Source organism: Pongo abelii, chromosome X (assembly GCF_028885655.2).
Source record: "Pongo abelii isolate AG06213 chromosome X, NHGRI_mPonAbe1-v2.0_pri, whole genome shotgun sequence".
Classification (NCBI taxonomy): domain Eukaryota; kingdom Metazoa; phylum Chordata; class Mammalia; order Primates; family Hominidae; genus Pongo; species Pongo abelii.
Genome location: NC_072008.2, coordinates 72,769,090 through 73,305,000, shown reverse-complemented (window position 1 = coordinate 73,305,000; position 535,911 = coordinate 72,769,090). Strand labels below are relative to the sequence as shown.

Genomic DNA, 535,911 nt, shown 5'->3' with positions numbered 1-535,911 from the left:
TTGTACAGACATGCCATGCTTTGCTTATCCATTCATCAGTTCATGGACATTGGGTTATTTCCATTTTTCAGCTATTATGAGTAATGCTGCTGTGAACTTTTGCATGTAGTACATGGACATAAGTTTTCATTTCTCTTGAGTATGTATCTAGGAGTGAAATTGCTGGGTCTTATGGTTACTCCATGTTTAACCTTTTGAGAAACTTTCAAGCCATTTACCAAAATAGCTATGCCATTTTACATTTCCACTAGCAATGTATGAAGCCTTCAATTTTTTTCACATCATTACCAACATTTGTTATTGCATATATTTTTAATTATAGCCATCCTAGTGGGTGTGAAGTGATATATAATTTTGGATTTGATTTGCATTTCACAAATGTCACAGATATCACAATTACATGATGTTGAGTATCTTTTCATTTCGTTATTGACAATTTATGTAGCTTCTTTGGAGAGATATCTATTCAAATCCTTTACCTATTTTAAATTGAGTTATTTGACTTTCTATTGTTGAGTTTTTAAGAGTTCCTTAAATATTATAGATACATGCTTCTTATCAGAAATACGCTTTGCAAATACTTTCTCTCATTTTGTGGGTTGCTTTTTCAACTTCTTTATGGCATCTATCTTAGTTCATTTTCTGTTGCTATAACAATACCACAGACTGGGTAATTTATAAAGAAAATACGTTTATTTAGTTCACAGTTCTGGAGGCTAGGGAGTCCAAGAGCATTGCACCAGCATCTGGTGAGGGCCTTCTTACTGTGTCATAACATGGCAGAGGGCATCACACGGCTAGAGGACAAGAGCAAGAGGCCACAGAAAGCTTGCTTTTATAGCAAAGCCACTCTCATGATAACAAGCCCACTCCCATGATAGTGACATTAATCCATTCATGAGGGAAGAAGGATTAAGTTTCCAACACATAGGCTAGGCACAGTGGCTGACACCTGGAATTCCAGGTGAGCCCAATGAGTCATAGTGGCACCACTGCACTCCAGCCCGGGTGACAGAGTGAGATTCTGTCTCAAAAAAAAAAAAAAAAGTTTCTGACACATAAACTTTTGAGAGACACATATAAAACATGGCAGTATTTTTAATTTTGATATTTAATTTTTAATTTTGATGAATCTTAATCTATTACTTATCTTTTGTTGCTTGTGCTTTTGGTATCATACCTAATCTAAGGTCATGAAGATTTGCAGTTATATTTTCCTCTGAAAATTTTATAGTTTTAGCACTTATGTTTAGGTTTATTATCCATTTTGAGTTAACTTTCATATATGGTATAAGATAAGGTCTAAGTTCAACTTTTGCAGCTGGATATCCAGTTATTCCAACATCATTTATTGAAAACACTACTTATTTTCTCCCGTGAATTGTTTTGGTATCCTTGTTGAAATCAATTGACCATCAAAGTAAAGGTTTATCTCAGAACCCTCAATTAAATTCCATTGATCTATATGTTTATTCTTATGCCAAAACAACACAGTTTTGACTGTGTACTTTTCTAGTGAATTTTAAAATCAGAAAATGTCGGTTCTCCAACTCTGTTCCTCTTTTTTTCTATGAAATTTATTGTTTCTACACTAAAAGACTTTTTTCGAGGGGAAGTATTTTTTTAACCGTGTTATGATCCTACACAGCTACCCAGAGTAGGACACTATCGTAAGTCATTAACATGCCGTATGAGTTCTGAATAAATAAAATCTATAAAACACAAGTTATATATAAATATCTTAGTCATGTTTACAAACCTGTGTATTAGGTTGGTGCGAAAGTAATTGCCCTTAAATCTCTTGCTTCATCTTTTAAACTCTGTACAGAGACCAACAACATTCATTTTCTTTTTTTTCTTTTTTTTTTTTTTTTTGAGGATGAGAAATACTGGAGGACTTTATTTAATTATTTGAGACTTTTTTTGACTTTTTTATATTTTTTTAATTATACTTTAAGTTCTAGGGTACATGTGCACAACGTGCAGGTTTGTTATATATGTATACATGAGCCATGTTGGTGTGCTGCACCCATTAACTCATCATTTACATTAGGTATATCTCCTAACACTATCTCTCCCCCCTCCCCCTACCCCACAACAGGCCCCAGTGTGTGATGTTCCCCTTCCTGTGTCCAGGTGTTCTCATTGTTCAGTTCCCACCTATGAGTGAGAACATGCGGTGTTTGGTCTAAAGACATTCATTTTCATGAAGTTCACTTTCTAAAAATGCATTTCATTTATTAAAGGTAATGGCAAAACCGCAATTACTTTTGCACCAACCCAATACAATGAAGCAAATGTAAACACTAAATGCAGCATGACAGTGATCAAGCAATGCCCAGAGAACCGCTTTTGGTGAGTCCGCCCCCCAGGAGCTGGCACCAGCCAGCCCTGGAGTCAGGCTACTCAACCCTTCCAAAACCAACTGGGCTAGCCCTCAGAGGAGAAAAAAGGTCTGAAGATGTCATAGACCTGAAGGACTGGAAAGCTGGTGAGAGGTTGCCTGCCAGCTCTCCACCCACCGAGTCTGAGGCACACAGAGAAGAAGACAGCACAGAGGCTTAGCCTGTGTGCCCAGGCCCCAGAGGCTCCTGCCATCTGGGGCTCTGACAGGCATTTTGCTGCTTTGGGAGGCAAGTCCATGGAATGGTAACTGCTTAAGTAAAATCAGAAGGTCCAGAAAATTTTCTCTAATTCAGTAACCTTCCTGACTTTTTGCCAGAAACAGGCCCGAACAGTGAGGGGTGGAGTTGGGGTCACATGATCATGAGCACTGAAGATGCTTGAGTGGGAGCTCAGAAAGAAGGCACACATTGACCTGATTTGGTGGAGAACTTCTAGAAGATTTGCAATGTCCTAAACACAACTAAATCCTGTCAGTACAGCAGAGTGGGGGCTATGAGGCAGGTGTGATGAATGGGTACTTCTCCATCCAGTGACCAAGTAATACACATATGTATCACCTTGTGACCCACACAAGTGCAATCATATGAAGCCAACTTCACTATGGTAAGAAGAGAAAATAGCCAGTATTGATATTGTGCAGAGTCCTGGGGCTAGGCCGGGCCCAGCAGCCGCCACTGCATGCAGCCTGCCCCCTGCCAGCGGTGGGAAGGCAGTTGGAGGGGCATGGGGCTGGGCCCTGGCACCAAGGGGTGAGGCATGGGTGTATTGGGTTGTTGGAGGAGGACAAGAGCCCCCACTTGGAGGCCAAGCACTCACACTGAAAGGCAGCATACCCAGTGCTGGCAGCAGGCATGAGGAGCGCAGACCGGGAGAAGGAGGAGCTGGATTAAAGCCGTTTACTGCATTATGAACAATGTAGGAAATGTGACTTTTTTTTTTTTGAGACAGTCTCACTCTGTCGCCCAGGCTGGAGTGCAGTGGCACGATCTCAGCTCACTGCAACCTCCGCCTCCTGGGTTCAAGCGATTCTCCTGCCTCAGCCTCCCCAGTAGCTGTGACGACGGGCATGCGCCACCACACCGGGCTCATTTCTGTATTTTTAGTAGAGACAGGGTTTCACCATGTTGCCCAGACTGGTCTCGAACTCCTGGCCTCAAGTGATCTGCCTGCTTTGGCCTCGCAAGGTGCTGGGATTACAGGCGTGAGCCACGGCGCCTGGCCTTTTTTTTTTTTTTTTTCTTTTGAGACAGAGTCTCATTCTGTCACCCAGGCTGGAGTGCAGTGGTGCTATCTGGGCTCACTGCAACCTCTGCTTCCTGGGTTCAAGCGATTCTTGTGCCTCAGCCTCTTGAGTAGCTGGCATTACAGGTGCCCACCACCATGCCCAGCAAATTTTTGTAATTATAGCAGAGATGAGGTTTCACCATGTTGGCCAGGCTGGTCTCGAACTCCTGACCTTAAGTGATCCACCCGCCTCGGCCTCCCAAACTGCTGGGATTACTGCCTGGCCGGAAGTATGACTTTTTCTTGGCCTTCATCTGATTGGGAGACTGTTGTACAATTGGCATTCAGCACCCCACTGTTAACATTTCCTGAAATATAGTACTTTCACATTTGGTCCTTTGCAAAATTTCTGCAAGCTGCTAATTATGATTGTAAAGTCCCTAATTTTCCTAAGAGATCCCCCATGGTCATTAATGCTGATAGCCCAGCAGAAGGAGTTAGTGGACTGGTACCAAAACCACTTAGTGTAGCTTTCGGGAAGGAAAACTGTTCTCCTTTCCTTTGCCAATAGGAGTGGCTGGCAAAAAGAGTGATCCTTGGACAGCGGAATCTATCTTTTCACCATTTAGAGTTGGAGAAGTAGGAGCCAAGTTTCTGGTTACTTGCTTTCCAGTACTGCTAGTTCTTGCCCTTAAATCTCTTGCTTCATCTTTTAACCTCTGTACAGAGACCGACAACATTCCTTTTCATGAAGTTCACTTTCTAAAAATGCATTCCGTTCAATGGCCTGATTTAGCCTTTGTTCAAAGTCTTCCAGTGAAGGCCAGGTGTGGCGGCTCACACCTGTAATCCCAGCACTTTGGGAGGCCAAGGCGGGTGGATTACTTGAGGTCAGGAGTTCGAGACCAGCCTGGTCAACATGGCGAACTCGGGAGGTGGAGGTTGCAGTGAGCCGAGATCTCACCACTGCTCTCCAACCTGGGCGACAGAGCGAGACTCCGTCTCAAACAAAACAAAACAAAACAAAAACAACGTCTTTTAGTGAAACTATTATTGCCCTTTTTGCTTGCTACGGGTCGTCATTGGCCTGTTCCAGCTCTCTCACATACTTAAGCAACCACACCTCAATGGCCCACATCTGACTTAAATCATCTAATATTGAGACCTGCTTGTAGCTCTGTGCATATTGATGTTCTGGTTTTTCCGTCAATGCCTCCACTTCATATTTCAGACTTTGGCTATAAAGCTGCAAGTCTCTATTTCTTTGTTCAGACTGTGCTAATTGTGCTGCCAAGTCTGCTTCTAAATTTCTGCTTCCTTCCTGAAATTCAACTAGCTCATCTCAAGCTTCCTGGAAGCTATGTTTGTACTTCAAGGACATTTCCTTCCAATAAACAGTTTCATCCTTTAAACTTGAAAAATCTGGCATATGTTCATCACCCATGATCAAAAAAGTCTCTAATGTGTCAAAAGCGTATGTTCACCAGTGCTTGACCCACGTCTGTGCTCCACTTGTTTGGCCAGGCTAACCCAGCTGCTCAGCTTCATTCCTCTCCACAGCTCTGAGCTCCACTCCGTTCTGTTCCTCTTTCTTTAGGTCATTTAGCTATTCTGGGTCCTTTGAATTTTCATATGAATTTTAGAATCAGCAAATTTCTGAAAAAAAAAGTTGACTGAGTTTTTTTTGTTTGGTTTTTTTTTTTTTTTTTTTTTTAATGTGTGTGTATTTCTTGCAGAAATTGGAGTCTCATTTTATTGCCCAGGCTGGTCTCGAACTCCTGGCTTCAAGCAATCCTCTCACCTGTAGCCTCCCAAAGTGCTGAGATAACAGGGGTGAGCCACCATCCCCAGCCGTGACTGGGATTTTGGTAGTGATTGCATTGCATCTGTAGATGAATTTGAGGAGAATTGCTATCTTAAAAATATTAGGTCTTGGGCCAGGCACAGTGGCTCATGCCTGTAATCTCAGAACTTTGGGAGGCCAAGGCAGGAGGATCACCTGAGATCAGGTGTTCAAGGCCAGCCTGGCCAACATGGCAAAAACCCGTCTCTACCAAAAATACAAAAATTAGCCGGGCATGGTGGCGGATGTCTGTAATCCCAGCTACTTGGGAGGCTAAGGCAAGAGAATCGCTTGAACCCAGGAGGCAGAGGTTGCAGTGAGCCAAGATCACCCCACTGCACTCTAGCCTGGGCAACAGAGCGAGACTCCATCTCAAAATAAATAAATAAATAAATAAAATTAAGTCTTCCCAATACATGAGCATGGTATATCTATCTTTCATTTTATTTAGATCTTTCATTTCTTTGAACAATGTTTTATAATTTTTAGAGTATGACTTTTATTTATTTATTTTTGTTAAATTTATTCCTTAGCATTTTATTCTTTTTGAAGCTCTTTTAATGGGATACCTTCTTAATTTAATTTTTGGATTGCATGTTACATGTGTGTAGAAATACAACTGCTTTCTGTATATTGAGTTTGTATCTTACAAACTGGTTGACTTTTTTTTTAGTTGTAATAGTTTTTTTGTAGGCCAGTCGTGGTGGCTTACACCTGGAATCCCAGCACTTTGGTAGGCCAAAATGGAAGGATCGCTTGAAGCCAGGAGTTCAAGGCTGGCCTGAGCAACGAAGCGAGACCACATCCCTACAAAAAATACAGGCACACGCCTGTAATCCCAGCTACCCGAGAGGCTGAGTTAGAAGGATTACTTGAGCCCAGGAGTTTGAGGATGCAACGAGCCGGATCGCACGACTGCTTTTGTGTGGCCACTGCACTCCAGCCTGCCTGACAGTGAGACCCCATCTCTAAAGAAAAATAGATTTTTGTGAGTTCTTTATGATTTTCTTGTAAGAGACGGGGTCTCACTATGTTGCCCAGCCTGGAGTACAATGGCTATTCACAGATGTGATCATGGTGCACTAAAGCCTTGAATTCCTGGGCTCATGTGATCCTCCTGCCTCAGCCTTCCAAGTCGCCAGGACTACAGGTGTGTGCCATTGTGCCCACATGGATTCACTAAGACTTTTTTTTTTTTTTTGAGATGGCTCTTGTTCTCCAGGCTGGAATGCAATGGCGTGATCTTGGCTCACCTCAACCTCCGCCTCCCGGTTCATATGATTCTCCTGCCTCAGCCTCCCAAGTAGCTGGGATTACAGGTATGTGCCACCACGCCCAGCTAATTTCGTATTTTTAGTAGAGACAGGGTTTCTCCATGTTGACCAGGCTGGTCTCGAACTCCCAACCTCAGGTGATCTGCCCACCTCGGCATTCCAAAGTGCTGGGATTACAGGCATGAGCCACTGTGCCTGGCCAGATTTTTTATATACAATATCATGTCTTTGACAAATAAAGATAGTTTTATTTCTTCCTTTCATTTCTGTATGCCTTTTACTTCTTTTACTTGTCCAGCTGTCCTTGCTAGAACCTTCAGTACAATATTGAATGGAAGTAGTACTCTTGTCTTGTTCCTGACTGTAGGGAGAAAGCATTCAGTCTTTTTCTTTTAAGTAAAATGTAAAGTAATATGTGGGATTTTCACAGATGCTCTTTACTGAGTTGAGTAAGTTCCCTTCTGTTCCTAATCTGTTGAGTGTTTTTATCATTAAAGCTTGTTGGATTTTGTCAAATGCGTTTTTTTGCTTCTATTGAGATGATCATGACCTTATTCTATTGATTTTTATGTAGTATAATAATTTTTAGATATTAAGCCAACCTTGGATTCCTTGGATAAATACAACTTAGCCATGTTATAGAATCCATTTTATATGTTAATGAACTTATTTTGCTAGTAGTTTGCTGAAGATTAGTGTGTCTGTACTCATCAGTCATATTGGTCTGTAATTTTTTTTCCTTTAATTTTCTTCTCCAGTTTTGATGTCTGGGTAATTCTGTCTTCATAGAATGAATTGTGAAGTGATTCTTTGTATTCTAATATTTGAAAGTACATATTAAGAATAAGTATTAATTCTTTTTAAAAAATATTTTGGGCCAGGCATGGTGGCTCACTCTTGTAATCCAAGCACTTTGGGAGGCTGAGGAGGGAAGATCATCTGAGGTCAGGAGTTCGAGACCAGCCTGGCCAAAATGGTGAAACTCTGTCTCTACTAAAAATACTAAACATTATCTGGGCGTGGTGGTGCACACCTGTAATCCCAGCTACTCAGGAGGCTGAGGCAGGAGAATCACTTGAACCTGGGAGTTGGAGGTTGCAGTGAGCTGAGATCACACCACTGCACTCCAGCCTGGGCAATAGAGTGAGACTCTGTCTCAAAAAAAAAATCTTTTTAGGCTGAACACAGTGGGTCATGCCTATAATCTCAGCACTTTGGGAGGCCAAGGCAGCCTGGCCAACATGGAGAAACCCCGTCTCTACAAAAAATACAAAAATTAGCCGGGCATGGTGGTGGGTGCCTGTAATCCCAGCTACTTGGGAGGCCGAGGCATGAGCATCGCTTGAACCTGAGAGGCGGCAGTTGCAGTGAGTTGAGATAGCACCCCTGCACTCCAGCCTGGGCAGCAGAGTGAGTCTCTGTCTCAAAAAAAATTTTTTTTAAATATATGAAAATAAATTTACTAGTGAAGCCATCTGGGCCTGTGATTTTCTTTCTTTTTCTTTCTTTTTTTTTTTCCCAGACCAGGCTGGAGTGCAGTGGAGCAATCTCAGCTCACTGCGTGCTACCTCCGCCTCCCAGGTTCAAACAATTCTCCTTCCTCAGCCTCCTGAGTAGCTGGGATTACAGGTGGTCACCACCATGCCCAGCTATTTTTTTTTTCATATTTTTAGTAGAGATGGGGTTTCACCACGTTGGTCAGGCTGGTCTCAAACTCCTGACCTCAAATGTTCCACCTGCCTTGGCCTTCCAAAGTGCTGGGATTACAGGCACGAGCCACTGTGCCCTGCCTGGGCCTATGATTTTCTTTGTGGCAAGATTTAAAATTACCTCTTCAATCTCCTTAAATGCTACAGGTCTATTGAGGTTTTTAATATCTTCTTGTGTCAGTATCAGTAGTTTGTGTCTTCATAAAAATGTGTTCTTTTCATTGAGTTTATCTGATTTGTTGGCATAGAATTGTCTGTAGTATCCCCTTCTAATGCATTTTATTTATTTATTTATTTATTTATTTATTTTTTATTTATTTCTGAACCACAGTTTTGCTGTTGTCACCCAGGCTGGAGTGCAATGGCAGGATCTCGGCTCACTGCAACCTCCGCCTCCCAGGTTCAAGCAATTATCCTGCCTCAGCCTCCTGAATAGCTGGGATTACAGATGCCTGCCGCCACGCCCATCTAATTTTAGTAGAGATGGGATTTCATCACGTTGGTCAGTCTGGTCTCGAACTCCTGACCTCAGGTAATCCACCTGCCTTGGCCTCCCAAAGTGCTGGGATTACAGGCGTGAGTCACCACACCTAGCCAAGTCCATTTTATTTCTATCAGGTTAGAAATAATGTGTCTTGTTTCATTTCTGATTTTATTAACTTGACTCTTCCTTCTTTTTTGTGATCAATCTAACTAAAGGTTTGTGAATTTTGTTAATTTTTAAAGAAGCAGCTTTTGCTGTTATTGTTTATCTTTATTGTTCTATGTATTTCTATATATTATATTTAATTAATTTCCACTCTAGTCTCTATTTTTCCTTCTATCTGCTTCCTTAAGGTTTAGTTTGCTCTTCTTTTTCCAGTGTCTTAAGGTTGAAGTTTAGGTTATTGATTTGAGAGCTTTCTTTTGTAATGAAGGCATTTATAGCTATAAATTTCCCTCTCAGTAGTTCTTTAGCTGCATCTGATAAATTTTGGTGTTATATCTCCCTTTTCTTCATGTCCAAGTATTTTCTTGTTTCTCTTGTGAATTTTTCTTTGAAGCGTTGTTTATTAAAGAGTATGTTGTTTACTTTCCATGTATTTTTGAATTTCCCAAAGTTTCTTCTGTTATTCACTTCTAATTTCATTCCATATTTAGAAAATATACTTTATATTATTTCAAACCTTCATGTTAAAGTAAGGCTTATTGCATATGGTTTATCCTAGAGAATGTTCCACATGCAGTTAAGAAGCATGATTGGTGGGTTCTGTAGCTGTCTATTAAATATAATTAGTTTATAATGTGGTTCAAATCTTCTATTTCCTTGTTGATCTTGTGCTTAGTTTTACTACTCATTATTTAAAGTAGTGTGTTGAAGTATCCAACAATTCTTTTTTTTTTTTTTTGGAGACAGGGTCTCACTCTGCTGTCCAGACTCAAGTGCAGTGGCATGATCATGGCTCACTGCAGCCTTGACCTCCCAGGCTCAAGCTATCCTCCCACCTCAGCCTTCCAAGTAGCTGGGACTACAGGCAGGTGACACCACACAGCTAAGTTTTTTAGTTTTATAAACGCAGGATCTCACTATGTTGCCCAGGCTGGTCTTGAACTCTTGGGCTCAAGTGATCCTCCTGCCTTGGCCTCTCACAATGTTGGGATTACAGGTGTGAGTCATTGTGCCTGGCCTATCCAACTATTGTTGTTGAATTATTTGTTTCTCCCTTCATTTATTTATTTATTTATTTTTAATTTTTTTTGAGACAAAGTCTCACTCTGTTGCCCAGGTTGGAGTGTAGTGGTGCCATCTCAGCTCACTGCAACCTCCACCTCCTGAGTTCAAGTGATCCTTCTGCCTCAGCTTCCCAAGTAGCTGGAACTACAGGCACATGCCACCATGCCAGCCTAATTTTTCTGTATTTTTAGTAGAGATGGGTTTTTGCCATGTTGGCCAGGCTAATCTCCAACTCCTGACCTCAAGTGATCTGCCTGCCTCAGCCTCCCAAAGTGCTGGGATTACAGGCGTGAGCCACCACGCCTGGGCAACAATATTGTCTTTCAATTCATGAACATAGGGTAGCTTTCTGATTGTTTAGATCTTTAATTTATCTTACTAATATTTTTAAGTTTCTACTATAGAGATTTTAGATGATTTTTGTTATATTTATTTCTTATCATTTCATATTTACTGTATTTGGAATTTGTTAAACATTTTCCACTTTCCATTTGCTAGAATATAAAACAGTTTTTTTTATATATTAACTTTCTATTCTAGGCTGGCTCAGTGGCTCACACCTGTAATCCCAGCATTTTGGGAGGCCTAGGCGGGCAGATGACTTGAGGTCAGGAGTTTGAGACCAGTCTGGCCAACATCGTGAAACCCGTCTCTAGCAAAAGTACACAAATTAGCCAAGCGTGGTGATGCGCATCTGTAGTCCTAGCTAGTTGGGAGACTGAGGCACAAGTATCGCTTGAACCTGGGAGGCAGAGGTTGCAGTGAGCCCAGATCATGCCACTGCACTCCAGCCTTGGCAATAGAGCAAGACTCTGTGTCAAAAAACAAAACAAACAAACAAACAAAAAAGCAAAAACAAAAAATAAAACCTTACATTTTAGGAACTTGCTAAATTAATTTATTATGAGTTATTCTAATAGTGTCGTTTTTGCCATACTTTTTCATTTTACCCACTCTTATGGGTATGTAGTGGTATTTTCTTGAAGTTTTAATTTGCACTTTTTGATGATTAATGACATTGTGTACCTTTTAATGTGGACATTCATGTATCTACCATTCATATACCTGCATTTTGTTAGGTGACTGTTTAAGTATTTTGTACATTTTTATTTATGTTGTTTGTCCTTTCATTATTGAGTTGAGCACTTCCTTATATACTCTAGGTACCAGCCCTTGGTAAGATAGTTGCTTTGCATATACAGTATTTTCTCTCAGCCTGTGGATTATCTTTTCATTCATTTTTGTTTGTTTTTTTGCTTGTTTGTTTTAGAGACAGGGTCTCACTATGTCACCCAGGCTGAACTGCAGTGCTACAATCATAGCTCACTGCAACCTCTAACTACTGGACTCTAACAATCCTCGTGCCTCAGCCTCCCCAGTTGCTAAGACTACAGACGTGCATCACCAAGCCCATCCTTTTTTTTTTTTTTTTTTTTTTTTTGGTGAGGATGGGGGCAGATGGAGTCTTGCTCTGTTTGACCAGGGTGGTCTTGAACTCGGCCTCAAGTGATCCTCCCACCTCAGCTTCCCAAAGTGCTGGCATTACAGGTGTGATCCCAGCCTTATAATGGTAACTTTTGATGATGTTCTGCATTCTAACTATGACTCTTGTCAAGAATTTACGTTTTTCCGGTTTTGGATTTGTTGGGTCTCTTGAATCTGTTGATTGATATATTCATCAGCTCTGGGGAGACCTCAACTATTATCTCTTTATTCTCTCTCCCAATCTCCCTCGATTTTTTTCATTTGCCCTCAAATTTAGCATAGACTAGACCTTCTCATTTTTTTTTCTTTTTTTTTTTAATCCAAAAAGCCTTTGTTTCCACAGACAGTATACAAGTATGTCCTTCCTTGTAAGTTTTTAATTTTTTTTTTTTTAAGTTTAACTTTATTTTATATTTTTTATTTTTGGTAGTGACATGAGTCTTGCTATGTTGCCCAGGCTGGTCCTGGGCTCAAGTGATCCTCCCACCTTGGCCTCTCAAAGCACTGAGAATACAGGCATGAGCCAGTGTACCCAGCTGGAATTTATATATATATATATATATTTTTTTTTTTTTTAATTAAGTATTTATTGATGATTCTTGGGTGTTTCTCGGAGAGGGGGATATGGCAGGGTCATAGGATAATAGTGGAGAGAAGGTCAGGAGATAAACACATGAACAAAGGTCTCTGGTTTTCCTAGGCAGAGGTCCCTGCGGCCTTCTGCAGTGTTTGTGCCCCTGGGTACTTGAGATTAGGGAGTGGTGATGACTCTTAAAGAGCATGCTGCCTTCAAGCATCTGTTTAACAAAGCACATCTTGCACCGCCCTTAATCCATTTAACCCTGAGTTGACACAGCACATGTTTCAGAGAGCACTGGGCTGGGGGAAAGGCCATAGATCAACAGCATCCCAAGGCAGAAGAATTTCTCCTAGTCAGAACAAACTGGAGTCTCCTATGCCTACCTCTTTCTACACAGACACAGCAACAATCTGATCTCTCCTTTCCCCACACTTCCCCCTCTTCTTTTCAACAAAACCGCCATCGTCCTCATGGCCCGCTCCCGATGGTCGCTGTCTCTTCGGAGCTGTTGTGTACACCTCCCAGACAGGGCGGCCGGGCAGAGGCGCTCCTCACCTCCCAGACAGGGCGGCCGGGCAGAGGCGCTCCTCACTTCCCAGACGGGGCGGCCGGGCAGAGACGCTCCTTACCTCCCAGACCGGGCGGCCGGGCAGAGGTGCTCCTCACTTCTTCCCAGACGGGGTGGCAGCCGGGCAGAGGCGCTCCTCACCTCCCAGACGGGGCGGCCGGGCAGAGGCGCTCCTCACTTCCCAGACGGGGCGGCCGGGCAGAGGCGCTCCTCACTTCCCAGACGGGGTGGCCAGGCAGAGGTGCTCCTCACTTCCTCCCAGACGGGGTGGCGGCCGGGCAGAGGCGCTCCTCACCTCCCAGACGGGGTGGCCAAGCAGAGGCGCTCCTCACCTCCCAGACGGGGCGGCCGGGCAGAGGCACTCCTCACTTCCCATACGGGGTGGCGGCCGGGCAGAGGCGCTCCTCAATTCCCAGATGGGGCAGCCGGGCAGAGGCGCTCCTCACTTCCTCCCAGACGGGGTGGCGGCCAGGCAGAGGCGCTCCTCATCTCCCAGATGGGGTGGCCAGGCAGAGGCGCTCCTCACCTCCCAGACGGGGCGGCCGGGCAGAGGCACTCCTCACTTCCCATACGGGGTGGCGGCCGGGCAGAGGCGCTCCTCACTTCCCAGATGGGGCAGCCGGGCAGAGGCACTCCTCACTTCCTCCCAGACGGGGTGGTGGCCAGGCAGAGGCGCTCCTCACCTCCCAGACGGGGCGGCCGGGCAGAGGTGCTCCTCATCTCCCAGAAAGGGCAGCCGGGCAGAGGCGCTCCTCACTTCCTCCCAGACGGGGTGGCGGCCGGGCAGAGGCACTCCTCACCTCCCAGACGGGGTGGCCAGGCAGAGGCGCTCCTCACTTCCCATATGGGGTGGCGGCCGGGCAGAGGCGCTCCTCACTTCCTCCCAGACGGGGTGGCGGCCGGGCAGAGGCGCTCCTCACTTCCTCCCAGACGGGGTGGCGGCCAGGCAGAGGCACTCCTCACCTCCCAGATGGGGCGGCCGGGCAGAGGTGCTCCTCATCTCCCAGACAGGGCAGCCGGGCAGAGGTGCTCCTCACTTCCTCCCAGATGGGGTGGCAGCCGGGCAGAGGCGCTCCTCACCTCCCAGACGGGGTGGCCGGGCAGAGGCGCTCCTCACCTCCCAGACGGGGCGGCCGGGCAGAGGCGCTCCTCACTTCCCAGACGGGGTGGCCAGGCAGAGGTGCTCCTCACTTCCTCCCAGACGGGGTGGCGGCCGGGCAGAGGCGCTCCTCACCTCCCAGACGGGGTGGCCAGGCAGAGGCGCTCCTCACCTCCCAGACGGGGCGGCCGGGCAGAGGCACTCCTCACTTCCCATACGGGGTGGCGGCCGGGCAGAGGCGCTCCTCAATTCCCAGATGGGGCAGCCGGGCAGAGGCGCTCCTCACTTCCTCCCAGACGGGGTGGCGGCCAGGCAGAGGCGCTCCTCATCTCCCAGATGGGGTGGCCAGGCAGAGGCGCTCCTCACCTCCCAGACGGGGCGGCCGGGCAGAGGCACTCCTCACTTCCCATACGGGGTGGCGGCCGGGCAGAGGCGCTCCTCACTTCCCAGATGGGGCAGCCGGGCAGAGGCACTCCTCACTTCCTCCCAGACGGGGTGGTGGCCAGGCAGAGGCGCTCCTCACCTCCCAGACGGGGCGGCCGGGCAGAGGTGCTCCTCATCTCCCAGAAAGGGCAGCCGGGCAGAGGCGCTCCTCACTTCCTCCCAGACGGGGTGGCGGCCGGGCAGAGGCACTCCTCACCTCCCAGACGGGGTGGCCAGGCAGAGGCGCTCCTCACTTCCCATATGGGGTGGCGGCCGGGCAGAGGCGCTCCTCACTTCCTCCCAGACAGGGTGGCGGCCGGGCAGAGGCGCTCCTCACTTCCTCCCAGACGGGGTGGCGGCCAGGCAGAGGCACTCCTCACCTCCCAGATGGGGCGGCCGGGCAGAGGTGCTCCTCATCTCCCAGACAGGGCAGCCGGGCAGAGGTGCTCCTCACTTCCTCCCAGATGGGGTGGCAGCCGGGCAGAGGCGCTCCTCACCTCCCAGACGGGGTGGCCGGGCAGAGGCGCTCCTCACTTCCCAGACGGGGCGGCCAGGCAGAGGCGCTCCTCACTTCCCATATGGGGTGGTGGCCGGGCAGAGGCGCTCCTCACTTCCCAGACGGGGCGGCCAGGCAGAGGCGCTCCTCACTTCCCATATGGGGTGGCGGCCGGGCAGAGGCGCTCCTCACTTCCCAGATGGGGCAGCCGGGCAGAGGTGCTCTTCATCTCCCAGACGGGGCGGCCGGGCAGAGGCGCTCCTCACTTCCCAGACGTTGGGCGACTGGGCAGAGGCACTCCTCACCTCCCAGACGGGGCGGCCGGGCAGAGGCGCTCCTCACATCCCAGAGGATGGGCGGCCGGGCAGAGACGTTCCTCACTTCCTATACGGGATGGTGGCCGGGCAGAGGCGCTCCTCACTTCCCAGATGGGGCGGCCAGGCAGAGGGGCTCCTCACATCCCAGACGATGGGTGGCCAGGCAGAGACGCTCCTCACTTCCTAGACGGGGTGGTGGCGGGGCAGAGGCTGTAATCTTAGCACTTTAAGAGGCCAAGGCAGGAGGCTGGTAGGTGGAGGTTGTAGCGAGCCGAGATCACGCCACTGCACTCCAGTCTGAGCACCATTGAGCATTGAGTGAGGGAGACTCCGTCTGCAATCCCAGCACCTCGGGAGGCCAAGGCAGGCAGATCACTCAAGGCCAGGAGCTGGAGACCAGCCCGGTCAACACGGCGAAACCCCGTCTCCATCAAAAATACAAAAACCATTCAGGCGTGGCAGCGGGCGCCTGCAATCCCAGGCACTCGGCAGGCCGAGGCAGGAGAGTCACAGGAGCCCAAGGCAGGGAGGTTGCAGCGAGCCGAGATCACGGCAGCACAGTCCAGCTTCGGCAACAGAGAGAGACCGAAAAAAGAAGGAGAGGGAGACCGAAAAAAGAAGGAGAGGGAGACCGAAGAAAGGGGAGAGGGAAAAAAGAAGGAGAGGGAGACCGAAGAAAGGGGAGGGGGAGGGGGAGGGGGAGGGGGAGGGGAGGGGAGGGGGAGAGGGCAAGGGCGAGGGCTTCTCATTGATTTGTCTATGTCTACTACCCTCCTTTCTGTCTTTGAACATTCTCTGACACTTTCTGGATAGCTTCTACACTCTACCAGATTACTGATTCTTTCCTTAATTTCTTAATATCAGTTCACTGTTTTTAATCAGTTTCTTAATATCTTAACCTATTCACGGAATGTACTTCTTTTCCCTTTTTTTTTTTTTTTTTTTTTTGAGACGGTGTGTTGCTTTTTGCCCAGGCTGGAGTACAATGGTCGATCTCAGCTCACTGCAACCTCCACCTCCCCGGTTCAAGGAATTCTCCTGCCACGGCCTCCTGAGTAGCTGGGAATACAGGCACGTGCCACCATGCCCGGCTAATTTTTGTATTTTTAGTAGAGACGGGGTTTCACCATGTTGGCCAGGCTGGTCTCGAACTCCTGACCTCTGGTGATCTCCCCACCTCAGCCTCCCAAAGTGCTGGGATTACAGGCATGACAGTGCTTGGACTTTTTTTTTTTTTTTGAGACTGTCTTGCTCTGTCACCCAGGCTGGAGTGTAGTGGCGTGATCACAGTTTACTGCAGCCTCAACCTCCTGGGCTCAAGCCATCCTCCCACCCTAGCCTCCCGAGGAGCTGGGGCTACAGGTGTGCATCACCATGCCCAGCTATTTTAAAAAAAAAATTGTTTTTAGAGATAGGATCTCACTATGTTGCCCAGGCTGGTCTCATACTCCTGGTCTTAATGATGCTCCCTCCTTGGCATCTCAAAGTGCTGAGATTACAGGTGTGAGCCACCATACCCAGTCTCTTCTTTTTTATTTATATTTTATATCAATCTTAAGCTTATATAAATGTGGAGGGGGGTTCTCCTTTTTTTTGTAAGATGAAGTCTTGCTATAATATTGCCGATTGGACTCAAACTCCTAGGCTCAAGGTATCCTCCCATCTCAGCTTTCTGAGTAGCTGCGACTACGTGGCACACATCACCATATTCACCTAATGCTTACATAAATGTTTAAAGTGCAGTATAAAGCTGTTTTTTCCCCTGATCTATTTGAGATTAAGTTGCCAACAAGATATGCTATCAGCCCTGAATATTTTAGTGTGTATTTCATAAAAACAAAGACATTCTCATACACAACCACTGTACAGACATCAAAATCAGGAAATTATCATTGATACATTACTACCATCTAATCCCCAGACCTGATGTAAGTTTCTTCAGTTTTCCAATACTGTTCATCAGAGCAAAGTGATTCCGGTCAGGATTATGTGCTATATTATTTGTCTTTTTAGCTGCTTTCAGAGTGGAACAGTTTCTCAGTCTTGCCTTGGCTTTCATGATCTTAACACTTTTAAAGATTACAGCATCAATCCACAATTTGGATCTTCTAATTTTCTTCATGATTAGGTGAAAATTATGCATCTTTGGCAAGTTTATCAGAAATGATGTTGCATTCTTATTGCGGCCTATGAGATGTCACATGATTTTTATTTGTTCTATATTATTATTATTATTATGAGACAGGATCTTGCTCTGTTACCCAGGCTGGAGTGCAGTGGCACAATCATGGCCCACTGCAACATCTGATTCCCGGGTTCAAATGATCCCCCCACCTCAGCTGTCCCAGTAGCTGGGACTACAGACATGCACCACCACTCCAGGGTAATTTGTTATATATTTTTAGAGACAGCGTCTTGCCATGTTGCCCAGGCTGATCTCAAATTTCTGGTCTCAATGATCCTCCCACCTCAGCCTCTCAAAGTGTTGGAATTACAGGTGTGAGTCACCATGTCCAGCCTGATTTGTTTCTTTATTAATGATGTTGACTTAGGCCGGGCACGGTGGCTCACGCCTGTAATCCCAGCACTTTGGGAGGCCAAGGCAGGCGGATCACCTGAGGTCAGGAGTTTGAGACCAACCTGGCCAACATGGTGAAAGCCTGTCTCTACTAAAAATACAAAAAGTTAGCCAGGCCTGGTGTTGTGTGCCTGTAATCCCAGCTACTCAGGAGGCTGAGACAGGAGAATCTCTTGAACCCAGGTGGCAGAGATTGCAGTGAGCCAACATTGTGCCACTGCACTCAGCCCAGGAAACAAAAGCGAAACTCCACCTCAAAAAAAAAAAATTGCTGACTTGAATCACTTGATTAAGGTGGTGTCTAGCAGGGTGTTCTGCTGTAATATTACTCTTTTTCCTTTGTAATTAATATGTATTTTTGTTAGGAGGTATTTTGAGCCTATGTGAATAGTCCATTACTTATCAAACTTTCAGTTTACTCTTTCAATATAAGTTCAGCTTCATATTTTCCCATTTTATTCAATGAGTTTATACTTCTCAACTAGTATTATTTGTTTTGATATTCAGATTGTCCTAAACTTGGCCAATGGGAGTCCCTTGAAGCTTGATTCTATGTCCTTTTGATAAGATCCCTTCATTCTTTGAGCATTCCTTTGCTTTCTGGCATAAGAAGATCTTCCAGGCTCATTTTGTATTTACCCTGCCCCAGCCCAGGACTCAGTCATTTCTCCAAGCATCCCCACTTCTAGGGGTAGAGAATGAGATTTGGAAAGCAAAATTTGGGGCCGGGCATAGTGGCTCATGCCTATAATCCCAGCTACTCAGGAGGCTGAGGCAGGAGAATCACTGGAGCCCAGGAGGTGGAGGTTGCAATAAGCCCAGATTGTGCCACTACACTACAGCCTGGGCAACAGAGCGAGATTTCCTCTTAAAAAAAAAGAACGCAAAATTTGGGTGCTAAGTGTGCATGTTGCTATGGAGATATTGCTATTCTCAGCTGTCTCAGTGAGCAGAGCTAGGGAATATACGTGGATGATTTCATCATCGCATATGGGCTCTGACACTATGTGACAGGTCATTAATTGCTTCCACATAAACACCCTCCTCACTCTCATATTTCTTTTTTTTTTTCTTTTTGAAATGGGATTTCAGTCTGTCGCCCAGGTTGGAGTACAGTGGCACGATGTCAGCTCACTGCAACCTCTGCCTCCCAGGTTCAAGTAATTTTATCTGCCTCAGCCTCCCGAGTACCTGGGATTACAGGTGTCCACCGCCACACCCGGCTAATTTTTGTATTTTTAGTAAAGATAGGGTTTTGCCATGTTGGCCGGGCTGGTCTTGAACTCCTGACCTCAAGTGATTCACCCTCTTCAGCCTCCCAAAGTGCTGGGATTACAGGTGTGAGCTACTGCACCCGGTCCACCCTCCTCACTCTGATCTGGCTGAAACACCCTGCTTTGAGCCACCATAGCTTCCCTTAAGCCTCGTTCAGAAATCTGCTTTTCTTCATCACTTTCAATGTCTTCTGAGCTGAATTATTCAGGAAGAAAAGGGCAAAGTAAGAAAGGGAAAGAAGGCCGGGCACAGTGGTTCACGCCTGTAATCCCATCATTTTGGGAGGCCGAGGTGGGCAGATCACCTGTGGTTGGGCATTTGAGACCAGCCTGACCAACATGGAGAAACCCCATCTCTACTAAAAATACAAAAGTAGCCGGGTGTGTTGGTGCATGCCTGTAATCCCAGCTACTTAGGAGGCTGAGGCAGGAGAATCGCTTGAACACAGGAGGTGGAGGTTGCAGTGAGCTGGGATTGGGCTGTTGCACTCCAGCCTGGGCAACAAGAGCAAAACTCCATCTCAAATAAATAAATAAATAAATAAATAAGTAAATAAATAAATAAACAGAAGAAAGAAAGAAAAAAAGAAAGGGAAAGGAAGGGGAGAGTAGAAAAGGGAAAGTAGAAAGGAAAATGGAAGGATGAGAAGCAAAGGGAAAAGGAAATGGAAGTGGAAGAGGAAGAGCTTCATTGAATTCTTATTTTCAGTTATTGTACTTTTTAGTTCTAGAATTTCTATTTCTTCCTTTTTTGCAAATCTGGGATATATCTATTTTGATGTTTATTATGGAAAATGTCTAACATACACAAATAAAGAAATAGTATAGGCCAGAGGCAGTGGCTCATGCCTGTAATCCCAACACTTTGAGAGGCCAAGACTGGAATATTGCTTGAGGTCAGGAGTTGGAGACCAGCCTGAGCAACCACTCTTGACTACTAAAAATAATTAAAAAAAAAAAAATTAGGTAGGCATGTTGGAGCACACCTGTTGTCCCAGCTGAGGTGGGAGGATTGCCTGAGCCCAGGAGGTTGAGGCTGCTGTGAACTGAGATGGCACTACTGCACTCCAGCCTGGGCAACAGAGCAAGGCACTGTTTTAAAAAAGAAAATAGTATAATGAGCCTCCTTGTACTCATCACCAGCTTCAACAGTAATTGATTCATGGCCACTCTTGTTTAATTTATTTTCCCTGCTTTCTCTGACCTGGATTATTTTCAACCAATCCCATATATCGTATCTTTTTTAAAATAAACTTTTATTTTAGAACAGTTTTAGATTTGCAGAAACATTGAGAAGATAATATAGAGAACTCCCATATACCCCAGACCCAGTTTTTCCTATTATTATTGTATTACACTAGTACGGTACTTTTTTTTTTTAAACAATTAGTGAGTCAGTATTCATATATTATTGTTTCCGGAAAAGGGGTCCCGATCCAGACCCATAAGAGAGGGTCCTTGGACCTCAGGCAAGAAAGAATTCAGGGAGAGTCCACAGAGTAGAGTGAAAGCAAGTTTATTGGAGAAGTAAAGAAACAAAAGAATGGCTACTCCATAGGCAGAGCAGCAATGCAGGCTACTTGAGTATACCTGTAGTTATTTCTTGCTTATATGCTAAACAAGGGATGGATTATTCATGAGGTTTCGGGAAAGGGGGGACAATTTCTGGAAAAGAAGTTCCCTCCCCTTTTAAAACCATATAGGTTAATTTCCAGACGTTGCCATGGCGTTTGCAAACTGTCATGGCGCTGATGAGAGTGTCTTTTACCATGCTAATGCATTATAATTAGCATGTAATGAGCAGTGAGGACCACCAGAGGTCACTTTCATCACCATCTTGGTTTTGGTGGGTTTCAGACAGCTTCTTTATCACACTGTGTTTTTGTTTTGTTTTTTTGAGACATGATCTCACTTTGTTGCCCAGGCTGAAGTGCTGTGACGTGATCTGGGTTCACTGCAGCCTCCACCTCCTGGGTTCAAGTGATTCTCTTGCCTCAGCCACCCAAGTAGCTCGTGCCACCATACCTGGCTAATTTTTATATTTTTAGTAGAGATGGGGTTTCGCTATGTTCTCCAGGCTGGTCTCGAACTCCTGAGCTCAAGCAATCAGCCCAACTTGGCCTCCCGAAGTACTGGGATTACAGGCTTGAGCCACCGCGCCCAGCCCTCGCATTCTGTTTTATCAGCAGGGTCGTTATGACCTGTATCTTGTATAGGTCGTTATGACGTACATGTCATAACGACCTCCTATCTCATCCTGTGACTATGCATGCCTAACCTCCTAGGAATGTGGCCCAGTAAGTCATAGCCTTATTTTACCCAGCACCTATTAAAGATGGAGTCACTCTGGTTCGAATGCCTCTGACATTATTATTAACTGAATTTCACACTTTATTCAGATTTCCTTAGTTTTAACATAATGTCCTTTTTATGTTCCAAGAAGTTATTCAGCATACCACATTACATTTAGTCATCATGTCTCCTTAGGTTCCTCTTGACTGTGACAGATGATGCCATATCTTTTTATCTATACATATTTCCACATGTATTTTTATACAAGAACTCCGTAGGGGAGGAAAAACGATTTTCTCTCTAAACTTCATAGTTGTTAATTGGGATGGACCCCTGTAAAAAACTGATTAATAAGAGAAAAGCAAATGAAGGTTTATTAACGTGTATACCTCATGTATACATAAGAGATACCAAGAGAAATGAGTAAATTTCAAAGAGGTGGCTTTGAATTATGGCTTAAATATTATCATACACTAAAACAAAGAAACAAGGATACAGGCAAGGCCAGTTATGGTGAGATACCCAGGAAAAGTACAGTAAAGAAGGATAAGATTTGTTATGCATATTTAAGTCATTGACTTCTCCATTGATGACTGTCTAGTGATTTAGTCATCCTTCTCTTCCTGGAGCAAAGAGAGAGAGAGATCCTTATAAATGGAAATTTCCTTTAAATTTCCTTTACAAAAGGATAACTATTATGTGTTCAGAACTTCTAGGTCTGCAGTTTCTGAAAGTAATAAATTCAAAATAATCCTATGTCAAAGAGGCATATTTTATTGTGGCATATTCTGCTCTCCTGCTGAGGCAGGAGAACAGGTCCTGGAAGCAGGGAACCTAAGGACTTCCTAGAACTAAATCAAAGGGAAACACTTCAGCTATGACAGGAAATATTCTCTTCATTTACATAGGTCATACACCGAGTAAATGACTTTGTAACTTTACTTCATCCTCTTCATTTACATAGAGTGTACACCAAGTAAATAACTTTGTAACTTCACTTTAACCTCTTCATTTACTTAGAGCACGTACCAAGTAACCAATGGAAACCTCTAAAGGGTATTTAAACCCCAGAAAATTCTGTAACCAGGCCCTTGAGCCGCTTGCTCCATCAACTCCCACCCTGTGGTGTGTGCTTTCAGTTTCAATAAATCTCTGCTTTCGTTGTTACATTCTTTCCTTGCTTTGTCCTTTTTTGTCCAATTATTTCTTCAAAACGCCAAGAACCTGGACAGGACACCCCCAACTGGTAACACTACAACTCTGTCAAAAATAAATAAGTCCTGGGCGGTGGCTCATGCCTGTATTCCCAGCACTTTGGGAGGCCAAGGCAGGTGGATCATCTGAGGTCAGGAGTTTGAGACCAGCCTAGCCAACATGGTGAAACCCTGTCTCTACCAAAAATACAAAAATTAGCCGGGAGTGCTGGTGCACGCCTGTAATCGCAGCTACTCAGAGGCTGAGGCAGGAGAATCGCTTGAACTCAGAAGGCGGAGGTTGCAGTGAGCCGAGATCGTGCCACTGCACTCCAGCCTGGGCGACAGAGTGAGATTCCATCTCTAAATAAATAAATAAATAAATATCAATCTTCATTACCTTAACCAATTAAAGAATAAATCTTTACTATCATTGAGTTAGTGTTTAAATTTCTCCAATAGCCTCATTTTTTTTTAACAATTTGTTCAAGCGAAAATCCAAAATCCAATAGTGTGATTGATCGTGGTCCATACAGTATGATTGATTGATTGATGCCTTTTAAGTCCCTTTTTTCCTTTTTTTTTTTTTTTTTTTTTTTTTTTGAGACAGTGTCTCACTCTGTCTCCCAGGCTGGAGTACAGTGGCGAGATCTCAGCTTGCCACAACCTCCACCTCCTGGGCCCAAGCAATCCTCCCTCCTCAGCCTCCTGAGTAGCTGGGACTACAGGGCATGCTTCATCATGCCTGGCTAATTTTTGTATTTTTGTAGAAATGGGGTTTTGTCTTGTTGCCCAGGATAATCTGAAACTCCTGGAATCAAGCCCTTCACCGGAATGTACTCAGCCTCCCAAAGTACTAGTATTACAGGCGAGAGCCATTGCACCCGACCTTAAATTCCTTTTAATCTATAAATTGTTCATGTCTTTTTTTTCCTGCCCTCCATTTTTTGTTATTGAAGAAACTGTCCTCCAGAGATTTCCACAGTCTGTATTTTGGTAATTGTGCTCCTATGATGTTGTTTAACATGTTCCTTTGCATCCTTCATTTCCTGAAAACTGGCAGTAAATTCTAGTCTTAAACAGATTCAGATTTGAACATAATGTTCTATTGTTTCTCTTTCTGTGATGTTAGTAGTCAATGATGATCATTGCCCAGAGCCATTATTTTATTAGGGAGTTGCAAAATTGTGATGCTGTAATTCTATCATCCTTTTAAATTTTATTAGTTGGAATACTCTTCTTTCTTTTTAATTTATTTTACTTTATTTATTTATTTATTTATTTATTTATTTATTTATTTATTTTTGAAGCAGGGTCTCGTTCTGTCACCCAAACTGGAGTGCAGGGGTGCAAACACAGCTCATCACAGCCTCAACTTCCCAGGCTTCAGCGATCCTTCTGGCTCAGTCTCCCCAGTAGCTGAGACCACAGGCGCCTGCCATCATACTGGGCTAATTTTTGTACTTTTTATGGAGATTGGGTTTCGCCATGTTGCCTAGGCTGATCTCAAATTTCTGAGCTAAAGCAACCCTTCCTCGTCAGCCTCCCATAGTGCTGGGATTAAGGCATGAACCACTGCACCCAGCCCATTTTTGCATTTTCTTTCTTTTTCAGAGTTTTACTCTGGTAACACTGAGCAGGCTGGAGTGCAGTGGTGAGATCTCGTCTCACTATAACCTCTGCCTCTTGGGCTCAAACGATCCTCCTGCTTCAGCTTCCTGAGTAACTGGGACAACAGGCACGTGCCACCATACCGGGCTAATGTTTGTGTTTTTAGTAGAGATGGGGTTTCACCAAGTTGGCCAGGCTGGTCTTGAACTCCTGGCCTCACGTGATCCACCCACCTAGGCCTCTCACAGTGCTGGGATTACAGGCGTGAGCCACCGTACCTGGCCTACATTTTCTTCTTCAGACATGGAATCACAATTTCTCCAATGAATCCTGGTTCCTGTACACTGTTATTGACTGCATCATAGCTTTTAGGCCATTTTAGTGATCAGAGTTCAGAAATACGTGTGTATATATGTATGTAGATAGATGTAGATATTGCTACACATAGATATACATAAAGACAGATATATAGAGACATATATATATGTCTCTCTCTATATATATATATTTATGTAGACAAAGATATTTTTAAGAGAAAATGCATCACATTTTAACACTGATATTTACAAGTCAAATGAGTTTTTAGGGCTGGGTACTAGTGGCTCACCCCTGTAATCCCAGCACTTTAGGAGACCATGGCAGGAGGATGACTTTAGACCGACCAGGAGTTTAAAACCAGCCTCAGCCGGGTGCAGTGACTCATGCCTGTAATCCCAACACTTCGGGAGGCTGAGGCAGGCAGATTGCCTGAGGTCAGGAGTTCAAGACCAGTCTGGCCAACATGATGAAGCTCCATCTCTGCTAAAAACACAAAAATTAGCCAGGCATGGTGGTGCGCACCTGTAATCCCAGCTACTTGGGAGGGCTGAGGCAGAAGAATCGCTTGAACCCAGGAGGCAGAGATTGCAGTGAGCCGAGATCGTGCCATTGCACTCTAGCCTGGGCAGCAGGAGCAAAACTCTGTCTCAAAAATAAATAAATAAATAAAACCAACCTGGGCAATAATAGTGAGACCCCATCTCTAAAAAATATATAATAAAATGAAAAACAAGTTTTTAACTGAGTTCTTTGAGTTTGTAATTGTATCTGTTTTACACTGCAAATCTGGGGGTTCCCAACATCATTAACATAATTATATATTTTCTTTATCCTATTGTCATACTATTAGCTTTGCTATCGTTACTAACAATATTATTCTGAACAACAGTTTAAGACTTACTTTGTTCATTATTTTAAGAATTTATACCTCCAGGAATTTACAGTTAAATTACTATATTTCGACTGGGCACAATGGCTCACACCTGTAATCCTAGCAGTTTGGGAGGCCAAGGCAGGCGGATCACCTAAGGTCAGTAGATCGAGACCAGCCTGGCCAACATGGTGAAACCCGGTTTCTACTAAAAAATACAAAAATTAGCTGGGCATGGAGGCACGCACCTGTAATCCCAGCTACTCAGGAGGCTGAGGCAGGAGAATCGCTGGAACTCGGGAGGCAGAGGTTGCAGTGAGTTGAGATCATTCTACTGTACTCCAGCCTGGATGACAGAGCCAGACTTCATCTTTAAAAAAAAAAGAAAAATTACTATATTTCAAATTTACTTAAAATAATTCACTTTTATGGGTTATGCTACCAATATGATGCACAGGTTCATTTGCTTTTGACTTTTTTGTTTTTTTTAAATTTTATTTTTTTTTAATTTTTTTGTATTTTTTTATTATACTTTAAGTTCTAGGGTACCTGTGCACAACGTGCAGGTTTGTTACATAGGTATACATGTGCCTTGTTGGTGTGCTGCACCCATTAACTCATCATTTACATTAGGTATATCTCCTAATGCTATCCCTCCCCCTCCCCCCACCCCACAACAGGCCCCGGTGTGTGATGTTCCCCTTCCTGTGTCCAATTGTTCTTATTGTTCAATTCCCACCTATGAGTGAGAACATGCGGTGTTTGGTTTTTTGTCCTTGCACACCATGGAATACTATGCAGCCATGAAAAATGATGAGTTCATTTCCTTTGTAGGGACATGGATGAAGATGTTTTAAAATTTTATATTATTTAAAAATAAATGTTTACATGGTCCCAAAGTCAAATCTACAAAACAGTATGTACTCAGAGAAGGGTAGTTTCTTTCCCTGTCTCTTCCATCCTATTATCTTTCTCTCCCTTCTCATATAGGTAACTATAGCTAACCTTTTCTCTGTTTGTTTATATTTACATCTATATCTATAGAGAATATATTCATGTTCTCTTCCTTTCTACAAACAATAGCATAGTATGTACACTTTCCTCCACTTTTTTTCTTTTAGTTTTTTTTTTTTTTTTTTTTTTTTTTTTAGAGATGTGGGTATCCCTATAATCACTATGTTGCCTAGGCTGGCCTCCAACTTTTGCTGCCTCAGCCTCCTGAGTAACTGGGACTATAGTCACACACCAGTGCACCCAGCTATTACCCATCCTGCTTCTTTTTTTACTTAAAAATATATCCTGGAGATCACTTTACAGTAGTATATAAAGATATTCCCTATTATTTTCCTCAGTGGTTTCATTGCTGCTCAGTAATTCATTATTTGGATACTTCATAGTTAATTCAACCTGTCCCATGTGGATAGGCATTTTCATTGTTTCCAGTCTTTGACTATTAGCCTTAATGCTTTAATACCTGCCTTATGCATACATCTTTTCATACTTTTTTAGTGTGTCTTTATGATAGATTATTTTCCCTAATTGCTACTGGATTTTAAGGCACAATAAGAAAAGTTTTTCCCAATCCTAGGTTATAGAGGAATTCATTCATATTTTCTTTTAATTGCTATGTCACCTTTTAGTTGCCAGTTCTCTGATAAAAATAACAAGCTTGGATTTTTATTTCTTTGAACATTGAAAGCATAGTTATTTTATGGCCCGTGTTTGATAATCATAATATCCAATTTTTTGTGTGTGTATGTGGATCTGTTTCTGTTTATTTCGGCTATTGTTTCTAAAGATACTTTTCTTATTTTGTTGTATGCATGTTTATCTTTGATTATGTGGTATAATATATTTGTAAAAATAAGTGGAGGCAGCCGGGCATGGTGGCTCACACCTGTAATCCCAACATTTTGGGAGGCCGAGACGGGCGGATCACTTGAGGTCAGGAGTTTGAGACCAGCCTGGCCAACATAGTGAAACCCCGTCTCTACTAAAAAATACAAAAATTAGCCGGGCATGGTGGCAGGCGCCTGTAGTCCCAGCTACTCAAGAGGCTGAGGTGGGAAAATCATTTGAGCCTGGGAGAAGAAGGTTGCAGTGAGCCGAGATCGTGCCATTGCACTCCAGCAGCCTGGGCAACAGAGTGAGACCTCATCTCAAAAAAAAAAAAAAAAAAAGTTGAGGCTTAGAAAATGCAATCTTATTCCAGAGAGGTATTTTATTTGCTTCTGTTTGGTGTGTGGGAACACTATCAGTCGGGGATTACTTAAATTGAATTTCAAGACTTGGTATTTGTGGGCCAATCAGATGGTAGGCTGCAAACCCAGTGGAAGTGCTGGTTTAGTTCTGCTTCATGTTTCCCTTGTTGAAACAACTAAATGGTGGTGTTTCAGGAATAAAGTAAAAAGTAATACAAAAAATTAATAAATTAAAGAAACAAAAAGAAGAAAAAACACAAAAAAGAAAGAAATATTCATGAAGATTTTCCTATGAGCAAAATTTTTAAAAAATAAAATAAAATAGTCTGGGCAAGGTGGCTCACACCTGTAATCTCAACAATTTGGGAGGCCAAGGCAGACAGATCACCTGAAGTCAGGAGTTCAAGACCAGTGTGGCCAAGATGGCGAAATTCTATCTCTACTAAAATTGCAAAAAATTAGCCAGGCGTGGTGGCACACACCTGTAATCCCAGCTACTTGGGAGGCTGAGGCAGGAGAACTGCTTGAACCCGGGAGGTGGAGGTTGCAGTGAGCTAAGATCACGCCACTGCACTCCAGCCTGGGCAACAGAGAGAGACTGTCTCAAAATAAATAAATAAATAAATAAAATAAAAGAATAAAAGAAAGAAAGAATTAAATGGGAGGCCAGCACCCTGGGTCCCTATGTATGTAATCTGAAACCCAACTCTGCAAATAGTCATATTATAGGAAAACAAATTGAAGCTTAACCAACCAGAGCCCTCTAACTATCCTCTAACTAGAAACTTTCCACTGGAATGATACAAATAAGGCCACCGCTCAACTTTAGCTGATCAAATATTTTCTTTGCCTTGCTTCCTCATTTACTTTGGTTTGAAGCTACCTGATTCACTGTTCAAATAAACCTTATTTATTTATTTATTTATTTTTTATTTTTGGAGACACTGTCTCACTCTGTTACCCAGGCTGGAGTGCAATGGTGCAATCACAGATCACTGCAGCCTGGACTTCCCAGGCTCAAGTGATTCTCCCACCTCAGTCCCCTGAGTGACTGAGACTACAGATGTAAGTCACCACACCCACTCCTTTTTGTAGTTTTTGTAGAGAAGGGGTTTTGCCATATTGCCCAGGCTGGTCTCATACTCCTGGGCTCAAGTTATCTGCCTGCCTCGGCCTCCCAAAGTGCTGGGATTGCAGGCGTGAGCCACGGTGCCCGGCCAACCCTTTAAAATTTTAACATGCCAGAGTTTATCTTTTAACACCCTTAAATGTGGAGTAAAGGTTGCCATCTTAAAGTAAGGGGAAAGTTTGCTAAAGATCCCTTTTTAGGCCAGGCTCGGTGGCTCAGGTTGTGGCTGCAGTGAGCCATGATCACACTACTGCACTCCAGCCTGGGTGGCAGAGCAAGACCTGTCTAAAAAAATAAATAAATAAATCCCTTTTTGGAGGGCCCTAGGCTTTGACTTGTGTCTCCTTAGCCAAACAAGGCTACTAAACACAAAGCTCAGATTTCCTGTTGTTTACTTGGAAATGGCAAATATCCTCAGGGTAAAAGAGGCTTTGAGCACTGATCTTAACTCTGAGTTTTTCTTTTTTCCTAGATTTTGACCTGATAATTCTTACTATCTTGTAAACTTATACTTTTAAGAAATTGATTTTTTTTCTTGTTTTACTAAGCATTTTTACTTGTCCTCAAAAAGAATGTTGATATGAATTACCTAGTTTATGTTATTGGAAGTGGAAGTCCCTCTCATTGTTATTTCTTTAAAAAATTTTTTTTAAGCCAGTCAAATTTAGAAGTGAGGGGCTGTATACCAACTTTAGTGACACTAATGATCATAAGTTCTGATAACCCACTAGCAGCCTCTCATTGTTATTTCATTTTGCTATTCTCTGATTATTAAATATATTTCATTTTTATTTTTGTTTTTGAGATGGAGTCTTGCTGTCATCCAGGCTGGAGTGCAGTGGTGCAATCTCAGCTCACTGAAACCTCCGCTTCCCAGGTTCAAGGGATTCTCCCACCTCAGCCTCCCAAGTAGCTGGGATTACAGGTGCTCACCACCACACTCTGATAATTTTTGTATTTTTAGTAGAGACGGGTTTTCCCCATGTTGCCCAGGGTGGTCTGGTGATCCACCCGCCTCAGCCTCCCAAAGTGCTGGAATTACAGGCATGAGTCACCGTGCGCACCATGATTATTAAATAATTAAAGCATCTCTTCAAATGCTTTTCAGCCTTTTGGATTTTCTATTCTATACGTTGCCTGATTATATCCTTTTGTCTCTTTTTTCCATTGGGGTTCCTGTGTTTTCTTGCTGATCTGCCATTCCTGCCATATTGTATAATTAGTCCCTTGTTGATTTTAGACATGGGAAATGTCTCCTACCAATTTGTTATCACCCTATTAACTTTATCCATTGTTTGCTATATAAACAGAAATCCTTAAGTTTTAGGTCATTAAATCCCTTTTTTATTTTTATTTTTTCGTTACCCAGGCTGGTCTTGAACTCCTGAGCTCAAGTAATCTACCCTCCTTGGACTCCAAAAGTGCTAGGATTACAGGTGTGAGCCACAGCACCCAGCCTATCTCACAAAATTCATCAATATTTTTTGCCATATAACTTGTACTTTAGTTTTTAAAAAAAGTCCTTTATCATCTGTATCACAAAATAATTCTCTTATATTTTCTTCTAAAACATAGTTTTACCTTTCTTGACCAGGTGCAGTGGCTCATGCCTGTAATCCCAGCACTTTGGGAGGCTGAGGCAGGCAGATCACTTGAGGTCAGGTGTTCGAGACCAGCCTGGTCAACTTGGTGAAACCCCATCTCTGCTAAAAATACAAAACTTAGCTGGGTGTGATGGTGCACGTCTGTAGTTCCAGCTTCTTGGGAGGCTGAGGCACGAGAATCGCTTGAACCCAGGAGACTGAGACTGTAGTGAGCTGAGATCACGCCACTGCACTCCAGCCTGGGCCACAGAGCAAGACCCTGTCTCAAAATAAACAAACAAACAAACAAACAAAAAAACCCCAAAAACAAAAAAAACACAACATAGTTTTACCTTTCACGTTTATGACTTTATTAAACCTGGAGCCCATAATGATATGCGACCTTAGATAAGAAAAGCAGTTTTGCTTCTATTTTTATAGTAAGCCAATTTTCCCCAAACTTTTTATGAAGGAATCTATTATTTTCCATTGATTAGTGATTTCACTTTTATTATATATTAACTCTCATGTGCATGGTTTTATCCTTGGGCATGGTTTATTTTGTTCCACTAGTCTATTTGGTGTTGGTGTTTTTTTGTTTTGGGGCTTCATGTTTATTTGTTTGTTTTCTGTGCGTGCGTGTTTTTTTCTTCTTTTGAAGCAGAGTCTTGCTCTGTCACCCAGCCTGGAGTGCAATGGACTCATCATAGCTCACTGCAGTCTTTACCTCCTGGGCTCAAGCAATCCTCCCACCTTAGCCTCCCCCAAATAGCTAGGACCACAGATGCACTTATGACTACAGGTTTGTGCCACTGCACTCTAGCCTGGGTGACAGAGGGAGACACTGTCTCAAAAAAAAAGAAAAAGTTATATCATTTGATTTTTCTTACTTATACAATTAATACATTAAATTATGTAAATAAGTTTCATGATATTAAATCATTGTTTATTCTTCGGGGAACCCATACTTGATCATGATATATATATATACTATATATATAGTATATATAGTATTATATATACTACAATATATAGTATATATAATATATACTATATAGTATATAGTATATTATATATACTATATATAGTATATATAATATATTTTATATACTATATAGTATATATAATATATTTTATATACTATATATAGTATATATAATATATTTTATATATACTATATATAGTATATATAATATATTATATATACTATATATAGTATATATAATATATTATATATACTATATATTATATATAAAAATATATAAAAATATAAAAATATTATATATATATTCTTGTGTTTGTGATTTTTGTATGTACACTTATTTATAAACTGAGCCTACACTTTTCCTTTCTGGTGTTATTTGTTGCATAGTTTTGGAATCAAGAGTATGGTGCCTTATAAAATTAACTGGGCAGGTTTGTTTTGCTCCTTTTTTATTAGTGGAACAACTTGTATAAGATAGTGATTTAGAGATCTACAAAGTTTGCTAGAACTCACTTATAAAACAATGTGCACCTGGAGATTTGTGAGCGGCAAAGTCTTTGACTACCACTTCAGTTTTCCTATTTAAATTCTTTCTTTTTGTGACGGTTTTGGCATTTTATGTATTTCTTTCTTTTCTTTTTCTTTTTTGAGACGGAGTCACTCTGTTGCCCAGGCTGGGGTGCAGTGGCGCATTCTTGGCTCACTGCAACCTCCGTCTCCAGCCTGGGTAACAGAGCGAGACTCTGTCTCAAAAAAAAAAAAAATTATTTACTTTTGGCCAGGCGCGAGTAGCTCATGCCTGTAATTCCAGCACTTTGGGAAGACGAGGTGGGAGGATAGTTAGAGCCCAGGAGTTTGACACCAGCTTGGGCAACATGGCAAGATCACATCTCTACAAAAAGTAAAAAAAAAAAAAAAAAAAAAATAGCTGGGCATGGTGGCCCATGCCTATGGTCCCATCTACACGGGAGGCTGAGGCAGGAGGATCACTTGAGCCCAGTAGGTCAAGACTTCAGTGAGCCCTGTTCTCCCCACTATATTCCAGCCTGGGTGATAGAGCAAGACCCTGTCTCAAGAAAAAAAAAAAAAATGACTTTTGCTGAAGTTCTTTCTTATAAATCTTTTTTAAAGAGCCCAATTTCAAAATTTATAAATCTTTGTTGTTTTTCTTTTCTGTATTCCATTTTCTCTTATGCTTATTATCCCTTATTTCTTATATTTGCTCTATGCATTTTTTTTTTTAATTTATGAGTTGACTGTTTAACTTTTTTGTTTTTAATGCTTTGTGTGTCTGTGTGAGACACAGGGTCTCACCTGTCACTCAGGCTGGAGTACAGTGGTACACTCACTGGTCACTGCAGTTTTGACCTCCTGGGATCAAGTAATCTTCCTGCCTTAGTTTCCTGAGTAGCTGGGACTAGAGCGGCTTGCCACCACACACAACTAATTTGTGGAAGAAAATTTGGGCTGGGCGCGGTGGCTCACACCTGTAATCCCAGCACTTTGAGAGGCCGAGGCAGGCAGATCATGAGGTCAGGAGTTCGAGAACAGCCTGACCAATATGGTGAAACCCCATCTCTACTGAAAATACAAAAATTAGTGGGGCATGGTGGCACACACCTGTAATCCCAGCTACTCAGGAGGCTGAGGCAGGAGAATCGCTTGAATCTGGGAGGCAGAGGTTGCAGTGAGCCGAGATCATGCCACTGCACTCCAGCCTGGGCAACAGAGTGAGACTCCATCTCAAAAACAACAACAACAACAAAAATCTCTAGGCTCAAGTGATCCTCCTGCCTTAGCCACTCAAAGTGTTGGGATTACAGATGTGAGGCACTGGGTTGGACCTGTTTTTAATCTTTCTTGTTTCCTGATCAATTTACTTAAAGACATAATTGATCAGCTTACTTAAAGACATAATTTTGCCCTTTTTACCTCTATATATAACTTTTTTTTTTTAAGATGGAGTCTCAGGCTGGAGTGCAGTGGTGCGATCTCTGCTCACTGCAACCTCCGTCTCCCTGGGTTCAAGCGATTTTCCTGCCTCAGCCTCCCGATTAGCTGGGACTACAGGCACGCCCCACCATGCCTGGCTAATTTTTGTATTTTTAGTGGAGACAGGGTTTCACCAAGTTGGCCAGGCTGGTCTTGAACTCCTGACCTCAAGCGATCCACCTGCCTCAGCCTCCCAAAGTGCTGGGATTACAGGCATGAGCCACGGTGCCTGGCCCTATATAACTTTTTAAGGTATGGTCCACAAATTTTGACCTGTATAGTTTTGTTATTATTCTATTCTAGTTTTTCTTAATTTTCTTTATGTTTTCCTTTTAAACGAAAAGGTTATTTATGTATATGTAATTTAATTCCCCAACATAGGTGATTCTGTTAGCAATTCCTTTGTTATTAATTTCTAATTTTATTGCATGAATGTTTATACCAGTCTTATTCATAATAGCCCAAAAGTTGAAACAATTCAAATGTCCATCAACTGATGAATGCATGAACAAAGTATGGAATATCTATACAAGGGATTGTTATTCAAAAATAAAAAGGAACTGGACTGGGTGACTCACACCTGTAATCTCAACACTTTGGGAGGCCAAGGTGGGAGGATCACTTTGAGCCAGGAGTTCAAGACTAGCCTGGACAACATAGTGAAACACTGTCTCTATTAAAAAAGTTAAAAAATTAGCTAGCGGCTGGACTCAGTGGCTCATGCCTGTAATCCCAGCACTTTGGGAGGCTAAAGTGGGTGGATTGCTTGAGTCCAGGAGTTCGAGACCAGCCAGAGCAACATAGCAAAACCCCATCTCTACTAAAAATACAAAAAATCAGCTGGGCACGGTGGCACCAGCCTGTAGTCCCAGCTACTGGGGAGGCTGAGGTGGGAGGATAGCTTGAGCCCACAAAGTGAAGGTTGCAGTGAGTCGAGATTGTGCCACTGCACTTCAGCCTGGGTGACAGAACTAGATCCTGTCTCAAAATCAATCAATCAATCAACAAAAATAAAAAGAAATGAAGTACTGATACATACTCAAACATGGATGAACCTTGATTACATCATGCTAAGTAAAAGAAGCCAGAAACAGAAAGATCACACGTTGTATGATTCCACTTATATGAAATATCCAGGATAGGCAACTCTCTAGAGACTGAAAGTAGATTAGTGTTTGTTAGAGGCTGGGGAGGATGGGTTTAGATGGAAACAGGATGTGACTGCAAACAGATATAGGGTATTTTTTGAGGTGATAATAATGTTCAAAAATGTATTGTGGTGATGATTGCTTAATTTTGTGAATAACCTTCAAAGCATTGACTTGTACCTTTTATTTATTTTTATTTTATTTTGTTTTTTTGAGACAGGGTCTGGCTCTGTCCCCCAGGCTGGAGTGCAGTGGTGCAATCATAACTCACTGCAACCTCCACTCATGCCATCCTCCCACCTCAGCCTCCCGAGTAAATGGGACTACAGGCCCGTGCCACCATGCCCAGCTAATTTTTGTATTTTTGTATTTTTGTAGAGACAGAGTTTTGCCCTTATGCCCAGGCTGGCCTCAAACTCCTGGGCTCAAGCAATACTCCCATCTCTGCCTCCCAAAATGCTGGGATTACAGGAGTGAGCCACCTTCCTGGGCCAAATAAATAAATGGGACATTTTGTTTTATTAATACAGTTTAACAAGGCAGTTTTACATAAGCTCACATCAACAATAAAAAATAACTAAGAATTTTATTTTATTTTATTTATTTATTTTTTTGAGACAAAGTCTTGCTCTGTCTCCCAGGCTGGAGGGCAGTGGAGTGATGTCGGCTCACTGCAACCTCTGCCTCCTGGGTTCAAACGATTCTCCTGCCTCAGTCTCCCGAGTAGCTGGGACCATAGGTGCGCACCACCACTCCCGGCTAATTTTTGTATTTTTAGTAGAGACGGGGTTTCACCATGTTGGCCAGGCTGGTCTCCAACCCTGACCTCAAGTGATCTGCCTACCTCGGCCTCCCAAAGTGCTGGGATTACAGGCATGAGCCACCGCGCCCAGCCCAAATTTTCTTAACTACTTAAAGTAAAAATTTAAATTTGACTCCTCATTAAATATTCTAATGTCTCTTCCTAAATTTCCTGGTCAACCAAACCCTCTCTACCTCTGGGTTCACTGGGTTTTTTTGTTTTTTTTTTTTTTGGCCAGGATGGTCTTGATCTCTTGACCTCGTGATCCGCCCGCCTCAGCCTCCTAAAGTGCTGGGATTACAGGCGTGAGCCATTTCACTCGGCCCACTGGGTTTTTTAAAATGTGTTGTTTTTGGTATCAAGAAATAAGAATTTGGTTAGGCAAACTGGTAGTACATTGGGAAGAAAATGGAAAAGTTGCGTTAAAACAAGTGAGCAACAGAACAGACATCTATTAATTCCCTAGTCAATTAGATCAGTGTTTATCAAACTACATGTCACAAATCATTAGTGGGTTGTTAAATTAAAAAATAAAGATTAACAGGACCAGGCATGATGGCTCATGCCTGTAATCCTAGCACTTTGGGAGGTCAAGGGGAGAATTGCTTGAGTCCAGGAGTTTGAGACCAGCCCAGGCAACATAGTGAGACCCTGTCTCTACACATTTTTTTTTTTTTTTTTTTTTTTGAGACGGAGTTTCTCTCTTGTTGCCCAGGCTGGAGTGCAATGGCACCATCTTGGCTCACTGCAACCTCCACCTCCCGGGTTCAAGCAATTCTCCTGCCTCAGACTCCTGAGTAGCTGGAATTACAGGCATGCACCACCATGCCCGGCTAATTTTGTGTTTTTAGTAGAGACGGAGTTTCTCCATGTTGGTCAGGCAGATCTCAAACTCCTGACCTCAGGTGACCCACCTGCCTTGGCCTCCCAAAGTGCTGGGATTGTAGGAGTGAGCCACCATGCCTGGCCTACAAATTTGTTTCTAAAAAAATTAGCCCAGTGTGGTGGTGCATGCCTGTGTTCCCAGGTACTTGGGAGACTGAGGTGGAAGCATCACTTGAGTCCAGGAGGTGAAGGCTGCAGTGAGCCATGATCAAGCCACTGCACACAAGGCTGGGTGACAGAGTGAGACCCCATCTCAAAAAAAAAAAAAAGTTGAACACTGTGGCTTATGCGTATAATCCCAGCACTTTGGGAGGCCAAAGTGAGAGGATCACTTGAGGCTAGGAGTTCCAAGACTAGCCTGGGCAACATAGTGAAACCCTATCTTTACAAAAAATAAAATTAAAACATTAGCCAGGCATAGTGACCTGCACCTGTAACCCCTGTTACTCCGAAGGCTGAGGTGGGAGGATCACTTGAGCCCAGCAGGTCGAGGTTGCAGTGAGCCATGTTCAAGCCATTGCCATCCAGCCTGAGCGACAGAGCAAGACCCTGTCAAAAAGAAAGAAAGAAAAGAAAAGAAAAAAAAGGCCAGGCTCACACTTGTAATCCCAGGACTTTGGGAGGCTAAGGCAGGAGGACTCTCTTAAGCCCAGGAGTTTGAGACCAGACTGGGCAAAACAGTGAAACCTCATCTATATAAAAAGAACAACAACAACAACAAAAGACTAATGATTGAGTATTAAGTGAAAAAAGTTGGCCGGGCACAGTAGCTCACACCTGTAATCCCAGAACTTTGGGAGGCCGAGGTGGGCAGATCGCTTGAGGTCAGGAGTTCAAGCACAGTCTGACCAACGTGAGGAAAACCTGTCTCTACTAACAATACAAAAATTAGCCCGCTGTGGTGGTGTGCACCTGTAGTCCCAGCTTTTCGGGAGGTCGAGGCACGAGAATCACTTGAACCTGAGAAGCAGAGGTTATGGTGAGCCAAGATTGTACCACTGGACTCCAGCCTGGGCAACAGAGTGAGAACCTGTCTCAACAACAACAACAAAAAAAAAAAAAAAAAAAAAAAGAAAGAAAGAAAGAAGGAAAGAAAAAAAACTTTTCTGGCAAGCAGAGAACCCACCACAGTACCAAATCTAGGTAGTTTCTGGGGAATGAGGTTGGGAAAAGGAGGAATGAAGTAGGTCTTTCAGTCAAAAGATCTCAAACTGCTGGGGGTGGTGGCTCACGCCTGTAATCCCAGCATTTTGGGAGGCTGAGGTGGGCAGATCATTTGAGGTCAGGAGTTCAACACCAGCTTGACCAACATAGCGAAACTCCATCTCTACTAAAAATACAAAAAAAATTAGCTGGGCGTGGTGGTACACGCCTGTAATCTCAGCTACTAGAGAGGCTGGGGCAGGAAAATCGCTTGAACCTGGGAGGCAGAGGTTGCAGGGAGCCAAGGTCATGCCACTGCACTCCAGCCTTCCAGCCTGGGTGACAGAGCAAAAATCTGTCTCAAAAAAAAAAAAAAGAGAGAGATCTCGAACTGTGTCAGTCCGATTTCTTTGTTTGTTTTTTCTATTTTTCTGGTGTGTTATTTATTTATTTATTTTCTTTTTTTCCTATATTTAAAAAAGCAAAATCTGGACAGGCACAGTGGCTCACATCTGTAATCCCAGCACTTTGGGAGGCCAAAGCGGGCAGATCACTTGAGGTACGGAGTTCGAGACCAGGTGAAACCCTGTCTTTACTAAAAAATATAAAGATTAGCCTGGTGTGGTGGTGGGTGCCTGTAATCCCAGCTGCTTGAGAGGCTGAGGCAGGAGAATTACTTGAACCTGGGAGGCGGAGGTTGCAGTGAGCTGAGATTACACCGCTGTTCTCCAGCCTGGGTGACAGAGCAAGACTCTGTCTCTAAAGACAAAAAAAAAAAAAAAAAAAAGCACAATCTCTGAGTGGTGTTGATTGGCTGAGAATATCTGGATTTGGGGTTAGGTATACACTGGCCTGGCTAGAGACGGTCTGCTGGGTATGTTGGAGTCCTCTCTGGATGTGTCATCTAGTTCAGCCTGCACTGGTGACAGCAGGTGAAGTTGAGCTTTACCTTTGTATATGAAGTCATTTTAGTAGGTAGTGACCAGTGTTTTATAAAATGAAATAGAAGAATAGAATGATAGGATAGATTAGAATAAAAAATATCAGAGCACATTGCATATAGTAAATATTGTTTTGTGAAACCTGTTTTAGTTATATTTATGTATATATGTATGTATGTTCTAGTCTATGGTGTAAAATGTATTTATGTATGTATGTATTTACTTTGTAGAGACAGGGCTTTGCTCTGTCACCCAGGCTGGAGAGCAGTGGTGTGATCACGGCTCACTGGAGCCTCAAATTCCTGGGCTCAAGCGATCCTCTCACCTCCACCTCCCAAGTAGCTGGGACTACAGGACCTTCTCATTTTTAAATTTTTAGTAGTGATGGGGTTTTTGCATGTTGCCCAGGCTGGTTTCGAACTCCTGGGATCAAGCGATCCACCCACCTTGACCTCCTATAGTCCTAGGATTACACGGGTGAACCACTGCGCCCAGCCTAAAAAAGTATTTCTTACTATGTTCATGGTCACAAAAGTTCAAATGTTACAGAATTAGATGATGCTCCTTGAAGTTTTTTTTTGGGGGGGGTCCTAATTTCATTCCTAATATGAAAGTCACATGCTCATAGTAAAATTTCAAACTGTTTGGAAGGGAGTAAATTGAAAATCTCCCTCTCTCTAGCCCATTTCAACTTCCCCAAATCAGAAAACCATTAAAATCATTTATGAAGAAATACATATACACACACATACCAATTTTTCTTTTTTGACACAGTGTCTCACTGTGTCGTCCAGGTTGGAGTCCAGTGGTGTCATCATACCTCACTGTAACCTTGAACTCCTGGGCTCAAGTGAGCCCACCTACCTCAGCCTCCTGAGTAGTTGGGACTAGGCACACAACACCACAACCAGTTAATTTTTAAATATTTTGTAGAGACAAGGTCTCGCCATGTTTAGGCTGATCTCAAACTCCTGAGCTCATGTGGTTCTCCCGCCTGGGCCTCCCGAAGTGCTGGGATTACAGGTGTGAGCTACCGTGCCTGGCCCAGGTATCACATTTTTATTGAAATATTATATATGCGTATATGACTTCTTTAAAAACACACAAAAGATGATTATAATCTAGATACTCCAAATGTTAAATGACGAGTTACTGGGTTCAGCACACCAACATGGCACATGTATACATATGTAACTAACCTGCACGTTGTGCACATGTACCCTAAAACTTAAAGTATAATAAAAAAAATCTAGATACTAATGTTTAGCTCTTTTTAACTAATTTTGTTCATTTACATCCTTGGATATATTTTCATAATAAATCATTCTCTTTCATGTGTGCATCATTTCCCATTGCATGGATGTATATCATTTATATAACTATTCCTATAGTCATGGTCATTTGAAGGGATTCCAGTTTTCAACACTACAAAAAAAAATGCTTAGCTGATACATTTGTTTATCTCTTTGCATGCTTTTGTGGAGAAATCTATAGCACAAATTCTTAATTAGACCTGATGGATCAAAGAGTACACAGATTTAACATTTTGGTAAGTATTGCCAAATTACCTTCAAAAATGTTCATACCAGTTTACATCCCTGAAATCTATGAGAACTCTTGTTTCTCCTTGTCAACATCAATTTTTAGCAAACTTTTAAAGCTTGTCCAATGTGATGAAAATGGTATCTCAGCACAGAAGCAGGCTAGCACAATACTTGAGTGAGGTTCTCACAGCTGGATGTGATGGCTCATGCTTGTAATTCCAATACTTTCGGAGGCCGAGGCTGGAGGATCACTTCAGGCCAGGAGTTCAAGTCCAGCCTGGGCAACATAGTGAACCCCATCTGTACCAAAAAATAAATTTAAAAAAGTAGCTGAGTGTGGTGGTTTGAGCCTGTAGTCCCAGCTACTTGGGAGGCTAAGGCAGAAGGATTGCTTGAGGCTGCAATGTGCCCTGATTGCACCACTGCTCTCCAGCCTGGATGACAGAACAAGATCCTGTCTCTAAAAAAAATTTTTTTTAAAGAGTGAGGGTGAGGTTCTAGGGCCTCAGCAGCTTTGGACAAGTTACTTCACCTTTCTAAGCCTCAGTTTTCTCATCTGGAGAATGGGAATGACATAATAGTACCTACTTCAAAGGGTGGTGGTTGTAAAGATTAAGCATGTGCCTTGGACATAGTAAATGTTGACATTCGTGTTTTGTTTATCATTCAGTATTATCAACTTAATATTCATAATCGTTCTTCTTAAGCTAAACAGGTAGAGTAACTTAGTGGTCTAATCAAGCTTTTTGAAGGCTGAAATGTGAATTCATTCTTAGTAAGGTTCTGAAACCAGTTTCCTTCCTGTGGTAATGTCGGTTTAACCATGTGAGAGAGAAAGCATGATTGGCATGTTCTGGGGCCTTGCCAGAGCATTGTCACCGCACTGTTGCATTCTTTTGACAACGATCTCAGCACCCACTGCCTTGTGAGGTGCTTCCATTTATAAAATTACTAGCATGAAAATTTTACTAGCATGAAAATTATTGTAAGTCAGTGGGAAAAATTAATATTGTGGAAAAAATTAATGTTGCCCTTAGAATCCTTTCTTAAAATGCTTTACTTTGTATCTGGTTTGTTCTACTCTAAGTATAGATGCACATCCATTTGCAGTCATGACAAGTTATGACTCTTGTCCATTGCTTGTTTTGTTGCTGAAAGAGGAAGAGAATTAGAAATTGGAAATAATTGCATATTTCAGCTTATGTCATTTTACTTTAAAAGAAACTAAAAGAACTTTGTGGGGCTCAGTTGTCTGAAGGTTTCTTCATGTCTTCCCACCCCGAGGGCCAGAAACTTGTTGAAATACATTTCAATTGTATACTCTTCCCAAGGTATTCTAGTAATTCTGCTAAAGAGTATGTAATGTGCTATGTGATGCTGGTGAAAATGACCACATATAAAATGTTATGCAGGCTAGGTGCAGTGGCTCATGCCTGTAATCCCAGCACTTTGGGAGGCCAAAGCGGGTGGATCACTTGAGGTCAGGAGTTCGAGACCAGCCTGGCCAACATGGTGAAACCCTATTTCTACTAAAAATACAAAAATTAACCAGGTGTGGTGGCAAGCACCTGTAATCCCAGCTATTTGGGAGACTGAGGCAGGACAATTGCTTGAACCTGGGAAGTGGAGGTTACAGTGAGCCGAGATTGCGCCACTGCACTCCAGCCTGGACGACAGAGCGAATGTCTCCAAAGGAAAAGAAAATGTTATGCAAATTCCACAGTTAATCATGTTTATTTAATTATTAGCTTTGAGTCAGATGCAAAATAAACTGAAGTAGTATGGAAGTCAGAAAGCCTAATGCTGCCAAAATGAGGAACAGAAGTTTTCACTCATGTTATTAATCAAAACCATTGTTGTATGAGGACTGTCATATTGTGATCAGTTTTTGACCAGTTTTTAGTAGATAAAACCTCATGTCGAGTGGAGTGTGGTTGCACGTGCCTGTAGTCCCAGCCATTTTAGAGGCTGAAGTGGGAGGGAGTGGTTTGAACTCAGGAGTTTGAGGCCAGTCTGGACAAGACATCAAGACCCTGTCTCAAAAAAATCCCCCCTAAAACCGTATCAGTGCATAAGACTGGATGCCTATATTTTGGACTTCCTCCATCAGAATCACCCGTTGTACTTATAAAAAATTTAGATTTCCCAAGGCCTTACCTAAGACCCCACTCCCCCACCCACATTAGTTTCTGATTCTTTGTTACTTTCAAGCCTCAGTTCATATTGTCTGGCCTCAGCCCATACCTAAATCCACATCATACCATCAGAATCGCTGGGAGAGGGGTCCAAGGAAATCTGCATTTTCAATAAGCACCCTAAGTGATTCTCATACAAACAAAAGTTCAAGAATCATTAGTAGAACATTATAATTTAGTTTTCATGATGCAGCAGGCCCCTCTAGGAACTGCTGGGAAATTTCTGGCCCCTCAGTAGAGCATAGTATCTTCTAAGATGCTATAAAATGGCATAGCCCAGCAGGCTGTGCTGGGATGCTGGGTATTGATATCTTCCTGGGAGTTAAAAAGTAGTACAACTGTGTCTTTATTGCCCTTACAAAGCCTTTTAGAATTGACATAGACCTTGTTTGAATTTTTTTTTTGAAATGTGGCTTACTAGGAATCATAATGGACACGCAAAATGGGCACAAGGAAAAAATTCCCAGGTTATTACCAACAGATAGCTTTGATATGGTGCTGCTGGTGTGAAAATGTGATGAAAATGGTAAATTCTATGGATAAAGAATTTTGGTGGATACTTAATCACATAGACTGAAATAGATTATATTTTTAAAGCTATAAATTGGTGGCTTTTTGTTCCACCAAGCAACTCCATAAAGAGAAACTTGAAGGGAGTGGGTAAATGGAGAGTTGGATGTACAGAGAATTATAAAAGAGGATTTTTCCTTTCTAACCATTTGCCACTTCTAGCTCCTAAAAGTTTTAAAATCTTGGCGTAGCCTGAGGAAAAAAACTAAGCCAAGTTCAGTCAAAGCAGGGAATGGACCAAAGCCAAGACTGGAGCTGGGAATGGTGCCAACAGTAGTAAAGGATTTAGACCAGGCTAGAACTAGGAGCTAGGCTAGCAGTGTTGATGGGCTGAGGGGCAGTTATCTACTTTGTCTTCTGTCTCATGCAGTGCAAGTCTGGAAATTCTAGAGAGCTGAGCATATGTGGCTTGGGAGCCAGTTTTGTCAGCTAGCTCTTCAGAGAAGTTCAACATAAAGCCTCTGTTAATATTCAGCCTGGGATAATTTCAAATCATTTGCTGAAGTTACAGCAAGTGACCCAGAACTATTTTTTCTGTATTACAGTTCCAAGTACATCCAGTCACATAAGCAGGAGGGAATGGAGATTAGATGTTGATGAGTTAGACTGGAAGGCACTGTAATGCAATGGCAAAACATGACTTTGAATTTAGAGCTGGATTTGAATCTCTAGGACATCATTTATTCTCTGGGTGACTTTGGCCAAGTAGCTTAACTTCTCTGAGGTTCAGTTGTTTCAACTGTAAAATGCAAGGGACAATAGCACCTTCCTCAATGAGATCATTTATGTAAAGTGCCTGGCATAGGAGAAATCATCATCAACTTGTGCTGTCCCCTTTCCCTCCACCTGCCACCTCTATTTCACCTCCAGGTTTTCTTCTTGTTATTGGATGCAGGCCAGTAACTTGTATATTTTTTCTACCTTTTTGTGAAGGAAGGATTATAACATTTCAGGACAAAGACCTTTAGGATCCTTTATAAGAAGCATAGGGTTTATAAAATATTACTTTATATCTTTAGGATAAACATTTTTTTTCAGACACAGGTTCTCCCTATGTTGCCCACATTGGAAAGTGGTGGCTGTTCACAAGTGTGATCATAGCTCACTGCAGACCCCAACTCCTGGGCTCAAGGTATCCTCCTGCCTCAAGCTCCTGAGTAGCTAGGACTCCAGGCGAGTGCCACCACATCTACCAGGATAAAACTCTTTTTTAAAACACATTTAATAAATTACTGAAGTCTAAAAATGTCATTTGGAAAATTACCTTTTCTTTCCAGCCTCCCAGACCAGTTTTTTTTTTTTTTTTTTTTTTTTTTAACGGAGTCTCGCTCTGTTGCCCAGGCTGGAGTGTGATGGTGTGATCTCGGCTCAATGCAACCTCCGCCTCCCGGGTTCAAATGATTCTCATGTCTCAGCCTCACGAGAAGCTGGGATTACGGGCTCACATCTCCATGACCAACTAATTTTTTGTATTTTTAGCAGAGACAGGGTTTCCTCATGTTGGCCAGGCTGGTCTCAAACTCCTGGCCTCAAGTGATCTGCCTGCCTTGGCCTCCCAAAGTGCTGGGATATCAGATGTGAGCCACTGGGCCCCTCCTAAAATGGGATTTCTTTTGCTTCCTTGTAAAATGGTGGCAAACCCTGCTTACAAGTGCATGTGCATGTGCATGTGCATTCTTTTTACTGTCACAGACTCAAATTGCATCTAACTAGTGGAGCTTGTTAAACCCTTACTGGCTACATGAGATTAGGCAATTACTGAAATTCTCTGAGCCTACCATCCCTCACATATAAAGTGAGGATAATAATACCGTAGCAGCTGTCTTTACACTGGGGTATGCCTAGCCCTGAAGGTATGTCTTAGTCCATTTGGGCTGCTATAACAAAAGTATCATAGACTGGGAGACTTATAAACAACAGAAGTTTATTTCTTACAGTTTTGTAGGCTAAGAAGCCCTGTTACAGGTAGAAGGTTTTCACTTTAAGTTGTCCAGGTTCTTGGCATTTTGAGCAAAGAATTGGACAAAACGCACAGCAAAGCAAGGAAAAAATGAGGCAACAAAAGCAGAGATTTATTGAAAATGAAAGCACACTCCACAGTGTGGAAGTGGGCCGAGCAAGCTTTTCAAGCGCCCCCATACAGAATCTTCTGGGGTCCAAATACCCTCTAGACGTTTCCCATTGGCTATTTGGTGTTCACCCCATGTAAATGAAGTGGTGGCCCGCAATCAGTCTGATTAGTTGTAGAAAGCAATCAATCAGAGGCTGAAGTGATGTTACAAAGTTACACTCCTATGCTTTTGGCAATCAATCAGAGGTACTTTCAATTTTCCATCTGCCCCTCAGAAAAGGTGGGAGTTTGCAAAGGGAGTAGCCTCTGGTCCTTTTGTTACTTAGGTGTGGAAAGCTGGGATTTTCCTTTCAATTTAGTTATAGGAAGTCAGTGTGAAACGGCCTTAGGTTCCCTGCCTCCAGACCCTATTCTCCTGCCTCAGTGCCACATCAAGGCATTTGCAGATTCAGTGCCTGCTGAAGGCCTGCTTCCTGCTTTGTAGACTGCTGTCTTATCTCTGTCCTCACATGGTGGAAGGGACAAGGGAGCTCTCTCAGGCCTCTTTTACAAGTGCACTCATCCAGCTCATGAAGGCTCCACCCTCATGACCTAACCAAGTCTCAATGCACCACCTCCTAATACCATCACCTTTAGGGTTAGGATTTCAACATATAAACTGGGTGATACAAATACTCAGTCCAGAGCAAGGTACATGGAAACTGTCCAATGGCTTTGAGGTCACCAGGTAGCCGAAAGTGAACCAATTTCCGAATACGCAATTTTCTTTAGTACTTTTTCTAAAAATCATTTGTTTGAGAACTCACCTCCAGTTTTCCTTTCCTACCTCCCTTGCTCAATATCTCAAAGGGAAAGCATACCTTTTAAACATCAAGAATCTTACTATGGTGCTTTGGCCCAAGGTATAAAACCCTTGGGGCTAAACATAGAAAGAATTTAAAATATTGGTGTTCAGGTATCTTCTTTAACTCAATGCTCTGAAACCTACCCCTTTCTTATCCATCTTACTAAGAGATGCAGTTCCAATAAATTTTTTTTTTTTGAGAGAGAGTCTCACTCTGTTGGCTGGAGTGCAATGGTGTGATCTCGGCGCACTGCAACTTCCGCCTCCCGGGTTCAAGCGATTCTCCTGCTTCAGCCTCCTGAGTAACTAGCATTACAGGTTCACTCCACCATGCCTGGCTATTTTATTTTATTTTTTTTTTGTATTTTCGTAGAGACAGGGTTTCGTCATGTTGGCCAGGCTCGTCTCGAACTCCTGGCCTCAAGTGATCTGCTGGCATTGGCCTTCCAAAGTGCTGGGATTATAGATGTGAGCCACTATGCCCAGCCCCAATAAAATTTTATATTTAATAATAATTACAATGTGTTCATATTATTTTACTCTATTGTGTATGCTTAATAATCACAGAAGCTTTTTAATCCATGAAGCCTTATGGTCACAAGGATATAAAAAGAATTAACTTTCTATTTACGGGCTGTGCATGGTGGCTCATGCCTGTAATTCCAGCACTTTGGGAAGCCAAGGCAGGAGAATTGCCTTGGCTTCCTGGGCTCAGGAGTCAGAGACCAGCCTGGGCAACATAGGGAGGCCCTGTCTCTATTAAAAATTAAAAAATTAGTAGGGCATGGTGGCATGTGCCTGTAGTCCCAGCTACTTGGGACTGAAGTGGGAGGATTGTGTGAGCCTGGGAATTTGAGGCTGCAGTGAACTGTGATTGCACCATTGTACTCCAGCCTGTGTGACAGAGTGAGACCCGGTTTAAAAACAAAATTATGTTTGTGAGCATATTTTTGTTGCAGGGAAATTCAACATGGTGATCAATAGACTTTAAATATGGAAGTATGATGGTTGGCCAGGTATGGTGGCTCATGTCTATAACCCCAGGGCTTTGTGGGGTCGAGGCAGGATGGTTGCTTGAAGTCAGGAATTTGAGACCAGCCTGGACAACATGATGAGACCCTGTCCCTACAAAACAAAACAAAACAACAACAACAACAACAACAAAAAACATTAGCCAGGCATGATGGCTCAGGCATATACTCTTAACCACTTGGGAGTCTGAGATGGGAGAATCGTTTGAGCTCCGGAGTTCGAGGCTGCAGTGCACTTAAGATTGTACTACTGCACTCCAGCCTGGGTGACAGAGTAAGACTGTTTAAAAAAAAAAAAAAAGAAAAAAGGGATAAAATTTCTGTGGGGAAAACGTATAGATAATTGATTTGAAGAAGAAAAAATGAACAATGTAAATTTTTTGAAGATTCAAGATGTGTTTACACTTTGTTTTGCTTTGTGGGTTTGATCATGGATGTCAGATTGAATACTTTTAAAAGAGTGATATAACAGTTTTATTTTAAAATATCAATATTTCTAGTATGTTAGAAATTAAACTTTTTGCAACTATTTAAGCATAATGAAAAAATTTAGATGTTAGGCCAGGGGTGGTGGCTCACACCTGTAATTCCAGCACTTTGGGAGGTTGAGGTGGGTGCCTTGCTCAAGGTCAGGAGTTCAAGGCCAGCCTGACCAACATGGTGAAACCCAATCTCTACTAAAAATAAATAAATAAATAAAGCGGGCATGGTGACATGTGCCTGGAATCCCAGCTACTTGGGAGGCTGAGGCAGGAGAATTCCTTGAACCTGGAAGGCGGAGGTTGCAGTGAGTGGAGATCGTGCCACCACACTCTAGCCTGGGTGACAGAGTGAGACTCTGTCGCAAAAAAAAAAAAAAAAAAAAAGATATCAACTTAAAAACGAAGGAGTACATGGCTCCCAAAATTCTTTTAGGGGTTATGTGAACAAAATTTTAAAGACTCTCAGTCACATAGGGTTGGTTAGCTGTGAGGGTCAGGGAGAAATTGTGCAAAGCAATTAAGATAGTGCTTGATGAATGCAAGTATTATCTGAGGAATTGGTTTTTTGTTTTTTTTTTTTTTTTGAGATGGAGTCTTGCTCTGTCACCCAGGCTGCAGTGCAGTGGCCCAATCTTGGCTCACTGCAACCTCTGCATTCTGGGTTCAAGCGATTCTCCTGCCTCAGGCTCCTGAGTAGCTGAGATTACAGGCACACACCACTACACCCGGCTAATTTTTTATTTTTAATAGAGATGGGGTTTCGCCATGTTGGCCAGGCTGGTCTTGAACTCCTGACCTCAGGTGATCTGCCTGCCTTGACCTCCCAAAGTGCTGGGTTTACAAGCGTGAGCCACCATGCCCTGTGTGAGTTCTAATTTTAACCCTGTTTCTTCTTCGGTATTTGGTCTAGGGAATTTGTTATTTCTGTGCTTTAGTTTCATTGTCTAGATAAAGGATAACACAGATGACTGTAAAACACTTTGAGTATAGGAACTCAGATGAGTATGATTGACTCTAACATCAATAATGTCAATAGCAGCTGGGTGCGGTGGCTCACACCTGTAATCCCTGCACTTTGGTGGGGGCTGCAGTGGGTGGATCCCTCTAGCCCAGGAGTTTGAGACTAGCCTGGCCAACATGGTGAAACCCCGTCTCTACAAAAAAATACAAAAATTAGCCAGGTGTGGTGGCATGTGCCTGTAGTCCCAGCTACTCAGGAGGAGGCTGAGGTGGGAGGATCACCTGAGCCCAGGGAGGTCGAGGCTGCACGGAGCCGTGATTGAGCTATTGATTGCACTTTAGCCTGGGCAACAGGGTGAGACCTTTTCTCAAACAAAAAAATACATAAATAAATAAAATTTTAAAAAATGTCAATGGCAATTTTTATAGTGATGAAAATATATGTATAGGCTCTATAAATAAAAGTATATAGCAGGTGTTCAAAAAATGCTTGTTAAATGAGTGAATGAATGCTAAAAGGAAACTTACTAGTGTGAAAGACCATATACCCATTGAATGGGTACCTTCCCTTAGTACCTGCATTTTTCAACCCATGGTGCATTTAAAGCTCATTTTGGACATTTTCCCATAAATTAACCTTAAAGATAAAAAGAGTAAGAAACAAAACTTTCCCCGAGATGTGGCTATTTATTTATTTTCAGAGGGCGTTTTCTCATTGCCATTCTGCTATATAGTGTAGTGGTCAAGAGCACTACCTCTAGAGCCAGCCAGGCTGGGCTCAAGTTCAAGTGCTGCCACTTAACTAGCTGTTTGTCCTTGGGCAAGTCACTTAAACTCTCTTTGACCCAGCTTCTCCATCTTTAAATGGGTATAATAATAAAACCAACCTCATAGGGTTGTTTTGAAGATTAGTGAGATGGGCGATAGGTTGTGTGGTGGGTAGAATAATGCTTCCTTCTTCACAGATGTCCATGTCCTGATCCCTGAAATCTGTGGCTACATTATCTTATGTGGCAAAATGAAATTTGCAGATGTGATTAAGGACGATGTGATGGGGGAGATTATCCTGTGAACCCAGTGTAATCATAAGGGTCCTTAAGGGGAGGCATGAGAATCACAGTGATGTAGCATGAGAAAGACTTGACTGGCCAGTGCTAGCTTTAAAGACGGAGGAAGGGAGCTATGAGCCAAAGGATGTGAGCAGCTTGAGCCAGAAAAGGTAAGGAACCAGATTCTACCCCTAGAGTATCTGAAAATGAACACAACCCTTCTAACATCTTGATTTGATCCCAGTGAGGCCCATTTCTGATTTCTGCCGTCTGGAGCTGTAGATTATAACTTTATGCTGATTTAGGCCACCAAGTTTGTGGTAATTTGTCACAGCAGCAACAGGACCCTAATTCAGGTGGGTTAGCCACTATTATTCTATTTACAACCCCCTTCCGTTCTGGCTTTCTTCACAGGGCAATCTAATGTAAACACTTCTGCAGAATTAAAGGGATCTCTTTGCCCACGCACAAACTATTTTTTAGTTTTTCGAGCCTCTACGTACCCTTAGTCTCAAGATAGTTGCCTTCAAGGTAAGCTGCAAGACAATTTATAACATCCTCTTCTTAGACTTTCCACTTACACATGGAAAATCATATGCATTAATTATTGGCGTCTGCCACAAAAGCCATGCTCTGAGGTCCTATTCAGGAAAATATTAACTCTGAATGATGGCCTCCCTTTCTTTGGCAGGGGGCACTGAGCTTCACAGAGACCCTAGAGCAGGAGTCAACCCTTCAGGTCGAAGGCCCACGGGAATTAGAGCGCTTAGAGCAGGAGACATGGGAAAAGAAAGAGGAAAAGAAGTTGGTAGGTCCGAAGGAGGCTGGAAAGAGGGGAAGGCAAAAGAATACACAACCGAGCCGAATCATGGGAAGTGAGAGATGGCTTCCTGCAATCTAGTCTTGCGGGTTCTTGCTCTAGTTTCAGAAACTTCCCACGCAGAGTCCAGCACCGCGCACCTGCCCCTTGGGGCCGGTTCCTGCTCAGGAGCCTGCGGCAGGCTGGGAATGCCGTTCTGGGAGAGCAGCCTCCCAGGCGGGGTGGTGGGGAGACTGCAGGGAGGAGTCTTGGGGAGTGCAAACGGAAAGACTACATCTCCCAGGCCGCCACGCTTTCCAGCTGGAGTCCTAGGGCGCTGACTGCTCCCCAGTTTCCGTAGGGAAGCGCTGGGCCACCGCGGCTATTGTGCGTCGCGCTCTCGCCCTCCTCTTCCCGCTGCAGTGTCTATGGAGCGAGGCTACGTTTCATTGCCGCCCTGGCTTAACCCTTCCGGCGCCTAATAGGACGGCCGGCCGGCCCGCTCCCTTGCACCAGGAAGAAGTCTTAGCAGCCAGCGGGCCCTGGTCAGGAAACTCTAAGGTACAAGGAAAACAGTTGAGGAAGGAGCCAGAGCGCTCCGGTTTGGTCCTCGGGCTTCGCTGGGGCGGGGCGCAGGCGTTGGCTTTAAGAAAGGGGAGGGGACAGTGCAATCCGGGTTGCCCGCGGAGTTCGGCGAAGGAAGTCTTCCGCTCGCTCGGGAGCTAGGAGCCTGTAGAGAGGCTGTTCCCAGCTCCAGCTCTAACCTCGCCTACACCCTGGGCGGGCCCAAGTGTCACGTTTGCAATTGCTCAGGAAGGATCCGGCCAGTCTCCGGAGGCAAGTTGGGCTGCGGTTTTTGCTGCTTATCTGGGAAGGCGATGCCTAAGGGGCATGCTGCTTGCTAGGCAGCACCCTGCGGGGATCCGACTGCGATAGTTAGCTCTCCCTGGCCCTGAAGCCATCGCCGGTGCGCCTGTTCTCTGTCCGGACCAGCCGGCGCTCCCCAGGAGTCTCATTGAAACAGGTACCTGTCCTCCAAAGGGACGGAGGCTATGAGCTTCCTTAAGCGGGTCGCGCGCTCAGTCCGTCCCCTCTACTTCCTCTACTGTGCCATTGATGCTCTCGGTCTTTGTGTCTTCCCCCTTTCCCCCTACTCCCGGCCGTCAGAACCATGGGTCATCCCCCGCTGGAGTTCAGCGACTGCTACCTGGACAGCCCCGATTTCCGCGAGAGGCTCAAGTGTTATGAGCAGGAACTGGAGAGGACCAACAAATTCATCAAAGACGTAATCAAAGACGGCAACGCGCTTATCAGCGCTATGAGAAGTAAGTGCAAGGCTTCGATGAGCTGTTTCTCTGAGCTGGTGTGTCTGGCCTTTAAGCCTTTCCACACCACCAGGGGAAGGGAGATTGCAGGGTGACTCCCAGCCCAGATCTCTGAGGCAAATGGGTTTCCCACACTTGGGGAGTGGAGATAGTAGAAGTGGAAAGTGGTGGATACAACCAGCACTTTGGGCCTTTCCCTTTAGTGTTTTTGACCTTATAAGACATGATCTGTAGCTGTGCCAGGGACCCTCTTGCTCAGCAATTACCCTTACTTGGCAGATGATTGTTCTTAAGGGACAATCTGCTGTACTGTTAGACATATTCAGCACCCCTGTCTGGGGCAAAGTGACATCCAAGCTGACCAAGGAACTGCCCCAGCACCTCCTAAACAATTGGGTAAGATTAAGGTCAGCAGCTTGAATAATAATTTTGTCCTGGTCTCTTGTTGCTACAGGTAAGTGTGGGGGGCAGTAAAAAATTCGCCATGGCAAGTTATTTTTTAAGGAAAACACCTTTGCCCCAGTGAATTATTTTCTTTATCACACTGAGCTATGGTTTAGGTCAAGGTCAGTCTAAGTTCAGGATTATTAGATGGCTTCACATGCCACTGAATTCTGCTTGAGTGTGGAACAAAGAGCTGCCTACTTACTCCCTGCCGCAAGGGGCCCAGCCCCCAGGGAGTAAAATAGGGGTAGGGTTGGGGGCTGCTGGGCTGAAGGAACTTCACCTACCTTGGCTTTTCCAGTGCTCACAGCTGACTCAGCTGTGGGAAGCTCTCTCCTTCCCCCATTGTGTGTGGAGGTTTTCTTTCTGCTGGTTGGTAGGAGGCTTGGAGTAAAAGAAAGAATAATAAACATCCCCAATGAGAGTGCAGGCAAGCCAACCCTTTATGCCCAAGCATATACACAGAAGAATGGAGGGTAATGATTGGGTGGAGTGATAATTTTTTCTCTTGGCTGAAAGATGATTGTGAAAAATAAAGTCAGAGTCATTGGCAAGTATGTCCTATATGGTTATAACTTTGTTTTGAGTGAATTTATCACCAAATACAGGGTCTAGGACCAGTGTGGCAACCTTCTTAGGCGGATGCAGTCAACCAAGAGCAGAGAGAAAGAAAGATTTGAAAGTGGTAGTGCGAGGCCGGGCGAGATGGCTCACGCCTGTAATCCCAGCACTTTGGGAAGCCGAGGCAGGTGGATCACTTGAGATCAGGAGTTCGAGACCAGCCTGGCTAACATGGTGAAACCCTGTCTCTACTAAAAATACAAAAAAAAAAAAAAAATTAGCTGGGTATGGTGGCAGGCACCTGTAATTCCAGCTACTCAGGAGGCTGAGGCAGGAGAATCACTTGAACCCAGGACATGGAGGTTGCAGTGAGCCGAGACCGTGCCATTGCACTACAGCCTGGGCAACAAGAGTGAAACTCCATCTCAAAAAAAGAAAAGAAAGCGGTAGTGTGTTGGTAACTGCTGCCAGCTGGTATTTCTTGTGCAGCCCTTCTGATTTGCCCTGTGGAGTCTGTGCTTTTCCTTCACATGCTCTCTGCCCACTTTTGGTCAGAATATGTACGCTGTCGAAGTTCCTGCAGGTCATTTGATTGTGTTTGATCTTTTAATGGTTTGTCTTATTGTGGCCTGACCAAGAGTAAACTCCTAGTAGTATCTGAAATGCTGATCCTTAAGAGGTTAAGGATATGCAGGTTGTGCTACATAAGTAGAAAGGTGAGAGTTCACGGAAAGGAAAAGGAGGAATGTTTCAGCTTTGTTTTGTTTTGTTTACATATTACAGTAAACTGCTTGGTGCTGTATCCACAGTAAAATGAATCTCATCATAAGCCCTAGGAACGGAATGGCTTTGTGAAGTGGATGGTAACTAAAAGCGTGCTAAAAATCACCAGCTAAGGCGTATCAGAAAGATTAAGATTTACAAGAAAAAAAGCAGTTCAATAAAACATGGTGGAAGGGCAAAAGTTTCATAAGCTAGGGGCAAGTAAAGGTTTTTATTCTTTCCTTTTCTTTCTTTTTTTTTTTTTTCGATTTTTGTTTTTGAGATGAAGTCTCACTTTGTCGCCCAGGCTGGAGTGCAGTGGCATGATCTCAGCTCTCTGCAGCCTGGATCTCCTGGGTTCAAGCGATCCTCCTGCCTTATCCTCCCCAGTAGCTAGGACTATAGGCATGTGCCACTGCGCCCGGCTAATTTTTTAATTTTTGGTAGAGACGGGGTTTCACCACGTTAGCCAGGATGGTCTTGAACTCCTGACCTCAGGTAATCCACCCACCTTGGCCTCCCAAAGTGCTGGGATTGCAGGGATGAGCCACCGTGCCCGGCCTCTTCTTTTCTAAGACTCAAAGTGGTAAGAGTCAACAGTTAAGCAGATCTAAAATTTTGCATAGGAGCAGAAGATCCAAGAGATATTCTAGATCAGGGACTCCTTGAAATTTGTGGTAGTTTTCTGTTTCTGAGTATACACAGAAAGCCAAAAATAGGACAGGTAGAAAATAAAACCCAGCAGCTAACCCGTTCTCCATTTCTTTCCATTCACTTGCATGGATTCTAAAAGTCTGATTAGCTAGAGGCAAAGGTAGGATGTTTCCTACTGTCTTGACCACAGTGATGTTTATACTCCCACTCTCCTTCCTCACACTGTGCCAGCGGAGCGACTTTCTGAAAGTAGGTAGGGTGGAAGCAAAACAAAGTTATGTTCTTGCTCTGTGTTGAGGAAAAAGGAAAAAGGAACACTGGAATCAGAGTTAGAAGACGAGGATTATGTTCTTGGCTTCTCCATCTTGGGATCTAACACAAATCACTTTTTTTTTTTTTCCTGAGACAGAGTCTTGCTTTGTCACCCAGGCTAGAGTGCAGTGGCATGATCGCGGTTCACTGCAGCCATCGCCCCTTGGGTTCAAGTGATCCTCGTGTCTTAGCCTCCCAAGTAGCTGGGACTACAGGCACACACCACCAGATCTGGCTAGTTTTTGTATTTTTAGTAGAGATGGGTTTTACCATATTGGCCAGGCTGGTATCGAACTCATCGCCTCAGGTGATCCACCCACTTTGGCCTCCCAAAGTGCTGGGATTACAGGCATGAGCCACTGCACTTGGTCCCACAAATCACTTTTCATTTTTCTTGTTTTAGAGACAGGGTCTTGCTTTGTTGCCCAGGCTAGAGTACGTGGCACAATCATAGCTCACTGTCACCTCTAATTCCTGGGCTCAAGTGATCCTCCCACCTCAGTCTCCCCAGTAGCTGGACTACAAGTACACGCCACCATGCCTGGCCAATTTTTAATTTTTTTTAGAAACTGGGTCTCACTGATCTCGCCCAGGCTGATCTGGAATTCCTGGGCTCAAGGAAGCCTCCCACCACGGCCTCTCAAAGTGTTGGGATTATAGGCGTGAGTCACCACACCCAGCCAAATCACTTTTTTTTGGAGACAGAGTCTTGCTCTGTTGCCCGAGCTGGAGTGGAGTGGCATGATCTCAGCTCACTGTAACCTCCGCCTCCCGGGTTTAAGCAATTCTCGTGCCTCAGCCTCCTGAGTAGCTGGGATTACAGGCGCCTACCACCACGCCCAGCTAAATTTTGTATTTTTTTAGTAGAGACGGGGTTTTGTCTTGTTGCCCAGGCTGGTCTTGAACTCCTGAGCTCAGGCAATCCGCCCCCCTCGGCCTCCCAAAGTGCAAGAATTACAGGCATGAGCCACCGTGCCTAGCCCCAAATCACTTTTACTTCGTCTGTAAAATTGGGGTAATTATACCCACCTCCCAAGATTGTTGTGAGGCTCAGAGGAATTAATGGATTATGAAAATGATCTGTAAATGGAAATGGCTAAGCAAAGTTGTTGATAATACATCTTCAGATTCTTAATGTATCTGTTGGTGACTGTGTCATTTTCTGTAGGTTTCTGAAGGGAAATGCATAAGCAGAAGTAGTTGGAACTCCTCTTGCTTAAATGTGATCTCTTCATAATTGTTGAAGTGCAAGGTGATTATAACTTAAACTAATGGAAAATAAAAATACCATCCCTCTGAAAGGTGACTATATTGCCAACTTTTCTGTTTGTCCTTTATTTTTATGTTGGCAGCTTCAGTCCCCAATGTTGTTTGAATATTTGCTAAGCACTGAGGCTAAGCGTTATTCAGAACAAGTGATGTGGCCCCTGCTCGTATCACAAAGCAGCATGACACATCTAATAAGCGTTATATATAGTTAGCGAATGCATACTATTCATTCAATACATACTTGGACACGTACCGTGTTCAAGCCATTGTTCTTGGAGCTGTCAGGCATACAGAGTGAGTCACAGATAGATACTGCTTTCAAGAGGTTCTTAGGTTGGTGGGAGAGACAAGACGTGGGTAGAAATGAGTGTCATATAAGGTAGTAGATACAGATGAGAGCCATAAAAGTGGGAACAGGTGGACCTGATGATATATGACATGAGAGGGAAAGCTGATTTCCCAGTGGGAGCACAAGGGAGAAGCCAAGGAGGAAGCACCATCAGAGTTGGGTAGAATTAATAACACTATCACTTGTTTAGCTGTTCCCATGTGCCAGGCATTACATCTTGTAACAGATTTTTGAGATAAGGATTATTATTCCCATTTTTTAGATGAGGAAACTGAAGTTCAGATGAGTTAAGTAACTTTCTCAACTAGTAAGGGCAAGAGTCTGAATTAGAACCTAGACCTGACTCTAAAGGCCCTGCTTATCCTACTGCATGACACTGTTCAGGACAGGGCAGTTCATGTAGCGGGAGTGACACAGAATATAAAGGGGACAGCAAATAATTTGAGTCATCTGGGGTATAGGCAACAGAAAGGGAGGTTTGGGCTCCAGAGGAGCTGGATTACAGGTACACGCCACCATGCCCAGCTAATTTTTGTATTTTTAGTAGAGACAGGGTTTCACCATGTTGGCCAGGCTGGTCTCGAGCTCCTGGCCTCAAGTGATCCACCAGCCTCAGCCTCCCAAAATGCTGGGATTACAGGCGTGAGCTACCACGCCCAGCCTACATTCTTATTTTTTTTTTTAAATTGTGCTAGCTAAATAAAACATTTTCATAGGCCAGATTCAATCAGGTTGCAACCCCTGAGCTAGATGATATAGCTCTACAAGTCCGACTCTTGGACTCTAATGGGCTAGGAAAATGGAGGATGACGGTCTTCAGATAGGGGCTTTCCTGGGGAAGCAACAATGGATACTCTTTGCAAATGAGCAGAGGCGAAATGATGGTATAATGGGACAAAACCCTAGACGTGGCATCTAGATACTTGAGTAAGGTGCTGGTTCTGTTACTAGTGGGATCTGTGACCTTGATAAGCGATTTCACTGGGACCCCAGGGTCTGTGGCCTTACAAAGATGGGGCTGGGGTGGGAGGTTTATAAAACCACTTTGAGCTCTAACATTCTATGACTTACTATGTTTTGCATGGCATATTGTAGTTTCATGATTTGAGAAAGGAATGACTAACCCAATTACAGGACCTTATTTTATGCTTACATAAAATTTCACATTATTTTAGTGTAAATGACGGTATTTAATTTAACAAAAAATTAAAATAGAATTTTTTTTTTTTTTTTTGAGACAGAGTTCACTGTGTTGCCCAGGCTGGAGTGCAGTGGCGCGATCTCGGCTCACTGCAACCTCCGCCTCCGGGGTTCAAGTGACTCTCATGCCTCAGCCTCTCAAGTAGCTGGGACTACAGGTGCATGCCACCATGCCCATGCTAAGTTTTGTAATTTTTTTTTTTTTTTTTTTTTTTAGTAGAGATGGGGTTTCACCATGCTGTCCAGGCTGGTCTCGAACTCTTGACCTCAAGTGATCTGCCTGCCTCAGCCTCCCAAAGTGCTGTGATTACAGGCGTGAGCCGCTGTGCCTGGCCTAAAAGAGAATTTCTAAATACCCTTTACCAAACCAAGGATAATGTGCTTTATAAGTATGTTTTTGGTTTTAAGAGTCAGAGTCTCATTCTGTCATCCAGAGTGACATACTTTTAAGTACAGTGGCACCATCATGGCTCACTGCAACTTCGAACTCCTGGGCTCAAAGGATATTCTGGACTCAGCCTCCTGAGTAGCTGGGACTACAAGCACACACTACCAATCTTAGCTAACTAATTTTTTTTTTTTTTTGGAGAGATAGGGTCCTGCCATGTTGCTCAGGTTGGTCTTGAACTCCTGGGCTCGAATGATTTTTCCGCCTCAGCCTCCCAAAGTGATGGCATTATAGGCGTGAGCCATCACGCCCAGCCTCTGTGTATGTTTATATATATATATAAAACAGATGTCGAAAAAAAATATATCACTAAACCCACATATACGTGCACAACCACACATACATAGGCTCTCTTGGACTAATGAAAACTCATGTTTTTTTTGTTGTTGTTGAGACAGAGTCTTACTCAGTCACCCAGGCTGGAGTGCAGTGGCGCCATCTCGGCTCACCGCAACCTCCACCTCCTGGGTTCAAGCGATTCTGGTGCCTCAGCCTCCCAAGTAGCTGGAATTACAGGCATGCGCTGCCACGCCCAGCTAATATTTGTATTTTTAGTAGAGACGGGGTTTCACCATGTTGGCCAGGCTGGTCTCGAACTCCTGACCTCAAGTGATCCACCCACCTCAGCCTCCCAAAGTGCTGGGATTACAGGCACTGTGAGACACTGTGCCCAGCTGAAAACTTATGTTTTAAAATAATCCAGGGTTGGGCTTGGTGGCTCACGCCTGTAATCCCAGCACTTTTGGAAGCCGAGATGGGTGAGTTGTTTCAGTCTAGGAGTTTGAGACCAGCTTGTGTAACATGGCGAAACTTTGTCTCTACAAAAAATATGAAAAATTAGCTGGGCATGGTTGTGTGTGCCTGTAGTCCCAGCTACTCAGGGGGCTGAGGTGGGAGGATTGCTTGAGCCCTGGAGGCAGAGAGGTTACAGTAAGCAGAGATCACTCCACTGCACTCCAACCTGGGCTACAGAATCCAGTCCAGGTGCTTTGGCTCAAGCCTATCTCAAAAAAAAAAAAAAAAACCAAAAAAAAAAAACAAATCCAAAAGATGCATTTGGTACTCTAAATGTACATAAAATTGATAAAGTAGAAATAATATAATTCTATAGTTTTAATAACTCAATTTTTTTAAAAAGGTCACTTTCTTACATTCTTTGCTTTTAAAGTTAGATTTTAGATGTTTGCATTAAGGTCACCTTTTGGGGTACCTTTGCAGCTTTCACTTTGGCAGCCGGGGCACCTATCTGGTGAGTGGTTGCTTTCCTGGAAGGATGGGTTGATTCCAATTCTGCCACTAGCTAGCTATATGACTTTACATATGTCGGTCTCAGTTTTGTCGGTCTCAGTTTTGTCGGTCTCAGTTTTCCCATTTTATAAAATTAGAGGCTTGGTCAATAATATTTATGGTTCCTTCTGGTTTTATTATTTTGTTTTCTGGCTACCACCATGCTAGTCAAATAGTCAAACAATGTGAATTGATTCTATCATAAACTTCAGGAGCCAATTCATCTTCACTCTGGGAGAATAGGCAAAGGGAAAATCCAAGTAGTATGTCCAGCATGAGTAAATGACTTGCTGACCTACTTGACTATCCTCTCATTGAATGCTTCTTGGTAGGTCTACACCTCATTCCCTTCAGTTCTGTTCTGAATAGCTCTATACTGAGGGACCCCAAAGCTTTTAATCCCTTTGGGATGGGTGTAGTGCCATGGTGTGCGGGAGGAGTTGGTGATATAATATGCATTCCCGCTCAGCAGGTATCTTGTCATTATCCCAGTGATATTTAATCAGCGCCTCTGAGCACATGCAGTTATTTTACGTCTTCTCCAGAGTAACTCAGATCAATATAATGGGTATGTCATTTGGTACTGCTGTTAGTATTAACAGATGTGAAACAATGTTAAATGGAATTTGACAGAGGTGATATATTGCCATATTCTTTGGAGGTCCTCAGAAGACCAGATTCCAGAGTAGCTGGACTGTGGGTGCTGTGGGAACTAGGGTTGAAAAGTGAACCAAGCCAACCTTTCAGTGTGTCCATTTATAAGAAACTATTCTTATTTGGGGGTAGAGGATGGTGCCAGGGTGGGGTAGGGAAGATTTTAGCTTGACTTGCCTGTTATAAAAAGTTTTCCAATCAGACTCTAGAGTGATGAAGGAACTTTACCTTTCAGCCTCATTTTTATAGCCTTATTTTTTTTTAAGCATAGCCAAAACCTTTTGTTTAATCTGGCATCTGTTTCTCTAATCAGTTACTACAGAAATTTCCTAAAAGCCTATGAGGATCTGGAAAGTTACACACTTTTCCATGGGAGTACCCTGGAAATCTTGAGCTGATTTTATTTTTTAGTGGGGTGGAAGGCCCTCATGATCCTTTACCGGGCTTGTATCAAGTGCTAAACCTTGGGCAATGTAAAGACAATTCAGTTTAATTCAAGAAGGTTTTACTAAGCACCTACTATGTGTCAGGTACTGTCCTGGAAACTGGGGATACAGTAGTGAATAAGAATACTATAGGCTCTGCCCTTTTGGAACATATGTTAAATATCAAATTACCCTCTTAAATAATTACAATTGTGAGAAGAGTATGAAGAGGAAATTCAGTGTGTGATTTATTTTTATTTTTATTTTTATTTATTTATTTATTTATTTATTTTGAGATGGAGTCTCGCTCTGTTGCCCAGGCTGGAGTGCAGTGGCACGATCTTGGCTCACTGCAACCTCTGCCTCCCGGGTTCAAACGATTCTTCTGCCTCAGCCTCCCGAGTAGCTCAGATTATAGGTGTCCACCACCACGCCCAGCTAATTTTTGTATTTTCAGTAGAAATGGGGTTTCACCATGTTGCCCAGACTGGTGTCGAACTCCTGACCTCAGGTGATCAGCCCACCTTGGCCTCTGAAAGTGCTGGAATTACAGGCATGAGCCACCGTGACTGGCCCATAGTAGAATTATTTATAATGGCCAAAAAGTGGAAACAACCTCTTAATGTCCATCAACTGAAAAATGGATAAATAAAAGGTAGTATAGTCATACAATGGAATAGTATTTGGCAATAAAAAGTAATGAAGTACTGATACATGGTAATAAGTATGAACTTTGAAAACCTTAGGATAAGTGACAAAAGTGTTATAAATGACTACCTATTGTTCATGATCCCTTTCATATGAAATGTCCAGATAAGCAGATCTATTAGAGAGAGTATCAGGGTAGCGATTGCTAAGCTGGAGGGTTGGAATGTATTGGGACTGCTAATGGGTAAAGGGTTTCTCTTTGGGGTCATGAACATTTTTTAAGATTGGATTGCAGTGATGGTTGTACAAGTCTGTGAGCCATTTTATGGTGTGTGAGTCGTATCTCAGAGCTGTTTGAAAAAAAAAAAACACTGTGTTTGGAGAAACAGGTGACAGGCGCTTTTCTTATATACCTACATCTTCCTTTAGCTCTATCTTATAGAACATCAGACCTGGAAGGTTGTTTAGAAAGCTACACATCTATGGCCGGGCGCGGTGCTCATGCCTGTAATCCCAGCACTTTGGGAGGCTGAGGCGGGCAGATCACGAGGTTAGGAGATCAAGACCATCCTGGCTAACACGGCAAAACCCTGTCTCTACTGAAATTACAAAATTATTAGCCGGGCGCGGTGGCGGGCGCCTGTAGTCCCAGCTACTCAGGAGGCTGAGGCAGGAGAATGGAGTGAACCCAGGAGGCGGAGCTTGCAGTGAGCCGAGATCGAGCCATTACACTCCAACCTGGGCGACACAGTGAGACTCTGTCTCAAAAAAAGAAAAAAAAAAAAGAAAGCTACACATCTACTCCACTGGGTTTATATGTAGGGAAAAGAAAGTCAAGACAGAGAATTACTTCTCCAGAGACCTAGAGCTAGAGTCGGAATTGTGACCAGAATCAGATTTCCTGGTTTCCCTTTCCAAGGTCTTTTCTTTTTTCTTTTCTTTTCTCTTTTCCTTTCCTCTTTCTTTCTCTTCTCTTTCTTCCTTCCTTTCTTTCTTTCCCTCCCTCTCTTTCTTTCTTTCTTTCTTTCTTCCCTTTCCCTTTCTTTTTCTTTCCTCCCTCCTTCCTTCCTTCCTTTCTTTCTTCTTTCTTTCTCTCTCTTTCTTTTCTTTTTCTTTCTTTCTTCCCTCCCTTCTTTCTTTCCTCCCTCCCTCCCTCCTTCCCTTCCTTCCTTTCTTCCTTCCTTCTTTCCTTCTTTTTCTTTCTCTTTTTTCTTTCTCTCCCTCTATCTTTCTGTCTGTCTTTCCTCATTGCAACCTTGAATCCCAACCCCAAGTGATACTCCCACCTCAGCCTCCCAAGTAGCTGGGGACCACAGGCACGTGCCACCATGCCTGGCTAATTTTTAAATTTTTTGTAGCGATGGGATTTTGTTGTGTTGTTGCCCAGGGTGCTCTCAAACTCCTGGGCTCAAGTGATCCTCCACCTCAGCCTCCAAAAGTGCTGGGTCCAAGGCTCTTTCTGCAAGCAGGTAGCTTGCATTTCAACTGTCTTGATGTTCTTTATTGGGGCTAGGGGTGCTTTTGTTTGAAATGACCCAGATGGCAGCAAAAATTGCATTAGTGGAAGGTTTCTTTTCAGTATTTCCTCCCCATTAGGGCTAGGATCAGGTGATTTCCCTGTTGAGCAATCTAGCTCAGTTTAATTAGGGTCTGGTTGTGTTCTGTTTCCTTTGTCATAGAATAATGGCAATACATCTTGGTGGTGTGACACCTGTCCTCTTTGTTTTCTGCCCCAAGAGCCTACACCAGCTGGTTGAGCAGTTCCCAAAGTCTCCCCTCTTTGCTCATCTGTTGACCTCTTAGGGCAAACACAGCTGCTTTTCATGTAGTGAGTAGTATATATTGGGAAACCTGTGGCATTACTAACGAGTGACAAAGTCTTTCCCCATATTATTTTTATCCTAAGGCAGCTTGGAATTTTTCACAAGTGGTGAGCAGTAAGTCCAGCATTATAGTGCCATATGAGGAACTCCAAGGCAGTTCTTTACAAAAGGTTTTCATTAAGAACTTCCGAGAAGCAGGAGGGCCACACTTCAACTTCCAACTCTTTCCAGAGCCAGGCTGTTGTGGAAAAGCTTTTCTCTGTGATTGGGAAAAATATATATTATGTATGTGGCAATTGACAGCTGGAGAGTAATCTTGAATTCATCCATCCTGAATTCATTAGGTGGGAGGAGGAGGGTGGGTAATAAGGCATTGAGGTGTTTTATAGCTGCCCCTTACAACTTTTGTTGAGTGCAGAAAAAAAACAAAAAACAAACCTGGAGCATTGTAAAGAAAATGCCTCTGCCACCATCATCACTATGCTGAATTTCTTTTGCTCTAAAACATGGGAAATATTGATTTTTTTTCCCTGTTTGGTTGATGTGGAGAGGTTTGTCTTCTAGAATCCATGCCCAGTGTTTGAGGGATTATGGGGATGATTGTTCTGTAATGGCATTAAATGGGAAAGCTAGGGGTACCAGTGTGCTAATTGGGTAACAACTCAGCCAGGGATTAGATAACAATGAAAGCAGAGTAGAAGGGGAGGGAAAGCTGGGGCTTCTTGGGATTTTGTTTGCTTTTGCTTTGTGAAGAGCAGATGCTATTTGTATTTAACAATTTCCTTTTCTTTTGACTAATCGGCAGTATCTTGCTGGAATTGGACTCAGAGTTCGAGGGACCTTTTGAACATTTCATTTAATGCCTTCATATTTCAGATGAGGAAACCGAAGCCTATGAGGGGTGTTCCTTGCCCAAGGTCACAGAGCCAGTTAGTCACAAAATCAGTACTGAAACCAATAATCGGTCCTACTGTGCTTCATGAAAACAGTTTCTACCCTTCAGGAACCTCTCTTTGCTGAGACTGTGATTTTTTTTTTTTTTTCTGTTGAGAATCACTTTCAGCTTGTGAAAGAAAGAAAAGAGTTGTTTTTTCTTCAATGCCTCTTGCCAAGAATGCATGTTCAGTGTCAGCCTGAAGGCAGCCAAGCATTTTACAGACCTGCAGGAATGAAGTAGGGGAAGGTTCAGGGAGTCTGAAGTTACTTCTGGAGTTTTTCTGGTTAGCCTTTGCCTAGTAGGAGCTTGATAAAAATAGAAGATCAAGAGACAGACCTTCTATAATAGATCTTTCCCCCAAATATGTGAAATCTAGAGAATCCATTTATGAATGAGGAAGAAGCAACTCTAATACAAATTGAGTTGGGTTTTAGGATGTGGATATATAGGTAGATGTAGGTACAAACTGCCATTTGCAAAGCTCTTTACAGTATACCAGGCACTTTAACATACATACATTCTATAACTAAACAGGGAAGAAATGTGTTAAATTACCTCCAATTTATAGATGAGGAAACTAAGATTTAGAGAACCTAAGTACTTCCCTAAGATTGCATAGCTAGTCAGTAGTTGAGCCAAGACTTAGATTTTCTGTGTATTCTTTCCACGGTTCCCCATTGTTTTTATTCCCTTTAGTGATGAAAGAGAATATAAGTGCTGTACAGAAGAATACATAGTTCAGAAAGTAGAAGTGTCAAGAAGACATCTGGGGCCTTCTGTAGATAAACAGAAGTAGCCGTCTGTACACATACCCATAGGAAGTGGCCATTAGAAAAGGTTTTAAAGCTGGAGAACAGCATTAGAGAAGTGGGTAGCTGACAGGGCTGAGACACCTGAGCTTGTGGTAAGAATTTCTATGTGCTATTTTGTGAAGGCTGCTGAGGAAGACAGTCCAGACCAAGGTAGATATCTTTAAAGGAGAATTGCCTGAAGCCAGTGAGGTGGTTAAAAAAAATTGGGGAAGATGCATATTGATGATAAAGGAGGGAGTAACCTTGGGCATTTTTCATTACGTCTTTAGGTGGAAAAAAACTTAAAAATTGTAAAGTAGTGGTGGGGCATGGTGGCTCACGTCCATAATACCAGCACTTTGGGAGGCCCAGGTGGGGCAGATTGCTGGAGCTCAGTAGTTCGAGACCAGCCTGGCCAACATGGTGAAATCCTGCCTGTACAAAAAATACAAAATTTAGCCAAGTATGGTGGCACTCACCTGTAATCCCAACTATTCAGGAGGCTGAAGTGAGAGGATGGCTTGAGCCCAGGAGGCAGAGGTTGCAGTGAGCTGTGATCACACCACTGCACTCCAGCCTGGGCGACAGAGCCAGACCCTGTCTCAAAAAAAAAAAAAATTGTTAAGGAGTTAAGAAAGAAGAAAAGTAGGATGGTATTTTATAGACCACTTGCTTTTTTATTCTAGAAGTTTCATGGATGGTGCAGACATCATTTAGCCCAAGTTACCTGTGAATGTTGACTTTGGAGATGATTGTTCTGTAATGGTACTAAATGGGGAAGTGAGGGGTGCCAGTGTGCTAATTGGGTAACAACTTAGCCAGGAATTGGATGGCCACACTAGCAGAGTAGCAGAGGCGAGAAAGGCCAGGTGCAGTGGCTCATGCTCATAATCCCAGCACTTTGGGAGGCCGAGGCGGGCAGATCACTTGAGGTGTGGAGTTCGAGACCAGCCTGGCCAACATGGTGAAACCCCTGTCTCTACTAAAAATACAAAAAAAAAAATTAGCTGGGCATGGTGGCAGGCACCTGTAATCCCAGCTACTTCGGAGGCTGAGGCAGGAGAATTGCTTGAACCTGGGAGGCGGAGGTTGCAGTGAGCCGAGATCACACCACTGCACTCCAGCCTGGGTGACAGAGAAAAACTCCATCTCAAAAAAACAAACAAACAAACAACAACAAAAAATTTAAAAAAAAGAAGAAGTGAGGGAAAGCTGGGGCTTCTATCTTGCTTGGAACCAGTTTCATCCTTAAACAGAGTTGTGTGTTTGTAGTGATACCACACATAATACTTCGTAAAAATAATCACAGTATAATTTCCTTCTTAGTATTTTTCAGTTCAACAACAGTTTCACCTATGATCTCGATTTGATCTTTACAACAACCCTTTGAACTAATCAGGCAGGGCATTATTAGTGCTCTCAGACAGGTGAAGTCACCAAGGGCAGATAATGGTCCCTTGTTTTACAGATGAGGAAATTGAAATTCAGAGAAGTTATTTGCTCAAAATTGTTCCACTAGTGTGTGGCAAGTTGGGATTCAAACCCAGATCTTCTGGCTCCTAGAGGTGGACAATTTTTTACTATATTATGACGTATTATAGAAGGAGGTCAATGGTTACGCCTTGCAGGGTGGGTTTGGGAAGTCTGCATCTCTGGGCCTTCCTGTATGGTGTCTTGCCATTGTAGTTACCTGATTCTCCCTGATGTCTGTCCCAGCTGGCCTGGCTTTGCGCTCAGCCCTCTCCTGCTCCTTGAGCCTCTCCTCCTAATACCATCTGTGCACACAGCTCAGTCCCTGTAAACCCTGTCATGTATCCTCCTTGGGGTTGCCTGTGTCTGCCACTATCTCCTTTTCCCTCTAGGACCTGAGGAAGCCCTCGTAGAGACCTTGTGTTATTGTGCTTTGTTTTTAAAATTGCCTTCCTAGCCAGCCATCCCTGCTCTAATGATTCACCTTCAAACTGTGATTTCAAGTCTTTTGGATCTTCTTATGCCATGTGTTAGGCAGCCTCTGACATTCAGAGGGGCTCATAAATATAGGTATGCTATGGTAGTATATTTAGGACCAGTTCTTTTGCCTCCTTCTTACCCATATGCCTTTAATCAGCTTCTGCTCCTCTGGCAATATGGGCATAATTGGCATGTGTTTTCAGCAGAGCTCATTATAGAGATTTCCATTGCAGCAGGCAATTTTGTACAAGCCCCTGTCTGACATTATTACCAAAGCTATTGCCGTTGTTTTGTCAGGTCTAACAAGTCCAGCAAGATCTGGCTGATTGAAGCATTCATTGAATTGGCCACTGGGCAAGGAGGCGGTTGCTTGGCAGTTCTTCTCTTCAGGGAGGGTTTCCTTTTTTAGTAGCAGTCTTACCTCTAAGAAGTCAGCAGCCCCCTTTAGAACTGGCTTTCCCAAAGTGTGTTTTCCCGCCCTTCCACCCAGTGGCTTCCAGTTGTTCTGAAAGCTGCTGGTCAACTGTGCCTTTAATGTTTCTAATGGCAGGAGTTAATAATGTGATGTTTAATAGAAAACATGTGTCATCCTGTTGGCACACTAGAGAAGGCAGCTCTGGTCTCTCCATTAAACCAGCAAAGATTTTTGTTTTTTAATGGTGATAAGTAGAAATAAGTAGATTGGATACCCACAGGTATCTTTTACTTTGAAGTCTTTTGTAGCTTCTGCTTTTGAGAATAACTGATGGAGGGAAACTTCTTAGCCTTGCACCTTTGCTTTTTGCTCCTTTCCAGAAGTCCTGGGCAGAAGAGAGAGGGGATAAGGAATAGTCACTTGAGGCTGGGTGTGGTAGCTCATGCCTATAATCTCAGCACTTTGGGAGGCGGAATGGGTGGATCACCTGAGGTCAGGAGTTCCAGACAAGCCTGGGCTACATGGCAAAACTCTGTCTCTACTAAAAATACAAAAATTAGCTGGGTGTGGTGGCATGCGCCTGTAATCCCAGCTATTTGGGAGGCTGAGGCAGAGTTGCTTGAATCCCAGAGGTGGAAGTTGCAGTGAGCTGAGATCGCCCCACTGCATTGCAGCCTTCATGACAGAGTAAGTCTCCATCTCACAATAAATAAATACATAAATAAATAAAAATAAAAAGGAATAGTAACTTGATTTCTCAAGGAGATCTATTTGTAGTAAAGCAGGAGCCAGCATGCTGTGGCTCATGGCCAAATCCTGTCCACCTCCTCTTTTCGTAAATAATATCTGTTTTCATAAATAACGTTTTATTGGCACATAGCCACACCTATTTGTTTATATATTGTCTGTGACTGCTTTTGCAATAAAATGGCAGAATTGAGTCATTGCAATAGACACAGAATAGCCCTGAGACTAAAACAGGCTGTGCAACATTAATTGGCTGTTGTTGGGTGGGACAGGGCATTGAGTTCCTTAAGTGTTCCTTGGACCTTCTTGTTTGTGTCCAGCTTCTGCTGAGTTTGTGTAGAGAGGTATGCAGGGAAGTGGTTTTGGAAATGACCTATTCCCGCATACATAATGAAAGCTTGGAATGCAGGTTGTGCTATGAGGTGTTTTCCTGTTTGAATGGCCAAAGTGTTCATCATCAGAGATGTATTCCTATTGCCTACCCCGGGGCCTGACACAGTCTCAGTTCTGATCTTAAGAAACTCTCATACAGGAGTTTTGCTTTTCCCAGTGGGCATTCAGAAACACATTGGTTCACTAGTGCAGAAACAGTTCATCCTTTTTGACTGTCTGTCTTTGTGTATTTGGTCACAAACTCCGTTTTCCTCTTTCCCATTATAGATAGTCGATGGGATTTTTCACAAAGCCCTTGAATAATTTGTATGTGTTTGTTGATTTTGAACTTTGAACTGGTATATATATAATACCAGCACTTTGGGAGGCCCAGGTGGGGCAGATTGCTTGAGTTCAGTAGTTTGATACCAGCTAGGCCAACATGGTGAAATCCTGCCTGTACAAAAAATACAAAAATTAGCCAAGCATGGTGGTCGCCTGTAATCCCACTACTCAGGAGGCTGAGGTGGGAGGATGGCTTGAGCCCAGGAGGCAGAGGTTTCAGTGAGCCATCTATATATATATAATTTTTTTTTTTTTGAGACGGAGTCTTGCTTTGTCACCCAGGCTGGAGTGCAGTGGCGTGATCTCGGCTCATTGCAACCTCCACCTCCTGGGTTCGAGCAATACTCCTGCCTCAGCCTCCCGAGTAGCTAGGACTACAGGTATTCGCCATTACACCTGGCTAATTTTTGTATTTTTAGTAGAGATGGGGTTTCACCATGTTCGCCAGGCTGATTTCAAACTCCTGGCCTCAGGTGATCCACCCGCTGTGGCCTCCCAAAGTGTTGGGATTACAGGCATAGGCCACCACACCCAGCCTTGAACTGGTATATTAAGACCTAAAGCGTATTATACAATTGGGTAATATATAAGCAGTCTGAAGCTCCACTGGCAGAGAAACCCATGGTTTTTGATATGTTATTTGTCATAAGCTAACAGGGACCTTTTTCTCTCTTTGACAGAGTTGGGAAGTTCTTTATTAAAGGGGCCAGACAGCAGTTCCCTTTATAGTTAATAATGATGTAATACACCAAGTAGTGAAGGCTACAGGACAGGAACCACAGAAGTCACCACAGGGCACATTGCCCAGTCAAGCTTTCTCCAACTGGTCAGATAATATTTCACTGAGGTCTAAAGAGAAGAAATGTTATGAATAGGAGCAACTCTCTGCTTCCCTGACTCTTAATTCCTTCTGATTGATTGGTATGATCTTGTTATTTCAGGATGATTATTTTAGTATGATTTAATACAGATTTTAAAAGTATGGCAGTTATAAGTTTCTGTCTCATGTTATTCATGGTACCTTTTCGAAAATGGAGCAATCTGGCCTCCAAAATCTAGCTATAGAGAATAATCACAGGTTCCCATGTGTAAGTAGGGCAAAGAGTATCAGAATTACAGTATTAGAAAGAGTCTTGAGAGGTCATGGAGTCAACTCCTCTGCTTCCTAGCCACCTAAATCAGCCAAGACAGATGTGGCTAGAGAAAGAATGGAATTAGATTGTTGCCTTGTAGATGTCTTCCATCTTTAACTCTGTCCTTTTGAGAGCAGTAGAAACTAGTTTGGAAGGGGAAATGCTAACTTTTGGACTGCAGGGCTTTAATTAAGTCTTCTTCTTTTTTTAATCTTATGCACCTAAAGAACATTTGGGACTAAAGTGGTTAAAGACATAGTCTTGGTTGAAGTTAGGTTACTGAGCTTAGGTTTCAGCATATTCTCTATCTAGGAAATTGAGCTCATCGGCAAGTAATGGTAATGGGAAGGCTTAGCACAATGGCATTTAGTTGCTAGAATGACCATTGGCTTGGGAGGCACATAGATCTGGGTTTGAATTCCCTATTTACTATCTGGGTGGCATTTGAACAAGCTATGAACTTCTTAAAGTTTCAATTTCCTCAATTATAAATGGAGACAGTAACACCAACCTTGGTTATGGAATGTATACATGAAATAACATATTTGAAAGTAATATACTCTTAATAAATGTTAGTCTCTACTGTTTAAGTATATATTTAAAAGACTGTAAACTAGTTCAACCCTTGTGGAAGTCAGTGTGGCGATTCCTCAGGGATCTAGAACTAGAAATTCCATTTGACCCAGCCATCCCATTATTGGGTATGTACCCAAAGGACTATAAATCATGCTGCTATAAAGACACATGCACACGTATGTTTATTGCAGCATTATTCACAATAGCAAAGACTTGGAACCAACCCAAATGTCCAACAATGATAGACTGGATTAAGAAAATGTGGCACATATACACCATGGAATACTATGCAGCCATAAAAAATGATGAGTTCATGTCCTTTGTAGGGACATGGATGAAATTGGAAATCATCATTCTCAGTAAACTATCGCAAGAACAAAAAACCAAACACCGCATATTCTCACTCATAGGTGGGAATTGAAGAATGAGAACACATGGACACAGGAAGGGGATCATCACACTCTGGGGACTGTTGTGGGGTGGGGGGGAGGGGGGAGGGATAGCATTGGGAGATATACCTAATGCTAGATGACGAGTTAGTGGGTGCAGTGCACCAGCATGGCACATGTATACATATGTAACTAACCTGCACATTGTGCACATGTACCCTAAAACCTAAAGTATAATAATAATAAAATAAAAAAAAACTTATGACAATGCTTGTGCCATAAACAAACTTAAATTGTAGTAATTAATAACTTAGTTGGTGTTTAGATATGGCTTATGTCTTGAAAATTCAAGAATACACTTCACAAAGAGAAGCGAAAAGGAATATGAGTGCATATTTCTCACAGTCACACAGCCCTGCCCATATTCCAATGACAGTAAAGTAGGGACTGATCAGAAAGCCTTATGGGATGGCATATAACAGCAGCCACACTCACCAGTAAGGTATTGGTGTGCCTGATCCTCTTCTCCTTTTCAGTAACAACCATTTGAGAAAGATTAGCATTGTTACTTATAGTGCTCTTGGGTCTGATGTTATATCATTGTGGTTCCACTGGCACTGAGAAAGGGAACAATCTTTAGTTCTGGTCAACGTGCCTAACATAACGCCTGGCGCTCAGTTGTCTCTAAGTATTTTATTTGAATGAATTAATAAGACCCTCTTTTACAGGAGATAAATTGAGACAGAACAGTTAAGTGGCTCATCTAAGGATTAAGAGAGACAGTGTTCTTGTCAATAATGGGACCTGGTCTACTGCCTTGGTTCTTAATACATATTCTTCCCTTTCCAGGCTGTCTTATCCCATGAATATTATGTAATATACTGTAAAGAGACTTCCTTCCCCCTTATGAGCTGGTGATTTGCTTGTACCTAAATTAAGAGAGTAGGTTAAAGATGCAATGAGACTGCCTTATGGCAATTCAAAGTATAATGTTTTCTCTAGGATATCTTTCATTTTGTTTGTTTGTTTGTTGTTTTTTGTAGAGATGGGGGTCTCATTATATTGCTCAGGCTAGTCTTGAACTCCTGGGCTCAAGTGATCCTCCTGCCTTGGCTTCCCAAAGTGCTGGGATTACAGGTATGAGCCACTGCAACTGCCCTATCTAGGATTTCTTAGTTGTTGGAATTGCAACAGATAGGGAGAACCCCTTTTTTGCGTGTTTTGTCAGAGCTGAGGTTGAACAAAGGGCCCTGGGTGGGCGTGTGGGGAAGGATAGGTGGTTACAGCATGGATTTGATAGGCAGATGGTGTTGGCTTGGAAGAAAATCACAGTAACAGTAACATATGCGTGTGGGTGTAGAGGGTTATCTTCTTTTCCAGCACCATATCTTTGAATCTGCCCACCTTCCCCTGAGAATCGGCTTTGATTACCTTGATGTTGGTTATTCTGATAGACAAAGCTGCAGGACAGGGATAATGTGCATTAATGGAGATGTGTGTATAAATCGCCTCACAGAATACACAGACGTCCTCTGTCTTTAGAAAGTTGGCCTCTTTTTGAACTTCTCACTATGTCCTAGTTGTTACAGAAGTAATTTAGAAACCCCAGAAGAAATATATAAATAGGGTCTATTGCATACTGGGCCTGAACAAGCTGGAGAGGAATAATTTCACATTTGATGGCAGGCTATTTTACTTGTTTGTCTTTCTTCTCCCTTTGCTTCCTGCCTCGCTTTGAGTCACTGCAGAAGCTTTTTGTGATTGTAGGGAGCCTTGGCCAATGTGGGAATAGGACCCAGGAATTCATATTTCTCATCTGACATCTGCAGTACCTTCAGAATGCTTCTGAAACTGATATAAATGAAGAAATACTCTAAAAAATTACTATTGAACAACAAAATAAAAACTTTCACATGATAAACCATATTTAGTTGCATTCTTCCCTTTTCAGGCCCCAAGTATATAGTTGAGATGGGCCTAGTGTCTTTCTTTTTATGTACCATTTTAGGCAAGTTCTTCTCAGTTTATAAATAGACTTTTCATCCTCAACCCTTCTTATGTGGGCAAGAAAAAGGATTTGTTTAAGAGAGTCTGATAAATAATTTTTTATTGTTTTAAATTGTGATAAAGTATACGTAACATAAAGGTACCATCTTAATCATTTTTAAGTCTTTGGTTCAGTGGGATTAAGTACATTCATATTGTTGTATAACCATCACCACCACCCATCTCCAGAACTCTTATCGTCTTGTAAAATTAAAACTATACACATTAAACTTTAACTCCCCATTCCCAGCTGCCCTCAGCCCCTGGCAACCATTGTTCTACTTTCTGTCTCTATGAATTTGACTACTCTATAAGTGGAAGTACCTCATGTAAAGGAAAGTATACAGTTTTTGGCCGGCCTGCTGTGACTGGTTTATTTCACTTAGCATAATGTTCTTAAGGTTCATCTGAAGGAAACAAAAATATTTCACCTGAAAATATACTTCTTTGTCATATTTTAAGATGACTGTTCAGAGCACCAGTAAACAGAAGTAGCCCTGCAAAGCTGTCTTTTTGGGGACATTTGCAGCTGTAGGGAAAATCTGCACTGATGTAGCCAGGTTTTTTCTGAGGCTCTCTCTTGTCCAGATCTAGGAAAGATTAACTGAGAGTTTGACACCTATAAAGGTCTGAATAAACATTCACCATCTATTCTCTCCGAGGGCTCTGCCTGTGAAGTTTTATCTATATAACAAGACCACTTCTGCTAGCCAGGCCTCCTCTTCTCCCCCTGTTCTGCCACCGTAACCTGATTTTCCACCATAACCTGTTTTTGGCCATGCCTCGAGGAGTTTCCATTCTTTCTGTAACCTCAAGATGGTATAAAAGCGTCAACCCTATACAAACTCTGGAAGAAAATCTCGGAAAATACCATTCTGGACATAGGAACAGGCATAGATTTCATGACAAAGACACCAAAAGCAATTGCAATAAAACAAAAAAATTGACAAATGGGACCTAATTAAGCTAAAGAGCTTCTGTGCAGCAAATAAAATTATCAACACAGTAAACAGACCAGCTACAGAATGGGAGAAAATATTTGCAAACTACGCATCCAACAAAGGTCTAATATCCAGAATCTATAAGGAAGTTAAACAAATTAACAAGCAACAAACAAACAGCCTCATTAATAAGTGTATAAAGGACACGAACTGACAGTTTTCAAAAGAAGACCAACAAGCCTATGAAAAAATGCTCGGCATCACTGATTATTAGAGAAACGTAAACCAAAACCACAGTGAGATACCATTTCACCCCAGTCAGAATGGCTATTATTAAAAAGTCAAAAAATAACAGATGCTGGCAAGGTTGTGGAGAAAAGGGATCACTTATACAGTAGTTCAGCCACTTTGGAAAGCAGTTTGGAGATTTCTCAAAGAACTTAGAACAGAACTACCACCATTCGACCCAGCAATCCCATTATTGGGAAATTATTGGGTGAGGGTTGAAAAACTACCTATTGTACTATGCTTATTACCTGGGTGACAAAATAATCTGTACACCAAACCCCCGTGATGTGCAATTTAACTATATAATAAACCTGCACTTGTATGCCTGAACTTAAAATAAAAGTTAAAAAAAATAAAAGCGCCAGCTACCTTGCCTTTCTTTGAATTCTTATATTTTGTATGATTCCTGTGCACATTAATAAATTGTATGCCTTTTCTCCTATTAATTTTCCTTTTGTCAGTTGATTTTTCAGAGAACCAGCAAGGATGGAGGGAGTTTTCCCTTAGCCCTGATACATCCATCTTGTAACATGTGTCAGAATTTCATTTCTTTTTACGGGTGAATTAATATTACATTATGTGCGTATACATTTTGTTTATCCATTCACCTATTGATGGACACATAGGTTGCTTCCACCTTTTGGCTATTGTGAACAATGCCGCTGTGAATATGAGTGTACAAATACCTCTCTGAGGCCTTGGTTTTCAACTCTTTTGGGTATATACCCTGCTATGGTCCGAATGTATATCCCCAAATGCATGTATTGGAAACTTAATCCCCAATGCAACAGTATTAGGAAGTGTAGACTTTTGGGAGATGTTTAGTAATGAGGCCCCTGAGATGTTTAGTAATGAGGCCCCTGTTATTATCAGTGGATTAATACCCTCATAAAAGGGTTTGATGGAAGAAGTTTTTTCCTCCACTTTTTTTTTTTTTTTTTTTGATGGAGTCTCACTCTGTCATCCAAGGTGGAGTGCAGTGGCGCTATCTTGGCTCACTGCAACCTCCGTCTCCCGGGTTCAAGCGATTCTCCGGTGATAGTCTCCTGAGTAGCTGGGATTACAGGCGTGAACCACTGCACTGGCCTTTTTTGTTGTTGTTTTTTGCTCTTCGGCCTTCTGCCATGTGAGAACACGGCATTCCTCCCCTATGGAGGCAGTGCCATCTTGGAAGCAGAGCCTGGACCATCACCAGACACCTAATTTGCCGGCACCTTGGTCTTATATTTCCCAGCCTCCAGAACTGTGAGAAATAAATTTCTGTTCTTTATAAATTACTCAGTCTGTGGTAATTTGTTATAGCATCAGACATGGACTGAGATATATCCAGTAGTGTAATTGCTGTATCATATAGTAATTATATTTTTAATTTTTTGAAGAACTTGATAAATAATTTTAAAGCTTTCTTCAGGATCCATAATATTTGCATGAACTGACTTATAAAAATGTTGGATTTGCTGCTTTGATTCAAACCCATGATTCATTCAGCTAGGGGTTTTGTTTTGGACAGTGGCATTAGGAGATAGTTGATGAGAAGAATGATGTTGCTTCACACAGTGATTAGATACCCTAGAAGTCCAAATTTCTCTATGTCTTGACCCCATATTAATTTTTCTAACTCCTTCTTAAACCTGTTTATAACTCTAACCCACATAAAGGAGTTTCCTAAGTCTGCTCATGAAAGTATGACGTTATTTGATTTGTCCTAGAAGTGATTCTTTGAAACTTCAAGAGGAAGTTCCAAGTTCTGGTTTTTTAGACTTGCTTAAAAAAGAAAAGTGTATTCACATATCCTTACCTTGTGTGATTTTAAAGATTTGTATTTTCAGCCCTCAGCCCTCAGCCCTCATTCCTCATCTTTGCATACAAAAGAATTGTATTTTTTCTGTTAGCAACCTCACTTAAAAACACATCCCTTGTTTGGTGAGTTTCTTGTCCTCTTTCTGGATCATCTCCAGCTGTCTTATGACATTCTGAACATTGTCCTCAGCATTCTAGGGCATTGCTGAAGCCTATAAAAGAGATTTTGGTCGCAAAGTTTATAATCCCCTGCCTAGTGATAATCACCTTATTGTTGGGCCTGGGTTTTTTGGAAACAGTTCACAACTCCTCCTCTCCAGGACTGTAGCCAATAAAATGTTCTCCAGAGATAGGGTACTGACAGATGCTCCTGTGTGTTCATGAGAGTCAGTGTGGCCCAGCAGAAAGCACTGGCCTAGGGTTTATAGAATTAGGATTCTAGTCTTAAATCTTTGATAACCATGTAATCTTAGGTACAGTTCACCTTTTGGTGCCTCAATTTCCCTATATGTGAAATGGGATCAAGAACACCTACCCTGTTCCCCTCACAAGATTATTCTGAGAATCAAGTGAGATCATGGAAATGAAAGTTCTTTCTTATTAAGTGCTGTATGCCTAGAGGAAATGTTGATTGAGACTTAAAGACTATAGGGGTGTATCAAGTAATTTTGCTTTTCTGGCTTAATTTTTTTATTTATAAGCCCATGGATTAGTTGCTAATTATTACTATTATCTTTTTTTGAGACGGAGTCTCGCTCTGTTTCCCAGGCTGGAGTGTAGTAGCATGATCTTGGCTCACTGCAGCCTCTGCTTCCCGGGTTCAAGTGATTCTCCTGCCTCAGCCTCCTGAGTAGCTAGGATTACAGGCACACACCACCACGCCTGGACAATTTTTGTATTTTTAGTAGAGACAAGGTTCGCCATGTTGGCCAGGCTGGTCTCGAATTCCTTGCCTCAAGTGATCTGCCTGCCTCGGCCTCCCGAAGTGCTGGAATTAGAGGCATGAGCCACTGTGTCTGGCCCAGTTGCTAAGTAGAATAAGTGATTTAACATGCACATCAATTAGAATATTGTCACTGCTGTTACCTCATTATGTTAATACTACTGGGCATTTGAAGGTCAGTTTTCTAATAATCTCAATATCCAGAATAAAGCTGGGAGTCTAGAGGCTTGCCTTTCCAAAAAAGGTCTCTAAATAGCTTAAGTGGTTTTTGCTGTGCACTATTCCGTGTGAGAGAATGTTGTCCTGATTTTATTGGCTCTTCATTTAAATTCTGATGTGGTTTCTACCCCTTAGAAATTTAGAAGCAGAATCTAGGGATTTGGAGGTGAAGTGAGGAGGAGTCTAGCACCAGAACTTTGGTATGAAAAAGAAGTGACAATGGAATTGAATTGAAGTATGTGTATGTATTGGGGGAGCCTGAAAATATTGGGGAAAACAGACATAAGGCCTATAAAGCATTGTGCTTTGTGTCTATTTTATGTAGAGTTCAATAGTCCTACATACCTGAGCATTCTTTGAGTATGTGACAGCCTCAGGTTGACTGATGTTGTCACAGTGATGAAGTGGAGTCATCCAAAAACCATTTAAGAAAGCAGAAAGCTGGGCATGATGGCATATGCCTGTAGTCCTAGCTGCTCAAGAGGCTAAGGCAGGAGGGTTGCTTACGTCCAGGACTGGGTGGCATAGTGTCTCTAAACAACACCACCACCACCAACAAAAAGAATGAAGAAAATTAAATGTTAGCTTAGCTTTCCATTAAAATGGTTAAATTACAAAAGTTCTAAATGTTTGAAGGGATAAACTTTATTTAAATTGAAAATTAACTTTTTATAATGGATTATTATCTGATAATGCTGAATAAACAGAACATTATTGTATTAATATTTTGACCATTATATTACAAAGGTATTTTTGTTATTTTCCCCAGTTGGATAATTTTGTATTTTTATACCTAATTTATAGTAGAGGACATTGACAAGGTATGGTTATGCCAAATTTGTGGCATCATTTGGAGAGGAATACATGGTTCTTATTTATTCTGATATGTTACCATGCTATAAATTGTATAGGGTTTTCCTATAGGCATTGTTTCATTTTACCTCCATAATGATCCGTTGAGGTACATATCGATGCCAGCATTTTACAGGTGGGAATACTGAGGCTTAAGATAGGATCAACATATTCATAAAAGTGGTAGAGCAATGGATTTAAATGTTGGCCTTTTGACTCTAAAGCTGTTGTTTTTTCTAAGTCTTCCACGTAGGTATCATCATTATGCCTTGTGTTTTGGAACAATTCTGTAAAAAAAGAACATATAGGCATCATTATCCCTATTTTACCATATGAGCAAATTGAGCTGAAAGATACCAAATGAGCTGCCCAATGGACACGTGATGGCTAGAACCCATGTCTGTCGACTTCTGGACCATTAACTACTTTATTTTTTTTTTATGTATGTATGTATTTATTTATTTATTTATTTTGAGACAGAGTTTTGTTCTTGTTGCCCAAGCTGGAGTGCAGTGGCGCGATCTGGGCTCACTGCAACCTCCACCTCCCAGGTGCAAGTGATTCTCCTGCCTCAGCCTCCTGAGTAGATGAGATTACAGGGGCATACCACTATGCCCGGCTAATTTTTGTATTTTTAGTAGAGACCAGGTTTCACCCGGTCAGGCTGGTCTCAAACTCCTGACCTTAGGTGATTCACTCGCCTTGTCCTCCCAAAGTGCTGGGATTACAGGCGTGAGCCACCATGCCTGGCCCCAGTATCTATTTTAGAAACCATTTTATTTTGAAATAATTTCAAAGTTACAGGGAAGTTACAAAAATAGTACAAAGAACCTCAGTTTATCCTTCAGTCAGATTCACTGATTTTTTAAAAATGTTTTGCTCTATTTGTCTTATTCTGTCTCTGATTATTTACATATTATTTTTTCTGGATCATTTTAGATTAAGTTGCATATATTACAACCCTTTCCCTTAAATCCTTCAGCATGTATTTCCCAAGGACAAGGATATTTATTACATATGCATAGTACAAGAATTAATGTCAGGAATTTAATTTTTTTTTTTTTTTTTTTTTTTTTTTTTTTGGAGATCGAGTCTTACTCTGTTGCACAGGCTGGAGCACAGTGGCGTGATCTTGGCTCACTGCAACCTCCACCTCCCGGGTTCAAGTGATTCTCCTGCTTCAGCCTCCTGAGTAGCTGGGATTATAGGTGCCTGCCACTATGCCCAGCTAATTTTTGTATTTTTAGTAGAAATGGGGTTCCACTATGTTGGCCAGGCTGGTCTCGAACTCCTGACCTCAGGCGATCTGCCCGCCTCGGCCTCCCAAAGTGCTGGGATTACAGGAGTGAGCCACCGTGCCTGGCCTCAAAGTCAGGAAATTTAACACTGATATAATACTATTATCTAATCTAAATTCAATATTAAAATTTAACTAGTTGTCCCAATAATATCTTTTTTGTCCCAATAATATCTGTTTTATTTTCTGACCCAGGAAACAGGATTATGAGTTGCATTTAGTTATCCCTGGAGTATTGCCTTTTTTTTTTTTTTTTTTGACAGATTCTTGCTCTGTCACCCGGGCTGGAGTTCAGTGGCATGATCTCAGCTTACTGCAGCCTCTGCCTCCTGGGTTCACGCGATTCTTGTGCCTCAGCCTCCTGAGTAGCTTACTAGATTACAGGCATGTGCCATCACGCCTGGCTATTTTTTTGTATTTTAGTAGAGACCGGATTTTTACCATGTTGGCCAGGCTGGTCTTGAACTCCTGGCCTCAAGTGATCCACCTGCCCCAGCTTCCCTAAGTGTTGAGATTATAGGTGTGAGCCACTACGCCTAGCCTCATTGCCCTTTATATAATATCTTGTTGCTTCTCTTAGCCCATTATGTCCCAAAAGTTTAGAAAACATTTCTTGGATGAAAGAAGTGCATAAAATAAATTAGAGGTTAAAAAATGGGAATGTGGACCGTCTCCTTTTCAGTCACCTCAGGTTGCTTGCATTTTTTTGTGAAAACTCATCTACCACTTAGACCTGATAAAGATCACTTATTCCGCAGCAGCTTCTGCTTCCAACAGAGTGGGGATTTGCACCCCTCCAAGCTTTTCTGCCGACATCTAGGAAATCCCAGGTGTACGCAGGTCTGATCTAAGCTGTAATGCAGGAGTGTGGCTGTGCCAAGCTAGGGAAGAAAGAAAATCACCCCAAAGACTATAATGGGCCAGGCATGGTAGCTCATGTCTGTAATCACAACACATTAGGAGGCCAAGGCAGGAGGATCACTTGAGCCCAGAAGTTTGAGACCAGCCTGGGCAACATAGTGAGACCTCCGCTCTAAAAAATTTTTTTAAAATTAGCCAGGTGGTGTCATGTGCTTGTATGGGAGGCTGAGGCAGGAGGATCACTTGAGCCCAGGTGTTTGAAGCTATAGTGAGCTATAATCACACCACTTCATTCCAGCCTGGGCAACAGAGTGACTCAAACAAACAAACAAACAAACAGACTGTAATGAGCAGACTAGGGGAATAGATGGAAGAGCAAATGCTGCACCTGATGTAGGACATTATTATTTCAAATGTGTATCACTTTTATGATAATGTTTGCATCACAGGTGAATTCTTTTTTTAAAATTGTGGTGAAAAAACACATAGCATTAAATTTACCGTCTGAACCATTTTTAAATGTACAGTTCAGTAGTGTTAAATAGATTTACATTGTTGTGCAACAGATCACTAGCGTGTTTTCATCTTGCAACAATGAAACTCTATACCCACTACATGCTAATTCCCCCCTCTCCCCCCAGCCTTGGCAACTACCTTTCTACTTCCTTTTTCTATGATTTTAACAACTTTTGTTACTTCATATTGGTGGGATCATACAGTATTTGTCTTTTATGACTGGCTTATTTTGCTTGACATTCTCACAGTTCTTTCACGTAGCATGTGTCAGAACTTCTTTTCTTTATTTTTTTGGTTTATTCTTTTTTAAGTTTCTATTCTCCTACCCGAATGTGTCAGAATTTCATTCCTTTTTAAGGCTGCATAATTATTCCTTTGTATGTGTATATAACACATTTTGTTTATCCTTTTACCCATCAATGAACATTTGGGTTGTTTCCAACTCTTGGCTATTGTGAATAATCCTGCAGAGTACATAAGTGTGCAAATACACCTTTGAGATCCTGCTTTGAATTCCTTTGGGTATGTACCCAGAAGTGGGATTGCTGGATTATATGATAATTCTATTTAAAAGTTTTGGCCAGGTGCGGTGGCTCACACCTGTAATCCCACCACTTTGGGAGGCCAAGGCAGGCAGATCATGAGGTCAAGAGATCGAGACCGTCTGGCCAACGTGGTGAAACCCCGTCTCTACTAAAAATACAAAAATTAGCTGGGTGTAGTGGTGCATACCTGTAATCCCATCTACTCGGGAGGCTGAGGCAGGAGAATTGCTTGAACCAGGGAGGCGGAGGTTGCAGCAAACCGAGATCATGCCACTGCACTCCAGCCTGGCGACAGAGTGAGACTCTGTCTCAAAAAAAAAAAAAAAAAAAGTTTTTAGGAACCACCATACTGTTTTCCATAATGGCTGCACGATTTTGGCATCCCATACCAATTCTCTGAAATAGGTAGAGTTCTTATCATTAAGTCTATTGTGCAGATAAAGAAGCTGAATGACTTACGTATATACAAAGTTACGCAGCGGTAACGTAAAACTGAGACTTCAACCCAGGTCTCCTGACTCTGCATTCAGCATCTCATTTCCTCTTATCTTACTCTTCTGCTTGTGCCACCCCTCCAGCGCTCCTCAGACATGATTGTGGTACTTCACTTTTAGCATTTTTCTGAGTCTAGATGGTACAACTGTTTCCTTTGCTCAAGAAATGCCCTCTGCATCAAGCAGTACATCTCGTGCAGTACCTGAGTTCAGAATGCTGCCTCTGTTTAGACTCACCATTGCCCTTTTGCCTTGTTCTCTTGAGCCCAGGATCATACACAAGGCACATTTGAGGAAGCAGCCAATTGGCACGGCTCTGTGAGTCTCTACAGCAGTAGGTCTATGATAGGGACGTTTATTTTTTAAAGTCGAAAGGCACAATTGTTCTTTGATTTAGTTGCTGAACACTGACCCCCTGCTTAGATTTCTGCAAATTGAAAGCAGCTATCATTTCAACATCAACACCTTCAAAAAGAAAACACGCTTGCACATGCTCAAAAAATTGCTGATCTGTAGGGAAGAGTAGCAATTCCAAAAAAGAAGGCATATGATTTTTATCTTTCAGTTGTAATTAACACTACCCTTCTCTCTAGGAAAGCTTCCTGCCAGGAGTTGTGTCTCCTCTCTGAGTTTAAACTTATTTGCTGCCTTTTTTCCTTCCTAGAGATCATCTCAATATTCTATTCCACTTAAAGGCATTTGACACCGGTTCTGTATCTGGGCTCTGAGGCTAGTGGTATGAAAGCTTCCAAGACAAACTCCCAAAACCGTAGATTCCTGAATCAAGTGTCTTGCTGGAGTCTGTAGACTTGAAACATTTGGCAGCTGTGCTGCTTTTCCTATTTAACACACAGGGACATTTGGCGGCTAGGACTGTATCTTAATTCTCCATCTTTGGCTTTGCTTTCTTCATCTTCCCACCTCACCCATTTGTGATTTGTGCAGTGTTGGCTTGTTCAAATTCTGATCTTTTAGGACACTATCATTCTTTCTAGGCAGGCTATCAAAATGTTCAGTCTTTACTTCAGATACTCCTGTACAATTACACCTCTCTGTGAAAACCTCTCCCCCAATTTTATCTTTTAACGTGTGAGTATGTGCCTATGTTTGTTTTTCTTGGAGAGAAAGATGGTATCTCCGTAGAGTTTAGTTGACTCCCAAAGTTTAAAAACTACTGGCCATATGTGGAACCTGTCTTGGCCCTTTTCATTATGACAATGCCTCAAGGTATTTGCAAACCTGTCCTGATAAGCACTCTTCTGAAGATTTTATCAGGGTCTATTTCTTTGGTTTCTTGTTCTTGATATAGCACTACCTATAACTCTAACTGGACTGTTTGAAGAGAACAGATCATGAGGCCCATCAACATAAGATATGCAGTAAGATTTCTTTATACTTGGGGTTTAATGATTCAGTTCATACTGACATTAGGCATTATTTACTTTGCCTTTGCTTTGAGTCAAAATCCAGCTAAGCATTTTCCCCACATCCTACTGACTTCTTTGTTTTGGTTCATGGTATTTGTAGCCTACCAGTTGGCAAGAATGGAAACCTCAAAGACAGGCTCTTCTCTTTTCTTCTCTTCCTTCTCTTCTCTTCTTTCTCTCTTCTTCTTCTCCTTCTCCTTCTTCTTCTTCTTCTTCCTTCTCTTTCTTTCTCTCTTTCTCTTTCTTTCTTTTCTTTTCTTTCTTCCTTCTTTCTTCTCCCCTTCTTTCTTTCTTTCCTCTGTCATGACCCTTACATCCAATAAATGCCTAAGTCTGGTAGATTTACCTCCAGCAGTGTCTTTCGCATTCGTCTCCACCTTTCTCTTGCCCCTTCTTACTGCTACATTTCAAACACTTGTCACTTTTTGCCTGAGAAAACACTAGCCACCAACTTCTATCCCTTTCTCCTTCGGTTCATTCCATACTGATTCCAGATGAACTGTTCGAAACTAAAGCACTCATCATGCCACTTCCTGTTCAGAAACCTTCAGTGGCTTTCCACACTGCCGGCTTCCTCAAGAAAAGAGTGTGCAGCCTGACCTTCAAGGTTTTCCAGATTATGGGCCCAAGGGTCTTTTCCAGCATCATCTCCTCTTACTTCCCTTTATATCTTTGGCTATCAAGCTAAATTGGACTCTGCACTGTTCTGCAAACCTGTGCTCAGCTCTGTTTCTCCTCGGTCTCTTTTGCTGAGGCCATTCTTTTTTCCTGGAATGCTCTTATCCCCATACATCTCTGTTTATTGAAGTCTGCCCATCATGCAAGGCCCATCTCATATCTTACCTTTTCCTTGCATTCTTCCTAGATCTCCCCAACTGAATACGATTTCTTCCTCATTTGAACTCTCTTGGGACAATCTACATCTCCCGATGTTTGTATAATGCTTGGTATTATGCACTCATCTTCACTACTACATTGGATGCTCTTGGAAGATAAAAGTTGTTTCTTAGTAGTCTTGTATCACTGTACAATTGTTACTGTACAATTGTGTTACTGTACAATTTGAAACTTAGAGCCTTGTGTGTATCAGGCTTTTAGAAAGTATTTGTGGAATTGAGTAGAGTTTTATTTAGCTTTCTTTGTAATCCTGGTAGTCTATCTAGAATCTTTCTAGAGCGGGCCAAATGCCACCACCTTTGAGGATGTCTTCTCAGTTAGAATTAACCCTTTGTTCCCTGATGTTCACTTACATGTTGTTTACACTGTACTTGTAGCCGTCTGTCTTATTACTAAGTTAGCTGTATTGTGAATATCTCCCTTCCTTCTTTGGAGAGGGATTGGTTCTGATTTATTACTGTATATCTAATATGGTTTGGATTTGTGTCCTCACCCAAATCCCATGTTGAATTGTAATCCCCAATGTTGAAGGTGGTGCCTGGTGGGAAGTGAAAGGATCATGGTGGCAGTTTCTTGTGGTTTAACACCATCCCCCTTGGTGCTGTCGTCCTGATAGTGAGCTCTTGTGAGAGCTGATTTTTTAAAAGTGTGTGGCACTTCCCCACCTCTTCTTGCTCCTGCTCTGGCCATGTAAGATGTGCCTGAAAGAAAAAATAACAACAACAAAAGACATGCCTGGCCGGGTGCAGTGGCTCACACTTGTAATACCAGCACTTTGAGAGGCAGAGGCGGGTGAATCACCTGAGGTTGGGTGTTCGAGACCAGCCTGGCCAACATGGCGAAACCCTGACTTTACTAAAAATAGAAAAATCAGCTGGGCATGGTTGTGCACACCTGTAATCCCAGCCACTCGGGGGTCTGAGGCAGGAGAATTGCTTGAGCCGAGGAGTTGGAGGTTGCAGTGAGCCGAGATCACGCCACAGCACTCCAGCCTGGGCAACAGAGCGAGACTCCATCTCAAAAAAAAAAAAGAAAAAAAAAAAAAAGAAAAGAAAGAAGAAAGACGTGCCTGCTTCCCCTTCGCTTTCCCCCATGATTGTAAGTTTCCTGAGGCCTCCTTAGAAGCAGAAGCCACTATGCTTCCTGTACAGCCTGCAGAACTGTGAGCCAATTAAACCTCTTTTCTTTATACATTACTCAGTCTCAGGCATTTTTTTATAGCAGTGCAAGAACAGACTAATACAATATCTCATGCTGATTAGCACAGTACCTGGCTCATAATGTCACCGGTAGAGGGTTGTGACTGCAAGTTGTCCAGGTTCTTGGCATTTTGGACAAAGAATTGGAAAAAACGCCCCACAAAGCAAAGAAAGAATGAAGCAACAAAAGAACGAAACAGGGATTTATTGAAAACGAAAATATACTCCACAGTGTGGAAGCAGACCCAAGCAGTGGCTCAAGGGCCCAGATACAGAATCTTCCTGGATTCAAATACCCCCTAGAAGTTTCCCATTGGCCATTTCATGCTCACCTCATGTAAATGAAGTGGTAGCCCAGAATCAGTCTGATTGGTTGCAGAAAGCAGTCGACCAGAGGCTGAAGTGAAGTTACAAAGGTCAAACTCCTATGCAAACATCTGATTGGTTACAGAAAGCAACCAATCAGAGCCTGTAATCCCAGCTACTTGGAAGGCTGAGGCGGGAGAATTGCTTGGACCCAGGAGGCAGAAGTTGCATTGAGCCAAGATCGTGCCATTGCGCTCCAGCCTAGGCAATGAGAGCGAAACTCTGTCTTAAAAAAAAAAAAAAAACAGAAAGAAAAAAGAAAAAGAAACTAAAACAAGACCAATGTAGTTGGAAGGTATGGAGTAGTTGCCCAATCACTCAGGGCCTATAGGTCATGCTAGCGAGATATAGCGTGAACCCTTTAGAGAGTTTTATTTATTTATTTATTTATTTATTTATTTTTATTTATTTATTTTGAGACAGAGTCTTGCTCTGTCGCCCAGGCTGGGGTGCAGTGGCACGATCTCGGCTCACTGCAACCTCCACCTCCTGGGTTCAAGCATTTCTTCTGTCTCAGCCTCCTGAGTAGCTGCGATTACAGGCATGTGCCACCACGCTCAGCTAATTTTTATTTATTTATTTATTTTGTAATTTTAGTAGAGACGGGGTTTCGCCATGTTGGCCAGGCTGGTCTTGAACTCCTGACCTCAAGTGATCTGCCCACCTCAGCCTCCCAAAGTGCTGGGATTACAGGCATGAGCTACTGCGCCCAGCCCCTCAGATGGTTTTAAATAGGAAGATTCAAGTGATGTGCTTTATATTTTGAGCTTACTCTGGCTGCACAGTGGAGAATGAATTCAAGACAGGCAAGAATGGGTGAAGGGAGACCGGTTAGGTGGTAGTTGCAGTGGTATAGGTGGAAGAAGTTGATGGCTTGGATGAGGCTGGAGATGGAGAGAACTGTATTAGTGGGATATTTAGGAGTTTACATAAATGGGACTTGGTGATAAATTGGATATGGAAGGTTGGGGAGATGGAGATATCAAAGATGGCTCACTGATTTGTAAATAGATGATGGGACCATTCTTTGAGATGGTTAATTCTGGAGAGGACCAGTTTTGTGGAGAAGGTTTGGCATATTATTACTATATATATATATATATATATATATATATATATATATACACACACACACTTTTTTTTTTTGAGACAGAGTCTTGCACTGTCACCCAGGCTGGAGTGCAGTGGCACAATCTCGGCTCACTGCAACCTCTGCCTCCTGGGTTCAAGCGATTCTCGTGCCTCAGCCTCCTGAGTAGCTGGGATTACAGGCGCCCACCACTATGCCTGGCTAATTTTTGTATTTTTAGTAGAGACAGGGTTTCGTCATATTGGCCAGGCTGGTCTCGAACTCCTGACCTCAGGTGATCCGCCCACCACGGCCTCCCAAAGTGCTGGGATTACAGGTGTGAGTCACTGGGCCTGGCCAGATTTTGTATATATTTAGGACCCTCCCTGATTCCCAGTCTAAGGTAGCACATTGCCTTTAGGTTAGGGCCTTAGCTGTCTGATATTGTGTAAATGTGATCCTAATTCAAGACAGGCGGACCAGAGCAAGTGACTTCTTTATAAACCTGATAGCCCTGTGTTTCTGTGTGGTTTCTTTTCCACCATTAAATGCATCATCACCACAGCAGTGGAATACATAGAAGGGGTTGGAGAACATTTCGTGGGTTTAAAAATTTCAAGTGAAAAATATGTTGGCTTGAAATCTTTGGAAACTATTCCACTGGGCTATTATAGTTGCAGCTGAAAACAATTAATGCAGCAGCAGATGAAAAACCAAAACATGCAAGCATTGGGGCACTGTGGAATAAGGGGATCATTTAGGTGGGCCTTTCTATCATTGGATAGGGCATAAGTTGAGAAAAGCACACATGTAGTCATGAGCAAGTATAACAGTGTCTCCTCAAAATACTAGCAAATAGCTAATAAATGGAGGTGGAGAAAAATAAAAGGCAAGGGACAATGTAAGATCAAAGACAGCTTCTGTTTCTTCGCAGCACTTTGTGCCCCCACTCTGGCAGTTTTTCTACAGATGCTCTGATCAGGAAACAGCTGGCCCCAGGGCTGGCTCTCAGTCTGTCCTGGCAGTCCCTACACTCGAAGCAAGATCATTAAATCATCTTTTTGTTAAGGGAGGATGGGAGGAGCCTAATCTGAGAAAAAGAAAAGTAAGGAAGAACAGGGTTACACCTGCCAGTGATAAAAGGAAGACTATGGCAATAAGGGAAAAAAGCCCAGGGAATTAAGAAAGGGTTAACCTGTGGCCAGGTGTGGTGGCTCATGCCTATCATCCCAGCACTTTGGGAGGCCAAGGTGGGTGGATCACTTGAGGTCAGGGGTTCGAGACCAGCCTGGCCAACGTGGCGAAACCCTGTCTCTACTAAAAATACAAAAATTAGCTGGGCGTGGTGGTGGGTGCCTGTAATCCCAGCTACTTCAGAGGCTGAGGCAGGAGAATCACTTGAACCTGGGAGGTGGAGGTTGCAGTGAGCCGAGATTGTGCCATGCACTCCAACTGGGGCAACAGAGCGAGACTCTGTTTCAAAAAATAAATAAATAAATAAAAGAAAAAAGAGTCAACCTAACAGACCCCCCAAAAAAATATATAAAAGGCCAACAGAAACAGGCTCTCAGGATTCAGGATGTGATAAGGCTGCAGTATGGAAATGGATTCAGCTACCTGGGAAAGTTGCAGAGTTGCAATTGAAAAAGGTAATGATGTTCTCTGATAAGGAGCCTGGGGCACTGAGGAGGCCTGTTTTGTAACTCTGGGAATCCTTTAGCAAGCCACTGTGGTCCCTGGTTTATAGCCAATTAGAAGTTAGAAAGAAAAATGGAAAAAACAACCAAAGGAAAAAGTCGTTAACAGCTGCTATGATTTTATCTAAATAGAACTTCCATTACAGGCTGTGAGAAGATTAAAGAAATCTGGGTGAACTGTGCTGGAGGGTGGAGGGTGTTCCAGCACAGCTCTTGCTGAGCAGTCCTGGTGTTGCTCCAAGGCAAGAGCAGCTTGCAATCAGGAGGTAGTTTTCACTAGCCACCCAGAGAAGATTAACCTCAAGACCCAGGTAATTGCAGTTTCTGTTTGCTCCTCAGTCCTGAGAGAGTCCTATGCCCCTGTGGGGAAGCTCCCCTGGGATGGGAGAGGAGTAAGGGGTAGATTTCCAGCCACTTACTACTTATCAAGGGTTCATCCTGTGAGAGCAGAATACTCATTAGTTTTTATTTTTATTTTTATTTTTTTGAGATGGAGTCTCGCTCTGTCGCCCAGGCTGGAGTGCAGTGGCGTGATCTCGGCTCACTGGAGCCTTTGCCTCCAGGGCTCCAGCGATTCTCCTGCCTCAGCCTCCCAGGTAGCTGGGATTACAGGCACGTACCACCATGCCCGGCTAATTTTTGTATTTTTAGGAGAGACGGGGTTTCACCATGTTGGCCAGGCTGGTCTGAAACTCCTGACCTCAGGTGATCCGCCTGCCTTGGCCTCCCAAAGTGCTGGGATTACAGGCGTGAGCCACAGCACCTGGCCAACTCATTAGTATTCAGAGTCAAGGACTCCCTGATTGTCCCTCATACAAGTTCTGTTGCCCTAAACACAGGGAGAGACATGCAGATTCACAAACAAGTTCTCTTGCCCTAAACACAGGGAGAGACATGTAGATTCACCTAGCCTCCACAACCTTGTTTTTTTTTTTTTTTTTTTTTTGAGAGCAGTGGCACAATCATAGTACAATCATAGCTCACTGCAGCCTCCAACTCCTGGGCTCAAGCGACCCTCCCACATCAGCCTTCCAAGTAGCTGGGACCACAGGCGTGTGCCACCATGCCAGGCTATTTTTTGTTTTTTTGTAGAGACAGCCTCACTATGTTTCCCAGGCTCATCTCAAACTCCTGGGCTCAAGTGGTCCTCCCACCTTAGCCTCTCAAAGTGCTAGGATTACAGGCATGAGTCGACATTCCTGGTCCACAGCCTTGATCCTTACTGGCTATACAAGGAAGTCCTGCTTTGTTCTGTTTCAGGAAGGAATGTTTGAGGGTCCCACCAGCCAGCCTCCACTGCCAGTAATCTATTGGTCTGAATCCCGGATATACCTTCAAAGAAGGAGCTTAGATTCCTTAGGCACCCTGAAATCAATTGCCTTAATATAAACAAGTAACAATCAGAATATATAATGGAAGGAAAGATTCCATTTTAATAACAACAGAAAAGAGAAAATACTTAAACTTAATGGCTGGGCGTGGTGGCTCATGCCTATAATCCTAGCACTTTGGGTGGCTGAGGTAAGAGGATCGCTTGAGCCCAGGAGTTTGTGACCATCCTGGGCAACATAGTAAGACCTCATTTCTAGAAAAAAATGAGAAAATTAGCAGCTGGGCGCGGTGGCTCACGCCTGTAATCCCAGCACTTTGGGAGGCCGAGGTGGGCGGATCACCTGAGGTCGGGAGTTCGAGAACAGCCTGACCAACATGGAGAAACCCCATTTCTACTAAAAATACAAAATTAGCCGGGCGTGGTGGTGCATGCCTGTAATCCCAGCTACTTGAGAGGCTGAGGCAGGAGAATCGCTTGAACCTGGGAGGCAGAGGTTGCAGTGAGCCGAGATCGTGCCATTGCACTCTAGCCTGGGTGATAAGAGCGAAACTCCATCTCAAAAAAAAAAAAAAAAAAAAAAAAAGAGAAAATTAGCTGGGCATGGTGTTGTGTGCCTGTAGTCTCAGCTAGTCGGATGGCGGGGGCAGGAGGATTGCTTGAGCTCAGGAATTGGAGATTGCAGCAAGTTAAGATTGCACCACTGTACTCCAGCCCAAGTGACAGAACAAGACCCTTTCTCAAAACAAACAAACAAACAAAAAACAAAAAAAACAAGGCCAGGCACAATGGCTCATGCCTGTAATCCCAGCACTTTGGGAGGCCTAGGTGGGTGGATTGCTTGAGGTCCGGAGTTTGAGACGAGCCTGGCCAACATGGTGAAACCCCATCTCTACCAAAAATACAAAAAATTAGCTGGGCGTGGTGGTGCATGCCTGTAATCCCAGCTACTCAGGAGGCTGAGGCATGAGAATCGTTTGAGTCTGGGAGGTGGAGGTTGTGGTGGGCTGAGATCATGCCACTGTACTCCAGCCTGGGCAACAGAGCAAGACTCTGTCCCAATAAATAAATAAATTAATAAATACATAGGCCAGGTGCAGTGGCTCACGCCTGTAATCCCAGCACTTTGGGAGGCCGAGGTGAGTGGATCACTTGAGGTCAGGAGGTGAGTGGATCACTTGAGGTCAGGAGTTGAGAGAAACTTGGTCAACATGGTGAAACCCCGTCTCTACTAAAAATACAAAAATTAGCTGGGCGTGGTAGTGCGCCTGTAGTCCCAGCTGCTTGGGAGGGTGAGGCAGGTGAATCACTTGAACCCGGCAGGCAGAGGTTGCAGTGAGCCGAGAATGTGCCACTGCATTCTAGCCTGGGCAACAGAATGAGACTCAGTCTCAAGAAAAAATAAATAAATAAATAAAAAACAAAAAAAACTTAACATGTAAATTCTACATGAAGAAAAAATATTACATAGTAACATAAAAGACTTAGGTGTTCTTGAATAGAAAGATAACAACATAAAAATATTAATTTGCCTAAGTAAATTTATTAAAATAAACTCAGTGCAAATAAAGATACAATTTTTTTGTTAACTAGATAAACTGATTCTAAAAGTTGTATGTAAAAGCAGGCAAGCATGAAAACCCAGAGAAATTAGTAAATGGAGAGTAATTAGGGGAAATTAATCTTATCAGATATTAAAATATAGCATGTTATTAAGCTATAGTAGTTAAATCAGTGTGGTACTGATGCATGATTCTAAAAACAACAGAACAGACCAGAAAGTCTAGAAATAGATTGAACTCAGAAATTTCATATCTGATAAAGGTGGCATTTCAGAGCAGTGGGGAAATGATGTATTATTTAACAAAGTCTATCGGATCACCTTGATAGCCATTTGGGAAAAAAGAGAGTAGTATCCATACCTCATGCTTGACACCCAAGTACATTTCAGATAGATCAAAGATTTACATGTGAAAAATAGGGCCATAAAACTTCTGGGAAAAAAGGGAGTATGTAAAAATTAATTTTAGAGTGCAGAAGGCTTACTTATATGATACAAAAATTAGGAAGTAAATTTGAAAAATAGGAATAAAAAAGGAACATTTAAAGTATAATTGAAAAAAACGGAAAGGAAAGGATGATATGTTTGACGCATGAAACTCCAATTTGTATATGGAAAAAGTATCATGAATAAAGGCAAATGTCAAATTAGTAGCCCTCATGCATTGCTGCAGTAGAAATTGACAGAATCTCTTTCAAGGGAGTTTGGCAATTTCAATCAAAATTTAAAATGTTAGCTGGGTGTGGTGGTATGTGCCTGTGGTCCCAGCTACTTGAGAGCCTGAGGCAGGAGGATTGCCTGAGCCTGGGAGTTCGAGGGTGCACTGAGCTGTGATTGAGCCTCTGAACTCCAGCCTGAGTGAAAGAGTGATACTTTGTTTAAAAACAAACAAACAAAATCACTGTTTATTTGTTTGTTTTGTTTTGTTTTTTAAAGAGGCAGTGTTGCCCAGACTGGAGTGCAGTTGAAACGGGAGAGTTCCCTGACCCCACTTGCAGGACATGCAACAGAGGTGTGACTCATCTGTTCAGTCGCTGCCACTGCTCAAACCCCTTACGGGAAGCGGAGCATGCAGGTGAACAGGTGCAGGAGCCCAAGTGGGCATGTGTTACAGTGTGCCCTTTTAGCCCTGCCATCCATGGACAGCTTGAGTGTTAATCAGCTCAGTGGACCCTCTGCCTTTCTGCAAGGGCAGAGGGCCAGTGTGACAGCTTTCTGTATCCCGAGCTCTTGTCCAGTGTCCCGGAAGAATCAAGTCACACACGAACTTGAATGATGAATGCAGTGTTTTATTGCGTGGTGGAGGTGGCTCTCAGCGGGCCGGATGGGGAGCTGGAAGCGGGGATGGAGTGGGAAGATGATCTTTCCCTGGAGTTTGGCTGTCCAGCAGCCAAACTCTTCTCTGACCACTCCCAGCTGAACTCCTCTTGGCATTCAGACATTCCTCCTGTTCTCTCTTTCTCTGCTGCATTGTTCTGCTGTTCATCTGCTTGTCTCCTCGTCTGCTTCTGGAGCCTGGAGATCAGGGTTTATATGGGTACAGGATAGGGGGTGTTGTGGGCCAAAAGGCAATGTTTTGGGCGTGAAAACAGGAATGACTGTCCCCATTTAGGGCCGTGGGTCTCCAGGCTTGAGGGTGGGGCCTTTGCTGGGGAACCACTCTCTTCTACCCAGTATTTGCCTGTCTCCTGTGTGTATCACAGTGGTGCAATCATAGCTGACTGATGCCTTGAATTCCTAGACTCAAGCCATCCTCCCACCATGCAGTAAAAAATCTCCTTATAACTTTTGACTCCCCCCAAATTTAACTATTAATAGCTTACCATTGACCAGAAGGCTTATCTGGTCTGTAGATTAACACATATTTTGTATATGTATTATATACTGTATTCTTACAATATAGTAAGCTAGAGGTGAGAAAATGTTAAGAATCATGAGGAAGAGAAAATATATTTACTATTCATTAAGTGGAAGTGGATCATCATAAAGGTGTTCATCTTCATCTTCATGTTGAGTTAGGCTGAGAAAAGAGTGATTGGTCTTGCTGTCTTAGGGGTGGCAGAAGAGGAAGAAAATCTTCATATAAGTGGATCTGTGAAGTTCAAACCTGTGTTGTTCAAGGGTCAATTGTCTATTTTGATAATATATATACCTTTTGTTGTTTTCCTATTGCTAATGCAACAAATTAGCACAATTTTGTGGCTTAAAACATGCACATATTATCTGATAGTTCTGGAGGTCAGAAGTACAAAATGAGTTTCACTGCTAAAGTCAAGGTGTAGGCAGGGCTGGTTCCTCGTCAAGGCTCTGGGGGGAGAACCTGTTTCCTTGCCATTTTCAGCTTCAAGTGGCTGTCTGCCATCCTTGGCTTGTGGGCCATCCTCCATCTTTAAAGCACATTGTTACAATCTCTGCTTCCATCATTACATTACTGACTTCTCCCCCATTGATCCTCCTGCCTCCCTCTTAAGTATCTTTGCAATTACATTGGGCTCACTTGGGTAATCTAAGATAATCTCAACATCTCAAGATCTGTAGCTCAACCACACTTGCAGAGTCCCTTTTGGCATGTAAAGTAACACATTCACAGGTTCTGGGGATTAGGGTGTGGATATCTTTGAGGGATCATTATTCAGCCTACCACAGATATGTTCTTGCATACCCTATCTCTGGAAGAAAAAACTGCTGAGGGTAGTTGCCTCTGGAGATAGGAAACTGGGGGCTGACGGACAAGGGTAAGACAAAAACGTATGCTTTACTGAATGCCCCTTTGTATTTTTTGAGTTTGTGTCTCTGTATTCTGTCACAAAGTGAAATATGCTCATTGTGGATATTTTAGAAATTGCCGAAAAAGAGAGAAAGGCACAAAAATATTAATCATAGTGCAGCTGCCCAGACTCAGCCACTATTAATATTTTTTATATATTTCCTTATGTTATTTCTATTCATAATTATGTCTATGATAGAATAATAGCTTCCCCAAAATATCCAAGTCCTAATCCTTAGAATCTATGAACATGTTACCCTAAGTGCCCAAAGGAGATTTGCAGATGTGGTTAAGGATCATGAGATGAACAGATTATCTTGGATTATCTGGGGTGGGCCCTTATAATAGGGAGGAAGAAAGGTCAGATAGAGAGAAGATGATGTGGTGGTAAAAGTAGCTGTCTAGGATACAGGGAATATGTGTAGCCTCTGGTAGCTAGAAAAGTCCAGGACTGAATTCTCCCCTAGATCTTTCAGGAAGAATGCAGCCCTACCAACACCTTTGGACTTCTGACATCCAGAATTGTAAGATAATAAATTTGTGTCATTTTAAGCTACTAAATTTGTGGTAAATTGTTTCAGTAGCATTAGGCAATTAATACTGTGTCTTTAATTCATAAGCATTCCTTCATGCTAAAACATGTTTTGTGAATACTGTAATAGCTCTTTAATGTTATTGCTGTTTATTCTTCTAGACTGCAAGTTGTACAAGGGCAGGGACCATTTATGTCTTGATCACCATTATATTTCCAATGTCTTGTCTGCAGTGGGCCCTTAATAATTATTCATTTAGTAAATCACCATAATTTATCTAACTTTTCTTTTTGAGACAGTCTCACTCTGTCGCCCAGGCAGGAGTGCAGTGGTGCAATTTCTGCTGACTGCAGCCTCGACCTCCTGGGCTCAAGTGATCCTCCCACCTCAGCCTCCTGAGTAGGTGGGACTACAGGCACACACCACCACACCCTGTTAGTTTTTGTATTTTTTGTAGTGATGGGGTTTTGCCATGTTTCTTAGGCTGGTCTCAAACGCCTGTGCTCAAGCAATCTGCCCACCTTGGCCTCCCATAGTGTTAGAATTACAGGCATAAGCCACTGCACCTGGCCCCAGCGTTTTCCTTTTTAAGTAGCTCTTGCCATATATAGCTGATAATAATATTAATAATAATATTTTAAGTGCTTTACATACTGATATAGTTTGGCTGTGTCTCCACCCAAATATCGTCTTGAATTGTAATTCCCATAATCCTCATGTGTCACTGGAGGGACCCAGTGAGAGGTAACTGAATCATGGGGGCAGTTACTGCCATGCTGCTGTTCTTGTGATAGTGAGTTCTCATGAGATCTGATGGTTTTATAAGGGGCTTTCCCCCTTTTGCTCTACACTTCTCCTTGCTGCTGCCTTGTTAAGAAGGACGTGTTTGCTTCCCCATCTGTTGTAAGTTTCCTGAGGCCTTCCCAGCCCTGTGGAACTGTGAGTCAATTAAACCTCTTTCCTTTATAAATTACCCAGTCTCAAGTATGTCCTTATAACAGTGTGAGAACGGATTAACACACATACATTACCTCAATTTAATCCTTACAAAAACCTCATGACTGGTAAATGCTGTTATTATCCCCCTCGCCCAAAGTCACATAGTGAGTAAGTGGCAGAAACCCAGATCTCTCAGGCTCCAGATTCAACACTCTTAACCACAACACTCTACAGCTTGCTAAAAAATTGGAACATCCTGTACATGCTGATTTTTATCGCTTTTTTTTAACTAAATCACACATATTAACATCTTCCCATGTCATTACACATTTTATTTATTTATTTATTTATTTATTTATTTATTTATTTATTTTTGAGAGGGAGTCTTGCTTTGTTGCCCAGGCTGGAGTGCAGTGGCACAATCTTGGCTCACTGCAAGCTCTGCCTTCTGGGTTCAAGCGATTCTCCTGCCTTAGCCTCCCGAGTAGCTGAGATTACAGGCACCCTCCACCATGTCCAGCTAATTTTTATGTTTTAGTAGAGATGGGGTTTCACCATGTTGGTCAGGCTGGTCTCTAACTCCTGACCGCAAACGATCTGCCTGCCTCGGCCTCACAAAGTGTTGGAATTACAGGCGTGAGCCACTGTGCCCGGCCCATTTTTAACTATCATTAAAACATGTTCTGGCCAGGTGTGGTGGCTCATGCCTGTAATCCAAGCACTTTGGGAGGCTGAGGTGGGAGGATCACTTCAGCTCAGGAGTTCGAGACTGGCCTGGTCAGTGAAGCGAGACCCTGTCTCTACCAAAAAAAAAAAAAAAAAAAAATTAGCCAGAGTTGATGGTGTGTGCTTATAGTCCCAGCAACTTGGGAGGCTGAGGCAGGAGGACTGCTTGAGCCCGGGAGGTCAAGGCGGCAGTGAGCCATGATTGCACCACTGTACTCCAAGCTGGGTAACAATGAGACCCTGTCTCAAAAAAAAAAAAATGTTGACTAGTATTCCATTGTCTGTGTCTACCATAATTTCTCAGTAAGATCTTATTACTACTAAATAGGTCTTATTACTAAACATTTTAGATTATTTCCATTATAAACTTAATTCGGTTTGTTTTTATTTTTGGTATGGAAAATTCAAATATATAGTGAAGTAGAGGGAATAGTATAAAGAACTCCTGTGTTTCCATACCCAGCTTCAACTGATTAACATATGCCAATGTGTCATATCTATGCCCCTCACCTAGTACCTTCCACCTTGGGCCTGGATTACTTTGAAGCAAATTTTCAGACATCATATCATTTCATCTGTGAATACTTTAGCATTAAACACAATTTTTATACTATACAATTGCCTCTGTTGCCTGGATTATCTTCCTAAAAAACACATCTGATCAGACACTCAATAAATAGCTGTCGAATGGCTTAATCCCTTTCCCTGGTTGCTTGAAAATGCAGCTTACTCCCTACTGTCTAAAAGAATTAATACCAAACTTCTTCTTTTTTTTTTTTTTTTTTTTTTTGAGACAGAGTCTCACTCTATCACCCAGTAGGGAGTGCAGTGGGGCGATCTCGGCTCACTGCAGCCTCCGCCTCCTGGGTTCAAGCCAGTCTCCTGCCTCAGCCTCCCGAGTACCTGGGATTACAGGTGCATGCCACCACACATGGCTAATTTTTGTATTTTGAGTAGAGACAGGGTTTCACCATGTTGGCCAGGCTGGTCTCGAATTCCTGACCTCAAGTGATCCACCCACCTTGGCCTCCCAAAGTGCTGGGATTACAGGTTTGAGCCACTGCACCTGGCCCAAACTTCTTAAATAGGCATACGAGACCCTTTATATTCTGACCACAGCCCACCTCTTCAAGCTTCCTTTTCTGTTATTTATTCCCATATATATCTTCCACTCCACCTACCAAACTGCTTTTTGTTTCCTGACTGTAGTCCACATTTTTCTGACCCCTATCTTTGCTTAAGATTCCATTCTTTGCCTGTGCTGTTCCCTTTGCATGCCACACCCATCACACATTTTCTCCGTCTGGAAATAATTCATTCTTCAAGCTTCAGCTCAAATCTCTTCCGTAAAGCTCTCTGCGTCACACCCAAACATAGTCAGATGACCCCTCTTCTTACTTGCAGTGCCTTTGAGTTATACTTTTATTTTTGTTTTCAGTATATTGTATTGTAATTATTTAATGTTTCTGCTCCTCCTATGAGTTCCTTCAGGGCAGGAACATGTCTTATTTGTCTTCATCAGACCATAGCACCTAGCACAGATTTGTCAGATAAGTGTGCACTAAGAGTTTGTAAAATAATAATTCATTCCACAAATATTTATTGAATATCTGTATGCCACGCACTGTCCTAGGTATGCAGATATGTTGGTGAAAGAGACAAAGTCCCTTTTATGGAGCTTAAATTTTCATAGAGAGAGACATAAAATACACTAGTTAACAAACAGATACAGTATTTTCTTACAGGAATAAATGCAATAAAGAAACAACAGGATGATGAAGGAGTATCATATAGTTTGTATTTTCAAGATACTTCTGGCTCTGTGCATTGAATGGATTATAGGAATGAGAGTGGAAGCAGGGCAATCAGTTTAGGAGGCTATTACATTAATCTGAGTAAGAGAATGGTGGCTTGAACTAAAGTGGTGGTGGTGGAGATGGTGAGAAATGCGTAGGGATTTAGGATATACTTAGAAAGTGGAATCATCATGACTTGCCTGTGGAGGGAGCAAGGGAGAGGATATAGGGCAGAGAGAGAGAGAGAGAGAGAGAAACGGAAAGAAAGAGAAAAAGAGAAGAGAAGGGAAGAGAAGAGAAAAGAGTTGAGTTTTGTTTGGACATAAATTTGAGATGCCTATTTGAAATGAATAAAACAAGAGTAGCTTTTGGTGGTCTGGTTTCATTCCCCTTTGTTTATTGTTCTCTGATATTTGGGAACAGGGGTGATAGAAGGAAGAAAATCATTTCTCTGTGACATTCAAGTCGCTACAGTTTACCTAGGGTTTTCTTCTATCCCACCCTTTCCAAATGCTAGATGGCAACAAGGTGTTGTTCCTCTCCCCTCTCCTTCCTTCTTTGGTTTACAAAATAAACCGACCCACACAGCTGACCCTTAGCAAGGGCTGTGTAGGTCTGCGAAGTTGAATAACAGTTACAGATAGATTGGCTAAGAGAAGTCAACTGGTGGGTGGCAGGGCAAATAACGGATTCATCAGAGCCAAATACGGATATTAGTTTCCCCAGTATATATGACAACTTGCTGGTAGCAAATGAATCTTAGAATTAAGACACTGCTAAACAGTAAAGATGATTGTTCAGTATTGGGTTTGGCCTTATTTTGAAACATTAGACCCTAGAGTTTGGCTACTGGCCCAGTGAGGCCACTGGCAAAAATATTAGTGCAGATTCAGGATTTTTATATTTCTGGAACTCTACGCTATATTCTTGGAGACTGCTGCCAAGGTGGGCCTGGCCACAGAGATCTGCCTTTTATGCCATAGAAAATAACTGCTTTTTAAAAAAATAAATATTTAAAAGAAAAGGTTTATTCATTGTAGTTTCTTTTCTAGTTTCAGGAAGGGGTTAAATTTGCCTTTGATTAGTAGTGGGTTTGGATGGAGTTATCATAAATTGTGTCCAGAAAAATCAGAAAAGCTATTTTTTTCCCAAAGCCATCTTCTCAAAAGATTCTATTTAAATGTTGGCCCCTCTTCTCTTAGGGGCTGAAAGCTTTGATGTTCTTTCTCTGGCTTGTGGTATTGTATCAGTAAGTTAATTGCTGGTTCACAACAGTTTATGGTTAAGTCCTTGGAACTAAAATTTTTATTCCAACTGATTTATCTTTGGGTTGACGAGTAGCAGAAAGGGTTCATTGTTTCTAATCTATAAGGCAGAGTAAATAATGCAGATTGGTGGGAAGCATTTCAGAGCAGGCATTACAAATAGTAAATTATATTAATAAGCAAAGCCTCTCCAACTCCACCCTCTTGACTCTTGGGATGAAACTGATAAACAACCATCCATGTTCTTTTATTGGCTCCAAACACATGCAACCAGCAGAGCGAACAACTTGCTGCTCTATGCACACTTTTCCAATCTTCGTTTTTACTTGCCCCTAACTCAGACTTACTTAGATTTCAAATGTGAACAACAGAGTCTAACAGAATTCACTGTTTGTGATTTTTTTTTTAAGCAAATGATTGTTAAGAAACATCTGGTTGTAGTTAATAAAGTTCCTCCTGTGTGTGTGTAAGTGTGTGTGTGTGTATGTGTGTGAGATATGTTTTAAGTTGTAAGGCTTATTGCCACATTCAGATCTTATTCTTGTCATGCTGGGTTCCAGAAGATAACTAGTTCTGGGTTCCAGAAGATAACTAGTTAATCACACTAGTTTCAGAATATGAAATGTAGAGGATTTTTTCTTTTCCTTTTTCATTTCATTCTCTGTTTACCAAACAAAACATGACTGACTGTTTCATCACTCTTCAGACTTAATAGGACAGTCACAGTTTAACAGTATTCTTTGTTATATTGGCCTACGGCAAGGAATTTTAGAAGTTGCCGAGATCTTAATTATTTTGTCCAGTTATTTCTGGGGGAGGGTGGGTAATATGCTTTTGGCATTGGACAGGATAGTTCAATTCATTGTTTGTCTGGGCTGGGCATTGCTAGATGTCTAAATATCCACAGTGCTCCCCCAGCCATTGTGCCAAGCAAAATCACCTCTGCATCTTGCCAGATGCCCCCCAGGAGTAGTACTGCTTTGAGACTGAAACTACTGATCTAGTTTAAACCCTTCCTATTTCAGAGGGGAAGACCAAGGGCCAGAGGGACCTGTTCAAGGCTACACATAACTGGACTGCAACCCAGCTCTTCTGAGTCCTAGATTAGTGTCCTTTCTCGCAATATATTTTGAGGGGCTTATTTAAATACATTTATACTGATTTTTTTAAAAAAATTATTTCAATAGTTTTTGGGGTACAGGTGGTTTTTGGTTACATGGATAAGTTCTTCAGTGGTGATTTCTGAAATTTTGGTGCACCCATCACCCAAGCAGTGTACACCGCACCCAGTATGTAGTCTTTTATCTGTCACCCTCCTCCCAACCTTCCCCCGGAGACCCCAAAGCCTGTTATATCATTCTTATGCCTTTGCATCCTCGTAGCTTAGTTTGCACTTATAAGCGAGAACATACAATATTTGATTTTCCAGTGCTGAGTTACTTCACTTAGAATAATGGCCTCTAACTCTGTCCAAGTTGCTGCAAAAGACAATATTTCTTTTTTTTTTCTTTTTTTTTTTTTTTGAGATGGAGTCTCCCTCTGTCACCCAGGCTGGAGTGCAGTGGCACGATCTTGGCTCACTGCAACCTCTGCCTCCTGCGTTCAAGCAATTCTCCAGCCTCAGCCTTCCGAGTAGCTGGGACTATAGGCAACTGCCACCATGCCTGGCTAATTTTTGTAGTTTTTTAGTAGAAATGGGGTTTCACCATACTGGTCAGGCTGGTCTCGAACTCCTGACCTCAGGTGATCCACCCGCCTCAGCCTCCCAAAGTACTGGGATTACAGGCATGAGCCACGGTGCCCGGCCAAAAGACAGTATTTCATTCCTTTTTATGGCTGAGTAGTATTCCATGGTTATTCTGATGTTTTTTGTGCCCTTAGAGCTTTTTGACTAGTGAGAGGGCCTTCCTAGGCATAAGTATAATCAAAAGGTGGTGGAATATGGAATTTACCTAAAGCATAATATACCCTCATTTTAATTTAATCAAGAAAATTTGTTGAATGTCTGCTATGTGACAGTCTGGGAAAATGGTAGTCTCATAACCCTCTACTTTTGAAATAATATAAATGGAACGGGGTGGTGATATGAAGGAAATTACTTAACAATTTAGAGGGTGACCAGTTTTTAAAAGTTGAAATGCAATGAAATGCTTATCTCATACTGGATTACTTATTTTCTAGGAATCAAGTATAATCACCAGCTTCTTTATTTTTTCTTCAGTCACCCCTCCCCCATATACATTTCTCCCCACTTTCCGTTTATTTAGCCCAGGTCAAGGTGAAGAGTGATCAGGTAACTGGCAAAGGTTCCTGCTTAGGCAAACAATTCCAAACTCACTCCCTGGTCAAGTTGCTTCTAGATCTTGGCTTTGTCACCAGTAACACTGAGGCAAAGATGTAAACAGGGAACAATTTTCTCTGCCATGGAATTTTTGCCTGAGACTACCAAAATGCAATTAGTTCTCTCATGGATGAGAGAAAGAATTGAAAGAACAAGCTGGAGCTCTCTGGGGATCCCTAGGGGGTTGTCCTCTTCTGGAGGGCCAGTTGTTTTCCATTTGCTTTTTCTTGTTTTCCATGTTGAGTTTCGCTTTGGAGGATGTTCCTCCAACATTGCCTGTTTTTCTTTTCTTTTTTTTTTTTTTCTGTGATGGAGACTCACTGTCACCCAAGCTGGATTGCAATGGTATGACCTCGGCTCACTGCAACCTCCACCTCCTGGATTCAAGGAATTCTCCTGCCTCAGCCTCCTGAGTGGTTGGGGTTACAGAAGTGCGCTACCATGCCTGGCGAATTTTCTTGTTGTATTTTTAGTAGAGGTGGGGTTTCGCCATATTGGCCAGGCTGGTCTCAAACTCCTGACCTCAGGTGATCTGCCCACCTTGGCCTCCTAAAGTGCTGGGATTATAGGCGTGAGCCACCATGCCCAGCCAAACACTGCCTGTTTAATTCCTTTTTGTCATGCCAAAATGCTCTCTGAGATGACTTAGCAGTCTGCACTTGGTCTGAGATGAGAGGTGACCTATTTTTCTCCTCCTTCATTTCTGATCCTATTCAATAGCATTTTTTTTCCTATATTTCTTGGTAGAGATGGAGTCTGTCTATGTTGTCCAGGCTGGTCTTGAACTCTTGCTTCAAATGATCCTCCCATCTCGGCCTCATAAAGTGTTGGGATTCCAAGCATGAGCCACTGAGCTTGGCCTCAGTAGCATTTTCAGTGTTAGCTCCATCCTTAGTATGATGACCCTCATTCTTCCTCCCAAGTGGGCCATGCACTACAGAGATCTTGCCTATCACCGAAAACAAAAGTGGACTTCACGAATTCTATGGGCTTTGACCAAATAGTGTTAATAACTTGCTTTTGGGGAGAGCCCCTTTTCTGTTCTACTCTCTGTTCCAACTCATCTATAGATACAAGATCTATTCTTTTGGTGGGGTTTTAAAAAATAGGTTTAGTGGGATAAAATTCACATACCATAAAATTCTCCCATTTATAATGTCTCATTCAATGTTTTGTGGTATATTCACAGAGTTGTGCAACCATCACCGCAATCCATTTTAGAGTATTTTCATCACTCCAAAAAGAAACCTTGTACCCATTATGAAGACGGCCTACTCTTAAACTTAGTTCATTATCAATAATAATAATATTTGGTGAGGGCTTATTCTGTGCATTAGGCTGAGTACTTGCCTTTGTTATCTCATTTAATACTTATAACCATCCTGTGAGTTAGGGACTAAAATTATTCCCATTTTTACAGATGAGGAAACTGAGGCATGTAGCAGTTTAAAACTGCTCCTATCCAAACTGGTTGTACATGGTGAATCCTAGATTCTAACTTAGGCCATCTGGTGCCATAGCATTTTATTTTATTTTGTTTTATTTTTTTTAAGACAGAGTCTCACTCTATTGCCCAGGCTGTAGTGCAGTGGCCCAATCTTGGCTCACTGCAACCTCTGCCTCCCAGATTCAAGTGATTCTCCTGCCTCAGCCTACTGAGTAGCTGGGACTACAGGCATGTACCACCACGCCCAGCTAATTTTTGTATTTTTAGTAGAGACGGAGTTTCACCATGTTGGCCAGGCTGGTCTTGAATTCTTGACCTCAAATGATCCACCTGCCTTGGCCTCCCAAAATGCTTGGATTACAGGTGTGAGCCATTGCACCTGGCCTGGTGCCATAGCTTTTAACAAATCATAACGCTGTCACATTTTGTTCATAGGATAGGACCAAGCACAGTTTTCACTCCTTTTCATCTACATGAACTATAATTTGAGATTTTCTGTCATAAACAGGTCACTGAGTCAGTATCTATTAATCACTTGTTACTTATACCAGACACTGGGACAGAAGCAATGTGGGATGCAGAGAGGGGAGAGAAAGAAAGAGACAGTGAGAGAGAGAGAGAGAAAGAAAGAAAGGGAATAGGAGAGAAGAGAGAGAGAGATGGGCCCTATCCTCAAGAAGCTCACCATCTAATTGGTGTGGCTGGTCGACCTTGTAGAGCCACACTTGAGAGATGCCATACACATGCCACAGATGGTTGGTACTGTTAAGCTCTGTAGAAGGAGACATTAATGTGGGTTGGAGTGATGAGAGAAGGCTTCCTGAAAGAAGTGGTCTGTAGCAGAACCTAGGTGAACCTAGGTAGAAATAAAATCAAATGGATAGGAGTGGGAATGCCAGGAAGTATGTTGGAAGGACCTTGAAATAGGTTGGAGATGGTTGGGAGACCTTTGTGCAAATCAGACTGTGGAAGGCCTTGCATGTCAGACGAAATAGTTCGTTAAATGAATGTTTAACAGACATTTATTGAGCACTTACTATGTGCCAAGCACTCTTGCAGCCACTGGGGGTAGAGCAGTGGGCAAAATACAAAAAAATCCCTATCCTCAAGGAACTTGAATTCTATTTGGGGAAATAGATGAAAAACAAATAAGTTAGTTGTATGATCAGATAATGTGATAAAACAAAGAAGTGGACATAGGAAGTGTCATGTGTAGGGGGTAGTGGCTACATATTTGGATTTTGAAATTTTTCATTTAGATAGCCAACAGCCATTGACAAACTTCTCATACTATGTTTTGGCATGGTGTTTATCCTTGGGATTGCCTAAGAGAAGGAGAGCTTTAGAAGTGAGAAGTGAGTCTTGGAGAGGCTTAGAGGCAGGTAGGAAGGTCTAGGGCAAGTGGGAGCCAGGCGTAGCCTCTGAGTCTTGCAGCTGTGGTATAGTGGAAAAAGCACTGGATTTGGATACATACGCTTTGAACTCTGGCAGGAACCTTAGGTCACTTCACTTCTCTAAGCTTTGTTTCCTCTTCTGTATAGTGGGGATAGGAGCACCTAACCAACAAGTGTTATCAAGATTACTTGAGAAGGCTGGGTGCAGTGGCTCACACCTGTAATCCCAGCACTTTGGGAGGCCGAGGTGGGCGGATCACGAGGTCAGGAGATCGAGACCATCCTGGCTAACGTGGTGAAACCCCGTCTCTACTAAAAATACAAAAAATTAGCCAGGCGTGGTGGCGGGTGCCTATAGTCCCAGCTACTCGGGAGGCTGAGGCAGGAGAATGGCATGAAGCCGGGAGGTGGAGCTTACAGTGAGCCGAGATCGTGCCATTGCACTCCAGCCTGGGCAACAGAGCAAGACTCCGTCTCAAAAACAAAAAAAAAAAATTAGCTGGGTGTGTTGGCGTGAGCCTGTAATCCCAGCTACTCAGGAGGCTGAGGCAGGAGAATGGCTTGAACCTGGGAGGCGGAGGTTGCAGTGAGCCGAGATCGTGCCACTGCACTCCAGCCTGGGCGACAGAGTGAGACTCCATCTCAAAAAAAAAAAAAAGATTACTTGAGATAATGTGAATGAAACCTTCGTTAGTTGTATAGTCATCCACAAATGTGAAAAGTTAGCCCTTGTGGACAATGCCAGTGAAAATTGCAATACTGTTCTTTTAAGTCTTTCTAGGAATCCGATAGTGGTAATTGAATTTTTCATGTCAACAAAGTCATAAATTAGAATTTTAAATCACAAAGCACAGTTGGTACAAGGCACTCTATAAGAGGTACTGAGCTAGATGGTGGGAGGCTAGTGGTGGCCAAGGCAGCCTTCAGGGAGTTTTCTTTGTGCTATGTTTAAGTCTGCCAGCGTGGAACAAGGGAAGCATTACTGAGGAGTAGGTGCTTCATGCAGTGTGGCCACACTCCTTCTGTGGCCTTGCCTCTGCCCTTTATAGCAACCAGTAACATACTCACCAAGCAGAACCATGTGTGGTTCCATGATCTTTCTCTTTCTTTATCTCTGTTTCCTATCTCTTTCTCCTTTTCCATCTCATTTATCTCTCTGTGCTCCCCCATCCCCAATTCATTCCTTTGCACCTACTTCCATCTACCTGAAGTGCTCTTCCGTGCCATATTTTCCAGGCAAACTTTAAGTTCACATCCTCAACTTCTGTCTCCCCTCCTCTAGAAAGCCTTCTCTGATCTTTCTGCTGTCCAAGTTATTGCATTGAATTACAGTTGTTCCATTTGAGTCTCCTTCACTAGAATGAGTTCCTTGAGGGCAGGGATTGTGCTTTGTCTGTTTCTGGGTCCCTGGTTCTTAGTGCTAGGATTGGCATTAAGGAAATGCTTGCTGACTTGAAATAATTGTAAAAGTGGAAGACTATATAGATAACCAAGATTTATCTAGGAAATTCTTCAAGATGTCTCTATTTATACATCTTTTATGAACTTAAACATAAACCACAGATCCAGTGACTGAAGAGCAGATCAGGGGGAGGCTATAGAATATGGTAATAAGGCTATATTGCAAAGTGTTGCGAACATAATTCTAGAGTCAGACTACGTTATAGCTCCTTCACTTCCTAGCTGTGGGACCTGGAAGTAAGTCGTTTCATCTCTCTGTGCCTCAGTTTTCTCATCCATAAAATGAAGATTATGATAGTCCCTACTTTGTAGGGTTGTTTTGAGAATTATATAATTTAACATACATAAAATGCTTAACCACCCTGGGCAACATAGGAAGACCCCGTCTCTACAAAAAATTAAAAAAAAATTAGTTGGGTGTGGTGGCATGTGCCTGTAGTCCTAGCTAGTCAGGAGGCTGACATGGGATGATCACTTGAACCCAGGAGTTCAAGACCATCCTGGACAACAGAGGAAGACCCTGCCTCTACATAGAAATAAAAGAAAAACCGGAGACAGTTCCTGGCACATAGCAAGCACTCTATAAATGTTAGCTCTTCTCATCTAAGTAAAATAGAGGCATATTCAAATAAAGGAAGTTTGGAATAAGTCTAGAGATCATTTTTTTCTCCTCAGGGATCCCTGTTCTGAATCTTTTTTTCAGATTCCTGTTCTGAATCCTCCCACCTCAGCCTCCCAAGTAGCTAGGACTACAGTCGTGCACCTCCATGCCCTGCTAAGTTTTAAAATATTTTTGTAAAGAGACCAGTTCTCGCTATGTTGGGCAGGCTGGTCTCCAACTCCTGGCCTCAAGTGATCCTCCTGCCTCAGCCTCCCAAAGTGCTGGGATTCCAGGTATGAGCCACCATGTCTGGCACATTTTCAGTTTTTCATGATTACAGATAGAGCTGCTGTAAACATTATTGTATGTTTTTTTTGTGTGTGAACACACATTATTTCTAGAGGGTAAATGCCCATGGGCAGGACTGTGAGCTCATATATGTACATGTTTAATTTTATAAGAAACTGCCAAACCATTTTCTAGAGTGGCTGTGACAATTTATTTTCCCACTAGCAATGTATAAGAATTCCAGCTTCTCTCTATCCTTGGCAGCACATGGTATGGCCACTTTGTTATTTTAGCCTTGCTAATAGGTGTGAAGTGGAATCTTGACTGGGTGTTAGTTTGCTTTTCCATAATGACTAATGACGTTGAACGTATTTTCAGGTGCTTAATTGCCATCCATGTATCTTTGGTCAAATATCTGTTCAAATATTTTGCCTACTAATATAATTGGTTGTTAATTTTCTTTATTGAATCTTATGTATTCTGTTTACATAACAAAATAATAAAGTTTAGTGAATCTTTTATGTATTCTGAGAATGGGTTCTTTGTCAGATATACGATTTGCTAATATTGTCTTCTAGTTGGTGGCTTGTCTTTTCTAAAATCGTCTTATGAAAAAAATTAGCCAGGCACAGTGATGCATGTCTGTAGTCTCAGCTATTTGGGAGGCTGAGGCAGGAGGATTGCTTCAGCTGGAGAGGTCAAGGCTGCAGTGAGCTACGATCATGCCACTGCACTCCAGTCTGGTGAAAGAATCAGACCCTGTCTCAAAAACAAAACAAAACAAAACAAAACCCCAAATCCTCTCATTAGGGTCTTTCACAGAGCAAAATATTTAAATTTTGATGAAGTTCAATTTATTTAGTGACTTTTTTTTTTTTTTTTTTTGAGATGGAGTCTCACTCTGTTGCCAGCCTGGAGTGCAGTGGCGCGATCTCGGCTCACTGCAACCTCTGCCTCCCAGGTTCAAGCCATTCTCCTGCCTCAGCGTCCCGAGTAGCTGGGACTACATGCGTGCGGCACCACACCCAGCTAATTTTTGTATTTTAGTAGAGACGGGGTTTCACCATGTTGGCCAGAACGGTCTTGATCTCTTGACCTCATGATCCGCCCGCCTTGGCCTCCCAAAGTGCTGGGATTACAGGCATGAGCCACCGTGCCCTGGATTGTGCTTATGGATGCCTGAGAATATTTCACCTAACCCTAGATCATGGAGATTTTATCTTATGTTTTCTTCTAGACATTTTAGCATTTTAGGTTTTATATTTAGATTTGTTATGTATTTTGAGTTATATTTTTGTGTATGGTGTGAGGTTTATTTAGAAGTTTTTTTTTTTTTCTTCCCCCAGTTGCACTAGCACCATTTGCCACAACTTAACTGTGACAACTTAGAAATCACTTAACCTGTCATGGCCTCACTCTTCTTTTCTCTAAAATGGGGATAATAATAGCATGTAGTTCATGTGGTTAAAGGAAACATTCCAGACTACTATTTACATATATAAATGCCTAGCACACAACAAATAGTTATTATTAGTATTCATTTTTAGAGTTTCAAATTTTGAGGTTTAATTTCATGATTGAGAAAATTTGATAACATGTAATACACATTGTCCCTTTTCATCCCTTCCAAGGATATTGGAGTACGTGGGCCAGTGCTGAGGTAGGGTTCTGGTAGATGGGTTTTATTGGGATGATGGCTGAAACCACTTGTAGTCAAGAAATGATAGTAATTTCCAGTTGGGAGGGGAACTGAGGCCAGAGTCAGTTCAATAAAGGCAAGAGTGTGTAGCCAGAAACACAAAATGAAAAATGAAGTCATATGTGATGGATTAAATGGGTAAAGGAAAAGTGTTCTGGACCCTGACTGTGAGTAAAGCAAGATGTTGGGGCTCCCTCTTAAAGAAGGAACACTGGTCCTTTATTCTTGTTTAAAAGTGTCGAACTTAGTTTTTCTCTTCACGATGCCCTTTAGTAGCTGCGTTGGGAGCCTCTTGCCCTGTTCTCCAAACAAATCCAGTCTAAGACCATGTTTTGCTGTGAGCTCTGCTGCTTTGGTGTCAATAACCTGGTAATGTGCCAGTTCCCCTTTGGGGAGGCTTTCTAAAACATACTGCTCAGCAGAGCTGAAAAGCCTGAAGAACCTTCTCCAGAAGGTCATTGCGCCTGTGGTAGGTCTTGGTCTGGGAGCCATTTCCAAAGCTGGATACCACAGCTACTTTGTCCATCCTCACTATGCTCCCTGGCACTCCATGCCATGTAGGCTCCCCAACAACTCTCCTTTGTCTCCCCGAGAAAGAGCTGACAGTTGCAATGTCTTTTTTTTTTTTTCTTAAACTTCCTCTTTGATCAGTGTTTTGAGATCCTAGGTGAATACACTTTTTGTGACAAGCATGTGCAAGATACTCAGAAAGGAAGTAATGCTATGGAAAAGTTGTAGTCACAACCAGTCTGACCAGAGATCATTATCAGTCTGGTCAAGTGTAATGTTTTACCTGCTTGGAGTAGTGTCACTGGAAACTGACACTGCAATTGACATGGTCTTTGAGCTTCCAGATGTGGCAAAACAAATGTTTTATTGTATAGCACGAAGACACAACTTAGTCTGGTGTTTTATGTGTACATCTCCAAGATAATAATGGCACCTGACTTCAGCCCTTTGTAGTTTAGAAAGTCCTGTCATGTTTCCTATTTAATTTGATTCTTACAATAAGAATGAGAGAGGTAGGACAGGGATTATTATTCATATTTTACAGATGCCGAAACTGTCAGGGAGGCAGAGTTGGAGGGGTACACAGTGGTCAAGAGCATAGGCTCTGAGGCATATTTCGGTAAAATATATAACATAACATTTTTGACTTTGACCATTTGTAAGTATACAGATCAGTGGCATTGGTTACATTCATAATGCAATATAACCCACTGCGCCCGGCCGTGGATTTCTGTTGATGTGGAAATATAGTTGTTCCAGCTCCATTTGTTGAACAGACTCTTCTTTCTCTGTTGAATGGATTTGCCTTCTGTGTCGATTTTTGACCTAAGGTCTCTTTTGTCTGATATTAGCAGAGCCACTTCAACTCTTTTGGTTACTATTTTCATGGAATTGCTTTTTGCATCTTTTAAGTTTCAATCTATTTTTGTCTTTGGGTCTAAAGTGAGTCTGTTGTAGATAACATATACAGTCACGTGTCACTTAACAATGGAGATACATGGGTGGACGTGGTGGCTCACGCCTGTAATCCCAGCACTTTGGGAGGCCGAAGTGGGTGGATCACCTGAGGTCTGGAGTTTGAGACCAGCCTGGCCAACATGGTGAAACCCCGTCTCTACTAAAAATACAAAAAATAGCCGGGTATGGTGGCACATGCCTGTAGTCCCAGCTACTTGGGAGGCTGAGGCAGAAGAATTCTTTGAATCCTGGAGGCAGAGGTTGCAGTGAGCCGAGATTGCACCACTGCACTCCAGCCCGGCAGCCCAGGTGACTGAGCGAGACTCCGTGAAAAACAAACAAACAAAAAATGGGGATACATTCTGAGAAATATGTCATTAGGCAATTTTGTTGTTTTGTGTATTGACACAAAACTGTATGGCATAGCCTACTATAAACCTACCTAGGCTATATGGTACAGTCTATTGCTCCTAGGCTATAAACCTGTACTGCATGTTACTGTACTGAATACTATAGGTAATTATAACCCAACAGTAAGTATTTATATATCTAAACATTGAAGAGGGCTGGGCACAGTGGCTCATGCCTCTAATCCTGGCGTTTTGGGAGGCTGAGGTGGGTGGATTGCTTGAGCCCAGGAGTTCAAGACCAGCCTGGGTAGCATGGTGAAACTCGGTCTCTACAAAAAAACACAAAAATTAGCCTGGTGTGGTGGCTCACGCCTATAGTCCCAGTTACTCAGGAGGCTGAGGTGGGAGGATCAATTGAGCCTGGGAGGTTGAGGCTTCAGTGAGCCATCATAACGCCACTGCATTCCAGCCTGGCTGACAGAACGAGACCTTTTTTGAAAAAAAAAAAAAAAAAAAAAGAAAAAGAAAAAACTTGAAAGGTATAGGAAAAATATGGTATTAAAATGTTATGGAACCACTGTTGCATATGTGGTCTGTCACTGACTGAAACATTGTTGCATATAACTGTAGTTAGATCCTGTTTTTTAATCCATATTGTGAGCCTCTCTGCCTTTGTATTGCAGAGTTCACACCATACATTTAAAGTAATTACTGATAAGGAAGGGCTTACTTCCAACATTTTGGTTTTTGTTTTCTGTATATCTTTTAACTTTTACATCCTCATTTTCTCCATTACTGCCTTCTTTTGTATTAGTTGATTTTTTTGTAGTGGACCATTTTGAGTCTCTTCTTCTTTTTATGTTTTTATTTTATTTGTGGTTACCATGGAGATTACATTTAACATCCTAAATTTATAACAAATGAGTTTGAATTGATACCAACTTCACACTTATAAAATACAAATCTCCACTCTTTTACAGCTCTGTCCCCTCTCCTGTGTATTGTTGTGACAAATTACATCTTTCTACATACTGTGTTCAATAACATAGATTTATAATTATTTTAAAGCACTTAAAAACAATGTAGGATAAAAAAGTAGAATCGTAAACAAAAAGTTCGATAATGCTGGCTTTTATATTTGCCTATGTAGTTACCTTTACCAGAGATCCTTATGTCTTAATGTGGTTTTGAGTAACTGTCTAGCATCTTTAGCATCTTTTCTTTTTCTTTTTTTTTTTTTGAGACGGAATCTCACTCCATTGCCCAGGCTTGAGTGCAGTGGTGCTATCTCAGCTCACTGAAACCTCCACCTCCCCAGTTCAAGCAATTCTCCTGCTTTAGCCTCCCAAGTAGATGGGATTGCAGGTGTGTACCACCACACCCAGCTAATTTTTGTAGTTTTTAGTAAAGATGGGGTTTCACCATGTTGGCCAGGCTGACCTCAAACTCCTAACCTCAAATGATCCACCTGCCTTGGCTGGGATCACCTTCCAAAGTGCTGGGATTACAGGTGTGAGCCACTGTGCCTGGCCGGTTCAGCATCTTTTTATTTCCACTTAAAGGATTCCCTTTAGCATTTCTTGTAGGGCAGGTCTATTGGTAATGAACTCCCGCAGCTTTTGTTTATCTGGGAAGGTCTTACTTTCTCCTTCAGTTTTGAAAGACCATTTTGCCAGATGCAGAATTCTTGGTTGAGAGGTTATATATATATATATTTCAGCAATGTATGCCATCCCACTGTCTTCTGGCCTCTGTGGTTTCTGATGAGATATTGACTGTTAGTCTTAATGAGGAGCCTTATACATGGTAAGTAGCTTTTTTCTTGCAGCTTTCAAGATTGTCTCTTTGTCTTTTGACGATTTGTTTATAGGATGCCTCAGTGTGGATCTCTTCGAATTTATCGATGTCTAGATTCATGTCTTTCATCAAATTGGGGACAGTTTTGGCCATTATTTCTTTAAACATTCCTTTTGTCCCTTTTTCTTCACTTTCTGGCAGTCTCACAGTATGTAATTTTGTCTGCTTGATGATGTCTCAATGACCCTTAGACTGTTAATCTTTAATTTCTCTATCTTAGTGATATTGTCATTTTCCTGATTTTTTGTTCTGCGTGTTTTCCTTTAGCTCTTTTAGCATATTTAAGGCAGTGTTTTTGAAGTCTTTGTCTACTAAATCTGATGTCTGGACTTCCTCAGGAACAGTTTCAGTCAGTTTATTTTGTTCTTTGAATAGGCTGTACTTTCCTGTTTCTTTGTTTGTCTTGTGATTTTTTTGTTGTTGTTGAAAACAACGTTTGAATATTATAATGTGTTAACCCTGGATATCATATTCTCTCCCTTCTCCAGGAGTTGCTGGGGGTTTTTTGCGGTTGTTGTTGTTGTTTTGTAGAGATGAAGTCTTGCTATGTTGCCTAGGCTGGTTTTGAACTCCTGATCTCAAGTGATCCTCCTGCCTCAGCCTCCTGAGTAGCTAGGACTAAGAGATGTCTAGATTTTTTTTTCGAGGAGTCTCACTCTGTTTCCCAGGCTGGAGTGCAGTGGCGAGATCTCGGCTCACTGCAACCTCTGCCTCCCGGGTTCAAGCGATTCTCCTGCCTCAGCCTCCTGAGTAGCTGGGACTACAGGCACGTGCCACCATGCCTGGCTAATTTTTTGTATTTTTAGTAGAGATGGGGTTTCACTGTGTTGGCCAGGATGGTCTCAATTTCCTGACCTCGTGATCCACCTGCCTTGGCCTCCCAAAGTGCTGGGATTACAGGCGTGAGCCACTGTGCCCAGCAATTTTTTCTTATTGTTAAAATTCTTAGTAGTATTTTGGTTTACTTACTTTTCCAAACTACTTCTGCAAAGACTATATCTTGTCCTGTATGGTCACTGAAGTCTCTGTTCCTTAGATTGTGTTCAGTGAGAATTTTGACTCAGAGTTTCTGAAATACAAGGAGCTAAAAACAAACAAATAAACAAACAAAAACCACCTCTACTCATCTTTCCTGATTGGTTGTGTGTGTGGATACTCCTTCAGCACCTAGCCAGACTTGCATTGCACCTATAAACTGGCTCAAGGTGAAAGCTTAGTCCTCTCAGGACTTTTCTGAGTATGCTTGTTTTCTGGGGCATGCATGTGGCTTTCTAAATTCCCCATATACATGGTTGTGTTTTTTTTTGAGATGGGGGGTCTCACTGTGTTGCCCAGACTGGAGTGCAGTGGTGTGATTATGGCTCACTGCAGCCTCTGCCTCCTGGGCTCAAGTGATTCTCTGCCTCAGCCTCATGAATAGCTGGAACTACAGGTGCACAACACCATGTCCAGCTAATTTTTTTTTTTTTTATTATTTGTGCTGATGAGGTCTTGCTATGTTGCCCAGGCTGGTCTCCAACTCCTGGCTTCAAGCGATCCTTCTGCCTCGGTCTCCCAAAATGGTGGGATTACAGGCATGAGCCACCATACCTGGCCAGCAGTTGCTTTTGAACGTCCTCATTGTCCAAGGAAACCATTCATCTGCTCCCCATCAGCTTTTTCTCCCATGTCTTAGCCAGTGTATTGTTTGTTTCAACTATAATAATATGCCCCCAGACATCTGAGTGTTATTAGGTCAGCATGCAGTGTTTTTGGGCACTACTCACCATTTCTAGCTTGAGTTCTGTATTAGGTAAAACAAGCACAAGTGCCTGGCCTTAGTTCTTCAGGTAGCCTCCAGACTAGTTTGAACAGATGTGTATTAGTCTGTTCTCACAATGCTATAAAGAACTGCCCAAGACTGGGTAATTCATTAAAGGAAAGAGGTTTAATTTACTCACAGTTCTGCATGGCTGGGGATGCCTCAAGAAACTTACAATCATGACCGAAGACACCTGTTCACAGAGTGGCAAGAGAGAGAATGAGTGCCCAGTGAAGGAGGAAGCCCCTTATAAAACCATCAGATCTCATGAGAAGTCACTCACTATCACAAGAACAGCAGGGGGGAAACTGCCCCCGTGATTCAATTATCCCTTGACAGGTGGGGATTATTACAATTCAAGGTGAGATTTGGATGGGGACACAGAGCCAAACCATATCAAGAAGTATACAATAATTTGTATTTAAGGTCTGCTCTACTCCCTCTGGAATCAGGGCGCAGGGTTGCACACTGGAAACGTAGGCTACCATCACTTTAAAACAAAAAATGCCACTGTGCTAGAGAAAGGGTGGGTTAAAGGCAAGTAAAAATGCCACAAAACTTTCCTACCATTTTGAGGTGATCTGTTTTTTGATTCAGCATTCACCTGGGTCACGTAAAGTTTTGACTTTTTTCCAGAGTTCAATAAAGTTGATTCTGAGAGTTTCTGCTGGTGGGTTTTTTTTTTTTCCTGAGACAGAGTCTCGCTCTGTTGCCCAGGCTGGAGTGCAGTGGTGCTATCTCGGTTCAGTGCAACATCTGCCTCCCGGGTTCAAGTGATTCTCCCGCCTCGGCCTCCTGAGTAGCTGGGATTACAGGTGCACACCAGCACACCCTGCTAATTTTTTTGTATTTTTAGTAGAGACACGGTTTCATCATGTTGGCCAGGCTGGTCTCAGACTCCTGACCTCAAGTGATCTGCCTGCCTCAGCCTCCCAAAGTGCTGGGATTACAGGCGTGAGCCACCATCCCCGGCCTCTGCATGTGTTTTTGATGTTTCTGTGGGAGAACAAGAGCTTGGAGCTTCCTGGTCCACCATTTTGCTGATGTCACTCTGACTACTCTTTTTAATCCACACTCCCTAATTTATAGTAGCGTCCTGGCTCCAGTCTGTAACCTTGAACTAGTTACTTAACCTCTCTGTTTTCTTTAGTGCAAAATTGGATATAAAGATAGTACCTACCTCAAAGGATAGTTGTAAGAATTAAATAACATAATTCATGTAAAGACATTAGTATAGTGTGTGGTAAGTTAAGTGCTCAATAAACATTACTTATCTTTGGAAATTACACCATAATTATATGCACCACTAAGAAAGAACAAAATGTCAGTTAGCATATGGCATACCATTGATAATAAAATGTATCCTAATTTCAAAAATGTTAAAATGTAAAATATGATGACTGGGCATGGTGGCTCAAACCTGTAATCCCAGCACTTTGAGAGGCCGAAGTAGGAGGACTGCTTGAGGCCAGGAGTTTGAGACCAGCCTGGCCAACATAGTGACACCCTGACTCTACACATGGGCACACACATACCTGCACACACACACAAATTAATTGTCTGGGCATAGTGGTGAACGCCTGTAGTTCCAGCTACTTGGGAGGCTGAGGTGGGAACATTGCCTGAGCCTGGGAGGTCAAAGCTGCAGTGAGCCATGATTATGCCACTGCACTCCAGCCTAGGAGACAGAGTGAGACCCTGTCTCAATTTAAAAAAATAGTCAAATAGGTGTATTTTACAATTGATTAATTATCATATCACCATCATTATCACTATGATTGCCAGGCCTCACCTGGTGCAGGTTTTACATTTTGCAGGCAAGGCAGCTAGGCCTAGAGAGGGTAAGTGACTTGCTCATGGATTTGTAGGCATTTATGTCATAGCCAGATCTGGATCAGGTTCCCTGACTCTTATTCTGGGTACCCAGAGAGACTGGGGCCCCAGTCTCTCACAACTAGTAGTTTATATTATAAATACTATTTTGTCTCACTGTTGTAGGTGTGTTAGATTTTTGTCAGCAATGTGCTCAAAGTGAGAAGAATGGGAGGAATTTGGTTTTTTTTTTTGGAGAAAAATTTGCTAAAGTCTAGCTGGGTAAGTTGAGTCTTTTCTGAGAGCATGGGTGTGGGATTAAAAATCAGATGTCACTCTCTTGCCGTGAGACCTTGGATAGTCACTTAGCCTCTTTGAGCCAAACAGTGTTAGAAATCTCAAAAAAAAAAGGAAATAATTGCTACTACATAGAGTTGTTTCAGAGTGTGAAATGGCATCACTTCTAAGAATACTGCCTGGCACATGGTAGATTTCCACTCAGTGGTGGTTCTCTTTTCTACTCCTTTGAGAGAAGTGGGCTCAGTGACATTCTCCCTGCTCAGCTCAAACTTTGTTTACGGGTGTGTAGAATTAGATCAACATTGTTCTCTGTGGTGGATTTGTTAGTGGCTGAGGGAAAGGTAGCAGCTGGATGCTGTAATTCTCTCGAGAGACATTCCTACTGCTGAGTGAGGAGGAGAGCACAGCTGTTTGTGGAAAATGAACAAAATGGTAATTGCCTCATGTCAGCTGGTACATTCGGAGACTTTTGCTCTTGTTGATGTTTTCTTCAGTGGCTGCCTTATATTAAATGTGCCCCTACCGATTTGCTGCACTGGTCTTGTTCCAGCTTCTTCAACATGCTACGTAGGCTCTTTCATCTCCTATACCTTGTTCACATGGTTTCTCTCAACTTCCAATGTTTTTTTTTTTCCTTTTTGTACCTAGCAAACTCCTACATATCTTTTAAGTCTCTGCTCAAATGTCATTTCTTTTGTAAGGCCTTGTTGAATGACTCTTTTGAAGAGTAACATTATTCTTATATCTGGAACCGCATGGTATAATTTATTTGTTTAAATGCATTTCTCCTCTATTAGAGTCTATGTTCATTTGAAGGCAGTGGCCATGTTTATTTCTTCTTTGTATTGCACAGGCCTAGCACATGGAGCAGTTATCATAGCTGAAGTTTACTATTGTCCATATTATCTCACAGGCCTTCACACTCACCCTGTAAAGTAGATACTGTTGTTATTCCCATTGCACAGATGAGGAAAGTGTGGATTAGAGAAGTGAGGTAAATCATCAAGGATCACAGGGCAAGGTGATTGAGGAGCATGTAGTAGAAATTTGTTCTGACTCCAAAGCTCATGCTATTAACCTCTGTGCTCTAGCATGGTGCAGTCCAATAGAACTTTCTGTGATTATGGAAATGTCTGTGTGTTCTTTGCAATATAGCTACTGAGCACTTAAAATTTGGCTACTGTGATTGGTGAAATATATTTTTAATTTTATTAAATTTTGATGAATTGAAATTTAAATAGCCACATGCAGAAAACTGAACTCTGATCTCTTAATGGCTGTCTAGGATTTTCTTTTAGCCTTAACTCAGAATTTCTCTCAACTGTTCTTATTTCATCAATTACTCTATTAAAGAAACTGAATTACATCCTGATGGAAACAGAATGATCTCCTTTTCTTAAGACAGTTATGTATCTTTTAGCAGTCTATCGTTATTATTTAGAGTTGGTGTTAAGGCTGTAGAAATTGGAAAAGTTGTTGGGAATAAATGTTGTAATCATTCTTAAACCCAATTTTCGACTATATTAAGTATAAAGTACAAAGATGAAACACATTGCAATAGATTTCTGGGGGAAAAATGTTACTTCTCTGGCTAACGCACAAATAGGCAAAAATAATTATTCCAAAGAAGTTTAAAATCACAGGGATACTACAGTCTAGAAGTGTCCCATCAAAGACACTTGCTGTTGGGCTGAAGGAACAGGAAATTATGAAAAGCACTCAGTGCCTAAAGTCACTGTTGACATGTCAAGAGGTCCTAGAGAATAATCCAAGACAGGCTGTTCTTGTGGGTAGATGTTACAGATAGATGAAGAATGCGTTCTTATTAATTATTGAGAAAATCCAGTCTCTTGTACAGCATATGCATTGAATAAGAACTGGGCATGTTCAAAGAACCTTAGTGCTCGAAGAATTCTTTGGGCTCTTCTTGTATTTCAGTTCACACATATTTTAAAAACATTATTATGGAAAATTTCAAACATACACAAAACCAGAGAGTTTTAATATAATGAACCCTCTAGATTCATCACCCAACTTTTTTTCCAATCTCATTTCAGGTACCCTCAATTCCCCCACCCAAAACACACATGGTATTTTTCTTCTGGAGTATTTTAAAGCAAATCCCAGGTATGTCATTATACCCATATATATTTCAGTATGTATTTCTGATATGGACTGTTTTAGTATATATAACCACTGTGACATCATCATATGCAATACAAATTGTCAGTAATTTCTTACTGTCATCCACTAGCCAGTCTATACCTATATTCTCCCAATTGTTTCAAACTGTCTTTTTTAAAAAAGTTAACAGCCAGGCACGGTGGCTCACGCCTGTAATCCCAGCAATTTAGGAAGCTGAGTCAGGCAGATCATCTGAGGTCAGGAGTTTGAGACCAGCCTGGCCAACATGGTAAAACCCCATCTCTACTAAAATAAAAAAAAAATAGCTGGGTGTGGTGGCGCGTGCCTGTAATCCCAGATACTCAGGAGGCTGAGGCAGGAGAATTGCTTGAACCTGGGAGGCAGAAGTTGCAGTGAGCTGAGATCGTGCCATTGCACTCCAGCTTGGGTGACAAGAGTGAAACTCTGTCTCACTAAAAAAGAAAAAAAAGTTAATAGATCCTATTTTTAATTTTTTTATTATTTAAAATTTTTTAAAAAAAATTTGTCTTTGAGACGGAGTCTTGCTCTATTGCCCAGGCTGGAGTGCAGTGGTGCGATCTCAGCTCACTGTAACCTCTGCCTCTCAGTTCAAGCGATCCTCATGCCTCAGCCACCTGACTAGCTTGGACTACAGGCACGCGCCACCGCGCCTGGCTAATTTTTGTATTTTTAGTAGAGATGGGTTTTTACCACGTTGGCCAGGCTGGTCTTGAACTCCTGACCTCAAGTGATCCACCAGCCTTGGCATACCAAAATGCTGGGATTTCAGATGTGAGCCACCGCACCCAGCCAAGATTCTATTTTTCAAAGCAGTTTCAGTTTTACAGAAAAATTGAGGAGAAAGTACAGAGTCCTCATATACCTCCCAAGCCCCCTCCTCCGGTTTCCCCTATTAACATCTTGCATTAGTGTGAGACATTTGTTACAACTGATGAACCAATATTGATTGCTACATTGTTATTAAAGTCCATAGTTTACATTAGAATTCACACTTTGAATTACATGCTAAGACTTTTGACAAATGCGTAGTGACATGTATCCACCATTACAGTATCATACAGAATAGTTTCAATGCTCTAAACCCCACCCCCAACCCCGTGCCTCACCTATTTATCCCTTCCTCTTTCCCTTTGAGCTCCTGGGTGTACTTCATGATGCTTTCATCTATGTATACATGTAGAATGGCTAAATCAAGCTAATTAACATACTCGTTATCTCACATACTTATAATTATTTTATGGTGAGAATATTTAAAATCTACTTTATTTGCAATTTTCATGTATACAAGACATTGTTATTATCTATAATCACATGCTTGACAGTGGATCTCTTGAACTCATTCCTCCTGTCAATATGAAATTTTGTATCCTTTGACCAACATCTTCCCAATCTCTTCTCATCCCCCTGCTAACTATCATTCTACTCTCTACTTTTATGAGCTAGACTTTTTAGGATTCCACATATAAGTAGATCATGCACTTTTCACTTCCTGTGCCTGCCTTATTTCACTAGCATAATGTCCTCCATGTTCATCCCTGTGTTACAAATGTCAGGATTTCCATAGCAAGAACACAATCAACAGAATGAGGAGACAACTTATGGAATGGGATAAAATATTTGCAAACCATACATATGATAAGAGTTTAATATCCAAAATATGTAAGGAACTCAGGCAACTGAATAGTAAGGAAATGAATAACCTGATTTAAAAATAGACAAAGGACCTGAAAAGACATTTCTCAAAAGAAGACATATAAATGGCCAACAGGTATATGAAAAAAATGTTCAACATTAGTAGTCATCAGGGAAAGGCAAATTGAAATCACAACCATATACCACCTCATACCTGTTATAATCACTATTATCAAAAAGACGAAAGAGATAAGTGTTGGTGAAGATGTGGATAAGTGTGTACACTTGGTGGGAATGTTAATTAGTATAGCCATTATTGAATACAGTATGATATTTCTTCAAAAAATTAAAAATAGAACTATTCAAAGGAAATGAAGTTGGTTGTTGAAGGGATGTCTGCACTCCTGTGTTCATTGCAGCATCATTCACAACAGCCAATATTTGTAATCAGCTCGAGTATCTATCAATAGGTAAAGAAAATGTGGTATGCATACACAACAAAATAGTATTCGGGCTTCTGTAATTTTAATTGAGCATTTGTAGGATTCCATTTTCTCTCAGCATATTAATTATACTTCTTTTAAATCTTTTTATTTTATTTTACATATATACACACATATATATATATATATTTTTTTTTATTTTTTTGAGATGGAGTCTTGCTCTGTCACCCAGGCTAGAGTGCAGTGGTATAATCTCAGCTCACTGCAACCTCTGCCTCCCAAGTTCAAGGGATTCTCCTGTTTCAGCCTCCCAAGTAGCTGGGACTACAGGCTCCCACCACCACACCTGGCTCATTTTTGTATTTTTAGTAGAGATAGGGTTTCACCATATTGGCCAAGCTGGTCTCGAACTCATGACCTTGTGATCCGCCCACCTTGGCCTCCCAAAATGCTGGGATTACAGGTGTGAGCCACTGTGCCTGGCCTTATTTTTGTTTTTAAGACTACTCAAGTGCAGTAGTGAGAAGGGGGCAAAGAGTAGAACAAGAAGTTTGATTTGTAACTGACTGTGAACAATCAGTTGAGATAACTCACTACCCTCAGACCAGCCCTTCTTTTAAAACTTTTTGTAGTGTTTGCCCTAGAGTTTGCGATGTGCATTTAAAAAGAGCCAAATCTATTTTCAAATAACGCTACACTATTTCACAGGTAGTGTTAGTATCTTATAGCAGAAGATTACCAATTTCTTTCTCGAGTCCCTTATAATATTGTTGTCATTCATTTCAGCTATCCATGCACTGTCATCACTGAATACATTGTCCCTATCATTATTTTAAGCAAATGGTCATCTGTTTTTTGTTTCTGTTTTTGGTGTTTTTTTTTTTTTTTTTTTTGGGTGGAGCCAGGGTCTTGCTCTGTTACCCAGGCTAGAGTGCAGTGGCATGATCTTCACTCACTCTAACCCCCACCTCCTGGGCTCAAGCCATCCTCCTACCTCAGCCTTCCGAGTGGGTGGGACTACTGGCATGTGCCTGGCTGATTTTTTGTATTTTTGGTAGAGACAGGGTCTCACTATGTTACCCATGCTGGTCTTGAACTCCTGAGCTCAAGCGATCCTCCCACCTCGGCCTCTCAGAGTTCTGGGATTATAGTTGTGAGCTACTGTGCTGGTTATCTATTTTACCTTTGTGAGGTCGAGGTGGGAGGATTGCTTAAGCCTAGGCGTGAGGCACCACGGGGAGTTCAAGACCAGCCTGGGCAACATAACGAGACTCTATTTCTACAAAAATTTCAAAATTAGCTGGGTTTGGTGCCACGTCACTGTAGTCCTACCTACTTGGAGGCTGAGGTGGGAGGATCACTTGAACGCAGGAGTTTGAGACTGCAGTGAGCTATGATCATGACACTATACTTCAACTTGGGAGACAGAGTGAGATGTCATCTCTAAAAAAGACAAAAAAAACAAAGCACCTCGAGCCACTCATTTTAAGAGTTGAGCTGATTTACGTAGTGCTATCCAAATATATTTTCCTGTATATGTAATTGCAGACACTGTTCTAAGCACTTTACACATATTAACTTATTTAATCCTCACAGGAAAACTTATAAGGTTGGTGCTGTTAGGATGACCATTTCACAAAGGAGGAAGCTGAGGAACAGAGGGGTTAAGTAACTTGCCTAATGCCACAGAGCAATTACATTTCAGCCTGGTGATTTGAACTTAGGCATTCTGGCTCTCATGCCGTACTAGGCAATTCTTTTTTTTTTTTTGAGACGGAGTCTTGCTCTGTCGCCCAGGCTGGAGTGCAGTGGCACGATCTCCGTTCACTGCAAGCTCCACCTCCCGGGTTCATTCCATTCTCCTGCCTCAGCCTCCCGAGTAGCTGGGACTACAGGTGCCCGCCACCACACCTGGCTAATGTTTTGTATTTTTAGTAGAGACGGGGTTTCACCGTGTTAGCCAGGATGGTCTCAATCTCCTGACCTCGTGATCCGCCCGCCTTGGTCTCCCAAAGTGCCGGGATTACAGGCTTGAGCCACCGTGCCCGGCCTGTACTAGGCAATTCTTAGCTGGTGGTGAGACATCACTACTAAATGTGGATGGGATGGGATGGGATGGATATGTTATTTCTTGGGTCTCTCTATAAACTGTTCCAGGAGGCTCACGCCCCAGGGAAATTTCCTTTCAATTGTCCCTTATATTTTCCTTCTATGATCTTTTGTGCTGCCTCACAAAAACAGAAAGCCATTAGTTTCATCTTCTAGCCACATATGTTCATAAAAGCTGTAAAACCCATGAGTATGAGATGCTTGGAGGCTTCTAGTTATTGTAAATAATTTACAAATCCATATGTACCCCAAATTTTTCTGCAGAATAATAATGTGTGCACTATTAAAAATATTAAAAATTACAGCTATAATCACATGAGAGGGTAAAAAATACTGAGAGGTATGAAAAATAGTTCATCATACATAAAAGGAGGTAAATATTGCTCAAGAGAGAGGGTGATTGTGAATTAAATTTTTTAAAAAGCAGAGATAAGTAAAAACAAAAACCTTGGGTTAAAAAGGGGAATCCTAGCCACACTGGCTCTTCCAGATGAGAAAACTTTTTCCAAACTGTAGATCAGGGCTGCCATTTTGAGAGAATAGAAAATGATGACATTTGTGAACTGGTAATCAGAGCACTAGCACTGGGGGCTTTTGGCAGTGGTATTCTTGGATTTGAACCACATTTCCACTGCTTAACAGTTGTGTGATTTGGGACAAGTTACTCAATTTCTCCGACCCTTAGCTTTCTTATCTGAAAAATATAATTCCTGACCTACAAAGTAAACCACAAAATAGGTCACCCAGCATATAAGGTGGCCAAGAACTTGAGTTTTGATGGTATGAAGTCATAAATAAGATTATGGATGTAAAAGTGCCTAACACAAAACTAGGTATTTGACAAAGTAAGAATCCTCTAAAGGCATTAGTCAAAGAGCTTAGTATTAGTATGGGAGACAACAGTGACTTGGGAATTACTATGTTGTTCTAGTTGATTTCTTAACAGCTTTGACCTCTTTATATCATTTGGAAAGAATCAAATGGACCTCAAGAGGTTATTTAGTTCTGTGCTCTGCCTCTTGTCAAACTTCAAAATTCAATATTCCCTTTGTTATAAATCTTGTTTGAAAAGATATCTAGGAAAACGAGCACATGACCTGCCAAGGTAGACAGTCCCTGTGTACAATGACTTATAAGCCAAATTGACTATTTATTTTCTTTCTTTCTTCATTATTATTATTATTACTTTTTGAAATGGGAGTCTCACTCCGTTGTTCAGGCTGGAGTGCAGTGGCATAATCTCGACTCACTGCAACCTCCCCATCCTGGGTTCAAGCGATTCTCGTGCCTCAGCCTCTCGAGTAGTTATGACTACAGGTGTGCACCACCATGCCTGGCTAAATTTTGTATTTTTTTTTTTTTTTTTTAGTAGAGACGGGGTTTCACTATGTTGGCCAAGCTGGTCTTGAACTGCTGGCCTCAATTGATCTGTCCCCCTCGGCCTCCTAAAATGCTGGGATTATACGCATGAGCCACCATGCCCGGCCCTAATGGACTATTTATTAATGTAAATAGTACTTGCTACTTATTGCTCAGGTCCCTGAATAGTATGTTTTCATGGACTAACCAACTTTTCTGGCCTCTTTTGGCCTTTAAATATTATCTATCTCAATAAAAACAGTCAAACAAAATCAACAGGCATCTTAACCAAAGCTTGTGGAAATCAGTGTGGTCATTCCTCAGGGATCTAGAACTAGAAATACCATTTAACCCAACAATCCCATTACTGGGTATATATCCAAAGGATTATAAATCATGCTGCTATAAAGACACATGCACACGTATGTTTATTGCGGCATTATTCACAATAGCAAAGACTTGGAACCAAGCCAAATGTCCAACAATGATAGACTGGATTAAGAAAATGTGACACATATACACCATGGAATACTATGCAGCCATAAAAATGATGAGTTCATGTCCTTTGTTGGGACATGGATGAAGCTGGAAACCATCATTCTCAGCAAACTATCGCAAGGACAAAAAACCAAACACCGCATGTTCTCACTCATAGGTGGGCATTGAACAATGAGAACACATGGACACAGGAAGGGGAACATCACACACCGGGGCCTGTTGTGGGGTGAGGGGAGGGGGGAGGGATGGCATTTGGAGATATACCTAATGTTAAATGACGAGTTACTGGGTGCAGCACACCAACGTGGCACATATATACATATGTAACAAACCTGCACGTTGTGCACATGTACCCTAAAACTTAAAGCATAATAAAAAACAAAACAAAAAAACAAAAGCAAAACACAGATAAACTCTGTTTTGCTGAGAGCTGGAGAAATGCTGTGGAAAACCTAGAAGTAGCTGTGAGAATATATATATCCTGGCTGATTTAGGTATCATTCACAGAGCAAAGAATTCACCTACTTAAATTGTACACTTCACTGAGTTTTAGTATATTCGCAGAGTTTTGCGACCATCACCACAATCAATTTTAGAATATTTTCTTCACCCTAAAAAGAAGCCTCATACCAAATAACAGTAACTCCTTATTTTCCCCCATTCCTGCTAGCACTAGGCAACCACAAATCTTTCTGTGTCTGTAGATTTGCCTATTCTGGACATTTTATATAAATGGGATCATACAACACGAAGTTTTTTGTGACTGGCTTCTTTGATTTAGCATAATGTTTTCCAGGTTCATCCCTATTGTGGAGACTGTTTTTAAAAATCTCTGCATTTGGAGGTCAGACCTCAGTGTATTCAGAAGGGCTCTCCAGAGACTTAGAACCAATAGGATATGTATCTATATATATATACAGAAAGAGGGGCCTGGCACAGTGGCTCATGCCTATAATCCCAGCATTTTGGGAGACCAAGGCAAGTGGATCACTTGAGGTCAGGAGTTTGACACCAGCCTGGGCAACATGGCCAAACCCCACCTTTACTAAAAATATAAAAATTAGCCAGGCGTGGTGGCAGGCACCTGTAATCCCAGCTCCTCGGGAGGCCGAGGCAGGAGAATCGCTTGAACCTGGGAGGTGGAGGTTGCAGTGAGCCAAGATCATACCACTACACTCCAGCCTGGGAAGCAGAGTGAGACCCTGTCTCAAAAAAAAAAAAAAAAAAAAAAAAATTTTAAGGAATTGGCTCATGTGATTGTGGAGGCTTGGCAAGTCCAAATAACTAATGGGAGAGGCAGGCAGGCTGAAGACTCAGGAAGGAGTTGCACTTTGAGTCCAAAGGCAGTCTGCTGGAGAATCCCCTCTTGCTTGGGGGTAAATCAGCTTTTTGTTCTATTTAAGCCTTCAACTGATTGGTTAAGGCCTACCCACATCATGAGGGCAATCTGTTTTACTCAAAGTCCACTGATATAAACGTAAATCTCATCCAAAAACACCCCTACAGAAACATTCAGAATAATGTTTGACCACATATTTGGGCACCGTGCCCCAGCCAAAATGACACATAAAATTGTAACATTTGGCGATTTTTTTTTTTTTGGAAGAAGTCTTGCTCTGTCACCCAGGCTAGAGTGCAGTGGCACAATCTCAGCCCACTGCAACCTCCACCACCCAGGTTCAAGCAGTTCTCTTGCTTCAGCCTCCCAAGTAGCTGGGATTATAGTTATGTGCCACCACACACACCCGGCTAATTTATTTATTTATTTATTTATTTATTGGTAGAGACGGGGTTTTGCCATGTTGACCAGGCTGGTCTTGAACTTCTGACCTCAGGTGTTCCGCCCACCTCGGCCTCCCAAAGCGCTGGGATTACAGGTGTGAGTCAGCACCTGGCCACACTTGGCTATTTTTATCCTGTGAATAGGTAAACAAACCTAACATTGAGGATTGTCTTTCTTGGAAGCATATGCAATTTAAAATTAGCACCAGCAATTGCTGTATTTTGAATCTCTTTGTGTAAACAACTACTCTGAGATAAAGAATGACTTTTGAAATGACCCAGAAAGAATATTGATCTTGCACGGTAGCCTCAAAGCTAAGTAAAGAAAGGAGTTCTTTTCTGTCTTCTTGAAATAGGAAAATATTTCATCTTGAAAGCATCTGAGCCTTTCTTCCTGCCCTGGATAGCCTATATCAGAATATGAACTGGAGAGAGAGAGATTAACCACATGTATCAGCCAGAAACTCAAATGATCAAATGTCAGGACTACCTTCAGGTTTTATTAGTCTACATTCCACAGCAGACATTAATCTTCCACAATGGACAGATGCAATGTTTTATGTACTTCTGTATTTTATCCCTGCCTCTGTCCTATGCAATTTCCTTTCCTACTTTCTTAAAATGAATTCGTTTTCTTGCAGATTCTAGATGCAGTTATTAAGTTTTCTGACACAACTAGAAAGATTTTCCTTTGTCTCTGCATTTCAAGAGAAAGCTTCTCTAGTCATAATTATGTAAAATGTAAAGCTCTTGAGTACAAATGAAGGAATTCTGCAGAGCTTGAATAAATACAGGCTGACTAATATGTAGGGGAACTAGCCTACTCACTCAGTCTCCAGTCTGACGCCACTGAGTTATAGGCACCTTCCTGGGCCCAACAGTTGGGTTTATGAAGACAGGATCTGGATGTCCATTCCAGGCCCCAGAATATTTACCTAAGATATATGTACTCATAAAGTCAGAAAGAATATTTGACTGCAGATAGGAAATAATTAGGGATGAGCAGAGCCTTATGATCACAGAGGCAGTGGGAGGTATGGCCAGAATTTGAACTACAAACTCAGTGTTCTTTCTATCTCATCATGACGTTTCTTTTAGTTTTTTTTTTTTTTTGAGACGGAGTCTCTCACTATCACCCGTGCTGGAGTGCAGTGGTGTGACCTTGGCTCACTGCAACCTCCACCTCCTGGGTTCAAGTGATTCTCCTGTCTCAGCCTCCCGAGTAGCTGGGACTACAGGTGTGTGCCACCACGCCCAGCTATTTTTTTTTTAGTAGAGTCGGGGTTTCACCATGTTGGCCAGGCTGGTCTCAAACTCCTGACTGCAGGTGATCTACCCGCCTTGGCCTCCCAAAGTGCTGGGATTACAGGCATGAGCCACCGCACCCGACTTTTTTTTTTTTTTGAGATGGAGTCTTACTCTGTCGCCCAGGCTGGAGTGCAGTGGTGGTGTGATCTCGGCTCACTGCAACCTCTGCCTCCTGGGTTCAAGCAATTCTTGAACTTGGTCTCGGTCTCCCGAGTAGCTGGGATTACAGGCGCCTGCCACCACGCCCAGCTAATTTTTGTATTTTTGTAGAGATGGGGTTTCACCATGTTGGCCAGACTGGTCTCAAACTCCTGACCTCAAGTAATCTGCCAGCCTCGGCCTCCCAAAGTGCAGGGATTATAGGTGTGAGCCACTGAGCCTGGCCTCATCATAACTTTTCAAACACTGCTCAACAGTACCTTGTCCAGAGACATTATCAATGGCTAATATAATTTTAATGCTCTTTTATTAAACTATGTATATACTGAGTTTGTATAAATAGTGGATTTAAAATGAGTATCTGTGAATAGGAACCTTATTCTTTGAAATAATGTACTCTAACTTTATCGATTTCAGCATCTGTTTTGCTGAGTCTTCATCACTATGGTCTAGGATGTTACGTCAATAATATTGAAAGGTCTGCCTGTATATTTTGCTTTAGTACTAACTTTTTCCAATATTATATTTTAGGAAGGAAAAAAGACTAATTTATGCCTTGTGGTGTAGCTCCTCTGAGTGTATATTAAAATAGTCATGGTTGCTGAAATGAAGAAATTGAGCAATGGAAATTATGAAAGTAGAACGGAATCTTACAAATAAGTTAATGTGAGAAATAATTATAAGGTATTATCATTTTCTTGATTATTTGATCTTATTATGCTTTAATATTCTACAAAAGCGTTTGTCATTTTAAGTAGGAAACAAAAACAGCATAAATTTACTTTTTACACGTTATTTATTTATTTATTTATTTGAGATGGAATTTTGCTCTTGTTGCCCAGGCTAGAGTGCAGTGGTGTGACCTTGGCTCGTTGCAACCTCCTCCTCCCGGGTTCAAGTGATTCTCCTGCCTCAGCCTCCTGAATAGCTGGGATTACAGGCACCCGCCACCATGCCTGGCTATTTATTTATTTATTTATTTTTTTTCCTGTAGAGACGGGGTTTCACCATGTTGGCCAGGCTGGTCTCAAACTCCTGACCTCAGGCGATCCACCTGCCTCGGCCTACCAAAGTGCTGGGATTACAGGCATAAGCCACCATGCCCGGCCTACTTTTTACACTTTAAATAGGTGAATTTTATGGTATATGAAGTATGTCTCAATAAAGGTATTTATAAGAACCTGCACTTAATCTCCCTGTTGTTCTGATTTTTCTTAATGCACCTTCTTTTTTTTGTTTGAGACAGGGTCTCGCCCTGTCTCCAAGGCTGGAGTCCAGGAGTACATGCGTTCACGGCTCACTGCAGCCTCGGCTTCCTGAGCTGAAGTGATCCTCCCACCTCAACCTCCTGAGTAACTGGGACCACAGGTGCACACCACCATGCCTGGCTAATTTTTTTATTTTTTTGTAGAGATAGGATCTTCCTATGTAGGCCAGGCTGGTCTCGAACTCCTGGGCTCAGCAATCCACTCGTCTCAGCCTCCCATAGTGTTGGGATTACAGGCGTGAGCCACTGCACCGGGCCTGATACACCTTTCTTCTGAAGAAACTTTTCTTTCCCTCTGTGGATGACTTTTTTCCCTTCTTACCATAAAGCATTGAGATGTTCCTCCTGCTTTGTTGCTCTTTCCTATAACTAGTTTTAAAAATACTTGTCTAAATTTTAGAGAAAGTAAAACCCTTTCTAGTTCTGACATTGGAAGGACTTTATGAAGGATTTTGTGCTTTAGTTTCATCAAAGTCTCCCAATGAAACCTAAGTTGCTTTCCATTCTAAGCCTGGTGTTTATTTTAATAAGTGAATGTTTTCCCATAGCTGGGGGAAACATCTAGGCCTCATTCTCCTCTTTCTGCCAATAAATATGTTATAATTGTAACTCCAGTGATACTATTTCTTTACATTAAGGTGAAAGCTTACAAGAAATGCATGCATAGCAAATCAATGGGCTTTAGGATCAAAGCACTGTCAGGCTGATAATCTAGTTTCCATCAAATAGTAATGTGTTTTGAGGAGGGCTGGGTGTTTTTTTTTTTTTTCATTTCTTTTGTTAATTAATTGTAATAAAAGCCTCTAAAGGATTTTTCTGGAGACTGTCTACCAAATCTTCTGAACAGGGAAAATTTTATAGGAATGATATTAATATTCTTTGGAAAATTTTCCAAAGTTTAAGCCTCTTAAGAGGGTTTTACCTTCTGGGTACGGAGTTGGATTTAACAAACATTTCTGGCTGGGCGTGGTGGCCCACGTCTGTAATCCCAGCACTTTCAGAGGCTGAGGCGGGCGGATCGCGAGGTCAGGAGATCATCCTGGCTAACACGGTGAAACTCCGTCTCTACTAAAAATACAAAAAAAAAAATTAGCCGAGCACGATGGCGGGCACCTGTAGTCCCAGCTACTCGGGAGGCTGAGGCAGGAGAATGGCGTGAACCCGGGAGGCGGAGCTTGCAGTGAGCCGAGATCGTGCCACTGCACTCCAGCCTGGGGGACAGAGCAAGACTCCGTCTCAAAAAAAAAAAAAAAAGAAAAAAATTAGCCAGGCGTGGTGGCGGGCACCTGTAATCCCAGCTACTCGGGAGGCTGTGGCAGGAGAATGGTGTGAACCCGGGAGGCGGAGCTTGCAGTGAGCTGAGATCGTATCACTGCACTCCCGCCTGGGCCACAGAGCAAGACTCTGTCTCAAAAAAAAAAAAAAAAAAACCCAGAAAACCAAACATTTCTTTGGTGGCTGCTGGGAGGTCCTGTGCTAGACCCAGGGGATGGAGAGATGAAGCAACCACAGTGCCAGCCTACAGGTGTCCCACGGCTGGATGAGAGAGACATGGTAATTCACAACTAGCTGTGCTTTGGTGACCATGTTTAGTGAACCAAATTTGGAATACATGGTCATTATTAATAGCAGTGTACTTATGTGCTTATGGTAACAATGAGATGGAATATTTTAAACTGGGGCCTTGCTTATTTTCTGGGGTATATAGTATCATATACAGATAAATCGAAATTTTGTGACTCTTGTTCAAGAGCACTCCTGAGTTTACAGTCAGTGGTGAGGTAAGAGGAAACAGTGTTACTGACTTCTTTGCTTTTTTCTTACTCCTCCCCTGACATTTTCAGGTGGGTGAAATCTGGTTGAGGGGACATCAAAAGAATTTCAGAAAAATAGGCCAGGCGTGGTGGCTCACGCCTGTAATCCCAGCACTTTGGGAGGCTGAGGTGGGTGGATCATGAGGCCAGGAGTTCGAGACCAGCCTGACCAACATAGTGAAACCCTGTCTCTACTAAAAATATAAAAATTAGCGGGGGTGGTGGTGCTCACCTGTAATCCCAGCTACTCAGGAGGCTGAGGCAGGAGAATCGCTTGAACCTGGGAGGCGGAAGTTGCAGTGAGCTGAGATCATGCCATTGCACTCCAGCCTGGGCAACAGAGTGAGGCTCATCTCAAACAAAACAAAACAAAAAACAATTTCAGAAAAATAAAGTCACTAAAAGACCCTATGTGGTCTAAGGGATATGAAAATATGGCAGAGGCAGCTCTACACCCTAGTAACACTTGGCATTTTAAAGGCTTTTTTTGACCTGGTGCAATGGCCCACAACTGTAATCCCAACACTTGGTAGGCCAAAGTAGGCAGACTGCTTAAGTCCAGGAGTTTGAGACCAGACTGGGTAACATAGTGAGACCCTGTCTCTATAAAAAATTTAAAAATTATCCAAGTGTAGTGGCATGTGCCTGTAGTCCCATCTACTTGGGAGGCTGAGTGGGGGAGGATGGCTTGAGTCCAGGAGTTCGATACTGCAGTGAGCACTCCAGCCTAGGTGATAGAGCAAGTCTCTGTTGGAAAGAAGGGAGGAAGGGAGGGAGGGAGGGAGGAAGGAAGGGAGGGAGGGAGAGAGGGAGGGGAGAGAGAAAGAAAAAGGAAAGAAAGAAAAGAAAAGAAAAGAAAGAAAGAAAAAGCAAGCAAGCAAACAAGCAAAAGAGGAAGAGAAAAAGAAAGAAAGGCAGGCTCTTCCTACTATGTAAATACGATTTGGTTATTCACTGGTTGTTAAAATAGTTCATAGTTTGAAAATTAAACTTATTAAAAATTATTTATTTTGTTGATACATAATAGATGTACATATTTTCAAAGTACATATGATAATTTGATACTTTCATATAATCAAATCAGTGTAATTAAGGTATCCATCACCTTACATATTTAACTTTCTTAATGCTAGGAACATTTGAATTGTTGTCTCCTACCTGTTTTGAAATGCACAATAGATTTTTTTTGGATTTTTTAAAAATTATACTTTAGGTTCTGGGTTACATGTGCAGAACGTGCAGTTTTGTTACATAGGTATACGCGTGCCATGGTGGTTTGCTGCACCCCTCAACCTGTCACCTACATTAGGTATTTCTCCTAATGTTATCCCTCCCCCCTCCCCCCACCCCCTGACAGGCCCGAGTGTGTGATGTTCCCCTCCTTGTGTCCATGTGTTCTCATTGTTTAACTCCCACTTATGAGTGAGAACATGCAGTGTTTGGTTTTCTGATCTTGTGATAGTTTGCTGAGAATGATGGTTTCCAGCTTCATCCACGTCCCTGCAAACGACATGAACTCATCCTTTTTTTATGGCTGCATAGGATTCCATGGTGTATATGTGCCACATTTTCTTCATCCAGTCTACCATTGATGGACATTTGGGTTGCTTCCAAGTCTTTGCTATTGTGAATGGTGCTGCAGTAAACATACGTGTGCATGTGTCTTTATCATAGAATGATTTGTAATCCTTTGGATATATGCCCAGAAATGGGATTGCTGGGTCAAATGGTATTTCTAGTTCTAGATCCTTAAGGAATCGCCACACTGTCTTCTACGATGGTTGGACTAATTTACACTCCCACCAACAGTGTAAAAGCATTCCTATTTTTCCACAACCTCTCCAGCATCTGTTGTTTCCTGACTTTTTAATGATCACCATTCTAACTGGTGTGAGATGGTATCTCATTGTGGTTTTGATTTGCGTTTCTCTAATGACCAGTGATGATGAGCATTTTTTCATATGTCTGTTGGCTGCATAAATGTCTTCTTTTGAGAAATGTCTGTTCATATCCTTTGCCCATTTTTTGATGGGGTTGTTTGTTTGTTTTTCTTGTTAATTTGTTTAGGTTCTTTGTAGATTCTGGATATTAGCCCTTTGTCAGATGGATAGATTGCAAAATTTTTCTCCTATTCTGTAGGTTGCCTGTTCCCTCTGATGATAGTTTCTTTTGCTGGAAATGCACAATAGATTAATGTTAATTAATCTATTAATGCACAATAATTAATGCACAATAGATTAATGTTAATTAATCTATCCAGCATCAGGTCTTAGGAAATTTAAACTTCTTTAGATGGCAGTCAAGCTATTCACAGTTTGTCTTCTATTTATACCACTTCTCCAGTTTTATCTTCTATTTCTCCCCCCCACACCTCCTACTTGCCAAATGCATTGGGTTCTCAGAATATTTCTAATTTCCTTTTGGATTCCTTGTCTATTTATCTGCTGTTTCCTCTGCCTGGAATTTCCTCCTCCATTCTCACCTGTGTGAACATCTCCTTATCCTTGAAGTCATAGCCAAATATCTGTCACTCTTTTGTGAAGCCTTTCCTATGCCAAAACAATTACTCTGTTGTTCGTCTTTGTAGCCCTAGTGCCTATCACAATGCTTGTCACCAAATAGCTGCTGAGTAAACATTTTGCATGAGGGTCATTCGTTTTCATAGTATAATAGCAAATATGCTCCCTAAGGAAATTTGAAAAATACAGAAGAATATAAATAAGAAAGTAATCACGCACAGCCGCAGTAACAACCACTTTTTTTTTTGACATATTCTAGTCTTTTTTCTAAGCATATCATATATTTTGTAGACGGTTGAGATTGTTTTGGTAAAAGGTTGATAAATTGCTCTCTTTATTACTTCTTTCCACTCATGTTTCATCATCCCCTGATGGTCTTCTTGCTCTGGCTGTGTTCATATAGTTATATTCTCTTTCCTTCCCATCTTCAACTTGCACACTTGCTGGTTCCCTCCTCAAAACCTAATTAGATGTGTTTCTCTTTGCTGGCTATGTCCTCCACCTTTACTAACCTTGTTTTTCATCAAAAACTGTTATCAAACCAATAGTCACAATGAGTTTTGCATGATTGAACCCATCTACTTCTCTACCTGATCCTCTAACACTGATGGAAATTAAATATGGATATTTAAGCTGTAAGTGACCTTGGGGAGGCTAGTCCTCCCCTGTCATTTTCAGATAACTCATGTGCCCCACACATAGGTGGTGGTCAGTGTGTAGTAGGGCCCTCCCTATTCCTAGCCTTTTGTTCTTACTGAGGTCTTATAGCTGGTAATTGGCAGCATCAGGACTAGAGTCCAGGTCTAACTGATTCCTAAGCTAACCTATATTCCTTGATAGGTTGCTCTGTTAAAATGTTATTTGGTTGTTGAAGATAACTTTTGTCTCCAAAATCCATGTGTCTTTTCTCTCTTACCAAAGTTCTTTGCAAAATTAATGTTCCCCACACATTAGCCTGACTGACCAACTGACCCAGGATAGAATGGTTCCTTGCTTTGGAACTTCTCCCAGGCTCACCCAGAGAGCTTAGCAGAGCTAGGAATAATATTCATACCTTCTAATGCCTAGATTTTCAGTTTAGGCCATGAGAGCCAGCTGAGTTCTCTGAGGAGAGTTCCTCATTTTTTTTTATAAGGAAATATACAAATCAATATGTGAGTGTTAGCTTGGCACAGTGGCTCATGCCTGTAATCCCACCTTTTTGGGAGGCTGAGGCAGGACGATTGCTTGAGCCCGAGAGTTTGAAACCAGCCTGAGCAACATAGGGAGACCTCATCTCTACAAAAAATACAAAAATTAGCTGGGCATGGTGGTGTGCACCTATGGTCACAGCTACTCAGGAGGCTGAGATTGGAGGATAGCTTGAGCCCATGAGATTTGATACTGCAGTGATCTGAGATTGTGCCACTGCACTGCAGCCTGGGTGACAGGGCAAATCCCTGTCTAAAAATATAAATATATGAGTGTTAAAATTTGATCACTGGCAATGTTAATTCAGGATTCACAGAATCATAAGATGTTAGAACTGGGAGGAGCCTTTGAAGTTCTCTAGTGCAGCCCCGTTTTACTGATGAAGGAAATGAGATCCTGAGAGGGCCCAAGGTCACATAGCTGTAAATGGTGGGGAAGGTACTAGCAGGAGCCTCAGGCCTCCAATACTAAAAGACATTGGAGAATATATTAGGCAGGGCCACAAGGTAGGTGAAGAAGAAAGGCTTGGGATATGTGTCTTTTCCTCTGACATATTATAGCATGTGTCATATTTGTGAATGGGAAGGGGTCCACAAAAATAACATTTGCTTCGTACACTCTAGTTCTGTGTTGTATATACACATGAAGGATGTCACAAGGTAGGTAAACAAATTAGATTGTTTTCCCAAAAGAATTCTCTGCAGAGAAATTGAGCTTACTTTGTCAGCTTTTTACGATGAACAGAATTTGGAGTATAATGATTTGGGGGCTGTGGGTTCCCCTTGTGCAAACCGTAATATTCTCAGCAAACACACTTTGCAGAAAGCAGCTGGAGTTGATGGAAAGAGGTCTGTCCTGGGATTAAATACTGGTCCTGCTGGAAACTTATTGTGGACAATTAATAGGGACCTTTTCCCTCTCCCAGCCTCAGTTTCCTGTTATGTAAAATCAGAGATTACATTTGTTCATTTCATGGATTTTCCTGTGCTGATATCTTATTTCTAAGGTCATTTTTTCAGCTTTCTGCTGAAGCAGTCACTCCTCTCAGCTATTTGCTGTATTCCAAGAGAGGTCTCCATTCTCTTCTTATTGCCTAATTAGATTGTTGTATACTACAGACTGATGGACATGCTGTGCTTTTCATTTATGCAGAAGCCTTTGTTTTCTCTTGGATTTCCCAGTTGTTTTGCTTCTGGTTGATTTATCCTTGGACTCTATTGTTATTTGATACAGCCTCCTATTAATAGAAGTTTGTCTTCTTGGTCACTTCTCTCTTCAGTTCATCAGTTCTGAAAACTGTCTTTTCATTCAGTGCTCAGAGGACTCCACTCTTGCTTTATTTAATCTGAGATGCCTCCAAATATAACAGTATGTGTATTTCAAGACCATACAATTTGTACCTGTGCTGATAGTTAGTCTCTGTGGTTTCTTTTAAAATGACATTTATTTATTTATTTATTTATTTGAGACAGAGTCCCTTTCTGTTGCTCAGGCTGGAGTGCAGCGGTGTGATCACGGCCCACTGCAGCCTCAACCTCCCAAGCTCAAGCTATCCTCTCACCTCAGCCCCCTAGTAGCTGGGACTACTGGCAAGCACTACCATGCCTGGCTGATTTTTCATATTTTTTTTGTAGAGATGGGGTTTCACCGTGTTGCCCAGGGTGGTCTCAAACTCCTGGACTCAAAGGACCTGCCTCAGCCTCCCAAAGTGTTGGGATTATAGGCATGAGCCAATTAACCCAGCCAAAAAGGGCATTTATGTACTATTATAACATTCTTGTAGAAATACTGGAAAATATTTTTACGCATAAGCACAGTTCTTATTGAATTGTATCCATATTTGAATTGTATCTGGGACTACAGATGTGTGCCACCACACCTGGATAATTTTTGTGTTTTTTGTAGAGAAGGGGTTTTGCCGTGTTTCCCAGGCTGGTCTGGAACTCCTGGGTTCAAGTGATTTGCCCATCTCAGCCTCCCAAAGTGCTGAGATTACAGGCATGAGCTCCCCGACTGATACAAGACTATTTTCTAATCTACAGACTTTATTCAAAATTTGCCAATTGTGAGGTTTTTAAAGCAAATCTCATTTTGTAAAACCCACCTCCACTGAGATTTTGCTATGAATTAAGTAATCTCTATTTTTGGACATCGAGAACGTTATCGTTTTTTGTTTTGGTATTTTGAGTAATGCTGTGTGCATTTTTGTAGATATAGGTTTTTAATCTCCTTTCAAATTATTTCTTTAAGATATACATTCCTACAGAGGGTTATTGGTCAAAGGGTATAGATATTTTGGTGACTTTGGTAAGCTGAACTCCATTCTCTTGAGAGGAAGTTTACACAATGTTTGAAAGCAGAAGTATTAGAATGAGACAGACCTTGTTTAGTCCTGTTTGTAACACTTGCCAGCTGTGTGATCTCTCTCAAGTGTCTTCCACTTTGAGTGCTTCTTTCTTTATTTGAAAAAATGGAAATTAAAATTTGTACTCCACAGAGTTATTTGCAGTTTAAATGAGAAAAACTTATGTAGTACATTTAGCACATTATGACAATAGGTGTTATGATTTTCTCCTCTTTGGATTGTAAATTCCAGGAGGGCAGGGATGTTGTCTATCTTGATCCCTATGTTGTCTCTGGCACCTAACACAGTACTTGGTGCAAAGAAAGTACTGAAGAAATATTAATCGAATAGATGAATGTCATAGGTTATAATAATTTATAGTACCAGCAGTAATTTTAAAACTATATGTGTTTTCTTGCAGTCCTATAAGCATAGCATTTTATTAAAAAATAAAACCTTTCTGCTGTCTGCTATTTTAATGTGTTCTTGTCTAATTAGCATTTTATGTTTTTATTATCTTTTTTAATTTTTATTTTTTGTAGGGAGTGTCTCACTATGTTACCCAGGCTGATCTCGAACTCCTGGGTTCAAGCGCTCCTCCCTCCTTGACTTACCAAAGTGCTGGGATTACAGGTGTGAGCCACATCGCCCAGTGTCCCCCAGGCTGGAGTGCAGTGGTGCAATCTCGGTTCGGTACAACCTCTGCCTCCCGGGTTCAAGTGATTCTCCTGCCTCAGCCTCCCGAGTAGCTGAGATTACAGGCACCCAACTCCATGCCTGGCTAATTTTTGTAATTTTTGTAAAGGTGGGGTTTCACCATGTTGGCCAGGCTGGTCTTGAACTCCTGACCTCAATTGGTCTGCCTGCCTTGGCTTCCCAAAGTGCTGGGATTACAGATGTGAGCCACCATGCCCAGCTATTATTTCTTTCATAAATTTTGCATATATATTGGTTGGGGCTTCTTTTGAATGTGCCAATGAGAAAATACCCATTGGTTGGTCAATGAAAGGGATGGGGTTTTCACAGATGTCGTATCTTTCCTTTCTTAGAATAACATTTAAACAGGTTCAGTGACAAGCAAGTTAAACTACACATTTTACCTTTCAAAAAATGGGGTTGACCTGGCCAAAGGGTTGACAACGCCTTTGGATAGTTCCCACATTCTTACATCATCGCTAAGACTTACTAAATTGATAGGATCGTTATAATGGTGCTTTTGACACTTAAATGTGTATGTGAATCACCTAGGATGTGTTAAAATGAAGCCTGATTCAGTAGATCTGGGGAACACACTTTGAGTAGCAAGGCTATACGCCAGTCTTAAAGGTGAAAAAGTGAGAGACATCAGTAGTTGCATTGGGTTGAGGGGTCAAGGGAGGATTCTTTTTATTTCAGGATGGGAATTACTTAGGTGTGTTTATTGGTCCAGTGAGGTTATAACTATGCTATTCATTTGAGTCACAAGAGCTATTCAAGACATGGCAAATACTGCTTTTCTGTATACGAAGGACTTCCATGTCCATTGTTTGAGTCAGTGTTTCACAACCTTTTTTTTTCATTATCATCCCCTTAAGGAGACTTTTTAGATATTCTTATCCTCATTGCAACCCACATCGATTCTTATATGACAATTTTAATGAGATATAATTCACATACCATACATGTCATTGGTTTCTATTATTTCCTTCAAACCCACAACCATGGGCAATCACTCATTTATTTTCTGTCTTTATAGATTTGATTTGCCTATTTTTTTTTCGTTTGACAGAGTTTTGCTTTTGTCACCTAGGCACGCGACCATGTCTGGCTAATTTTTGTATTTTTAGTAGAGACGGTGTTTCACCATGTTGGCCGGGCTCGTCTCGAGCTCCTGACCTCAAGTGATCTGCCTGCCTCAGCCTCCCAAAGTGCTGAGATTACAGTTGTGAGCCACCGTGCCCAGCCCCCCTCCTCCCCCGCTTTTTTTTTTGAGACAGAGCTTCTCTCTTGTCTCCCAGGCTGGAATGCAATGGCATGATCTCGACTCACTGTAACCTCCACCTCCTGGGTTCAAGCGGTTCTCCTGCTTCAGCCTCTCGAGTAGCTGGGATTACAGGCACCTGCCACCATGGCTAGCTAATTTTTGTATTTTTAGTGGAGATGGGGTTTCACCATGTTGGCCTAGGCTGATCTCGAACTCCTGATCTCAGGTGATCCACCTGCCTCGCCCTCCCAAAGTGCTAGGATTACAGGCATGAGCTACTGTACCCAGACTTTTCTTCTTCTTCCTTCTTCCTTCTTCTTTCTTCTTTCTTCTTTCTTCTTTTTTTCTTCTTCTTCGTCTTCCAGGATCTCACTCTGTCACCCAAGCTAGAGTGCATTGACCTAAACTTGTCTTACTGCAGCCTTGACCTCTCAGGCTCAGGTGATCCTCCTGCCTCAGCCTCCTGAGTAGCTGGGACTACAGGTTTGTGCCACTGCACCTGGCTAATTTTTTATTTTTTATAAAGATGGTATCTTACCATGCTGCCCAGGCTGGTCTCAAACTCCTGGGTTCAAGCGACCCTCCCACCTTGGCCTCTGAAAGTGCTGGGATTGCAGATGGGAGCCACCACATCCAGCCTGAATTGTCTGTTTCATATAAATGGAATCAAACCACATGTGATCTTTTGTTACTGCTTTCTTTTACTTTTTGAGTGTAATTAATTTTTATTGTATATATTTGTATTCATTTATTTTTAAAAACATTTTATTTTGAAATATCATACATAAAAGTAGAGAGAATAGTATGATGAACTTGATGTGCCCATCAACCCCTCTTCAACAGTTATCAACTTATGGCCACTTTTGTTTTATCTGTATACCTACCTACTTTCCCTTTTCCCATTGGATTATTTTGAAGCAAGTCTCAAGTAACATATTACATTTTTGTATTTACCTCACAAAATAAGAACATAGAGAAACCATAACCACAATCCTTTATCACACCTAAAGCAATTTAAAATATTTTCTTGGCTGGGCGTGATAGCACACACCTGTAATCTCAGCACTTTGGGAGGCCGAGGTGGGTGGATCACTTGAGCCCAGGAGTTTGAGACCAGCCTGGGTAACATGGTGAAACCCCTTCTCTACAAAAAAATAGAAAAATCAGCCAGGCATGGTGGTGCACACCTGTGGTCCCAGCTATTCAGGAGCCTGAGGTGGGAGGATCACTTGAGCCCGGGAGGTGGAGGCTGCGGTGAGTGGAGATTGTGCAGCTGCACTTTAGCCTGGGTGACAGAGTGAGACCGTGTCTCAAAAAAAAAAAACAAAAACACCAAAAATTAACTTTTTTTCCTTAATAATCAAATAAAGAATAAATATGCAAATTTTTAAATTTGAAAATCAGGATTCAGAGTTCATACATTGTGCCAGATTGATATGTTTCTTTTCTTTTTTCTTTTTTTTAGATAGGGTCTGGCCGTGTCACTCAGGCTGGAGTGCAGTGGCACGATCATGACTCACTGCAGCAGTGACCTCCAGGCTCAAGTCATTCTCCCATCTCAGCCTCCTGAGTAGCTGGGACTACAGGCTCGTGCCACCATGCCTGGCTAATTTTTTGTATATTTTTTTGTAGAGACGGGGTTTCCCTGTGTTGCCCAGGCTGGTCTTGAACTCCTGAACTCAAGTGATATACCCACCTCGTCCTCCCAAAGTGTTGGGATTACAGGTGTGAACCACCATGCCCTGCCAATATGTTTCTTAAATCTGTTTTAAAAATGCCACCTCCTTTTTCTTTCTACAATTTCCTTGTTGAATAAATTGGTAGTTTGACCTATAGAGTTTGCCATATTCTACATTTTACTGATCCCATAATCATGTTGTCATTTTACATGTTCCCCTGTTTACTATATTTTTATAGGAAAAATATAGATCTGGATGTTTGATCAGATTTAGGTTTAGGGTTTTTTGTTGTTGTTGTTGTTTTTTTTTTTTTTTGAAAGTGTGTGTATTCTATTGCCTGATATAGGAGGTTCATAATATCTGGTTATCTCCTTCTATTTTCTGTGATTTTAAGATTCATCAGTGTTTGTAGGGGTTTTCAGCTTGATCCTTGCATTATGAAATTTCCCATCAGCTTTTCTTTCACCTAATGGTTTTAGCAGTTATTGCTTAGATATGCTATTTAATTATGGGTTGCACAATGGTGATATTTTAATTCTATTACAACTTCATTTTTTTTTTTTTTTGCAGTAAAAAATGTTTAATTGATGTGAGGCAGGCCACATGGTGGTGGTTCTTCTTCTTCTTTTTTTTTCTTTTTGAGACGGAGTTTTGTTCTTGTTGCCCAGGCTGGAGTGTGTGATCTCGGCTCGCTGCAACCTCCACCTCCCGGGTTCAAGCGGTTCTCCTGCCTCAGCCTCCCCGAGTAGCTGGGATTACAGGCACCCACTACCATGCCTGGCTAATTTGTTGTATTTTTAGTAGAGACAGGGTTTCATCATGTTGGCCAGGCTGGCCTTAAGCTCCTGACCTCAGGTGATCCACTCACCTTGGCCTCCCAAAGTGCTGGGATTACAGGTGTGATCCCACAGTGGTGCCCAGCCAGTTCTTCATTTTTAAAACTATTTTTTTCTCTTGTTCCTTGTGTTTTGGGTGTCATACCTATGAAATCGTTGCTTAGTCCAAGGTCAAGAGATTTATCCCTATGTTTTTATTTTAAGAGTATTATAGTTTTAGATTTTGTATTTGGGTCTGTCAGCCATTTCGGGTTAACTTTTGTGTAGTATGAGGTTAAGGTACAACTTCATTCTTTTGCAGGTAATATATGTTTGTGCCAGCATCATTTGTTAAAGACAGTGTTCTCTCTCCACTGAATTGTTTTGACACTTTTTTTGAAAATAAATGTGTAGGCTTATTTCTGGATTCCCAATTCTATCTTATTGATCTATATGTCTATGTTTATGCCAAGACCACATAGTCATGATTACTGTGGCTTTGTAGTAAGGTTTTAAATTTAGAAGTGTGAGTTCTTTAACATTGTTCTTTTTCAAGATAGTTTTGACTATTTTTGGTCCCTTTAATTTCCGTATGAATTTCAGATCACCATGTCATCTTCTGCCAGAAAGACAGCTGGGATTTTGTTAGACATTACAGTTAAATCCGTAGAACAATTTGAGGGAATATTTCCATCTTAACAATATTAGGTGTTCTGATATATGAACATGGAATGTCTTTCCATTTATTTAGGTGTTCTTTCATTTCTTTCACCAGTGTTTTGTAGTTTCCAGTATACAAAGTTTGCATTAATTAGTTAAATTCATTTCTAAGTATTATTTTTCAGGCCATTGTACATGAAACAGTGTTCTTTATTTTTGCACTGTTTGTTGCTAGTGTATGGAAATACAATTTGTGGCCCGGTGCGGTGGCTCATGCCTATAATTCCAGTACTTTGGGAGGCTGAGGCGGGCAGATCACTTGAGGTCAGGAGTTTGAGACCAACTTGGCCAACATGGAGAAACCCTGTCACTACTAAAAATATAAAAATTAGCTGGGCATGGTGGCACATGCCTGTAATTCCAGCTACCTGGGAGGCTGAAGCACGAGAATCACTTGAACCTGGGAGGCGGAGGGTGCAGTGAGCCGAGATTGTGCCACTGCACTCCAGCCTGAGTGACAGAGTGAGACTCTGTCTCAAAAAAAGAAAAAGAAATACATTTGTGTTTGTATTGATTTTATATCCTGTAACCTTGATGAACTTGTTCATTACTTATAATAGTTTTTTTAAAAACTGGATTCCATTATTTTGTATACAAGATAATGTCATCTGCATATACAAATAGTTTTATTTCTTCCTTTCCAGTCTGCATGTTTTTCACTTCTTTTCTTTGCCTGTGTCCTGGCTCAAATCTCTAGTACAGTGTTGACTAGAACTGGTGAAAGCAGACATCCTTGTCTCCTTGATATCATGGGGAAAGTATTCAGTCTTTCACCATTAAGTATGAGGTTAGCTGTTGTGTTTTTCATAGATTTTCTTTATGAGTTGGAGGAGGTTTCCTTCTGTTCCTAGTTTGTTGAATGTTTTTATAAAGAAAGATTTTGGACTTTGTCAATTACTTAATCTACATCTGGTGAAATGATCATGTGGTTTTTCTCTTATATTCTATTTTTGTGGTGTATTACATTAATTTTTGTATATATATATGTGTATATATATATATATATATATATTTTTTTTTTTTTTCAGAGAGGTTCTCACTGTTGCCCAGGCTGGAGTGCAGTGACACAATCAGGGCTTTCACTGCAGCCCTGACCTCCTCGGCTCAAGTGACCCTTCCGCCTTGGCTCCCCGAATAGCTGGGACTATAAGCTTGTGCCACCATGCCTTGCTAATTTTTTTTTATTATTAGTAGAGATGGGGTTTCACCATGTTGCCCAGGCTAGTCTTGAACTCCTGAGCTCAAGGGATCCTCCTGCCTTGGCCTCCCAGAGTGTTGGGATTACAGGCATGAGCCACTGCGCCCAGAATTTTTTGTATGTTGGAGCAACATTGCATTATTGGCATAAATTCTACTTTGTCATTATGTAGAGTCGTTTTCATATATTTCTGGAATCAGTTTGCTGTTTGTTGTTGTTGCAGGTGTTGTTTTAATATTTATAACAGACTTTTGTATTTAGACTTCTTTTCTTGTGGTTAGTTTAATTTTTATATTAGGGTAATACTGGCCTTACAGAATGAGTTGGGAAGTTTTTGTATGTTGTATCTTTATTTTGCATTTATCTGAAAATATTTTCTAATTTGTCTTGTGATTTATTGTTTTACTCATTTACTGCTTAGTAGCATGTTGTTCATCTTCCATATCTTTGTAAATTTCTTAACATTTCTGTTATTAATTTCTAATTTTATTCCTTGTGGTCATAAAACATACTTCTTATGATTTCAGTTCTTTCAAATTTATTGATGGTTGTTTAATGAAGTAGCATATAATCTATCCTGGAGAATTTTATTATTGCACGTGAGAAGAATGTGTATTCTGCTATTGTTGGGTGAAGTGTTCTATAGATGTTTGTTAAGTCTAGTTAGCTTTTCATATTTTTGAAGTCTTATATTTCTGAAGTATTGATTTTCTATCTAGATCAAACCATTATTGAAAGTGAGTTACTGGCTGGGCGTGGTGGCTCACGCCTGTAATCCCAGCACTTTGGGAAGAGCCGAGGTGGGCGGATAACTTGAGCTCAGGGGTTCAAGACCAGCCTGGGCAACACAGTGAGACTCTGTCTCTAAAAATAAAATAAAATAAAATAAATAAAAAAGAAACTGAATAATTGAATTCTTCAATGTCTATTGTTGGATTGTCTATTTTTCCATTCAATTTTGTCATTGTTTGTTTTATGTATTATGTATTTCGGGCTCTGATGCTCTGATGTTATGTGCATACATGTTTATAATTGTTATATCTTCTTGATGGATTGATTCGTATCATTATAAAATATCACTCCTGATTTCCATTGTCTTTTTTTTTTTTTTTGGTTTGGAATATATTTTGTCCTATTCTAATATAGCCACTTCAGGTTTCTGATCTTTTTCATACTTAGCTTTTAACATATTTGTGTCTTTGAATGTGAGATGTGTCTCCTGTAGACTGCATATTGTTGTCTCTTTAAAAAAAATTTAGCTGGTTGTGGGGGCTCATGGCTGTAATCCTAGCAACTCAGGAAGCTAAGGCAGGAGGATCATTTGGGGTCAATATTTCGAGACCTGCCTGGGCAACATAGACCTTGTCTCTAGAAAAAAAAAAAACCAAAAATTAAGTTTTGCACTTACACAAGTTTATATTGTTTAATGTATTTCTGTTGAATGTTACTATTGACATAGGTGGATTTACATCTGCCATTGTGGTTTAAAAATTTGTCTCATGCCTTTTTCATTGCTATATTCCTCCTTAACTGCTTTATTTTGCATTCGGTGCTGTTATTGTTATACATATTTTATCTATAATATTTAAAAATCCAACAATACGTTTTTATAATAATTATCCTAGAGGTTTTTGTAACTTTTAAAGAAGTTGATGGGTAAGAATGGGAAAAAAATTGAAAAAAAATGAACATACAGAAACAATTTTTTTAAAAAGTTGAAGGAAAGGAACAAGTGTACCTTTATAGCATTTGTTATAGTAACATTTTTGGGTGCAATTTCTGGTTCTTTTCATTTGTTTTTGTGGGTTCATGTTACCATGTTGTGTCATTTTCTTACTTCTTTTTTTTGGGACAGAGTCTCACTCTGTTGCCCAGGCTGGAGTGCAGTGGTGCGATCTTGACTCACCACAACCTCTCCCTCCTGGGTTCAAGCAGTTCTCCTGCATCAGCCTCCCGAGTAGCTGGAATTATAGATGCGTACCACCACGGCTGGCTAATGTTTTCTTTTTGTATTTTTGGTAGAGATGGCGTTTCACCATGTTGGCCAGGCTGGTCTTGAACTCCTGACCTCAAGTGATCCTCCCACCTCGGTCTCCCAAAGTACTGGGATTACAGGCATGAACCACCACGCCTGGCCCATAATAGCTTTGCTTTAATCCACTTTTGTGATCGTATTGGAAAATAAATTTTTTTAGCCATGGGCTCCGAAATACACACACACACACACACACACGCACACACACACAGAGTTTAATATAATTGCCTTTTATATCGGTTAAGAGAAGAAAGAAGAAGATATGTACATTTATACTGTCCTTTTCCTTTTTATTTTTTGAGACTCTCATGAGACTCGGTCTTGCTGTGTTGCCCAGGCTGGAGTGTGATGGTGTGATCTCGGCTTACTGCAACCTTGATCTCCCAGGATCAAGACAATCCTCCTACCTCAGCTTCCCAAGTAGCTGGGACTACAGGTGTGCACCACCACACCCAGCTAATTTTTTAAATTAATTAATTAATTAATTTTATTATTTTTTTTTTGTAGAGATGGGGTCTCAGTCTGTTGCCCAGGTTGGTCTTAAACTCCTGGGCTCAAGCAATCCTTTTGCCTCGGCCTCCCAAAGTGTTGGGATTACAGGCGTGAGCACTGTTCCTGGCCTATACTGTCTTTTATAATTATAAAATTTCCTTTACAAGGCATCTCAGTTTAAACAAAATTAATTAATTACTTTTTTAGCAAGCATTTCTGTGAAAGAGAGATCTCAGTTTTTTATGTGAATTTGAATTACTCTTTGTGGTCAACTGCTTTGAGATTCAAGAAGTCCTTCAGTATTTCTTGTGAGTCCACTAGCAGAGGACTCTCTCACTAGAATCTGGGTCTCAACTTATACAATTAAAATCAGCATCTTTGAGGGTGGAGCCTAGGCAACAGTAGTTTAAAAAATTGTACCATGTTATTATTTTTATTTTTTTGAGGCGGAGTCTCGCTCTTTTGCCCAAGCTAGAGTGCAGAGACATGATCTCTGCTCATTGCAGCCTCCACCTCTCAGGTTCAAGTGATTCTCCTGCCTCAGCCTCCCAAGTAGATTGGACTACAGGTGCACACCACCCGTGCCCAGCTAATTTTTATATTTTTAGTAGAGATGGGGTTTCACCATGTTGGCCAGGCTGGTCTCTAACTCCTGACCTCAAGTGATCCACCCGCCTTGGCCTCCCAAAGTGCTGGTTTTACAGGCATGAGCCACCACACCCAGCTAATTCTGATAATAAACCAAGGACTATAACCACAGGGTTAGATGATTTCTAAGGTCTCATGTAGCTCTCACATTGTGTGACACCGTGGATAGATTCGTAGTTCATGTTAGACCACACGTTCGTAGCATATCAGTCTGACACAGGCCTGTGGTTCTCAAAGCTTGGTCCCTAGAAAAACAGCATCAGCATCTCCTGGTAAAATGTTAACAATGCAAATTCTCAGGCACCACTCTACGTGGAATGAATCAGCAATGGACATTCCTGCAAAGGACACAGCAGTATGTGTATTAACAAACTCTATCTCTCCATGCGATTCTATTGCACTGTGAAGTTTGAGAACCACTGGCATAGAGAAAGAGAACTGTGGGCTTTGGGGTCCGAGGACTTCTCATTAGTCTTGGAGAGGTATAAATGACTAGTTATTTTGGGCACCTTACGTATCTTCGCTGAGCACCCCCCAGCTTTTTTTTTTTTTTTTTTTAAGGAGAAGAAGAATATTTGCATTTTCTTAACTCACGTGGTTGTTGTGAGGCTAGAGCGTTTATGTCAAAGCCTCTTTGTAAACTGCGAAGCACGTAGGCACACACAAAGAGTCATTGTGAGCAAGGGAAGTACAATTCATTAAGCATCTCTTCTGGGACAGGAACTATTAATTAATTAATTAATTTATTTATTGAGACAGGGTCTTATTCTGTCGCCCAAGCTGGAGTGCAATGGTACAATCTTGGCTCACTGCTACCTCTGCAACCTGGGCTCAAATAATCCTCCTGCCTCAGCCTCCCAAGTAGCTGGGACTATAGGCATGCACCACCATGCCTGGCTAATTTTTATATTTTTTGTAGAGATGGGGTTTCACCATGTTGCCCAAGCTGGTCTCAAACTCCCAGACTCAAGGGATCCTTCCACCTTGGCCTCCCAAAGTGCTGGGATTACAGGCCTGAGCCACTGCACCCAGCCAGGAATTTTATATTTTTTATTTTATTTAATTCATAACCACTCTACATGTAGTGAAATAATTATTTAGAAATCCAATTTAGTTTTTGAATTGTATTGGAATTGATACATTGAAATTCAACATCAATCCAGCTACATCAAAGTCTAACTATATGGAAATTCATTGATATCAAAATGTAAGTACACAAAGATCAAACTGCATCAAAATCCACAGGAGAGCTAGGAGAAAAATAGTGTATATTAAAATACTAAGAGCATTTTGTAGCATTCTTCCACTTCCTCACCAACAAAAGCTCAGAATCTTGTCCTGTCATATCAGTAGTTAAAGCATGTTAACACTTAGCTCTTACACTAAACTAGTTACTTCTTTGACTTAGGGGAAGTCATACTTCCTTACTGGATTGGACTTTAATCTTTCTATTTTAAAATTAGTGGTTTTACAGAAATAAAATCTTTAAAATTAATTCTTACCTTAGTCTATTTAAAACGTGCTGTTACAGCTCAGCACAGTGGCTCACGCCTGTAATCCCTGCACCTTGGGAGGCTGAGGTGGGCAGATCACTTGAGGCCAGGAGTTTGAAACCAGCCTGGACAACATGGCGAAAACCCATCTCTACTAAAAATACAAAAATTAAATGGGCGTGGTGGTGCATGCCTGTAGTCCCAGCTTCTTGGGAGGCCGAGGCATGAGAATCGCTTGACCCCGGGAGGCAGAGGTTGCAGTGAGCCGAGATTATGCACTGCATTCCAGCCTGGGGATAGAGCGAGACTCTGCCTCCCCTAACAAAAAAAAAAAAAAAAAAAAAAAAAAAAAAATTCATTTGAAATTAGAGAAAACTTCCCTGCTAACATTGGTCCTTAAGAGTGTGATTAGGAGCTCTCAGAAGTCACGGGTTTTATTCTGAAATTAGTAACACTTGCTTCCCAATAGAGAGGTACTCACTGTGCATGTGAATATTTTGATGTTTTGTCACAGCCATTTCATATATGGAGGTGCGTGTGTGTGTGTGTGTGTGTGTGTGTGTGCGCGCGCGTGCGCTTTATTATTTATTTATTTATTTGGAGACGGAGTTTCACTCTTGTTGCCCAGGCTGGAGTGCAATAGCGTGATGTCAGCTCACGGCAACCTCCGCCTCCCAGGTTCAAGTGATTCTCCTGCCTCAGCCTCCTGAGTAGCTGGGATTACAGGCATGTGCCACCATGCCCAGCTAATTTTGTATTTTTAGTAGAGACAGGATTTCTCCATGTTGGTCAGGCTGGTCTCAAACTCCCGATCTGCCTGCTCGGCCTCTCAAAGTGCTGGGATTACAGGCGTGAGCCATCGTGCCCGGCCGCATGTGTGTGTGCTTTAAAACACTAATCTTATTGGATGAATATTATTACATTATGTCACATTTGTATGCGTTCTATTCTTCTTCTTCTTCTTCTTCTTCTTCTTCTTCTTCTTTGTAGAGATGGGGGTCTCACTATGTATCCCAGGCTGGTCTCAAACTCCTGGCCTAAAGTGATCTTCCTGCCTGTACTAAGATTACAGGCATGAACCACCACGCCTGGCCTAAAGTTATCTTCCTGCCTGTACTAAGATTACAGGCATGAACCACCACGCCTGGCCTAAAGTTATCTTCCTGCCTGTACTAAGATTACAGGCATGAACCACCACGCCTGGCCTTTTTTTAAAAAAATAAGTATTTATTTATTTTTGCATGCATTTTATGGCCACCGTTATATGTACTATGACTTAACAGGGGCTAGAATGTGAACTTGAAGTTTTAGTGTTTTGGTTCCTTTCTCTGTAAATTTGAATGAGGCCAGCTAGTGATGGAGTAGTCAGTTTCTGAAGAATATTGTTGTCTTGGCACTAAAGAAACAAATTAGCTCCCATTTTCTATTATTCCTGCATCCAGGCAGCAGAATCTGTTTGCTTTATTTACTGAAGATTCGTGTACAGGCACAGTAGCAGCCTGTGTTCCTATGGTTTGAAGGCTTTAAGCTCTTTGCTTTTTTTTTTTTTTAAATTTCCACAAATTATCATTTAGAGGTAATAGAAATGGTTGGGAGGTTATAAAGATTTTCCCCCTATCGTTTTTTGGCCCAGAAATCTCCTGCTTTGTTCTCTCAAAGGCTGAGTCTTTAGCAGAGGTTCTGCCAAAAAGAACTGGAGTTTTCCCTTGGGAATCAGAGGAAAGGCTCAGTATTCAGTAAATTTGAAAAAGGCAAGCTTTTCAGATGTTAATAAGTCTAAACAGGACCCAGGAAGCTCTGCAGTCTCCGAGGCAGATTAAATACCCAAGCGGTATAACCTTTCCCTCGGCTGTGGCCAGGTTCTTACTATTGGTGATAACTTTAAGAACGGATCACAAAGGTGGAATTCTCCCAAAGGTCATCACTCTGAACTTGGAATCCAATACAAGCTTCAAAAGTCACAGCAAGCAAGCACTGGCAACACCAGGCGCCTATTTGGGTGCCAGATTTTCACATTTTCTTTGGGTTTCTCACCATGTCTCTAACCCCAGCTGCTAGTGAATGCTTAACTGCCAGTTGCTGCCACAAACATCATGTTGGAAATGAAAAAAAAAGTTCTCTGCCTTGGAAAGAGCACAGGAGACACAGCAAAAAGCTAATTAGTTATTTTCATCATCATCATTATTAATGCAAATTTAAAAGCACAGAGTCATAAAATAGACACTGTGTACACATGTCCTCAAGATAAACATTTTGTCATGTTTGCTTCAGATCGTTCTCATTCTTTTTTCTTTATTTATTTATTTATTTATGAGACAGAGTCTCACTCTGTCACCAGGCTGGAGTGCAATGGTGCGATCTCGGCTCACCCCAACTTCTGCCTCTCAGGTTCAAGTCATTCTCCTGCCTCAGCCTTCCCAGTAGCTGGGACTACAGGCGTGCACCACCACGCCAAGCTAATATTTTTGTAGTTTTAGTAGAGACAGCGTTTCACCATGTTGGCCAGATTGATCTCGATCTCTTGACCTCGTGATCCACCCGCCTCAGCCTCCCAAAGTGCTGGGATTACAGGCGTGAGCCACTGCACCCGGCCTCTTTTTTTTTTTTTTTTTTTTCATTACAGAGTCTAGCTGTGTCACCCAGGCTGGAATGCATTGGTGTGATCTTGGCTCACTGCAACCTGTGCCTGGTGGATTCAAGTGATTCACGTGTTTCAGCTTCCCGAGTAGTTGGGATTACAGGTGCCTGCCACCATACCCAGCTGATTTTGTTTTTTTAGTAGAGACTGTGTTACACCATATTGGCCAGGCTGGTCTCGAACTCCTAGCTTCAAGCTATCCACCCACCTCGGCCTCCCAGAGTGCTGAGATTACTGGCTTGAGCCACTGCACCTGGCCCAGATCGATCTAATTCTGTAAGTAAGACACAGAGATAGTGAAGTCTGCGTTTACCTCTTTCCCCAGTCCTTATTCCTTTCTCTCACCAAGGGCAGCCACAATACTGAATTTGGTATTTATCCTTCTTGGCCATGTTTTTTGTTTATATATAATATTATAATCATTATGTAATATAATTATATATTAATACATATATCTACTAATATATAATTAATACAATACATTATAATTATAACTATTATATAATTATGTACTATATTGCATATAATCATATATAAATTATACAAGTACAATATAATTTTACATAAATTATATAAACATAACTTTATATAAATTATATATAATTTTATGTACATTATATAAGTATAATTTTACAGAATTATATATCTTATGTATATTATATATGAGGTATATATTAGATATATACTAGATGTATACATTTGTTGTTTGTGTCTATATATATGGAATAGAAAACATGGCCAAGAAGAATGCATGCCAAATATATATATTTAAATATATTTAATATGTAATGTATTTAATAAATCTATATTTAATAGTTATATTAAATATTTTAGTTATATAAATATATAAATGCTTATATTTATAGATACTATGAATATTATATAGAGATATAAATATATATTTATGCTGGAAATGTTTTGTATATTTAAATTTTTTTTACAAGTGGAATCATACTATATGACTTCAACTTGTTTTTTTTCCACTTAGCATTATTTTTTCAAATTTTAGATATTTTCATGTTGATATACAGTATATAGATATAATTCATTCTTCACTTTTTTTTTTTAAAGAGGCAGAGTCTCACTATGTTGCCCAGGTTGGGCTTGAACGCCTGGGCTCAAGTGATCCTCCTGCCTCAGCCTCCCAAGTAGCTGGAACTAAAGGCACTTGTTGCCATGCTGGGCTTCATTAACTTATAATACTCACTAGGACACTTCTGTTATGAATATTGTTGGGAAAATTAAAAATTAAATCTCTTGCTAAGTTAGAAAATCCTTTTCACAAATGTAGGAAGGAAAGAAAACTGGCCGGGCGCTGTGGCTCATGCCTGTAATCCCAGCACTTTGGGAGGCTGAGGCAGGCAGATCACCTGAGGTCAGGAGTTCGAGGCCAACCTGGCAAACATGGTGAAACCCCGCCTGTACAAAAATAACAAAAATTAGCTGGGCATGATGGTGGGTGCCTGTAATCCCACTACTCGGGAGGCTGAGGCGGGAGAATCGCTTGAACCCGGGAGGTGGAGGTTGCTGTGAGCTGAGATCTTGCCATTACACTCCAGCCTGGGCGACAGAGTGAGACTCTGTCTCAAAAAAAAAAAAAAAAAAAAAAAAAAAAAAGAAAAAGAAGAAAGGAAAAGAAAGAAAACCATTGTGTTACTGAAAGCATTAAATCAGATGGGGATGTGAATGACAGGTAATACACTAATGAGACTGTAAGCATAGAAAGAAATGTCACACTTTTACATAGGCAAGAAGATATGATCCATTTACATATGTTTTCTCAATATAAAGCATAACTTGCCCTCCAGTTAGATTTGACAGCACTTTTGTTTTACATAGTTCAGGCAATATTCACCTTGTAGTTGAGGTGGCCATATGTTAGCTAATTGCCTTTATCCAAAGAAAAAAATATAACTTCTCTTGTCTGTATGCCCAGCAGGCATTTAAGAGTTAAAGCAAGGTACCTAAGCTAAACTCCCTGAGGTAACAAGGAGATAGGGGTATATCTATCTTGATGTTAATGTTTCAAAGAGATGGATCCCCAGGTCCTTAAGAAAAATATTAGGTGGTCATGCTGGCAAGAGGCTTATTTAGCTCTTTAGAACATTTGCATACTTATAAAAAAGATAGAACGTGGCTTTGTAATAACGTTTTCTTGAGGAAATGCTCTAAGAAAAGGAAGAACGGAAAAGCCTTTTCCTATTCAGCAACTGAGAACATTCAATCCTACTATATACTACGTATTTATTTATTCATTTACTTATAAATGGGCATGTAGGCTATTTCTAATATTTCATTATTTCCCATAATATGCCAATGAACATCCTTATCTATGCCTTCCTGGGCAATGTGCAAGAGTTACTCAGATTATGAGCATTGTTAATACTACAGATATTTCCAAATTGTATTCCTGAGTGCTTATACCCATTTATACTTACACCAACAAATATAAGACTATCCACTTTATCCATTTGTTCACATCATTAAGATTTGAGGCTGGGTACAGTGGCTCATACCTGTAATCCCTGCACTTTGGGAGGCTGAGGTGGGTGGATCACTTGAGGTCAGGAGTTCAAGACCAGCCTGGCCAACATGGCGAAACTCCGTCTCTACTGAAAATACAAAAATTAGCGGGGCGTGATGGTGGGCGCCTGTAATCCCGGCTACTTGGGAGGCTGAGGTAGGAGAATCACTTGAACCCAGGAGGCGGAGATTGCAGTGAACCGAGATCGCATCATTGCACTCCAGCCTGGGCAACAAGAGCAAGACTCCATCTCAAAAAATAAAAAGATTTGAAATGGCCAGACCTTAAACATTTTGCCAATCTGTTGGATGTGAAATGGTATCTCATTATTCCTTAATTTTTGTTTTCCTAACTACTAATTGAGTATGTTACAATGTGTTTATTAGCCATTCATATTTCCTTTTTTGTGACGTGCTTGTTTTTGTGGTATTTGCCCATTTTTCTTTTGGGTTTTTGGTCTTCATTATTGATTTATAAGAGTCTTTTCTATATTTTAGAAGTTAGTATTTTATTTGTTATATATGTTACAAATAATTTCCCCTATTCCTAGTATTCCCCATTGCCAAAGTCAAATATACTGTTAATTTTTATCCTCATTTTATTTCCTGTATTTTTTGTCATGCAGAAGTTTTTAACTGTTAAAATATATTTATTTTCCTTTATTACTTGTACTTTTTGCATCTTATTTAAGAAATTCTTTCCTATGCTGATGTTAGAGATGTTTTCTTGTGTTCTTTTAAAAGTTTAAAAGTTTTGGCTGGGCGCGGTGGCTCACGCCTGTAATCCCAGCACTTTGGGAGGCCGAGGTGGGCGGATCACGAGGTCAGGAGATCGAGACCATCCTGGCTAACATGGTGAAACCCTGTCTCTACTAAAAATACAAAAAATTAGCGGGCGCAGTGGCAGGCGCCTGTAGTCCCAGCTACTCCGGAGACTGAGGCAGGAGAATAGCGTGAACCCGGGCGGCGGAGCTTTGCAGTGAGCGGAGATCGCGCCACCGCACTCCAGCCTGGGCGACACAGCGAGACTCCGACTCAAAAAAAAAAAAGTTTAAAAGTTTTGCTCTTCTCATTTAGATTGTAATCTATGTAGTTTTATTTTTGTGTATGGTATGAGATAGGCATCTAGATTTGTATATAGATGGCCAATTAATCCGACATATTTTATGTAATAATATTCACTTTTTTCAATAGTTTGTGATGTTTCCTGTGTCATATCATAATTTTTTATATATATATGCATCTATATCAGGGATTTCCATTTCTGGCCCACCTGGCTATTTGTCTATCCCGGCAACTAGACTGTCTTGATTATTGTAGCTTGTAAGAAGTCTAGCTTATTGGAGAGTCTGATTAAATTGTTTTCCAGTACTTTCTTAACTGTTTTTAGATTGGCACTTCTCTATTGAATGACTGAGTTCATCAAGTTCCATTAAAAAAAATCCTACAGATAAGAATTGCATGACTTTATAGATTGATTAAGAGAACAGACTCCATGAGTTTTCTCATGTATGAATATAGGTAATTCTTTCAACTATCAGGGGTCATTTGTATCTTTCAATATTGTTTAATTTTTTTTAAGAGACAGTGCTTTGCTCTGTTGCCCCAACTTGAGTGAAGTGGCATGATCATAGCTCACTGCAGCCTCGACCTCCCAAGCTCAAGTGATCCTCCCACCTCAGCCTTCCTCATAGCTGGGACTGCAAGTGCACACCACCATGCCCATCAATTTTTTTTTCTTTTTACTTTTGTGGATATGGGGTCTCCTTATGTTGCCCAGGCTGGTGTCAAACTCCTGGGCTCAAGCAAACCTCCCACCTTGGCCTCCCAAAGTGTTGGGATTACAGGCGTGAGCCACTGCACCTGGTCTGTCTAAAATTTTTAATATGAAATTCATGCACATTTTTTCTTAAATTCATTTTAAGGTAATTTACATGTTTAGTTGCTATGATGAACCCCTTTAAAGTATTTTCTAATTATTTACTTATTTATTTTTATTTTTAGTTTTTTTTTTGAGAAAGGGTATCACTCTGTCGCCCAGGTTGGAGTGCAGTAGCATGAACACATCTGACACTGCAGCCTTGAACTCCGAGGCTCAAGTGATCCTCCTCCCACATCAGCCTCTGGAGTAGCTGGGACTACAGTTGCACTCCACCACACCTGGCTATTTTTTTTTTTTTTTTTTTTTACTTTTGTAGAGATGGAGTCTTACCGGTTTGCCCAGGCTCATCTTGAACTCCTGGGCTCAAATGATCCTCTTGCCTGGATCTCCCAAGTTGCTGGGATTAAAGGCAAGAGCCACCAAGCCCAGCCTAATTGTTTATTTTGAACATTTGGAATTCAATTGATTTTCATATGTTGATCTTGTATCCAGTAACTTTGATGAACTGTCATTATTTCTAATGGTTTGCCTGTAGGTTTGTTTGTATTTTCTTACTGGTAATATCATGTCACCTATAAATATTTATTACTTTATGTCTTTCTTTCTAACCTTTATACTTTATCTAACTTTTTCACGTCCAAATGCGTTGGCTAGCATGGCCATACAGTTTCTATTAGTAAGAGCTATAGGGACACTCTGGACTTCATCTGTGCTTTAATAGGAATGCTTCTACAATTTCACCATTAAATTTGATGTTTGATGTAAGCTTTTAATAGATAGTGGTCATCAGGTTAATGAAGTTCTTTCTAGTCTGAGGTTGCCTTTTTTTGTAATGATCCTCATGGATGAGTACTGAATTTTAATCAAATGCTTTTTATTGTCAGTCTGTACAAATGATAAATTACAATAATAGGTTTTCTAATGTTCAATTATCCTTAAAGTCTTAAACCATACTTGATCATGATGTATAGTCAATTTCTTATATGTTGCTTATTCACCAAAATTCTGCTTAGGATTTTTGCATTTATCTTCATGAATGAGATTGGTCTATAATTTTTTTCTTGTACATTTTATCATTTACTCATTCAACAAGTATTTATTGAGTCCATACTGTGTTCTGTGTACTGTTCTAGTGAATGTTGATATAGTAGTGAATAAAATAGATAAAAATCTTTGCCCTCATGAAACTTATATTCTACTATGGGGAAGACAGACCATAAACAAGACAATTTATTAAATATGTAGTATATTAGATATTGACAAATGCTAATGATACAAATAAGCAGAAATTAGGATACATAGTGTGTGTGTGTAGGGGGGTATGCAATCTTAGAAAAGAATTTACAGCAACAGCTCTCTTACAAGGTGACATTTTAGGAAAGACATGTGAGGGAAGAGAAAGTATAATGGCTCCGAAGTAAGCATGTTTCTGGTAGGTTCAAGAAAGGGAAAGGAAGCCATTGTAGCTAGACTGTTTTACTATCAGACCAATAAGTAAATTGGGTAGCTTTCCCTCTCTTTAAAAAATGTATTGTTTTGAAATAATTGTGTTAAAAGATTCATAGGAAGTTGCAATGATAGTACAGTGATGTCTCTTGTAACTTTTACCCAATCTATCACAATGTAATTGTATCTTACATAATTATACTGTAATATAAAAACCAGGAAACTGACAATGGTACAATGTATATGTATCCTTCTATGCATTTTATCAAGCTGTAGATTTGCATGACTTTAACCTTAGTTAATATACATAACTATTTCATCAACACAAATATCTTCCTTCATGCTACTCCTTTATATTCACACCCACACACTTCCTTGCCACCACATGTATCCTCTGGCAACTAAGAACGTGCTCTCCATTTCTATATTTTTGTCATTTTGAGAATATTATATAAATGGAATCATACAGTATGTGACCTTTTAAGATTTTTTTTTCTTTTTACTCAGCATAATTTTGTGGTGATTCTTGCAAGTTATTGCATATGTCAATAATTGATTTATTTTTATTGGCATTGAGTGGCGCAACTTTTTGTTTTGTTTTGTTTTGTTTCGAGGCAGGGTCTCACTCTGTCAACCAGGCTGGAGTGCAATGGTGCGATCTTGGCTCACTGCAACCTCCATCTCCCGGGTTCAAGTGATTCTTCTGCCTCAGTCTCCCAAGTAGCTGGGATTACATGCACGCACCACCACTCCTGGCTAATTTTTATATGTTTAGTGGAGACGGGATTTCATCATGTTGACCAGACTGGTCTCGAATTCCTGGCCTCAAGTGATCGTCTTGCCTCAACCCCCCAAAATGCTGGGATTACAAGCGTGAGCCACCGCGCCCGGCTGAGTGGTGCAACTATTGAATAGTATTCCATGGCATGGATGTATCATAGCTTATTTAACTATTCACCTTTTGAGGGACATTTTAGTCATTTCCAGTTTTTGGCTATTACAGATGAAGCTGTTATGAATATTCCTGTAGAGGATTTTGTGCAGTCATATGTTTTGTTTTCTCTGGGATAAATGCCCGGGAACGTAATTGCTGGGTTGTATGGTAAGTGTTTTAAAAGAAACTGAGGGCCAGGTACAGTGACCCATGTCTGTAATCCCAGTACTTTGGGAGTCTGAGGTGGGTGGATTGCATGAATCCAGGAGTTTGAGAGCAGTCTGGGCAACATGGCAAAACTCCATCTCTACAAAAAGTACAAAAAATTAGCTGGGTACGGTGATGTTCACATGTAGTCCCAACTACTCTGGAGTCTGAAGTGGGAGGATAACCTGAGCCAGGTAGTTGAGGCTGCAGTGAGCCATGATGGCGCCACCACACTCCAGCCTGGGTGACAGAGTGAGACCCTGTCTGAAAAATAAAATGAAATAAAATAAAAAACTCTGATAATGTAAATATGTTTGGTCTTTTTTTTTTCTTTATTTTGAGACAGAGTCAGGGTGGAGTGCAATGGTGCGATATGGGGTCACTGCAACCTCCACCTCCCAGGTTCAAGTGATTCACCTGCCTCAACCTCCTGAGTAGCTGGAGTTATAGGCGCCCACCACCATGCCCAGCTAATTTTTGTATTTGTAGTGGAGAAGGGGTTTCACCATGTTGGCCAGGCTAGTCTCAAACTCCTGACCTCAGGTGATCCGCCTGCCTTGGCCTCCCAAAGTGCTGGGATTACAGGCATGAGCCACCATGTTATGCCCAGCCTGTTATGTCATTCTTATGCCTTTGAGTCCTCATAGCTTAGCTCCCACTTATACGTGAGAACATACGATGTTTGGGTTTTCCATTCCTGTCACTCATACTTTGGGTAGAATGGAAGCCTGCAAACCTGTGTGGCTTCATGCTGGGAGACTTTCATGTAATATGATGGACTGGACTAATTATTAATGATTGAATGGGATTCTAGTAATGTGCCAGTATCTTTTGAGTTCTGTATCCTTTTGATGTAAGGCCAGCAGGGTTCTAAGGGGTAGAGGGTAGGGACTTGTGATATTGCAAAATATGTATTTGGTTTTTGAGCAGATTTCCTGACATACAACTCCTAAAATCATTTGAATCTTATAAGTGATGTCTTTGTATGCTAATGATGGACCCATGGCTGGCACCTTCTAGGTAGCGTCACGATAGGGGGTGGTCACCATAAAGACTAAGGCAGGAATAGAGGGTTGGGACTTGAGTCCCACTCCCAATCTCCAGGGAGGGGAGAGGGGCTGAAGGTTAGGTTGGTCACAATAATCAATGGTTTAATCAATCATGGCTACATAATGAAGCTTCCATAAAGGCCTAAAGAACCGGGTTTGTAGAGCTTCCAGATAGATGAACACATGGAGGTTCCCAGAGGGTGGTGTGCCCAAGTAGGGAAGGGAAGCCCTGTTCCTCTTTCCAGATGCCTTGCTCTATGTATCTCTTCACCTGTATCCTTTGTAATATCTTTTATAATAAATCAGTAAACATAAGCGGTTTCCTGAGTTTGGTGAGCCGCTCTATCAAATTAATAGAACACAAAGAGGGGGTAATGGGTACCCCAACTTGAATCTGGTCAGTGAGATGTTCCAGAGACCTGGACTTGGGTCTGGTGTCTGAATTGGGGTAGTGTTGTGGTACTGAGCCCCCAGCCTGTGGGATCTGATGCTATCTCCAGGTAGATAGTGTCATAATTGAATTGGATGATGCCCAGCTGGTGTCCACTGCAAAATTGATTGCTTATTTGGGGTATGGGGAAAAATTCCCAAACATTTGGTCACAGAAGTCATGCATGTTGATTGTTGCTGTGTTGTGAGAATATAGGAAAAATGGGGGGGGGGGTTCATTCATAGAAACTGTCAAAGTGTTTTCTAGAGAGGTTTCACAATTTTACATTTGCAACAATGTATAAGAAATTCAGTTTTTCTGTATCCTCACCAGCATTTGGTATTGTCACTGTTTTTTATTTTAGCCTTTCTGATAGCTCTGTAGTAATATCCCAATATCTCTTTGTATTTATATATATTTTTTTGAGACGGAGGCTTACTCTGTTGCCCAGGCTGGAGTGCAGTGGCATGATCACAGCTCACTGCAACCTCTGCCTCATGTGTTCAAGCAATTCTCCTGCCTCAGCCTCCTGAGTAGCTGGGATTACAGGTGCCCAACACCATGCCTGGCTAATTTTGTATTTTTAGTATAGATGGAGTTTCACCATGTTGGCCAGGCTGGTCTCGAACTCCTGACCTCAAGTGATCCACCCATCTCAGCCTCTCAAAGTGCTGGGATTACAGGTGTGAGCCACTGTGCCCGGCTTCTCTTTCTATTCTTTATATTTACTGATCAGCTATTTATGTCGAGTATCGTTTCTTATGCTTATTTGCCATCCACATATCCTCTTCAGTTAAATATTTTTTTATATCTGTTGCCCGTTTTCTGATTGGATTGTTATCAATTTTCAACTTTGAGTATTCTTTATATGTATAAAGAGTTTTATATATGAGTCCTTTGTGAGATATGTGGTTTGTGAATACTTTCTCTCAGTCTACAACTTGTCTTTTCATCCTAACAGAGTCTTTTGTAGAGCAAAATTGTAAAATTTTGTTGGAGTTTAGGTTATAGATTTATTTATTTATTCATTTTCTTTGGAGAGCGAGTCTCATTCTGGTCTCTCAGGCTACAGTGAAATGGCTAGATCCTGGCTCACTGCAACCTCTGCCTCCCAGGCTCAAGCAATCCTCCCACCTCAGCCTCCCGAGTAGCTGGGACTACATGTGAGCGCCACCACACTTGGCCAGTTTTTGCATTTTTCATAGAGACGGGGCCTTACTGTGTTGTCCAGGCTGGTCTTGAACTCCTGTGCTCAAGTGATCCACCTGCCTCGGCCTCCCAAAGTGCTGGGATTACAGGCATGAGCCACCATGCCCAGTCATTTTTTTTTTCTTGTATAGGTCATGATTTTGGTATTATGTCTAAGAACTCTTCGTCAAGGCCTAGGATCTAAAGATTTTCTTCAAACTTTCTCCTAAAAATTCTGTTGTTTAATGTTTAAGTCTGTGATGCATTTTGAGATAATTTTTGGATAAGGTATGAGGTTTAAGTTGAGGTTCATTTTTATGTCTCATGTTCAGTGGCTCCAGTGCCATTTATTGGAAAAGTAATATTTCCTCCATTCAATTGCTTTTGTACCTTTGATAAAAATCACTTGGGTAATAATTTGTGTAGATATTCCATTTCACCCTCAGGAGTGCTTAAATGTGGACTGCACATGGTGATTTTCTTCCTAAGATGCAGTATGGAAAGGAGGAAAGAAAGAGTAATTTGAGAGTGGAGAAACCTGACACTGCGTTATCCAGGTGATCAAGGTCAACATCAATAGTGATAAGTCATGTTGATAGTGTATACCTGTGGTATGATGTATGACAGTGGCACTTTATCTCAGTGGTATTTCTCCCCAAAATTTATAATCCCATTGTAATCATGATAAAAACTTAAGACAGATCCTAATTGAGAGACATTCTCCAAAATACCTGAGCAGTACTTCTCAAAACCGGCAAGGTCATCAAAAACAAGGAAAGCCTGAGAAACTACCAGGGCTAAAAGGAGCCTAAGGAGTCATGATGACTAAATGTAATGTGGGATCTTGGATGGGATTTGGAAAAGTAAAAAGACCTTAGGTAAAAACCAAGGAACTCTGATTAAAGTATGGACTTTAATAATATATCAATATTCACTAGTTGTGACACATGTACCATACTATTATACACTGCTAATAACAGAAGAATTGGGTGTAGGGTATATGGGAACTCTGCACTGTCTTTGAAATTCTTCAATAAATCAAAATCATTCTAAAGTTTATTTAAAATAATCAGTGGGGCTGGGTACTGTGGCTCATGCCTTTAACCCCAGCACTTTGATTTTTAAAAAAGGAGCTATTTTAGTTCCTTTATGTTTCCATATACATTTTAGAATTATTTTGTCTGTCTTTGCCCCAAAAAAATCTTGCTGTGGTTTTGATAGGAATTGCCTGAAACCTGTATATCAATTTGGGGAGAACTGACATTTTTACTATGTTGAGTCTTATAATACATAAACATGGTAAGTTTCTCCATATATTTAGACTTTGATTTCTTTTGTCTGTGTTTTGTTTTCGGTATACAATTCTTGAATAGGTTTGGTTAGAATTACATCTACTTGTTTTTTGGGGGGGGTTCATTGTAAATGGTATTGTGTTTTTTATTTCAGTTTCTACTTGTTAATTGCTAGTATATACAAATACGATTGATTTTTGTATGTTGATTTTGTGTGGGGCAGCTTTGCTGAACTGATTTATTAGTTCTAGGAATTTTGTGGCAGATTGCTTGGTGTTGTTTTACAGACTATCAGTCATCTGAAATACAGACACTTTGAAATAGAGACACTTTTGATACGTTGTAACTTTAGTTTCATTCAGTTCAATGTATAGTTTTTTTGTTTGTTTGTTTTTTTACTTGAGATAGGGATTCAAAGTGTTGGGATTACAGGTGTGAGCCAGCTTGCCTGGCCTTAGTGTTGTTAATTTTCCTTGAGATTTCCTCTTTGACCTGTAGGTTTAGGAATGTGTTAGTTTCCATGTGTTTGGAAATTTTCCTGATTTCTTACTGCTACTGATCTTTTCTTTTCTCTTTTCTTTTCTTTCTTTCTCTCTCTCTTTCCCTCCCTCTCTCCCTTCCTCCTCCTCCTTCCTCTTCCTCTTCTTCTCTTTTTCTTTTCTTTTCTCCTCCTTCCCCTTCCTCCCTCCCTCCTTTCTTTCTTTTCTTTCTTCTTTCGTTCTTTCATTCTTTCTTTCCCTCTTCCTTTCTTCTTCTTCTTTTTTTTTTTTTTTGAGACAGAGTTTCACTCTGTTGCCCAGGCTGCAGAGCATTGTCACCATCACGGTTCACTGCAGCCTGGACCTCCTGGGCTCAGGCAGTCCTCCCATCTCAGCCTCCTGAGTAGCTGGGATTACAGGCATGCATTACCACGCTAGGCTAATTTCTTGTATTTTTTGTAGAGATGGGGCTTTGTAATGTTGCCCAGGCCTTTCTCGAGCTCCTGGGCTCAAGCAATCCACACGCCTCAGCCTCCCCAAGCGCTGGGATTACAGGCTTGTGCCACCGTGCCCAGCCTGTTACTGATTTCTAATTTGATTTCATTCTGACCACAGAATATTCCCTGTGGAATTGAAAATAAAAAAACTTTTTTTGAGGTTGGTTTTATGGCTCAGAATATGGCTGTGGTAGGCAAAATAATAGCCCTTCAAAGGTGTCCACATTCTACTCACTTAAATTTATAAATGTTATATTGCATGGCAAAAGGGAATTAAGGTTGCAAGCGTAATGAGGTTTGCTGATGGCCTAATTTTGAGATGTGGAGCATATCTTGGATTAGCCAATTGTGCCCAGTGTTTTCATAATGGTCTTTATACATTGAAGAGGGAGGCAGGAAAGAGAGAACCAGAGTGGTGGAGGGTCATAAGGACTTGATCTGACATTGCTGACGTAGAAGATGGAGAAATCTTTGGTCAGGAGCCAAGTAATGTGCGTGGCTGGGAAAGGCAAAGAAAGAGATTCTCACTAAAAGCCTCCAGAAGGAACACAGATCTGCTGACACTGATTGTAGCTCAGTGAGGCCCATTTTGAGGTTTGACCTCAAGAACTGTAAGATAATACATTTGTATTGTTTTAAACCACCAAGTTTGTGGTAACTTGTTATAGCAGCGAATAGAAAACTAATATAATGGTCTATATCAGTAATATATCATGGACGCTTGAAAAGAATGTCTATTCTGCTAATTTTGGGTGGGTTGTTCTATAAATTTTGATTAGATCCTGTAGACTGATGGTGTTGCTTAGTTGTTCTATAACCTTGCTGTCTAGTTTTATACGTTGTTGAAAGAGGACTGTTGAGGTCTCCTATTGTAATTGTGAATTTGTCTCTTATAGTTCTGTCAGTCTTTGCTTTATGTATTTTGAACATCTGTTGTTTTGTGCATACACATTTAGGAATGCTATATCTTCTTGGTGGATTGGCACTTTTAGCATTATGTAATGTCCCTCTGTATCCCTATTAATTTATTTGCTCTGATGTCTACTTTATCTGATATTAATATAACCACTCCTGTTTTTATTTTTTTAATTTTTAGTTATTTATTTAGAGACCAGATTATGAGACTGTCATTATAATAATATTAAGTCTTCTAATCCATGAACACAGATGTCTTTGCATATATTTCTGTCTTTAATTTCTTTCATTAATGCTTTGTAGTTTTCATTGTACAAGTCTTTTGTCTCCTTGGTTAAATTTATTCCTATGTATTTTATTCTTTGTGACACTACTGTAAATGGAATTATATTCTTAATTTTTCTAATTGTTAATTTTTTAATGTACAGAAATGCAACTGTTTTTTGTGTGTTGGTTTTGTGTCCTGTAACTTCTAAATTCATTTATTAGCTCTAATAATATTTTTTGTGAATTTTAGGGATTTTCTGCATGTAAGTTCATGTCATTGGCAAATAGAGATAATTTTACTTCTTCCTTTACAATTTAAGTTTACATTTTATTTTCTTTACTTGTTGAATTGCTATGGCTAGAACTTCCAGTACTGTGTTGAATAGAAGTGGAAGCTTCTAGACTTTAATAATTGAGTATGATATTAGCTGTGTGTTTTTCATATATAACCTTTATCATGTTGAGGTAGCGATCTTCTATTCATAGTTTATTGTTTGTTTTAATATGAAATGTGTTGAATTTCATCAAATGAAATGTGTAGAATGACTTTTCGCATAAATCGAGATGAGTATGTTTCTTTCTTACTTTCTGTCTTTCTCTCTCTCTGTCCCTTCCTCCCTCCCTACCTCCTTCTCCCCCCTCTTTCTTTCTTTCCTCCCTTTCTTCCTTTTCTTTTCTTTCTTTTCTGTCTTCTGACTGGGTCTCACTCTGTCACCTAGATCACCAAGGCTGGAGTGCAGTGGTGTGATCATAGCTCCCTGCAGGCTCGAGCTCCTTGGCTCAAATGATCCTTCTGCTTCAGTCTCCCAAGTAGTCAGGAAGATGCACGTGACCATGACAGGCTTCCCTTTGTTTTTATTAAATGATGTATAATATTGATTGATTCTCTCTCTGTGTGTCTCTCTCTCTCTTTTTTTTTTTTTTTTTTGAGATGGAGTCTCGCTCTGTCGCCCAGGCTGGAGTGTGGTGACACAATCTCAGCTCACTGAAACCTCCACCTCCTGGGTTCAAGCGGTTCTCCTGCCTCAGCCTCCTGAGTAGCTGGGACTACATGCGTGTGCCACCATGCCCAGCTAATTTTTGTATTTTTAGTAGAGACAGGGATTCACCATGTTGCTTAGGCTGGTCTTGAACTCCTGACTTCAGGTGATCCGCCTGCCTTGGCCTCCCAAAGTGCTTGGGTTACAAGTGTGAGCCACCATACCTGGCCAAGATGTTCGTTTTTTTTGTAGTGTTTTTCTTTAGCTTTGGTATCTGAATATTTTAGAAGGGTTTGAGAAGTATTGGTGTTATTGTTTTTTAAATTTTTGGTAGAATTCAACAGTGAAACCACCTGGTCCAGGGCTTTTATTTTTATTTTTATTTTTATTTTTTATTTTTTGGTTGGGAGGATTTTTTTTTTTTTTTTGAAATGGAGTTTCGCTCTTGTTGCCTAGGCTGGAGTGCAATAGCATGATCTCGGCTCACTGCAACTTCCACCTCCTGGTTTCCAGCAATTCTTCTGCCTCAGCCTCCCAAGTAGCTGGGATTACAGGCATGCGCTACCACTCCCGGCTAATTTTGTATTTTTAGTAGAGATAGGGTTTCACCTTGTTGGTCAGGCTGGTCTCGAACTCCTGACTTCAACTGATCCACCCGCCTCAGCCTCCCAAAGTGATGGGATTACAGGCATGAGCCACTGTGCCTGGCCCGGTTGGGAGGATTTTGATTACTGATTCAATCTCCTAATGGCATTCATTTATTCAGTTTTTCTGGTTTTTTTGTTATTCAGTTTTTGTAGGTTGCATGTTACTAGGAATTTGTCCTTTTCATCTAGGCAATCCAATTGGTTGGCATGCAATTGTTTATAGTATTCTCTTATAATCCTATTGATTCATGTAAAATTGGTAGTAATGTCCTCTCGTTTATTTCTTTTTTAAAAAATTTAATTTTTTTAATTTTTGTGGGTACATAATAGGTATATATATTTATGAGGTATATGAGATATTTTGATACAGGCATACAATGGTTAATAATCACATCAGGGTAAATGAGGTATTCAATCATGTCAAGCATTTATCATTTATTTGTATTGTAAACCAATTATACTCCGTCAGTTATTTAAAAATATACAATAAATTGTTATTGACTATAGTTACACTGTTGTGCTATTCAGTACTAGATCTTATTCATTCTAACTATATTGTTGTACCCATTAACCATTCTTACTCTCTTCCCTCACTCCCCACTACCCTTGTCAGCTTCTGGTAATCATCCTTCAACTCTCCATCTTCATGAGTTCAATTGTTTTAATTTTTAGCTCCCACCAATAAGTGAGAACATGTGAAATTTGTCTTTCTGTGCCTGGCTTATTTCACTTAACACAATCTCCAGTTCCATCCATGTTGTTGGAAATGACAGGATTTAATTCTTTTTTATGGTTGAATGGAGTACTATTCAGCCATAAAAAAAGAATGATAAGATTTCATTTGTGGTATTTGTGAATGACGTGGCATATGTACCACTTTTTCTTTATCCATTCATCTGTTGATGGACACTTAGAGTGCTGTAACCAACATGGGAGTGCAGATATCTATTTGGTATGCTGATTTCCTTTCTTTTGGGTATATACCTAGTAGTGGGATTGCAGGATCATATGGTAGCTCAATTTTTAGTTTATTAAGGAAGCTCCAAACTGTTCTACGTAGTGGTTGTACTAATTTACATTCCCACCAACAGTGTATGAGGGTTCCCCTTTTTCCACATACTCGTCAGCATTTATTATTGCCTGCCTTTTGGATAAAAGCCTTCCTTTCCTTTCTTTTTTTTTTTTTTTTTGAGACAGGGTTTTGCTTTGTCATCCAGGCCACAATGCAGTTGTAGGATCATCACTCACTGCAACATCAAGCTCCTGGGCTCACGTAATACTCCTGCCTTAGCCTCCCAAGTAGCTGGGTCTACAGGCATGTACCACCACACCCAGCTAATTTTTATTTTTTGGTGGATATGAGTCTCACTCTGTTGCCCAGATTGGTCTTGAGCTCCTTGACTCAAGTAATCCTCCTTCCTTGGCCTCTCTAAATGTTGGGATTATAGGCATGAGCCACCGTGCTCGGTCCCTAATTTTATTCCTGATTTTAATAATTTGTGTCATCTCTATTTTTTCCTATTCAGTCTAGCTAAAAGTTTGTCAATTTTGTTGATCTGTTTGATCTTTTGGCTTCATTGATTTTCCTTATTGTTTTTCTATTGTCTATTTTATTGATCTGGAAACTATTTTTTATTTTCTTTCTTCTATTATCTTATGTTTAGTTTTCTCTTTTTCAAGTTTCTTAAGGTGTAAAGTTAGATTACTGATTCAAGATATTTCTTCACTTTTAATGTAAGCATTTACAGCTATAAATCTCCCTTTCAGTACTGCTTTTACTTCATGCCATACGTCTTGAAAATTATGTTGTGTTTTTAGTTTCATTTATCTCAAGATACTTGCTATCTTATCTTGTGATTTCTTCTTTGACTCATTGGTTGTTTAAGAGTGAGTTATTGGCCGGGAGCACAGGTTCACACCTATAATCCCAGCATTTTGGGAGGCCGAGGCATGTGGGATTGCTTGAGCTCAAGAGTTTCAGACCAGCCTGGGCAACATAGTGGGAACCCGTCTCTACAAAAAAAAAAAAAAAAAAAAAAAAAAATTAGGCGAGCCTAGTGGTACATGCCAGTAGTCCCAGCTACTTGGGAGGCTGAGGTGGGAGGATTGCTTGACGCTGCAGTGAGCTGAGATTGTGCCAGTATACTCCAGCTGGGGCAACAGAATGAGACCGTGTTTCAAAAAAAAAAAAAAAAAGAATGTAATTAATTTTCATGTGTTTGTGAATTTTTCTGTTTTCTTATATTATTAATTTCTAGTTTAATTTCATTTTTATCAGCAAAAATATTTTGTATGATTTTAAGCTTTTAAAATGTATTAACATTTGTTTTGTGGCCTAACATGTTGTCTGTCCTGGTGAAATTTTCATGTGCATTTCAAAAAATATGTGTTTTATTGTTGTGGGATGGAGTATCCTTTATATATCTGTTTGCTCCAGTTGGCTTTTTTTTTTTTTCTTTTTTTATTATTATTATTATTATACTTTAGGCTCTATGGTACATGTGCGCAACGTGCAGGTAAGTTACATATGTATACATGTGCCATGCTGGTGCGCTGCACCCACCAACTCGTCATCTAGCATTAGGTATATCTCCCAATGCTATCCCTCCCCCCTCCCCCCACCCCACAACAGTCCCCGAAGTGTGATGTTCCCCTTCCTGTGTCCATGTGTTCTCATTGTTCAATTCCCACCTATGAGTGAGAATATGCGGTGTTTGGTTTTTTGTTCTTGTGATAGTTTACTGAGAATGATGATTTCCAATTTCATTCATGTCCCTACAAAGGACGTGAACTCATCATTTTTTATGGCTGCATAGTATTCCATGGTGTATATGTGCCACATTTTCTTAATCCAGTCTATCATTGTTGGACATTTGGGTTGGTTCCAAGTCTTTGCTATTGTGAATAATGCCGCAGTAAACATACGTGTGCATGTGTCTTTATAGCAGCATGATTTATAGTCCTTTGGGTATATACCCAGTAGTGGGATGGCTGGGTCAAATGGAATTTCTAGTTCTAGATCCCTGAGGAATCGCCACACTGACTTCCACAAGGGTTGAACTAGTTTACAGTCCCACCAACAGTGTAAAAGTGTTCCTATTTCTCCACATCCTCTCCAGCACCTGTTGTTTCCTGACTTTTGAATGATTGCCATTCTAACTGGTGTGAGATGGTATCTCATTGTGGTTTTGATTTGCATTTCTCTGATGGCCAGTGATGGTGAGCATTTTTTCATGTGTTTTTTGGCTGCATAAATGTCTTCTTTTGAGAAGTGTCTGTTCATGTCCTTCGCCCACTTTTTGATGGGGTGGTTTGTTTTTTTCTTATAAATTTGTTGGAGTTCATTGTAGATTCTGGATATTAGCCCTTTGTCAGATGAGTAGCTTGCAAAAATTTTCTCCCATTTTGTAGGTTGCCTGTTCACTCTGATGGTAGTTTCCTTTGCTGTGCAGAAGCTCTTTAGTTTAATTAGATCCCATTTGTCAATTTTGGCTTTTGTTGCCATTGCTTTTGGTGTTTTAGACATGAAGTCCTTGCCCATGCCTATGTCCTGAATGGTATTGCCTAGGTTTTCTTCTAGGGTTTTTATGGTTTTAGGTCTAACATTTAAGTCTTTAATCCATCTTGAATTGATTTTTGTATAAGGTGTAAGGAAAGGATCCAGTTTCAGCTTTCTACATATGGCTAGCCAGTTTTCCCAGCACCATTTATTAAATAGGGAATCCTTTCCCCATTTCTTGTTTTTGTCAGGTTTGTCAAAGATCAGATAGTTGTAGATATGTGGCATTATTTCTGACAGCTCTGTTCTGTTCCATTTATCTATATCTCTGTTTTGGTACCAGTACCATGCTGTTTTGGTTACTGTAGCCTTGTAGTATAGTTTGAAGTCAGGTAGCGTGATGCCTCCAGCTTTGTTCTTTTGGCTTAGGATTGACTTGGTGATGCGGGCTCTTTTTTGGTTCCATATGAACTTTAAAGTAGTTTTTTCCAATTCTGTGAAGAAAGTCATTGGTAACTTGATGGGGATGGCATTGAATCTGTAAATTACCTTGGGAAGGATGGCCATTTTCATGATATTGATTCTTCCTACCCATGAGCATGGAATGTTCTTCCATTTGTTTGTATCCTCTTTTATTTCCTTGAGCAGTGGTTTGTAGTTCTCCTTGAAGAGGTCCTTCACATCCCTTGTAAGTTGGATTCCTAGGTATTTTATTCTCTTTGAAGCAATTGTGAATGGGAGTTCACTCATGATATGGCTCTCTGTTTGTCTGTTATTGATGTATAAGAATGCTTGTGATTTTTGTACATTGATTTTGTATCCTGAGACTTTGCTGAAGTTGCTTATCAGCTTAAGGAGATTTTGGGCTGAGACAATGGGGTTTTCTAGATATACTGTCATGTCATCTGCAAACAGGGACAATTTGACTTCCTCTTTTCCTAATTGAATACCCTTGATTTCCTTCTCTTGCCTAATTGCCCTGGCCAGAACTTCCAACACTATGTTGAATAGAAGTGGTGAGAGAGGGCATCCCTGTCTTGTGCCAGTTTTCAAAGGGAATGCTTCCAGTTTTTGCCCATTCAGTATGATATTGGCTGTGGGTTTGTCATAAACAGCTCTTATTATTTTGAGATACAACCCATCAATACCTAATTTATTGAGAGTTTTTAGCATGAAGGGTTGTTGAATTTTGTCAAAGGCCTTTTCTGCATCTATTGAGATAATCATGTGGTTTTTGACTTTGGTTCTGTTTATATGCTGGATTACATTTATTGATTTGCGTATATTGAACCATCCTTGCATCCCAGGGATGAAGCCCACTTGATCATGGTGGATAAGCTTTTTGATGTGCTGCTGGATTCTGTTTGCCAGTATTTTATTGAGGATTTTTGCATCAATGTTCATCAAGGATATTGGTCTAAAATTCTCTTTTTTTTGTTGTGTCTCTGCCAGGCTTTGGTATCAGGATGATGCTGGCCTCATAAAATGAGTTAGGGAGGATTCCCTCTTTTTCTATTGATTGGAATATTTTCAGAAGCAATGGTACCAGCTCCTCCTTGTACCTCTGGTAGAATTCAGCCGTGAACCCATCTGGTCCTGGACTTTTTTTGGTTGGTAAGCTATTGATTATTGCCACAATTTCAGCTCCTGTTATTGGTCTATTCAGAGATTCAACTTCTTCCTGGTTTAGTCTTGGGAGGGTGTATGTGTTGAGGAATTTATCCATTTCTTCTAGATTTTCTAGTTTATTTGCGTAGAGGTGTTTGTAATATTCTCTGATGGTAGTTTGTATTTCTGTGGGATCGGTGGTGATATCCCCTTTATCATTTTTTATTGCATCTATTTGATTCTTCTCTCTTTTTTTCTTTATTAATCTTGCTAGTGGTCTATCAATTTTGTTGATCCTTTCAAAAAACCAGCTCCTGGATTCATTTATTTTTTGAAGGGTTTTTTGTGTCTCTATTTCCTTCAGTTCTGCTCTGATTTTAGTTATTTCTTGCCTTCTGCTAGCTTTTGAATGTGTTTGCTCTTGCTTTTCTAGTTCTTTTAATTGTGATGTTAGGGTGTCAATTTTGGATCTTTGCTGCTTTCTCTTGTGGGCATTTAGTGCTATAAATTTCCCTCTACACACTGCTTTGAATGCATCCCAGAGATTCTGGTATGTTGTGTCTTGGTTCTCGTTGGTTTCAAAGAACATCTTTATTTCTGCCTTCATTTCGTTATGTACCCAGTAGTCATTCAGGAGCAGGTTGTTCAGTTTCCACGTAGTTGAGCGGTTTTGAGTGAGATTCTTAATCCTGAGTTCTAGCTTGATTGCACTGTGATCTGAGAGATAGTTTGTTATAATTTCTGTTCTTTTACATTTATTGAGGAGAGCTTTACTTCCAAGTATATGGTCAATTTTGGAATAGGTGTGGTGTGGTGCTGAAAAAAATGTATATTCTGTTGATTTGGGGTGGAGAGTTCTGTAGATGTCTATTAGGTCTGCTTGGTGCAGAGCTGAGTTCAATTCCTGGGTATCCTTGTTGATTTTCTGTTTCGTTGATCTGTCTAATGTTGACAGTGGGGTGTTAAAGTCTCCCATTATTAATGTGTGGGAGTCTAAGTCTCTTTGTAGGTAACTCAGGACTTGCTTTATGAATCTGGGTGCTCCTGTATTGGGTGCATATATATTTAGGATAGTTAGCTCTTCTTGTTGAATTGATCCCTTTACCATTATGTAATGGCCTTCTTTGTCTCTTTTGATCTTTGTTGGTTTAAAGTGTGTTTTATCAGAGACTAGGATTGCAACCCCTGCCTTTTTTTGTTTTCCATTTGCTTGGTGGATCTTCCTCCATCCTTTTATTTTGAGCCTATGTGTGTCTCTGCACGTGAGATGGGTTTGCTGAATACAGCACACTGATGGGTCTTGAGTCTTTATCCAATTTGCCAGTCTGTGTCTTTTAATTGGAGCATTTAGTCCATTTACATTTAAAGTTAATATTGTTATGTGTGAATCTGATCCTGTCATTATGATGTTAGCTGGTTATTTTGATCGTTAGTTGATGCAGTCTCTTCCTAGTCTCGATGGTCTTTACATTTCGGTATGATTTTGCAGTGGCTGGTACCGGTTGTTCCTTTCCATGTTTAGCACTTCCTTCAGGAGCTCTTTTAGGGCAGGCCTGGTGGTGACAAAATCTCTCAGCATTTGCTTGTCTGTAAAGTATTTTATTTCTCCTTCACTTATGAAGCTTAGTTTGGCAGGATATGAAATTCTGGGTTGAAAATTCTTTTCTTTAAGAATGTTGAATATTGGCCCCCACTCTCTTCTGGCTTGTAGGGTTTCTGCCAAGAGATCCGCTGTTAGTCTGATGGGCTTCCCTTTGATGGTAACCCGACCTTTCTCTCTGGCTGCCCTTAACATTTTTTCCTTCATTTCAACTTTGGTGAATCTGACAATTATGTGTCTTGGAGTTGCTCTTCTCGAGGAGTATCTTTGTGGCGTTCTCTGTATTTCCTGAATCTGAATGTTGGCCTGCCTTGCTAGAATGGGGAAGTTCTCCTGGATAATATCCTGCAGAGTGTTTTCCAACTTGGTTCCATTCTCCCCGTCACTTTCAGGTACACCAGTCAGATGTAGATTTGGTCTTTTCACATAGTCCCACATTTCTTGGAGGCTTTGCTCGTTTCTTTTTATTCTTTTTTCTCTAAACTTCCCTTCTCGCTTCATTTCATTCATTTCATCTTCCAGGGCTGATACCCTTTCTTCCATTTGATCGCTTCGGCTCCTGAGGCTTCTGCATTCTTCACGTAGTTCTCGAGCCTTGGTTTTCAGCTCCATCAGCTCCTTTAAGCACTTCTCTGTATTAGTTATTCTACTTATACATTCTTCTAAATTTTTTTCAAAGTTTTCAACTTCTTTGCCTTTGGTTTGAATATCCTCCCGTAGCTCGGAGTAATTTGATCGTCTGAAGCCTTCTTCTCTCAGCTCGTCAAAGTCATTCTCCGTCCAGCTTTGTTCCGTTGCTGGTGAGGAACTGCGTTCCTTTGGAGGAGGAGAGGTACTCTGCTTTTTAGAGTTTCCAGTTTTTCTGCTGTGTTTTTTCCCCATCTTTGTGGTTTTATCTACTTTTGGTCTTTGATGATGGTGATGTACAGATGGGTTTTTGGTGTGGATGTCCTTTCTGTTAGTTTTCCTTCTAACAGACAGGACCCTCAGCTGCAGGTCTGTTGGAGTACCTGGTGGGCCGTGTGAGGTGTCAGTCTGCCCCTGCTGGGGGGTGACTCCCAGTTAGGCTGCTCGGGGGTCAGGGGTCAGGGACCCACTTGAGGAGGCAGTCAGCCTGTTCTCAGATCTCCAGTTGCGTGCTGGGAGAGCCACTGCTCTCCTCAAAGCTGTCAGACAGGGACATTTAAGTCTGCAGAGGTTACTGCTGTCTTTTTGTTTGTCTGTGCCCTGCCCCCAGAGGTGGAGCCTACAGAGGCAGGCAGGCCTCCTTGAGCTGTGGTGGGCTCCACCCAGTTCAAGCTTCCTGGCTGCTTTGTTTACCTAAGCGAGCCTGGGCAATGGCGGGCGCCCCTCCCCCAGCCTCGCTGCCGCCTTGCTGTTTGATCTCAGACTGCTGTGCTAGCAATCAGCGAGACTCCGTGGGCGTAGGACCCTCTGAGCCAGGTGCGGGCTATACTCTCCTGGGGCACCGTTTTCTAAGCCCGTCGGAAAAGCACAGTATTCGGGTGGGAGTGGCCCGATTTTCCAGGTGTCGTCTGTCACCCCTGGAAAGGGAACTCCCTGACCCCTTGCGCTTCCCGAGTGAGGCAATGCCTTGCCCCTGCTTCGGCTGGCGCACGGTGCACTCACCCACTGACCTGCGCCCACTGTCTGGCACTCCCTAGTGAGATGAACACGGTACCTCAGATGGAAATGCAGAAATCACCCGTCTTCTGCGTCGCTCGCGCTGGGAGCTGTAGACCGGAGCTGTTCCTATTCGGCCATCTTGGCTCCCAGTTGGCTTATATTGTTGTTCAAGTACACAGATTCCTTACTGATCTTCTTCTGTGTGGTTGTTTCATCCATTATTGTATCTATTATTGTATAACTATCTGTTTCTTCCTTTGGTTTTGTCAGTGTTTGCTTCACCAGCTAGGCGCGGTGGCTCACGCCTGTAATCCCAACACTTTGGGAGGCCGAGGCAGGCGCATCACTTGAGGTCAGGAGTTCAAGACCAGCTTGGTCAACATGGTGAAACCCCGTCTCTACTAAAAATACAAAAATTAGCCAGGTGCGGTGGCAGGTGCTTATAATCCCAGTTACTCGGGAGGCTGAGGCAGGAGAATCGATTAAACCTGGGAGGCGGAGGTTGCAGTGAGCCCAGATTGCGTCACTGCACTCCAGCCTGGGTGACAGAGCGAGACTCCATCTCAAAACAAACAAACACATACCTTTGCTTCAGGTATTCTGGGGATTTCATGTTCGTTGCTTGTATGTTTGTAATTGCTGTGTATTCTACGTGAATTGCCCTTTTTAATATATATTATCCATTTTGTTTGATATTCCCATTTTGTTCTTTTTCTTTCTTTTTTGGGAGCGGGGACAGGGTCTTGCTCTGTTGCCTAGCCTGGAGTGCTGTGGCACTATCATGGCTTACTGCAAGCCTTGACCTCCCAGGCTGAAGCCATCCTCCAGCCTCAACTTCCCCCCAACCACCTTAGCTGGGGACTACAGGCATGCACCACCATTCCTGGCGAATTTAAATAATTTTTTTTTTGAAGGGGTAGAGACGACTTCTCACAATGTTGCCCAGGCTGGTCTCGAACTCTTGGCTTCAAGCAATCTGCTTGCCTTGGCCTCTCACAGTGCTGGAATTACAGGCATGAGCCATGGTACCTGGCCTCCCCCATGCCCTTTATTCCCTTATTTGGGTTTTCCTATCAGTGCCTCTTTTCCTAGCCTTATCTCCTATTTTTTCTTTTATATTTTGCAGCTGTTTTTCTCCCTGTGCTGTGTGCTCTGGATGATTTCTTCAGATCTGTTTTCTAGTTTGCTACTAGTATGTTGATGGTTATTTTCTCTTAGCAAGTAAAAACTAATAATCCATTTTTTGGCAGTGTTATTGTTGTTGAGCAAATGGCTGTCATTCTGATTCTTGTTTCTTTTGAGGTAATCTGTGACTGGTATATGGATTCTAATTTTTCCTTTTTTTGAATATTTAAATTATTCATATTTAAAAAATACTTTTTGGAGTGTAATATAATCCTAGATCTTACAAAAGAGAACCCACTTATTTGCCTTGACTGCTGCCTGGCTCTCATATTGGTTTCCTAGTGTGGTTTATAATTTTCAACTGTGAAGTTCTGGGTGGCGGTTGTTTCTTTGGGATTCCCTTATGTGCCCTGGGTTATAGGGGCAGTTTTTTTTTTTTTTTTTTTTTTGCCTCTTCTTAGAGCTTGCGTGGTGCTGGTTCAGGATTAGTTTTAAAATTAACTTTTAGAAACCTTTGTGGGAGCGGGGAGGGATAGCATTAGGAGATATACCTAATGCTAAATGGCGAGTTAATGGGTGCAGCACACCAGCATGGCACATGTATACATATGTAACTAACCTGCACATTGTGCACATGTACCCTAAAACTTAAAGTATAATAATAATAAAAAAAAGAAAAAAAAAAGAAACCTTTGTGAGCAGTATAAACTTGAACTCTAATTAGCAAAAGCTTGTGGTTCTGGATAACTTTATTTTACCACAATGGGAGACTCTCTAGTGTATTCCTACAGTGTCGTATGCCAGTAGGCCTCATGAAGGGACCTCATTCCAAGCTCCCAGCTCCTAAGTAATGTCCTTTTGCCTGCTGATAAAATTCCAAATACCACATACAGTCAATTCTTGTTATTCATGGTAGTTATGCTCTGTAAAGTCAATGTAAACATTTAGTTAGTGAATACTGAACCATTTCTCCTAGAGGAAATACAGGGTTAGGTACCTGTGAGCCTCTCCACATTTTCAGCAGCCAGTCAATACATAAACTTGTTTTACATGTGTTTCTGTTTAAAGACCCCATATTTTATCACATATATAGTTGATTCATTAACATTGAATTCATGGCTAACAGCACTATAATCTGTGGCTGAACGAAGCTTATCTAGCACCTACTTGTTTTCTCTGTAAGGATGTCTCAGCCTTCTTTCCTTTAGGACCACCAGATAGTACTTCAGCACTATGCTAAGGGGCCATGTTAAACAGCTAACCTATCAACAAGAAGTAGAAAAATGTGACAAACGTGGCACTAAATAGACCAGGAAAAGGACAATTGTTTCATAGTATGAGAGCTGAAACAAGAAGGCAGTATCCCCCTTTTCAAGCTCAGAATGTATATGTTGGTGACTCACATTTTTCATAGCTATTTGCATGTCCATGAATGAGTGGGCAAAATGTTGTAAGTATTGATTTTGGTGTTGCAAATACATTTTATTGACTAGGCAAATTTGCAAATGTAGAATCCGTAAATAATGAGAACTGAGTATATCTAGTTCTAATCTCTCTACTACCTCAGCTGCTGCTCTCTGTTGTGGCTTTGAATTTGTTCTTCATTTCTAGTACTTGGGAGCTGCTTCTTCTTGCTTTCTCAGTTTGCTATGTATTTTAAAAATACACACATGTTTGTTGCCTTTTTACCCAGTATTTTTATGTATTTGGATTAGGAGGAAGATATTTTGGTTAAATCAATCTGATTTATAGAGTGGCTACTTCATTTACTCATTTTAAAAAGGAAAAACATATACTCAAGAGTATATGTGTTAAAGAGTATAAGTGTTAAAGAGAAGAGACCTTGAGGATTATCTTGTTTATTGGTTCTTAACATGGGTTTCTTAGGGTATCTGGGACTGTAGAGATTGTACAGAAGTTTGTGTTACATATATCTTTATGGGAAGAAAGTATTTTTTATATTCTCAAAGGGGTCTATAACCCTTTAAAAATGCAAGAACCAGGCTGGGCGCAGTGGCTCACACTTGTAATCCCAACACTTTGGGAGGCCAAGACAGGAAGATTGCTTGAGCACAGGAGTTTGAGATTGGCCTCCTCAGTATAGTGTGACCCCGTCTCTACAAGAAAAAAATAAAAAAATAAGTAGCCAGGTGTCATGGTGCACAGCTGTAGTCCCAGCTACTCAGGAGGCTGACGTAGGAGGATCACTTGAGCCCAGGAGGTTGAGGCTGCAGTGAGCTGAGATCATGCCACTGCACTCCAGCCTGGGCAGCCGAGCTAGACCCTGTCTCAAAAAACAAAAAAACAAATGCAAGGACCACTGTCCTAGTCTAGTTTCACTTCAATTTTATAGGCTAACTGCGTATATCCTCATTAGTTCACATCAGTCTAGTTAATAGTAACGTTAGCTAAATTTTAAAATAAAAATAACTACATTTAGAAAGTGATTTCTTTTGTTTTTTCTTTTTCTTTTTTCTTTTCTTTTCTTTTCTTTTCGTGAGATGGGGTCTCACTCTGTCACCCAGGCTGCAGTGCAGTGGCACAATCTCAGCTCACTGCAACCTCTGCCTCCTGAGCTCAAGTGATCCTCCCATCTTAGCCTCCTAAGTAGCTAGAACCACAGGCACACACCACCACGCCTGCTTGATTTTTTGTATTTTTGGTAGAGACTGGGTTTCACCATGTTGGCCAGGCTGGTCTCGAACTCCTGAGCTCAAGTGATCTGCCTGCCTCAGCCTCCCAAAGTGCTGGGATTACAGGCGTTAGCCACTGCCGCACCCAGCCAATTTATTTTTTGTGAAAGAACTTCACCATGCCATCTTATTTTAATCCCCCCACAAGCCAATGAGGTAGATGATATTATGTTTCTTTCACAACTGTAGGAACTAAAGGGAAGCCACAGTAACAGGTAAGTAGTAGCGTTTTTTGTTTTTGATTAATTGAGGCCCAGGGAGGCAAGTTAACTTGCCCAAACTCACAAAACTGATTTGTTCCAGAGGCAAGACTAAAACTCCTGTCTTAGTGATATTTCCACTACCTCATTTTGCTTTGGAAAGGCACATAACCTTACCAGGTGGTAATGTGATGATTCATTGAAACTAATAAATTCATAACTATAGAGGGATGCATGTGTTAAGAGAACATTTTTTATTTCAAACTGAAAGTAATCAAAACCACAAAGCCTAGGAATCCCTTGGGCATTTTTATTGTGTAATCTGCTTTAGAAGTAGAGTTGCATCCGTGAAGTTTTGAGTTATATTGAAACTTAGCTACCTAAGTTTCTTCCCAGTTAAAAACTAGGTGCAAATGGAGTTATACACAATACAGGTAAATATATATACCTGTACTTGTAGATAACATTTTATACATGTTTTCCTGTTCTATACATGTTGCATTGTAGTTTATCTCCTCTATAAGTGGAAACTAATTAGGACTTGGGCTTCATTATTTCCTTTTCTTGATACACCCTTTTTCCACTCCCTGGGTTGATCAGTACCTTTGGCACTAATATCTCAGAACAATTTTCTATAGGTTATCCTTATGCAGCTTTTATGGCATAATGGATTACTGGCACAATTCACATGGAGTTTCGTATATCCACTCGCTATAAATTCCTTTTTTTTTTTTTTTTTTTTTGACATAGGGTCTCACTCTGTCACCCAGGCTGAAGTGCAATGGCATGTGATCTCACCTCACTGCAACCTCTGCCTCTCGGGCTCAAGCAATTCTCCTGCCTCAGCCTCCTGAGTAGCTGGGACTACAGGTGCACACCACCATGCTCAGCTATTATTATTATTGTTATTATTTTTTTGGTACAGACAGGGTCTCACAATGTTGCCTAGGCTGCTCTTGAACTCCTGAGCTTCAGGCAATCCGCATGCCTCAGCTTCCCAAAGTGCTGGGATTACAGGCGTGAGCCACCACTTCTGACCCTCTATAAATTCCTAATGTAATACAGCTATAGTAATGAAACTGTAAGCTGTGCTAAATTTTTGCAACATTTATTTAATATTCCTGGGACCACTGAAATGGCAGTAAACTGCTTATATATTAAAGTGGATTTAGGGGCTGAGTGCAGTGGCTCACGCCTGTAATCCCATCACTTTGGGTGGCCAAAGTGGGAGGATCACTTGAAGCCAGGACTTCAAGACCAACCTGGGAAACAAAGCAAGGGTCTGTCTCTACAGAAAATTTTAGAAATTAGCTGGGTGGAGTGGTGTGTGTTTGTAGTCTTAGCTACATGGGAGGCTGAGATGGGAGGATCACTTGAGCCCGGGAAGTCAAGGCTGCAGTGAGCTGCGATCATGCCACTGCACTCCAGCCTGGGTGACACAATGAGACCCTGTTTCAAAAAAAGAAGATGAATTTGGGGAAAAAGTAGATTTAATTTTTCGGACAGCTTCCATCTATTAAATTAGACCTTTAGAAATTAAAAAGTTGATTTACTCTTTTAAAGTCATACATTCATTTGGCTAACATTGAGGACCTACTTTATACTGGACATTATTTTAGATTTTGAGATTATGGATAAGAAAAGATTATCTTTTCTCTGAAGCAGCTCACGTATTTTCCTCCTCCTTCATTCTTGCTCCCCTTCTTTGTATCTCCCAACTTCCCATTCCAGTTAGTTACTGATTCCTCCCCAATCTTTTGATAAAGTTTGTTATAATCTAATGCCTAGAATCTTTCTAACATTTGCTCCAGTAATGAGTAGTAGTCAGCTCCAGTAATGAAGAGCTCATTATCTTTACCTGGCTTCCCCCTAAAAGCAGAGAGAGCTTGATGCAGAGGCTTGGGAGCAGAGGTATTTTAAGTGGAAGCACGAGTGAGGGACAAAGGAAATGATCAATGCAGGGAGTGGAAAAGAAGTGAAATGGGAAAGGAGGAAAAGCCAATATTTGGATGCATTATTGAGTTGGCCAATGCTCAGACAACTAGTTTAATCATGCTGTAGCCTCTGAAGAGCCTTATGAAATATGACTGAGAACTATCCAGCTGGGGACTGAACAGTGGAAGAATTTATTCAGCAGCTCCCTCACCACTGTATGTTTTAATTGGTTCTTTTAAAATTATTTCCATTATTTTATTGATATTTTCTCTTTGGTGAGACATTGTTCTCAGTCTTTCCTTAGTTCTTAGGCATGGTGTCCCCTTGAGCATGGATTATTGTTTCCTGTGTCTTAGTCTGTCTCATAATTTTTTGTTGAAAAGTGAACATATAAAATCATGGCAACTCTGGAAATTAGATTTTTCCCTTCCCCAGGGTGGTTGTTTGTTATTGTTTGCTTATTTATTGACTTTTTGGACTAATTCTTTAAAGTGTGTATTCTTTGGAAGCCACTGAAGCCTCTGGTAGGTTTGCTTAGTGGGCAGCTAATGATTGAACAATGATTTAATTTAAATACTTTGAACCAATAGCCTTCCAGCTTTTGCTGCTGGTCATTGTGTGAATTGGGATATGCTTTCGACAACATTCACCTAGGCAGATGACCATTATGCCTTATCTTTCTCTTCCTGCTTGTGCAGACCCTCAAGGCTAAGCAAGAGGTGAGAGATTAGGAACTTCTTAAGTCTTTCATGGGCTTATGCATAGCCTGGAACATGCACATATTCTTTTTTATGACCCATGTCTTTCTAGATTTTACATCGCAACTTTTCAAAGCCCCCATTGGCATGTCATTGTCCATTAAAAATTATTATGATCATTATTTTGAGATGGGGGTCTCTTTCTGTTACTCAGGCTGCAGTGCAGTGGTGTGATCACTGCTCACTACAGTCTCAACCTCTTGCCACTTCAGCTTCCTGAGTAGCTTTGACCACAGGCGTACACTACCTCATCTGGCTATTATTTTTATTTTTTCTAGAGATGGGGGTCTCACTATGTTGCTCAGGCTAGTCTCGAACTCTTGGGCTCAAGCCTTCCTCCAGCCTCAGCCTCCCAAAGTGCTGGGATTATAGGAATGAGCCACCAAGCCTGGCGTGTTCTTGATTTTATTTAATTAATTATTATTTTTTTTTTACCAAGTGTTTTGGTCAGCCTCTTGTTAATTTCAGCTTGTCACACTGCTTCAGGTCACCATAATCTTAAACTATTTCAGATGATTATTTTTGACAAATTCCCCAATAGCAGTGTTGTTTTCACAGAATGAACTTAAAGTCAGAACAAACTAAGACAGATTTTGAGTATAGAGCTTATAGGACATATTAAACCAGATGGCAATTTCCTGGGGGCAGGGCCTTGTGAAACTTCAGCCACATTCTGCCTTCTCTAGTGGCTGCTAAGCTGTTGATTTTCACAGCTGTTGTAGCTGTGTGACTGTGGGTTTTCAGTGTTACTGCAGAGATGGAGATGGTGCTTTGATTAGGATACCTTAATATACCAAAAAGGTCACTGTTCTTATAGAGATTCAGTCTTTTTAAAATTAAATAAACAGTATTCAGGTTGCTAAGCCCTTTGTTAACTTAAAGAATGCTAAGCCCTTTGTTAATTTAAAGAATATTTGCAATACATTTATCTGGCAAAAGACTTGTTTCCAGAATACATAAAGAAATCTTATAGTTTGGTAATAAGACAACTCAATTATAAAATGGGCAAGAGATTTGAACAGACCCTTCTTGAAAAAAAGATATGCAAATGCTCAATAAATAAATAAGACATTTATATCATTAATCGCCAGAAAAATGCAAATTAAAACTAGTGAGATACTATTACACACCCATTAGAATGACTAAAATGAAAATAAATAAATAAATAACCAGGTGTTGGCAAGTATGTGGATCATCTGAAATTATCCTACAGAATGCAAAATGGTATAATCATGTTTGAAAAAAAATGGTCATTTATTTTATAAAAGATTGATAAAAACATTTTTATTTGGTACATATTTGTATGTATTTATGGGATACAGTGTGATATTTCAATACGTGTACATAATGTGTAATGATCAAATCAGAGTAATTAGCATGACCTAAAATATTTATCATTTCTTTGTCTGGGGAACATTCAAAATCCTGTTTTCTAACTATTTGAATATATACAATAAAATATTGTTAACTATAGTCACACTGCATTGCAATAGAAAGTGGAACTTTTTCTTCTATCTAACCATAATTTTGTGTACATTAACCAACTCTTCTTTGTTTCTTTGAGACAGGCCTAACCAACCCCTCTTTATCCCCTGCTCCTCCCTACCCTTCCAAGCCTCTAGTAACCACTACTCTATTCTCCTACTTCTATGAGATCAGCTTTTTTAGCTCTCACATATGAGTCAGAGCAAGTGGTATTTATCTTTCTTGTCCCTGGCTTATTTTAGTTAACATAATGTCTTCAAGGCTCATCCATGTTGCCATGAATGCCAGGATTCATGCTTTTCAATTGCTGAATAGTATTTCATGGTGTATATATATTACATTTTCTTTCTTTCTTTCTTTCTTTTTTTTTTTTGAGATGAAGTTTCGCTTTTGTTGTTCAGGCTGGAGTGCAATGGCATGATCTCGGCTCACTGCAACCTCTGCCTCCTGGGTTCAAGCGATTCTCCTGCCTCAGCCTCTCAAGTAGCTGGGATTACAGGCATGCACCACCACACCCGGCTAATTTTGTATTTTTTTAGTAGAGATAGAGTTTTACCATGTTGGTCAGGCTGGTCTCAAACTCCTGACCTTAAGTGATCCACCCGCCTTGGCCTCCCAAAGTGCTGGGATTACAGGTGTGAGCCACTGCGCCTGGCCCATTTTCTTTATTCATTTATATATTGATGAACACTTAGGTCGATTCCATATTTTGGCATTGTGAATAGGTGCTGCAATAAAAATGATGCAGATATCTCTTTGATATACTGCTTTTGGGGTCTTTTGTGATTCCAGATAAATTGTAGCATTTGTTTTGATATTTCTGTGAAGAATGCCCTTTGCATTTTGTTAGGGATTGCACTGAAGTATAGATTGTTTTGGGTAGTATGTTCATCTTAACAATATTAACTTCTAAAATTCTTGAACATGGGATGTCTTTTCCTTATTTTTGTTCATCCTATTCATTTTCCTTCTTCAGTGTTTTATAGTTTTCCGTGTGTAGATCTTTTACTTCCTTGGTCAAATTTATTCCTAGGTATTTTATTTTTTTGTAGCTATTGCAAATGTGATTGCTTTCTTTTTAAAAATTTTTATATTTTTAAGATACAGGGTCTCACTCTCACCTAGGCAGGAGTGCAATAGCATGATCATAGCTCAATGTAGCCTTGAACTCCTGGGCTCAATCAGTCCTCTCGCCTCAGCCTCTCAAGTAGCTAGGACTACAGGCTTGCACCACCACGCATAGCTAATTTAAAGAAAATTTTTTGTGTGGAGACAGGGTTTCACTATATTGCCCGGGCTGATCTCAAACTCCTGACCTCAAGCAATCCTCCTGCCTTGGCCTCCCAAAGCTCTGAGATTAGAGGCATGAGCCACTGCAACCCGCTGTGATTGCTTTTTAAATTTCTTTTTTCTTTTTCTTTTTTTTCTTTTTTTTTTTTTTTTGAGATAGAGTCTCTCTCTGTTGCCCAGGCTGGAGTACAGTGGCAGGATCTCGGCTCACTGCAATCTCTGCCTCCCGGGTTCAAGCGATTCTCCTGCTTCAGCCTCCCAAGTAGCTGGGACTACAGGTGCATGCCACCACGCCTGGCTAATTTTTGTATTTTTAGTAGAGACGGGGTTTCACCATGTTGGCCAGGCTGGTCTCGAACTCCTGACCTCAAGTAATCTGCCTGCGTTGGCCTCCCAAAGTGCTCAATTATAGGCATGAGCCACCACGCCTGGCTCTTGATTTATTTTTAGCTAAATGTGGCACTCAGGTTACCAATTTACCATGTAACCCATGCATTGGAGAAATGAAAACATATGCCCTGAAGAGGCTTGTGCATGAATTTTCTTTGAAACTTTATTCACAATGGTGAAAAACTGAAATAAACACTGATGTCCATGAAGAAATGATAAATAAATACATTGTGGTATATTTACATAATGGAGTGTTACTTAGCAACAAAAACAAAAATTACTGATACAAGTGATAACATGGATGAATTTTAAAACATTGTGTAGGCCTAAATGAGTCCGATACAAAGGAGTCTATTTTATATGATTCTATTTTCATGAAATTCTCGAAAAGTATTGTGATGAAAAACAGGTGTCTACACTAATTAATCAATCTTATTCATATTCTATCTCATTCCCTTAAAGTTCAAAGTGCCTAAAAAGCACTATCCAACTACATTCTATAATGTGTAAGGGAAAGGTGAAGTAAAGACATTGTGGAAGACACATACATAAATGAGGTGATGGAGAGAGGACTCTGAAAGCTAGACTGAAAAATATTGACATAGTGGCAGAGTGGACGGGGATGGGGAAGATAAAATGATGAGTTCACATTGTTTGGAGTGATGTAGTGAATTTTAAGATGATGAAGAATTAAATGTGTCACACACGACAAGCATTTCTAGGTTATCTATGGATTCTTTGTAGTCTAGAAGTCATCTACTTCACTTATTTATCTAAAATATATGAGTCTTTTCCAGGACTTTTCTCAGCACAAGGGACAAATGTATGGGAACATGGACCTTGTTTCAAGAAGAGCTGTGAATTTATGCTTGTTCTTTTTTTTTTTTTTTTTTTGAGATGGAGTCTCGCTCTGGCACCCAGGCTGGAATTCAGTGGCATGATCTCGGCTCACTGCAACCTCCAGCTCCCAGGTTCAAGTGATTCTCATGTCTCAACCCCCCGAGTAGCTGGGACTACAGAAGCCCGCCACCACAGCCGGCTAATTTTTGTATTTTTAGTAAAGATGGGATTTCACCAAGTTGGCTAGGCTGGTTTCGAACTCCTGACTTCAGGTGATCTGCCCGCCTCAGTGTCCCAAAGTACTGGGATTACAGGCGTGAGCCACCACACCCGGCTGCTTGTTCATATTTTTGAATGGAATTTGTGTGCATTGTTTCATTTTTTGTTCATTTGATTCTAAGGAGAGGACAGTATTTCCTACTTTTATGTAGTTGGGAGCAGTAAATGGAAATGTTTGTGGAAAGTTCCTCATAAAATTTCAAGACCTTTTGTAGATATAGTGTTTTAAAGGCCCAGAGTCTGGAGAAAAGAAGAGATAGGTACAAATAATGAAAAGGGAGACTAGATGCAACTTCTTCCTTATTCCATGCCTTTATTTTAAAAATACTATAAATGTTGAATATTATAGTATTTGTGGTTTCTGAAATTTTGAGATAATTTTAAGAAGAGGAATAATTAATAACTATTCTTTCCTTGGCTCAAAGAATATTTAGGAAATACTAGTAGGTGTGGAAGAGCAACACAATAAATGTTTTTATTTAATTTCCCTGAGCATAACAGAGAGCAGATGGGGAATTCTGGGCCTGCCCTTTTTTACTGTTAGCCAAGGAGAGCAGAAAAAATAAATTATTTTCCAGATATGGAGCCAGTTTTGTGTTCTCGTTGCTGATGTACTGTGAAAGGATTTGAAGGGTGTGCATGCACTTGTCACATTCATGTGGCTTAGATTTTGTAGTGGAAAATGTGATTCTAGATTGTCAAAATTGTGAGAAGCCATGGTAACCTGGTCTGTGTAAAAATGTCATTATTATTGTTATTATTACTATTTTCAGTGATTTGTTCAAAGAGTTAAGACTTAAAATTCTGATAATAAGTATTTCTGAAAATGAGACAAAGACAAAATGCTAATAAAATTTTTGGCTTATAATTTGTTTTAGCCAAATGCTTGAACTTGTTTTATTGTGTTTTTGCTTAACGATGACAGCTTTTCATTAAAAGGACTCAGTGTGGTTGCTTGCCTTGTCTCCGTTTTTTTTGGTCTGAGAGGAAATACTCAGGCTCAGTAAGTCCATGCATATGATAGGTTTGAAAATGCGGGATGGAGGAGAGTGATGAAACTAGGGAGAGAAAGAAGAAATCGGAAAAGAGAGCCAAAAATAACCAACAAGCTTAAGCTTTCCTAGAATATGGTCTAACAGGTTAGCTTAGTTGGTAAGATCAGTGTGCCTCAAAGTTAAAGAGTATATGAATGCCCTGGGGCTTGTATAAAAATGTAATTTCTGATTTGTTAAGTCTAGGGTAGGGCTTGGCAATGTGCATTTCCTTCCACCTCCCAGGTGATGATGATGCTGCTGGCCTTAGAACCACTCTTGGAGTGCAACAAGGGTCAAAAGTTGGGTTGGACCTCTTGGTGGGGACATATTTAAAAAATCTCAATAAAGATAACTTCTCAAAAGTATAACTGAACATGATTTAATTTTATACCAACTTATACACTAAAATATATTCTAAAATTCAAAATCATTGACCAAAAATAAAAGCATTTGTTTGGCCATGTCACCCTGATTGTTTTCATTCATTGCTTTCTTAGGTTAGGTCTCTTGATAAATACTCTGTGAACAAGTTAAGACTCTTGGTCTTCCAGATAGCATCCTAACCCAGGCTGTCATCTGGTTAACATGTAAAATGTCCAGGTGGTACCTGTATCATCATGGATAGGGCTCTGGAGAAGCAGACAGACCACCTGGCTTCTATTTCCAGCTTTGCCACCAAGCTCTGGGACTTTGAACTCCACATGTATAAAATGGAAAGCATCTAGTGTATTGCCCATAATAGGGGTTTAGAAAATGTGTAAGGAGACCCTCTTAAGAGTATATCTAAGTAGTTTCATGTCTTCCATGCTTTGAGTGGAACAGGTCAGAGAGGAGAGGTGTTGAGGATAAAAACATGTCCCATAACTTTTAAGGACTTTGTTGAGATGCCCCATCCTTTCTTCTTGTGATTTTAGTTGTTCAAACTTTCTTCTACTGCATATCTAATCTTTTGTTTTATTTCATTAAATGCTAGTTGCAACCTGCTCAGAACACTTACCTTTGGTTTTCTTTTATCTGCTCTTACAGAGATGAGGAAATAGATCAAAGCATAGCATTTTTGAACATTTCTCTTTACCCTTCCTTTGCAGATTATTCTTCAGCTGTTCAGAAATTTTCCCAGACGCTGCAGTCATTTCAGTTTGATTTCATTGGAGACACTCTGACTGATGATGAAATTAACATCGGTAAGTCTTCAGCTACATGTGGTCATGTACCTGTTGAGGCAGCCCTGAGACCATGTAGTCTTTCTGATTTGTGGATACAGAGCACTTGGACATCTTCATCCACTGTGGTCCAATGCCAAGGCCCTGGGAGGTTGATTAGGAAGGATAAGGAAACTTTCCCTGCCAGTCCCATTTCCTCCTCACAGGACAGCAATCAAAAGATACCCTTAAGCTTCTACTGAGGTTTTTGACTCAGACAGTCTGTAAGCGACCTTTTCTTTAAAGCATAGTTATTTTCTTAAAGGATATATTAAAAGGGGGACTTTTTTGGTTTATTTCCCAAAATGGTTGGAGTTAGATTCTTCTAAGGAATCAAATTTTCCTAGAAAGTGTTAAATTAGCATTTGTGTATCTACAACTTATCAGGAGCAGGTTGCTTGGCATCTCTCTTGGGAAGTGGATTTAACAACTCACTCTATTAGTTGTATAATCTTTGACAAGATATTTCTGTCTCTGAGTCTCATCTTGTCCTCCGTAAAATTGGGTTAATATCTATCAAAGATGTTAAAAAGAGGAGGTTGAATAGTAGAAGTCAAAAGAAGTTTGTGTTTGTATTATTTGTTCTGAAGGTAAAGAGGAGAGGTTAACAAACCCCTGGGCCTATTCCAGCTCACCACCTGCTTTTGTAAATAAAGTTTTATTGGAACATACCCATACTCATTTATTTAAGCGTTTTCTATGGGTATTTTTGTGGCACAAGAATAGCACTGAGTAGTTAGTGACCACCACTGGATGGTCCTCAAAGCCGAAAATCGTTATCTTCTGGCCATTTAAGAAAAAGTTTGCTGATTCCTGATTAGTGTAGAGCATTTTCTAGATGAGAACACTGAACCAAAGAGCTATTATGAATGATCTATTGTTACTGGAACAAGTTAATAACACAGTTATATTTATTAGCCCTGGAACTAAAATGTGAAAATGTATTATTATTAATAAATCCCTATTATAGTCAATTTTAATAATATATAAAAGTATAAGTTACTTATGATAGGAAGATATTCCTGCACAGAAATAGTATATTGGACATACTTTTATATTATCCTTTAAGTCTTTTTCTCTACATATATCTGTTTTCTTTGTATGCAATGTAGTTCATATTAAATATATATTATCTTTCTAACCGAATATTTTATTATAAGCATTTTCCCATGTAATTTAAAATTTTTCACAAGTTTTATGGGTGGTTTGTATGACCTTGTTTTGTTCACTGCTGTTTTCCCAGCACATAAAGGAGTGCCTGACATATAGTAGATGTTCAATGAAATGTTGGTAAATGAATTAATAATGGATACATTCAAATTTCATTATTATGAGAGCTATACTTCATTTAATATTTAGCTATTCTTGGAAATATAGCTTATTTCCATTTTTCACTATTATAAGTAATATTTCAATGAACATTTTTTAGATTTAGATTGGTGACCATTTTGGTTAAATGTGACTGTGTAACTAGTGAGTCAGATATTTGTATTTGTATTATTTTCTTATTCACTCCATTTTATTTTACTTCAGTAAATCTATCCAGGTCCAAGTGCATGACTTATTTAAAAGTTAACATTATGGGCTCTGGAATCAAGTAACCTAAGTTTGAACTCTACCTCTACATCTTAATAGCTCTGTAACCTTGGCAAGTAACTTCACCTCTCTGAGTGTTAAATTTTCTTATCTTGTAAAATGGGGATGAGATAATGCCAAGTGTGCATAGTGTCTAAATGAATGTTAGGTATTTCAACATTATTATTAATATAAGATATTTTTGTACTTCTTTTTAAAAATAACTGCTACTCGCCTATCAGTTGGAAGATTGGGAGATACATGGTACATGAAATTATATAAATGGCTCCTTTTCTGGTATAACGGTCTGATTTTGAATAGATGCTTATTTATACCAAAGCCACCAACAGATCTGAGACTTTTCTCATGTCTTCCTTTATGTTGAACTTTGAGCCTTAATTCTCTTAATCCCATGAACCTCACTGCAAATGTCAATGAGTGCTATGCAGGAAAAAGGGTGTGTGAGCCTGACCAAAATGACTTATAAACAAAAGAAAAATGACTCCTTGGTGATGCCAGATTCCTGTGGGGTCTGTGGGGCTCCATCAGAGCTGCTGCTGATGACATCTTTGCTGCTTTTTTAAAAAAAGAAAGAAAGGCAGGGTCTTGCTCTGTTTACCCAGACTGGTCTTGAACTCCTGGGCTCAAGCTATCCTCCCACCACCTTGGTCTCCCAAAGCTCTGTGATTACAGGCATCAGCTACCACACCCGGTATTTGCTTCTTTTTTTTTTTTTTTAAGATGGAGTCTTGCTCTGTTCCCCAGGCTGGAGATCAGTAGGCTCACTGCAACCTTTGCCTCCCGGGTTCAAGTGATTCTCCTGCCTGAGCCTCCCGAGTAGCTGAGATTACAGGCACCCACCACTATGCCTGGCTAATTTTTGTATTTTAATAGATACACGGTTTCACCATGTTGGCCAGGCTGGTCTTGAACACCTGACCTCAAGTGATCCAACCCATCTTGGCCTCCCAAAGTGTTGAGATTACAGGCATGAGCCATAGTGCCCGGCCTTTTTGCTTCTTAATATATGATTTATAATAACTCTTTAACTCAGTGATCATTTGCCTGCCAATTTCAGAAGCTCCTACTTATCATTTGAACACTGCTTTTAAGGATGCTGACTTAATGAACTGACTTTCATTATTGAGGACTGAAGAGAGGTTTTGAAAATTCATTGGCCTGTCATGGTCATTGTCCTTGTTGAATCTCATTTTGAAAGCTGGGAATTGTGGTGGTAGTGAGAGGAAGAGCCAGTACTCCAACAGCTGAGGCTGAGGCTCTCTGGAGGCTTTGAGAAAAAAATATTGGGGACCCTACTGGGAGGCTATTGTTGGGAAAGAGCAGTTGCTTTGGAAGCTGAGAACGCAGAGTGTGCCATGCCCTCCTATTGCCAATACTGCTGGCCCTGAGTCAATACATCTTGTTTCACTGGAAAAAAAAAATTGCTTAAAGCACACTTTGGATGGAATTGTGATACCCTTTTGGATTTCACATTATATGTGCAGAGGGCCTTCTCGTTAAAAATTTTTCATTATTGGCTCCAAAAGGTCACTCAGTAGCGTTGTAGGTACTTGTTATTTAGCAAAAATGACAGTGCTTCTTAGAGCTCATGGAGAAAGCCTGAGGATTCTAAAGAGTTCCTCCCCTTGATGATCAGCTCTAGGACTTACCCTGAATAGTTTGTGTCTAACAGGGACAAGTGGGAGGCCATGTGTCATTGATCTGACCGTGACTTTTTTCACTGCTTTAGAGTTAGACATCTATGCCTTCAATTGGCATTGCCTTGTCTTTACCTCTATGTCTCTGTAACCAAAGGAAATCCCAGGTGTCTAAGAAGTCTTGTGTCTGCTTAGATTTGAGTTTTATTTGTTAGCTATGGGATCTTGGCAACATTAATTGAGCTTGTTGAGCATCTGTTTTCTTCATCAGTATAGTGGGGGAGTATAATCCACCTCACAAGGTCATGAGGAGCAAATCAGATAATACTTAGAGAGTGTCTGTAAATCATTTAGCTCGGTGTCTGGCATATAGTTGGTGCTCAATAATTCATTGTTATTGATTCTACTAGGAACACTGTAGAAGGTAATTTGTGGAAAACAGTGTTGGTTTGAAATTGTATTTCCCAAATTAACCAAAGGAAAATATAGGATTGTAAAATGTCCATGTTGGCAGGGACCTTAAATAGTATTTAGTTCATTATTTCTCGTATAACTTCATATCCGAGTCACCTGAGGATCTTGTTTATCCTGTCACAGGACCTACCTTATACCTAAATAATCAGAATCTCTATAGCGGAGCCCAGGGCCTTGATTTTTACATAGTCTTTATAACATCAGCGAGCGTTTTGTAACCCCGGGACAGATCTCAAGCTTTTCCAAACTGTGCTCTTTGGATCCTCAGTGTCTCCCATCTTTCATGATCAAATGAAACAGCAGTTTATATTGGGCTTTCATGTAAGAATTTGCTTGAAAAATGGGATTTGTAGATTAAACGAGAGAAGCAGACACTTTTAGAGTGCTCCCAAATAGCAGGTGTCATTGTAAGCACTTTATATAAACTAATGAGAGAAAGAGAGACAGAATAGTAGCAAATTTATCCCTCAATTCAACAGATGGAGAAACTGAGATGCAGAGGTAGGGATGTGATTGTGGAAGATACCACACAGCTACATAGTACCAGATTTACTATTAGAGCCTGAATCTCCTAAGGCCCAATTGATGCATTCAGTAACATTTTATTGAGCATCTGCTATAAAGCTTGTCCTCATGGACTTCCCAATCATACAAGTTTTGGCATAGGCAAATGACTTGCAGTGTCACCATAGCACCATGAGCTAGAAAGAGGCTCGTTTGCCACATAGGCTTAAGAGAATATGCTTACTTTTTGTGTGTGTGTGTGTGTGTGTGTGTGTGTGTGTGTGTGATAGAGTCTCACTCTCGTCACTCAGGCTGGAGTGCAGTGGCGTGATCTCGACTCACTGCAACCTCCACCTCCCGGGTTCAAGAGATTCTCCTGCCTCGGCCTCCCGAGTAGCTGGGATTACAGGCATGCGTAATTACAGGCATGCGTAAATACATCCCCGGCTATTTTTTGTATTTTTAGTAGAGACTGGGTTTCACCATGTTGGCCCGGCTGGTCTCGAACTCCTGACCTCAGGTAATCTACCTACCCTGGCCTCCCAAAGTGCTGGGATTACAGGTGTGAACCACTGCACCCGGCCAGGTTACTCTTTTCTCAGGATCCCTTATATGTATTTTTGTTCATTAGTAAATAGGTAGAGAGTGTCCACTAAATGATATAAACAAGGGATTCAGAGACATAGAACACATCTTCCTGCCTCAAGGAGCTCATAGTCTATTAAAGGAGGTGGATAAGTAAATAGACAATGGCAACACAATGTGATAAGGGCTATGGTAGTGGTAAGTACATGGTAGCCCCTAATTCAGACTGGTGTGTATATGTATTGGGGGACAGGATGATGGGGAGAATAAACAAGGAAGCCTTCTCAGAGAAGTGATATCTGAGTCAGTTCCAGGGTTAAGGTGAAACAAGGCGGGTGGCTGGGGCTCAGATTTAAGGAGGCATTTACTCTCAGGGTTGTGGAAGTACAGGCTGGCATTTGAGAGTGAATATACCTCCTTAAAGTTTACAGCCTGGGTACCTGGGGATTATTTGGTGAGGATCTTCAGAGGGCCTCGTATTTTAACTTCAAATTTCAATCTTGTCATCACCAGAGCATGGCATCCATTAGGTGAACCCTGATAGCATAGTTCTTTTCTTCTGTGCATCTACCTTGCTACATCTTTTCCAGAAAATGTCACCCATTGGGTTTTAGTGGGTTGTTTGTTTATGCCTGGGGTAATAAAAGTCATATTCTAAATCTCAGACTGTAAATCACATTTCCATTCCAGTTATCCTAACATATTTGAAGAAACACCTTTGTGGATCAAGAAGATTGATTTAAGTTCAGACTTCTAGATAGAAAGTTCCATCAGCCACCCATTACTGGTTTCTGAGAGATGAGGGTTCAACATTGTCAGTCCCCCGATCCTGATTTTTGTTTAATGTGAATATTATTCATTGCTAAACAACTCACAGCAGATCATAAACCTCTTGGTTGAGATAAAGAAGGGACTAAGAAATAGTCTTTTGAGGGCTTTTGTTGGTATTTTTTTTCTACAAAACCAGTTGAAGTATCTTTTGAGAAGTGGTGGCAAATGTCAGTTGCTTTAGAGTCCTGGAAGTCAGGCATCTTAAAAGAGGAATGGCTAAAATGAAAAAAGAAGCACTAATCTAAAAGATTGTATTTAAGTAAAGAGCCAGGAGTTGAATTCTAAAGGTTCAGGGATTTTCATGAGATTGGTGGGGGAGAATCTTTTGGTTATACATCTTGAAGCTCTTAAGCTTATATGTCAGTTGGTGACATTGTTCACAATATTGGTTATCTTTCATATAGGGGTGTGCATGAACCAAATATTTTGCCAGACTTTCTTAGCACAGGCAATAGCTTTTCTGGGGAAAGTTCTAGCCCAATGCACCTTCTGCTGTGGTGATAAGCCCTTGGAGGTTTATATCAGGTTATTGGGCTTGAGTTCATAGGGCTTCTTCTCAGATCTTGAGGAAAAGAGAAAATACAAGGTAATCAGAAGTCTCTATTGGGATCTGGGCCGTCAGGTTTTAGTTCTCCATGACTCGAAGTCATATGAGAAGGTTATAATTGGGCTGGATACGGTGCCTCATGCCTGTAATCTCAGCATTTTGGAAGGCAAATGTGAGTGGCTCACTTGAGCCTAGGAGCTGATTCTAAATGCTTTCAGGGAAGCATCAGATTAAAACATAAAAACCTGTGTATAGATGAGAAAAGACTTAAAATGGCAGTGGCCGACTTATTACTGATCATTTTCAAAAGTGGAAGACTTGATGAAATTTTATTACCAGAAGAATAATGCAACTGAAAAATACATGGGATTTATGTGGCATATAAAACAAAAGAAATATCAATCCATAAAAAGATTTTACAAAAAATCTACAATCATTATAACACTATTTTCAAGGAAGAGTGACTATTATATTTATAAAAATTGATAAACAACCTTTATGAAGAAAAAAGTCTTCAGATATAACATAATTCTGACATAATATACCATGAATATAGCAAGCTTATAGTTAGAATATACCAAGAATATATCAATAATATCAAGTAAAGCTGGGCTCAGCGATGCATACCTGTAATCCCAGGTACTCAGGAGGCTGAGGTGGGAGGATTGATTGAACAACCCCCAGCCACCCAAAAGAATATCAAGTAAAGAGATTGAGAAATCTTAATAAAACATACTATGGAAAGCAAGAACATTGATCGTTCTCTAAGAACTTCCTGTATAGCATTCAATTTCTGAAATATGTACATTGGTAACGTTTAGCCCGTTTAAGCTAGGGAAGTCTGAACATCTCTTTTGATTTCATGGTGCTTCCTATGCAACTCAGACGATAAAACAAAAAGCACCAAAACTATGCCCTGGACAATTAAGGAAGTTATTGCCATAGGGAGAACCTTTATTAACGAGGAACATCTCAAAGAAATGGAAGAAAATTGGGGTATTGTAGAGGCAGGTAAACAAGGGAGTCACCTGCAAGTCTTATGGGAGGCATAAAGAAGAATGGAGATTGATGATATATATGAGGTGGTCTTTGCAGTCTAGCCATTTTTCAGAACACAGAAGGATGTGGGATGTCTTAACATTGGCTGCTTTCCTGGAGCCCTGGTCTCAGTTCCACACTCAGTGGTCCAGGATTCACAAAGCAGGGCACAACCCAGTGTCCTTTCAAAGCTCCCAGTGGCCCTCTGAGGTTCCACTGGGGAATTTGAGTGAAGAAGATGGCACTCATGCAGAGTGAGGAGACTGAACATGAGCCCCTTATTCTCATAGGCTTTTTATACCTTTTTGCCTGTTTCCCTTCTGACTGATCTGGAGACTGACTGCTGGTTAAGTGCCACCCAGGGTCAAGTAAGTGGTACAAAATGATCCCAAGATGTTCCTGACTATTGGTTGAGAGATCTAGCGAAGTGAATGTCATTTTCTCAGGAGCATCATTTGGCAGGCCCAGGCTTCAGGCCTGTCTGCCATTTACTCTTTCTCACTCATTAAGGTCTCTTGGACTCCAGTAATCTTTCACTCTGAGCTCTCTTCTCTATCCTGTTCCTGCCACCATATTGTATCCATAGCAATGACCCTTATATCTTGGCTCACTTTTCTTCATGGGGATATGGTAGGATTTAGAAACATGGTCTTGGATTTGGCTGGACCTGAGTTCAGACTCTGACCTGTTTATTTACTGACTACATGATCTTAGGCAGTTTACATTAAAAAAAGTAATAATTGAGTTTATTGGTATCTTTGCATTATAATATAAACATACTTTATTATAAAAATATGGAAATGAACAAAAAGATTATTATTAGCTGCCATATACTGAGTACCTACTGTGTGCCTACTGCTTTGTGTACACTATCTAATTCTCAGAGCAATTTTAAGGAAGTATAATGAGGCTAATGGAGGTTAAGAAACTTGCCCAGGATAACATAGCTAATAAGTAGCTTAAGTGGGATTTTTTTTTTTTTTTTTTTAATCAGGGTTTGGCTCTGTCACCTAGGCTGGAGTGCAGTGGCAGGACCGTGGCTCACTGCAGCCTTGACCTCCCAGGCTCATTTGATTTTCCCATCTCAGTCTCCTGAGTAGCCAGGAAGCACACTTCACCCGGCTAATTTTTGTCGCCTTTTTTTTTTTTTTTTTTTTTTTGAGATGGAGTCTTGCTCTGTCACCCAGGCTGGAGTGCAGAGGCACGATCTCAGTTCACTGCAACCTCTACCTCCCAGATTCAAGCAATTCTCCTGTCTCAGCCTCCTGGGTAGGTGGGATTACAGGTGCTCACCACCACCCCTGGCTAATTTTTGTATTTTTGGTAGAGATGGGGTTTCACCATGTTGGCCAGGCTTGTTTCAAACTCCTGACCTCAAGTGATCCACCTGCCTCGGCCTCCCAAAGTGCTGGGATTGCAGGTGTGAGCCACAGTGCCTGGCCCTAATTTTTGTAGCTTTTTTTGTAGAGTTGAATTTCATCATGTTGCCCAGACTGGTCGTGAACTCCTGAGCTCAAGCGATCTGCCCACCTCGGCTTTCCAAAGTGGTGGGGTTACAGGCATGAGCCACCATGCCCAGCTTTAAGTAGAACTTTAAATCATTTCATTTTTGACTTTAAAATTTATATATATATATATGCACTCCATAACCGTGTTAATGTCATAGTAAATAATCAATAAATAGTTAAGCCCGAGAGCTAGATTTAAAAAAAAAAAAAGAATCAATTATTTTGATGTATTTTTTTCTTGGCTTTTTTGGGGGTCGAAACAATTTTCTGCATATAAATGTACTCGTGTACAATTGTTGTGTACAGAATTTTATATTCTGCTTTTTTAAAATAGTGTGACACTCTAGCTATTTTGTCATGTGCAGAAAATTTTGTGTAATTTCCTTTTTAATAGCTTCAATAATAGTCCATTAAGTGGACATACTTAATAATTCCCCAATCATTGGACATTTTATGTGTTTTCAATTATTCATCATCAGTAATAATGTTGAATGCCTACCTTTGGATATAAAGGTTTATCCCCCTGTATTCAGAATTAGTTCTTTTTGTTTGTTTGTTTGTTTTTTGTAGAGATGGGGGTCTCACTTTGTTGCCATCAGGCATTCGAGCAATCCTCCTGCCTTGGCCTCCCAAAGTGTTGAGATTACAGGTGTTTTCCACCATGACCATCCCATGATTAGGTTTTAGGTATGGTTTCCCAGATAAGAATTTACAATGTAAAAGGGTATAGATAATTTTAAGCTGTTTGATCCACATTGTCAACTTCTACAATTGTTTGGAAGACAGTGCCTAACACTGTAATTTATATGACCTTGCTAAATTAAACCTCGGTTGTCTCATCACTAAAATTGTAATGATCAATAATAAAGCACTTGAGAAGCATCTACCATATTGCTTTTCCCATCTCACTTTTCTGAATTTTTTGTAATTTCTTTGAAATTTTCCAAGGATAATGTTGTCTTGCTGTGGTCTTTTTTAAAAAAGAAAATTCTTGGACTGGTAAACATTATTGAGGAATATTGCGGTAAGTTTTCTAAGCCATGCTTTGTGGTGGTGTTGTGGCAGGGGATGTTGCTATTATTGATGATGGTGGTGTTGTTTGTTATGGTTATGCACGGCTGTTTTCTTCCATTTCTTAGCCAATTTTCTTAGTCCCCAGTCCTAGTATCTGAAGAGAGGGCAAAAGGACTCTGATGACTTTGGCTCCTTAATGACTATTCTCTCCCACACTCTGTAATGGACAGTCTGATCTCCTCACTAAAGCTTTTATTGCCTTCCCATTAATTCTACAAAGCCGTCTGCAGGGTTAGTTTTTAGAAGATGCTGTAATTAATTATCCATGATATTTGGTTAAAAATAGATCTGTAAGAGGCTTTATAGGACCTCAACATTCTGAGTCAGAAATAACCCTTGTCCAAACCTTCTGCTTTTGCCCTTTTCTTTTGTCTTTTTTTTCTTTTTCTTTTTTTTTTTTTTTGAGATGAAGTTTCGCTCTTGTCCTCCAGGCTGGAGTGCAGTGGCACGATCTTGGCTCACTGCAACCTCTGCCTTCTGGGTTCAAGCAATTCTCCTGCCTCAGCCTCCCAAGTAGCTGGGATTACAGGTGTCTGCTTCCACGCTCGGCTAATTTTTGTATTTTTAGTAGAGACAGGGGTCTCACGATGTTGGTCAGGCTGGTCTTGAACGTCTGACCTTAGGTGATCCATCCTCCTTGGCCTCCCAAAGTGCTGGGATTACAGGTGTGAGCCACCCTGCCTGGTTCTGCTTTTGCCCTTTTCTTGATTCACTATAGATATGACCAAGGGAGAGTGAATATGAGGATATTTGGAGAAGAAAACACCATTTGTGGGGCCAGTTGGAGGGACAGTGAAAACAATGTGACGTAGTGCTTTCACTATGACTGGGGACTGTAGATAGAGCATTGAAATGGGGTCCTCTTTTGACTGTTCAGCTAGCTGTGTGACCTTGAACAAGTCAGTTCCAATCTCTGGGCGTCAGTTTTCTCAGGAATAAAATGACGTAGTTGGACTAAGATAGATGATCTGTAAAAGTCTTAACCTTTTTAGAAAGCAAGTGATTACAATCTTAGAATCAAGAGGCTATCCTGACTTTGCTACATGCTTCTTGCCCTGTGCCACATACTTCTCTAGGCATTTGAAGTCTTCTGATCAAGCAATAAATGTACTCATAGGGCTTTTTCAGGCCAGATATTCAGCAATGAGGTTTTTCTTGACGCAGCAACTTAATTTTAAAGTGATTTAACAATTACTGAAGCTGTATGTTAATTGAAAGTAAGGATCAAGAAACTCTGACCAGTTTACCACGGTGGGAATGGTTGAAAAATGACCTCCAAAAGTTCAATCTTTCATAAAAGCAGCAAAAACACTGGCAGAAATTTCCAAAATCAACTTTTTTAAAACTCCAAAAGTGAACCAAAATTTTGCAACAAAGCAGTGCATGTTTATTAAATAAAAATGGCTGAATAGTTGAGAAAACACTGAGCTCTATGACATTTTAATTTGCCATGTTCCTATTCCTTTCTGCAGTTCCATAGTAGCTTTGAAAACTAACGTCTGTATAATCATGCAATGTGTGCAAACCACCATTCTAGCAGCCATGGGTGAGGGTAGAATGGGTGTGAAGTTACTCAAAATTTGAGAAATATCACTCACAGGGCTTATGTTGAGTTGACTCAGAGTTTACTCTTTAAATGGTTGTTGTTGTTGTTGTTTTACTAGCGCATTTTCTTTCTTTTGTGCATTTTTTTTTTTTTGAGACAGAACTCCTGACCTCAAGCAATCCTCCTGCCTCAGCCTCACAAGCAATCCTCCTGCCTTGGCTTCTGAGATTAAAGGCATGAGTCACTGCAACCCACTTGTGATTGTTTTGTTTTGTTTTTTAAATTTCTTTTCCTTCTTTCCTTCTTCCTTTCTTTCTTCTTTCTTTTCCCCTTCCCTTCCCTTCTCTTTTCTTTTCTCCCTTCCCTTCCCTTCCCTCCTTCCTTCTTTCCTTCCTTCCCTTCCCCTTCCCCTCCATCCCTTCTTTTTTCTTTCTTCCTTCCTTCCTTTCTTTCTTTTACTTTCTTTCTTTCTTCCTTTTTCTTTCTTTCTTTTTTCTTTTTTCTTTCTTCCTTTCCTCTTTCTTTCTCCTTCCTTCCTTCCTTTCTTAATTTCTTTTCCTTCCTTCCTTCCCTCCTTCCTTCCTTCCTTCCTTCCTTCCTTCCTTCCTTCCTTCTCTCTCTCTCTCTCTCTCTCTCTCTCTCTCTCATCCAGGCTGCAGTGCAGTAGTGGCATCTTGGCTCACTGAAGCCCCTGCCTCCCGAGTTCAAGCAATATTCCTGCCTCAGCCTCCTGAGTAGCTGGAATTACAGGCACCTGCCACCATGCCCAGCTAATTTTTGTATTTTTAGTAGAGACAAATTTCTCCATATTGGCCAGGCTGGTTTCGAACTCCTGGTCTCAAGCAGTCCACCTGCCTGAGCCTCCCAGAGTACTAGGATTACAGGTGTGAGCCACCACACCTGCCCCTAGGGCATTTTCTAAAACCAATCAGTGGCAGTTGTTTAGTACTACAGTTTCCACAGACAACAAACAGAATAAAGTAGCAAATAAGAAGCTGAACAATAAACCAAACAGGACAAAATGGAGAATGAATTATCCTTGGAGAGCTTTGAAGAGCTGTGAGATATTCCTGGAAATCTAGGAGTCATGCACATGAGAGGGGCTTTGTACATACCCAGCATTTGTACCTATCTAGAAGAAAGACTTGAGACATCTCTAATCTCCCACTTCTGGCTGACCTTCAGCCCTTTGCAAGGAGGAATGAAGGCTAAGGCACAGTTGTAAACTGTCTGGCTGAATGTTGAAGGCACACTCCACAATACACAGAGAGCCCTTCAGCAAAGGCTTGGAGATACTTGTTCAAACCATTTAAAGAAATCTCTGTCCAATCACTTGTTGACCGGTAAGCTTACTGACCAGAGACTTTAGTGGTTTCATATGACAAAGAATACAGACTATAGAATGAGCCCATGAAGCCAATGTAACAACCAGCAACCACAAGAACAATAAGCTCTGGGGAAATAGAGGAGTTCTGATTTCCAAAGTTGCCACACTATTTAGAAGGTTAACTTTTAAAAAATTATGAGACATGCAAAGAAATAGTAAATTATGACCCTTGAACAAGGGAAAAAAAGCAATTAATAGAACCTGTCCCCGAGGAAGCCCTTACATTAGATTTCCTAGACAAAGAGTTTCAATTACCTATTTAAATATATTTAAATTAATAAATGAGACCATGTCTAAAGAACTTAAGAAATTAATGAGAACAGTGTCTCACAAAATAGACAATATTAATAAAGAGAGATTTTTTTTTAAAGGAATCAACTGAAACTTGCAGTTGGAAGTTGTGGTATAATAACTGAAATGAAAAACTTACTACTGGGGGTTCAGCATCATATTTGTATTGGGAAAATAAATAATCAGCAAATTTAAAGACAAGTGAATTGAGATCCTTCAATCTGAGGGAAATAAAGAATAATAATTGAGAAAAATGAACAGAACCTCAGATACCTGTGGGATATCATCAAACATAAGAGCATATACAGAATGAGAACCTCAGAAGAAGAGAGACAGGAAAGAAAGAATATTTGAAGAAATAATGGCCAAGAAATTGGCAAATTTGATGAAAAACATGAATCTGCACATCCAACAAGTTAAATTTAGAGATACATGCTTAAACATATGATAGTCTAATGAAAGAAAATAACAAAGAGATAATCTTGTAAAAAATAAGAGAAAAATGTAAGACTAGAAATGAATGAAAACAGTCACAACATACTAAATCTTATGGGATGCTGCTGAAACAGTGTTTGGAAGGAAATTTGTAGCTTCAAATTCCTATATTAAAAAAGAACAAAGATATCAAATCCATAACCAAACTTTCCAACTTAAGACACTTGAAAAACAAGAGCAAACTAAAAAAAAACAAAAGTAAAGAAATAATAAAGACTAAAGAGAAAATAAATGAAATGGAGAACAGAAAAAGAATATAATAATAAGGCAACCTTGTCAAAATAACAAGACAATCATTGAAACCAAACATCTGCTCTTCATAAAGTTAAACAAAATTGACAAACCCTTAGCTAGACTGACCATGAGACTACTTGAATTACTAAAATCAGGAATGAAATAGGGGACATTACTACTAATCCTAGAGAAATAAAACTGATTATAAGGAAATACTAAATATAGTTGACCCTCAAACAATATGGGTTCAAAACGCAGAGGTCCAGTTACAGGCAGACTTTTTCTCTTTGATTTGGATAGAAAAATACAGTATTTGTGGCCTGTGAAATTCACACACATGGAGGGCCAACTTTTCATATGTACATACATTCACATAAAACTTGTTCACAAATGTTCATGGTTGCATAAACCAGATTCAGAGATCACATGTGTTTCCATTTATGTAAAATGTCTAGAGTAGGCAAGTTCGTGGAAATAGAAACTAGATTAGTGGTTATCTGGGTGTTGAGAGGAAGTGGTAATGGGGTGTAATGCTAATAGGGTTTGGGTTTCTTTTGGGGGTGATGAAAATGTTCTGCAATTGTACAGTGGTGATAGTTGAACAATTTTGTGAATATACTAAAAGCCACGAATTGTACACTTTAAACTGGTGCATTTTATTGTGTCTCAGTCCGTTTGTGTCACCATAAAGGAATACGCAAGGCTAGGTGATTTGTGAAGAAGAGAGGTTTATTTGGCTCATGGTTCTGCAGGCTGTATAGGAAGCATGGCATCAGCATCTGCTTCTGGTGAGCACCTCAGGAAGCTTCCAGTGGTGGCAGAAGAAGAAAGGGAGTCAGTGTGTCACACCTCACCTCCAACATTGGGGATCAAATTTCAACATGAGATTTCGAGGAGATAGATACCCAAACTGTATTATATGGTGATATCAATTCAGTGATAATAATAAGCACCTAATAAAGGTATTGTCACAATTAAACCCTCAAGCAGAAGGCTTGGCACATTTAATGTCCATGAAATTAGTCTTTTCCTTTAAATGTTTGAATATGATATTTGTCACATTTCCTTTAGAGGTAAACTGATCGTGTCTGGAAAAATGCCGATTAAAATCTCTGACTCTTTTCTTAGCATAAAGTATTTGGGGACAGAAGGTCAATAAACATTTCTATTTTTTCCTATTTACTCTTTCTGAGTATGGTGTTTGTCTTTTCTATGCTACGGTTGAGCTCTGAATGAATTTAGTGTTTGCAAAGGTGATCTCCCTGGGTATTTGCAGCAACTTAATCCTCAGAAGAAGAAAGAAATGTCATTGCCTTGCATCCTGTGTTGACCCTGAAATTCATTTCCTTGACACCAGGAATGCTGGACTTGTTCGGTTGTTTTAAGGAGGAAACTCAATTTTTGATTAAAAATATTAGTATAGACAAATTTGTTTTTTCAGGCTTTCATTCAGATGCCAGTCGAGAATATACTTCCTGCTTTGGAGAGAAGTTGAGGAATTTGAATAGGCACTAAAGACTATTTAGCTTAACTTACTTTTTTTTGTATATAAAGACATTGAATTTCTGAGAAAGGAAGTGATTTGCCCAGTCATCCTGCCAGTAAGTGGCACAATTGGCACTAGAAGAGTAGAAAGTTTGGGAGGGTGGAAAGGGTAATGTTTATTATTTACTTTGTGTTGACACTACATTTACCATCCAATTTAGTTTTTACAGCAATAGTCTCTGGTTGGTCAGTAGTGGAACAGGGATCCAAACTCGTTTCAGGGTTCTATAGCTGCCAGTTAATTACACAGCAAACCCCTTGCCCCTTCCCTAATCTTTTAGCTTGTCTTTGAAATAAGAGAAATTCTAGCTACTCCTGAGTGGCTGTAAGGATTAAATAAAATATGAAAGCGTATGGGGATTGATAAAACAGGAAAGAAAAGAAAAGAAACATTCAACAGGTACTGAACACCTTCTGCTTTTGTCCTCTGATTTGACACCTTCCTCTAGTGGCCATGTGGGCACAGGGCACTGGTCCCTACTTCCTGTTGCACAGATCTCTATCCATTTGTCTATCAAGCACCATGATTAATTTGTTTTACATTTGATTCTCTCCTTCCAGCTGAATCCTTCAAGGAATTTGCTGAATTGCTCAACGAGGTAGAAAATGAGAGGATGATGATGGTAAGTCACTAACACTGTCACTGAAGCTGAGTTCATGGGTGATATAGGGGATTTTTCCTTTTCCTTATGCTTGAATTGATCCTATACTATTTTGATTCCTGTCAGATAGCTTCTTGGTGCTGTAAAAATAGTTAGGTAATAGATCTGGTTATTATGTCTCAAACTCCCTGAGAGTTTGGCATTAGAGAGAGGGAAATTAACGTGCAAATCCCATCTGTATTCATTTCAGTGAAAAAGAATTTCAGTGGATATTAAACTGGGCCTTTGAACATGTTAACAGAAATTGAAGTCTTTAGTGTTTTTAGCCAAATTATCCATTTGTTAATCTTTAATTTGTAGAGTAGTTTTATAGAGAAAATCAGTAGAAAATAAAGATAGAACTCATATACCACCTTTCTCTCTCCCATTCAGTTTTCCCTATTATTAAACATCATGTGAATGTGATACATTTGTTATAATTGATGAGCCAATATTGAAACAATATTATTAACTAAAGTTCATAGTTTACATTAGGATTTACTCTTGGTATTGTACATTTTATGGATTTGACAAATATATAATGACACGTATCCTCCATTACAGTGTCACCATACAGAATAGATTCATGACCGTGAACATTTCTTTTGTTCATTCTATTCATCCTTCTCTTCCTTCTCCAGTCCTGAAACCCTGACAACCACTGATCTTTCTTTTTATTGTGTTTTGCCTTTTCCAGAATGTTTATAGTAGATATCAAACAGTATGTAGCCATTTCAGATTGGCGTATTTGACTTAGCAATGTGCATTTTATTTTCCTGTCATTTATTTTTTATCATTAAATAATATCCCATTGTATGATTTACCACAGTTTATCCATTCACCTAGTGAGGGACATCTTGGTTATTTTGGCAATTATAAGGAAAACTATTATAAACAGTTGTATGTAGGTTTTTGTGTTGATACAAATTTCCAACTGATTTGGTTAAATAATAAGGAGTGTAATTGCTGGAGTGTAAATTGTCAGGGTATGTTTAATTTTGTAAGAAATTGCCAACCAACTTCCAAAATAGCTGTGCCATTTTGCATAACCAGCAATGAATCAGAGATCCTGTTGCTCCATGTCCTCGCCAGCTCCATGTTCTTACCAGCATTTGCTGTTGTCAGTGTTCTGGATTTTAGCCATTCTCATGGATGTGTAGTGGTATCTCATTGCTGTTGTAATTTGCAACTCCCTAATCACATATTATGCAGAGCATCTTTCCATATGCTTAACTGCCATCGGTATATCCTCTCTGTTGAGGTGTTTGTTCAGTTCTTTTGCCTATTATTAAATTGATTTTCTTTTGTTAAGTTTTAAGAGTTCTTTGTATATTTTAGATGCCAGACCTTTATCCAATAGGCATTTGCAAAGATTTTCTCCCCGTCTGTGGCTTGTCTTTTTATTTTCTTAACAGTGTATTTTGCATTGCATAGGTTTTTAATTTTAATGAAGTCCAACTTACACATTTTTGCTTTAATGGATCATACTTTTGGTGTTATATCTAAAAAGTCTTTTCCAAATCCAAGGTCACCCAGATTTTCTCCTATGTTGTCTTTTTGGAATTTTATAGCTTTTTGTTTTACATTTAGGTCAATTATTCATTTTGCATTAATTTTTATGAAGGATATAAGGTCTGTGTCTAGATTCATTGTTTTGCATGTGGATATCCAGTTGCTCCAACACTATTTTTTGAAAATACTATTCTTTCTCCTTGAATTACCTTTTGTCCTTTATCAAAGATCACTTGACTGTATTTATATGGGTCTGTATCTGGGCTCTCTATTTCTGTTGCATTGATCTATTTATCTATTCTTTCACAAATACCACACTATCTTCATTACTTTAGTGTGGTAGTAATTGCACTGTAGTAAAAAGCATTGAAGTCAGGTATAAGCTTAAGAATCAGTTTGTTCATATCCACAAAATAACTTGCTGGGATTTTGATTGGGATTGCTTTTAAGATCCTAGAGATATCTTTTTGATTAGGATTAGGATTTGCTTTTAAGATACCAGGGAAAAACTGATATCTTAAAAATATTGCCTTTTCCTAATTGTGAACATGGGTTATCTCTCCATTTATTTATATCTTTTTTGATTTCTTTCATCAGAGTTTTGTAGTTTCCTTATGTAGATATTTTATGTATTTTGCTAGATTTGTACTTAAGAGTTTCATTTTTATGAAGTCTAATTATTTTAACAGCCTAAAAATAATCTTTTTGTGTGGTCCTTAGACCGGCAGTACCATCATGACCAGCACCAGCAGAAAATTATTGGAAATATTGGTCCTTGTTCCCACCCTAGACTTATTGGGGACTTAAATGTTGAAATGTATGTGTTGATCGATATTCATTTTTATTAGGGGCATGATGGTAAGATGGGAATTCTGTTTTACCTTTCTCCATCAGATGACTTTTTATGGGCTTCTCAGTTTTGTTAAAGCTATTTATTCCAACAGCCCAGAACTCATTTACCTATAAAACCCCTTTCCTTTCAACAGTGTGGTACTGATTTCTCAAAATACTCCTCATAGAATCTAGACTCCTAGAGAAGTAGGATTGAAGGCAGGACTTGGAGGTAGGGGAATTAGAGAATTAAGGCTCTAATTCTGGATCTGTCACTAACTTGTTGACTTCAGATTAATTACTTCATTTTCCTGGGCTCCTTTTTCTTATTTGTAGAGTGAGGAAAATAATCCCCATCTCTTATGGTTGTTTAAAGTGCTCCAAATAACATAGTAAACATGGACGTGTTTTGTAAGGGGAAAATACTGATTACGTAAGCATGGTTTTTAGTTATCTTTAGTTACTCACAAGATTCTGCTTGTGGAAATATGATTTGGGAATTTTCTTAGTTTAAAATATTTGCTTTTAAATGTACTAAGAAGAGACCAGTATGTGTGGTTTCCCTGGACCCTCTTAGATGGCCCCCTTGCTAATACACAGTCTACTAAATGTTCTTCTCCGCCCACAGGGTTTGTGGACTGCTGCCCATGTTGTTTTCACAGGCATTTGCCCCCATTTCATTCAGATAGCACTGGAAAGCTCAGCTGTACTTCTCTTTAGCCCTAGTTGTTTCTCCATCTCTTTTATTTACCCAATAACAAAGCCCTCACATATTGAAGTAGTATTCATCTTTTGAGATGTTGTTTTTCTCACCCTTCCTGCTGATACTTTGCCACATGACTGACTCATTTTCTTCTGTCTTTAATTATGTTGTGCCCTTTTGTCCCAACAACTTTTCAATCATATATTGAGTGTTTGCTCCCTATTTCCCACTTAATTCCAGGAATGCTGAGATGGTTAGGCTTAATGAGTGCCTTTCACCCCATGCCAGGAATTCATTGCTTGATTATAACTTTTCCATTTCCTGGCTTTGTAGCAAAAGGACTCCTCTACCCCAGTCTGGATAATTTAGTGGGTCTTATATTGCATTTTATCCTTTGTAAAGGAAGAGTCCAAAGTAAGCTTTAGAATAACAGTAAGAAAGTTCACAGCCCTCAAGCATGGAAATTGCCTGTGTCTGGTCATCTCCATAAATGAATATAAATTGGGGAAGGAATTATGAAGGGAAGAAGTGAGGAAGGGCATCCCTGTGATGTTCTCAAAAGTATCCTGTTGGGGCTGGGTGCGGTGGCTCACGCTTTTAATACTAGCTCTTTGGGAGGCTGAGGCAGGCAGATCGCTTGAGGACAGGAGTTCAAGAGCAGCCTGGTCAACATGGTGAAACCCCATCTCTACTAAAAATACAAAAATTAGCCGGGTGTTATCATGCACCTGTAGTCCCAGCTACTCGGGAGGCTGAGGTGGGAGGATCACCTGAACCTGAGGAGGTCAAGGCTGCAGTGAGCCATGATCATGCCACTGTACTACAGCCTGGGCGAGTAAGGCCCTGCCAAAAAAAAAAAAAAAGAGCGGGGGAGGGCCTTGAAAAGTCTGAATTGCATACTTCTTATATGATTATGAAGCTTGCCTAGATTCCTTTCTGACTCTGAAGGGGCCTCTGTTGGCAATGTGCAAGGTCTGTTTTTGAAGACTGCCAAAAGTGACCTAAAGAGGCCGCCATAATATTTCAGCCTGTCTTTAGTGCTCTTTTAAAAAAATTTTTTTTTTAATTTTATTTTTTGAGACGGAGTCTCCCTCTGTTGCCCAGGCTGGAGTACAGTGGCGTGATCTCGGCTCACTGCAGCCTTCGCCTCCTGGGTTCAAGTGATTCTCCTGCCTCAGCCTCCTGAGTAGCTGGGACTACAGGCACCCGCCACCATGCCCAGCTAGTTTTTGTATTTTTAGTAGAGATGGGGTTTTGCCATGTTGGCCAGGCTGGCCTCGAACTCCTGGCCTCAATTGATCCACCCGCCTTGGCCTCCCAACGTGCTGGGATTACAGGCGCAAGCCACTGCGCCTGGCCCAGTGCTCTCTTTTGATATTTCATTTACCATCAAAGATTCCTGAGCAATCCTGCAATACTGGACTGAATATCATCTCTATTCTGCTCAACACCTTGTTCAGTGTTACTTTGGCCTTTATTCAATAGGATTCTGATGATAGAAACTCACTAATGAGTTTAGGATGTCACTCCTTATGGTGAAGATTCTACCTGAGGTAGCAGGTGGGAGTTTTTGTCCCCAGTGAGCTCACACAATGAATGCAGTGATTAGAAAAGAGATTAAAGGCCAAATTTACTTCAAAGGGGAGTCATTGCTAGAGTTCTAAGGGGTTTAAGAACAAAATAGAGTGAAAAAGAAAAAAGAGGAAATCCTCAATGTGACTTTTTTCTACATTCCTAAGTCTCTATTCTGACAAGAAAATAGTATAATAACCAATGAGTGTCATAGAGAGGAAAAGGTTCAGAATATCTGTTTGTGCTGTAGGAGACTGGGAGCAGTGTTGCCAAAGTGATTAAGGGAAAATGATGTCCTGCAATTCTAGTAAACCATGGACTATTTTTCAGACTGAACTGGGGTCAAACATGTAAAAGTCAGTGGCCTTATGGACCCTGTCTGAGAAGTTGCTGACACACTTGCTTATGCAGGACAATCCCCTTTGGAGCATGAAAAGCCAGCAACTCTGCCGTCCTGGGGGTTCCTGAATATGCAAGGGCCCAGCTCCATACAGTGCTTTAGAAAGTAGTATGTACACTTCTTATTCAAAGGCAAACTTCCTCAATGTTTCACAGTTGGCCACTTCTTAGTGGCCAACTTATTATATTTATTTATTTATTTATTTATTTATTTGTTTGTTTTTGAGACTGAGTCTCACTCTGTCACCCAGGCTGGAGAGCAGTGGCACAGTCTTGGCTCACTGCAACCTCCGCCTCCTGGGTTCAAATGATTCTCCTGCCTCAGCCTCCCGAGTAGCTGGGATTACAGGCATGTGCCACCTCGCACGGCTAGTTTTTTCTATTTGTAGCAGAGATGGGGTTTCACCATTTTGGCCAGGCTGGTCTCAAACCCCTGATCTTAGGTGATTCATCTGCTTCGGCTTCGGCTTCGGCTTCCCAAAGTGCTAGGATTACAGGTGTGAGCCACCGCACCTGGCCCGTATTACGTTTTTTAAACTGCAAATTGTCTTTCTAATTATCTATTGCTTCATAACAACTTTTTCTAATATTAGTGGCTGAAACCAGGGTCCCCAACCCCTAGGCTGCGGGGCATCAGTCTGTGGCCTGGTAGGAGCCTGGCCACACAGCAGGAGGTGAGCAGCAGGATAGGGAGCATTACTGCTTGAGCTCTGCCTCCTATCAGATCAGTGGCAGCATTAGATTCTCATAGGATCAAACCCTGTTGTGAACTGGGCATGCAGGATCTAGGTTGCATGCTCTTTATGACAATCTAATGCCTGATGATCTGAGGTTGAACAGTTTCATCCTGAAACCATCTCCACCTCCCCCTACCCTGGGTCCATGGAAAAATTGTCTTCCGTGATTCTGGTCCCTGGTGCCGAAAAGGTTGCAGATTACTGGCTTAAACTAAAACTAATTATTTGTAATTATTTTGTGGGTTAGGCATTCAGATGGGTCAGCTGGGCGATTCTTCTGCTCCAAATGATGGCATTTACCTGGCAGATGAGTTGATATGGAGGGTCCAAAATGGTTTTCCTAATGTTTGGCATCTTCCAGTGGGGATGGCAGGAAGGGCGGATTCAGCTGGTATGAGACATTGACTAGAATTTGGCCTCTTCTGTTTGGTAATCTTAGGGTAATTAAACTTCTTATGTACTGTCTCAAGGCTCCTAGTGGGAGTATTCCAAAAGAACTGGGAGAGAACTGGTGCTGGCCTTTTATGACCTAGCTTCATATGTCACAGAGTGTTACTTCTGGAGTACCCTATTTGTTCAAAATATTAACAAGCCTACTCACATTCAAGGTAGAGGGGACATAGACCTCACCTCTCAGTGGAAGGTATGTCAGAGTTTGTGGCCATGTTTTAAGGCTTCCACAATAGTAAAGGAGAAAAATGACTTTCTGCACTGGGCCTATGACACCAATGACTTAATTTGTGGGTATTTTTAGTAGAAGAAGTCTTATTTTCAATTAAGGAGAGTCATTGGTGTAATTTTTTTTTTGATACCATAATTGTTAGTGGAGCTTTGATTTCCTAAGCAACCAAAATGAATCTTTCTATGAATCAGACCTGCATAGAGAAGTCTTTACTAGGGGCTCTTGCAGGGTGGAATTTATAGACTTTCCTGCCTTTGGCAAATGAGCACACTCAGAGATAAAGAGAATGTTAAGTGTCGTACTGGGAGGTAGGTTATAGTATGATTAGGACTCAATGGGGTTTCATAGATCCAGTAGAAGAGAAGAGATGTGATGAGAATCAGACAGGGTCTGGAAGTGTTAGCAGGCAAGCGGTCTGATTTTGTTAAAAATCAGCAAACTTTGGGAAGGGTTTCATGATTTTTTAAGTCTAGGCTTGTAGCAAACAAGTTTTAGAAAGCCAGATATAAAAGCACTGGTGATCAGGAGACATAGAGAATGACTCTGTTCTCAAGGAAAACATTTTTTTTCTTGCCTAGTTTTATATTTTTTTTTGCTGGGTGCTGGCTGTCCTGGATGGTAGCATTAGGAGCTGCAGTAGATCAGAATGTCAGGGTTCACCAGGATGTTCTCATACAAAGGCTAACAGTGCCATTTTAGGAGTTTGCCCATTTAGTTGAACCTTGAATCATACCTATACACAGAATAAGAGGCCCAAATTACCTGAAAGACACGTATAACCTATGCACTAATGCCCCACAACTTTCTACACTTCTGGGGAGGTAGGTTAAAAATTGCTTCTTAGATTGGAGAACTCAGATTTTGTCAAAACTGGCTTTTTCCTATGTTGTCTATTTTTGTTATGAAGATATATATTGTCTTACTGACACCTATGTCTCATATGACAAGGAAACTTGTCTTTTAGTTTTCTGTCTTGTAATTAATAAAAATTAATGCAATGATTCCCAAAATTCAGCCCTTTAGATGCCTTCTCTAAGGTCTTCCATTTTAGTGATTCTAACTCTCACCATGGAGGCACAAACCCCACTTGTTGCCTTGAACATACACAATCTCATAAGAGATTTATATGAAGAAAAAGCTTTGTATACCTTTACCTGCCCAAAGAACAAGGGGTCTTCTTTGATTTTGATGTTTTTATATCTCCAGAACATATTTATTATTGCCAATATTAATAGTCCCTGAACAGGCCATTCCTATTAGCTTCTGAGCATTTATATTTAGGTAATTTGAAAGCCTAGTCTAGTGTTTTCTGTGATGCTGTAATGCACTCCGCATTCTGAAGGAAATGTTCTGGTTTTATGGCACAGGCAGGACTGTAAATGTTTTATCCTAATGCTGTCACTGCACACTCATTTGCCTCTGATGAAATGATTTGCACTTGCTGCAATTGTCCTTTTCTTGTATTTGCCATTGTCTTTCTCTTTTCTTTTTCACCTGTCCTTCAGGTCTCCTGTGTCTTCTGCTGGACATCACTTCAGATATTTATCGATTAAAAACTCAGGTCAGACTATCATTAAAGTTACAGAGAAATGCCCCTCTTATTCTTTCTCCCATTTCTTCTCAATGCGTTTGATTTTCAGAAACAATATAGAAACAAATAGTAACAAAACCCAACAAATCAGCAAACCATTTAACATTTTGCAGGTTGGTATAGAAATGAAAATGTCATAGTAACAAGGAATCTTGTATCTGAACCTTGTTAACCTAGAAATTGTTTTGTTTGTTTTTCCTTTTTGTCTAGGTACACAATGCTAGTGATTTGCTGATTAAACCCTTGGAAAATTTCCGGAAGGAACAAATAGGCTTCACCAAGGTACATTTTCTGTATATGCATAAGATTTTTTAAAATAGCAATCGAATAGTTGTAGGGGCTACTACTCTTCACTTTACAAAGATATGCACCAATCTGCTGGTGCTTTGCCCTTGGCCTAGTCAGCCTCCTAAACTGTGCAAAATAAATGTTTGTTGTTTATGTCACCCTGTCTATGGCATTCTGTTATAGTAGCCTCAACTAACACGACAAAGGGGGTGGGGAGGTGGGTGATTAATTTCTATGAGAAAATAATCACGAAAGAAAGTAAGAAAATCTAGAATTGGCCTCCGACTTTGTGGCCAACAGGCTCTGTATCTGTGCATAAGTTTCTTCTCCTTTTGGTGTTTTTGTTGTTTTGTCTGGAAAACTAGCTAGCTATCATTTATCAACTGCCTGCTATATTGAGCACTAGGCTAGGTGCTTTACGTTCGTTCTTTAATCACAAGGACTTTGTGTGCTTCTGGCATTTTCCCCGTTTCACAAATGAGGTGACAGCCTTGGACAAGATAAATAACAAGACCAAAGTTATATAGTTAGTGATGTAGTTTGGATCTGTGTCCCCACCTAAATTTCACGTTCAGTTGTAATTCCCAGTGTTGGAGGTGGGGCCCAGTGGGAGGTGATTGCATCATGGGGGTGGATCCTTCATGAATGGTTCCGTACCATCCCCTCGATGCTGTTCTGCTAGTGGTGAGTGAGTTCTCATCACATCTGCTTGTTTGAAAGTATGTAGCAACTCCCCAACTTCTTGCTCCTGCTCTGGCCATGTAAGATGTACCTGCTTTCCTTTCACCTTCTGCCATGATTTTGTTTCCTGAGACTTCACCAAAGGAGAAGCTGCTATACTTCCTGTACAGCTTGCAGAACTGTGAGCCCATTAAATCTCTTTTCTTTGTAAATTACCCAGTCTCAGGTATTTCTTCATAGCGGTGCAAGAACAAACTGATGTGGTTAGTAAGTGATAGTGGCCTGGATTTAGACCTAAAGGTCTTTTTAGCTTTACGTTCCATACTCTTTACATTAAGCTATGCTGTCTAGATCTTTGCTGTCTATTATGGTAACTACTATCTATTTAAATAAAATAAAATTAACAACTCAGCTCCTCATTCTTTCTAGCCACATTTCAAGTGCTCAGCAGTCACTTGTGTCTAGTAGCTACTGTGTTGGACAGTGCAGATAAAATACATTTCCATCATTGTGCAAAGTTCCATTGGACAATGCTGTGTGCCAGATAATTTCACATTCTTTTCAGCTTGACCATCACATGGATCTCTGTGATTCTCCAATGTCTGTTAAAGAGATGTTAATAATTTTCATTTTTAATCTTTTAAGCTAGGTGTAGGTCTGTGTCATGAGCTCTCAATGTGTATCCACCATGTAGCAAAGGTAGTTTCTTCTACCAGGGCTAAAATACAGCATCTTGTCCAAGCATCTAGTTTTCTTAGGACTAAGAGCATACCAACCAGTAGATATTATTTGGAATATCATGACAATCAGTTTGGATCAAGAATTTGAAAACAGCAAGTTTTTCTTTTTTTAAAAGACACTATCTTGCCAACTCAGCCTCCCAAAGTGCTGGTATTACAGGCATGAGCCACCATGCCTGGCCATGAAAGTAGCAAATTTTGAGAAGAAAGAGCAAATTAGTGGTTGAGCTCCCACTACCTGCTATCATCAGATTGACATGGGCATTGTTAGAAATGACTGGTATTCAAGCAAAGTGAGTTCCCCTGATAGCCCAGCAATACTTGTTTCACTGGAATCTCATTAACATCAATACTTAGTTGGGAGAGGATATGACTGAAGAATAGAAGTATATTTAAAATTACAACTGAGGATAAAAATACTTAACCACTTGTGAAACAATTTGATTTACTTTCATTCCTTTATAAGAATAACACTAGGAAAGTAAGGATATGCTACCATGTTTGCCCCCATATTATCTGAGCAAATGGAAATGAATCTGTATTATGTGCAGTCATGTGTTGCTTAATGTTGTTCTGAGAAATGCATCATTACATGTTTTCATGGTTGTGTGAACTTCATAGGAGTGTGCTTAACACAAACCTCGATGGTCTAGCCTAATACACAACTAGGCTATATGGTATAGCCTATTGCTCCTAGGCTACAAACTTGTACGGGTGTTAACTGTACTGAATAGTATAGGCAGTTATAACCCAATGGTAAGTATTTGTTTATCTAAACATATAAAGCATACATATAAAAATACTGTATTATAATCTTATAGGACTGTCATTGTATATGCAGTTCATTGTTTACTAAAACATTATTTTGTGGTGCATGACTGCACTTCCTATGGCCCATGCCTGCGCTGAGGGTTTTACATATGCTTTCTTCCTTAATTCTCACGGCAAACCTGTGAGGTAGGATTTTTAATATCCATTGTCTCAATGAAGAAAGTGAGTTTCAGAAAGGTTAAATACGTATCTATCTTTTTTCATACTTCTTTACCAGTAAGGCCAACCTGCATATCTACAAAGAAGACCAACTTAGTACGAGTCATGTCTCCAATAAACTATCTAGAATTCCAATAGTCAAAATGAAGCTTATAGTCTACCCCTGTGTGTTATCAATTTATTGCCAATCAGTTCCAAGCCTCTCAATACCTGCTCTGTGATAATGGACAGATTTTCTTTAAGCAACTTTCCTTTATAGTGAGCACGCTCTGAAACTTTCTCAGTAGAGGGAGCTGGAGGGACATTGCAGGAGGAGGGGGATCTCTTGAAGTTTCCAGCTGAGGTGGGGGTGGGGCAGGGTGGGGAGGACACCTGATGAAACTCTGACCCAGTACCCACCCAGACACATGGTGCCTCAATCTCCTTGAAGCCTTCATGACCATGCTGTCCCTCAGCTTCCCTCTGTAGACCCCCTACCACACATGGCCCACTTGCTGGCTGAAGAGTTATCATGGAGCTATTACCCCCTCTGCAGGGCCCTCATACATTGAGCTTGCACCCTAGGGGGTTCCCATCAAACAAGGCGGGCCCCGTTGAGCCCACCTGCAACTCAGTTTTCCCACCTTCTCTGTATACCTTCTCCGCTGGTCACTGTTGGCCTGCTTTTTTGTACTCTGGTGAGTTGCCTCCTGCTTACATAGTAACTATGAACCACGGGGCCAAATCAGCAAACATTCTGCTATCCAGTGTGTTAAATTACTCCTTTTCTTTTTTTTGTGAGACAGGGTGGGTCTCACTCTGTCACCCATGCTGAGGTGCAGTGGCATAATCATGGTTCACTTCAGCCTCGACCTCCCTGGGCTCAGGTGATCCTCTCACCTCAGCCTCTCAAGTTGCTGGGACTACAGGCACATACTGCCATGCCTGGCTAATTTTTTTTTTTTTTTTTTTTTTGTAATTTCTGTAGAGATGGGGTTTCACCATGTTGCCCAGACTGGTCTCGAATGCCTGAGCTCAAGCAGTCCTCCTGCCTTGGCCTCCCAAAGTGTTAGAATTGCAGGCGTGAGCTACCACGCCCCACCAAAATACTCCTTTTCAAGTGAGGTCTGAACCCCATTAAAATTTGTCCTTATTTGAGTACTTTTCCTTAACCTTAGAGTACCATATAGAGTTTTCTTATATGTCAATTATTTGTAATGTTTTCTATCTCCTGATTGGACTTAGCCTGATATACCCAGCACTGCTGCTAGCTGGCTTTGTGAGTTCACTGGCTGTGATAGGTGCTATATTAGGCCCTTAAACATATAGATCCAGTTCTCATTTGAACCTCAGAACAATCTTGTAAAAGTTATTATCTCCCATTAACAGGTGGGGACACTAAGTTCAGTGAGGTGTAGCCTCTAAGGTCACTCAGTAGCTTGGATATGAATTGAGTTCTGGTTGTAAGTCTAGGGCTCATTTCACTTTGCAGGAAACAGCACTTCTCTCTGAAACTCAGTTTTCTCATGGCTCATGACAACAAGAACAATAGACAAATATTGCAAATCTGATCTTTTGTTAGTTTGAGATTCGTTTTTTTTAAAAATTGTTATTATATTTTAAGTTCTAGGGTACATGTGCACAACGTGCAGGTTTGTTACATAAGTATACATGTGCCATGTTGGTGTACTGCACCCATTAACTCGTCATTTACATTAGGTATATCTCCTAATGCTATCCCTCCCCCTCCCCCCACCCCACAACAGGCATCAGTGTGTGATGTTCCCCTTCCTGTGTCCGTGTTTTCTCATTGTTCAATTCCCACCTATGAGTGAGAACATGTGGTGTTTGGTTTTTTGTCCTTGCGATAATTTGCTGAGAATGATGGTTTCCAGCTTCATCCATGTCCCTACAAAGGACATGAACTCATCCTTTTTTATGGCTGCATAGTATTCCATGGTGTATATGTGCCACATTTTCTTAATCCAGTCTATCATTGATGGATATTTGGGTTGGTTCCAAGTCTTTGCTATTGTGAATAGTGCCGCAATAAACATACGTGTGCATGTGTCTTTATAGCAGCATGACTTATAATCCTTTGGGTATATACCCAGTAATGGGATGGCTGGTTCAAATGGTATTTCTAGTTCTAGATCCCTGAGGAATCGCCACACTGACTTCCACAATGGTTGAACTAGTTTACAGTCCCACCAACAGTGTAAAAGTGTTCCTGTTTCTCCACATCCTCTCCAGCACCTGTTGTTTCCTGACTTTTTCATGATCGCCATTCTAATTGGTGTGAGATGGTATCTCATTGTGGTTGTGATTTGCATTTCTCTGGTGGCCAGAGATGATGAGCATTTTTTCATGTGTCTTTTGGCTGCATAAATGTCTTCTTTTGAGAAGTGTCTGTTCATATACTTTGCCCACTTTTTGATGGGGTTGTTTGTTTTTTTCTTGTAAATTTGTTTGAGTTCATTGTAGATTCTGGATATTAGCCCTTTGTCAGATGAGTAGATTGCAAAAATTTTCTCCCATTCTGTAGGTTGCCTGTTCACTCTGATGGTAGTTTCTTTTGCTGTGCAGAAGCTCTTGAGTTTAATTAGATCCCATTTGTCAATTTTTGCTTTTGTTGCCATTGCTTTTGGTGTTTTAGACATGAAGTCCTTGCCCATGCCTGTGTCCTGAATGGTAATGCCTAGGTTTTCTTCTAGGAATTTTATGGTTTTAGGTCTAACATGTAAGTCTTTAATCCATCTTGAATTAATTTTTGTATAAGGTGTAAGGAAGGGATCCAGTTTCAGCTTTCTACATATGGCTAGCCAGTTTTCCCAGCACCATTTGTTAAATAGGGAATCGTTTCCCCATTTCTTGTTTTTCTCAGGTTTGTCAAAGATCCAATGGTTGTAGATATGTGGCATTATTTCTGAGGGGTCTGTTCTGTTCCATTGGTTTATATCTCTGTTTTGGTACCAATACCATGCTGTTTTGGTTACCGTAGCCTTGTTGTATAGTTTGAAGTCAGGTAGCGTGATGCCTCCAGCTTTGTTCTTTTTGCTTAGGATTCACTGGGCAATGCGGGCTCTTTTTTGGTTCCATATGAACTTCAAAGTAGTTTTTTCCAATTCTGTGAAGAAGGTCATTGGTAGCTTGATGGGGATGGCATTGAATCTATAAATTACCTTGGGCAGTATGGCCATTTTCACAATATTGATTCTTCCTACCCATGAGCATGGAATGTTCTTCCATTTGTTTGTATCCTCTTTTATTTCATTGAGCAGTGGTTTGTAGTTCTTGAAGAGGTCCTTCACGTCCCTTGTAAGTTGGATTCCTAGGTATTTTGTTCTCTTTGAAGCAATTGTGAATGGGAGTTCACTCATGATTTGGCTCTCTGTTTGTCTGTTATTGGTGTATAAGAATGCTTGTGATTTTTGCACATTGATTTTGTATCCTGAGACTTTGCTGAAGTTGCCTATCAGCTTAAGGAGATTTTAGGCTGAGATGATGGGGTTTTCTAGGTATACAGTCATGTCACCTGCAAACAGGGACAATTTGACTTCCTCTTTTCCTAATTGAATACCCTTTATTTCCTTCTCCTGCCTGATTGCCCTTGCCAGAACTTCCAAAACCATGTTGAATAGGAGTGGTGAGAGAGGGCATCCCTGTCTTGTGCCAGTTTTCAAAGGGAATGCTTCCAGTTTTTGCCCATTCTGTATGATATTGGCTGTGGTTTTGTCATAGATAGCTCTTATTATTTTGAGATATGTTCCATCAATACCTAATTTATTGAGAGTTTTTAGCATGAAGGGCTGTTGAATTTTGTCAAAGGCCTTTTCTGCATCTATTGAGATAATCATATGGTTTTTGTCATTGGTTCTGTTTATATGCTGGATTACGTTTATTGATTTGCATATGTTGAACCATCCTTGCATCCCAGGGATGAAGCCCACTTGATCATGGTGGATAAGCTTTTTGATGTGCTGCTGGATTCGGTTTGCCAGCATTTTACTGAGGATTCTTGCATCGACATTCATCAGGGATATTGGTCTAAAATTCCCTTTTTTTGTTGTGTCTCTGCCAGGCTTTGGTATCAGGATGATGCTGGCCTCATAAAATGAGTTAGAGAGGATTCCTTCTTTTTCTATTGACTGGAATAGTTTCAGAAGGAATGGTACCAGCTCCTCCTTGTACCTCTGGTAGAATTTGGCTGTGAATCCATCTGGTCCTGGACTTTTTTTGGTTGGTAAGCTATTAATTATTGCCTCAATTTCAGAGCCTGTTATTGGTCTATTCAGAGATTCAGCTTCTTCCTGGTTTAGTCTTGGGAGGGTGTATGTGTTGAGGAATTTATCCATTTCTTCTAGATTTTCTAGTTTATTTGCGTAGGGGTGTTTATAGTATTCTCTGATGGTAGTTTGTATTTCTGTGGGATCGGTGGTGATATCCCCTTTATCATTTTTTATTGCATCTATTTGATTCTTCTCTCTTTTCTTCATTAGTCTTGCTAGTGGTCTATCAATTTTATTGATCTTTTCAAAAAACCAGCTCCTGGATTCATTGATTTTTTTGAAGGGTTTTTTGTTTCTCTATTTCCTTCAGTTCTGCTCTGATCTTAGTTAACTCTTTCTTGCCTTCTACTAGCTTTTGAATGTGTTTGCTCTTGCTTCTCTAGTTCTTTTAATTGTGATGTTAGTGTGTCAATTTCAGATCTTTCCTGCTTTCTCTTGTGGGCATTTAGTGCTATAAATTTCCCTCTACACACTGCTATGAATGTGTCCCAGAGATTCTGGTATGTTGTGTCTTTGTTCTCATTGGTTTCAAAGAACATCTTTATTTCTGCCTTCATTTCGTTATGTACCCAGTAGTCATTCAGGAGCAGGTTGTTCAGTTTCCATGTAGTTGAGTGGTTTTGAGTGAGTTTCTTAATCCTGAGTTCTAGTTTGATTGCACTGTGGTCTGAGAGACAGTTTGTTATAATTTCTATTCTTTTACATGTGCTGAGGACTGCTTTACTTCCAACTATGTGGTCAATTTTGGAATAGGTGTGGTGTGGTGCTGAGAAGAATGTATATTCTGTTGATTTGGGGTGGGGAGTTCTGTAGATGTCTATTAGGTATGCTTGGTGCAGAGCTGAGTTCAGTTCCTGGATCTCCTTGTTAACTTTCTGTCTCGTTGATCTGTCTAATGTTGACAGTGGGATGTTAACATCTCCCATTATTATTGTGTGGGAGTCTAAGTCTCTTTGTAGGTCTCTAAGGACTTGCTTTATGAATCTGGGTGCTCCTGTATTGGGTGCATATATATTTAGGCTAGTTAGCTCTTCTTGTTGAATTGATCCCTTTACCATTATGTAATGGCCTTCTTTGTCTCTTTTGATCTTTGTTGGTTTAAAGTCTGTTTTATCAGAGACTAGGATTGCAACCCCTGCCTTTTTTTGTTTTCCATTTGCTTGGTAGATCTTCCTCCATCCCTTTATTTTGAGCCTATGTGTGTCTCTGCACATGAGATGGGTTTCCTGAATACAGCACACTGATGGGTCTTGACTTTATCCAATTTTCTGGTCTGTGTCTTTTAATTGGAGCATTTAGCCCATTTACATTTAAGGTTAATATTGTTATGTGTGAATTTGATCCTGTGATTATGATGTTCACTGGTTATTTCGCTTGTTAGTTGATGCAGTTTCTTCGTAGCCTCGATGGTCTTTACAGTTTGGCATGTTTTTGCAGTGGCTGGTACCGGTTGTTCCTTTCCATGTTTAGTGCTTCCTTCAGGAGCTCTTTTAGGGGAAGCCTGGTGGTGACAAAATCTCTCAGCGTTTGCTTGTCTGTAAAGGATTTTATTTCTCCTTCACTTATGAAGCTTAGTTTGTCTGGATATGAAATTCTGGGTTGAAAATTCTTTTCCTTAAGAATGTTGAATATTGGCCTCCACTCTCTTCTGGCTTGGAGAGTTTCTGCTGAGTGATCCGCTGTTAGTCTGATGGGCTTCCCTTTGTGGTTAACCTGACCTTTCTCTCTGGCTGCCCTTAACATTTTTTCCTTCATTTCAACTTTGGTGAATCTGACCATTATGTGTCTTGGAATTGCTCTTTTCGAGGAGTATCTTTGTGGCATTCTCTGTATTTCGTGAATGTGAATGTTGGCCTGCCTTGCTAGATTGGGGAAGTTCTCCTGGAGAATATCCTGCAGAGTGTTTTCCAACTTGGTTCCATTCTCCCCATCACTTTCAGGTACACCAGTCAGACGTAGATTTGGTCTTTTCACATAGTCCCATATTTCTTGGAGGCTTTGTTTGTTTCTTTTTATTCTTTTTTCTCTAAACTTCTCTTCTCGTTTCATTTCATTCATTTGATCTTCCATCACTGATACCCTTTCTTCCAGTTGATCGAATCGGCTACTGAGGCTTGTGCATTCGTCATGTAGTTCTCGTGCCTTGGTTTTCAGCTCCATCAGGTCCTTTAAGGCGTTCTCTGCATTGGTTATTCTAGTTAGCCATTCATCTAATTTTTTTTTCAAGGTTTTTAACTTCTTCTCCATGGGTTCGAACTTCCTCCTTTAGCTCTGAGTAGTTGGATCATCTGAAGCCTTCTCTCAACTCGTCAAAGTCATTTTCCATCCATCTTTGTTCCGATGCTGGTGAGGAGCTGCATTCCTTTGGAGGAGGAGAGGCGCTCTGAGTTTTAGAGTTTCCAGTTTTTCTGCTCTGTTTTTTCCCCATCTTTGTGGTTTTATCTGCCTTTGGTCTTTGATGATTTTGACGTACAGATGGGGTTTTGGTGTGGATGTCCTTTCTGTTTTTTAGTTTTCCTTCTAACAGTCAGGACCTTCAGCTGCAGGTCTGTTGGAGTTTGCTGGAGGTCCACTCCAGACCCTGTTTGCCTGGGTATCAGCAGCGGAGGTTGCAGAACGGCGGATATTGGTGAACAGCAAATGTTGCTGCCTGATCGTTGCTCTGGAAGTTTTGTCTCAGAGGAGTACCAGGCTGTGTGAGGTGTCAGTCTGCCCCTACTGGGGGATGCCTCCCAGTTAGGCTACTTGGGGGTCAGGGACCCACTTGAGGAGGCAGTCTGTCCGTTCTCAGATCTCCAGCTGCGTGCTGGGAGAACCACTGCTCTCTTCAAAGCTATCAGACAGGGACATTTAAGTCTGCAGAAGATTCTGCTGCCTTTTGTTTGGCTATGCCCTGCCCCCAGAGGTGGAGTCTACAGAGGCAGACAGGCTTCCTTGAGCTGTGGTGGGCTCCACCCAGTTCTAGCTTCCTGGCTGCTTTGTTTACCTACTCAAGCATCGGGGCAATGGCAGGCGCCCCTCCCCCAGCCTTGCTGCTGCCTTGCAGTTTGATCTCAGACTGCTGTGCTAGCTGTGAGGGAGGCTCCGTGGGCGTAGGACCCTCCAAGCCAGGCGTGGGATATAATCTTCTGGTGTGTCGTTTACTAAGACCGTTGGAAAAGCACGGTATTATGGTGGGAGTGACCCGATTTTCCAGGGGCTGTCTGTCACTCCTTTGTTTGACTAGGAAAGGGAATTCCCTGACCCCTTGCGCTTCCCTGGTGAGGCAATGCCTCGCCCTGCTTTGGCTCATGCTTGGTGCGCTGCACCCACTGTCCTGCACCCACTTTCTGACATTCCCCAGTGAGATGAACCCAGTACCTCAGTCGCACACGCTGGGAGCTGTAGACTGGAGCTGTTCCTATTGGGCCATCTTGGCTCCACCCTGATTTGCATTTCTCTAATGGCCAGTGATGATGAGCATTTTTTCATGTGTCTGTTGGCTGCATAAATGTCTTCTCTTGAGAAGTGTCTGTTCATATCCTTCGCCCACTTTTTATGGGGTTGTTTTTTTTTTTCTTGTAAATTTGAGTTCTTTGTAGATTCTGGATATTAGCCCTTTGTCAGATGAGTAGATTGCAAAAATTTTCTCCCATTTTGTAGGTTGCCTGTTCACTCTGATGGTAGTTCCTTTTGCTGTGCAGAAGCTCTTTAGTTTAATTAGGTCCCATTTGTCAATTTTTGCTTTTGTTGCCATTGCTTTTGGTGTTTTAGACATGAAGTCCTTGCCCATGCCTGTGTCCTGAATGGTATTGCCTAAGTTTTCTTCTAGGGTTTTTATGGTTTTAGGTCTTACATTTAAGTCTTTAATCCATCTTGAATTAATTTTTGTATAAGGTGTAGGGAAGGGATCCAGTTTCAGCTGCCTACATATGGCTAGCCAGTTTTCCCAGCACCTAGTTTGAGATTTTGAGGGTAATTAACTAAATATTTGTCTGCTGAGTACTAGAAATACAGTAGACAGAACTCGTTGCACTGTAAGTGGAAAATATACCCTAAAATATACCCTGGATTTTGAAGACAGTATGAAAAAATAGAAAATATTAACATTTAATTTTGATTATATGTTTAAGTGATAATATTTGACCACTTATTTATTTATTTTTTGAATTGTGACTACTAAACATTTTAAAATTACATGTGGCTTGCATTATCTTTCTATTTGATAACACTTACCTAGACAAATAAATTACATTTGGTAGATAGCTCCTGCCCATTTTGTAGATAGTTCATGGGCTTTCTCAGGCTTCAGAATCAAGAGGAGGAAGTATTTGATGAAAATTCATATACAGATAGTTATTTAATTAATTAAATTCGTTAACATATATAAAGTTCTTAGTACAGTACCTGGCAAATAATATGCACTAAATAAGTTTCTTTCATCAATCGTATGTGCTAAAAAATTTTCTTTCATCACTGTAATTCTTGTTAGTACTGGTAATAGTATAGGGACGACAGAAAGTGCTCCATGAAACTGTCCGATTGACGATGGACTTACTGTGAATTAAAAATCAAAAAAGAATGGAGAAGTTAATGAATGAGGCAGGAACAGAGGGATAGGGGTGTTGAACATTGAATGTTTCCCAAGTGACTACTGGCATATGAAGAGGTTTCATGTTGCTTGGTCTCCCAGTATGTGTCTCTGGCTTTGCAGGATGTGGGAGGATATCTCTTTGTCATAGAAATGGAGGTAGGTAGGGAGGAAGGATGAAAGCAATGAAGGAAGGAACAAAATAACACAGAGAATGCTCTGAACTAATAGTGAACACATTCCATATAAACTCATCCTGTTATTCAAGCAGGATTAAGTTCTTCAAGTGGCATTGATGCTTCAAGTGGCACTTTACCTTGGATGTGTTTTCTATAGTGGAATTTGGGGGCAACATGTCTTTTATAACAGAACTCTATTTGTTAAAAATATTTGTAAACCGCCTCCTTATGGTTAAACCACATAGATCTTCCTGTTTTCAATTAAATAGGTTATGTCTTTCAACTTCTGTGTGGAGTTGGTATGTTTATGCAATGAGATGGACATTTATTCCTTTCCTGTCCTGTCCTGTCCTGTCCTGTCCTGTCCTTTCCTGTCCTGTCCTGTCCTTTCCGTTCTGTCGGAGTTCCGCTCTTGTTGCCCAGGCTGGAGTGCAATGGCCGTAATCTCGGCTCACCGCAACCTCCGCCTCCCGGGTTCAAGTGCTTCTTTTCCCTCAGCCTTCCAAGTAGCTTGAATTACAGGCATGGGCCACCACACCTACCTAATTTTATTTGTATTTTTAGTAGAGACGGGGTTTCTCCATGTTGGTCAGGCTGATCTCGAACTCCCGACCTCAGGTGATCCGCCCACCTTGGCCTCCCAAAGTGCTGGGATTATAGGCGTGAGCCACCGCGCCCGGCTGCACATTTTTTTTTTCTAACTTTAATGTGTGATCTGCAATTTCATCAGACTAACCCTATTTCTCAATCCTTATTTTTTGAGAAAATAATTAATGCTAACTTTTCCATTTTAAAAATTAAAATTTTATAACAGATATATGCATAGGCATATTTTTAAAAATAAAATAGTAATACAGAGTCCACAAAGAAAATCAAAAGGCTTCTCATGTTTATCCACTACTCAAGATAGTGGATCCACTACTCATAACAGTGGATACTGTTAACCATTTATGTTTCATTCTTAGTTATTTTTATATTTTAAAATGCTTATATTACTATGTTTTATTTTAGTTTAAAAATTATTTCTCCATGCTGTGAATACAGGAGATCATTGCTCACACTTCCCCCTTACTTTCCCTCTTCTTCCACTGTTTGATAATTATAAGACCATTTTACTTCTCGTACTGCTTGCTTCTGTTATTTTAAATAATATACTTAAACTCTTATTTCTTATTTCATTAACTTTTGACTCTAGCTTTGTGAGATGAAGATATCAGCACTTCTGTCTTGCTTAACCCTTTTAGCCCTCAACTCCCATCAACCACACCTTCATTTTTCATTTTAGGGGTTATAACATTACTATTCTAGTCTGGAACCTTAATGTAATCTTCTTGATGCTATTAATAGACTTATTTGACAGTGGCAAAAAAACAGTGGACAATCCAGGATTTGAACCCAAGTTCCTTGGCTGTGAGTCCATGAATTTTGACATATCTTATATTGGGTTAATATAAGAGTTAATTTCTGGATCCAAGGATAGATGAAGGATGATTCCTTTCTTTGCCCCTTTTTCCTAATTTCTTCTCTACTATGTTTAAAGTTCTTTGAGCAGCCACTCTAGATTTCTTTTTGGTTCACTCCTATCCCTCCCACCTCTCAAAATTCCCAACACATGCAAAGTTTGTGTATCCTTCCCCATGTGTACACTTTATCACTTGATTTGCAGAACTCTTCTCACCACTATTTGCCTTCCTATAATCATGCAACCTCCCTGCCTCCCCCCACCGACTTCTCTGACCCAAGATTAAGGGAGGACAAGCAAGTCTTAGTCCAGCTCTGTTTATAATGGGTCTTTCATCCTGCAGTGTAGAATGCTAGACTGTCCAGTAGGGATGGCAGAATAAAGACTCAGTCATCCCCTCTAGCCTTATGACAGGGAGGGTATTTGTACCCTTTGATTCATATTTTTTGGGTCTTGTCAGAGTTGCCCACAGTATTATGTTTTCAGTTCTTTTTCAAGGGTGCCCTTGCCAGAGAGGAACAGCCACTGAATTGAGCCTTTTTGTGGTTTCTGGTGGGACCAGGGCCAAATCGTCTGACTAAGACATCTGAGTCTGCATTTAACCCACTTTATGGAGAGTGGGAGCAAGTGTGGAAGCTATGATATAGTGTGTTCTCACTCAAGGGATGGCAGGCAAGAGAGCATTGATGACAGGACATGGGATTGTCCGTCTTAATGATGTTTCTCGTCCATGTACAGTTATCACAGAAAGAACTTTAAGAAAAGGGCCTGTTCTGGAGGTAGATGAGACTGAAAACGTATCAAAGATGGCAGAAACCTGACAATGTAGATAAAGACAAAGGTGTTAGTGTTGGTCTGCGTTCCAAAGGCCAGTGCTTGCTCTGGGAAAGAGGGGAAGGAAACATCAGCAAACCACCCATTGATAGATTCAAAGAATTTGAATTTCCATGTTTGGGTTTCAATGGCTACCAGAGTGCATTAGCAGGGAAGATCAAGTGGCCAAGGTGCTAAAGAATTAAGCTATGTGACAGTAATCCGTAAGTGATTTTCAAGTCTGTAGCAAACATTTTATAAGCCTTACAATAATAACTACCATGTACTAGGTACTTGGTTTATATCCTTTCAATTATTATTATTTGTATCCTACAGATGTGGAAGTCAAGACCCATAATGGCCAAATAACTTATAGAAGGACACATAGTTATTAACAGAAGCTGGTTTAAAACAGATTTTTGTTACTCCAGGGACTGTGCTCTTTCTACTACCCTGCACTCTGAACCCTGCTTTGTGGGGCTCGTATCAGAAGATTAAAAAAAAGATTAATAATGCCTGTCACCAGTTGAATGGATATATACATTGTGGCAAATTGTCATTATTCTATAGCAATGAGAACAAATGAACTAGAGCTGTTGTTCACCGTAACATAGATGAATCTGAGAAATACAAGGTTGAGTTAAAAAAAAAAAAGTCACGAAAGATTACCTGCTATATGAGTCCATTTCTATAAAGTGCAAAAACAGGTAAAACTAAGTGATGATGTTAGAAGCCAGGTTAGTGGTTACCTCCAAGAGTCGGGGTGTTACTGAAAAAAAAAAAAGAATCACAAAGGGGCTTTCAGGGGTGCAGGTAATATTTTGTTGTTTTGACCTTGGGTGCTGATGACATGGGTGTGTTCAGTTTGTGAAAATTTTTTGACATTTGTATAGTGTATTTTTCAGAGTATATGTTATAATTTCAAAAAACAGAAAAGAACATTAGAAAACCTTAATATCTCCTTTGTATCATCTTCCACCAGCAATCCATTTCTTCATACATGGAGACAATGGCTTTATGGGTTTATCCTCCTGATTATCCTCATATATGGACCTTCTTCCTCTATGATGACTTTCCTTCCCTTTTATCTCGTAGGTGAATTTCCCTAAGCAGTATATAGTATTGTTTTACATAATATACTGGTTGAGACAGTGGACTCTGGAGCCAGACTACCTGGGTTTGCATCTTGGCTCTTCAACTTAGTAGCTGGTGACTGTAGGCAAGTCACTTAACTTCTTTTTGCCTTAGTTTCATTATCTATAATATGGGATAAATTATAGTACTTACCACATAGAGTTGTGGGGATAAAATGCCTTATTATGTGTAAAATGCTCAGAGTAGTTTGGTACACATAGTACATAACATACAAATGTTTGCTATTACTGATTTTCATATTTATAAAAAAGGAATGATCTGCAGGTGCTCTTTTATATATTGCTTTTTTTCCTCATGATTTCTTAAACAATTATCTTTTTTTTTTGAGACAAGGCCTTGCTTTGTTGCCCAGGGCAGTGGCACAATCACAGCTCACTATAGCCTTAAACTCCCAGGCTCAAGCAATCTTCACATCACAGCCACCAGAGTAGCTGAAACTATAGGTGTGTACCACCAAACCTCACAAATTTTTAATATTTTTGTTGAGATGAGGTCTCCCTGTGTTGCCCAGGCTGGTCTCGAACTCCTGGTCTCAATTGATCCTCCAGCCTTGGCCTCCCAAAGTGTTTGGATTGTGAGACATTGTGCCAGGCTCATTCTTTTATTGATGGATGAGTCATTTGCTTCCATTTTTTATGTGAGTGCAAACAATACTCCTGTGACAGTGATTTACATGTCTCCTTGTGCATATTTCAACTCTTCTCCTGGGTATATACTTAGAAATAGAATTTCTATGTTGTAGAATCTAAGCATTTTTACTAGATATGTTGCCAAATTGGTCTACAAAATGGTTGTATCAATTTATGTCATCACTCGTCACTAGCAGTATAAAAGTGTTTTATTTGCTACATATTCAAGGAAAATGAGTTAGTTCAGAAAGATGCAAGAGAATTTGATTCAGCAAATGTATATTGTGTCTCTAATCTGTATATAGAGAAGGAGGCAGTCACTGGTGGAAGAGAAATCTGCTGTACAGACACAGAGCAACTCTACTTAATACCAACCACATATGTAAAGTATCTGGCATAGAGTAAACCCCTTTGCTCAAGCAATCTGGGAATGTACCCACACAGCTGATGTGGTAATGTTATTACCCTCTTACAAGGTAATCTATGTCTGAAAAATAATGTGGCACATATACACCATGGGATACTATGCAGCCATAAAATATGATGAGTTCATGTCCTCTATAGGGACATGGATGAAGCTGGAAACCATCATTCTCAGCAAACTATCACAAGGACAAAAAACCAAACACTGCGTGTTCTCACTCATAGGTGGGAATTGAACAATGAGGACACACAGACACAGGAAGGGGAATATCACACACTGGGGCCTGTTGTGGGGTGGGGGGTGGGGGGAGGGGGGATGGGGGATGGGGGAGGGATAGCATTAGGAGATATACCTAATGTTAAATGACCAGTTAATGGGTGCAGCACACCAGCGTGGCACATGTATACATATGTAACAAACCTGCACGTTGTGCACATGTACCCTAAAACTTAAATAAATACAAAAAATAAAATAAAGAATAATGGCCACATTTAGCCTGAAGAGTAGAGGGTGAAAAGGGAATATTATCTTGTTGTCAGTGACATAGAATTGACCATGACCCAGGATGAGGTTATATTTTTTCCATCTCCCTTGCTGTCCTTCACTAGAGTAGAAGGGAATTGCATCAAAGAGCAGAGAGACACTAGTTTTCTCTTCCCGTCTACACCCAAAGTGAAACTGTTATCTGCAACTTCTCCCTATCCCGGTGCACTTTCCACTTGAACTATTTGAGAACATTTTTGTAATTACAAGGGTGATCTCGCTCAAATGAGGTTTCCTTTTGTGAGCTTGTAACTCGGTTCCTAATATTAGCTGGCTTCAAAGTCATGTCTGGAGTTGACAGGAGATACAGGAAATCAAGAGCATGTATCTCCCTAAATTGGATTGTAATTTGGGGATTCCCTGTTTTTGGAGGAAATGTCAAATGTTCTATATCTGAGTTTTCCTCTACAATAGCTTCTAGCAACGTGTAGCTACTACATAATTGAAAGGTTACTAGTGTAACTAAAAAACTGTATTTTAAATTTTAGTTGATTTTAGTTAATTTAAGGTAATGTAGCCACCTGTGGCTATTGGCAACTGTGTAGGTCTAATAAATATTTTGTTGGTAGAGGAAGGTAAGGGAGCTAATTTTTTTTTTTCAGTACCTGCTATGCATTGGGGTCTATACTGCCATCTAATTTTTACAGTATCCTGTGAAGATTTTATCCCCCATTTTACAGAAGAGGAAACCAGGGCTCAGAGAGGATGACCTACTTGTTCAAGGTCACACAGGCTACAAAATGGCAGAGCCAGGATTTAAATACAGGTCTTTCTGGTCTCTCCAATTCCAAAGTCCATTCTCTTTATCCTGAACAGGGTGGTATAATTTTGTTCTTGCTACTTGGCTTCAGCCATATGCCAGAAAAGCTTAAAATTGAATGCCTTCTAACACAGTAATTCCATATTCTTAACAGTTAATTTGCATTAGCAAATGGGTTTCTGGAAGCTCTAATAAATGCATACCTTGCAGATATTGTGTGTTCAGTTCCAGACCATTGTAACGAAGTGAATATTGCAATAAAGTGAGTCACAAAAATTTTGTTTTCCAAATACATAAAAGAGCTACATTTACACTGTACTGTAGTCTATTAAAGGTTCAATAGCATTATGTCTTTTTTTGGTCTTTTTTTTTAAAAATTTTTTTTGAGATGGAGTCTCACTCTGTCATCCAGGCTGGAGTGCCATAGTGCAGTCTGAGCTCACTGCAACCTCCGCCTCCCGGGTTCAAGCAGTTCTCCTGACTCAGCCTCCCGAGTAGCTGGGATTACAGGCATGTGCCACCACACCCAGCTCATTTTTGTGATTTTAGTAGAGATGGGGTTTCACCATGTTGGCCAGGCTGGTCTCAAACTCCTGACCTCAAGTGATCCACCCACCTCGGCCTCCCAAAGTGCTGGGATTACAGATGTGAGCCACTGTGCCTGGCCCTCAATAACATTATGTCTAAAAACAAAATGTATATGTAAAATTAAAAAACAAACTTCATTGCTAAAAAAAAAATGATGCTGACACAGAGACATGAAGTCAGCACATGCTGTTGGAAAAATGATGCTGGTACACTTGATCCATGCCAGGTTGACACAAACCTTCAATTTGTAAAAAATTCAGTAACTGTGAAGCATAATAAAGCAAAGCATAATAAAAACGAGGTATGCCTGTATATTAAGATTCCAGGGACTTTGCTAATGATATAGGAGTTAAGAAGAAATCACTTAGGCAGATAGTAAGGGTATAGGAGTCCTTGGTAAGACTTTTCTTTTTAATGAAAAGCAGCCTCAAATCATTTTCTAACAAAGAGCAGCCTGTAAAGTCGAGCTGCAGACGTAGACAAGCAAGCTGAGAGCTTGCATGAGTGAATGCTGGCAGGAACTAGAGACTAGACATGTTCAAGATGGCTCCTCCATCATCCTTTCTCTGCCAGCCATGTGTACAGTAAGAAGCAGACAAGATGGTGCCCGCCAAGGAGAATTCATTTGTGGAATAAGATTAGGGCGGGGACACCAGCCTTCCCCTTGTTCTATGTAAACGTCACACCTGATCAAACCAATCTGTGAGCCCTACCTAAATCAGACACTGCCTCCTCAAGCTGGACTATAAAATCTGGTGCATTCGCAGTAAGCAGGTCCTTTCCTTTTGGAGACCCCTCTCTCTCTGTAGAGACAGCTGTTTCTCTTTCTCTTCTCTTCTGTCTGTTAAACCTCTGCTCCTAAGCTCCTCGTCTGCGTCCGTTTCCTAAATTTTTCTGGCAAGAGATGACAAACCCCAGGTTTATACCCCAGACAACACAGCCACTTCAGTAATGACTTTCTCTCCTAGGATATTTGGGAGGAATAATAAATGCCCAGGAACAAAGTGATTGAATGAGTCAGTTAGGCTTTTTGTATATTTTTAGTCAAAAATCATTATACCATGTCTTAGGGTTCTTCAAAGAAACAGAACAAGGGGTGTGTGTGTGTGTGTGTGTGTGTGTGTGTATGTGTGTATGTAGAGTGGGATTTAATTTAAGGAATTCTCTTATATGATTGTAGGGGCTGGCAAGTTCAAAATCTGTAGGGCAGGCTGGCAAGATGGAGACTCAGGGAAGAGTTGATGTTGCATCTCAAATCCAAAGGCATTTCCTCTTCCTCTTCCTCAGTCATCTTCCTCAGTCTTTTTACTCCTAAGGCCTTTGACTGATTAGATGAGGCCCACATACATCCGCAAGACTGCTGGTTTAAATGTTAATCTCATCTAAAAACTATTGCTAAGTAAATATCTAGACTAGTGTTTGAGCAAATGTTTAGGTACCGTGGCATGGCCACGATGACACATAAAGTTAATCATCAAACACTATGAGAACTTTTGTTGTTGATTTAATTACTTTCCTTTTCCGTATTCACATAACTTTTATTTCAGTATATTGTTATAATTTTTGTTGTGCTATTTTAGTAGTTATTGTTGCTCATCTCTTACTGTCACTAATTTATAAATTTAACTGTATCATATGTATCTATGGGTAAGTGACTTAAGAACTCTTGAGGTAGGCAGTTAGAAGTTTCAGTCAGTGTCCTCCAGGTCTTTTCTCTGTGATTCTCTTAGACTTTACCTCAGGGTCATAAGATGGCTGTCACAGCTCAACATATTACATACTCACATGTTAGCATCCCAAGCAGAAAGGAAGGGAGGGAGCTCTTTTTTTTTTTTTTTTTTTTTTGAGACAGAGTCTCGATCTGCCTCCCAGTCTGGAGTGGTGCAATCTTGGCTTACTGCAACCTCTGCCTTCCAGGCTCAAGCAATTCTCATGCCTCAGCCCCGCCCAGGTAGTTGAGATTGCAGGCACATGCCACCACGCCTGGCTAATTTTTGGATTTTTGGCAGAGACGGGGTTTCACCATGTTGCCCAGGCTGGTCGTGAACTCCTGACCTCAGGTGTTTGGGAAGCCGAGGCTTCCCAAATTGCTGGGATTACAGGTATGAGCCACCATGCCCAGCCATAAAGGGCTCTTTTCACATGACATAGTTTGTCTTTTATCCAAGAGAAAAATGTCTTACCAAAGTTGCCAGCTGACTTTCCCTAATAACTCATTGGCAATAGCGGAGTTGTGGGCCAACTCCTAGGACAATATTTAGGAAAAAGAAATAGGAGCACTAAAATTCCCCTTTGGCCTGGGAGGGGGGCTCACTTTTTTTGGGAGAACATTGCTTGCCTGCCTGATATCTGAAGAAATAGGAAGAAGGAGGATGGCTATTGAATTGGCAATGAACAGTGACTGTCATAATGGCCTTTTGAGAATAGAGATGCTGGACTCTAACCAGGAGCCTCTGGAATATATTCAAAGGGCAGGAAAGAGAAAAATACTGGTTATCTATCTATAGTACTTTAATATAATAATCACAGAGGCACTTTCACCATATCTTGTCTTCCAGAGAGAGATTGCCTCAAACACCCAGAGAGGGAATGTGACCCCCCCTAGGTGCTACAGGAAGCTAGTGGCAGAGCAAGGAATAATACTCATATTCTTTTGCTACCTTCATGCTGCTTGTATCACTTTTGTTCCTCCAGCAAGTCTTAAGCACTGTTCTACAGTGAGCAGGTCTATGCACACCTACCCCTGAAGTCTAAGAAAGCTGAGAGGCTTAAGAAAGAAGCTGACATATCCAGTTTCTGAGAGAGAAACATGTAATAGATAGTTACAAATAGAACCCATAGTCTTGGGCAGCAGTGAGACAAGATGGTGGACCCCTGTGCCGTTACCCCCTAGACCCAGGGCGTGCATACCACAGGGACGGAATGTGTAGGACAATTGAAGCTGACCTGCCCGGCAAAGGCAAGAATGCTATGTGAATCTTTCTAAGGGCAGGATCTATGGTCAAAGTTATTCTGATCTAAGGGCAAGATTGATAACAGTAGATAAAGTAGAAATCTTAGAGGCATTTCTGGAATAGAGGTTAATCAGAAGTCAATATAGTGGATTTGCATCCAAGATGGAGTTGCTTTAGCTTCTACAGGCACTTTAAGAACATATTTGGCAGTGATTTCTGTCTATATGATATAAGCATATTGTGGTTTTAAAATTTTAAAAAATTTAACTGAAATTGACTTATTACTATCCATTTATATTGTAGCTTACATTTAGCAGCAGAAGAGACCTTCAAAGTTATTAGTCCCACCTCACTTTACAGTTGAGGAAACTGAGGCTTAGAAGGTTAAGTGATTGACCTAGGGGCATAGATGGTTAGCAGGGGAGATGGGATCAGAACCCAGGTCACCTGATTCCTAGTCAGATGTAATCACCAGTTCTTCAGAGATATTCCATGAATATAATATTTTGGGCAGAGCTCTATGAGTTTTATTTTTGTTCAAATTATGCTGAGATAACCTTGTAGGCCCAATGGCTTGGCCCTCATTTAACCCATTCCTGCTTTAGCCATTTCTCTTCAGAAAGAATCAGATGCACCTTTTTGCATCACAGTTTCCTTATCTGAAAAAAAAATGAGGATAATGAACTATATGGTTTATTTTACTTATAAAGTTCTATGATTAATACAAGCCAAGACTAGAGCCTAGCTGGGTCTCCAGATTTCTATTTTGAAAATCAAGGGGTGTATTTTTATTTTAATAAACTACTAAGCCAATATTTATCCAGACAACTTAGTTAATATAACTTTTTTTTTACTTGCTTGTTTTTTAACCAAAGTGGGTGTTTAAAAATTTTGTCTTTCAACTGGCCCTATGTTGTCAGTCTCACCAGGCACAGCAATCTTTGAGGAGGTCCATCTTCCAAAGCCAGACTTCCTCTAAAAATAACTCCCCAGGAAACTGGCTTCTGCTCACAGTAGGATATGCATGTCCAGAGGATTTTTTTTCTTATTTACTTATGTAGCCTCTGTGTGTGTGAGATAAAGCTGCTTCTCACTTCCTTTGACAATTAGGAAGTGGCTGGCATTATTAGGCAAGTAAGGGGGGAAAAGCCCTGCACCCCAATCAGAATTCAACAGTTAAAAGGAAATTGTTATATTGTTTTCAAAGCATTTACTTTCCTCTCCTTGATTGTATCAAGGAAGATGCCAATTCATTATCATCATTGCTATTCTTATGAAACACTCAATATGTATTAAATATTTATCATGCAATCTCTTTTGAGCCTTTCGACAACTCTATGATACAGCCCCTACTGTAACATTTATTTTGCGAGGAAACTGAGGCAGGAAAATAAGAACTTTAAACAAGCTGGTGTTTGAGTTCATGGGTAAACCCTCTCATTGGAAAATGGGAAATTGTTGGTAGATGATGTTGCCTGATGATATGTATGGCAATTTAATTTGGGCTCAGATCTTTAGTTCTTTAAGACATTATCATTGCCAGGAAATACTTTTCTGAGAACCCCAGAAAACCTTGCATATTGGTTAGATATCATAAGAATAACATAACAAAGCATCCCAAAATTCAGTGGCATAAAGCAATAAGCATTTATTTCTGGCTCACACATCTATGGGTTGGCTGAGGTAGCTTTGTTTTTATTCAATTAGGTTCGATGGGGCTTGGCTCAGGCCACAAGTTCCATTTAGGTCTGCTGTATGTGTCTCAATTTTTCAGGGATCAGAGGGTCACCTGAGGCAGATTATTCTCAGGATGGTGGCAGAAGTGCATGGTAGGTAAGCAGAGACACGTGAGGTCTTTCAAAGCTAGGCTCAAAGCCAGCCTACCATTGCTTCCTTACAAATTCAGTTGGCCAAAACAAATCATATGGCCAAGCCCAACATCAGTAAGGAGGTGAAATACATTCTTCCTTTAGCAGAACTGCAAGGTCACATGGCAGAGTACATGGATACAGAGAGGTGGGGGGAAATTTGGGAACAATAATTCAATCTGCCATGCCTTGGCTGAAAAGTAGTGGTAGTAGGAAGTCAGAAGATGAGAGCTAGAAAAGATACTCTAATGGAGAGTGAGAGGTGTAGTGGGAAGATCCTTATGGTTAGGAGACATGGTTTTGAGTCCTAACTGTGACACTTTTTTAGTATGACCTTGAACAAGTCATTTTCCTTGATATTTGAGCATTAAGGGTCCATGTGATGTCTTCGTCTTGTATTTTCACTTACTAGATAAGGATGTAGAGTAAATGAATGCAATGATTAGTCTATGTTCAAACAGCTAGGTTGAATCAGCCAAGACTGGAACTTTGAGTTCTTTTTGCATTCCTCAATCTTCATTGCTTTAGAAGAATAGTTAATATTTGAGGAGGAGCCAGGTGCGGTGGCTCTCGCCTGTAATCACAGCACTTTGGGAGGCCGAGGCAGGTGGATCACGAGGTCAGGAGATTGAGACCATCCTGGCCAACATGGTGAAATCCCGTCTCTACTAAAAATACAAAAATTAGCTGGGTGTGGTGGTGTGTGCCTGTAATTCCAGCTACTTGGGAGGCTAGGCAGGAGAATTGCTTGAACCTGGGAGGTGGAGATTGCAGTGAGCCGAGATTGCACCATTGTACTCCAGCCTGGCAACAGAGTGAGACTCTGTCTCCAAAAAAAAAAAAATTTGAGGAGGGGTGTTGGGAAAGGTTTCAGCTCTCCTCCTTTTCTCATGAAATTAAAGCTGTTTTACTACAATTCTGCTTTCCACATTACCATGCTTATCTGTTTTCCATTTCTTCAAAGGCCTGAACAAGGAGAAGTAGGCCAAAATCATAATAGGAAGAACTGAAGTTCAGGCAGAATAAGTGCTTTTTGCATGTAACTGTACTTAAATGTTATATATTGTTAGGGAAACTGGTAACATTGCTGTCCCCAAAGATCTTTTAGAGAGGCATCTGTTGCTATGTGATGTGTTAAGTGGAGTTATTCCTGAAAGCAGCACAGTGGGCTAGATATGACTCATGGCCTCTTCTGTCTTTATGCTATTATAACATATTTATATGTGTGTATTTGTCAGACATTCATATCATGCTCATATAGTGCCAGGTATTCTTCTAAGAAGTCTACAGGTACTAATTCATTTAATCCTCAAAACTACGAGATAGGGAGACTTACTTATTCCTGTTTTACAGATTAAAATAAACACAAATACCAAACATGAACAAGGAACAACAACAACAAAAAGCTAAGGCACAGGGAGGTGACATAACTTTGGCACAGTCAAGCACTAGAAAGGAGCAGAGCTGGTACTTGAACCCAGGTTATCTGATTCCAGAGTCCACGCCTTTAGCCACATGGCACATAGGCATCAGAACTGAGCAGGCCAACTCTGCTACTTACTAGTTCTGTGACATGGAGTGAAGTGCTTCACTCCTCTGAGCCTTGTTTTCAACTCTAAAATGTGAACAATAATTATATCAGCCTCACAGCGTTGTGAGGATTCAATGAAATAGTGCATAAAACATGCTTGGCATTGAAACATTAGTTCTATTTCCGTGAAGTACTTCTATACATTTTAAAGATGACTTTATAAGTCTTCCTTTTACCTTATAGTTTATGAACTCTTACAAGGTTTATAATCCTTGGCTTGATTGATTTATCTGTATGACTGATTCCTTAGCAGTCTGTAAGACAATTTGGCATTGCCATTTCTGTCTAACACAGGAAAAGAGCAATGAGGCAATTTCCCTTGGGGCAGAGATTGAGAGCCAGTGACCCCATGTATCTTGGCTGTCTGAGAAGTTGCTGAACTGTGCCATCTCCTTTTTCCACATTTATCCTTACCTTAAAAATAGTCATGAATCTGAATTTTGTATATAGTTTTGAAGGTGAATCTTACATTATAGTTTTTAGAGTTCTTATTCGTTATGCTCATTATTTTTTCTCTTGACACCCCAGCAAGAATTTAGGAAACCTTTGCTGGAGTGCCCTTGTGAAGAAAAGGCCTTAGTTTGTTACATGCCAAAGTACCATGTCCTGCTGACAAGAAGCGTTCTCCTCCTATACAAAGAGTGATACAGTATTCACTCAGAGCTCACAGCCCTGCCTGTTCTGCATGCTGGGATCCTCGGGGACTGGTGCAAGTGGGTGGAGGAGGTTATATAAGCTCACATCTCCTTCCAAGTGGGAAGAGGCGAGGGACAACAGCTGTCAGCTCCACAGCTGGTCTTGCCAGCCCAAGTGATCCCAGCTTTATTTGATCAGAGAAGAAGGCTTCTCAGTACACAGAGGGGAGATTTGCTGATCCAGAGCTAATGTTTTAAAACTTTGGCAATTTGTGCTAACTTCCTCTAGCTAGGACAGATGCTTATTGGCTCTGGCTGCCTGGACATGATGTTCTCGAGGCATTTTGTGTCATCTTGAATTGGGCCCCAGCCAGCTGCTCATCTATAGGAGATTCTCAAGGAATGGTGCAAAGCTCATTACCCTTAGACTTTTGGTTGGACAGTTGCTCTTGCATCAATATCCATTTCATTACATTAAACTAAAAGAATAAAATAAATTCTCAAAAGGCAGATATAAAACACAGCAATCTCCATAGGCCATTTTTTTATTTTTAATTTTTTGGGGTACATAGTAGGTATATACATTTATGTAGTACATGAGATGTTTTGATACAGGCATGCAATGCATAATAATCACATCAGGGTAAATGGAGTATTCATCACCTCCAGCATTTATCCTTTGTGTTACAAACAGTCCGATTATACTCTTTAAGTTATTTTAAAATGTATAATTAAGTTATTATTGACTATATTCACTCTGTATTGCTATCCGATAGTAGGTCTTATTCATTCCTTCTAATTTTTTATACTCATTTACCATCCCCACCTCCCCACCATCCCTCCACTACCTTTCCCAGCCTCTGGTAAGCATCTTTCTATACCCTATGTCCATGAGTTCAATTGTTTTGATTTTTAGATCCCACAAATAAGTGAGAACATGTGATGTTTGTCTTTCTGTGCCTGGCTTATTTCACTTAACATAATGATCTCCAGTTCTATCCATGTTGTTGCAAGTGACTGGATCTCATTCTTTTTTTATGGCTGAATAGTTACTCCACTGTGTACACATACTACATTTTCTTTATCCATTCATCTGTTGATGGACATTTAGGTTGCTTCCAAATCTTAGCTATTGTAAACAGTGCTGCAACAAACATCGGAGTACAGATATCTCTTTGATACACTGATTTCCTTTCTTTGGGGTATATACCCAGCAGTGGGATTGCTGGATCTTATAGTAGTTCAATTTTTAGTTTTGTAAGGAACCTCCAAACTGTTCTCCATAGTGGTTGTACTAATTTACATGCCCACCAACAGTGTACATCAGTTCCCTTTTCTCCACATCCTCCCTAGCATTTGTTATTGCCTGTCTTTTGGATATAAGCCATTTTAACTGGGTGAGATGATATCTCATTGTAGTTTTGATTTGCATTTCTTTGATCAATGATGTTGAGCATCTTTTCATATGCCTGTTTGCCATTTGTATGTCTTTTTTTTTTTTTTGAGAAATGTCTATTCAAATCTTTTGACCATTTTTGGTCCAGTTTTCTTTTCTGCTTCAATAGGAAAGCACTGAGTTCAGTGCATCACAATTGCTGTGTTCTCCCTCCTCCAGCAGCCAGAGATGTTCTCTGAAACATGCTGCTGCTGCCAGGGGTTGGCAGGGTGGTGGTGTCTGCAATTCTGGACTGTTTTATCTATCTCCTCAGTGTCCTTTCGGCGATATGAAGTTACAAGCAGGTACTTTGTACTATGAGTGCTTACATGATTTTTGGTTCTGATGAAGGTATTTTTTTCTGTGTGGATAGTTGTTAAGTAGGTGTCAGTGCAGTGGAGGGGGACAATCGGTGGAGCCTTCTATTTCGATATCTTGCTCTGCATCTTTCCACAATAATTGGCAATTTATTCTTTTAAAATTTTGAGATGAGCGGAGTGCAGTAGCATGATCTTGGCTCTTTGCAACCTTCCACCTCAGCCTTCAGAGTAGCTGGAAATACAGACACACACCACCATGCCCGGCTAATTTTTGTATTTTTTTTTTTTGTAGAGACTGGGTTTTGCCATGTTACCCAGGCTGGTCTCAAACTCCTGGGTTCAAGCAATCCTCCCGCCTTGGCCGCCCAAAGTGCTGATATTACAGGCATGAGCCACTGCGCTCGACCTGGCAATTTATTCTTGATTTACTGTAACTCTGTTTGGGAAGGACATGGCTAGCACATAACTTAATGTCAACATTTCTTTTTACAACTGAAAGGAATATTGGGCTTTTGGAATGCATCTCTTGTCCTTGGTGGACTATAAGGGTGTTGAAAGCCAGTTCTAATGGCCTGTCCTCTGTAGATTCCCCTCAGAACTAAGTCTATGCCTGTTACAAGCTTAGTTACTATATTTATAGCTAGCACAGATAAGGAATCTATGTGATGGAATATTAAATTTATGCCTGACAAGCAAAACTATAGTAAAGAGAAAATTTGCCTACGGCCTTAAATACTTTGGAGACAGGCAAATTTACAAGGACAGTATGTGGGGTCGGGGTTATAATATGATCGTGTACACAGAGAGAGTACAGGAAGGACTGCAAACAAAGATAGGATATGGGGATATTGAGGAAGACTTAGAGAAGACACCATTGAGAAGATGATACATGAATGGAATCTTGAAGGATGATTTGAAATTAGCCAGTGAAGTGGAGTGTGAGGTACAAGGATGCTAAGTGGAGGGCTCAGCTTGTACAAAGAAAGTTTTCAAAGTACACATTGCCATCTCATGAGGGATCATGTATATCCTCTCAAGATGTGTATACTTAGTCCTGTAGTTGATATGGAACGCTTTGCAGCAGGGGAATGTAGTAGACTTTAGATAGTTTAACCCACCTCTTACTGGTTTTTTGCCTTGGGTAAGATATTTAATCTTCCTGAGGTTTAGTTTTTTCATTTGTAAAACAGTACTACTAAAGTTTATTATACAGCAACTTTGATCATTAAATGAGGGTCAAATATCTAGACTATGCATAGTATATTAGAGCTACTCAGAAAATAACAGATTCTCTTTTCTTTGTACTCATGTTTGATTTCCTGTATTACATAATATTTTAATTTAGCAAGTGTATCTTGAGCACCCATTTTCACCTATTTCAATGCTAGGCCCTAGGGATAGAGTTGAATAAGATACCATCCTTGACTTTATGGAGCTACAAGGTATGTAAACTAACTATTCTAACCACAAGACCATAGTTTCTTGTCTCCCCTGTGCCATTGGGCAACCATCGACCCACTCATTTTCTAGCCTTCTGCAAAATTCCTCTTTATCCTTACCTATCTTTGCCTTTTTATCTCTCATCTCAGAAAACATCCTGGCCCTTCCCCTGCCCATAGATGATCTCTTCATTTGGGCTTTTTATCCCATTCCTTGTATTTTCTTATTTTTTCTCCCTCCATATAGCAACACACTTAAATCCCTCTTGCATTAAAAACAGAGCCCCATTCTTACTGTCAAGGCCTGGAAGGACTACAGCATAACAGTTTTGGCTAAATGATACAACACATTGTAGCAACAGGAACTCAAGAGTTGACATTATTTTAAAACGGAGGTATGCTACCTCAGGATGGTTTGTTAGCAGGGAGCAAGGTGCTTAGTTCAGTGGTGGTAGGAAGGGGATAATGGCAAGTGTCAAAATTGTCCATAACCGGCCAGGCGCAGTGGCTCACGCCTGTAATTCCCATACTTTGAGAGGCCGAGGCGGGTGGATCACCTGAGGTCAGGAGTTCGAGACCAGCCTGGTCAACATGGTGAAACCCCGTCTCTACTAAAAAGACAAAAATTAGCCAGGCCTGGTGGCATGCACCTGTAATTCCAGCTACTCGGGAGGCTGAGGCAGGAGAATAACTTGGACCTGGGAGGCAGAGGTTGTGGTGAGCTGAGATTGCACCGTTGCACTCCAGCCTGGATGACAAGAGTGAAACTCCATCTCAAAAATACACAAATAAATAAATAATAAATAAATAAAGATTGTCCATAACCAAATATGATCCAGTTATAGAGGGCAGGATTATCAATGGAGGGTGTGATTCACACAAAATTCATCTGGCACTCAAGTGGTATGCAAGGTAGAGACTGGGAATTCTGAACCAGATAGAAATCCTGATGTTTCAAATGGGACACAAAGTCAGAGTCAGGCTGGTAGCCACATTGACATGACAGTAAATCTAGTGTATGGGGCTGGAGTCCTTAATCCACCCTGTCTCGTTGTAGACTTGGTCTCAGCAACTAGAGCCAGGGTAGACCTATATGAGCAAATTAAGTAGACTCCACTCTTGAAAGAAGAAACCAGTCAGCTAAATGCCTTACTATTTAAATAAGGAAATCTTTGAGAAAGTGTGTTTTAAATAGAGGAAATCATATGAACAAAAAGCACAGTATGAAAAAGTGTGGCATATTTGGGGAACAAATAGTAATCTGGTGTGATTAGAATATACATGTTTCATACAAGGAGTGCAAGAGATGAAACTGGAGAGTAGATTGGCGTGAGACTGCAGGGCCTTGAATATGAGGCTAAAGAGTTTATACTTGGTACTGAGTTAAGTCTACTAGTACTGTCTTATACCTAGTGTCTGTGGGATCTCATTTAGGGATGTGCTGTGTCCTTAAAGCATTTCCTTAGTGCCTTTCCTTATAAAATATATGGTGGTTTCTTCACAAGTTTATCTACTTCTACATTGGGAATATTGAGAGTCAGAAGGTTAAGATTTTTGTTTAAGGTAATGTAAGTAGTAAATGGAAAATGCAGAATTTGAACGTGGTTTAGTGCCCTTTCCTAGTATATAACCTAGTATATTGTTGAGGTTAGAAGTAAGGGCTTTAGAGTCAATTATGCGTTTGAATCTCCATTTCTTTTACTTCTATTAGCTTGTGTAACTTTGGAACAGTTCGTTTTCTGAGGCTCAGGCTCATTCCTCTTCTGTAAAATTGGGATAAGAATAGTAACATTCACAGGCTTGTATGAGGATTCAAAGAGGTAATGCATAGCAAGTGCTTAACATAACAACTTACAAATAATACTCAGTAAGTGGTAACTATTTCTAGTATTACATAAAAGTTATATTAGAAAAATGTGTTTTTACTTGAAAAAGTTAACTCAGAATATGTAGAATAAAAGGAGCTGATCCAGTATTCTGATGTTATAGTCATATTTGGATAGGAATTCATGCTTGTTCTGCACTGAGGTTGCAAATTTGCTTCATATGTTCATTCACTGATTCAGTAAACAGATGTTAATTTGGCCACGCTCTGTACCTGACACCATTCCTTGTACAATGAACAGGACAGATGAAGTCTCTGCTTATGTTGACCTTACATTTTAGTGGTGTGCCAGAGGGTGGGAGGCAGGTGTTAAACAAATAATTAGATAAATAATTTCAGATTGCGATAAATGCAATAAATGCTTTAAGACAATAAAATCGATGATTTGATGTTACTTGTGGGGGTGGAGTTGGTCTAGGGCAACTTTAGAAGGAGTCATAATGGACAGCCTCTGAAGATGTGACACTTCAGGTGTGACCTGAACATTGAGAAGAAGCCAGTCATGAGAACAATTGAAGAAAGAGTGTTCTAGTCATGGCAAGCACACAAAGGTCCTGAGGCTGAGGTAGGAACAAGCTTAGTGGTTTGTCTAAGGAACTAAAAGAAGGCCATTGTGTCTGAAGTGAACACTGATGAGACAGTGTTCTGGCCCAGGCCAGATCATAGGGGATTTTGTAAGTCATAGTAAGAACTATGGATTTTATCCCAAGCGCAGTGTGGAGTCCTGGAAGTTTTTAACTGTGGGGAATGATATGATCAACTTATATGTTTTTGATAATAATAATAGCTTTTGTTTATTGGACAGATACAGTGATAAGCACATTACATGCATATATTTCATTAGTCTTCACACAACACAGTAAAATATGATGTTATTTTTGTGATTATTTTAGAGATTAAGAAATCTGAAGCTTAGTAAGGTTAATTTTTTAAAGGTCACAAAATTATTGTTATTCATAGAACCAAGATTGAGTTTGGGTTTATTTGATCCTAAGCCTACATGGCTTTTATTAAGCTAAAATATATATAACAGGCCAGGCATGGTGGCCCACACCTGTAATCCCAGCACTTTGGGAGGCCAAGACATGTGAATTACTTGAGGTCAGGAGTTTGAGACCTGCCTGGCCAACATGGTGAAACCCTGTCTCTACCAAAAATACAAAAATTAGCTGGGTGTGGTGGCGGGTGCCTGTAATCCCAGCTACTCAGGAGGCTGAGGCAAGAGAATTGCTTGAACCTGGGAGGCGGAGGTTGCAGTGAGCTGAGATCGTGCCACTGCACTCCAGCTTCGGTGATAGAATGAGACTCCAGGTCAAAATAAATACATAAATAAAATATATATAACAACATTGGCTATTTTAATCATTTTAAGTGTATAATTCAGAAATATTTATTGTATTAAAAATGATATGCAACCATCACCATCAAATATTTCCAAAACACTTTTATCATCCCAAGCAGAAACTCTGTACCCTGTAAGGAATGACTCCCCATTTTCCCCAGCCCTGGTAAAGTCTAATTTACTTTCTGTCTTCTCTATGAATTTTCTTATTCTAGCCGAGTTTGCTGGCTCATGCCTGTAATCCTAGCACTTTGGGAGGCCGAGATGGGCAGGTCATGTGAGGTCAGGAGTTTGAGACCTCAGCCAACATGGCGAAACCCCGTCTCTACTAAAAATACAAAAATTAGCCAGGTGTGGTGGCACATGCCTGCAGTCCTAGCTACGTGGGAGGCTGAGGCAGGAAAATCACTTGAACACAGGAGGCGAAGGTTGCAGTGAGCCAAGATCGCACCACTGCACTCCAGCCTGGGCAACACAGCAAGACTCCATCTTTAAAAAAAAAGAATTTTCTTATTCTAGATATGTCATATAAATGAATTCATATTATATTTATCTTTTTGTGTCTGACCTATTTGAATTAGCATAATGTTTTCCAGGTTCATTCATGTTGTAGCATGTATCAGAAGTTCCTTCCTTTTTTATGGGTTAATAATATTTCATCTTGTGTATATACCACATATTTTTTGTCTATTTATCCATTGATAGACATTTGGGTTTTTTCCACCTTTTGGCCATTGTGAATACTGCAGGGAATGTTGGTCACCAAGTATCTGCTTGAGTCCCTGTTATCTATTATTTTGGGTATATACTTTGGAGGGAAATTACCTGGTTATATGGTAATTCTGTGTTTAAATTTTTGAGAACATGACAAAATATTTACCTGGGTGCTTGTACCATTTTACTTTCCCATCAGCAGTTCCAATTTCTTCACATCCTCAAGAACACTTATTTTCCACATATATAATTTTCATTTCTAATTTTTTTATAGACAGGATCTCAGCCTGTCACCCAGGCTGGAGTGCAGTGGCATGATAATAGCTCACTGCAGCCTTGAATTCCTGGGCTCAAGAGATCCTCCCGTCTCAGCTTCCTGACTAGCTAGGAATACAGGCATGTGCTACTACATCCAGCCTTTTTTTTTTTTTTTTTTTTTTTTTGTAGAGATGGGGGTCTCACCATGCTGGTCTCAAACTCCTGGCTTCAAGCGATCCTTCTGCCTTGGCCTCCCAAAGCTCTGGGATTACAGGCTATTTTCTGTATTTTTTATTTTAGATATCCTAATAACTGTGAAGTCATATTTCATTGTGATTTTGATTTGCTTTTCCAATAACTAATGATGTTGAGTATCTTTTCATGTATTCCTTGGCTATTTCTATATCTTGTGATATGGTCATATGTCTATTCAAGTTTTGCTCATTTATTTTCTTATTGTTGAGTTTTTTCTTTTTTTGAGATGGAGTTTTGCTCTTGTTGCCCAGACTGGAGTGCAATGATGCGTTCTCGGCTCACTGCAACCTCTGCCTCCCAAGTTCAGGTGATTCTCCTGCCTCAGTCTCCCAGGTAGCTCGGATTACAGGCATTCACCACCATGCCCAGCTAATTTTTTGTATTTTTAATAGAGACAGGGTTTCACCATGTTGGCCAGGCCTAGTCTTGGACTCCTGACCTCAGGTGATCTGACTACCTCAGCCTCCCAAAGTCCTGGGATTACAGGCGTGAGCCACCGTGCCCAGCCTCTTATTGTTGAGTTTTAAGAGTTCATTTTATGTTTTACATACTAGACCTTTGTCAAATATATGTACATAATTGTGTATAATTTTATATAAATGTGATCATATAGCATTCTGTTTTGTAACTTTTTTTAATACTCACTAATATCATGGATAACCCTGTAGGTCAATAAATTTTATTTTCTCTTACAATTTGTAATGACTCATAATGTTCCATTACATAAATGAATTATAATTAATTTTTTAAATTTTTTGTTCCACTTTGCTATTATTAACAATGGTATAGCAAACATTTTCGTGAAACATGAACTGAAGCAGATAAAACAGCAATTTCATTGGAACTTTTTAACATTTGCCTTTCTGAAACTGATAATAATTGCCCAGGAAAAATAAGTGACAATATCAAAATCTTAACAATACAATAAGTTTGAGCTATTTTATGTACATAGAATACACAGAACTTTGTATCCAAGAAACAGGGATACATGTTCTCTTGGGTACACAGACAACATTAAGAAGTATAAACTATGCATTAGGCTATAAAGGAAGCCTCAAAAATTCAAAAGATTCTATATCACATAGAGTATGTTTTCTAACCATAAGAAAGTAAAATTAAAAATTAATGATAAAACATTCCATATTTGGGAACTAACAAAATGGCAAATATTCTTTGGGTTAAAAGAATAAATATGTTTTACAATGAAATGACAATGAAGTCAGTATATATCCACATTTGTGGGACACAGTTCATTATGTGGAAAGGAAGTTCATTGCTTTAGATATATTGATCAACAAATAAGAAAGATTAAAAACAAATATATTGAGCATTTAAATTTAAAAAATTGATAACAACAACAAAACCTACCCAAAGTGACAAAACAGCTGGACATATAAGACTTAAGGGCAGAAGTCAAATAAATTAAAAAAGTATAACAATAAAAAATGGTAGAGGTAATTAACAAAGCCAAAAATTAGTTATTGAAAGGATTAACAAGGTAGACTGGCAGGAAGATGCAAACAAACACAGTAGAGAATATAGAGTAAAATAAATGAAATATTACAGACACAACAGATTTGTTAAAAAGACGAAAGAATTATAACACATTTGAAAAAAAGAGATGAGGTAAATTCCTAGAAAAATGTAAATGGCCAAAAGTTGGCAAAAGGAAAGAGGGAGACTTTGAGTAGACGGATATATATTAAAGATATTGAAATGGAATTCATACTTCCCCTCCCCTTCACTCCCTCAGAAAAAGTGGTCCCCCAAAATTTTAACCTTAGAAATGAGTCGGTTCAATCCTTTCATTATTAGTGTAAAGGAGAAAAATCATGTGCTTATTGTAATCAAATTAGAATTGCAGGAAAATTACTCAAGTAAATAATATTTATATGATAATCTATAGCAAACATTATACTAAATGGAGAAACTTTAAATATGTTCATCTTACGATGGAGAACCAGAGAAAGATACCCATTCGTCTACTACTGTTTAACCCAGTACTGGAGAGCCTCACGCATACTGTTAGAATGAAAATTGGCCGGGCGCAGTGGCTCATTGCCGATAATCCCAACACTTTGGGAGGCCGAGGCGAGCAGATCACCTGTGGTCAGGAGTTTGAGATCTGCCTGGCCAACATGGCAAAAACTCATCTCCACTAAAAATACAAAAAATTCGCCAGACATGGTGGCTGGTGCCTGTAGTTCCAGCTACTTGGGAGGCTGAGGCAGGAGAATTGCTTGAACCTGAGAGGCAGAGGTTGCAGTGAGCCGCGATTGCGCCACTGCACTCCAGCCTGGGAGTGAGACTCCTTCTAAAGAAAAAAAAATAGAAAAGGAAAGAAAATTAAATAAGTGCACAAAGATGGGAAGGAAATATTTAAAATTGGTTACTATTTGAAAAACATTACAAAACAGCATGGTGTTATTTGCAGATGATATAATTATATAACTGGGAAAATCAGCAGCATCAGTAAACTTTATAAGGACTAATAAGAAATTCACCAGATTGGCAATGACACGAGTAATTTGCCAAAGTTAATATTATTTTTAACACGTGCAATAAGTAACCAGTAAATGTGATAAGTAATATTGATACGGGAGGGGGGCAGGCAAGTGCTAGGAAGAGAAAGACCCAGTCCCTGGCTAGGGCTCCACCCCTGGGCCTGTGCCCACGGACCTAGGTGAGGACAGGCATTTCTGTTTTCATGCCAAAATGTTGCATTTTCCAAGACCAGCCTGGCCCGCCATGCCCCCATCCTGTGCCCATAAAAACCCCAAGACCCTAGAGGGTAGAGACACAAGTGGTTGGACATCGAGAGGAACACACAGGCGGAAGAACACATCCGCAGACACCAGAAGATACCAGAGGACACTGGCAGACACCAGCAGATGCCAGCAGGACACCGGCAGAACCAGCAGATGCCAGCAGGCCATCTATGGCGGGAAGACGCTGAGTTCAGCCGAGGGTGGTCAGAGGAGAGGCAGGAGAGCTCGGCGGCTGAGCAGCCTGACTCCTGGGGAAAACCAACTTCTCACTCCATCCCCCTTCTGGCTCCCCATCCATCTGCTGAGAGCTATTTCCATCATTCAGTAAAACCTTGCACTCATTCTCCAATCCCATATGTGATCTGATTTTTCCGGTACACCAAGGCAAGAACCCAGGATACAGAAAGCCCTTTCTCCTTGTGATAAGGCAGAGGGTCTAATTGAGCTGATGAACACGAGCTGCCTATAGACAACAAAACTAAAAGAGCACACTGTAACGCACGCCCACTGGGGCTTAAGGAGCGGTAAGCATTTGCCCCTAGATGCTGCCTTGGGGTTAAAGCCCACATGCCCCACAACCTGCCCATCTGCATGCGCCCCCTAGAGGTTTGAGCAGAGGGGCACCGAAGAAGCGAGCCACAGCCCAGTCTCATGCCCTGTGAAGGGAATAAGGGAACTTTTCCCGTTTCAATATCATTCACATTAGCAATAAAAACTAAAATATGCAGAAATTATTTTTAAAAGAAATACACAAGATCTCTATTGGGAAAAACATTAAAATCTAGTAAAGGACATGGAAGAAAATATAAATTCTAGACCTTTCCTGTTTTCAAATGGATTTCGTTAATATTATACAGATGTTAATTCTCCTCTAATTAACCTATAAATTAAAGTTTAGTTGGGTTTTTAGCTTAATATGCACAAATAGCTAAGTTAACCTTAAAAAAAAGACAAAAGAAGGGAGATTTTCTCTACCAGGCAGCACACGTATTACAAAGTCAGTGGAGTGAAAACAGTCAGATATTGGTCCTCAAACAGAAGGCTAGTCAAACAGAATAGATAGCTGAAGTTCAAACTCACATATTAATGTAATATAAAATAAAAATCGCACTTCAAATTAATGGGGAGTGGAAAAATTCATAGGTGATTATAGGAATAATGAATCTCTATATAGAGAAATATAAAACTGGATTCCTACCTAACATCACAAACAATGCTGAATTCCAGACGGATGAAGGGCCTAGAAGTGAAAGGCAAAACTCAAAGGTTGTTTCTGTCTTGTGTATATACCCTTTTCTGATAAATATATGGAACAAACTAGGAATTCAAGGGAACTTCTTCAACCTGATTGATGGCAGCTGTAACCAAAACTAGAAGTTAACATCACACATAAGGGAAAGACTAAAATCTTTTCCTCTATGGTAAAGAACAAAATAAGGATGTCTACTCTCTTCACTTTGATTCAACATTGCACTGGAAGTTCTAGTTAAGTTAGCATAATTAGCCAAAATTGGAAAGAAGTAAATCTATCTCTACTTGCAGATGACTTCATGTTGTATATAGAAAATCCTAAGGAACACACACACACACACACACACACACACACAGAGAACTAATGAAAGAGTTCAACAACATTGTGTAGAATACAGGATCAGCATATAAAAATAAATTTTATTTCTATCTACTTTGGAATAAAATTGTATTTCTATTGACATTAATAATGTGAACATTAAGAAAACAATCTGATTTAATCAAAATGATTAAAATACTTAGGTATAAATTTAACAAAAGATGTGCAAGACTTATATGCTGAAAACTACAAAACATCATTGAAAGAAATTAAAGAAGCCCTAAATCAATAGAAAGACAAGCTGTGTTCATGAATCGAAAGCCTTAATATTGTTAAGATGGCATTACTCATCAAGTTGATCTACAGATTCAATGCAAGTCCTATCAAAATTCCAGCTGGCCATTTCACACAAATTGATAAGATGATCCTAATAGCCACATAGAAATGGAAAGGACCGGAATAGAAAAAATGTCAAAGGCAAATTTTTAAATTTCAAAACTTACTACAGGCCGGGCGTTGTGGCTCACGCCTGTAATTCCAACACTTTGGGAGGCTGAGGTGGGTGGATTACCTGAGGTCAGGAGTTTGAGACCAGCCTGGTCAACATGGTGAAACCCCATGTTTACTAAAAATACAAAATTAGCTGGGTATAGTGGCACATGCCTGTAATCTCAGTTACTTGGGAGGGTGAGGCAGGAGAATCTTTTGAACCCAGGAGGTGGAGGTTGCTGTGAGCCGAGATCGCACTGCTGCACTCCAACCTGGGCAACAAGAGTGAAACTCCATCTCAAAACAAAACAAAAGAAAACTTACTACAAAGCCACAGTAATCAAGACAGTGTGGTGCTGACATAAAGATAGACATATAGATCAATAGAATAAAGAGTCCAGAAACAAACATTTATGGTTCTCTAATAATTTACAAAGATATTAAAAGCAATCAATTGGGAAAGAATACTCTTTTGAATAAATGGTGCTGGGACTACCGGATATTTACTTGCAAAAGAATAAAGAAAACATAGTACATCCATACAGTCAAATAATATTCAGTCATAAAAAGGAATGGAGTACCGATACATGCTACAATATGGATGACCCTTGGAAACATTATGTAAGTTTAAGAAGCCAGTCACCAAAGGCCATAGTGCAAATTCCAGTTAATATGAAAGGTGTAGAATAGGAAAATCCATAGAGATGAATGTAGACTGTGGCTTTTTGAAGGTGGGTGGAAGGGGGAATGGAAAATGATTACTAATGTGATTAAGATTTCTTTTTGGGGTGATGAAAATATTTTGGAATTAGATAACAGCAGTGGTTGCACAGCTTTGTGAATATGCTAAAAACCACTGAATTGTACACTTTAAAAGGATGAGTTTTATGATATGAGAATTATATTTCAGTTTTTAATTTAAAAATTGAATTGAAGGAGAAAGTATTTCACAGAATCTTATCAGTCCTTGGTGAAGGCGGTAAGGTTTTCTGGCCCATGCTTTTCTCAAATAATTGGTACTTTAAATTGATTCAACAGCTGGAGGAACAGTTTGTCCTTCTTGTGTTTTGTGTGAAAATGTCTACCTCCTGTGTTTTGGTATCTGAGTTAGGGTTGGGCTATGGAACTTCTCGAGTTGTATTCCTAAGACGTCTTGATTATTTATAAGCCCCATGAATGTTATTCCACCCATGATAATCTGGGCTGCATGGACTGTGATCTTGCATGTTAGTTCAGCTTATTTGAACCTTAATTTCCTTTACAATATCTGCTTCTCAGGGTTGTAAAGTCTAAATGAGATAATAGATTTTAAGTGTCTATGATAGTGCCTGGCCTGATGTAGGCCTTGGTTAATGAATGTTAGCTTCCTCCCTACATGTTTCCCTTCATTAAAAAAAAAAAAATAGTAAAAAGCACATTTCTTTCTTTGTTCCCCGCCCACCCTGCCCGAAACAGAGTCTTGCTCTCTCACCCAGGCTGGAATGCAGTGGCACAATCTCGGCTCACTATAACCTCTGCCTCCCAGGTTCAAGCAATTCTCCTGCCTCAGCCTCCCAAGTAGCTGGGATTACAGGCATGCACCACCAAGCCCAGCTAATTTTTTTTCTCTCTTTTTTTTTTTTTTTGTATTTTTAGTAGAGATGGGGTTTCACCATGTTGGCTAGGCTGGTCTGAAACTCCTGACCTCAGGTGATCCACCCGCCTCGGCCTCCCAAAGTGCTGGCATTACAGGCATGAGCCACTGTACCCGGCCAAAAGCACATTTCTTATATGTCACAGGTCACTCAGCTCTGTCCTAGCTTCCTGCCCAGCAACAGATTGCTTGTAGCAATAAGCCATGGGTGAATTTTTTTTCTTTGATCTGTGTGTCCCCTGCTATGCCTCTTCTACTACCTGGCACATTGCAGGTGCTCAGTGACTTTGGATTTCCCATGAGACAGCACAATCCATTTACATTGATTTTCCAGCATGATGCTAAGAGAATAGTAGAGTGTCAGCATTAGTCTGTGACAAAGGAACATTGTTAGTGCTACTTTAGATGCTGTGTTTTTTCCAGTTGTGCTGAGTAGCAGAGAACTTAATTAAATTTCATACTCGAGAAGAGTAAAGGCTGAGTCCTTCATCTGCCACAAATCTTTACAACCCTTGCTTTCTAGTTAAACTTTCCAGGGTTTTTTTTCTCTGTTTTTAATATCAGCTTTTTGGAGTGAAGTGCTTAAATAATACCAAGTAATTTATTAAAAAGAGACAATCCCAGGTTCCTATTTCTTTGGAAATATTTTACTTATTATTAGCTGTCTAAGTGCATTGTAGATTAACCTTTTCATGACGTATATTTACTTCATTTTTGTGTTATGTCTTCTTCCTTTGTAAGAAAATTTGAATGAGTGGCTAATGTATGTGAAAAATATTGGAGGGAAGAAAAGATATCTACTGCACAGGCCCTTTTAAGGTATCATTCTCTGAGGAGCAGCTTCCATAGCTTTCAGCTGTAAAAATAGAGACTGCCATTTCTGCAGGCAGAATGGTTTGGGGTTATATTTCAGGAAGCTGAAACTGCTGAGACCAATGCAAAGTTAATTCTCTGTTGCCTTTTTTTTCCTTCCAGGAGCTAGAGGGATTGACCACCTGAAACCTGACACTATCTCCTTCATTCTCCTTTCTAAGCAGACAGAGTTACAACTACAGACATTTAATCTTTGCCCTTCTCTCCCACCTTTAGGAGCGGAAAAAGAAATTTGAAAAGGATGGTGAGAGGTTTTATTCTTTACTGGATCGGCACTTACACCTGTCTTCAAAAAAGAAAGAATCTCAGTTACAAGAGGTATGTTCACAAAGCCTGCCCCTGCCTTCCATTGCTAGCTATGCCTTAGAAACAGTGTGAATTTTGTACTGCAAGGCTTTTCCCATACCCTGTCTCAGCAGGGAACCTCATGTGATAGTAGCACTTGTAGTCAAAACTGTGGCCTGAGACTCAGAAGCCCTGAATACTAAGCCAGCTCTTCCACTAACTCAGGGTGTGACCTTGGATAGGATACTTCTTTCTTTGCCTCATTCCATTATCTGTAAGAAGAGGAGTTGAGAGTGCCTTTCAATTGCAAGTCCAAAATCCATGCGAGGATAAAGTTAAACTAGTGTTGTATTTGGTAGAAATCAGGATCAGATCTACTTTTTTCCCTGAGATATTCCATAACCTTTTTTTTTTTTTTTTGGTGAGGGGTTAAGGGAGTGTTCTGTTTTGGAACTACTGCTTACCTGGGACTTGCAGTGCCTTCAGTTCAAATAAGCTACCATTCAGTGAGACCTTACCACATGCCAGGAACTGTACTGGATGCAACATGGCTACAGAAACAATGAGACATGATTCCTGCCCTTCTGCAACTTACTGTTGGGCTACTAAATAAGAAAACACATTACTCTTATACAAGTAGATTTTTTTTACATACTTTAATGTGTATATGGTGCTTTTGTTGGGAGTGGGAAATGAGAATAGAAGACTTATGTTTGGATGTGGGGAATTTCCTTTGTGGAAGAATGTTGCCCTTCCAATTTGACATGGTCATTAAAAAACAGGTAAAGTGTTTGACAGGTGAAAATGGAGAAATGGACCTTTCAAACAGAGACCAATGGCCCAAGGATGGAAGGAACATAAGTAGAATTCTATTTTAGGAATCTCAAACTGGCATAGGTTGTAGGGTGAATTAGATCAGGGAGAGACTAGAAGCAGGATAAACAGTTTAGGAAACTATTGATCTAGGAAATGATCTAGGGGAAAGTGACAGAGCTATAAGAGAGGCACTAGGGAAGGAAAAGAAGGAATAAACTGATTGAGAATTTTTCTAATGGAAGAAGGGGTCTATATGTTCAATGAAAGATTCAGTAATAATGGAGATTTTAAAGAGTCAAGTATGAAAAGAGATATCTGATGGAATAATATCATAGGCAGGAGCTGTCATCTTGTCCATGGTCACACAGATTGTGGCAGAGCTGGAGCTCGTCTCCTGATAACTGGTTTCATAGATATCCATCACATCATCTGAGGTGCTTGAAGGTAATAGGTCAAGAGCCTCAGTGTGGCCGGGTGCAGTGGCTCATGCCTGTAATCCCAGCATTTTGGGAGGCCAAGGCAGGTGGATCTCTTGAGGTCAAGAGTTTGCAACCAGCCTGGCCAACATGGCGAAACCCCAGCTCTACTAAAAATACAAAATTAACTGGGCATAGTGGGACATGTCTGTAATCTCAATTACTTAGGAGACTGAGGAGGAAGAATCGCTTGAACCTGGGAGGCAGAGGTTGCAGTGAGCTGAGATCACGCCATTGCACTCCAGCCTGGGTGACAAGAACGAAACTCTGTCTCAAAAAAAAACAAAAAAAACAAAAAAAACAAAAAAACCCAAAAAGCCTTAGTGGTGGATGGAGTTAGTATTGCAGAGGAGAAGGACTACTTTCCTTCCATAAACTAGAATTAAGTCTGGGATCTTCTATCATTTTCCTTTTGCCCACTTCTGTTTTTTTCCTTTTCTATCTATTCTCTGTCACGGTTTCTGTGCAGAAAACAGTCAACAGGCCTGAGACTGCTATGCTTAGAAAGACCAGCATGGCACATGTATACATATGTAACTAACCTGCACATTGCGCACATGTACCCTAAAACCTAAAGTATGATAATAAAAAATAAATAAATAAATAAATAAATAAATAAATAAATAAAGACCTGTTTACAAAATTAGCCCTTGGAATGGCATCTGGGAACTTCACTGTTAAACAGCTCCCAACATTGATTTAGAAGTTTCCCTTAATGGGTAAGAATGGCTGACTGTGCCAAGCCTGGCTCTGCAAATAACGTAGCTTATGTTGAACACCTTTTTCTTCTGGTAGTCTTGAATTTTGGTTGTGTTGGGCAGAGTGTGCCTGTGTAACTAGCCCCCCAACAAAACCTAGGCTACTCATTCTCTTATGAGCTTTCCTGACTGATAACATTTTCTCTGTGTTGTTACAATTTGTTGAAGGAAGAGTTAAATGTGTCTTGGGTGACATCACAATGAGAGATCTTTTGGAAGCTTGTACCTAGCTTCCTCTGCATTTTGCCCCAGGCACCTTTTCTCTTTGCTCATTCGGCTGTGTACGCTTTCACTGAAATACAGCTGTGAGTACTACTATGTTGAGTCCTTTGAGTCTTGATCAAAAAAGATTTATTCAAGAATTATTAAAATTGGGGTGGTCTTCTGGACCCTGGACACAATCCAAACTATTGGAGACTTTTGCTAGGGCACCTTCTGGAGTGTTCTAGGTGTTTGGTGCTATATCTAGGTGTCCTTTTATTACTTATTCAATAAAAAATGAGCAGGGCAACCTTGAGTTGGTCACTTTCAAAAAATTTAGATTTCATCTTTAGAGAAGTTTTAGGTTTACAGAAAATTAAATAGTAAGTACAGAGTTCTCATATGCCCTTACTCCCTCACACAGTTTCTCATTTCCCCTTTTAGGATCATCTTGCATTTGTGTGATACATTTGTTAGAATTGAGGAGCCAATGTATTAAACATTCTATGGGTTTTGACAAACATATGATAACATATATCCAGCATTACCATATTGTACAGGACAGTTTCGCTGCCTTAAACATCCCTGGACTTTATCCCTCCCTCCTTCTACCTCTACCTCTGACACCACTGATCTTTTTATGGACTCCATACTTTTGCCTTTTCCAAAATGTCATATAGTTGGAATCATATGGTTTGTAACCTTTTTTGATTGGCTTCTTTTAGTTAGCAATGTGCATTTAAGGTTTCTCCATATCTTTTCTTGACTTGATAACTCACTTCTTTTTAGGGCTGAATAATAGGCCATTGTCTGGTTGTACCACGGTTGGTTTATCCATTTGCCTATTGAAGGACTTCTTGGTTTCTTCTGAATTTTGGCAGTTATTAAAGCTGAGATAAATAATTGTGTGCAGGCTTTTAGGGATATACATTTTGATGTTGGTTGAGTAAATACCAAAGAATACAACTGCTATCATATGGTAAGATTTTATCTAGTGTTGTAAGAAACTGCCAAACTGTCTTCCAAATTGACTGTAGCAGTTTTTATTTCCATGAACAATGAATGATAGCTCCGGTTGCTCCACATCCTTGTCACTATTCTGTGTTGTACCATTAAAAGTAATGGCAGAAATCACAGTTACTTTTGCACCAACCTAATATGTACATGGAATATCTTTCCATTTATTTTAACCTGTGATTTTTTTCATCAGTGTTTTGTAGTTCTCCTCTTAAATATCTTGTCTTTTTGTGCTTGGCTTATTTGACTTAACAAAATAACTTTCAGTTCCATCCATGTTGTTGCAAATGATGGGATCTCATTTTTTTCCTTCTTTTATTTCTGATGCTACTTGTTTGTGTATTTACTCTTTCTTACTTATTTAATGTGGCTAAAATATTAACAATTTTATTGATTTTTTTCAAAGAACCAGCTTTTTTGTTTTGTTGATTTCCTGTTGTTAATTTCGTTGATATCTTCATCTTTTTTTTTTTATTATACTTTAAGTTCTAAGGTACATGTGCACAATGTGCAGGTTTGTAACATATGTATACATGTGCCATGTTGGTGTGCTGCACCCATTAACTCATCATTTACATTAGGTCTATCTCCTAATGCTATCGCACCCCCCTCCCCCCACCCCACATCAGGCTCCAGTGTGTGATGTTCCCCACCCTGTATCCAAGTGTTCTCATTGTTCAGTTCCCACCTATGAGTGAAAACATGTGGTATTTGGTTTTGTGTCCTTGCGATAGTTTGCTCAGAATGATGGTTTCCAGCTTCATCCATGTCCCTACAAAGGACATGAACTCATCCTTTTTTATGACTGCATAGTATTCCATGGTGTATGTGTGCCACATTTTCTTAATCCAGTCGATCATTGATGGATATTTGGGTTGGTTCCAAGTCTTTGCTATTGTGAATAGTGCCACAATAAGCATATGTGTGCATGTGTCTTTATAGCAGCATGATTTATAATCCTTTGGATATATACCCAGTAATGGGATGGCTGGGTCAAATGGTATTTCTAGTTCTAGATCCCTGAGGAATCGCCACACTGCCTTCCACAATGGTTGAGCTAGTTTACAGTCCCAGCAACAGTGTAAAAGTGTTCCTATTTCTCCACATCCTCTCCAGCACTTGTTGTTTCCTGACTTTTTAATGATCGCCATTCTAACTGGTGTGAGATGGTATCTCATTGTGGTTTTGATTTGCATTTCTCTGATGACCAGTGATGATGAGCATTTTTTCATGTGTCTGTTGGCTGCATAAATGTCTTCTTTTGAGAAGTGTCTGTTCATATCCTTGGCCCACTTTTTGATGGGGTTGTTTGATTTTTTTCTTGTAAATTTGTTTAAGTTCTTTGTAGATTCTGGATATTAGCCCTTTGTCAGATGGGTAGATTGTAAAAATTTTCTCTCATTCTGTAGTTGCCTGTTCACTCTGATGGTAGTTTTTTTTGCTGTGCAGAAGCTCTTGAGTTTAATTAGATCCCATTTGTCAATTTTGGCTTTTGTTGCCATTGCTTTTGGTGTTTTAGACATGAAGTCCTTGCCCATGCCTATGTCCTGAATGGTATTGCCTAGGTTTTCTTCTAAGGTTTTTTATGGTTTTAGGTCTAACTTCTAATATTGAAGTCTTTAATCCATCTTGAATTAATTTTTGTATAAGGTGTAAGGAAGGGATCCAGTTTCAACTTTCTACATATGGCTAGCCAGTTTTCCCAGCACCATTTATTAACTAGGGAATCGTTTCCCCATTTCTTGTTTTTGTCAGGTTTGTCAAAGATCAGATGGTTGTAGATGTGTGGTATTATTTCTGAGGGCTCTGTTCTGTTCCATTGGTCTATATCTCTGTTTTGGTACGAGTACCATGCTGTTTTGGTTACTGTAGCCTTGTAGTATAGTTTGAAGTCAGGTAGCATGATGCCTCCAGCTTTGTTCTTTTGGCTTAGGATTGTCTTGGCAGTGTGGGCTCTTTTTTGGTTCCATATGAACTTTAAAGTAGTTTTTTCCAATTCTGTGAAGAAAGTCATTGGTAGCTTGATGGGGATGGCATTGAATCTATAAATTACCTTGAGCAGTATGGCCATTTTCACGATATTGATTCTTCCTATCCATGCACATGGAATGAACTACCATTTGTTTGTGTCCTCTTTTATTTTGTAGAGCAGTGGTTTGTAGTTCTCCTTGAAGAGGTCCTTCACATCTCTTGTAAGTTTGATTGCTGGGTATTTTATTCTCTTTGAAGCAATTGTGAATGGGAGTTCACTCATGATTTGGCTCTCTGTTTGTCTGTTATTGGTGTATAAGAATGCTTGTGATTTTTGCACATTGATTTTGTATCCTGAGACTTTGCTGAAGTTGCCTATCAGCTTAAGGAGATTTTGGGCTGAGATGATGGGGTTTTCTAGATATACAATCATGTCATCTGCAAACAGGGACAATTTGACTTCCTCATTTCCTAATTGAATACCCTTTATTTCTTTCTCCTGCTTGATAGCCCTGGCCAGAACTTCCAACACTATGTTGAATAGGAGTGGTGAGAGAGGGCATCCCTGTCTTGTGCCAGTTTTCAAAGGGAATGCTTCCAGTTTTTGCCCATTCAGTAAGATATTGGCTGTCAGTTTGCCATAAATAGCTCTTATTATTTTGAGATACGTCCTATCAATACCTAGTTTATTGAGAGTTTTTAGCATGAATGGCTGTTGAATTTTGTCAAAGGCCTTTTCTGCATCTATTGAGGTAATCATGTGGTTTTTGTCTTTGGGTCCATTTATATGATGGATTACGTTTATTGATTTGTGTATGTTGAACCAGCCTTGCAGCCCAGGGATGAAGCCAACTTGATCGTTGTAGATAAGCTTTTTGATGTGCTGCTGGATTCGGTTTGCCAGTATTTTATTGAGGATTTTTGCATCGATGTTCATCAGGGCTATTGGTCTAAAATTCTCTTTTTTTGTTGTGTCTCTGCCAGGCTTTGGTATCAGGATGATGCTGGCTTCATAAAATGGGTTAGGGAGGATTCCCTCTTTTTCTATGGATTGGAATAGTTTCAGAAGAAATGGTACCAGCTCCTCCTTGTACCTCTGGTAGAATTCGGCTGTGAATCCATCTGGTCCTGGACTTTTTTTGGTTGGTAGGCTATTAATTATTGCCTCAATTTCAGAGCCTGTTATTAGTCTATTCAGAGATTCAACTTCTTCCTGGTTTAGTCTTGGGAGGGTTTATGTGTCCAGGAATTTATCATTTCTTCTAGATTTTCTAGTTTATTTGTGTAGAGGTGTTTATGGTATTCTGTGATAGTAGCTTATATTTCTGTGTGAAAGGTGGTGATATCCCCTTTATCATTTTTTATTGCATCTATTTGATTCTTCTCTCTTTTCTTTATTAGTCTTGCTAGCAGTCTATCAATTCTGTTGATCCTTTCAAAAAACCAGCTCCTGGATTCATTGATTTTTTGAAGGTTTTTTTTTTTGTGTCTCTTATCTCCTTCAGTTCTGCTCTGATCTTAGTTATTTCTTGCCTTCTGCTAGCTTTTGAATGTGTTTGCTCTTGCTTCTCTAGTTCTTTTAATTGTGATGTTAGGGTGTCAATTTTAGATCTTTCCTGCTTCCTCTTGTGGACATTTAGTGCTATAAATTTCCCTCTACACACTGCTTTAACTGTGTCCCAGAGATTCTGGTATATTGTGTCTTTGTTCTCATTGGTTTCAAAGAACATCTTTATTTCTGCCTTCATTTCGTTGTATACCCAGTAGTCATTCAGGAGCAGTTTGTTCAGTTTCCATGTAGTTGAGCGGTTTTGAGTGAGTTTCTTAATCCTGAGTTCTAGTTTGATTGCACTGTGGTCTGAGAGACAGTTTGTTATAATTTCTGGTCTTTTACATGTGCTGAGGAGAGCTTTACTTCCAAGTATGTGGTCAATTTTAGACTAAGTGCGATGTGGCGCTGAGAAGAATGTATATTCTCTTGATTTGGGGTGGAGAGTTCTGTAGATGTCTATTAGGTATGCTTGGTGCAGAGCTGAGTTCAGTTCCTGGATCTCCTTGTTAACTTTCTGTCTCATTGATCTGTCTAATGTTGACAGTGGGGTGTTAAAGTCTCCCGTTATTATTTTGTGAGACTCTAGGTCTCTTTGTAGGTCTCTAAGGACTTGCTTTATGAATCTGGGTGCTCCTATATTGGGTGCATATATATTTAGAATAGTTAGCTCTTCTTGTTGAATTGATCCCTTTACCATTATGTAATGGCCTTCTTTGTCTCTTTTGATCTTTGTTGGTTTAAAGTCTGTTTTATCAGAGCCTAGGATTGCAACCCCTGCCTTTTTTTGTTTTCCATTTGCTTGGTAGGTCTTCCTCCATCCCTTTATTTTGAGCCTGTGTGTGTCTCTGCGTGTTAGATGGGTCTCCTGAATACAGCACACTGATGGGTCTCCTTAATACAGCACAATGATGGGTCTTGACTCTTTATCCAATTTTCCAGTCTGTGTCTTTTAATTGGAGCATTTAGCCTATTTACATTTAAGGTTAATATTGTTATGTGTGAATTTGATCCTGTGATTATGATGTTCGCTGGTTATTTTGCTCGTTAGTTGATGCAGTTTCTTCCTAGCATCGATGGTCTTTATTTTTTTTTTTTTTTTTTTTTTTTTTTTTTTTTTTTTTTTTTTTTTTAATCAAAATAAAAGACCATTTTTATTCTTTTTTTTTTTTTTTTTTTTTTTTTTTTGCATTATTTTTTAAATTATTCTTTTTTTTTTTTTTTCTTTTATTATTATTATTATTATTATTATAATACTTTAGGTTTTATGGTACATGTGCGCAATGTGCAGGTAAGTTACATATGTATACATGTGGATGGTCTTTATTTTGTTCTGTTTCATGGCTGAGTAGTATTCCATTGTGTGTGAGTGTGTGTGTGCACACATATATACCTGCTATATTTTCTTTATCCACTAATCAGTTGATGGGCACTTAGATTGATTTCTTGTCTTTGCAATTGTGAATTGTGTGAAGATAAACATAGGAGTGCAGGTGTCTTTTTTGATGTAATGACTTCTTTTCCTTTAGGTAGATACTCAGTAGTGGGATCTTGGATCAAATAGTTGTTCTACTTTTAGTTATTTGAGAGATCTCTATACTGTTTTCCATAGAGACTGTATGAATTTACATTCCTACCCAAAGTGAATAAGCATTCCCTTTTAAACACATCTGAATCTTTTGTTTTTTGAAGTTTTAATAATGGCCTTTCTGAATGGAGCAAGGTGGTATCTCATTGCGGTTTTAATTTCCATTTTCTTGATGATTAGTGATGTTGAGCATTTTTTCATGTTTATTGGCCATTTGTATATCTTCTTTTGAAAAATGTCTGTTCATGTCGTTTGCCCACTTTTAAATGGGATTTTTTTTTTCTTGCTGATTTGTTGGAGTTCCTTGTAAATTCTGGACACTAGCCCTTTGTCAGCTGTACAGTTTGTGAATATTTTCTCCCATTCTGTAGGTTGCCTATTTACTCTGTTGATTATTTCTGTTGTTGTGCAGAAAGATTTTAGTTTAATTAAGTCTCATTTATTTATTTTTGTTTCTGTTGCATTTGCTTTAGGTGTCTTAGTAATTTTTTTTTACTAGGCCAATTCCTAGAAGCATTTTTCTGGGTTCTATGGTTCTAGAAGTTTTATGGTTTCAGGTCTAACATTTTGTGTATCTTATTTTAAATGATATCTTTTAGATAACATAGTTGGGTCTTAATTTTTGTGCACTATGACAGTCTATCTTTGAATTTTTTTAGATCATTGACGTTTAAAATGGTCATAGATAATGGTGTAATAGTATCTACTATATTGTTTACTATCTTCTACTTATTGTTTTTGTTTTTATTTTTGTCTTTCAGTCTTCTTCTGCCTTCTCTTTTTTAAGAGAATATTTTATATGATTTTATTTTCTGTCTTCTCTTACCATGTCAATTATACTTCTTCTTTTTCATTTTTTAGTGGTTGCCTTAGAGCTTGCAATATGCATTTGTGGTTAGTTTATGTCCACTTTTCAAATTCCGGTAACCTATTATGGGTTGTACAGGATCAACAGACTATTTCCAATTTCTCCATTTAGTCCCTTATAATGGTACTATCATTCTTTTTACTTATTTGTAAGATATAATCACCAAATGTATCATTACAATTATTATTATAGACAAATTCTTAACTGTTAGGTCCATTAAGAATTTGAAAAATAAAATATTTAATCTTCATTTATTTCTTTTCTGGTGCTCTTTTTTTCTTTCTTTTTAGGTCTATATTTCCGACATACCATTTTTCTTCTACTGGAGATCTTTTAACCTTTCTTGCAAGACAAGTTTAGTGGTGACAAAGTGCTTTAATTTTTGTTTGTTTGAGGAAGTCTTTATTTTGCCATCACTTTTGAAGGATAATTTCGTGGTTTACACATTGTTAAGTAGTTAACTTTTTTTCTTTCAACACCTTCAAATATTTTATGGCACTCTCTTCTTTCTGCATGGTTTCTTAAGAGAAGTCTGATATAACTCTTTATCCTTGCCCTGCTGTATAGTAAGTTGTTTGTTTTTCTCTCTAGCTTCTTTCAAGATTTTCTCTTGTGTTTTATTTTCTGCAGCTTTGAATATCATATACCTACATGGGGTTGTTTGGTATTTATCCTGATTGGTATTTATTAGTATTTATTATATTATTGTATTTATTGGTATTTATCCTGAGCTTTCTGGATGTGGGTTTGATATCTGTCTTTTATTTTGGAAAATTCTCAGTCATTATTGCTTGAAGTATTTCTTCTGTTTCTGTCTCTTTTTCTTCTCCTATTGGTACTCTGAAATTGTGTATATTAACATCTTTTGTAATTGTTCACCAGTTCCTGAATATTCTACTCCATGTTTGTCATTCTTTTTTTCTCTTTGCATTTCAGTTTCCCACATTTTTGTTGACATGTATTTAAGCTTACTGGTTCTTTCCTCACTCTTGTTCAATCTACTGGTGAACTCTTTAAAAGTAGTCTTCATTTCTGCTACAGTGTTTTTGATTTCTAGTGTTTCCTCTGTATACTCTCTTGCAGTTTTCATCTGCCTGCTACTATTACCCATCTGTTCTTAGGTGCTGTCTGCTTTTTATATTAGAGCCCTTATCATATTAATTATAATTATTTTAAATTTAGTTTTGTATTTCTTTTTTGTTTGTTTCTGAGATGGAGTCTTGCTCTGTCACCCAGGCTGGAGTGCAGTGGCACGATCTCAGCTCACTGCAATCTTCACCTCCCAGGTTCAAGTGAGTCTCGTGCCTCAGCTTCCAGAGTAGCTGGGACTACAGGAGTGTAGCACCACACTCGGCTAGCTTTTGTATTTTTAGTAGAGATAGGGTTTCTTCATATTGGCCAAGCTGGTCTCGAACTCCTGACCTCAGGTGATCTACCCACCTCGGCCTCCCAAAGTGCTGGGATTACAGGTGTGAGCTACCGCACTTGGCCTACAGTCTTATATTTCTACAATGTCTGCCTTACCTACATTTGATTCTGATGCTCCTTTTTTCTCTTCAGATTATGTTTATTGCCTTTTAATATGCCTTGTAGTTCATTGTTGAAAGCTAGCGATGATGTTCAGATGAAAGGAACTGAGTGAAACAGGTCTTTAATGTGAGGTTTTGTGTTGATCTGGCTAGGAGCTAGGCTGTGCTTAGTTTGCTGTAGCTGTCGTTGTCTGACTCTAAAATTTTCTCTGGCATCATTGTTTATGTGCTCAGATTTTCTCATTTCTTGTTAAATAAGACTTGAGACTTGCAATTCTTTCTGTTGTAATCCTCTCAGTATTGGCCATAGTAGCATGCTTCTGTTCTTGGGCTTCTGCCCTTGTTAATTTCTTATTCTCTGTATTCATGTCTCTGTAGTGTTTGAGGGAGCAGATTTTCCTCTGACTTCAGTTTTCTGTTGGATATAAGAAAATGTGTGGATTTTACACTTGTTCAGCTTTTTTCTTTCTGTCAGGGTGGATGTAATGACTTCAAGCTTTTTACATGTTGGACCAGAAACTGGAATCCTGTATCAGTCACTTTTTTATCTCTTGGCTTTAGGTTCTCTATCTCTAAAATAAAGGGTAACATCACTAGTTGGTGGCTAAATGCTCATCTAGCTCTAGCATTCTGTTCAATCCTTAAGCACTGACTTTCATGAATGAATATCCCAATATGTAATGTTTGTTTTCCTTCTTCTGCAGGCAGACCTACAGGTGGACAAGGAGAGGCACAATTTTTTCGAGTCCTCTCTTGATTATGTTTATCAAATCCAGGAAGTTCAGGAGTCCAAGAAGTTCAATATTGTGGAGCCTGTAAGTTTTCTCTGTTGAGGAATGGTCTAAAAATATTTATCAAATGCCTGGTAAATGTACAAACTTTGATCATAAAAACAGAATCCCAAAGAACATGAAGGATAATCAGTGGCAATGTCTAGAACATAGTCTAACTTATGTTTTTCTTGTTCTTTAGTATACTTTTTTTCTCTCTTTCCCCCCAACCCTTTTCTCTCTTTTTCTATGGCTATTTTCTTTCTCTTTCCTTTTTTCCTCTCTCCTTCCTCCTCCCTTCCGGAATTTTTCCTGTTACTTTGTTTCCCTCTCTTCCTTCTTCTTGCACTTTCAGAAGCTTCTGAAAGTCTTTCTCATATACCAGGTACTGTGCTAGGGACTCATGTCTCTTGCAGTCAATGACTTCTCATTCTACTACTTTTACTTCTGTCTTGTGTAGTTTTTTTCCCATTTCACGTTTTTTCATTCCATTTACTTCTGTTTTGTGTAGATTTTTTCATTTCCATAGATTTGTTTGAGACAGGGTCTCACTGTCACCCAAGCTGGAGTGCAGTGGTGCTGTCTTGAGTCACTACAACCTCTGTCTCCTGGGCTCAAGTGATCCTCCCACCTCAGCCTCCTGAGTAGCTGGGACTACAGGTACATGCCACCATACCAGGCTAATATTTTGTATGTTTTTGTAGAGATAAGGTTTCACCATGTTGCCCAGGCTGGTCTCCAACTCCCGGGCTCAAGTGATCCCCCTGCCTTGGCTTACCAAAGTTCCGGGATTACAGGCGTGAGTTACCGTACCCAGCCCATGTATTTGATTTTTAATGGGGTTGAAAATTTACACCAATATATGTTGTGTATCATTTATGTCTTTTTCTGCAACCCTGTGAAACATTTCTAATTTTAAAGTTGGTTTAGACTCTTTTGATCTTTTAGCATTATGACAGTCTTCATTAAAGTTAGGTAGAAAATCTTGCTTTATTCATTTATCTATTTACTTTCATTCATTCAAGAAATATTTATTGAGCACCTATTGTTTGCGGTTGCTGAGGATATATAGAGGAAAGATGCAGTTCATTTACATACTGTTCAAATGATGAGTGTCTTTATATGAGATCTGAGCAAGCTCAGGGTTAATAAATTTGTTAATAGTTCTTTTTTTCTGAAGCTGAGTCAAGGGTAAATGTTTAACCTGATATGAAAACAGTGATGTGTAGACTGGTTTGTGTTTGACTGCATTTAACACTATACTGGGTAAACACCATGGAGTTTTTTGTTGTTGTTATTTGTTTGTTTGTTTTTTGTTTTTTTGAGACAGAGTCTCACTCTGTCACCCAGGCTACAGTGCAGTGATGCAATCTTGGCTCACTGCAACCTCTGCCTCCCGCGTTCAAGCGATTCTCCTGCCTCAGCCTCCCAAGTAGCTGGGATTACAGGCGCGCGCCACCATGGCCAGCTAATTTTTGTATTTTTAGTAGAGATGGGATTTCACCATGTTGGTCAGGCTGGTCTCAAACTCCTGACCTCATGATCTGCCCGCCTCGGCCTCCCAAAGTGCAGGGATTACAGGCGTGAGCCACCACACCCAGCCACGCCATGGAGTTTTTGGTGAGTTCATGTTTCTTTTATTTAGTTTATTAGAAGATGCTGGTGATAAAGTTATTTTTACATGTTTTCCCTAGGTCTTGGCCTTTCTTCATAGTCTGTTCATTTCTAACAGCCTGACTGTGGAGCTCACACAGGATTTCCTCCCATACAAACAGCAGCTCCAACTCAGTTTACAGAATGTGAGTTTGCATGTGGATTTTTCTCACCGGTCTTTCCATTCCGATTGAATTTCAGCCCTAGTGACCTTGATTCTTGGAATTCTAGGTTACTGCATCCTAGCCAATTTGTTAGAATATACTGGTGTGGATCACAAATATTTAGTATATCAGACTGTTCTTGTTCTTCCACTTTCACGTCTTTCCTGTTTTTGAGGCTGACTGCTGTTCAAACCCACCCTTCCACACACCAACACCTTCATCTATGCAATATTTATTAAGTCTTGCTAATTTGCTGCATCTCTCTCAGATCAGGACATAGCTATAGGCTTATTTGAGCCCAGGCCTTAAGCTACTTCCCTGCTCAGTCAAAACACTCTCACTGTGGACTTTATTACCACAAACACTCATTTTATCTTCTCTTTCTTTTCTCAGTACTTATTAGTAGAGTCACATAAATTACTTTTAAAGGTTTTCTCTACTTTCTTTGTCATGCTGGTTCTTACATATGGGCATGTAGGCACAGTGTTCCCATCCTTTTCACATATATTCCTTTACATGTTCCTTTATTCAACCCACATTAAACAAATGTTTATGGAAAAAATGAACATAAGCTCTGTGCCAGGCATTGTGAAAGGCACTGGACACGCCATGAAGATGCATGCAGGTTTTTCTGTCTTGAACGAACATACAGTTTCTTGTAGGAGACAAATAAACAGAGATAAATCATAATCCACTATGATAAGTGCTATAATAGAATCAAGGCCAAAGGTTTTTTAAAAGTTCAGAGCATTTGGCTACCTGGTAGAGTCGGAGAAGGCATTACTGAGTTGGTGACTTTAGAATGGGTGTTAAATTGCATGAAATATATAGACGTAGTTTTAGATGAAAAATGCTGGTAAGTTATAGTGAAAATAAGCCCCTCTTGGTTGTTTAGGAGGATTGGGATTTACAGTTGTTGTTATTATTTTTTCTTTCTATATACTCTCCTTGCAGAAAGGAATTAGGGGCTCTCACATTCTCCAGAATTTCCTGATTTACAACATCTTCCTACTACAACCAAGTTAATCCCTTGAATCTTCCTCTATATATTACTTGATATGTACAAATGTAACAATAAGCCTTTGAATGTATAGATATGGGTGACTTATTTACAGGATAAACATGAGCCAACTAGATGGGCAGCACAGAGCACCTTTCTCACTAACATCATGTCATAATTTTAAGACTGGGTACTAAAAACTTATCTGTAGTGATTTTCATACCCACATTTCAACACATGTCTTACCGTTGTGTTTTAGTTGTGTAGATTTAAATAGATTTATTCTTATCATTAGGTTTTGGTATTTGTGAGTATGAAAACATAGCTACTGTTGGCCCTTCTCCCAAGAGAGCACCCTCTCATATATTTTATCTTCTTGGCCAGAATTTGATTCAGTATCAACTAGGCTGTAACTTTGAGACACAACTTGGAAGTTGCTATGAGAATGCTACCTTTGGGAACCTTGTGTGCCATCTCCCTTGTTGTAAAGCAGGGTATCAGTCATGTTCAGAATTCTAAGATTTCTTATTTATTAGGGCCTTATGTGATTCCTATTAGTAAAAAGCCTCCCAGTTGTTATTTTATGAGTATATTACTCGTTATATTTTTGTTTCCTATGCAGTCTTTAGGACCGTTAGACTCTATAAACTTGTTTTCCATTCACTATGCCATTCACCATTTCTTTTTTTGCTTTGTGGTTGCACATGCTGTAAGCAGGGAAAACTTTGTACTGAGCCTCTGACCAAGAAATACTTTTTCATGATAATGATGATGATAATAATGATTTTCATGATGATGTCTTGACAGACAAGAAATCATTTCTCCAGTACCCGAGAAGAGATGGAAGAACTTAAGAAAAGGATGAAAGAAGCTCCCCAGACATGCAAGCTTCCAGGACAGCCCACTATTGAAGGCTATCTCTATACACAAGAGAAATGTGTGTGGGGACACAGGGGTATCCATTGGGTTTCAATAAGCCAGGAACTACTGCCACTTGTCGGCTGTGAATTGTGGGCACCCTTACTGTTCATAGACCCCTGATAGCTAAAATTCCCTTGGAACGCAGGCAGGGAATACTGAAAACAAAAAAAAAAAGGAGAAACTGAGAGGAAGTCAGAGATTTGTCTTACAAAGGCTGTGTAGTGATAAGACCTAAGGTTTTCTCTGAGATTCAAAATGGGTATTATTAGTTCTTTAATCCTTCTGATTACTTTTTTGGAAAAAAGGGAAGTAGAGGGAAGGAAGTAGAAAAATAATATTTCTTATACTTATTATGGTGCTAAGTTCATTTAAAACACTGCCTCATTTAATCTTTGCAACCAGTTTATACCCATACACATAAGGCCACTAAGGCTCAGAGAGGTCACCATTTGAAAGTCACACAACTAACAACTGTCAGGACTAAAATTAAATTCAGGTCTATGAAATGCTAAAACCCATGATCCTACTATAGTACCCTATATCTTCGTCTGCATTAGGGTCATATGTTTGCTCTTTTCTTTTCTTTTTTTAAGACAGGATCTCACTCTGTTGTCCAGGTTGGAGTGCAATGGCACCATCATAGCTCACTACAGCCTCATACTCCTGGGCTCAAGCAGTCCTCCTACCTCAGCCTCCTGAGTGGCTGCACCTAAAGGCACCTACCACTACACTCGGCTAATTTTTGAATTTTTTGTAGAGACAAGGTCTCACTATGTTGCTCAGGCTCATGGGTGCTCTTATAGTACTTAGTGAACATCGTGATTCCAGTGGGAAAGACAGTATCTGTTTTTCATTGGTGACTAAGTAAAGTGGGTTAACTTGTTTAGTCACTGAATGTTGCAGAGCATTCGCTCTTTCCTAATTCCTCAGTAACATTATGCACACCTGTATGTGTGATTTGATTTTATTTGCCCTTTGAACTATGACCCAATACTCCCCAAACCTGTTATTCAGTTTTTGCCCAGAGTTATTATATCTGGGGAATAAATGGAAGACACACACCCAGAGGCTGCCAGTGGCAAAAATCACTGTAATTCAAAAAGCATGACACTGCAGTAGTGAAATTATCACACTTTGCTTCGCATAGAGCAGTTTGCTTTTGATGATTTTCAAAGATGTGTTCTCCCACTTGTCAGGTTCATCTCTTCAACTGTGCATCGCACAATTTCTCAGTCTCAGTACTGTTGACATTTCAGGCTGGATAATTCTTAGTTCTGGGAAGTGGTCCTGCGTATTATAGTATATTTACCAGCATCCCTGGCCTTTCCTCACTTTGTGCTCATAGTAATCTCCAGGTGTGACAACCTAAAATGTCTCTAATGTATTGCTACATGTCTCCTGGGAGGCCAAATTGCCCCTAGTTGAGAACCACTGCTGTATGCTGTGTGATCCTTCTGTGCTCCAGTATTCTGATTTGTCATATGGGCATGACATTGCTACTCAGTTGAATGTATGCTTAATGAGCACTGTTTCTGCCAGATACTGTGCAATGCATTGGGGACACCCTTGAAAAAATGAATCAATCATGATTTCTTTCACCAAGAAGTGTAAAGTGATGGGAGAGATAGACAAGTATATCAATAATTATAATGAAATGTGGCGATCACTGTATTTGGGGCATATATCTAAAGGCTTCACAAAGAAAGTGATATTTGAACTAGAACTTGAATGATGAGTGGGAGTTTGATAGGTAAAGAAAAGGAGGAATGGCCGGGCGCAGTGGCTCATGCCTGTAATCCCAGCATTTTGGGAGGCTGAGACGGCAGATCACCGGAGGTCAGGAGTTTGAGACCAGCCAGGCCAACATGGTGAAACCCCGTCTCTACTAAAAATACAAAAATTAGCTGGGTGTGGTGATGCTTGCCTGTAATCCTAGCTACTTGGGAGGCTGAGGCAGGGGAATGGCTTGAACCTGGGAGGTGGAGGTTTTAGTCAGCTGAGATGGTGCCATTGCACTCCAGCCTGGGTGACAGAGTGAGACTCTGTCTCAAAAATGAATAAAAGAAAGAAAGAAAGAAAGAGAGAGAGAGAGAAAGAAAGAAAGAAAGGGAAAGAAAAGAAAAGAAAAAGGAAAGAAAGGAAGGAAAGAAAGAAAGGAAAGAAAGAAAGAGAAAGAAAGAAGGAAAAGGAGGAAGGGAATTCCAGGTGTATACCACTGCATGAGTAAAGGCAGGGTTGTGGATAGACATAGTTGATTTGTAGGGCCCTTGTTTGCCAAGAATAGTCCTGCTTTACCCCTGTTGTCCTGATGTAATTATTAATAATACTGCCTCATTCAGTCTTAAATAAGTCTTGGATTTGGACTAGAAATTATATGGCTAACTCTTTATGTGGGAACTAAAAGTAATTCATTGAGACAGGAACATAGAGGTGAGGTGCCAAAAGAAAAAGCTGGAAAGGTAAGTTTCAATCATGTTATCAAGGGCATTGTAGGCAGGCTAAGGAGTGTGGAGATAGTGCGAAAGCCATGGATGGTTTTTAATGAGGGGAATGATAAAAATAGAGATATATTTTAAAAATAATCTAGGAAAAGAGTGGAGAATGAATTGGAGTGGAGTGATCAGAGATGGGGACCATAGGGAAATCAGAGAGAAGGCCAATGAAATAATTAATTGGTGAGATAGTAAATTTTTGTTTTTTAAAAATATGTCTCATAAAAAATAAATACAAAATAAGACACTGGGCCCAGCGCTGTGGCTCATGCCTGTAATCCCAGCACTTTGGGAGGCCGAGGCATGCAGATCATGAGGTCAGGAGATCAAGACCATCCTGGCTAACATGGTGAGACCCCGTCTCTACTAAAAAAAAATACAAAAAGTTAGTTGGGCGTGGTGGCAGGCGCCTGTAGTCCCAGCTACTTGGGAGGCTGAGGCAGGAGAATGGTGTGAACCCGGGAGGTGGAGCTTGCAGTGAGCTGAGATTGCGCCACTGCACTCCAGCCTGGGTGACAGAGCGAGACTCTGTCAAAAAAAAAAAAAATTAAAACAAACAAAAACAACACTGATAGGGTTCTTAACTAATTCGGTGTTAAAAAGGAATGGAGAGGAGGAAAGAGTTAAAAGATATGTAGAGTCATGTACAGGTTAGAAGGGGCATAACCCAATGACCAATCACATGGAGCACTTATAGAGACAGCGAAGTAAATGACAATAGTCTCCAGCTTCTGGGATATATGGTGATACAATTTATAGGGAACACGGCAGGGAGAGTAGGTTTTGAGCAAGCCAGAAGCAGCTGTGGGAAGCAGTTGGTGAAGGTTAGAATCTCCCTGTGTGCAGTAGGTAGGTGGCTATGGAAGGAGGGCGGTCAGGGCAAGGGCAGGGCTGGATCTGAAGTTTGACTCTGATGAGCAATGTGTAAATAGCTTCCATCTTAGGGGATGACTTCCTATACAGCTAAAATAGTTATTCTGTCTGCTCACTTTTACTTGTCCTTGTAGGGGCTTTAGGAATATCCTGGGTGAAATACTATTGCCAGTATGAGAAAGAGACCAAAACACTCACCATGACGCCTATGGAGCAGAAGCCAGGTGCTAAGCAGGTCAGTTGTTGTTTGCACCATATTTTTGGAAATGGATCTATGACTGTTTCTCAGAAAAGAATATATGTTGACCTAGTATCAAATCATCAAGTTCATCACTGTTACGTGAAGCCATGACTTTATATGTACACCTTGGCCTAAGTTTGAGTCAGATAGCACTGAGTTGAGTGAAAAATTTCTCTGTTGATTAGAGCAAGCCTTTTGAAAGTGCCGGTAGTCTTTCAAACCAGTTATTTTTACAAGTGCCAGTCACATTGTACAGTCAACTATGTAAAAATATGGATGAATTAACTTTTAAGAATGCTCTACTCTTGTATTCTTTAAAATAGCAAGTTTTAAAAATATGAATTGAATTCCAAAATTCCTTTTTTTACAGGAATGTGTTTATGGCCCACAGTTGGAATAACCGATACTCACATTCTATGTACTACTCAAATATCTTTAAGCAGTTAATCTCTCTTTTTCTGCCCTCCAAACCTTCTCTCACTCCTGAAAATGACAAGATAAATTTAACACACTGAAAAAAAATAGTTTACTCACCTGGAAGAACCTGATCTTTTACAAACACACACACACACACACACACACACACACACACACACAGATACACACATGGGGGTTCCTTAAGATAAAAGCTGATCTTTAGACAAGATTGTTTATATTCTAAAAGTAGTTCAATGTGCGTCTTTCCCCTTTAACTGGCTCTCAGACAGGGTCTTAGTGCATGATTTTTAAGCATTTGCACTCTTTACAAATTGTTTGTTGGAAGTGCTTCAAGGGTTATTTGTTAGCATTGAAAGTAGTACATGAAGACCCAATTTAGGTAGGGAGGAATTTCGAGAAAAATTGGGACAGTTTCTCTCCCTTGCTGATCCTTTTCATGGAAGATCTCTCTTGTGTGGCTTGCTCATGTTGAATTAGAGAGGATGGAAATGTGCTTTCAGGCAATTTTTTTGGAGTGAGGGTGGTCTTTTAACCACAAGATTTACCTCCCTGCTTTAATGTGCTTTGGTGATGGGATGGACTTGTAGAAGATGTTGTATCAAACAGAGTTTCTGGAATCCTCGGCTATGCTTTATTATTATTATTATTATTATTATTATTATTATTATTATTATTTGCGATGGAGCTTCACTCTTGTCGCCCAGACTGGAGTGCAATGGCACAATCTCGGCTCACAGCAACCTCCGCCTCCCGGGTTCAAGCAATTCTCCTGCCTCCGCCTCTTGAGCAGCTGGTATTACAGGTGCGCACCACCACACCCAGCTAATTTTTGTATTTTTAGTAGAGATGGAGTTTCACCATGTTGGCTAGGCTGATCTCGAATTCCTGACCTCAGGTGATCCTCCTGCCTTGGCCTCCCAAATTGCTGGGATTACAGGTGTGAGCCACGGCTCCAGTTACTGTGCTTTTATCATGGGCCAGTTACTCATTCAAAACCCTCCTCAGTTTCCAGTCTGCCAATTGCCAAGGCACCTTTCAGTGTGGTTCCAATAAATTCATCCTGTGTTTTAGCACTGATTTGTTCCAAGTCAGTCAGAACTTAGCTGATGAATCTGACTAGGAAGTGCTTATAAGCAACACTGGCCTGCAGTCTCTTTCTTTTATTTTTCTACACACATTACTTTTCAAATACTGGAGAGGAAAGCTCCTTTTGTAGGCAGTAATTTCATTTAGGCACTTTCTCTGAGGCTGCTCAGAGGTGCTTATTGCAAACCCCAAGACAGAGTCAGCAGATACCACTTTCATATCCTCCTGACAGAAGCCAGCAAGCCCTCCTTTTAGCTTTTCTTTCCCTCTTCTCTTTTCATTGAGTAGCTGCTTGCAAAACTGCAATGGTGGTGGCCTGAGCATTTTTAATGTGGTATTCCTTATGGAATGGAAAGAAGAACTTAGTTACTCACAAGGCAGAGGGAGGTGGTGGGAGTTACTTGGATTTCCCCAAATTGGAGTTGGAAGTGATTTCTTCCTGTCAGTTCTCTGTTTCAGTTCTTAATACTAGTTTGTATTTTACAATTATAAATTTTACAAATAAATGATACCATAATAATAACACTACAAAAACCACTATTTCTTGAATACCTGCTGTGTGCCAGACACTGAGCTAGACCCTTCTGTCATATTCATGCTCCTCATTTACCCTCCTAGGAGCTATGTGAAGTCAGTGCCCCCAATTTGTGTAGGAAGTGAGACCAAGTTGAAGATGCAGGAATTGGCCATCTTTCTGACTGTGGCACTTGCTATAGTGTTGGTCCCACTACTTTAGCCTGTCAGCTCTCATCTGTGTTTTCATGGTCAATTTTCTGATCATCTTCTCAAATGATAATTTATTAGATCTTCATCCCTTCCCTGTTAGGAATTTGTGGTCAGAAGAAGGAGTACTGCAATCTGAATCTTCAGACCTGTGTTTAAATTCTAGCTCTGTGGTCTGGTAGCTTTTTGACCTTGAGTAAATTGCCTAATGTTGCTCAGTCTTAGTTTCCTCATCAGAAAAGTGGTAAGGATGATAAAGTAGTTCATAAACATTTATTGAGCACTAAGTATTTGCAAGGTACTGGAGGTATAAAGATGAATACTGTTCATGTCTTTGAAGACTTCCTAGTCAAGTGGTGAAATTAAACATAAAAATAGGACATTTTAATATTACGTGCAAAGCACATAGTGGGCAATGTGTTGGTTTGAAGAAGGATTTTTGAGGAAGTGAAAGCTGAACTGCAGTTTGTAGTATAAGTAAGAGTTTAGTCAGGCAAAGAAGATAGACAAGGTCATTTTGGGTGGAGGGATTAATATAGGCAAAGTCATGCAATCATGAAATAGCATGATATGTGTGTGAAATAAGAGTACTTTTGCATTGTAGGGGCATTAAACAGGTGAGCAGTCGCTGGAGATGAGATTGGAATGATGGGCAGGGCCTAGGTCCCTGAGCTGCAATGTCATTGAAGCTGAGGACATTGAGAATTTAAAGAGAAAGAGTGAGTCTGTGACTTTGCTCATAATTCTCATTTTGAAAGACTAATGTGTGACATCCCACATTTGGGGGTAGAAAGGCATACTGAAGGATTAATTTAGAGTTGAGTTGTTATAGTGCAGGAGCAAGGAAAGATTGGCCTGCAAGTGTTTGAGTGTGCTGATGAGCAAGAAGTATTGGGTAATGAGCCACGTGGGCCAGTTTGTATGTCATAGTATGTAGGCACCTGGGCAGTGTTTCCTAACTTGAGATACCACAGTGGGTTGTGTTATTCCCATTTAATAGATTGTGAAGTTAAGACTTAGAGATGGAATATGATTTATTTATTTATTTATTTTTGAGACAGAATCTCACTTTGTCACCCAGGCTGGAGTGCAGTGACACGATCTTGGCTCACTGCAGCCTCTGCCTCCCAGTTTCAAGCGATTCTCCTGCCTCAGCCTCCCGAGTAGCTGGGATTACAGGTGCCCACCACTGTGCCTAATTTTTGTATTTTTACTAGAGACGGGGTTTTGCCATGTTGACCAGGCTGGTCTCCAACTCCTGACCTCAGGTGATCCACCTGCCTTGGCCTCCCAAAGTGCTGGGATTACAGGCATGACCTGCTGTGTTTTGGCCAGGGTCACATAGCTGGTAAATGGTATAACTGAGACAAGACCCTAGGTGTTAAACTTTCTTGTGTGTTGCTATTTCCACTATATCAATTCGGATGACTTTGGGTATGCTGCTTTACCTCTTTAAGTGTCATTTCTCTATAATGGTTGTTAACAAGAAAAGTGGCTTAAAAATACCTAGCATAGGCTGGACACGGTGGCTTACGCCTGTAATCCCAGCACTTTGGGAGGCTGAGGTGGGTGGATCACAAAGTCAGGAGTTCGAGACCACCCTGACCAACATGGTGAAATCCCGTCTCTACTAAAAATACAAAAATTAGCCGGGCATGGTGCGCACCTGTAATCCCAGCTACTCAGGAGGCTGAGGCAGGAGAATCGCTTGAACCCTGGAGGCGGAGGTTGCAGTGAGCTGATATCGCACTACTGTATTCTAGTCTGAGTGATGGAGCAAGACTCCGTCTCAAAAAAAAAAAAAAAAAAAGAATACGTAGCGTAATATATGGCACATAGTAAGTGATAAATGTTACTTCTCTTACCTGTATCACATGATCTCTGTTGAGATAAGAGAGGAAATCTGAACAAGGTGAGACTGTAGAATTTTAGTCTGTGGACACAGTGGGTTTTAATTCCCTTAATTACCTACAGGACTAAAGTGGGCCACACTGTCCTTGCTGCACATATGAAATATCAAATGCCACCATGACTAATACACACATTTACTATTTCCTCTACTTTTGCACTACCTTTGGAGTGACTACATTTGTGATTTCTGTCATCCTAAAGAGTCTGGAGTTGGGAGACAGAAATGTTTTTCTCCCTCCTTCATCTGCCACTTTAATGGAAGCTTCTTTGCTCAGCTACCCTCTGACTTTCTAAGGGAGGTTTTAGACAGCCACTTACCCCGTCACAATTTCCCTCCCTAGAGGCCTCATGAAAATTTTATTCTGTACACTTAATGCCATTCAGGCAGCCCATTTCTCCTACACTCCCCTTACATGATGTGTATTGAGCTTCCTATTAAGTCTTCCTTCTTGGGAAAGAGTGCTGGATGACTCTGAACAATTTCTCCTGGTCTCAGCCGTTGATTCTTGGAGCGGGGAGAAACCATCTGCCATCTTGCTGCAAATACTGTTTGAAGGGACAAGATTCTCAGTGAGTCTACACATTGCTCCTGCTGCCTTGACCAGACGCCTTCCAAGTGACACTGAAGACACTGTAGGAAGCAGAAACAGCTTCTGTGTCTTTTTTAAAAAATTGCCTGTTAATTCTTGTTTCATATCAGGGGCCCTTGGACTTAACACTGAAGTACTGTGTGAGAAGGAAGACGGAGTCTATCGACAAGAGGTTCTGTTTTGACATAGAAACTAATGAAAGGTAAGCTGTGCCGCTGTGAATTGGCAATGTCCCCACGTACCAGATGCTTAGCCTGGGTAGGTCTTTTATTTTCCTCCGTCATCCCACGTTGATGACAATGAGTAAGTCTATTCGGGACTTTGTTGTGAGTCTACTCAAGCCAGCTCTTCTGGCTGCCCTTCCCAGGGATCCCTGCTAGAGCTGGCCCAGTGCTGCTTTTCTCTGTGCAAGCTTCTATCAGCTTTGCCTCACTTGCTCTGGGAAGAAAAAGTCTCTCCTGGGATTTAATTTGCTATCAGATGTGCAAAAGGTCAACATTTGGTGATCTTGCAAGAAGGAAAGGATAACAAAGCTCATTCTTTGTTAAATCTCCTAATATCACATAAAAGAACAAATGAATTGGCACACATTTTTGAGGGAGGGAAGATGGGGTAGAGGGTGGTGGTGTTATTAGAAAGTCATTTCCCCCCATTTGGTGCAAAAATGATGCAGACCTTCCCTACTTTACAGATACTCATATGAACTGGAAATAGTGTGATTATCACATTTCAGATCTTACAGCTAAGGCTTGCACATTTTGGACTTCGTTGTGTTTGTTTCTCCCCAGTGCCCTCTTCTTTTACTTGAACCTGAGCAGTTTTATCAGAGGAGAATTTTAACCATTAAAATTTCAAGGGAATGCATTTGGCATTATTGTGGAGAAAGACATGCTTTATAGTTGGGTGGTTGTACCAAAATAAACCGAATAAATCTGTTTCTAGATTTTATCTCAACCTTTTATTTCTAGATGTTAGATACTTAGTAATAGAATAGAATTTTGCAAAATGATCCGATTGCTAGAAAGGAACTTGAAGGGTGCATTACAATATCATGTGAACAAAACTAGCAGTGACTGGGATCATAACAATCAGACTAAATGATGAGGGCATTTTTTAAAAAATTGGGGAATAAAGGACTTAGCTTGTTTCCTTATTTCAAAATGGAGAGATTATTGTTTGACCCTCACAATTTCGATTTGTGAATCTATGTCATTTCTTTGTTAAAAATGGATGATCCCAAGTGAGGTGGCTCTGAAAGTATATATTGTTGCCAGTAACCATGAGACTGTCACTCATTTTCCTGATAGCCTCAGTTCCAGTAGGAAGCGGAAAATTACTGTTGGCTGTGGCTTCCCTTTTATGCAAATAATATCCCCAACTCAAGCAGTTGCAAACAGTTTGTCCCCGTGGTTAGGGGCTAGGATCAATTTATGTTTCTTGTACCTGGTGCTATGCATGGCTCATAAGTACTAAATTTGATGTTTATTTTTAAGTGTGTTTTTTTCTTATCCTAGAATGCTGAAGAATTTTTGACACTAGAACCCAGGGATTAAAGTTTTGATGCATCTACACTTTTAGTTATTATATACTGTGCACTTTACAAAACATTCCCTCATTTAATCTACCCCCCATTTTACCAGTGAGGAAACTGAGACCCACATACATTTAACTGACTTGCCCAACTAAAGTCACATAGTAAATGGTGAGGCTGAGCTCAAACCCTGGTCTGTAGGTCTCCAAAGCCCATGGCTGGTTTCTTTTTGTTTGTTTTGAGATGGTGTCTCTCTCTCTTGCCCAGGCTGGAGTGCAGTGGTGCACAACCTCCACCTCCTGGGCTCAAACAAGTCTCCTGCCTCAGCCTCCTGAGTAGCTGGGACTACAGGCGTGTGCCACCATGTCCAGCTAATTTTTGTATTTTTAATAGAAATGGGGTTTCACCATGTTGGCCAGGCTTGACTTGAACTCCTGGCCTCAGGACATCCACCTGCCTCGGCCTCCCAAAGTGCTGGGATTATAGGCGTGAGCCACTATGCCTGACTCCATGCTGTTTTTAGTTTTTTTATATTGTCTATTATAAGCAGAAGAAACAAGCTGCAAAATAGAGCGTTAAATATAATGATGAACAGGTGCTGAGGCCCCTCTCCGCATGTGGAGTCTTTTGAGTGACATGACATCTGCTTTTCTGGCTAGTCAATCTGATATAAGGAACAGAGTCAGGCTTCCTAGCAGGCATCAGGCAGCTGTACTCACATTCCCTGGAGCACAGAGCAAAGGGCTCTTTGAGCCACTTTTTCTATGTCAGGAAGAGAGGATAAGATTTTTTATTTTTTTAACTTTTAATTTTTTAGAGAGAGGGTCTTACTCTGTTGCCCAGGTTGGTTTGCAGTGGCACAGGTTCAAGCGATCCTCTTGCCTGAGCCTCCTGAGTAGCTGGGACTGACAGGTGTGCACCACCATATCTGGCTAATTTTTTATTTTTTGTAGCTATGGGGCCTTGCTATGTTGCCCAGGCTGATCTTCAGCTCCTGGCTTGCAGTGATTCTCTTGTGTCAGCCTCCCAAAGTGCTCATATTACAGGTGTGAGTCACTGTACCTGGTTCTAAATTTAGGCTCTTAGCAGTATTTAAAATGACAGGCTCATAGCAAGGCAGAGCTTGAAATGTTTTAATAACAGCAACAACAATAATTATAATAATAATAAAAACAATTGCTAACATTTGCCAAGTACCTCCTTTGTGACAGGCACTGTTATCAGCCATTTAAGTGTATAATTTCCTTTAGTCGTCACCACAGTCACATGAGGGAGGTGATGTTATTTGAATTTTGGTTTGTGAATCTGTATCATTTTTGTGTTAACAATGGATGACCCCATTCAAGATGGCTGTGGAAGTATATATTGTGGCCAGTAACCACAAAACTGTCATTAAGAGGTGCTTTAATGAAGTAAGAGAAGGTAGGACAGGAACCCCATCATTCCAGCAGGTAGAACAGGATTCCTATGATATCAGTAATGGAAAGGACCTCCCAGCTCCTGTGTTCCAGCACCCTTTCAGATAGAGAAACTGAGGTCTAGAAAGGCCTAGTTACTTATCCAGGGTGGCTGAACTCTCTTGGCATGCTTTTATCATTCTGTGACTCTAGGAGAGGTCTCATCTTATCACAGAATTTGTGGAAGGAACAATGTTTTCCTAATGGCTCAGCAAGCCAAGAGAATGCAAGGAGACTTTATACATTGCATAAAGTACGGTTAATCTCAAAATTCCAGTTGAGTCACAAAGATCTAAAAGGACCATAAAGAGCATAACAACTTGGGATATCTCTGGGTAGTTAGTAGTGTCTTAGTCCATTTGTGATGTTATGACAAAATACCTGAGACCCAGTAATATATAAACAACAGAAATTCATTTGTCACATTTCTAGAAGCTGGAAGTCCAAGCAGTTTCAGTGTCTGGTGAGGGCCTGGTCTCTGTTTCCAAGATGGCATCTTGTTGCAGTGCCCTCCAGAGAGCACCAACACCGTGTCCTCATATGTCAGACGAGATGGAAGGGAATGAACCTACTCTTTCAAGTTTTTGTAAAAGGGCCCTAATCCCATTCATGAGGTTCTACCCTTATGACTAACTCACCTCCTAAAGGTCCGATTTCTTAATATCATCACATTGGTAGTTAAGTTTCAACCTATGAATTTTGGGGAATATTCAGACCACAGCAGGTAGCCTGCAAATAAATAGAATAAAACAGGGTTTGAAGCCGTGTGCCAGGCAGAAGAGGCCTTATATTGTAGTAGTGAAGAATATGGCTGCTGGACCAGACTTTCTGGATTTAAGTCCTGTCTCTAGTAGTTCCCTGCTATATGACCTTGGATAATTACTCTGTGCCTCATTTTCCCCTTCTGTGAAATAGAGATGATTACTATAACTGCCTTATTGTATATATTAATTAGGTTAATATACATAGTTTACTTGGAACAAAATTTGTCACCTAGTAAGCATTCAGTAAATATTAGTTGTTTTTATTAGTCATAAAATTGCTTATTAGCCAAAACGCCTCCTCCCTGTGTCTTAGCCAGTACTCATGTTGTTGAATTTATTCCAACTCAAAAAGTTTCTTGGACATTGCAGGTGCTAGAAGAAGCAAAGCCATTTTACTGAGAGATGAATGTGCCTGTGATGTACATGCTCATTCCTAGAGCTCAGACGAAGTGGCTGGCTTCCAACAGAGTAAGGCAGTAAGAGCCTTTGTTTGGTTCAAGCACAATGGGGCCAATTTAGGTGTGCATTATGGAGGCGTCTTGACAGTTACCTTCCTATTTCTTGCAGGATCTTGGCACAAGGCCACCAAGATACCAACCCCGCCTCCATGGTTCCCAAAGTTACTGTTCTCTAAATTGCCTATTGTTTTCTTGAATAAAAGAGATTTTGAAAAATTAGTATTCTGTAGGCCTATGCTTGTTCAGTGTGACAACCTCCAGGGCAGAGAGGGACCCTAGATCACAAGACTCCATTCTCTCAGATGAATTTTCTACTTTATACTTATCATTTTTTCCCCCTCAGGCCAGGAACCATCACTCTGCAGGCCCTTTCAGAAGCTAACAGAAGGCTATGGATGGAAGCCATGGATGGGAAAGAACCTGTAAGTTACCTGACGCTGGGGAAACCTCCCCAGCATATGCCAGTGTATGAGTGCCCTCTAGTGGTATCACTGGGTCTCAGACAATTAAATGGTAATGGATTGTTCAGTCTCAGTTTTAGAGCTGTAAGGAATTGTTTCCACATCTCTTAGCAGGTAAGGCAACTGGAGTTCCAGAAAGGTTGAGGGACTTTTCTGAGACCACCCTCAGAGAAAACATCAAAACTGGGCTTAGAATGCAGATCTCTCAGCTCCCTGCTCTAGTGTTAGACTATGTAGCTATGCCCATAAGCTTTTCTTCAGAAAGAATTAAGCCATTTTCAGGTTATAAAATCAATATGTGTTAATTAATTAATATGTGTTAATATGAAAAATACTTGCCATAGTTATAAATAGGCACTTATTAAACATTTATTCAGAATGATTTTTCTGCCTCACCCTTATACCACCAACTCAGTTTATTCTCTTTGAGGGTACAGCTGGTAGCGGAGATGGCATTGCCATCCTGTATCACAAGATGTACCGTTCCATTTAGAACACCGTTACGCAGGAGGACAAGCAATCCCTTGAAAGGGTTACTGATTATCATCAAGCGACCAATAGGAACAGTTGGAAATAATTGAAAAACATTCTGGTTTCTTAGTGGTATATTAAATAATATCAGCTTCCTGGTATTGGAGTTCCAAAAGCTTGGATATAGGTACTAGTTCTGCCATTAAATGGCTATGTGACCCTGGGCAAATCATTTCATCTCTCTGAGATTCAGTTTTCTTCTCAGTAAAAGGGCTTTAATAATTTCTTTCTACCTATCTCACAGGGTTGCTTAGAAAAACCAGATGGAAGTCATCTTGTAAACCACAATGTGCTAGCCGATCTTAATGATGGGATACAAAACTCCTAAGATCCAGCAGTGTTCAGATACAGTCTTATTTCTTTGCTTAATTCAAGTGAAAAACTGGCTAGGAGGGAAAATGCATTCTAGGTTTTTCTTTCTATGCGTCCTCAGTATCCTGGAGAATTTAGAGGAGTAACTAGATCCCAGATTGCACTTACAGTAAACTGGAAGGTAGCAGGAGAGACTTGGTATTCTGAGCACTGCCATTCAGAAAATATTCTAGCACTGTCTTCCTTTTGTCACCTCCCAGAAACCTGCTGCTGAACTCTTTCATGCTTGTGACGTTTCTGTAGGCAGATGCTGGGAAGCTCAGCAAGGCATTTATCTTTCAATTCCCTCTCCCAAGTTTGCTCTCCCTTTAGGTTTTCAAGAATCAAAGGATGCAGATGGCTTTCTGTGGAGAATGATGTGAGCACATGGGCCCACTGAATGTAGATCCATACCAACTTGATCATGGCAGATTTTCCCACAAATCCCTTGTTTAGAAAAGTAGCAGCAAGGTCTGGCTGGCACAGAAATATCTCCCACTGAAATATCTGTGGGCATACACACATATGCAGAACTTATTTTAAGGAGAGGCTGTTCAAACAGACTCTTAACAGATGGCATATAGAGGGCTCATTTCCTGCAGCCTCACATTACTAATGTTGTTGCTCCTTTACTAAACACTCCAGTTCACTAGTCTTACAAATCTCATCCATGCCTTTGCCTAAACTGTCAAAGAAGATCAGGGCTTGAAGGAATGTCTTCTCCAACCCTGATCACTTTACTGATATAAATTTTGAGATCTGGAGAATGGAAAGGGCATGCCCAAAATTTCTTAAGAGGTAGAGGTAGAGCCAGAACTAGACTTCAAGAGTCAACAATCTTCTTTCTGGTCTCTCACGTAGCTATCACAGCGCATACTCCAAGACAACACAGACAAATCTTGGTGTATTCATGGATCTCTTTCAGATGGACATTTGCCTTTCCACGGAGAAGTATTCATCAACCAGTCTTTGAGGGTGGGAGATTGGTGTTAGGAACATTTAAATTTTATAATACCCATTAGACAGGTACATAGCCATGAGGAAAACACTTTCCTGGTCTCTTGCTTTATCATAAAAATGCCCCAGGTGTTACATAAGTAAATATCTAAGATGGAATGGCTACAACTGTAGCTATGGTGAACTATGTGAAATTCAGTGTAATTTTCAGGGATTGTTCAAGTATTTTCTTTCTTTCTTTTTTTTTTTTTTTGACAGAGTCTCACTCCATTGCCCAGGTTGGAGTGCAGTGGTGTGAGCTCAGCTCACTGCAGCCTCCACCTCCTGGGTTCAAGAGATTCTCCTGACTCAGTCTCCCAAACAGCTGGGATTACAGGTGCACGCCACCATGCCTGGCTAATTTTTGGATTTTTGTAGAGACAGGGTTTCACGATGTTTACCAGGCTGGTCTTAAACTCCTGACCTCAAGTGATCTGCCCACCTTGGCCTCCCAAATTGCTGGGGTTACAGGCATGAGCCACCACGCCTGGCCTGTTCAAGTATTTTCTAGCAATCTTGGCAAAACAGTTATGTTTAGCCCACTTGACTATTTTTTTAACATCCTGGAGTTTCTAATCATTTTTAATGCCTATCTGGGGAAAGATATTTAATATTATGTTCTCTGTTTTCCTATATTGATTGACAATAGCCATGGATCTTTCTGTTTATCTTCTTTTGTAGATCTACCACAGCCCTATAACAAAACAGCAAGAAAGTGAGTCACTCAAGTTTTTGGTCTACTAGCATTGTAAACTGCCAGCTGTCCTATTCGTAGTAAATACCATCATTAATGATGTGTACTACTAACACAAGTCAGAATATGATTGCCTTTGTGTGAAATAAAATTCAGCCATATATTTTTTAAATGTGTCTGGTAATTGAACTAAGGTAGACACTTTGTGTTAGCTTACATCGTGGGTAGAGAAATATATCCTTCCTGTTCTGGAAGCATGATAGGAATTGTATTTTTAGGCTAACATTTCACATTTTTAGGCTGGCATTGTCATGGTGAAAGCAGACAATGCAAAGGGCTAAATATAAGTATTTTGTGTTATAAGAGTTAAAATGTTAAACCTCCCCTGAAAAAATGAATCTTTTCATTTAAGGGTGACTGGAAATGAGCAACCAAAAACCCTTAGCTCTCTCAATGCAGTCCCTTTGCATGGTCATTAAATGTTTAATAGGTGACACCTGTTGCAGCAGGCGCTAACTCTTTTCCTTTGCTTGAAACAGTGGAGCTAAATGAAGTGGGCTTCAAGTTTGTCAGGAAGTGCATCAATATTATTGAGACCAAAGGTAAGATCTGAACCATAGTCTTGGCATTGTCTGAATCTCATTGTCTGAATCTCGTCACTCTGATTTTATCCTGGGCAATTTCTCTGAAGTAGCGTTTTAGGAATGAAGACTGTTTATAAAGCTTGTGTAGTAGATGCAAGCTAGAAAATTTCAGAAAATTCTAAACTAGTGGTATGCAAGCATATTTGGATAATTTGTGGATTCCTGCTTTTAAAGAGCTTATAAGTTTATAAAGTATTCTCAAATAGTACCTGGCACTCCTTAAGCAGTGTCATGATGGTTCTATCCTAAATGATCAAGAGTTCAATTTCTGCCACAGTACATACTGGTATAAAAATTGATGGGGGCAGAGCCAAACTCAGGGAGATGTGGAATCAGCATTCTTCCTGGTTGCCAATACTCCCTGGTTTCCTTCTGAGGATATTTAGACTGTGGGCAAGTGTAGTATGTGAATCAAGTCTCTTTGTTCTTTGAAATGTTTTTTTTAGTCTTTCTTGGTGCAGGAAATGGCCTTTTGTTTCACAGCTGCCTTACTCCAGCCCTCTCCTGATTTACATCACTGCTTAGAAGCAACTTGAGGGTTGATCCTTCCTCCTTTTTCAATTAAATGAACTTCTTTCTAAGATGGCAGCACCATTCTCAGCTTTCTGCTGCCGCCCAAACTAAGCATATGCTTCTATTTACTATAGAGTTTGTTTTCTTCTCTTCAGATTAATGAGGGCTTGGTATACTCCAAATGAAAGGATGGATAATTTGGAGAGATGCTTTAGGACTATTTCCCTGTTACAGGGAAGCCTGGAGAACTTGGAGTATGTAGTGTGACCCCTTCCTATCTGAATTGACTCTAGTGTACCAGGGGGAGATGACAACTCTAGCTATACAGGTGAAATTAACCTGATTTTTTCCTCCACTAGGGATCAAGACAGAAGGGTTGTACCGCACTGTGGGAAGCAATATTCAGGTTCAGAAGCTGCTGAATGCCTTTTTTGGTAACAGTTTTACTTTGATAATTCTTATTGGGAGTACTTTATGTGTTACAAAGAAATGTGACTGGAAGAGAAAGGAGACACTGCTAAAATGTGGTAGAATAGTTGAAAAAAATATTTTCTAAAGTAAAACATACACATACTTGCCCACCCTGGGCAGAGTCAATCGTACCTTGAAAATGGCTGTCATCTCTCCTTCCCATTCACTCCAGAAACCCTCAGCAATACAACTTCTTTCCCTACATCTCAACTGGAACTGCGTTGCCAGGCTTAGTCGATATCTTCTTACCAAATCCAGTGAATACTTTTGAGTTTCTGTCTTACTTGATCTCCTTGTTGACCACTTTCTCTTTTTTGAAACTTTCTCCTTACATGACTTCGTGACTTCCATAACACATCAGCGCTCTTCTGATTCTTCTCACTTTTTTTTTTTTTTTTTTGAGACAGGATCTAGCTCTGTCACCTAGGCTGGAGTGCAGTGGCATGATCATGGCTCACTGCATCCTCAACCTGAGCCTCCTGAGTAGCTGGGACTATAGGCGTGTGCCACTACACCAGGCTGATTTTTAATTTTTTTGTAGCGATGGGGTCTCACTATATTCCCTAGGCCGGTCTTGAACTTCTGGCCTTCAATCATCCTCTTGCCTTTGCCTCCTAAAGTGCTGGGATTACAGGCATGAGCCACAATGCCTGACCTCTTCTAACATCTTATAGGATTCCTTTTCAATAACTTGCTGAACCTTTATCTTTCTGTTTTTTACACCTTGACTGAGTGTTTCCTACAGTTCTATCTTTGTTCTTGGTTTACTTCTTTTTTTTAATATGTTTTTCTATTGATTGATTTTTTTTGTTCTGGTTATGGCTCACATTTTTGTTTCTTAACATTTCTTGTAATCTTTATTGGTTGCTGGATATTGTGACTTACTGAATGTCTTGATTTTGTTGATTTCTTTTAAAGAGGACTGAATTTTGTTTTGTGGGCAGTTATTTGTGGATCAATTTGATTTATTTGAGTCTTCTTTTTAAGCTTTGTTGGGCCAGATATAAAGTATCCACCCCCAGGTAAGGTTGTTGAGCTCTTTTTCTACATAGCTCACTCTTCTCTGGTACTGTGCCTTGCTAATTATAGCTGCTTCAACCTTCCTAAACTTTGATCCTTATCTCTTCAGCTGAGCAAGACTTCCATGCTCAGCTTGAGTTCCCACTCCATCTGCTGCAATCTAAAAAGTGCTTTTAAGAAGCAAGCTGTGGAGAAGGTAGCAGTTATCTTGTTTGTATCCCTCTTCTCAGAGTCATAGTCCTGTGTTGTCTGTTGCTCAATAACTACATGCAGGAGTTTCCTATATACTGTCCAGTTTTCTAGTTGTTACAGCAGGAAGGCAAGTCTGATACCAGTTAGTCCACCATGGCTGGCAGTGGTATTCTCTCTTTATGCTTTTTACTAGCACCTCTATGCTGACAACTCACAAAATATCTGTTCCAGACATCATCTGATGAGTTCTAAATGCAAATATTCACTTGCCCACTGCACCTGTGCTTCTCAGTAATATTAAGGTCATGGCACATATCAGAATGATCATCTTTATATAGCATGCTTGGGAAAATGGACATCACTGAGGCAAGAAGCCCTAAAGGCTGAGGGAATCAATATTGGAGTCTCTGCACAAGCTCTCTTTATGTAGATGGTTCAAAGGTATCTACCTGCATTTCTCTCCCTGCAAACCTACCCTTCTTCTTTTCATGGGTGGCAGTGAAGCATCTTGTAAGCTGAGTTTTCACAGTGTCAGAGAACAAATTGAGTGTGGAAAACTGCAGTTTGGATAAACTACATATTTTTTGGTCCTTACTGTGATGCTAATCTCTCACAAGCCTGCAGGTCTGACAACCAACCCTACTCACATTTGAGGATGTTACAGCGCTCAGTCATAGCAGGTGTGGTTTTTGAATTCCAGATTACATCATTAGTACCTCAGCATCTGTTTTCATTAATCACCTTACATTCTTGACTTTTAAAAATTCGGATTGCTTATTCCTGGTCAATTTGCAACCCATCTCATTAGCTAAGGACACTTTTTCATATGTAAATCAGCTGACAGCATGGTCCAGCATGTTGAATCTCTGAAAAATTATTGAACTCAGATATTTATTCGGATAACTATTGAACTATTGAAAATTCTGTTTCCAGTATCACTACATTCTTATATCTGTTGTATAATAAGCTAAAAAATGCCATGCCAGGCATCCCACTGATTCTCTTATGGGCTTTAATAGGACTGAAGTGGCTCCTTCAAATCACACATGGCAGTACAATTTGATTCAAGTATTAAGGAAAGTGGTAGAGTTGGTGTATTTCTTTTATTCAAAACCATCCTCCAAATATTAACTCTCATAGGAATATCTAAAATATAGACCAGGAATTCTAGATATAAATATTGATAGACACAATATAAAACTGTTAACTTCCTTATTTGTATATGAAAGTGGCAACCCCGATCCCTGCCCCAAATGTATGCAACTCCAGATGTGGTGATGATCCTCATTCATTTATTCATTGAGCAAATATTTGTGTGCCTACCCGAGCATCAGGCATTGTGTTTAGGGCAGTGGATTGAAAAGTGAACATATTCCCTGTGTTTTCCACCTTTGTGGGGCTTACATTCTACTGGGAAACTGTCTCTCAGTTACCTTTCAATGTCTAGTTAAGTGGGGAGACCTTCCTTCTAAGTTTCTTTTATGTGGTGTCCTCTGGCGTGTCTCACTGGGATCCTCAAAGCTGTCCTGCTTCTTTTCACCCTTTCCTGATCTAGTCTCATACCACTAGGGGCTTGTTGCCTTGGCTGCATGTGGACCCATCATGATTTATCCTGGAGGGTGAACATCCATTGCCTTTTGGTTATGTAACATCTCTCCCTCCTTTTTTTTTTCTTATGTCTCATGCTCTATGCTAGTCAAAAGGATACTTCTTGTTATTTTTTTTAACCTAAACAACCCTCAGCCTTCTTTCCCTATGACATCTCCTGTAACTTGTAACTGTAGGCTTTCTTCTATCGTTTACTAAAGCCTTTTCTTCTTCCCCTACACTAAAGTTTGTCTTTTTGGGAAATAAAGTATAACACAGAGTATAAAGTCAAAGGCAACACATTCATAATCAATAGTTATTTTCAATCACGCTGTTGGTTGGTTGATCACATTCCTTGCCTACACCAGATTTTTGTATGATGCTTTATGTTAATAGGTTTTATGTGAGGATTAGAATCTTCACTGGTGCTGGATCCATTGTAAGCCACCTTGGCACAGAGAAGCCAATCTGATTATCTCAGGGACAACTTGGAACCTCATGTAAGAGTTCTGTTTCGGAAGGGGAACATCACATACTGGGGCCTGTTGTAGGGTTGGGGGAGGGGAGAGGGATAGCATTAGGAGATATACCTAATGTAAATGATGAGTTAATGGGTGCAGCATACCAAGACGGCACATGTATACATATGTAACAAACCTGCACGTTGTGCACATGTACCCTAGAACTTAAAGTATAAAAAAAGTATATATAATAATTAAAAACAAAGTTTAAATCATAAAAAAAGAGTTCTGTTTCTCTTTCCTTTATCAAGTTATAACTATCTTATTAATGAAAATGCCCCCCATTGTCATTATAGTCTTAATAATCATGTTGTGCTCCAGAGACTCTTAAGTATTTCACAATGGAGCAGATGGGTGAGATGAGGCATGGACAGCAATGAGACTGGTTGTATCAGCAGGGGCTCTTGATAGAGTTGAGCCTGGTTGGCAGCCATAAACAGGGAAGTGTTGTTCCCACAATCCCCTTACCGTGCCAGAGGCCTATGGATCTAAACAGAAGAGGACCTGCTGTAGCGAGTGAAGTAACAAGTCACGTGTAAGATGTTATTTATGTTATTTTCATTTCCTGTTTAGATATTTAAATTTCTCATTTCATCATTATGGCATTAGAATAAGATACGTGGACTTCTCAGAAACTAAGTGGAATACCTAATATATATAGACAGATAATAGAGTAGGAATATGCATACAGTCATTTTTCCATTTTCATAATTAATGTGAATTATTCAGCATCTAGAGACTTAACTTTAGCATTAAATTCCCATATATTTGGACAAATAGATAATAAATACATTAATCAGAAATACTTTCAAGTTATGTGACCTCTTTGTTTGAATGAGAAGTTCAGAGTCCCCTAGCAAATAAAACAAAAATATACCACACTCCACTTCAGGAGTTGCAGAACTTGAACTCTATGTGTTAATCTTTAAAACTGTATATGTTAACCGTTTTTCTGATACTGTCGTGTGTTGTGATCTTTAGCTTTCCATACATATCAAGATACTTTATTCATAAAGCCAGATCCTTGTATATGTATGTATATGTATACATGTGTGTCATAAATAAATTTTATATAGGTTCAATACATTAATCATTACTATACTTACTACTTTAAATACATTGATTATTCTCAAATCATGCTTGCTTTGAAATAGTACCACTAGAGTTTGAAGTAATTTATCAGTGGATATTTACTGTTACCCTTTCCAAATTATTTCCTATTTGCATTTGACTATGAAACTGAGTTCAAAAACTTTTAGAAATAAAGTTTGTGATATGAATATTTGTTCCTTTTCTATTATTTTCTCAATATCTGAATAATTGATAGCAAATTCATCTTTAGTTCTCACCTGACATAATGCCATTTCCTAGCATTCTTGTAAGTATGTAAACAATCGGATAGGAATTTTTCTCTTAAAGGTATTTTAACTTAGCAAAAATAATTTCAGTTGTTGACATATGAATCTAGCAATGTTGTTATCCCACCTGCTTCCTGCTGCAGGGTTTCTGACTTGGGGAGAGTCTTTCAGCTATGTCACCATGAATGAGGATCCAGGGGATTGTTTGTATTAGTTTCCTAGTGCTGCTGTAATAAATTATCGCAAATTTAATGGCTTAAAACAATACATATTTGGCCGGGCACGGTGGCTCACGCCTGTAATCCCCGCACTTTGGGAGACCAAGGTGGGCGGATCACGAGGTCAGGAGATCGAGACCATCCTGGCTAACATGGTGAAACCTCATCTCTACTAAAAATACAAAAAATTAGCCGGGTGTGGTGGCGGGCGCCTGTAGTCCCAGCTACTCGGGAGGCTGAGGCAGGAGAATGGCGTGAACCCAGGAGGCGGAGCTTGCAGTGAGCTGAGATCGTGCCACTGCACTCCAGCCTGGGCGACAGAGCGAGACCCCACCTCAAACAAACAAACAAACAAACAAACAAAAACCAATACAAATTTATTCTCTTACAGTTCTGGAGGTCAGTAGCCTAAAATCATTCTTCTGGAGCTAAAATCAAGGTGTCAGCAAGGCTACTTTTTTTTTTTGGAGAAGACAGTCTGTTCCCTTACCTTTTCAGCTTCTAGAACTTTCCTTGTCTCATGGTCCACTTTAACACCACCAGGCAGAGTCCTTCTCATGCTGCCATCACTCTGGTTCTTTCTCTTCTGCCTTCCTCTTCCGCTTTAAAGGACCTTTGTGATTATATTCATTCCACCCAGATCATCAGAATAATCTTCCTATTGCAAGGTCATCTGATTAGTGACCTTAAACCTATCTGTAACCTTAATTCTCCTTTGGCATGTGGCTTAACATATTCCCAGGTTCCTGGTATTAGGATGTGGACACCTTTGGGAACCAGAAATCTGCCTACTACATACACTATTCCATTCAGAGTTTTAGGACACTCCCTCTGATGCTGTTAAGTGGACCCCGAGGTCATTCTTGATTCTTCCTTTTTGGAATCTGTGGTAAGACCTTTAGGCAGTGGTTATCTTATTGACCTATGACTCATTGTGACGTTCTCACTTACTTCCTCAAAGGGAGCAGAAATAAATTCCTTTCATTGGCATATGACATCTGTTAGGGAGTGAATGTTTGTACTTCCTCCCCCATTTATATGTTGAAAGTGACTCCCCAGTATTGGTATTGGTATTGGAGGTGGGGCCTTTGTGGAGTAATTTGGGTTGAATAAGATCATAAGGATGGGACCTTCATGAAAGGGATAAATACCCTTATAAGAAGATGCCAGAGGGCTAGCTTACTCTCTTTACACCATATGAAGATGTAACCTGGAAAAGGGCCCTCATCAGAACCCAACCATGCTGGCATCCTTATCTCAGACTTTCAGCTTCTAGAACTGTGACAAATAAATTTCTGTTGTTTATAAGCCACTCAGTCTCTGGTAATATGTTATAGTAGCCTGAAATGACTAAGATACCATGTTTTCCAAGATGTCTCAGCTCTTTGCCAGCCAGAGTATCATTTACACTTTTCTCTGGAGAAACTTGTTCTGTACTCAGTCTGTTCACTTTTTTTCCTATGGCACTTCTTTTTGCCACTAGCTTTTTTTTTATTTTTTATTTTTTTATTTTATTTTTTTTACTGTAATATTGTCAAACATGCTGTATCCCAGAGCCAGTTTCAGGTGATCTGCCTGAAATGGATTGTGGACCCAGAGCAACCAATTTATCCTCTTGATTTCTGTTGGTAATACTAGGATCCCCAGAGCCCCCATTTTGAGCCAGGTTAGGCAGATGAACTATGCCCTGAGCATCTCTTATGTCCTGCAGTGTTCATTCTTTCATTCATTCAACATAATATTATTGAGTACCTCCTAAGTGCCAGATACTGTATCAAGTGGTAGGGATGTAACAGTGAAGAATGGGGAAAGAAATCACTGGCCTCCTGCAACTTAGTGTCTAGCAGCAGCTATAGTTCATAGACACAGTCATACATTTTTCTCCCAAAATAAACTCTGGAATATCCCAGATTCAGGATTCTGTTAATCCTCACTGGCAGCATAAGGACATGAAGCAGTATAGGCAACTGGAAAAGAGAAACCATAGTCTTCCCCTTGGAAAAAAGCAGCCTATTTCTTAAACCAAGATCTTTCACCATCTTAATGTAAAGCATATAAGGAGAATATATTAACTTTGGGAGACTGTAACAGTTTTCCTTTTCCTGATGTGTAATGTATACCTTATTTCATCTGCTTGAACTCCATTGGCTTTCAATTTTTTCCAGGTCTTATTGTTTATCTTCTGCCTTGCCTCATGATCCCCTTTCTCCTATTCTTTAGCCTTGTCTTACAGCTCTCTCTCTCATTCATTGATTCACACAACATTTATTCAATGCATATGCTAGTGTTTAGGGCTACTGCTTACCTCCCTTTCTCTTTTTTTTTTTCTCTTATTCTTCACATATCTCCTTTGCCTCCTATTCTGACATGCTTATACTATGACTAGCAACCCGCTTTCATAAAATCTTTCCCATGAGCATACATTGGAACCCTTCTAGATACAAGTAGCCAGACAAGGTGATCATAAATGAAAGACTAGTCTTCCCTATATCAAATGTAGCTGTCATCTGGGAAAACTGCATTTACAAAATTCCCAGGTAGGTAGTACATGCTCTGGCATTTCTCTGTCCATGTTTCTTCACTAGATGCCTGGATCTCTAGGAATCTGATATTGAGCACAGTGGCTGACACATAGGAAATACTTGTGGAATTAATGAATACTTTTTGTGATGCATGTCTCTTCCTAGAGAATGTTTGTTTTTCTCAAAAACATGAACCATTCCATATATGGTTGTATTTTGTTATGCTACTGCACAGAGTTTCTGTTGTATGTAGTTTCACAAAATATAGCTTTTGTTAATCTCTGCAGATAGTATTAGGACCACCAAGTTATCTGAACTGATATGCAATTAATATTTGCAAATAACGATAATAAGCAGCAAATCAGTAGGATTTTCCCATGGGAAGCCATATTTCTCAAAGATTTCTACATCCTAGTCAGAGGTGATTCTTCATTTAAACTGTGTAGATGATAATGGGCAAAGGGAAATTGTAGCTTCTTTTCTCTGTTGGAGGGCATGTTTTATTTCTTCTTGTTGTTGCCTTCATCTTTTCCTCAGTGCTTCCTGTGTTGACCAGATGATCACATCCAGCTTTAAAACCATTCATGGGCATGGTGGCTCAAGCTGGTAATCCCAGCACTTTGGGAGACTGAGACGGGCAGATCACTTGAGGTCAGGAGTTCAAGACCAGCCTGGCCAACATGGTGAAACCCCATCTCTACTAAAAATACAAAATTAGCCAGGCATGGTGGTGGGCGCCTGTAATCCCAGCTACTCTGGAGGCTGAGGCAGGAGAATCACTTGAACCTGGGAGGCGGAGGTTGCAGTGAGCCGAGATCATGCCATTGCACTCCAGCCTGGGCAACAAGAGTAAGACTCTCTCAAAACAAAACAAATCAAAACAAAAACATTTATACCTGAATACAGTGTTGATCCGTCTTCCCACCCCTTCCTTTTTTTTTTTTTTTGAGACGGAGTCTCACTCTGTCACCCAGGCTGGAGTGCAGTGACGTGATCTCGGCTCATCACAGCCTCCGCCTCCTGGGTTCAAGTGATTCTCCTGCCTCAGCCTCCCAAGTAGCTGGGATTACAAGCACGTGCCACCACACCTGGCTAATTTTTGTATTTTTAGTAGAGACGGGGTTTCACCATGTTGGCCAGGCTGGTCTCGAACTCTTGACCTCAGGTGATCTGCCAGCCTCGGCCTCCCAAAGTGCTGGGATTACAGGCATGAGCCACAGCGCCCGGCCCCATTCCTCTTTTTGACTCATTGCCTTTTATTTTTTTATTTTTTATTATTATTATACTTTAAGTTTTAGGGTACATGTGCACAACGTGCAGGTTTGTTACATATGTATACATGTGCCATGTTGGTGTGCTGCACCCATTAACTCGTCATTTAGCATTAGGTATATCTCCTAATGCTATCCCTCCCCCCTCCGACTCATTGCCTTTTAAAGCATGCTGTGGTTTCCCTCTAGTGGAGAAATTGCCATTTCAGAAAGAAAAAAATTCACAGTCTAGAGTCAGGTTATATTTGTTATGCCTTTATATTTGAACACCTTGTAAATTGCTGCTTATCAGTCAATTTTCCGTTTAGGTGTTGTAGAGTAAAAAACAATTTTTCTTCAACTCTCGTAAGTTCTTAGTCAGAACATACCCTTGTAACAAAAGACAAGATTAGTAAGAGAAAACAAGCTTATTAATATGTATATTTCATACATACATGGGGGATACCCAGGAAATGAGTAATTCTCAAAGAAGTAGCTTTAAATTTCAGGTTATAGATCACCTTCAACAAAGAATAGTAATTTTTTTAATTGTATTTTTTTTAAAGACGTGACAAGACAAAGTAAAAGGACTTTGAATCTCTAGTGGCAGCAACATCTGGGAAGCCAAATAAATGAGAGATGACAGCTAGTTAGTAAGGCTTGTTATATAAATTCCTCTGCTACCATTTCTAGGCCAATAAGTGTCTAAAGTTGTCTTTAGTGGTTAACCTTTTTAACCTTTGTTCTCCCTGGTAGAAAGGGGTGTTGGGTTGGGATACCTTTGTCTTTGTAAATCTGTGTTCTGCTTTTAGGCAAATAGAGGGAGGGCAGAGAGCTTCCCTGTACCTGCTGCTTCTTAATTTTCTTCAGGTCAACAATTCTTTGTATTTTGGGGTGGCATATTATGACCTCCCATAGTATTGTATCTTCTGAAGCCAAACCTCATCTTACTCAAAACAGTTAATCACCTCCTCTTCTCTACCAGTTATGTACTTAGTGTAATTTATATTATTGTAGATTTCTTGCTGTTATGTAGTTACTTCTGGGTATATCTGTTCTGCTTCACACTTCAGCATCTTGAGTAGAATTTCTTAATCTTGGTTGACAATCCTATCCAGAATTTCCAGAATGTTTAGTTTAATGGAGTGTTATTATGGACCTTTGTATTTTCCATGTCCCTCTGAAATTCCTGGAAATGTCTGAAATTTGGAACAGATACTGTTGTCAGCAAGTTACCTGAATGGATATGTGAAAAGCAGGGGTGGCAGAGCTTCTTGGGCAGAGCCTCTGTTTTTTCTTTTTCTTTTTATCTTTTGACAGAGTCTCACTCTGTTGCCCAGGCTGGAGTGCGGTGACACAATCTTGGCTCATTGCAACCTCTGACTCCCGGGTTCAAGCGATCCTTGTGCCTCAACCTTCAAAGTAGCTGGGACTACAGGCACTCGCCACCAGGCCTGGATAATTTTTGTATTTTTTGGTAGAAACAGGGTTTTACCATGCTGGCCAGGCTGGTCTGGAACTCCTAACCTCAAGTGATCCGCCCATCTTGGCCTCCCAAAGTGCTGGGATTACAGGCGTGAGCCACTGCGCCCGGCCAGACCCTGTTTTCAACAACTTCAATATTTCCATGGAGTTCCCTAGGCCCGTTCATTATCTTTTCACAGCCTCAGCTTGGTGCTCTTATCTCTGGGTACCTTTTAGATATTAACAACCCATACCTCTTAGATTTCTGAAAAGGCCAAAGGAAGATCTTGTAGTTCCACTTCTTTGTTTCTTATGCGTCTTTCTTCTCCCTCCTTCCCTCCCTTCCTCCCTTCCCCTCTCCCTTTCTCTCTGTCTCTCTCTTGTTATCCTCTTACTCTTCAGAGTCTTCCTGTCCTGAGAGGCCTCTATTCCCCAGCAGTTCATTATCCAAGGACCACGCATGTTCCTGAGAGGAACATGGGTAGGAACTCTGCCTCTGGGTAGGACCCCCTCAGTGGATATTGGTTGTTTCAAGTACCCCCTAGTGGAGAAACTACCATCATAGGAAAAAAAAAAAAAAAAAAACTACAGAGCTTCTATGTCAGTCTCAAGATTTTATCAAATTGTAGGTATTTGTGTACTCCCAGTCTGTTCCTCACTCCGGTGCCTAAGGTGTAGCCATTATTCTATGTCCATATGTACCAACCAGTGGTCTGGGAGATCCTACCACTTTCAAGCCAACCATTGAGTTTGATAGTTAATTTGCCTTCTGCAGAGATGAAATACTTGCTTTAATGGCTTTGGCCATCCAGCCTCTGGCCAGAGTTCTAGACATAGGATTTGTGAACACTATGGACTTGAACTCAGGATTTAGATGTAAGTGGAAAGTGACCCTAAGATAAAGATGGAATAGGGTTGCCAAATTTATTTATTGTGTATTTATTTAGTGATGGAGTCTCGCTCTGTTGCCCAGGCTGGAGTGCAGTGGTGCGATCTTAGCTCACTGCAACCTCTGCCTCCCAGATTCAAGCAATTCTCCTGCCTCAGCCTCCCAAGTAGCTGTGATTATGGGCACCTGGCACCATGCCCAGCTAATTTTTAAAAAATTTTTAGTAGAGACAGTGTTTCACCCTGTTGGCCAGGCGGGTCTCAAAGTCCTGACCTCAAGTGATCCACCTGCCTCCTCGGCCTCTTAAAGTGCTCGGATTACAGGCGTGAGCCACCACGCCTGGCCTAGGGTTGCCAAATTTAGCAGGTGAAAAATGAAATACAGAATGCTCAGTTAAAATTCAAATTCAGATAAACAGATTTAGGACACACTTACACTAAGAAAAAAATAGCCATTGTTTATAAGCAATTCATATTTAACTGGAAATTCTGAAGTTTATCTGGCAATCTTAATCTGGTTCCAGATTTTGCAGGACCTTATCAGTCATGTAAAGGATTTTATTCCTTAGTATAATAGCAATGAGAAATGGCAGAGGGATTTTAAACAGGGAATTTGTATCTTGTCAAATAATGATTCGAACAGGCCACCAAAATAGTCTTCTGATCAAACAAATTCAGGCTTGTTACTTACAGCACTAAGGAAGGCCAGTACCATTGCAATATTGTCTTAATAACCTTTCAGAAGAGGAAAATCAGATGTGGAGGGATTCATATTTATAAGGTTTTTGGAGTCTGGTTTGTGGCAGGTCTTTCATTGTTGGGGCCTGAATGATTGAGATTGGACAAACTTCATGATATAATTTTATGTCAAAATTATATCAAAGTTTGTGACATATTTTTTTCAATAGTTTTTATGTAAAACTTTGAAGAGTATCAGTCATTTGATAAACCCATTTGAGAGATGTTCTGAGAAGTGGCTGTTTACTCAGATGAGGACTGCTTGATAAGCATTGTTCAGAAAAATTGATTTCCAGGAAGTTTCTAAAACAAAGCTATTCACAACTTCCCGTTACTGGAAGAAATTTCCTGGAACAGTAGTTGAAGTTAATGCAAAGTATTAAATAGGAACGTCATATTAATGTGGGTGGTAAACTGTATGCCTGCCTTTGGTTCCGGTTCTCTTTAGCCTCCGGTGGTTATTCTTCAGTCTTAGATGAGCTTCACAAACTGTATGTTCATGGCACACTTAGTTTCAATCTAAGTAATTTGCCAGGGTATCTGTAGTCCAAGAGATGTACCTAACATCTCCATTTATTAAGTAATTAAGTTGAACCAACTTAGTAAGTTTGCACATGCGCACAACTTAGTAGCCATATCATTCTTATTGAAAGTATTTTTATCTTGTCATTAAATGACCCTATAATCTTTTTAATGCTGAATATGTTTCAGAAACATTAATATTAAAAATAATGATTTTAATAAAAAAGATACCTGCTCATCCTAAAAAATTTTAAGCATTAAAATGTGTTCAGAAAGGGTAGTGAAAATTCACCCCAAATCCTACTCACCAGGAATACTTATTTTTTAACTTGGTGGCCTTTATTCTATTTCTATGAGTATACACATAAACTATTTTAGAAAATTTAGATCATAATTGATAAAGAAAGAATTATCCATGATACTTGGAGATAGTAAGGTAGACATTTTTTCATTTTTCAACAGAGACTACTGCATTGGGGTTTTATAGTAGGAAGAGAGATTGAGCTCAACTCCAAATACAAGGAAATTTATATCCAAGGAGCAGGATGGGTGTTATGGCTTGAATATCCCCTCCCAAACTGAAGCCTATCTGCCACTATAGTGTTATCAAGAGGTGGAGCCTTTAAGAGGTGGTTGAGTCATGAGGGCTCTATTTTCGTGAGAATGGGTTAGTTACTGTGGGACTGGGCTCCTGATAAAACAATAAGTCTGGCCTAATTTTCACTCTGTCTTGACCACCAACTTGCCCAGCTGTCATGAGATGATGAACATAAAGGCCCTCACCAGATGACAATGTCATGCTCTTGGATTTCTTAGCCTCCAAAATCATGAGCCAATAAACTGGTTCATAAATTACCCAGTCTGTGGTATTGTTATAGCAGCAGAAAATTGACTAAGACAGTGGGAAGCAGTGGATAGAGAAATGCTAAGAGGAAACATCAGGAGTAAGGAGAGACTGTGACTAAACTGACTTGATAGGATACTTGCTCAAAGCCGGATACAGTGATCAGATACCTAGAGTAGGAGATTTTCACTAAACTGACTCAGCAGGATTCTTACTGAAACCAGATTATGTGGGCCAAAGACAGGACCCAAGGTTGGGACCTAATCAGAAAGAGAATTCAGACGAATCTAACTCAAGTTTGCTCAAGGAGAGAATCTTTTTCATAATATAAATGTTTTATATTCTCAGCAGTGTCAGAGAACTGGACAAGGATATACATTATTGCCTCTCTCAGAGAATAATATTCTGTAAGAACTAATCAGAGAAACATAGAACTAAGGTAGAATCATAAAAATTGGAAAGGAGGAGGCAATATCCATATGTTAGAGAGACTATACTTGTTAGAAAAATCAAGAGCTTCACCTAAAAAATTCCTGAGGAGAATTTAGTGAGATAGTTGATTGAAATTTCTTTCCTATATACAACAATAAATTGTATAATAAAATGGAAGAAAAATTCTCTTTGAAGAAATTAACCAAACATAAAATATCTAGGTCTAAACTGAGCAGGAAATGTGTAACATCTATATGGAGAAAAGCTTGGAATGCTAAAGGGGAACTAGAGAGAAGGCTTGAATATGTACAAACACAGAGCCACTTTTTGAATTGGGATATCCAGTGTGGTAAATATGTCAGTTTCTTACTGTATAAATATAATGCAGTCACGACAAAAAATATCTGGAAATTAATTTGTTTGGAACTAAACAATCTGCTTCTGATGTTTATATGTACGTATCACCATGAGCCGAGAGTCAGGAAATATTTGAAATAGAAGAACCATACCTAGAAGTAAGATATATAAGAAAGTTGCAATTGACAAAAACAATTTGGAATTTGTACATGCTTAAGACAGTGAGAACAGTATAGTGAATTCAAAAGTAGACCCAGGCTGGGTGCGGTCGCTCACACTTGTAATCCCAGCACTTTGGGAGGCCAAGGCGGGTGGATCACCTGAGGTCAGGAGTTTGAGACCAGCCTGATCAACATGGTGAAACTCTGTCTCTATTAAAAATACAAAAATTAACTGGATGTGGTGGTGCGCACCTGTAATCTCAGCTACTAGGGAGGCTGAGGCACAAGAATTGCTTGAACCCAGGAGGCAGAGCTTGCAGTGATCCAAGGTCACGCCACTGCACTCCAGCCCAGGTGGTAGAGAGAGACTACGTCTCAAAGAAACCACAAAAGTAGATTCAAATATATGTGGCAATTTAGCGTATGATAAAGGTAGCATTTCAGATCATTTGGAATAGAGTGTTTAATTCAGTTTATAGTGTTGATAACTGGCCATACATTTGGGAAGGTATACATTTCACCTTATAAAACCCTTTGCACAATTTGAATTTTGAGCTCTTCAACAAAGAGCTAGTTTAAAAAATAAATTAAAGGGTTGATATGATTAGGAAATTTTTAAATGTATATTTGTCTGTCTCTGTCAATTCTCCGTGTTCACAGACTAGGCAAAGGAATAAAAATGCTGCCATACGAAAACAAAACCTACCTAATATAGTGTGTAGTATTTTGACATGGATATATCAGAGATCAATAAAATTCTCCCAAATATAAGTATTAATGTTAAAATCTCCAAACTTTTCTAATTGAGATAATACAAAATAACATACACTGCCAGTCAATTGGCATAACATTCCTCTGTAAAATATAGGTCTATTCTATGAGCAACTGATATGGTTTGTGTCTGTGTCCCTGCCCAAATCTCATGTCAAATTGTAATCTCCAGTGTTGGAGGTGGGGCCTAGTAGGAGATGATTAGATCATGGGGGTGAGTTTCTCATGAATGGTTTAGCCTCATCCGCTTGGTGCTGTTCCAGTGATAGTGAGTGAGTTCTTGTGACATCTGGTTGTTAAAAGTGTGTAGCACCTCCCCACTCTCCCTCTTCCTCCCATTCTGGCCACATGAAGTGTCAACTCCCCCTTCATCTTCTACCATGATGTAAGCTTCCTGAGGCCTTCCCAGAAACCGAGCAGATGTTAGCACCATGCTTCCTGTATAGCCTGCGGAACTGTGAGCCAATTAAACCTCTTTTTTTTTTTTTAAATAAATTACACAGTCTCAGGTATTTCTTTATAATAATGCAAGAATAATAGAGCAACTGACCAGATTATCTAGCTGTGACTGTATATTCTTAAAATTTCATATAGGGTTAATCAAGCCCCCATTTAGGGAGTATTTTTGTTACTTTTATTTTTAATTGTGGTAAAATATACATGACAAAATTTACCATCTTAACTATTTTTAAGTTTATTGTTCATTAGTGTTCATTGTAATCACATTATTTTGCAACAAATATGCAGAGCTCTTTTAATTTTGGAAAACTGAAACTCTGTACAACAATTAACAACTTTCCATCCTCCTCTCTCCCTAGTTCTTGGAAACCAACATTCTATTTCCTGTCTCTATGTGTTTGACTACTCTAAGTGCCTCATATAAATGAAATCAAACTGTATTTGTCTTTGCGTGACTGGCTTATTTCACTTGGTGTAATATCCTCTAGCTTCATCCATGTTGTAGAATGTTTTAGAATTTCTTTCATTTTAAAGGCCGAATAATATTCCACTGTGTGTGTCTGTGTATGTATGTATGCATATATATATATATATAAACAATATATATTGTTCATTCATTCTTCTGTGGATAGACACTTGGGCAGCTGCTACCTTTTGTCCACTATGAACAATACTACTGTAAACATGGATATAAAATATCCCTTCAAGAAGCTGCTTTTACTTCTTTAACCCATTTATGCCTGGTGTACCATTATTGGAATGCTAAGCATGTAGGAGTTATTTATATCTTACTACTCAAGGTCATCATCAAGGTCTGATTGCAAAAATTCAAAAAAATTGCAACTGCCAGCATAAATGGGTTTAAGTATATGTCAAGAAAGTAGAATTGCTGGGTTATATAGTAATTCTATTTTTAGTTTTTTAGGAACCACCATACTGTGTTGCATGGTAGCTTTACCATTTCACATTGCCGCCAACAGTGCACAAGGGTTCCAGTTTTTCCACATCCTCACCAACACTTTGAATTTTCCTTATTTATTTATTTTTGATATGTAGCTGTTCTAATGGGTGTGAGGTGGTTTCTCATTGTGGTTTTGATTTGCATTTTCCATGTGACAATGTTGAATATCTTTTCATGTGCTCATGGGCTATTTATTTCTTTTAAGGAATGTCTATTCAAATTCTTTGCTCATTTTAGAATCAGTTGGTTTATTTTTTGTGGAGATTTAGGAGGTCTTTATATATTTTCAGTATGAACCCCTCATCTCTAACACACACACGATTTACAGATATTTTCTCCCATTTGATGCACAGAAGTCTTTAATTTTGTTGTAGCCCAATTTATCTATTTTTTCCTTTTCTTTCTTGTGCATTTCGTGGCATATTCAAAAAATTATTGCTAAATAAAATGTCATATAGTTTTCCCCTATGTTTTCTTCTAAAAGTTTCAAGCTTTTGTTTTCATTTGGGTCTTTGATCCATTTACAGTTAATTTTTTATATGGTATAAGGTCAGGATCCAACTTAATTCTTTTGTATGTAGATATCCAGTTTCTCCAGCATCATTTGTTTCAAAGACTGTCCTTTATGCATTAGATGGTCTTGGTATGTTTGTTGAAAATTATTGCGCCATGTGTATTAGGGATTCTTTCTGTGCTCTCTGTTCTATTCCACTGGACTGCAGGTCTGTCTTTATGCCAGTACCACATTGTTTGAGTACGATTGCTTTGTCAAAGACAAGATGTTCCAGACCATTAGGGAATGTCTTTATTTAGACTGTTGCAATAGGGAGAACCTTCATTATTGAGGAATATCTCCCAGAAGGAGGTTTAAGGCTTTTTAGAGGCAGATTACAAGAGAGTCATCATGAGGCTTACATGAGTCATGAGGTAGGATGGAGATGTGTCCTATATGCAAAGACAGGGTAGACTTTTGAAGTTACTTGTTTCTGAGGACACAAAAAGATTGGGGGTGTGGTATTTCTAAACCATTGATGCTTTCTTGGAGCACAGGGTTCAAGTGAAGTTCATCATGGTCACTACAGTTTAGTAAACTTTTTGTCTGGACTTTGAATAGACAATGATTTTTTTTTTCCTTTTTCGAAGATTTAAATAGGAAAAAAAAAATTCTTGTTTGGTTTAAGTAGTTACATTTCTTTTCCAGCAACTCTACAATTTATTTTTCCCACCACACATATTATAAATATAACCAATTATGTACTCAAATTACTCTCTGCCTTTCAAAATAATACTTTGTGACTCAGAAGACATTTTAAAAAATATACTTAAAGGAACATAATTATTAGGTATGCAGTATAAATTTGCTCCTAAAACTTTTTCCATTTTTATAGTTGAAACAATCTTACACATAATGATGCTTATATCTACTCTCTGCAGGGAAGAATTTGTAATTCTTTCACACAATTCTGAATATTTTACAGGTTTTGGGGGATTTTTTTCTTTTTTTTTGAGACGGAGTCTCGCTCTGTCACTAGGCTGGAGTGCAATGGTGCGACCTCGGCTCACTGCAACCTCTGCCTCCCAGGTTCCAGCAATTCTCCTGCCTCAGCCTCCTGAGTAGCTGAGATTACAGGCACCCACCACCACGCCCAGCTAATTTTTGTATTTTTAGTAGAGATGGGGTTTCATCATGTTGGCCAGGCTGGTCTTGAACTCCTGACCTCAGGTGATTCACCTGCCTTGGCCTCCCAAAGTGCTGGGATTACAGGTGTGAGCCACTGTGCCCGGCCGTTTTTTTGGATTTTAAACTAACCATTCCAGGCTGGGCTGAGCGATTCATACCTGTAATCCCAGCACTTTAGGAGGCTGAGGCGGGTGGATTGCTTGAGCCCAGGAGTTCGAGACCAGTTTGGGCAATGTAGGGAGACCCTGTCTCTGCAAAATATAAAAAAATTAGCTGAGTGTGGTGGCTTGGGCTTATAGTCCCAGCTGCCTGGGAGGCTGAGGTGGGAGGATTGCTTATGCACGGGAGGTTGAGGCTGCAGTAAGCTGCGATTGCACCACTGCACTCCAGCCTGGGTGATAGAGTGAGACCCTGTCTCAAAAAAAAAGAATAAGTTAATAAACTAAACATTCCTGGGAAGACTGGCCTTAAATTCTCATCTTAAATATTAGAGTTTTAATTTTTTCCTACTTTTGAATTATTGAAACTTCTTTTTTACTATCAAGAAGGGCTGACTGTATTTTCCTATTGAAAACATATTTGCTAACTCTGCAGTCATATTCTTTTGTTACAGCCCTCTCATTTAAATTTTTCTTGAATTTTGCCTCTTGTTATAAAGGGTGGCTTTGTGTTGATCTTTTTTTCAGGTTTGTGGTTTTCTTTCAGAGCAAAGTAAGGCAGCTTATTTCTTTTGGGCATTTTTGCCCCATTTTTTAATTGAAGTACAATTAATACACAGTGAAATGTAAAGATCTTAACTGTGCATTTTAAGGGAAGCTTCAAAAAATTTGTTCGTTGATTCACAAAAGTGCAGAAATCTCAGTGATTTTTCAAAAAATGAACTAACCCATGTAACTGGCACTCAGATCATTCTTGGTACCCCAAAAGTCCTTTTTTGACACTTCCCATCACAATCCCACCAAAGGTTAACCTTTATCAAGACTTTTAACAGGATAGATTAGTTTTTTTATATAGAAATATAATTACACTCTATATAAATAGTATATGCTCTCTTGTTTTGGCTTCTTTCACTTAACATTAAGTGAAATTCATTAAGTTAAGTGAGATTCACCCATGCCATGGTGGTTATAGTGTGGTTATAGTTCACTCATTCTCAATGCTGTACAATATTCTGAGTCATTAATGTACCATATTTGTCCATTTTATGTTGATGGATATTAGGGTTGTATTTTTTTTTTTTTTCTAATTTGGTCTTGCAGTCTGTCTCTGGAAAGTAGCTATAAACTTTATTCCCCAACAGGTTCCAAGGGATTTGGTTGTGGATGTTTACAATGTGCCTTTCACAGGATACTTCTTTATCCTGGCAGATGGTATGATGCCTAATTGTCTGAGGTGTGAACAAGTCTCTTTCTCACCAGAAATTATTTTATACTGGCAGATGCTTATGGCTATTATCATACCTGTGTCCCGTTTATTCCTGTCAAGATAGCCACTGTGTAGGAGAGGCTTAACTGGGAGAAAAGTTAAGCCTGAATGTATCAGTCTGGGGAGATATAGGTGTGTCAGTTGGGTAATACTATACAGAGGAGACAGCACAACAAAAACAGATGAAGTAATGTAGACAGTTTATTATTCACAGGTTGATGGGAAAACAGGGGTACCGACAGGGGCTGTTGGAAATACTGTAGAGGAAATGTGCTCAACCAGCAGGTGGAGAGATAATGAGTTGAGGCCTTTATTGGGTCCAGTATGTTTCCAAAGCAGATTACCTCTGATGAGTTCTCATTAGTGGGTTTAGAGCAAGCAGGCATGAGTTATACCGGATCAACGTCTTGATGGGGAGGTTGTCACCGTGGCATATCTGCACAGTCCATGCATGGTGTAAGGGATCAATGGACCAAGTCAATTAGGTTATATCTATGTGTTCCATAGGGAGGTGGTCATCAGGAGGCAATTGTATAAGATACATATCTGGAGGGAACACATTAAGGAATTGGGAGGAGACAGAGAACTGGAAACTGTCAAGGATAATATGGAGCCTGTCTCGGTGTGAGAAAGTTAAACTTATATTCAGAACAGATACTGAGACAGCATAAAATTGTAAGAATTCACTGTGAGTGTTGTTTCCACTTGGGGTTACTGCAAATATAACTGCTATGAACATTCTTGTACCTGTCTTTAGGTGAACATATGTATTCAATTCTTTTGCAGATATATCTAGGATTGAGATTGCTGGATCAAGGTGTATATGTATATTTGGGTTTCTAAAAAGCTTTCTTTGGGTAATTTTTTTTTACATATTATAAAATCACTGATTTGAAGTGTGCAATTCAGTAATTTTTACCAACTTTAATGAGTGGTATACCCATACGATAAATCCGTCATAGAAGATTTTTATGCCCCCAATAAGATCCCTCAGCTACATTTACAGTTATATCCTGTCTTATCCCAGCTCCAAGCCAAAGTAATCTATCTTTCTGTCTCCACAAATTTGCCTTTTCTGGACATTTCATAAAAATGGAATTATGATCCATACCTATGTGGTATCTTGTGTTCACCTTCTTTCACTTAGCATAATTTTCAGAAATCATCCATGAATACCCATGCATCAGGAATTCATTCCTTTTTGTTGCTAAATAATATTCTACAGCTTGTCTTTCCCTTCGTGAGTTGCTGAGCATTTGGGTTATTTGTAGTTTTGTCTCGTTTGAATAATAAATCATCATGCATCTGACAAAGGGCTAATATCCAGAATCTATGATGAACTCAAACAAATTTATAAGAAAAAAACAAACAACCTCATCAAAAAGTGGGCGAAGGACATGAACAGACACTTCTCAAAAGAAGACATTTATGCAGCCAAAAGACACATGAAAAAATGCTCACCATCACTGGCCATCAGAGAAATGCCAATCAAAACCACAATGAGATACCATCTCACACCAGTTAGAATGGCAATCATTAAAAAGTCAGGAAACAACAGGTGCTGGAGAGGATGTGGAGAAATAGGAACACTTTTACACTGTTGGTGGGACTAGTTCAACCATTGTGGAAGTCAGTGTGGCAATTCCTCAGGGATCTAGAACTAGAAATACCATTTGACCCAGCCATCCCATTACTGGGTATATACCCAAAGGACTGTAAATCATGCTGCTATAAAGACATATGCACATGTATGTTTATTGCGGCACTATTCACAATAGCAAAGACTTGGAACCAACCCAAATGTCCAACAATGATGGACTGGATTAAGAAAATGTGGCACATATACACCATGGAATACTACGCAGCCATAAAAAATGATGAGTTCATGTCCTTTGTAGGGACATGGAGGAAATTGGAAATCATCATTCTCAGTAAACTATCGCAAGAACAAAAAACCAAACACCACATATTCTCACTCATAGGTGGGAATTGAAGAATGAGAACACATGGACACAGGAAGGGGACCATCACACTCAGGGGACTGTTGTGGGGTGGGGGGAGGGGGGAGGGATAGCATTGGGAGATATACCTAAAGTATAATAATAATAAATTAATTAAAAAAAAAAGAAAGATTGAGGATTTACAATAACTAACTTCAAAACTCACTAGAAGAATGAGGCCAGACTGGCCAGGGTTTTGGGGCATCTGCAATGCAGTTCAATTTACCCGTCAGCTTCCTCCTCCTTCCTCTTATACGTGTGAATCCTTAATAAATATCTTGCACTCCAAAAAATAAATAAATAAATAAATAAATAAATAAATAAATCATCATGAATACTTTTGTTCAAGTCTTTGTATGAACGTATATTTTTACTTCTCTTGGGTAGGTACCTGGGAATAAAATTTCTGGCTTGTATATTAAATTTATGTTTAGCTTTGTGAGAAACTGAAAAACTGTTCCAAAATAACTGCACTATTTTACATTCCCACCAGTAATGCATGAGGAGAGGGTTCCTGTTTCTCCACATCCTCACCAACATTCATTATTTTCTGTCTTATATTTATTATAGCTATTTACGAGGGTCTGAAATGATAATGTGTTGTGGTTATAATTTGCATTTCCTTTATGACTAATGGTCTTGGATATTTTTAATGTACTCATTAGCCAGATATATATGTCTTCTTTTATGAAATGTCTGTTCATATCTTTTGTCCACTTTTTGACTGGACTGTTTATCTTCTGTTTTTTCTTTTCTTTTTTTTTTATTTTTGAGATAGAGTTTTGCTCTTGCCGCCCAGGCTGGGGTGCAGTGGTGTGATCTTGGCTCACTGCAGCCTCCACCTCCCGGGTTCAAGTGATTCTCCTGCCTCAGCCTCCCAAGTAGCTGAGATCACAGGCATGCACTACCAGCCCTGGCTAAGTTTTGTATTTTTAGTAGAGACAGGGTTTCACCATGTTGGCCAGGCTAGTCTCGAATTCTTGACCTCAAGTGATCTGCCCGCCTCAGCCTCCCAAAGTGCTGGGATTACAGGTGTTAGCCACCAGGCCTGGCCATATCTTCTTACTATAGACTTCTAAAGATTCTTTCTAAATTCTGGTTTGAAGTTCTTTGTCAGGTAAGTGTTTTCCAAATATTGTCTCACAGTCTGTTACTGACGTTTTCATTTTCTCTTTCTTTCTTTTTAAAAAAATCAATATATATGTTTTCATTATTTTTTTAAAATTTTTTAAAAATTATTAATTTTTGTGTGTACATAGTAGGTATATATATTTATGAGTTACATGAGATATTTTCATACAGGCATGCAATGCATAATAATCACATCAAGGGAAATAGAGTATACATCACCTCAAGCATTTATCCTTTGTGTTATAAACAGTCCAGTTATATTTTTTAGTTATTTTAAAATGTATAATTAGATTATTACTAACTGTAATCACCGTGTTGTGCTAGCAAATACTAAGTCTGTTCATTCTTTCTAACCATACTTTTGTACCTATTATCCATCTCCACTTCCCTGCTTCTTCCCAGACTCTTGTAATCATGCTTCTATTCTTTATGTCCATGATTTCAGTTGTTTTGAGTTTTAGATCTCATAAATAACTTGAGAACATACAATGTTTGTCTTTTTGTGCCTGGCTTATTTTCCTTAACATAATGATCTCCAGTTCCATCCAGGTTGCAGCTAATGACAGAATCTTATTCTGAATTGTACTCCATTGTGTATAAGTACTACAATTTTCTTTATCCATTCATCTGTTGATGGATACTTAAGTTGCTTCCAAATCTTGGCTATTGTGAACAGTGCTGCAACAAACATGGATGGGCAGATATCTCTTCAGTATACAGATTTCCTTTCTTTTGGAGAGATATCTCTATCTGTCTGTCTATCTATCTATCTATCTATCTATGTATCTATCTATCTATCTATCTATCTATCTATACACATATATATCCAACAATGGGATTGCTGGATTATATGATAACTCAATTTTTAGATTTTTTGTGGAACCTCCAAGTTGTTATCTACAGTGGTTATACTAATTTACATTCCTACCAAGAGTGTACAAAGGTTTCCTTTTTCTCCACATCCTTGCCAGCATTTGTTACTTCCTGTCTTTTATATAAAAGCCATTTTAATGAGATAAGATGATATCTCATTGTAGTTTTGATTTGCATTTATATGATGATCAGTGACATTGAGCGCCTTTTCATATACCTGTTTGTCTTCTTTTGAGAAATGTCTGTTCATTATTAGACTTTTTTTCTATACAGTAGTTTGAGCTCCTTATATACGCTGATTATTAATCCCTTGTCAAATGCATAGTTTGCAGATATTTTCTCCCGTTCTATAGGTTGTCTTTTTGCTTTGTTGATTGTTTCCTTTGCTGTGCAGAAGCTTTTTAACTTTATGTGATCCCATTTGTCCATTTTTGCTTTGGTTGCCTGTGCTTGTGGAATATTACTCAAGAAATATTTGCCCAGTCCAGTGTCCTGGAGAATGTCCCCAATGTTTTATTTTAGTAGTTTTATAGTTTGAGGTCTTAGATTTAAGTCTGTAATACATTTTAATTTGATTTAGGCAAGAGTTAGGGTTCTAGTTTCATTCTTCTGCATATGGATATCCAGTTTTCTTAGCACCATTTGTTGGAGAGACTGTCCTTTCCCCAATGTATGTTCTTGAAACCTTTATCAATGATGAGTTCACTGTAGATGTATGGATTTGTTTCCGGCTTCTCAATTCTGTTCCACTGGCCTATGTGTCCGTTTTTACACCAGCACCTTGCTATTTTGGTTACTATAGCTCTGTAGTATAATTTGAAGTCAGGTATATGATTCTTCCAGTTTTGTTCTTTTAGATTAGGTCTTTTTTTCTGTTCATTTTCTCATTTATTTCTTCTTCTTTATTTTTAATTTTTTTGAGATGGAGTTTTGCTCTTGTTGCCCAGGCTGGAGTGCAGTGGTGCAATTTTGGCTCACTGCAACCTCTGCCTCCCGGGTTCAAGCGATTCTTCTGCCTCAGCCTCCTGAGTTGCTGGGATTACAGGTGCCCATCACCACGCCCAGCTAATTTTTGTATTTTTAGTAGAGATGGGGTTTCACCATGTTGGCCAACATGGTCTTGAACTCCTGACCTCAGGTTATCCACCCGCCTCGGCCTCCCAAAGTGCTGGGATTACAGGCGTGAGCCACTGTGCCTGGCCAATGGCTTATTTTTAGGTGTGAAAGTTTTGAATTTTGACAAGACATAATTTATTATTTCTTTCTAGTATTCACTACACCCTTGGTTTCATATCTAATGAATCTTTGCCCAACCCAACATCTGAAAGATTTTCACCAATATGTTTTCTTGTAAAAATTTAAATCTTCTAACCCCTTCATGTAGGTGTTTGATGCATTTTGAGTTAATGTGTGTATATGGCATGCATTGTGGATCTAAATGCATCTTTTTGCAGTTGTTTATGTGATTATATAAAACGAAATTCCTCGAATAGGCTTCCCTTCTCCAATGAATTGCTTTGGCACCTTTGCTAGAATTCAATGAACTTATAAATGTAGTTTTTGAATTTTATCATACTGATTTATATGTCTTTCCTTATGCCTGGTTTACACCATCTTCATAACTAACTTTATATAGGCATACTTCACTTTAGTGCACTTAGCTTTATTCTGGCATACCTCATTTCATGGCATTTTGCAGATATTGTGTTTTTAAACAATTATTTACATAAATTGAAGCACTGTGGCGATGTACTGAGCAAGTTTCTTGGTGCCATTTTTTCAACAGCACGTGCCCACTTCTTATCTCTATGTCACATTTTTGTAAATCTTGGAATATTTCAAACTTTTAAATTTTTATTATATCTGTTACAGTGATCTGTGATCATTGATCTTTGATGTTACTATTGTAATTGCTTTAGGGTGCCACAAACCACGCTATATAAGATGGTAAACTTAATCTGCCAATCAGATTAAGTAAACTACTGCTCTGCCAATCAGTAGTTCCTTTTCTCTATGCCTCTCCTTGGGCCTCCCTGTTCCCTGAGATACAACAATATTGCAGTTATGGCAACGAATAATTCTACCATCGTCTCTTAGTGTCCAAGTGAGTCACACATCTCTCACTTTAAATGAAATGCTAAAAATGATTAAGCTTAATGAGGAAGGCATGTCGAAAGCTGAGACAGGTCAAAAACTAAGTCTCTTGTGCAAAATAGTCAAGTTGTGAATGCAAATGAGAAATCCTTGTAGGAACTGTTTTTTGCTAAAAAGTTAAAAGTGCTACTTCAGTGAAGACAAAAATGATAAGAAAGAACAACAGCCTTATAGTTGACATGGGGAAAGTTTGAGTGGTCTGGATAGAAGGTCAAACCAGCCACAACATTCCCTTAAACCAAAGTTTAATAAAAAGCAGTGCTCTAACTCTTCAATTCTTTGAAGCTTCAGAGTGGTGAGGAAGCCTCAGAAGAAAAATTTGAAGCTAGCAGAGGTTGGTTCATGAAGTTTAAGAAAAGAAGCTGTCTCTATAACATAAAAGGGCAAAATGAAGCAGCAAGTGCTAATGTAGATGCAAGTTGTCTAGAAGATGTAGTTAGAAGGTGTAGCTAAGATCATTGACAAAGGCAGCTACAGTAAAATACAACCTTTCTATGTAGATGAAACAGCTTTCTAGTGAAAGTCCTATGTAGGACTTCCATAGCTAGAGAGGAGGAGAAGTCAATGCCTGGCTTCAAAGGACAGACTGACTCTTTTGTTAGTCGCTAATGCAATTCGTGATGTAAAGTTAAAGCCAGTGCTCATTGACCATTCTGCAAATCCTAGACCCCTTAGGAATTATGCTAAAGCCACTCCGCCTGTGCTCTATAAATGGAACAGCAATGTCTGGATGAAAACACATCTGTTTACAGCATGATTTACTGAATATTTTAAGCCCACTCTTGAAACCTCTGCTACTCAGAAAAAAAGATTCCTGTCAAAACATTACTGCTCATATACAATGCACCTAGTCACCCAAGAGCTCTGATGGAGATATATAAGGAGATTAACGTTGTTTTCCTGCCACCTAAAACAACATCCATTCTGTGTAGCCCATGGATCAAAGAGTAATTTTGCCTTTAAGTCTTATTAAGAAATACATTTTGTAAGGCCATAGCTGCCATAAACAGTGATTCCTCTAATGGATATGGGCAGAGTATATTGAAAACCTTCTGGAAAGGGTTCACCATTGTAGATGCCATTAAGAACATTTGTGGTTCATGGGAACATGAGCAGTTCAATGAATTCTATTACACTATGAGTGCTTTTGGCTAAATTATCTAGCTTTTTGACCTTGGACACATTATTTAATGTCGAGCCTGATCTCCATCTATAAAATGGGAATCACAGTAGTACCCACCTCATAGGACCGTTGTGAGGATTAGATGACATTTTATATGGAAAATGTCTGCAGTAAGCCGTCCATAAATGGAAGGAGTTTTTAAAAAAATGTTGTTGGTATATTCACCATTATGATCTTTATGATTCTATGTTTTAATTTCATTTTATAATTTATCCTGTGATTTTTACCTCAGCATCACCCTTTATAGGATATAACCACATTTCTTCTCAATACCTATACCAACAACACTAATCATTAAAGAAATGCAAGCCAAACCACAATGAGATATATGTCACACCTATTTGAATGGCTGTTATTAAATAGACAAAAGTTAACAAGTGTTTTTGAGAGTGTGAAGAAACAGGAAACCTTCTATACAGTTGGTAGGAAGGTAGATTAGTACAGCCACTGTGGAAAATAGTATGAACATTTCTAAAGAAATTAAAAATAGAATGACCATATGACTCAGCAATCCCTCTTCTGGGTATATACCCAAAGGAAATGAAATCAGCACCTCATAATGATATCTGCATTCCGTTTTCATTGCATTGTTATTCACATTAGTCAATATATGGAAATAACCAAAGTGTCTGTTGACGAATGGATAAATAAATTGTGGTATATATATATATATACACACACACACACACACACACACACACACACACACACACACACACAGAATGAATTATCATTCAGCCTTAAAAAAGAAAGAGATGTGCCATTTGCGACAACATGGATGAACATCATAATGATATTAGCCCAAAAGAGAAAGAAAAATACTACATGATCTCATTTATATGTGGAATTTAAACAACAACAAAAAAATTCAGTGGTTTTGTTTAAATTAGTACAATAGAAGATACAAGGTAGAGTACTTTAAATTAGCAACATATTTCTAACTGTGCATGCATTTTAAGAACCATTTTTATTTTTCTTCAGTTTGGAACTACAACCTTTAGATATCAAAATGCCCTTTGTAACTTAATTTTTATTCTTTTTTATGAGAGAGGTGTGTGTTTTTCAAGTACATTTATCTGTTAACAAAAATAATTGGAGTTCGCGAAAGCCTATTATTTAGGCAAAGTCTTCCTTTGCAAAGATTCAGATTAAAGTACTAGCAGGTTTTAAATAATACATGATTTATTATATTTTCTTGTTTTTGAATTGAGAAATAAAATATCCTTTAACTTAAAAATATGTTTTATTATTTAATAATAAAAGAAGTTGTTTCTTCAAGCTAAATGCCTGGTAAATACATTTTATTATGTGATCAACTTGTCCGTATTCTAAAATAATAGTTTATGACTTACATGAGCCTATTTTTTCACTTGATTAAGTAACATAATTAGCTGATTTACAATATAAAACATATTCCTAAAACCCTTTTCAGCTTTGAAATTTTGAATGCCACTGTTTCCATATAATGACATGTGAATTTACATTTTAGAAAGCATAATTTAAAATTATATACCTCTATATTTTTAAGGTTCTTGGCAATTTAAGTAGAATAATTTCCATAGAGAGACAATTCTTCCCTCCTACTCTGTATGTACTCTAATGTTGTCTACTTCTTTCTTCTGTTCCTGCAGTGTTACTTAACGTTTTTTATACTATCCAGAGGCTTAGGCTGTTTGCCTTTGATGACATGGATATATATTGCTCAATCATACTCTTTCAAAAAATAATCTCTTCATTTAGTTTTTTTATTATTTTATTACTATTAATTTATAATGAAATTTGGTTTATATGAAGGATCTTGAATAACATATATAAGGTATAATCAATAATATAATGAGTCTATAAGAACTCAGCATAAAAAACAGAACATTTCCAATAGCTTGAAAGCCTCCTGCATACCCCTTCACATAACCCTCCCAGATCATATTGCTTTCCTGTTCTGATACAGATAACCAGTATCTGGAATTTAGTATTTAACATTCCTTTACTTTTTTTTTCTTTTTATAGGTTTACTATATGTTGTAGTTTGTGCTAAGTGAAATAGCCACTACTCAACCATTTTTGGTCTATAATTATAGGAATTTTATGTGGTTCAGCTGAGTACACACATACACATGCACACTCCCAAACACACTGGCCTGTTGTTGAACATTATATAAGTGATGTTACAGTGTAGTATTCCCACTACTTTCTTTTTTTACTCAACATTATCATCTAGAGATTCATTCATGTTGCTGTGCAAAGCTTTATTTAATAAGTTTGTGCTGCCGTATAGTATTCTGTTATATGAATATTCCCCAATTACTTTATAAATTTTCTTGTTTATGGATGTTTATTGCTGCTTTCAGGTTTTTGGTGTTTTGACTTTTATAAGTAATGCTGCCATACTTCTTTTTTCACATATCCCAACAAGTGTCTCTAGGTAGGTATATAAAGTAGTGAAATTGCAGAGACCTAGGGCATATACATATTCAATTTTTATAAACAATACTAATTTTCCAAAGTAATTGACCAAAAGTATACTTTTACCATCAGTGTAAAGATTGTTCCTTTGTACTAAATCTTTATCATTTTTTTGTTTTCTGTTTTTTAATATTTGCTCCTCTGGTGGATATTATGTGGTATTTAATTGACCTTTGACTTTGCATGGTATCTAATTGAGGTTCTAATTAAGGTTCTAATTATTAATGAAGTAATGAAGTGGAATATTTTAAAATACATTTATTATCCATTCATTTTTCCTCCATTTTGAATGACCTGCTCATGTCATATTCTGGTTTTGGTATTAGGGTAATATCGGCTTCATAAAATGAATTGGGAAATGTTCTTTCCTTTCAATTGTTGGAAGTTTGTGAAGGATTCATATTAATTCTTGAAGTTTTTGGTAGAATTCACCAAATTAATAATTTTTAATTAGTAATTTAATCTCTTTACTCATTGTTGGCCTATTCAGATTTTCTATATCTTTTTGAGTCTATTTTCTTAGCTGGCATCTTTTTAGGAATTTGTCCATATTATCTAGGTTATCTAATTGGGTGTCATACAGTTGGTATATCCTTTTGATCTTCTGTAAGGTTGGTAGTAATATTCTCTTTTTCATTCCTGATTTTACTAATTTGAGTCTTCTCTTTTTTTTCTCCTGGTCACTGTAGCCAAAGATTTGTCAATTTTGTTGAACTGTCATATGTTTTTCATATTTCGTTAACATAATTTTTTGATTCTCTATTTCATTAATTTTATTATTTCCTTTATTCTTCTTGCTGTTAGGTTTACTTTGCTATTTTCCCAGGGCTTTAAGGTAAGAAGTTAGGTGATTGATTTGAGATATTTCTTCTTTTGTAATATAGGCATTTACAGCTTTAAATTTCCCTGAAACACACTGCTTTTACCTGTATCACAGAAGTATTGGTATGTTTTCATCTCTATTCATCTGAAAATATTTTCTAATTTTCATTGTAATATTCTTTGATGTGTTGGTTTTTTAGGAGTATGTTGTTTAATTTTCACATTTGTGAATTTTCAAAATTTCTTTGTTATTGATTTCTAATTTATTCCATGTGCTCAGAGAACATACTTTGTATTATTCCTGTCCTTTAAAATTATTAATGCTTGTTTTATGACCTGGCTGGTGGTATATTCTGTAATATGTTCAATGCGTATTTGAGGAGAATATGTGTTCTGCTCTTTTTGAATGGCATGTTCTGTAGATAATCTGTTATGTACACTTGGTTTATAGGCCTATTAATGTCTTCTATTTCCTATTCATCTTCTGCCTAGTTGTTCTATCCATCATTTAAAGTGGGGTATTGAAGTGTGCAACTATTATTCTGGAATTATTTATGTTTCCCTTCAATTCTGTCAGTTTTGCTTTAATGTACTTTGGTACTCTGTTGTTAGTTGTATGTGTGTTTATACTTTATATGTCTTCTGGATGGATTGACCTTATTATTATTATTAAATATTCCTCTTTGTTTCTACTAATATTTTTTGGTTTGAAGTCCATTTTTTTTCTATATTGGTATTGCCACTCCAGCTTTCTTATGCTTGCTATTTGTATAATATATGTCTCCCTTTTACATTTAACATAATTGTATGTTTAAATCTAACATGTGTTTGCTACAGAAAGCATACAACTGGATCTTGTTTTTTTTTTTAATTTTCCAGTCTGAAAATATCTGCCTTTTGATTAATTTGTATAATCAATTAATAGTTAATGTCATTATTGGCATGGTTGCACTTATGTCTGTCTCTTTGTTTTCTATATGCATAATCTTTTCTGTTCCTCTGTTCCTCTCACTGGTTTCATTTGTATTAAATGGAAATTTTTTGTTGTAACATTTTAATCCTTTAATGATATTTTCTTATTTTACTCATTTTCTTAATTGTTGTTCTAGGACTTAACAATTTATGTGAGAACTTACCAGAATTTCTTTCAGATGTTAAATTTTCCTGAGCTGTAGCTATTTCTTCTCCCTTTTTTGGTGCTGTTATTACACATATGACGTCTAAATATGTTATATAAATCCAACAATACATTATTACAATTATTACTTTTGATAGTTTTTTTGTCTTTTACTGAACCTGAGAGAGGAATGGAGAGCAAGTATATAATTTTAAAAACTTGTTGATTAAACTTCTCATTTACTATTTCTAATGTTCTTCATTTCTTGGTATCATACCCAGCTGTTATTCCAGAGTAATTGTTGACCAATTGCTACATTGACTTTGACAGTTTCCTGGGACATAATCTGCTCCACAGTGATACATTTATTTTTGGACCCCTTTGCAGGAATAGTCTTTGAGGCCAGTGTTTCATGCTTACTCCAGCCATAGGTGGGCTTTTCTCAGCTATGTGTTTGTTTCTCACTTGTAAACTGGCTGGCCTATGATTTAAAGAGCTCATTAAACTACAAACCTCCTCATAATTGCTTACCACAAAAATCTACACTGTTTTCAGGGACTCCCTTAGGCTCAAACTTCCTTACACTCTGTTTTAAATAAAAATCAGTTCCCTTCTAGAGAGACTTGGACCTGTTTTTTAATAGCCTGCCTCTCCCCGTGGGCAGAACATTTGCACTAAAGCTTTGGGAGGTAGGGGTGGGGACAGTGTCATCCTTCTCTCAGAATGGCATCCATGCTCTAGGAAGAGGGCATTGGGTAAAAACAGTAACCCATGATCTTCTTGGCTTCCCCCTCCCTGCATGGAACCTCTGCCTTGTGAATTAGCTGGAGCAGGGCTGATTGGGGCCTAGTATTCTCAGATTACTTTTCCTTGGGTAGAGCTTCCGTCCTGTGACTGGTCACTTGATTGAGGAAAGGAGCTCCAGACCTCTATAACATGATTGCCTCCATAGAGCTTTTGTAACCTAGAGCTGAGGGTAGGATGAAAAATTCCAATCACCTGCTAGAGGGAAACGTGCGTGCCCTCGGTTTTTGGCTGCCCCAGGCATAAGCAAAACTTTATCCTGCTAAGCCATCCAGGGGAAGGAGGAGGGAGCAGGTTGTGGCTCAGGTGCCACAGACTCTTGCTCTTCTTACTGAGATTTCATAGATTTTACTAAAAATGTTTCTCCATTTGCCGTGTACCATCAGGACAGTTTCTAGAGACTCTAAATGGTTATTTTTCAAACAAATAATTTTCCCCAGTTGTGGTTGTTTTGCTGAGAGCTCCTCATGTTGCCATTGCATATGTATCTCTTCTAACGTGGAGAAACATTTGACATACAAAAAGTATACTGTAGTAATAACAGTCTAACCAAACTTTCCAGACAACAGCAGGATTTTCCTCCAACATCTGTGTTTGATACACAGTTGCTTATATTTTGTTTGTACTCTTGTATGTGTCACTGCCCTGCAGCCACAGTACCTACCTGTTTTTGAAAACAGGTCCAGCCTATACCTGCCTTTGGCCTTTGCACTAGCTAGTTTCTCTTTCTACACTCCTTTTGCACAAGGCTCTTTCTCCATTTTCTTCAGATCTCAACATAAACTTCACCTTATTGCAGAAACTTTCCCATATCACTGGATGGAAAATAGCACCTCTTTGGCAGGCACCTGTAGTCCCAGTCCCAGCTACTCGGGAGGCTGAGGCAGGAGAATGGCGTGAACCCAGGAGGCGGAGCTTGCAGTGAGCCCAGATTGTGCCACTGCACTCCAGCCTGGGCGACAGAGCGAGACTCCGTCTCAAAAAAAAAAAAAAAAAAAGAAAAAAAAGAAAAGAAAATAGCACCTCTTTATCTCTCTTGACCCCTCATATTTCATTTTACCAATACTTAATGCATTTTTTGGTCATACATTTTAATTATTTGTTTATCCTTACTTTGCCGTCGTTAGTACTTAAGCTCCATAGGGGTATTAATTTTGTCTGTTTTGTGTTTTGTGGTATGCTTAGTATGTAGATCAATGCCATGCACAAAGTAGACTTTTTATTTTATTTTATTTTGTTATTTATTTACATTTCCAGTTTTATTTTAGATACAGGGGATGCGTCGGCAGGTTTGTTACATGCGTATGTTGCACCCAGGTAGTGAGCATAGTATCTGTAGCTAGTTTTTCAACCCATGCCCTCCTCTTTCTTCCCCTGTCTAATAGTCTTCAGTGTCTATTGGTCCCATGTTTATGTCCAGGTGTGCTCAATGTTTTCCTTCCACTTATAAATGAGAACATGTGGTGTTTGGTTTTCTGTTCCCGCATTAGTTTGCTTAAAATTATGGCCTCCAGCTGCATCAATGTTGCTGGAAAAGACATGATTTTGTTCTTTTTATGGCTGCATAGTATTCCATGGTGTATATGTACTACAATTTCTTTGTCGAACATACTATTGGATGGTATACTTTTAATAAATATTTTTAGAGTGAATAAATGAGTTACGGTATGGCAATTTTATTTATCTCCAGAGGAGCACTGTCCAATACAACTTTCTATTATGATGGAAATGTTCTCTGTCTGAGTTATCCAATGTGGTAGATGCTAGTTACATGTGGTCATTAAGGATTAAGATAGCTAGTGCAACTGAGGAAATATATTTTAAATTTTATTTAATATAAATTCAGATTAAATTAGGCCAAGTGTGCATATGGTTACTTTACAGCACAACTCCAAAAAGTCGTCCGCCTTACCATGGCATCTTTTCAAGGCATAATTTTTACTTTTTATTCCTATTCATGGAGTTAATTCTAGCATTGCTGGTATTGTCATCATTTTTACTACATACTGTGTGCATTGTAAGCATCTTGGGTCTTTATGGAAACTTCCTTTGGTTATACTTGCTGTCAATAAACAAGAGTTCAATTATCGGGATTTGTCTACAAATGAAATTACATCCTTAATTTTGCTTGATTTTGGAAATAAGCATCTACTTTTCATTTCTTCTTTCATATATGATACATTTTGTAAATTTTTTCAAGTCATATTGTTTTTGCAATAAAATGGCATGAAGTACTGATGCATAACAACATGAATGAACCTTGAAAATATTATACTAAATGGAAGAAGGCAGTGATAGGAGATCAAATGTTGTTTGAGTGCATTTATATGAAATTTCCATAATAGGCCAATCTACAGAGAAAGAAAGTCGATTAGTGGTTGCCCAGGATGGTGGGGAATAGGGGAAATTGGGACTGACTGCTGAAGTGTTTGGGCTTTCTTTCTGCATGATGAAAATGTTCTATAATTAATTATGGTTATAGTTGTACAATTTGTGAATATATTAAAAGCCTCTGAATTTCATATTTCAATATGTTTGTGTGTATGTGTGTCTTATATTTTTATATTTATTTTATCTTTTTTTCTTTTTTTATCTTTTTTTTTCAAATTACCCAGAATCTGAGATGTTAGTTTTTTTTTTTTTACCTCTTCCTTCAGAGATTCTGATTCATCAGAACTAAGATGATAATCTGTATTTTAAACAAGCAATCCAAGTGATTCTGATTTAGGTTGCCGAAAGATTTTTTTTCTTTAAGAAACAATGCCTTAGGCAAGGATGTTATTAATCTTTCTTTAAGAAATTTCTGATAAAGTAGGGAAATGCATATCTTTCCCCTAATTATATATGAATATCCTGGCCTCCTTGATACCATGGTTATATTTTGAACTGAAATTTGTAGATATTGATGATGCTGACACATTTTCTCTATATTTGGCATGCCATTGCCATTTTAGACATATAAAGACACTCAATTGCTGTATGGTACTCAGATGGCTTTATCTTATCGGTTGAAATTTCTTCTTATTCTTTGTATTTTTCTTTAAAAAATAGATTTGGTACTTACCATACTATAACCTCTGTTATTACATCTGTTTTACCATTACTTTGCAACCTATTGTAGAGAAGCAAAAACTCTTTCTCTACATTATCCCAGTCTTCACATTTTGTAACCTGCTTATCAGGTTGGGTTTTCTAGTAAGATATCAGAAGCACAGCCTACACAGTGCAGAGTATGTCCAACATGTGGTGGTGGGCAATCTGTGTCTTAATCATCTGGAATGTTTGTTAAATATCCTGGGATCTGAGAATCAAAATTTGTGAAGAGGTAGCATATTAGTCTGTTTTTACACTGCTGTAAAGATACTACCCGAGACTGGGTAATTTGTAAAGAAAAAGGTTTAATTGACTCACAGATCCACATGGCTAGGGTGGCCTCAGGAAATTCACAAACATTGCGGAAGGCAAAGGGGAAGCAAGGACCTTCTTCACGTGGTGGCAGGAGAGCAGCATGGGGGAAACCGCCCCCTGATCCAATCACCTCCCACCAGGTCTGTCTCTAGACATGTGGGGAGTATGGGGATTACAATTCAAGATGAGATTTGGGTGGGGACACAAAGGCTAATCATATCAGGTAGCCTGAGTATACAGGTTACTATCATGACCACTGAAGTCTGAGAGCAACTGATTTAAATTTTTCATTTTCCTTTTTTCGTGTGCCAAAACTGTAGATGAGAGAACCACTGATTTATGTAGTGATCTGTGCCTTTATGTTCTCTAATACACAACTTCAAAAACAGTTTTAAAATTCATTCTGATTCTTCCTTAACTTGGTCATTATATTTGCTTTTCTTGGGTTGGGTAGAATTTTGCAGTTTCACTTGAAACTGATTTTTGTCTCTCTACTTGATCTTGCTTGTCTAATAAAAACTGTGCTTTGCACCCTCTAGCATGCTTTTTGTCACCTGACTCTACTCCTGATTTCTACACTACTTAACTTGGTCAGCATAGACTTCACCTTTAATAGACTTAAAAAAAATCTCTGCTACTCCGTTTATGTGTGTGTGTGTGTGTGTGTGGTGTGTACTATTGTTCTGCTAATGTTCTTTTATGCTTTGGTCCTTCTTAGAAATCCATAAAACCATAGGGATAACAGTATTACAATTTTAAGTACCTGTAACCTCTGACCTTTCACAGAAAATATGAAATCCATAGACATATTGACCTGACCATTTCTAAATTGCTATGGCTTCTGACCTTTTCCAGCAATCTGAAAAGTTGTGGGAATTTACATTCTATTTGTAAAGAAAGGACTAAGAACTGTGACTTCAAAATAAGAGTGATAGTAGACCAGTTATAAAATGCACTATCTAAAAAGGTAGGCTTCACATTTATGATCCCAGTATTTGCATTCTGTGTCAAACATTAAATATGAGAGAATTATTCTAAGAGAGATGAGGAAGAATCGATATAATTTTAGCTGGCAGAATTTATTAACATATTTGCTTATCAGTCCTCACAAATTATGAGCTGTCCTTAGGCGATATATTTATTTGGATTCTGCTATGTTGTTTTGGTGGCAACACCATGCCTGAATAGGTGAAAGGGGCTCTGGAATCTAGATACTTGCCTTAAAACCTTGTCCCTGCCATCTGCTAGTTATGCTGCTAGTCTAGTTGGCTCTCCTGTCTGAGCCTCTCTTTCTCCACAGGTGAAAGGGGAAAATAATAGTGCCCATGTCATAGAGTTATAGTGAGGAACATCTGAAATAATTCACAGAAAGCACTTAGTGCAATGTTTTGCATATGGTAAGCACTCTGTAAATATTAGCTGCTATTATTTTCATGATTGTTAATAAAATTGCTGCCAGTGTTGTTCTTTGTCTACAGCAGTGTTTCTTAACCTTTTTAGACATAAGGTCCTTCTCTTATAACGAACATTTGGTAACTCCTCCTTTAATATTATGAGATGAAAATCAAAGATCTATAACCTATATACATATAATTTTGAAAAATGTCAATATTATTCTTTAATGGTAATAGAAACAAAATAGTAGTCCAGGGCTACAGTGTATGACCACTATATCATAAATCCCCAAGACCTCTCTCAGGTTCATAAATTTACTAGAAGGAATCACGGGGTCTCCGCGTATACTTGTATTAGTGGCTGAGGGTTATTATAATGGCATAAGTGAGAACATATAGCCAAATCGTAAGGGAAAAAGACACAGATGGCATGTACAGGAATCCTTGTGCAAGCTTCCTTATGCTGTCTCCCTTCAACAAGGGGTCACACAAAGCACGTTCTTACCCCAGTAACAAAAAGAAAGCAACACATGCAATGTTTCTGTCTAGGGAAGGCCATTAGACACTCAATGTTCAGGGTTTTCATTGGGGGCTGGTCACACTCTCTGCCTCATACTTACCACAATTACAGATAAAAGAAGGTATTCAGTCATATTGTTTGAAGTGCTTGAGAGGGTATCTGGTGGTCTAACTGCTCCTTCTACAGAATTTCAGTCATTTCTCCTATTTTCAGCTCTGCCAAAACTCACCACTTACATAAGTAATCCTGATTGGTATGGCTTTCTGAGGTTTGGTGCCACAAGACAGTTTATTTACTATTGGTGTCAAAATATTTAAGTTGGTTTGAGATTTTCTGGTACAACAAGTTATTAATAATTTGCCCATTTGCTTTCTTTCTTTCTTTTTTCTTTCTTTTTTTTTTTTTTTTGACATGGAGTCTCGCTCTGTCACCCAGGCTGGAGTGCAGTGGCGTGATCTCGGCTCACTGCAACCTCCGCCTCCTGGATTCAAGTGATTTTCCTGCCTCAGCCTCTCAAATAGCTGGGACTACAGGCACCTGCCACCACACCCAGCTGGTTTTTGTGTTTTTAGTAGAGATGGAGTTTCACCATGTTGGCCAGTCTGGTCAATTCCTGACCTCAGGTGATCCACCTGCCTTGGCCTCCCAAAGTGCTGGGATTACAGATGTGAGCCTCCACAGCCAGCCTGTACATTTACTTTCTAATTTACAACATTCTGTTAACAGCTATTGTCTGCATTATAGCCTCCCTTACTCTCTATACGTGTACATTCTTCAATAAGTCAACATGAGCATGTTTACTTGCTGACCGTAAGGAGCTAGCAGATTAGAAGTGGATGGAGATATTAAGAGGGAATCAATAGGGTAAGGTCAGGCTAAGTGGTATGACTCACACCTGTAATCCCAGCACTTTGGGAGGCCAAGACAGGTGGATCACTTGAGTCCAGGAGTTCCATACCAGCCTGGACAATATAGTGAGACCTTGTGTCTACAAATAATACAAAAATTAGCTGGGCATGGTGGCATGTGCCTGTGGTCCAGCTACTTGGGAGTCTGAGGTGGGAGGATCACCTGAGCCTGGGGAGGTCGAGGCTGCAGTGGGCTGTGATTTTGCCACTGCACTCCAGTCTCGGAGCTATGCTCTGTCTTTAAAAAAAAAAAAAAAAAAAAGAATAAAAAATTAGGATAAGGTTCTGAGGACAATGAAGAAAGGGTCTGAGATGTGGAGCACTTATTGAGAGATGAGCCTTTGATAGGAGGATGGCCTCCTCTTTCATTGTAACAGGAGGTTAAGAGGAGAGGTTTTAGTAAACACAAGAAGCTTTGTCAATTTGGGAAAGAAAAGAGAAGGACATGTTTGTATGGTAGTTTCTGCCTTCTCTATGAAGTGTATGGTAAGGCTACCTGCTGAAAGGAATGATATGGTTTGGATGTTTGTTGTCACCTAAATCTCATGTTGAATTGTAATCTACAATGTTGGAGGTGGGGCCTCGTGGGAGGTGATTGGATCATGGGGATGGTTTCTCATGAGTGGGTTGGCATCATCCCCTCAGTACCATTCTTGTGATAGTGAGTGAGTAAGTCCTCGCAAGATCTGGTTGTTTTTAAAGTGTGTAGCACCCCCTGACCCCACCCCTGTTTCTTCTGCTCTGGCCATGTAGAATGCCTGCTTCCCCTTCACCTTCCACCATGATTATAAGTTTCCTGAGGCCTCCCCAGAAGCAGATGCTGCCATACTTTCTGTACAGCCTGTGGAACCCTGAGCCAGTTAAACCTCTTTTCTTTATAAATTACCTAGTCTGAGGTAGTTCTTTATAGCAGTTCGAGAGCAGACTAATACAAGGAAGTAAAGATGTGAAGGATTTCAGGTCTAGGGAAATTGGAGTAAGTTTGAAATAACTGTTTCAAGGGAGGGAAGGAGTACATTGACCTGAGAACACAGACTTGCTAGAAGGTGTTAAATGCCCAGGGGAGATTGCTGATTGGGAGTATATGGTGACACCAGTCTTACCTGTTGTGTGACTTTTTTAGCAGCATCTAGCTGCCCCTGTGCAGGACTTGTCAATGCTGGGTTCACCTCATCCAGGGGTGGACTAAAAACTGTTGATAAAATCATAACAGGTTGAATGTTACTGCCTATGAAGTTTAAGGTCTTTCCTTGCTCAGCATCATTTTATTTTCATGATGGTTTGTTGGAGGATGGGTCTCAATATGTCTTTCGGCTTCAATTGACTCATACCTACTAAGACTGGAAAGGCATGCTCTCCAGCCAGCTGACCTCTTGAATATACGATGACAAACTATTATCTGCTGCCTGTTTTTGTAAAATAAAAGTTTTACTGAAACATAGCCACACCCATTCTTTTACTTGTTGTCTATGGCTGCTTTTCCCCTACAATGGTAGAGGTAAATAATTGTGATAAAAACTATATGGCAGGCAAAATTTAAAGTGTATATGTGGCCCTTTACAGAAAAAGTTTGCCAACCTCTGGCCTCTAGGCAGATGTCTGAATCCTGAAGCCACTGTTACACTGTGTGCTATTTACTGACATTTTTTCCCTTAGGTGGTGTCATAGTCCTGCATTTTTGGCTTCTTAATCCAGTTCCTTACTTAAATATGATTCATGTACTTTCTTTTCTTCCACTAAATAAATTTTACATACACACAGAGAGATAGAGAGACATGTATATTTCAATAAGTTCTACCAATATGAATTAATAAATAAGAAGTGTTATAATAATAATGGACATAGCATTCCAATTTCAGAGTCATTTTTTAATCACAAAATTCTATTTACTGACAAATATGTAGCTACTCTTCCGTACAAATTTTTCTGAGTTACTTAATTTCTCCTGGCCTCACCTCTTTGGGAGGTAATTTAGATGAAATGGCTTAAAAAAGTTATAGTTTCACAACTATTCCTCAAAGTCCTAGAATCTTTTTACTTTGCTGACTCTACTTGCTTAATTATATTTGCTAATCCATTTCATTAGTCAACACTTGGCAAGCCCAAGTGTACTCATCTGTCTATTACCTTTTCATCTACTTTAGTCTTAAGTAAACAAATGCCAATTCATGTTCTCAGATACTCAGATGTAGGTTTAATTGTTAATATCTTATTCATTATTGTATAACCTTTTGCTGTTGAATTTTAATATTAAAATAATGATAGGTTAGATTTGTGCTCACAACTTATTATTATGTTCCATTTTTTCCCACTCAACCGTACGTTATGTACCCTTTCTTCAAGATAACTGTACAGAATGATTCTTACATATTTCAGTGTGACATTCTTTTTTTATTGAGGTGGAATTCATATATTAACTATTTTCAAGTAGAAGTTCGGTGGCATATCATACCCTTACAGTGTTGTGCAGCTACCACCTGTATCTAATGCTAAAACTTTTCCCTCACCCTAAAAGGAAACTCCATTTCTCTTAAGCATTTGCTCCCCATTCCTGTTTTTCTCCTACTCTGGTAACCACCAGTCTTATTTCTGTTTTTGTAAATTTCCCTATTCTGGATATCCCACCCATATCTAGATGATTCTGTGTGGTATGTAATATGTGATATTTTATGTTAGGCCTCTTTCACTGAGCATAATGTTTATGAGTTTTATCCATATTGTAGCATGTTCAGTTTTTCATGCTTTGTCATAGTTAATAATATTCCCTTGTTTGTATATACCATGTTTTGTTTATCCATTAATCCATTGATGAACATTTGAGCTGTTTCTGCCTTTTAGTTCTTGTGAATAGTGCTGGTATGAACATGAATGTCCACGTACTTGTTTGAGTGTCTGTTTTCAATTTTTTTTGGTATATAACTAGGAGTAGAATTACAGGATCATATGACAATTTCGTATTTAAGTTTTTGAGGAACCATGAAACTGTTTTTCATAGCAGCTGAACCATTCTACATTCCCAACAGCAATGTATGAGGATCCCAGTTTTTCCATATCCTCACCAGCACTTCTAATTTTCTAGTGTTTTGATTATAGCCATCCTTGTGTGTGTAAAGCAGTATCTACTTGTGGTTTTGATTTGCATTTCCCTACAGATTAATGTCAAGCATCTCTTCATGTGCTTTTGGCCGTTTGTATATCTTCTTTGCTGATATGTTCTTGTTCATCTTATTTTTCCTTCACAACTGAAGAAGACAGGGTATATATAAATGATACTAATTAATGAGAAAAATCATAGTCATGGAAAATTTTGAGACTTCAGGTCAGTAGCTTCATATCTACCATGGAGGTTAATTTAATGCTTGTTAGCTAAAACTTTGGTAAAACTTCTCATAAATTGGTTTGCTTCATATTCATTAGAGCCTTCTACTCAAAGATGTGATAATTGTTATTTTGACTATTTGCAAGGGATTTGGAAAGGTCAGTGTATGTGGTGATTTTTCATTTGGTTGGTTGAATTATGAAAGCTGCAGGAGCAAGGAGTCATTTATTGGAATGAGTCTTGCAGAGTCCTTAAAATACATATCTCAGATATGGCTTTGTTATTCTTCATGATGACATTTCTGAATTTGGGAATTCTGACAAAGTATCTGCAGGACCACATTATGGCTTTCATGGGCAATAGGTACTTTTGTTTTGTGGGCCATGAAAAATTTTGCTACATAAAAGATATTAAAATATCTTTCAGAAATACTAAAAATTTCCATGAAAATATTATAATTCTATTTTCTGTCTACATTGCTATAGAGATGAATATTTTACAGGCTGTCTTGTATTCATATTTTCTTGTATTCATATTTTCTTCTGATTTTAAAAGAAATTAAAACATTACAGAGCCTCTAACAGTATCCTGGGCCCAAGGTATTATGCTTGCTTTGTGCAGTGGGATGTGGGCCGTGGATATCTGAAGATGTCTATCATGATTTTGTTTAGCCCTTTGTGATTTTTATTATCATTGATGTGTGAGTTCTTAACAGTTACCGTGATTACTTCCTAATAATAATGTGCTCTTTATGGCTACTTTGAAATGTCCATTTCATATAACTCAGATCATAATAAACTTGCCCTTTTTCCTCATTTTCATTATGGGCTCAACCGTCTCAGCTTGTTCAATTTTATTTGCATTTTCCGCCTCATATTCTGCTTGTTACCATTTGAGCTCTTAGCTGCTGGAAAGCCCTTCCCAGAGCAGGTCTTTGGGGATAACAGGTTTCACTAAATTGGTTTCAGAAGGTGAAGTTTAGTGTTCATTTGGTCTCCACTGGCAGCCCTGAGGAGACATGATAACACAGGCTGGAAAAGAAAAATTCCAATTTCATAAAGAGCATTCTGTACAGTGTTGGCATAAACAACCCTGATACTAGTAAGGAGAACAGACTAGCTTTGGGATAGTATACAAGTTTATTGCTAACTCTTCTTTTTTATGGTGTTATCGTATTATCGTATCTCTTTAACATCCTTTGTGGTTTTTTTCTTGTTCCATGTTCACTTTTCCAAATCTCATTGCCTGTCATCATCTTCCTTCCACCACTGGCATTTTTTATTAATGATCTGCTTTCTCCTTTCCCATAAGCCAGTCTTAGTGTCTTCTAGCAATGTCATTTAAAATCCCACTTCCTCATTCAAGCCGCAGTCCATAGCACTAAGTCTTTCTTCTTCCTTTCTCATAACTGGAAATAACAGATCTCTCAGGAAACCTTCATTTCCCTTACTGAGAGATGGTGCTCAAGTCAAAAGCATAGGAACTCACATAGAAAGCAAATTCTTTAGAGATCCTTGATTACAGGAAAACAGGCCACAGGTCATGTTAAGCCATTAATTTTTGGAGCTAGCCATGAAGCTTAATCAAATTGATGTCAAAATGATTCTTTTAAGGCATTGACTACCCACTAATTGATTCTTAGGCTCTATTTCATCATCATAACTTCCTTTACATTTTTATGATAACAGGAATAGCAACATTATTATCATCATTCATAGTAACAAATGTTTATGTAGTGTTTAGTGAGTACCAAAGTCTAAGCTTTTTGCATTTATGAACTTATTGAATTCTCATAACTCTTATAAACTAGGTGCTATTTTTTACCTCATGTCATTGAAATAAAATAATTTGCCCTAGGTCACTCAGCAAGTAAGTGGGGATTTATCATCTCCTGTTCATCTTGTAAGCTGTTTTCTATTTCAGGAAGCTTAAGAAATCTCAGTTTTATTCTGTGAAGGCTAATTCATATTATTAGCACATCAGGAAAACCTGTTACAAACAAATATTCAGCAGAGACATAGAAATCAAGAACTGTGTTCCTCATATCAAGTGTATGATCAAGGCAAACTGGGAATTGCTTTTATATAACTCTCTCCCAATCACACTGAATTCTATGATTCCTTATCCCATTTCTTTCACTAAGGTTATCCTTGGGGTTGATTCCTGCCAACTTGGGCATCTCCTTGAATGACATCCTTTCTAATTCCTACTGTTAGAGTAGATCTAGTTAGGGAGGACATTTATGAAGAAAGACCTCTCCCACAACACCTTGAAACCATTGTAGCTTACTTATCCTGAGTGGACAGGCATGGGCTTGGAGGGTGAAGGGGTCTTGCAGTTCTAACATGTTACTCATGTTCTTTCAGTCATCTTCTTAAATATACTTTGTAGAAATATGAGGCCTTATGGAGATCTGTACATAGAATTTCTGTTTTTAATCATACAGTATTCCAATTTTCAGTTACCATATGTACATATATGTACACAGACTTGTGTGTGGATGCATGCCTGCTTGTGAACATGTTTGCCTTTGTATACACACACAGACACACACAAACACACACACACACACCTGCAAAGATAGTTTGAGGTAACCATAATCTTTCTATGGTAAGCATCTGAGGTCTTTGTAAAGAGGAGTGTACTTTCCATTTATGGCATGGCAAATACATTAATCCCAAGAACTCTCAATATCAAGGCCCTTTTATGGAAAGTTTCAAGAAGCTTTCCTAGGCCCCTCTGCTGACCTAATTATCAGGGTAATCTGTTTTATCACCGTCAGGTGGAGCCATGATACTTTTAAATTTGGGATAAGGGTCAGATGTACTAATCCGTATCCCAGAGTATACAAATTAACTCTTGGCCAGATTTATATAAAATAAAGTACAAAGTCAGGTTCTCAGATAATGTTGGTATATTGTTTGGTCTTTCTTTTTATTCTATTCCTGATAAAGATCCACTTGTTGTAATCCAGTTATCTCACTAATTAATTAATATTTATATTATTAACAGAACAAAAGGAAAACTGGTGGATATCACAGGCCTCCACAGGACAGGCAAGTGAATGAATCACTTAAGCTGGTTAAGGACTGTAGTGATCTGTAGAGCATATATTCTGCCTAAAGAGGGCAGCCATGTCCTAAAAATTTCCACACACTAGCCTTACTAGAATATGGACTTTATGCTGCCAGAGCTTCTGATTTTTCAAGAAACGTTTGGAATCCAGATATTTGTGTGAAAACTAATTTTTCAATGCTAGCAGTTAATTCTGATTTTTAAAATACGATGCCATATAATGAATAAACTATTATAGGAGTTGACAATTTTTTTCTGTAAAGGGTCAGATAGTAAATAGTTTGGACTTTGAGGTCTGTATGGTCTCTGTTTCAAGTACTCAGTTCTGTAGTTGTAATATGGAAGCAGCCGTAGACAGTAAGCTAATGAAAATGGTGTGTTCCAGTAATATTTACAAAAACAAGTAAAGGCCTATTTTGGCCCAGTGGTGGTAAGTTTGCCAACCTCTGAACTAAAATAAGATATATCAAACATGTGTAAGTATCAAAACATAATTTGACTAAACAAAGTAAGCTGTAGAAGGATTCAAACATTTTATTACCATTTGGATTAAATGTAAAAACCTGCCAAAAAATGCATTTATGGGTATGTGCACGTATTTGAATGATAAAGATTGAATTTATGATAGTGGTTGTCTCTGGAGAGGGAAGGATGTGGGTCCAGAGAGGAATTGAGTACAATATTTAATTTCTTTATAAAAAGGATCTGATGGAAATACAGCATGATATTAAGATATGATTAGTACATGGGTGTTTGCTTCCCCCTACCTTTTTGTCTTTATATTTGAAATACTTTACAAATAAAAAACATTAGTATTCAAGGCAATCAAAACATGTCTGCAGACTTAATTTGACTCAGATGCCATCATTTTGAACAACCTCTGCTGTTCATGCATGCAAGCATTCTAAGGATATCAGCTTTATAGAAAATGTTGAGTCTTTATGTCAACAAGTTGGAATCTACTACCCATATATTTGGAGGTTTTCAATGCAATAACAGTTTGTGATAGGTGATATGAATGATAACCAAGATGTAAGCTGGTTTTCATCAACCTATATCATTTCTTTTATTTCTGTTTACAAAATCAGGCATAACTTCTTGACAATGTACATATATTATAATTACTTTTTTATGACCTTGTTATCTAGCATTCCTCATAGTATCTTTCTGTTCCCTCTGAGGTTTCTCAGTTTTATACAGTGTCAGCTTGTTCTTATTAGATCTAATTATTTCATAATCCAATTTACCATTTCTACTCATCATCGAAGACTTTCCTCAGTACTGTCCTAGAAAACCTGCAAAGCATTGTACATTTCTAATAACATGATCTTCCACAATTATTGTTTTTCCTGTGCCAAGATCAAGGATGGCATACTTTTCTGTTGACCTCAAACTCATTTAGTTACGAGTCATGAAATGATCCATATATTGAGCTTTATGAAGGGCAGAGGTTTTGTTTTGTTTACTTCTGTATCCTTAGCACCTTGAAACAGGGCTTGGCACAGAATAGCTACTCAATAAATTTGTTGAGTTAATAAATAAATGAATGCCATTATTCTTTTCAGAGGATATAATTTTACGTGGTTTCTGGTGGAATGTGGTGTTATTCCAAAGGCAGCTTTAGACATTGCAGTGGCAGAAGGAAACTTTCAGAATTCTGAGTTTATGATTTATTAACTCGGAGTTTCACCCTGTGTTCCCTAAGTTTCTACTTCTTACATTAATATAATTTGATTTCTAAGTTCCCAATGTTTTCTTTTTACTTTTTTTCATAAACGTTAATGTCTAAATTCCAACTATGGTTCCTTTTCTCAAACTGAAACTTATTTGTGTGACTATGCAAAACTTCTTTATACTTAATTCTTATTATCTGTGCTATTGTCTTTTCAGTGTTGTTCTTAGTCCTTCACTTTCTATCACTGCTACCCTTTATGGTACAACATGGCCTAGTCAGTTGAGTTACCAAAAGATTAAAAAGGAAATCGTGGTCGATAATCCCAGCACTTGGGGAGGCTAAGGTGAGAGGATTGCCTGAGCCCAGGAGTTTGAGACCAGACTGGGCAACATGGCAAAACCCAGTCTCTACCAAAAAAAAAAATAAAAAAATAATAACCAGGTATGGTGGCATTCTCCTGTACTTGGGAGGCTCCCAGCTATTTGGGAGGCTGAGGTGGGAGGATTGCTTAAGCACAGGAGGTCAAGGCTTCAGTGAGCTGTGATCATGCCACTGCTCTCCAGACTGGTTGACAGAATGAGACCCCATCTCAAAAAAAGAAAAGAAAAGAAAATTGTAGCTCTTCCTGAACAAGTCCTGAAATGTCTTTCCCATATGCATTGAGGATCTTTAAGATAACCTCCCAGTTTGGTAATTTGTTAAAAGGACTCATAGGACTCAGCATATATTGTTACTCAGGGCTGTGATTTATTACAGTCAACGGATACAACACAAAATTAGCAACGGGAAAAGGCACATAGAGCGATATTCAGAGGAAACCAGACACAAGCTTCCAGGAGTTCTCTAGTGGAGTCACTCAGGATGTACAAAATTCCTCCAGTATTGCTTGTGACAGCACGTATGAAGTGTTGTCTACCGGGGGATATTATTAAATTATTAATTGGCACAGGTTTATTGGGGGCTAGTTATGAAGGCAACCTCTGTCCAGCACATATGAAAATGCTAGACCCCCAGAAGGAATGCAGGTACTCAGCATAAACCACATTGTACAGGCATTCTAGGCAAAGTGAGTCATGTTATCAGTTCTAGTAGTCACTGTCTCACTTAGCCCCATTAACAGCTGTGGATGGGCCTTTGTCATCACCAAGGTACCCGTTTCCCAAAGATGAAGAAATTTGATTTCATTTTGTTGTCTCTTGGTGTCAAAAACATAAAAACATTTTTCCTCTCCTGGACATCTTCAACTCTTATGCCTTTACCACCAAGTGTAGTTTCAAACTTCTAGGGAGTTTCTCTCTGTAACTAATTGGAAAATTTCTTTTCTGACCTCCTAACCCTGTATGGAGGTTGTTGGTTTTATATTTAGTGAATTATTAAACGCAACATGTTTTTTAAAACGTTTGTACTGAGGCCTGACATTGGGTAGTTTCTCCCTGCAGTCAGGTTACTTGTCAGAGATGGGGCATGACTCCAGAGAGAATTAATGTATGTTTTTGTTATCTGAAGTGCCCTTGGGGCTTCCAGAATCCTCCTGAAGAGCCCATGTTTCTTTAGCAAAAGAGGTTTTTCAAGTCTGAATCCAGGATACAGGAACTCAAATGAAAAGCTTGTTCTATAGGAGTCTTAAAATAGAAGATAAGAGGCTACAAATAATGAAATCAAATTTGTAGAAACTGAGAAATTTCAATCAGATGTGACAAAAAGATCCTTGCTGGAGAATATATACCAGTGGTAGTACCTAACTCTCATCCAAGTTTTTTAAGCTATGTAATTTCCATTTGACCACTTATTCTTTATAGATTGAATTTGATCATATATTATAATTAAATAAAATAAAGCATAGCCACAATTCGAGTGCTGACTGCAACCTGTCCTATCAAACCTTTCACACACATACCATGTCTGAGATATTCTCAATATTGTCGCAAATAATCCCTAATCACCTGTGTCAACATCCCAGAGGTTGAGTCGAACAAAAGCAGAGAATAGGGAAATGTATAACATAATAGATTTTATTTGAGGAGTCCTATTTAGAGTGATTGCCAGATCCACATTTTTCACATAATTTCATTCCTCAATAACTGGTACTTCATCACAAATTATCAAGCAGACATTGATAAGTTATCTGAAGATTTGATTTCATAAGCTTCCACAATAATGATGCTGTTTACTAAAAGAATATCCATCCTATCCCAACATAAAGCCAGCTGGGAAAAAAGTCATTCTTTTTAACTAGTAATTACATACTTGTCCCTATCTCACTATATTGTAATATTTTATTTTTAGTCTGTCTCCTACACTACACTGTATGTTCTTTAAGACTTTGAATTATTCTTTGTCTTTTACATTTATATAACACCTATGTGAGCATGCTCGTAATTTTCCAGGGCCATACAGACTGAAATATTGCTACTTTTGTCCTTTGTTAATTCCAGCTAAAACATGGACTAGGCACTCAGGTTTCAGTCATCTGAGTAGATGTTTAATCAACATTTGAGAAACTATGTGGGAGAATTAATGGCAGGTGATGATGGTGGGACTTGAAGCCTGTTTGCCAGGGGCCCCGGTTGTGAACATCATTTTCAGTACTGTCCAAACACAGGGGCAACTCCCTGTCATTTGTGACTCTTTCCATCTTGGCTCTTGCCTCTCTTCTTTCTTTCTTTCTTTTTTTAATTAGCATCACCATCTTTTCTGCTATTAAACTGTCACCATCTTGATCTTCTCTCCCTCTTTTGGCCTTTACTTTCCCGGCCAGAGTATACTTCTGGTTTCTTTTGGGGCATCCAATCTCCATAAATCTCAGCCTTTGACACCTCTCTCTCTCTCTGTTTCTCTCTCTTTCACTTTCTCTCTCTTTTGAAATAGAATTTACACTTTATTAAAACCAAACAATCCTTGCAACTCTAAAAATTGTATTGTTATGGCACCGTATGACTTCATTGTTCTTTATCAAACTTCAGGTAATAGCTGATTCAAAAAGACTTGTACTATAACTTAAATATTTTGTGATTTATGAAAATTCTTAAAACAACTTAAAGTTTATATCTTGTGGCCAAGGTACTATAGGCCTAGTTGGGAAGAGCCTGCCTAAGTGAACATAAACATCACATTTCATTGATTCTAAGATACACTTTTCCACATTTTAACATCTCTTAAATTGGGATTCATCTTATACTTCATAGTATCTCACAGTATAATTGGTGAATCTTTTTCCTTAGTATTATAAAAATGATAATGATGGGACTTATAATTAAAAGCATCTTAGATTTGAAGTAGCTGAGGCTTAAGAAAGTTTACAAAGTCTGACTGGTAACCTTCACACACAGAAGTTTTGTTTGCATGTAGTCCTTCTCTTCTTCCCTGCCCTTGAGATGGGATTTGTTCCCTTGACCTTTACCCCCTTTGTGGGCAGGAACTGGAGTGGCTCATTTCACCCAGCCTGCAGTCTGTGGATGGCCAAGGGTTAACAGCCCAGTAAAGGGTCAGAGTGACAGGCTCCTGCACCTGCCCTTTTTGACACTCAAGTTCTTGTTTGGTGTCCAGGAAGAATCAGGTCACACAAACCATTTGAAGGGTAGTGTATGCAGAGGATTTATTGGGCGATAAAAGTGGCTTTCAGCAGGATGGGGAATTGGAAAGGGGATGGTGTGGGAAGAAGGTGATCTTTCCCTGAAACCTCACTGTCTGAAGTTAGCTGCATCTATCAGTAGTCTTCGATGCTCAGCCACATGTATCCCTGAGGCTCAGCAGCTTGCATCCCCAACCACTTGCATCAGCCTCTTGTGTTGCTCTTTTTTTTTTTCCCTGCCAGCTGATCTAGTTTTTATGGGCACTGGATAGGGGGCGGGGTAGGCCAAAAAGGCAATTATTTGGGTGGAAAAATGGGGCCAGCTGTTTTTACTTAGGGCCAAGATTCCAGGCTTGAGGGTGAGGTTTAGCCGGGAGCCCAGCCCTTCAGGGGTCAGCTGTTTTCACTTATGGCCAAGGTTCCAGGCTTGAGGGTGGGGTTTAGCCGGGAGCCCAGCCATTCTGTATCACCCTCACCAGGTTGCTTCATGCTGGCCTGCAAGTGGTTCTGCTTATGCTGGCCTCTCTTGAGTCTTTCAGTTAAATCTTTATTGGATATGTACTGTGTGCTAAGAATTGTGGTAACTACTGGAGAGAAAGATGAGCAAAATCGTACATGGTCTTTGCTTTTCTGATTATAGACTCTTCTAAAATAGTGTTAACCATTAGCATTATAAAATGGCCCAATCATAGGCCAGATCATTCTGTTGTTCCTGTGGTGTCTAGATTTCTTAACGTTTCCATGTTACATAAGGAAGAAGCCATTGTGGGTGATCATTTAGGACTCTGTATCCAGTGACCCTGTATGGGTATAGTAACAGTTTGGGTTGACTACTTGAAGGTGGTTTACCTCCTTCATGCCTTCATCATTTACTTCTCAGAGGTTTTCTTCATACTGCCTGGATCCAATACGTTGCATCTGTTTTTGTCAAACTTTTCAATGAGTTATGTATAGCAAGTCTACATGGAGTTGCCTTAGGGTTTAGTTTCCCTCTTTACTCAGTGATTATTTGATACAGTTCCAGGGAAGATTCCACTGGGAATGCATGTCAGCTGGCACTTGCTCAAGCCTACAGTGAAGCTGTTATTTCATTTCTTATGTTAAGTTATTCTTAAGAGGTTGGTGTCTGGGTTAGAGGTTTCTTAGTCCCCTACCTGTTTTCTTAGCATTCTCTGCTGGAATCTATAACCAACTCCCCAATGGACTGCAGGTAGCTAACGTGCACTCTCTTGGTAGGGCCTTGCCCACATTGAACTTTGCATTTGTTTAGTAAATTTAATTAATTTTGTATAGATTATAAATGTACTTAGCACAAAATTTAAAAAGTACAAAAGGTAAACAATAAAAAGAAAGTCTACTTTTTACACCTGGCTCCCAGCCACCCCATTGCCATCCCAGGAAGCAACCATAGTTACCAGTTTCTCCAGCTCCAGTATTTTTTAAAAATAACTTTTTATTATGTAAAATCAAAAATGTATATGGAAGAGGACAATATAAAGAACTTCCTGGTATCCATCATGTTGCTCCAACAATTATCAAAAAATAACCAATCTTATTTAACTCTACTCCTATTCACTTTCTTGGATTATTTTGAAGTGGATTTCAGACATCATAACTAAAAGATAGTGCCTCTTTTAAAAAACATATAGCCATAATACCATTTTCACACTAAAAAGCAAAAATAATTCCTTAATATCATTACATTTAAAATTTTTCAGTGATTTATTTTCTTTTCTTTTACAGTTTGGTTGTTTGAATCAGGATCCAAACAAGGTCCACACATTGCATTTTGTTAAGTCTCGAGCCTCTTTTAATCTATAGCTCCCCTCACTATTTTTTCATTTATTTGTGGAAATAACTGGGTTATTTATTCTGTAGAATTATTCCACATTCTTCTGATTCTGTTACCAAATATAGTCTGGTGACCGTTTTTTCTATACATTGGTATTTTGATCTAAATGCTTAATCAGTTGTAGGTTTAATTTTTTGGCAAAAATACTTTAGAGGTGGTATTCAGTTTTAATTTTACAGATAAGCCAGTTAAGTTCCTGGTTATTTTTCATTTGTTTGTTTTGTTTTGTTTACAACATAGTTTTTAAGTACACGGGCTCTATAGTCAGACTATCTGGGTTTGTATTCCAGCTCCACAACTTAGTAGCTGTATGACCTTGGGCAAGTCCTATCAGACTCACTGCATTTCTCCTTATTTGTAGATTGTGGATCATAGTAGCATGTAATTCATAGTACTGTTGTGAGGAATAACCAAATTCAATGTGTGTAGAGCATGTTGAACAGTGTCTGTCTTTGAGTAGGTATTCAGTGTACATTATTATGGTACTATATTTTTATTTCTCCATTGTCTTGTATGGTATAGCCAGGGCTCCTGTATTGTTCTATGCCAGGGTTCACTGTTTATCTTGTAGGCTTTTGAATGATACTTTTTATGGTGCTGTACAATGAGTAGTCTGTGTGGCCATATGTAGCAGCCCATATAGTCATACAATACATGAACTTGTGTTGTTCAGCTCTTTTATGTTTTTCATAGCACTACTATTTTATAAACAGGATTTAGTGTCTATCTGGATTTCTTATTAGCAAACTCATATATCACATTGCCTTTTTGTTTCTGTACCCCTCTTCCTTGAAATATACATGTGTATGTGCCCATAGATACACACCACATGCATTTTCAAAGTCAAAGCTAAATAGTATTCCTCTTACAACCTCTCTTCCAACTGAATGATGTGAAGATCATGTAATTTATGCTGGTTTCCACTTAACACATCTATGGAGAGTTGAGGCTATCAGCCAGCTACCAACAAAAAGGAAGTGAATCGATTAGCAGCATGCCTGGGGACTGTGTAGACATGCTTACCAACCTCATGTTGTTATATGATCTGTCCTTGGGATCTGGCCAAGGTTATTGGTATTTTAATCAATATGAGATAGATATTTTCAGAATTACGACCCCATGGGGTGACCCATGATAATCTGGACATCATTTTTGTCAAGTTTAATAGTTTCTCTGTGAAAAAAAATAATATTGTGTGTGTGTCTCCTCCTTAGATCTGACATAGAAGGCATTCATGGAAAAGTATACCTTTCTATACTGCACTTGAGAGGTGGTAGGCCTGTGCACAGGGGAGAAGAGATTAGGTCCTTAATAAAATGGTACTCATATCCTTTCTAATTTAATAAGTCAATATAACTTCTACAGATGTGACACTAGGGAATTAAAGAATACAGAGTCCCTATTTTTAAAGTTTTCTAATGAACAACTATTTCACTCATATACACACATATACATACGTACATGCCCAACTAGCCAAACAATATATAATTATAGTAATCCTTTACAAGATGTCAGTTCTAGTCTTAATCAAACGAGTAGCAGGTTTAGCTCATGGAGTAGTTTAGATGGAATGTGCTTAGGAAGGTCTGACTTCAAAGAGCCTTTAGTCAGAGCCCAAGCAACTTTCTCAGCCCTCTGTGATGATTTCATTTTTCTCTTGGCTAATATATTTTATCCATCAATGTCAGGTTGGGCCAGAAATACTTGATTTTGAGATAGGAGTCATTGTTTTTTCAGGTTTTCAGAAAAATAATTACATTTATTATTGTGTATTATATATGGGGATAGAGATAGATACATATTTGTTAATCTATATCTTCCAAGGTCTCCATATTGTTGATTAGAGTTGGCAGATGGGCCACAAGCCCAACATGTCTTTACCCAGGCTTTTTCGGGTAAAGAAATGCAAGTTCAGATTCTAAGATACTCTTTATATATGTGTTGCCAAAGCAGACATATAAAATGCTCCTCATAAATCAACCCCTTGTATTTCCTTTCCTATGATTTAACTCATGTTTTTGTTGATACAGGCACATTTAATATTACCTGTAACCATTCATTGTATAAAAGATTGCTGTTATGTTTTGCTAATACAGTGTGAATTGGCAGAGTTGGTCCTGGCAAATGCAGAAGTCACTGTAACATCTTGGCCCATCCTGCCTCATATTGTATCACTCTTCCCATATGCACTTCCTCATATTCATAGTACATATAGTATTCAAGAACTTTATGTACAGCAAAAATATTTTTACATATATTTACTTGTCCATCTAATTTTTTATTCAAAATACTATAACCAACAAATTCGTCACTGTGGTTTAATCACAACACAGAAACATACCACTGATACTATATGCCATGGTTTATAATGAGCACTTTGTAAATTTTTGCTTATTTAAACCTCACATCATGTTTATGAGTTAGGTTTTATTATTATTCCATTTTATAGATGAAGAAAGTAATGCACAAAATTTAAGTAAATTTCAAAAAGTAGACCCTGAATTTGAATTTAGATATTTTGACACTAGGCCAGGTGCGGTGGCTCACGCCTGTAATCCCAGCACTTTGGGAGGCTGAGGCGGGCAGATCAAGAGGTCAGGAGATCGAGACCATCCTGGCTAACACGGTGAAACCCCGTCTCTACTAAAAATACAAAAAATTAGCCGAGCGTGGTGGTGGGTTCCTGTAGTCCCAGCTACTCAGGAGGCTGAGGCAGGAGAATGGCGTGAACTTGGGAGGCGGAGCTTGCAGTGAGCCGAGATCACGCCACTGTACTCCAGCCTGGGTGACAGTGTGAGACTCCATCTCAAAAAAAAAAAAAGATATTTTGATACTAGTGTCTGTGCTCTTAAACACTGCCATTTTTACTACTAAAATTGTGACTTGTTACACTTGCCTTTGTTTCTTTGTTATACACACACACACACACACACACACACACACACACACACACACACACACACATATATATCTTGGCCCATAGAACCCAACATAGCACAGTCTAAGATAACTTTCTGTGCTGATGGAAATGCTCCGTATATATTCTGTCCAATATTGAGAAGCACTAGGCACATGTGGCTATAAGCTTTTGAAATATGGCTAGTTAGAATAAGGAACTTTATATTTAATAATATTTAATTTAATTAAAATTTGAATTACCATATGTAGCCAGTAGTGGCCCTATTGGACAGCACAGATTCTAGCACAACACGTAACTTAGGGATGACACTCAATACATATTTGTTTAAGGAAGGAATGACTCTCCGATTTATTTCTCCAGCTCAGATCTTTCCCTTGACCTTCAGACTTATGTATGTAATTTCTTATTTGATACCTTCACTGAATTTCTATTAGACATTTTCAAACCATCTATTAGACAGTTCCAAAGACATTTCCAAATAGTTCATGTCCAAAATGAACTATTGTTCTTTCCCGCCAAGCCTACTCCATCCATAAGCTTCTCCATTTCAGTTTCTTCTACTCTCTTAGACTAAAAACTTAGTCATGTATGATTTTTGACAGCTAATCTATCAACAAATTCTGTAGGCCCTTATTTCAAATTATATACATAATCTGACCACTTCTAGTCATCTCCACCAGTTTTACTAAAATTTAAGCCACAGCCATTTTTGTTCCATGTTATTGCAATAGACCTTTTATGTGTCTCTTTTCTCTGCTGTCCCAGTTACGCTCTTACTGTTGTCTACACAGCAGCTAGACCGTTCTTCTGTATTCAGGCCAAGTCAGAGCAGACCATTCCTCTGTTTAAAACTCACCAGTGGTTTCTCATTTCATTCAAAGTAAAAGCAAAAGTCCTTCCAATAGCCCAAAAGCCCTATATAATAGCCCCCGCTCCCCTGTCCAATACCCTATTCTCTCTCTTGGTCTCATCATTTTTAGTACTCTCCCTTCTTTATTCCACTTTACTTTCACTGGCTTCCTTATTGTTTATTTTTTTAAGAAGGCAAGGTAAACAAATAGCTTAAGTATTTTTATTTGTTTGCAACTAAGCTTGTTAACACTATATAATGAAAATGTACAAAGAATAATGTTGCAGTTTTTGGTTAGATTTAAGTCAAAGACATTCATTAATAAAGAATCTTCGAATGTGAATATTCCAGAAATTTCTCTAAGCCATCTGATCAGAACAACTGTTTCTGAGTGTTACCTTACTTTGTAAGGTATTGGCATGCATTTGAATTAAACTCAGATTTTTTCAAAATAAGCCCTGATTAAAAAAACTATTCTATATTCAAACTAAAAGAATATAAATAGAACTTTTCCTTTCCAGAAACAATAAAGGAAACAAGGCATTTTGTAAAATATGGTCCTGAGCAAGTCACAGTAAAAAAATAAATGTATACTTCTACCTGCTCAAAACAGAGGCTACTTTCTGTTCCTCAGTCTTGGAAACAAGGTGAAGAACAGCCTAAATGTGACTTCGGGCAGGGGGTTGCCAAAACAGCTCAAGCAGTTGACCATGGACACCTCAAATGAATTTGGGAGAACCTCACCAAAGGATCCAAATTCTATTTTTAATAACTGATACAAAGGTAAAGTGGCTTCTCCCAAGTAGCAGTGCTGCCAGGGCCTGGCCTTGGCCCAGGCCCAGGCCCACCTCTGAGCTTACCTGTTATGCTCCCAAGCAAACCCTGATCCTTCTGCTCCAGGGCAGACCTTTTCCCTTTAGAGGTTCAGTGTCCAGGGAGCTCTATGATTGTGTGAATGAGGTGAGCGCTGACTCCACATGAGTATTTTAAGGCTTGGAGTCAAAGTGTTTTTCTAACACACTTAGGCAGAGTCCATGTGTCAATGGCCCATCTCCAGTTTGTTCTAATTTCTCACCACACATTTGTAGATCTAGGACCACAGACCTTTGCTGTATTATCATAATCACAGCTAATGTCCATCCTAACTTATGATTCATATTTTATGCCTGGAAACAGTCCCTGTATTTAATAATAAAACCTACACTTAAAAACAATCCACTGTTGCAACTTATATGGTCACAAAACATAAATGATCTTCTGTAGAACAAGCAAATTTTTTTTTGTTTTTTGTTTTTATTTATTTATTTATTTTGAGACAGAGTCTCACTCTGTCACCCAGGCTGGAGTACAATGGCGCAATCTTGGCTCACTGCAACCTCTGGCTCCCTGGTTCAAGTGATTCTCCTGCCTCAGCCTCCTGAGTAGCTGGGACTACAGGTGCCTGCCACCATGCCCAGCCAATTTTTGTATTTTTAGTAGAGACGGATTTCACCATATTGGCCAGGCTGGTCTCAAACTTCTGACCTCAGGTGATCCAAGCACATCCGCCTCTCAAAGTGCTGGGATTACAAGCGTGAGCCACAGCGCCCGGCCAAGCAAATGTTTTTAACCATAATTGTCATGAATCAAACACAGCCAGAATCCCCAAGATCAAAAAAAATTGCACTATGCAAATAATAACTTGAAATATACATACACACACTCTCATACACACTTCTTACAGAACTGTGCTTGGGGAAGCTCCATTTATTGAGTGCCACTGAAGGCATATTTTGCTAAACTGCTTCTCCAAGTATTTTTGTTTGGAAAATCTATCACAGTAGGGCACAGCTGTTTAGTGGATGAGCAGAAAAGGAAGATATGCATGTGGCAACCAAAAAGTTTTAAGGTCTTTCAAGCTGTATAAAATAGACCTGCAGAAACGTTTAAGTGTTCTCAGGATGCAAAATTGAAGCTGAAATGTGTTGTCAAACCAGTTGCAAAAAGTGTACAGCAGGCATCTCTTGAGGTTAAACCTGGTACCCAGATACATAACAAACCTTCAGGACACATGGCTTGTTGGCCTTGTCCCATACCGTTGCATAATCTGATCATGTGTGAATTTCACAAAAGATTCATTCATATTGTTCTGCTACTTTGGTATTGAGGATTTGCTCATACTCCTCCTGAATCTTATCTTCATAGTCTAAGACATGTTCACGTATTATTCCAGTTTGTCAGAGGGTAAATGTGGGCTGGTCCTTCTTCATCCATGAGGAACCTGGAGAGCTTGGTGCTATGAGTGCTGAGGAGTGAGGTTGACTTTCTGAAGCACAAGCTTCACTCTGATTAAGAACAATTTCTAAATGTCTCCACCTCTGATAACGACTGTATTCTAGTTTTATGTTCTGAAAAATTTTCTCCGGAATTGTAAGGCGCCGCTTGCTGCCGGGTGGGGCGGGCTGCTGCAGAGTTGGCGGTAGGGTCTGGGTCTGAAGCGGCGGCGGCTTGGCGTCCGGGGGCCTGAGGCCCGGAGTGGGGCCGGGCAGAGGGGTGCAGCGCCGCTGCTTCCGGGAAGCAGGGACTCAGCAGCTTAGTACCGAAGTCCATGGGCCGCTTCAGCGTCGCCTGGTTCGCCAGGTCGCCGACGGGCCAGGGATCGGGAGCGGACTCAGGGGTAAGTGCGGCCCAAGCTCCGGCTCCTCAGTGGGGCTCGCTAGCCAAGCCCTATTGTTTCTTTTTCTGTTGAGATCCAAAGCCAATCCTTATTATTTGTAGATTCTGTATTGGTGAATTCTACTAGCATTTAAATTTATTTGTCACCCTTGGTATATTTATACTTCCTTGTATATTTCTTCTTTTTTGATAAAGTTGGGTTATGGCTTGTCTACTTTGTTAATTTTTTCAAAAAATTGTGGTTTTGATTTAACATTAGATATGTTTTTCTCTACCTCATTAATTCCTGCTCTTATGTTACTATTTTCCTTTCTTTTCGTTTGCTTTATTGTTGTTTCTTTCGCCTTTTTAGCTAAGAATGTAATTCATTTTTTTAAATTTTTTATTGATGAACATGTTTAAGTTAGTGAATTTTCCTCTAATCGCCTCATTAAATGTATCCCACAGATTTTGATATGTAGTGTTTTCATGATCATGTTTTAAAGACATTCTGTGATTTTAATTTGTATTTCTTTCTTTAAAGAATTATTTAAGAGAAAGCTTATAATTTTCCATGTGGAACGGACTTAAAAAGTGATTTCTAGCTTTATCGTAGTATTATTGACAATGTTTATAACATGTCAACTTTATGGAACTTACTGATGTTTTCTTTGTAACCTAATATATGATCACTTTTTGTGAGTATTTCATGTGCAACTGAGAAGTGTAGTCTCTGTTATCAGGATGTAAAATATGATATATATCTGTAAGATTGTTATTTAAGTCTTCTACATCTTATTGTTTATCCACTTGATTTATTGTTTAATGAAAATGATGTGTTAAAGTTTCTTTTTAGTGTGCTTTTATATACATCTCCTGTATTTTTGCTTTATAAAGGTGGTGTCTGTATTACTTTATGCACAGATATTCATAATTGCCATATCTTTATTTGGAGAATGGCTTTTAGCATTTAAAGTGTTCTTTGTGGCTGGGCACAGTGGCTTACGCCTGTAATCCCAGCACTTTGGGAGGCCAAGGTGGGCGGATCACTTGAGGCCAGGAGTTCAAGAATAGCCTGGCCTACATGGTGAAACCCCGTCTCCACTAAAAATACAAAAATTAGTGGAGTGTGGTGGGCGCCTGTAGTCCCAGCTACTCGGGAGGCTGAGACACGAGAATCACTTGAACCTGGGAGGTGGAGGTTGCAGTGAGCCGAGATTGCACCACTGCACTCCAGCCTAGGCCACAGAGCAAAACGCCCTCTCAATAAATAAATAAATAAATAAATTAATAAATAAATAAATAAATTAATTAATTAAAAAAGTGTTCTTTGTTTAATTTAATGCTTTTTGGCTTGAAATCTATTTTGTCTGATATTGATTCCATTTGCCTGGTAGACTTTTGACCATTCCTAAATTTTCCTCTTTTGCTTCACATTCCTTTAAACTCCCAGACTTCACAGGGTATCTCTCCCTTATTTTTTGCCATCTTCTCTCTTACAAATGATACCTTTCAAAGTCAGCCTTTTGAAGACTGCATAGAAAGCTCTTCTCCAAGGCTCAAATCTACCAGTTTGTCATTATTTTTATGCTTTGTGTGGACTTTGTCTTTCTGGTTGTGATTTCAGATTAATCTTAGGCTACTAGCCCCTTCTTTTCTCATTAACACTCCTGTTTCAGCATTGTCCTTGCTCCCTGGAAAGACTTGTAGAGGGAATATGAGTGATATCTTGCTGGGATTTCTTTTTTTTTCTACTTACAATTTAACATTTAAGTCTTTTATTATATGGGTGTTTTCTTTCTTTTTGTTATGTGAAGGGCATGGCTTTATGTACTTTTATGTTGTTCTGGTGGCTCTATATTGTTTTGTGGAGGTTATGTTTGGAAATTTTGATTTACATAGCCACCATTGTCTTAACATAATATTTTCCATATGGTTAAAAATACTTTGTAAATATTTTAATGGCTATATGATACTATGATACAAAAATATACCAAATTTTTCCAATAATTTCCCTCTTTAGCATGTTAGTTTTTTCCTTTTATGTGATGACATATTTGTTCATAAGTTAATTCCACTACATACTTTGGGTAGATTTGCCAAAATATAATTTTTGCCTCAAGGTTGTAAATATTATTAATAATCTTGACATAGTTTGAATATAGGGAGAATCAATTGGCATATGGATTTATATTAGGCTGCTAACTAGGGTAGCCTTCATCCTTTTTTCAGGTAGCACCTTCCTCTTTTACATATATATCATGAGCCTGGCCTGAAATAGCTAGTAGGTACCAGTGTGGCTATTTCTGGTGTTTACAGCCAGCATCTCTGTTGAGTGATAGAACTTTGTGCCAATGTTAGTTATTAAGTATTTGGAGATCTTCCACCTCCACAGATTATAACATTTGTTATTCTGTGGTTGGATTTTCTTTACTTAGGACACGCACTTGTCTTATATTCAGCAATAACAAAAGAACCAATGGCCTTTCTTTCAGCTGTCCTTTAGTCTGGCATCCCTGGGTTTTATAATTGAAGAAGAGGGTGATGTTTAAGAGCCTAAAATACAACTGGCAAGACCTTAACTTGGAGAAACTAATCAATCCTCACATTAGTCATTACTGCTTTCGTGGCTTATGTCAGAGCATGGTGGGCTTATTTCTGCCCACGCTTTCTGTTAGTCACTTGTTTTTCCTCTCACTTGATCTGTTTTATCAGCTGCAGTTAATCAAAGCTGGGCTTCCTATTCATGCAACTAGATTTTTCTCAGTAATATTATATTATCTACCATTTCCTGAATTAATTGAGACACTCTGACATGATCTGTGTACTTTAGGTGAGCCATTGTAACTTTCTATAGTTGTTTTGTTTGGTTTGCCTCTGAATGTAAAAATAGCATTGTGTTCTCATTTGAGAGTGGTGGTTAGAATCTTTGCCAATATATTTTCTATGATTATTTTTACTTTCAATCTTATTATTCATCACATTACATGGTAGATGGCTTAGCAATATTTAGACAGTAATTCCACAAAGCACCCTCATCCTAGAATCACCTTTGAGACATTATTATTTTTTTAAATGCAAACTGCCAGGCCTCATCATGGACCCAATGAATTAATCTCTTGCATTGGGATCCAGAGATCTGCATTTTAAACATCTGCCCAAGTGACTCTCATGCAATTTGTAACCTGACTATAGACTTATTTTTGAGATGCAAAGTTTAATGCATACCCTACCAAATCAAGACCCCAATGCAGCTCTTAAGTGGTCATCTCTGTGCTAGTTTTTAGAGCTTGTCACCCTTGCTGTATATACATGGCATGCTCCAGGGTGCATTTAAAGCTTTATTTTCTCCATATGTTTAGAAGTCATTCCTTAACCCAATAACCTATTAAAATTCACTTATGTTTTATTTGTATTATTTAGTGGTTTTATTTTACATTTTATCTCCTCCATACACTTGAAATTGAATATGTTGTTTGGTTGTGAAATAGAGATCTAACTTATTTTTTTCCCAAATAGTTAATTGTCTATGTTCCATTTTTTGAACAATTCTGCTTTTTTTTCGCCAATTTAAAATGCCGCTTTTATTGTACATTAAGTTCTTACATTTATACGATGGTCTTATCCTGAGCTTTCATTTTTTCCACTGGCTTAACTATTCTTATACTACTATGACCATGCCACATAATCATTTTCCTTCTGAGTAGCACAAACCTTCCATAATTATTCTGTTTAAAAAATGTTTCACTCATTTTGCTAGTTTATTATTCCATGTAAACTTTAGAATTATTTTATCACATTCCAGAAAATTAGCTTGTTGGCATTTTGATTACAATTATACTAAATCTATTAATTAATTGGAATGAAGTTGACAACATGCAATATTTAGTCTTTCTATCCAAGATCACAAAATTTTGTTTTTCATTTACGGAAGTCTTTTTGTGTGTGTAATACTTTTATTTATATTAATTCTGAGACTTAAATAAATCACTGTCTCTCCTCTCTCTCTCTCCCACACACATACAGTGCAACTGTTTTTTCTATTACAATTTTGACGTGTCTATTACTAATATATAGGATGCTCATGATTTTTATATCTTCATTCACCGACCAGGAATTTTAACAAGCTTTCTTGTTAATGTTAAAAACATTATCAATAGGTCTAAGCATGGTGGCTCATGCTTGTATTCCCAGCACTTTGTGAAGCCAATGCGAGAGGATCGCCTGAGCCCAGGAGTTCTAGACCAGCCTGGGCAACATAATGAGACCCCATCTCTACAAAAATAAAAAAATACAAAAATTGCTGGGCATGGTGGTGTGGGCCTATAGTCCTATCTACTCGGGAAGCAGAGGAGGAAGGGGCCCTTGAGCCCAGGAGTTTGAGGCTGCAGTGAGCATGACCACACCATTACACTGCAGCCTGAGTGACAGAGTGAGACCCTTTCTGGGAAAAAAAAAAAGTATCAGTAATTTCTCTTTCATTTTTCAGTTAGACAGTTATATGATAGGTAAATAATGATTATTCTATCTCCTTTCCAGTAGGTTTAACTTTTCTGTTTTTGTTTCTTTTTAAAATTACATTGAGAACCCAGTTCCTCACCACCTTTGCTGTTCATTAAACTCAGTGAAGAGTTTTTTAAAAAGTATCAGGACTCACCTGAATCAGAGATTCTGGTTTACCTGATGTAGGGGGAATGTGGGTATTGTCATTTTTAAAACCTTCTCAGATGTTTCTAGAAGCTGTGTTTGAGAATCATTGTTCTAGACACTCTGACCAAATGATAAGTAGTACTAGTGATAGCAGACATCCTTTTCTGGCTTCTGATCATAAGCTTCTAGTATTGCACCATTAATGGTGATATGAGCTGATCATTTGAGATTGACTCAGTGGTGTGTTGGAGGCAGCTGGTACCTGCTCAAACGGTGTAACTGTACGCATATTTTCCCAACTTCACATTCATTGACATTATGTTGATCACTTCAAATCAGCCATGGTTGATTCACATGGAAATTGACAAATGCTAAAATCAGCGCTCCCCACCTTCTCTGTCGACCTGTTCATTATTTACCAGCACATCACAGTAGATCTTTATTAGCTTAAAGAAGTATTCTTTTTTAAAAAAAAGAAAAAAATAAGTATTCTTTTATTATTAGGCTATGAATAATTTTTGTCCTTCATTATCATTTGTATTTCATTGCAACCATCTTTTAATCACATTGTCATCTTATATCAGCCACATTCTAAAACCTTGTGTTTCTCACTGTAAATGCTTTTTTCCAGAGGGATTCCTGTATTCTGATTCTTCAGAGAGTTTTCCTTCTATTAAACTACATTGACTTTTCCTAAACCTAATAACTCTTTTTATGGAGGAAACTTTTTTCTTCTTCATCCTCCCTCCTCCTACCCTTCCTGTCCTCTGATACTCACCAGTCTACTCTCTATCTTCATGAGATCTACAGACCTAAGAACCTTTTTAGTTTGTTCTTTTGATTGGTTTATAGACAAGCAAGAGTCAAATTTGAGTTTGTAAGATATCAGTGTGAGTTCTTGCATAAAAATTCCAGATAAAAATGAGTAAAAAAGTTTAAAATTCTTCTAATAATCACTGCTGTGGTGAGACACGGATTCAGAAGGTAGGGTGTTTGGGTGGAAAAGAGTGGTTCACAGTGACCAACCTAGAGGAAAAGATGGACTGCATATTCTTCAGGCAATCCTCTATGAATACTGTCTTGTCACAAAGATGTATGTAAGAATTACAGACTATGGCCAGGCACAGAGGCTCATGCCTGTAATCCCAGCACTTTGGGAGGCCGAAGCTGGTGGATCACTTGAGGTCAGGAGTTCAAGACCATTCTGGCCAATATGGTGAAACCCTGCCTCTACTAAAAATAGAAAAATTAGCTAGGTGTGGTGGCACGCACCTGTAATCCCAGCTACTCAGGAGGCTGAGGCACGAGAATTGCTTGAACCTGGTAGGCAGAGGTTGCAGTGAGCCAAGATTGCGCCACTGCACTCCAGCCTGGGCAACAGAGTGAGACTCTGTCTCAAAAAAAAAAAAAAAAAAAAATGAATTGCAGACTATAAAGCTGGAATTGCCATTCTCTGAGAAGTAATTACAATGTACAAATCACCATCTAGTCAGATAAATGTAGACCAATATGCTATACAATCAAGCTGAAATTGGAGTTGACAGTGTCTTATGAATATTAGGGATCCTAAACAGACACATGGCTAAATTGGTGTTTACTTTCACTGAGAATGGAGCAGGCCTTGGGCAGGGCCATGCTTTTTCTATACCCAGATTTTTGAGGGTTTTTATCCTGAAGGGATATTGAATTTTATCAAATGCTTTTTCAGTATCAATTGAAATTATTGTATGGTTTTTGTCTTTCGTTTTATTGATATGATGTACTGTATTGATTTATTTGTGTATGTTGAACCATCCTTGCATCCCTGAGATAAATCCCACTTGGTCATGATGAAGGATTTTTAAAATTTGTTGAATTTGGCTTGCTAGTATTTTGTTGAGGGTGTATATATATATATATATATATTTTGATCAGTGGTTATGGCCAATAGCTTTTTGTTTGTTTGTTTGTTTGTTTGATGTGTTTTTGTCTGGTTTTGGTATTGGGGTAATATTGGCCTTGTAGAGTGAGTTTGGAAGTACTCCCTCCCCCCTCTATTTTTTCAGAATAGTTTGAATAGGTTTAGTATTAGCTCTTCTTTAAATGTTTGGTAGAATTCAGCAGTAAAGCTATTGGGTCCCAGACTGTTCTTTGCTGTTAGACTTTTTATTATGCCTTTGATCTTGTTCCTTGTTATTGGTTGGTTCAGGTTTTGGATTTATTCCTGGTTCAATCTTGGTAGGTTGTATGTGTCTAGGAATTTGTCCATTTCTTCTAGTTTTCCAATTTATTGGCATATAGTTCCTCATAGTAGCCACTAATTACCCTTTGAATTTCTGCAATATCAGTTGTAATGTCTCCTTTCTCATCTCTGATTTTATTTATTGGGATATTCTCTCTTTTTATCTTAATCTGGCTAAAGGTTTGTCAATTTTATGTATCTTTTCAGAAAACCCTTTGTTTTATTGATCTTTTTGTATTATTATCATGTCAAATTCATTTTATTTCTGCTCTGATCTTAATTATTTCTTCTACTAATTTTGGGTTTGGTTTGCTCTTGCTTTTCTAGTTCTTTAAGTTGCATCATTAGGTTATTTATTTGAAGTTTTTCTTTTTGATGTAGGCATTATAGCTATAACCTTCCATCTTAGTACTGCTTTTACTGTATCCCATAGATTTTAGTATATTACATTTCCATTAACATTTGCTTCAAGAAAATGTTCAGTTTTCATCTGAATTTTACCATTGGCCCACTGATCATTCAGGAGGATATTAATTTCCATGTGTTTGTGTAGTTTCCAAAATTCCTCTTGTTATTGATTTCTAGCTTTTTTTTCCATTGTGGTCAGAGAAGATACTTGATATTATTTCAGGTTTTTTGAATGTTTTAAGACTTGCTTTATGGGTGGGTGCAGTTGCTCATGCCTGTAATCCTAGCACTTTGGGAGGCTGAAGTGGGCAGATCGCTTGAGTCCAGGAGTTCAAGACCAGCCTGGGTAACATAGTGAAACCCTGTCTCTACTAAAAGTACAAAAAGTTATCCAGGTGTGGTGGCACACACTTGTAGTTCCAGCTACTAGCGGGGGCTGAGATGGGAGGACTGCTTGAACCTATGAGGCCGAGACTGCAGTGAGCCACTGCATTGCAGCCTGGGTGGTGGAGTGAGACCTTGTCTCAAAAAAAAGACTTGTTTTGTGACCTAACATATGGTCTGTCCTTGAGAATGATCCATGTGCTGAGGTGAAGAATGTGTATTCTGTAGCCATTGGATGAAATGTTCTGTAAATACCTACTAGATCCATTTGGTCCATAGTGCAGATTAAGTCCAAAGCTTGTTTGTTGATTTTCTGTCTGGGAGATCTGTTTAATGCTGAAAGTGGGGGTGTTGAAGTGTTTAGCTATTATCCTATTGAAATCTACCTCTCCTTTTAGCTCTAATAATATTTATATGTTTGGGTGCTCCAGCATTGGGTGTATTATATTTAAAATTGTTATTTCCTCTTGCTAAATTGACCCCTTTATCATTATGGGGTCATAATGATCTTCTAAAGATTTAAAGTAGTGAAGGAAAAAAAACCTTTTATTCTAGAGTAGTATATCCAGTGGAAATGTCCTTAAATAAAGACTTTCCTGACAAACAAAAGCTGAGGGATTTCATCAATACGAGATCTGTCCTACAAGACAGATGATCTTCTTTGTCTCTTACAGTTTTCATCTTGAAATCTATTTTTTCTAATATAGGTATAGCTACTCTGTTCTTTTTTGGTTTCCATTGGCATGGAGTATGTTTTTTCCACCCTTTTATTTTCAGTCTATGTGTGTCTTTACAGGATAAATGTGTTTTTTGTAGGCAAGAGTCATTTGATCTAATTTTTTTTTATCCATTCAGCTACTGTATGTCTTTTGATTGGAGAGTTTTGTCCATTTGTATTCAATATTATTATTGTTAAGTAATGATTTACCCCGTCCCATTTTATTATTTGTTTTCTGATTGTTTTGTGGTCTTGTCTTCCTTCTTTTCTTCCTGTCTTTTTAGTGAAGTAGATTTTCTCTAGTGGTATGATTTTAATTTCTTCCTTTTTATTTTTTGTGTGTCCATTGTATCTTTTTTGATTTGAGGTTATTAAGAGGTTTGCAAATTCTCTCTTATAACTCATTATTGTAAACTGATGACAACTTATAACTGATAGCATAAACAAACAAACAAGGAAAAAGGAAACTAATAAAAACTTTACACCATAATTTTTTCTGCCCACTTTTCAGTTTTTTGTTGTTTCCATTTATGTCTTGTTGTATGTACTCTCTATGTCTTTAAAAGTTGTTGGAGTTATTATTTTTGATTGGTTCATTGTTTAGTCTTTCTACTTAAGAGTAGTTTACACATTACAGTTACGGTGTTATAATATTCTGTGTTTTTCTGTGTACTTACTATTACCAGTGAGTTTTATATCTTCAGATGATTTCTTAGTGCTCATTACTGTTCTTCTCTTTCTGAATGAAGTACTCTCTTTAGCGTCTCTTGTAAGATAGATCTGCTATTGATGAAGTCTCTCAGCTTTTGTTTGTCTGGGAAAGTCTTTATTTTTCCTTCATGTTTGAAGGACATTTTCACCAGATATACTATTCTAGGGTAAGAGTTTTTCTTCTTCAGCACTTTATGTCATGACACTGTCTCTTGGCCTGTAAGGTTTCCACTGAGAAGTCTGCTGTCAGACATATTAGAGCTCCTTTTTATGTTACTTGTCTCTTTTCCCCTTGCTGCTTTTAGGATCCTTTTTTTATCCTTGATCTTGAGGAATCCGATTATTAAATGCCTTTAGATATTCTTGTTTGGGTTAAATGTCTCTGGTGTTCTATAACCTTCTTGTACTTCAAAGTTGATATCGCTGATACTATCCTATTAAATAAGCTTGCTACTCCTGTCTCTTTCTCTATCTCCTCTTTAAGGCCAGTAACTCTTATATTTGCCCTTTTGAGACTATTTTATAGATCCTGTAGGCATGCTTCGTTGTTTTTCATTCTTTTCTCTTTTGTCTCCTCTAAATGTGTATTTTTGAATAGCCTGTCTTCAAGCTCATCAATTCTTCTGCTTGATCAATTATGTTATTATAAGACTCTGATGCATTCTTCTGCATGTCACTTGTATTTTTCAACTCCAGAATTTCTGCTTGATTTTTAAAATTATTTCAATGTCTTTGTTAAATGTATGTGATAGAATTCTGAATTCCTTTTCTATATTATACTGAATTTCTTTGAGTTTTCTCAAAATAGCTATTTTGATTTCTCTGTCTTATATGTCACATACCTCTGTTTCTCCAAGATTAGTCTCTGATGCCTTATTTAGTTCATTTTGGAAGGTCATATTTTCTTGAATGATCCTGATGCTTGTGAATGTTCATCTGTTTCTGGGCATCTAAGAGTTAAGTAGTGTAGTCTTTTTAGTCTGGGCTTGTTTGTACTTGTCCTTCTTGGGAAGGCTTTTCAGATATTTGAAAGGACTTGAGTGTTTTGATCCAAGCCATATCTGCATTAGAGAGCATCCCATACCCAATAATTCTGTGGTTCTTGCAGATTTGTAGCGGTACCACCTTGATGGTGTTGAATAAGATCTGGAAGACTTCTCTGGATTACTAGGCAGAGACTCTTGTTTTCTTTTTTTTTTTTTTTTTTACATATTTATTATACTATACTTTTTATCATTATTTTAGCCTGTACTCAGCAACCCTGTTGCCCTTCTTAAGGATACAGATATTCCTGAGGGTATGGACGTTCCTAAGGTTATAGCTGGGCTCTGTCATTCTTATACCTTGTTCCAAGAGGCAATGCTCAAAAATGGCACAGACCACCCAATCAGAAGGGATGCTGACTATAAACAACTACAATCACATGCCACATAACGCTTTGGTCAACAATGGACCGCATGTATGACAGTGGTCTCCATATATAAGATTATCATGGAGCTGAAAAGTTCCTATCATCTAGTGACACAAAGCTGTTATAATGCTATAGTCATTGTAACATCATAGCACAACACATTACTCATGTGTTCGTGGTGATGCTGGTGTAAACAGACCTACTGGGCTGCCAGTCAACTAAAAATCTAGCTCATACAATTATGAATAACACATAGTACTTGATAATAAATGACTATGTTACTCATTTATGTATTTACCATACTATACTTTTTACCATTATTTTAGAGTGTACTCCTTCTACTTAGAAATATGTTAACTGTAAAGCAACCTCAGGCAGGTCCTTCAGGAGGTATTCCAGAAGAAGGCATTGTTATCACAGGTGTTCTCAGCTCCATGCATATTACTGCCCCTGAAAATCTTCCAGTGGGACAAGATATGGAAGTGGGAGACAGTGATATTGATCATCCTGACCCTGTGCAGGCCTAGGATAGTGTGTGTTCTTGTGTCTTGATTTTTTTTTTTTGTGACTTTATCCATATTTATTTTGGTTCTTAATGTTTCCCACCGGTCAATTGATTTAAATTGTATATTTTTTCTTTTTATTATTATTATTATTATTATTATTATTATTATACTTTAGGCTCTATGGTACATGTGCACAACGTGCAGGTAAGTTACATATGTATACATGTGCCATGCTGGTGCGCTGCACCCACCAACTCGTCATCTAGCATTAGGTATATCTCCCAATGCTATCCCTCCCCCCTCCCCCCACCCCACAACAGTCCCCAAAGTGTGATGTTCCCCTTCCTGTGTCCATGTGTTCTCATTGTTCAATTCCCACCTATGAGTGAGAATATGCGGTGTTTGGTTTTTTGTTCTTGCGATAGTTTACTGAGAATGATGATTTCCAATTTCATCCATGTCCCTACAAAGGACGTGAACTCATCATTTTTTATGGCTGCATAGTATTCCATGGTGTATATGTGCCACATTTTCTTAATCCAGTCTATCATTGTTGGACATTTGGGTTGGTTCCAAGTCTTTGCTATTGTGAATAATGCCGCAATAAACATACGTGTGCATGTGTCTTTATAGCAGCATGATTTATAGTCCTTTGGGTATATACCCAGTAATGGGATGGCTGGGTCAAATGGAATTTCTAGTTCTAGATCCCTGAGGAATCGCCACACTGACTTCCACAAGGGTTGAACTAGTTTACAGTCCCACCAACAGTGTAAAAGTGTTCCTATTTCTCCACATCCTCTCCAGCACCTGTTGTTTCCTGACTTTTGAATGATTGCCATTCTAACTGGTGTGAGATGGTATCTCATTGTGGTTTTGATTTGCATTTCTCTGATGGCCAGTGATGGTGAGCATTTTTTCATGTGTTTTTTGGCTGCATAAATGTCTTCTTTTGAGAAGTGTCTGTTCATGTCCTTTGCCCACTTTTTGATGGGGTTGTTTGTTTTTTTCTTGTAAATTTGTTGGAGTTCATTGTAGATTCTTGATACTAGCCCTTTGTCAGATGAGTAGGTTGCGAAAATTTTCTCCCATTTTGTAGGTTGCCTGTTCACTCTGATGGTAGTTTCCTTTGCTGTGCAGAAGCTCTTTAGTTTAATTAGATCCCATTTGTCAATTTTGGCTTTTGTTGCCATTGCTTTTGGAGTTTTAGACATGAAGTCCTTGCCCATGCCTATGTCCTGAATGGTATTGCCTAGGTTTTCTTCTACGGTTTTTATGGTTTTAGGTCTAACATTTAAGTCTTTAATCCATCTTGAATTAATTTTTGTATAAGGTGTAAGGAAGGGATCCAGTTTCAGCTTTCTACATATGGCTAGCCAGTTTTCCCAGCACCATTTATTAAATAGGGAATCCTTTCCCCATTGCTTGTTTTTGTCAGGTTTGTCAAAGATCAGATAGTTGTAGATATGTGGCGTTATTTCTGAGGGCTCTGTTCTGTTCCATTTATCTATATCTCTGTTTTGGTACCAGTACCATGCTGTTTTGGTTACTGTAGCCTTGTAGTATAGTTTGAAGTCAGGTAGCGTGATGCCTCCAGCTTTGTTCTTTTGGCTTAGGATTGACTTGGCGATGCGGGCTCTTTTTTGGTTCCATATGAACTTTAAAGTAGTTTTTTCCAATTCTGTGAAGAAAGTCATTGGTAACTTGATGGGGATGGCATTGAATCTGTAAATTACCTTGGGAAGGATGGCCATTTTCATGATATTGATTCTTCCTACCCATGAGCATGGAATGTTCTTCCATTTGTTTGTATCCTCTTTTATTTCCTTGAGCAGTGGTTTGTAGTTCTCCTTGAAGAGGTCCTTCACATCCCTTGTAAGTTGGATTCCTAGGTATTTTATTCTCTTTGAAGCAATTGTGAATGGGAGTTCACTCATGATTTGGCTCTCTGTTTGTCTGTTATTGATGTATAAGAATGCTTGTGATTTTTGTACATTGATTTTGTATCCTGAGACTTTGCTGAAGTTGCTTATCAGCTTAAGGAGATTTTGGGCTGAGACAATGGGGTTTTCTAGATATACTATCATGTCATCTGCAAACAGGGACAATTTGACTTCCTCTTTTCCTAATTGAATACCCTTTATTTCCTTCTCTTGCCTAATTGCCCTGGCCAGAACTTCCAACAGTATGTTGAATAGAAGTGGTGAGAGAGGGCATCCCTGTCTTGTGCCAGTTTTCAAAGGGAATGCTTCCAGTTTTTGCCCATACAGTATGATATTGGCTGTGGGTTTGTCATAAATAGCTCTTATTATTTTGAGATACGTCCCATCAATACCTAATTTATTGAGAGTTTTTAGCATGAAGGGTTGTTGAATTTTGTCAAAGGCCTTTTCTGCATCTATTGAGATAATCATGTGGTTTTTGACTTTGGTTCTGTTTATATGCTGGATTACATTTATTGATTTGCGTATATTGAACCAGCCTTGCATCCCAGGGATGAAGCCCACTTGATCATGGTGGATAAGCTTTTTGATGTGCTGCTGGATTCTGTTTGCCAGTATTTTATTGAGGATTTTTGCATCAATGTTCATCAAGGATATTGGTCTAAAATTCTCTTTTTTTGTTGTGTCTCTGCCAGGCTTTGGTATCAGGATGATGCTGGCCTCATAAAATGAGTTAGGGAGGATTCCCTCTTTTTCTATTGATTGGAATAGTTTCAGAAGGAATGGTACCAGCTCCTCCTTGTACCTCTGGTAGAATTCGGCTGTGAACCCATCTGGTCCTGGACTTTTTTTGGTTGGTAAGCTATTGATTATTGCCACAATTTCAGATCCTGTTATTGGTCTATTCAGAGATTCAATTTCTTCCTGGTTTAGTCTTGGGAGGGTGTATGTGTTGAGGAATTTATCCATTTCTTCTAGATTTTCTAGTTTATTTGCGTAGAGGTGTTTGTAATATTCTCTGATGGTAGTTTGTATTTCTGTGGGATCAGTGGTGATATCCCCTTTATCATTTTTTATTGCATCTATTTGATTCTTCTCTCTTTTTTTCTTTATTAATCTTGCTAGTGGTCTATCAATTTTGTTGATCCTCTCAAAAAACCAGCTCCTGGATTCATTTATTTTTTGAAGGGTTTTTTGTGTCTCTATTTCCTTCAGTTCTGCTCTGATTTTAGTTATTTCTTGCCTTCTGCTAGCTTTTGAACGTGTTTGCTCTTGCTTTTCTAGTTCTTTTAATTGTGATGTTAGGGTGTCAATTTTGGATCTTTGCTGCTTTCTCTTGTGGGCATTTAGTGCTATAAATTTCCCTCTACACACTGCTTTGAATGCATCCCAGAGATTCTGGTATGTTGTGTCTTGGTTCTCGTTGGTTTCAAAGAACATCTTTATTTCTGCCTTCATTTCGTTATGTACCCAGTAGTCATTCAGGAGCAGGTTGTTCAGTTTCCACGTAGTTGAGCGGTTTTGAGTGAGATTCTTAATCCTGAGTTCTAGCTTGATTGCACTGTGATCTGAGAGATAGTTTGTTATAATTTCTGTTCTTTTACATTTATTGAGGAGAGCTTTACTTCCAAGTATATGGTCAATTTTGGAATAGGTGTGGTGTGGTGCTGAAAAAAATGTATATTCTGTTGATTTGGGGTGGAGAGTTCTGTAGATGTCTATTAGGTCTGCTTGGTGCAGAGCTGAGTTCAATTCCTGGGTATCCTTGTTGATTTTCTGTCTCGTTGATCTGTCTAATGTTGACAGTGGGGTGTTAAAGTCTCCCATTATTAATGTGTGGGAGTCTAAGTCTCTTTGTAGGTCACTCAGGACTTGCTTTATGAATCTGGGTGCTCCTGTATTGGGTGCATATATATTTAGGATAGTTAGCTCTTCTTGTTGAATTAATCCCTTTACCATTATGTAATGGCCTTCTTTGTCTCTTTTGATCTTTGTTGGTTTAAAGTCTGTTTTATCAGAGACTAGGATTGCAACCCCTGCCTTTTTTTGTTTTCCATTTGCTTGGTAGATCTTCCTCCATCCTTTTATTTTGAGCCTATGTGTGTCTCTGCACGTGAGATGGGTTTCCTGAATACAGCACACTGATGGGTCTTGAGTCTTTATCCAATTTGCCAGTCTGTGTCTTTTAATTGGAGCATTTAGTCCATTTACATTTAAAGTTAATATTGTTATGTGTGAATCTGATCCTGTCATTATGACGTTAGCTGGTTATTTTGCTCGTTAGTTGATGCAGTCCCTTCCTAGTCTCGATGGTCTTTACAATTCGGTATGATTTTGCAGTGGCTGGTACCGGTTGTGCCTTTCCATGTTTAGCGCTTCCTTCAGGAGCTCTTTTAGGGCAGGCCTGGTGGTGACAAAATCTCTTAGCATTTGCTTGTCTGTAAAGTATTTTATTTCTCCTTCACTCATGAAGCTTAGTTTGGCAGGATATGAAATTCTTGGTTGAAAATTCTTTTCTTTAAGAATGTTGAATATTGGCCCCCACTCTCTTCTGGCTTGTAGGGTTTCTGCCGAGAGATCCGCTGTTAGTCTGATCGGCTTCCCTTTGATGGTAACCCGACCTTTCTCTCTGGCTGCCCTTAACATTTTTTCCTTCATTTCAACTTTGGTGAATCTGACAATTATGTGTCTTGGAGTTGCTCTTCTCGAGGAGTATCTCTGTGGCGTTCTCTGTATTTCCTGAATCTGAATGTTGGCCTGCCTTGCTAGATTGGGGAAGTTCTCCTGGATAATATCCTGCAGAATGTTTTCCAACTTGTTTCCATTCTCCCCGTCACTTTCAGGTACACCAATCAGACGTAGATTTAGTCTTTTCACATAGTCCCACATTTCTTGGAGGCTTTGCTCATTTCTTTTTATTCTTTTTTCTTTAAACTTCCCTTCTCGCTTCATTTCATTCATTTCATCTTCCAGGGCTGATACCCTTTCTTCCATTTGATCGCATCGGCTCCTGAGGCTTCTGCATTCTTCACGTAGTTCTCGAGCCTTGGTTTTCAGCTCCATCAGCTCCTTTAAGCACTTCTCTGTATTGGTTATTCTAGTTATACATTCTTCTAAATTTTTTTCAAAGTTTTCAACTTCTTTGCCTTTGGTTTGAATATCCTCCCGTAGCTCGGAGTAATTTGATCGTCTGAAGGCTTCTTCTCTCAACTCGTCAAAATCATTCTCCGTCCAGCTTTGTTCCGTTGCTGGTGAGGAACTGCGTTCCTTTGGAGGAGGAGAGGTGCTCTGCATTTTAGAGTTTCCAGTTTTTCTGCTCTGTTTTTTCCCCATCTTTGTGGTTTTATCTACTTTTGGTCTTTGATGATGGTGATGTACAGATGGGTTTTTGGTGTGGATGTCCTTTCTGCTAGTTTTCCTTCTAACAGACAGGACCCTCAGCTGCAGGTCTGTTGGAGTACCTGGCCGGCCGTGTGAGGTGTCAGTCTGCCCCTGCTGGGGGGTGCCTCCCAGTTAGGCTGCTCGGGGGTCAGGGGTCAGGGACCCACTTGAGGAGGCAGTCAGCCCGTTCTCAGATCTCCAGCTGCGTGCTGGGAGAACCACTGCTCTCCTCAAAGCTGTCAGACAGGGACATTTAAGTCTGCAGAGGTTACTGCTGTCTTTTTGTTTGTCTGTGCCCTGCCCCCAGAGGTGGAGCCTACAGAGGCAGGCAGGCCTCCTTGAGCTGTGGTGGGCTCCACCCAGTTCAAGCTTCCAGGCTGCTTTGTTTACCTAAGCGAGCCTGGGCAATGGCGGGCGCCCCTCCCCCAGCCTCGCTGCCGACTTGCTGTTTGGTCTCTGACTGCTGTGCTAGCAATCAGCGAGACTCCGTGGGCGTAGGACCCTCTGAGCCAGGTGCGGGCTATACTCTCCTGGGGCACCGTTTCCTAAGCCCGTCGGAAAAACATAGTATTCGGGTGGGAGTGGCCCGACTTTCCAGGTGCCGTCTGTCACCCCTGGAAAGGGAACTCCCTGACCCCTTGCGCTTCCCGAGTGAGGCAATGCCTCGCCCCTGCTTCGGCTGGCGCACGGTGCGCTCACCCACTGACCTGCGCCCACTGTCTGGCACTCCCTAGTGAGATGAACACGGTACCTCAGATGGAAATGCAGAAATCACCCGTCTTCTGCGTCGCTCGCGCTGGGAGCTGTAGACCGGAGCTGTTCCTATTCGGCCATCTTGGCTCCTCCCCCGTGTCTAGAGAGACTCTTGTTTTCTTTCCTTACTTTCTCCTTTTACTTTTTAAGTCCACTTTTACTTTTCCCTCTACTTTTCTGAAGCAAAAGGAGTCTCTCCCCACAGCTACCACAGCTGGGAATGTGTTGAGTCATACCTGAAACCCACAGAGTTTCGTCTAAGGCCCAGTGAGTACTATCTGGGTTTTGCTTCTGGTTATTTAGGGTCCAAAGGTTCTTTAGTCAGCATGTGATGGGTCCTGCCAGGACTGGGTTCTTCCATTCAAGGCAGTGGGTTCCCTTCTGGCCCCAGGTGTGTGTAGAAACATCTAGGGGCTAGGGTCTGGAAAAGGGGCCTTAGGACTCTGATGAGTGCTCTAGGCTACTGTGGCTGAGCTAGTATACAAGATGCAAGACAAAGTCCTCTTTACTCTTGCCCCCTCTTTTCCTCAAGCAGAAGGAAGGGGTCTCTTTTGGAGCCTTGAGCTGTGCTGTATGGGGTGGTGCAAGGACTCCCATAGCCACCATGGCTGGTGTCTCAGTAGGTTGCATGCCTCCCAGGTTCACTGGCTCTGAGCACAGTTCAACACTAGGACTAATGTAAGAGTTGCAGTCCTTGTGGCTTAGAGTGCCCTTCAAGTTTATTTAGGGATCCAGAGCCCTTTAGCCTGCAGTGTCAAGGCTTAGAACTGGGATGTGTGATTCCCCTGTAGCTAGGGCTGGTTTAAATGCTCCCTGTGTGGGTTGTCCTTAGCTGAGTTCAGCCTGATTTTGCTTTCTTCCATGTGACAGGGTAGCACGGAGTTCAATGCAGTGTCTCACACTTGCTGCACTCTCTCTTTCTGAAGTACACATATTCCAGTATCTCTTTTTTTGGAGAAATGTTTGCTCATATTTTCTTACCCATTTTTTACTTGGGTTATTTGTTTTCTTGTTATTTAGTTGTTTGAGTTACTTCTATATTTTGGATATCAGCCCCTTATCAGATTTATGGTTTGCCAATGTTTTTACCCAATCCGTGGGTTGTCCCCTCACTGTGTTAATTGTTTCCATTTCTTTGCGAAGCTTTTTAGTTTGGTGCAATTCCATTTGTCTATGTTAGCATTTGTTGCTTGTGTCTTTAGAGTCTGATCCAAGAAATCATTGCCCAGACAAATGTCATGGAGCTTTTCACCTATGTTTTCTTCTAGTAGTTTTATGGTTTCTGGTCTTACATTTAAGTCTTTATTCATTTTGTGTTGATTTTTGTATACAGTGTAAGACAGGGTCCAATTTCCTTCCATATGAGGATATCCAGTTTTTCCAACACCATTTACTGAATAGAGTATCCTTTCCCTGTTGAGTGTTCTTGACACCTTTGTCAAAAAATCAATTAACTCTAAGTACTTGGGTTTATGTCTGGACTTTCTATTCTGTACTATTGGTTGATTGGTCTGTTTTTATGCCAGTACCATGCTGTTTATACGTGATTATAAAAACTTCATAATATATTTTGAAGTCAGAGAATGTGATACCTTCATGTTTTTTCCTTTTGCTAAAGATTACTTTGACTATTCAGGGTCTTTTGTCATTTCATATGAATTTTATGATTATCTTCTATTTCTGTGAAAAATGACATTGGAATTTTGATAGGAATTGCATTGAACCCAGAGAATGCTTTGGGAAGTATGGACATTTTAACAAGATTAGTTCTTCTAATCCATGAACATGGACTATTTTTTCATTTATTTGTGTCTTCAGTTTGTTTTATCAGTGTTTTATAGTTTTTAGTGTAGCAGTTATTCACTTCCTTGACTAAATTTATTCCTGCTTTTTCTTTATTTAATACTATTGTAAATGGGATTGTTTTTGAATTTTTTTTCAAATAGTTCATTGTTAGTATGTAGAAATGCGACTGATAGAGGCTAAACATTACTCTGATGTTCTTGTTTTTGCTTCCTCTGTTATTTTTGGTTTGGCCTAAAGACTTGAATATCATCTGAGAAGCACAGTTCTTTTAGTCATATTTCCGTGGTTACATATGAGCCCAATTGATACGGTGGTAATGTGTCATGGGTGGGGAAGTCTTCTATAAGATTATGTCTCTGTCTTTTAGTGAGCTGTGCCCCTGGCCTGTGACTTACTTAAGTTCTTCTTAGGATTTTTTTTCCCCCTCTTGGGAGAGACGGGAAGGCAAATTGGGTCTGGAATTCGGTATTTCCCTTCACCTTGTTCGCTTAGGTTCTGATAAAACTGCAGGAGGTTTTGATCTGGTAAAAATAGTTTCTCTTGAGGGAAGACCTTGTTAAGAAGAAGAGGAGGGTCTGTGAATATTTTTAAATGACTACTTATCTTTCCCCCCTGCTGCAAGCATGAGGGGATTTTTCACCATCAAAACTTGATAGGACTCCTGTAGGTAAAACTCACAAAAGTTTGGGAGCCCCTTTTGGACTGGGCCACAATGGAGTTTTTCCCTCTCAAATCCGAGCATATTAAGCCTCCAGCAATTTGTAAATTACAGATTAGGTTATCCTATCCCAGTGCTGGTTCCCAAGGAGTTTTCTACTCCTGGGCTTCTGTTACTATAAGATTTGGTTCTCTCTATCTATCTCCTCACTTCTGGGGGCAGCCATTTACCCTATGACCCTAGTTATCTGATGAATCTAAGAAGAGTTGATTTTGTTTGTTCAGCTTTTTCTTCTTGTGTGAATTGGATAGATTACTTTCTTATTCCTGATATGGTAGACCAGAATGCAGTCATGTTTTTGAAATATCAAAGATTTGCTTCTTCTAAAGTTTTGATCTCTTCAAAACTACTTAGGGTAATATACTTACTTTGTTTTTCTTTTAAAAGAGGGAAAATGTAAGATTTTTTTGATGATTAACTTTTGTTTTTTGTTTACTTTTCTCAAATAGATCCTAAATGCCCAGGAGATGTTGATTTTCATAATAGTGACTGGGACATTAAGACAATCACCAGCTCCTTGAAATTCTACCTCAGGTATGCCTGATTTGAATTGGGAGTTTGCTTTTGATAGCTGGTGAAATTTCTCTGGGTGTTGAGCGGAGTTAATGTGGTCTCAGTTCCAGGAGTTTGGATAGAATTGCTTAAGAAAAAACATGTGAAGAGGATTTCTGGCCAAGAATGTGCAAAGACTGTTTTTTTAAATCTGAGAGTTTAAGCAAGAGAAGCATAAAAATAATAGAATTGTTATTGAAAAAAGGCTAAAAAGATTATGTTCAAAAAACATGCACTTGAAATAATTGAATATGTTTTGCTCTTCACAGATAGAGTGATGTTGTGATGGATTCACTAGTAGAATCAGGAGCTGGGGCTATTCAGGGTGGCTAACATGTTTCAGAGGATAATAACCATTTTGAAATGTCAAATCGCATTTGGGCAAAAATGGTGTATATGTGTGATGTGCTACGTATCATGTCTTAATCCAGGTAATGGAAATAAAAACCAAGAAAATACAACTGTAATAATGTTGGAGCTAAATGAACTGTCAGCAGTATGAAAAAAAGTTAGCTCACCAACAAAATTTGGGAATGTGCAATATTGACGAATATATTGTTCAGTTTATTGGCATAAATTTATATTATGCAAAAGGTGCTTGAGACATATATATTTTTTAAACACATTGATTTCTTACTACTCTTTAGTCTCATAGTATGTGTCATACTTTATGTGCAAAAGCCTCTTCTTTTCAATGATTGTGTTCTTGAGCCATTAAGATTGATACATAAGCTCTGGGAAATCTCATTAATCTAAAATAGATTGGGTTTCAGATATTACTGTTAAATATTTTGCTACTGTAGCATCATCTTAGAGCTTTTCATAAACTTGAATGTTCTTTCCAGGAATATTTCTCCTGCATCTGCTGATAAAGAAAAGAACTGTTATTGGAGGGTTTATTCTGTACTAGGCTGCGGCTAGTTGTTTACACTGATAGTGTCATTGTTTTTTTCTCCCATTAACTGAGTGTACTAGGTGGTACTTGACTCGTTTTGCAGATGAGGAAACCAAGGTGCACCACTTTCTCCATTAAGTAATAGCCATGGTCCCAGCTTGTATTTTTTAAATCTCAGTGTGTCTGACTTATAAGACCCCTGGTAATGGGGCATCTTCTTCTCCTGCCCCCTACTCCCAGGAGCTTTGGCCTTCTTTGGATGGCTTGGTAATTTAGTAAAGACAGAGAGCAATCTGTTACAAATACTTTAAGAAGACTTGTTGTGATGAGAATAGTGGGAATAAGTGATTCTGTATCTCTAGCTTCCTTCAAAGGAGTCTCAACATTTTCTTAGATTTGTAAGGCCTTCCCCACATTGCATTATTCCCAGCTCATCCTATAATAGGCAGGGTGGCCCTTTTCAAAGATGAGAGGGTCAAGCCTGAAAGTGCGAGTGGACAGCACCCCCAGTAAGTGATATTTGTTCTTGAGACTCTCATCCATGGTTCTGTAATATACACAAGCCAGTAAATACCCTATAGAGTTCTCAAAGATAGCTGTGTTCCAGGACAGGTCTCCACGCTCTGTTCTAGGTAACTAAATCATCCCTTATCTCTAACCTTTCCAGAGAAGTCGTCTAAAAATCATCCCTTCTCTCTCCCTCATTGTTATCCTCTCTCATTCAACTGGCTCTTTTTCCCAGTATGTAATTATGCTCCAGCCACATACATCTTTAAATCGGTAAATGATTCAGTAAAAATATCCTGACTGCTTATTCTATGCCAAGTGTGATGTTAGGCACTAGGCAAACAGTTGTGTATAGATATGGTCTCTGACCTCAAAGAACTTATAGCCTAGTAAAGGGGACAGTCAGAAGACAAATAATCATACAAATGTAATAAACTCTAATAAGCACTCTGAAGGAAAGGTATAACATGCTACGAAGGCATTTAATAGGAAGACATCACCCATTTTGGTTTAAACTGAGGTTTGAACTGTAAGTTGGAATCAACTAAGTAGGAGATGGGTTCCAGACAGAGGGAAATGAATATGCAAAGACTTGAGGCAGGAGGGAGGAAGGCCCCTTCAAGAAACTACATGAATCAGTGTAGGGAGAGTATTGCGTGTAGAGAGGGAGGGAGAGGTATGTAAGGGCCATATCATTCAGGGCTTTAAAGGATCTTTTAAAAATTAGGGTCTAAATTTATCTTAAAAGTAATAGGACTATATTGAAAGATTTTAAACAAAAGGTGCATATTGAGATTTGTATTTTGAAATAAAAAAGGATGGAGATTAGATTACAGTGATATAAAATGGGCAGAGATGTGGAAATCAGTTAGCAGGCTATGGCTGTTGTCCAGGCAAGAGATGATGCTCATGCTTGGACTAGGGAGTAGCAGTAGATATTCCTAGAAGTAAGCATATTCAAGAGATTTGGGAAGTACAATTCATGAATTGGATATGAGGATTAGGGATAGGGAGACAAAAAGGTGACTTCCATGTTTCTGGCCCATACAACCAAATGATGGTCATGCATTTACTGATTTGAGAAACACAAGAAGACTAAGTTTGAGGGAGGCAATAAGTTGGAATTTGGATATGTCAAATTTGGGTAGCTTTGAAGAAATCAGGGCACAATATTAAGCAGGCAATTGAATACATAGGTCTGAAACTCAGTGATGAGTCCAGGGCTTGAACTAAAAAATTGGTGATCATTGACCATATAGATGATAGTTACAGCCAGGAACTTAAACAAGATTGCCTAATGAGATACTTTACCCCTTATTGGTGAGGACTAAACTCTGATTTTTCATCTTGCCCAAATTCCTTTCTAAGGGGTCTGGGGAGTCATGCCCTCCAAGCCATAAATTCTCATCAGATGGGTTTTATTTAACCTTGTATATCATGACTTACTTTCCAGTCTGACTCTGGCATAACAAGGGAAAAAATGAAAATGTTTTACCCCAAAATATATTTTCTTGCCATACCTTGAAATTGCCCTGCAAAGTCTCTTGTGGGAAAAATCCACATTCTATAGAAAATCCTCTTCCCCCATTGTTTTCCTTCATTTCTTTCCAGATCCAGGAGATAATCAACTAAGAGCCAGGTGCCCTTTTAGGTCTCATAAGAAACATCTTACAACCTGCTGTCTCTAAAGTCTGGTATCTGAGAGATTCCTCCACACAATAAAACTTGGTCTCCACAATCCTTTATCTTAACCTGAACATTCCTTTCCAATGATCCCAGTTGTCAGATAAACTCAACCAATTGTCAACCAGAAAATGTTTAAATTTACCTATAGCCTGGAAGCCCCCACTTTGAGTTGTCCTGACTAAACCACTTTGAGTTTAGTCCTCACCGAGAAGGGGTAAAGTATCTCATTAGGCAATCTTGTTTAAGTTCCTGGCTGTAACTATCATCTATATGGTCAATGATCACCAGTTTTTTAGTTCAAGCCCTGAACTCATCACTGAATACATCAATGTATTTCTTAAATGTATTTGATTGATGTCTCATGCCTCCCTAAAAATACGTAAAACCAAGCTGTACCCCGACCACCTTGGGCACAAGTTCTCAGGACCTCCTGAGGGCTGTGTCACAGGCCATGGTCACTCATAGTTGGCTCAGAATAAATCTCTTAAAATATTGTACACAGTTTCACTCTTTTTGTCGACATCAGCCAAGCTTCTGTGTCAAGTAATATACACTCCTGGTCTGTACTTCTTAATTCCCCAGTTCCTTCTTAACTCATTGTAATCTAACTCTTACCCCCTCTGCTCCAATGAAGCTGCTTTTGCCAGGGTCACCAGGGATACCCTCAATGCTGCACATAAAGCACAGTTGTCAGTCTTTACCTTACTTGACCTTTTTGTAACATTTGAAGTTGTTAACAAGCCTTCTTTGATACTTTCTTCTGTTTTGGATTCTGCTGAATCACTTGCTTTTTGTTTTTCTTTAACCTCTTTGGTCATTTTTGTCAATCTCCTTTATGGGCTTTCTACTTGGTATTTTCCTGGGCTCTCTGCTCATTTTACTGTAGTAGAACAACTGAAAACTGAAATATCTACAGGGACCAGGAAATAAAACTGAGTGAAGTAGACTATTTTTGTATTAAACACTTTGCACACTGAACCTTTATTTGTATGACAAGCCCTTTGTTTACATACAAACAGCAGTGTTGTTTACTTCTACAAAGAACCAATAGAGCCAGATCTTTGCATTTTTCAACAGAGGCAGGGGATATGGGTTTGTATATGAAATATCTCCTTTTAAAATATTTTGATCATTGATTCAATTCCATTTCAATTTTATACACTGTGCTGGACAAAGAAGAAATATCGGAAGACCTCATGTAACTGTTTGACTGCCAGTTTGCCAGCTCCCCTGGAGAAGTGGCATCTGTTCTTGTGGTTTCGTCATCTGTTCTCTAGGTTCCTGATTTTCACATCTGCTTCTCTGATCTAGCAGAGCCCTGCATCCAGCTTCTTAGTAGATATCACCTTCCTGAGACCTCCCTGACTTAGCATCTCTACTTCCCTCTTAATCAACCCTTATTCTATTCACTCACCCAAACCAAACTGCTCCCTCGCCATCATACCCAATCAAAGAAGGAGTTCTTTTTTTAATATTTTTCAAAACAGTCTCCTCACCTATTCTTTCTATGCTTTGTCACCCAGGCTGGAGTGCAGTGTTGTGATCATGACTCATTGCAGCCTTGCCCTCCCACCACATCCTTCTCTCTCTCAGGCTCAAGCAGTCCTCCCATCTCAGCCCCTTGAGTAGTCTAGACTACAGGCACACACCACCATGCCCAGCTACTGTTTTTAAGTTATTTTTAAGAGGTAGGGGTCTCATTAAGTTGTCCAGACTGGTCTCGAACTCTTGGGCTTAAGTGATCCTCCTGCCTTGGCCTCCCAAAGTGCTGGGATTACAGATGTCAGCCACCATGACTAGCCCCTCTGTTTGTCTTTTATTATCTTTTGCTTGGATTACTACAGGAACAACAGTAGCAGGCAGTATAGTGTAGTAATTAAGAGCATGGACTCAGGAGACAGACTTCCTGCTTCTGCCACTTATTAGCTGTGTAATTTTGGATGAGTTTTTAACTTCTCTAGGCCTCAGTTTCCTCATCTATAAACTGGAAACGGTACCTACCTCACAGAGTTGTTATGAGGTTTAAATGGGTTAATACATGTAAATCACTTAGAGCAGTACAGAGTTTGCTATTCTTATAATTATTAGTTGATTACTTACTTCCTCTGAGCCACCTACCATATATCTTTATTTTGTCATCATACTTGTCCCACTGCATTGAAAATCTTGTGTATGGTGCTCTTTTCTACTAAACTATTAGCTCCTTGGAGGTTTGAACTATTTCTATTCATCTCTGGATCCCCAATACCTGGCACAATGCCAGGTACAAGTAGATGCTCAGCCAATGTTTTTTGACTAAATGAGTAAACCCATTTGAGCCTGAGTTTCCTCCTCCCGTAAATGGGGATTTGAATAACTGCTCCGCCTCACAGGATTATTGGGAGAATCAATTGGGAGGCCAATTGCAAAAGCACTTTGGAAATTCTAAGGATCCATCAGATTATAAGGGATTCATGGTAGCATTCAGAACGGGTCCCCTCTGGAATTTTGCAGGGCTGGTTTGTGCCTCTTTTCACTTTTGGGAGCTAGTTGGAGACCTTGCTAGAGGGCTCAGCCCATGCTTTTGCAGGTCTTTTGTTGAATTACTAGCAACTGGGATTCCCCTGACGAAGCTTCAGGTGAAGAGAAAAATGTATATAATCCCACTAAGCTGTAGGGCTCAGGAACTTCAGCCTTGCTGTCCCCAGAACTAAGAATCCAATACCCAGCTGCTTTCTTCCCAAAGCAACTGACAATTTTCATTCATTTCAGGAATCTTTCTGAACCTGTCATGACCTATAGACTTCACAAAGAGCTGGTCTCTGCTGCCAGTAAGTATTTATGTTACTAATTAACTGTGTTGTCCTAGTTTCTTAATGTTTACTGCAATAAGCCTAGAAAATCGTTTGAGGGGAAGTGATTGAGGGCACAGAAACCTAAAACACATACACAAATTATGCACAACTGCCAAATGAAAGTATTCTTGCTTGCTGTCTAACTCAAGAGTTCTATTATTTTTCATAATTAGTGTTACTTAAGTGGGCTTGAGAAAATTGGTTAACTTGAGGGTTGTGATGAATATAAAGGCTTTATTTATGTATGTATTCATTGCCTCTTCCATCAGAACAAGAACATTGGCTCACATTACCAGGGGACAGCAAAATGGTTACACGACAGTTGCCGTTTCAACTTCCTTCAGCATTTTGCCTGTTCAAATGCTTTTTGATTGTGTTGTGAACCATTGTTCTTAACCTGTTAGTGCCAGCATCACATTTTCTAGATGAGAAAACTGAGGGAGAGGACGTCAGTACATAGGAAATAAGGCATAGAGAATCACCCCCAAAAGTTGGCAATTAAAGAAGCATTGAAAGTTTTGTCTGAGGCCATTGTATGAGTGCCCCTCTCCACCTCAACATGACCCTTATTCTGCATCATGTCCTGTGTGGTGTAGAGGAAAAAGATTCAGGGGACTTAACATCATAATGCATCTTTGTTGAAACAAGGGAGCTTTGTTCTTTACTTCTGGGCTCTCTCAGTGATTTTAACAGGAATCCAGAGGCAGCAGCACACTTCTCAGTACCACAAGGAAGGTGAATGGGAATAGGTTTCCAGCTGGAAGTTTATCTGTGAGACTTCAGGAACAACCTGCTGTGCCCAGAGTTCTGACTCCCTCTGAGACAGTCTTCTCTTCTCATCCTTCTCTCCTTTTCTATCTTCTATTTTCTACATCTTTTTAGACCTGTTTCTTTGTGTGTGTGTTTTTTCTCTCTCTCTATGTTTTTCCTTTCTCTCTTTGTATCTTTGTCTTTGTTTCTGGGTCTCTAATTTTTATGGTATTTCAGTGCCTATTTATCTCTCTGTCTCTTTTCATCTCATTGATTATCTCTCTCTCTGTGTGTCTCTGGTTGTCTTTCTCCAAATCTCTGTGTGTGTGTGTGTGTGTGTGTGTGTGTGTGCGCATATATATGTGAGAATTTTGCTCAATCCAGTTGCCCAGAAAGCCAAACCATTTATCTCTTACTGTTCTATCCCAGAGTCTGACAACCTGGATTACCGCCTAGGAGCTATTCACTCCCTGGTATATAAGCTGCCAGAAAAGAACCGAGAGATGCTGGAACTTCTGATAAGACACTTGGTCAAGTAAGTAACTGCTGGATTTTCAGAAAAAGTTTCTATTAGAGGACTGGCCCATGTGGTTGGACTGCACAGAAACTGCCTCTCAGCTCTTTCAGCCCCAGCCCTTAAGTGCTTCCTTGGAAGGCTGAATGCTCTGTGAGGAAGGCTATTTTGCCTTGACCCATGTACATATCCTCTTAGAGTCATCATGCATGTGGATTGTCTCAGTTGAAAGGTAGCAGCAAGGTAGAGTGGGGTGGACACAGGCTTTGCTGTCAGATGAGCCTGGTTTTGAATTGAAGCTCTCCAACTTATTTGCTGTATGATCTTAGGCAAACTTCTCTGAGTCTGTTTGGTCATCTGCACAATCCCTACAATGAAGGCCAGTTGTGTGGATTAGGATGAACACAGGTAAAATGCATGTCACATGAGAGGCTCTCAAGAAATGGCACTTTTTGTTAAGATTCTGGTCAACTTCTTGCCGTGGTGTGGCTGGCAGTAACAGACAGCGGGATCCCGGAGAATAGTCCAGGTGACAGGCACCGAGATAGGCAGGTGAAAGGGGCACTTGTGTCCCACAATGGTGCTTCCTGGCCAGAAGATTTAATATTGTGAATCAAGATGAATTTACTTGGCTTAAAAAAGGCAGAAAGCATTCTGTCCAGGAGCCAGCAGACCTGGGCTCTAGTTTCATTTCTGCTTTCTGCTATTAGTTCATTTTGTGACCAGGGACATGTCACTCTTGAGGCCTTTCTTGGTATATATATTAAAAAATTGTAATGTATTTTAAGTGTATATATTTAGCAAGTGCAGTTGTCTGCATACTCAAAAGATGCAGTAATGATACATTTTAACCTCATTTGGAGAGGCTCTGAAACACCTAAAATTGAGGCCTTTAATGAAGGTGAGTTTCCAGGTTAATGGCTCTTTTGGCCTCCCCCTGTAATAAATCCTGAGTGCTTTGCCTATCTGGACCTCGAGTTTTCCTATTATATGTGAGATCTCCAAGATCTGATTCAGCTCTGACTTTCAAAGACTGTTTTCTACACTTCTATAGCAAATGAATATTGTGGACACTGATGTAGATAATAAGCAGAATTAACAAGAGAGAATGGGTTTTATATTTATTGCCAGTGTTTGCAATTTGAGCTAATAGAGAACATTAAGAGGCATCTGGTCTCCAAAAAGTAGTTTGTGATCATCTCAGTAAATGTACAAAAATCAGCAAAGAAGCTATTTGCATGTTAATTTAAAGTTGCCCTGGAGGAGTCTTTGAGTCCAAGTTCCAGATCTGTCACAAATATGCTGTGTGACCTAGAGAAAGTTCCTCCCACTCTCTGGGCCACAGGTTTGTGCATCTATAACACGAAGAGACTGAAGCAGCTAATCTCAAAGGGTTTTTTTTCAGCTCTGACTTTCTGATAGTCTCAACATGTGACGAGACCCAAGGACTCAATTGAGGATGCCCCTGCTTAGTGAGCATCAGGGTGCCTGCCTCTATCTGCCCAAAGGCTGGCTGCTTGGCTTACTTTAAAAATCTTAGTCCTCAAAATCTTGAAATCAAAAGAAGACATGAACAAATAGATCACAGAAATAGAATGGCAAATACTCTTAAGTATGTGGTAATATGCTCAAGCTCACTCATAGTAACAAAAATACAAATTAAACCTATACTGAGCTACCATTTATGGACAAATCCTAATGCTTATTAATGAGACTATGGGGAAACTGTCCTCTGATACATTTACAGTTCCAGAAGAGGGGATTTGGCAATACCTAACAAATCTACATATTCAGTTATCCTTTGACCCAGCAAAACAGGGTAAAACAGGGTGTGTGATACGTTAACTTTTTTTTTTAAGGCATATACTCTAAAGATACACCTCCACCAATTCAAACAACACATGCACAGAATTTCTCATTGCAGCACAATTTTCAAAAGCAAAAGATTGGAAACAACACAAATATCTGAAAATAGGGAACCAGTCGAGTAAATAAGGGTGTATTCAGCAATGTAGTATTATGCAGTAATTTAAGAAAAGAATGAGGAAGATCTCTGTGAACTTTGTTTTGTGGTGATTTTCTGGGATACATTACAATTTTCCAGCATGTAAAACAAACAACATAAAAAATCTCAAGCTGTAAAACAAGGTTTATAATATGCTAGCTTTTCTTTTGTAAGAAAAAAGAGGAAAATAAGAATATGTAAGAATACACACACATTTAAAAAAAATTTGTCAAATGAAGCATACACTAAGATAAATTTTAAAAAAACTAATGACTCCAAAAGTTAAATGTAGAGTTGCCATAGATCCAGCAACTCCACTCCTAGGTATATACCTAAGATAAATGAAAACATGTCTCCACACAAAATCTTGTACACAAATGTCCATAGCAGCATTATTTCGTAGTTGTTGAAAAGTGGAAACAACCCAAATGTCTGTTAGCTAATGAATAGGTAAACAAAATGTGATATACAGGGAATGGAATATTATTCAGCCATAAAAAAGGATGAAGTACTGATACATGCCACAACATGGATAAACACTAAAAGCATTATGCTAAGCGAAAAAAAACAAGACACAAAAGTACATATTTTATATGATTCCATTGATATGAAATGTTCAGAGTAGACAAATCTATAGAGAAAGAAAGTAGGTGAGTGGTTGGCAAGGTCTGGGAAGTGGGGGTGTGAGAAGTAATGGGGAGTAATTGATAATGAGTATGAGGTTTCTTTTTGGAATGATGAAAATTTCTGGAATTATATAAGGGGTAACAGTTGCACGGCTCCGTGAATATACTAAAAACCACCTAATTATAACCTTTAAAAAGGTGAATTTTATGATATGTAAAATATATTTCAGTAAACATATTATAAAAATAAACTAATGAAAGTGGTTATTATAGTGGATAGGTGTGGTAAGTAGGGTGGAGGTGATAGGGGTAAGAGCTAGATTCCTTTAAGTATACCTCCTTATATACTTATGACTATTAAGCCATATTAATGTTTTACATATCCAAAAAATAAAATTAAATAAAAAATTATAAACCTTAAAACTGAACACCAATAAAAGCAAATGACTTTAATGAACCTAAGTGTTTATCAACTTGATAGCATAATTACAGAGAGAAAGCAATTATTTCAACTAACGTGTCAACACAGTCCTCTGACTCATCCTTAATGAGACGTACTCTAGAAACAAGAAGAGCAAAATTTTAAGCATCACTCAGTAGGTTTATTAATGGTAGTAATATAATTTAACTTGAAACACACACACACATCTTATAAAGATAAAGCCAAAAAGTAAATATGTTAATATTATCACAAGCTAAGTTTATAGTGTACAAAAGAGATACTGATAAAAAAGACATAAGGAAAAAAAATTTTTAACATTAAAATTAAATTAAGAATGTTAATATGAATTCATGATTTAAAGAGAAAGCAACAAGAAGAAAAAACTTTATTCACTGAACCAGTCTTGAAGGGATTCTACCCAAAAAGAAGTGAATACACTTAGTGCCCAGTTTTTTGTTTTTAAATAGCATTTCCTTTTCAAAGGAATCAGGGGTGCTTAGAGAAATGGCTGATTCCATGTCTGGAGCAAGGAAAATACAAAGTTAGTCTTGGATAAATAGTACCAGCAAGCAAGAAAGAATGGAGTCACACTAATAGTGTCATGTCCAAAGGACTTAGAAACCTTGAAAGGGCTGACACTGATGATGTTTGAGCCAACCTGAACATCAGTAACAATAAATAATGTATTTGATTATTACATGTTGAAAAACAAAACTCCTGGAGGTGGGTAGAGGAGGAAATCTCTTTATTGCAGAAGGAATACCAGCTAATAAACATAGGAGGAATGACAGAATTAGAAAAATCATTAGTTTGCAATCTAAGGGGCCTGTTTTAGACATGAATCAAAACTGTTGGGCAAGAGTATTGAGGAATAGGATGTTCACATTATTCCAGTGTATTACTGACAAGTTACTTACCAGTCACAAATAAAAAACAATGTATCTTTACAATGAACCTATCTGGCAGACACCACCTTAAGTAATTGATCAAAGTTAGCATCAGTAATAATGGAACAGGCCAAGTGCAGTGGCTCAGGCCTGTAATTCTAGCACTTTGGGAGGCCGAGGTGGGTGGATCACCTGAGGTGACGAGTTCGAGACCAGCCTGGCCAACATGGTGAAACTCCGTCTCTACAAAAACACAAAAATTAGCTGAGCATGATGGTGGATGCCTGTAATCCCAGCTACTCTGGAGGCTGAGGTGGGAGAATCGCTTGAACCTGGGAGGCAGAGCTTGCAGTGAGCCGAGATTGTGCCATTGTAAATAATGGAACAAACCACCTTATGTACCTCCTAAGTAGATATAACAAAAATTATAAAACATTAACTGTGAAATATTTTTGCCAAAAATACGTAGCCTGAATCAAATTAATTCTTTCCAGTTTGCAGGAAATAAAGAGTATAGAAAAACACACAGTATTTGACAGTCTATAAAGCTTTTGAAAAGGCTTGGACTTTTCAAAAAGTCAATGTTGTGGGAAAAAGTGGTAGAGGTACTGTTCTACATTAAGAGACTAAAGAAACAAACAAATACAGTATAAGAGCTCTGTTTGGATCCAAATTTGAAAAACGCAGCTATAAAAGACTTTTTCTCCCATAACATTTGGGAAAATTTGAATATGGACTAGATATTAGATGATACAGAATTATTGTACATTTTCTAAGATGCGAACATGTTATTGTGGTTTTGAAGGAAAATGTGCTTATTCTTTGATGATGAATGCTGAAGTATTTAGGGTCGAAGCAATGTACTTTCAGAGGATTAAGAAAAAATATAGGCAGAGTAAAAACAAATATGGCAATATGTTAATTTTTGAGTCTAGGTATAGACAGTGTGAGTCTTCCTAGTACCACTCTTTTCAACTGTTTTGTATGTTTGAAAATGTTTATAATGAAAATTGTAGGGAAATGTAAATAAAAAATAGGCTTAGTTTCAATAGAGAAATTTACACGGGAGAAGAAAATTCATGTTTTTAAAATGCATATAATTATCTTGCCTGTCAACTGCTGCTTTCATCATCTATATGATGAGTACATCTATGCCTTTGTACTGTGTTTCCACTGACAGCCTGTTTTCCAGGCTAATAACAGGCAGACCCAAACTGACCTCAGCCAATTTGAAGTTCTCAATTACCCAGTTCTTTTTGGTTAGTATCTGTAGCTTCTATTAGTCAGAAATAGGAGAACTCTAAGGTCACCTCCCTGGCAATCTTACTACCAGTGGAATATTACAATGGAAGCAAGCTCCGGGCCTAATTCTGCCATTTTTATAGCTATTTATCAGCAGGCAGATGAAAAAAGACTTGAACAACCTGTTCTGCAAACTCAAATGAAGTCCCAGCTCTCTGTCCTTTCAGATGCCCTGACAACATCTTGGATGAAAGGTTCATTGGAGGCAGATAAGATTGGAGTCAGACAATAAAATCCTACCATCTAGTACCCCTATGTAACCTTAGGCCTGGGCTACCATTCTGAAGGGTATGGGTTATTAGCTTACTAGGTTCTTTTTACTTTTGTAATAATAATTCTCTTATTTGAGAAGCAATACTGTGCATTGTATAAATTAGAAAATTTTAAAAAAGCAAAAAAAAAAAAAAAAAAAAAAAAAAAAGGAAAAGCTTTCTATTCCCAACATTCAATAATCATTACTGTTAATATAGTTCAGCTTTTTTCGGATCTCTCTCTCTCTCCTCTCTCTCTCTCTCCCTCCCTCTTTTTCTCTCTCTCTTTGTGTGTGTGTGTATGCATTTTTGTATATACATACATGTTTGCATTTTTTTTTTTTACCAAAATGAGATTATGTTGTTCTTTAGTCTACTTTTTCCATTTTAACAATTTTGACTTTTCCAGACCATATTAATTTTTTCCCATTTGACCTAAAAGTGGCCTTTTATAGGTGTTTGTCCAATCTGGTATTCAATATAGGAACACATTTTATTTATGTCCTTACTTTGTTTTTAATCTAGCACAGTGCTTGTTTCTTTTATTATTATTATTTTATTGTTTCTTTTATTATTATACTTTAAGTTCTGGGATACATGTGCAGAACGTGCAGTTTGTTACATAGGTATACCCATGCCATGGTGGTTTGCTGCACCCATCAACCCATCATCTACATTAGGTATTTCTCCTAATGCTGTCCCTCCCCTAGCCCCCCACCCCCCAACAGGCCCCAGTGTGTGATGTTCCCCTCCCTGTGTCCATGTGTTCTCACTGTTCAACTCCCACTTATGAGTGAAAACATGTGGTGTTTGGTTTTCTGTTTCTGTGTTAGTTTTCTGAGAATGATGGTTTCCAGCTTCATCCATGTCCCTGCAAAGGACATGATCTCATCCTTTTTTATGGCTGCATAGTATTCCATGGTATATATGTGCCACATTTTCTTTATCCAGTTTATCATTGATGGGCATTTGTGTTGGTTCCAAATCTTTGCTATTGTGAATAGTGCTGCACTAAACATACGTGTACATGTGTCTTTATAGTAGAATGATGTATAATCCTTTGGGTATATACCCAGTAATGAGATTACTAGGTCAAATGGTATTTCAGGTTCTAGATCCTTGAGGAATTGCCACACTGTCTTCCACAATGGTTGAATTAATTTATACTCCCACCAACAGAGTAAAAGCATTAATATTTCTCCACATCCTCTCCAGCATCTGTTGTTTCCTGACTTTTTAATGACTGCCATTCTAACTGGCGTGAGATGGTATCTCATTGCAGTCTTGATTTGCATTTCTCTAATGACTGGTGATGATGAGCTTTCTTTCATATGTTTGTTGGCCGCATAAATGTCTTCTTTTGAAAAGTGTCTGTTCATATCCCTCGCCCACTTTTTGATGGGGTTGTTTGTTTTTTTCTTGTAAATTTGTATAAGTTCCTTGTAGATTCTGGATATTAGCCCTTTATCATATGGATAGATTGCAAAAATTATCTCCCATTCTGTAGGTTGCCTGTTTACTCTGATGATAGTTTCTTTTGCTGTGCAGAATCTCTTTAGTTTAATTAGATCCCCTTTGTCAATTTTGGCTTTTGTTGCCATTGCTTTTGCTGTTTTAGTCATGAAGTCATTGTGCATGCCTGTGTCCTGAATGGTATTGCCTAGGTTTTCTTCTAGGGTTTTTATGGTTTTAGGTCTAATATTTAAGTCTTTAATCCACTTTATGTTAACTATAAGGTCTAAGGAAGGGGTCCAGTTTCAGTTTTCTGCGTATGGCAAACCAGTTTTCCCAACACCATTTATTACATAGGGAATCCTTTCCCTATTGCTTGTTTTTGGCAGGTTTGTCAAAGATCAGATGGTTGTAGATGTGTGGTGTTATTTCTGAGGCCTCTGTTCTGTTCCATTGGTCTATATATCTGTTTTGGTACCAGGACCATGCTGTTTTGGTTACTGTAGCCTTGTGGTATAGTTTGATGTCAGGTAGTGTGATGCCTCCAGCTTTGTTATTTTTGCTTAGGATTGTCTTGGCTATATGGGCTCTTTTTTGGTTCCATATGAAATTTAAAGTAGTTGTTTCTAATTATGTGAAGAAAGTCATTGGTAGCTTGATGGGGATAGCATTGAATCTATAAATTACTTTGGGCAGTAAGGCCATTTTCACGATATTGATTCTTCCTATCCATGAGCATGGAATGTTTTTCCATTTGTTTGTGTCCTCTCTTATTTCCTTGAGCGGCAGTTTGTAGTTCTCCTTGAAGAGGCCCTTCAGGTCCCTTGCACGTTGTATTCCTAGGTATTTTATTCTCTTTGTAGCAGTTGTGAATGAGAGTTCACTCATGATTTGGCTTTCTGTTATTGGTGTATAGGAATGCCTGTGATTTTTGCACATTGATTTTGTATTCTGAGACTTTGCTGAATTTGCTTATCAGCTTAAGGAGATTTTGGGCTGAGACCATGGGGTTTTCTAAATATACAATCATGTCATATGCAAACAGAGACAATTTGACTTCCTCTCTTCCTATTTGAATACCCTTTATTTCTTTCTCTTGCCTGATTGCCCTGGCCAGAACTTCCAATACTATGTTGAATAGGAGTGGTGAGAGAGGGCATCCTTGTCTCGTGCCTATTTTCAAAGGGAATGCTTCCAGCTTTTGCCCATTCAATATAATATTGGCTGTGGGTTTGTCATAAATAGCTCTTACTATTTTGAGATACGTTCCATCAATACCTAGTTTATTGAGAGTTTTTAGCATGGAGGGGTGTTGAATTTTATCAAAAGCCTTTTCTGCATCTATTGAGATAATCATGTGGTTTTTGTCATTGGTTCTGTTTCTGTTTCTCTTTCCTGATTTCCCTGGACAGAACTTCCAATACTGTGTTGAATAGGAGTGGTGAGAGAGGGCATGCTTGTCTGGTGGTGGTTTTTAAAGGGAATGCTTCCAGCTTTTGCCCATTCACTATGATATTGCCTGTGGATTTGTCATAAATATCTCTTATTATTTTGAGATATGTTCCATCAATACTTAGTTTATTGAGAGTTTTTAGCATGAAGAGGTGTTCAAATTTATCAAAGGCCCTTTCTGCATCTATTGAGACAATTATGTGGTTTTTGTCATTGGTTCTGTTTATGTGATGGATTACATTTATTGATTTGCATATGTTGAACCACCCTTGCATCCCAGGGATGAAGCCAACTTGATCGTGATGGATAAGCTTTTTGATGTGCTGCAGGATTCGGTTTGCCAGTATTTTATTGAGGATTTTCATATCAATGTTCATCAGGGCTATTGGCCTGAAATTTTTTGTTGTTGTTGTGTCTTCTGCCAGGTTTTGGTATCAGTATGATTCTGGCCTCACAAAATGAGTTAGGGAGGATTCCCTCTTTTTCTATTGTTTGGAATAGTTTTGGAAGGAATGTTAACAGCTCCTCTTTGTACCTCTGGTAGAACTCGGCTGTGAATCCATCTGGTCCTGGGTTTTTTTTTTTGGTTGGTAGGCTATCAATTTCTGCCTCAATTTCAGAACTTGTTATTGGTCTATTCAGGGATACAACTTCTTCCTTGTTTAGTCTTGGGAGGGTGTAGGTGTCTAGGAATTTATCCATTTCTTCTAGATTTTCTAGTTTATTTGTGTAGAGGTATTTATAGTATTCTCTGATGGTAGTTTGTATTTCTGTGGTATCAGTGGTGATATCCCCTTTATCATTTTTTATTGTGTCTATTTGATTTTTCTCTCTTTTCTTCTTTATTAGTCTGGCTAGCAGTCTGTCTGTTTAGTTAATCTTTTCAAAAACCAGCTCCTGGATTCATTGATTTTTTTGGGTGCATTTTTCATGTCTCTATCTTTTTCAGTTCTGCTCTGATCTTAGTTATTTCTTGTGTTCTGCTAGCTTTTCAATTTGTTTGCTCTTGCTTCTCTAGTTCTTTTAATTGTGATGTTAGTGTTTTGATTTTATATCTTTCCCACTTTCTCCTGTGTACATTTAATTCTAGTTCTTTTAATTGTGATGTTAGTGTTTTGATTTTATATCTTTCCCGCTTTCTTCTGTGTACATTTAATTCTAGTTCTTTTAATTGTGATGTTAGTGTTTTGATTTTATATCTTTCCCGCTTTCTCCTGTGTACATTTAATGCTATAAATTTCCCTGTGAATACTGCTTTAGCTGTGTCCCAGAGATTCTGGAATTTTGTGTCTTTGTTCTCATTGGTTTCAAAGGACTTATTTATTTCTGCCTTAATTTCGTTATTTACCCAGTAGTCACTCAGGAGCAGGCTGTTCAGTTTCCATGTAGTTGTGTGGTTTTGAGTGAGTTTGTTAATCCTGAGTTCTAATTTGATTGCACTGTGATCTGAGAGACTGTTATGATTTCTGTTCTTTTGCATTTGCTGAGGAGTGTTTTGGCAGTACATATACTAAAATTGGAATGATACGGAGAAGATTAGCATGGCCCCTGCCCAGTGCCTTTTTTTTATGATACTGTTTTACCAACAAGAGAAGACCAATTGTCCTGTAGAATGTTACTTCCTAGTTTTGTCTGCTTTCTTCTTTGTCATATATTTCAGCTAATTCCTCTACTTCTTGTATGTTTTGTAAAGTAGAGGTTATATCTAAAGGCTAGATGGATTCAAGTTAACTATTTGTTGGCTGGAACAAGTCATAGGTGATGTCGTATACCATATGCTGCATCACATCTGAAGATGCATAAGATTGGTTGATTCACCTTACTGATGTTAAGATTAACCATTGCTATATTTTTCTACCCTGTCAATGCAGGGCTGGGAGTGTCTGTACAATATTTTCAGCTAGTCCATATGTCTTTAATACATCTAGGCAATGATAATTCATTTTTACCTTATGTTATGCTCATTAACAAAGCCTTTGGTGTTGGTTGGAGATAATGTTAGCTGAAACTTATAGGAGCCCCTCTGGCTTTTACCTGAGTCTTTTAAATACTCATTAATCACCCCTAGAGTATGCATGTATTCACAATTAGAATACTACAATCATAACTAATATGTTTTAGAGTATACATGAAAACTAACAAGCACATAAACCAAATTTCATCAGTTCTAATAACACTTTTTCTCAAATTGTAATCTGAATTCTGTACACATCTGAAAATCAATGGTTTCTTAAAATTACACTTGTCAGGCAGCAGTTTTGATGTAATTATCATGGCCTCCACATGCATGAACTTGTAATAGCTGCTCATATTGTAGTCACTTAAGTTAAATTATGTTCATTGTTGAGTTTATTTTCTATTTAAAATGTCTTCAAAAATATTACGTGATGATATGACAATGAAATTACTTTTCTTTCTTAGTAGTACATAAATAATGTTGTGCTCGTAACTGATGACTGATGAAATTCATGACATCGTATGGACTTTGTTGAAGTATTTAAAGTAAATGACAGATAATATAACACCAGTCGAGGAAGCCAAAGCTGTCAGCCCTTATAAAAAAGGCACCATTTGGCTGGGCACGGTGGCTCACGCCTGTAATCCCAGCACTTTGGGAGGCCGAGGTGGGTGGATCATGAGGTCAGGAGATTGAGACCATCCTGGCTAACACGGTGAAACCCCGTCTCTACTAAAAATACAAAAAATTAGCCGGGCGTGGTGGCAGGCACCTGTAGTCCCAGCTACTTGGGAGGCTGAGGCAGGAGAATGGCATGAACCTGGGAGGCGGAGGTTGCAGTGAGCCGAGATCGCGCCACTGCACTCCAGCCTGGGCGACAGAGTGAGACTCCATCTCAAAAATAAATAAATAAATAAATAAATAAATAAATAAATAAAAATAAGAAATAAAAATTTAAAAAAAAGGCACCATCCTTGGGGATAGGGACCTGTTCGCTTGTGACACTGACTCACTCTCCCCTGCACTATTGTCTTTTCCTTTTGAGGAATTTTTTATTATGCAAGATTTCAAGTATATATGAAAATAGAAGAAACAGTATAGGGAAGTATTATGCGTCCATCACCTCTCCTTCAACTGTAATCAACACATGGCCAATCTTGTTTCATCTATTTCCCTACCCATTTCCCCTCCTCCTGTGTTATTTTGAATCAAATCTAAGACATCATATTTTTTCATCCATAAATATTTCAGTTTGTGTCTTGAAAAGATGAGAACTGTTTATAAACATAATATTATCACATCTAAAAAGAAATTAGTAATAATGTAATAATATTATCCATTATTCTGTGTTCAGATTTCTGCTTCCTTTTTAGTTTTGTGTTTCTGGGGTGTGTGTGTGTATGTGTGTGTGTGTGTGCGTGTATGTATGTATGTATAGGGTGGGAAAGGCAAGCATATTTAATAGATGATTCTATGTTCTTCTAACAGGGGACACACAGTGTGTGGTTGTCTTTGCCCCCAGTTATTTTCGAGAGCACTACTTTCTGAGATTCACTTAACTGTCAGAGCTGGAAGTCCCCTTAGATCACCTAATAACTTCATTTTACGGATGAGGGAACAGATACCTAAGGATGGAAAAAGATAGGCCCAGAGGCACAATACGTTAGTAAAAGAACCAAAAATATTGAAGGTAGCTTTCTTGTTTAGGAGTCAGAGGGCATACAGTTCTTAGAATCATTAGATGCTAAAGCTGGGCGAGACCTAAAAGTTCATACAGATAGCCTCTCATTCTGCCAGAGGTCTCAGTCTGGCAATCTATTGACAAGGTCCAGACCACAAATATATTTTATTTGTCCTGCAGTGTTTTGGGAAAAAAGTGATTTGGCTTCAACATTTAAAAAATCCAGATAGTTCACATCAAAGTATACATTTCAGGAAAAAAAGAGGTTGTTAGCACACTGGATCTGCATGCCCACGTGGCAGCAATCAGTTGGGGTTGAGTAATGGTTTCTTGCTTTGGAATGGGCACAAGCTTCTAATTTGCCATAGCCCCTACCACTCCCAAGTGTTTTAACAAATATTATATTAGAGTTACTTTAGATGTGACCTAGGAATTTCCCTTTCTTAAAACTAGAAGTAATTCTGTTGATGGTGTGTCTCTAAGTGAGTGGTGGGAAAATGGTGGTCTAAAGAATGTCTGCTTGTTTAAATGTGGCAGCCACTTCTCACCAGGCACATTTCTCTCATGTAAGTTACCTGCCTTGCCCCTCTAGACATTTAAATTTATGACCTCTAATCTAAACCATGCAATCAGAATCATTTTATTCTGTACTGGAGACTTCTCACAACCAACCTCAGTGGACTAGAGAGTTCAAGAATTCTTTGCTGTCAAATAACATCACATACTCTTGTTTTTGGTTTCATTCATCTTGTTAACCCACAATTTGGGATGTTACTTATCCCCCATACTGGTTTTCAAAAATATATAATAAAAAGAGAGACGCTAAATGCAAAGCAATTTCCCCAAAGAATAGGTGAACTTCCAAATCTCATAAGAAGGCCAAGAAGGAAGAGTATCCTAAATGGGATGCCAAGTAACTCCCTCAGAGAATCAGAAGGTGGCTTTAGCTTAGAAGAGCTCACATATGAGTTTTGATTTCTCCAGAAAAGTTAGACAAGCAGGCAGTGGGATGCAATGGGATGACTATAAGACTTGGGGAGCAACAAATATGGGCTTGAATCTCTGCCTTGCCATATGACCTTTCCAAGTGCTTTGCTCTTGGTAAACCTAGGCTTCAAAGCTAAAATACTCTGCTTTTTGGAGTTGTGATGATTCTGTGAGCTGCTGGGACACTGAACAAGGATCAGTTCCTTTCAAAGCTCACAAAAGGAGATACACAAGTGTCCTTGTGGTTTAGCCTTTTAGGGTCACTTGGTGTTAGCATGGAGATACTTTTCCATTTTAATATCTGAAAAAAACTTCCATCACTAAAGAATAAAGATTAATTGCAGGGGTATTGAAACTGTTAAAAGGAACACATCACCAGCCCAGCAATATCAAAAGCTATGAATGGTTGCTGTTCATTTCCGTCTGAATGGTACTCAGCCTTTGTCTAGGGCTTAACAGACTTCACATTAAGATTTGTCTAAGGTTTCTGTCCACCTCAATTACCCACTCAGTGTTAAGAACCTGCCATTCTCTTCTGGGCCTTAGCCTTGGTAAGTGTGGAGAGTGTTTCGGGTAGTCAGTTGGGCTGTTCCTACAGCCAAACTGACCCAAAGAGATTCTTGCCTTTTACTTGGCTGCCTCCAGGACTGTTCGAAACAGCACTACGGAGCTCAATTCCTTTACAAATAATTCATTAGTACCTGCTGTGTGTCAGGCACACACACTTGGAAGTTGTTTATCATTTAGTAGGAGAGGCAGATAAGTAAATGGAAAATTGCAACTTACTCTGCTTGCCAGTGGTTTTAGTTAAGATGAGCACAGTGGGCTCTGGTCTCCCTGAAGGAGATGTAACGTTATGTGCATCTCCAAGGATAGATAGACATTTTGTAGATGTAGAGAGAGGGGGATATTCCAGGTAGAGAGAATGACATGAGCAGAGAGGTATGGGAGTCTGAAACAATGTGGTATAACCAGACAACCCTAATCTAAGCAGTTCAGTATAACAAGAGTGTCAGAGGTCAGCAGTACCTGAAGGCTCCTGGAGAGGTAATAATAACAACAGATACTTCCCAGGGTGCCAGGTACCATGCTGAAGCAATTTATCTTTATTTATTCAACAACTCTCTGAAGTGGGTGCTATTTTCCCAGGTGGGAAAACTGAAGTTCAGAGAGGTAAGAGTGAGTGAACTCACTGTTGCGCAGCTGGTAAGTGGCCGTGTTGGGATTCAAACCCAGCTTCGGAGACTAAGCAGTGAGTAGGGATTGGAAACAGGGGTCAAGTTACTCAAGTTATGGAAGGCCTCATTTGTCACTTTGAAGAGAATTGGCCCTATCCCAAAGTAGGAAGCCATTAAAGGGAATTTAAGCAATGAAAGTGACTAGGGATCAGAAAATCTGGGATTGCATGTTCTACTCTACAGCTAATTGACTGTGACTTCGAGCAAATTCCTTTCCTTCTTTGGGCCTATGTTTTTTCATCTGTAAAATAAGGAAGATGATCAAGGGCAAATCTTAATGAACCCTTTCAGCTCTTTCAAGTTTTTGCTTCTCTAACGGGGGTCGGGAAGGGGCTGATTTAAGAGACTAGTAGGCATTCTCTCAATGTGCTTTGTGGTTCTTTGTACATGCTTTATACTTATATGGGCTGTTCCTCTTGCTTTGAATGTCCTCTTGCTTCCCTCCTGCCTCTCCAAATACTATCCCACTAGCTGTAGTCCCTCCCCACATCCCCGTCTGTCTCTTAATTCCTTCAATGCTGTTAGCTAGGTTAGCTATGTCTAACCACTTTGATTCCTAGTTTTATACTATCTTGTATTCTTTGCTGATTGTTTCCTTTGTAATCTTGCCTTCCAATACATACTTTAGGCTGCTCCTTTCCTTCTACATTTTAGTTTCTCTTACCCTCTATAGCATCTAAAACAGTCTTGGTTGTAAGGGGATACTGGAGCAAATTTTGTTAATCTTGCCCCTTTTCTTCTGGCAGTGTGTGTGAGCACAGCAAAGAGAATCTTATGACCCCCTCCAACATGGGAGTGATCTTTGGGCCCACCCTGATGAGAGCTCAGGAGGACACTGTGGCCGCCATGATGAACATCAAATTCCAGAACATAGTGGTGGAAATACTAATCGAGCACTTTGGCAAGGTATGCATTTTCTATTCTCACTACCTCTCTTCCAAACATGTGACACTTTCCCCCAACTGCCTTTTAGTGCTGTGTCTTCCTCCTTGGCTCACATTGACAGTGAAAGGAAATCCCGTTATGACACAGTGACATTTAATGGCAACTCTGACCCTGGGAAATTCATTCATTCAGCAAACATTGCTTAAGCTTATAACTATATTATTTTCAGACACCATGCTAAATACTGGGGGTAATGAAGAAGAAAAAGTCACTGTCTGTGCCTTTAAGGTGTTAACAATGTATAGTATGGAGACAGATGGGTAAATAGGAAAATGATAGTATAAAAATAGTCTATATACAATGAAACTGTAGGGGAGAAGATATTTATGTTCTCACCCGTTGCTAGTTTCATGGCTGAGACCCCTATAACAAAAGACCGATTAACAAGAGAAAAGCATACAAATTTATTTAATAAGTTTTACATGACACAAGAACCTTTAGAAATGAAGACCCAAAGAAGCAGGTAAACTCTTGCATTTTTTATACTAAGTTTGATGAAATGGATCATTGTGAAGATTAGTGATTAGAAGACAGAAGGATATGATCTAATGGTAATAAACTTAGGGGGATCTTAGCAAGGCTTGTTTGTTCAGATTCTTCTTGGTGTTTCTGTGTCTTCGAGGATAGGGATGTTCTTTTCCTCCAGTTATAGGGAGGGTACCTCTGGAATGACCTACTTCAGAGGAAGGTCAGAGAATTCTTTTATGGCTTGCTCCAGGGGAGAAGGTAGAGAAACCTTCTTGCTTCTGCTGTTTCCACAAATGCCAAGGTGCCATATTTTGGGATAGCAGGTCCTGAACTCCATCAAAACTGAAAAGAAATCAATACTTATACTTATTTGAACCCCATCTCATTCCAAAAGTATATATGGTAGCATATTTTATATTGCACATAAAATATAAGGCATCATACATTATAATCAGGTCAAGTACAAAAGGTAAAACAAAGGTAGAGTCAGAAAATGATGCCCAGAATGAGGTTAAGACAAATGTTTATTGACAAGTTCTTGTACACTTGCAACAGATGGCCCTACACACTGGAGTATAAGCTTCATAGAAGCTAGTGCCATCGTAGGGAAAAGCATAATTCAATAAAGAAGGACAGGGAGGCGAAAGCAGCAGGACTTGGTGACTAGAAGTCACCAAGGATGTGGGAGAGGGAGATTTCTGAATCCTGATTTTCTGACTTGGCTGACTGGGTGGATGGGGCTGCCCTTCATACATATAAGAAATTCAGAATGGGAAAGTTTGAGGGAGATAGAGAAAAGTTCAGTTTGGGACAGGTCGCATTTGAGATTTCTCAAAGACATCCAGAGAGCGTTGCCTGGTGAGCAGTTGACTATGTGAATCTAAAGCAGGGATCAGAAAGCTTTTCCTTAAAGGACCGTATAATAAATACTTAAGCCTTTGCAGGCCATGGATCTCTGTCACAACTACTTAGCTTTGCCATTGTAGTGAGAAAACAGCCGTAGACAATATGGAAACAGATGGTTATGGATGTGTTCTAGTAAAATTCTATTTACAAAATGGGAAACAGGCCTGTGGGCTGTAATTTGCTGACCCCTGTTCTAGAGCCCAGATGTGATAAACTGATAAACCGATTGATTCATCCAACAAATATGTGTCGAGTACCCACTTTATGCCAGGTACTGTTTTAGGAACTCTAGATATCATCTTCATAGAGTTTATATTTAGAAAAAGTAAACAAACAGTATTCAAAGTAAGTAAAGTATATAATATTTTAGATTGTAATGAACATTAAGGAGAAAAGCAGAGAAGGGAAATAGGAAGGGTTGGAAAGTGGTTTTGCAATTTTAAATACAGATAGGAAAGGAGAAAATAAGGAAATGAGGAGGGCCTCACAGAGAAGACGACCTTTCAGCAGAGATCAATAGGGAATAGAGGAATGATTCATTCACCTACCCAGAGAGAAAGGATTCTAGGCTGAGAAAATGGTAAGTGCAAAATCCCAGAGGCAGAAGTGTGCCCGTCATATTCACGGTACCACAAGGAGGCCAGACTAGCTAGAGTGGATTAAGGAAAAGATGAAATAGAAAAAGATGGGCTTGAAGAGATAATGGAGAGGGACAGACTAGATCCTGTAGTGGAGCCTTATAATCCACTGGAAGAATTTTAGATTTGCTCTGCCTGGGTAAGATAGAAGGGGAGTTTTGAGCATGGGAGTGACAGGATTTGATTTAGGCTTAACAGGCTTATTCTGGCTGCAATGTGGAGAATATGAAGGAAGTCAAAGAAAATCTAGATAAATTGAGATACATACTGTGTTCATGGAGTGGACGACTCAACATGGTAAAGATGTCAATTATTTAAAAATTATAAGTTTAAGGTAATCAATATCAAAATCCCAGCAAGAGTTTTTGTAGATAAAGATAATACTAACATATATGTAGAAATGGAAAGGAACTGTAAGGGCTAATACAGTTTTGAAAAAGAATAAACTGGAGGTAGGTATTAATAATATTAATGCTTACTGTATTGCTTCAGTAATCAAGACAGTGTACAACTGGCAGAGGTAACTCGATAAGTCCTCTTGTCTACTTCTTACATAAACAAATAGAACAGAATAGAGAATCCACAAATAGCCCTATAGAGTATGGCCTGATTATTTTTCATGAAGGTACAAAAAGCATTTCAAGGGAGAGAGGGTAGTCATTTCAATGAATTGTATTGGAGCAATTGTAGCTCTATAGGTAATGAAAGTGAACCTCAACCTAAACCTCTCATTTTATATAAAAATGAGCTCAAAAAGGATCATACATTTACATATAAATCATAAAACTAAAACTTGTAGAAGATAATACAGAAACTGTTAGAGCCTAGGACTTATTGAGGAGACATGACACCAAAAGCATAATCCATTAAAGAAAAAAAATCAATAAATTGACTTCATCAAAATTAAAAATTTTTGCTCTGTGAATGACCCTATTAATAAGATGGAAAAAAAAGTTACTGAGATTTGGAGAAAGTATTTGCAAACCACATATCTGACAAAGGATTAATATCTAGACTATACAAAGAACTCTCAAAGCTCAACAGCACAAAAATTCAGTCTAATTAGAAAGTGGGTAAAAGACATGAACATGACGTATGTGTGGCAATTAAGTATATGAAAAGATGTTCAAGATCACTAGCCATTAGAGAAATACAAATTAAGGCCATGATGAGAGATCTCTACACACCTATTAGAATAGGTAACGTTAAAAAAATATATAGTGCTGACAAGGGTACACAAAAACTGGATCTCTCATACATTTCTGGTAGGAATATAAAATGGGGTGGCTGCTCTGGAAAACAGTTTTGGAGTTTCTTAAAAACTAAACATGCACTTCTATCGGATCCATCATTTACACTCCTGGGCATTTATCCCAAAGAAATGAAAACATGTCTACACAAAACCTTTATAGGGATGTTAATTAATATTTGAAAAAAAATTATTTAAAGCATTTTACACATATTAGCACATTTACACCTCATTTCACATAAGAAGAAACCAAGGTACAGAGAAGTTAAGTGACTTGTCCAAGGTCATGGAGTAAGTAAATGTTGGAGCTCAAATTTGAAATCAGGCAGTTCAAATGTATACTTTACCACCTCTAGATCTTTGTTATGTGTTTTGCAAATGGGTACCTGAAGTAAGTGAAGGTGAGGGTCATTATAGATGAGAGAGCTAAGGAACTTTGAGGCAAGAGTTGCTGAAGGGTCATCCACATAGTGAAGATTTTTGATAGAAAATAATTTTCTAATCCTAGCATTTGGTGGTCAGATCATGGGTCTTGTATGCTTGGCTAAGGAGTTTGGTCTTTATCCTGAAGGCAGTAGGGAGCCTTGGAAGCATATTCTGAACATTCATTATATGATGATTCATTGCATTTTAAATGTCCTAATTCATTTATAAGTGGATAAAGGAGTGACACAGCATCTCATCATTAGTATAACAAAGTATTTTTTCTTTTGTTTTTATTCTATGCATTTTTTAGGGGCAAATGACAACTTAAATTTTATTAGAAAATGTGTTGGTTGGCAAATGACCTCAATCCCAATCTAGTTAATGAAAGTGTGATTTTGCTATGTCCAAAGCATATTATGTGGCATGATTTGAAAAGCAATTAAATGCTAGTTATCTCTTATTCCCAGGATATAATAGGAGGCCATTTCTGTTAACTAGTGGTCAGCTGTTAAGTGAGGTTTTCACACCGTTGTAACCTGTTAATATGTGTTAAGTAGTCGAAGTTCTGACCTTTGTGTGATACCAGAGATGTACGCTGACCTTGTTTTCCGAACAAAGACATGGTAACCAAGGATCTTTTCTGACTTATGAATTTATTTCAAATGAAACATCTTACATGGAGATATGAAATGAAATCCCAGTTTATTAAATACTTATCAAGTTACCTTTTTTGAAAAATAGTAGAATGATATGTGGGTGAGAATGTTCCAGAAATTCTAGGCCTTATGTAGGTGTAACCTCACACTGTGGTTGTGGGATTAAAAGAGATAATATGTGTGAGAGCTGATGCCACTTTACACATATCAGGGATTATATGTTCCTGCCAAGTTGTTCAGTTAATGGGGTATGATTTTTCAGTTGAAATATATTATAATTTCAGTAATGTGTTTTTTCCATTTACACTTGCTCTTTAATAGAAAAGGGCTTAAGCACATTGGTTTTAAGTTTCTTTGTTATTCCTTTCTTTCAGTCTCTCTTTTAAGAGCATCCAGGGTCTGTAAATACAATGTAAGTGAATCAGAAGAGTTGATGCTTAAAGGAGTCTATTACTAAGTCTTTCTTAAAAATTTTTTTTAACAACTTGATCTTTTCTAAATTTTTTTTCTTTTTTAAGTTGGAAAGTAGGTAAATAATAGGGGAAGATCTACCTCTACACTGATTCCCTAGAACAACATTGCCAATTATTCTGAAGTTCTCTCTCTTCCCATCTCACTTAGCAGTATGTATCAGGGTGCCTGAACCTGATGTTGTTGGCTTGAGGCATGGAGGTAATTTGGACTGACAGAGGAAGGTTGACTTCTGTTTTCTGAACATTTTGTTTTGGGGAGCTGCCGGGAATTAGTGGGGAGAGAGAGGTCATCTCTGAAGGCAGTTCTTAGCAATTTAGTTTTGAGGACAGAGCTATTTCACCTAAGGGGACAAAATACAGGGTAGATCCATTTGAATTTTAGAACTGGAAAGGGACCCTAAAGGCCTTCAGGTCCAAGCTTTTCATTTTATATGAAGCCTCTTTTCGCATGCCACGGTAGTGGTAACAGGTTTGCATTTCTGCAGCTCCATTCCTGCTTGTCTACTGTTTGGAACATCAGCTCTCCCCGACAGTTCTTCCCAACTAGCTTATAAAAGAACTTGGATACCAGCCACAAACTTTTACCAGTTGTCTAACTTGTGCTTTGCAAACTCACTTTCTCACCTACACAACCTGGCATCAGCCGTTTTCTTCCTTTATTGCTCCCAAGACCACTCTCAAAGAGCTAGAAAGCAGTGGTTCTGCCCCTGTAGACTTAGACTTGTATTCAGTGAACATGGAATCAGTGTGGGACAGCGTATTTCCAGCTCGTTTAGTCCTTTTTCTAACTCTGTGAATGATGTATTGTATTTCCATTTCTGAGATAGGAAATGGAGGCATTGAGTGTAGTAAGTGGCAAAGCTGAGACTTAAATTTAGGTCTATCAGGTTAAGGCTGCCCCTCAGGGAAAGGGGGACCTGTTTTATTGAGATGTGAGCTGTGCTTTTCTTTGCATCATTGATGATGACTTAGCTGTTCTAGCTACTCTTGAGTTCCCTCCTTATTTCCAGTCTTTCCTTTTTAGTGGGTGGGCATCTGCTTTTTAATCGTACAGGAAGGATCTTGCCTAACTGTGTTAAGTATAGTTTTCTGGGAGAATAGTTGATTATTTTTGAGATAATTAGAAAATCTATTATCGGTGTATGTCAAAATGGATTTTAGTCTTACTGCTTAAGATATATAGTTCAGGGAAATGGAAGACTGAATGGTATAGTCTTTTCTGCAGACATGGATGGTTGAAGGCAGTTCTTCCTATAAACTGGCCGGAGAAAGCTGGGTTGTTCTCAGTGTGGAGTTTGTGGGAACTCCAGTGTTGCCTATGTTCCCAAATGGCCAAATGGGACCTCATCCAGGAAAAAAGCCTATGTCGTAGCAATGTAATGGATTTGAGAAGGCAAACAAGAGACCCTGTTAAGAAATGGCTCTGATTCATATACTTTTCAGACACCCAGTCTAGCAACCTAGAGGAAACAGACCCTTCCAGTCCTGATCTGTCTCTCCTTTCTCTAAAAGGTGGTGTTTGTGAATTTCAGTCTGCCACCAGAGGGTAGCAAGAGAACAGATGAATGTGTCCCTCCAACTGATTTCTGGAATAAGATAGATAGATAGGTAGATATTTTAAAATATAAGTAAATGTAAATATATAGTTATACTTTATAGATTTTACTGTATAGATTTATATTTTATACATTTGTATTTTAGAATGTATCTCTATATCTACCTACCTATACACACACACACACACACACACACACACACACACACTTGGTGGGGGGGGGGGTGTCGGTATGTGTAAAGAGAGAATCTAATTAAGCCAAGACTCTACTTCTTCACATTTAATTTCTGAAATGATAAGGTTAAGCTAAAAGTTATTGAAAATAACATTTTTATTATCTGTACATGTAAGGATATTTTCATTAGTCTGTACATGTGAATCTAATATGTATTTAGCTTGGAATTTGGCAAACATTCTCAATTGAATCTGGAGAAAAAATATCTTTAAGTGTGAATATTAAGATCAAAATGTAACCTGGCGAAAAAATATCTTTGAGCAGAGAATTATTAAGATTGGGATATTTCAGATGTATTTATTAGTTACAATGAATCTTTGAAAACGTAGCTTCAAGTTTTCCACCTTGGCTAAGTGGAGATCTTCACACATTCTTCAAATGCCCAGTTATTTATAGCTTTGGAGTGAAGTCAGGCCCTGTTTGAGGTGAATAAGCATGTCCAAACCCAATGAGATAGGGTGATAAATGTAGGATGCAGTTGTGATCTGAGGTTTGCCCCAATGTTCAGAGAGCAGAAAAGATTCCCCTTTTGATTCTGGGAATTATGCCGATGATTCAGAATGAGGTGAAAATATCCACTCCTTCCCTTTTTCTCTCTCTAGCTGGGGCTGTAATAATAATTATCACAGTAAAAATGATAGCATTTTTTGACAGCTTGCTAGGTGTCAGACATGGTGCTGTACACTTGACACAAAGCATCTCCTCAATTTCTCACAACTTTATGTAGTATTTACTTACAGGTAAACTGAGGTCTACAGAGGTTAAATTTCTATGGACTATCAAAATCAAATATCTGTTTCTAATTTTCTTTTTGGAGGCTTCTAGTGTGTGTGGGTGGGGAAGAATATAGAATCAGAGATTTTTGAGAATTTGAAAATATCTCCAAGGTCATATTGTCCATTCCCCTCAATGGCCAGTGAGTTTCTTGTATCATATATTTTTCCTTTGCTGTTCTCTTTTGAGTGGCCTGAGGTCTCAGGTTGGAACACCAGAGTCTAGATAATACAGTAAGACTGGGACCAGTGTGCCAGAGGGCCAGATAGGTGTACTTTGGCAGCTAGACTTAAAGCAGACTGAGCTTCAGCAGTCTGGTGATAGGCCAATAGGAATTTCAGAGAACAGGAATCAATTGAGGAGCAGTGAGAGATCGGGTGGACTTTTTCTTTGCTCTGAGATTTGGAGACTGAAAGCTGGGTCATTGCTACTTTCTTATATTAAGACTCCTTACCAAGAACTCTGAAAATGTCCAGGCTACCTCTGTGAGCTCTTCAGATATCCCTAGAGTGAGAATAATGGAAAGAATGGAAAAATAGCTTTAAACTAGACAGCCCAGGGATTACATCCCAACTTTATCCTTTACTAGCTGGGTGGTCATCTAAACAAGCCAGTTTACCCCCCTGAGCCTTGTTTCCCTCATTAAAAAAAAAATGATACCAATAATTAGACCTACTTCATAGAGTTTTTGGGAGGAGTCAATGAGATAAATGTTTCAAGTACTTTGTACGTAGTACATTGGCCACTAAATTTTAGTACTTGCCCCTGCCCTATACCACCACCCCTTTGCTGTATTGACAGGAGATGAGCTCTGTCTTTGTGGTGGCATTCCCTCCTAATACTTTTATTAATACCTTGGTATCTACTAAGTCTTTGTAGTCAAAAGAGGCTTTTCTTAGAAGCTGTTACACCATTGTTTGTGGTTGTTAAATGATAGAGAAACTCTTTAATTTCCCAACCTAAAAGCATCTTAAGTTGATCTAAAAAGAAACTGCACTTGGAATCTGCCATCTCATTCTTAGTAGAAAACTCACAATCCATGCTGAGTAGATAGAGATATCCTTAACAGGATCTGACTTTATCTTCTCTCTCCCTTGATATTTTCTTCCCAAGACAACTGGGAAGGGGAATGGACAGACAATTAGAACACGGATTACAGACCGATTAGATATAATCAGTGGAAGTCTACAGCTGTTTCAGGCAGGAGGTACTGGTTTTTAGGGGAAATGACACCCGATTGGGCATTAGAACTCTTGGATTCTAGTCTCAGTTCTACCATCTACTAGCTTTGGGGCCTTGGGCAAGTCACTTCCCCCTCTTTGGAGATCGATTTTCCCATAAGTATATTGGATGAATAGGACTAGACAGGATTCTAGAATGTTACATCTAAAAAGGCCTTAAAGACTATGTGTTGCTGAGACCAAAGACAGCCTTAGTGACAGCCCTTTTATAAAAAGCTGGCTCTTGGTAACAACAGACGTGATACTTTCAAAGTTCTCTACATACTCTAAGCAAACTCGGTGACACACTTGATGTTTAATGTGGTCTGTGCCAAATGCTAAGAGCTCATTACTTTTGACCCTGTTGCCACCTTTGTTTCTAGTGTAGTTAAGAGTATGGTTTTTGCTAATATAACCAGAGCCCAGAAAGCTCAACATAGCCTTAGCAAGAGTGTAAATGGAGACTCAGTTGGAAAGCTGGGATTCATCAGGGCCAAGTCTTGTAGCTTTGATTTATAGAAAGGCAAAATGTTTTTTTGTACAATCTGATATTTGCAGCCCTGAAGCGACATCTGGAAAGAATCTGGATAGTTGCTCATTTCTTCCAAGATTTCCAAGAGTTAGAATGAGTCTGGATCTCTTGGCCTTTGGCAATTGGAAATGACCATCTTATATTAAATTTCTTCTCTCTTTCACACCTAAAGACATGACAGAGAAGAATCCGTAAGGGGGTTAATATGTGACCAAACTCAGGCAAGCAATTCATTCTTCCCAATGGAGGTGATCGCTCTCCTGGCAGTGTTCCAAAGCCCAGCAAATTATCCAGATTTAGTTCTCAGAAGCCTTCAGGAGAGGGATTCCAGGAGTTGGGCTCCTTCCTGAACATAACCCAAAACAACAGCCAAGGCCCATCAGAATGAAATAATATTCCTCGGATATTGAGTTCTCTTAGACCAGGCCTTTAGAATGGCCCTCAGTGCCAACCATATGCCCAGAAAACAAATAAGCACTGGTTTTCCCCCAGACTCTACTTTGGCCACCTTCTGGGATTTTTTTCTGAAGTCACTATCGGAGACCATGAAGCCTTAATTGTTCTTAACCAGTCCACAGAAAGCCAAATCAGTCTGTCCTTTTTCTGGAGTTTTGGAGGGTGGGAAAATAAGTTCTGCCTGATACTGTTTCTACCCGAGGAGTTATTTTTAAACTTAAAATGTTTCCTTCTATGGTTTACAGTGGAAAGAGTGTTAGCCTTGAAGTCAGACACTTCTGAGTTCATATCATAGCCCTGCTTCTTACTATCAGGTGGCCTTGGACAATGTGCGTTCTTTATTCCCAGCCAAGCCTTTGGCCTCACATCCTCTTTCTAGTCTTCTCCCCAGTGAGTTGATCTAGTCTGTCTATGAGTTAGGAATTCCTACTTAATTTTTCAGCTACAGAAGAACCACTACAGTGTCCAGAGGAGGGAAAATGAAGGCCTATACCCTGTCAAGTTCTAGTGATAATTTTCTCAACTTTCCATTCATTCAGCTTTCTAATTATTCTTTCTTCCCTTAATCCTGTGGAAAGGGGTAGATAGAGGGATTTATTTTGTGGTTACTCTAATGCGCTAGTTGATCAATCATGTCCTTCAAGCCCAAGTTGTCTTTGCAGAGAAAAGAATTTGTGTTCAGAGAAAGGAACTTGTGAACAATCAATAAATGAGTTAATATACATAAAACACTTAGACATGTGCCTGACATGTAGTAAACATTGTAGGAGAGTTGACCATTAAAACTAACTCTGACCCATGGCTTGAACTTGGAAAAAGTTTATTCCATCAAAGCCATTTTAGTCAGTCTTCTGGGTCAGCAGCTAGTACCACCATTTCCACCTTCTATTACTGCTGTCACTACCTTTTCACAATGATTGCATGAGATGCATAGGAACTGGTTTTGCATCCTGTGCCACCTAGTATTTGACCCTTTAGAAAATCTCCATATGCTATGAGTTTCCCATTCTTTTAGGATTTATTTCTGCTTTTTTTTTTTTTTTTTTTTTGAGACAGAATCTCCACTTCTGCCACCCAGTTTGGAGTGCAGTGGCATGATCTAAGCTCACTGCAGTCTCCATCTCCCAGGTTTAAGCGATTCTCCCGCCTCAGCCTCCCAAGTAGCCAGGATTATGGGTGTGCACCACCACTCCTGGCTAATTTTTGTATTTTTGGTAGAGACAGGGTTTCACCATGTTGGCCAAGCTCGTCTTGAACTCCTGACCTCATGTGATCCTCCCGCCTCAGCCTCCCAAAGTGCTGGGGTTACAGGCTTGAGCCACCATGCCTGGTTTTATTTCTGCTATTGTAAAAGGGTAGGTTGTTATTCCGTTCTCAGAACCTGCTTAGAATAAGCCCTTTCATGGATACACAAGAAGCCACTGGGGCATTAGGTAGAGCTTGCTAGGTTTCTTTTCTTGGACCTATTCTAACTCCCTTGTCAGCTCTGAAAGTTTTCTCATTAATATTGGACTGCCAACAGTGAGTTAAGAGATCTTGGGCCCATATTCTCTTTCCTTCCTCCTTTCTTAATAGAAACTGTGGAGTTTTCCGCAAGTTGCCCTTCCCAATTCCACTAGTTATATCTGTAGTTTATAATCCTGTTTTTAAGGTACCAATGTCACCCCTTCATTCAATAAATACTAAATGCTTACTATGGACAGATGAAGTTCTAGGCTCTGGGGATACAAACAAAACTAAGGCCCTTTTTTGTGGGTCTTATGTTCTGCTGGAGATAAACAATACATCAGGTGGTGGCAAGTGCTCTGAAGAAAAAGTAAAGCAAGGTAGTGGGTTGTTCCTTTATGGAAGATGGTCAGACAAGGCTACTGTTAATGTGTTATTTAGGCAGAGAACTGAATAAAGTAAGGGTACAAGGTATGGTAGATATCTTTGGGAAGAGCAATTCCATGAATAGGGAAAACCTAATACAAAGGCCCAAGGCAGCAGTGTGCTTGGCATGTTGAACAGCAAAGAAACCAGAGTGGCTGGGAGCAAGGATGACAATCTGCTCCATTTCTCTTCCCAAAGGGAATAGCAGTAACACACAGGTTAATGCTCATTGTTAAAAAAGAGTTTTGAAGTGAGGCCTTTGGAGGGCCACAGACCAGAAAAAGAGGTAAGTGGATTCTTCTTACTACAACAATTGCCAATATTTCCACATTAAAGTTTGGCTTGAATGTTTGCATCTGTAGGCCAGCTTTGGGAAGGATGTTGCAATCCATGATGACTGTAGGGTTATTCAGGCCACATTTTAATTTTAGAGAAGACACACAACAGGAAGTTTCCCCTTTGCTTTTCTAGACTTTTCTCACTTAAAGAGAGTGTGGTTTTAAGCCTACCAAGCACCTTCTCTGAGCTCTGCCTACTGCCACATTGGCAAAACTGCTCTCAAACAGCTCCTTACCAATGAGCCTTTCAGTATATTTTCAGGAGACAGGGCATGTGGACAACACCCTGTCCAGGTGGAATTATCAGCTCTCATTATAAATCCTAGAAGTCAGTGAGCCCATATCTATCTTAAGGCCTGGGTAGCTTCTTGAAGAAGAGCAACCTGTGAGGAAGGGTTTTTTTTTTTTCAATGAGAAGTGAATAATTTTTATAACTGGAGCAGGGAAATAAGATCATTTAATCTGACAGAGAGCTTGAAGAGCCATTAAGTTCCTATCACCTGATTTGCATAGCATGTAACTGCTTCACTCCCTATTGCTCTGGTCTGAAAATTTCTCTGTTCCTCCCTCCCTTTCTCTACACTCTCCTCTCCCTCTCCCTGTCCCCCTCTTTCACTCTGTCTCCCTCCCTTCCTCCCTCTCCCCTCTCTCCCTCCCCCCTCCCCACCTCTTTGTGTGTCTTGCGTTTTCTCTGTCTCTAAGGACATAGGTTTAAGTTCTTTTTAGGGTTCATAATAATTGCAATAACTACCACTTACTGAGTGCTCAGTATGTTCCAGGCTAGGTTCTTTACATCAGGTATACCTTGCTTTATTGTGCTTTACTTTATCGCTCTTTGCAAATATTGCATTTTTAAAAACAATTTGAATGTTGGTGGCAATCCTGTTTCGAGCAAGTCTGTCAGAGCCATTTGTCCAACAGCATGGGCTCACTTCTTGTCTCTGTGTTGCATTAGGATAATTCTTGCAGTATTTCAAACTTTTTTTTTCCTTCTTACATCTGTTGTGGTGATATGCGGTTAGTGATCTTTGATGTTACTATGTAATTGTTTTGCGGCTCCATGAACTACACCCAGACAAGATAGCAAACTTAATAAATAAATGTTGTATGTTCTGACTGCTCTGCCGATCAGCCGTTCCTCATCCCTCTCCCTCTCATGCTTCCCTATTTCCTGAGACACAACAATATTGGAATTAGGCCAATTAAAAACCCGACAAAGGCCTCTAAGTATGCAAGTGAAAGAAGGAGTTACATGTCTCTCATGTTAACTCAAAAGCTAGAAATGATTAAGCTTAGTGAGGAAGGCATGTTGAAAGCTGAGATAGGCTGAAAGCTAGGCCTCTTGTGCCAAACAGTTGGCCAAGTTGTAAATACAAAGGAAAAATTCTTGAAGAAAATTAAAAGTGCTACTCCAGTGAACACACAAATGATAAGAAACCAAAATAGCCTTATTGCTCATAGGGAGAAACTTTTAGTGGTCTGGATAGAAAATCAAACCAGCCACAACATTCCCTTAAGCCAAAGCCTAATCCACAGGAAGGCTGTAACTCTTCAATCTGTGAAGGCTGAGGAAGTTAGGAAGCTGCAAAAGAAAAGTTTGAAACTAGCAGAGGTTGGTTCATGACGTTTAAGGAAATAAACCGGTTCCATGACATAAAAGTGCAAGGTGAAGCGACAAGTGCTGATGTAAAAGCTGTACCAAGTTATCCAGAAAATGCAGCTAAGATCATTGATGAAAGTGGCAACACTAAAAAACACATTTTCAATGTACATGAAATAGCCTTCTATTGGAAGAAGATGCCATGTAGGACTTTCATAGCTGCAAAGAAGTCAATGCCTGGGTTCAAAGTTTCACAGGACAGGCTGACTCTTTTCATTAAGGGCTAATGCAGCTGGTGAAGCCAAGGCTCATTGACCATTCTGTAAATCCTAGGGCCCTTAAGAATTATGCAAAATCTACTCTGCCCATGCTCCATATATGGAACAACAAAGCCTAAATGACAACTCATCTGTCTACAGCATGTTTTACTGAATATTTTAAGCCCACTCTTGAGACCTACTGCTCAAAAGAAAAGCTCTCTTTCAAAATATCACTGCCCATTAACAATGTACTAATCACCCAGCAGCTCTGATGGAGATGTGCAAGGAGATTAATGAATGTTGTTTCCATGCCTACTAATACAACATCCATTCTTCAGCCCCTGGATCAAGGAATAAATTCAACTTTCCAGTCTTATTATTTAAGAAGTAGATTTCATCAGGATTTAGATCCCATAGATAGTGATTCCTCTGATGAATCTGGGCAAAGTAAATTTAAAACCTTCTGGAAAGCATTCACCAATCTAGATGTCATTAAGAATATTAATAATTTATGAGAGGAGGTCAGAATATCAACAAAATAACAGAGGTTTGAAAAAGTTAATTTCAACCCTCATGGCTGACTTTGAGGAGCTTAAGCCTTCAGTGGAGGAAGTAACTGTAGATGTGGTAGAAGTAGCAAGAGAACTAGAATTAGAAGTGGAGCCTGAAGACGTGACTGAATTGCTGCCATCTCAGGATAAAAGTTCAATGGATGAGAAACTACTTTTTATGGATGAGCAAAGAAAATGGTTTCTTGAGGTGGAATCTACTCCTGGTGAAGATGCTGTGAATATTGTGGAAATGATAACCAAGGATTTAGAATATTGCATAAACTTGGTTTACTAAAGCAGTGGCCGGGTTTGAGAGGAGCGACTCCAATTTTGAAAGAAGTTCTATCAAACAGCATGGCATGCTACAGAGAAATTTTTTTGTGAAAGGAAGAGTCAATTGATGCAGCTAACTTCATTGTAGTCTTCTTTTAAGAAATTACCATAGCCACTCCAGCCTTCAATAAGCACCATCCTGATCAATCAGCAGTCATCAACATAGAAGCAAGACCCTCCACCAGCAAAAAAGGGTATGATTTGCCAAAGGCTCAGGTGATTGTCAGCATTTTTTAGCAATAAATTATTTTTAATGAAGGGATGTACACCGTATTTTTAGGAATCATGCTATTGCACACTTACTAGACTACAGTATAGCATAAGCACCGTGAAACCAGAAAAAATTGTGTGGCTCAGTTTATTGTGATACATATTTTATTCTGGTGGTCTGGAACCAAATCCACACTATCTCCTAGGTATGCCTGTATGTTACCTCATTCAACCATCACAACAACCCTGTGAGGTAGATGGTATCACTATTCTCATTTTGCAGCTGACATTTTCAAAATGCAAACTGAGCTTCAAGTTTGAGATTCATATAGTTTAAGTTTCTTGCCCCTGGTTACATAGCAAAGCTCCAACACAACTGACTCTGACTCTGTCCTGACTCTTTGACCTCTATTTTGTACTCTCTCACCTCTATTTTGTACTCTCTCTTCCCGATTATAGTTGGTGAAAGAATAAATGAAAAAAAAAAGTTCTATTATTTAATATGCTCTAAAGGGCCTGGTAGCCAAAATTCATCCATTCATTTTAAAAACTGTCATTGAGCTGCTTTATCTTGCCTCGTGCCCTACTCAGCCCTAGTCTCTAGAGAGGAATCAGGAGAAAAAATCTCTGCTGTCAGAAAAGTTATGGGACTGGGGGGGTATCTGGAACCAACTAACACTCAGGATGCAGTGTAATAAAGACTGTGGTGAAGATGTGCATTGGATGCTGTGGGAGCCCATGGAAAGGGAACTTACCTCTCTATTGGGAATCAGAGAAGTCTTCATACAGTGGGTAAGGCATGATGTGAGTTCTGAAAATCAGAGGAGTAGATTAATTAATTAACCTTCTGTAAGAAAAGTCCTCCTATAACAGAGGACTGCAAATTATTTGGCTTAAATATGATAGAGAGGAGTTCATTTTTCTCTCACATAAAAGTCTAGCAGTGAATAGTCCAAGATCAATGACATACTTCTGCCATCCTCACCACTTGGCTTCAGTTTCTTGATCCTAGATAGCTATTCCATTTGTCCCCATTTACCAGCCAGAGAGAAAGGGAAAAAAAGACAGAATGTAATACAGACAGCTTCTTCATAAAAGCATGACCCAGAGGCTTTCATGCATTATTTCTACTTGTATTCTGTTATCTAAAACTTAATCACATGTCCTTACCTAGCTGCAAGGGAGACTAAGAAAGGTAGGCGTGGGTGCCCAGCTACCATTCAGTGACTTCCATTAGTAAAAGTAAGAAGGGGAAGGTGGATACCAGTAAGCAATTAGCAGTCTCTGCCATAAAGGGTAAGAGTGAAAGTGTTCTGTGTGTAGATCACTCTGGATACATACAGGAATGAGACACCAGAGAAATTAAGTTCCATAAAATAACCAAAGAACTAAATAACTAAGAGACTAAAGAACTTTAATAATTCAGCATGGCTATAGTGGAGGGTGAATGTAGGGGAATAGTGGAAGGTGGCGCTGGAGATTTCAGGCTGTGGCCAGATTATTGAGTACCTTGTGTGCTAACTAAGGAATCTGGCCTTTGTCCCGAAGACAGTGAAGAGTCATTGAAACATTTTAAGCAGTGGAGTAACACAATTAGATTAGAGTTGAGAAAGATCACTCTACCTGCACTTGGGTAGACAGATTAAAGGCAGGAGTGGCTGGAGACAGAAGGAACAATTAGGAGACTATTATAATCATAGAGAGACATGATGAGACTCAACCAAGTCAGTGGTAGTGAGCAGAGGGGATAGATTAGAGAGACATTAAGGAAGCATAATTGATAGAACTTGGTGACTAAATGGATGTGGGATGTGAGAGAGGGGGAGGATTTTAAGATAATAATGTCCCGATTTGTGGCTTGGACATTGGCATTGTTTTAGGTAATAAAAAATTTTAAGGGATGAAAGTGTTTAATTCTAGAAATGTTGAATTTGAGATACCTCTGGGATATCCAGAAGGCAACATTGAGCAGTCAGTTAGATATATTGGTATAGAAACCAGTAGAGAAACTTGGTAGTGCAAGCCATGTGAATGGATGACACGACTGAGAAAGCGAATGAGTGCAGACAAGTGAGATCATTAGAAGGTTGAGGACATAATCCTGGAGAACATTAAATTTCAGAGAGAGCCAGTGAAAGAGACGACAGTATTCAGAGAAGCAGAAAGGTAAAGACAGAGGAATTTTTAGAAATGGATTGGTTAAATGTGTTAAATGTTGGAGCACAGTCAAAATAAAAATTGAAAAGTACCTGTTGGAGTTGGCAATTAGCAGGCCAGTGGTGATCATTGTAAAAACAGTTACAGAGGAGTAATGTGGGCAGAGACAAGGTTGAGGATCAACTGGAGGATGAAGAAATGGAGACTTAACTGTCTGGAAAATGAGAAGAAAATGAATGTGATGGCAGTGGGGAGTAGCTTGGGTTCAGATAGGAGAGACTTAAGTTCATTTAAATGCTTTTGAGAAACAGTATTGTAAGAAAGGAGATGAATGATGGAGGAAGGTCCCTGAGAAACAGGAAGAGATGAGATGGGATCGAGAGCATAGGTAGAGGCATTCTCCTTAGAAAGTGAGGAGGAGATAAAGTAAGTTTATAAGTGTGGATGTCAATGAGTTTGTCAGTATGGGGACAGAAAGTTGAAGCTGTTTACTTTATTTATTTATTTATTTATTTATTTATTTATTTATTTATTTTGAGACAGTCTTGCTCTGTTGTCTAGGATGGAGTGCAGTGGTGCAATCTGGGCTCACTGCAACCTCCACCTTCCGGGTTTGAGCAATTCTCCTTCCTCAGCCTCCTGAGTAGCTGAGATTACAGGCATGCTGCACCATGCCTGACTAATTTTTGTACTATTAATAGAGCTAGGGTTTCACCATGTTGGCCAGGCTTGTCTTGAACTCCTGGCCTCAAGGGATCCACCTGCCTCAGCCTCCCAAAGTGCTGAGATTACAGACATGAGCGACCGCGCCCAGCCGAAGAAGTTTACTTCTAATGACCTCCCTTTTCTCTGAAGTATGAGGTGACGCCATCTGTGAGGGAGGGTGTCTGTGGTCTGGTATATTATGAATGCCTCAGCAAGGATGTCTTCTAACTGAGCAAAGGGAAATAATATATGATGCGTTTATCTCCATTAATAACACTCACTTGGGTTCAATCGGAAGAGATTGTTGGAAGGACAGATGCATGGATGGATGCCTATAAACATAATAAATATGTATTCTGTTTTCCTCCACTCAACGTTTTCAAAATGTTTTTTTAGAAGTTCAGTTCAGGGTTAAAATTTTCTTGAATCCCATCTGCATTAAGTAAGTATATTTTCATTTGTTATTCCTCTTCATTATTCTAGACCAACATTTTTCAGCCTTGGTATTATTTTGACATTTTGGGCCAATAATTCTTGTTGTGGGGACTGCCCTGGGCATTGTTGGATGTTTAGCAGGATTCCTTGCCTTTCCCCACTAGATGCCAACCCCCCTTCCACAGTTGTGACAATAAATATTTTCACAGATGTCATGAAATGTCCCCTGGGAAATAGAATTGCCCCCAGTTAAGAAGTTGTATTCAAAACCAAATGGAAGGGCACTGGAGAGAGAGAGAGAGGGAAGGGGGATTTAAGCTAGACAAATACTCTTGTACATTTATCAGTTGATCATGACAACTGTACTCATAGACATGATCTTCTTTTGGCAAATTAGACAGCTGAGGCTCGGAGAGGTTAAATGACTTGCCTAACATGACAGAGGCCATAAGTGATAGAGCTGGGGTTTGAACTCATGTGTGTTAGATCCCTACAATTTAGGTTCTTTCTTAAACAACAATAAAAAATATTTTAGAGGATGTCCTTGTTTTCATTTTTATTATGTTTTAAAAAATCAAACTAAACTTAAAATTCAGCATAAAAGTTTAAATAATATAGAAGTGTATAGACTAAAACAGGAATGTATCTTTTGACATTCCTCTGTAATCCTATTCACTTTCCTAGAGGTTATGATTGTGATTGTTAACAATTTAATGTGTATGCTTCTAGACCCTTTTCTTTGCAATTATAAATGACAAAGGACAGTGCATTGATACACACACAAAACTATTTTTGAATAATGACATCATACTATATATACTATTCCATAAGCTACTTTAAAATATTTAATCTTTCCACCTCAGTTCTTACAAATCTACATCATCGCCTTTTAACAGTTGTGTAATATTCCTCAGTGGGTGAACTACAATTTATGTAACTTTCGCATGTTAGTAGATATTTATGTAGTTTTATTTTTTTTATGGTACATGGAACTTGCATAGATATCAGTGTGTGTATGTGTCAGGATTTCTGCTTAATAGGGGTTTTAAAAGTAGGGAGATCAGAGGGCATGCCTATTTAAAATCATGATTGCTACTACCAGATTGACCCCCAATATGGCTAAACCAAATCACCCTCCCAATAGCAGCTTATAAAGGTGACTGTTTTTACCCACTTCTTTGTCAGTTTAGGACAATATCGATTTTTCTTAATTTATCAGTCTAATAGGCAAAATGTGATACCTTGTTTGAATTGTAGTTTTATAATTATTAGTGAAGTTGATTTTTATGTTCACAAGCTATTTCATTTTCTTTTCGTTTGTATGTCCTTTTCAATGGCTGGTCGCTTCAAAATCCTCCCCTCTCCAACCCACTCCCACACTAAACTCTTCACCTAAGGCAACCACTAATCAGTTCTGTTAGTATAATTTGTGTTTTCTAAAGTTTTGTATAAATGGAATAATGCAGTATATACTTTTCTTTTGGTCTGGCTTCTTTGGTTCAGCATAATTATTCTGAGATAAATTTAAGTTGTTATAGTGAGTCAATAGTTCATTCCTTTTTATTACTGAGTAGTATTCCATCATATATACCAAAATTTGGTTGTCTATTCACTAGTTAATGGACATTTGGGTTGTTTCAGTTTGGATCTGCTGCAAACATTTGTGTACAGTCTGTACGACTATATGTTTTCTTTTTTCTTGAGTAAACATGAAGGAGTAGAAATGACTGAGTCACATAGTAATTATACATTTAATTTTTAAAGAAAACGTAAGACATTTTTCTCTTTTTTTATTTTATTATTCTATTATTGTTATACTTTAAGTTTTAGGGTACATGTGCACAATGTGCAGGTTAGTTACATATGTATACATGTGCCATGCTGGTGTGCTGCACCCATTAACTCGTCATTTAGCATTAGGTATATGACATTTTTCTTAAGTAACTGTATCATTGTACTTTCTGGAAGAGACTGTAAAACTCATGTTAATTCTGTATATGTTTGGTGGAATCCTCCAGTTAAACTCTCTGGGTCTAGAGATTTCTTCTTTGGAAGTTTTTAAACTATGAATTGAAATTTTTTAATGGTTATAGGACTATACAGGTGATCTATTTCATTGGGTGGTTGTTTTTTTTTTTAATTCACTATGCCATTGTATGATTTTTACATTCCCATCAGCAATGAAAGTTCCAGTTCCTCCATATTCTTTTCAACATGTGGTATGGTCAGTCTTTAAAAAATTTCAACCATTCTAATAGGTGTTCAGTGGCATCGCATCATGTTTTTAGCATGCATTTCCCTATTGACTTAATGATGTAGAACATTTTTTTATGTTTGCCATTTGTATATTTTCTTTGGTAAAGTGTCTATTCAAATATTTTGCTTATTCTTTAAAAACTGATTTACTTGTTTTTTTATTATTGAGTTATTGAGTTTTGGGAGTTCTTTATATAATATATATATAATACAAGTTCTTTATCAGGCATATGATTTACAAATATTTTAACTCAGCCTGTGGTTTTTCTTTTCATTCTTAACAGTGTCTTTTAGAAAATCATGAGTTTTCAAATTTGATGTTCAGTTTATTGATTATTTTATGAATCATTGTATCTAAGAAATCTTTGGCTAACCTAAGATTACAAAGATTTTTCTCCTCGAAATTTTATAGTTTCAGCTTTCAAATTTGATTATAGCCCATTTTGAGTTAGTTTTCTTCTGTGGTATAAGATACGAATTGAAGTTTTTTGTTTTTTTTTTTTGCCTATGTATATCACATTGTTCCAGTATCATTGCTGTCCTTTCTCCACTGAATTGCCTTTGTAAAATAAATAAATAAATTTATCTGTATAGGTGTGGGTCTATTTCTGGGCTTTCTATTTTGTTCCATTGATCTATTCACCTATCTTGACATCAGTGCCACACTGTCTTAATTGTTGTAGCTTTATAATAAGACTTGAAATCAGGTAGTGTTAGCTTTCCAACTTTGTTTTTCTTTTTCAAGATTGTTTTGGCTATTCTAGGTTCTTTGCATGTCCTTATACATTTTTGAATCAGCTTGTCAATATCTACATACAAGCTTACTGGTATTTGGGTTGTGTTCAGTCTGTAGATCAATTTTGTGAGAATTTACATCTTAACACTATTGAGTCTTTATACCTGCAAACAAAATATATCTCTGTTTATCTAGATTTTCTTAATATTTCTCAGCAATATTTTGAAGATTTTAGTGTACAAAATCTTCTCTCTGGCACTTTGCCTTGCAAATTCTCACTTCCTTGTCTTTCCCATACTCCCAATTCAATCTTCTCAATGTAGGGATACTACTGGGTTCCACTTGGGTTTCCCTTCCTGCACTGCGGCCTGTAAAACTCTAAGCTGGGAAACTCATAGGGCTGACCTCATTTGTTTTTTTCTGTCTCTCAGCATTCACTGTCCTTCACTGCTGGATTTCCAATGCCTTTAAAACTACTGTTGCATGTATTTTTCCTAGTTTTGTTTTGTTTTGTTTTGTTTTTACTTGTTGCAGGCTAAATGAGTAAAACTAGTTTCTGTGCCCTATCTTGGCCGGAATAAGAAGTAGCTGTTTGTAGTAGTATTTTAGTAGTAGTAGTTAGTAGCTGTTAATAGTAGTAGTATTTTCAGGTGACAGTTTGGCCTTTTACATTAGAATTGCAAGTGTATTTGTTTTTTGACTCAGCAATTTCAGTCCCTCTTCTAGGTTCTAGAGATAGAGCAGTGAACATGACAGACATGCTTCTATGTTGTGTAAAATCTAGCTTGGAGACAGACAGCAAACAAAATCAATAAGTAAAACATGTTCTGTGTTAGGAAGTGATAGGAAATGCTGAAGAGAAAAAAAATTAAACACGGAAGGAAGATAGGAATGCTTGGGTAGAGGGAGGCATGTCATTGTTTTAAATATATTGACCTGGAAGGGCTTACTGAGCAGAGTATGTTTGATTAGAATCCTAGAAGAATGGATATCTGGAGGAAGATCAGTCTGGGTGGAAGAAACAGTCAGTGCAACGACCTCACGTATTCGAAAAATAGCAAGGAATATTTGTAACAACTACTACAGTGTTTGAGCTCACAAAATGGTAGCTCTTTAGACTATTATTACTAATGATGGTGGAATTAGGAATATGACCTAGAACTGTATGGCCTCAACATTAATCTGCTTGCTGTTAAGTTACATTTTGTCTTCTGTACAATCATGAGGCATATGCTCATGGCTTGTGACTGTTCATGCATTGTTTCTTATCATTGTCCAGCTTTTACACAGGCTTGCCTTGTGTTCTCAATCATGTTATTTCCATGCCCATGTAGTCTGTGTTGACCCTTGCCTGATGGGATATTGGGCTCTGACATTTCTCTTTACACTAATCATTGGGGTTGATTTTGTTAGTCTCACTGGCTAGACAGTGGTCTCCTTTCTCCATCACATATGTGTATCATCCCAGTGTATGCACTTGGGCTAAAAGGTTGGTCTCCATGGAGACCGGAAAATCCTTAAGTACACATGAGACATTATATAAAAATTCTAATCGCAGCTCCTTCTGCATGCCTTCAGCACTTCTTATAGCATCCAAGGCACTGTGTTGTTGCTTTTTAATTTTATTTTACTTTTTATTGAATAGGTAATGTACCATGGCATGAAATTATAAAAGAACAAAGTGACATAGCAGGGAAAACACAGTTGTTCTCCCTGTATTCCCCAGCCAATCATTAGTCCTACCTTGAGACAAACAATGTAATCAGATTCTTTGGTATCCCTTCAGAACTGTTTAAGGCATATGGGCATGTAATTGTGTTTAGTCTCCTTCCATGTCCCACCCCTACCCATAGAAGGCACCTTGACAGCTCCTTTCATTTCTTTCTTACCACACTCTGTGAAGTAGGTGATGCTGTCCCTATGTTACGGATGAGAAAGCTGAGGCTCAGAGAAGTGAGGTGACTTGCCTAAGGTCTCCCAGGAAGGAGATGGAAAATCCAGGACTAATGCCATCTTTTATAGGTATTTTTTCTTCCAAACTGAGAAGTGCCAAGTTCTGTGCCTTGAGCATGGTAGGAGATACGTAAACACTTAACCGGTAGCTAGAGTGATTAAGAAAATCTCTGATTCTTTGAGTCATATTAGTATTCATGTTACAAACTCTAGCTATAAGGCCAGCAAGCATCAACTGGTGGGTAGCATTCAGAAGACAAAAACTTGATCTAATTATTCTCTAGATATCTTCCTTCTTTCTCCACAGATCTATTTAGGTCCACCTGAGGAAAGCGCTGCACCGCCAGTGCCTCCGCCTCGGGTGACAGCAAGAAGGCACAAACCAATCACGATTTCAAAGCGCTTGCTGCGAGAAAGGACGGTTTTCTATACTTCTTCCCTGGATGAAAGCGAAGGTCAGTACTGAGGTTCACCCTTAGCTTCTGAATGGTGATTAGACACAAAGAGGATATCGAAGGGCAGAAGCGGTGGCATGACCATTTTTCTCTCTATAAAAGTAGACCTTTCCTGGCTCCTGAGCTTAAAAGCAGCCAGGGTTTGTAGTTTGTGCTCAGAGAGGGGATTAAGCCTTTGACAGCAGATAGGATGGTGATGAGCTTGTAAAGGAAGTTACCATGTGGAGGATCCCTATAAGGCCAGTGCAGGATCCAAGGTGTTCTTAGATTTATGCCCCCAATCTATTGAAATGGGTGAGCAAGGTGAATGTTGTGAAATTTTAAATTCAAATATAGCAAACATGGATTGGATAACTACTATGTGCCAGGTACTGTACTAGGTGAAATTAAGATACATTGCTTGCCCTCACAGAAGAAATGGAGGCATAGATAAGTGAACAAATAAATGCCTTCAGTGGAATAATTGCTAGTGTGGAGACTACACCCATTCTAAATGTGCCTCTGCCCTCCTACTCCACTAAGACCATTTTTGTCAGGTTTGCCAAAAATCTCCATGAGGCCAAACCAAATAGCTACAACATTGTTCTCATCATACTCAGTTTGTGAGTAGCATCTGACACAGTTGACTAACTCCTCCTTCTTGAAACACTTTATTCACGTGGCTTTCAGGATACCAGATTTTCCTTTAATCTCACCAGAGAATCCATCCCAGTCTTCTCTCCTGGTTTTCCTTCTCTTCCCAACTTTACGTGTTAGAAGGTCCCAGAGCTTTTTTCTTAGTCCTGTTCTCTGATCAGGTTCTTTTCCTGTGTGATCTCATTAAGTTTCATGGTTTTACATATCATTTAAATGCTAAAGATGATTTCCAAATTTATCTAAGATTGATATCTTGCCTCTTTTGTCATATCAAATTTCCTGCTCAACAGTTCTTCTTGGATGACTCATGGGCATCTCAGTTTACACTGTGCAAAACATAACTTGATGCCCGACTCTTTCTTAACTTGCTCCTACTCTGGTCTCCTCCATGTAAGTAATTGGCAGCAGCAGTCATCCAGTTGCTAGGGTCAAGAACTTTGGAATCATCCTTGGTTACTCCTTTCCCTTTTTCCTTCATATTGAATCCATTGGCAATTCTTGTCAGCTCTACGTGCACATTATATGCTAACTTCTACTACCACCCACTCCTTCTATCACTGTGAGCCACTATTATCTCTTACCTGGTATCATTGCTTGCCTTCTTCCTTGCCTGTAATTCATTCTCCCCGGCAGCCAGTAACAGTACATCCTTTAAAATATGGAAATCAGGATTCTGCAAGCTTCCCAAGCACACATCAGCAGCAGGCTCCCTTACTGTCTGAATCATCGACCTCTCTCCATTTCCAAAATGTCGCTTTCTAACAAGCTGACACTGGACAAACCGGACGTGAAAGGGCAGCGGGTCGTTATGAGAGTGGACTTCAATGTTCCTGTGTAGAATAACCAGATAACAAACAACCAGAGGATTAAGGCTGCTGTCTTAAGCATCAAATTCTACTTGGACGATGGAGCCAAGTCAGTAGTCCTTGTGAGCCACCTAGGCTGGCCTGATGGTGTCCCTATGCCTGATAAGTACTCCTTAGAGCCATTTACTGTAGAACTCAAATCTCTGCTGGGCAAGGATGTTCTGTTCTTGAAAGACTGTGTAGGCCCAGAAGTGGAGAAAGCCTGTGCCAACCCAGCTGCTGGGTCTGTCATCCTGCTGGAGAACCTCCACTTTCATATGGAAGAAGAAGGGAAGGGAAAACTCTGGGAACAAGGTTAAAGTGAGCCCACCAAAATAGAAGCTTTTTGAGCTTCACTTTCCAAGCTAGGGAATGTGTATGTCAATGATGCTTTTGGCACTGCTCACAGAGCCCATAGCTCCATGGTAGGAGTCAGTCTGCCACAGAAGGCTGGTGGTTTTTTGATGAAAAGGGAGCTGAACTACTTTGCCAAGGTCTTGGAGAGCTCATAGCGACCCTTCCTGGCCATTCTGGGTGGAGCTAAAGTTGCAGACAAGATCCACCTGATCAATAATATGCTGGACGAAGTCAATGAGATGATTATTGGTGGTGGAATGGCTTTTACCTTCCTTAAGGTGCTCAACAACATGGAGACTGGCACTTCTCTGTTTGATGAAGAGGGAGCCAAGATTGTCAAAGACCTAATGTCCCAAGCTGAGAAGAATGGTGTGATTACCTTGCCTATTGACTTTGTCACTGCTGACAAATTTGATGAGAATGCCAAGACTGGCCAAGCCACTGTGGCTTCTGGCATACCTGCTGGCTGGATGGGCTTGGACTGTGGTCCTGAAAGCAGTAAGAAGTATGCTGAGACGGTCACTCGGGCTAAGCAAATTGTGTGGAATGGTCCTGTGGGGGTATTTGAATGGGAAGCTTTTGCCCAGGGAACCAAAGCCCTCATGGATGAGGTGGTGAAAGCCACTTCTAGGGGCTGCATTACCATCATAGCTGGTGGAAACACTGCCACTTGCTGTGCCAAATGGAACACAGAGGATAAAATCAGACATGTGAGCACTAGGGGTGGTGCCAGTTTAGAGCTCCTGGAAGGTAAAGTCCTTCCTGGGGTGGATGCTCTCGGCAATATTTGGTACTTTCCTGCCTTTTAGTTCCTGTGCACAGCCCCTAAGTCAACTTAGCATTTTCTGCATCTCCACTTGGCATTAGCTAAAACCTTCCATGTCAAGATTCAGCTAGTGGCCAAGAGATGCAGTGCCAGGAACCCTTAAACAGTTGCACAGCATCTCAGCTCATCTTTACTGTACCCTGGATTTGCCTATATTCTTCAAGATCCCATTTGAATTTCTTAGTGACTAAACCATTGCGCATTCTAGAATGCATATATGTATATTTTGCCTGTTAAAAAAAAAGTGAGCTGTGTTAGCTTAGTTCTCTTTTGATGTAGCTTATCCTGATTAGCTTTGTCACTGTTTCACTACTCAGTGTGGAAACAAGATGAAATTCCATTTGTAGGTAGGGAGACGAAATTGATGATCCATTAAATAAACAATAAAAGTGTCCATTGAAACCATGAAAAAAATGGAAATCAGATCACATCATTCCCTCTGTGCCAAATTTTCAGTAACCTCCCTTCATACCTAGAATAAAATTTGCATTTTATTATTCATTATATGACTGTTGCTTATTTCTTTGACCTTCATTTCTGAACTTTGCTCTCTCACTGTCTCTTTTGCTGTCTACTGTAATCTCATTGTTCTTGCAGGTCTTTACTTGTGTCAAACTTACCTAAGGGCCTTTGCATTTGCTACTCTCTTGGCCCTAAACATTCTTCCTCCAGAACTTCACAAGGCTCACTCTTTCATTCAGGTGTCTACTAAATGCCATCTTCTCATACAGACCTTTTCTTAACATTCTACTTAAATAGTTCTTTCTCTTCCTCCAATCACTCCCTATCCCTTTATATGGCTTTATGCAACTCATATCCCCTGCTCCTGTTTGTTCACATGTTTATTATCTCTCTTTCCCCTTAGAATGTAAAATCTATTTGACTACCAGGCCCTAGAACAACTCCTGGTATACATATCATGGATTTAGTAAATATTCTAAGAATGAATGAGTGGATGTATAAGGAATGATGAAGAGATCATCACTTAGGTTAAGGGATCAACTCTTACACAGAGGAGGTGAGCTGGCATTCAGGAGAAAGTGGAAGGGAACATTGAATGCCTCTCTGTTGTTCCATAGTCTCATTTTTGTTGTTGTTGTTGTTGTTTATATTTACAACTACCTTTATTTGTGCCACATGATACAATTTTTATTTTTTTATTATCATTATACTTTAAGTTTTAGGGTACATGTGCACAATGTGCAGGTTAGTTACATATGTATACATGTGCCATGCTGGTGTGCTGCACCCATTGACTCGTCATTTAGCATTAGGTATATCTCCTAATGCTATCCCTCCCTCCTCCCCCCACCCCACAACAGTCCCCAGAGTGTGATGTTCCCTTTCCTGTGTCCATGTGTTCTCATTGTTCAATTCCCATCTATGAGTGAGAACATGCGGTGTTTGGTTTTTTGTCCTTGTGATGGTTTACTGAGAATGATGATTTCCAATTTCATCCATGTCCCTACAAAGGACATGAACTCATCATTTTTTTATGGCTGCATAGTATTCCATGGTGTATATGTGCCACATTTTCTTAATCCAGTCTATCGTTGTTGGACATTTGGGTTGGTTCCAAGTCTTTGCTGTTGTGAATAGTGCCGCAATAAACATACGTGTGCATGTGTCTTTATAGCAGCATGATTTATAGTCCTTTGGGTATATACCCAGTAATGGGATGGCTGGGTCAAATGGTATTTCTAGTTCTAGGTCTCTGAGGAATTGCCACACTGACATCCACAATGGTTGAACTAGTTTACAGTCCCACCGACAGTGTAAAAGTGTTCCTATTTCTCCACATCCTTTCCAGCACCTGTTTTTTCCTGACTTTTTAACGATTGCCATTCTAACTGGTGTGAGATGGTATCTCATTGTGGTTTTGATTTGCATTTTTCTGACGGCCAATGATGATGAGCATTTTTTCATGTGTCTTTCAGCTGCATAAATGTCTTCTTTTGAGAAGTGTCTGTTCATATCCTTTGCCCACTTTTTGATGGGGTTGTTTGTTTTTTTCTTGTAAATTTGTTTGAGTTCATTGCAGATTCTGGATATTAGCCCTTTGTCAGATGAGTAGGTTGTGAAAATTTTCTCACATTTTGTAGGTTGCCTGTTCACTCTGATGGTAGTTTCTTTTGCTGTGCAGAAGCTCTTTAGTTTAATTAGATCCCATTTGTCAATTTTGGCTTTTGTTGCCATTGCTTTTGGTGTTTTAGACATGAAGTCCTTGCCCATGCCTATGTCCTGAATGGTATTGCCTAGGTTTTCTTCTAGGGTTTTTATGGTTTTAGGTCTAACATTTAAGTCTTTAATCCATCTTGAATTATTTTTTGTATAAGGTATAAGGAAGGGATCCAGTTTCAGCTTTATGCATATGGCTAGCCAGTTTTCCCAGCACCATTTATTAAATAGGGAATCCTTTTTCCATTGCTTGTTTTTCTCAGGTTTGTCAAAGATCAGATAGTTGTAGATATGTGGCGTTATTTCTGAGGGCTCTGTTCTGTTCCATTGATCTATATCTCTGTTTTGGTACCAGTACCATGCTGTTTTGGTTACTGTAGCCTTGTAGTATAGTTTGAAGTCAGGTAGCATGATGCCTCCAGCTTTGTTCTTTTGGCTTAGGATTGACTTGGTGATGCGGGCTCTTTTTTGGTTCCATATGAACTTTAAAGTAGTTTTTTCCAATTCTGTGAAGAAAGTCATTGGTAGCTTGATGGGGATGGCATTGAATCTATAAATTACCTTGGGCAGTATGGCCATTTTCACAATATTGATTCTTCCTACCCATGAGCATGGAATGTTCTTCCATTTGTTTGTATCCTCTTTGATTTCATTGAGCAGTGGTTTGTAGTTCTCCTTGAAGAGGTCCTTCACGTCCCTTGTAACTTGGATTCCTAGGTATTTTATTCTCTTTGAAGCAGTTGTGAATGGGAGTTCACTCATGATTTGGCTCTCTGTTTGTCTGTTATTGTTGTATAGGAATGCTTGTGATTTTTGTACATTGATTTTGTATCCTGAGACTTTGCTGAAGTTGCTTATCAGCTTAAGGAGATTTTGGGCTGAGACAATGGGGTTTTCTAGATATACAATCATGTCATCTGCAAACAGGGACAATTTGACTTCCTCTTTTCCTAATTGAATACCCTTTATTTCCTTCTCCTGCCTAATTGCCCTGGCCAGAACTTCCAACACTATGTTGAATAGGAGTGGTGAGAGAGGGCATCCCTGTCTTGTGCAAGTTTTCAAAGGGAATGCTTCCAGTTTTTGCCCATTCAGTATGATATTGGCTGTGGGTTGTCATAGATAGCTCTTATTATTTTGAGATATGTCCCATCAATACCTAATTTATTGAGAGTTTTTAGCATGAAGGTTGTTGAATTTTGTCAAAGGCCTTTTCTGCATCTATTGAGATAATCATGTGGTTTTTGTCTTTGGTTCTGTTTATATGCTGGATTACATTTATTGATTTGCGTATATTGAACCAGCCTTGCATCCCAGGGATGAAGCCCAGTTGATCATGCTGGATAAGCTTTTTGATGTCCTGCTGGATTCGGTTTGCCAGTATTTTATTGAGGATTTTTGCATCAATGTTCATGAAGGATATTGGTCTAAAATTCTCTTTTTTGGTTGTGTCTCTGCCCGGCTTTGGTATCAGGATGATGCTGGCCTCATAAAATGAGTTAGGGAGGATTCCCTCTTTTTCTATTGATTAGAATAGTTTCAGAAGGAATGGTACCAGTTCCTCCTTGTACCTCTGGTAGAATTCGGCTGTGAATCCATCTGGTCCCGGACTGTTTTTGGTTGGTAAGCTATTGATTATTGCCACAATTTCAGATCCTGTTATTGGTCTGTTCGGAGATTCAACTTCTTCCTGGTTTAGTCTTGGGAGCGTGTATGTGTCAAGGAATTTATCCATTTCTTCTAGATTGTCTAGTTTATTTGCATAGAGGTGTTTGTAATATTCTCTGATGGTAGTTTGTATTTCTGTGGGATCGGTGGTGATATCCCCTTTATCATTTTTTATTGCATCTATTTGATTCTTCTCTCTTTTTTTCTTTATTAGTCTTGCTAGCAGTCTGTCAATTTTGTTGATCCTTTCAAAAAACCAGCTCCTGGATTCATTAATTTTTTGAAGGGTTCTTTGTGTCTCTATTTCCTTCAGTTCTGCTCTGATTTTAGTTATTTCTTGCCTTCTGCTAGCTTTTGAATGTGTTTGCTCTTGCTTTTCTAGTTCTTTTAATTGTGATGTTAGGGTGTCAATTTTGGATCTTTCCTGCTTTCTCTTGTGGGCATTTAGTGCTATAAATTTCCCTCTACACACTGCTTTGAATGTGTGCCAGAGATTCTGGTATGTTGTGTCTTTGTTCTCATTGGTTTCAAAGAACATCTTCATTTCTGCCTTCATTTTGTTATGAACCCAGTAGTCATTCAGGAGCAGGTTGATCAGTTTCCATGTAGTTGAGTGGTTTTGAGTGAGTTTCTTAATCCTGAGTTCTAGTTTGATTGCACTGTGGTCTGAGAGACAGTTTGTTATAATTTCTGTTCTTTTACATTTGCTGAGGAGAGCTTTACTTCCAACTATGTGGTCAAGTTTGGAATAGGTGTGGTGTGGTGCTGAAAAGAATGTATATTCTGTTGATTTGGGGTGGAGAGTTCTGTAGATGTCTATTAGGTCCGCTTGGTGCAGAGCTGAGTTCAATTCCTGGGTATCCTTGTTAACTTTCTGTCTCATTGATCTGCCTAATGTTGACAGTGGGGTGTTAAAGTCTCCCATTATTATTGTGTGGGAGTCTAAGTCTGTTTGTAGGTCACTCAGGACTTGCTTTATGAATCTGGGTGCTCCTGTATTGGGTGTATATATATTTAGGATAGTTAGCTCTTCTTGTTGAATTAATCCCTTTACAATTATGTAATGGCCTTCTTTGTCTCTTTTGATCTTTATTGGTTTAAAGTCTGTTTTATCTGAGACTAGGATTGCAACCCCTGCCTTTTTTTACTTTCCATTTGCTTGCTAGATCTTCCTCCATCCTTTTATTTTGAGCCTATGTGTGTCTGCATGTGAGATGGGTTTCCTGAATACAGCACACTGATGGGTCTTGACTCTTTATCCAATTTGCCAGTCTGTGTCTTTTAATTGGAGCATTTAGTCCATTTGTATTTAAAGTTAATATTGTTATGTGTGAATTTGATCCTGTCATTATGATGTTAGCTGGTTATTTTGTTCGTTAGTTGATGCAGTTTCTTCCTAGTCTCGATGGTCTTTATATTTGGCATGATTTTGCAGTGGCTGGTACCGGTTGTGCCGTTCTATGTTTAGTGCTTCCTTCAGGAGCTCTTTTAGGGCAAGCCTGGTGGTGACAAAATCTCTCAGCATTTGCTTTTCTGTAAAGTATTTTATTTCTCCTTCACTTATGAAGTTTAGTTTGGCTGGGTATGAAATTCTGGGTTGAAAATTCTTTTCTTTAAGAATGTTGAATATTGGCCTCCACTCTCTTCTGGCTTGTAGAGTTTCTGCCGAGATATCTGCTGTTAGTTTGATGGGCTTCCCTTTGTGGGTAACCCGACCTTTCTCTCTGGCTGCCCTTAACATTTTTTCTTTCATTTCAACTTTGGTGAATCTGACAATTATGTGTCTTGGAGTTGCTCTTCTCGAGGAGTATCTTTGTGGCTTTCTCTGTATTTCCTGAATGTGAATGTTGGCCTGCCTTGCTAGATTGGGGAAGTTCTCCTGGATAATATCCTGCAGAGTGTTTTCCAACTTGGTTCCATTCTCCCTGTCACTTTCAGGTACACCAATCAGATGTAGATTTGGTCTTTTCACATAGTCCCATATTTCTTGGAGGCTTTTTCCTTTCTTTTTATTCTTTTTTCTCTAAACTTCCCTTCTCGCTGCATTTCATTCATTTCATCTTCCATCACTGATACCCTTTCTTCCAGTTGATCGCATTGGCTCCTGAGGCTTCTGCATTCTTCACGTAGTTCTCGAGCCTTGGCTTTCAGCTCCATCAGTTCCTTTAAGCACTTCTCTGTATTGGTTATTCTAGTTATACATTCGTCTAAATTTTTTTCGAAGTTTTCAACTTCTTCGCCTTTGGTTTGAATTTCCTCCTGTAGCTTGGAGTAGTTTGATCGTCTGAAGGCTTCTTCTCTCAACTCGTCAAAGTCATTCTCCGTCCAGCTTTGTTCCGTTGTTGGTGAGGAACTGCCTTCCTTCGGAGGAGGAGAGGCACTCTGCTGTTTAGAGTTTCCAGTTTTTCTGCTCTGTTTTTTCCCCATCTTTGTGGTTTTATCTACTTTTGGTCTTTGATGATGGTGATGTACAGATGGGTTTTTGGTGTGGATGTCCTTTCTGTTTGTTAGTTTTCCTTCTAACAGACAGGACCCCTCAGCTGAAAGTCTGTTGGAGTTTGCTAGAGGTCCACTCCAGACCCTGTTTACCTGGGTATCAGCAGTGGTGTCTGCAGAACCGCGGATTTTCGTGATCTGTGAATGCTGCTGTCTGATCGTTCCTCTGGAAGTTTTGTCTCAGAGGGGTACCCAGCCGTGTGAGGTGTCTGTCTGCCCCTACTGGGTGGTGCCTCCCAGTTAGGCTGCTCGGGGGTCAGGGGTCAGGGACCCACTTGAGGAGGCAGTCTGCCCTTTCTCAGATCTCCAGCTGCATGCTGGGAGAACCACTGCTCTCTTCAAAGCTGTCAGACAGGGACATTGAAGTCTGCAGAGGTTACTGCTGTCTTTTTGTTTGTCTGTGCCCTACCCCCAGATGTGGAGCCTACAGAGGCAGGCAGGCCTCCTTGAGCTGTGGTGGGCTGCACCCAGTTGGAGCTTCCCAGCTGCTTTGTTTATCTAAGCGAGCCTGGGCAATGGCAGGCGCCCCTCCCCCAGCCTCGCTGCCGCCTTGCAGTTTGATCTCAGACTGCTGTGCTAGCAATCAGCGAGACTCTGTGGGCATAGGACCCTCCGAGTCAGGTGCGGGATATAATCTCCTGGTGCACCGTTTCCTAAGCCCGTCGGAAAAGCACAGTATTCGGGTGGGAGTGGCCCGATTTTCCAGGTGCCGTCTGTCACCCCTTTCCTTGACCGGGAAAGGGAACTCCCTGACCCCTTGCGCTTCCCGAGTGAGGCAATGCCTCACCCTGCTTCGGCTGGCACACGGTGCGCTGCACCCACTGTCCTGCGCCCACTGTCTGGCACTCCCTAGTGAGATGAACCCGGTACCTCAGATGGAAATGCAGAAATCACCCGTCTTCTGCGTCGCTCACGCTGGGAGCTGTAGACCGGAGCTGTTCCTATTGGGCCATCTTGGCTCCTCCCCCCCATAGTGTCATTTTTACAGAATGGGTTTATTTGTTTATTTACAGTCTCCCCAAATATAAACTCAATGCCAGTGGCCACTTGTTTTTTTTTACTATATCCAAAGTATGAGCACAGTGCCAGGCATATAGTAAGTCCTTAATAAATGAGTGTAAAAAAATGAATGAACTGGGTGTCAGTAGACAGAAGGTCTAATTTAATCTTGGCTACTAGCCTGCTGAATAACTTGAGCTAGTCACTTCCCCTCTCTGGACCTCAGTTTGCCCCTCTGTGGTGATGAGGGCTTTGGGACAGAAGATCTCCAATGAGGTTACCCAGTCTAGACATTTATTTTTTATTTTTAACTTTTTAAAAAACTGAGCTATAATTCACATACCATAAAATGCACCATTTTAAAGCATACAGTTTGATGGTTTTTAGTATATTTTGTGCAACTATCTTATTCCAGAACATATTCATCATCCCAGAATCCCAATACTTTTAAATTTACTTCTCCACCAACCTCTGACAGTTACTGATCTACTTTCTGCCTCTACGGATTTGCCTATTCTGAACATTTCATAGAAATATAATTATAGAATATGTGGACATTTTTGGGTGGCGTCTTACTCTTAGCATAATATTTTCAAGGTTCATCCACATTGTAGAATGTATCAGTACTTCATTCTTTCTTATGGACAAATGATATTCCTTTGTATAGATGTAGCACATTTTATTTATCCATTGATCAGTTGATGGACACTTGGATTGTATTCATTTTTTGGTTATTATAAGTAATGCCACTGTGAACATTCATGCACAGGATTTTGTGTGGATGTCTGTTTGTAATTATCTTGGGTATATACCTAGGACTGGAATTGTAGGTTATATGGTTGGTCTATATTAAAACTTTTGAAGAATTGCCAGGCTGTTTTCCAAAGCAGCTGTACCTTTTTTTTTTTTTTTTTTGAGATGGAGTCTCACAGTGTCTCCTGGGCCGGAGTGCAGTGGCACAATCTCAGCTCACTGCAGCCTCCACCTGCCAGGTTCATGTGATTCTCCTGCCTCAGCCTCCCGAGTAGCTGGGATTACAGGCACATACCACCACACCCGGCTAAATTTTTGTATTTTTAGTAGAGATGGGGTTTCATTATGTTGGCCAGACTGGTCTCAAACTCCTGACCTCATGATTCGCCCACCTCGGCCTCCCAAAGTGCTGGGATTACAGGCGTGAGCCACCGCACTAGGCCTCAGCTGCACCATTTTACTTTCCCACCAGCAATGAATAAAGGCTCCAATTTCACCACATCCTCACCAACACTTTGTATAGTCTATCTTATTTATTCTAGCCATCCTATATGAGTGTGAATCCATAATCTCATTTACTGTTCAGCACTCCCATGTGAGGTAGGTATGCTGAATTCTGTTTTATAGTGAAGGCACTGGAAGCTCAAAGATGATGAATAGTTTTCCCAACTAACACAGCTACTAAATGACAGAACAATTTGCACTCATCTATCTTATCCTAAAGCTTATTTATTTACTATAAATCACACTTCCTATAACCTATCTGAACACTGTTCTGAGAAGGAACCAATCCTGCTCACCAGTAGCATCTCATTATCTTACTCTGAAATTTGTTATCCCTTTTGTATATAGTATGTCAGTGACTCCTTTCACCCTCATCATGGACTCCATCACACCTCCATAACTAAGCCCTGATTATTCCACTTCTTCAACCTCTCCTGAATCTGCCTCTCTTTTCTGACGCAGCTCTAGTTTGGATCCTTCTTATCAGCAGTCCCCTAGCTTGTCTTTCTGCCACCAGTCTTTCTGGTCCAACCTACTTTTCGTTGGAACGAGCCTATTTTTCACTACTTTTCGTGATGAACCCAAAGGGATGTTTAAAAATGCATATTTGATAATGCCACTTCTCCCCACCCCCAGCCCTCTGCCCCCCCAAAATCATTGTCTTCTGTGACTCAAAGGCAGAGTTTGTATTCCTGAGCATGGCATTCATGGACTTCATGATATAGCCCCAACTTATTTCAACAACCTCACCTCCAGCTACCCACACTTTTTCATCTATAATTGGTCCCTATGCTCAAGCCAAACCAAACTTTTAATTATATTTTCTTAGGCAAAGCATGATCTTTCACTCCTCCAAGTTGTTTTTTGTTTGAATGCCGTTTCTACTTTGCTCCACCTTTTGGAATTCTTCAAGGCCCAGCTTAAAAGTTACCTGTTTTATAAAGACCCTCTCTAATCCTTGCAGTCAGTATTAGTACTGTCTTACTCCTAGCACTTATCTGCATGAATCTACATGTATTATAATAATTGATTTATTTCTATTACTGTACTAGTGTGTATCCTCTCAAAGCTTCTCCCCACCTCTTACCCACCCATGGAAGAGAGGCCTCCACTTTAAGGGTTGGCCCCACGCCTATTTATGAGGCCTCCCTGTCTGATCCCGATTCACTCCCAGTTCTTCGTAGTCCCTGAGACTTGTCTGTGTGTTTTCCTGTAGAAATGGGTGGCTGGTTAGGGAAAGGGGATGGCACCAAACTTTTATTACCTGACAGAGCAATGAACTCTCTCTTCAGAAAGAGTAAGTAGACTCTGGAAGCAGACATCAAGATTTGAAACTTGGCGTTTCCACTTAGTAGCTTTGTGACATGGAGACTGCGGGTGCCTTAGATTCCTTGTCTGTAAAATGGGGTTAATAACAATGTACTACTTTATAGAGCTGTTTTGAGGATTACATGAGATAATCCAGGTAAAGCACTTAGAACAGGGCCTGCCATGGTATAAGTGCTCAAGTAATGGTATGTGTTATCTTTATCAGTATTATTCTCATTATTACTATCATTGTCACTATTATCATTATTTTTATTCACCATACCCCAGAACCTAGAAATAGTTTCCCTGCTGAAAGGCCTAGCTCCGAAGTCATCATGGCTTCTATCATTACATTTCCTATTTTCCCAAGCCAGCAGAAGATACTTTCCTGAGTGGAAGGTAGCAGCCTCTCTGAGGCTGTGTATGTGGGTCCTCTTTATGAAGATTGGCTCTCTTGAGATGGTGATGATACTCTATGGCCTGTAGGGCACAGGCAACCTTTATTTCCCTAAGGGAGAGCAGAGATGGAGTCACTTGTCCAGAAGAAAGTATTCAGATAGGAACATGCAGCTGAGATGTTGGGCTAAAGCATGTGAGGGAAAGAATTTATGTCACCATGCACTTTACTGTTTGGAGAGAGTAGACGTGCTTGAGTTACTCCTGAGTGCTATATGTTTAAAGATGGCCTCTGCCACAAGGCACGTCCTGGAAGCCAGAGGCTCTAGTTATTTGGCACTCTTGTGCTCATGTTCATGACATCATTTGTGAGCCTTTGGTAGTTTTTTCGTTTGATGGCCTCTGTCTGGTTGCACTTGTGCTAGGGTTAATAAATAAAGGGCTATGTGTCTACTTTGGGACGAAATTAGGGAGACTACAGGGGAACTCCCCTTGGTTCCGGCCCCTTTGGCAGTGGCATCAGTGGTGGCAGATTCCCAAGGAGAATAAAACTGTCTAGGGGACAAAAGCCTTTGCAGCAAGACTTCCCCCATGGAAACTTTTGCCTCACTGCCCACCCGCCACATAATAGTGTAAATAATAACCACTAATTAATGAGTGTCTGTTATGTGCCAGGCACTGAAATAAGTATACCATCTCCTGTAATCCTCACCACAACCTCATGAGACCGGTATTCTTTATTATTCCCATTTTACTGAGGAGAAAATTTGAGGTACAGAGAAAATAGGGAACTTGTACAAGGTCTCACAGTCGGTAAGAAGCAGAACTGAGATTCAGACCTGGCCACCTGGCTTCAGAGCCTGCATTTCTTTTAACATTTTATTACGAAGAATTCCAAACATAAACAGAAATTGGAAACAAACATATTGAACTCCCCACATTTCAGCATTTAAAAACATATACCCAGTCTTATTTCATCTATACCCCTACCCATTCCCCCAACCTACTCATCATGTCATTTCATTTGTAAATGTTTCAGTGTATATCTCTAAAAGAAAGGAACTCCTTCAAAAGCAAAACCACAATATCATCATCATACTTAAAAGAAAATAAAACGAAACAGTGATTCCTTAAGATCAGCTATCCAGTCAGTATCCACATTCTCCTATTATCTCATTTTGTTAAAAAAAAAAATCAGGATCTAAATAAGATACATGTATTGCAGTTGGTTGATATACATCTCAGGTTTCAATTTGCTGGCTGGAACCCCTGTTCTTTTTTTTTTTTTTTTTAATTATACTTTAAGTTCTAGGGTACATGTGCACAACGTGCAGGTTTGTTACATATGTATACATGTGCCATGTCGGTGTGCTGCACCCATTAACTCGTCATTTACATTAGGTATATCTCCTAATGCTTTCCCTCCCCACTCCCCCCACCTCACAACAGGCCCCGGTGTGTGATGTTCCCCTTCGTGTGTCCAAGTGTTCTCATTGGAACCTCTGTTCTTAACCACTACACTCTAAGTTTTTTATGACTATGGAAGGTGACAATTTCTTTACAGCAGGCATTCTCAATCTGGGGTTTATTGACAGCTTCAGAAGGCTCTGTGAATCACTAAAAAATTAGTTTTCAAAATTTTGGCTATATTTGTGTGGGTTAATTTTTCTAGGGAGGTGGTCCCTAGGTCTCATTAGGGTCTCAAAAGCTTTAAGTAAGTGTCAGAACCACTAAAAGACATGTACTAATGTCAGAGGAAATTGTAGACCATAAAAGCTGGGGAAAGAACAGTTGGAGGTTTCCTTCCGAGTTGGAGAACGAAGTTAAAGTATGTTATGTTGATTAACTTAAAATTTGAGAGACCTTAACAAAATACTTTTCAGAGAAGTGGTTAAGAATTAACCGATGATGTCTTTATTTGCAAAGAATAGAATATGCCATTGATTGGGGATTTTAAGTCTTTTTTGAGTGACATATTCCTTTAATAAAACCTCTTGGTTTATTGTGGCTTATTGAATTGTGGTGGTGAAAATCATATGCGGATCTTGAATTCTCTATTTGGATTGGATCTGTGGCTTTACGTGAACTGGGAAGGGTAGAGAATGATTTTGTGGGATATAGTTGGTTTGTGCCACAGTGACATAACTGCTTTGAAAATGTATACAAATTTTCAAAATTAAGTATGTATGCATGTATCAAAATGAAAAGGTTTTAAAAGTTATCATTAATCTTCCCTCTTTGCACCGACTTTTCCCAGATGAAATCCAACATCAAACACCGAATGGTACTATCACCAGCAGCATAGAACCCCCCAAGCCACCACAACACCCCAAACTACCTATTCAGAGGAGTGGGGAAACTGATCCTGGGAGGAAGTCCCCAAGCAGGCCTATTTCGGATGGCAAGTTGGAGCCCTGCCCAGAGGTGGACGTGGGGAAGTTGGTGTCTAGGCTGCAGGATGGAGGGACCAAGATTACCCCAAAGGCCACCAATGGACCCATGCCAGGCTCTGGGCCCACCAAGACCCCCTCTTTCCACATAAAGAGACCAGCTCCCCGGCCCCTGGCCCACCACAAGGAGGGTAAGTGCTTGGGAATCCCATGGGAGCCAGAGCTGACCCTAACTACTTTTCACCTTGAGATCCTTCTGAGTTTGGAGATATATTTAAGTGGAAATATGTTCCAGTTTACTACTACTAATATTGGAACAGTGGGCAAGATCACAATAATCAGTCACAATAATCACTAGAATGTAAGCTCCATGAGGGCCGAGATTTTTTACCTGTTTTGTTGACCTCTGTATCCCAAGTGCTGTGTGCCTGGCACTGTAGTAATTGCCGATATACTATTTCTTATCCTCACAATCCCACTGTAAAGAATGTATTATTCTGAGACGGAGTCTCACTCTTTCGCCCAGGCTGGAGTGCAGTGATGTGATCTCGGCTCACTGCAGCCTCCGCCTCCCAGGTTCAAGTGATTCCCCTGCCTCAGCCTCCTGAGTAGCTGGGACTACAGACACTCGCCACCATGCCTGGCTAATTTTTGTATTTTTAGTAGAGACAGGGTTTTGCCATGTTAGCCAGGCTGGTCTCAAACTCTCAACCTCAGGTGATCCACCTGCCTTGGCCTTCCTAAGTGCTGGGATTACAGGCGTGAGCCACCACACCTGGCCAAGAATGTATTATTCTTTTTTTTTTTTTTTTTTTTAAATTAAGAAATGGAGGCTGTTGTAGATAAGTGACTTGCCAAAGATTCACAGCTAGTAACTGGCAGAGCTGGGATCTAAATCTTACCATGTCTCACAGGCACCAAAGCCTGCGTTCTTTCCACTGAGGCAGAACTATCACTTTACCTTCCTATAAGAAGCTGTGAATCTGTGAACCCTTGTTTTCTCATTCTCCCTTTCCAGTTTGGGAGAAATAGGGACAAAGGGGCACAACTTCTGCCAAACTCTGGACTTTTGAAATTATTGCAAATTCAAGGTGTGGCTGACTTCAGCAAATTTAATTAACTATTGCATGTGGAGACTCATGTTGAGAGACTGGGGCTAATCCAGAGGGGAGTTTTAGGGGACACAATTCTGTGAAGATAGTAAGATATAATGGACAAAATAAGGATTTGAATATCAGAAAGGCTTGGATCTAAATCCTAGCTCTTTTACTTTGTAGCTTTAAGGAATTTCACAATATAGCAAAATGTAAAACCTTAAAAAATGGTTAAGAATAATTTATTTGACAAATATTTATTGAGTACTGACCGTGTACCTGGCCCCATTCTACATGCTGAAGACATAGGAATGAATAAGACTTATGAAGTCCCTGTCCTCTTGAGGTTTAGATGAGAGAGCTTGGCAGACTATGGCCTGTGGACCCAATTGGGCCCACTGCACTGCCTCTTTTTATATAGCCTGTAAGCTAAGAATTCTTTTTTACATTTTTTAATGTTTGGAATTAAAAAGGAAATAATATTTTTTGACATGAAAATGTTGTGAAATTCAAACTTTGTCCATAAACATAAATACACCCCTTCATTTACATGTTGTCTATGGCTGCTTTCATGCCACGACAGCAGAATTGAGTAGTAGCAGCAAAGACTTTATGGCCTGTACAGCCTAAAATATTAACTGTCTGACACTTTACAGAAAAAGTTTGCTGGCCTTTACCTTAGATTCTAGAGTACTGATAAGAAAACATGAGGCCCAGAATGGGAATCGGGAGGTTGGGGGAAGGTAGGATAGCAAGGAAATGGCAGGAATGGAGTTAGTATACAAAATGTTTGCCATGAATCCTTAAACACTTGGTGGAGCAGTGTCATAGATTTGGTTCCAAATTTTCTAGAGAAAACAAAAAGAGAGAAACCAATGGTTATATAACTAAGTTCCTAAGGTAAAAACAAGCCAATTGTTCAGGTAAACCATAACTTTTCTGGTTTCGAGGCCAGGGAAAAATTTCTTCCATGGATTATTTCATATAACAACCTCAGTATGAACCAATGGCATTGTCTCAAAGCACAGTTTAGTGAAAGCTATTATTCAGTGTGGGGATGGGAGGGGGTCCAGTACAATTTCGACAAGTCCAGTACAATTTCCACTAGTAGTTGACTCTGAATGCTCTGGTTTGATCCACTGATGCTGATGTGATCACTCATGCGATCACAATTAATTTATTTAAGCTGTTTGCACCTTGGTTTCCAGATCTGTAAAATGGGAAAACAGTTCACCTGATAGAATTATTATTGCTAGGATTAAAAGGAATGACAAAATATCTGGCGTATAATCAGCATTCAAAATATGATATTGATTTCCCTCCCCTGTCCCTCTTCTCACTATGACTTGGCCCTTCTGGGACATAGCCAAGAAAAGGAAAACTTTAATGTAGACCTCTGCTTCTGTTTTTAAGTCATGTCGTGACCTTCCTATCAATCTGGGTAGAAGGTTGGGTAACTCAACTTATACTCGTCACAGTAAAATTTGTCTTGTCTGTTGCCAAGCCTTGAGATTGGCCAGATTCTATCAGCTCAGTGCACACAGTAACTCAGCCCTCCTTCCCTCCCTCCTGCAAAGTTCAATCCTAGTGGCATTCCCCTCTTCCCCTTCCTCCAGTCCTACCCTGGGCTGCTGGCGGCAGCTACTCTGATCTAATGGTCTCAGTTAATGTAAGTACTGATCTGACTTGTTCAGTATCAGGCTAACTATCTAAATCTGGGCCTCAGCTTTGCCTGGCTTCATTTTCTGCTTTCAATCAGTTAGCAACAGGCTGGCATGATGCAGCTTTTTTTTCAAAACCCCACGCTTCCAGCTTTGGCTACAGAAAGCAGAACTGAGGTGATTTTGGCCTTGGTGGAGAACCCCGCAAACCTCTGGTATAGTTGCCTCTTTGAACCTAACCTACACTATCTATTCACTTCTTACTTCCTCCTTGCTCTCCTGCTGATTCTGGCTGCTTCTCCTAGTAGATTCCCTGGCATCTGAAGAGTTACCGGTTAAGCAAAAGCTGCACACAGCTCTGACCGTGTGCTATAACTGATAGTTGTTTGCTCCTGGCACTGGCCAGTAGCCTGAATGGCAGTATTAGAGGGAGGGAACTATTACCTCAGCCAGCCCAGTCTGTACCTTGCAGTTGTCACCCCATTTCAGCTCTGTTGTTTAGGACTTTGCCTGCCATCCTGAGGATCAGTACACAGGCTCCATTGCATTAGTGAGCCAACTGTGCCACAGTCCTGCCCCCATCTTCACCCCTTGCATTGACTTAACATTTGAGTGGCCTTAACATTCTTCACATTTTTTCTCAGCAATTAAAAATAACAAAAGCATGGTGCATGTTAAATTGCTTTTTTCCATGACAGTCAACTTTAAAATAAGAATCAATAGTGTTTGCTGATGGAATTTTATCAAGGATCCTTTTCTGTTCCAGACATGAGCTTGATACTTTCACTCCTCTGTTGCATCTAATCATTGTGATAGGCCTTGTGAGGTATGATTTACCCTCCCCTTTTTATAGATGGAGAAACAGAGGCTCACAGACACAAAACAGCTTGCTCAGAGTTACCTAGGTTGTAAGGTGCAGAGATGGGGCTTGACCTCAGCTTCTTGAGTTCAAGATTGGGACTCTTTTTCTTTATACCATATTTCTTCAGCAGCGTTGGCCATCTTCTCCTTTCTGTTTTTCTAAGGGCCACTTACTTTTGGGTGGGTACAAAATTATATAAGCCTATTTTTTTCTGCCTTCATTTGAGTTTACTGCCTCTTACGTGTCCTGGCTTTGCAAAGGGCAGGCATGTAGCTACCATAAAGAGATTTAGGACTTTCCTTTGGGTAATGAAGAGGGAGGAGGGCTATATCCCATCTACTTTACATGTATTTGTTTATTTAATCAGGCATAATCATATGCAAAGGGAGAGACAAAGATGAAAATCCACTGTCTCTGCCTTCCAAAGGTTCGTGGTGACTCTGGCATGCAAGCAGTCAGTCCCAGCCAATGTGATCCATGTTCTAGTAGGGGTGAGAAGAAATTCTAGTAGGAGCATGGAGCAAGGAGACCTTCATTCTACCTGAGGTATTGAGATGAAAGTGAAGAGCACACCATGGACTGGGACTTTATGACATATGGGTTGAGGGGCCCTTCTTAGCTCCTTTCCTCTGTCTTGGCTGGAAAGGAAAGATTGCATCTGGTGGCATGCTTTTGGGCTTGTAAGGCCTTGCTCAGTCACAGAGCCATTAATTCTCCACTGAGGTGACTAATGCTATGAGTGGCATTTGCATCTACTCTAAAAGTATTAGGAACAGACTTGCTCTTGCAGTAATGGGTGTTGCTGGCCATTATCCACATTTTCTTGTTTGGACTTATGCTTTAATAATCTACTGTTTGGTTTTTATTCTCTACTTTTCTTGGAGCCTAACGCCAAATTGTTTTATAAGGATAAATAATGGCTAAGGAAGCAGGAAGGCTTTAAGGTGAGCATGGAGGAGTGTCATAGAAAAAAAGAGATAATTCTAGGAGACTGGGGGAATCTACAAGAGGAATCAACCTCCTCCTACTCTGTGCCTTCAGGTTGGGTATAGAGGAGTATAAGGAAAGGTGGAAAAAAGTTGCTAAGGTTGAATACTGATGACCATCAGGTCCCAAGAACTCTGCAAATGTTAAGATTCTTTGGTTATGGTCATTTGACAGAGATTAGAGAGAGAGGGAACAGGTTGGGCTTGAGAAGGAGATCAAGTTTGTAGTAAAAGCCAGGTTTCGGACCAAGGTTGAAAAGAAATTAAAAAGAAGTACAGCTTGGTGGAAAGACTATAGGCTCAAGAGACTTAGTGGTTAAAAGCTCAGGCTCCTGAATCTTCCAGATGTGAGTTTGAATCCTAGCTCTGCCTCTTCCTAGCTGTAGGACTTTGGGCAGGTTACAACCTCTCTGAACCTTAGTTTTCCCACTTGTATAATGAGGATAATATTTGTGCCCATAGGATTGCTATAACAACAAAGTGAGTCCTCTAAATGCCTAGCACATAAAGAATACTCAATAAATTATAGCAGTTATTTTGCTTTCATGGGAGACTATTACTAGCTACTTGATCTTAGTTAGGTCAGCTTTACTTTTTTGAGCCAGTTTTCTCAACTGTAAGTGGGGACAATACCACCATTGAAGGCAAGGATTTTGCATGGATTAAATTAGATTAGGTATACAAAGAATCTGGTAAAATAATAGAGGCTTAAGAAGTGGTAGTATTACTAGGTAACAACCTCTTAGGAAATGGCAGACATGGAAGATGGGATGTCTACTCTTCTGTATTCGAGGCCCTTTGAGAAGGCTCAAGCCTAAAATGTAGATGGCATAAAAGAGTTCAGAGTTATATTTTCAACCCACAACCTGTCCCTACCATGCCAAACACCTAGGAAGAGGCGAACTAACCTCAAGGTCTAACTCAAGTCTCATTCTGTCCATGAAGCCTTCTGACAATCCTACCCCAGTTACCTCTCCCTTGATTCACATATTTTGGCACCCAAGATTGGCCCTCTAATGTGGATGCTGACTTATAGTATTCACACTTATTTCCCATGAATATGACTCATATCCCCAACTCAGTTTTGAGCTCCTAGAGGGCAGGGGTCATTTGTGTGCCTTTTTGTGTGTGTGTGTGTTAGAGTGTAGGGTTGGGCACAAAAGCCCTCACAAAACCCCCATATTGAATACCGTTCAATTTAGGTTTCAGAGAGAGAAAAAGAGAGAGACAGAGGGATTAATTATTTTAAAGCAGGTTAAGTACATGTAGAGTACTTCAAAAACAGCCTATAAAAGTCAGTTGGGTCTAACATTTAAGTCAGTGCAGCAGGCCAGCATGGCACATGTAACGAGCCTATGTAACAAGCCTGCACATTGTGCACATGTACCCTAGAACTTAAAGTATATTTTTAAAAAATAAAAAGTCAGCTGGGAGAGATAGAGGCTTATAGACTTAGATCATTGGCTCATTCATCTGGAAAAACAGTCCAATCCCCATGTTATACTGGTAAGGAAATGATCCGCTGAAGGTCACACAGAAAGTTAGTTTTAGTATTAAGCATAGAATTCAGGTTTCTTGACTACCAGTTACATGACTCTCCCCTTTCTGCCTCACCAGTTTGATAGTGTGTCTTAACTGTGACTGAGACACATTAGAGGCAAGAGAGAACAACACTGGGGTCTTCAGCCAAGAAAATCCTTTGCTGCTACCTCAAAGCTTGACTTGTAATGAATAATCATTTGGAGGTAGCAATAAAGGGCCCAAGAGGAAAATGAGGTTAATGATGTTTGTTTTCCAAGGCCCTAGGTTCATGTTCATTAGGATGTGGCTATAACTTGGGAATGAATAGGGTTCATATTTTAGGGATGTCATCTGGTTCACTCATCAAGGAAATTGATAGCCCTGGAATGGACATGGTTTCAGGTAGACATGTTTTCCAGCTCTGACAGTCCAGCATATCATTTCTTTACAATTACCACCTTCCCTCCCGCAACTCCGCCTCCCAGCAGTAACCAGTGGAAATGGGACAGCACTCTCAGCTCTGCTACTCTGTGGGGTGCAGTGAGGAAGCAACATCATATAGCCTAATGGTCCTCAATCTTGGCTGCACATAGCATCACTTGGGGAGCTTTTAAAAATACCCATGCTCAGGATCCATCCTAATCAATAAACCTAGGACGTATGAGGGTGGGGTCCAGGTACTTTACAATTTTAAAGCTCCTTACATATTTCTAATGTTTCACTAGGGTTGAAGAACAGTGGTAGTTGGGACTACACAGGTTTCAGAAATCAGATGGACTGATCAACTATGAAATTACTTTTCATCTCTGAGTCTCTGTTTCCTCAGCTGTAGAACGGAGATAATACTTTCTGTCTTGCAAGATTATGGCCAATGTTGAATGAGAAAATGTGCATAAAGCACTGAGTACGGTATCACAGTACCTGGAACAGAACAACTGTTCAATAAAGGTTAGCTAAAAAAATTGTTGCTAGTACTATTGTATTACCGTTACTATTATTATTATAATTTATAATTTTTATATTACCAATGATAACAAAACAGCAGACAACTGGAAAGGCAGTGGATGTGGAAACAGGAAGTATGGGTTTCAGTCCTCACTCTACCATTTAACCTATGGTTGTGGATGAATCAGTTTACTTTTCTGAACCTCAGTTTCCTTCACTGTAAAATGGGGATAATAAGACCTATTTATTCATCTCTCTCAAGCTTATTGTAAACATTAAGCAGTTACCATCTGGGAGAGTGCTTTGAATAGTATAAAGTACATTAGAAAAATTGGATTATTATTATCATTTTGGTTAATTTTTTCTGCTGCAATTCTGTATACCCAGTCTGGTCTTAAGGGAACTGACATGTCCAGAAGGTAAGATACAGACTAAATGGAGAGACAATTCATATGTGTGCACATGAGTAGTGTTTTGTTTCTTCCTTAATTAGAACACCAATCATACTGTATTATCATTATTTCTTTACATATATATCTTGCTCACTAGAATGGCTAGATGGATGAATTTTTTAAAAAACATACATATTAATATATAAGAACTTCATGAACATTTACATGGATGTAAATTACATATACCTACTAGGGTGTTCAGAGGGTTGAAATTTTAGCTGAGTCTTGAGGAATGGTTATAATACACAGGAGACATAAGAATAGGGACACATATAGGGCAAGAAGCAGGACAGAGTCTGACACTTATTTACCTCTGCTGTATACTAGGCATTGTCTATAGGTCATCTAATTGAGTCCTTAAAATCACTTTGTGAGGAGGGTTTTTCTTTCTTTCTTTCTTTTTTTTTTTAATTATACTTTAAGTTCTAAAGTACATGTGTACAATGTGCAGGTTTGTTACATATGTATACATGTGCCATATTGGTGTGCCGCACCCATTAACTCATCATTTACATTAGGTATATCTCCTAATGCTATCCCTCCCCCCTCCTCCCACCCCATGACAGGTTCTGGTGTGTGATGTTCCCCTTCCTGTGTCCAAGTGTTCTCATTGTACAATTCCCATCTATGAGTGAGAACGTGCGGTGTTTGGTTTTCTGTCCTTGAGATAGTTTGCTCAGAATGATGGTTTCCAGCTTCATCCATGTCCCTACAGAGGACAAGAACTCATCCTTTTTTATGGCTGCATAGTATTCCATGGTGTATATGTGCCACATTTTCTTAATCCAGTCTGTCATTGTTGGACATTTGGGTTGGTTCCAAGTCTTTGCTGTTGTGAATAGTGCCGCAGTAAACATATGTGCATGTGTCTTTATAGTACCGTGATTTATAATCCTTTGGGTATATACCCAGTAATGGGATGGCTGGGTCAAATAGTATTTCTAGTTCTAGATCCTTGAGGAATCACCACACTGTCTTCCACAATGGTTGAACTAGTTTACACTCCCACCAACAGCGTAAAAGTGTTCCTATTTCTCCACATCCTCTCCAGCACCTGTTGTTTCCTGACTTTTTAATGATCACCATTCTAACTGGTGTGAGATGGTATTTCACTGTGGTTTTGATTTGCATTTCTCTGATGACCAGTGATGATGAACATTTTTTAATGTGTCTGTTGGCTGCATGAAGAGGAGGGGTTTTTATACTCATTTCACAGATGAGGACATTTACAGTCATAGAGGTGAAGTACCTGTCTAGGGTCCTACAACTTGGAAGCAGCAGAACAAGGTCTGAAAGCCAGGCCTGCAAAACTCCAGACTGTCTCACTTAGAAGTAAGAGTCCAGGGTTTGCCTTAATGGGGCAGCAGGCAGACCAGTTTGATTAGAGTAGAACTGATAGTTAAAATCCAGGGTTGGTGCTTGGGACAATAATGTGGGACCAGCTCAAGGAGGGCCTTGATTTTCTGTGAAGGAGTTTAAACTTTTGTCTTCTACATTTTAGAGCTGTTGAGAAAGTCTTTAAAGAGCAGAAAAACAGTGTAAAAATACTTAAATTAAATTTTATAGTTGTATTATGTAGATTCAATTTAGTATGTTTTTACATTTACTGTAAATATTTTTGTAGAAAAAAATGGATGAATATCAAGATCCACTAACACCCTTGCATAGTTATGTACATGTCTATTTCAGTATGGTCTTCATCAGGCCATGAGCACTTTCTGTGGACTTTTTTTTCACTTGATATTATTTTGTATGCCTGTTTTTGTTTTGACCTGGTCTAAATTTATGGCAGTTCACATAATATGTATTGGTTAAATGCTTGTATGAATTGTTTGTTTAGCCTTTATGGTTAGGTCTGATTTTTTGTCTGATAAGATGCATGTGTTTGTGCCAATTGCTTTTTCTTAAGTGTTTTTTTTTTTTTTTTTTTTTTGCCTCTTGGATTAGTCCATTTGGGCCTGTTCCCAAAAGCAGAATTACTGGATCAACGAGTATGAACCATCTCATATGTGTGATTTTGTATTTCATCCACATTGTTCCAGAATCCTTGATGCCCTCTAGATAAAATAAGCCCAGTTCACATTGCCACCAGCAATGTGTGAGCTTACCTGTTTTACTATAGTCCTACTAGAACCATCTTATTTAAAAAGTATTTATATTTATTTTGTACTAACTGACAAGGAAACTAAAGACACAGAGGCAGGAAAGTGAGTTAGAAGACAACTATAATAGTCAAGGCCTAAGTGAAAAGGACCTGGATTTCAGTGATGATGAATTTAAGCAATTCAAATTCATCATCATCAGACATTTAGTAAGCACCTACTATGTACCTGGCCCTGCATTAAACATATTAGTACCTGATTTAATCCTCCCACTATCTCTGTAAGATAATATATTGTGGATCTTTATTATATAGCTGGGGAAACTGAGACTTAGGGAATGGATATGACACACCCAAGATATCTGAAACTCCAGAGCTGGGGTTCAGATATAGACTTTCTGAAGGGACAGTTGCCAGAAAAATTACAAAAAAAAAAAAAAAATAGCCAGAGTTGTTAGTACCAAGAAGAAATGGAGGCCAAGGAAGTTGGCCCAGGTAACTGTCATATTGGGTGCCTGCTCATGAGTAGTGTTCTATTTAGCTAACCATCCAAGTTCCTGGTATCATTTTTTCTTCCAGGGGATGCTGACAGTTTCAGCAAAGTGCGGCCTCCAGGAGAAAAGCCAACCATCATCCGTCCCCCAGTGAGGCCCCCAGATCCTCCCTGCCGGGCAGCTACTCCACAAAAGCCAGAACCAAAGCCAGATATTGTGGCTGGCAATGCGGGGGAAATCACATCATCTGTGTAAGTAGGGTTGTACCTCAAACTTGACTGAAGGCCTGTACTAGGCCACTAGGAATGCTTTCAGGATCACCATATTAAGGGTATACAGTGCACAACCCTGGGGCATCTTTCACTTTATAGTCTAGGGAAATATCATAGGCCAGCCCTGTTGGGAGTATTCCACTCAATGCTCAAAGCTGAGGGATTTCTCTAAAGCTGAAACCTTTGATTCTTAGTACCTGCTAGGAGACCCATTTTTCTTAGCTTCCTTTATCTCTGTATGGTGATATTATTACCTTCTGACTTTAGCTTCCTTGGCTCAGGACATTTAAAAAAAAATTCTTGTTATTTCTACTGGTTTTAAAAGTAATTTAATGAACAGATTGGTTCATTGTACTTATGCTTGAGGCTTTTATTTTAAGCAAAGGGTATGATTTAAAATTTTTTTTCAAAATGACTTTGGTTCTCCAGAGAGCCTCTTACAGGGTGGGAGCTGAGCTGATGTACAACAGGCCTTCCTGAGGCTGGGCCACAAGCCAAGGAACCAGGGAAGGAGCAGCTAGGGTGGGACCACAGCAGTGCTCAGGGACCAGCTTTGCTTGGCCACAACGCGCTTGCCTGTCCTCTCTTTATTGACTGGGACCGTTCTTAGTATACTGCCTCCTGGTCTTCCTTTTTCTTGTGTTTCTTGTTTTCCATAATTGTAAAATTGGAGAAAAAGAAGAACAAAGCCTCCACAGCTTTGACTAATTAGCTCAGTATATTTACAAAAAGCCAACAATTATACTTTGAAATCAACACTGGTTTCATTTATTTCCCCCAAGAAGAGCCTGACTCAGCAACATACTCAGACCATTCTGAAGCAGTGGGGATAAAGAGTGTCAGCTATGGCCTTAGGGGTGCCTATGGGCTCTGGGCCATTTCACATTTGGATGTGTAGGGCCTTTGCCAGCAAAGGCAGGGGCTGGTATTGGTGTCCCATCTGGTTCAGAGTCTCCTGTCCTTTCTGTTGGCCATTGGTTCTCACGTGTATACCAAAGCAACTTATGGGACTTGGTTGGCTTCTGTTTGCAGGGTGGCTTCCAGGACCAGGTTTTTTGAAACAGCTTCCCGGAAAACAGGAAGGTAAGATATGGAGGTGACAAAAGAGAAACCAAATCGCCTTTTAATAACTGCATCTTTAGCATACAATTGTGCTCACTCTAACATTCTCTCTTGTTTTGTTTCTCTACAGCTCTCTGTCTGTCACTTTCTCTCTCCCAATTCTGTCTCTCCATCCCTATCTGTCTCTCACCTGTTCACCTGTGTGTCTATTTGTCTCTCTCATATTCTTTTTCTCACTTGCTGTCTGTGTCCTTTTTTTTTTTTTTTTTTTTTTTGAGATGGAGTCTTGCTCTGTTGCCCAGGCTGGAGTGCAGTGGCACGATCTTGGCTCACTGTAACCTCCACCTCCCGGGTTCAAGTGATCCTCCCACCTCAGCCTCCCTAGTAGCTGGGACTACAGGTGTGTGCCATCATGCCCAGCTAATTTTTGTATTTTCAGTGGAGACAGGGTTTTGCCATGTTGGCCAGGCTGGTCTCGAACTCCTGACCTCAGGTGATCCATCCGCCTCAGCCTCCCAAAGTGTTGGGATTACAGGCGTGGGCCACTGCACCCAGCCAGTGTCTCTGTCATTCTCAATCTCTTTCTGTCTGTCTGTGTTTCTTTGCCTGTGTCCCCATAGTTGTCTTTATCTGTTTCTGTGTTCATGTCACTCTGTATGTCTCTGTTTTTCTCTTCCTGTGTCTCTTTGTATCTTTTGTCTCTTTGCCTCTTCATTTCTACATCTCTCTCTCTGCTCATCTTTCTCTTTTCTCTCTCACAAGCACATATGTATGTGCACACTTGTGTGTGCATGTGCATGTGAACACACACCAAGCAGTATCTCAAAGACTTTACACCCAATATTTTTTGTCAGTTTTTTTTTTAGTTTACTTTTTTATTATTTTACTTATTTAGATTCCATTATATACTCAAAGGGCAGCTGACAGGGATATGTAGAATATTATACTCTAACATAAACAGCCTTAGGGCCCCCATTTCAAAGGTAAACATTGGACTTAGGCAATGGTTCTCAAACTGGCTGCACATCTAAGTCACCTGGAAACATGGAGAAAAAAGTCACATATTCCTGGATTTCATTCTAGACCCACTAAAACAGAATCTCTAGTAGTGGGGCCTGGGAATATGATTTTTTGTTTTATTTTGTTTTTTCCTTCCCTCCCTTTCTTCTTTTCCATTAGTTTGTTATTAAAACTTCTCAAGTGCTTGTACAGACTGTCCAAGGCCTGGAATTTAGGACCCTTTGGACTAGAACATCTGGAGAAATATTTGGTTAGCCTTCAGGGACTCTTTTGTGAGTTTGTTCCTTCTTGGTTATCAGAGAGTTTGAAATTGTTCTTCCTAACAGGTGACAGGAGCAGAAATCTTCTAGGTGGTCAGTTAAAAGCAGAACAATATACCTTTCCCAGCAGTGGAGTTGGAGTAGATTTTCCATCCTGTAGTCAAAACTATGGGAACTGACTCACTAGGACATGATTCTGCACAGCAGTTCATTCTAGCTCTGCTTGTCAGTGAGCCACCTGGAACCTCAGGCTGGGCCAAATTCTCCTTAGACAATAATTTACCATTCATTCTACCATAGCAGATGAAAGTCAGATCAAGGCCCCAGATTTCTGTTACTGATAGCATGAAGATAAAAGTTTTCACCTCAGAAGTTTTTTAAGTAAGCTTAATCAAATATCTCTCTTAAGAAAAAGAAAAGAAGAAGGGAGACGAAGAGAGTCTCAAAATTCTTAATAAGGTGGCCTATGCCTCCCTAGAATAAGCCACTTGAGAAATAAATAACAAGGAAATAGAACGATGTAAACTGGAATGAACTGGATATGTCTACAGGAAAGCTTTTTAGAGGAGGTGATATATGAGCTGGGGCTTGAAAAAAGAATAGAACTAGACAGAAAAAATGTTGTGGGGGCAGTTATTGATCTGCAAGCTTGGACAGGAAACCAAGGCATTGAGAAGGAAATATGTAAGAAGCATGAAGAAAGTCCAATAGAACTTTTAAGGCAGGTAGACTTACAAGAGGGAAGCTATAGCCAAACTGGTGTTGAGAGTGTGAAAAGATTCGTAGCCATTACCAATGGGCTGGGCTTTGTCAGCCAGTGCTCGAGGAAGCCTTAGATCAACCACAACCTACAAGGGCTATGGCCAAAGCAGGCACTTCAGCATAGAGTATCACTCTACCCACCCTATGTCTGGACTTCTAGAACCTAGATTTAATCCTGTTCTTTATTCCTAGATTCCATTTTGGCAGGAATGTAGGTAAGACCAAAGTAGGTACACTTGCTCTCCAGTATGTCATGAGCTACCATCCTGGGTACCCACAGGCTCCTCCCACTCAGCATCCACATAGGGAAAGCATCCCTTCCATCTAGGCCTCCACCTTGTAACCACCACTTGCATCGGTGCTTCCACAGGTTGGCCTCTGATCAAGATCCTCAGACCAGTCACATAGTCAGTCCCATCTATGGTCATTGTTGCTAAGTTCTTCTCTCATCTCTAATGAAAATGATGATCTTTTTAAACTTTGTCTTGCCCCTTTTTGATCCCCATTTGTATACCTGACTATAGCCTAGCGTTTGAATGACATCACCCCCTTATTCATTTCCCTTACACAATTTAAACATAAATAACTAAGAAGAAAATGAGTAGTGGCTCATCAAGAACATAAATGAGGTGAGGACATTTCAAAGAGGCCCAACAGCTTATGGTTTCAGAAGTTATTAGTGTTCCACTTTGGCTAGAATGTGGGAGAGAAAAGAGGGAAGCTTAGCTGGGGGTAAGACCAGAAAGATGGATTGGAGCCAGATCGTGAAGGCATTGTATAACATACTAAAGTGCTTGGTCTTTATACTGCAGTCCATATGTGGATGAGTCATACAAAGGGGGGAAGAATTTCAAGAATGACAGTCACATTCTGAGCTGACCAAGTTGTAAAAAGATCACTTTGGTAGTGGGAAAGATAGATGGGAGAGTAAAGACTGGAGACCAGTTAAGGAGACTAATTGTCCTGGCAAGAGTCGGGGAAGCCCTGGCCTATGGCATTCCCAGTGGGAATGGAACAGAAGGGACAGATTTGAGAAAGACTCAATAAGACCTTGCTACATTTTCAAACATGGAATATTGATGAACTGAGAAAGAGAAAAGTCTAACTTGGGCACTTAAGTAGATGGTACAATAATTAATCATGGAGAAGCAGGTTTTATGGGCAAGATGCTGAGCTCAATTTTGGACGCAGTGATTTTGAAGACACAGTTGTTAAATTTATACAAAATTTTTAAAGACACTTTGAGACTTAGGTAGAGATGTTCAGTGGGTAACTGCAACTTAGGCTAGCAGTTGGAGCTGGATGTACGTATACATAGATTTTAGGGTAGAAATATGAGTATAGCCACTATATAAGTCTGGGGAGTGGGGCTAGTCACATATGCTACAATGTGAATAGTAGCCTGTTGTGGGGAGGTGCCTAGTATTTGGTGGCAATTGAAACCATGGATGGGAATAAGATCCTCCAGGGAGTAAGTGTAAACAGACTGGAGAGAAGAGAAAAACAGAAGGTTGAGGACATAGCCCTGGGGACCAGCTGTTGTACGTAATGCTCTGGCCACACTATAGTGGGTTTCATTTGCCAAGATTTTCTCGTCCCCCAGCTGTCCCCAGACATGGGTAATTTAGAACTAATCCAAGCACATCAAGAGGCTGGACAAGGTTGGTTTGGTCTTCTAGGCAAAGGAGGATTCATCTTTCACATGGTACTTGTCTGTGTCCTCACCCTTATCCCTGTTAGAGATCATCACAGAGTGTAGTTTGTGGTCTGCAGCCAGCTTCCCTGGGTTCTCCAAGCTTCACATAGTCTGGTACTCAGAGAATTGTTCTGGCGCCTGAAAGATGTCTTCACGTCTCTTTAAGCCTGCCAGAGAAGGAGCCCCAACTATAAGCATGGAGCTAAATGTTTTGAAACATCTGGGCTGAATCACTTCTCCATTTTTCAAATGGCCTCTTTAGCACTGGCCTGGAAGTGTCCCCCATTCCCCCAATTTACCTTTCCAGTCCTGATTTCTAGAATCTTAGTGAAATGTCTTTCTTTATCCACAGTTCTCAAGGCAGACTTCCTGGAGATGAAAGTTGAGGCTACAGGTATGCAGTCCCCATCCCTGATTACAGAATCTTGTTCCACATAAGCCTTCATTATGGGATCTGATATTTTGAGGACTGGAATAACATGTAGATCAGAAGGGTGGGAACTCACTTCTATGCCTCAGTTCATTACCCTATCACTGCATGACCCTTAAATTTAGTGACTTTCAATTCCAAGGTTTTGTGTGATTTTAAGTAACCTTCCTCTTTCATTTCTTTTTCTCCTAGCCAAACTATAGCACGCTTTTACAGATTGCCTTTGAATCAAATTTATTAAGAATCCTAGGCTGTGACATTTTGGGAAAGTACATTTCCTTCTCTGAGCCTCAGTTTCCCAGTTTCTAAAATGAGAAGGTTGGAACCTTCTAACTCTGACACCTCTTGGGCCTTTAAGGAAACCAGGAACATCCTTTTTGATATTATAACAGATGCCAAGAGGCTACCTTAGTGTCTGTAGATGGATTCATTCCTGCAGACCAAATCATTATTTCAGTCTTACCCACCTGAACCTTCATTCTTAGTCCTTTATGTTTGTCCAATGCAAAGCACTTTCACATTCATTATTTCATTTGATGCATATCACATGCCGGGAGAAGGGAGGATAATATGTGTTCTAACTGAACAAATAAAGGAACTGAAGTTCAGAGGGGATAAGTGACTTGCAAAGGTCACAGGAGACTCAGAGGTCAGGGAAATTCCTTTCTCTACAGTAGGAGTTCTGATTGTTTGACTATCAGATTGCTGGCATGATGTGACCTGATAACACACGTAAATGAGATCCAAGTATCTGGAGCTTGGCTTTTCATGTGCTCCCTAACCTTCTTTTTTTCCCTGTCACTGCCAGTCCTCAGAGGTCCGTGGGTAGATAAGCTTCTCCTTATCAGCCCCTATGGAGGTGAAGTCCCTGTTAAAAGGAAGTTTATAGTTATTGTATGACCATAAAGGCAGTGGGCATGATGTGGGAAGAAATCTCAGAGGTTCTAGTATCAGGCTTCTATTTCTCCATGTAGATTTTGGGGAGTTTGAGTTGAGGTCAAAGGCACAAAGTGTCCAGCCCTGGTCATAGCACCGTGTTAGGCCTGTTTCATGAGATCTGACTTGTAAGAGCCTTTGCCCAGCAATCCGCTGTTGCTCAGAAGATGAGCTACCAATTATAGGCTTAGCTACCTACCAAGAGAAGCCCCACTGATCAGTGGCTGTTAAGTACTTGACCAGTCCTCGCTAATTCCCTACTCTCTTCTTTCTCTTTCAGGTTTTAAAAGCCTTGGCCTCAGAGGACCCTTTCCAGGTTCTGAAAGAGTCTTTCTTCTTCAAACCTTTGTGTGCGGAGTCATTTTGTGTTGAAGAGCAGCTCCTTCCTAGCCTTGCACTTTCAGACTCTCTCTGGGAGGCCATAAAATAAGGAGCATATGTCCTAGACAGGTGTTTATATCTCCTTTGTATTCAGTCTTCATCCCCTCAGAAGGTCTGTTTTGAGTTTCTATAACACTGTGAAGAGCTGGACTCCCTCAAGCCAGACTCTGCCAAAACCAAGATATCCACTTACCTGAGTCGAAGAGGGGAGCTCAGTTTTCAACTCTTCCCTGAACTTCCTGCTTCCTCAGAGGGCCACTGAACTCTGACAGATTTGGGGCTAAAGACTGATCTCAGGGGTCTTACCTTGAACTGAAGGCCACTTGAGTTGGGGCCATTGCTTACCTTGGTTGGAAGGGAATAGAAATGTTTGCTGAACATTGGAGAATCTCAACATGTCTCCTACCGAGGATATGGACACTGGTGCCATGTCGGCGCTCTGGTGCTGCAGTCTGTTGCCAAGAGCCTGTCTGCTCCTGCGAGGCTATGAGTGGGATGAGTGATGCCCCCACAGCCCCTCCATGTGGACTTAGGAAGGTGGCCTTCCTGCTGTTACATGCAGCCACTTAGGACAAATCTGCAAAGCATGTTTTGCATGTAAAAGCCTAGGTCTATTTGGATTATTCTTTCTCCTTTTTTTTTGACAGCTTCCTGTCAAGCAATCAAGAAACAAACAAAAGCTGAACACATTTCTTTTTTAAAAAAGGAGACTGTGTTTGGTCCTGTAGGAGTTCTATTTTGGGGTCAAATGCTCGAAAAATTGTTAAGGTGGATTGAGGCCAGGCAGCTGTCACTGCTGCTTCATGTTTGCCTTCTGCACATAAACTCTTTTATCTCCTGAAAAAAGCAGTTCTTAATTCAGTGTCCATGGACTCAGAAACTCCATGATGCCCCTGAGATGGTATGCACAATTCCATGACAATATGCCCTTTCTGAGGAGATAGTCCATAATGTTCTGCTAATTTCAAATGGGCTCGTGACCCAAAAAAGTTAAGAACCACAGCACTTGAGTAAAATACTCTTTTTTACAATCCATATAAGCCCTTGATTGGAAGGGCTTTTCAAAATCATTTAGTCTAACTGCCCAGTTTCCAGTCGGGGGAACTGAGGCAGAGCAAGGTAGTGATCACACCAGGACAAGATCTCAGGTCCCAGGCTCCTATGCAAGTTTTTTTTCCCCATTATATCACACTTATCTAGCAAGGGACCTTGTGGTTTGTGGCTTTAGTGGCCATCATTTCCGGGGGTTGGCTTTTACCGTTTTTCTTGAATATTTGCCACCAAGTGAAAAAGGTTGAGATATAAACCCTTGCCAGGTCCCTTTCATTTGCTATCTCTATTATTGGAAAGGACCTAAAAATTGGTGTAATGGGGCAGAAATCTAAGGAATGGACATTTCTAATTCCTGTTTGTTGAAGGGAAGTTGCTGGAAAGAACATCAATACTTGTTTCTATGCAGATGCCTGGGCCGTAGCTTGTCTGTAGAGTCTGTATAATTATAATGTTGCCCAGTGTGAGGGAAAGAGCTTTCCTACTTGCACTCTTCTACCAAGGCCTAGTTAGTGCACGGATTATAGTATAGATAAAGAGAGAGTGAGTGCATGCACACTCATGTGCAAACCCACTCAGAGATGCATTTGGAACAGTGCTACTGAAAGGCAGTAGTCATTTTCAAGACTGAATTCCAAACATGGTTTATTGGTGAGTTAGGAACATGTAAGGCCAAGTACACTGAGAGCCTTTTTGAAAGTAATTGAGTGGAAACTTGATGCCATTCTAAATCAAGGCATATCCAGGTGGCCCCACTGAACTCACTCCACTGTACCCAGTCTCAAAGGCCAGGTTGCTAAGAAACCAGGAGTAAAAGAGTCAAGTGACCCTCATTTCGCCTGCTGCTTGCCCCCAACAGTAGTCTCTGTGAGGCCTTACTGACCTCACCTAGGAAGTGATTTTTGAGCCCTTGTTTCAGGGCTGTGGCGTCCCTGCTCTATCCTGAATAAAGCAGACAGGTGTGCAGATTTTGGCCACGAAAGCATGGCTAATAGGGCCACAGTCCCTTTAAAGAGACATGGTTTGACTCAGGTTTTCTTGGGGGAAAATACCACAATCATCAATGCAAACATTGGAAGATTATTGAGAGCCCTAGAAAGTTGCTGTGATCCCAGTAGAAAATATGTCCCAGAAATGTCATGAGATTGCTGTGTGTTACCTGGGACACAGATCAAGGGCCTATCTAGGAGAGCTGGGGACCAGCAGTCTGCCTGGAGGCCAGGGAGCAGTGGCTGAGTAGCTCTGCCCTTGCTCTGGTCTATACCTTAAGAATGCCAAAGAATGAATCTCAACGCCTGCCTTTGGCACTCTGACTTAAAGTGCAAAAAGCTTCTGTGGCGAGGCATGCTATCATGTAATAAGACCAGCTTGGCCTAGGCTTAATGGATGGGTAGTCATTTTGCAGAGGCTATGGGAAGAGGGTGATAATAGAAGAGTGGCAGGTATAGGAAATTATCAACATACCTTGGCCAGCAAGTTAGAGAATCTGGCAATGGATGAACTGAAAGTGATGAACTGGCAGGGATAACAAAGAACCTAACATTTATTAAGCACGTATTTATTAAGTGCTCAGTGTTTCATATACATGCAAGTATTCTTCTCATTTTACAGAGAAAGAAACTATGGCCCAGGGGGCTAAAGTAACCAACTCAAGGGCACATAGAAAGTAAATAAAAGAACTGTGATTTGAATCCAGGCCACTCTTAGCCCATGCTGTTTTCCCTTTGCCACACTGTGGTAGGTGTTTGAACAGAGGCCACATTACTAGAGTTGGCATGACTCTTGACTCTTGCCTGCCTAACAAAATGTTGAAAGGCAAACATTTGAAGGAGGGAGGGGATGCAGGTTCAGTTTATATGGAAATGCAAACTGGGCTGGAAGATATTCCTGAGTTAGGCTTTCTCTTCATATTCAGCTTACACATTTGGTAATGTTTTTAAGATGATCATCTAATTTTATTTTGTGAAGTGAAGGATTTGTGTTTTAGTTGGTAATTGTTAAGTCCTTGGCTTGCCATTTTTCAAAAAGTAAAAAGGTCCTCACAGGTGTCTCCATACTTCGCCAAGGTTGTAGCATGGGCAGTTTCAGTTTCAGCCTAAGAGACTGGTGACATCCACAAATGCAGTTTTAGAAGCAGAAAAGGTCTTGGTGCCTCTGCAATACTTGATGTATTGGGGTCAAATCTCTACAAATTTTTCTGTGGTGATAGCAAAATCACGAGATGGCTTACAAAAAGAAATATTGAATTTTTATTTTTGAAGTTTTTATTTTTGAAAAGGTTGGGGGTGTTCAGCCACTGAGGGACAAAACTTAGCATCTAATTTCAATTATAGTGTCATGCAGAGTATTTCTAAAGTAATTGGTTTTCATGGGAAAGTATTCTCTTTTCAAGAAGTTCTTTGATTCTGTAATAACTAGAACAAATAAAGTAGTAAAAGAAGAAATAGTTCTGTGACTAGGAAAAAATTGCTTTTGAGAGAACGTAGATCAATTATACTACTTTTAAGGTAGCTGCAGATAAGTGGCCTTGACACATTACAAGCCCAGAAAAAAACATCAGAAATAATAAAAAATTTCGGAGAGAATCAAGATACCTTAAAGATAAGTTTTTGATAAAGAAAAGCCTTCATTTTCCTGGGGCAAATGAAGCACTTGATGCCAAGGACATTAGTAGAGGGTTAGAAAGATTGCCTGTGTGAAAGACATATGCTGTATCAAAATAATAAAACCAATGAGATCCTAGGGCTCATTCATGTGACTTTCAATAAAGTATGTAGACTGTCTAATATAAATGGCCTCCATCTGCAGTTTTGTCATGGAAACAATCTTTGAGCATATCATTGAGGCATGATGGTACATGGAACCACTCACTACCTACTGCTTGTGTTGACTTCTACAAATCTAAGGAAACCTAAGTAAAGAGTTCTTTTGCACCTAGGAGTCTCCATTTACAGTCTACTTTGAACAATGGCCTCGCAGTTCCCTCAGGCTTCACAACATCACTTTGTGACAGGTGACAGGCCCATTTTACAGATAATGAAACTTGAGGCCTAGGGAGCTGAGAAATAATTTGTCCAAGATTACACAGCTAGGTTAACTAGAAACTACAGAAGCCTTCCCATTTCCATTTCTAATACAATTCATAGCCCCCAGTAGTAAAGAAAATAAATCCCTAGGGTAAATAGAGAAGATTCTTAGACATAGGAATGAAAAACATCTTTAAGTCTTGCTACTCAAAATGTGGTTCATCATCAGCCTTAGCATAAGCATTAGCTGGGAGCCTACTGGAAATGCAGATTCTCGGAACCCACTCCAGCATCTGGAATCAGAATCTGTACTTTCACAAGATCCCCAAGAGACTCCTATGCACATTAAAGTATGAGAAGCACTGATATGAGGTATTTGAGACAGCAAAGCAGCTTGAGGAAGGAGTCCTTTTGGTGAGACAAAGAGCAAAAGTGGTGGATAAGGATGATCTGGTATGTTGGGAGTGGGTACAAAGATTGAGTCATAGTTGCCTGCTTTTTTGCATTCCTTTATACATGTGCTTTGATGACAAAGTTTCTCCACCTCAAAGAACAGTGAAACCAGCCTGGAGAATAAGAAGACTGAAAAGTACTTGGCTTTCAAATCTCTGAGCAGTAGAAGCAGTGGAAAGACAACATGAGGCCATGGGAAGAGCTCCTTTCAGGAGCCCTCATGGTCCAGAATTAGCGCTATCATTTTCTCCCCTTAATGTTGAGCAAATCCCTCTCCCTCTCTAGGCCTCAAATTCTCTGCCTTTAAACCAGGTACTCTCAAAGGATCTTTTCAGCTTTGATATTCTGTTATTTTGTGATGTTAATTATACCACAGCCTACATTGTAATGAAAACGTGGGCAACTCCACTGTCCTTTTTCTGGCCCTAGTTTCGCATATTCAGTTTACATAAGAAGGGGTAATTCAGGAAGAAAGTTCACAGTCATGGCAAAGCAACATGAATGGAAACCACAGGGAACTAGAAGGGGCATGATCTAGGTAGCCGGCTTGAAATTGGCCAGTATTTTAATTAAAGTATAACGAGGCATCCAAACTGCTTTGAACAAGCTGCTGCTTCATACCACATGCTGATGAATCAATTTATGTATTCTAAATAAGCTTTACTTTGAACGATTCATAAATTCCTCTGACTTGGGTCTTTTGAGGGGGCAAAAGGGACTTACAAAACAGGGAATACTACCACTCCCTGCATCTGCCACTCATCTTCAGGTGATTCTGATGCCCATTAGTTAAAGACCACTGACTATAACCTAATCAATTAGAGATGGAGAAACATACTGAGGGGGGTAAGGGTCTTGCTTAAGGCCACACACCAGAGCCAGGGGCAGAACACAGGTGCTCAGAGTACTACTAGCACAAGGGTTTTTCAACACTACTTTTTTGGGTGATCACCAGTATCAAGATACCTGCTTCCAGTGGCAGGGCACACAGTAGGGAGGACTGATAGGTTTCCCATCTGGGTGCTTTGTTTTCATCACATGTTCATGCTGATCGCTTCATTTGAACCTTAACAGCCATATCATCTAGTCAGAGCAAAGATGATTATCCACATTTTAATGAGGCTCCAAAAGGTGACATAAGTTGCCCAAGATCACATAGCTGAGAAATAAAACTGTGCCCTAGGTTGTCAGATTTCTCCATGCTACCCTGCTTCTCTAGGGGAGGAGACGCAGCACTCCAAACTCTCAGCTCTTAATTGCTTCGATTCAATTACTTCAAAACAGATTATTTCTTCCTTTTGGAGGGTATAACAGTGTATGACTTCAAACTTTGCGGAGCATCCTTAATGTCCCTTATTTTGTCCTCATAATATCCCTCTAAGGTAGGGAGCACAAGGTATTTTTGCCCCAATTTGACGAATGTACAAGTTGAGGCCAGAGGCATTGTATTAGTCTTCTATTGCTGCTATAACAAATGATCACAAGTTTAGTAGCTTTTCAAAACACGATGTATTTATCTCACAATTTCTGTAGATCAGAAGTTTGGGATAGCATGGCTGGATTTTCTGCTTACGGTTTCACTGATCTAAAGCCAAGGTATCAGCGAGGCCTGTGGTTGTTATCTGGGGCTTGGGGTTCTCTTCCAAGCTCAGTGGTTGTTCTGTGACTAAAGTCCCCATTTCTTAGACATCTCTATCTTAAAGCCAGCAACATTTCAGTCCTTTTGCTTTCTCTCTCTTGCATCTCTCTGACTTCCCTTCTTCTGCTTCTGCTGTTAAGGCCTCGCCCCTTCATTGGGGTGATTTCATTGGGTTCACCCCAATAATACAGGATAGTCTTCCTATGTTAAGGGCAATAGTAACATTAATTACATCTTTGATATTCTTTTTGCCATGTAATCATAGTCATGGGGAGTAGGACATAGAATCTTCTTAGGGGCCATAATAGCTGCTTACAACAGGCATGAAGTAGCTGCCAAGAGAAGCCCTGCCTTTCAGTCTGAAGACACGTGGTTGTGAAACCTTAATTTTAGGGAAGGTTAAAATGATCATTATATGTCACCTACATGGGCAGTTAGAAACCCCAGGGTTGTTCAGCCTCTCCCATCTCTCAAATACACACAGAGACAATTTGGCAGCACATCAAAGGAAGTGGTAGCAGGAGTGTAAGGGGGGATCTTTAGCAGCTGATGGTATTCCTAGATAGTACCTTGATGCTGGTGACCAGTCACTTAATTAGTCTCCTTCTATTTAGGTACTGGGGGAAAGGGGGAGAAACAGTTTCCCCAAAGGCCCAACATGAGAAGTGTGCTTCCCATTGATGTATCTCTTGGCCATTACAGCTAACACATGGTGTCTACTACAGGATAGATGTGTTTCTAAGTGCTTTTCATGGGTTTACTGAATTTGTTCTATTTTAGTAACATTCCTATGAGGTAGGTACTGGTATTAGCCCCATTTTATAGGTGAAAAGACATGCATTGTTACGTCATTTGTCCAAGTACTTGTAGTCAGGAAATGTGAAATATAGGATTCAAATCCAGACCATTCCCTTACCTAATCACCTGGGAAAATCTTAATCCACCAACCTGGGGAAATTCTCCTAGAGGACAGATTGAAGCCAGGTTGATTTCATAGTTCCTCATACCTTTAATCTTCCAAGCTTGCCCTTGGGGTCCTGGCATCCTGGCAGCACAAATCAGCACTGCTGAGCCTACTGAAAGATTATTTTAAATTTAGAGACTAGCTGGGTTTTATAAGGCTGATGGAATGTAAAGTGAAGGTGACAGACCTTTTCTCAGAGACTGGAAGAAAAGGAGACGTTCAGTGCAAGCGAGGTGGCCCCAGGAATGCCCTCTTTAGAGCAATATTTTAACTTGGGGGCTTCCCATGATATATGGGATCTTCCTAATAGTTTTTCATATTGGTATAAAATTCAAACATAAGTGTTGGTTATTCTTTGTGTACTGATACTTTTTTTTTTTTTTTTACATATTTTGAGGTACATGTGATATTTTGTTACATGCATAAAATGTGTAATGATGAAGTCAGGGTATTTGGGATATCCATCACCTTGAGCATTTATCACTTTGATGTGTTGAGAACATTTCAAGTCCTTACTTTTAGTTATTTGAAAATACATAGTTAACTACTCACCCTACTCTACTATCAAACATTAGAACTTATTCCTTCTATCTAGCATATATTAGTACCCATTAACCAAACTCTTCATCCTCCCCTCCATCACCATCCTTCCCAACCTTTGGTAACTATCCTTCTACTCTCTACCTCCATGAGATCAACTTTTTTTAGCTCCCACATTTGAGTGAGTGCATGCGATATTTGTCTTACTTTGTCTGGCTTAACAATAATGACTTCAAGTTCCATCCACGTTGCTGCAAATGAAGGGATTTCATTTTGTTATGGCCAAATAGTATTCCATTGTGTACATATACCGCGTTTTATCCATTCATCCATTGGTGGACACTTAAGTTGGTTTCATATCTTGATTATTGTGAATAGTGACTTGATTTTTCTTTCAGCTATTCCTTTTTTCTCTTTCTTTTCTTTTCTTTCTTTCTTTTCTTTCTCTTCTTTTTCTTCCTTTCTGTCTCTCTCTTGCTCACTTTCCTTCCTTCCTACCTTCTTTCCTTCCTTCCTTCCTTCCTTCCTTCCTTCCTTCCTTCCTTCCTTCCTTCCCTCCTTCCTTCCCTCCTTCCTTCCTTCCTTCCCTCCCTCCCTCCTCTCTCTCTCTTGCTTTCTTCATTTCGACAGGGTCTCACTCTGTCACCAAGGCTGGAGTACAGTGGTGTGATCATAGCTCATTGCAGCCTCAACCTCCCTGGGCTCAAGCAATCTTTCTGCCTCAGCCTCCCAAGTAGCTGGGACTACAGGCATGTGCCACCACAGCTGGCTAAATTTTTGTACTTTTTGTAGAGACAGGGTTTTGCCATGTTGCCCAGGCTGGTCTCAAACTCCTAGGCTGAAGCCATCTGCCTTCCTCGGCCTCCCAAGGTGCTGGGATTACAGGCGTGAGCCACTGCGCCTAGCCTCAGTTCTTTCTTTATTGGTGTATAGAAATACCACTGACTTTTGTATGTTGATTTTGTATCTTGTAACTTTATTGAATTTATCAGTTCTAAGAGGTTTTTTACTTCAATGGAGTCTTTTAATTTTTCTAAATATAAGATTGTGTCATCTCCAAATTGGGACAATTAGACTTCCTCTTTTCCAATTTGGATGCCATTTATTTCTTTCTCTTGCCTGATTGTTGTTGCTATGACTTCCAGTACTACGTTGAATAGGACTGGTGAAAGTGGGCATCGTTGTTTAATTCCAGTTATTTCAGGAAGACTTTCAGCCTTTCCCCATTCAGTATGATGTTAGCTGAAGGTTTGACATATGTTTTATTATGTTGAGGTATGTTCCTTCTAGGCCTAGTTTGTTGAGAGTTTGTATCATGAAGAGATGTTGAATTTTATCAGATAATTTTTCTACATCTCTTGAAATGATCATATGGATTTTGTCTTTCATTCTGTTGATGTGACGTATCACATTTATTGATTTGTGTGTGTTGAGCCACCCTTGTATTCCTGGGATAAATCCTTGTTTTCCTGGGATAAATCCCACTTGTTCATGGTGTATTATATTTTTGATGTGATGTTGGATTCAATTTGCTAGTATTTAGTTTAGGATTTTTATGTCAATGTTCATCAGGGATATTGGCTCTTAGTTTAATGCTTTTGTTATATCTTTGTCTGATTTTGGTATCAGTGTAATGCTGGCCTTATAAAATGAGTTAGAAAGAATTTTCTTCTTTTCTATATTTTTGGGATAGTTTGAGGAAAATTGGTGTTAACTCTTCCTTATAAGTTGGGTAGAATTTGTCAGTGAAGCCATCAGGTCCTGAAATTTTATTTGTTGGGAGTTTTTTTGTTGTTGTTTGTTTGTTTTCTGATTCAATCTTGTTATTGATCTGCTCAGGTTTTCTATTCCTTCTTAATTCAGTCCTGGTACATTGTCTGTGGCTGGGAATTCATCAATTTTCTCTAGGTTTTCTAGTTGGTTGGTGTATGTTTGTTCTTTGTACATCTGTGGTATCAGTTATAATGTCTCCCTTTTCATTTGTGATTGTATTTATTTGGGTCTTCTCTCTTTTTTTGGTTAGTCTAACAAGTGGTTTATCAATTTTGTGTGTCTTTTTAACAAACCAACTTTTCATTTAGTTTATCCTTTCTACTTTTTTAGTCTCTATTTTGTTTAGTTCTCCTTTGACCTTTATTGTTTCTTTCCTTGTGCTAATTTTGGGTTTGGTTTGTTCTTGCTTTTCTAGCTCCTTGAGGTACATCAGTAGGTTGTTTATATTTAAAATATTTCCCTTTTTTGACATAGGCATTTATTGTTATAAACTTCTGTCATAGCACTGCTTTTGTTGTATCTCATAGGTTTTGGTATGTTTCCATTTTCATTTGTTTCTAGAAATTTTAATATTTCCTTCTTAATTTGCTCGTTGACCCAGTGGTCACTCAGGAGCATGTTAGTTAATTTCCATGTATTTGTGTGATTTCCAAAGTTTCTCTTGTTATTGATTTCTAGTTTTATTCCATTGTGGTCTGAGATGATACTTGATATAATTTTGATTTTTAAAATTTGTTGATACTTGTTTTGTGGCCCAAGATATGGTCTGTTTTGGAGAATGTCCCATATGCTGATGAAAAGCAAGTGTATTCTGCAGCTGTAGGATAAAATGTTTTGTAAATGTCTGTTAGGTCCATTTGGTCTAAAGTGCAGTTTAGATCCAAAGGTTTTTTGTTGATTTTCTGTCTAAATGATCTGTTGCTGAGAGTAGGGTGTTGATATCCCCCACTATGATTATACTGGATTCTATCTTTCCATTTTGATCTAATAATAATTGCTTTGTCTATCTGGTTGTTCCATTGTTGGGTACATATGTATTTAGAATCATATCCTTTTGCTGAATTGGTTCCTTTATCATTATATGGTGAACTTTTGGTCTCTTTTGTCTCTTTTTACAGTTTTTGACTTAAAGTCTGTTTCAGCTGATGTAAGTATCACTACACCTTCTCATTTTTGGTTTCCATTTTCATGGAATATTTCCTCCCATTCCTTTACTTTTAGTCTGTATGTGTCTTTACAGGTGAAGTAAGTTTTTTTTTGTAGACAGCATATAGTTGGAACAGTTTTTAAATCCATTCAGCCAGTCTATATCTTCTAAGTAGAAAATGTAATCCATTTACATTCAGTGTTATTATTTATATGCAAGTTCTTATTCCTGTCATTCTATTAGTTGTTATCTGATGGTTTTGTATATCCTTTCTTCCATTCATTCTCCCTTTTATATCATTGTGGTTTGGTGGTTTTCTGTAGTGGTAACATTTGAGTCATTTTCTTCCTCATTTGTGTGTTTGCTTTACCAGTAAGTTTTATACCTTTGTATGTCTACATGATACCAACCTTTTGATTCCAGGTGGCTCCCTTATGCATTTCTTATAGAGCTAGTCTAGTGATGATGAATCTTTTCAGTTTTTGCTTATTGAGGAAGTCTTAATTTCTCTTTCATTTATGGAGGATAACTTTGCTGGATGTAGTATTCTTGCCTGACAGGTTTTTTATATTTTTCTTTCAGCACTTTGAATATATCATTCCATTATCTCCTGGACTGTAAGGTTTCTGCTGAGAAATTCACTGTTGGTCTGATTGGGCTTCCCTCATGTATGACTAGATACTTTTATCTTGCTGTTTTTAGAGTTCGTTCTTTGTCTTTGACTTATGACAGTTTGAGTATAATGTGTCAGGGAGATAACCTTTCTGGGTTGTATCTATTTGGGGATCTCTGAGCTTCCTGTATTTAGATGTCTAAATTTCTTGCTAGACTTTGGAAATTGCCAGTTATTGTGTCATTAAATAGGTTTTCTATGCCACTAATCTTCTCCTCATCTCTGGAACACCCAAAATTTCAACATTTGGTCACTTTACAGTGTCCCATATATTACAAAAGCCTACTCCTGTCTCTCTCTCTCTCTTTTTGCCCAACTGGGCTATTTTGAAAGACCCATCTTCAATTTCTGAAATTCTTCTCCTAGATCTAGTCTGTTATTGAAGCTCTAGATTATCTATTTTTCCATTTATTGAAGCTCTAGATTGTATTTTTTTCCATTTGTTTAATTCTTCAGTTCCAATGTTTCTGTTTGGTTCATTTATATAATACCTATCTCTTTGGTGAATTTCTCATTCATATCTTAAATTGTTTTTATGATTTCTTTATATTATTTATCTGTGTTCTGTTGTATCTCACTGAGCTTCTTTAATATCAATATCTTGAATTCTTTTTCAGGGACTTCATGACTTTATTTTTCATTGGAATCTGTTGCTAGCTAGGCATTATTATGTTTTTTTGGAGGTGTTATGTTTCCTTGCTTTTTTTATTTCTTATATCCTTTTGTTGATATCTGTGCAACTGGTGTAACAGTTGCTTCTTCCAGGTTTTTGTATTTGCTTTCATAGAGGAAGACTTTTTCTGTAGATGTATTTATGATGTTGGGTATGGTGCTTTAGGTTTGATTCCAAGTGTGCGCACTAGTGTAGTGTGTTAGCCCATTTTGTGTTGCTATAAAGAAATAGTTGGGTTTAGGTAATTTATAAGGAAAAAAGGTTTATTTTGGTTCATGGTTCTGCAGACTGTATAGGAAGCATGGTGTTGGCATCTGCCTCCAGTGAGGACTCAAGAAGCTTACAATTATGACAGAAGGCAAAGGGGGAGCAGGCATATCATATGGCAAGAGAGGGAGCAAGAGAGAAAGAGGAGGAGGTGCTAGGCTCTTTTACACAACCAGCTTTCATGTGAACTAATAGAGTGAGGACTCATTTATCACCAAGCCATACATGAGGGATCCTCCCCCATAACCCAGACACCTCCTACTAGGCCACACTTCAACACTGGGGATCACATTTCAACATGAGACTTGGAGGGGACAATACATCCAAACCATATCATGTAGTCTCTGTATGGGCTATGAACACTGTCAGTGGTATCTGTGATTTCGTCAGCAGCTTAGGCTACAATTGTTAATGGAGGCTTCTGGAGATGGGAGGCCAGGTAAGCCAGTCTTCAGGTCCCAGTGGTGGCAGCAGTAGGCCAAGTGTGCTTGTCATTGGGTCCCCAAGCAGTATACATGGGCGTTAGTGTTAGCAAATCCAGGTGGGCTAATTTTGGGGCCTCAGGCAGCTTGCTTGGGTCCCCGTAGTTACAGCCATGGGCCAGGCAGATCGGTGAGTCCTTGGGCCCCTGAACAGCATGCATAGGGTGGGTAATGGTCATTGTGGTGGCAGGACAGCCCTTGGGCTCTCAGGTAGCACTCACTAATGTTAGTGGTGGCTGCTCTGAGCTGGGTGGGCCATTCCCCAGGTTCCTAAATGGAGTGTGTGGATGGGTGCCAGCAGTTCTGGTGGCGGCAGGCTGGGCAGTCCATCCTTGGGCCCACAGGAAGACTGTGCAGATCCCCGTGGTGGTGGATAAGGCAGAACAATCCCCAGGCCTCTGGACAGCATGCTCGGGTGCCAGCAGCAGGTTTTCTGGTCCTGTTATTAGGCCCCCATTGTGGAGTGCATACCTTCCCAGAAGACTGATGTGGTGGAGTGATCCCCAGAACCCAAGTTGATGAACTCAGGCACTGGGGGAGGGGGACAGTGCCAGGTGGGTCAGGCCTGTTTTCATACCCCTTGGGGGTATGCACAGGTGCAGGCTGTGGTGAGCAGGATGGGGCAACCTCCAGACCTTGGGAGGTGTGCTTAGATGGAGGTGGCAGTGATGGCAGTTGGTGAGTAAAATCTATCCTCAGGGTGCATGCAAGTGTGTGGTAGTACTGCTGCTGAGGGAATAGGGTTGCTGTCTGCTGCAGCCACCCTGGGCAGAAGGCTCTCTAGCTCTGGGGGGCACACATCTGGGTGACATCTGGGTGTCACTTGCCACCAGCAATGACAGCAGCAGGGGAAGGGATAGCCTGCCCTCAGGACACATACAAATGTACTGTGATTCAGTTGCTGGTTGGCGCAAGGTTACTGTCAGTGATAGTGGTCCCAGGCAGGTGGGTTTCAGGCTCTGGGGAGTGTGTGCTTTGGCTCCCTTTGTCCCAGGGGCAGTCTCCCCAGTGTATTGCATCACCCTTTCCCTAGTATACAGGACAGCACGTGGGCTAGAGTGCTGGGGACCCTGCTGCCCCAGTGGGTTCATCCTTAATTATGCTGCTGCAACCCTCTGGGTGGATATAAGGAGATGTCATTTGGGCTTCAGGGAACTCCCTATTCCAGTCCCAGGGCCCATAAGGGTCGAGTTACTCGTCTGTGCTCAGGATTGCAGGAGTCCTCGTGTGAGTGTGGACCATTGGGGATCTCTCACTTACCGTTTCCTGGCACTGGCTCCCTCACCCCTGTGCCTGGGGCACTCTCTAGGATCCTGGTTTATCCTAACCAGGCCATCTGCCTTGCCTCCTTCTTCATCAGTGCCCCCGGTGTTATATGGTACTTCTGCTTAATTCCAGCACTTTCTCTTAGATATTCGATTCAAAGTGTGAATCTGATTATCAACTCACTATTTTGGTTCTTCTTTTTGGAGGAGGCAGGTGTCCTGTGCCTCTAGTTAGCCATCTTGAAACTCCGTCAGAATTTCTCTATTCTGGTGTGCATTTCTCTGAACTTTTATAAAGTCTGAATACCCAGGCTCTCAGCATACCTAGGCTCTTAGAATGCCCAAAAAAGGTACCTAGAAGTAAGACTTCAAAAGATGGCTTTTCTGGTCCTGGAGAACAGAGCTACACAGTGGTTTTTTTCTATACCTGCTGTTTCCTAGTCCTTGGCAAGCCTGTGGGAACTGACTTTCCACTAGTCTTGCCAGCCTTGGATTTATTACTGCAGCTTCTGCTTCCTCAGCTACTCTCACATAGGTCCCATGATGCTGGCAGGTGCCATCCTACTGTGGTTCCCAGAGCCATCAGGATGTGAGTATGGACAACCTCAGTCCTGACTGTCCCTCACCTCTTTCCAACCCCTACTATCATCCTGTGGGAGTCAGAATTATGTCTCCTTGTGGGCTTGAGATCCAGAAGGACTTAATAGAGACTGAGTACCTCTATTGCTCCCTGTGAATTACTAGCCACTGCCAATCAGACCTTGGCCTCTAACCTCTCTGGAAGGAACTTGAGCGGCATTATTATATTCATTTTTGCCTCAGTCCACAGGTTATAACTTCTGCTCCTATTCCTCATATTTCTGTGGATTTCCATGGTTTAAGAACAAGGGACCTAGAGACAGAATGTGTAAATTTCTTACAATTCCCAGCAGGATATTGCTTCTCTCTTCTGTCTCCTACAGGACCAACCCACCCCCTCACTGAATGCCTTTGAAGGAACTCCCATAGCACAATTGTAATGACAGCAGGAGTACAAAATGTAGGAGGAAAGGAGGGTAAGGTAGTGTGGGAGAGACAGCTGATATTGATATACCTGGGAGCTATATCAATATGGGCAAATTACTTCACCCAAATAACCATGGTTGGCCTTTAATAAGTATTCAGTACTAACCAGTAGTGGTGGTAGTGGTAGTAGTAGTAGGTGGCAGCAACAGCAGCCACTGTGGTAGTGATAGCAACTGCCTTATCTGCTATCCAGGAATGGAATCTTCTCTTCATCCACTCAGGACTGGTGGATTGAACTCTACCAAAGAAGATCTTTCCAAATGTCATCCACAACTTGATTCTTAAATTCCTCAATATGATATAACCTGCCTGACTGGAAAATGTCATGTCCCTTGGCCCTGTGACTAGCCATCCTGCCCCCACCACCCTATCTAAGCTGTTCCTATACCTGGGCCAGTTCCCTCCATCGTTGTTCTTCTTTTTATGTGGGAGTTTAATGCCAAAACCCAGGCCCAGCTACTTTGCTCTGTGCATTTGCCAACAGTGAGGCCTGGAGGATGCTTATATTTTGAGGTCTGAGAAGTGTTCCTTCTTTTTATGATAGTTCAGGTCCTGGTAGTGTGGCTTGGGAGCCTTCGCCCTCCTGAGAACTCGTTTGCTATCCTGGGGAGCGGCTATCTCTTCCACACTCACTTACCCTCTTTTTCTCCTACATTTTGTACTCCTGCTGTCATTACAATTGTGCTATGGGAGTTCCTTCAAAGGTACTCAGTGAGGGGGTGGGTAGGTACTGTAGGAGACAGAAGCACTACCCTCCTACTGGCTGATTTCACACTTAATTGGAAATTAACCTTAGACTCTTGACTGTCCAAGGTATATTTATATTCAGCAAGAAATCATGTTATTTTTCCTTAAGTGAGGAAGAAATCACAAAATACCTTAAGAAATGGGTCTAAAGATCCTTTAAATGGATTTGCGCTCTGGGAATAAAGCATAGGCAGCTAAGTAGGTAGGCTACTCCTACTGTGACATAGTGGGGAGGGGACTTAGCCTGCTATGGTTTGAATGTGTTCCCCAAAAAGCATGTGTTAGGCCAGGTGCAGCGGCTCATGCCTGTAATCCCAGCACTTTGGGAGGCCAAGGTGGGCAGATTACTTGAGGCCAGGAGTTCGAGACCAGTCTGGCCAACATGGCAAACCCCATCTGTAACAAAAATATGAAAAAATTAGTTGGGCATGGTGGCACACAACTGTAGTCCCAGCTACTTGAGAGGCCTAGGCATGAGAATCGCTTGAACCCGAGAGGCGGAGGTTGCAGTGAGCCACGATTGCACCACTGCACTCCAGCCTGGGTGATAGAGCAAGATTCTGTCTCACAAACAAAACAAAACAAAACAAACAAAAAAGCATGTGTTAGAAATTTAACCTCTAGTGCAGCAATGTTGGGAAGTGAGGCCTAATGAGAAGTATTTAGTTCATGAGGGTTCCACCCTCATGTACGGATTAATGCTGATTATAAAAAGACTTGAGTTTGTAAGTTTGATTCCTTACTCTCTGTCACCCTCTCTTGCCCTTTCACCTTCACCATGGGGTAACACAGCAAGAAGGTCCTCACAAGATGTCAGTTCCTTGATCTTCGACCTCCCAGCCTACAGAACTGTGTGCCAATAAATTGCCGTTCACTGTAAATTACCCAGTTTCAGGTATTCTGTTAGAGCAACATAAAACAGACTAAGACACTCCCTTTGCTCCAGCTCCAGCAGCATAGCACACCCAGTGAAAAGTTGCATTCCAAAATACCAACTCAACCCTGGGTTTTGGGGGCTTTGGGTATTAGAAAAGTTTTCAGTAATGAAAATATGCCATCTTTGCATAGGCTAAGGAGTCCCACAGGCCTCCATGGCTATCTTGGCTTTTTCCATTTATTGACTATGTGACTTTGGACAAGTAATACTCTATCTGGATCTCAATCATCTCTATCTATAAAGAGTGTGCCCAGCGCCTAAAGCAAGCTGGGAATCGAGAAGGTACAGGGCCATCTCCAGCCTATATGGAGCCTTTGTGTTATTTGGAAAAGGCACTCCTTGCCCAAGACACTTTATGGGCATCTGCCAGATAATTGTAATAAATATATATCTTCAATAGAAATGTGAGAGGCACTCCTAGATGTGGCCATCACAAGTGTATTCATTGGAAGATGCTCAGAAGAGCAAAGGAGGTGGGATAATCATAGGACTAACTGGGGCATTAATGAGTGTGCCTCAGATCCATCTAAGGTCTAGAAGGTCATTCTATAGATCAAAGCCCATGTGACTCAGGAAGGAGTTATGGATGCTTAGTTAGTGGGAAGGAGGGGCTTTGGATTTTTAATTCAAATTAGAAATATACTAACTTACATTTTCAAATCCCCCAAAAATCTTTAAGATGCTGATTGGCAGCTGAGGAAAAGAAATAGTCAATAGAGGAGGGAAGAGGCCTCTGCTAATTTCTCAATCCTCATAAAAGCCTTGGGAGAGATAGTGTTATCCAATTTTAGATATGAGGAAACTGAGTCTTTGGAAAGTTAAATAATTTACTTCAGATTACATAGATATTAATTGATGGTGTTGGGATTTGACCTCAGTTGTGTCTAACACCAAAAATAGTGCTTTCCCTTTTCTGTGTTAGCCAGTTTTCCAGAGAACCAGAGAAGAGGACACAGACACACACACACACACACACACACATATATATATATATATATATATATCCTATCTTAGAGATATTGCAGGTTTGGTTCCAGACCACCACAATAAAGCAAATATTGCAATAAGTCAAGTCACATGAATTTTTTGGTTTCCCAGTACATATAAAAGTAATGTTTACACTATACTGTAGTCTATTAAGAGTGCAATAACCTGATGTTTAGAAAAACAATGTACATCCCATAATTTAAAAATACTTTGTAACTAAAAAATGCTAACAGTCATCTGAGCCTTCAGCAAGTCATAACTTTTTAATGGTGGAAGGTCTTGTGTGGAGGTTAATGGCTGCTGACTGATCAGGCTAATGGTTCCTGAAGGCTGGGGTGGCTGTGTCAATTTCTTAAAATAAGACAGCTATGAAGTTTGCCACATCAATTGACTCTTCCTTTCAGAAAAAATTTCTCTGTAGCATGTAATGCTGTTTGATGGCATTTTACCCACAGTAGAACTTCTTTCTAATTTGGAGGTAATCATATTAAACCTTGCCACCGCTTTATCAACTAAGTTTACACAGTGTTCTAAATTCTTTGTTGTCATTTCAACAATGTTCATGGCATCTTCACCAGAAGTAGATTCCATCTCAAGAAACCACTTTCTTTGCTCATCCATAAAAGGTAACTTCTCATCTATTAAAGTTTTATTATGAGATTGCAGCAATTCAGTCACATCTTCAGACTTCATTTCTAATTCTAGTTTTCTTGCTATTTCTACCACACCTTCAATTACTTGTTCCACTGAAGTCTTGAACCCTTCAAAGTCACCCGTGAGGATCAGAATCAACTTTTTCCAAACTCCTGTTAATGTTGGTATTTTGACCTGTTCCCATGGATCAAGAATGCTGTTAATGGCATCTAGAATGGTGAATCCTTTCCAGAAAGTTTTCAATATATTTTCCCAGGTCCATCAGAGAAATTAATATTTATGCCAGCTATAGCCCTACAAAATGTATTTCTTAAACAATAAGACTTGAAAATCAAAATTACTCCTTGATTCAGGGGATGCAGAATGAATGTTATGTTAGCAGGCATGATGACAACATTAATCTTTTTGTACATCTCCATCAGAGTTCTTAAGTGACAAGGTGCATTCTCAATGGGCAGAAATATTTTGAAAGGAATCTTCTGAGCAGTAAGTCTCAACAATAGGTTTAAAACATTTGGTAAACCATGCTGTAAACAGATGTGTTTTCATATAGACTTTGCTGTTCAATTTATAGATAATAGGCAGAGTAGATTTAACATAATTCTTAAGGGCCCTAGTATTTGCAGAATGGCCAGTGAGCATTGGCTTCAACTTAAAATCATCAGCTGCATTAGCCTGTAACAAGAGAGTCAGCTTGGTCTTTGAAGCTAAACATTGACTTCTCCTCTCTAGCTACATAGCTACATCTCTTCCAATATAAGACTATTTCATCTACATTGAAAATTTGTTGTTTAGTGTAGCCCCTTTATCAATTATCTTAGCTAGATCTTCTGGATAACTTGTGCAGCTTCTAAATCAGCACTTGCTGCTTCACCTTTCACTTTTATGTCATGGAGATGGCTTCTTTCCTTAAATATTATGATCCAACCTCTGCTAGCTTCAAACTTGTCTTCTATATCTTTCTCACCTCTCTCAGCATTCATAGAACTGAAGAGAGGGGCTCACTCTGGATTAGGCTTTGGCTTAAGTGAATGTTATGGCTGGTTTGATCCTCTATCCAGACCACCGAAAGTTTTTTCACATCAGCTATAAAGCTGTTTTGCTTTCTTATCATTTGTGTGTTCGCTGGAGTAGCATTTTAAATTTCCCTTAAGAACTTTTTGCTGCATTCATAACTTAGCTGTTTGGTGCGAGAGGCCTAGCTTTCAGCCTTTTTCAGCTTTTGATATGTCTTCCACACTGAACTTAATTCTTTCTAGCTTTCGATTTAAATGAAGAGATGCGTGTGATTATTCCTTTCATTTGAACATTTAGAGGGCACGGTAGTGTTATTAATTGACTAATTTCAATATTGTTGTATCTCAGGGCATAGGGAGTCCCAAAGAAAGGGATAGAGAAAGGGAACTGCTGGTCAGTAGATTAGTCAGAACAGCACAACATTTACTCGTTTAGCTCACTGTCACGTAAGTGTGGTATGCGGCACCCCAAAAGAATTATAATAGTAACACCAAAGATCCCTGATTACACATCACCATAACAGGTATAATAATAATGAAAAAATTGAAATATTACAAGAATTACCAAAATTTGACAGAGACACGAAGTGAGCACACTGTTGGAAAAATCATGCTGATAGACTTGTTCAATGCAGGGTTGCCAAACACCTTCAATTTGTAAAAAAACACAATATCTGCTAAGCACAATAATGTGAAGTGAAATAAAAGGAGGCATAATTCTGTTTGTTTGTGTTTGTATGTGTGTATATATGCATATATATGTAGACATCTCCATGTAACCACCATGTGTATGTGTGTGTGTGTGTGTGTGTGTGTATATATATATATATATATATGCATATATATACAGTTTGCGGCACCCCAACAGAATGATAGATAGATAGATAGATAGATAGATAGATAGATAGATAGATAGATTTATACATGAAAGAATTTATTTTAAGGAATTGGCTAACTCAATTATGGAGGCCAAGAAGTTTCATGATCTATCATCTGTAAGCTGGAGATCCAAGAAAGCTGGTGGTGTAATTCAGTCTGAGTCCAAGGGCCTGAGAACCAGGAGTGCAACAGGCAGGAGAAGATCCATGTCCCCACTCAAACAATCTGGCAAGAAGAAAAAGGAAAATTCCTCTTTCTGCTGCCTTTTTGTTTTATTCAGGCCCTCAACGGATTGCATGATACCTACCCACATTGGGGTAGGAATCTACGGATTCCACTGATTCAAATGCCAATCTCATCTGGAAACACCCTTACAAACACACCAAAAAATAATGTTTAATGTGAGCACTCTATAGCACAGTTAAATTGAAACATAAAATTAACCATCACACTTTCACAACATAACATAACTGTTGGGTGTTTGGGTGTGTGTTCAATCAGTCTGTTGGAAGCACTAGGCTGGTGGCAGAGTCTTGGAGAAAACAGAGCTGCAAAACTCATATTCAAGGGTTCATGCTTTCTGGCTTGGTAAAGAGTAATAGCCAGTACCTAGGCCATGGTGAATACACAGGGCACATATGTGCAACCAGGGTTTTCCAGGTGATCATCAGCTTTGCCCCACTCACGCAAGTGTCTTTGGCAGGAAGTGGAGACCACATTGGCCACTTGTCCCCCTGCCCCAGACTTCCAGAAAACTGTAAGGCATCTACACACATATGCATTTTTATACATAATATATATCTTCCCTGATTCCAGGTCAGGGATATGTGGTCCACGAACCCCTTCTTTTCCCTTGCTACCTTCTGAAACCAAGATGTAGCTTTTGTTTTGAGCCAGGCAGTGCTATGCCCAGCTTCCATAATCTACGGTGAAGGTCCTAGTCTTTCAGATAACCATCTCAATTCTTGCTATTATCTCAGCAGCAGTCTCCAGATCTGATGACGGAAGGGCGGTCAGAGAGAGCTGTCCAAGCAACATCCAGTTGCAGTGAGGGAGCAAGGGAGTGTGGGCACAGGGTTCCAACCCAGGACACAGACATCATGTACTTTCTCTGTCAACCTTCCCAAGCTTTACAGGTTGTCCTTTTTCTAAAGGTTAATCAATGGCCTTATCCTTTTTCCAGCATCAGGAGAAAAGCTTATTTCCTTTTAGGAGAGCATTTCTCCTGAGCTAGTTCCTTTCTTTTCCTTTCCAGGTCTGCAAAAGGAAGCATTCGATGTTGAAGGGGTAGAAAGGGTCCTTCATCTATTTAACAAACATATGGCACTCACTCTGTGTCAGGCATCGTTCTCAGTGCTTTTCAAATATGAATGCATTTAAACCTCACGACAACCCCTATTCTTATTTTAAAGATGAAGAAATTGAAGCACAGAGAGGTTAAGTAACTTGCCCAAGTCATATAGCTAAGAAGTGGTGGAGCCAGATTAAAACCTAAGCTCCCAGTTCTGAGCTTTTAACTACTGTATTGTACTACCCAAATAGTATGGTAGCAGAGAATATGAACTTTGGTAGTCAGGGAGAGCCTGGATTCCGGTGTCTGTCCTGACACTTGATAGCTTTGTTACACTCTGGCAAGTCATTCCCTTCTCTAAGTCTTAGTTTCCTCAAGTGTAATATGACAGTAATAACACATACTTCAGTGCCTTGTCTGGAATAGGTGTTCAAAGTTGGTGACTCTTATGGCCGGGTGCGGTGGCTCACACCTGTAATCCCAGCACTTTGGGATTCCGACGCGGGCGGATCACGAGGTTAGGAGATCCAGACCTTCCTGGCTAACACGGTGAAACTCCATCTCTACTAAAAATACAAAAAATTAGCCGGGCGTGGTGGCAGGCGCCTGTAGTCCCAGCTACTCAGGAGGCTGAGGCAGGAGAATGGTGTGAACCCGGGAGGTGGAACTTGCAGTGAGCAGGGATCGGCCGCCATTGCACCCCAGCCTGGGTGACAGAGCGAGACTCCGTCTCAAAAAAAAGAATAAAAACAAAGTTGGTGACTCTTCTTATTTTCCTTAGGCTTGGTATCAAACTATGATTAGTGTCTAGATTCAGTGGCCAAGTCAACCTAGCTTGTGCCAGTGCTCAGCATGCATGAGTTGGAACTATGGGTGGCATTCAGTCCTACTGGAGTGCCAGATTTCTACCCGAGGAACTGATGGGGATGGCACTTCTGAAGATGGAATTCTATCGGAATTAATCAGCCGTATGGTTCTGTCTCCACCCATTGGGAAGGCATGGCCAGTAGGAGATATATTTGCATGAAAGGACAGCATTGTCCCCAGCCAAGAAGTGTCATTTATATCCCTGCATGCACTGCTGAAGGAGCCCTCTGGCCACAAGTCTGCCACCATCACCCTTTGTTAATGGATAGGCCGGTGGACTTAGTTGGAGATGGCTTCTTATCTCACAGATGTATGGAATCCTAGAGCTGAAAGATACCTAAAAGTCATGTATATAGATTCACCATCTAACTGGGCATTGTGAAACACGCAAGTTCTTGACTCAGACGGACATGGATTCAAATCCTTTCTCTTTTATTCATTAGTGATCAAGTGGGCAAATTACTTTTCTTCTCTGAGCCTCCATTTTTTCACTTGTACAGTGGATATGTATAAGTGCTCATCTTTGAGGATTGTTGTGAGAATTCAATGAAATAATGAAGATAAGGTACCTAACATAGTAAATGTTAAAAAATGGTAGCTATTAATTTGAACGTCATCTATACAGAGGACAAACCCACCTTCAGGAGTTCTCCTCTTCCAACAAAATCGATTTGTAGAGGCTACTCATGACCTACTTATACAAGGTTTTTCATATGAAGGGTCATATAAGACGCTTTGCTATGCAGCCCTTGTCTCATCTCCTTCCTGTACCTCATCACCTCATCCACAGCCACATACTTTACATTCTGTGAAAATTGGACCTGTGGATGTTATAATTTATGTTTGTAAAGGTCCTTGTGGGAAATAAAATTGACAATTTTCAGAAGTTTGAGCAGGATTAAAGGTACCAGCAAGAGACGATGAAGCACTCAAGGTCTAATAATAGCAAGAAGCCATTACACCCTTGGTTTGGAGGGGTAAAGGCATGGGATAGTATTACCACAGCTCAGTGAGAGCTGAAACTGTGAAGAAGTCTCTATTAAGAGCTGTAGCCAGGGAAGATTCCAATAAGTGCCAGAAATGAGGCCCAAAGCAGAGGAGTGGGAAAGAAATACCAGGACCGTCCTCTCCTCCCACTCTGATATGCCAGTGCCTCCCATTAGCCAAACCCAGCCAGAAGCCAGCAGACAAGGGCAGCCAGTTGATACAGTCTACAAGGTCAGCTTGCTGGGAAACAGAGCAGGGAAGAGAAGGGTATGGAATGGATCTGGGGGTGGGGATGATAGCCAGAAAATGACCAATATTTTCATCTTTTCTACTGCCATCCTTTTCATATTTGGTTCCCGAAACCTGTAGTGACCTGTGAACAGATGAGCACCTGTTCACATCATGGCCCTAAGAAAACCTTCTCCATTTCATTGTGATCACTCCTTCCCTAGTCATACTTATTCTAGCATTGGTAACACTGTGTTGCATCTATGTGTATTTCTGCTTCTTTTTCTCAAGAGGCCATGAATTTATCAGGGAAAGGAGCTGAGTTTTATTCAACTCTGTGTTCCAAGCCCTTATTACAGGATTTGACTCAGGTGTGCCCCAATAATGTGGAATACACTGAACTGATCATCCCTATTCTAAAAGCTTTCCTGTGGAGCAGTGTTTTCAAGACTTCCAGACATCCATTAAATTTTCATCAATATCCCTTAGGCCTCTGTCCCTGACAGCAGCCTTTTCTAACCAGCCAGATGCTGTGGCACAAGCAGCATCCCTTAGAGTTAGTTTCATTTGGAGGCCTCACAGAAACTGTCTCTTAGCATTTTCCAAAAGCTTTTAAAACCAGTTTTCTCCGAAAAGAAAAATCCAAATACCCACCATTTGACAAATTACAGGAAAGGCAAAGTGCTCTGAAACAGGCAGTTACATTTTTCCACCAACGTCTGAATGTTGCTTAAGGCCTTGCCTGGAGTTTTTATCCCAGCCTAGGGAGGCAACTGAGGGCAGTGGGGGCAGTGGGCAGTTGTGTCACAAAAACATCAGCTCAAGCAGCCTTCTTCAAATGAGGACAGTACTCTTCAGGTGGCCTCCAGAGTGCCTGAAGGCTCCTCAGCTATTCTGTTTAAGAATAATGACTGGCTGGAGTGGGATAGACTCCACCATTTGCAGAAGCAAAAAAAGGACAAGGATATTTCCCATGAGTTGCTTTTCATCTACTGTCAATATGTGCAAGGATTGCTTGGCTGATTTATACCCATGCAAAGTCAAGAGTTACTTCTTTCAAGAATGTTCCAATCCAGAACTTTGTTTTAGCTCAATTAAGTGCCCCTTCTTACAGTGTCTCCAATACTTTCTGAGTCTCTGCAGTGGAAGTATAAAAATAATGCTGGGAATTTGGACACTAGCTCTGCTGCTCACTTGCTATGGGAATTAGTTGAGTCTCTTTCTTTCTCTGGACCTCAGTTTATTTACTTAAAAAATGGAGCTAGGTGGGCAGCCAAGATGGCCGAATAGGAACAGCTCCGGTCTACAGCTCCCAACGGGAGTGATGCAGAAGATGGGTGATTTCTGCATTTCCACTGAGGTACCAGGTTCATCTCACTAGGGAGTGACAGACAGTGGGCGCAGGACAGTGGGTGCAGCACACCGTGCACGAGCCAAAGCAGGGCGAGGCATTGCCTCACTCGGGAAGTGCAAGGGGTCAGGGAGTTTCCTTTCCTAGTCAAAGAAAGGGGTGACAGACGGCACCTGGAAAATCGGGTCACTCCCACCCTAATACTGCACTTTTCCGACAGGCTTAAAAAACGGCGCACCAGGAGATTATATCCTGCACCTGGCTTGGAGGGTCCTACACCCACAGAGTCTCACTGATTGCTAGCACAGCAGTCTGAGATCAAACTGCAAGGCGGCAGTGAGGCTGGGGGAGGGGCGCCTGCCCTTGCCCAGGCTTGCTTAGGTAAACAAAGCAGCTGGGAAGCTCCAACTGGGTGGAGCCCACCACAGCTCAAGGAGGCCTGCCTGCCTCTGTAGGCTCCACATCTGGGGGCAGAGCGCAGACAAACAAAAAGACAACAATAACCTCTGCAGATTTAAATGTCACTGTCTGACAGCTTTGAAGAGAGCAGTAGTTCTCCCAGCATGCAGCTGGAGGTCTGGGAACGGGCAGACTGCCTCCTCGAGTGGGTCCCTGACCCCTGACCCCTGACCCCCGAGCAGCCTAACTGGGAGGCACCACCCAGTAGGGACAGACTGACACCTCACATGGCCAGGTACCCCTCTGAGACAAAATTTCCAGAGGAATGATCAGACAGCAGCATTCACAGTTCATGAAAATCCACTGTTCTGCAGACACCACTGCTGATACCCAGGCAAACAGGGTCTGGAGTGGACCTCTAGCAAACTCCAACAGACCTGCAGCTGAGGGCCCTGTCTGTTAGAAGGAAAACTAACAAACAGAAAGGACATCCACACCAAAAACCCATCTGTACATCACCATCATCAAAGACCAAACGTAGATAAAACCACAAAGATGGGGAAAAAACAGAGCAGAAAAACTGGAAACTCTAAAAAGCAGAGTGCCTCTCCTCCTCCAAAGGAACACAGTTCCTCACCAGCAATGGAACAAAGCTGGACGGAGAATGACTTTGATGAGTTGAGAGAAGAAGGCTTCAGACAATCAAACTACTCTGAGCTACAGGAGGAAATTCAAACCAAAGATGAAGAAGTTGAAAATTTTGAAAAAAATTTAGACGAATGTATAACTAGAATAACAAATACAGAGAAGTGCTTAAAGGAGCTGATGGAGCTGAAAGCCAAGGCTCGAGAACTACGTGAAGAATGCAGAAGCCTCAGGAGCCAATGCGACCAACTGGAAGAAAGGGTATCAGTGATGGAAGATGAAATGAATGAAATGCAGCAAGAAGGGAAGTTTAGAGAAAAAAGAATAAAAAGAAAGGAAAAAGCCTCCAAGAAATATGGGACTATGTGAAAAGACCAAATCTACGTCTGATTGGTGTACCTGAAAGTGACGGGGAGAATGGAACCAAGTTGGAAAACATTCTGCAGGCTATTATCCAGGAGAACTTCCCCAATCTAGCAAGGCAGGCCAACATTCAGCTTCAGGAAATACAGAGAACACCACAAAGATACTCCTCGAGAAGAGCAACTCCAAGACACATAATTGTCAGATTCACCAAAGTTGAAATGAAAGAAAAAATGTTAAGGGCAGCCAGAGAGAAAGGTTGGGTTACCTACAAAGGGAAGCCCATCAGACTAACAGCGGATCTCTCGGCATAAACTCTACAAGCCAGAAGAGAGTGGGCACCAATATTCAACATTCTTAAAGAAAAGAATTTTCAACCCAGAATTTCATACCCAGCCAAACTAAGCTTCATAAGTGAAGGAGAAATAAAATACTTTACAGACAAGCAAATGCTGAGAGATTTTGTCACCACCAGGCCTGCCCTAAAAGAGCTCCTGAAGGAAGCACTAAACATAGAAAGGCACAACCGGTACCAGCCGCTGCAAAATCATGCCAAATATAAAGACCATCGAGACTAGGAAGAAACTGCATCAACTAATGAGCAAAATAACCAGCTAACATCATAATGACAGGATCAAATTCACACATAACAATATTAACTTTAAATGTAAATGGACTAAATGCTCCAATTAAAAGACACAGACTGGCAAATTGGATAAAGACTCAAGACCCATCAGTGTGCTGTATTCAGCAAACCCATCTCACGTGCAGAGACACACATAGGCTCAAAATAAAAGGATGGAGGAAGATCCACCAAGCAAATGGAAAACAAAAAAAGGCAGGGGTTGCAATCCTAGTCTCTGATAAAACACACTTTAAACCAACAAAGATCAAAAGAGACAAAGAAGGCCATTACATAATGGTAAAGGGATCAATTCAACAGGAAGAGCTAACTATCCCAAATATGTATGCACCCAATACAGGAGCACCCAGATTTATAAAGCAAGCCCTGAGTGAACTACAAAGAGACCTAGACTCCCACACAATAATAATGGGAGACTTTAACACCCCACTGTCAACATTAGACAGATCAATGAGACAGAAAGTTAACAAGGATACCCAGGAATTGAACTCAGCTCTGCACCAAGCGGACCTAATAGACATCTGCAGAACTCTCCACCACAAATCAACAGAATATACATTTTTTTCAGCACCACACCACACCTATTCCAAAATTGACCACATAGTTGGAAGCAAAGCTCTCCTCAGCACATGTAAAAGAACAGAAATTATAACAAACTGTCTCTCAGACCAGAGTGCAATCAAACTAGAACTCAGGATTCAGAAACTCACTCAAAACCGCTCAACTGCATGGAAACTGAACAACCTGCTCCTGAATGACTACTGGGTAAATAATGAAATGAAGGCAGAAATAAAGATGTTCTTTGAAACCAATGAGAACAAAGACACAACATACCAGAATCTCTGGGACATATTCAAAGCAGTGTGTAGAGGGGAATTTATAGCACTAAATGCCTGCAAGAGAAAGCAGGAAAGATCCAAAATTGACACCCTAACATTACAATTAAAAGAACTAGAAAAGCAAGAGAAACACATTCAAAAGCTAGCAGAAGGCAAGAAATAACTAAAATCAGAGCAGAACTGAAGGAAATAGAGACGTAAAAAACCCTTCCAAAAATCAATGAATTCAGGAGCTGGTTTTTTGAAAGAATCAACCAAATTGATAGACCACTAGCAAGACTAATAAGAAAAGAGAGAAGAATCAAATAGATGCAATAAAAAATGATAAAGGGGATATCACCACCAATCCCACAGAAATACAAATTACCATCAGAGAATACTACAAACACCTCTACGCAAATAAACTAGAAAATCTAGAAGAAATGGATAAATTCCTCGACACATACACCCTCCCAAGACTAAACCAGGAAGAAGTTGAATCTCCGAACAGACCAATAACAGGATCTGAAATTGAGACAATAATCAATAGCTTACCAACCAAAAAGAGTCCGGGACCAGATGGATTCACAGCCAAATTCTACAAGAGGTACAAGGAGGAACTGGTACCATTCCTTCTGAAACAATTCCAATCATTAGAAAAAGAGGGAATCCTCCCTAACTCATTTTATGAGGCCAGCATCATCCTGATACCAAAGCCGGGCAGAGACACAACCAAAAAAGAGAATTTTAGACCAATATCCTTGATGAACATTGATGCAAAAATCCTCAGTAAAATACTGACAAACCAAATCCAGCAGCACATCAAAAAGCTTATCCACCATGATCAAGTGTGCTTCATCCCTGGGATGCAAGGCTGGTTCAGTATACACAAATCAAAAAATGTAATCCAGCATATAAACAGAACCAAAGACAAAAACCACATGATTATCTCAATAGATGCAGAAAAGGCCTTTGACAAAATTCAACAGCCCTTCATGATAAAAACTCTCAATAAATTAGGTATTGATGGGATGTATCTCAAAATAATAAGGGCTAACTATGACAAACCCACAGCCAATATCATACTGAATGGGCAAAAACTGGAAGCATTCCCTTTGAAAACCAGCACAAGACAGGGATGCCCTCTCTCACCACTCCTGTTAAACATAGTGTTGGAAGTTCTGGCCAGGGCAATTAGGCAGGAGAAGGAAATAAATGGTATTCGATTAGGAAAAGAGGAAGTCAAATTGTCTCTGTTTGCAGATGACATGATTGTATATCTAGAAAACCCCATGGTCTCAGCCCAAAATCTCCTTAATCTGATAAGCAACTTCAGCAAAGTCTCAGGACACAAAATCAATGTACAAAAATCACAAGCATTCTTATGCACCAATAACAGACAAACAGGGAGCCAAGTCATGAGAGAACTCCCATTCACAATTGCTTCAAAGAGAATAAAATACCTAGGAATCCAAGTTACAAGGGACATGAAGGACCTCTTCAAGGAGAACTACAAACCACTGCTCAATGAAATAAAAGAGGATACAAACAAATGGAAGAACATTCCATGCTCATGGGTAGGAAGAATCAATATCGTGAAAATGGCCATACAGCCCAAGGTAATTTATAGATTCAATGCCATCTGCATCAAGCTACCAATGACTTTCTTCACAGAATTGGAAAAAACTACTTTAAAGTTCATACGGAACCAAAAAGGAGCCCGCATCGCCAAGTCAATCCTAAGCCAAAAGAACAAAGTGGGAGGCATCACGCTACCTGACTTCAAAGTATACTACAAGGCTACAGTAACCAAAACAGCATGGTACTGGTACCAAAACAGAGATATAGATCAATGGAACAGAACAGAGCCGTCAGAAATAACGCCACATATCTACAACTATCTGATCTTTGACAAACCTGAGAAAAACAAGCAATGGGGAAAGGATTCCCTATTTAATAAATGGTGCTGGGAAAACTGGCTAGCCATATGTAGAAAGCTGAAACTGGATCCCTTCCTTACACCTTATACAAAAATTAATTCAAGATGGATTAAAGACTTAAACATTAGACCTAAAACCATAAAAACCCTAGAAGAAAACCTAGGCATTACCATTCAGGACATAGGCACGGGAAAGGCCTTCATGTCTGAAACACCAAAAACAATGGCAACAAAAGCCAAAATTGACAAATGGGATCTAATTCAACTAAAGAGCTTCGGCACAGCAAAAGAAACTACCATCAGAGTGAACAGGCAATCTACAAAATGGGAGAAAATTTTCGCAACCTACTCATCTGACAAAGGGCTAATATCCAGAATCTACAATGAACTCCAACAAATTTACAAGAAAAAAACAAACAACCCCATCAAAAAGTGGATGAAGGACATGAACAGACACTTCTCAAAAGAAGACATTTATGCAGCCAGGAAACAGATGAAAAAATGCTCACCATCACTGGCCATGAGAGAAATGCAAATCAAAACCACAATGAGATACCATCTCACACCAGTTAGAATGGCAATCATTAAAAAGTCAGGAAGCAACAGGTGCTGGAGAGGATGTGGAGAAATAGGAACACTTTTACACTGTTGGTGGACTATAAACTAGTTCAACCCTTGTGGAAGTCAGTGTGGCGATTCCTCAGGGATCTAGAACTAGAAATTCCATTTGACCCAGCCATCCCATTACTGGGTATATACCCAAAGGACTATAAATCATGCTGCTATAAAGACACATGCACACGTATGTTTATTGCGGCACTATTCACAATAGCAAAGACTTGGAACCAAGCCAAATGTCCAACAATGATAGACTGGATTAAGAAAATGTGGCATATATACACCATGGAATACTATGCAGCCATAAAAAATGATGAGTTCATGTCCTTTGTAGGGACATGGATGAAATTGGAAATCATCGTTCTCAGTAAAGTATCATGAGAACAAAAAACCAAACACCGCATATTCTCACTCATAGGTGGGAATTGAACAATGAGAACACATGGACACAGGAAGGGGAACATTACACTCTGAGGACTGTTGTGGGGTTGTGGGAGTGGGAGGGATAGCATTTGGAGATATACCTAATGCTAAATGACGAGTTAATGGGTGCAGCACACCAGCGTGGCACGTGTATACATACGTAACTAACCTGCACATTGTGCACATGTACCCTAAAACTTAAAATATAATAATACAATTTTAAAAAAGTTTTTATAATTTGGGAGTTCATAAAGGTTTTGAGGCATTTCTCCCTTAAATATCAAGGTCTATTTTTCTTCTATTATATAGCAGTTTAGAAGTCAGACTGTTACCACTGCAGATAATGTTTGATTTTCAGCATTTCTATTTTTCAGAGTTGAGTTTATAAAAAGAATTACCTTGAGCCAAAACAAAATTCAGAGTGTGGCACATCATGTTTTAGATGGTGGCCCTTATTGGGTAATGGTGTCTAAGTGATGTGAGTTGTAAGAGGCAGGGATGTTCCAGCACAGAAGGATATAATTCTTTAGCAATGATTTCCAAGCAAGGATTGTAGGAAAAAAAAAAAGTGAAGAAGATAATGGCTTTCCAGTTGTTGGTTAGTGTCTCCAGGTGGAGTTAGTGGGCAGGCAGAAGAAAGATCTTGGGAGGAAATAAAAATTTTGGAATCATTCAAATTTCATGGTAGTTGAAGCCCTAGGAATAAAGAAAATCCTCCAAGCAGAGTGTGTAGAATCTTATAAATTTCCAATATCTAAGAAAGGAATGACAAGAGAAGGCACCAAAGGAATTAGAAAGATAAGAGGAGACCTGGAAAGAGTAGAATCATGGATAGTAAGAAGGATGGAAGAGAGCAGTCAACAGTATTGTGGGTTTCATTAGGTTGAAGAGGATTTAATCTGAGAAAAGCCACTGGATTTGGCAACTCCAAGGTCTTCTTGAGTAAAGGAAGTGGGAAAAGAAGGAAGATTGTATGATTTTTTCTTTCAACATATATTCATTGAGAACTTAGTATGTGATGCTAGGGTTTGTTACTCCTTGCAGTTAGGAAGGATAAACACCATAGGGGCCAGGGAATGTCCCAGTAAGAGGGTGTTAGAAAAAACCTATTATAGGATTTGGGCTTTGTTGGGTGATTTAAAGGAGGGTGGAAGGAAATGAGGGTTTTGCTAGATTGGATGCTGTTAGAAAGTGGTGACAATTTTATGACTTTGTTTCAGTCTTTGCTTAGACAAAATTATGAAGTGCCCTTTTTTTGTTTCACTCTATTGTGGTCTCAGAGTAGCCTTGTCTGAGGTTGTGTTCTTTGAGATTGTTTATGCCCAGCAGGAGGACAAAATGGCCTGGTTATAATGTCAGATTAGTTTTTAATAATTTTGAGATATAGCTGTGAATGTCAGGTTAGTTCTGGATGCTAGGGTTTGGTTATTTTCTTTCTCATTTCCCCCTTATGGCCAAAGACACATGAAGTCGGGATGCAGGATATTAATCCATGATATTCAGATTTTCATCATTACCAATATTTTGTTGATAAAATAGGAAGAGCATCCAATGAATGTCATCTATAGTTAAACTGGGGTGAATCTTTCTTCTCCGTCTGTTGTGGAATTAATTTTTAAACCATCAGACATGACTATGGCTGCTTAGTAGTGTTTAAGAATCTGGATAAGATATATTAGACAACTGTAACACAGGCAGTTGTCAGAAACAAAATGACCATTAGTCATTGTAAGAGGTCTTGAAGCCATGTAGCTATAATATGAAACCCAGTCACTGAAAACACGTCCCAAAATCTAGCAGGGTCTGTTTTAGAAAGCCAGGTGCTTTTTCTTTTATCCTGGTCACAGTCTGTTCCACTTGCTGTTACTACTTATAAAGATGCAACAAAAAAGTATTTGCTATAACACAAACTCTCCCTTGGCAGGCTAAAAGGAAATCAAAGCTATACAGTTGTCAATTATAATCCCAGTTAATGAATTTAGATTTGTTTTTGGGATCCCAGAGTAGAAATCTGTTTTAGGTATCTAGACATCTCTAACAATTGCTGCTAATACACAGAATAAGTTAGTGTGTGGTGGACAGGTGTAAGCCTTACATCCATGCAAGATATAGTATCCTAATGGAGCATAGTTTGTATTGAGAGCATAAGTATCTTTTGTTATAATAGAAGAGAACGAATTTTGTGTCTCTTAATGTGCGCAGATTTCAAATCAAGCATTTTTTGTTAAAAAAAAAAAAGCTTATTTGTCTGAAGAGAACAAACTGAGTCAGAGTCAGAATAATCTCAGTCCGTGTTACATCCTCCCAGGTCTAAACCAAGAAGAAGTCAAATCCCTGAATACACCAATAACAAAGTCTGAAATTGAGGCAGTAATTAATAGCCTACCAACAAAATATAGTCCAGGACCAGAAGCAATCACAGCCAAATTCTACCAAAGGTACAAAGAGGAGCTGATACCATTCCTTCTGAAACTATTCCAAACAATAGAATAAGAGGGACTCTTCCCTAACTCATTTTGTCAGACCAGCATCATCCTGATACCAAAACCTGGCAGAGACATAACACATAACAAAAAAAAAAAAAAGAAAATTTCAGGCCAATATCCCTGATAAACATTGATATGAAAAGCCTCAATAAAATACTGGCAAGCCAAATCCAGCAGCACATCAAAAATCTTATCCACCACGATCAATTCAGCTTTATCCCTGGGACCCAAGGCTGATTCAACATATGCAAATCAATAAACATAATCCATCACATAAACAGAACCAATGACAAAAACCACAATTGTCTCAATAGATGCAGAAAAGGCCTTCAATAAAATTCATCACCTTTCATGCTAAAAACCCTCAATAAACTAGGTATCAATGGAACATATCTCAAAATAATAAGAGCTATTTATGACAACCCCACATGCAATATCATAGTGAATGGGCAAAAGCTGGAAGCATTCCCTTTGAAAACCGGCATGAGACAAGGATGCCCTCTCTCAACACTCCTATTTAAAATAGTATTGGAAGTTCTGGCCAGGGCAATCAGTCAAGAGAAAGAAATAAAGAGTATTTAAATAGGAAGAGAGGAAGTCAAATTGTCTCTGTTTGCAGATGACATGATTGTATATTTAGAAAACCCCATCATCTCAGCTCCGAAACTCCTTAAGCTGATAAGCAACTTCAGCAAAGTCTCAGGATACAAAATCAATGTGAAAAAATCACAAGCATTCCTATACACCAATAATAGACAAACAGAGAGCCAAATCATGAGTGAATTCCTATTCACAATTGCTGCAAAGAGAATAAAATACCCATGAATACAACGTGCAAGGGACGTGAAGGACCTCTTCAAGGAGAACTACAAACCACTGTTCAAGGAAATAAGACAGGACACAAACAAATGGAAAAATATTTTATGCTCATGAATAGGAAGAATCAATATCATGGAAATGTCCATACTGCCCACAGTAATTTATAGATTCAATGCTATTTCCATCAAGCTACCATTTACTTTCTTCACAGAATTAGAAAAAACTACTTTAAATTTCATATGGAACCAAAAAAGAGCCCATATAGCCAAGACAATCCTAAGCAAAAAGAACAAAGCTGGATACATCACACTACCTGACTTCAAAGTATACTACAAGGCTACAGTAACCAAAACAGCATGGTCTTGGTACCAAAACAGATATATAGACCAATAGAACAGAACAGAGACCTCAGAAATAATGCCACACATCTACTACCATGTGATCATCAGCAAACCTGACAAAAACAAGCAATGGGGAAAAGATACCCTATTTAATAAATGGCATTGGGAAAACTGGCTAGCATATGCAGAAAACTGAAACTGGACCCCTTCCTTACACCTTATACAAAAATTAACTCAAGATGGATTAAAGACTTAAACATAAAAACCTAACCATAAAAACCCTAGAAGGAAACGTAGGCAATATCATTTAGGACATATGCATGGGCAAAGACTTCATGACTAAAACACCAAAAGCAATGACAATGAAAGCCAAAATTGACAAATGGGATCTAATTAAACGAAAGAGCTTCTGCACAGCAAAAGAAACTATCATCAGAGTGAACAGGCAATGCACAGAATGGGAGAGAATTTTTGCAATCTATCCATCTGACAAAGGGTTAATATCCAGAATCTACAAGAAACTTAAACAAATTTACAAGAAAAAAAACAAACAACTTCATCAAAAAGTGGGCAGAGGATATGAACAGACACTTCTCAAAAAGTGTCACCTCTCAAAGAGACACCTCTCAAAAAGTTCACTTCTCCAAATGAACGTTTATGCAGCCAACAAACATATGAAAAAAGGTTCCTCATCACTGGGCATTAGAGAAATGCAAATCAAAACCACAATGAGATACCATCTCAAGCCAGTTAGAATGGAGATAATTAAAAAGTCAGGAAAAAACAGATGATGAAGAGGATGTGGAGAAATAGGAAAGCTTTTACACTGTTGGTGAGAGGGTAAATTAGTTCAACCATTGTGGAGACAGTGTAGCAATTCCTCAAAAATCTAGAACCAGAAATAACATTTGACCCAGCAATCTCATTACTGGATGTATACCCCCAAAGGATTATAATCATTCTACTATAAAGACACATGCGTACGTATGTTTACTGTGGCACTATTCACAATAGCAAAGACTTGGAACCATTTCAAATGCCCATCAGTGATAGACTGGATGAAGAAAATGTGGCACATATAAACCGTGGAACACTATGCAGCCATAAAAAGGATGAGTTTATGTCCTTTGCAGGGACGTGGATGAAGCTGGAAACCATCATTCTCCGCAAACTAACACAAGAACAGAAAACTGAACACCACATGTTCTCACTCATAGGTGGGAGTTGAACAATGAGAACACATGGACACAGGGAGGGGAACATCACACACCGGGGCCTGTCAGGGCGTAGGGGGCTAGAAGAGGGATAACATTAGAGGAAATACCTAATGTAGATGATGGGTTAATGGGTGCGGCAAACCACAATGGCACCTGTATAACTATGTAGCTAACCTACACATTCTGCACGTGTATCCCAGAATTTAAAGTATAATAAATTAAATTTTAAAAAATCTCAGCATTTGCACCTATTTCTGACAAACTAGGTCTTGCTTATAGGATTGTAATGACCTCAGCATTTTGTCCATGTGAGGTCAAGCTTTAATTTTTACAAGATTAAATTTGGGATTAATGATGTGAGGAAAACGTAAGTAGCAGGAGGGGTTTGTTAAGGGCAATTTGTCTTTTGAAATATTTAAAAGAACAGCTGTTAAATTTTTGTCTGGAGAGTAAAATAAAGAATGACAAGTCCAGCAAAGTATTCAATTCAGAACAGTAGCTATAGCCTGTGAAAAATGTGTAAGTGGGTTTTGCTTTCTCTTAAGTGGTAGGAGATCATAGTGGTTGGAGGTAATAGGATGATGATAAGGGAGATCCCATTAGTATTTTTAAAGGGTACAAAGTGGAAGAATAAGACGGATTAGTAGTAGAGGGAAAGGAAAAATGTTGAAGAATCAGAAAATTAATCTTTTTTCATTGTCCTGGGCAGAAACTCTCTATTTCTGAAGTCAGTAGATTCCAGGGGATTCCTAAGAATTCTCAGTTTATGATTTCTAGATGTAATGAATGTTTAGTAGTCTGGAGAAAAAAAATACAGATATTTTTGACCTGTGAAAGATGAAGCTAAGAATCTATACCTTGGAGTTTTATTGCTGTGTCAGTTGTTAACAGTATCTGATAAGATCGTATTCATCATGGCTCAAGGGCACTGTTTTCTGTAGTCTTTTCCAAGAAATTAACTCTCAAGGCTGCAGATCATGTAGAAGCTATTTAGGTGAGTGTTTTGAAAATGTAGCTTGTATTTGATGATAAAGGTGGCGGTATCATATGAGTCCCTTGAAGTGATTAATTATATCTGCTTGTAATATCAAATGCATAGAGTGAACCATTATTATTTTATGAGGAGATAACTTGTGGATCCCAGCGGAGGTTAATTTTGTTAGTATATTAAAGGTAATGGTAGTACTTTAGGACATGAGAATTCAAGGATTTCTGAGAGTGTTTTCAATTTCAGTTTTAGAATTCTATTAGTCCTTTCTATTTTTTCTAAAACTGTAGATAAAATAGCGAATATTCTGGTAAAAGGCAAAAATTTATAGAATTTCTTTCTTTCTTTTTTTTTTTGAGATGGAGTCTCGCTCTGTCACCCAGGCTGGAGTGCAGTGGTGCAATCTCGGCTCACAGCAAGCTCTGCCTCCCAGGTTCAGCCATTCTCCTGCCTCAGCCTCCCGAGTAGCTGGGACTACAGGCGCCTGCCACCACGCCCGGCTAATATTTTTTGTATTTTTGGTAGAGACGGGGTTTCACTGTGTTAGCCAGGATGGTCTCAATCTCCTGACCTCGTGATTCGCCCACCTCGGCCTCCCAAAGTGCTTGGATTACAGGCGTGAGCCACCGCGCCCGGCCAAATTTATAGAATTTCTTAATAACATTACTAGTGAAATGGGCATCTCTGTTATTAGAGAGATAAATGAGAGTATCTCAGGTTGGAAAAGGAAATTAAACATTTTGGGAAATGGGAGTGGTCAATAAGGTAGTAGCTCTCCAGCAAGGAAAAATTTTAATAAACAAATAATGTCCAGAGAATAAACAAATAATAACCAGAACCTATTAGCAACCTATTTCAGGAGGCATTTGTATAAAGTCCTTTTGAAGGTGTTTAATAGGTCCTCGGAAGGTTGATTTCCGTCCGTATTTCACCTCTCCAGTTTTACCAGAATTACGTTGTTGGCAGGTGGGACATATCTTGGAATAAGCTCTGAAACACCTCTAAAATTTCCCCAACAATGATAATTTAATATTGTTGCCAGCTTGTCTTTTTTATTATAGGTAATGTCATGAAGCATTTTTGCTAAATTCATTTTAAATTATTTGGTGCTATCAGTTGGATATCCTGAGAGAGCCAAATATTATATTGTGTGATGAGGAGTATCTTAACTTTTTTCATTTCCTTTTTTCTAAATAAGAGACTTACCTCTCACAGTTAATAATACTATTTTGAAAACAACAAAGCACCTAAAAGTACTTCAATTGGTTGTCTTATTTTTATTTTTTTGCTTTTAATCAAGGTTAAAAACTTTTTTGTTTCCAAAGTATTTTAGATTTCCAAATTGGTGGATGTATTGGACTGTTCTTTATAGTATTGCTATAAAGAACTACCTGAGACTGGGTAATTTATAAAGAAAAGAGGTTTAATTGGCTCATGGCTCTTCAGGCTGTATAGAAAGCATGGCCGGGGAGGCCTCAGGAAACTTTCACTCAAGGCGGAAGGTGAGGGATAAGCAGGCACATCCTACGTGGCTGGAGAAGAAGGAAGAGAGCAAAGAGGGGTGATGCTACATACTTTTAAACAACCAAATCTTGTGATAACTCACTATCATGAGAACAGCAAGGGGAAAATCTGCCTGCATGATCCAATCACCTCCCACCAGGTCCCTCCTCCAACATTGGGGACCTCCTCCAGCATTGGGGATTACAATTTGATATGAGATTGGGGCAGGGACACAAATCCAAACCATATCAGTGGACTACTATCTATATAAATATTTATATCTACCATCATCTACTATCTATGTAAGTATTTGCTTTTGATTTCTCCCAGCTTCCAGGCCAGGGTAAAAGTAATTATTTTAGTCAACTGATATAATTTAATTTCTGGGAATGGCTTATATTTTAAGAGTGAATTTAGGTCTTTCATTGCGGTTTTTAAAATGAGCCCAAAAAACTAGGTCAGTGCTATCTAAGGGAATCTCAAAAAAATGATTTCAGACTATGCTAAAAGCACTGAGAGTTAATACAATCATGTAATGACAAAAAGGAACCTCTACTAATCTGGGCATAAAAAAATAGACATTTTATAGAAAAAATCCAAATTCTATTTTTCTCCTTTTGGTACATTATTTATTTAAAAATAATAGTAAAGTCTCTATTAATAAACATTTTTTAATTGTATTTAGGCATATTCAGATATAAAAGTATATAAATAGGTAATAAAGTAAAGCTTTATAACTTTAAATATGATTATCTTCTTGGTAGATTAAAAATAATACCCATAATTAATCTATCATTAGAATGAACCATAATAACTTTTTAAAATTAAAAAATAAACAAATAGAAAATCACATCTATTTTCTTGTTTTCGTACCTGTAACTCTCAAGTACTGTACTCAACACAATCAATCATCTACAGTAGTTACTATCTTTAATTAAAGTAACCTTTTTTTTTTTTTTGCCACCACCACTGGTACAAATGCATGTATGGATGCTGCTGTTCTGCTTCCACTGGTGCTCTGCCCCAGTTGATGTATTTGCACTCTGCTGCAACACCGTGGATGCTGGCATATGCACATGAGCACAGAACCTGCTGCCACTGCCCTAACAAAGTGTTTTGGCTAGCGTCTTCCATCAGAGTGCTGTAGCCAGGGGATTAGACACATCAGCCTCTCCAGCACAGCAGGTTCCTAATCTTGAAGGGCCAGAGAACAAAGCCAAGGGCTCAGTACTAGCCCCTCAGGGTTAGAGCGTGCAGCCCAGGAGTGCTCAGCTGAGCCTTGGCCCCCTACAATTTTCCATAAATGAACCCAATTGACTGAACCCACCTTATACCACAATCAAACATCCAAGGACATCAATGAAGATAAAAGCAAAAAACCCCATCCAAAGGACAGCAACTTCAAACATGAAAGGAAAGTTAGTCCACATAAATGAGAAAGAACCAGTGCAAGAACTCTGAAAACTCTAAAAGCCAGTGTATTCTTACCTCCAAATGACAACACTACCTTCCCAGCAATGCTTCTTAACCAGGCTGAAATGACTGAAATGACAGACATAGAATTCAGAATATGAATAGGAATGAAGATCATGGAAATTCAGGAGATATTCAAAACCCAATCCAAAGAAGCTAATGAACACAATAAAATGATACAGGAGCTAAAAGAAAAATGACCATTGTACCAAACTGATTTAGTAGAGCTGAAAAACTCACTACAATAATTTCATAACAAAATTGCAAGTATTAACAGCAGAATGTACCAAGCTGAAGAAAGACTCATAGAGCTTGAAGACAAGTTCTTCAAATTTACTCTCAGACAAAAATAAAGAAAAAAAATGAACAAAACGTCTGAGAAATATGAGATTATGTAAAGAGACAAAATCTACAACTCATTGGCATCTCTGAAAGAAAAGTGAAAGCAAGAAACTTCAAAAAACATATTTGAGGATATTGTCAATGAAAATTTGCCCAACCTTGCTAGAGAGGCCAATATTTAAATTTAGGAAAGGTGGAAAACCCCTGTGAGATATGATACAAGAGATCATCTGCAAAACACATAGTCATCAAATTCTCCAACATCAAAATGAAAGAAAAAATATTAAAGGCAGCTAGAGAGAAGGGACAAGTCACCTATAAAAGGCAGCCTATCAGGCTAACAGTGGACCTTTCAGAAGAAATCCTACAAGCCAAAAGAGATGGGGGCCTATATTAAGCATTTTCAAGGAAAAGAAATTCCAACCAAGAATTTCATATCCAACTAAACTATGCTTCCTAAGCAAAGGAGAAATAAAATCCTTTTCAGATAAGCAAATGCTAAGGGAATTTGTTACCATCAGACCTGACTTACAAGAGGTACTCAAGGGAGTGCTAAATATGGAAAATGAAGATGAGGGTTTGCCACCACAAAAACCCTTAGATACATAGATCATTGACACCATAAAGCAACTACACAATCAAGTCTGCATAACAACCAGCCAACAACATGGTGGGAGGACCAAATCTGCACATATCAATACTAACCTTGAATGTAAACAGGCTAAATGCCTCAATTAAAAGGCACAGGGTGGCAAGTTGTATACAGAAGCAAGCCACAACTGTATGCTGTCTTCAACAGACCCATCTGACAAGCAATGACACCTATAAGCTCAAAGTAAAGGGATGGAGAAATGACTACCAAGCAAACAGAAAACAAAAAAGTGCAAGGGTTGCTAATTTCAAGATTAAAAAAACAGACTTTAAACCAGCAATGGTCAAAAACACAAAGAAGTGCATTAATAATGACAAAGAGTTTAATTCAACAAGAATTAACTATCCTACCTATCCTAAATGTATATGGACCCAACACAGGAGCACCCAAATTCGTAAAACAAGACCTTAGAGATCTATGAATAGACTTAGACAATCACACCCTCACTGACAGCATTAGATCATTGAGGCAGAAAACTAACAAGGAACCTGAACTTGACACTTGACCAAATGGACCTAACAGGCATCTGTAGAACTCTCCATGCAAAATGAACAGAATATATATTTTTCTCATATGCACATGTCACATATTCTAAAATCAACCACACAATCGGCCATAAAACAATGGTTAGCAAATTTAAAAAAATCATACCAACCATGTTCTCAGACCACAGCACAATAAATAGAAATCAATATTAAGAATATCAATCAAAACTATACAATTACATGAACATTAAACAACCTGCTCCTGAATGACTTTTGAGCAAATAATGAAATTAAGGCAGAAATCAATAAATTTTTTTGAAATTAATGAGAACAAAGATACAAACTACCAGAATCTCTGGGACACAGCCTAAGCATTGTTAAGAAGAAAGTTTACAGCACTAAATGCCCACATCAGGAAGTTGGAAAGATCTAAAATTAACAACCTAGCATGATACTTAAAGGAACTAGAAAAAGGACAAACCAATTCCAAAGCTAGCAGAAGACAAGAAATAACCAAAACCAGAATGAAACTGAATGAAATTGAGACACAAAAAGCTGTACAAAAGATCAACAATATTATGTTGATTTTTTGAAAGAATAAATAGGATTGATAGACCACTAGCTAGACTAATAAAGAAAAAAAGGGGAGAAGTTCCAAATAAAGCCATCAGAAATGACAAAGGGAACATTATCATTGACTCCACAGAAATACAAAAAACCCTGAGAGAGTATTATGAACATCTCTATGCCCAAAAAAAAAAACTAGAAAACTTACAAGAAATGGATAAATTCCTGGAAATATATAACTTTCCAAGATTGAACCAGGAAGATATTGAAACCCTGAACAGACCGATAACGGCTTCCAAAATTGAATCTGTAATAAAAAGTGTACCAGCAAGAAAAAGCTCAGGACCAGCTGGAATCACAGCTAAATTATACTAGACATGTAAAGAAGAGCTGATACCATTCCTACTAAAACTATTCTAAAAAAAAAAATTAGGAGGGACTCCTCTCTAACTCCTTCTATGAAGCAAGCATTTTTCTGATGCCAAAACCTGGTAGAGACATAACAACAACAGAAAACTGGCTAATATCCTTAATGAACATAGATGCAAATATCCTAAAAAAATACTAGCAAACTGAATCCAGCAGCACATAAAGAAGCTAATCCAGCATGATTAAGAAGGTTTTATCCATGGAATGCAAGGTTGGTTCAACATATGAAAATCAATAAATGTGATTAATCACATAAACAGAACTAAAACAAGAAAAACTACATGATTATCTCAATAGATGCAAAAAACGTTTTTGATGAAATTCACCATCTCTTCATTGTTCACTAAAAACCCTCAACAAACTCTACATTGAAAGAGCATATCTCAAAATAATAAGAGCTATCTATGACAAACCCACAGCCAACATTGTACTAAATGGGGAAAAGGTGAAAACATTTCCCTTGAGAGCTGGAACAAGACAAGGATGTCCTCTCTCACAGCTCCTATTCAACATAGTACTGGGAGTCCTAGCCAGATCAATCAGTCAAGAGAAAGAAATGAAAGGCATCCAACCAGGAAGAGAAGAAGTAAAACTATCTCTTTTTGCAGATGATATGATTCTTTACCTAGAAAACCCCATAGTCTCTACCCAAAAGCTCCTAGCAACTGTAGCAAGGTTTCAGGACACCATATCAATGTAGAGAAGTCAGTGGCTGGACAGACGCAGTAGCTCAGGCCTGTAATCCCAGCACTTTGGAAGGCCGAGGTGAGCAGATTGTTTGAGCTCAGGAACTACAGCCTGGGAAACATGGTGAAACACCATCTCTACAAAAATTACCAAATTTATCTGGGTCTGGTGGTGCATGCCTGTAGTCCCAGATACTTGGTGGGGCTGAGGCAGGAGGATTGCTTGAGCCCAGGGTTCAAGGATACAGTGATTGGCGTTTGTGACACTGCACTCCAGCCTGGGTGACAAAGTGAGACCCTGTCTCAGAAAAAGGAAAGAAGGAAAGAGAGAGAGAAAGAGAGAGTGAAAGAAAGAAAGAAAGAAGAAAGAAAGAAAGAAAAAAGAAAGAAAATAAAACAAAGAAAGAAGAAAGCAAGCAAGCAAGAAAGGTCAGTAGCCTTTCTATACATCAACAATATCCATGTTGAGTGCCAAATCAGGAACATAATCCCATTTACAATAACCACAAAACAATAAAATGCCTAGGAATACAGCTATCCAGGAAGGTGAAAGAGCTCTACAATGAGAATGAAAAACATTGATGAAAGAAAATAGAGATGACACAAACGAATGCAAAAACATTTCATGCTCAAGGATAGGAAGAGTCAATATTGCTAAAATAGTCATATTGCCCAAAGCAATTTATATATTCAATACTATTCCTGTCAAACTACCAATGACGTTCTCCACAAAATTAGAAGAACTATTTTAAAATTCATATGGAACAAATAAAGAGCTCAAATAGCCAAGATCCTATTGCAAAAGAGGCTAAGCAAAAAGGATAAAGCTGGAGGTATCACCATTACCTGACTTCAGACTATACTACAAGGCTGCAGTAACTGAAACATCATGGTACTGGTACAAAAGCAAATAGATAGACTGATGAAACAGAATAGAGAATCCAGAAATAAAGATGAACATCTACAACCATCTGATCTTTAAAAAAGTCAACAAAAACAGGAAATGAAGAAAGGATTCCCTATTAAATAAATGGTTCTGGGATAACTGGCTACCCATATGCAAGATTAAAACTGACCCTTTCCTTACACCATCTACAAAAATCAATTCAACATGGATTAAAGACTTAAATATAAAATCCACAACTATAAAAGCCCTGGAAGAAAATCTAGGAAATACCATTCTGGACATAGGCCTGGCAAAGAGTTCATGACGAAGATGGCATAAGCAATTGCAACAAAAAAAAAGTTGAAAAAGACTTAATGAAACTAAAGAGCTTCTGCACAGCAAAAGAAAGTATGAACAGAGTAAACAGACAATCTACAGAACGGGAGAAAATATTTGCAAGCTATGCATCCTACTAAGGATATCCAGAAACCATAAAGAACTTAAATTAATAAGCAAGAAGCAAAGCAACCCATTTAAAAGTGAGCAAAGAACATGAACAGACACTTTCCAAAAGACATACATGTGGCCAACAGGCGTATAAAAAATGCTGAACATCACTAGTCATTAGAGAAATGCAAATCAAAACCACAACGAGGTACCATCTCACACCAGTAAGAATGGCTATTATTAAAAAGTCAAAAAATAACAGATGCTGGCATGGTTGCAGAGAAAAAGGAATGCTTATAAACTGCTGGTGGGAATGTAAATTAGTTAATCCATTGTGGAAAGCAGTTTGACAATTTTTCAAAGAACTTAAAATGGAACCACTACTCAACACACCAATCCCATTATTGGGTATATACCCAAAGGAATAGAAATAGTTCTACCACAAAGACACATGCATGCGTATGTTCAACGCAGCACTAGTCACAATAGCAAAAACATGGAATCAACCTAAATGCCCATCACTGGTAGACTGGATAAAGGGAATGTGTACCATGGAATGCTACACATTCATGAAAAAGAAATTACGTCCTTTGCAGCAACATGGAGGAAGCTGGAGGCCATTATTCTAAGTGAGTTAATGCAGGAACAGAAAAGCAAATACTGCATGTTGTGAGTGGGAGCTAAACATTGAGTACATATGGACACAAAGAAGGGAATAGTAGACATTGGAATGTACTTGAGGGTGGAGGGAGGCAGGAGGGTGAATTTTGAAAAACTACCTATCAGGTACTATGCTTTCTATAGTTTGCATATGTTTATTACATGGGTGATGCAATTATCTGTACACCAAATCCCTGTGACATGCAATTTACCTATATAACAAACCTGCAAATATACCCCTGAACCTACAATAGAGGGAAAAAACTAACCAATTTTTTAAAAATTTTACCTTAAGTTCTGGGATACATGTGCAGAATGTGCAGATTTATTACATAGGTACACACGTGCCATGGTGGTTTGCTGCACCTATCAACCCGTCATCTAGGTTTTAAGTACCTCATGCATTAGGTATTTGTCCTAATGTTCTCCCTCCCCTTGCCCCTCACCCCCCAACAGGCCCCAGTGTGTGATGTTCCCTTCTCTGTGTCCATGTGTTCTGATTGTTCAGCTCCCACTTATGAGTGAGAACATGTGTTTGGTTTTCTGTTTCTATGGTAGTTTGCTGAGAATGATGGTTTCCAGCTTCATCCATGTCCCTGCAAAGGACATGAACTCTTATTCTTTTTTTATGGCTACATAGTATTCCGTGGTATATATATGCCACATTTTCTTCATCTAGTATATCACTGATGGGCATTTGGGTTGGTGCCAAGTCTTTCCTATTGTAAATTGTGCTGCAATAAACATACATGTGCATGTGTCTTTATCGTAGAATGATTTGTAATCCTTTGGGTATATACCCAATAGTGGGATTGCTGGGTCAAATGTTATTCCTGGTTCTAGATCCATGAGGAATCTCGACACTGTATTCCATAATGATTGAACTAAGTTACACTCTCACCAACAGTGTAAAAGCGTTCCTATTTCTCCACAGCCTTGCCAGAATTTGTTGTTTCCTTACTTTTTAGTGATTGCCATTCTAATTTGCTTGAGATGGTATCTCATTGTGGTTTTGATTTGCATTTCTCTAATGACAAGTGATGATGAACTTTTTTTCATATGTTTGTTGGCCACATAAATGTCTTCTTTTGAGAAGTGTCTATTCACATCTTTCACCCACTTTTTGATGGGGTTGTTTGTTTTTTTCTTGTAAATTTGTTTAAGTTCTTTGCAGATTGTAGATATTAGCCCTTTGTCAGATGGATAGATTGCAAAAATTTCCTCCCATTCTGTAGGTTGCCTATTCACTCTGATGATCATTTCTTTTTGCTGTGCCTTTCATTTAACTAGATCCCATTTGTCAATTTTGGCTTTTGTTGCCTTTGCTTTTGGTGTTTTAGACATGAAGTTTTGCCCATGCCTGTATCCTGAATGGTATTGCCTAGATTTTCTTCTAGGGTTTTTATGGTTTTAGATTTTACATTTAAGTCTTTAATTCATCTTGAGTTAATTTTCATATAAGATGTGAGACAGGGGTCCAGTTTCTGTTTTGTGTATATGGCTGCCTGTTCTCCCAGAACCATTTATTAAATAGGGAATCCTTTCCCCGTTGCTTGTTTTTGGCAGGTTTGTCAAAGATCAGATGGTTATAGATGTGTGGTGCTATTTCTGAGGTCTCCATTCTATTCCATTGGTCTATATATCTATTTTGGTACCAGTACCTTGCTGTTTCGGTTACTGTAGCCTTGCAGTATAGTTTGATGTCAGGTAGCATGATGCCTCCAGTTTTGTTCTTTTTGCTTAGGTTTGTCTTGGCTATACAGGCTCTTTTTTTGGTTCCATATGAAACTGAATGTAGTTTTTTCTAGTTCTGTAAAGAAAGTAAATGGTAGCTTGATGGAAATAGCATTGAATCTATAAATTACTTTGGGCAGTATGGCCATTTTTATGATATTGGTTCTTCCTATCCATGAACATAATTTTTTTTCCATTTGCTTGTGTTCTCTCTTATTTCTTTGAGCAGTGGTTTGTAGTTCTCCTTAAAGAGGTCCTTCATGTCCCTTGTAAGTTGTATTCCTAGATATTGTATTCTCTTTGTAGCAATTGTGAATGGGAATTCACTCATGATTTGGCTCTCTGTTTGTCTATTATCGGTGTATAGGAATGCTTGTGATTTTTTCACATTGATTTTGTATCCTGAGTCTTTGCTGAAGTTGCTTATTAGCTTAAGGAGGTTTTGGGTTGAGACAATGGGGTTTTCTAAATATACAATCATGTCGTCTGCAAACAGAGACAATTTTACTTCCTCTCTTCCTATTTGAATACGCTTTATTTCTTTCTCTTGCCTGATTGCCCTGGCCATAACTTCCAATACTTTGTTGAATAGGAGTGGTGCCTGAAATTTTCTTTTTTTGTTTTGTCTCTGCCAGGTTTTGATATCAGGATGATGCTGGCCTCATAAAATGAATTAGGAAGGAGTCCCTCTTTTTCTATTGTTTGGAATAGTTTCAGAAGGAATGGTACCACCTCCTCTTTGTACCTCTGGTAGAATTCGGCCGTGAGTCTATCTGGTCCTGGGCTTTTTTTGTTGTTGTTGTTGTTGGTTGGCTGTTAATTACTGCCTCAATTTCAGAGCTTGTTATTGGTCTATTCAGGGATTTGACTTCTTTTTGGTTTAGTCTTGGAAGGGTGTATGTGTCCAGGAATTTATCAATTTCTTCTAGATTTTTCTAGTTTATTTGCATAGAGGTGTTTATAGTAGTCTATGATTGTAGTTTTTATTTCTGTGGGATCAGTGGTGATATTCCCTTTATCATTTTTTATTGTGTCTATTTGATTCTTCTCTCTATTCTTCTTTATTACTCCAGCTAGTGGTCTATCTATTTTGTTAATCTTTTCAAAAAAAAAAAAAAAAACCCAGCTCCTTGATTCAATGAATTTTTGTGTCTCTATCGCCTTCAGTTCTGCTCTGATCATAGTTATTTCTTGTCTTCTGCTAGCTTTTGAATTTGTTTGCTCTTGCTTCTCTAGTTATCTTAATTGTGATGTTATGGTGTCAATTTTATATCTTTTCCACTTTCTGATGTGGGCATTTAGTGCTATAAATTTCCCTCTTAACACTGCTTTAGCTGTGTCCCAGAGATTCTGATATGTTGTTCCTTTGTTCTCATTGGTTTCAAAGAACTTATTTATTTCTGACTTAATTTTGTTATTTATACAGTAGTCATTCAGGAGCAGGTTGTTCAGTTTCCATGTAGTTGTGTGATTTTCAGTGAGTTTCTTAATCCTGAGTTCCTTAAAAAAAGTGTTATATTTTAATAAGCAACTTGACACTTGCTTCACTCCCTCTGTGTTGGTTACATATGGTATTGGAGAAATTCTGAGAGGATATGGGAATCCTATAACTCAGAGGAATTGGGGATGGCTGAGGCAATGACATTTTATTATTATTATACTTTAAGTTCTGGAGTACATGTGCAGAACATGCAGGTTTGTTACATAGGTGTACAGGTGCCATGGTGGTTTGCTGCACCTATCAACCCATCATCTACATAAGGTATTTCTCCTAATGCTATCCCTCCCCTATCCCCCAACCCCCAACAGGCCCCAGTGCATAATATTCCCCTCTCTTTCTCCATGTATTCTCATTGTTCAACTTCCACCTATAAGTGAGAACATGCAGTGTTTGGTTTTCTGTTCCTGTGATAGTTTGCTGAGAATGATGGTTTCCAGCTTCATCCATGTCCTTGTAAAAGGCATGAACTCATCCTTTTTTATGGCTGTACTATATTCCATGGCATATATTTGCCACATTTTCTTTATCCAGTCTATCATTGACGGACATTTGGGTTGGTTCCAAGTACTTGTGAACAGTACTCTGATAAACATATGTGTGCCTGTGTCTTTATAGTAGAATGATTTATAATCCTTTAGTTATATACCCAATAATGGGATTGCTGGGTTAAATAATATTTCTGGTTCTAGATTTTTGAGGAATCACCACACTGTCTTCCACAATGGTTGAACTAATTTACACTCCCACCAACAGTGTAAAAGTGTTCCTATTTCTTCACATTGTCTCCAGCATCTGTTATTTCCAGACTTTTTAATGTAAAGAACATAAACATATTTACCAGAAAAAAAAACAAACAACCCCATTAAAAAGTGGGTGAAGGTTATGATCAGACACTTCTCAAAAAAAGACATTTATGTGGCCTAGAAACATAGTAAAAAAGCTCATCATCTCTGTTCATTAGAGAAATGCAAATCAAAACCACAATGAGATACCATCTCATGCCAGTTAGAATGACGATCATTAAAAAAATCCTGTGTTCTAATTTGATTGCATTGTGGTCTGAGAGATGGTTTGTTATGATTTCCATTCATTTGCATTTGATGAGGAGTGTTTGAAAAAAGTAACCAATTTTTAAATTAATTTTTAAACATTGACACAGATTATTGCACGTATTTATTATTTTGATACATGCATGCAGTGCGTAATGAACAAATCAGGGTAATTAAGGTATACATCACCTCAAGTATTCATTATTTCTTTGCTTTGGGAACAATTCAAAACTTCTAGCTATTTTGAAACATGCAATAATTTGTTTTTAACTATGATAAGCTTACTGTGCTATTAAACACTAGAACTTATTTCTCTTTCTCCTTTTCTTCTTCCTCCTCCTCCTCCTCCTCTTCTTCCTCTTCCTCCTTCTCCTCCTCCTCCTTCTGCTTCTTCTTTTTCCTCTTCTTCTTCATTTTTATTTTTGAGACAGTGTCTTGCTCTGTCACCCAGGCTGGAGTGTAGTGGTGGGGTCACAGCTGACTGCAGCCTCCACCTCCTTTACTCAAGCAATCCTCTCCACTCAGCCTGCCAAGTAGCTGGAATACAGGCACACACCATCACACCTGGCTAATTTTTAAAACATTTTTTAGTAAAGATGGGGTTTCACTATGTTGGCCAGGCTGGTCTCAAACTCCTACCCTCAAGTGATCCTCCTGCCTCAGCCTCCCAAAGTGCTGGGATTACAGGCTTGAGCCACTGTGCCCGGCCAAAGAACTTATTTCTTCAAACTGTATTTTTGTACCCATTAACCAACTGTCTTCATCCCCCTGCCTTTATAGAAACCAATTTGTTCTTTTTTTTTTTTCTTTACCCACGAAAGAAACCCAGAAGACAGGGGGTTAAAAATTATCCAGCTATTTTTTTCCAGCTGCATTTATCTCATGTTATTTTAAAAATTTGAGGAGCAAAATTAGATATACATACATTGTTAACCCAAAGCATTTACATATTTAATCTACTGGTATTTTAATAATTAAAGACAAATATAAATTATGTTTAATAATATGTTTTTGCACATATATATTTTTTCTTTTTGGAAACTATACTGACATTTTAAGGTTACTTATTAATTAACTTGGGTCTAAGTGTTTGAAGTTAGTTAAAAATCTAGACAATACAATTTAATTCACACATTAAATCTTTATGAAGTGCAGCATTGTATGAATTTTATAACTAAACCCGTTAACAATAGCCCTTATATTTATTTTATTTAGTTGAATACAATTTCATTTTTTTAAAAATTTCAATAGCTTTAGGGGCTCAGGTGGTTTTGGGTTACATGGATGGATTGTACAGTGGTAAATTCTGGGCTTTTAGTGTACCCATTATCTGAATAGTGTACATTGCACCCAACAGGTGACTTTTTTATCCTTCACTCCCCTCCTTCCATTCCTCTTCTGAGTTTTCAGTGTTCATTACCCCACTCTGTATGCCTCTGTATAGCCATAGCTTAGCCTTGACTTATAAGTGAGAACCTGTGATATTTGGTTTTCTATTTCTGAGTTACTTCACTTAGGATAATAGCCTCCAGGTCCATGCAGGTTGTTGCAAAATAATTTATTTTATTCTTTTTTATGGCTTAGTAGTATTCCATGGTGTGTATATGTGTGTGTTTAGTGTGTGTGTGTACATATGTTGGTGTATACACACACACATATATATATGCACTTAGGTACCTCTATGTATATACCTCTCTCCATATACACATACATATATAGGTGTACATATAAATATCAACATATGAATATATATATATATATAGGCACTTAGGTCAATTCTGTATCTTCGCAATTGTGAATTATGCTGCAATAAACATATGAGTGTCTTTTTTTATATAATGATTATTTTTCCTTTGGGTAGATATCCAGTGGGGGATTGCTGGGTTGAATGATAGTTCTATTTTTAGTTCTTTAAGAAATTATTATGCTTTCCATGGAGGTTGTACATTCCCACCGGCAGTGTATACCTGTATGGTTGCCTTTTCTCTGCATCTGTGGTAACCCCCTTTTTTTTTTTTTAACTTAAAAAGGTGGTCATTCTGACAAGAGTAAGGTGGTATTTCACTTTGGTTTTAATTTGTATTTCTTTTGTAATTAGTGATGTTGAGCATTGTTTCGTATGCTTGTTGGCCATCTGTGTAACTTAGGAAATATTTATTCATGTCACTTACCCAGTTTTTAATGGAATTATTTGCTTTTTATTCTTGTTGATTTGTTTAACTTCCTTGTAAATTCTGGATATTACTCTTTTGTCAGATGCATAGTTTGTGAGTATTCTCTCCCATTCTGTAGGTTGTCTGTTTACTGTGTTGATTATTTCTTTTGTTATGCAGAAGCTTTTTAGTTTAAGTCCCATTCATCTATTTTTGTTTTTGTTGCATTTATTTTTGAGATCTTGTTCATAAATTTTTTGCCTAGGCCAACGTCTACAATAGTTTTACCTAGGTTTTCTTTTAGGTAGGGTTTCAGGTCTTAGATTTAAGTATTTAATACATCTTGAGTTAATTTTTGTGTATGGTGAAAGACATGGATCCAGTTTCATTCTTCCGCATGTGGCTATCCAATTTTTCCAGCACCACTTATTGGATAGTGTGTCCTTTTCCCTGTTTATGTTTTTGTCTGCTTTGTTGAAGATCAGTTGGTTGTAGGCATTTAGCTTCATTTCTGGGTTCTCTATACTGTTTCATTGGTCTATGTGTCTACTTTTATACTAGTACCATGCTATTTTGGTTACTGTAGCTGTGTAGCATAATTTGAAGTCAGGTATTGTGATGCTTCCATATTTATTTGTTTGTTTTGCTTAGGATTACTTTTGCTGTGTGGGCTCTTTTCTGTTCCATACAAATTTTAGAATTTTTTTTCTAATTCTGTGAAAAATGATATTTGTATTTTGATAAAAATTGCATTGAATCATAGATTGCTTTGGGCAGTATGGTCATTTTCACAATATTCACTCTTTGAATCGATGAGCATGGAATGCTTTTCCATTTGTTTTTGTAATCTATAATTTATTTCATCTGTGTTTTGTTGTTCTCCTTATATAGATCTTTCATGTCCTTTGTTAAGTATATTCCTAGGTATTTTGTTTTATTTTAGCTATTGTAAATGGTATTGAGTTCTTGATTTATTTTCAGCATGGTTGTAATTTGTATATAGTAGTGCTACTGATTTTTGTATTTGAATTTTGTAACTGAGACTTTACTGAATTCATATGTCAAACCTAGGAGTCTTTTGGAGGAATCCTAAGGGTTTTAAAGGTATAAGATTTTATCTTTGGCAAGAAGAGATAGTTTGACTTTCACTTTTCCAATTTGGATGCCCTTCATTTCTTTCTCTTGCCTGATTGCTCTGGCTGTGACTTCAGGTACTATGCTGAATAGGAGTTGTGAAAGTGGGCATCCTTATGTTGTTCCAGCTCCAAAGGGGAATGCTTTCAACTTTTCTTCATTCTTTTTGATGTTGGCTGTGGGTTTCTCATATATGGCTTTCAGTTTTTGAGGTATGTTCCTTCTATGCCTAATTTGTTGAGGGCTTTTTGTTTTTATCATGAAGAGAGGCTGGATTTCATAATATCCTTGTTCTGCATCTATTGAAAAATCATATGGTTTTTGTTTTTTAAATTCTGTTTATGTGGGGAATCATGTTTGTTGATTTGTGTATGTTTAGTCATCCTTGCACACTGGAATGAAGCCCACTTTATCATGATGAATTCTTTTTGATGTGTTGTTGGATTTGATTTGCTAGTAGTTTGTTGAGAATTTTTGCATTTATGTTCATCAGGGATCTTGGTTTTCTTTTCTTCTTGTATCCTTTCCTTCTTTGATGTCAGGGTGATACTGGCTACATTGATTAGGGAGGATTCCTTCCTATTTTATCTTTTGGAATAGTTTCAGTAGGGTTGGTAAGTGGCTTGTCTAGTAGAATTTGGCTGTGAACCTATCTGATACTTGGCATTTATTTGCGGGAATATTTTTAATTACTAATTCAAAATCACTTCTTCTTGTTCAGCTCAGGATTTCAATTTCCTCCTGATTCAAGCCTGGGGGTGTATCTTTCCAGGAATTTATCAATTTTCTCTAGATTTTCTAATTTGTATTCATAGAAGTCTTGGATGATCTTTTTTATTTCTGTGGTATTGATTGTAATGTCTCCATTTTCCTTTCTAATACAGCTTATTTGAATTTTCTCTCCTCTGCTTGGCTAATCTAGCTAGTAGTGTATAAATTTTGTTTATCTTTTCAAAACACAAATTTTAAAAAATTGATTTTTTGTAATTTTTTTGTTTTATTTCAACTTAGTCCTGCTCTGGTATTATTTATTTTCTTCTGCTCGCTTTGGGTTTGTTCTGTTATTTTCTATTTCCATGAAATGTGATGTTAGGTTGTCAAATTGTAGACTTTGTGTCTTTTTGACGTAGGTACTTAGTGCAATGAACTTTGCTTTTATCAGCGCTTTTGCCGTATCCCCAATATATTGATAACTCATGTTGCTGTTATCATTGATTTTGAAAAGCATTTAAATTTTCATCTTGATTTCATCACTGACCCAAAGATAATTCAAAAGCAGATTGTTTAATTTTTGTATATTTGTATAGTTTTGAGAGTTCCTCTTGGAATTGATTTCTAACTTTATTCTGTTGTGGTCTGAGAAAGTACTTGATATCATTTTTAAAAAATTTATTGAGACTAGTTTTATGACCTATCATGTGGTGTATCTTGGAAAATGTTCTATGTGATGATGAGAAGAATGTATTGTCAGGCCTCTGAGCCCAAGCTAAGCCATCATATCCCCTGTGACTTGCACATATACATCCAGATGGCCTGAAGCAACTGAAGGATCACAAAAGAAGTGAAAATAGCCGGTTCCTGCCTTAACTGATGACATTCCACCATTGTAATTTGTTCCTGCCCCACCTTAACTGATTGATTAACCTTGTGAAATTCCTTCTCCTGGCTCAGAAGCTCCCCAACTGAGCACCTTGTGACCCCTGCCCCTGCCCACAAGAGAACAACCCCCTTTGACTGTAATTTTCCACTACCTACCCAAATCCTATAAAACAGCCCCACTCCATCTCCCTTCGCTGACTCTTTTTTCAAACACAGCCTGCCTGCACCCAAGTGATTAAAAAGCTTTATTGCTGACACAAAGCCTCTTTGGTGGTCTCTTCACATGGACGTGTGTGACATGTATGTTCTACAATTTTTTTGATAGAATGTTATATAAATGTTTGTTAGGTTCATTTGTTCTAGTGTAGTGGGATGAGCTGCAGACAAAACCTCTCAGACACTGAGCTGTAGAAGGAAGGGCTTTATTCAGCTGGGAGCATCAGCAAGCTACTGCCTTAAAATCCGAGCTCTCCGAATGCACAATTTCTGTCCCTTTTAAGGGCTCACAACACTAAAGATTTCACATGAAAGGGTCGTGATTGATTTGAGCAAGCAAGGGGTATGTGACAGAGGCTGCATGCACCGGTGGTCAGAGAGAAACAGAACAGGGCAGGGAGTTTCACAATGTTCTTCTATACAATGTCTGGAATCTATGAATAACATCGGTTTCTAAGTCATGAGTTGATTTTTAACTACTAAGTTTAGGCCAGGCAGGCCCAGGTGTGGTTTTGGGCCTGGCGCTGGGCTGCCTGTCTTTGATTTCACTTCCTTGTTTTTTTCTTAAAACAGGTACTGAGTATAAAACAATATAAAACAATATGAGAGGGTCTCTCTCTTCCCTCATTCTCCCCTTTTGAGACTCTCACTTTTTCTTAGTGGGAGTTCTCACTTTTATTTTTGCTATTTATGTCTTTTTGTGCAATAGATTTATAGTGATTCATATAGTACACTTGTGCTGAAGCATTTTGGTGAACTAAGGTAACGATGGAGCTTTTTATCATTTGAAGAAGTAGAGGTAGCAAACAAGGGAGCAGTAAGCAGGTTTTTATTACTATTATAACTCCTATTATAAGAGTTTTAAATCCTCTTACTGCTGGGAACCAATTTTAAACATGGCTCCTGGATTGAGTCCGTGCCACACTTGCATGGGTACATGGGTTAGTTGTGTTATATCTTTAACTATGTCCTTAACTACTTGCCCATGATCAACTATGTGTAGACAACAATTAGTAAGGTTAAATTTTTTACAAACTTCTCCTTTAGCTGCTAGCAAGTAGTCAAGAGCTAGTTTATTTTGATAGATAGCATTTCTCATCAGAGTCTTTTGTCAGGCAAGAACAGTCAAGGCTTGACCGGTTTTATTAGTGATGATTTTTAAAACAGCTTGCAACCATATGATTCTGTTGAGCATGTAAATGGGGGTCCAGTATTCCCATGAGCCATCTTGTGTCTAAGTGGCAGGCCTATAGCATTGTATAATTTTTTTTAGGGGGCCATTTATCATGTTTTTAATTACTTATGGCTATGCTTCATTTTTCACGGAAAGCATAGACAGGGAATGCCCAGGAGTTCACCTGTTTTTATGGGCAGAAAAAGAAAGATGGTTTAATGGTGCCAATAACACAACTACCTGTCTACTGGTCAAGTAGCTTAGCATAGGCTCTATGTCTACATATTCAGTATAACCCAGTGTGGGCAGTCCAGTCCCGGTGGAATTCTGGGTGGTCCCAGACAGTCTGCAACCTTGGGAATTTACTGAATGGATTTCTTTCTGTGTAATTGGAACTCCACCATGTAACTCTTTTTGTGGTACCATCATACAGCTTTTGCCCAAGACAACTAAGCCACCCTACAGGATGAGTGAATCTTTTTCTTCTCTAGCTATGCAATACTGTCCAATAATTGAGACTTTTAGAATCCAAAAATTGTCAGGATGGTTCTTTTGGGCTGGGAATTCATCAGGAACTCGGTCTGCAGGCACTAATTCTCAGGCTTTTTATGGCCATTGATTTCTTATTACAGTTTTTTTACAAACATAACATGAAGTGACATTTAGAGACTGGGCTACATGCTCGGCTAATTGCAAAAACAAATTTCTGGGTTTTCCTGGAGTCTCTGGTACTGGCACATTTAGTTCATCATAGAAAGTCTGAAATACTTGTTCTGGAGAGCGTTTTTGAACCTCTCCTTTTATTAGGATGCTTATTCTAGGATCTAGTCCTTTTTCATCAATGCCTAATGTTACTTTTTTTTTTTTATTTTACTTTGGGTCAGAGGGGTTTGTGATTATCAATTCTAAAAGGTTGCAGCTCCCACTCATGCAGGAGGGGCTGACTTTTCCTTTTTGGAGGCAAACAGGATCTTTTTAAATCTTTCTTTTGTAGTAGTCCAAATGACACAAGACCAGTATTAACACATCTCACATAATTATGATTCTTGACAGATATACTTATTTTTTGTTGTGTAACTTTTTTCCCAATCTAGAGAACCGCACCCTATTTCTTGCTGATTACTATCAATAGTGGTACAAGCATCAAATTTTAAGGTTGCATTTTTGGGGACCCCTCTTTTTTCTGTTCTAGCTATTAACTTACTTGTGTCACCTAGAAAAGGACCAGTCCTTAATTTTATTTTAAAAACTGTGATCATGGGAGGCTCAAAATTCGTCATAACACGCATCAGGTTGGTTATTTCCTCGGCTACATACCTTGGATAGAATAGCATTATACAAACAAGTTTCTTTTAGAGTCCTAGTACACTTATAATAACCATAAAATAATAGAACTGTAGCAATCTTTTGTCCTACCTCAGTGACTTGATGTATATACTGGAAACAGTTCTCAGTCTGAGGAAGGTCAGTTGAAGTCCTTACTGTACAAGTCCAAATTTTAAGGAAAATGAGTCCCACGATGAGTTTCCTTATGCTTCGGCCGTGTGTGGACCAGTCAGCTTCCGGTGTGACTGGAGCAGGGCTTGTCGTCTTCTTCAGAGTCACTTTGCAGGGGTTGGCGAAGCTGCTTCCATCCACGTACAGCTCCCAGTCTACTGATGTTTAAGGGTGGTCTTGGTGGTTGGGCCTACTAGAATAAACCGAGTCCAATACTTTTACACAGTTATGTTTAACTGGGTTCTCTGATACCAGGAGCAAGGTGGAGGGGTTTAGGGTGTTGCAAACTTCAATGGTTATGTGGGGATTTTCACAGAGCAAGCTTTGGTATCTAGTTAGTCTAGCATTCATTAACTAATGATGTCTTTGGTATTTATTAAAGTCACCACAGCATGGGGGGACTTTATGTTTAGGTTTTGTCTAAGAGTTAGCTTATCTGCTTCTTGTGCTAACAGGGCCATTGCTGCCAGGGCCCTTGGACATGGGGGCCAGCCTTTGGAAACCCCGTCTTGTTGTTTTGAGAGATAGGCCACTGGCCTTGGCCAGGGCCCTACAGTCTGGGTTAAAACTCCAACTGCCATTTTTTTTTTCTTTCTGACACATAGAGTGTAAAGAGTTTTGTCAGGTCAGGTAGCCTCAGGGCTGGGGCCAACATGAGTTTTTCTTTTTAACTCATGAAAAGCTCACTGCTGTTGGTTGTAATAGATGTAGTTTATCTAATCTACGTTTTTATTGACTGTCATCTACCAAAATATTGACTTAAATCTTGTAACTATTTGATTTTAAGCTTTAAATTGATCTGGTGTTCCTTGCAGGGCTCCAATTGCATCTAAATAGATGTGAGAGTTGAAAGACCTATAAGGGGCTTCTCTCGCTTTACGATGTCTTATTTTTTTTTCCTTCCTCTGGTTGATGAAATGCCAGGGTGAAAGGGATAGCCAAATGGACTAAAGCACAAGTGCCACTCTAATTATTCGGCAGAGTGCCCAGTAAAGGTCCACCACAATACCACCACACATCCACTCACGGATGAACAAGGGCTGACTGATTAATAAGCTCTTGAAAACTCTTAAGCTCACTGCATCCCTTCAGGTCTCCAAGGAATGCTAAGTCTCCTCCCTGCCGTGAGAGACACGAATTGAACTTAGTGTTGGGAGATGGAAGATGGATGGCCCTCGGGGGCTGACCCGCAGGGACTTCGGGATATAGCAGAGAGAGCTTGGCATGACTTATTACTCCAGGCTGTAGAATCCTGGAAAAGAGATACCATGCAGCCCATGCCTGGTCGATTAGAGGACCACCTTAGTGGAAGGGGGACAATCAGGGCCTCTGGCCTGCCATGTGCACAAGCATAACAATTACTTTTGTTTAACATGCAGATGGAATATTTGATCCATTTCAAACAGGCATTTGCATCTTGGTATGCTGTCTTAATTGCCAAAGTTTATTTTAAGTCTTTAACTTCTATGATCCTCTAGTAAAATGAATGTTTCCTTTAGCACCTATTTTTATTAGTTTTTAGACCAAAGAAAGCTAAACACCATTTTATATTGAATAATGTTTCTTGTATGATTTTTATACCAGGTAAGTTAAATTTTACCTTTATATTAGTGTGTTATTAATGTTAAACTTAATTTTAATAAAACCTTGCAGACATATTTATCCAATTTTTCATGTTTGACCATAAGGTAAGATTTTGTGGACTCTTTTTAACCATTTATAATTTTTGTTAAAGAGCAGGTTGATGCTTTAAGAAAAACCTGTTGCAGTTTTACTTTAGTGTCCAGTTCACAGAAAAACTGGATGATACCTTTTTAACTTCAGCTAATATGTTTACACACAGAATTTTCTTTACAATTAACATTTTAAAACTTGCTTAAACTTCCAAAACAATAATTTTTTTAAACTTTCAATATAGGTAAAAATCCACATTCTTATACCTCCTTATAATCTTTTACTAAAGGTATATTTTACTTTTTTTATACACCTTGTACATAAACTGTTTCTTCAATAGTACTTAGGCCTTATTACTTTTAAATTATACAACATTTTTTGCATAAAATTTTTTATAACATTTTTTCTTTCATGACTTTTGCCGACAATATTTCAATATATGTCAACTTTTTGACTTATTACAAACATTTTTCTTCTAAACAACCAGTTAATTTATTTCAGGACAAGAATTTACCATACATAAAACACTTTTTTTTTTTTTACATAAATTCTGCCTTCCCCCACTTTTTTCCTTTTTTTTTTTAAGCCAAATTTCTTTATGTCTTTGGACTAGACTGTCTAAGGCCACAAGATTAGAAGTTACCATAATACATGTTACAATATTAACTTTTAGCAAACTTCACTTTTATTGAAAACCTTGTAAGTTTGGGATTTCAATTATCCTTTGCTATTAATAAGACCTTGTTTAGTCTAAATAAATTAACTTAGAATTGGTATAGATGGCCTTTTTTTTTTTTTCCTCTGCTGGTCTTTCCTTGCCTTTGCCAGCTGCTTATGTGTGGCGGGGGGAAAGGGGATCTAAAACCAGCTGAACTGTCTATGTACAGAAACCGGTCTGGGTGGTTTGGCTTTCAGGTTACCTTGTGTCATACCTTTGAAACAAGGGACCTGTCCAGGCTTCCTCCTGATGGTCAACCTACCTCTAATGCTAGCCAGTCTATTTCACACAAAGTTCTAAGTTTTCCTGGTGTCATAGTAACACCGCAATCTCCCTTAAATTCTTTCTTGAAATTTTTTTTTAACATAGTTGCCAGTGGGGTGGGCTTACTTTGCACCAGATCCATGTTTTTTCAAGACAAAACACCACGCTCACACCACACACACACACACCACAAAACAAAGAACAGGTAAAAGGGCACACACACACTTTTGGAGTTTACACCAAACCAAAATCAAAACCCAAATCAGAGTATCCAGAAATCCAAGCCAGGTCAAAAACCGAAACCAAAATATCCAGCAATTCAAGTCAAGTCAAAACCAGAACAAAGGTGCCAATACAGGCACACCGTGGGTGATCAGGCCACACTTCCACTCAGGTGGAGTGGGGCAAGTTCAAAAGACTAGTCTTACCAAGTTTCAGATGTCCAGACTGCAAGTGCCAGTTCCTTCCCAGTGTTCAGCCACTGTGTTAATCCTCTGTGGGGGCCTGCTACACACTGCTCTGGTGAGGCATTCCACTGGGACAATTTCCTACCCTGGAGCACTCTTTGGATAGCATCATTCAGGCTGGTCAGAGTCCCCCGCAGGGATGCTCCACAGGGCAGACTTAAGCTGCCTAAGGGGCTGCCTCAGCTGTCCTTCAGTCATCTCGCTTCCCAGTCAGGCAACCAAGAAATGAGCAGGATGAGAAGCAGACAAAACCTCTCAGACACCAAGCTGTAGAAGGAAGGGCTTTATTCAGCTGGGAGCATCGGCAAGCTACTGCCTTAAAATCCAAACTCTCCAAATGCACAATTTCTGTCCCTTTTAAGGGCTCACAACACTAAAGATTTCACATGAAAGGGTCGTGATTGATTTGAGCAAGCAAAGGGTACGTGACAGAGGCTGCATGCACCGGTGGTCAGAGAGAAACAGAACAGGGCAGGGAGTTTCACAATGTTCTTCTATACAATGTCTGGAATCTATGAATAACATCGGTTTCTAAGTCATGAGTTGATTTTTAACTACTAGGTTTAGGCCAGGCAGGCCTAGGTATGGTTTTGGGCCTGGCGCTGGGCTGCCTGTCTTTGATTTCACTTCCTTGTTTTTTTCTTAAAACAGGTACTGAGTATAAAACAATATGAGAGGGTCTCTCTCTTCCCTCACTAGAGTCAAGTTTAAGTCCAGCATTTTTTTTATTGGTTAATTTTCTGTTTCAATAATCCATCCAGTGTTGTCAGTGGAGTCTGGAAGTCCCCAACTATTATTGTATTACTATCTATCTCTTTTCTTAGGTCTAGCAGTATTTGTCCTGTGAATCTGGAACTCTGGTGTTAGGTTTATGTATACTTAAGATTGTTATATCTTCTTGTTGAATTTATTTATTTATCATTATATAATGACCTTCTTTGTCTTTTTTTTAAATTTGAAATCTGTTTTATCTAATAGATACTTCTGCTTAATTTTGATTTCATGTGTATGGAATATTTTTTTCCACTCCTTTACCTTGGGTCTGTAAGAATCTCTAAGAGTTAAGTGGTTCTCTTGAAGTCAGCAGCTATTTGAATTATGGTTTTTAATCCATTCTGTCAATCTATATCTTTTAATTGGGGCATTTATACCATTTACATTCAAAGTTAATCTTTATACGTGAGGTACTGTTCCAGTCATCAAGTTTGCTATTACGTATTTCCTTTGCTTTTCCCATTGTGTTACTGTTTTCTAAGCCCTGTCATTTTTTATATTGGTGTGTATCAATCTTTCATTTTGATATTTAGAGCTCCTTTGATTATTTCTTGTAGGTTTGGTCTAGTGGTGGCAAATTCCATCAACTTTTTCTTCTTTTTTTTTTTTTTTTTTTTGTCTGGGAAAGACTTTATTTCTCCTTCATTTGTGACACTTAGTTTTGCAAAATACAAAATTCTTGGCTGACAGGTATTCTATTTGAAGAGACTGAAGATAAGCCCCCAATCTTTTCTGGATTGTAAGATTTCTGCTGAGAAGTCTTCTATTACTCTGCTAGGTTTTTCTTTATAAGTTATTTGTTGCTTTTGTCTCACTGCTTTTAGAATTCATTCCTTTACATTGACTTTAGATAGCCTGATAACTATATGCTTTGATGATGTTTAAGCCACCAAAGACTCTTTTTATAATGTAAAATTCTTTTTTCAATATAAAGATTCTTTTTACAATGAGTCTTCCAGCAGTTCTTTGAGCTGTTTGTATCTGGATGTCTAAATATCCAGCAAGACCAGTGAAGATTTTCTCAATTATTCCCTCAAATAGGTTTTTCAAATTTTGGCTTTTTCTTCTCTCTCAGGAACGCCTATGATTCTTAGGTTTGGATGGCTTACAGAATCCCATATTTCTCAGAGACTTTGTTCATTTCTTTTATTGTTTTTCTTTATTTTTGTCTTATTTGGTTAATTCAAAGACCTTATCTTCAAGCTCTGAAATTCTATCCTTTATTTTGTCTAGACTATTGTTAAAATTTTCCCCTGCATTTTGTAATTCCCTAAAACAGTCTTTAATTTCCAGAAGTTCTATTTTTTTAAAAAAGTCGATTTCTTTGGAAAAATTTTTATTCATAATCTAAATTTTTTAATTTCTTTTTCTAAAATTTATTTTGGAGGCTCCAATGATCCTCCCACCTTTGCCTCCCAAAGCAATGGGATTGCAGGCATGAACCACTATGCCTGGCCATTTTTTTTTGATCTCTTTATATTGGTTTTCAGCTATCTGTTGGATCTCCCTGAGCAATTTTATAATCAGTCTTTTGAATTCTTTGTCTTGAATTTCAAAGATTTCATTCTGGTTTGAATTCATCACTAGAGAATTTATGTGATCTTTTGGGAGTATTGTAAAACTTTGTTTTTTCATATTACCAGAATTATTTTTCTTCTTCCTTCTCATCTACATAGACTATTTCTTATTATTTTTGAATTCATTTTTTTCAGCTGGGGTGTTTTCCCATTGAAGAAAATGTGACATTAATATATATAGTTTATGATCACCTAGGTTAGACTCTGGGTTCTTTCAGTGTCAGTCTGTATAAATTCCTTGGTTATAGAGAATTTTTGTGCAATGGCTTTCTCAGATGCTGCTTGTAGTAGTGATGTACTGGGTGTGACAGCAGATTCACTGTCTCTTGTGGGGTCAGAATGGCAGATGTCTCATTCCCCAGTTGTGTGCACTTTTTCCTCCCCAGTATTTTTTTTCCACTGGATTAAACAATTCAGTCTTCAGGCAAGTAGGAGGTGTTCACAAGTAAGAACTGGCTGTAGCTGAAGCAGATGGGTATATTCAATACCCCAATGGTGGGCAAAAGTCCCAGCCCTTACAGAGGTAGCTGGGGGAGCTCCTAGTGAAATGTGCTGCAGTTTTCACAGAAGGAAGGGAGGGAGCCCCCTCAGCTCCACTACCAAGCTGGAAGGAAAGCATTCCACCTCCCCCTTCATGCCCCTGTCCTATTGTTCCAGATATTAGATTAGAGAGACACCTCTGTCCATCTGAAATAATGCCAATATTCTATGTACATAAAGAGTGGAACTATATCTCTCTTGTAGGTGTGAACCCAGGGGTTACGCCTCCCATGGGGATGCAGTCACCCTGAAGTGCTCCAAAAAAGTTGTCTACAGGTGCACCTGGGCTGAGGTCCTGTGGGAGAAGCCCTAGCTGTGTCTGCAGTGGTGGGCAAGGGGGAGAAGAAGTCACTTTCTCCAAGTCCCTTCATAAGAACTTGGGTTGCTCAGCTGCTGAGACAGAACCACAGACTTCCCCACTGAGCCCAGCACTGTGTCTGTGCCTTTGCTGAAAGAGACTTTCTACAGGGAAGAAGTTCTGGGACACAGAAAAGCCTGTAGATAGTCTGGTAAACATAATTTTAAAAATATAATTTTTAATTAAAAAAAACTGTAGAAACACTGAGAACTAATTTAACTCAAAACTAAATCTGGGCTATTACAAAATTTGAATAATTTAACCTTGGTCCTAAACAAACCTAAATATTATGGTAACTTTTTTTGTAATTCAATTATTGATGAAATCATATAAAACTTTATCTTGAAATTTAAGTATTTTCTTATGATGTCCTAGCTATAGTTATAAAAGCTATCATATAAATATACTTTTTAGTTTCCATGAAAAGCATAGTTCAATCTACTTTTCTTTCTTTCAACAATTTTGACTATCTAAACTAAATATTTCTACTCTATGTACCTAACAACTGAATGATTTTTAAATCAGTTAATCTTTCAAGCCTTATAAGAGAGGAGAAAAAGAGAAAATAGTATAGAAAAATGAGAGGGAGCCAGCTTTGAACAAATAGCTAATTGTTTTCCTTCTGTAAGGAAAGAGAAGAAAATTTAGATGCAATAAATGATACTTTGATGCATATGCATGAAAGAGAAAGTATCATACACATTTTGATATAATTTGGGTCCTTGACAATTTTATCGAGTTGTATAATAAAAAAGCCTGTACTTATTAAACCTCAAAGTATGAAAACAACAAAGAAGGGGATGTTTTTCACATTAAACCAAATAATCTCTCTTTTAGATAACACTTTTTTTTATGAGGTTTTGTTCTTTCTATCTTCCAGGTGTCTACATTATCTTTAAAATGTTCAGCCAAAAGTTGGATTTCATATATTGGGGCAACCTCTGAGTCAATTTTTGCTTACATCTCATATCTACAATTTCAGACTTTCAATAATCAATGAAAATGTGGAAAGGACATTGAGTATGTCAATATCAGAAGTTAATCTTAAGTATTGTCTGAAAGTGCTGATTAAGGAGACAGTTTCTTAAGTTTTGCATTTGTTTTACTAAAGAACATTTTAGGGAAGCAATTTTTTATTTTGATTTGCATTTAGAAGCCTCCTCACACCAGTTAATCAGAGCAGACTATTAAACAGTCAGAATTTTGTTTTCTTTTGTTTTAAGGCATCTTTTAAAAAACAGTTTGTCCATATCAAAGCTCCCCAATGTGGCCACTGTCATTCCCAATTTTTCTTGGTGAGAGTGTGCCAGTTTGAAAGGTATGCAAGGAGTTAACATTACAATGAGAAAACAAAAATAAAATGGGTGTTTTTCCTGAAAGAGGTGCCATTTTAGCTCAAAAAGACCCCATGAGAACTGCACTATGTCTAAAAATGGTGCTTGTATGATCTGTGTCTCCAGAGTTTGGTTAAAGGACCAGCAGTCCCTGATTAGGGGCTGAAGAAACCTCCTGATGCTGGGCAGACAAAACTAAAATACCAGAAGTTCTCAAGGACACAAAAACAAGACTGAAGAAGCCCTATAATGACCTGGGGGAAAGTTTGTCCAAAGGACACTTGTCTGATAAGAAACTTTCTGAGCATCTCAGCTCCCAAGGCTAGCTTGAGGACAGACTTATTGAGCCAATGTCCCTTCTCTCCCTGTAGACTCTTCATCTTATGAACAAACAACGTTGATGAAACTAGACAAGCATACAGATGGACAATGAATTAGACAAGCAGATATTAGATACTAGAAGAAAAATTCACCAAAGAATACGAATCTGTTCAGATAAACAAAAATCTCTCAAAGGAATTTATTTCTAGGAAAACAAAATAAAGCCAATCCTGATGGGCTTCAGTGAAGTAGTAAGAGCCCAATTCAGCATAAATTTCCTTTTCAGCCACAGGCATGTGGCACCTTAAGCAGACAGAGATACAAGGGATCTCAGTTGTGCACACTGTTACTCACTAAGGATCCCAGTCAAGGCAGTGAGAGTCTCAACTGAACCTTACTCGAATCTCCAATTCTGTCAAGACCCTTCAACCAAAGACCACCAGGGACACCTTTTAGTTAAACAAGTTGAGTTTATTGCTCATCACAGCATGAGAAAACATACACCATGGGGAACTGTTGGGTGTTTCAGTAAGAGGCTGTTAAAGAGAATGTATTATAGGATATGGGCTTTTTGAATTATTTTGGAGACAGTCAAAGAAAGTGGAGGTTAGCTTTAGATTAAACGCTGTCAGTAAGCAGAGGTAATTTTGTGATTCGGTGTTTTATGGGCGGCACAGTCATCTAGATTTTTGTCTGTACTTAGACAAAATTATGAAGAAAGCCTTGTTTTGTTTGATTCACTTGTCATAATCTCAGAGTAACCTTGTCTGAGGTTGTTTTCTGTGACATTGTTTATGTCCAACAGGATAACAAAATGGTCTGGCTGTGAGTGAGGTCTAACTGTGAATATCAGATCAGTTCTGGACATCAGGGTCAGCTTTTACTTGAGCAGTGCCAAGTATTATTCAATATGCTGGCACATAGTGATAAAGTCTCCATCCTCATGGAGCCCAAATTTCTGTGGTGGAGATAGGCAGAGAAATAAAGCTGGATAAGGAAAAGAGGAAATATGAGGGTGGCAGTACTATGTTAAATAGAGTGACCAGGGAAGTCCTCTATAAGAAGAATACATTTGAGTGTAGATGGGAAGAAAGTGAAAGAGTAAGACATGGGTATTGAAGGTAATTCCAGGTAGAAAGAACCTGGAATGATCCATGCAAAGACGCTGAGTGGGGCATATACTTGGTGAAGACCAAAAAACAAGACAGTGTGGTTAGAATGGAGTGAGTGAGGGGGAACATAGTAGAAGATGAGATCAGAGAGCTACTGTGGACATTGTAATAACTTTGACTTTCCTCTGCAGTGGGTTGGGAAGCCATTAGTGTTTCTGAGCAAAGAAATGACATGACTTATGTGTTAGAAGGAATGGAAGGCACTTGATTTTTTTTATAGGCTGAGGAAAAGAAATAAGTAGAAAGAAAGGCTGTGGATACAGGAGGAAAGAAACGAGAGAGAGAGAGAGAAAGAGAGAGAGAGGAGGAGGAGGAGGAGAAAGAGGAGCGAGAATTTTCATAGATGTGCTTTATCTAGTTGAAGAAGTTCCTTTTTATTCTTAGTTTATTGAGTATTTTTATAAGGAAAGGGTAGTAGATTTTGTCAAATGTTTCCCTGCAGGTATTGAGATGATCATGTGGTTTTTTTTTTTTTTTATTCTAATGATATGGGTATTACATTAGCTGATTTTCAGATATTGAGCCAACTTTTCATTCCTGGGATGAAGCCCACTTGGTCATATTGTATAGTGTTTTGTATGTTGCTGGATTTGGTTTATTAATATTTAGTTGAGCTTTTGCACTTATATTTGTAAGAGATACTGTTTTTTGTTTTCATATCTTGTGATGTTTTTGCTTTTGGTATCAAGGTTATACTGGCCTCATAGAATTAGTTGGAAAGTGTTCCCTTCTCATCTATATTTTGAAAATTGTTGTGAAACATTGATATTACGTATTTTTAAAACATTTGGTAGAATTCAAAACCATATGAACCTGAGCGTTTTTCTGTAGGCAGTTTTGAAAATTAGTTCAATACCTTCACATGTTATATACATCTATTCAGATTTTCTATTTCTTCTTGAGTCAGTGTTGCTAGTTTGTGTCTTCCTAGGAACTTTTCCATTTCATTTATCTAATTTATTGGCATAAAATTGTTCATAATATTCCTTTATAATCATTTACATTTCCATAAGGCCAGTAGTAATATCAGCTATTTTACTTTTGGTTCCAGTAATTGAGTCTTCTTTATTTTTTTCTTGGTCAATATAACCAAAGTTTTTTCAATTTTGTTGATTATTTCTAAGAACCAGCTTTTGATTTCATTGATTTTCTCTATTGTATTTGTATGTTATACTTAGTTAATTTCTTCCATATTCTGTATTATTGGTCTGTTTTCCTGCCTTGGGTTTGATCTGCATTTCTTTTTACAATGCATTTTGTGGAAGGTTAGGTTATTGATTTGAAATAATTATTTTTTCTTAATATAGGCATATACAACTGTAGTTTTCTCTCTAAGTTCTGCTTTAGCCACATCATATAAGTATGTTGTGTCTTCATTTTCATTCCTCTGAAAATATTTTCTAATTTCTGTTTTGATTTCTCTTTTGGCTTATTGGTTATTTGAGAGGATATTGTTTAATTTTCACATATTTGTGAATTTCCCATATTTCTTTCTCACTCATTTCTAATTTCATTCCATTGTGATTGCATAATATACTTCGTATTATTTCTGTTCTACATTTTTTGAGGCATGCACTTTATGGCCTAGCATATTGTCTATCACGTAGAATGTTCTATGTGTACTTGAAAAGAATATATAGACCTTGGTTTTTAGGTGGAGTGTTCCATAGATGTCTGTTAGTTCTAGTTGGTTTATAGGGTTGTCCAAGTCTTTTATTTCCTTAGGTCACCTTCTGTGTAGTTTTATACACATTACTAAAAGTGGAATATTGAAATCTCCAACTAGTTCATTGGAAGTACCTATTTTTTGCTTCATTTTTGTCAGTTTTTGCTTCAAGCACTTTAATACTCAATTGCTAGATGAATATATATTTATAATTGCTATATCTTATTGATGAATTAACCCTTTTATCTTTATAAAATGTAACATTTTATGTCTAGTAATACTTTTTGTTGTAGCCTATTTTGTCTGATACTAGTGTAGCCACTACAGTTTTCTTTTGTTTGCTATATGTATGACACATCCTTTTTCATTTTTTTATCTTCAATGTATTTGTATCTTTGAATTTGTAATGCATCTCCTGCGTGCAATATATAGTTGGATCATTTTTTGTTTGTTTATCCACTTTGACAACTTCTGTCTTTTGGCTGGATTATTTAATCCATTCACCTTTAATGTTATTATTGATGTAGTTGGATTTTTATCTGCCATTTTATTTTTTGTGTTCCATGTTTTTGTGCCTTTTTTTCTCTATTCCTCCTTTTCTGCTTTCTCTTGAATTAAATAAATATTTTCTAAGTAGCACTTTAATTTCTTTAATGATTATTTCACTATGCATATTTAAATTATTTCCTTAGTTGTTGCTCTAGAGCTTACAATGTACATTTACACTTCTCAGAGTTAAGCTTGGTTTTACACCAATTTAATTCCAGTGAGATAGAAAAATGTTATTCCTACATAGCACTGTTTCACTTTCCCCCATTTTGTGATATTATTGTTATACATATTATACCTATAAGTGTTTAAAACTCAACATTGCACTGGTTATAATTGTTATTTTGTATAATTTTATGTCTCATATGAATTGAAGAACAAGAATACAGTTTTAGTTTTTGTTATATTAACTTTTAAATTTTACCAATTTTTGTTCTCCTCATTTGTTCGTTTGTATGTGAGTTACCATCTACACTTAATTAGCTCAATACACATTTTTCACCCACTCACCTCCTTTGTGCTGCAACTGTCAAATGCATTACATTTTCATATGTTATAGGCCCAACAATGCATTTTACTTTTTATTTCTTATTTTTATTTATTTTTGAGGCAGGGTCTCACTATATCACACAGGCTGGAGTGCAGTGGTATGATCATGGCACACTGCAGCCTCAACCTTCTGGGCTGAAATGATCCTCCCATCTCAGCCTTCCAAGCAGTGGGGGCTACAGGTGCATGCCACCATGTTCAGCTAATTTTTAAATTTTTGGTAGAGATGGGGCCTCACTTCGTTGCCCAGGCTGGTATTGATCTCCTGGGTTCAAGCAATCCTCCTGTCTTGGCCTCCCAAAGTGATGGGATTATAGGTGTGAGCCACCATGTCCAGTCCCAAGAATACATTATATACATAGTTTTATCAATTTTTTTCTTACATCAGTCAATAGAAGAAAGAAGAAAATAATATGCATTCATACTATCTTTTTTATTTACATAGTACATTTATTAGTGCTTTTTATTTGTGTGTGTGTGTGTGTGTGTGTGTGTGTGTGTTTGAATTACCATTTGCTCTCAGCCTGAAGAATTTGCTTCACTACTGGTCTGTTAGCAATAAATTCTCACTGCTTGTTTACCTGGGAATGTCATTATTTTGACTTAATTTTTGAAGTAGCTTTTCTGAACATAGATTTTTTGGCTGATAATTTTTCCCCGTTTGGTCTTTGAATATGTTATCCCGATCCCTCTGGCTTCAATTATTTCTGCTGAGAAGTCAGTTGTTAATATTACTGAGTTTCCCTACACATCCAGAAAGCTCAACAAACTCCAAGTAAGATAAACAAAAAGATATCCACAAACAGACACATCATAGTAAAAATGCTGAAAGCCAAAGAAAAGGAGAAAATCTTGAGAGCAGCATGAGAATAATTTGTCTTATAGTCAGGTATGCTTTTGCATATTGTGTTATTTTTTTCTGTGTTACTATAACAGAATATCACAGACTGAGTAATTTATGTTTAAAGAAGAGAAATTTATTTCTCACAGTTCTGGAGGCTGAGAAGTCCAACTTCATGGTACCAGTATCTTTCGAGGACCTTCTTTAAGCACCATCTCATTATGGAAGGCAGAAAGGCAAGACAGCATGTGCATGAGAAAGAGAAAGACAGCCAAACTCATTCTTTTGATCAGAAATCTACTCCCATGATAACTATCACACTCCTATGATAATGGGATAATGGCATTAATCCATTCATGAGGGCAGAACCCTCATGACCTCCTCACCCCTTCAAGGTCTCATCTCTCAATATTGTTGAAGATTGAGTTTCTCACACATGAACTTTAGGGAACACATTCAAACCATAGCTCATATGGATATCCAGTTGTCATATCATGTGCAAGGGATCCTCAGCTAAACCCATCAAATTCATTTGTATATTTAGGATTTATATTTTTCAGTTTTAAATTTTCCTTGTGATTCTTTTTTATCTATTTCAAATATCTGGAGAAATTCTTCTTTTAAAATCTATTTTTTATTACTTTTCCCTCTCCTTTCTTGAGCATTGCTATGAAGAAATACCTGGCACTGGGTAATTTATATTACGTTTATATTGGCTCACAGATTTTTTTTTAGTTTGTAATTTTTTTGGGTACATGGTAGGTTTAAATATTTATGGGGCACAGGAGATGTTTCAATACAGGCATGCAATGCATAAAAATCACATCATGGAGAATGGGATATCCATCCCCTCAAGGATTTACCCTTTATACTAAAAAATCAAATTTTACACTTTTAGTTTTTTAAAATGTATAATTAAATTATTATTAATTATAGTCACACTGTTGTACTATTGAATAATAGGTCTTACACATTTTTTAAATTTTTGTTGTACCCACTAACTGTTCCACCTACCCTATTCCCCCACTACTCTGCCTATTCTCTAATAACCATCCTTCTACTCCCTATCTCCATGAGTTCAATTGTTTTAATTTTTAGATCCCACAAATATGTGAGAATATGCCATGTTTGTCTTTCTGTGCCTGGCTTATTTCATTTAACATAATGATCTCCAGTTCCATCCATATTGTTGCAAATGACTGGATCTCATTCTTTTTTATGGTTGAATAGTATTCTATTGTGTATATGTACCATGTTTTCTTAATCTGTTCATATGTTGATGGACACTTGGGTTGCTTCCAATTATTGGTTATTGTGAAGAGTGCTGCAACAGACACAAAAGTGCAGATATCTCTTCAATATACTGATTTCCATTATTTTTGGTATATACTCAGCAGTGAAAATGCTGAACCATATAGTAGCTCAATTTCAAGATTTCTGAGGAAGTTCCAAACTGTTCTTTAGAGTGGTTGTACTAATTTACATTCCCATCAAAAGTGTACGAAGGTTTCCTTTTCTCCACATCCTTGCCGACCTTTGTTATTGACTGTCTTTTGGATATAAGCCATTTTAACTTGGGTGAGATGATACCTTATTGTAGTTTTGATTTGCATTTCTCTGATGATCAACGATGTTGATGCTTTTTCATATGCTTGTTTGCCATGTCCATGTCTACTTTTGGGAAATGTCTATTAAAATCTTTTGCCCATTTTTTTAAATTGGAACACTAGATTTTTTGCTATAGAGTTGTTTTTGCTCCTTCTATATTCTAGCTATTAATCCCTTGTCAGATGGGTAGTTTACAAATATTTTCTCCCATTCTGGGGGTTGTCTCTTCCCTTTGTTGATTGTATCCTTTGCTAGGCTAAAGCTTTTACTTGATGTAATTTTATTTGTCCATTTTTGCTTTGTTTGCCTGTGCTTGTTGGGAATTGCTCAAGAAATTTTTGCCAGGACCAATGGCATGGAGAGTTTCCCCAACATTTTCTTGTAGTAGTTTCATAGTTTGAGGTCCTGTATTTAAATCTTTAATTCATTTTGATGTGATTTTGGTACATGGCCAGAGATAGGGGTCTAGATTTATTCTTCTTTATATGGATGTCCACTTTTCCTAGCACTATTTATTGAAGAGACTGTCTTTTCCCCAGTGTATGTTCTTGGCACCTTTGTTAAAAATGAGTTCACTGTAAAAGTGTGGATTTGTTTCTGCATTCTCTATTCCATTCCATTGGTCTATGTGTGTGTTTCTATGCCAGTACCATGCTGTTTTGATTACTATAGCTCTTTAGTATAATTTGAAGTCAGGAAATGTAATTGCTCGAGTTTTGGTCTTCTTACTCAGGATAGCTTTGGCTATTCTGTGACTTTTGTAATTCCATACAAATTTTAGGATTGTTTTTTCTATTCCTCTGAAGAATGTTATTGGTATTTTAATAGGAATTTCATTGAATCTGTTGATTGCTTTGGGTAGTATGGATATTTTAACAATATCAATTCTTGTAATTCATGAACATGAAATATGTTTTCATATTTTGATGTCCTCTTCATTTTTTTCATCACTGTTTTAATGTTTTTCTTGTGGAGCTCTTTCTCTTTTTGGGTTAATTCCTGGTTATTTCATTTTGTGTATGGCTATTGTAAATGGGATTACTTTTTTGATTGCTTTTTCAGATTATTTACTGTTGTCATATAGAAGTTGTTAATTTTGTTACATAGGTATACATGTGCCATGGTGGTTTGCTGCACCCATCAACCTGTCATCTACATTAGGTATCTCTCCTATTGCTATCCCTCTCCTAGCCCTGTACCCCCTGACAGGCCCCAGTGTGTAATGTACCCTTCCTTGTGTCCATGTGTTCTCATTTCTCAACTCCCGCTTATGAGTGAGAACATGTGGTGTTTGGTTTTCTGTTCCTGTGGTAGTTTGCTGAGAATGATGGTTTCCAGCTTCATCCATGTCCACGCAAAGGACATTAACTCATCCATTTTATGGCTGCATAGTGTTCCATGGTGTATATGTGCCACATATTCTTTATCCAGTCTATCACTGATGGGCATTTGTGTTGGTTCCAAGTATTTGCTATTGTGAATAGTGCTGCAATAAACATACGTGTGCATGTGTCTTTATAGTAGAATAATTTATAATCCTTTGTGTATATACCCAGTAATGAGATTGTTGGATCAAATGGTATTTCTGATGCTAGATCCTTCAACCATTGTCTAAATAGTTTTTTAATGGTGTTTTTAGATTTTTTCCAAATTTAATATAATATCATCTGCTAACAAGGGTAACTTGACTTCTTCCTTTCTAATTTGGATTTCCTATATTTCTTTCTCTTGTCTGATTCCTCTAGCCAGGACTTTCAGTACTATGATGAATAACAGTGGTGAAAGTGGGCATCCTTGTCATGTTCCAGATCTTAGAAAAAAGACTTTCCATTTTTCCCCATTCAGCGTGATACTAGTTATGAATCTGTCATATAGGGCCTTTATTATGTTGAGGTATTTTCCTTCTATCCCCAGGTTTTGAGGGTTTTTATCATGAAGAAATATTCAATTTTATCAAATGCTTTTCAGCAGCAATTGAAAGGATCATATGGAATTTGTCCTTTATTCTATCAATATGATGTATCACATTGACAGATTTATGTATGTTGAACCATCCTTACATTCCAGAGATAAATCTCACTTGGTCAAAATGAATGATCTTTCTAATGTGTAATTGAATTCAGTTTGCTAGTATTTTGTTGAGAATTTTCATATCAACATTCATCAGAGATATTGTTGGCCTGTGGGTTTTTTTTTTTATATGCCTTTGTCTGGTTTTGATATCAGTGTAATACTGGCCTCATAGAATGAGTTTGAAAGTATTCCCTCTTCCTCTATTTTTTGGAATAGTTTGAGTGAAATTGCTATTAGTTCTTTATATGTTTGGTAGAATTCAGCAGTAAAGCCATTGGGTTCTGGGCATTTCTTTCCTGGCAGAGACTTTATTATGGCTTCAATCTTGTTACTTTTTATGGGTCTGTTTAGGTTTTGGATTTCTTCTTGGTTCAATCTTGTTAGGTTGTATGTGTCTATGAGTTTGTTCATTTTTTCTACATTTTCCAATTTATTGACATATAGTTGCTCACAGTAGCCACTAGCCACTAATGTTCCTTTGAATTTCTGCAGCCTCAATTGTAATATCTCCTTTTTCATATCTGATCCTATTTATTCCAATTTTCTTTCTGATAGTCAAGCTAAAGTTTTGTCAATTTTATTTAACTTTTCAAAAAAGTTTTTGTTTCATTGATCTTTTGTATTTTTTTATTTCAATTTCAGTTTATTTCTGCTCTGATCTTTATTATTTCTTTTTCTTTTACTAATTTTGAATCTGGATTGCTCTTGCTTCTCTAGTTCTTTTTAAAAACTTTTTAATTTCCATAGGCTATTGGGAAACAGGTGGTGTTTGGTGACATAAGTAAGTTCTTTAGTGGTGATTTGTGAGATTTTGGTGTACCCATTACCTGAGCAATATACAATATACACTGCACACAATGTGTAGTCTTTTGTCACCCCTTTCCCACCCTTCTCCCTTGAGTCCCCAAAGTTCATTGTGTCTTTTTTTTTTTTTTTTTTTTTGAGATGGGGTGTTTCTCTTTTACCCAGGCTGGAGTACAGTGGTGTAATCTTGGCTCACTGCAGCTCCACCTCCCGGGTTCAACTGATTCTTCTTCCTCAGTTTCCTGAGTAGCTGGGACCATAGGCACGTGCCACCATGCCTGGCTAATTTTTGTATTTTTAGTAGAGACGGGGTTTCACTATATTGGCCAGGCTGCTCTCCAACTCCTGACCTTGTGATCCACCTGCTTCAGCCTCCCAAAGTGCTAGGATTACAGGCCTGAGCCACTTTGCCAGGCCTCATTGTGTCATTCTTAAGCCTTTTCATCCTCATAGCTTAGCTCCCACTTATGAGTGAGAACATATGATGTTTGATTTTCCATTCCTGAGTTACTTTACTCAAAATAATAGTCTCCAATCTCATCCAGATCACTGTCAATGCCATTAACTCATTTTTATTTATAGCTGAGTCATATTCCATTGTGAGTGTGTGTGTGTATACACATATATATATTACATATATATGTGTATACATATACATGTAAATTACAGTTTCATATATATATTACAGTTTCATATATATATTACAGTTTCATATATATATATATATATATATATATATATATATATATATATTACAGTTTCTTTATCCACTCATTGATTCATGGGCGTTTGGGTTGGTTCCACCCTTTTGCAATTGTGAATTGTGCTGCTATAAACATGTATGTGCAAGTATGTTTTTTGTATGATGACTTCTTTTCTTCTGGGTAGATACCCAGTAGTGGGATTGCTGGATCAAATGGTAGTTCTACTTTTAGTTTTCAAGGAATCCCCACACTGTTTTCCGCAGTGGCTGTACTAGTTTACATCCCCACCAGCAGTGTAGAAGTGTTCCCTGATCACCACATCCATGCCAACATCTACTGTTTTTTGATTTCTTTTTTATGGCCATTCTTGCAGGGGTAAGGTTGTATTGCATCGTGGTTTTGATTTGTATTTCGCTGATCATTAGTGATGTTGAGCATTTTTTCATATGTTTGTTGGCCATTTGTGTATTCTCTTTTGAGAATTGTCTATTCATGTCCTTAGCCCACTTTTTGATGGGATTGCTCATTTTTTTCTTACTGATTTGTTTAAGTTCATCATAGATTCTGGATATTATTCCTTTGTCAGATGTATAAATTGTGAAGATTTTCTCCCACTCTGTGGGCTGTCTGTTTGCTCTGCTGACTGTTCTTTTTGCTATGCAAAAGCTCTTTAGTTTAATTAAGTCCCAGCTATTTATCTTTGTTTTTATTGCATTTGCATTTGGGTTCTTGGTCATTAAATTCTTGCCTAAGCCAATATCTAGAAGGGTTTTTCAATGTTATCTTCTAGAATTTTTATAGTTTCAGGTCTTAGATTTTAAGACCTTGATACATCTTGTGTTTAAAAGGGTGTCCTTTCCGCATTTTGTTTTTGTTTGCTTTGTCAAAGATCAGTTGGCTGTAAGTATGTGGGTTTAGTCCTGGGTTCTCTATTCTGTTCCATTGATCTATGTGCCTATTTTTATACCAGTACCATGCTGTTTTCGTGAGTAAGGCCTTATAAATAGTTTGAAATCAATTGGTGTGATGCCTCCAGATTTGTTCTTTTTGCTTAGTCTTTCTTTGGCTCTGTGGGCTCTTCTTGGTTCCATGTGAATATTAGAATTGTTTTTCCTAATTCTGTGAAGAATGATGGTGGTGGTATTTTAATGGGGATTGCATTGAATTTGTAGATTGCTTTTGGCAGTATGGCTATTCTCACAATATTGATTCTACCCATCCATGAGCATGGGCTGTGTTTCCATTTGTTTGTGTCATCTATGATTTCTTTCAGCAGTGTTTTATAGTTTTCCTTTTAGAGGTCTTTCACCTCCTTGGTTGGGTATATTCCTAAGGTTTTTTTTTTTTTGCAGCTGTTTTAAAAGGAGTTGAGTTTTCTATTTGATTCTCAGCTTGGTGCTGTTGGTGTATAGAAGAGCTACTGATTTGTGTACATTAACTTTGTATCTGGAAACTGCTGAATTCTTTTATCAGTTCTAGGAGCTTTCTGGAGGAGTATTTAGTGTTTGCTAGGTAAACAATCATATCATCAGCAAACAGTGACAGTTTGACTTCCTCTTTACTGATTTGGATGCCCTTCACTTTTTTTCTCTTGTCTCATTGCTCTGGGGAGGACTTCCAGTACTATGTTGCAGAGAAGTGGTGAGAGTGGGGATCTTTGTCTTGTTTCAGTTCTCAGAAGGAATGCTTTCAGCTTTCCCCCATTCAGTATTATCTTGGCTGTGTGTTTTCCTTAGATGGCTTTTATTACATTGAGATATGTCCCTTGTGTGTCAATTTTGCTGACAGTTTTAATCATAAAGTAATGCTGAACTTTGTCAAATGCTTTGAGTCGCATCATTAGATTGTTTATTTGCAGTTATTCTTGTTTTTTGATGTAAGTACTCATAGCTATAAAGTTACCTCAGTATTGTTTTTGCTGTATATCATAGGTTTTGGTATGTTGTGTTTCCATTATCATTTGTTTCAAGAATTTTTTCAATTTCTTTCTTAATTTGTTCACTGTCTCCCTGGACATTCAGGAACATATTGTTTGATTTTTATGTGTTTATTACAGTTTTCAAACTCCTCTTATTATTGCTTTCTAGTTTTATTCCATTATAGTCAGAGAAGATGCTTGATATTATTTACATTTTTTAAATGTTTTATACCTTGTTTTGTGACCTAACATATGGTCCATCCTTTAGAATGATCCATATGCTGAGGCAAAGAATGTGTATTCTGTAGCCATTGTACAAAATATTCTGTGAATATGTGTTAGATGCATTTGGTCTATAGTGCAGATTAAATCTCATCTTTCTTTGTTGATTTTCTGTCTGGATATCTGTCCAATGCTGAGAGTGCAGTGTTGGAGTCTCCAGCTGCTATTGCATTGGGGCCTATCTTTCTTTTTAGCTCTAATAATATTTCCTTATTATATCTGGGTGCTCCAGTGTTGGATGCATATACATTTAAAATTGTTATACTTTCTTGCTGAATTGACCCCTTTATCATTGTATAGTGACCTTGTTTATCTCTTCTTAGAGTTTTTGTTTTAAAATCTATTTGTCTGATATATGTATAATGTCTCCTGCTTTTTTGGATTTCCATTAACATGGACTATCTTTTTCCATCCATTTGTTTTTAGTCTATGGGTGTCTTTACAGGTAAAGTGTGTTTCTTGAAAGCAACAAATCAATGCATCTCTTTTTTTTTCATCTATTCAGCCAGTCTATATGGAGTTTAGTTCATTTGCATTAAATGCTATTGTTGGTAAGTAAGGAGTTATTCCTGCCATTTTGTTATTTGTTTTCTGGTTGTTTTGTGTTTTTCGTTTCTTTCTTTCTTTGCTTCCTGTCTTTCTTTAGTGAAGATAATTTTCTCTGGTGATAGAAGTTAGTTTCTTACTTTTCAGTTCTTTTGTCACCATTGTGTTTTTTTTTTTTTTTTTTTGCTTGAGGTTACCATGAGGCTTGGAAGTACTATTTTATTTTATTTTATTTATTTTTATTTTTTTATTATACTTTAAGTTTTAGGGTATCTGTGCACAACGTGCAGGTTTGTTACATATGTATACATGTGCCATGTTGGTGTGCTGCACCCATTAACTCGTCATTTAGCATTAGGTATATCTCCTAATGCTATCCCTCCCCCCTCCCCCCACCCCACAATAGTCCCCAGAGTGTGATGTTCCTTTTCCTGTGTCCATGTGTTCTCATTGTTCAATTCCCATCTATGAGTGAGAACATGCGGTGTTTGTTTTTTTTGTCTTTGCGATAGTTTGCTGAGAATGATGGTTTCCAGCTTCATCCATGTCCCTACAAAGGACATGAACTCATCATTTTTTATGGATGCATAGTATTTCATGGTGTATATATGCCACTTTTCTTAATCCAGTCTATCATTGTTGGACATTTGGGTTGGTTTCAAGTCTTTGCTATTGTGAATAGTGCCACAATAAACATACATGTGCATGTGTCTTTATAGCAGCATGACTTATAATCCTTTGGGTATATACCCAGTAATGGGATGGCTGGGTCAAATGGCATTTCTAGTTCTAGATCCCTGAGGAATCACCACACTGACTTCCACAAGGGTTGAACTTGTTTACCATCCCACCAACAGTGTAAAAGTGTTCCTATTTCTCCACATCCTCTCCAGCACCTGTTGTTTCCTGACTTTTTAATGATCACCATTCTAACTGGTGTGAGATGGTATCTCATTGCGGTTTTGATTTGCATTTCTCTGATGGCCAGTGATGATGAGCCTTTTTTCATGTTTTTTTGGCTGCATAAATGTCTTCTTTTGAGAAGTGTCTGCTTGTATCCTTTGCCCACTGTTTGATGAGGTTGTTTGTTTTTTTCTTGTAAATTTGTTGGAGTTCATTGTAGATTCTGGATATTAGCCCTTTGTCAGGTGAATAGATTGCAAAAATTTCCTCCCATTCTGTAGGTTGTCTCCTCACTCTCTTGGTAGTTTCTTTTGCTGTGCAGAAGCTCTTTAGTTTAATTAGATCCCATTTGTCAATTTTGGCTTTTATTGCCATTGCTTTTGGTGTTTTAGACATGAAGTCCTTGCCCATGCCTATGTCCTGAATGGTATTGCCTAGGTTTTCTTCTAGGGTTTTTATGGTTTTAGGTCTAACGTGTAAGTCTTTAATCCATCTTGAATTAATTTTTGTATAAGGTGTAAGGAAGGGATCCAGTTTCAGCTTTCTACATATGGCTAGCCAGTTTTCTCAGCACCATTTATTAAATAGGGAATCCCTTCCCCATTTCTTGTTTTTGTCAGGTTTGTCAAAGATCAGATATTTGTAGATATGCAGCATTATTTCTGAGGGCTCTGTTCTGTTCCATTGGTCTATATGTCTGTTTTGGTACCAGTATCATGTTGTTTTGGTTACTGTAGCCTTGTAGTATAGTTTGAAGTCAGGTAGAATTATACCTCCAGCTTTGTTCTTTTGGCTTAGGATTGACTTGGCAATGTGGGCTCTTTTTTGGTTCCATATGAACTTTAAAGTAGTTTTTTCCAATTCTGTGAAGAAAGTCATTGGTAGCTTGATGGGGATGGCATTGAATCTATAAATTACCTTGGGCAGTATGGCCATTTTCATGATATTAATTCTTCCTACCCATGATCATGGAATGTTCTTCCATTTGTTTGTATCCTCTTTTATTTCATTGAGCAGTGGTTTGTAGTTCTCCTTGAAGAGTTCCTTCATGTCCCTTGTGAGTTGGATTCCTAGGTGTTTTATTCCCTTTGTAGCAATTGTGAATGTTAGTTCACTCATGATTTGGCTCTCTGTTTGTCTCTTAGTGGTGTATAAGAATGCTTGTGATTTTTGCACATTGATTTTGCATCCTGAGACTTTGCTGAAGTGCCTATCAGCTTAAGGAGATTTTGGGCTTAGACGATTGGGTTTTCTAGATATACAATCATGTCATCTGCAAACAGGGACAATTTGACTTCCTCTTTTCCTAATTGAATGCCTTTTATTTCCTTCTCCTGCCTCATTGCCCTGGCCAGAACTTCCAACAGTATGTTGAATAGGAGTGGTGAGAGAGGGCACTCCTGTCTTGTGCCAGTTTTCAAAGGGAATGCTTCCAGTTTTTGCCCATTCAGTATGATATTGGCTGTGGGTTTGTCATAGATAGCTCTTATTATTTTGAGATATGTCCCATCAGTACCTAATTTATTGAGAGCTTTTAGCATGAAGGGCTGTTGAATTTTGTCGAAGGCCTTTTCTGCATCTATTGAGATAATCATGTGGTTTTTGTCATTGGTTCTGTTTACATGCTGGATTATGTTTATTGATTTGTGTATGTTGAACCAGCCTTGCATCCCAGAGATGAAGCCCACTTGATCATGGCGGATAAGTTTTTTGATGTCCTGCTGGATTCGGTTTGCCAGTATTTTTTTGAGGATTTTTGCATTGATGTTCATCAGGGATATTGGTCTAAAATTCTCTTTTTTTGTTGTGTCTCTGCCATGCTTTGGTATCAGGATGATGCTGGCCTCATGAAATGAGCTAGGGAGGAGTCCCTCTTTTTCTATTGATTGGAATAGTTTCAGAAGGAATGGTACCAGCTCCGCCTTGTACCTCTGGTAGAATTCGGCTGTGAATCCATCTGATTCTGGACTTTTTTTGGTTGGGGAAATACTATTTTATAACCTATTATTTTAAACTGATAACAACTTAACACGTTTTGCCTAAACAAACAAACAAATAAGGAAGCAAAAGAAAAACTAATAAAAAATCTACAACTTAGCACCATCATGTTGCTTTTTGCATGTTGTTGATTCTATTTATATCTTAATGTACTATTTCTTGAAAAGTTGTGATTGTTATTTTTGATTGGTTTAGTGTTTAGTCTTTCTGCTTACAATAAGATAGTTTACACACCACATTTACAGTGTTATAATATTCTGTGTTTTTCTGTACTTACTATTACTTACCAGTGAGTTTTGTACCTTCAGGTGATTTCTTATTGCTCATTAATGTCCTTTTCTTTGTGGTTGAAGTACTCCCTTTAGCATTTCTTGTAGGACAGTCTGATATTTGTGAAATCCCTTATCTTTTGTTTGGCTGGGAAAGTCTTTATTTCTCCTTCATGTTTGAAGGATATTTTCACCAGATATACTATTCTAGGGAGAAAGTTTTCTTCTTCAGTATTGTAAATATGTCATGCCACTCTATTCTGGCCTATTAGGTTTCCACTGAAAAGTCTTCTGCCAGAAATATTGGAGCTCTATTGTATATTATTTGTTTCTTTTGTCCTGCTACTTTTAGTATCCTTTCTTTATCCTTGATCTTTGGAAGTTTTATTATTAAAGGACTTGAGGTAGTCTTCTTTGGGTTAAATCTGCTTGGTGTTCTATATCTGTCTTGTACTTGCATATTGATATATTTTTTCCTAGGTTTGAGAAGTTCTCTGTTATTATGCCTTTGAATAAACTTTCTAACCCTATCTCTTTCTCTGCCTCCTTTGTAAGGCCAATAACTCTTAGATTTGCCCTTTTGAGGCTATTTCCTAGATCCTGTTAGTGTGTCTCATTTGTTTGGTATTCTTTTTTTCCTCTTGTCTCCTCTGACTGTGCATTTTCAAATAGCCCTGTCTTCAAGCTCACTAATTTTTTCTTCTGCTTAATCCATTCTGCTATTAAGAGACTGTGACACATTTTTCAGTACGCCTATTCGATTTTTCAGCTCCAGAGTTTCTGCTTGATTCTTTTTAATTATTTCAATCTCTTTGTTAAAGTTATCACATAGAATTCTAAATTTCTTCTCTGTGTTATGTTTTATTTCTTGGAATTTCCTCAAAACAGCTATTATGAATTCTATCTGAAAGGTCAGATATCTCTATTTCCCAGGATTCATTTGTGGCACCTTATTCAGTTCGTTTGGTGAAGCCGTGTTTTCCTGGATGGTGTTTCTACTAGTTGATGTTCTTCAGTGTCTGGGAATTGAAGAGTTAGGTATTTATTGTTGTTTTCACTGTCTTGGCTTGTTTATACTCATCCTACTTGTGAAAGCTTTCCAGATATTCAAAAGGACTTGGATGTTGTAATCTGAAGTGTGTCTGCTTTAGAAGGCACCCTCAGCCCAGTAACACAGTGGTTCTTGCAGACTCTTAGAGGTACTCTCTTGATTGTCTTGGACAGGATTCAGGAGAAGTCTCTGGATTACCAGGCCAAGACTCTTATTCTCTTCCCTTGCTTTCTTCCAGTTGTCATCTCTCCCCCCTTGTTCTGAGCCACGTAAACCTGTGAGTGGAGGGACGCAAGCACACCTGTGGCCATCACCACTAAGACTGCACTGGTTCAGACCTGAAGCCAGCACAGCACCAAGTCTTGCCAAAGGTCTGCTGTAAATACTCCCTGGTTACCTCCTATGTTTGCTCAAGGTCCTGGGACTCTACAACCAGCAGGTTCCAAGGCTCCAAGGCTGGCCAGGCCTGTGTCCTTCCCTTTAGAGTGGTGAGTCCCCAAGTCCTTACGTGGGTCCATCGGTGACGTCTGCAAGCCAGGGACTAGATTCAAAAATTATAGAAGTATACCTGGTGTTCTATTTTACTATGGCTGAGCTGACACTAAACCACTAGATGCGGTCCTTCCTACTCTTTTCTCCCCTTTCTGAAGGCAGAACCACCACCACAGGCCAATAAGGAATACTTCCAAGGGCTCTTCAGTCAGGTTGTGGTGAATGATGCCTTGCCTGGGACTCCCATTTCAGGATGTTAGGTTCCCCTCTGGCCCAGCGCAGGTCCAGAAATACCATCCAAGAGCCAAATCCTGGAATCAGGGATCCCAAGAGCCCTCTTAGTGCTCTACCACCCTATGGCTGAGCTGGTACCTGAGGTGCAAGAGAAAGTCTCTTTTACTTTTTCCTCTGCTTTTTGCAAGCAGAAGGAGTCTCATCCCATAGCCAGCACTTACATGAATGTGCTGAGTCTTGCCTTAAGCCAGCAAGCCTCAGGCTCTCACCCAAAGCCCTTGATGTAGTACCTGGATATGGCTGCTCATTATTCAGGGCCCAAGAGCTCTTCAGTTTGCAGTGATGAATGCTGCCAGGACTGATTCTTTCCCTTTAAGGCAGTGGTTTCCCTTCTGTCTCAGGGTGTGTCTAGTATTGTTGTCCAGGAACTAGGGCTTGGAACAGGGGCTCAAGGACTGTAACTGGTGCCCCATCCTGCTGTGGCTGAGCTGGCATCCAAGAGGTAAGACAAAGTCCTCCCCACTCTACCCTCTCCTCTCCTCAGGCAGAAGGAAGGGTCTCCTTTAGAGCTGCAAGCTATACAGCCTGGAGTTAGGGAAGGGTGATGCCATCACTGTCTTAGCAGCCCCAACTTGTCTCTCAATAGGTTGTGTGCCCCTCATTCCACTGTCTCTGGGCCCAGTTCAGCACTAGGACTTACCCAGGTGGTGCAGTCCCTATGGCCTAGACTGCCTTTTGTGTTTATTTGGAGCCCCAGAGCTCATTAGCCCACAGTGTGATGCTTATGAAAGTCAATATTGGACTATCAGAATCGGCAATTTTTTTCTGGCTAGGGCTGACTTAAATGCTTCTTTTGTGGGCAGGCATCAGCTGAATTTGGTCTGGTTTTCCTTTCTGTTCTAACAGGACAGCACTGAATTCAATGCCTCACAATTACTGCACTCTCCCTCCCTCAGCACAGTGAGATGCTCTGCACCATGCTGTCACTGCTAAGGGGTGGGGGAGGCATAGAACTAGTAATTCAAAACTGTTTTTTCTACCTCTTCAGTGCCTTTTTCAGTGATGTGAAGTTAAAACCAGCTACTGTGAGTGCTCTCCTGACTTTTGGTTCTGATGAAGGTGTTTGTGTGTGTGTGTGTGTGTGTGTGTGTGTGTGTAGATCGTTGTTAAACTGGTGTCCTTACAGGGTGGGGGGGGGGTGACAAGAGGTGAAGCCTTTTATTATGCCATCTTGCTCTGCCTCTCCATCACTCACAGTTTTGAAAGCTGTACAGGAAGCTGGCATGTCACATGGTGAGAGTGGGAACAAGAGAGAGAGGAGGGAGGTGCCATAATTTTAAAACAACAGCTCTTGCATGAACTCATTAGCACTCATTACTCTGGGTAGGGCACGAAGCCATTTATGAGCGATCCACCCCCATGACCCAAACACCTTCCACCAGACCTCACCTCCAACACTGTTAGTCGCATTTCAACATGATCTGAAGGGGACAAATATCCAAACCATATCATGTCTAGAAGAAACTCCCTACTATGAAAATCCTGGATTCCCATTCTTCTGTGAATGTCCAGAATAGGCATGTATCCCAAGATAAAAGTGGATAACAAAGTTGGGATAAAACAAATTTATCTCGAGATAAAAGCAGAAAAAAAATTCTGCTTACCTCTTCAAAGCACTTTTTCCTCTGTAGTATTAGCACCTCTAGTTTTTGTTGCCTCAGCAGTTCTCTGTTGTTTTCAAACAGATGATTTTGTTCTAACTACCTTTTCTAGTCATTCTTTATAGAAGCACTAGATAATATGATCTGCTGTGTGCTGCTATGAATATGACCTAGTATCTGCTCCATTTTCCTTTTTTCTACACATTTTCTTTACTACTAGCTTTTACTTTCTCATATTCTGTACTCTCTCCTAACTAGATTACTTGGCCTGCCATAGCCCTTTGAATCTGTCTACACAATGGCCTTTCATCCTTAGTTTCTGCTGCTGACTGCTTTCTTCTCTTAATAAGGTTTGGGTATTTGTCCCCTCCAAATCTCATGTTGAAAGGTGACTCCCAATGTTGAAAGTGGGGTCTGGTGGGAGGTCTTTTAGTCATGGGGTGGATTCCTCATAAATGGCTTGGTGCCCTCCTTGGAGTAATGAGTGGTAATGAGTTCACACAAGATCTGGTTGTTTAAAAGATTATGGCACCTCTCTCCTGACTCTCTTGCTTGCTCCCTCTCTTGTCACGTGGTATACCAGTTTCCCCTTCATCTTCTACCGTGATTGTAAGCTTCATGAAGCCCTCACCAGAAGCAGATTCCGGCACCATACTTCCTATGCAGCCTGCAAAACTGTAAGTGACGGAGAGGCAGAGCAAAATGGCAGTTATCAGCAGGAACTTCTCAACTCAAATTCCTATGAGAGAATGTGATTGTGTTAGATTATCTCATAATTCTAGATTTCATCATTAATGACTTGTCACCAGTCAGACTATGTATGGATTGTCTTCCCTTAGATAAGTGTTTACTTTTGTCCTATTATTTGTGGCTGAAGTTGGAGGGGGCACATCATGTAGTTCAAAGCATGGCCACCTAACGATGCCCCTCATTAAGGCTTTCAGCAAGGCAGTTTTCCTAAGAAAGTTTACATGTGTGAGAGACATTATAATTGATATGTCCAGGACAGAGTCTTAGCCTACTAACTCCCAGTTAATACCCAGAGAAAGGGAAACACAATAACTTTTGAAATATCCTGATACCCAAACTAGAAGCAATCTACCTTGTCAAAAAGAGGACCCAGTGAGGGATGTGGACAGGTGCATGTTGGCTAAGCTGGAAGTGGGAGAAGGGCTAGGGACTGGGATGCCTTCTGTTGCTCTGAACTTTCATATTACTAGTCTGTATCAAATACTGAAATCTAGTCAACAAACTTGGGAGGGGGTGGAGGAGATCAAGTGAGTGTGACTCACTCATTCATTCAATAAATATATACCAAGTACCCACGATGTTTCATTTGCTGGGAAACAGTGGTGAATAAAGCAGACAAAAATTCCTACTCTTATGGAGTTTACATTCTAGTAGGAGAATGAGAACAGTGACAATTATTGATTACATACTATGTGCTTTATACCATTCTAAGCATTAACACATATTAATTCATTTAAATCTCACATGGGATAGCTACTAGTATTATCATCATAATCATCATCCCTGTTTAAGAGTTGAAAAAACTAATAAGCAACAAGGTTAGGATTCAAACCCAGGTATACTGGGTGCAAATGCTATGCTTTAACCATAGGGCTTGGCTGATTGAGTCACAAACTATGGTAGCCTGTGTTCTGAAGTTTCACAACTCCTCTGTGTGATGGAGAGATAAATTAACATGTATTCATTCAGTCATTCATCATTTGCCAAATCATTTATAAGCCCCATTTTATTAGGTCCTTACAACAACTCTGTAAAGAATATACCAAAATTCCAATTTTATAAACCAGAAATGAAGGTTTAGAGAGGTGAAGGATCTGGCCCAAGTTTATATACCTACTAAGCAACAAAGCTTAGATTTGAGGCAAAGTCTCATTATTCAAATATTTTCACTAAATGTTGTTGCCTTCTATAGCTGAGTAGAGAGATGTTGTCTGAGATAAATTGGCAATTAAAGTTGTCTTTCTGGGTTGAATTGTAGCGTGGAAAAAAGGCTCAGGAATTGGCTGAGGTATCAGCAGGAGAAATGGGAAGGGAACACATACTTACTACTCCAATAGGAATAAGAATACAGTGTGTTGTGGAGTGGTTTTGCCTCATGAATATGAATAAATATGTTAAACTGTGGTTTCTGGCCAAAGATATGAGTATCTTTTGGTCTGTTGCTCTGTGGTCCACATGTAGGCAGGGAGGACACAACGTATTTTAAATCAGATTGACTGCCCTCAGCCACCACTTCCTTAGTCATACTCCCCTTCTCTTCCTTGTTACAGGCCCTAAGGACTTAGCTTGCTTTTCTCTTTTTCAAACTTCCTCTACCACTCTGTCTCTCAAGGCACCACTCTCCCAGAGTTGGGAGTGAGATGATCCTTCTCTTTATTTGTTGTTTTCTTCAAGAGAAAGTTTTGTGCTTGTAGGGTTTTACTGTTATTCATTGTATGTGTGTGTGGGTGGGGGAGGGCAGGGAGTTCTTTGGAAACAGGGAGTCAAAATGAGAGAACACTGTAGGACAAAGAAAGAAGGGACATTGCAAGGAAACCAGAAAGGAATTATGCAAAGATGGCCAAAGGAATCTAATTGTTTTGTGTATACCTGGGTCCTTGTTTCACACTCTGACTCCTATTGTAATTCTTCTGGCAGCCTCTTTAAATTCCAGAAGTTCTCCTTATATTTCTAAGGGCAAATTCACCAACCACCTCCCATCACCCCATCTTCCAAAATTTAGATTAATGCCAACCATTTCCTCCTTGAGAGGAGGGATGAGGAGAAACCTAGTATTTATTACGAACATATTAAGGGCTAAATCACTGGAATCTTAGAGGAAACTAAGTTTTAAAGAGGGTAAGAAATTACTCTTGCTTCTTATCCTATAGCTATTATGACAGGATTTTAATCAGGGCTCTCTTACTCTAAAGTTTCTATGATCTTCTCGGTGTGCCACAGGGCCTCTCACATGCTGAAGTCCCAGCATCTAGACCTAAAAATACATACAGGCCAGAAGAACAATTGTCAAATAGATGGTAGATATCGTCACCCTGGATAATTTCCTTATATTGTATGTGAGATAGGAGCATCTTTGGCTGGTCTTATTGGGAAAGTTAGGGGAGAACTCTGGTTCCTAGATGTAATTCAGTACTGTCTTCAGAGCTCAGCATTCACAAACTGATTGCGGGAAGAGATGGAGGAGAATAATGAGCCAGGGTCTGTTTGATACCAGCCTCCTGGGGCTGGATGAGAGTTGCCATTACTGGACCCAGTTGTGTATATTAAATAGAGTTGCTGTCAAGTCAATGGTTAGCATGAGAGGAAGGAAGGCTTATAGTGCATAACAACACAGTTCAACTTTGTTTTTCTATTGAATTCACATCTTATAGATGAGTAAATTGAGGCTCAGAGAGGTTAAGTCACTTGCCCACAGGCACATGGCTAGTTAGTGGCAGAGCAAGAATTTGAACTCAGCTCAGTCTGACCATAAGGCTATATAGTATTCCAGGGAATGTGAGGTTAGCATGATTTGGAAGTCAAGTTAATTATGCAGATTGCTGATCACTTTATATGTTGCCAAGCCCCGGGCATGATTTATAAATTAAACCTTGCAGCCCAATTTATCTGAAAATGAAAAGGAGCTAGCCTGGCAGAAGATGTGGTTTCTTTGGTTGTAGAAATTTACTACCACTGGTGAAGAGGGCCAGAGCCGGTACTGAAGTTATCAGAACATGAGACAAATTCAGAAACAGTGGAGAGGAGACAGTATTAAGTGCTGAGTGATTCCTTAGAACCAAATTGGGCTGGAAGTTTGCTTTATGACCTTGTAGGGATATACGATGGATGGATAGGATGACTCAGCTTAAAGAACCTGAGGTAGAATAAACACATCTCTCTACTACTGCACCACAATTACTCTATCCCTCTGGAGGATCAAGATAGGAGTGTCCCTGAATTTACCTATTGGAAAGTCTTAACATTTTTCCGGATGTTGTTGAGTTGGGAGGGGACAGCTTTCCATGATCATTCTCCTACATATATCAATTGAACTGGATATTGGTGTTGCCCATGGATGCTTATAGAAGTAGAGAAGTTCTTCCACAATGTGGTCCAGTATTCCTTATTGTGCTTATGGGGTTGGGCATGGTGCTATGGAGTAAATAACAAGGTCTTGGTGGGCCATGCAAAGGAGGAAGGGATGGAAGATGGCTGGATCTATGTCATCAGTTAGATATTTGGCTCTGATGTACTACAGCCTTGAGTACATCTGCTAACTTTACACAACCATAAATAGTGAGTCTCCAGTTGCTTGGAAGAAGAAATTCTGGCTAGAGAAGAATAGTTAACTACTCCTGGCAAATTCTGCAGTGGAAAACGTTCAAAGAATGAAATCATGTGACATGGTGGACTGACTGGGTGAACCTTAACTTGGATAGTCCAGGAAGACGCTGAGGAAGTGACATTTAAGCTGAGACCTAAATGATGAAAAGAAACCAGTCATAGGACATTAGGGTATAAGACCATTTATTGACAGAGGTAACTGCTCAGGGTAAGCCCTAAGATGGGAATAAACTTAGTGTGTTTGAGGAACAGCAAAGAGAGCAGGAAGAAGGGGCAGATTATTTAAGATCTTGTAGTTTATTTTCTCTGAATTTAAAAGGAAGTCATTAGAGGTATTGAGCCAGTGAATATCATGATCTGGTTTGCATTTAAAAAAGAATACTCTGTAAAAAATTTAAAAATAATAAAAAGACTACTCTGGCTATTGTGTGCAGAGTAGATGCTAAGGAGGCAGATTGAAGCAGGGTGACCAGTCTGGAGGCTATTGCAACAGTCTAGGTGGCAGATATTGTAGCAGCTCAGCCAGAGGTCATAGCCATGAATGTGGTGTGATGTGCACAGATTCAGAATATGTTTTAAATATCCAGTTGACAGAACTTACTGACGGATATGGTGGTAAAGGAAAAAGAGAAATCAAGAATGACTCTAAGGCTTTGGGCATTAAAGCAACTGGGTAGTATTATGTTTCATGTTGAGTTTGGACTTCTCTCTAAAGACAATGGGAGATTTTGAGAATGTTTAGGAAGGGAAGTGACATGGTTAGATTTTTTGTTATATAGATTACTGAACTAGGTGAAGAATAGATTGGAGAAGTGAGAGACAAGATGCCAAGAACTCTTGTTTGGCATTTGGAATAGGCAATTGGAAGGGTCCAGAAGATAAATTATGAGAGTCTGAATTAAGACAGTAGCTGTAGGAACAGGGAGAAAGGGATAGATAAGAGATCTAGGCAAGTGAAAATCAGAGAACTTATCAGATAACAAATGATGTTGTCAGGCAAGGCAGAAATAGATTTGCGTCTCAGATCCACCACTTACCAGTGGTGTGAATTTGTGTGTTGAATAAATTACAAAGAAATAAATGTGATTTAGGCAAATCTCTTCATCACTCTGAGCTTTACTTTTCTTACTGTAAAGTAAGACTGTGATACCTCAATGTGTTCTTTTAATAACTGAGTCAATCTATGAACTTTTTGTAAAATCACCTCTACCCCTGACCCATGAGCCTATCACATATGAGGCCCTCACAAATGACTATACAATGTGAGGGAGACAACTTATGATCAGCTCAGTATCTATGAAATGCATCACACAAGGGCAAGAGAGGTCATAGGCTTAGGATGATTTGTTAATGACCACAGACTGACCCTCAAATATATTTCTCACCAGTCGTTCCAGTCATTGCTTGACTGGGTTACTCAGACAGAAATTCACACTTATTAAATTTATCCTTTGGATAAGTCAACCAAAAATGTGCTCATTCTTCTGAAATCAGCTTCTATTCCCTGATGAAAACATGTTGGGATTGGATTGGCCCTCAAAAACTATCTCGGTAAGTAGTTAAAAATGTTTTTAGTGGTTATACCTTTGGCTCCAATGTAGTTTTACTTAGAACCTCTTTATACAACAGATAAACAAAAAACAAATTGAAGTGAAGTGTGCTGGCTCCAGAGATCTGTAGACCACAGTTAGAAAACCACTTAGAGGTTTTTGTTGTTGTTGCCAAATCCCCCTTCCCTATCTATCATATGAGGAAAGTAAGATCCAGAAAGGTTAAGTGGCATAGCTAAGATCATAGATCCAGGAAGTATAGGGAATCTATCTCTCTCTCTCTCTCTCTATCTATCTATCTATCATCTATCTATCTATCTATCTATCTGTCTGTCTGTCTGTCTGTCTGTCTATCATATGAGGAAAGTAAGATCCAGAAAGGTTAAGTGACACAGCTAAGGTCATAGATTTAGAAAGTGGCATAGTCAATTTTATCCATTTTCTCCTTCACCAGTTGACCATTCCTCATTAACGTAAAGCTTAACTTAGACCTCAGTTTAGCCAGCTGCCTCCTTAAGCCACAGAGTGCAGGGATCTACCACTGGGGAATTTATTTTTAGGAGTTGGAAAGATGTGGCCGTGGTACGGAGTAGAAAGGGAGTGATAAGATCTTGGAATCTGTTCTATTTTTGGAGAATAGTCTCAAGAAGTCAAGGACCTCTATTCAAGACAAGGATGTGTTAACATGCCGCTGCTGTAATAAGAACAAATGGAAGAGAAAGGAGTAGAGAGAAAAAGGTGAAAGAGCAAAGGGGAAGAGAAGAAAAATGAGGAAAGGAGAAGTGTGGAAGGGAGGGGAGGTGAGGAGATGTCAGAGAAGGGAAAGAAATGGAATAAGGAAGAGAAAAGGACAAAAGAGAAGAGAACAGAGGAGCGCCTACACACAAGATCCTAAAATCCTATTCTCAGTCAGCCTGTGAAGTCCAAGAGGGAAATACATGCAGAGGGAATAGTGTGAGGAAATGAAAGGCCTGATGACCAAATCTTACTGTTGAACTCTAGTCCTAGTGAGCTAGGCTAAACCTGACAGAGCCAAGAGGACTCCATATTTTCCCTAGACTAGGCAGATCTAAGTAGCCTCCTTTCCCATAGTCCTGTTGCTAGTTCCCCACTTGGCTTTCTAAAAGAGTCAGAATAAGCAACTGATTTCCAAAGTAGAAGAGTGTATGTTTCCTTAAAGAAGAAGCTGTAAAGCTAGAACATCCAGACTTGAAGGGGACTTCAAGCAATGTTTTGCAATTGCTGATATGCAGATTCTCCCTAAAGTGATGGCAGCTATTCTAACTTTTCTGAATTTTTTAATCCATGGAGGCAATGGAAAGTCCCTAGTTTTACAGAGAAACCAAATCCTTGCATGATAAAACAATAGTTAGCTGCAATACCTATTACATTTGGAGTGAAAATTAGCTTTGTATTGGTGGAAAAAAAGACACAACAGCATGAATTATTTGGGACTCATGTAAAAAAAAAGTTGAAGGGGGCTAGGTACGGTGGCTTAGGCTTGTAAACCCAGCACTTTGGGAGATGAGGCAAGCAGATAACTTGAGGCCAGGAGTTTGAGACTAGCAACATGGTGAAACCCAATCTCTACTTAAAAAAGAAAAAAAAAGTTAGCCGGGCATGGTGGTGCATGCCTGTGGTTCCAGCTATTTGGGAGGCTGAAGCACTAGAATCACTTGAACCTGAGAGGTGGAGGTTGCAGTGAGCCAAGATCATGCCACTGCACTCCAGCCTAGGCAACAGAGCAAGACTCAAAAAATAATATAAAAAAAAAGTTTAAAGGAATCACAAGGGTTGGAGTTTCCTAGAAGTAAAGTTGCAGGAAGTAAAGTGTATAAAAATTGTAGCCAAATACCTCTGGAATTAACATTCAACCTGGTATGATTCCCTATCTGAAGTGGCCCATCTCAAGAAATAGAAGCTCTTAAAATGACATGATGCAAAGGCCTAGGACCACATGAACATGCACTATAGTTTGAATGTGTCCCTGCAAAAGCCTGTATTGGAAACTTAACTCACAGTGCAACAATATTGGGAGGTGAGACCTAATGGGAGGTAATTAGGCTGCAAGGGCTCTGTCCTTATGAATGAATTAATGTTATCACAGGAGTGCATTTATTATCACAAGTGAGTCCATTATACAAGAACAAGTGTGCTCCCCTTTTCTCTCTCTTCCCCTGTCTTTGCTCTTCAACCATGAGATGATGCAGCACGAGGGTCCTTGCCAGATGCTGGCCCCTTGATCTTCCCAGTCTTCAGAAATGTGAATCAATAAATTTCTGTTAATTATAAATTACCCAGTCTATGGTATCCTGTCATAGCAGCACAAAATAGATGAAGACAACATGTTTCCAGGATATTTCCAGCACTATACAGAGGAGATCAAATACTAACTGGCCAACACTTAAAGGTAGCCAGGGTACTGTGTGGCATTTGCTATTTTATCAATTCATAAGAAACACCTGGGAGGACCTTTAAAAATTACTTACAAAAATTCCTCCTTGGGGAACCTGATAAAAGAAGTCTGTGTTGGGGCTTAAGAATCTGCATTATAATGAGCATCTTGGATGAAACACTATTATAGGAAAAAGAGTTTGAGGATGGAAAGTAAATGTGAATCCCAGTTCTGTTTTCAAAATAACTTCTCTGAGCTCCAGGTTTCTCAATTATAAAGTGAAAATAATTGTACCTGCCTTTTCTACCTCACAGAACTAATAAGAGGATAGCATGAGATAAAGGAAGTAAAAGCCTTTTAACTGAAACTCCTAGCATGAAATTATGATGATGATGATGATAACAGTGGAGAAAGATGATTTAATAGACCTTTAACATAATTTGTGTAGTCTTAGTTGATGAGTGGATAGTTGCCAGTAGTGAGAACCTAGGTTTCAGACAGGTCATATCATCAAGGCTCTATATGGCTGGAGTGGGGAAAAGAACAGTAGGGAAAGCTCTGGAGCAGGGGCATGGCAAGACAGATCAGGTCAGTCTGAGCAGAGTCTCAGATTCAACAAGAAACTGGACTAAAAACTATCAAAACCAATGCAAGAAGGAAGACTAATCTCACACTCCAACCTACTGCTGAATTGAAATTTTTATCCCCAGTTCAGGACTGGGCAAGGTAGGCAGAAGGCATTTATGATTTCAGCTAGAAGCGTCTAGAAAGGACAGAAGATAACAGCTGTTAGGATTTGATGAATATTCTCCTTCAAAGCATGTGCTCTCTTTGCCCTGATTGTTCACTCAGGGACTTTTGATCTTGATTTGCTTTCCCAAGTGTGTTTTCCTACAGAGAAGACAATAAGCTGACATGAGTCCTCAGTCTGCTCAGGAGTGGTATTGCTTACAGAAAATTAATAAATGGCAGTTTATAAATTAGTCTCTGGTGCCTCAGTGAATATAAATCAATTATTCAGAGCAATTCACCCCCAGAGAAGCTGAGGCAAGGATGTTTATGAATCTATAAAACTTTAAGGTAAGCTCTCAGGATGGATGTGTTATCCAAAGGGAAAGTAATTTAGTGGCAGTTCAGCCATGGCTTGATCACCTTACCGTACTCAGTGGCAGGCTTTGTCCCAGAAGGTCTCAAGAAGACATTTGAGAAATTCATTCAAGATAGAAATATCATGAAAATTTACTTCAAAATTCATTTTATTAGCAATAGTGTATATTCCTCTTTGTGAGTATTGTTTTAAAATTATTGTGAAGTCATAGACATAAAGAATAGAAAAAGACACTGGGGCCTACTTGAGGGTGGAGGATGGGAGAAGGGAGGGGATAAAGAAATCTACCTATCAGGTACTATGTTTATTACCTGGGTGACAAAATAATCTGTATACCAAACTCCTGTGACATGCAACTTACCTATATATCAAACCTGCACATGTACTCCTGAACCTAAAATAAAAGTTAAAAAAATTAAAGAAAGAATATGGGGTAAAATTTGATGCTTCAGTATGTGTATACATTGTGTAATTATCAAATCAGTGTAATTAGCAGGTAGTATTATTATGTGTCAATCAAAAATAAAGTAAAACTAAAAATAATATAAGAAAAAATCATAAAACCAAAAAAGAAAAAATAAATATTGTGTCATGGAAAAAAGAATGGTTTTGAGGGCAGGGCCGTGTAATAAATACATGACCTTAAGTGTAGCCTTCATTTATAAAAATTCATTTCTAATTTATGCAGTACTGCTTTCCGTATTGATATGTTTTGTGTCTGTGTCTCCAACCAAATCTCATGTCAAATGTCATCCCCAGTGTTGGAGGCTAGGCCTAGTGGGAGATGACTGGATCATAGGAGCAGATTTCCTTCTCGGTGCTGCTCTCATAATAATGATTGAGGACTCATAGGAACTACTTGTTTGAAAGGGTGTAGCACCTCCTCTCTCCTTCCTCCTGCTCCAGCCATGTGAGAAGCGCCTGCTTTCCCTTTGCCTTCCACCATAATTTTAAATTTCCTGAAGCCTCCCCAGCCGTACTTCCCATACAGCCTGTGGAACTGTGATCCAATTAAACCTCCTTTCTTTATAAATTACCCTGTCTCAGGTATTTCTTTATAGAAGTACAAGAATAAACTAATACAGAAAATTGGCATCAAGGTGTGGGACATTGCTATAAAGATACCTTAAAATGTGGAAGCAGCTTTGGAACTGGGTAATGGGCAGAGGTTGGAACAGTTTGGAGGGCTCAGAAAAAGACATGAAGGTGAGAGAAAGTTTAGAACTTTCTAGAGACTTGTTGAATCATTCTGACCAAAATGCTGACAGTGATATTGACAGTTAAGTCCAGGCTGAAGAGATCTCAGATGGAAATGGGAGCTTATGGGAACTGAAGTAATGGTCACTCTTGCTATGCTTTGGGAAGAGCCTAGTTGGATTGTGTTCCTGCTCTAGGGATATGTGGAACTTTGAATTTGCAAGTGAAGATTTAGAGTTTCTGGTGGAAGAAATTTCTTTCTTTTTTTTTTTTTAGTTGGTACAAAATAAAGCTTCAATATTTAATTGCTGCCAAAAGTAAATTGTTAATTATAAATCAGAAAATCATAACTATGCCTTTTATGACTATAGAAGAATCTCATTTTATTCACTTGAATTCTTTTCAGCTATAATATTACAAAGGAAAGGAAACTATTAGGAAAAAGGAAAAAGTATGAAATGTAAATATCATTTTAAATGGTTTAGGTCTTTGAGAAATGTCTAAGTTTCAGACCTTGTTTACCATAATTGTTCTAACTGAATGAAAATGATGAAAGTAGCATTATATTCCTGTGCTTTAAAAAATTAGGTCAAAGACTTGGCACAGTGGCTCATGCCTGTAATTCCAGCACTTTGGAAGGTCAACATGAGAGAACTGTTTGAGCCCAGGAGCTCCAGACAAGCCTGGGCAGCATAAGGAGGTCCCGTCTCTACAAAAAATTAAAAACTAGCTGGTGTGGTGATGCATGCCTGCAGTCGCAGCTACTCAGAAGGCTGATGTAGAAGGACTGCTTGAGCCCAGGAGGTCTAGAGTGTAGCAAGTGGTCATGCTACTGCACTCCAGTCTGGATGACAGAGATCTTGTCTCAAATAAAAAATAAAAAATGAAAATAAAAATTTAGGTGAAACTTTCATTTCCTCTGTATTTAATACTTAGATTTCTCAAAGAACTAAAAATCCCACTGCTGAGTATCTATCCAAAGAAAAATAAACTGTTTTATCAAAAAGACACTTGCACTGGTAAGTTTATCGTTGCACTATTCACAATACCAAGTCATGGCATCAACCCAAGTGTCCATCACTGGTGGATTAGATAAAGAAAATTTAGGACATAAACATCTAGGAATACCACACGTCCATAAAAAATGAAATCCTGTTCTTCACACCAACAAGGATGCAGCTGGAGAACATTATCCTAAGTGAAATAACTCAGAAACAGAAATCAAATACCACATGTTCTCACTCATAAGTGGGAGCTAATCAATGGGTACACATGAACAGAAAGATGGAAACAAAAGACACAGGGAATTCCAAAAAAGAAAGGTTGGAAGTGTTATGAGGGTTGAAAAACTATGTAGTGGGTACTATGTTCAATATTTGCATGATGGATTCACTAGAAGCCCAAACCCCAGCATTACATAATATACCCCCTGAACTTGTACCCCCTGAATCTTTTTTTTAATTTTATATATATTTTTTATTTTATTATTATTATACTTTAAGTTTTAGGGTACATGTGCACAATGTGCAGGTTTGTTACATATGTATACATGTGCCATGTTGGTGTGCTGCACCCATTAACTCGTCATTTAGCATTAGGTATATCTCCTAATGCTATCCCTCCCCCCTGCCCCCACCCCACAACAATCCCCGGTGTGTGATGTTCCCCTTCCCATGTCCATGTGTCCTCATTGTTCAATTCCCACCTATGAGTGAGAACATGTGGTGTTTGGTTTTTTGGCCTTGCGATAGTTTGCTGAGAATGATGGTTTCCAGTTTCATCCATGTCCCTAAAAAGGACATGAACTCATCATTTTTTATGGCTACATAGTATTCCATGGTGTATATATGCCACATTTTCTTAATTCAGTCTAACGTTGTTGGACATTTGGGTTGGTTCCAAGTCTTTGCCATTGTGAATAGTGCTGCAATAAACATACGTGTGCATGTGTCTTTATAGCAGCATGATTTATAATCTTTGAGTATATACCCAGTAATGGGATGGCTGGGTCAAATGGTATTTCCAGTTCTGGATCCCTGAGGAATCACCACACTGCCTTCCACAATGGTTGAACTAGTTTACAGTCCCACCAACAATGTAAAAGTGTTCCTATTTTTCCACATCCTCTCCAGCACCTGTTGTTTCCTGACATTTTAATGATCACCATTCTAACTGGTGTGAGATGGTATCTCATTGTGGTTTTGATTTGCATTTCTCTGATGGCCGTGATGATGAGCATTTTTTCATGTGTTTTTTGGCTGCATAAATGTCTTCTTTTGAGAAGTGTCTGTTCATGTCCTTCACCCCCTTTTTGGTGGGGTTGTTTGTTTTTTTCTTGTAAATTTGCTTGAGTTCATTGTAGATTCTGGATATTAGCCCTTTGTGAGATGAGTAGATGGCAAAAATTTTCTCCCATTCTGCAGGTTGCCTGTTCACTCTGATGGTAGTTTCTTTTGCTGTGCAGAAGCTCTTTAGTTTAATTAGATCTCATTTGTCAATTTTGGCTTTTGTTGCCATTGCTTTTGGTGTTTTAGACATGAAGTCCTTGTCCGTGCCTATGTCCTGAATGGTATTGCCTAGGTTTTCTTCTAGGGTTTTTATGGTTTTAGGTCTAACATTTAAGTTTTTAATCCATCTTGAATTAATTTTTGTATAAGGTGTAAAGAAGGGATCCAGTT

General features: G+C 39.7%; 1 protein-coding gene and 4 pseudogenes across 6 annotated transcripts; 3 read left to right on the top strand and 2 right to left on the bottom strand.

Annotated features, from left to right (window-relative positions):
- Positions 1-2,985: 2,985 nt before the first annotated feature.
- On the bottom strand, positions 2,986-5,148 carry LOC100439833 (nuclear distribution protein nudE-like 1; annotated as a pseudogene).
- Positions 5,149-49,921: 44,773 nt separating this feature from the next.
- On the top strand, positions 49,922-442,278 carry OPHN1 (oligophrenin 1). 6 transcript variants are annotated; one of them, XM_024240815.3, is made up of 25 exons: positions 49,922-50,190; positions 50,797-50,954; positions 185,096-185,191; positions 201,063-201,124; positions 209,380-209,451; positions 249,505-249,606; positions 261,051-261,161; positions 262,811-262,915; positions 264,741-264,870; positions 268,354-268,454; positions 273,319-273,410; positions 277,762-277,840; positions 280,439-280,472; positions 280,991-281,053; positions 281,968-282,042; positions 360,183-360,267; positions 366,125-366,183; positions 367,387-367,492; positions 382,498-382,657; positions 405,998-406,145; positions 421,369-421,692; positions 431,703-431,868; positions 432,922-432,972; positions 437,042-437,083; positions 438,336-442,278. In XM_024240815.3, exons 2-24 carry the CDS (start codon positions 50,801-50,803, stop codon positions 437,073-437,075), a joined length of 2,409 nt encoding a protein of 802 aa, XP_024096583.1. In that variant the 5' UTR covers positions 49,922-50,190; positions 50,797-50,800; the 3' UTR covers positions 437,076-437,083; positions 438,336-442,278. The 6 variants fall into 6 exon arrangements, with proteins under 6 accessions (XP_024096583.1, XP_024096582.1, XP_063577141.1 ...); XM_024240814.3 differs by having other exon boundaries at positions 49,922-50,653; XM_054544674.2 differs by lacking the exon at positions 49,922-50,190 and adding an exon at positions 116,695-116,764 and having other exon boundaries at positions 50,877-50,954.
- LOC100437996 (akirin-1-like) lies at positions 339,529-350,114 on the bottom strand (annotated as a pseudogene).
- LOC112131132 (U6 spliceosomal RNA) lies at positions 377,379-377,469 on the top strand (annotated as a pseudogene).
- On the top strand, positions 407,280-409,049 carry LOC103889060 (phosphoglycerate kinase 1-like; annotated as a pseudogene).
- Positions 442,279-535,911: the final 93,633 nt, after the last annotated feature.

Excerpts from the sequence above, each read along its gene's own strand:
- OPHN1 (XM_024240815.3), top strand. The coding sequence starts at position 50,801 with ATGGGTCATCCCCCGCTGGAGTTCAGCGACTGCTACCTGGACAGCCCC. Across the intron at positions 50,955-185,095 it reads GCTTATCAGCGCTATGAGAA|ATTATTCTTCAGCTGTTCAG; the intron begins GTAAGTGCAAGG and ends CTTCCTTTGCAG. Across the intron at positions 209,452-249,504 it reads AACAAATAGGCTTCACCAAG|GAGCGGAAAAAGAAATTTGA; the intron begins GTACATTTTCTG and ends TCCCACCTTTAG.